The 553,876-nt window shown below is 48.2% G+C and overlaps 31 protein-coding genes, 2 long non-coding RNA genes and 3 other non-coding genes across 101 annotated transcripts; 15 read left to right on the forward strand and 21 right to left on the reverse strand.

Moving 5' to 3' along the window:
- Window positions 1–5,803: 5,803 nt before the first annotated feature.
- Window positions 5,804–11,494, forward strand: LRP10 (LDL receptor related protein 10). Its single transcript, XM_032481668.1, has 7 exons — window positions 5,804–6,417; window positions 6,824–6,868; window positions 7,382–7,517; window positions 8,460–8,650; window positions 8,761–9,778; window positions 10,109–10,238; window positions 10,369–11,494. Exons 1-7 carry the CDS (start codon window positions 6,387–6,389, stop codon window positions 10,954–10,956), a joined length of 2,139 nt encoding a protein of 712 aa, XP_032337559.1. The 5' UTR covers window positions 5,804–6,386; the 3' UTR covers window positions 10,957–11,494.
- A 4,028-nt stretch (window positions 11,495–15,522) lies between these two features.
- REM2 (RRAD and GEM like GTPase 2) lies at window positions 15,523–19,982 on the forward strand. 2 transcript variants are annotated; one of them, XM_032481696.1, is made up of 6 exons: window positions 15,619–15,734; window positions 16,300–16,507; window positions 17,003–17,338; window positions 17,584–17,657; window positions 18,372–18,579; window positions 18,904–19,982. In XM_032481696.1, exons 2-6 carry the CDS (start codon window positions 16,414–16,416, stop codon window positions 19,197–19,199), a joined length of 1,008 nt encoding a protein of 335 aa, XP_032337587.1. In that variant the 5' UTR covers window positions 15,619–15,734; window positions 16,300–16,413; the 3' UTR covers window positions 19,200–19,982. The 2 variants fall into 2 exon arrangements, with proteins under 2 accessions (XP_032337586.1, XP_032337587.1); XM_032481695.1 differs by lacking the exon at window positions 16,300–16,507 and having other exon boundaries at window positions 15,523–15,734.
- An 8,367-nt stretch (window positions 19,983–28,349) lies between these two features.
- Window positions 28,350–38,233, reverse strand: RBM23 (RNA binding motif protein 23). 28 transcript variants are annotated; one of them, XR_004320553.1, is made up of 16 exons: window positions 37,885–38,232; window positions 35,553–35,610; window positions 35,302–35,357; window positions 34,589–34,664; window positions 33,937–34,058; window positions 33,426–33,473; window positions 33,117–33,296; window positions 32,804–32,857; window positions 32,534–32,651; window positions 32,286–32,438; window positions 32,064–32,201; window positions 31,609–31,674; window positions 29,884–30,079; window positions 29,509–29,797; window positions 29,169–29,333; window positions 28,350–29,021 (listed from the first exon to the last, which is right to left on the reverse strand). XR_004320553.1 is itself a non-coding variant. In XM_032481672.1 (16 exons), exons 1-16 carry the CDS (start codon window positions 38,079–38,081, stop codon window positions 29,324–29,326), a joined length of 1,674 nt encoding a protein of 557 aa, XP_032337563.1. In that variant the 5' UTR covers window positions 38,082–38,226; the 3' UTR covers window positions 28,350–29,323. The 28 variants fall into 28 exon arrangements, 25 of the variants coding, with proteins under 25 accessions (XP_032337563.1, XP_032337565.1, XP_032337561.1 ...); XM_032481672.1 differs by having other exon boundaries at window positions 28,350–29,333; window positions 29,509–29,593; window positions 29,681–29,797; window positions 37,885–38,226; XM_032481674.1 differs by having other exon boundaries at window positions 28,350–29,425; window positions 29,509–29,593; window positions 29,681–29,797; window positions 37,885–38,226.
- A 1,134-nt stretch (window positions 38,234–39,367) lies between these two features.
- On the reverse strand, window positions 39,368–46,749 carry PRMT5 (protein arginine methyltransferase 5). Of its 3 annotated transcripts, none has more exons than XM_006175870.3 (17): window positions 46,484–46,749; window positions 45,688–45,806; window positions 45,297–45,382; window positions 44,995–45,129; window positions 44,494–44,603; window positions 44,298–44,347; window positions 43,923–44,086; window positions 43,154–43,315; window positions 42,902–42,979; window positions 42,747–42,805; window positions 42,538–42,660; window positions 42,276–42,451; window positions 41,617–41,726; window positions 41,282–41,375; window positions 40,977–41,093; window positions 40,703–40,767; window positions 39,368–39,918 (listed from the first exon to the last, which is right to left on the reverse strand). In XM_006175870.3, exons 1-17 carry the CDS (start codon window positions 46,591–46,593, stop codon window positions 39,766–39,768), a joined length of 1,911 nt encoding a protein of 636 aa, XP_006175932.1. In that variant the 5' UTR covers window positions 46,594–46,749; the 3' UTR covers window positions 39,368–39,765. The 3 variants fall into 3 exon arrangements, with proteins under 3 accessions (XP_006175932.1, XP_006175933.1, XP_032337560.1); XM_006175871.3 differs by lacking the exon at window positions 46,484–46,749 and adding an exon at window positions 46,380–46,456; XM_032481669.1 differs by lacking the exon at window positions 46,484–46,749 and adding an exon at window positions 46,241–46,420.
- Window positions 46,750–46,949: 200 nt separating this feature from the next.
- TRNAR-ACG lies at window positions 46,950–47,022 on the forward strand. The gene has a single exon. It is a non-coding gene; the product is annotated as a tRNA-Arg (tRNA).
- Window positions 47,023–60,346: 13,324 nt separating this feature from the next.
- On the reverse strand, window positions 60,347–68,530 carry HAUS4 (HAUS augmin like complex subunit 4). Of its 3 annotated transcripts, none has more exons than XM_032481699.1 (10): window positions 68,482–68,530; window positions 66,334–66,422; window positions 64,226–64,368; window positions 64,006–64,137; window positions 63,532–63,666; window positions 62,491–62,587; window positions 61,823–61,968; window positions 61,551–61,681; window positions 61,149–61,217; window positions 60,347–60,817 (listed from the first exon to the last, which is right to left on the reverse strand). In XM_032481699.1, the coding sequence occupies exons 2-10, from the start codon at window positions 66,386–66,388 to the stop codon at window positions 60,634–60,636; spliced, it is 1,092 nt and encodes a 363-aa protein (XP_032337590.1). In that variant the 5' UTR covers window positions 66,389–66,422; window positions 68,482–68,530; the 3' UTR covers window positions 60,347–60,633. The 3 variants fall into 3 exon arrangements, with proteins under 3 accessions (XP_032337590.1, XP_032337589.1, XP_032337591.1); XM_032481698.1 differs by lacking the exon at window positions 68,482–68,530 and adding an exon at window positions 68,133–68,334; XM_032481700.1 differs by lacking the exon at window positions 68,482–68,530 and adding an exon at window positions 66,676–68,089.
- An 8,557-nt stretch (window positions 68,531–77,087) lies between these two features.
- Window positions 77,088–87,420, reverse strand: AJUBA (ajuba LIM protein). 2 transcript variants are annotated; one of them, XM_032481697.1, is made up of 8 exons: window positions 86,024–87,420; window positions 83,205–83,306; window positions 81,480–81,547; window positions 81,302–81,364; window positions 80,448–80,578; window positions 80,313–80,364; window positions 79,546–79,614; window positions 77,088–79,111 (listed from the first exon to the last, which is right to left on the reverse strand). In XM_032481697.1, exons 1-8 carry the CDS (start codon window positions 87,057–87,059, stop codon window positions 78,986–78,988), a joined length of 1,647 nt encoding a protein of 548 aa, XP_032337588.1. In that variant the 5' UTR covers window positions 87,060–87,420; the 3' UTR covers window positions 77,088–78,985. The 2 variants fall into 2 exon arrangements, with proteins under 2 accessions (XP_032337588.1, XP_006175929.2); XM_006175867.3 differs by lacking the exon at window positions 86,024–87,420 and adding an exon at window positions 85,375–85,503.
- Window positions 87,421–90,869: 3,449 nt separating this feature from the next.
- On the reverse strand, window positions 90,870–110,109 carry C6H14orf93 (chromosome 6 C14orf93 homolog). Of its 2 annotated transcripts, XM_006175865.3 has the most exons (7): window positions 110,001–110,109; window positions 99,048–100,065; window positions 96,625–96,945; window positions 93,010–93,071; window positions 92,679–92,782; window positions 91,888–92,000; window positions 90,870–91,608 (listed from the first exon to the last, which is right to left on the reverse strand). In XM_006175865.3, the coding sequence occupies exons 2-7, from the start codon at window positions 99,648–99,650 to the stop codon at window positions 91,189–91,191; spliced, it is 1,623 nt and encodes a 540-aa protein (XP_006175927.2). In that variant the 5' UTR covers window positions 99,651–100,065; window positions 110,001–110,109; the 3' UTR covers window positions 90,870–91,188. The 2 variants fall into 2 exon arrangements, with proteins under 2 accessions (XP_006175927.2, XP_032337592.1); XM_032481701.1 differs by lacking the exon at window positions 110,001–110,109 and having other exon boundaries at window positions 99,048–101,069.
- Window positions 110,110–120,468: 10,359 nt separating this feature from the next.
- Window positions 120,469–124,664, reverse strand: PSMB5 (proteasome 20S subunit beta 5). Its single transcript, XM_006175863.3, has 3 exons — window positions 124,113–124,664; window positions 123,068–123,374; window positions 120,469–120,973 (listed from the first exon to the last, which is right to left on the reverse strand). The coding sequence occupies exons 1-3, from the start codon at window positions 124,308–124,310 to the stop codon at window positions 120,687–120,689; spliced, it is 792 nt and encodes a 263-aa protein (XP_006175925.2). The 5' UTR covers window positions 124,311–124,664; the 3' UTR covers window positions 120,469–120,686.
- A 4,422-nt stretch (window positions 124,665–129,086) lies between these two features.
- PSMB11 (proteasome subunit beta 11) lies at window positions 129,087–130,084 on the forward strand. The gene has a single exon (XM_006175891.2). It carries the CDS (start codon window positions 129,087–129,089, stop codon window positions 129,996–129,998), a length of 912 nt encoding a protein of 303 aa, XP_006175953.1. The 3' UTR covers window positions 129,999–130,084.
- Window positions 130,085–134,106: 4,022 nt separating this feature from the next.
- On the reverse strand, window positions 134,107–144,220 carry CDH24 (cadherin 24). The gene is made up of 13 exons (XM_032481702.1): window positions 144,068–144,220; window positions 142,205–142,509; window positions 141,728–142,022; window positions 141,415–141,534; window positions 141,173–141,340; window positions 140,812–140,999; window positions 140,222–140,475; window positions 139,120–139,256; window positions 136,665–136,786; window positions 136,474–136,585; window positions 136,006–136,254; window positions 134,505–135,508; window positions 134,107–134,419 (listed from the first exon to the last, which is right to left on the reverse strand). Exons 2-12 carry the CDS (start codon window positions 142,403–142,405, stop codon window positions 135,009–135,011), a joined length of 2,346 nt encoding a protein of 781 aa, XP_032337593.1. The 5' UTR covers window positions 142,406–142,509; window positions 144,068–144,220; the 3' UTR covers window positions 134,107–134,419; window positions 134,505–135,008.
- Window positions 144,221–145,137: 917 nt separating this feature from the next.
- ACIN1 (apoptotic chromatin condensation inducer 1) lies at window positions 145,138–175,226 on the reverse strand. Of its 4 annotated transcripts, XM_032481703.1 has the most exons (18): window positions 174,910–175,140; window positions 173,415–173,480; window positions 171,170–171,281; window positions 164,874–164,962; window positions 162,871–164,121; window positions 162,152–162,367; window positions 161,544–161,659; window positions 154,225–154,366; window positions 150,768–150,810; window positions 149,731–149,864; window positions 149,482–149,634; window positions 148,862–149,003; window positions 148,365–148,510; window positions 147,876–147,983; window positions 147,628–147,735; window positions 147,078–147,402; window positions 146,870–146,970; window positions 145,138–146,070 (listed from the first exon to the last, which is right to left on the reverse strand). In XM_032481703.1, the coding sequence occupies exons 1-18, from the start codon at window positions 175,087–175,089 to the stop codon at window positions 145,744–145,746; spliced, it is 3,759 nt and encodes a 1,252-aa protein (XP_032337594.1). In that variant the 5' UTR covers window positions 175,090–175,140; the 3' UTR covers window positions 145,138–145,743. The 4 variants fall into 4 exon arrangements, with proteins under 4 accessions (XP_032337594.1, XP_032337596.1, XP_032337597.1 ...); XM_032481704.1 differs by lacking the exons at window positions 145,138–146,070; window positions 146,870–146,970 and adding an exon at window positions 170,631–170,750 and having other exon boundaries at window positions 147,220–147,505; window positions 174,910–175,226; XM_032481705.1 differs by lacking the exons at window positions 161,544–161,659; window positions 162,152–162,367; window positions 162,871–164,121; ... (2 more) ...; window positions 173,415–173,480; window positions 174,910–175,140 and adding an exon at window positions 156,131–157,299.
- A 151-nt stretch (window positions 175,227–175,377) lies between these two features.
- On the forward strand, window positions 175,378–178,159 carry C6H14orf119 (chromosome 6 C14orf119 homolog). Its single transcript, XM_006175858.3, has 2 exons — window positions 175,378–175,557; window positions 176,984–178,159. Exon 2 carries the CDS (start codon window positions 176,985–176,987, stop codon window positions 177,411–177,413), a length of 429 nt encoding a protein of 142 aa, XP_006175920.1. The 5' UTR covers window positions 175,378–175,557; window position 176,984; the 3' UTR covers window positions 177,414–178,159.
- A 153-nt stretch (window positions 178,160–178,312) lies between these two features.
- LMLN2 (leishmanolysin like peptidase 2) lies at window positions 178,313–182,961 on the reverse strand. Its single transcript, XM_032482887.1, is given in 21 exon segments — window positions 178,313–178,368; window positions 178,371–178,543; window positions 179,011–179,057; window positions 179,059–179,184; window positions 179,301–179,382; window positions 179,384–179,503; window positions 179,505–179,527; window positions 179,897–180,166; window positions 180,262–180,358; window positions 180,431–180,492; window positions 180,530–180,546; window positions 180,668–180,842; window positions 180,916–180,938; window positions 180,941–181,045; window positions 181,177–181,270; window positions 181,471–181,525; window positions 181,527–181,640; window positions 181,876–181,969; window positions 181,972–182,005; window positions 182,326–182,358; window positions 182,713–182,961. Coding segments are annotated over 21 exon segments (2,049 nt in total).
- Window positions 182,962–192,049: 9,088 nt separating this feature from the next.
- Window positions 192,050–193,784, reverse strand: CEBPE (CCAAT enhancer binding protein epsilon). The gene is made up of 2 exons (XM_006175857.3): window positions 193,141–193,784; window positions 192,050–192,551 (listed from the first exon to the last, which is right to left on the reverse strand). Exons 1-2 carry the CDS (start codon window positions 193,648–193,650, stop codon window positions 192,216–192,218), a joined length of 846 nt encoding a protein of 281 aa, XP_006175919.1. The 5' UTR covers window positions 193,651–193,784; the 3' UTR covers window positions 192,050–192,215.
- Window positions 193,785–198,517: 4,733 nt separating this feature from the next.
- SLC7A8 (solute carrier family 7 member 8) lies at window positions 198,518–248,268 on the reverse strand. 5 transcript variants are annotated; one of them, XM_032481707.1, is made up of 13 exons: window positions 247,942–248,268; window positions 247,789–247,845; window positions 247,354–247,546; window positions 231,958–232,162; window positions 230,948–231,099; window positions 211,938–212,063; window positions 210,345–210,498; window positions 209,389–209,512; window positions 208,073–208,176; window positions 204,705–204,801; window positions 202,910–203,059; window positions 201,127–201,304; window positions 198,518–200,643 (listed from the first exon to the last, which is right to left on the reverse strand). In XM_032481707.1, the coding sequence occupies exons 3-13, from the start codon at window positions 247,502–247,504 to the stop codon at window positions 200,486–200,488; spliced, it is 1,599 nt and encodes a 532-aa protein (XP_032337598.1). In that variant the 5' UTR covers window positions 247,505–247,546; window positions 247,789–247,845; window positions 247,942–248,268; the 3' UTR covers window positions 198,518–200,485. The 5 variants fall into 5 exon arrangements, with proteins under 5 accessions (XP_032337598.1, XP_014407128.1, XP_014407129.1 ...); XM_014551642.2 differs by having other exon boundaries at window positions 247,789–248,268; XM_014551643.2 differs by lacking the exons at window positions 230,948–231,099; window positions 231,958–232,162; window positions 247,354–247,546; window positions 247,789–247,845; window positions 247,942–248,268 and adding an exon at window positions 222,122–222,293.
- Window positions 216,783–216,885, forward strand: LOC116664642. The gene has a single exon (XR_004321157.1). It is a non-coding gene; the product is annotated as a U6 spliceosomal RNA (small nuclear RNA).
- A 76-nt stretch (window positions 248,269–248,344) lies between the features above and the next one.
- RNF212B (ring finger protein 212B) lies at window positions 248,345–305,070 on the forward strand. 7 transcript variants are annotated; one of them, XM_032481711.1, is made up of 16 exons: window positions 248,345–248,441; window positions 249,837–249,913; window positions 270,750–270,850; window positions 272,710–272,762; window positions 273,141–273,215; window positions 279,917–280,035; window positions 280,646–280,706; window positions 281,429–281,457; window positions 282,476–282,522; window positions 282,732–282,774; window positions 282,938–282,998; window positions 283,382–283,430; window positions 289,897–289,936; window positions 290,238–290,338; window positions 291,060–291,121; window positions 304,624–305,070. In XM_032481711.1, the coding sequence occupies exons 2-16, from the start codon at window positions 249,906–249,908 to the stop codon at window positions 304,801–304,803; spliced, it is 1,029 nt and encodes a 342-aa protein (XP_032337602.1). In that variant the 5' UTR covers window positions 248,345–248,441; window positions 249,837–249,905; the 3' UTR covers window positions 304,804–305,070. The 7 variants fall into 7 exon arrangements, 6 of the variants coding, with proteins under 6 accessions (XP_032337602.1, XP_032337600.1, XP_032337601.1 ...); XR_004320558.1 differs by lacking the exons at window positions 248,345–248,441; window positions 249,837–249,913 and adding an exon at window positions 298,104–298,168 and having other exon boundaries at window positions 270,540–270,850; window positions 304,624–304,737; XM_032481709.1 differs by lacking the exons at window positions 248,345–248,441; window positions 249,837–249,913 and having other exon boundaries at window positions 270,540–270,850; window positions 304,624–305,069.
- LOC116664608 lies at window positions 277,614–277,755 on the reverse strand. Its single transcript, XR_004321127.1, has one exon. It is a non-coding gene; the product is annotated as a U4 spliceosomal RNA (small nuclear RNA).
- On the reverse strand, window positions 293,768–302,064 carry HOMEZ (homeobox and leucine zipper encoding). Its single transcript, XM_006175855.3, has 2 exons — window positions 301,848–302,064; window positions 293,768–296,498 (listed from the first exon to the last, which is right to left on the reverse strand). Exons 1-2 carry the CDS (start codon window positions 301,885–301,887, stop codon window positions 294,925–294,927), a joined length of 1,614 nt encoding a protein of 537 aa, XP_006175917.2. The 5' UTR covers window positions 301,888–302,064; the 3' UTR covers window positions 293,768–294,924.
- Window positions 305,071–306,529: 1,459 nt separating the features above from the next.
- PPP1R3E (protein phosphatase 1 regulatory subunit 3E) lies at window positions 306,530–312,666 on the reverse strand. 5 transcript variants are annotated; one of them, XM_032481720.1, is made up of 4 exons: window positions 311,581–312,666; window positions 310,825–311,280; window positions 309,017–309,154; window positions 306,530–308,113 (listed from the first exon to the last, which is right to left on the reverse strand). In XM_032481720.1, exons 1-2 carry the CDS (start codon window positions 311,995–311,997, stop codon window positions 310,858–310,860), a joined length of 840 nt encoding a protein of 279 aa, XP_032337611.1. In that variant the 5' UTR covers window positions 311,998–312,666; the 3' UTR covers window positions 306,530–308,113; window positions 309,017–309,154; window positions 310,825–310,857. The 5 variants fall into 5 exon arrangements, with proteins under 5 accessions (XP_032337611.1, XP_032337609.1, XP_032337610.1 ...); XM_032481718.1 differs by having other exon boundaries at window positions 309,017–309,823; XM_032481719.1 differs by having other exon boundaries at window positions 309,017–309,157; window positions 311,581–312,659.
- Window positions 312,667–313,645: 979 nt separating this feature from the next.
- Window positions 313,646–323,274, forward strand: BCL2L2 (BCL2 like 2). 2 transcript variants are annotated; one of them, XM_032481721.1, is made up of 4 exons: window positions 313,646–314,795; window positions 315,074–315,161; window positions 315,633–316,072; window positions 316,693–323,274. In XM_032481721.1, exons 3-4 carry the CDS (start codon window positions 315,641–315,643, stop codon window positions 316,840–316,842), a joined length of 582 nt encoding a protein of 193 aa, XP_032337612.1. In that variant the 5' UTR covers window positions 313,646–314,795; window positions 315,074–315,161; window positions 315,633–315,640; the 3' UTR covers window positions 316,843–323,274. The 2 variants fall into 2 exon arrangements, with proteins under 2 accessions (XP_032337612.1, XP_006175913.1); XM_006175851.2 differs by having other exon boundaries at window positions 313,648–314,774; window positions 316,693–319,645.
- A 2,427-nt stretch (window positions 323,275–325,701) lies between these two features.
- Window positions 325,702–330,509, forward strand: PABPN1 (poly(A) binding protein nuclear 1). Of its 2 annotated transcripts, none has more exons than XM_032481714.1 (7): window positions 325,702–326,233; window positions 326,594–326,708; window positions 327,413–327,480; window positions 327,782–327,888; window positions 328,338–328,425; window positions 328,512–328,663; window positions 329,594–330,509. In XM_032481714.1, the coding sequence occupies exons 1-7, from the start codon at window positions 325,883–325,885 to the stop codon at window positions 329,631–329,633; spliced, it is 921 nt and encodes a 306-aa protein (XP_032337605.1). In that variant the 5' UTR covers window positions 325,702–325,882; the 3' UTR covers window positions 329,634–330,509. The 2 variants fall into 2 exon arrangements, with proteins under 2 accessions (XP_032337605.1, XP_032337606.1); XM_032481715.1 differs by lacking the exon at window positions 325,702–326,233 and adding an exon at window positions 326,348–326,444.
- Window positions 330,510–338,854: 8,345 nt separating this feature from the next.
- On the reverse strand, window positions 338,855–347,888 carry SLC22A17 (solute carrier family 22 member 17). Of its 3 annotated transcripts, none has more exons than XM_032481723.1 (10): window positions 344,845–347,888; window positions 344,176–344,676; window positions 343,981–344,084; window positions 341,799–341,953; window positions 340,984–341,149; window positions 340,664–340,809; window positions 340,395–340,500; window positions 339,961–340,232; window positions 339,619–339,730; window positions 338,855–339,481 (listed from the first exon to the last, which is right to left on the reverse strand). In XM_032481723.1, the coding sequence occupies exons 2-10, from the start codon at window positions 344,575–344,577 to the stop codon at window positions 339,193–339,195; spliced, it is 1,752 nt and encodes a 583-aa protein (XP_032337614.1). In that variant the 5' UTR covers window positions 344,578–344,676; window positions 344,845–347,888; the 3' UTR covers window positions 338,855–339,192. The 3 variants fall into 3 exon arrangements, with proteins under 3 accessions (XP_032337614.1, XP_032337613.1, XP_032337615.1); XM_032481722.1 differs by having other exon boundaries at window positions 344,176–344,679; XM_032481724.1 differs by having other exon boundaries at window positions 340,015–340,232; window positions 344,176–344,679; window positions 344,845–346,346.
- A 150-nt stretch (window positions 347,889–348,038) lies between these two features.
- Window positions 348,039–357,958, reverse strand: EFS (embryonal Fyn-associated substrate). The gene is made up of 6 exons (XM_006175847.3): window positions 356,210–357,958; window positions 352,207–352,485; window positions 351,789–351,929; window positions 350,947–351,669; window positions 350,476–350,565; window positions 348,039–349,258 (listed from the first exon to the last, which is right to left on the reverse strand). Exons 1-6 carry the CDS (start codon window positions 356,225–356,227, stop codon window positions 348,824–348,826), a joined length of 1,686 nt encoding a protein of 561 aa, XP_006175909.2. The 5' UTR covers window positions 356,228–357,958; the 3' UTR covers window positions 348,039–348,823.
- A 5,058-nt stretch (window positions 357,959–363,016) lies between these two features.
- IL25 (interleukin 25) lies at window positions 363,017–367,353 on the forward strand. Of its 2 annotated transcripts, XM_032482918.1 has the most exons (4): window positions 363,017–363,126; window positions 363,899–364,064; window positions 364,235–364,476; window positions 366,562–367,353. In XM_032482918.1, exons 2-4 carry the CDS (start codon window positions 364,056–364,058, stop codon window positions 366,815–366,817), a joined length of 507 nt encoding a protein of 168 aa, XP_032338809.1. In that variant the 5' UTR covers window positions 363,017–363,126; window positions 363,899–364,055; the 3' UTR covers window positions 366,818–367,353. The 2 variants fall into 2 exon arrangements, with proteins under 2 accessions (XP_032338809.1, XP_032338810.1); XM_032482919.1 differs by lacking the exon at window positions 363,017–363,126 and having other exon boundaries at window positions 363,566–364,064; window positions 364,235–364,452.
- A 527-nt stretch (window positions 367,354–367,880) lies between these two features.
- CMTM5 (CKLF like MARVEL transmembrane domain containing 5) lies at window positions 367,881–372,081 on the forward strand. 3 transcript variants are annotated; one of them, XM_032481728.1, is made up of 5 exons: window positions 367,881–368,345; window positions 369,332–369,484; window positions 369,951–370,043; window positions 370,247–370,331; window positions 371,736–372,081. In XM_032481728.1, exons 1-5 carry the CDS (start codon window positions 368,220–368,222, stop codon window positions 371,807–371,809), a joined length of 531 nt encoding a protein of 176 aa, XP_032337619.1. In that variant the 5' UTR covers window positions 367,881–368,219; the 3' UTR covers window positions 371,810–372,081. The 3 variants fall into 3 exon arrangements, with proteins under 3 accessions (XP_032337619.1, XP_032337620.1, XP_006175907.1); XM_006175845.3 differs by lacking the exon at window positions 371,736–372,081 and adding an exon at window positions 370,432–370,721 and having other exon boundaries at window positions 367,918–368,345; XM_032481729.1 differs by lacking the exons at window positions 369,951–370,043; window positions 371,736–372,081 and adding an exon at window positions 370,432–370,721 and having other exon boundaries at window positions 367,885–368,345.
- An 825-nt stretch (window positions 372,082–372,906) lies between these two features.
- MYH6 (myosin heavy chain 6) lies at window positions 372,907–396,632 on the reverse strand. 2 transcript variants are annotated; one of them, XM_032481726.1, is made up of 38 exons: window positions 396,513–396,630; window positions 395,975–396,187; window positions 394,628–394,771; window positions 394,223–394,379; window positions 394,098–394,125; window positions 393,734–393,845; window positions 393,388–393,480; window positions 392,632–392,695; window positions 392,296–392,394; window positions 391,730–391,833; window positions 391,506–391,644; window positions 389,746–390,014; window positions 389,301–389,471; window positions 387,865–388,174; window positions 387,077–387,147; window positions 386,700–386,787; window positions 386,485–386,602; window positions 386,222–386,345; window positions 385,803–385,939; window positions 384,304–384,559; window positions 383,917–384,159; window positions 383,585–383,761; window positions 383,156–383,301; window positions 381,960–382,050; window positions 380,873–381,262; window positions 380,597–380,723; window positions 380,312–380,430; window positions 379,342–379,538; window positions 378,640–378,823; window positions 378,308–378,473; window positions 378,091–378,215; window positions 377,363–377,671; window positions 376,920–377,123; window positions 375,928–376,053; window positions 375,559–375,834; window positions 374,185–374,280; window positions 373,347–373,481; window positions 372,907–372,985 (listed from the first exon to the last, which is right to left on the reverse strand). In XM_032481726.1, exons 2-38 carry the CDS (start codon window positions 396,173–396,175, stop codon window positions 372,962–372,964), a joined length of 5,820 nt encoding a protein of 1,939 aa, XP_032337617.1. In that variant the 5' UTR covers window positions 396,176–396,187; window positions 396,513–396,630; the 3' UTR covers window positions 372,907–372,961. The 2 variants fall into 2 exon arrangements, with proteins under 2 accessions (XP_032337617.1, XP_032337616.1); XM_032481725.1 differs by lacking the exon at window positions 372,907–372,985 and having other exon boundaries at window positions 373,128–373,481; window positions 396,513–396,632.
- On the forward strand, window positions 389,952–392,737 carry LOC116664191. 2 transcript variants are annotated; one of them, XR_004320563.1, is made up of 5 exons: window positions 389,952–390,033; window positions 390,382–390,466; window positions 390,857–390,947; window positions 391,571–391,654; window positions 392,650–392,737. It is a non-coding gene; the product is annotated as an uncharacterized LOC116664191 (long non-coding RNA). The 2 variants fall into 2 exon arrangements; XR_004320564.1 differs by having other exon boundaries at window positions 391,617–391,654; window positions 392,650–392,727.
- On the forward strand, window positions 392,732–401,471 carry LOC116664190. The gene is made up of 5 exons (XR_004320562.1): window positions 392,732–392,914; window positions 396,023–396,130; window positions 396,531–396,593; window positions 400,575–400,728; window positions 401,348–401,471. It is a non-coding gene; the product is annotated as an uncharacterized LOC116664190 (long non-coding RNA).
- LOC102514829 (myosin-7) lies at window positions 401,305–422,719 on the reverse strand. Its single transcript, XM_032481727.1, is given in 41 exon segments — window positions 401,305–401,445; window positions 401,965–402,099; window positions 402,214–402,309; window positions 403,162–403,437; window positions 403,530–403,559; window positions 403,561–403,656; window positions 403,775–403,978; window positions 404,211–404,519; window positions 405,063–405,187; window positions 405,313–405,478; window positions 405,645–405,828; window positions 406,389–406,585; window positions 407,358–407,476; window positions 407,640–407,766; window positions 407,916–408,305; window positions 409,003–409,093; window positions 410,198–410,343; window positions 411,135–411,311; window positions 411,461–411,703; window positions 412,340–412,595; window positions 412,846–412,982; window positions 413,261–413,384; window positions 413,530–413,647; window positions 414,291–414,378; window positions 414,722–414,789; window positions 415,064–415,373; window positions 415,970–416,140; window positions 416,415–416,564; window positions 416,683–416,801; window positions 416,911–417,049; window positions 417,691–417,794; window positions 418,039–418,137; window positions 418,532–418,595; window positions 418,694–418,786; window positions 418,867–418,975; window positions 419,595–419,622; window positions 419,783–419,939; window positions 420,234–420,377; window positions 420,671–420,879; window positions 421,264–421,314; window positions 422,616–422,719. Coding segments are annotated over 39 exon segments (5,811 nt in total). The 5' UTR covers window positions 420,872–420,879; window positions 421,264–421,314; window positions 422,616–422,719; the 3' UTR covers window positions 401,305–401,424.
- A 16,638-nt stretch (window positions 422,720–439,357) lies between these two features.
- Window positions 439,358–446,313, forward strand: NGDN (neuroguidin). Its single transcript, XM_006172792.2, has 11 exons — window positions 439,358–439,447; window positions 439,782–439,841; window positions 440,462–440,533; window positions 443,479–443,616; window positions 443,859–443,943; window positions 444,028–444,080; window positions 444,329–444,452; window positions 444,538–444,706; window positions 445,350–445,506; window positions 445,650–445,707; window positions 446,147–446,313. Exons 1-11 carry the CDS (start codon window positions 439,436–439,438, stop codon window positions 446,164–446,166), a joined length of 948 nt encoding a protein of 315 aa, XP_006172854.1. The 5' UTR covers window positions 439,358–439,435; the 3' UTR covers window positions 446,167–446,313.
- Window positions 446,314–480,286: 33,973 nt separating this feature from the next.
- Window positions 480,287–509,383, reverse strand: ZFHX2 (zinc finger homeobox 2). Of its 4 annotated transcripts, none has more exons than XM_032481733.1 (10): window positions 508,875–509,383; window positions 491,875–493,970; window positions 491,183–491,610; window positions 490,385–490,625; window positions 489,044–489,118; window positions 488,545–488,615; window positions 486,709–486,909; window positions 486,188–486,314; window positions 482,536–486,012; window positions 480,287–482,274 (listed from the first exon to the last, which is right to left on the reverse strand). In XM_032481733.1, exons 2-10 carry the CDS (start codon window positions 493,919–493,921, stop codon window positions 481,298–481,300), a joined length of 7,644 nt encoding a protein of 2,547 aa, XP_032337624.1. In that variant the 5' UTR covers window positions 493,922–493,970; window positions 508,875–509,383; the 3' UTR covers window positions 480,287–481,297. The 4 variants fall into 4 exon arrangements, with proteins under 4 accessions (XP_032337624.1, XP_032337621.1, XP_032337623.1 ...); XM_032481730.1 differs by having other exon boundaries at window positions 491,183–491,700; XM_032481732.1 differs by having other exon boundaries at window positions 488,557–488,615; window positions 491,183–491,700; window positions 508,875–509,382.
- A 2,127-nt stretch (window positions 509,384–511,510) lies between these two features.
- On the forward strand, window positions 511,511–515,844 carry THTPA (thiamine triphosphatase). 3 transcript variants are annotated; one of them, XM_014552096.2, is made up of 4 exons: window positions 511,513–511,864; window positions 512,005–512,155; window positions 512,247–512,798; window positions 513,911–515,844. In XM_014552096.2, the coding sequence occupies exons 3-4, from the start codon at window positions 512,252–512,254 to the stop codon at window positions 514,054–514,056; spliced, it is 693 nt and encodes a 230-aa protein (XP_014407582.1). In that variant the 5' UTR covers window positions 511,513–511,864; window positions 512,005–512,155; window positions 512,247–512,251; the 3' UTR covers window positions 514,057–515,844. The 3 variants fall into 3 exon arrangements, with proteins under 3 accessions (XP_006172855.1, XP_014407582.1, XP_032337626.1); XM_006172793.3 differs by lacking the exon at window positions 512,005–512,155 and having other exon boundaries at window positions 511,511–511,864; XM_032481735.1 differs by lacking the exon at window positions 511,513–511,864 and having other exon boundaries at window positions 511,984–512,155.
- AP1G2 (adaptor related protein complex 1 subunit gamma 2) lies at window positions 514,723–524,890 on the reverse strand. The gene is made up of 22 exons (XM_006172794.3): window positions 524,758–524,890; window positions 524,132–524,336; window positions 523,603–523,727; window positions 523,318–523,459; window positions 523,093–523,189; window positions 522,815–522,891; window positions 522,602–522,697; window positions 522,094–522,174; window positions 521,712–521,810; window positions 521,476–521,531; window positions 521,217–521,330; window positions 520,918–521,058; window positions 520,779–520,833; window positions 520,576–520,698; window positions 517,509–517,598; window positions 517,292–517,419; window positions 516,921–517,025; window positions 516,486–516,609; window positions 516,272–516,407; window positions 515,427–515,590; window positions 515,114–515,212; window positions 514,723–515,026 (listed from the first exon to the last, which is right to left on the reverse strand). Exons 2-22 carry the CDS (start codon window positions 524,333–524,335, stop codon window positions 514,925–514,927), a joined length of 2,358 nt encoding a protein of 785 aa, XP_006172856.1. The 5' UTR covers window position 524,336; window positions 524,758–524,890; the 3' UTR covers window positions 514,723–514,924.
- A 204-nt stretch (window positions 524,891–525,094) lies between these two features.
- On the reverse strand, window positions 525,095–534,270 carry JPH4 (junctophilin 4). Its single transcript, XM_032481734.1, is given in 7 exon segments — window positions 525,095–526,743; window positions 527,678–528,210; window positions 528,559–528,677; window positions 531,494–532,265; window positions 532,990–533,360; window positions 533,362–533,539; window positions 534,060–534,270. Coding segments are annotated over 6 exon segments (1,890 nt in total). The 5' UTR covers window positions 533,373–533,539; window positions 534,060–534,270; the 3' UTR covers window positions 525,095–526,659.
- Between the last annotated feature and the right edge of the window lie 19,606 nt (window positions 534,271–553,876).

Below are 553,876 nucleotides of genomic sequence, written 5' to 3' on the forward strand. Positions count from 1 at the left end.
TCCCTAATTGGGCTGTGTTGGCCCAGCTCTTCTGGAAACACCAATCTTTCAGACTGCACTCCCAGAGCAGCCTGCACCTGGACCCTGGAGCACCCAGCAGGGAGGCCTCTTTCCTTGCATCCTCAAGCTCCGTGCCAGGTGTCCCTGAAGTCTCTCCTCCAGTCTACTCGCCTGTGCTCCAGATGTACCCTGCACCCCAGGCCTGCATGAAACTGCACACAAGCTCTGGGTGGAGGAAAGCTGGCGAAGGGGCCCGGAGGAACACCCACCCCCATTCCCTCTGGCTGGGCGCAGCCCCTCTGCAGCAGAGACCATCTGGACAGGGTTTGCAGGGTGGTAGCGCCCCCTTGTGCTGGGTGTTGGCACTGCAAACCAAGCCCAAAGAACTGAGAGGCCAGGGCAAAGCCAACACCACCCAGGGCTCCAATACCACCCGCCTGTCCCATCCCCCTTTCCACTTTCCATGCTTCCGCCCAGGACACCTGTACTTAAAGGGGTGGGACTACGGTGATACAGGATGACAAGCCTTCATCTTCCAGCAGCAGAGAGAGAAAAGTCAGAGTTTCCATGGGCTGTCCCTCTGCGGGGGGTTGGTGAACAGCCCTTGAACAACTCCAGGAAGAGGGAGTGGAGAGGGTGCAGGACTGAGGGTCTGAGAGAGAAAGCAAGGGAGGCGCTAGGGCCTTGTCCCCAGAGCTCCTTGGAGTTGCCACACTGCCCTCCTGTGGACACCTCAGATGCGGATCCCTCTAGGATGCCTGTCCCCTGAGCTCTTCAAGGTCAGCGTCCAGGTGAGTCTGCACTCCTGGGCCTCAGAATGCTAGGGCAGAACTCCCTCTGACCAAGGCAAGCGGGACTCTGGGACTCCTTTACCTGAGAGTGGGACATTTCTGTGCCACTTCTCTCAGGCCTTTGGAAGTATGCCCAAGCCTCTTGGGGGGGCCTCTAATGTGCACCCACCCTCCTAACTTCATCTGCATCTTGAGGCTTGGAGACTCCTTTAATCCCCATCTCACATTTATAAAGCTCTGACATTTTGTAGTTTAAAAAAAAATGCCTGTAGGTGTTTTGTGAATATCACTATGTTATTACCTTCTTTGTGCTAAAAGTTTTCATTTGTTAAATATAAACATTTAAAATACAGCCAACATTTCCAAAACCGCCTTAGTGTTTAATTTTTCAATATGCCAGAGGCCCCCAAAATGGACACAACTGAAGTCGCTCTCAGTCCTCCAAGGAGTGTCCCCAACCCTGCATCTCATTCTTTCCAAAGCACAGGGCACCTTGCTCCTGTCACCATATGGTAGAGTCTTCAATCCCCATTCCCTTCAAACCTAGAGGTTTCCCCATCTTGAAAAGCTCTCCTGGATACTGCTGCAGTCTTGAATGATTTTTCTCATTTTCCCCTTTTCTCTCAAGCCAAGGTTTTTCAAAAGCTGTCTGCATTCCTTCCCCAGCCATTTCTTTTTAACCCAGCCTCCACATGTGCATCCCAACCAGGCATTTACTGAAACTTCTCCCCAAAAAGCCTTCGTGACTGCTCTCTTCCCACCCCAGGCCTTTTCTCTGCTTTCACTTTCTTTGGCCTCATGTTAGCGTCTAACACAACTCGCTTTGAGAAGCTCCATTGCCCCTGTCTTCTGGGAAGTTCTGCCATCCTAAAATCCACAAGTCCCAGGGTTGTCAAGGAGCCCTGATGGCCTAGGACTGGCATCCCCTGCATCAACACTACCCACGCCCTCGGCTTCTGTACCAAGCAGAGACTGTCTTTATTCATCCCGTTAATTCCAGTTTCTGCCCTTCAGACTGTATAGAATAAACAAATTCTTGTTCCACACTACAGCTCTTCAAATATTTGGATCTAGTTTTCATGTGTACAATCCCTCATGAAAATTAAGCTTCTTTTGCTTCATTCCAGTTCCTTTCTCATTCTGTAAACAGTTTATCATACAACTTGGCTTAGAAACCCCCTCACCATTCCTATCACCCTCCTCTGGATTAAATTATTTTCTCAATCTTTTAAAACAGAGCTTCCCGTACACAGAGAAGCAGTATCACACCGTGGTTAGGACAAGGACTCTGGAGTTACACAACCTGTGTTTGGACCCAGCCTTTACGCCTTACTGGTGGGATGACCTTCGGCAAGTTCTGTATCCTCCCTGAGCTTTATTTTCCTCATCTTTAAAGCGGGGCTATCGGGAGGGTATAGCTCAGAGGTAGAGCACCTGCTTAGCATGTACAAGGTTCTGGGTTCAATCCCCAGTACCTCCATTAAAAATAAATAAAGTGGGACTAATAATTCAAAGAGTAGTTGAGTAGATTAAGAGATATAATCCATGTGATGCCTGTGACTGGCAGTCACTGATTCATTCATTCATTCAACATTTACTGAGTACCTACCTGCTTTTTGCCAGACATTGCTTTTGGCAATGGGGATTCACCAGTAAACCAATATAGATCTAGGAACTTATGTTCTTGCCCCCGTGGAACTTATATTCTTGTGAGTGGAGCAGGGAATAAACACGATAAATGAGTAAAATAGAGTATGTTAGATAGGGATAAGAATTTTCCAGATTTTTAAGCTCTGCATCCTTTTTGATGAACAATTCCACCTTTAAATTATTTTCCTCCTTTACTATAAGCACTCAAGAGAAATCAGGCTGCTTCCTCAACACTTTGCTTAGAAGTTTCTTCAGCCAAATGTCCAATTTCATTCCTCACAAGTTCTACCTTCCACCAAACACTAGGACAAGAACACAATTCAACCAAGCTCTTTGCCCCTTTAGAACAAAGATCGCCTTTCCTCCAGTTTCCAACAATGCATTCTTCATCTCCATCTGAGACCTCATCAGAATAAACTTTGCCATCCATATTTCCACCAACAACCTGTTCACTTAGGTATTCTGTGAGAGACTGAGGCTCTCTCTGTAGCTCTCCTCTTCTGAGCCCTCCCAAGAATCACCCTTAACAGTCCATTCACGGCAATGTGGCCTTTCTCTAGCAAGCACCTCCAAAGTCTTCCAGCCTCTGCCCATTGCCCAGTTTTAAAGCTGCTTCCACATTTTTATGTATTTGTTACCGCAGCACCCCAACTTCTCTGTACCAAGTTTCTGTCTTAGTCCCTTCAGGCTGCTATAACAAAATACAGTCAACTGGGTAGCTTATAAACAACAGAAATTTATTGCTCACAGTTCGGGAGGCTGGGAAGCCTAAGATCAAGATGCCAGTATAGTCGCCTTCCAGTGAGGGCCCTCTTCCTGGACCCTGTTTTATTAGGCATCAGCCTCATTCTCAGGGCTCCACTTTATGACTTACACCATCTCCCAAGGGCCCACCTCCTAATACGATCATCTTTGGAGGTTAGAAAATCAACATATGAATTTGGGGTGGGGGGAGTGGGGAGGGCGACACAAACATGCTCCTGCACAGGGTAGTAGTTTGATCTTGAGCAAGTGATCTAACCTATCTATGACTCAGTTTCTTCAATTATACAATGAGGACAAAAACAACACCTACTTCCTGGATGTGTGATGAGGATTAAATGAGATGTGCAGTGCTTAGAAGAGTGCCTACATATGGTGAGTACTCTATAAAACTTAGATATTGTCTTTTCTTTTTTAAATTTTAATTTTTTAACTTATTTTTTGGGGGGGGGTGATAAGGCTTATTTATTTATTTTAATGGAGGTACTGAGGATTGAACCCAGGACCTCATGCATGCTAAGCACACACTCTACCACTAAGCTATAACCTCCCACACATATTGTCATTTTGAAGATCAAATATCTTCCCATTGTCCACTCCTTCCACTATTTTTCACAAATTCCTCAAAGATTCCCAAGAACATCTCCACAGACCCATTTCTCAATATACTTGATGATCTAGGGTGTGATTTATATAAGCCTGGAATTTAAACTCACTAAACTAGATAAAGCTTAAACTCATTATAAGAACCTAGGTCCTCTTTAATTTTTTCCTATCTTCTTTTGGCTTGAATTCATTCTTAAATATTAATCCCCAGTGTCTTGCATAGTGCCTTGCATTTGGAAGGCACTCTAATAAACATGTAGAGGACAGAAGTTTGCTCTACCCTAGTGCCATTTCTTCCCAATGATGATGATGATTGCTCCCAGCAACCTAGATCTAATTTTTTTCTTTGTTTTTTTGCTTTTGTTTTTTTTTTTGCAAATCTTACGTTTATTCAGCATCCCAGACCGCAGGTTCCCTTCCTCCTCCTCCTGCCCCCTACAACTCTTTCCATCTAACCAACACTTTTCCTGCTTCATTTCTAAATTCATTTCTAAATTCCCCACAAGCTCATTCCCATGGGTACCTCCCATGACTATCTCTTTATTCATGTATCTCTTTCCAACTAGACTATACACTCCTTGAAGTTAAAGTGAAGTCTTAAGAGTTCTGGGCATCCACCAAGTACTCAGCATAGAGAACAGTCAACACTCAACTAAAACCTCCATGATCGCCATTAGGATTAAGTGTTATTAATTTCCCCAACCTCTTTGCCCTGCTTCCCTTTACTCAGCATCTTCCTCCCACATTTACGGTTCTATTTCATCCCTCATTCATCCTAAGGGTGCAGTGGGGTGTGTAGAGAGACCAAGGGACCAAGTTTCCTTGGCATGGGACCAAGGTCCAAGTGGAAGAAGGGCCTTTTTATGGCCAAGTCTATAGCTTCAGGCCTGCTGAGGTCCCAGTTTGGAATACATCAAAACTGATGTCAACAACAAATGTCATGAACAGAAAACTGTAACATTTGTAGACAGGAGAGAGTAGTATGGACCTGAATGTACACTCTGTCCAGAGCCAGATAGCCTAGGTTCAAACCCTTGTTTCAGCATTTACTACGTCCATAATCGTGAGCAAAATACTTAACCCCTGTGCCTGAGTTTCCTTATCTGTAACATGGGAGTAACAATAATATTTACCTCACAAGTCTATGGAGACGATTAAAAGAGCAAATACTTGAAAAATGCTTAGATCTGTGCCTGAAGTGTGGAAAAAAAAAAAAAAGCCCCAGAAGTATTTGCTATTGTTATCGTTTACTATTATTATCTGTTAAGTGCCACAGGAAATTGGTAACCCCAAGCTCACATAAATTAGAAGTATCTCTTGTGACTAATAATAATAATTGTTAGCAGGTATGGAGCATTTCCTATATGCTCAACTTGCATTATCTCCCTAAATGTTGACAACAACCTTACGAGAGAGTTGTACTATTATTAACGCTATTTTACAATTGAGAAGCACAGAGAGGTTAAGCAATTTTCTCAAGGTCACATAGCCAGCAAGTGGCTAAGGCACAATTATTCTATTCGCTTCCTGAATTACTGTGTCTCATCAGGAGAGAAGCCTTGTGGGTACAAAGGTAAACAGTCTAGGCCCCAACCTACAGGAAGTTTCAGTTTCCAGAGAAGGGGCGGGGCGGGGGCGGGAAAGACGAGTAAACAAATTGTTATAACACCGTGTGGTAATTGCTCTAATAGAGGCGCACGACAAAAAGTGCTACCGGATCTCAGACACTGGGACAAGATAAGTACTGAGAGCTTAAGGATACAAAGGAAAAACATGGCAGTTACAGAATAAGAAGTTGCCCTTTGACAAACGTGTCCTGTAACAAATGTGTTACACGGAAAGGACTAAACAAAGCAGAGTTAAAAGTGGCGGCTGAGCGCCTTAAGAGCCCGTGTGACTAGAGCTCGTAGGACCGGAAAGGGGTTAAGGCGGGTAGGTGGGCGGGGCGAGCGCGTTGATTGGCAGGGGTGGGGCAAGACTCGTCACCCGCCCCCTCCCTCCGCCCCGGCTCCTCCAACCCCTGGGCTGGCCTAGGGTACCGCCTGGGCAAGGGCCGAGGAGCTGGGCTGAGTCGCCAGTCCCCCTCCCCGCTCCCCTGCCGCATTCCGCGGGCTGGACGCGCTGGAGAAGTTGAGCTGCGCCCGGGCTGGCCCTGGGGGCTGACAGTCGGCAAAGTTTGGCCCAAAGAGGAAGTGGCCTCAAGCCCCGGCAGGTGGCGGACAGGCCTGGACCGGATCGTTCGCGGCCTGCGGGCGGGCTCTAGGCGAGGACGCACCCCAGCGCGGGGCCTCGAGCCTACTCCCAGGGCTTTGGGGGCCAGCCTCGGGAGAGAGCGCGGCGGCGGCCGGGGAAAACAACTCTGAAGTTGGCGAGAGGCACCGCCCCTGCTCCCGGGACGCCGCCACCTCCCACTCGCCCCCAGCCCTGGCATCCAGAGCTTCGGTCGAGGAGCCCGGGCCATGGAGCCCCCTAGGGGAGGCGGCACTGGGGGGCCTGGACGCCCGGAGCGGCGCCGCCTCCCCACTGGCTAGACGACCGAAGCTCTGGGACTCTTCCCGCACCTCTGGACGGCTCACGATGCCGCCGGCCATCCTCCTCTTACTCCTCGGTAAGAAACCGAAACGAGACTACTCGCCCGGCACCCCGCTCCCGGGGCTGTTACCGGGCTCAGGGGCTCTAGCTCCCTTCTTCCTACGCGGCCCCTCACCCTACCCTGTCTGCCCGTGTCCCCCACCCCCTGCCACTGCCCCCGGCGCTGCCTGCCCCAAGCCCTCGGAAATTTCCACCCGCTTCCCTCACCCCTCATCCTCCCTCTGGCCTCCGCAGATCACTGTACCCACCCCAACAGGCCGTGCTGCCGACTTTCCTTCGAGGTCACACACCGCTGCCTTCCTCTGCTCCCCACCACCCCTTCCGTAAACTACCCGGAAGTCTCAGCTCCCTTTCCTCCTTGAGTTGCTCAGGTGAAGAAAATTCCAAAGCGTGACTCTTGCCCTTTCTCGCTCTTCCTCTAGGAGGCGCTCTGGCCCACCCAGATCGGATCATTCTCCCAAATCCTGGTGAGTAGAGGATGCCCCTGGGGTCCCGCGGGCTTGGTAATGAGGGAGGACCCAAGGGAAAGACTCTCTTGTCCTTGAATTCTTCTGGTACCATAGTTTTAGAGTGGAGATCATCCACCCTTTATTTTACAGATGGGGAGACAGAGCCAGCATGAACTCTCTCCTGGTAGTTTTGTTCAACAACCCCCCCCCCCCCAAATATCCTTGCTTGATCTGTCTAGCCAAAATGTAGTCTCCTTGAGGGAAGCAGTATTTCCTGTCCCTCTTAGCCCAGTGACTGGCACAAAGCAGACCTCATATTGTTTGTGGTGTTGATACTTCAGGTGGAACTATGATGAGTGCGGAGAGGAGGGGGCCCATTGAAGATTGTGGCTCTGGAGTGTGTGTGGCTGGGGCAGGGGAGCTTCTCTGCTCCTTCTGGAAGAGTCCAATCCCTTGGAGGCCTCAAGCCTGAGGAAGGGTGGGATGGTTAAGAGGCTGTCGACCAGTGTCCCTACCTTCCTCTCTCTCCAGCCTGTGAGGACCCCCCGGCGGTGCTCTTGGAAGTGCAGGGCACCTTACAGAGGCCAGTGGGCCGGGACAGCCGCAGCTCCCCTGCCAACTGCACCTGGCTTATCCTGGGCAGCAAGGAGCAGACTGTAACAGTCAGGTGAGAAGCAGGGCAAGACCCTATTCCTTTGCCCCACGCCTCCTCCTCTGCCATGGAAAAGCCTTCAGGGATCACTGCTCCATGGAATTTCCAACCCTGTCAACAGGGGGAAGAGTAGAATTAGATTTGGCCTAGTCTGCCCTAAAAGCCTGGCTTATTCTGGACCAGACACAGTGAATTGGGGCTGGGCTGGAGTGGACATCTAGCTCGGGTCCTGTCATCCCTGAAGGACGATAGTCACTCTAGAAACAGTCCTTGGGCTCAAATGTGGCTGTTCTGAGAGGTCCTTCAGTCCATTACACATCCTTACCTGGGAGTCAGAGCTGTTCCTTCATTAGCTTAGAACCTTCCTTAGCCTCCCCAGATCTTTTAAACAGTCCAGGTCTCACTGGGCCCCTCTGATGTTGGGCTGCGGGGTTGTGGCCCATGTTAAGTACCTGGCTGTTTGCTTCACACAGTTCACTTCCCATGAGTTTACCCAGAAAAGGGTAGGGGAAGGGAGAGGGCAATCTGGGGAGAGGTTGTTGGGGTGGAGGGATCAGACTGCCATGGTGATCTCAGGTTTCACCACTGGGCACTGGGAGGGGATGGTGAGTTCTGGTTAATTAACTGTATGGTACCTGCCGGTCACTTCTCACACCATACTTGGGTGACAGAGCTGCAACACCAAGAAAGCAATAAATCTGTCCTGACTCGGTCCGGAACACAAATCAGTTTTCCCTAAGGGTTCTAGGATGCACTCGTCTCATGGTGCTGTAGGCCTCTGTTAGGGCTATTGCCATTGCTTACAAAGGAATTGGACTGTTTTCATTTGGCTGTCTGGATTATGGATAAGCAGGCGTTTGTGCTTCCTGGGGTAGAAGGGGCCTGACAACACTGGGGGAGGAAGACGCTGGCAGTGGTCAAGAGTATCTTACTTCCTGCTCTCTTCCACCCCTGTAGGTTCCAAAAACTGCACCTGGCCTGTGGCTCAGAGCGCTTAATCCTGCGGTCCCCCATCCAGCCACAGATCTCCCTATGCGAGGCCCCTGCCAGCCCCCTGCAGCTGCCTGGAGGCAACGTCACCATCACCTACAGCTATGCCGGGGCCAGAGCACCCATGGGCCAGGGCTTCTTGCTCTCCTACAGCCAAGGTAAGCTGGACAAGGCTGTCCGTGGGATGTTAGAACAGGCAGTGGAAGGGAGGAGGGGAGGATCCCACCAGGTCCAGTGCTTCACAGCCCCTCTCCATGTGCCTCTGCAGATTGGCTGATGTGCCTGCAGGATGAGTTCCAGTGCCTCAACCACCGCTGTGTGCCCTTCATCCAGCGCTGCGATGGGATTGATGACTGTGGTGATGGCTCTGATGAGGCAGGTTGCAGCTCAGACCCCTTCCCTGACCTGACCTCAGTCCCTGACCCCACCCCACCCTGCAATCACACCTTGGAAGACTTCTATGGGGTCTTCTCCTCCCTTGGGTACTCACACCTGGCCTCAGTCTCCCACCCCCAGTCCTGCCTCTGGCTGTTGGACCCCCATGACGGCCGGCGCCTGGCAGTGCGCTTCACGGCCCTAGACCTGGGCTATGGAGATGCAGTGCACGTGTATGATGGCGCCGGGCCCCCCAAGACCCTCCGGCTGCTGCGCAGCCTCACCCACTTCAGCAACGGTAAGGCCGTCACTGTGGAGACGCTGTCCGGCCAGGCCACCGTCGACTACCACACAGTTGCTTGGAGCAGTGGTCGGGGCTTCAATGCCACCTACCATGTGCGGGGCTACTGCTTGCCTTGGGACCGACCCTGCGGCCTAGGCTCTGGCTTGGGGGCTAGTGAGGGCCTAGGTGAGCGCTGCTACAGCGAGGCTCAGCGCTGCGACGGCTTGTGGGACTGTGCTGATGGCACGGATGAGGAGAACTGCCCCAGCTGCCCGCCTGGACACTACCCCTGTGGGGCCGCCGGCAGCCCCGGTGCCACAGCCTGCTACCTGCCTGCTGACCGCTGCAACTACCAGACCTTCTGTGCTGACGGAGCGGACGAGAGACGCTGTCGGCACTGCCAGCCCGGGAACTTCCGATGCCGGGATGAGAAGTGTGTGTACGAGACTTGGGTGTGTGACGGGCAGCCAGACTGCGCAGACGGCAGCGATGAGTGGGACTGCTCCTATGCCCTGCCCCGCAAGGTCATCACCGCCGCAGTCATCGGCAGCCTGGTGTGTGGCTTGCTGCTGGTCATTGCCCTGGGCTGCACCTGCAAGCTCTATGCCATTCGCACCCAGGAGTACAGGTCAGTGGGAGTGCAGCTGGCTGTGGCGGAGTGGGGACCCAGGGCAAGAAGGCCTGTGCAGCCACAGGAGACCTGAGGGTGCCCACGCTGGGGACAGGTTCCAGTGACCAGCTTATGGGTTGGCTCCTGGTGTTGTCGGGCTTGGGGGCAGGGGTGCTTCTCCGAGGGAGGGACAGGTCTAGATCCTGAAAGCAATCTCAAGGAAGGTGGGGGACCCCAGATGACTTTGGGAAGTCCTGGTCTGGGTATGGAGGGAAGAGGCCTGTCCATGCTGAGACAGGCGGCTCTGGCCGGAAGCACCTGTGACTGAGCAGCCCTCATCCCTTCCAGCATCTTCGCCCCCCTCTCCCGGATGGAGGCTGAGATAGTGCAGCAGCAGGCACCTCCCTCATACGGACAGCTCATTGCCCAGGGTGCCATCCCACCTGTAGAGGACTTCCCTACAGAGAACCCTAATGATGTAAGTCACCCTCCCCCACCTGACCACCTCCCGCTCCCAGCCCCCTGTGGTCCTGCCGTCGCACCCTCCTTTCAGGCTTCTGGCCGTCCCCACCCCCTCTGACCCCACTGTCTTCCTCCTCTCCTTGCAGAACTCAGTGCTGGGCAACCTGCGTTCTCTGCTACAGATCTTACGCCAGGACATGACTCCAGGGGGTGCCCCAGGTGCCCGCCGCCGCCAGCGGGGCCGCTCTATGCGCCGCCTGGTGCGCCGTCTCCGCCGCTGGGGCCTGCTTCCTCGGACCAACCCCCCAGCCCGGACTCCTGAGACCAGATCTCAGGTCACACCTTCTGCTGCTTCCCTCGAGACCGTAGATGGCAGCACGGGTCCAGCCCGTGAGGGTGGAGCGGTGGGTGGGCAGGATGGGGAACAGGCACCCCCGCTGCCTGTCAAGGCTCCACTGCCACCTGCCAGCACATCTCCAGCCTTCCCTACTGTCCCCGAGGCCCCGGCGCCACTGCCCGTGGCACCCCTGGAGCCATCACTGCTGTCTGGAGTGGTGCAGGCCCTGCGAGGCCGCCTCCTGCCCAGCCTGCGGCCCCCAGGACCAACCCGGACCCCACCCGGACCCCACACGACAGTCCTGTCCCCAGAGGATGAGGACGATGTGCTTTTGGTGCCACTGGCTGAGCCAGGGGTCTGGGTGGTTGAAGCGGAGGATGAGCCACTGCTTGCCTGAGGTGACCCGGCTTCCCTGGGGGCTCTATTCACAGTGACAAACCTTTAGAGAGCAGGTCAGCTTCCCTTCCACTACTTCCCTCCTGTCCCTCAGTCTGAGGGCACTTGATGGGCCTCCCACTGATCCCATGTAGCTACTGTAAAGTTAGGTGTCCCTCAGGCAGGAAGAGGGGTCACACAGAGCCCCCTCTGTGCATGCCAGAGACCACAGCCCACCGCCACCCCCACCCCACACCACCACCACTTGGGTGGCTGTTTTTAAAAAGTAAAGTTCTTAAAGGGTCATAGGCCTGGATACTCCATCCTTGCCAAAGCCCCATCCAAAAGTGGCCTTAAGCACCAGAATGCCAACTGGCTGGAGATGTCCAGCTTCCAAGGGGAGGATTTGGGCAGGGTCTGAGGTTTTGCCAAAGGTAATCCCGCCTGCAAGTCCTGGCTCATAAAAAGAGCACAACAAATGCTTTTGTTCCATAGCTAAATCATTGCCCAGGAAGCCAAGGTTGAAAATAAAGGAATCAGAAATTTAAGATTTTTGTAAATGAGCTGTGAGCCTGAGTCCTGCCTCTCTACCCATCTCAGCTTATGCTCCCCTCACCTTGCTCCTCCCAGTGAAGGCCTTGGCTCTGCCCTCCACCTCCTGCCCTCTTCCTGCTTATCGTCCAACCACCCTGCCCTGGTGGGGCACTCAGAGGGTGAAAAAATTCTGGGAACCCTAAGACTAACCCTCTCCACCTCCACTCACTGCCTGGGGCCCAGCTCTACAGTGACTGACCCCGGGGCTGAGCACTAAGCCTTTGCCCTCACTGCCAGGCAGGAATTTGTGAGCCAGCTGGGCACTGCAGCTGGGAAGCTTCCCATTTACAGAGTATTCGCAGAGCACATATCATAGCATCACCTTGGCCAAATCCAAGAGGTCCTCCTGGAAGAGAGCCCAAACTGGACCTTAAAGAATGCTGTCAGAGGTGGAATAGAACTGTGAATTATAGGCAGGGTGAGAGTTCACAGGATAAGTAAACTAAGCAGACAGTGACGGCTAGAGCTGTAGGAGGGACCTGGGCTTTCTGAGAAGGGGCCAGGAGTGTAATCAGTGGCCAGAGCTGAAGAATGGGAGAGGGTGATGGAAGAGGAGGGAATGATCTCTGGGAAATGTTGGGACCCAGCCTCTGGTAAGGACAGTAACCGCTGTCCCAGAGTTTAAAAGGAAAATCAGAAAAACAAACAAAAGTGAAAGGAAAATCAATCAAGACAAAGAATTTAGAAAAAGTCCAGGGGGTGGGTGTGCCCCCAAGAACAGCACTGAGCCACTTCCCTTACAGAACCAGTCCCCAGAGAAACGGGTTCCCCCTTACGCTCGCCCTTACCTTTCCTGCCTAGCCTGGCCTATCCCTGCCCCTCTGGTGGAGGGGCCCTGTGGATTACACCCTGTCAACATCCTCACGCCAGCACTAATTGCGTGTTTCCCCTGCCAGTGAGCAAGAGCCTAGGGAAATGGTAGAGGGGGGATCCGGGGCAGTCCTGGGACACTGGCATCTTGGCTCCGGGAAGGCTCGAGCTCCTTTCATTCCACACCCTCTCCAGAGATTGGGGAAGGGGCTCCAGAGGTCTTCATCTTTGCTGGCTGTTCTCCCTTTGGACCTGCCTTCCTCAGTGTAAACAATCCCTGGGTCCCACCAGTGTCAGGCCCAGTGAGAACAGTGAAGCAGGGAGTGTTGATTTCCTCTCCCGTGTCCTCCACTACCTCCCCTCCCGTGCTCCTCTCTGCTACCTCACATTCTCATCCCTTGTCCTGCTCCAGACCTTTCACCTCCCAGGGGTATTTGGAATTTGAAAGTGGACAAAGATTTGAGGTAAAAGAATGCCCCTCATGGTGGAATGCTTCAGAATGCTGGAGGGAGGACTTGAGGGAAGAGTTCACTAGGAAGGCCTGGGCACATAGGTTCATGGGCCTGAAAGATGCTCACTGGGTGCTGGGTACGTGCTCCAGGAGGTACAAGCAGTAACACTATGTCAGCCTCAGTGAAGCCCCAGGTTGGCGGGGAGAGGAGACTGACCTTGTACAGGCAGAATGGAGAAACTCAGAGGGTCCCACCTAGGCAAGGGTGGAGCATTGGGGAGCTGTCATTATATTCACCATGGAAAATGAAATGAGGTGACTTCAAATCAGGATAGACACCACTATCCAAGGTGCCCAGTATCAGGGGTGTGGAACTCCTGTCAAGGCCCTTGATGGGGAGGAAGGAGGCGATCTCACTTATGAGATGGGAATCAAGCTGCAAATCTGAGATAATCTGAGCAAATAGCAGAAGTCAGTCCTTAAGGAGCAGAATCTGGGCCTGATCCAAGCTCCAAGCCACCCTGGGAGAAGAGGGGGACCCCTAGCCACATGGCCTGAGGCTGTTGGAGCACCCAGTGGTCAGGCAACCTGTTGAGTGCCAGATCCTTTACCTCACAAGACTGTGCCATGGGCATCACGGCCCCAATTCACAGGCTCAGGCGCAGCTTCGGAGGAATTATGAGACTGGCCCAGTCTCTACTGAGAGGCAGAATTAAACCTGGATCACCTCGGTTCCAAATCTCACCCTGTCCCATTATTCCACAGGACCTCCCATTCCTGAGGGAGCCTGGATGTGGGCAAGTTCACAGCCTCTTATAGTGGAAAGAGAACTGGTGGTTCAGGGTGAAACCCAGCCTGCTTCTTTGGCCTAAGACTGGATTGAGGGCAGGCCGAAGTCACGGTCAAGAATCCTCGCTGGGGTCTGCAGCACCTGACACTCTTATCTGGTATCTTAGAAAGGAATCCTACCCCCTCAATAAGTATTCCAGACACACAAAGTTCACCCCTTTACAACTTATGACTTTAAAAACTCATTTTGGAAGGAAGTCAAACCTAACACTCATCTTTAGCACATCTGCAATAAAATATAAATCTTTCTGGATAGCTGAGGGTCATTCATAGAAACCAATGACTTCTTTACAGCAGTGTTTTCAGAAGCTGTAACAGTGTCAAGGAAGCTATATGTCTTAATACCAGATGACCTTAGACCACTTTTTAAATGCTTATGACTGCTTTAAAAGTCTTCTGTGATGTTGCCTCCTTGCTGTCAGGCTATCAGTGGTCACTTGCTGCTGTAAGTGGGCTTCTAATCTTTGAGCGCAGGAACACACATGGACACATTAAAACTGTGAATAAAGTAAGGACAAGTGGGCTGTGACTGAGGACTAGAGAGCCTGTCCAATGTGTGAAGTGCATGAGGATTATAGCTGCTTAAGAGTTCTTTCTGCTCCTTCTAGACCCCACAATGTTGCCCTGCAGCTGACCTCCAGATAAGCAAAGTGTCACTGCACAAGTGATCCCAAGATCACTATTTGCTTCTTTGATTGGAAAAGCCCACCGAAAATCGAAATATGTTCTCAATAATAGGATACAGTTGGAATATTTAAGACAAGGAAGGCAGCATAGCATAGAGATGAAAAACAGTCTTTTTTTCTTAGCATTGGAATGCTCTGGGTGGGAATCCTGGTGTCCCCATTTTCCAGCTGCATGATTGATTTGGGGCACAGGCCACCCACCTACCACTCTGAGCATCAGGGTCATGAGGATGAAAGGAGATAATGCAGGAAGGTGCTTAGTACAGCACCTGGCAAAAATGGGGTGAGAAGGGGCCAGGAAATCAGAAATGTGTGTGTGGATGCTTGGAGGTGTCAGGAAGGAAGACAAATGGGAGCCTGAAGCAAAAGGGACGAGGCAGAAAAGGAGCAGTAAAGAAGCCCGGACATCCTAGCTTCCCACTAAGGCATAGGCATCGTCTTGTGTCTGCCCTGTGCAGCCCAGGAGGCCTGGGGCAGCCCCAGAGAGCACTGAGAGTTGGGCTGGTGCCCCCGGCCCCCCACCTGGGATTGGAACATCTTCTAGAGGGCTAGTTGTCTCTCCCCTTTTTCCTGCTCTGATTAACACAAGGTGGGTGGGCCTGGCAGGGAGGGAGATGGGGAGGAAGTCCCCACAGTGGTTTGTACCCACCAGAACCTATTAAAAGAATGAAGCGGCCCAAACAAAGCAGCCATCACTCCTGTCTCCCTAGGGGCCGGGGAAATGGGGACTTTCGTGGGTCTTAGCCCAGAAGGGGTAGTACTGGGAAGAAGAAGGTAGTAGGGAAGTTTGGTGGTGAGCAGGTTGGCTCTCCTCCTGTCCCTGCATCTCTTTTGGTTTCTGCCTCTAGCCCTTCCATTTACCCACAGAGCACCCAGTCTGGGCTGGACACTGGGCTGGAGGGCTGGGATGCAGAGACAAATGACACAGTCCTAGCTCCTGGAGAAAGACCGCCCAGGCCCTGGGTCCTGGCCTCCTGCCATCCTCAGCTCCCTTATCCACTGACCCCTCACCCCACTTCTTTGAACCCGTCTCTTCTGCCCCTCTGACTTTGTTCTGTTCATGTCTTAAGCAGACTCCACAGTGTGTATGCTCCCAGAGGGAAGCGACACAAAGGAAGGGGGTGCAGAAAGGAGGGAATCCCGCTGACATCACTGCTCATTAGCATGTGTGACCTCATCAGGGGGTGGGACTATTTCCCCAGGTGTCGGGGGGAGGGCTGGAGGGGTGGTATTTAAAGGGAAAAGCTGACTGTGCGGCTGAGAGGGAGCGGGTGCTGCGAGCCACCAGGCTGCACACACGCACACCGATGCACACAGACCTCGACACCGACATGGACACGGACACGGAAACCACAGCACTCTGCCCCTCTGGCAGCCACCAGGCCTCCCCGCCAGGGACGCCCACACCAGGTGAGGGCTAAGCTGGCAGGTTCTCGCTGAATCTATGGGGGTGGGAGCTGAAGCTTTGATGGGGAGGTCAGAACTAGGGGTTGAAGAAGCTTAAACCCAAACAGCAAGAGGAAAGAGCAACTCAGGAAGTAGGGAAGCCTCCTGTCCACACTAGGACTGGGGCTGGGCTGAGGTGGGGGTAGGGGGCAGCTGGGGACTACCTAAATATCCCCTTACCCACCCATCACCCAGGGCTTCACTGGGGAAACTGGTGCTTAGCCCCTAGGTCTGCCTCATTCCCAAGAGGCTGGGATGCGCAGGAGGGAAGGGGGAAAGAAAGGGCAGCCCATGAGCCTGGGAATCACGGGCAGGGGGCTACCCTGGGGACCTGTTGTAAGGGTTTCTCTGGCTCCTGGATGCCCTGGCTGCCAGTCAAGTATTGATCCTGGGCTATTTCCAGCCTCTCTCCATCCCCCTTTGTTGTGTCTGTCGTTCCTCCTCCAGTTACCCTGACCCGTGCATTGTCACTCTCCCTCTCGCTCCTGCTCTCTTGTTCTCTCTCTCCCTCCCTCCTTCTCTCCCTCAGCCTCACCATGAACACAGTATTCTCTCAGCCTCACCATGAACACAATATTCTCTCGGACTCACAGAAGCAGCCAGGGGTGCAGAAGGATTCTCACACACAACTGTGCACTGGGGGATGCTTACCTGCAGGGCCTCGGGAAGAGGCAGCCCCTCTCACACACCCACGGAGACCCAACACACACATTTCAAAGAGCGAAGGCCCTTCCCAGGTACAGGCACTCCACAAAGTTTTTGACTCTATCTATGAACCTGGGCAGCAGCTTCAGCTTCTCATCCCCTGGGGCCCTCCGCAGCGTGGGGATCACCAGTGCAGGAACCAGGAGAGCGAAAGGCCTCTCTGTGTTAGCAAGAGCAGCCCCGGGGCCAGAGGCCTAGTCTGGGGGTGTGCCTGTGTGTCAGTGTGGAGTGTGAGTGGGTGTGTGAGCCTGTGCACAGGTGCCTCCCCTGCATGGGGTATGTTTTGAACAGGCTGTGGCTGGAACCATACTGGAACCAGTCTTCAGCTCGGCATTTTGGACCCCCAGCAGCTCAGGCTTCTGGGGGAGTTCAGTGGAAGAGGTCAGACCAAAGATTCTCAGCTCCTTCTGGGTCATGGTCTTGACTGGTCCTCTGAAGCTGGAGCAGCCAGGACTGAGTCCTCTGCAGATAGCTGGGCCTACCCCACTCATAGCTTCCTTCTCTTTGCCCAAACCCTCCCAAAGCAGATGCCACTCTGCTAAAGAAGCCAGAGAAACTGTTAGCAGGGCTGGACCGTGGCGGGCCACCCCCCGCCCCGGGGGTCCCCAGACGAAGAGGCAGTATGCCTGTCCCCTACAAGCACCAGCTGCGGCGGGCCCAGGCTGTAGATGAACTTGACTGGCCACCTCATGCCTCATCCTCTGGCTCCTCTGACTCCCTGGGCTCAGGGGAAGCAGCCCCTACCGAAAAGGACGGCATCTTCAAAGTCATGCTGGTGGGGGAGAGCGGCGTGGGCAAGAGCACCCTAGCAGGCACTTTCGGTGGTCTCCAGGGAGACAGTGCTCACGAGCTGGAGAATCCAGGTATTTGGGGGAGCCCTGCAAGGGTTGAGGGCACCTCTGGAGCCCTAGTGAGGGACGGACGAGCTCAAGGCATGAGCAGCCCTGGAGACTAGAACCTAAGAGAAGCTGTCCCAATGCTTTCTGCAGTTACCTCCCTGGAGGGGGCTCCCTGGTGCTGGGATCTCAGGCATCCCCGGGTTACCACGTCTTACAGGTGTTGGGGAGCCTCCTAATGTGCTCTATTACATGTCCTTATTTCCCAACAGAGGACACCTATGAGAGACGCATCATGGTGGATAAGGAAGAAGTGACTCTGGTTGTTTATGACATCTGGGAACAGGTGAGAACTAAGATGTGGCTGCAAGTAGGTGATGAAACCTGGGAGAGTTGAGGAGGGGCAAAGTCTGGCTGAAGGCTGGTGGGATGGCAGGCCCTGGGTTTAACATGTAATGGAACCTGATCTTTCATATGTATTGTCTCAAGAGCAAAGGCCCACACAAGTGTGCATACGGTGGCACTGAGAGCCGCTGTCTGATTTCCAGGATCTTCTAACCCATAGGAAAGTTAGAATCTGAATTTGGCAAACCCTGCAGCTGCAAGCCAGGCTGAACACCCTAAAACTGACCCCCTCCATACATTTTTCAGCCTGGAAGAGTCTGATTAGACAAGACAAGAGCTCAGGGCTCTGAAATGTCACGGAAGGGGGCTTGTGAATATTTGGACATAAATGATTACTATGCAGAAATGAGAGACCAGATTACATACACTTGAATAGCATTCATTTTTTAAGAGCTTAAGCATAAGAAAGTAGGATGGGCCACCCTAGTCAAGGATCCTATGTCCCCCATTTGCCCATGAGGAGCTCGCATTACAAACTCCTCTCTTCTCCACACTCACATTCTGGATATGGAGATTCTGCCATTAACTAGTTCTGCTGTCCTAAGCAGGTGGCTTCTCCCTCACATCCTGGTTCCTTATCCTTGAGGTGCAGGTGCTGGACAGGTTCTCCCATGCCTCCAGCCCTGACATTCCACGACTCTCTGCCCATCTACAGGGGGATGCAGGGGGGTGGCTGCGGGACCACTGCCTTCAGACCGGGGATGCCTTTCTCATCGTCTTCTCAGTCACCGACCGACGAAGCTTCTCCAAAGTTCCAGAGACCCTGCTACGGCTCAGGGCTGGGAGGCCCCACCACGACCTGCCTGTCATCCTCGTTGGAAATAAGAGTGACCTGGCCCGCTCCCGGGAGGTCTCTCTGGAGGGTGGGTATCCTGAATCTCATCCATACTTGCATTCTCGGGATCCTCTCCCTGCCAGATCAACTCTTCTCTATAAGGCCCTTCTACGCTCCTGACCCTAGGGCCCTGAGACTCCCTCCTCTTCACACCCCTTGACCTCGCCTCTTCTCAAGGCTTTCTCTTTCCCCTCCGCGCCACCACCGCCCTCCACTTGATCCCTGCCTTGTTCTCTCAGTTGGGAGAGATTCACTCGCCCCAGTCCCTTTCCACTGCACGCCCGGGATCCCCCCAGGCTCCCCCCACCCCACCCCGCAGCGGGCTTGCGCCTGAACAGGTCCCTTCCTGCAGAGGGCCGCCATTTGGCAGGGACACTGAGCTGCAAGCACATTGAGACGTCGGCCGCGCTGCACCACAACACGCGGGAGCTCTTCGAAGGCGCGGTGCGCCAGATCCGGCTGCGGCGCGGCCGGAACCGCGCCGGGGGCCCTCGGCCCGAGTGGGGCAGCCCCGAGGGACCACCGCCGCCCGCGCGCCGCGAGAGCCTCACCAAGAAGGCCAAGCGCTTCCTTGCCAACCTGGTGCCGCGCAACGCCAAGTTCTTCAAGCAGCGCTCCAGGTCGTGTCACGACCTCTCTGTGCTCTGAGCCGCGGTCGCCATGGTCACCGCGGTCGCCATGCTCACCGCACCCTCCGCTCGCCCCCTCGCCCCGCCCCTCCCCGGTCCGACCGGCTTCCCTTGCGAAGACCGTCTAGGAAACCAAAAACTCTCGGGACGCCCTGGAGTGACCGCAGGAGGCGCCCCCCCCCCCCGCCCCCAGGCCCCGGCGGGTGTCGCCCCCACCCGTTCCGCGCGCTCTCCGGTTACCTCCCGGCCCCAGGGCTCCTGGAAGGCGAGGACGCCGACCCGCCGGGGTGCGCCGTGGCCGGTGGGCGGGGCGGGTTCCGGCTGGAGGGGAGAAAGGTAGTTCTGCAAGATGTTCTGTTTTTTATTAATTCGCGCTTGACCATCTCCCCTGTAAAGAGATCCTAAAAAGCAAGAACTGGAAAAGTGCTTTGTAGACTCCTTTACAGTTTTCCACCTTTGTACTCTGCGCGAATATGCCTCAACTTTAAGAGATTCTTAAAGGTAAAGACACGGAGCTGCTGCTTTTGAGACTTTCCTTAAGTGTTCTGGCTCTTATGCTGCACTTGTCCACTTTGCCTTTAAGAAGTTCTTAAAGGCAAGGGCCTGGAAGCGCAGTTCTCCAGAATTAATTCTGTGGTTTACCGGCTCACCACCGCACTTCCCCTTTAAGGTTATTAAAGGTAAGGTGTGCAGACTTTTGCCTTCAGTTGCCAGCGTGAAGAGCTAAGCGGTGGCAGCTCCAATTTGGCCGGCGCCCAGGAGGCACCAGCCAGGGGACCACCTTTTCCTTTTCAATAAAGAATTTTTCTACTGCACTTGCTTACTCTGACTCTCTGTTCTCAAAGCCCCCATGGAAGGGATGAATGTAGATGGAAACTGTTACAGACAAGAAAACTCAGGCTCAGAGGACTAAGGAACCTAGATCTCTAGAGAGGCTCCAGAACTGACTTAGTCCTGGAGTAGTCTAGGACGGTGCAAAAGGCCCTAAAGATACCACGGGTTCAGTTGCCCTCTGCCAGCGAAAAAAACAGGCCTGGAGAGGAACAGGGACCTCCTAGAAGTAATTTAGTAACTCAGTGACACAGTGGATCAAGTCCCCATCTCCTTACCCCACCCTTATTTTGCAAGAAGCAGCCTGGAGGCTACATTTTGTGTCCAGAGCTACACTGAGCTGTGGCCTGGGCTGGTTCAAGGTGGGGCCCACAACCACAAAGGAGGCTCATCAGCTGGGGTGTGATGGGGTTGGCCTGCACCACCCCTGGCAGGGCCCCACCACCCCAGCTGTCACCTGCAAGGCCCGTGTGAGAACTGAAGCTGTCAGTGCCTCCCCTGAGAACACCCACGCTTGCTGCTGCCTGAGTTTGAACAAAAGGAGCAGAGGCAGCAGCTCCCCTCACCCCTAGACACACAATAAAGCTACCTGAGCACCTGAGGACCAGGCCCCCACTCCACCCCACCCAGAACTCAACTCGACTGGAAAAAGAGATGAGATGTCTGCTGAGTCCTTACTGCTGGAGAGGAGCCAACAAGGACTAGTGGGCAGGGGTGGTGAGATGATAATATGAATAATGATACTATCCTTAGGACTTTATTCACTTAAGCTATTAATTCTTTAATGACTATATAAGGTGTTATTGCCTTTTTTTACTGTGGAAAAAGCAGAAGGTTTAAGTAGCTTGCTAGAGGTCAATAAGCAATAGAGGTAGGCGTCCACTCATGTCTGCTTACTTAATGGGGGTTTTATCCAGCTTTGCAGCTGAGGTTCCTCTTCCAGTAAGGATGGGAAGAAGAGGGAGAGGGACTATAGAAGAAATGCAGGGAACACTATGGGCAGAGCCATGGACAGTGGCTGTGGTAAAAGGGCCAGAGAAATGACATGCCTGTAGTGGAGTAAGCCAGCTCTAAACTCTGGGGACCAGGAACACAGGCAGTTCAAGTTAGAAAATGCAGGAAAACACACTGGACCCATTAAGAGACCAGATGGTTCTACAGTTGGGTTGAAACCTCAGGGACATGAGAAGGAGGGGTAAGAGACAACACTGAAAAAAAGGGCTGGAGCCCTACTGCAAAGGACCTTAAATGCCAGGCAAAGGAGTTTGTGCCCAACTCTGTAGGCAGTGAGAATCAGTGACGGTCTCCGAGTGTGTGACATGACGAGGCTGGTCCTTTGGGAAGAGAAGGCTGGGAGAGGTGTGCATGGACTGGAGCAGCAGAGGCAAGGCCTGAGGAGCTGCATTTAGGGTGCAATCACAGTAATACATACGGAGGGTAATGAAGGACCACCCTAGGGAGATGGCAGCAGGAAAGGAGAGGCGGCACAGATTTTAGAGTCAGAATTTATGAGACTTGGCAACTGAGAAGCTGGGTATAAAGAGAGGGAGGAGTTGCAGGTGATAGGAAGATGGTGAGGAACTGGGAATTAGGGGGCAGAGGAGGTAGCCGGTGAGTGGCTCTATTCTGGAGACCCTTGAGTTTGAGATGCTTAGAAAAACTTCCATATGGAGAGTTTCAGCAGCTCCCTGGATAACTGAGTCTGAAATTCCGAACAAGTTAGGACAAGAGACACAAATATGAGAATAGTTGCCAGAAGAATGGTAGTAGAAAACCAGAGAAAAGAATGAGATGCAGGGCAGTCACACAAGTCCCTGTGCTTAGATTAATGCTCTGCTCTCCCTTTAACAAGGAGCCCTGCAATTTCATTTTGCCCAAGGACCCACAAATTACACTAAGGGAGATACTAAGGGGGAGGGTGTAATATATAGGCTGGATCCTTAGCCTCAAACCACACATGGGCTATAGGGGTCTGTGATTTTTGTGAAATGGTACAATCTGATGTGTTTGTGCAGTCACGCATTTGTCTGAGAATAGGTTCACAAATCCCATCAGACTTCCAAAGAGGTCTGTGACCCAAAAGATCACGAATCAGGATGGTACTGATTGCTGCTGAGAAGGGGAACCGGGTGGGTGGAGGACAGGTGTGGGAGGTTTACTTTTCATTGTATGCCCTTCTCCTACCTTTTGAGTTGTTAACTATGGTATACCCTACCTGTTCAAAAACTAAGTAATTTAAAACAAATCAAAGTTTGGTGTTCCAGAGAAAGAAGAGGGACTAAAGAGAGAGTCCCGGGGATAGGCAGGTGAGAAGGCGGAGATGCAGCCGCCAAAGAGGTAATGAAAGAACTAGGATTGAGCTTACTGAGGCTACTGCCCAGGGAGGAGGGCTTTCTAGTGGAAGGGCATCACCAATGGTCAAACATGCCAAGAGGGAAGGATGAGGAACAAGAAGGCAGTGCCTTTCACATGGCAGAAGTCTGAAGATGATGACGGCAGGACCTCCCCCACGAGGGGAGCCACACACGCCACAAGCTTCCCTCCCCCCAACTCCGCCAATTCCATCAGCCCGACCCATCTGTGTGTTCCCTCCAGCCGCCTACAGGAAAGAGCTCAGAACAGACGGAAGCTGAAGCCCTTCTCCCGCCAGACTTGGGAGAGATGGGGTCTTTTCCGAGAGCCTGGCCGTTCTTTTCCCACCCTCTGATCAAGGCAAGGTAGGGCCGGCTACTGATGTGGGCTAGTGTGAGAGATCAGTAAAGGGGCTGGGGCCTGAGCTGCCTGTGCCAGGTAAGGTCCTCTCTGCCCTCATGCTCCTCTTAGCCTCTGCAATTTGGTCTTGGGGTCTATGCTCCCTTATCAGCCCAGCCCCTGCCCAACCCCTACTAACCCACAAGGCCCTCTCATTGGCCAAGAGCATAGACTGGGTGTTCTCTCCCTTGAGATCCCAAAGGTGAGGCCAGTCCAGTCTTAGAAGGTATCCCTCTGCTGTGGGCCTCTGCTCACAATTGGCCCTTTCTGCCCTGCTGCATCTAACCCTTTATAGAAAAGCTGGAGCAGGGGCTGTCCTCTTCTGAAAGGCTGTGAGAATCATGAAAGGACACTCCACAAGTCTTCTGGGTTAAACCGTCACTCCCAGCAAGCCCACTCATACATACCTCTTTTTATTAATCTAACATAGTTCCAATCCACATAAGTCTAAGTAAATTCTTCCTGGATATTTTAACCTTTCATCCACAAGGGCCTGTTCCACTCAAATACTGCCGTATGCCAGTCACTGTGCTGGGCCTATGCAGAAAACAAATACAGGTAAGATACTATCCCTGCCCTCAAGTAGCTTATAACTGAGCTGGAGAGACAGGACAAGGCACTATATGGCCAAAACAGAGGCAAACTATACCACATTCTAACTCTTTGACTGCAAGCTACATCATGCACTCTATGTCTGAATGGAAGAAACAAAATTTGGAAGACATATTTTAGGAACTGGGCCTTGGAGGTTTTAGGTGGGCTGTAGATAGATGGGAGGAAGAAGGGGAAAAACGCCTTGTACTGAAACTACATGAGCAACCGCACAGGAGAAATGGCAGGCAGCCTGCCACATGATGAGGTGAAGACTCCCTGTGTGGCAGGCAGCAGAATTTGGGGGGACTGTTCGGCCAAGTTGTCAAGGGCCCAAAAACCAGAGCAGAGCATCCGGCTTCTTAGTCCTTTACCACGTAGGAGGCTGTCTGATGGATATACTCAAGGGATTTGAGTCTTGCTGTTGTGCCTCCATAGCTTGGTGGCCTGGTAAACTCAAGATGTGAATACAAATTCAGTGGGGTCTTGCAAACGTTTTAGCTAACACTCAGGCCCACTACTTACTGGATGGAAGTCTATGGAGGAAGTCACTCTTAACCTCTCGTCTTTCTGAACCTCAGCCCTTCCAGTTATAAAATGAGGATACTAGTACCTACCTTGTTGTGAGGACTAGATAAAACTGCAAATATTTTGTAATTATACAAATAAGCAGTGGAAGTAATGTTTTTTTTTTGCAACTTGTGTCTGGTCCCTCATTCAGACAACCAGGCAGCTTGCTAACCTCTCAAAACACAGCACCACTCTAAAGGTACAAATTTAAGTTGTGGTCCGCGAGGTCCAACACACCTCCCACAGGACTCACAGGTAACCCATTACGGGATTTGTTGTTTGGGGAGGATTAGGGGGAAGATTGGCAACTGAAGCCTAAGGATGGTATTATACTACAGTTTCCCATTTTTTTTGGTTCAAATTATAACTTTAGGGAGAGGACCTGTGCACATTTAAAATGCTTATTCTGAAAGGAAATTGCCAGATTAGGTAGGATGGGGCTCTGGAGACCAACAAAGGCAGATGCTACAGGAGATCATGTGGGAGGTTGGGAGGGGTGCTTGCAACGGACTAGCGCTGTAATGGAGAATGCTCTGGGATCTTCCCCAGGCAGACCAAGCAAAGAGCACTAGGTATCCTGAAGGTACCTGAGAGGCTCACCTTGATTTTCTAAAGCCATCTGGTCGTAATCTGATTATACAGAGTTTCAAGCATAGAGAGAGATTGGGCCAGTGGGGTTTGTTTTCCTGAGACCTAGGCTGTTTGTGTGTGTGACCCAGGACCTTGTGAGCCTACGACTTTAGCCCAGGAATAATTAAGGTTTATTTTCACCATTGCCTTACCCTCACTTCTGCCCCTGTATATCTTGAACATTCTCTGAAGTTGGGGAGGACAATGAGGTCAGGCAGAAAGTCGTGTGTATGCATCCTGAGGAATGGGAGTGATGATGGCGGTAGTAATGACAAGTAAACAAGTTCTAAGCCCTCTACACGTGCCATTTCATTTAATCTTTACAACATCCCTGAGACAGATACTTTTGCTATTGCTTCCTTTCTACAGGTGAGAGTTAGAGAAGCAAAGCATCACCCAAGCTTACTCAGCTTGTTTGTGGCAGAAGAGATCCGAACTATGTGCTGTCACTCCACAGTAGGCTCTTTCTGCTCTAGGGTGAGGTCTCCAGGCTTGGTTGGGCCCAGGAGTTGGGAGAAGGAGGCTAATTCTCAGCACCACTCATTCTGAACAAGTGGGCTTCAGGACGCTTGAAAGCTGACTGAAGCTCCCATCCTCTCTGGAACATTGGCAAGAGCTTGACGAGTCTCTGACTTCCAAGGTCACTGTTTCCCCCTTTCTGAAATCCAGCCCTGACTGGCTCCTTTCCAATCTTCAGGCACCTCATCCACCCACTGCCCTCAAAGATAACTGCTTAATGGCTCTCCAGTAACTCCAGCCAACTCCTTAAGGGCTCTTGAGAACAGATCATCTGGGAGAGCTAACAGAACTCATCCAACTTTTTAAAAGTGATCTTTGATCAGCTCTTTCCTTGCCTCCATCTTCCCACACAAGATGATTGGTTTGCTTCACCTCACACACAGAACTCTCTCAACAAAGAACACACTTTGAGAGCAATCAGTTCTGTATATAGAGTGCAAAAGTTGGGAGGGGAGGAATGTTTGCAGCCAGAAGATTCAGACACACAGCTTCTCAGACCAGAATTCTTTTCTTGCATCCAGCTCATGACTATTGACTTCACCTGGCTGCCATGGAAACATCAGTCTCTGGTGGATGGCAAGCGCACTTTATAGACAGAAAGCATCACAGGCTACCATGGTAACACCAAAAAGAGTAGAGCTGCCTCCCCTCCTGGAGGGGTGAGGAAGAAATGGATAAGGCTGCCAGGGAAAGCAGGCTAGAAGGGTTGGTTTTTGGAAAGCTGACTTGAACAGAGAGGGAATTAATTCAGCTCATCAGATACAAAATATGTGAAAAGCAAAGCAATAATGAAAAAGACACATCTATGGCTGGCTTCATCAGGCTATAACCATCTAGTAACGAGTTTACAAAGAACTGTAAATAAAGTCAGAATAAGACCTATGATAGGACAAAGAATACTGAAAGGGAAAGTCAACCCCAACCAGGAAGCATCAGAGTCTTAAAGAAAGGTTAAAATTACGATCAAGGGATCTGAATCTAGACTGCCTGGATTGGAATTCCAAACCTGCTTACTGTGCAATCGGGGAACAAGTCTTTTAACCTCTTTGGGTAGCAGTTTCCTCATTTACAAAGTAAAGATAATAAAAGAATATACTTCAGAGGGTTGTTGTGAGGATTAAACGATTCAATACGTATAAAATGATCAGAACAATGCCTAACCCACTCAAATCCCACAAACATGTAAATTCTCATTATTTGTTAACCACCCCCTACAACCTCACCTTTCGAAACCAGGCCAGCCTCTTGTCACTGTCCAAGTAATACTTCCTGATTCTCACCAGACTCTTAAGAGAAAAGAGGGGCTGTGATAGAGTATCTCCCTTCAAGTTTTTAGCTCATTTCCCTTCCTCATATGCGCCAAGACTAAAAGTTCATAGGTCAAACCGCTGTCTCCACCGGTAGCTCCTATCTGGGGGTTGTTGGAACCTAAGAAGGAAGTCGGCAGAATCCCAATGTCAAGAACACAGTTCAAGGAACAGGGAGGAAATGCCACTGCCTTAGAGAAGACAGAAAAGGAGACTGCAAGCCAAAAGTCAGGTGGAAATCCCATTTAGAAGTGAGGACTAGTGGGGAAAGTCTAGCCACACTGGGAAGGGATCTGAGTAAGTCTTACCTCTACCCCCACCTTAGCCCCCAGGCTCTGGTAGGAGGTTGAGGGACATTTCTTTACATTAGGCTGGGCCCAGAGGCTGTTTACTGCCCCCTTCTAGAACTGCACTCTAACCAACCCCTCTAGAGGGGTGAGTAATAAGAAGGCACTGAGTCACACGCAGTGACACTGGCTGCCACCCATTAGACGCTGTCACCTTATATGGGTTAAGACTAGAGCAGAAGTTGCCTTAGGTGTTTCCTTACTTCCATCCTTGTCTCTCTCCCAGCAAAAGGCTATATGAGGAAGTAACTGGGAAGAAGGAAGAATCGAGGTGGAACAACCCAAAGCACAGGAAGGCCAAAGCAGCCGGGGGGCGGGGGGAATGTGAGGAAACCAGCAGTTATGGGGCCCATGTGAGGTGGGCAGGGGGGCAGGGCCTGTAGGCATTTCTAGTTTGGAGTTCAAGAATGCTGTGAGGAGGCCTGGTCCACAGCCTCAAGATGACGAATAAAAATGGTCTGACTGAGCTCAGGATACATTAGCAGCCGAATCAATAACTATAGGGGGACTGGGCCATAGCCAGCTGCTTCCACCTAAAAATAATGCCTCCTTCCCTTCCCTCAGGTCCAGAGAGCAAACCAGGATAGAGAAGGGGCAGGGGTGACAGCGGAGGAAATGACAGCAGCAGCAGCAGGTGACACTGCAGCAGCCTAGAAGGCGCAGGAGTTGCTCATTTTATAAATTTTACAATTTCTGTAATTATAAATTGTGATCAGTATTATGGAGGACACAAGCGGTGGGACCCAATACAAAAGAGAGGGTCAGGGAAGACCTCTGAGGGAGTCCCAGTGGCCTATTATGCCACAAGCAGGTTTTGGGTACTCAGCACTTCAGTGTGAAAAGCCACCTCAGGAACTAACATCACTAAAAAACCATCACTCTGCTTAGAAACTTAGGCTGACAAATTAAAACCTAACAGCAATTATCCATATTTTTAGCATAACAATAGTCTTAACATTCTGTTGCCATAGAGACCAGTAAAGAACAGAGGAGGCCTACAGAGGCCTGTCCCTGCACCTCAGACCTCCTCTTGGTTGGACCCTAGTTGGTGAGCCAGGCTCTGGGATTGCCCCTTGTTCTAGCCTCACAAAGCAGGTGGAGAAAGGTATGCCTCACCGTTGGCAGGGCCATGCCTGGAATACAGTGATCAGTCCTAGGCCTATGTTGTCCCAGGCAGAGTGAGCCTTCTGGAAAGCAAGATATGAAAGGACTGAAAGGAGGAACAATGGCAGACATGAGGCCTGGGAGCCCTGTGTAAAATGCCCGACCCCTTTGGATATTGGATTGGGATTTCTCCTACAAAGAAAGCCAAAGGCAGGGACAGAGATCAACAATGGTGAGCTTAGGAGGCTTCTCTGGTACTTAAGTGCCTCAAGACCATGAAACACCCCTGGAGGAAGGTGTAGAGTGTGCTACTGTCACACTGCCATCTGGTGGAAAGACAAGATCTGTCCCCAGCCACAGAGAGAGAACCCAGACATCTGTCCAATGGGCAGGTAGGTCTGGAGATAGTTGAGACCATGGGAGAATAGCAGATACAGATGGGGTGTGTGTGTTTTATCTGTTTTTCTTTCTAAAGGTGGTTAGATAAAATAAAATTAAAATAAAGGAAAGAAAACTCAGTGGCATTAGAAATGTTTTATATTCCTAGAACCACTCATGGTTTTGGCTCATGAGAAGTTAACATCAGACAGACACACTCAACGGACTGAGATCACGTGGGTAGCAGCCACCACAACAGAGGAGCCTTTTTTCTGTACAAAGTTTTTATGTATACGTATATATACATATATATTTATATATATATATATGTATATATATATAAATAAAATTTATGTACACAGACACTAGGGTATAAAATCCAGTGAGAAGGGCTCACATGTGCCCAGCTAAGGAACAGGAGCAGCTTTAACAGCTGGGGTTGAGCCCAGTCTACAGAGGCACATGGAAGAGGTGGAGAGACACAGCCTCCCCTCCATCCCCCCAACCCTGGGCCAAAGGAAGGACAACTATACAAAGGAAGATGGAAGATACTGGAAAGGTACCGCATCTTCCACTAAACTCCCGAATGCCCCGAAGACATTCAAAACAGCTGGCAGGGCAGATCATTCCCACGCCTCCCAGGAGGATGCTGAGCCCCCAGCAGTTAACTGTGGCCCCGAAGTCTAAGGCAGGCATCCCCATGCACGTGTCCGTGCTAGCTTCCAGGGTCCTTGTAGCAGCAAGCCAGCACCTTCAAGGTTCGCCCCCTCAAACTCCAAAGTCCTCGCGGACCAGAGGTCTTCAGGGTTTCCCCTGGCAGATTGTAGGGTAAAGGTATAGGAGGAGAGCAGTTAGTTCCTTCGGTTAATGCCCTATAGCCTTCCCAACGGGGGAGGAATCGAGTAATCACCGAGAGGTGGTAGGAAAGGGCAATAAAGGTCATCCCGGGAGACGACGTACACAGAGAAACAGATAGCCAACGCCAACACAGATGCTGTTCTCTTCAACCAGCAGCTTTGCTCGGCAGAGTCCCTTCCCAGTGGGGCCGTGGCCAGGAGCTGTTCTTGGTGTCTAAGGGGGGGGCCCCAGTTCCCCCACCATCAATGTTCATGCCCTCAGGATGGCCTGGTTCATAAAACAGAGAAGGGGCCATGAAAGACGTAGAGAAGGGAGTGGCAGGACCGAGAGCACAGGGAGGCTCGCGCCACTGATTTTACCTGTGGTGAGGAGAAGACGTCAACAGGAAACCGAAGGAAAGAAAACAACTACAAACCGAAAAGAGCTGGGCCCTGAGACTCACATGGTTTGGGGAGTAAAGAGGCTGGAAAGCTGGAAGCACTGGGAGGCAATTGCTTGGGAGGCGAGGTTCAGGGCTGGACTCAGAGCTGAAACAAAGAGAGGAGTTAGTGAGCACAGGGCATTCCTGCCATCCAGGCCCCACTCTTCTCCCCCTTTCCCAAGTGCAAGTCGACCAGTCAGAGCTGCTGGGTTCAGGGCCCCCAGAGGAACTGCTCCATTCAGTTGCAAGGCAGCAGCTTGGGCGGCGGCGGCGGCAGCAGCCGCCGTGGTTGGCAGCTGGATTCCAGACTCTAAAGAGAAAGAAAAGGTGGGGATAAATCCTAACCCTTGATGTAAAGTTCAATCCTGTGTTCTTCACTCTGCAGAGAAATTCTACCTTCTGCCAATTTGGCCATGAGCTGCAAACGTCCACCTGCTGATCCCAGATCCAGCTCCTGGTCTCCATCAGGAAAAGTGATGTCTGTGCCACCATCCGGTCGCTCGGTCACATGGCCAACCCTCATAGGTCGACCGGCAAGCTCAAAGCCATTCAACTGTTCCAGGGCCCGCCGGGCACACTCAGAGTCAGAGAACTACAAGAAACCCAGGTCACATCACACACCTCCTGGCCACAGATGTGCTCTCCAAGCCCCACTAACACTCCCTAGTCCTATTACCCCAGGAAAATTGCATGCTCACTGTGGCTCAAACTTTTCTTTTCCAGGGAATGTGACCTAAGATCCCCATCTCCCAAAATGGTTCTCCGAAAAGGACCTTTCCAACTGACTCAATAGCGATCTCTTTTCAATCTTCCAGCTCCACTGGGAACCTAACAATGCAAAAAGTCTATTATCCGTAGGGAGCCTAGCCTGACATCTGTTTCACAAATGGGTGTTATCAAATGGAAGAAAGACAGGCTGAGATCCAAGGCTCCTGAGCGTTTTACTTCAGCCCTCAGGACCAGCAAGTCTCAGCTGTCGGTCAAGAACTAGGAACGTGTAACTCCAGAGCCCAGCCTTAGGACAGCACACACCCTGGTATTGAGAGCACAAGACTCCTCCCCCACCCCCACCCCAGTGCTGCTGACTCTGATGTGCTGACCACAGGGCCTCTACTCTCTAGCTCCCTTCATGAGCAGCACCCAGCAGCAGCTTGGCATAAAGATGCTTCCCAGTCTGCTGTTTAAGTGTCAAGGGTGTTGACCTAAAAGGCAACAACACAAGGGCAAAAAGGCCCTGCAGAAGCCTTTCTGCATCTGAGTCATATGGAGAGCTAGAAAAGGTACTTGCCACCATGAACACCACAGCCGGCTTTATTTACTCTGGCATTTCCTGCCCTAGGGCCTGGCACATGGTGCTGACAGTTACTAGGCAGGTGGCGTAAGTGGCCTGCCTTTACCGGATACTTCTAAGATGAGCAACTCTCACGGTAGAACACAACCTACCTCCCCTCTGCCCTGCAGGCAACTGTGGGGGTCTATGCTGCCTGGATTGAGCCCAGAAAATATCGGCTTCTATCAGACTTTGTGTCTGGCAGCCAGTCCTCAGTCTGGAGTCACATGGGGCTGGAAGAACCAGTTATGGGAATTGGAAACAATTTTGTTGGGAGTGTCAGGAAAAGGTGAGACATGCCCACTATCGGGTGGCCACACTATTCTCCCCATAGTGGTATTTAAATAAAAAGGTATTTCTCAATGGAGAAACTGCTTCAAACTGGGTAGCCTCAGAGGGAAATATGTAATTTTTAATTCCCACCCCACCAAGAAAATACACCAATTCTATAAAGTGTGTATATAAAAGCCCATACCTAACCTCCCTCATGCCCCCAACCTCTTAGCTGCAGTCTGGAATCATTACTATTACCCAAAGAGCAAATTGTAGCTCCAGGGAAGCTGGTTGAACTCCTGGACACCCCATACCGGTGCTACTGACACAGTGTAGGAGCAAAGCCAAGATCTCAAGCAATGCACTCATCTCAAGGGGCAGAAGGCTAGTCCAAGCTTCAGGCACCAGGGTTTATAGGTCATTTAGACAGTTCCTATGGGAGGAGGATGAAGCTAAGCCGCAAAATCAGACAAGTGGCCCAACCCAAACTGAAATTTAAAAAAAGACTAGAAACTCACCGTAATGAAACCATAACCTTTAGAGCGGCCTGTATCTGAGTCCTTCATCAAGACAATATTATCAATCTGCAGAATAAGAAGAAATTATCAGTTATCTTTTAGCTCACACACACCTTTGATCCTTCCTACCCAGACTGTTCTAAGTACCTCTAACTTTCCAGCCAACCCATACATCTCTCCAAATCTTTTTTAAAAAAAGAGACAAAGGCCATCTTTTTCCCAAATACTTTTTCTGACTATTCTTAATCTGGACCCCACTGTTTGATTTCATGGCGCCTAATCTGCCACCTAAGCAGGATAAATACCGAGACGGAGCCCAACTTTCCTAGCATGGACCAATAGGGCCATCATGACGCATGTAGGGGGTTAATCATGGTCAGACAGAATGAAGAGGTACACTCACCCTCCCCACTTTTTCTAATTCCCTTCAGAGGTTTCCTTCACTTTCCACTCACTTTGCCAAAGGGCTCAAAGATTCCCCGGAGCATGTCCTCGGTGATATTGAAGTGCAGGGAGCCCACATAGAGACGCATCGGTCCACCGCTGCCTTTCTGCAGGTTGTTGGCCATGGCTGCCAGTCTGTTTTTCTCAGCCTGAGGAGGGAGGAAATGATGGGTCACGTCCCACACCTACCACCTTCAAATCCAGCGTCTCGTGTCAGCTCACAGCCTGCTCACCTGTGAGGCCTGTACAATGATAGGCACTCCTAGCAGCCGCTGACCCGTCAGCCCAATGGCTAGTGGCACAGACTGGATCTCACAGAATTCCACATAAGCAATTCCCTTAGAACGACGTGAGTTTCGATCTGAGATTATACGTACATCGCGAACCTATCCAGGGCAAAAAGGAAGTCCAGAGTTGGGCATAAAGGGGGATGGATAGAACACAGGCTACTCAGAGAAAACTAAGGAGGGAAGAGGGTTACCTTGCCAACTGCAGAGAAAAAGTCCTCCAGGTCTCGAGGCCGAATGCGGGCAGCTAACTGCATACAGAACACAGTGCGGGCATCACGCTCCTCAGGACTCAGATTATCAACAGGCTCCCTGAAGAGCGAGTAGAATCTGTTGAGACTCCTTCCGAATACTTGGTCGTCATACTTCAGCTACCCTCTAGTACTACACATTCTTGTGGTTTGGCTCAAACTCCTTTTATTCCTGTTTCACAATCCCTAGAAGAGTGCTCATAATCAACTCACCTGACCGGGCTCTTCTCTCTGAAATGAGGACTCTTACTGTGTCCGTACTTGCGCCTACAGAATAGAGAACAAAATGGAAAACCACATTACCCAACTTTACTCACACTGACCTAGTGCTGGGGCTTCTGCCATGAGAAAACCAATTTCAGCACCTTATCTCTCTTGTGAATTCTCACCATCATCCCTCCAGGAACTGGGTCTCCTACCTATCACAACAACAGGTTATAAGCACCCTCAGGCAGGCAGGGACCACAGTGCGTTTGTTTTACCCAGATTATGACACAAATGTGATCTTATTAGCAAAAGGTGATACCCAGCTGCAAGCGGTGGACTCCTGTAGCGCACACGATCCTCTCGACGCCGGTCTCGACTTCGTGACTCACTGCTATGTCGACGATCCCAGCTTCGGCTGCGGTGACGACGCTGCCGATCTCGACTTCGGCTCCGACTGCTTCTCCGCCGATGACGATCCCGGTCTCGGTCTTGACTACGACTATTGACAGAAAGGACTATTAAGTTTCTTAAAGAACCAACCAACCTCTTCTGGCCTTTATTGTACAGCTTTCCCTGGTATCTCTCCATTCATAATTCTCAAAACCCAACAGTCCCTAGAATGACTGACCTGCGCTTTCTATCCCCGCTTTTACTATGGCTCCGACTCCTCTTCTTTCTGTAAGAGAGTATAAACACTTCTTACTGAGGTTTCAGCATCTCTCATAAGGAAAAGGAATGACAGTAAGCCCAGGATGAAACAGAAAGCAGTAAAAGACCACCCCGCCTAGAAGACAACCTGGCAGTAGTTCCCTATCAATGGCACGACACCACTTTACACACAGCACTACATGCTGTCATTCCCACCAAACCAAGCAAAAGCTGGTGTTTCCAAATCAGAGGTCCTCTTGCTATTTTATTCAAATGAAATACATCGATGCTAGGACCGGTCCACAAATCTACACTGGAAAGGGAAGACTGGAAGATCATTAAACCAAGTCACCATTATTCCCATGACCCAGTGGTGCCACTACTAAAAGTCAGAAGTCGAGCAACCACCTCCCCGTTCTGGCTGTTTCTATAACAGACACAGCTGTTTCTTTCCCCAAGATGCCAACCCATTTTCCTCCCCGCACACTCACTTGCTTGCCTCCCCACTGGCACTGCTCCCACTGGTACCACTGCCACTGCTGCCAGTGCTGCTGGTGCTGTTGGTGATGTTGCTAGGGCTGTCCTTTTTAATCTCTTTCCTTTGCTGCTCATCCTGAGGGGTTCGCCAGGAAAATGACCATAAGGTACCAGATGACACAGATTCCATTGCACAAAGAGAGAACAAATGTGGACAAGGAAGAAAGCTTATAAAATCAATGCTCTCAATTTTTTAAACAGTTGTGAGCACCTGGATCTCCTAACAAAGGGAACAGAGAAGGAAGGAAACTACCCAAAAACAAGAGCTCAGAGTCAAAACTTTAGCTACCCAACATGTGTTCCACTGACATCTATTTAGGAGTTAGGTCTGAGATACACTGACTTTCTACTGTGTCACTGAGAACTATGCAAAACACTCACTCCCACCACATTATGTGCTCTCCACCATTTTAGGGACCCCCTCTGCAAGCACCACCCTTGAGCATGGATCTCCAGCAGAGCTTACTAAAAGACTAGGCCTTTTACGAATAGTCACTGTACATAATAAACGAATAGGGAAAGAAAATTCACAAAATGTTGAAACTGATGATCCACAACTGTTTTTTCTTACTAACCCAATTCCAAGAGTGAGGTGGGGAACATTACCTCCTCTTTTTTATAAGGAGCCTCCAGCATGGCCTCAATCACTATATCAAAGTCATCGGATGCCATTGTAGCAGATCTGAGGAGAGGATATCAATACATAAGAACCTCATCTATATTTTTCCTCCCTTCCAGCACCCCACATCCCCTCCCCCCTCCAAGAAACAGACCTCAGGATATACAGTTCTGTTTCTTGAACTCCAAAGGGATCTTACCGGCTGTTGCTTACCCTAGGTTTATTTTTGCATCTTACAGATCTGAACTAGTTCTGCTTTGTGGCTTAGAAAAGGTCAAGGGTCTAGAAGGAAACTGAATATCTAGGTAGAAACAAAATACAATATAGACCCTGTCCTGTGAAGAGAAAATGTTGGTACTCAAAATTATTATTCACTTTACAATGGATACTTGGCCTCCATTCTACTGTTCAAAATTCTGAATAAACAATTGGTTTAAATTTAAACTGGCACATATTTTCAATAAAAAAGTAAAAATGCAAAACTAAAAATTAGGAACAAGACAAAGCAACACCAGAATAATGCAGATTTGCCCTAAGTTCTTCCCCCACCCAAACATCAATAATGAGGGATTCATTATTAAGCATTTTTTGTACAGTATCAACTAGAACTTAAATAACTCAGAAAGACTGTAATTAAGGCAGGCTCAACCAGTTCCACTTTGAAGCTTTTCTATCTAGGCAGGCAGGTAAGACTTCTTACCTACCCCAAGTTTTCACATCTAGCAATCGTCTTTCCCAAGTCTGTCCACCACAGGTCTGTCAAATAAGAAAAACAGAAGACACCAAACAAAATCAACAGGATAAATTATTCAAAAATTACTGGTCTGAAACTATCAATATATGTAACATGGATGAATCTCAAAATAATTACGTCAAGTGAGAAAACATTTAAAAAAAAAGCACATACTGTATGATTTCATTTATATAAAATTCTAGAAAATGCAAACTAACCTGTAGTGACAGAAAGCAGATCAGTGGTTGCCTAGGGATAGGAACAGGTGGAGAGGGGCTAGGAGGAAAGGATTACAAAAGGGCATTTTGGAAATTTGATGGTTTCATGGTGTTTACACATCAAAACTCAGCAAATTGTACACTTCAATGTGCTCAGTTTTATTTTATGTCAGTTATACTTCAATAAAGCTAAAAAAAAAAACCTCAACTAATCTGAAGAATTTCTATGCAAGGAGGCCAGTGGTAATCAGACTTTCATATCCACAAGAGCTTTGTCCTCTTTAAAGCAGCTAATGCATCATCTAATCATGCTGTCCTGGTTGCCCTGAGTCCACAGCCCATGCTGATGACTTAATAAGACTAACCATTATACCTAACATTTATACTACCTACTATTGCTAGGCACTGTGCTGAACATGTTACAGAGGTTAAGATTCTTGGAAAGAGCCAAACAATAAAATTTACTTGGAGCCAAATTAAAGGCTTAAAATGGAAATCAAACCAAAATCAAATAAGTATACCTAAAAACCACTGAAGTCAATCTCTTAACACCTAACATTTATTTAGCAATCAACAGTAACATATGCCATAGGCAGATTTTGGATCTAATGCACAGATCAAAAAAACTGAGATTCCGTGAACTGCCTAAAGTTACAAAGCTCAAATGGAGGAGCTGACCCTTGATCAAAATTAATGTTCTATCAGGTTACCTCTCTTTCATGTGGTTTATAACTTAACTTCAAAGGAAATTTGTAAAAGTACCCAGCATACCAACATGTCTATTTTTAAATATATTCTCATCTAGAAAATTAATGTTCTAATACGTATATAAAAAGATTCAATCTTATTAGTCATACCTTATTGTGGGGCTTCTAGATATTCAGTATGTAACAGTATATGCTTCAAAATATCAGGAACAAGGCTGATTTTAATATATGCTATCTGGCCTATCGTGGGGAAAATGGTTCTAAAAGGAAGTTTTTGATCTACAAACTCAGTTCCTTTCATTTTGGCTGCCAAATCTACACAAATTTTCTAAGTGTCATAAAGCTCTTCACTATTTTTTACAGTCTGCAGTTAACTCCAAATGAAACGCTTCTGGTTTCAAAAATTGCCCTTTGTTGGGTGCTAGTACAGAGCAGGGATAACTTAACCACACAGAACTTTTCATCTAAGTCGACAAATGAACCTCTACATATGGTATAAAGCTTTCAGACTTCAGAAACAAATGAATCTATTTAAGCACAGACATGTATAACACCAGCACACTTTGAAATCTGTGATCTCATTGGGTTTAGTCTGTCTTTCTAGATATCCTAAAAGCAGTAATGTCCCAAACACGATGGACTTTTCAAACTCTTCAAGTCCTAACTTACGGGCCATGGTCCATTCAATCTCATCCATTAAAACACTACTGTGCTTTCTTTCAACCCTACTCCAAAAACTGCATTAAGGGCCCACAATCATGACAGTGCCTGAACCTGGTCACAGCACTATCAAGACCCAAGTCAGCACTTAGGCCCACTGCTGTGGGGGCAAAGGGGAGTGAAGAACCACTGTCACTGTCAGCCTCATTCAGGCAGAAGTCACCAAACTCTGGAGTCCCAGGAGTGATGGTAGCGCCATCTCCTGGGTCCGGTCACTGAGCTGGGAACAAACAGCTCCAAACTGGAGGCAGCTTAATTAAAAACAGGAACAATGAGAAAGATAAAAAAAAATTCCCCACGTTGTGTAACAAGCCAAGGCCACGCTTCAAAAAACGGTCCTACAAGTGACCGACAGCAGCATCTCTGCGTGGGCCAGTGTCCCAAAACTAAAACCTCGTGTGTGGCCTCACTATACGCCACCGCCACAGAATGTGTGGTCAAATTTAGTGGTCAAAAATAGCGAACGTGAGTCTTCCAGAGACTGAAGATTGAGGAAGAAATCTCAACTCCTTCACCTCTCTCTGAAAGGTGGCACTAGGGACTGAAAACCGATCCCACGAGACCTCTGAGACCACGGTGGGCCCATGCTCCCTCCACCGTCTGGGGGGCCCTAAACGTCAGGGCTGCGGGGGCCTGTAGGAGACAGTCACTGGGATCCTTGAAATACCATCTTCATCGGTAAAGGATACAGCCACTAGGGTGCCGATCCCTAAAACCATGCCAGTGGACTACAGTTAGGTAGTGAACACTTCTGGATCAAAGTAAACAAAAAATTTTTTTTAGTTTGAAGTTTGCCCGAGTCTGCTCTTGACGCCATTTTCTGCCTGTGACGTCAGGGGGAGGCGCCGTGCGGCAACGTCACGCATTGGTGACGTCGCGGGGGACCCGGTTTCGGGGTTTCTTACCAGTTCCGGGTCCCCGCAGGGGGGTCCCGGTTCCCTCCGATCTTTTGGGTGTGTTGGGGGGACCCGAAGCACGACTCTCTTCCAGAGACCCAGTAGGAAAAGCAGCACTGTAGCCGGAGCTGCTCACCTTCCCGCAAAATGGCGGCAGCTCCGCTGTCTTCCAGAACTTTCCCCAATCTGCGCAGGCGCCGAAACATTCAGGCGGTGGAACTAATGCCACTGGTTTCACGGCAACAGGCCAAAGTACAGGTTTTCATTGGCTAAAATCCTAAATATGGGTGGAGCCAAGCTAAAAGGTCTCTTAGCAACCATCAAGTTCCCATTGATTGGCTAACCTTTCCGAGGCTCTGGGAAAGTAGGAGCGTCCTTAGGTAACCGCCCGTCGCTCTCTCATTGGCTAGAAGACTTGCGGAAGGCGGGGGAACCGGGCAGGGAACAGGAGAGAAGGACCCTCCTGCCCCATTCCCGGGCGCTCCTATATACTAGGCTGACAGCGTGGGCGGAGCCAACGAGGAGGTACCATTGACGTCCTTGGCCAGTTTTACTCTGATTTGCCGAGTGGGTCACGTCGGACTTCTCCCGCACAGCTTTATGCAGAATAACTGCATTTGCTTCACATCGGGAAGGATGCTGGGTTCCACATCCCCATTCTGTGCAGGCTGCCTCTACACCTCCTGCTCTCAGCGCTTGGACCTGACAGGTCTTGTAACAGCTTTGTCTTCTTCCACATTCTGCCTGGTCTTACAGCTCACATACCTTCAGTTCAAATCGGTGCCCCACACCACTCCCACTGCAAGGGTAAACTTGGGAGTTTCTCAGTTGACTCCTTGTGTGCAGCAGTCCTCGGCCCTCTTATCAGAAAGAGAAGGAACTTATGCCCACCCTCACGTCCCAAGGACTTCCAGAACCCTAAGAGACTTCAGCTACTTAATACAGATGCCAGAAGTAGCTGGTTATAACATGGAGAGAGCCACTGGGTCAGAAAAACCGTGTTGAATCCTGATTTGAATACCAATTTTATATCATCGTACAATTTCAGATTCCTCTTCTGTAAAATGTAGAATTGGACTAGATTATCTCTTAAGGGCTTCAAATGCTAACCCTGTGATTTTATTCAAACAAAATAGAGGGCCTCTTGCTGGACATGCCTGAATGACTTCCAGTTCTCTCCCAAGAGGTAATAAAGGAGCTGGCAGTGCAGCAGCTCAGGAAGGTGAAAGGGAAGCTGGCTTCACTCACTACCCCATCCTTCTCCAAGGTGGCAAACTCTACTCCTTCTCCCCAGAGAAGAGTCTAATCACAGGTCCTAATGGACAAGACCTCTCCGTAGCTGGTCAGAAAGGCCTATACCCAGGAGTCCAAGAGTTACCACTAAGCTTCTTAAATAGGAAATAAATCCAGGCCCCTTCAAGTCTTGGATAAGAACACAAATCTGAACATGTGTAAGTAATGGGTGGAGAAGCAGAGGCAGGAGGCAGCAGGGTTGGAACAGGAAAGGCCATAACTTCACTTTATTTGTATTTCCTCCTTACACAAAGCCATCAAAACAGGAACAAAGATGGGAAGGGGAAAGGGATGAAAATATGTTCAATCCACATGTTCTCAGGGCCATCCCAGGGAGCACCTGAAGCTGAGTGCCTGCTGGAGTAGCCTCGGGTCTAACAAGAATTCCTCATGCCCTGGCGTGAAGTCTTCACAGATTGGTGGCTTGAGCCCTGCAATTCTCATCCTTTCCCATCTTGCCATAAGGTAGGAAAGCAGACTGAAACGCTCTTCTCTTGATGGGCAAGGCCAATCAGCACCCACAGCGTACTGCATCTTCTGTGCTACAGGAACAGAACCTGAAGCAGCTTCTAAAGCTCTGGACACTTGTAGACAAGGCTAGAGGCCGATGGTGTAAGAGCGGCCTGTGGGGTTGTGAATGGCAGAACAGACCGGTGCTGTCACAGCCCACTCATACCACACCTTCTTGGAGTTGCTGCATCGCCAGAAACGCACACAGATGGTTTGGCCTTCACGTACCGTAATGGGCTGCTGTAAGAAGAAAGACAGGGAGGTTCAGGGTGGAGCCAATGAACTTTTTGTGGCCATGTACTGAGCTAGGTGTAGAGATAAAATGATCGAACATGATATTCCAACCCTCATGATGTTTATTAGAAGTCTATCAGAATAAATGGAATTGAACAATCAGACACTGGCCAAATAATCAAAAGTGGGATGAACGCTGTGAACAGGGATAGGGTGCTATGAAAGCACCTGTGGAAGATAATGCTAACCTAGTCTAGAAGGTCAGGGAAAGGCATCTGACAATAGGAATATTTAATGAGACCTATTAGATAAGTTAGCTCGGTCAAGAAATGAGCAAGTAAGTTCACAAAACTGTGAAAGCCCGAGGCAGGAAAGAACATAGGGCATTAGAGGAACCAAGACAAGGTCCAGACAACTGAAGCAGTGTAATGAAGAGGACAGGGCTGAAAAGGCAGGCTAAAGCCAGATCACACAAAGTCTAGTAAGGATTTAAGACCTGTATCCCAAGGGCTATGGGAAGACGTTGAAGGATTTTAAAAGCAGGAGAGAGAGACGATCAGATTTGAGTTTTCACAAGATGACTCTTGCTGGAGGTAGAGAATGGATAGAAGAGTAGCCAGAGTAGATATGGGAAGCCAGGTAGAAGGCCACTACAGACATCCCTACAACAGAATCCAAGAGCAGCAGAACATGGGTCATAGCCAAGTATCATCCTGGGAGAAGGGAAGGGGCAGAACACCAATGGCAAAAGTTACTCTTTAACCCAAGGAGCCTTAAAGGTGACGCCTACCTTAATAGGGAAGAGGATGGGAAACCATGAGAACATCCCAGGAGAGTGAGTCTCTGGACGGATACCTAAGTGGACAAAATAATGAAAAATACTGAGGTCTCTATGACTCTGCTTTTTGCCTAGGTTGAGAATCTCTTCTGTGAACCCAGAAACAAGTAATCAGAGATCCCCATTCACAGATTCCTGGGCTCCCCGTGACTCTCAGTGAAACATGTACATTAGTTGCCCAGCTAGCATGCTCTCACACCCGCCATCCACTGCCCCAGACACTCACTCAGAGTGATGTCCTGATAAAGCACAGTCTCAAAGTAGCCTGCAAAGCCGTGCAGCACTGTGTTCACCTCCACGGGAAACTCCAAGGTGCAGTAGCGGTTGTTGTCAATCATAGGATCTGTCAGGGAAGAGCCGTGTGGGTGATGAGGTGCCAGAAGCCCTAGACAACTTGGTAAAACATGAGCAGGAACCAGGAAAGGAAGCCTAGACAGAGACCAGATAGCGCAGACCCCGGGCAGCAAGGGAAGAAACCAGGAGGGCGAGCTCTCACCCATCCAGCTGGAGGACAGCCATGCAGGAACCCACCTCTGTTGGGATGGCTGAAGGTAAAACAGGGCTGGGGCGCAGAGAGCTGGTGGAAGTTGTGCAGCCGTACCACATAAGGCATCTCAAACTGGGCCTGTCCCGAGAGGCAGAGAACAAGAGCTAGAGAGGACAGGTGAGAGCCACCTCCTTTCTCAGGGAATGTAGCTCAAGCTCCAGGGACACAAAAAAAGGTAAAAACCATAGTTTCACTTCAACCACTTTCCCACATCCCCAACCCCTCCTTCATCTTCTCCAGTGGAAGAAAAGTTATGCTAATATAGAAAAAGAAAAGGACTAAAGAAAGACAAGTCCTCCAGAGGAGAGTGGCTCTTTACCTCAGGGTCACGGTCCTTTTCCCGACAGGCTCGGACCTCATTGTACAGCTTAGAGGAGGAGATGGGAGCTAGAAAGGAGGTGTACTCGCCAGGGATGCTCACACCGTCATCTACAGAGCAGGAGGGTCCCATTAGCTCCCAAGAGATGGAAATGGTGCACCTGTACTAACCAAAGGCTCAGACCTCCCACAGCTGAACAGACCCAGGCAGCTCCATGTTGTTGCATCCCCAGGCCGACCTGCTCCCAGCTCTTGTCCTGAGGGAGTCACTTCTAGGTTCATTTACAGAGTGACATGAGAGTAAAACTGGAAGGAACCCAAGGTATTCTAATCTAGTGGTCCTTAACTTTCTTAACGCCAAGTCCTCTGAGATCCTGAGGAAAGCTAAGCCCGAGGTGCATGTCATGTCACCTCAAAGAGTCTGCAGACCTCAGATTAAGAGTCTCTGCCCTGGTCCACTCCCCTCATTTTATAGATGTGACCACCGAGGTTCAGAGACTACTTCATTTGCTAAGGACACAGACCCAAGTCTGCCCCACCTTCCCCTAAGCCTCGTAACCTCCTGCTGGCTGCTGCCCCACTCACCCCTCCCCCACCCAGCCCAGCCTTCCCAGCTGATAATCCAGTCCCCTTCCTCAGTACACCCCAGCCTGGAGGCACCTTTTAGGAAGTGCTGGGCTCCATCTAGGCACTCAGGTGACAGCTCATTGTCAGCGAAGGACCCCAGAAGCTCACTGACAATGATATCTGCTTTCTCTGGAGCCACCCACTCCCGCATGTCCGATGAGACTACTGTCACCTGGCTTCCCCATTCTTCAAACTGCCAGTTCTCTAGCCTAAAAGAGAGAAGATACAAGTGAGGACACCCGTAAGAAAAACTGGTACAGGGGACAAACGTCCCAGCAGAGAGGTTGCTACTCACGTCACCACAGCGTTTGGGTTCTTCTCCACGGCGTACAGCTTTATCCGCCGGTCGGCCTGCTTGGCTGCCCGCAGGGAAGCGTTCACCAGGGGCCCCCGGCCTGCCCCCAGCACCATCAGCACTCTAAGGAAGAGAGGGCAGAGCCAAGCTGAGTCGGCATGGAGAGAAGCAGGTATGCAGATATCTGGGGTCACCGGGAGAGCACTCACTGGATGTTGGTGTCCTTCTCTTCATCTGGCACTCGGTCTAACAGACATTTATAGATGGCCTGGCAGAAGGAGAGAAGATCTCATGGCTATAATGCCATCCTCACCCAGGTCATCCCAGGCCTTGTGCTTGACCCAATCTAGGACCCACATTGTACCTGCTGGTACTGAGAGTATTTGATGGGGTCCTTTTCAAACACTTCATATGTCTGAGATTCCAGGTTATCCATCAGTGGCTGATGAATGAGAGAAAAGAGGCGATGTAAGTTAGCCAGTTTTTGACAAGGAAAACATGCCAGAACACCAGAACCTTTCCAGTGCCTCCTGAGCTTTGGTAGGACTTTAGGGCACCTGCTCTCTAGAGACATTTCCTCCCCTGACCTCCCTCCCTCCTGGAGTGGGGGACCCACCTGGAGTGGGGACTGCAGATAGTCTTCATAGCCCTTGGCAAAGAGTTCGTAGGCATTGGGTGGAGGTCGGTTCTGGCTCAAGTATTCCAAATACTGGAGGTAGGAGCAGAACTCCTTCTCTGAATGGTGGTTGGTGCCTGTGATGATGAACTGCACCTCCAACTGTGAGAATAAGTCAGACCTTCAGACACAGTCCTCAAACCAAGAGGACAGTATTACAGTTTATGGCCAAAGAGCTCTAGCATAAAGTAAGGCCCAGATCAGTAGTTCTCCATTCCAACAAATACCTCTAGACACCAACAGAAGCAGCATGAGGCTTCAATGAACTTATAAAGCCCACCTATGCCACGTAAGCATCTTCCTGGCTCAAAGGGCCTCATGGATTCTTGCTGTAACTTCTTCTTCTTCTTTTTTTTTTTTAACTAATGACTGTTATTTATTTATTTTAATGGAGGTACTGGGGATTGAACCCAGGACCTTGAGCATGGCTCTGCCACTGAGCTATACTCAGCCCACCTTGCTGTAATTTCTTGAATGAAACTTTCTACAAAGTTCTCATGAGATCTGGAAATGTTTCTGGGGCTCCTGCTATCATTTGCCTTTTTGCCCTCGAGCCTCCCAACTTTGCTGAAACTGTTCTCCAGAAACTAGAGAGGAAAAGAGTCAGCCCCACAGAGGAGGGGAGAAAAAAAAAAAACAACTCATCACACATATGTGAAGAAGGCAAGAGGATTAGATGGAGCATCTTTAAAACCCTTCTGCTACATACCTTGAGGAGTCGGAAGATCAGCCTCTGGTGCATCTTAGAAAGAACAGGAAATCCCTTCTTATTGGTCAGGAAAATGCTGGTGGGGAGAATGGCTGCTTTGATGGGCTCCCCAAGCCAACGATCAATGACATGATTAGATGGGAGGTCAGCACCAATTTCAAGAGCTACACAAGGGAATAGAAAGACCTGTCAATCACTGATAGGCCAGAAGCCTTTCCCTGCTCTTTTGTGCAAGATCTCTTTACTCCTTAAGAGCAAGGCAGACTGAGGCACAGAGAAAGTAGCAAAACTGCCCAGCAGCCAAGTCTGAAACTCCTGATTCTTAGTCACAGGAGGTCAGGAGGCTAACCTAGCCCAGGACCTTTGTGGACTTACCCACCGCAATCCTCTTGCTATAATCACACAAGGTCCGGAAGTTGTGCCACCTGTCCAGAGTCAAATACAGAAAAAATACAGTCAAATACAAATGGCCCACCAATCACCATATCTTAAGGAGACCTTCCTACAGGTTCCACCCTGAACTTCCCCTCATCCTACCCTTTGCCCTGGTACAGCAGCAAAGGAGACATACCACATCCATGTCTTCTCCTCTCCACTGTACTCTGTGTGTGAAGTTGGTACATTCTCAATTATATCATCTCTCAGGTCCTCTGGTGCCACCAATGGTACCCGCATCCAGAACTGCACATAAACAGTAACCCTATTTAGAACTCTATTTTGAACTCCTTGGGTCCAGAAAGCTCCTTCAATTAAAAAGATCTTGATTCAGATTTCAAGTTAATTCCCTTCTATGCTCTTCCCAATTTGTGATTATATTTATGTGTACACGTATCTTGTGTATATCCTTATACAAGTATCTGCCTTGTCTTTTATTTCACTATAAGTTTCTGAAAATAACTGAATATTCTATATATTTTATAACCCTCTGCTTACCACTTTTAGTTGGGGGCAGGCAGTACTGACATTTCAATTCTGCCAAATGTGCACTTTACTGAATGGCTAGGAACAGGAAGGTGCTTAGCACAGCCCGACTACCATAATATGCGGCAAGAAAGGAGCCTCTCAGCCATACCATGGAGGAGTGGTGGCCAGTGTGGATGTGGTTGGTCAAAACTCTTGCCAAGTTTGTGTTATCTTCCTGATTTAGGGGCAACAGGAAAGCTGGAAGACCCAAATACGCCCCAAAATTCAGCTCCTGTAACATAGCCTGGAATGGTGAGCAAGAGGAAAAGGTTAAGAGCTAGTAACCCAAATAACTTTAATTGCATTATATTAGATTTACTAAGTTAGGGAGTGGGGAAAAAACTGTTTTATCCACCCAGCTTGTTTAGAAACCTGATTGTTAGAAAGATTCAGTGAAGGGCTCAGTCTTACCGCCTCCGAGTTCCTGCGGATCTTCTCCACTTTTGAGTCTGGACGAATCCATGGAGAAAGCTTTCCCACAATTAGTGTATTCCAGTCTGCACTCCCCCACCCAAGAAAGACAAAGACTAAATAAGTTTCAGAACTTTACTCATTCAATTTCTAGTTCTTAACAGGGAATAGAGAGTAGAGATGAGAGACAAAAACTTTTTCTAGCAGATACAGGATAGCCTGATGCAGAATAGGAAACTAAGGCTTTTAGCAGGTAACCAAGGCGAGAAGTCTATATCCAAGAGAAGAACCAATACATCGAAGTCAAGAAAGGAGGAGTAGAAAAGCACTGATAAAGCATGAGTTTCGTTACTGTCTCTAATAATTAAGGGGCATGTGGGATGGTCCCTACCCCTTCCTGACAGCAGTAGGTCTGATCGTGTCTGGGGGCCCGGCCGATTCTTAGCAGGTTCCTGAGTGAACTCCCTCTTGAAACGCGGGTGGAAGACAGGCATGCAGAGGAAATCAAACCTACAACCGCGACAGACCCAGAATCGTCATGTAAAGAGAGCAGCAGTGCCCAGAGATCCAAGTAAATGGACTAGGCTATCTCGATTCTGCACAACCCTTTCAGCTGCCACCAGTCACCCACTGGACTGCTGAATTCAGCCCACCCTGGGGCATATCACTTCCGCTGCACTGTGCCTCAATTTCTCCCCAGAACACAGCCATGGAAAAGATAAGCAAGGAGAAAAGAGGAAAATCCACGTGGCGTGGATTTTTCTACTCTGTTGTCACTGGTTTTCCAGGACTGTCACATCCAGATCTTCTCTAGTGCTACCCATGCTTCCCCCCTCAAGGTTTAACTCTTCTCTCCCAAGTGCCCTAACACTTCCTCTTATTCTCGGGCGATAACCTCGCTCTCCAGTGCCCTGGAGGTCTGCATGCCCCCTTTTTGAGTTTACCTGATAACTCCCCCGACTTTGGGGTTCAGTGACCACACGCCCTCCAAAAGTTTTTTTTTTCTTTCTCTCTCTCGCACGCTGCAGGACCCGAGACTTCTCCCCGCAAGGACTAATGGTTTCTCCTGGCCTCGTCTTACACACTCCGACCCCCCTCACCCCTGCCTCTAAGGGTATGACTGGTCTGCCCCTCTCCGTCCCCGAGTTCGGACCCCGCATTCCGCTCGTAGAGGTCCATGCCCTCACCCCTGCTTGGCCACAGCCCCCAGTGTGTCAGCTATTTCGGGGACGCAATTCAGGTCCCTCCCGCTGGACACGCGGCTTCCACCGGCACCGCCGACCGCCATCGCCGCCATCTTTTCCCTCGCGCTGTCCACGCCGAGATTCCCTGATACTAGCAGCCAATCACAAAGCAGAAAAAAAGCCCCCCAGAAGGCGGGACGAGTCTCCCTAACAACCAGAGCGTCTCCCACGGCTCCGGAGCGGCAGGAGGAGGGGTGGGGAGTGGCTCTTCCCGCCAATCCGCAGGCTGCACAGTGACGTACGCAGTGGCTTCGGAAGAGTCACCAATCTCAGCGTCTGGTTCTCGACGAACTCCAATTTCCCACAATGCTTTGTGTGCTCGCAGAATTCCGTTAAGAGACTACACGTCCCATGAGACCCTGCAGTATAAGCTTGAGGTATCATCATTGAAGCCAGCGTGACTGTCTCGGGGCCAGTGGCGCAATGGATAACGCGTCTGACTACGGATCAGAAGATTCCAGGTTCGACTCCTGGCTGGCTCGGTGGGACTGGCATTTACTTATTGCATATCATACATTATAAGCATAAGCAGTGTTTTTAAAAGTCTTCCTTTCCTTCCTTTTAAAATTTCCTCATTATCTCCTCTCGCCCTCGTTCTCAGGTCTTAATTTGATTGTGTTCTGCAGCTATTTTATGTCAGCTTTTTCCATTACCTAATTCAAAGGTGGTTCTTGTCACTATTTAGGTCCGTCTGAATCCTGAGAAAACTAGGTTAATGGCTGGTGCTCTTAAAATGGACTTTGTATGGGCCCTTCTCGTGAACCTATATCTCAAACACAAAAAGTAAATAAACACCTAAACACACACACACACACACACACACACACACACACACACACACACACACACACACACACACTCCCTCTCCCTCTCCCTCTCTGTCTCTGTCTCTCCAGGGAAGACAGAGAAAATGAATTCATGTTGAGGAATTAAGAGTGGAGAGGAGTTATAAACTGCCTGGCAGAGGCCTGAGAGAATCTCTGCATTTTCCTTTGTGGATACTTGCTAAAGGAATGGAAAAGAAGGAAAGAAATGAGGCAAAGACATAGGGAGGAGAAAGGGAATACTGAAGGCAAGGAGCCCAGAGGTGTTGAGGGCCTGGCAAAGGGAATGGAAAGAGAACACAATACAAAAGTCCCTAAGCAGGAGTCGGTGACAGAATTTAGGGACCGACTGACAGGGAGCCTAAGAAAGGGAAGTCTGGGGTTGGTGCCCAGGGTTCTGGCCTTGTGAGACAAGAAATCAGAGAAGCGAGTTTAGAGAGAAACAGGGTTTGAATTTGGAAATGCTAAATTGGACGCCTAGGGGGCGCTGTGTAACCGAGAGTTGGATGAACGGTGATCCGCACCAGACAAGATTTGGAAATGGCCATAAGAGAAGTGGTGACTGAAGCCATGAGACTGAATGAGATCACTGTAGCCCATGGGGGACAGAGTTCTGAGAAGCACGGAACGGGTGTGGATAGGATAAACTATAAGGAGACCTGGGTTCAGTGTAAGTGCCCCCAAAGGATGAAAATCAGAAAGCCAAATAATTGAGAAAATGCTTATGAAGCCTAAAGGAGTTGGAGGTGCTTTGTCCCATCTTATTATTATTATTACTATACTCTATTTCTTAAAACAGTTTTAGATTTACAGAAAAACTGAGCAGACAGTACAGTACAGGGAGTTCTAACATGCCTCAGCTACAGCTTTCTCTATTATTAACATCTTAACATTAGTTTGGTACATTGTTACAATTCATGGACCAGTATGGATACATTATTAGCTAAAGTTCATAGTTTATTCAGATTTCCTGAGTTTTTAATTTAATGTCTTCTTTCTGTTCTACCATCCTATCCAGGATACCTTATTACATATAGTTGTCATGTCTGCTTAGGCTCCTCTTGGCTGTTTCAGTTTCTCAAATGTTCCTTGTTTTTGAAAACCTTGATAGCTTTGAGGAGTACTGGTCAAGGATTCTTCAGGACACCTCTCTAATGGAATTTATCTGGTGGTTTTCTCATGATTAGCCTAGGGTTATGGGTTTGGGAGAGGAAGATCACAGAAGTAAAGTGCTGTTTTCATCACATTATATCAAGAATACATACTATCCACATAATTGATGACTGTCGACATTGACCTTTATCACCTAGTAGAACTAGTGTTTATCAGGTTTCTCCACTGTAAAATTACATGCCTTCCCCCTTCCATTCCGTACTCTTTGGAAGGAAGTCCCTTTGTGCATTCCACACTTAAGGAGTGGGGAGTTATTCTTCCCCTCCTTTAGGGTGGAGTGTCTACAATATTTATTTGAATTCTTCTCTGCAGGTCTTACAAGTAGGTAGTCGACAGGAAGTGGGTGAGCGCTGTGCCGATATTTTAAGAAGAAAAAGAGTTGTTGGGGAGGCCTGCTTGTTCTCTGTCCTCTCTGTGCCCAACCAAACACTACACTCACAGAAGACTTATTAGATGTTGTTTCATCTTCAGAAGCTAATTATCTGGGCTGTGGACCATCTGTGCTCCTGGCATCTTCCTCCTGATGTCAAGCTGGTGGCTGCTCTGTTGGTTGTTAACTAACCCATCCATGGGTGAAAGGGAGAGAGGAAAATCTATGAAACGGTGGTGTCAGTTTTGCCATGAGTTAAAATAATTTTCAAAACGATTTGCATGAAAAGAGCCTAGAATTTCTGACTGACTTTAAAGTAAGTTTAGATGGGCTGAGTTTCATTTGTCTGTAATGTCTGTGTTTTTTCATTCAGAATGGCCTCCGCTACGTGGCAGGCATGATGCTGATCAGTTCCCAGTAATTCTCTACCACATTGCTCCCTGCCTGTCCTACAGCACTTTCCTTTCCCTTACAGAACAGCAGGGACCATGGCTCTGTCTACATGAGCTACAGAGGAGCAGAAGGGAAGGACTGAAAAAGAAATAAAGAAATAGAGAAACTTTTAAAGGACTTGGTCCCAAGCATAAAGTCAGAGTTGGTGAAGTCTGTCTTATCCTCTGCTTCCCTCTGCTCTGCTCTCCATGCTGAACCCTTGTGCTCAGAAGCATGTCAAGCCCTGCTATACCATAGGCTATAGGCCTTTGCTGGGATGAAGACAGGGAGTGGTGGGTGAGAAAGAGTGTTACGTTCTCCAACAGGAGCCAGTGACCAACAAGCCAGAGCACTGGGAACTTTTCTGGAATGGAAGGAGCACCCACTCCCAGATAATCCTCCCTTCGCCCTCAGGCATGCCTCACCTTCAGGCCCAGTTCTTACCTGCTCCTGTTTTTATGTCCTTCTGTAACACTGCCAGCCAGTCCATTATAAACCCTCCTTTCACCTTCTCCTGAGCTCCCGTCCTGCTCAGCACGCCCCTCCCTCCCCAGGCCCACCTTCACTCACCTCTGTGCCTGCCCAGCCAGCCGCACTCTTCATCACCAAAATAATGGCCCGTTTGAACCCTCCTACTGCTCCAAATTGCTTCTTCACAATCAAGGCTGTCCTCCAGCTACAAAAGTGGCAGAGTTACTGAGGCAAAATAATCTCTTCCAATTTGCATTCTCTTCTTTGTCATCTCTATTATACAGTATTTATCTGTCAGAATGAATAGAAAAGTAGAAAGTGTTCTGGAACATGGAAAAAGATGGAAAACTACCCAATTTGTTTATGAAGCCAGAATATACCTAATATCAAAACCTGTCAGAAACAGCACTCCCCCAGAAAAAGCAAATCTATGGACCAATCTCACTTATAAATATAAATGTAAAAATCTTTTAAAACATTTAAGATTAACACATAATACACTATTGACTAGCATAATAATAATACCAGAACCAATTAGGGTTTATCCCAGGAATTAACACAGGGTTAGGTATTGGGAAATTTATTTGTATAATAGGTCAAAAATAAAGCAAACAAGAAAACCATTTGATCATTTTTAATAGTCACCAAAGAGAACACAGTAAGTCAATTCCATTTTCTTAAACATCCTCAATAGTCTTAATATTCTTTACACATAAACACATCTATGTATATATGAAGTCAACAATTTATGTAAAGATAAGATAAAACAGGAATGTCTTGTCTCATTGCTGTGTTATTTAATACTATTCTGAAAAATCCAATACAATAAGACTGGAAATTTTTTAAAAGGAGTTATAACTTTTGGAAAGAGGGAAGTAAATTTATCATTGTTTGCAGATGACATGGTTGTATACAAAGAAAATCCATGAGAATCAGTTCTAAAATATTGAGAATTAATAATAGAACTCAGAGACATCACTTGACACAAGAAAAATATAAAGGGTATCTGTAGCCTTCTTACAAACTAAGAATAACCAGATAGAAGACATAATAAATAACATAGTAGTTAAGATCGTGGGCAGTGGAGCCAGATGTCAAGAGGTTAAATCCCTATTTATCCATTTACTAGCCATGTGAACCTAATGATTCTGGCCTCAGTTTCCTCATCCACAAATTGGGAATGTAAATAATAGTTCTTACCTCATAAAGCTGTTATGAGGATTAAATTAGTTAATATAGTAATGCATTTAGAACCTAACCTACACATAGTAAGCCTTCAATATATATTAGCTATTGTGGCTAGTATTTTCCCATATAGAAGTAACAATAACACCACCATAAAATACTTGGCTGTAACCTTACTGGAAAATGTGAGGAACCTATATTTAGAAAATCACAAAATTTTGCTTAAAGTTATAATGCAAGATTTTTAAAAACTGGAGAGATGAGGCACGTTCTTAGGGAAAAAATGAAGCTCATAAAGACGTCAATTCTTACCAAGTTAATTTCTCACTTTTCCAACATTCAACCACAATTCTAATGGAATCTTCTGTTACTTAATAAAGTGATTCTACCATCCATTTGTAGTAAAAAGCAGACAAGAAAAGCAAAGAAAAATTCCAAAAAAAAAAAAAAAAAAAGAGGAGAAAGGAGAGGGAATTTGCTCTATATTTTTAGCCCGTTACCTCAAACCCTTTGTGAAACAAATAATATATAAATAATTAAAGGCTTCAGTGTGCAGTTGGTACAAACCCAGGTAGAATAAAGAGACTAAACCAACAGCCCAGAAACAGACCAGTTGTATATGTTTACATGTATTATTGAATATATGAATTAAGTTTGTGATAATAATAACAGCTAACATTTCTTGAGCCCTTACTTTGGGTCAGGTTGTATGAAACATACTTTACATTCACAAGAACCCAGTGAGATAGGAAATGTTACTCATCTGTGAGTGAAGCAACTAAGTCTTAGAGAGGTTAAGTGACTTGCCCCATCTAAGAAGGGGTTTAGATGAAATACAAACCTAGGTCAACTGACTCCAGAGTGTTTGCTCTTAACCTTAAGACATATCATCTTGTAATTTTCCTTCTAGAAAGCTAACCTAGACTGTGTTCACAAACTAGGGCAAAGATTCATTAAGAGAAATGCTTAGTGTAGCATTTTTTTTATGATTACAAAAAATGTAAAACAAGTTGGATATCCTATAGGGGCATGGTCAGATAAATCATCCATGCAATAGAATCTTAAGCAGCCGTTAAAATCAGTGTTGTCAGAGAGAATTTAATAACATGGAGAAATGCTCATGATGTGCCATTAAGTGACACAGATTACAAATTGTACATACAGAATGACTTCAATATGTGCAGGGGAAATGTATTTTCCAAATTTTCTACAATAAGCATGTTTATATTATATAGAAAACATTTTTCTAATATGTATAAAACCTGTGACCTCTCTCTAGTCTTTCTGCTTGTTTCCATCCTTTCTTTTATATTTATTTTTCCTTTTTTGGGGTGGGTAATTAGTTTTTTTAAAAATTAATTTATTTTAATGGAGGTACTCCCAGGACCTCACGCATGCTAAGCATCCACTCTACCGCCGTGCTATACCCTCCCCCCACCTTTCTTTCTTCTGAAGACCTAGCCAAGGCCTCCCTCCTCCATAGGCTCCTGTAACTGCCCAATCTTCAGCTGTCACTCCCACTCATAACAATAATGTAGTAGTCCTCCTAGGCAGACTCATATTTTTTATTTTTTTATTTCTGCTTTTTTCCGGTTTCATTGAGAAATAATTGACATACATCATTGTATAAGTTTAAGGCGTATAGCGTGATGGTTTAATTTACATGTATTGTGAAATGATCACCACAATAGGTTCAGCTAACATCCATCTTCTCATATAGGTACAATAAAAAGAAAAGAAAAAAAAAAGTTTCTCCTTGGGATGAGAACTCTTAGGATTACTCTCTTGATAACTTTCTTATATATCACACAGCAGTGTTCACTGTAGTCATCATGTTGTACATTACACCCCTCGTACTTCTTTATCTTGTAACTGGAAGTTTGTACTTCTTGACCAGTGTCCTCCAATTCCCCCTGCCGCCACCCTCCACCTCTGGGAAACACAAGTCTGATCTCTTTTTCTATGAGTTTGTTTTTTAGATTTCACGTATAAGTGAGATCATACTTACAGTATTTGTCTTTCTCTGGGCAGACTAATACGTACTAAGCTCTACCACATGCCAGGTGCTTCAAATATATTTTCTCACCTAATGTTCAGGACATAAATTTGTGGGGTAGGAATTATTAATATACTCATTTTGTAGACGAGGAAACTGAGGTTAAATGCCTTGCACAAAGTTATGCTTCAATTAAATGGAAAAGCCAGAATAAGAATCCAGTTCTTCTGATTCTCAACCTATTACTTTTTCTTTTACAATAGCATTTCCCTAGTGTGGCCCAAGGACCTTGGGGGCCCCTGAGACCCTTTTAGGAGGTACATGAGGATCTCCTACATATCTGTATGAGGCCAGATTTTCTTTATTCAGCCAAAGCCAGATATCACCACAAAAAGCAGAAAAGAGAATCCAGCTCTATTCCACGAAGCCAGATACCAAGGAGACTTGCAAAACTATAAAACAATTTTACTTTTCTCATAAGTTTTTTTTTTTTGGAAAATAGAGTTATTTTTCGTTAAAATGTATTATTTATGTTAACATGCAATGGGCTTATTTTTAAATGAATTAATAAATATTTTAAAAATTTCTCAGTTTTAAAAATTTTTTGATTGGGAAAATATTTAGTGGATTAAATATTGTGAACATCTGGAGTATTAGATACATCCTCTCAAAATGTAAGTATCAAATTAGGTGTCAAAGTTAAATTTAAATTACCTGGATTTCTTCTTTGCTTTTCTCTTAACAGTTAAGATCATTCTATATTGTATTCATTTTTTCAATTTTTTTTTAGTTTTAATTTTATTTAATTTATTTAGCGGGAGATGGGGAGAGGTAATTAGGTTTTTATTTATTTATTTAATTTTTGGAGGAAGTACTGGGAATTGAACCTAGGACCTCATACATGCTAAGCATGAGCTCTACCACTTGAGTTATACCCTCCCCTCTAGTTTTTTTGTCTTTAAAATAGTTTTTTAAATGATGTTCGAGTAAACTTCAAGCAAGTATCTTCAACTTTTTCTGAATAAAAAGTTTCCATTCTTGAGACATAGGCTGGTAATTCATATACTTGACATTACTCAGAGGCATTTCATCTGTAGTAGGAAGAGGGAAATTAAATTTCAAAGAATATCAGAAAATCATTTAACCCTTACCCATTTGGTGCCTCCTTCCTTGTGACTGATCCATAAAGCTCTTTTGGGTCTATGTTTGCCACTAGGGATTAAGTTCCGCTTTTATAAAATTGAGATCTAATCAAGATCATATTTAAAGATGAAAGCAGTTGTGAGTGACAAGCTCGGATACTACCTGACTCCGTCTTGGCAAAGGATTACATTCAAGAAACATTCATGCTTAATAAAACCAAATAAATCTTTTTTCTGATATCCTGCAAGAAAAGACCATTGATAGTCTCTCAGTTTTAATTTTTAACATGAGAAATATTCTATAGGTAAAACTGACATAAACTAAAGCTCTTTGGCATCCTTAAAAATTATAAAGGAGTCCTGAGACCATAAAGATTGAGAATAACTGCTTTACAACCAGTCTCCCTCCAAGAGCCTCTGATGTTGTAGATAGGATTGCCGCCCAACAAGGTGATGAAAATTCAAGGCTGTCATGACAGGCACCTTAAAGAAGTAGTAACAAAGTGCTGTTAAATGGGATTTAAATGACAGGGAGATCTTTTCTAGCTGGAATGATAATGAGGAAGCAGAAGTTGAGGTGGGCTTCCAAGATGATAGGATTTTAGGAGCAGAAGAGTTCTTACCAGGTGGGTAAAACCGTAACAAGCAGAGGAAAGCATGAAAGGGTGAGTAAGCCCGCTAGCGGGTGGCGTAGGGTGAGTAGGTGTGCGTGGTGGGGAAAGGTCAGAAAGTGGAGCTCACCATGAGGGCTTGAGTCCCCAGCTAAGCCCCGGGCGCTGTGTTTGGTATGCAGTGGGGAGACCTGACGTGTTTTGAACTGAGAAATGACAACATGAAGTGAAAATTACAAACTACCTGTGAAAAGCAAATCAGAATCATAAAAATTGGCCTGGTGGTGATGTATAAGATGAGATGAGGGGCAGTTAGGACAATCTGCAGGGACCCAAAATGAGGACCTGAGTAGGGTGCAGCAGTGACAGGGGAATGATGCTCATTGGCCACGCTGACTGGTCTCACAAGGTGGCAGGACATTGGAGAGGTCCTCTGGTTCAAGGACTGGCTCCAGCTTGGTGGGTCAAGAGCTTCCGTTTGTTAGAGAGCTCTTACGTCTCCAGCTCCCTGCAACACTCACTAGAGATCAGTATTTATGCTGCATTGCCAGTGGCCATGGGAGGATACTGCTTTCCAGTAGCAGAAATACTCATCTGATATATGGGGCATCCCCTTCCCAGAGTCAGTGAACATGATGTTGTTTGGCGAGCGTAAGCTCGGACCCAGGGCATCAGAGGGTCTCAGGACAGCAGGTTCTGAAGCCAGACTGCTTGGGTTCACCCCAAGGCTCTTCAACTTACAAGCGTGTAACATTGCACAAGGTACCTGCTCTCTCCACACCTTGCTTAGTTTCTCTATTTGTAACATGGAGATGCTATTAGTACTTACCTCAGAAGTGTGCTATGATAATTAAAGGACTTATTACATGCAAATACTTAGAAATCATGTCTGGTACCTAGTAAAGTTCCAAAGCTCTTATTTTATGGAGGGAGCTTGGAACCAGGCCTTGTTCCTGCCCCCAGTGTCAACTCTCTCTCCAGCAACCTAACTCATAGCCCTGGTTCAATGTCTCTTTCAAATAGATTTAGGATTGGATGAAAACCAGAACCTGTGAGTGGGTTTTATATGTGTCAACTTGGCTAGCCAACAGTAACCCAGTTATTTAATCAAACACTAATCTAGGTGTTCCAGTGAAGATGCTCTGCAGATGTGGTTAACATCAACAATCAGTTGACTCTAAGTAGAGTACCCTTGATAATGTGGGTGGGTCTCATCCAATCAGTTGAAGGCATTGAGAGCAAAAGCTAAGGTTTCCCAGAGAAGAAATTCTACTTCAAAACTGCAGCATCAGGTGGGAGAGGTATAGCTCAGTGGTAGAATGCATGCTCAGCATGCACAAGGTCTTGGGTTCAATCCCCAGTACTTCCATTAAAAACAAAAACAAAAACAAAAACAAAACTGCAGCATCACTTCTGCCTGAGTTTCCAGCCTGCAGCCTGCCCTCCTACTTTCAGACTTGCCAGCCCCACAGTCACGTGAGCCAATTCCTTAAAATAAATCTCATTTTATATATACAAATAATAACTATGAATATAGTAAGTTCTATTTCTCTAGAGAGCCCTAGTCTTGCTTTTTGGATAACCCTTTACTAAACCATTTCTAAACACTGAGCTAATCATTTACTTTGGTTACACATTCTTTCCTCAGCCAGGCTTAGTACGTTTGGGTCTTTCTACATTTCAGTTGTATTTTTCTGAAATCAGGCGTTACTTAAGCCACTTTGGCTGGACCTTGGTCACTCGAATATAGACCATCTTTGAGGATAAATTCTTTCTACACATTGCTAACCTCATTCACTATGAGTTGACTCCTATATTTTCACTGTCTCAAGGTATAAGAAGATCTGTCAGTTCCTTTAACAAAACCTAGTCTCGGTCCTCCAAGTTGAGTAATGTGGAAACACCCTTTCAGGGGTGAGGGGCCCCGCAGGGAGGATAAGGCTGGCTTCTAGGGGGCGCCAGGTTCCCTTTATGCGGTGGCTGAGCAAAAATACAGGCAGAGTCATTCCCTGGAGACCCGGATATTCACCCTTTGTTAAGAAACTCGAGGGGACAGATCTTGCTTGTCTGAGAGCCTCTGAGCTTCCTTTTGGAGAGCGATCCTATTCCAAGTTCTGGAGGTGATTTAATTTGCCTCTCATTATGGAGAAACAATCAAGGGATTGTTAATTCTTAATTCTTGGTCAGATGTGATAAAAGGTAAGTGAAGAGAGAGATGAGTGCAAAAGAAAGAAGGGAGGCAGTAAAGGCAAATCTTTTCTGAAAAATGTGAGAGGGAGAGGGCAGCTGAGGTCCAAGATGCTAACGCTCAGCTGTCACTGCCACTCAGCACCTCTGCTCGTCCTTGGGTCCCCTTCCCACCTATTCCACAACAGAGAAGTTTCCTCGTGCGAACCTTCTGCCTTTAGTCAGTTTGAAGAATCAAAGGACCAAGACAGACCACCGCACTGCTCCCTTTAGGCACGCTGAACACTTTTGTGCCCCTTTCCCCGACCATGGAATTGCTTTGAAAGACTTTTTCTGCCAAACTGCATTCATCAGCTCAGCAATTAATTCTTTTTTCATGAAATAACTAGAATTAATACACTGATTTACTCTAATGCCAAAAAAAAAAAGCAAGGTACTTGAGCAAGATACATATGCAATGGTGTTCAATGAAGCATTTTTGCAATAGGACAAATTGGAAACTATCTATCATGAAGGGAATGGTTCAGTTATGACACAGCCTTACTCTAACAATACCATGAGCTAATGTTTCTGCACACGTTTGCATAATTTTGGAAAAAGGTCTGGCACTATATGCACCAAATCACTGATTACTCTAGATGTGTGGTGTGCGTGTGTGGTTCAGTCTTTTACCTTTTTATTTTTCCAAGTTGCAAAATATTTGGGGGGAGGAGAAGGTAATTAGGTTTATTTATATTAAATGGAGGTACTGGGGATTGAACCCAGGAACCCAAGACCTCATGCACCCTAAGCACCTGCTCCACCACTGAGCTATACCCTCCCCCTTTACTACTGTATTCTTCTGTTCTGTTTGAAATCTTTTCAAAGCACATGTTTGTTTTTAAGACAGTAAAGATTTTTAAAAAATAGTTTATGCAGCACCATTGCAGGCAAATGTTCAATTTTCTGCAGGCTTTTGGAAACACAAGAAATAGCTAACTGACAGACCAGGGGTTGGGGGAGGGTCTCTGGCTTTATTTTTCTGCTGTGCAGAATCCTATTTTATATTTTTTACCACCTGCTTAGTTAATACATTTTATTATGAAAAAAGAAAAAGAAAAAAAAAGGAATAGCTAATTGTCCATCCCTGTGCTGCTTAGGGAGCCAGGGCTGGGAACTATTGCCTCAGAAGCCATTTTGCTTTCTCAGGCAGATGGAATCTAAACACTTCTCAAAAGCCAGCTCTCCAGTCTTGGTTGAAGCCATGGGGTATGTTTCTCAAATTTCAGTCATTTAAGATGAAGGCTTTCCTTGGTACATGATTTACTTGTTCCTAACTCTGCCCCTTCACCTTTCTCTTTGTTGCATTTTCCAAAGTTCTATCTCAAACTCACCTCTACAAAACTGAATCAAATCTGCCTTCCCTACCACAGCTCCAACTTGTGATGCCTGATTCACTTCTCTTGGTCCTCTATCACATTTTTTTGCACTTCCTGTTACTTTATATTCTTAGATTTTTTGTGTGTGTGTTCACTATCATCTATAGGTTATAAACATTGAGAATAGGGTCCATTTCTTTTTTTTTTAAATTATTGTCACTATTTAAAACACAATCTAGTATGGTTTAAGACAAATACCTAATTAAATGAGCAAATGCTGAATGCCATAATAAATATCAGGAAGAACTATTTTGAGATGATTGATGTTCATTTCCGGATGCTACTAACTACAAAAGGATAATGTGCTTTCATATATGAGAGAGAGCTGGCAGTTGCCACCTTAACCAGGCAATCAAACTCAGCATAAGTAATGGTGAGACGTTCTGACCTGATATGGCTCCAGGGTGATGTAATGTGAAGTACGTAATGTCATCTATTAAATATTCTTTGCAAGAATGTGCAACCTGAATCTAATAAAGCCAATAGACCTACTTCCACTTTATAGGAAACGTAGGCTTATACCACTGTCCAACAGAACTTTCTGCAATGATGTACGTGTTGTCTGTCTACAGTAACTACCAATCTAGTGAGAGCTGAATTTTATTTCATTTTAATTAACTTAAATTTGAATTTAAATAACTATATGTGGCTAGCGGCTACTATACTGGACAGCAGAGGAACAAGTTTACCACCACAGGAAACAATTAGACAGTGGGACATTCTACAAGGTAACTGGCCTGGATTTTTCAGAAAGTCAATTTCCTTAAAACAAAAAAAGAATGATCTACTTTAAAAGAAACTGTCCAAATGGAATACATGAATCTTTATTGAACCCTAGATCAGGAAAAAAAAAAAAAATGAGGAAACCTGAATATGACTTGGAGAATAGATTTTATGAAATTATTGATTTTTAAGTGTAATAATTTTATTAGTTACAGGCATTGCCCTTATTTTTAGGAATTGTCAGCTTAAGTATTTAGGGAATGAAATGTCATAATGTCTGCAACTTACTATAAAATGGTCCAGGAAAAGAAGTCTGTATAACTCTTTCTATACAGAGAGAGGAGGCAGAAGGAAAGAGGGAGAGAGAGAAAAGCAAAATGTTAGTAATTGTTGAATCTAGGTTAAGAGTATCCTTGTGTTTATCAGACTATTCTTTCAACTTTTCTGTAGGTTTGAAAACTTTCCCCTAAAAAAGCTAGGTTAAAAAAATTTACAGAACTAAGCAATATTGACTATTTCTGAGTTTTTGCAATAATCTATGTTGGGCTGCATCCTGCGGCCCACAAGCCTTGTAGTTGCCGAGCCTCAATTCAAGACTGAAGAAAAGCCTGGAGACAGTGACAGAGACATCAATGGTAATTGGACAGGGGTCTTACACATCGACAGCAAAAGGTCCTGGAGCGACACCTCACCGCGGTCGGCAGACAGCAGGCAGGACATGGCAGCAATCTTCGCAGCTTGGGGAAGAAGGAGGCTACAATTTATAGGGGGAATTGACATCAGGTTGGCTCATCAGTTACCACGGAAACCAGCAGCTGGGGTATGTCCCTCACAGCCCCTCAGATTAAGGACCATCTCGAGGTTAGACGTTTTCCTTTAAAAAACTAGCAGGTTCTGGCTTAATGATTAGAACGAGCGCTAGCTGGGGCAGGAGGTAAACACGTTCACATGAGTAGGGTGCAGGCAATGAAGGTGGAATAGGGGATGTACAGGGAACAAGAGCACAGCCACATAGGAGAATAGCTCCCTACCCACCTTAGTATCCAGCACTCCTCGGGAGAGTATAGTTCTTCCAGAGCAAGCCCGGTTTCAATCCACTCCTGCTCTCTAAGGACGAAGGCTCTCTGATTCCACATGGGCAGGCGGGCACTCCTATCGCCGCCCTGTGTGTAAGCATATGGGTCCGTCCCTGGACCCACTCAGTTCCCCATCCTTATCCATATAGCTTTTCATGTTCTTTTTCTGTCTTTGCCCAAAGGAAAGTGACTAAAATCCTAAGACACGACATCATGACTTTATTCAGGAGATAATTAAATATGGTACAGGGCTGACACTGGCAAATAGCTGTACATAAAATTATATAAATCTGTTACATTTTCCAGAAGAGACTCAGTCATTGTAAACAAGGAAGAAAAATCAGGTGGGAGAGCTTAAACAACTGCAGTGTTCCTAGCAAGCGTCCCCACGCTCCCGTGGGTGAAGACGGCCTCAGGTGGAGGTGGTCCTTTCAGCAGGAGGAGGAGGAGGCACCCCTGTGCAGAAGCCACGCCTTCACCAACGCTCAGCGGCAGGCCTTGCTGAACTCCTGGAGGGCCCAGCGCTTGTTCTCAGTTGCCTGCTTGAGTTGGGTGTACTCTTTTACCAGCATCTCGAACTCCTCCCCAAGGACCTCGTAGGTGTTTAGGACCTGTCGGGACTTCTCCATGTCCTGCTCTTGTAGGCGAATGGCCCCCTCCAAACGGTCCCTAAGAGCCCAGGCACAGAGGATACAATATAAGGATCTGGCCCCTCAGAAAGTAGACAAGAATGGGAACACGTTAAAATGAATGAGCCTGGTGAGGAGGGTATAACTCAGTGGTAGAGTGCATGCTTAGCACGCACAAGGTCCTGGGCTCAATCCCCAGTACCTCCATTAAAATAAATAAATAACCCTAATTACCTTCCCCCACCTCCAAAAAGAAGTCTTTAAAAAAAAAAAAAAAGAAAGAAACTAAAAAAAAAAAAAAAAAAAAAAAGATCCTGGAGGGTATGGGAACCAGCTCTGAATAGCTGTACCAGGCTCCTGGGAGTACTCACCTAATGAGACGATGAACTTCCACTTTCTCAGCAGTGTAAGTGTCAGACAAAATCTTTAGCTCTTCCATCCTGACCAAAGGAAAAAGGAACTGTCAAGATGAGGCTCCCTAGGACTGGGACACGGGACCTGCCCATGGTCAAGGTATGGGCTGAGCAGTGACCGGATAAACAAGGTCATTCTGAATTCCTGAGCAATTGGGCTCACAGTAAAGCACCTATTTCAGAAGGCTTTGAAATAAAAGACTCAAGACTGTTGAAAGCTTTGGGGTAATCCAAAGGCTAATACTGCTATGTGACACTTACTGAACACCCACAGGGCGGAGAGGAGAGAGATGAGGGCGAGGGTTGGAGGGGCTGGTGTGTGAGACAGAGTCCCTCAGACCCACGGGGGTCCCAGCTCACCGCAGCTTAAGGATCATGGCGCTGCACTTGATCTCTAGGTACTGGGCATTGATGCGGTCCAACTCAGACTGAGTCTTCAGCCGGTGCTCCTGAAGGAGCCTCTGCAGCAAAGCCAGGCAGCGCAGAAGCACCTGAGCCCCCAGGAGGCAGGAGGAAGAGGGTGGCAACAGAAGACAGTAAAAAAGAAGGCAGGTCAGAAATTCTTGGCTTCCCCAGAGGGGCCCCGGGGTCAGGATGAAAGAGCAAGGAGGCCGCCCCCCACCCGGGCAGACCTGGGAGTAGGTGGCACTCTTCTTCTCCAGCAGCACCGTCTGCTCCTTCTGCCGGCTCTTGGCATCCTGGCACTGCTGCTTCTCATCCACCAGGACCTCTGCGAGGTTCCACACCTTTGCTGCCTTCAGGGTTTCACTGTCTGAATCTGGGCAAAGAGACAGAGGGCTGGACAGGAAGACCCTAATTGCTCCTGCCCTTCTAAGGCCACTTTTCAGTGCCCCTATCCTACATCTCACCCTACAAATTCTGTCTTCCTCCAGACTTTCTTCTGATGGCCTGTTAAAAATGGCCCTGTTCTCATAAATGAGTTCTCTCTACTCTTACTTTTGATTCCAGACTTGGCCCTTAATTCTTCAATCATAGAAATAGAGACAAGGCGAACACCTATCAGCCTGAACTTTCCTCCCTATTTTATTCTGATTCTCTTGAGAAGGACGAACTCATCCTTTCCTGCAGCAAGAGGACACTGCTGCTCGGCACCTGGCCGAAGAAAAGGAGTCCTTACAAAATCCCTTGCTTTTGTTCTGCTGGCAAGGAGACAGACAAATAAACATTTCCAATGCTTCCCAGCTTCTGTCCCAAATCTAAAATTCAAACACATTATTCTCAAAAGGCTCTCAAAAGGCTCTCTGAAGGCCAGCTGTGAACACAGAGAGCCGGCACACACCTGAACTGGGATTGTGGTAGCAGAGCAGAGTGAAACATTTCTTCTTGAGCTGCTCCTCCACTTCCTGCGGGAGCCGGGCTCTCATCCACACAAAGTCCTAGAGCCAATCGAATTAGCACAGGATAGAATGACTATCAAGATCCCACACTGATGAAAATGTGAGGACCTAGGGGCGCAGAGAGCAGCTCTCTGGAGAGCAGCGTGGCAGTAGGTGCCAGTGCGTTCTATGTGTGGATCTCCCGACCTGCTCATCTCACTTCAAGCACAAACACTCGGGAAATAACCACACAAGGGCAAAGACACATATGAACTAGCCTGCTCATATCAGTGTGGTTTCTAACAGCAAAAATGTAGAAACAGCCTTAAATTACTATCAATCAATAAAGTTAAGCTAGGGAACTATATTCAATATCTTGTAATAACCTATAATGATAAAGAATATGAAAAATAATATATACGTGTAACTGAGTCATTATGCTGTACACCAGACTCTAACACAACATTGTAAATCAACTATCAATAAAGTATCAACTTCGATAAAATAAATAAATAAATAAGGTTAAACAAATTACACTACATCCATACAATGGAATCCTGTATGTGATTTAAACTAATGATATAATAAGAAGACTGAGCACTAACCATGTCCCTGGACACTGTGCTTAGAATGCTTCAGGAGGTATCTTATTTACAGTTATTTGAGAAATAATATATATACTTGAAAATAATAATATACTTTAAAAAAAGTCCAAAAATATACTACGTGAAAATGGATTATACTCTCCATACCAGCACGGAGGGTATAATACCATTCATGTCAAACTGTAGACAGTAATACTGCATTTATTGCTAAATGTAGTATTTCAGCTTTTACCTTCATCCTTGTAACGTTTTTCTTATTTATCTGAGTTCGACCCCCACGAACATGTATTGTTTTTACAGAAACAATAGAGCTTAACAACAACAACAAAAAATGTTTAAATATACGGGAGAAATTAAGCCATTTCGCTTCTTTAGTCCCAATATCTGCCCACCCCCAACCTCTGAGGGCGGCATGAGCTGCAGCAGGTCCGCCTTCTCCAGCCCGAGCAGTGGAGGTGCCTCCCCATCCTGGGTAGGACCTAAGAGCCGGGCCAGCTCAGTCACAAGGAGCCGCTGTTCAAGGGTCTCATGAAACTGAGAGAGAGAATAAAAGACAAAGAGGTTACTAGAAACCTTCTCCCATCCCACCTCCTCCATCCTCATGAACCAGTTCTTCACACGTTTTCAAAGTCCTCACATACGTCATCCCCTGCAGATAACTTTCCAGCTGCCAGTGCCTTCTCCTGTCAATCTTTCTTTTCCAAACCCTGACAACACACTTACCTCTTTTCCCATAACTATAGTCCCTTTCTTTTTGGACACCCATTATTCAAAGCTCCTATTTCCCCCAGATCATATAATCAGTTGAAGCCACAGCTGGCCTGGTCATTCCTACAGCTGGTACCAACATCCCTTTGATCTCTCCTGCCTCACCTTTTTGTCCTCAGAAGTTACACTTGTGTCTTGTGTCTTCACATAGTAGTCCACAAGCAGCTCTTGAATGACTCTCTGTAAAATCTCAGACCGCAACCATGTTGTCTTATGTAGTCGCACTTCGTTCCATGCCTAGGAAAAAAAAAAAAAATCCCAGCTAGAACTCTCCCTCCGAGAAGTTTTCCTTCCTCCCTATCAGCCCTTCCTGCAGGGCTCTTACCTGAGCCTGCTCCTTTGCCAGGGTGAGGCTTAAGCCACTCTCATCCATGTGCTGTGAGAGACTCAGCAGCAGTTTGCTGAAGTGTGGGTTCTGTAACAGGTCCTCTTCACTCAGGTTACAAGGAGGAAGCTGTTTGCTGCACACTTAACGGCACATCCCCGAGAGGGACAGAAACATAAAGAAGGTATGGACTCTTAATTTATATAATTGGGCATAACTCTTAGCTTAATAGTCATGTGCAAAACCCCCCTAGGTTTCTGGTAGGGGAGTTTTCTAAATCTAATAAAATTTTTTAAGAAATCCACAAATAAACTAGAGGCAATACTCAAAGTAACAAGCATTTATATTATATACAGGACATTAATCAAGAATTAGGGAATGAGTCTCTTAAAAAACTAAGATCTTAGAAAATGGAAATGCAGTTGGAAAATATTAGACAAACCGAATCAAGAATAAGGAATTCTTTGGTAGGAATCACCACAGTACCTAAATGCCTCATTCACACAGAATAACTAGAGTTCTTGAGGAAGGGGAAAAAAACACATGTAAAGTTTCAACTTTGGATGTGATCTCTAGTCACATAAGCAAGACTGAGAGAAGGTATATTCTTAAGAGTAAATAAAAAATTTAGCTAACCAAATTCTCCTTATTGTGAATAGAGTTGAGTAACCCACGTGGATGCAGAACAGCACACACACAAGAAAACGTGCAAAAAACTGGGATCCTATGGTCATTCCATATGCTCAAGGGGCTTTTTTCCCCTCTCTCTTTTCTCACATGCTTGCTGCTAGGTTCTCCTGTTTTAGTCCTAATTACCAAACACTTAAATTTCCTTCTTTGGACCATCACACCAAAGTCCTTTTAGAGAATAAGAAATCTCTTTGGGGGTGTAAAGAAAAGGGAATCCTCCCTACACTGTTGGTGAGACTGTAAATTGGTGCAGCCACTATGGAAAACAGTATGGAGTTTCCTTAAAAAACAAAAAGTAGATTTACCATATGATCCAGCAATCCTACTCCTGGTCATATATTCAGAGAAAACTCTAATCCAAAGATAATACATGCACCCCAAAATTCACAGCAGCACTATTTACAACAGCCAAGACATGGAAGCAACCTAAATACTCATCAGCAGATGACTGGATAAAGAAGATGTGGTATATGTATACAATGGAATACTACTCAGCCATAAAAAGGATGAATGTCATTTGCAGCAACATGGATGGACCTAGAGATTATCATACTAAGCGAAGTAAGTCAGACAGAGAAAGACAAATACCATATGCTATCACTTATATTTGTGAAATGTAAAATATGATACAAATGAACCTATTTACAAAACTGAAAGAAACTCACAGACATAGAAAACAAATTTATGGTTACCACAGGGGAAAGTGGGAAAGGTTGGGGTAATTTAGGAGTTTGGGATTAGCAGATACAAACTATTATATATAAAATAGATAAATAACAATGTCCTACTGTATAGCACAGGGAACTATACTCAGTATCTTGTAATAAACCATAATGGAAAAGAATATAAATATGTAAATAACTGAATCACTCTGCTGTACACCAGAAACTAATACAACATTGTAAATCAACTATATTTCAATTAAAAAAAAAGAAATCACTCTTTTTTCCCTCCAAGGCATTGAAAGATCAATATGGAAATGGTCAAAATATAGAAGATTTAATTCTCAAAGGATTCAAGATATAGAAAGGATTTGATATATGGAAAGAATTCAAGATATGGAAAGATCTGAGATTTTAGAGAACAAGATATGAAAAAATTCAAGACACAGGGAGGAAGGTTGCCTTTAAAAAGTTCACTGGCCACCTGTGTCTTCAGGATATGCTTGCTAACATAGCATGGGAGCATCTTGAAATTTAAGTCTAGCACAAGCAGGGACTGAACAGGAGTCGGTGTAACCTGTCTTCCAGTAAGAGTGTTTAAGAATTTCATGTTTTCTAGTTTCCCTAGAAACTTAGGCTTCTGTGAGAGAAACCATATTGGTGAACATTATAAATCCTTTTTATTATAGAAGGCAAGAGCAGGGATAAAATCTCTCTGGGTAAGTTCTCAAACCTGTTGCAAATGGCTACCCTTACCTTGCTGCAGTATTTCCATCCCTTCTCCAGGTGAGCAGAAATCCCCGGATGCCATCTGATTTTCTTGAGATTCTTATCTGTGGAACCGACTAAAAGAAAACAGAAAGATAAATAAACCAGCTGGCTGCTCTAGGGAGAAAACTACCTTGGATTTGAATTTCTATTGTCTGCAAGCTGGGGAGGATGACCCTCAGGGATGCTTCTTACAGGGAAGGACTGTCTCACACATCCTGGGTCCTGTCTGAAAAGGAGCCTCCTTGGGAAAGAAAACTTGCCAATTCACAAGTCTAAACAAAAGGGTGTCTGCTCCCCCCCTCCATTATGTGTAAGGTTAAAACTAACCTGCTGCTTTCTAATTATGAGTGAACTGGGGGAAAAGGTGGGGTGGGAATCAAAGGTCTGCTTTTTCTCTCCAGTCAAATAACTCAGCTATCAAATTCCACAATAATTTCTTGCACTTCTTTAAATTGTCCTTTCATCTGAGATCTGTTGGTAGTTTTTGATCATGAACTCTAAAAACATCCTTCAGGAGTGACAAATCATTCCACACTTGGACAACACCAACTGGTTTTCACATAACAGCATTAATAAAGAGCACCTGGAGGAAAGAGCATTACAATTAGATTGACAGGGAGGTCAGTGCCAAAAGAAACGCAAAGGTGTATTAATGCGGCTGAGGCCTGGACGCGACGTGAGCTGTCGGTGTTTTGCCAGAACACGGAGTACACTGAAAAGAATGACATCAACACAAAGGGGCAGTAAAGATGGGCACAGTTTGGACTTTGGAAACAAAATTCTTCCCTTGACATTATTTCCCCCTTTTTTTCTTCCACCCCCTCCTCTCTGTAAAGTATCAAACTCCAAAGGGCAGCTGAGACTCCCAGAGCAGAACAGACACAGAAGGTTATTATGATTTAACACTTCATGTTCACAGAACATTTGGTTTACTCCCTCGTTTTATGAGTAACATCAAAGTAACTACTCATTTGTTTTGTAACACGGTCTAGAGGGGGACGCAGCTGACGACGAGTCGGAATGCTAGGACTTAATTTGCAGCTCAGCCGTTGCTTCTCTGTGAATTTAAGGGAAAGGCTTTTGTGTGCCGAACTTTTTTCCACCTGCAAAAGTGAGATAACGATTCCTGCCTTGGAAGAGACATTAAGAATTAATAACACAATCGACTTGTCAACAAAAGCCACTACTTAGTTAAGCTCAGTGTTTTAGCAATTCTGTGTATCACTGATCTAAGCCTACAAATAAATTGTGCAGGCAAATTTCGCCCAAGGAAATGAGGACCAACCCAAATTTCAAAAAAGTCAGCTGTTCTTCCCTCCCTAGGGGAACCACCCACTTGGGGTTTTTTAGGGTGTTTGGTTTTTTTTTTTTTTTTTTTTTTTTACTCTTTTAAAGCGTTACAGGGCGTGAACGGTGGCGGCAATCAGGCTCGATTCTCCACCCTTTGCACTCAGACGTGTTAAAACGCTGCTACAAGGACCCAAGCATTTAAATGTTCTGACTCAGGCGTCTTTTAAATTCTTTGAGCTGTCTTTACACGCTGCACTGAACGTTAAATTGATTTTACAGGTATTTTCACAAGATGTGACCCTTACAGGGCCCTAGATGAATCAAAATGCGGATCGGGCTCTCCGGCGCCTACTTTCCTTCCGTCTGGGCGGCCAAGGATTCCCAAGGGCGAGGGCAGACGGGGGACTCGGGGCCGGAGACCGGGGAACTGCCCGATTGACCCTCCCAGCGCTCCTCCTCCCCGCAGCGCCGCCCGCCGACCCTCCGATGCAAACCTGCACAGCATGGGGCAGCGGAAGCTCCCGAGGCAGGGCCGAGGGGGCTGGGCTGGGCTGGGCAGGCCGACGACGGCAATACCGGGCGCCCGCCCGCGCCCGGGATCCGGAACCTGCCCCTCGGGCCAGGCGCAGGGGCTGCGGGAAGCTAGGCCCGGGAGGACCGCGCGGGAGGCCGCGCGGGAGGGAGGAGAGGGCGGGGCCACGCTCGAAGCGGGAACGGCAGGCCCCGCCCCTCCCCGGGCGCGGGCCCTGAGACCCCAACCGCCTGCGAACCAGGTCTTGGAGGCCAGGCTGGGAAAGGGGGTCGTCGTAGGAAGACTTCTTTGCCTTTCTCCTGGGTACCTACCCCTGTTGAGAGCAGACACTGAGAAGATGGTAATAATGGCCAACTTCTACTGAGGGCCTACGATGAGTCAGACACTCTGCCAAGCGTTTTATTCGTCTTGCCCCGCCCCGTTGAGTTCTGACGGCGTCCTGTGAGGAAGTCTCTCTCATACCCATTTCACAGAGGGAAAAACTAAGGCGCAAAGAGGTTAAATGGCTTGTTCAGGGTCGCGGCTTGCAGCGTGTAAACCTGACCCAAGGGACCTCTGAGCCTTCCCAGACCTGCTGCCCATCCGGAGCCTGCCTGCGCGTCTCCTCACTCAGGCGCCAGCCCTGCCCCTTGGGGGTGGGCTTCCTCTCCAATTTCCTCCCCCAGGCTCCTCCTCTGCCCTCTCCTTTACCTCTCATCCTTCATTAATGCCTCTCTCTGTCTTCTTCTTCTTCTTTTTTTTTTTTTTTTAACTATAAGGACATTTATTGTTTGCTTAACAAGAAGTCTGGAGCTGCGTGTCCCGAGGCTTTTACTAGCTCCCTAGTATCAAGGTTCTTTGCAGTTCTCTTTGCAATCCCCTCATGGTCACAAGGTGGCTCAGAAGTCCAAGAAGTACATCCTATCAACAGCACCCCAAGGAGGAAGGAAGGGGAAGAGCCTTCTTCCTATAACAGTCAGGGAAGAAAGTCTCCCTGAAGCACCAGCTGACTTTCCCATATGTCTCGCTAGCCAGATTGGGTCATCTGCCCATCTCTAGACCAATGAGCCGGAGGATGTCTTTTCATTTGCCCCCCAGATCCACGTACTGCACTTCAACACCCTAGGTAGAAGGTAAGGACTACTAAGGACTTAAGTGTTCCCATATTCCCTGACGGGTTCCAGCCAATGGGGGATCCCAGCAGGAAGTGGCTGGGAGAGAAGATAGTGATGGGAGGAGGAGGACAGTTCTCCTGACTTCCTTTCTGGCCTTGACCTCAGGCTGGCTATGGACTTTGACCAAAGTTCATTGCTCCTCTCAAGGAGGTCTCCGCACCTCTCTTTATCTTAATCCCTGCCATACTCTTTTTTCAGAGCTGACTGGAACCTTGTCATTAGGTGAATTATTTTAAAAGTATTTGATGCTAAGTATATTGCACCAAGGTTATCAAATCTCTTGCATCAGAGAAGAAGCTGACTGCTGGTGTTGGGAAGGAATCTCAGGGCTGGGTGTGCTGGGTGGCAGAGAACTGAACCTTTCCTTCTAGTCCCAACTAGAGAATTCTGCTAGCAATATATAGAGGAATTGTGTGATCCAGTGCAGAAATTTTATATCCCTGGTCATCTTGTCAACTGCCACCTTTCATGCTTAATATTAAAGTGCTGTCATTTTCTCAGGCTTTTAAAAATCATTTATGCTTCCTCGGTTCTGTATTGCAGCATCATTAAATACCAGGCATAATGTCCCTAACAAACGGCACTTGGAACAAAATAGCGAGCACGCTTTGGTGACTCAGAGCTGATCAGAAATCTACTGAAATTTCGTGTCTCATATTTGCCAACTTTTCTAAAATGGTACTACAAAGCTCTGGCTCAGCTGCTGTTAAGGTACTTGGGGAATGAGGAGGTAAAGGAAGCAGAGGCTCCTCTTCAGGTAGGAGGGGAGTGGGGAGAGCCATGGGAAGCCTTGAATTGGATCAAACCGTCATGTGCAATTATCTGTTCCATCTCTGTCTCTAACACTGTGTGACCTTGGGTTTCAGGTTCCTTATCTGTCAAAAGGAGGAACTAACATATTTCTAGCTCCTCCAATCTCATAGTGTTGATGTAATGATCAAATGAGATAATGGCTGAGCAAGTGCTTTGGAAAGACTATCAAAGTGAGGTGTTTTAAAATTGACACTTATTAAGCACTTATTAAGTGTCTTGGGAGAGACACAAAGATAAATAGGACCCAGTCCCTGCCCTGAAGATGTTCATAATCTGGTTGAGAAAGTAAGACATACATATGAAAAGCATGTAATACAAGGCAGCAAAGAGGTGTCAAAAGCGCAGTTTAGATTACAAATACCAAAGAAACTTGAGGAAGGTAAGGAACTCTTTTCTGCAGGAACAGATAGGAAAGACTATGAAATAAGTCTTATCTTACCTGGACCTGAAAGGAGAGAAAATTTGGATCATTTAGAATGGAGGCAACATCCCAGCAAGTGGAGGCAGAGACAGGGCGTCCAAGCTGCATTCTGAGTCTAAGAGGAGACTGGACCAGGTGAAGTGAAAGGCTTCATAGGCCGGTTCTACATAGGACTAGAAAGTTGAACCTATAGATCATCCCGGCAGTTAAAACTGCAGCAAAATATTGAACAAGGACTTTACAATCAGATGCCATCTGGTGTCCCTGAGCAATAAAGAATTGCACAAGAGGCCCTAGAATTCATCCCCTCTCCCTCCCTCTCTATCTTTTTGTTTTGGATTTTTCAAAAAAACAGCTTTATTGAGATATTTCGGCATATAGTATTGAAAGTGTACGTTCATTAGGTTTTGACCTAACTGTACATCTGTGAAACCATCACCACAATCAATATAGTGAACACAGGCATCATTCCCTAAGTGATTACTTGTGCCCCTTTATAATTCCTCTTTCTGGCCCCCCAACCACCGATCTGCTTTGTGTCACTATAGATTAGTTTGCACTTTCTAGAATTTTATATAAATGGAATCAAATAAAGACATACTCTTTTTTGTCTGGCTTCTTTCACTCAGTATAGTTAATTTTGAGTTTCATACATGTTGTTGCTAGTACCAATAGTTCTTTTTTTTTTTTTTTAGTTCATATCTTTTTATGTTGGGAAGTACTATATGGAATCCTCTTTAAAACCTTAACTTGTTTGGGTTTGTATTTAAGGAGGTGCTTCCTTCATGACCCCAAGGTACCTATCTCGGTGCTTGGCGTATATAAGCACTTATCTGTTGAAAGGTTAAATTTTTGACCATCCCCACAGTGCCAATACCTTTTACAGTTTTGTTTATTCCGTGGAATGGCCTTTATAGTCCTGTCTCTTCATCACTGTTGTTCATCTCACCTTCTGCTATACCATATGCAAAATACAATCATTCACTTCTTAAATGTTTTTTAGTGATAAAGCCAAGAACATGCTCAAGTATTTCTGAGCTAGTTTCTGCTTCTGCTGGGGGGTTCCAGGGAGGAGGTGGTATAGAAAGATAAATAAGACATAATTCCTGCCCACAATCTAGCTCTACCTTCTTGAAGACATTGCTCTTGATCAAATATTCAAAAAACATTCATGTATATATATTTTTAAGGGTTTTTTTCCTCAAATCTTTTTTTTTCCCTTTAAGATGAAACCTTTTAAAGTTTTATTTATTTTTTTAATGGAGATACTGGGGATTGAACCCAGGACCTCGTGCATACTAAGCATATGCTCTACCACTGAGCTATACCCAGCCCCACCATGTATGTTTTTAACTTGATGATAAATGTAAATGGGAGTCTGTGAAAAAGTCTACTTACCCTTTCAGCTTTGGACCATTCCTTTGCTGCATTGTTTAGATTTACAGAGAAGAATGCAGATTTGCTGAGAGCATTGTAGGGACTCTGCCTCCCATACTCTAGCCAGGAAACAAAATGGCACTCCAAAGAGAGAGGTTTCCAGTGAGCATTTAGTATTCTACTTATCGAACTAATGGAAACTTTTGACTAGACTGTGTTCCCCCACTGAAAAGTTATGGAACCACACTTAACTGAGCAATTGTTTAGAAAAATGAAAAAAAAAAAAAGAAGCCATACCACTTTGAAAGTATCTGAAGACAAGTAGCTGGAATATATTATGGTATTATGGACTCAGAAGCTAGTTTCAGGAATAAAAAAATTTGCAGCAGTCAAGAGATTTTAGAATTATTTTCAAGGGTGTTCACTGGAAAATGAAGGTATTCAGAGCCACAAATATTGATGATTAAGCTAGAAAATGTCATGCCCATTGAAAGTACATGATTTAAGGAGAAAACAAGTGGATAAAGAAAATACGTAATCAACCTATGACATCAAATGAAAAATTTAGAACAAATGTTCATAATGTGGCATTTTTGCAACTGCTTAACCCTTCCAAGGGGATTTCAAACCCAGCCCTCATGGCTTCAAGGGTTGCCTGTCTGTTCATGGAAACTTTTGTCATACAAACTGGAATAAGCCTGATTTTACTCTGAGATGCTATTGTGAACTAGGATATAAACAAGGCCTGGTAGGAAATTTGGGATCTCAAAGAAAAGCTGAGAAATTTGGCTCAAAAAATGGGACAGATTGAAACATTTTTTACCAAAGGAATATGAGACAGTTAAAGAAAATTGATTTAGAAGAAAACTCATATCGTTTTAAGAAGCTGGACGTGAAGCACAACGTGTTCTGTTCTTGTTATAACTGATCGAGTGAGCTGCTGTAATGTGCAAACACGTGCCAGGCTGATAAAGTATTTCCTTGGAGTTTAAACTGATGATGACACTGTCTTATATTGAGCTGCATATGAAAGAGATTTTCTTCTTTAAAAATTGTGTCAGAACCGGTGGGAGAAATAAACCTACCACGGGGCATTTGGAGTTTCATGCTTGGAAAGAACATACACTGTAAATTTTGAAATGTCTCTTATGATCAAGGTGTTACGGGAAAAAAAAAAAAGCCAATCCTTGAGGAAGTTAACAATTTAGTATACTTTCTATATTCCATTTACTAAAGAGAAATTTTGCTAAACTAATTTACAGTATTCAACCATGGTAGCTAAGTAGATTAGGTATTACATCTGGGTTTCCCATGACTGGGTTGCCTTATAAAAAACCCAGGCACAGATATTTCTGGAATGCATGCTTTGCTTGGGTAGCATTTCGAAACTAATTTATTGGTATTTTCAAATGATTAATAACGTGAGGCTCTCTGGATGGGGAGCCCTTGATCATCCAAGTCAGGGGTTACTGACTCTAAAGTCTACAGGAGCCAGGCAGCTGATTAATGTGCAAAGGACACAGACTAACGGGTGGTAGGGACTATGACAAACTGAGGAGAGAGTATGCCAAATAAAGGAGCAGCCGTCACTCAGTTTCAACCAATTGTTGCCATGTGGGAATGGAAGCCCAGGGGTGACAGATCTGATTATTCAAGAAACCTTAGAAACCCAGCTCTTTGTGTATAATATCCAGATTTTTATGTGAAATCCCCGAATTATAAATATTGCCAACCAGTTATTTTATTTGTAACAGCTAAAATTATTGTCACAGAGGCAGTTCATGCATTGTCTAAAAATAGGAAACGTAGGCCAGCAACAAAACATTCTCACCACTCAGATCACCACTGTTAACACCTCAGTGCATATCCTTTCAGATCTTTTTTTAGTCATAAATATATAGGCATTTAAAAAAGCAAAATATGATTACCCTGTACATATGGTTTGGGAACTCGTATTTATTTAATGATTTTGACCTTTCCATCTCAGTAAATTTTCATCCCACCTAATCCCCTGTCCATATTACAACATTTCCAGTTGGCCCCAAATATCTTTTATAGCAATTTGTTTAAACCAATAGGGAATCTAGGACCTTGCCTTGTATTATTATTATATACCTTAAGTCTCTTTAATCTAGCAGTTTTGACTTAAAAAAAAAATCACACTGACCTGCTGAAGAGAGCTGGACAGTTGCCCTGCAGAGTGCCTCCCCTTCTAGATTTGTCCAGTTGCTTCCTCCCAGGGTACTTTAGTTTGCTCCTCGATCCTCAATATTCCTGTAAACTGCACATTTTATCTGGTACTTTTAGGATGGAGAGGAGCTAGAATATACCCTAGCTTGGGTTATGAATTTTTTGGCATTCTTTTTTATTGAAATATAGTCCATTTACAATATTGTGTCAATTTCTGGTGTACAGCATATTTCATTCATACAGATACATACATATAATCACTTTCATATTTTTTTCATTATAGGTTACTGCAAGATATTGAATATAGTTCCCTGTGCTATACAGGAAGAAACTTGTTTATCTATATTATATATAGTAGTTAGCATCTGCAAATCTCAAACTCCCAATTTATCCCTTCCCACCTCCTTTACCTCCTGGTAACCATAAGTTTGTTCTCTTATGTCTGTGACTCTGTTTTTGTTTTGTAAGTAAGTTATTGTCTTTTTTTTTTTTTAAGGTTCCACATATGAGTGATATTATATGGTATTTTTCTTTCTCTTTCTGGCTTACTTCACTTAGAATGATGATCTTCAGGTCCATCCATGTTGCTGCAAATGGTATTATTTTATTCTTTTTTATGGTTGAGTAGTGTTCCATTGTATGTATACATACCACAGCTTCTTTATCTGGGTTATGTGTTTGTCTCACACCAGAACGGGTCTACTGGTTAGTGGTACCAAGACTGATTTCAGGAAATGAGTGATGACAGTCTGATCCCTCCAACATACAGTGGAATTTTTGGCCCCAGGACCCTAAACTGATAGTTACTTGGCACTGTGTGAATGTGCAGTTGTCCACCAATCATTTCACCTATGGTTTTTAACACCACTTAATCATCTTTGTCAGAGTCAATAATTTTTATTAAAGTTCACAAAGTGCTGTTTCTCTAATTCTGTCATTCTTTCTACATTTATTCGCTGGCATTTTTTCCTCTTCAACTAGAGGTTCAATTTATACTATAAAAAGTAACTCCCGGAGGGCCAAACTGAATGCATTTGGGGGCAGGATTTAGCCTATGGGCTGCCACCTTCTGACCTACACTCTAAGCCAGACCAAGTCTCACCCCGTCATCTGTACCCTGTGCATTAGGTCTTCTGTTTGTAACACTCAGTTTCTTTGCACTTGTTGACATGTTGCTTGTAATCTTCTCACCGCATTTTATGTGTGTATTTATCTCCCTGGCTAGACTGTGACCTCCTCAAGGACAGGGACTCTCCTGCAGTATATTTCCTTTGCTTCTCCTAATGTGCTTTTAAAGGTACTTTGGTGACTGCTAATTCTAATTAACAATAAAGCATTAGTAAGAACCAAAAGTTTTCATTATTGCCTCTTGTGTTCCCTTTCTTTCCCACTAAAGCTTGCCCTAATTGTCTATCATAGTGAAATGCTTGTCTCATTTACAGTTTACTTATGCCCTGGGAGTCCCTGTGAGGGGGAGAGTGGAGGGAAGAGGTGAAATAAGTTCTTTATTAGTCTTTAAAAGTTGGAAAGTCATTTTCCAGCTGTGTGACCTCAGGTAAGTCCCATCATCACTCAGAGTTTCTATTTCTTCATTCAGTAAGATAAGGTGACTGGGTTATCCCTAAACTCATAGCTCACTGCACTCAAACTCTCTTGGATACAAGCCTAACCAGTACCTTTTAGTAGATGTTCCTCCGAACCCCCTCCCTGTTTGGACAGTACTTGGCTCCCTTCCCAAGGTCAAACCTTAGGGCCTCCTTCCCAACCAGGGCCGAGTATGGATTAGTCCAAGGGCCCTGCACAAACAGTTGGCACAATTGGCCCCATCTCAGGTCTTCCTTGCTGCAAGGAGAGGAGAGGATGGAGGGGATTGATTTGTTAGACCCTTGTCCTTATTGTGGACTCTCTCCCTTAGGGCTCTGAATGACCCCAGGCCAGCTTTGGGGTATGGGTCCTTCTAAAAAACACAATTAAATAAAAATGCTTTAGCTGTTTTTTCCCCCCAATCCTTTAATCTCAGTCCTATTAGTCTCCTCCCCCTCTTTTTATTACCTTCCATATGGGTACAGTCTCAAGGACCTCATCCAACTGGCTCAGTGTGCCCAGAAATCGCTCTTTCTCCATGTCCTCCCTGACTGAGGACAGTCTCCAGTCTGGTTATAAACGGAGTCTTACCATTTCCATGGCCGTGAGAGCTCCAGGCAGAAGGGGAACAGTCAAGTCCCTAAGGAGTAAGGCAGAGCGAACCACCACCAGCCTCACTCTTCACAACCACATTCAGGACCGTAGCGAATGGAGCCGGCCCCAGCAAATAGCTCAAGTCAGCTGTGAAAGCCAGACCTCTGTCCATGACTCTCGTCTAAAAGAGATACCAAATGGACTCAAAATTCCTCCATTTCCCCTTCCCCTGTCTCAGGCTTAGTGGCTGTTGGTGAAAATCAGGTGACAAATTGGCCAAATGAAGTCCACCTGTTGCTGTATCCTTGGCAACACCCCACGAATCTTTCAGTCGCAACAGGAAATAGTAAATAGAACTATTAAGGATGAGCAATCTCCTCGTGAACAGGAAGAAGTGACACTCTCGAGCTGCGGGGTACACCTGGGAGCCAGCCAGTGTGGGGTGGGGCGGCTGGGGCCGCTCTTACGCCACGGCCGGCCTTCCCAGGCCCATCTCATCAGATGTTAGCACTTGTTTTTCCTCAGGAAGGAGAGAGTAGCCCCAGTGGCAAAAGCAGGATCTTGGGGAGCCCCCAGGACTAAGACAGATGAGCACAGACCTAGAGGGGAATCAGCCAGTCAGGGACAGATGGAAGCTCAAATCAGAGTAAGAGACAAAGGGTCAGAGTGAAAGAGCGGACAAGACCCCCAAGAGTAAAAGAATTGAAGGGATGGATACAAAGCTATACATGCTTGTCTGGACTTCCCAGTTCTGGAGCAGCCTGGTGAGAAATTTTCCCAGTCACAGAGTCTTTGTATGCACTTATTTAATAATAATAGTTCAGGAGAAGTGATCCCAGCTGTAGAACAAGTCATTTTGTTTCAGAGCATTTATCCTGCTAGAAAAAAATAGTGCATTTCCCCCTCTGGCACTCGGTGGTGTGAGTCTGAACTCTTACTCTCACTCAGAGGCCTCTTCCATGCAATTCCCAGGTTGGCCGGCAAAGTCATCTTCGAATCCTCCCTAAATGTGGAATTTCTGTTCTCAAGAGTCATCATTTCCAACATGGAACGTTAAGTGGCGGAGAATGAAGACTAAGGATCAAAGATGATCAGATTAATTTGCCTAAAACCAATTCACCTAGAGATAGTCTGAAATATTTATCAAATCTGCAGCATTTCAAAAGGATTTAACAGATTCACCCTTTCACTTTTTATTGTTGTCTGTACGACCTTTGCTACTCAACTGAATATGCCACATGCCTGTTTATTTGTTTAGAATATATTGGCCTTTTAACAGCAGGAGAGTAGAAGCTAGACCATGGGATCAAGATCATATTGAGCTCTGTTACATTTTTTTAAGGCATCTGATTTGGAAAAGAATATTGGATCAAGAAACACGAAAAGAAGATACACAAAATGTCTGCACCAATTATATTTATTGCTAGAAACTTTAAACTTTAAAAAAAAAAAAGTGTTTGAGAAGTGGGTAGCACAGAAAAAGAAATCCATAAAGGTAGGAAGCAATCTCATCATTTACAAAGTGCTGCAAATTTGATAAATTTATGCTTCTAATAATAACTCAGGAGTACTCTTGGATGAATAGATATAAATCCTTGAAATACCCAAACCGTGACAAAAAAGAATAGAGCGATTAAATGGCTATAAAAATACCCCAAAGGGAATTGAGCTTTTGGCAAACTTGTCATTAAGTGAACTTTAAGCAAACAAGTTTTCAGTGAATTGGTTTCCAGAGATCTAGCCAAACTGACTAGAACCAAGCGAAAGAGGTTTGCTCCTCTTGCTCCTGGAACCTCAGCTTGGGAGCCGCAGAGGATGTCATCCTGGTTCCCTGTGAGAGGCAGCAGGTCTGGAAGGCTGAGCTACTACTAATGAAACAAGTGAAAGAGTGACCTGAGAAGAGAGAGAGAGAGAGAGTGTGTGTGTGTGTGTGTGTGTGTGTGTGAGCACACTCTGGAGGGGTGTGCAGGGAGAGTGGCTAGAAGCTTCCTAGACATCTCACTCAGCAACTCCACACCCAGAGGCCCACTCATTACCTCCCCCAGCCGAGGAGAAGAGGAACCACGGACAGGCAGCCACCTAGCCTCCCCAGGCCCACACGTGTCCCTGAGAAACAGGCAATACAGGCAGCAGGCCCACCCAGAGTCGGTTCCCATTCCCAGCAGAAGGGTGAGCGGCTCTCCTAGTCCACAGACAGGAGGCCAAGAAATAACTCATTTATAAGGTCTGGAGTTTCCACCTCTTCATCCAGATACAGCGATAAGACACTGTAGTCGGAGACTGTCTGCCCCACATCTGATCCCACGTGTGAGCACAACAGAGTGAGGAGCTCCCATGCTAACCGCGCTTCCTCAAACCCAGAACCTGAACACTGCCTGACTCGTACAGAAATGCATACTGGAGATAGAGATTAGAATCCGCCTGCGTGTGCCCAGGTTACATGCTACAGCATGGCCTGCACGTGTGGAAGGAGGGCCGGTCACCCCCACCATGGCACTGGAGGGCTCCTCCTCCAAGTCCACTTGGAATGTCTTGATCTTTGGGTCTCTGGCCCTTGGGGCCCCCCAGAGGACTCTTCTGCCAGGCCTAAAGAGAGCGTTCCTTGCCTCGACTGGCCCCAGAGGGGCCCACTGGCCAGAGAAATCTGTCAACGGTGGTGATGGCAGCAGCGGTGAACGCATCTCAGATATAGTTGGCAGGGGGCTGTCGGGCACTGAGCCGCTGCATGTGACAGCCGTGGCAGAGCAAGTGCCCGTCCAGAGGGAAGCAGCAGCAGCCTTCCTCATCACTCAGCTGCATCCGGCAGTCCTAGGGAAGAAGGACACCTAGTTCACCTCGGCCTGGGCACCTCAGTACATCTTGGAGTCGGCTCTGCTCAACACTAGACTCCTAATAACTGGAAGAAAGGGGGTGGGGTTGGAGGGGATGGACTCCTAGAAGAGAAAATGCCTCAGCTGGACACCAGGTGTCGCTGCTACAGCAGAAATAAGGAGACGGGCTCCCATTTCCAGCGGTTACCAGGAGCCCCTAGTTTTAGGAGTCTTGCCTCTGGGGAAGCCAGATTTAGAAAGGACTAAACAACCAGGCCCGGATGGACCAGAAAGAGACTGGAGATGGGTCAGAGCACTTTCCTGGTTTCCCGGGCCCTGCACCTCTCCTACAGACTCCGACCAGTCTAGGACATCACCACCCCCACCAGCCCCATTCAATTCTCCTTTGGGAGCCCGGTCCCCAGCACTCACCTCGCAGTGGTAGCACTCAAAGTGATAATCTCGGTCCATGGATATCACCCTCACAATGTCCTCACAGCCCTGAAATAACACACACCCCTTGGGTGTGAGAGCAGCATGACACCCCAACTCTACCCTCTCCCCTAGACACCCCCACTCCCATGGGAAGATCATACGGAGGCCTCCAGAGCCCCTCTGCCATCCTCCGTAGCTTTGAGATGGCCCCAGCAAACCCTGCCGGGACCTCCTCCCTCCCCTTCCTTGGCCACCTCCAGGAGGACGTAGGCCTCTGTTCAGGGACTCAGGCCTTACCTACCCTCGAGCTGTGAGGGAAGCGGAGGGAAGGGAAAGGGGCAGGTGGCACAAATAAAGTAGGCAAAGACCCAGTGGGGTCTGGTTCCTCACGAGCTTCTGGCTTCCCTCCCTCGGCACACACAGCATAAATCATTTCTGACCCCTTCCTACCAGCCCTGAGGGTTCTTCCCACCTTTTGCCAGCCCCTACATCTGGGAGCTGGTGACCCTGACCTCAAAGAAAGTCTCCTTCTCTGGACTGGGCGAAAAGAGATGGAGCCTGAGCCCAGTGCGGCTGTCAGACAAGCCCAGGCCCGGATGTTGGGGTCAGAGTGGTGACCCCGAGAGCAGAGTCACACGGGAATCTTCGCGGAGTACATTCCTCAGCACCACCGCCTCCCATGGGAGGCCAGGCAGCATGTCCCCAGCCCCTCCCCAGATCCAGCAGCACTGGCTGCCCTGCAGGAGAACTCAAGACATACTGACCTCTGAGGGGAGGATGGGTTGGCCACAGGCCGCACACTTCGGAGCATAATTTCTGAAAGAGAGAGGACAGAGATGAGCTGAGGTTGGGGAATCCCTGAGCCCAGTTCCACACCACAGCCCCAGGAGTGGACTCACTTGTGGTAATCGGTGACACAGTACACCTGGTTGGAGAAGTCCACGGTGAACGGGATGCCGTCCAGGCACTTGTTGCAAACGATGCATCGGAAGCAGCCTGGGTGATAGGACTTCCCCATCGCCTGGAGGATCTGGCTCACGGGCCGGAGGAGAATCAGTCTCTGCTCTCTAGCGACTGACGATGACGCTCCCTGCTGCTCCCACTAACCTCATCCGACCACTGCGAACCTCCCAGAACAAGGCTATGTAATCCGGGAGGACCAAGGAGTCTTAAAATGGAGGCGGAAACCCTGAAAAAGGTCTTAGGGAGCATCCAGACCAGTGTTTCTCAGCCTTGGCTGCATATTAGGGTCACTCAGGGAAGTTTTAAAGCCATCAATGCCTGGGTCCCACCACCTGTGTATTCATCACAGTCTCTGGTGATGACCTCGCATAGGTATTTCCTTTACTTCTTCTCAGGTGATTTGCTAGGCTGCCAGGGTTGTGAACCACTGATCCAACCCAATCCCTCTTATAGGAAAGAAAACTGAGTTCTAGCTGATCCCAGGCAGTAGCAGAAAGGGGATTAAGACTCAGGACCCCACACTCCTAGCGCAGGCAGAGGGCCTGGCTGTAGCCTGCATGAGTTAGGGAGGGGCCACATCACAGAAGCCTGGGGGTGGCAGGCTGAGGAGTCCAGACTTGATCCCATAGGCAGAGAGAATCCACTGTAAACAGTGGTTCTGGGAAGGAATGGGATGCAAGTGACTGCCAGCAGGTTTCCTCCCCGCACCTTTTCTCAGTATCCATTTAGCTCCTGATTCTACCCCTCGGCCCTGCAGCCTCACAGTCTCAGCTGAAGACACGTTGCTTACCTTCTCCAAAATCAAGTGACCACAAACACAGCATTTCTCAGCTGCCTCCTGAAACCCTGAAAACTGAGCAGACCAACGGAGGATGTTATGGGCAGAAAATGACCTGATGGGCAGAACCCTGATGGGCCACCAAGAAAGGGGTGGGAGCCAATTCCGGCCCAGGGGTCCCCTCACTCACCAGATAATCTTCCTCACAGTACACAGAGCCGTTGACGCTGTAGAAAGCCTTGCAACGCAAAGTTCGCCCTAGAAACAGCAGAGAAGGGGCTGGAGCCTCTCCCAGGGTCCAGGCCCTGGGCGTCCCTGCCCCGGGGTCACTGCTCCCCAGTGTTGCATGAGGCGTTCAAATCTGGACTTTAGTGCTTGCCCTCCTTACTGCTGTCTGTCCCACCTCCCCACACAAACACTCGCTCTGATGCAATTCCAATTTGCTTTGGTCTCACTCCTGCCAAGTTCTCTGTCCTCTGCTTCTGCTCCTCGGGCTCCTGTCTCCTCTACAGTTTTCTGTGACCCTGCTGTTAACCAGTGCCTTCCTCTGCAGTGCCCACACTCGGGGAGCCCTCTGAGAAAGCAAAGCCAACCACAGGCTGGAGGACAAGGTTAAGAAGTTCTGAACAAGGCGCAGCGCAATGTGCATAGAGACAATCATACTGTCCTGGGCTTCGCCTTCTGGGACCTTTCAACCTAGAAGCCTCTTTGCCTGAGCACAGCTATCCTGTTCTCCTAGGCCTGTCTGTCTCCCAGGGATAGCTCTGCAGAGGTCAGGACATACTGGTACTACTGCTAGGGACAAAGCACTTAGGGAGCAAAGTCAGTCCCCTTTCTTGCTACTAGGCTGCTTCCCCAAGCTTAGAGGGAAGCAGAGTCTCCAGGGTCAGAAGCAGCCCAGGATCTTCTGTAAGTGGACAAGGCGGGATCGTTCTCCATGAAACCAACACCCACGAACTGCTCTAGGGTGTCTAAGTTATCAGGGATGAGGAGGAATGAGACCACGGCAGAGAATGGGCAGCTTTCCCACCCCTGCCCTCTTCTCATCAAAATCTCCGCTTCCATCTCTACCCAGTGGTTTCGAAAAGCTGACTTGGAAACTTATGAGACACAAGGGAGTAGACAGAGGGAAAGAGACATTCCCAGAAGGGACCCTATAAACAGGACAAACAGACAGACAAATCTAAAAGGAGCCAGGCAGAGGCTGGGAGTGGCAGGAAGAGAAAAGCTGAGTGCTGGAGTCAGACAGGCAGAGATAGGAGATTAAAGGTTCAGCAAAGAATCAGAGTGGGTAAGCAGTGTGGGGGCGGGGGGGGGGAGGTAATAAGGGAGGTGAGGGAAGGGCTGGGGAGTTGAGGCCGCTGGGAGCACCTCCCCTCCAGGCGGGCCTCCTGAGCTAACAGCAGCAGCGGCGGGCATTCCTGGAGCGTGATGTCATCAGCTTGGCATGGCCCGGTGGCCTGCACTCCAGCGAGGTGGCTGAACTCTGACCAGCCAAGAGAAAACCCCCCTCTCCGCCCCCCACGGCTCCCCACTCCCCCAGCCCAGCCCGCCCTTCCCACATTCCAGTCTTTCACTGTCGCCCCAGGCAACTCGGCTGCCCAGGACCAAACCCCACCAAGGAGAGGCCAGAGGGTTGGGAGGGAGTCCAGGCTGGGCAAGCAGGAAGGCAGAAGAAAGAGGGAGGAACAGAGTAGAGGAAAGAGGTTGAACAGAGGGAGGGCTGACTGCAACATGGGGGCGGGAGAGTCAGGTAGAGCACAGAGAAGGGAAGCAAGAGAGAAAGTGTGGACCAGACCAGCAAAGGAAGAGATACAAGTCCTGCTTTCCCTAGGCACTAGTGAGTGTGTACGTGCACGCAGGGAGTGCTCAAGGCCTCAGGCCCTGGTCCAGAAGGTCTGGGGGCTGCACTCACCACAGGAGCAGCAGACAAAGCACTGGGTGTGGTAGAGGCTGTCCAGGGCCTGGCAGGCGTTGCTCTGCCCATAGATGCCTTTGTTGCACTTGATACAGGTGCCTAAGAGGAGAGAAGGGGTTGTCAGCATCACACCCCACTCCCGCAGCTCAAAGCCAGGCATCCCCCCCATCTTTCCTGATGGTAGAGGACCACCAGTCCCAGCCTCCTTTTGGTGGGTTCCCTTCTGGGAAGAGAGAATAAATGGGATGAAGCGAGGTCTTCGCTGGGCAGACTTATTCTTGTTTACTGATTACTCAACAGATATTTCCTCAACATCTATTTAGTGCCCAGAAGAAAATACCGTGCCCAATACAGTGGAAAGTTGGAGAAAGGCAAAGATATGGTCCCTGGACCTCAGGTACGACCTCTGTTGCACTGTGTGGGGCAGTTAGAGACTATCCATAAGGGCCCCGCAGCAGGTGTAAAAAACTTCCTAGAGAAAGCAGGCCAGGCTCCGAAAGCCTCTCTGGCGCCTCGGTTTCCCCATCTGTAAAATGAACTGCTATTCGGCTATAAAATGGCTTCTGTGTCCCGTACCTCTAGGTTTCCAAGGATGGAAAGAACGACCTGGTTCAGCAGAGGGCCCTGTGTGGAGGGGACCATGTGAGTGTGACTCCTCTGGGGAGGTGGCTGCTGAGAATGCAGGGTGTGTTCCAGGGACTGAGGGTTGCAGAGGAAGCAGGGGAAGGGTGGCAGAACCTCTAATGTCTCCCTGTCATCTTCTATCCTAGGAGAAACAGAGCTGAACTGCTCTTCCCCGCCATCCCCCCTAAAATACATAACACCTGGCTCTGGCACCCGCCTTTCCTGGGTGTGTTCTTCCCTCCCTCCACTCCTCAATTCCAGGCCCATGAGTGAGGGCTAGGGCCTGTCTTTGGGGAGCAGATCCCAACGGGCCCGCCTCACCCCGCCCCACCTCCCCCCCTCGGCACACTGCCACACTCCTTGCCTGTTGGGGCCCATCCCAGTCTTTGCCCAGGGGCTTGGGAGCCCGTGCAGCAGCTGCAGCGACTGATGGGTCCAGGCCTGCCCTGCTCCCACCCTCTGGCAGCTGGGCAAGGCCGCAGCCAAGGAAGAGGGCCCCTACTAGGGGCAGGAGTAGGAGGGTGCAGTCAAGCTGGGGGTTTTGCAACCTGACCCCAGGAAAGAAGCCCCCACCCCCAGGTCAAAATGTGGCTTCCCCAGGGGAGGCAAGATCTGTCCCAAGATCATCAAGCCAGGGGGCCCTGTCAGAGCCATTTCTTTGGGAAGCTTTGGACATTATGGGAAGATGAGAGCCAACTGCTCAGGCATGACCGCCTCACCTCCTCTAACCCAGCATATTCTTCCTGCCTATTTCGCTGCACTCTCTGGAGCTCCTTTCTTCCTTTCAGTTCTGATGGCTTAGCTGAGGAGACTTCTTTCCACCCATCTGCCACTTCAGGGCCTAAAAGGATCCTGTCACTTAATCTCCCTTGACCAAAGCATCTCTGGACTTTCCTCTCTCAGGTGGGGGCAGGGTGGGAGAGAAATGGGGGGAGGTTGGAGTTGAACTCTGCAGGGCCCTTCCAGCCTGCAGCCCTGCTACCTCTGAACCTCCCCCGGCAGGCTTCCTTCCCAGGCTGGGTTTCGCTCCCTATTTACATTTCTAGCCAGAGTTCTAGAGCTTGGGGTCCAGGGCAGGAACATGGATGGTGAGAAAGGTGAGAAGGTGTCCGGAACACTGAAGAGGCCCACAACCCTGAGGGTGAGCCCTCCACTTTTTTCTGTACTTCCTCTCACAATCAGATGAGTATTTTTTAATATAGCGAAGTGGTGCCCGTGGGTCTTGGCTGAGATTGTTCAAGACCCCAATACCTCCCCCACAGCTGAGATATATAATCAATTAATACTTCTTGAAATAACCGTGGGGGAGAGAGGCAGCGACCAGGTTTCCCTAGCAGCAGGAAGTAAGGGGGTACTTCGTGCCTGATTCTGAGCAGGTTACGGCCAGAACTGAAGGCCAGGTTATTTCTAGCTATTATATAGGGTCATCAACCATCCAGGGGTGATGTTGTCCGGTGGTCAAGGTTTCTGCCCTGACTTCCGGAGGATGGGGAAAATAGAAGCTGACACCACCGGGCCTCGGCTTAAATACCCACGCACGCACCGAGCCAGCAAGGCTGGGGCCAGCCAGCAGTAGGGTCCCTGCTTTCTGTCTCAGGGCGCTTCATCCTTCCCCCGCAGGCTCCATTTCCCCGACCGCGGTCACAGCTCCGCGCGTGTTAGGAAGCAGCTCCCCCACCCCCTGCACCCCACCTCCGCCCCGCGCCGCGCGGTCGGCCCCGCCCGCGGGCACCTGGAGCGCCCGGGCAGGAGCCGGCACGCACGCGGCTCGCCCGCCCCGCCCCCCCACCCGCGCATTCCCCGAATTCCTGCGGGCGGAGCCTGGGCCCGGGTGGGGGCGCGGCGCGCTGAAGCCTGCAGGGGCACCGCCGCCGAGGGGGGAGCAAGATGGGGGATGCTCTCACTAACCAAGTCGGTCCCCTCCCTACGAGGCCTCCTATCGCGAAAAACCCAGGCTCTAAAGCTTGAGGAACTGGAACTCACGAGATCACCGAGGGGGTTGAATTTAGCAGAAATAAGGTGCTCGTGGTCCATTTGAAACCCAGTGGGAAGGGGGAAATTCCTCTTTCCTCTTTCCTAGCTCCGCATCTCTGCCTCCGATCTCCCGGCGTCGGCAGTTTGGGCCGTCGGGGCAGTGGGGAACGAATACGGCGACAAGTCCTTTCCCGTCCCTAACCACTTCTCTCACTCACCAAAATAGTCCTCTCTGGACTCCGGCTCCCGCATCCGGGCACGGGCGGCCTCCGGAACGAAAGCACCGGGCGGCTCCTCGAGACCCGATGGCTCGACCCCCGATGGTTCCCCGCGGGCGCCGGCTTCTCGCCCACCTGAGCCCACCGTCAGGCGCAGCAACGCTGTTAACTCATCCTGGTATCGGGCGCCCGCGGCGCAGTCCCCGTAGCCGGTCACCGAGTGTCGTCCGGGTTGCGCCCCTCGTCTCTCCAAAGGGCCTGCCGCTCCCACTGCGGCCCCAGCTAGAGCTCCCGGGCTGCCCAGGGCCGGGGGGTACGAGTGGCGGCTTTCCTGGCAGCCGAACCCCGCGGGCCGATGAGCGCACAGTCGGTCCAGCGCAGCGTGGAGCTCGGGGTAGGCAGACGGCACCCCTCCAGAGGAATAGCCCGCCGGAACCCCAGCCAGGGGTGGGCCAAATAGGCAGGGCCCGGCGGGCAGGGGACTGCCGTGGCGCTGGTCGTAACCCATGCTGATGCCGCTGGTACGGTTGCTGCAGGGTCGGCTACCTCCCGCTCCACCAGCCCCCGCCCCGTCCAGCAGCAGACTGCCCCGGGGGCTGGACGGCTTGCTCGCGTCGCTGGCTGAGCTACTGGCGAAACTGGAGCGGGGGCTTAGGGCTGGGGCCGTGGTCTCCAGCCGAAAGTCGGGGGGCAATGACTGAGGTAGAGGCAAGGCCCGGGTAGGAGGCGGCCCCCCGGGATAGGAGCATTCGTAGCGCAGCGCTTCAAAGGAGCCGCGCGGGTTCCTCTCAGTGTCCAGGGGGCCTTGCTCCCGGGCTGGCTCCAATGGCTCATCCCCAGGTCCCCCAGTAGCTCCACGGGGCCCTGATTTCCTAGGTCCTCCCAACCCACTCAGGCGCCCCTTGCCCGGCCCGGGGGTCCCATCAGACCCAGACCGGCTAGATTCACCCTTTCTGCGGCCGAACTTGGCGCTGCCGGAGTCCGAGAGTCTTAACTTCTCCAGCAGGCGACTGGCTTTCTCCCCTAACCGCTCCATGCCCTCAGGTCTGGGGCCTCCAGCCCCCTCCCCGCCTGGCACCCTGCAGCGTCTCGGCAGCCGCTTCTCTTTCCCTGCGGACGGACTCCGGTCCCCAAGGGGCACAGGATAGGCACACGGGTTTAGCGGGCTGCCCGGATGCCCGGCGCCAAGAATCCCGCAGCATCCCCCGGCGAGAGGTGTTGCGTCCCCCCGCGCATCAGGGGTTAAGCGGGGCTAGGAGGGCCTACGGCCGCAGCTGTCCCGTCCGCAGGTCTATCTGTTCACGCGACGACTCGCCCAGCAGCCCCACTCTCCCCGGCCCCCGCCCCCCTCTCTCTCACACTCAGCAAGGACCCAACTTCTCTCCCAAACTTTTGTCTGCCTGGCCGGATCTACTTTCCTGGAGGGGCGGAGCGCAGACTGCAAGAGGAACGGGGTTGTCGGCGCAGGAATCTCTGATGCGCCGGGACGGGGGGTGGCGGTTGCTGGTGCTAACTGTCCCGGAGGTGGAGATCCGCCGACTGGAGGCGAAAGGAAGGCGAGGGGCAGTTTGGGCAGTTGCTACCACATCACCCAAGAATTGGGACAGGAAAAAATGGGGGATGGGGAGGGGAACTCTTTGTTTGTAGTTGGAATGCGCGGAGGGGCACGGTGGAATGTCCCGGTCCGGGACTGGGCGATGCGAGGCATGTTCTGCGCAAACACCGTGACTTTGTTCCTAGTGTGGGGACTGTGGGAGTGAGGAAGAGGGACTGATACAGAAGTGGTGAGCCAGGGAGAGAGAAGAAAAGTAGACACATAGAGAGGTTCAGAGACGCGTAAGTAAAGAGCCCAGAAAGGCTAGGAAGCCCATTTAGAGAGGTGGTGGAAGACAGGTATGGAAAGAAAGGAGAGCCATACGGACCATAGGGGATCGTGGGTGGTGCTGAATAGACCAAAAAAAAAAGACAAATTTGTGTTAAGTCCATAGGAAATGAGAGAAACAGGTATGCTGCAATAAAAAGACAACGTTTTGAACCGCAAGCTCTGTAACGGGAGGGAAGGAACTTTAGTATGTACGTAAAAGGAGCGAGGAAAAGGCTTGAGGCTGACTCTACCTTCAGGGTAGGACAGATAGAGGGATAGATAGACACCCCCTGGTGTTGGGAAGTGAGATTTTTTAGCAAATGTTTCAGGTAACTGGGGATAGAGGCCTGATTTTAGGGCTCACCTGCGCCTCCCCCTTGGTTGGCCCACAGGAGACTGGTGATAAAGAGCAAGTAGTAACTTAAAAGGAAAAAAAAAATAGTCACTTAGAGGAGATAGCAAGTGAAACTGATCAAGGTGAAAAAGGAAAAGAGGCTGATCTTGGCCATTACTAGGAGGATCAGGAATAAGGATAAGAGGAAGCTGGGGCTGAAGCTGAACATAGCTAATTAAATATCAGCCAACTGATTTTGCCAGACTAGCACATCGGGGGCACGAGGTGGAGGGCGGTGGGGGCTGGGAGGGGAACAGGGAAGGAAAATGACTCCTTTGTATTTAGATAGTAAATTAGTATGAAAATTATATGCAAACATATCATGCATATAACTTTCATCTCAACATTTTGAACACCTTTTATAATCCTAGTGTAGCCTTAGGGAGTGGGGAAGGAAAGGAGGTTAGTATCTTTGGGGAAATTAATTTGGCACAAACTATTTGGCTTCTCTGTCCTAGCCACATTGCCTCCCTGACCTCATCTCTCCTGAGAATTAGCCTCTCTGTTTCCCTGGTCAGGCCTACAGCTTTTCTCTGATCCAGAGGAGATTTTACCATCAGACTAGAAGCGGGGAGGACTGAAAGCATTAATAACAGAGGGGAGTGATCAGGTTGCATCCACAACCTGCTGTGAGCAATGTCTTCAGAATCAACCATAAGGTTTTCCCTCCTTTCCTGTCTCCAGATGAGGGAAGAGAACCTGGATTCTTCCTTCCAGTTACTGACATCCTCTAATATTTGGGAGCTTTGCTCCTTTCAGGTTAGGATGGGAGAGTAAATCTTATGAAAAGTTGAGACGAGACGCCATTAAAGGAGGCCCACCTAGGAGCTGGTGGTGACATCAGTGGGCAGAGTTGGGATCAACACTGTGTTTTCAGGGAGTGCACAGGAAGCAGACACAGTGAAGGGGAGGGGTGCACATTCAGGTATGCTCCTGTGGTGCTCACAGCCTTAGAGGAACCACTCCATAGTCTGCACTGGAGCCAGGAGCTCCACAGGCCCTATTCTCCATCCCCAGAACTTTAATTAGGCTCTGTATACACAGATGACTCCCTAGTCTGTATCTCTAGCCCACACTTTCTTGGACTTCAAAATCCAGCTGACAACTAGCATCTCCACTTGGTTGTCTCAAAGACACACAACATCCTAAACTGACCTCACCTTCCCTGCTGCCCCAAACTGGCTCCTCCAGCATTTCCTGAGTAAATGGCACTACTAACCACTTAGCTACTTAAGCCAGAAACTTGAACATCAACCTTAATGTCCTCCTCCCTTAACCCCAAATCCAACCAAGTCCTATCACCAAGTTCTGTCAATTCTGCTTCCAAAATATCTTTCAAATCTGTCCTTGCCTTATCACCGCTAAAGCTATCAGGCCCCCATCTTTTCTCCCCTGGACCTCTGCAAAAGTCTCCCTGCTGAGACTTTCTCCCTCCCATCCATGTCACACCCTGAGGTCAAGTGATTCTTCTAAAACACAAAACTGACCATCCTGTCTCCCAGGTTGAAACCTGTCAGTGATTTCTCGCTGCCTTGAACTAAGTAAAGTCTATACCCTTTAAGATATTTAACAGGGTCTCTCTACCCCTCCAGCCTTTTCTCTTAGCTTCCCCCTCTTCCCAAACGGTTCTGCAATAGAATTGCACCTTGTCTGTGCTCTTTTGCCTCTGGACTTTTGTACTTGCTCTGGACTTTTGTCCCTAGGTTTGGAACATTCTCTTTGCCTTCCTTTCCCTCATGGTTAACTCCTTCCCATCTTTCAGGTATCAGTTTAAACACTTTTGAGAAGCTTTTCCAGACCACCAGAGCTGGTTAGCTACCCCCGTGCTATACAGCCACTGCACCCTACACTCCCCCATCATCACCTTTCTCACAATTCATTTCATTGCCTACTTACATGCCTGGCTTCCTGACTAGACACTGAAACCTCTGATCAGCATCTCACCTGATCAACAGTGTGTCCATAGCACCTAGCACGGTACCTGACACCTAGTAAGCAATCAAAATCTGTGGTATGACTGACTGAATGAACAGAGAGCCATGCTTACTTCTCAGTCCATCCTAGTGCACACATTTTGTGTGCAAGCGTGTGTGTGCATTCTAAATGCATGCTTGTGTACGCATGTGTGCAGACACACACACACACACACACACACACACACACACACACACACCCCATCCTCAAAATTCAGCTTGGCTGACAGGACTAAGAAATAGCTACAAAGCCATGTATACTGCTTGGTCACATGGTGGAAAAGCAACTGCTGGTGGGACGGGGAACTCTTTAAGTCTTAATTTCCTCATGTGTAAGATGGGGATAATAAAAGCTTCCGTATAGAATTCAATAAACAACAGCTATTCTATCTAGATCCCAGTTCCCAAATAGGGTTGGAGACTGTGCTCTGCTTAGCTGAATCAAGCCCATGACTGACACTGTCCACCAGGTGGCAGTATTACCCCGGTCTGGTCCTGTGCAGCTTCCACTGCAGAGCAAGACCAGCAGCGTCAGGGGGAAGCAGGTAAAACCAGGGCTGCTTCCCCAGAGCTTTGAGCTAAACCCGGAGAAAAAACAACTCAGAGACCAGGGAGTGTGTCAAGAAGGCCTCCTGTTTCTTTGACCCATCCTCCTCCTCTCATCCTGGGCTCCTCTGAGGCACTGTTTATGCTTAGGAATAAGCATTTTCTGGCTTGCCCTTCATGATGAGGAGAGTTTCCCCCCTTCTAGATCAGTCTGTTTATCCCACCAGAGCTGTCAACTTCCACTTCCAGTGGAGACTGTGTTAAGAAGAGAGGCAGATTTGCTCTCACAGGCTGCAGAAGACATCTTGTTATTCTGGGGAGCCCCGTGGCCACCCATTTCGGGGACATGGAGAGTGGCGGATGGCAGAGTTATTCTTGGTTATACCTGTCACTCATCCTTTTCCACCTTGATTTCAATGAACGAGTTCAAGTCAGGACAGCAGGTTTTGTGGGGTGCATCAAAAGATGGGGAGATGGGTCCATTCTCATCCCCTCCCTCATCCTCCTCTTCTTGGAAATTAGGATTGTACAGTTCTGGTGGAAGGAGCTGGGCCTCAGCGGAAGGTAAGCGATCTGAGGGAGGCCCATACACACGGTTGGCTTTAGTGCCATGCTTAGAGTTGGCATCCAGGTGGTAGCAGAGCTGTGTGAGGCGCTGGGCCCGGAAACGGGGAGGCCGGGCCACCCAGACCCCTGGCTCATTAAGACTGTCCTCTTCATCTGACATCAGCTCCTCCGTCACATCCTTCCACAGACGTTGGTCCTCGGGGCCGAAATGCCTCATGATGCTGGATCGGTTGGCGAAAAGCTTTGGGAGGAGCCCAGGACAGAGATTAGAAAGAGCAACAACCTATGTATTAGGTTTGGGGAGAGGGTTTGGGTGGGAGGAAGGCTGGGTAAAATCTGTGCCTGAGAGAACCAAGTTCTCAAGAAAACCCAAGTCAGTTCTTAGAACTGGCTCCCCCCGCACACACACCTCCATTCCTAGATCTACCCTGTTCTCGATGCCACGTCCTCTGGCCCTTTCGCACTGTGGTTTATCAGGGTTTAGAGTTTAGCGTCTTGAAAGGAAAGCCTAGAGACCTACCCGGTATCTGCGACTTCGAAGTTTCTTCTCCTCTTTTTCCTTCAGGCCTTTAAAGGGGTTCAGGGAGTTGCGGTACTCACGCCTCTTAGTCAGGAAGTAGGCTACACAGGCTCCTGGTGGGGAGGGAGAAGGGAGGCAGCAAAAAGCAGGGTCCTCAGCCCTTATTTTTGCTCTCACACTCCTGGATGGGATGGGTGAGAACCACCACTTAGACGAAGGGCTTTCTGGCCATACCCATCAGCCTTTGTCCATTCCTCTCTGGCTGAGCTCCCTCTGCCCCCTCCATCCCAACACAAACTCTTCCAGCTAGAAAAAGCCCACTCCAGTGCTCCCGTCTCTCCCTTCACTCACCCGCCATCAAACCTACCCCCATTCTACTCGGCTGACAGCAGGTAACAAGTACTTTTTCAGTAGAAATTTTCTTCAGGCTACAGACAAATAACAGAAGAGCCAGGAAAGTAGAAAACCCAGGATATAGTATCTGAGGACCAAAAGGCAGGCCTGGATTCGGACGTCCTTTTCATAACCCCCTAGATTCAGGCCCTGAATAAGCATCGTGCATGATGGCATTCTAGCCCTTTCCTTCTCCCATTTTTTTTTCCCACTGAGGAGGGGGATAAATGGCAATTAGGGACAATCCTGTGAATATTGTAGGAGAGAAGAACAGCCAAAACCAATTTCACCAAGTCCACTATTTTCAAAACCACCTAACTCAGCTCCATTATGCCTCTTCTCCTCTGGCCAGGGGCAGGGGATGGAGAAAGGTTGGGAGTTAACTCAGTTTTTCTCACCTTTCAGCTCCTTATCAGTGTAATTGTGGGGGCTGGTTACCAGCTCCTGCCTGAGCTTTTCCAGAAGGAACTTCACTACTGAAATATTCCAAGAGGACTTGATGCTGTCACAAGAGAAGACAGTGAATAAGGCAGTCGGCTTTTTAAAAGCTAGACGGACAGATTCCCAGCACGAACCAACTTTGTGGCAAATTCCTCCATGGCCTGAGACAGGCTACATGGGGCAGTGGTGAGACCGAAGCCTTAGCCTCGCTGTCATGCTGGAGCAGCGCCCTCTACTCCCCTCTCCTTACAAAGTAGTTACGATTCTTTTCCCTCGAGAGGATCATACCTTTCAGACCCATTGAATCTCTTGTCATTGGTGATGTGGTTATGCACATTGTGGACCAATTTCTAGGGGAAACAAACAAACAAACACAGAATCAAGCCAGGAGCAAATATGATGAAACCCTCCTCTGGTCCCTAGGCACCATCCAGATGGGGTTCTCTGCCCAAGTCCTGCTCATAGTCTAGGTACCATTTCTGTTGATGCCTTTTCTTAACCAAAGAGCCTATCCAAGTTAGTATTTATAACTAATAAATACCCCCCTCTTTTTTTTTTATTTTCATTTAATTTGTGTGGAGCCTTCAGGATTACCCCTGGTCTTACTTCTGCTCCCAGAGAATATGATCACTAGAGCAGAGGGTTTCAAACATTACCACAAACATACTCCTAGTAGCAAGGAGAGAGCAAATATATACTAGGGCTATTGCAAGTGGACACTACTTGAAGCCCTCTACTCTTACAAATTTAAAACATTTCTTCATAGTGTATCTGTATGTCTTCTAAGATCTGCTAGTAAAATCAGTGACCCAGGAAGATGCCCCAGATATAGCCCTTTGCACATTACCACAAATCCCAGGGGCCCCCACATTATGGTCCAAAAAAACGCAAACCTGAAATAAAAGAAATGTGAAATGGAAGGGACTTTGGAGACTCTGTCACCCGACCTCCCTTTCACATCATGAAGCCGGCTGTCTTTCAGCTTTGCTGGTACACCTTTCATGATGGGTTCTCGCTCATTTTTGACTCAGCTCATTCTACTGTTGAACATCTCTAATTGTTAAAAAGTTCTGCCTTAGATTCTTCGAAATCTGATCCCAGTTTTGCCATAGCGATACCTGAAATATCTGAAGACAGCCTTCACGTGCTCCCCAAGTCTTCTCTTATCTGCGCTAAACACCCCTAGCCCTTCAGCCATGCCTCTTGACATAGTTTCTAGACGGACTCCTCATGAGACTGTGAGGCTCTCGGGTTTGCCAAGTGTTCCTCTTACAACATGGCACCAGGAACCAAATCTAACTCATCCGTTGAGGTCTGGCCAAAGGGAGCATTACTTCCCTGAGTGGAACGCTACACTTCTAGGAATGAAACCCAAGAGGCTGTTACCTTTCTTAGCACTCGCATCCCTACTCACAGCACCACAGGGTTCATTCATAGTGAGCTTGTAGTCAGCTCAAGTCCATTTTTCACATGGATTACTATCTCCACCATGCTGCAACTTCTTTTCTTTCTCTTTTTTTCTTTCTCTCTCTCTCTTTTTTAACTTTAATGTGGGATTTTGGATTTTATGTTTCTTCCTATTAAATTTAGTTTTGTTGTTTCTGATTACATCTTGACCCCAAGGTCCTTCAGTCAGTGGAAATGACCCAATCCCAAATTGGTGGACTCATATCCTGATCTCAGGACTTCAGCTTCATATTCAGAAATGCCTATCCCTATGGCTGACTGACCATATCGACTTAGGAAATCACTGTTAATTCTTTATGGCTAGGGTCTCCACTCCATAAAAAAGACTTGTACTAGCTTCATATTTGATATAATTATTTCACCTCTTAGAAGTCCAAACTTAAGGAATCACAAGAGGATGGGTGACTGCTTCAGAAAGAATTTGAAAGAGTTGGGGAAAAAAAGAAAGAAAGAAAGAAAAGAAAAAGCAGGGGAGTTGCATAGCTTCCAATTCAAGTGGCTTGGAAGAGATCAGCTGATGAAAATCAAACCAGGCTTGAAGTGGAAAGGAAAAATAGACAATAATAAGTGTTAAGAGTATAAAGGCTGCTGGCTCACCTACTTCCCGAGTGAGCTAAAAATACATAATTTCCCCAATGGGTGGCTGGGATCTGCAGCAGTCCAAGGAATTAAGATTCTGATTTGGTCCTTTTGGATCCCTAGCTGCAACCCACAGCAGCTTCAGCAGACTGGAGAGATGCCTCTCTGATTCCTTCCCAGAGCAAAAGTTTGGAACAATGAAAACCTGCAACCATCCCTCTCCCGCTAAACCCACAGACTAACACAAGAACCTTTTCTATGTTTCTCTGTGATGGGCAGCAAGATTCCCTGACTGGTCCTCTAGACCCCTGGCCAGTACTGTAACAGAGAGCATGATAATTGAGCATGCTGTCCTCCCAGAAGGTCCCTGGTTCCACCGAGCTCTTCAAAGGGCAGGAAGAAGCCAGGCCCCATCACTAGACCTCTTGCTGGAGGCAGTAGGCAAGAGAGGAATGGAAGTGATCAAACAAAAATGATCTGCCCTGATTTTATGCAGATTATAGTTGTTACACATTTATTCATGATTTAAAAACTATGAGGTTTTGGGAAATCCCTTGAAATGTATTTCCAAGTATAAGCTTCCATTTCTATCACTGGCAATAAGAGTGCCCTCTTGGGCTAGAAATCCATGACAGAGAAACTAAATCTATTCCCTGTTGTTTTTTTTTTTTTTAAATGGAGCTACTGGGGATTGAACCCAGGACCTCGTGCATGCTGAGCGTGTGCTCCACCACTTGAGCTATGCCCTTCCCCATATTCTCCGTTCTTCATAAGTGACATGTCCCTGAACATTACCAAAATTTGAAATGAAAGTTAGAAACCAGTTGATACTGATTATGAATGGTGTCTTACTTCCCAAGGGGGGGGGGGAAGAACCCCTGAATGTAAAAACAAATCAAGCAAAAGGGAGAGTAAAAATAGGACCTCTTAGAAAAAGGAAGATAGAGTAATATAAATAAAGAAAGTATAAATGATAATCAGCCATTTTCAATCTTTACTAAGACTGTAACAAGAAGAAATGAGCTATATTCTATGATGAGACTTTGCTGAATATTGGTGGTGACCTCCACTGTTAATCAGAACTCTCAAGTTACCTCAGCCATTATCCAGAGAATGGAAACCCATTACAGTCAACATGAACATTGTATAGCTAAAGAGCATCCCCATGGTTATGAGAGAGATGTTTTAGGGGACAGAGCTGATCCCAAGGTCTGTGGTCACCCTAGAACAGGGTTTCTCAATCTCGGTACTATTGACATTTTAGGCTGGATAACGGTGGGGGGTGGCATCCTGTACACTGTAGGATGTTTAGTGATGTTCCCAGGGCTCTAAGCCACTCCAAGACTTCAGGTAGAACTAGTTCAGGCCAGTATCTTCCCTGCCAAGAGCTCTTAGAATCTCTAGAATTTCCAAACCTTTATACCTGAGCTGAGTGTCTAGTGGCCTTCTGTATCTTTGGGATGTGGGACCACCTCAGGACACCTTGGCCTTTCTGCCCAAGGGACCCCTTGCCGCTTACCCTAAACACTGATAATTGGCAGGCAGTTTCCAGTGCTACCTGCCGCAGTCAGTCTGCTCAATCCCTTAAAGATCCTCCCATCAGGATTATGAGATCACTGGGAGATGTGATATAATTCCCTTATCTTCAAATGGAAGATATCGATCTATATCCACTGAGAGCCGGGGACTGCCTGTCCCCGGGGCTACAGATCAGCCTGTCTCCTTCTTGCCCCTCTAGCTCCAGCAGGATTCAGGGTACCATTCATCCAATATAGGAGTTATAAAATCAACCCACACGCCACTCTTCACTTCTCTCTCCAGACTGAAGAGAAATGTATAGAAATTGAGCTCACTCACAGAGAGGACCAGATCCCGCTTGCGCCTGGAGTTCTTCTGCCCACTCCCTCTGGTCCTGCATGGGGAAGCAGTAAACCCGAGAGACTGTCTCAGCTCCCCAGCGCCCCCAGGGCCTGGCTCTTCCAAGGCACCTTCCAGTGCAGCAGCAGCACTGAGCACGTCCTCTGGGCGGGGTGGTGGCAATTTGGTTCCATTTTCCAGCCCTGTCTCTGAGGTTGCCCGCTGGATAGCCAGTTGTGTGGCTGGCGAAAGCTGCTTGGCATAAGCAGGGACCAGCACCCGCTGTACTGCACCCTCAGAGGCCACGTAATCATCCACCAGCTAGGAACACAAAAAAGAACAGCCTGTTAGCCAGCCAGCCAGGCTCAGGGGAACCTGGTCAACCATCATTCTTTGGCTAAGTATAGTGAGCAGGGAGTGGGAAGCTGGGGGAAATCCAGCACAGTCTTTAGTGGTCAATGGCTTGTTTCTGTGGGGCTCTGTCTGATGGCAGCATGGGGCAAAGATTTTTTTATGGGTACCCAGCCTCTTATGTCCGGTCATTACCATAGGACTGACTACAAGGACAGGGCATGTTTCTGATGCTCCATTTGTGAGCAGTCATTTACAATTTGCTCTTGAGTATCAGAAATGTAGCTAGGTAAGGGTTTTATCTGAAAGAGATCAGGGGAGGAAGTGATGACAAGAAAGGAAAACCAACCAAGAGAAGGAACAAGAAAATCAAATGATGACAGCAATAAAGAGGAGAAATAGGACAAAAATGGGAGCCAAGGAGGCAGATATAAAGCCAGAAATCTCTAGAGGTTGCCACTGCCTGCGCCTAGCCCTTTTTCCCTTTGCAGGGCCAGTGTGTGCCCTCATCTTGACCCTGCCCTGGCCACATCTGACTGTCACTGCCCTGACATCTGCTTGCCGGCCTATGCCCTCACTCAAGGACATACAGGACAGGGAAAGGAAGGAGGGAGGATGGGAGAGAGGGAGGAAGAAAGGAGGGGAGATTTCTGCAGCCAAGAAAACAAAACAGTGAAAGTGGGGGAAAAAACACAGAAAGAAGCGGGGGAGGAGGCTGAGATTTATAGACCTGCGAGCTGCTTTCTGTGCTGTGAAATCTAATTCCATCCTGTCAGGCTTGGAAGCCTTCCCTGCCTGAAAGAACCACAACTCAGGGCATTGCCTGGCCTGGTACCTCCCTGCCTCCTCCCACCTTCCCAGCTCCTCCTCCTGCAGCCCCAAACCACAGGGAGTCCCAGCAGGGCACAGACTGGGGCGAGCCTCAGGGGCCATCACCCACGGAGGTGGCTAGGCCTTCCAGCAGCAGTGATCAACAGCTGGGTGACCCTGCAGCGGGACATTCCTTCCTCAGATCCAGCAAATGGGTGGGAGTCGCATCCCTCCCGTCCACCCCGTGTGTTCCGCTGCTCTACTCTTTGCTAGGTGTCTGGGACTTGCCGTGGGGTGGGGGGGAGCGGGCAGAGGGAGGACGCGGGGGAGGGGAGCTGACAGGCCTCCCACTGTCTCTCAAGTGGCAGCACATCTGTTCGTCTCCCATCCCTGTGATCTCCAGGGTTGCTCCATCTCCTTTTCATACTTCCATGTGTGACATTCGGCAGCTTTTACTCTGCTCAGCCAGGATTCTCCTGCTCATATGGCCCTGAGCAGTAAAGAAGCTGAAATAGCCAAGTGCACTTCTAGGTCTTTCTTTGCTCACAAAATAGGCCCATTTCCTTCCCTCTTTCTCCCTGCATGTCGTTATCCTCTTACTGTTAACTCTCCACTGTCCATTTCCTTTCCTCGTTTTGTTTCCTCGCCTCCACCTCTCCCACCTTACCTCATAGTCTCACTTGCATCAAATTCTCTTTCCATTTAGGTTCACCTTTCTTCTCTGCTCTTTTCCCCCACTTTCTCTCCTTCCTCAGCCCTTCGTTCCACCTACCTCCTTCCCTCCCTACACCTGTCGGCTATTATCTTTATCCTCTTCCTCTCAATCCCCCACCCCACCCCGCCTCTGCCTCTCTCTCCTCCACATCTCCATCTCTCTCGTAATCCTGAATTCCTCTTGGCAAACAGAGGGCCCGCGATAAAATATGAATGAGCCGTCTGTGCACGGCAGGCATCCTCGCCAGGAGAGGCAGAGCCCGTGGAGCAGCCGAGGCAGCTGTGGAGAAGGTACCACGCAGAGAGACAGAGAGGGAGCGCAGGGCAGCCCCGCCACCACTCACGCCAGCAACGACCTTCTGCGAAAGAGGCGAGGGTGCCGAAGAAAACAGGAGTGCTGACGCTCCCTGAAGGCAGAGGAAACGTGGTACCGCTCTGTTTTATCACGGATTCAACCGAAAGAAAGGTGTGAGGATGGAAAGAAGAGAGAGGAGAGAGGCCAGGAAAAGCACTAGGGGGCAGCCCCACTGTGTCCTGCGCGTACTCACAGGGTTGAGCATCGCGGGCCCCTCGCCGGCGGCCAGGGCGCATCCCGGGAGCCGCACGTCTCTCTGAGCGGCAGGGAAGCCCAAGGGCCCGGGCCCCCCAGCCGAGGCTGCTCCCAGCTGCCGCAGCTCCTCGATCACCACCTGCACGCCGCTGCCCACGCTGTCACACTCCTCCTCCACGGCCGCCACGGCCCTGCAGGCCTCCCCGGGGCTCTCCTTGAGAGTCCCGGGCTCCTCGGGCGAGGAACCGTGGGCCCGGCTCTCCCCATCTTCGTCTGGCGCTGACACTTTCCCTTGCCTCAGTTCACCCACTTCCTCCTGGAGACGTTTTAACAGCTCGTTGTTGGCCCGGGCGAGACCCAGCGCAGCCTCAGCCAGACCCACTGCCTTATCCACCCGCTGGTAGATGATATGCAGGAGCTGCTCTGAGCTCTGGACGGCCAGGCCGTGTCCAGTCACCGTGATCGGGGTGCTGGCAGGAGGAGGGTTCCCGCCCTGAGAGCCTGTGCTGCCCCCACTAGTCTCGCCCTTACAGGCACAGCAGCAGCACCTGGCCTCGCTGCCACTGGGAGGGGAGAAGAGGATGGTGGCGCTGAAGGACATGGTGGCGGAGGCGCGAACCACCGCGCTCAAGCTCCTGGGCTGCTCCCAAAGTGTCCCCAGTCGTCTGGACTGCAGGAAGTGCTGGCCTCTTGAGATTCACCTTCCGTCCTCATGGAGCGTGGTCAGAGGAGCCTGGGCACCTGGTGGTGGGTTCTGTGACGGAGCACGCAGTCCATGGCAGGCCTCCCCTGGGCCTGCAGAGGAGAGGGGCCTTCTCCGCGCAGATCCTGTGCTCCCCTCGCTCAGCACCTGTGGGGTCGCGCTCACCCCTTCCCCAAAGGGTGGGGCCTACAAAGGTCTTCCCGGGGAACACAGTTTCAGAGGGTGGAAGGCATTCTTCCTGCCCTCAAACATGGAATCCCCTACCACTCCAAGCTCAGGAACAGAGAGGGGACACAAAAGGGCCCATGGGCATCTGGAAAGATAAGAAGATTAAGGAAGAAAATGTAGATCTGTGGTCTCCTCTTTGTCCTGGCTGTAATAACACTATTGCATTTTACTGCTTTGACATCATTCCTTAAGGAGTTCAGAACACTTCACTAGGTTAATCTCATTCCACACAACAGCTCTAGGAAACTCATATTAACCCAGGTGCAGAGAAGAGACATGCCGAGAAGTTATATATCTTTTTCAAGGTCAGAGGAAGACAGCAGAATCCAGTTATTGCTACTTTCAATCTAGTGTTTATTTTTTTTGAACTGATACCACGTTTTGTTGCCATAAAGAATCATGATTCTACTCTCTCTATAATTTTCACACAGATGCATTCAGAGGAAAACTCTTAAACAAGGAAAAGGTCAATCAATGCAGCCCCCCACCACATTGCCAACCTCACTCTACGATATCAGTAATGCTTGGGGAGTGGGGGATGTGCAGGGAAATAAAAGGAAAAGCTGGATGGGAGAGTGGAGCTGTGGTGACCAGGGCTGCAGAGCTCCCTACTCTCGTAGTGGTACACCTGGGCCTCCAGCCTTTGCAGAGGAAACTAGCTGTTCTGAATTCTCCAGCTGGTAGCCCAGAGAAATCACCTCTGGGCCCCCTCATCTCCACTTCTCATGCTGCTTAAGGGAGAGGCAGAGCTGAGCAGGAGTATTTAAGTAGCTCCATGCTGCCACTCCTGCCACACCACCAGGCCCCCAAAGGAGACACCAGAATATCCATGATAAACTTAACTGCCTCTCGTTTGAGTCACTGTAGTTAAGTAACTGAACTACTCCAGAAGAAAAAGAAAAAAAAAAAAAAATTGTGGGAGAGTTGGTTTGTACCACTGCAAACACTCCAAGGAACTTCGTATTGTCATTTTCTAAATGACACTTGATGACAGAAAAAAGAATCTTTCTGCCTGAACCTCCCTAAGTGACAGAATCTTAAGTATGTTTACAAATTCCTCAAGAGATACATTTCTATCTTACCTTGTAAATTATATCATAACATCACAATTAAAAAGGAGGAGGAGGTTAGGAAATTTTTATTTTTAGGAAAAATATCAAAAATTTTTTTTTTCCAATCAGCAATCTCATTTCAGAAATAGGCAATATCAATGCCTCTGAGGTACTAAACTGTAAATCTGACAATGCATTTTAATTACATTTGGTTATTAAAGAATAGTCTTTAATTTGCTCTTTCTACCCTTTATATTGAGAAATGCTTTCCTATGCTAGATATTCACTTCTTGTAAGAACTTGACTGAAATCCTTTTACTGCTTCTCTGTCATTAGCATCACTGGAAGGCACAGCTAAACCTAAAAAACTAAAGGTTAAAGCCAAATTAAAACTAAAGGTTAAAGGAAAGCACAAAGCGAGTCCCAGGTCAGTTTACAGATGAATCATTTATATGTCCTTTTCTTTCCTAAAAAAGGGCCTACATGCTCCTGTGGAGTTTTTAATCTTTTTTTTTTTTTTTTTTTTTAACCAACAGCATGCAAAGAGTTTAATCTAAAACATGAATGTTGTGAGAAAAAGAAAGTTATGTAGATGATAATATACAAATGCTTGCCAGTTGAGTTCAGGATTTGTCAAATAAGAAATTAAACCTGTAAGTTATATAATATTGTACATGGACTATACTTTAGTTTAAAAAAGGTATTTAAGTAAATAAATAATGTATGAAATAAGCTACAAGGATATATATTGTACAATACAGGGGATGTACTCAATATTTTATAATAACTATAAATGGAGTATAACCTTTAAAAATTGTGAATCACTATATTGCACTTGTAACATGTAATACTGTACGTCAAATATACCTCAATAAAAAATACGTTTTAAAGAAATTAAGATACATCAGTTTGGGACCCTGGGTGGGTACACCTTCTGGGATCTAACTGCTGACCGCTACACTCTTGCCCCCAATAGTTACTCTTTCTTGAAGGAGGCCTTTACCCCTGCCAGTGTTGTGCCTGCCTCGAGCCCTCCCCTCCCCCTTAAATGGTCTTTCCTAGGTCATCTTTCTAAAACAGCCCTGAACTGGGAGTAAAAAGAAAAAATGGAGTTATCCTGCTTCACCACTTAGGAGCTGTTCAAACTTGGGGAAATAACTCCCTTTGCTGAGCCCCATTGTTCTCATCTCTGCCTGCTTTGAGTGTTTTTGTGAAGATGATACATAATATATGTAAGGCACCTACAGAGGGCCGGCACACGGTCAGTGTCCACATGTAGCAGCTGGATGACACTATGATTATTCCTGAAATCTTTTCTGTTCCCATCCTGGACACCCTCCTGATTTCCTAATCTTGAAAAAAAAAAAAAAAAAAAGCAATGGCTTGAAACAGAATTTGGAGAATTTTCCCCCTAAATGTAGTATCAAGGTTCTAAGAAACAATTCAAGTCTATCAAGATTTATAGGTACAAAACCTTCTATGATGCAAGTTAGAAGGTAATTGAGAAAACAGAGTATTTGTAAGTTACTTACTATCATGACCTGGCTTTAGACTAAGGATAATATTCAATTCTGCTCATTTTTAATGCTAAATATATTTTCACATTTGTGTTCACATAAAGTATCATGATACTACACACTCTCTAATTTTGTTCCTCAATTTCTTTCTGCTTTTTGACTTTGTGTATTATCTAACTATATCTATTTTATTTAATTTATTTTTATTTTGGGGGGATTAGGTTTGTTTGTTTGTTTGTTTGTTTTTATTTTTATTTTTTAATGGAGGCACTGGGGCCTGAACCCAGGACCTCGTGCATGCTAAGCACACACTCTGTCACTGAGCAATGCCCTTCCCCCTAACTATGTCCATTTTAGAATGTCACATTCAGGGCAACAAATTAAGTGTTTTCTTGAACTAATTTGCCTGTAAAAATCCGGTAGAGTGCATTGTAGCACAATGGGCACTCATAACTCTTTTTTTGGTTTCTATGGACATTATTGCTGACTTAGTTCCTCTGGCTCCTGCTATAGTCTCCCACAGAAGCACTAAGACCCTGAAAAAGGGGTAGGGCATAGCTCAAGTGGTAGAGTACAGGCTTGGCATGCACGAGGTCCTGGTTTCAATCTCCAGTACCTCCTCCAATAAATAAATAAGTAAACCTAATTACCTCCCCCCCAAAAAATAAATAAAATAAATAAATAATTTATTTTTTTTTAAAAGACACTGAAATAAAAGGCCAAGGAAACTGGGGTCAGCAGGTATTAAAGGAACATGGCACATGATAATATTTACTAACCAGATACTAATTTAAATGCTAGAGAAGTGATTAAAAACAAAACACTCATTTCATTAGCTACGTATGTCCCCGTTAGAGAAGATGAGCACATTAAAAAAAAAAAGTATTTCTAAAAATTCTCTATATGCAAGGCTATGCTAAAGGATGAGTCACCGAAATGGATTGCCACCTCTAAGTACCTGAGCGAAAGGAAGACAGAGTCCCTGCACGCAAGGAGCTTACAGTGCGTGTGAGAATGGAATGTCTAAAGAACAAAGCAAAACATACACAAGTGCCGAAAAATATGGTACAGACTAAAAAAATCTTGAGGAGTCAGTTCAAAATGATGGAACGATCAAGAGAAGGAAATCACGGGAGAGGGGGTCTCATCAAAGAAAAGCCTCCAGTTGAGCCTTGAGCAAGGTATAGGATGAACTGCTTGGGTGTTAAGAAGTCATGACAAATGAGCGAAGAAGCAAACATTATAGGCATTAACAGGGTTCATGTGAGAGGTCAGAGCAAAAGGGCTGCTATAAAAGGCACGGAAGGCTGACAGAGGACTTTGAAAACCACGTTAAGGAAACTCTTAGAGCAGGGGTCAGCAAACCTTTCTCTGCAAAGGACTGGATGGTAAATAATTTAGGCTTTGCAGGCCATGTGGTTTCCGACATAGCTACTCAACTCTAAAGCAGCCATGGACAATATGTAGACAAATGAGTGTGGCTGTGTTCCAATAAAACTTTATTTATGGACACAGAAATGTCACAAAATATTACATTTAATAGTTACACTAAAAAATATAAAAGCCATTCTTAGCTCATGGGCCATATAAAAACAGGTGCCAGGCCAGACTTAGCCTATGGGCTATAGTTTGCAGACCCCTGTCTTAGATACCTAAAGCGGGAAAAGTTAGAGATTAGGAGACTTTCATCCTGGAGAGAGCTGATGAGAATGAGTGTTGTGGATATGAAGGTTCAACATCCTGGAGGAAGGACTGATAATAATTCTTACTAAATATGGGGGCTAGAGATATTAGTTAAAGACAACCTGAAGAGTACAAACCTGAGGGTAAGAAGATGGTACCACTGACAGAATGATAGAAATGAGGAGGCCAAGAGGAGGCACCAGCGTGTTTGAGAGTTTGAGACGATGTGTATTTATGTAACATGTTAAGCTTCAAACTGATGGCAGCATCTTTAAATGGAATGTTCTGAAAGTAACTGACTAGGACTGAAAAACAAAAACAAGAGGAAGGTCAGCGCTGGAATGCAGATTTGGAAACTTTAGCAGGAGGTTATAGTTGAACCTCTGAGAGTGAGTGAGCTCTCCAAGAAGGAAGTACAAAGTCCTTGACAAAGGCCAAGGACAGCACTTCAAGCCAATTCATAGAAGAGGCTTCATTAAAAGAGAAGAATGGTCAGTGAGGTGGGAGAAAAACAGTGTTACGAAAGCCAAAAAGAAGGTCCAGAAAGTGGATCTAATCAACTGTGACAAGTACAGCAGAATGGTTAAAAAAGATGAAAATTAAGGAAATACGTTTTATTCATCTGTGATGGTCACTGGCAATGACCAGACAGGTTTTGGGGGGGGGGGGGGTTGGTAGTGAAAGAAATACCATGCAGTAAATGAAAGAGGAAATGATGGAGAGAAAATGGAAGCAATACACGAAATCAAGTTTTCTAGAATTTAATTATGAAAGGGAGGAAATAGGAAGTTGGAAAGGGTTCTAGAGCTTTGGTATATTTTAAAAGCAGAAAGGAAAAAGGCCAGTGAAAAAGTAAAGGATGAACATATTAGAGGAGGATTTAAGTTTTCTTCCAGCAAGAATCCTCCCAATGTGAGAAGGAAGGAAAGCGAGCTCTTCCCTAAGACTGCAGAGAAGAAAAAGATGAATGCAGGGGCAAAGATTCATTGACCTGGACAGTGGAAGACAAAGATGTACGCTCTTGAGACACTCTTTTTACTTTAGAGACAGATTTTCTTCAGTACGAATAAGTCAAATTGATAACAGACCTTTATTATAGATGGCGCTGCATTATTTGTTGTTATAATCGGTTAAATTCTTCTTTTCTACCACTCCAGACCTAGCATAATTAATTATTCTTCCTTTTTTCCATCATTCGTTAAGGTTCTAGAGCCTGTTTAAACCTGCCAACATTATTAACATAACTAAACTTTATTCTGGTATCTTTTTTACCCCTCAAAATGTATATAACTGTTTAATTTAATATCCATGAGGCAATCCATGGAATGTTGGCAAGGCAATGGTTAACTGTAGTTAATTATCCAGCCAGTGTCTAGACCATTATTATTAAACATTCATACTGTCAACTTTTGCAATTTCAGATTGCTGATTGATTTTAAAACCAAGAGTTCGCATTTTTTGTTCAAGAAAGAAAAAAGAAGAATAAACTAAGACTGACCACCATAGAATAACATATATGCCTCCTGCAAAATGCTATCAACCTTTAGAATTGAGTGTTAGAAAAAGATCTTCAGTCTTATGATGAGATGCCAACAAAAAAATGACAGCAGCTGTCAAACTTAAGTTTGCGTAAAATCTATGCGTTTGGGGTTCATTCAGTATTGGTCTAATTTTAATATGTGTGAAAGGAGCCTAGAAGATGTACTTTTCAATAATTTTGATATTTTCATCATAAATATTTAGATAAAGAAGACAGAAAACTCATCTTCTTTAGACAGACAGTTCAGGGTAAGACTGTCCATAATCTTAACTATCCCTTTCCTCCCAAGTCACATGTATTTTTGTTAGAACTAAATATATCACACTCTTGGCAGCTCCCTTGCTTGCTTCCAACCCATTCTGAGTTTGAATTTTCTGCATGACTGAGTTCACCTCCAAACTATGAAAAATAAAAGTTTCCTCACTATTTAATAGATGTGTAGGATACAGTATCACTCAGATGATATATGTTTTTATAATAGGCACTTGACTCATTCAGGGTCATGCGAGCAATGGACTTCTTTAAATGTGATTACTGAAAGCAGAGCAATTCATACCATACTCTTCATTTTAAGAAGTAAAAAAGGAAAATGGCCACTTAAAGCTCGTGCTGTGCTGGTCAGCCCTGTGTCTCCACTTGAAGGTGCAAAATGGCTCACCTGCTAGAAGGTCCTCTCAAAAACCTATTTCTATCAGAAATGAGCTCCTTATCACACATGAGCAGCAAGCAAATACTATAAAACAGTATGAACTATTTAACATTTTCAAAGACTGACCCATCTAAGGATCTACAAAGAAAATCTAAGACCTTAGGGATCTCAGGGTTTTTAGGGGTAAAAAAAAGAGATGCAGACCCTGACGGCAGAACAAGGTCCTAAGAAAAGGATTCCATGTAATCCGAAAATTCCAAGTGTATTTGTATAGAAGTACGCGAATTTTCAAATCAGTGCAGCATCTTGTTTTTTATTTAAAGGTTTAAGGTTTTCATTATACATGTACCTGACGTAAAGGACTCTTCCTGCGTTTCTGGAGAAACTGAAAAATGAAAAACTAGCTCCTAAAGCTGTATCATGTGCGCAGCGAGCCTTCGGTAAATGTTAGCTGATTAAACATTAGTCAGAGATGACAAGGTGGGCACCAGGGAGAGAAGAACCATTTCCGAGGAGACAGTGTGTTTCAGCTACAGGCAGGGCGACCGCAGCGACGCCAGGGGGGACAGGACGACCCGCCGCTGAGCCTCCCGGTAGACGGTGCCCTGGGGGGGTCCCGGGGAAGGGGTCTCCGCAGAGTGCGGCGAACAGCCGACCCGCCTAAGGCGCGCCGGGGATCTCGCTGGGTCACCGCGGGAAGACTACGTGGCCAAGAAAACTCTGAGGACTTGGGCTGAGGATAGTGGGGTGAGTCCCCGCGGCGGTCCCGCTTTGGCCGCCATACGGTGTCCCACCGCGTGTGCCCGCGCGCCACTCCAGCTGACTCCCCAGCGCCGAAGCGGGTGCGCAGGCAACTGAGAGAAACGGCGGTGCCCGCCCGTGTACCCCGCCAGCGCGCGCACGCGGGGAGGCCCCGCCCCACCAGTCCCCTCCCTCCCAGTGATTGGCGGTTGGGCGATGGGGCGGAGTAGGGCCAGGGACGTCATTGGCCACAATCCACAATCACTCAACAAGCCAGGGAAGGGAGGGGCCTCTTCAGGGAGGGACACGACTGCCAGGCTTTTTCAAGGCCGCCAGTCGCCATCTTTAGCTAGCTTTTTTTTCTGTTTTGTTTACTCGCTTTAGTTCTTTGTTGCTCACAAAGCTGCATGTACTGGGTTATAGGTATAGTGGCCCCAAATCGATCTCATACATTTGGTGGCTTTTGGTTTCTGCTGGCCTTAGTTACAAATCTTTCAGATACCACTAGCAAGGTAACAGTTGCCCTTAGTTCAAAGAAGTTTTCATCTCTAGGGGTCCCGCGGATTCCCCAGCAAAATCAACCGAGTTTAGCTTTGCTTTGCTTTGGTAGGAGGGCCAAGGCAACGATGTATTTGGGGGAGGAATTCTCTTACAAAGAAAGAAACTCAAAGCAAGGACGTTGGCTATGAACCTAAATTCCTAGTAAAAATCAAACAGCCTAGGAAGACAGGGGCTTGGGCTGTGTACTGCTCTATGAAGAGCTCTTTTCCAAGAAGGTAAAAAGTGCATGTGATGACCTGCAGTGATTCAGAAAAGAATTAGAAAGAGCGGAACTCCATTAAAAATTCCCAGCACTGTCACCATCACAAAGGTCACGAGACTCTAACTAGATTTCAAAGATACACAGGTCTAAACTTGTGGAATGATCCACATATGATACAGTATTTATTAAGCACTGTTCTGATTTGTATTGTTAGGGAATAAAACTGCACTGAGTACGGGTAAGAAATCCAGAGAGCCCACACAGGGCTACCCTTCATTATAGTAAATGTCAAGGCCTGTACAAATAATTTTATCGCTGTTGTTAGGTGTCCTAAATACTACTTGAAACTGAGTAGGACGCTAGCTGGGGAATGGAAGTGTATTATTCGTCATACAGAGGTTTTGTTGTTATGAAAACTTAACTCTACAGTAGATCTTTTTTAAAATCCTGGTTGCTGCTTCACTTGTGACATTCCAGTTTCTCCCTCATCACTCCACATACTTCCTATGTTTTCACTCCAATCTGTGAATACAGATTTGAATATAAATATTTTCTGAATGACTCCTAATAGGAGACAGTGGTTCTGTAACAAAATGAAATGAGAATACAGCTCCTGTAACAGGAGGCACAGCTCTGAGCTCATACACTTCTCTCTGTGATTCTTAGCATGGGGAGGTTTTTCATTCCAAAAATGCAACATGATAACCAAATCGCATTTCTTATCCCTCTTACATCTTTTTTGCCTTTGCCTCCTCTTCTCGCACCCCCATCACCACCACCATGAACAGTTTTTGAGAACTGGACCTTACTGGATTATTTTCCTGGTACTTTGCCAGCTGTGGAACTTTTCAAACAAATCCCAACCTATAAACGACCATTTTGTCAAAAAGCCAAGAGAGAACTTCCCTTCTGAACACACCAACCAAACTACACATAAAGGCCAAAATACACACAGCTGTACATTTAAGAACATAAGACAATAAAAAGCAAAACCACTTAGGCAAAACAGTCACTAAAGAAGGCTTTAAACCACAGACTCAATAAATTGCCTACCCTCATTTGCCAAATGAACTGTATATTCCCTGGCAATTATTTAATTATTCACTAATCTGATACTTTAGAAGAGCAGAAAAATACAGTAAATGTACATAGAATCAAAGTGCCTAAGTATTTTTTTTGCATAGGATTTCTTCTAAGTTTTAATCTGCACATGAAATCCTGTATGGACCACATTTGGGAATGCAACAGAAAAAAAAAACCAAACCACATCTTAGGGGCTATTTTGCACACATAAAAACCAAAGGCAATCGCTTTTGAAAACAAAGTCTGATATGGCACATATACACATACTGTACATATACACAAAGCACAAAACCCCAAGATAAATCTTTAAGAAATTATATGCTTCAAGAAACACACGCGCGCGCGCGCACACGCATACATACATACACACACATAATGTCCTCACCAAAAATGTAAGACACACTGTAATAAGGGCTTTGACCACCCCCACCTCCCCGGGGAAATGAGTGTCACAATGATAATATCAAAACATTTTTAACCTATTGGCCTTGGACAATTGCCACATTCAAGCCACTTGGTTTTGGCTCTGGGGAGGGTGTGTAAAACGCACGCAAACAGCTTTATGAGAGAGTCTCAAATCTCCAGCGTCTTTCGACTTTGCCTGTGGCAGAAATTTACATTATCCCTTCAGCCCGCTTAAAAAAAAAAAAAAAGAAATCTGTACTTCCCAAGAGGCTAAATTTTTTTAAAATCCCTCGACCATAAAAATTTACCAGTTCTTAAAATGTGATAGCAAAAAGAAAAAAATCTCTATAAATTTGGCTGGAAACAGTTGTACACGGCCATCCTGCTTCTCAACTTCTTGGTATATTTAAAACCTTGACCAGGAAAAAGAAAGAGGAAGAGAGACAGAAAAAGAAATGGGGGAAAGCGCACATTCCCCTTAGCAACAGTTTCCTCACCCCAGCACTGCTACAGATCTCTATTTTGTTTTTAAAAAAATTTGAAAACACACACAAGATTAAGGAGGAAAAAAAATGGAAAAAGGATACCCGAAGGTCGTATGGCTCTTTGTATTCGTGTGTGTGCAAAAAGGAGGACGCGCGGAACCCGAGCCGGCAAGCCCCGCCCCTCCCCGGACGCCCACCCGGATTGGCCGCCTGCGGCCGCGGGGCGCCCCGCCCGCGAGCACACGCGCGCTGCCCGAGGCGCGGGCCCCTGGGGGGCCCCTAAGGGCCGCCCGACCCCCGACCCCGGCCCCGGCCAGCTCCGACCTCGGCGGCCCCGCTGGCACCTATGCCCTTCTCCACCTCTCTCCCCTTCCTTTCACTTTCTCACCCGCCTCTCCCCATTTCCCATGTTTTTTTCTCAGTGAAACCAGGCCCTAGTTACCAGCACAAATGACAGTCCAGTGAGGAACGCCTTCTGACAATTTGCTAAACTTGGTTAACTAGTCAGTAAAACTGTAGACTGGGATTAAGCATCAAGGACTTACATCCCACGCACTGTACTCCTGATCTCCAGGTAGAATATTTCCGGGTCACGTCTATTACTTGACACTCCCACCTTTAAATGAGCATCATACAAGTATGTGATATCCTTCAGGTGGAAGATAAAGTAGTGTTACACTTTTGGGGTGGTTTTTTGCCCAACCTTCCTCCCTGATTTTTCCTCTATTTGGCTAACGCTACATTCTCAAGAACAAAAAATGGTCCACCTTTACCTCCTGCATGAAGACCTGGTTGCTTATACCTGGATTTTAAACTACCCGTAATCTGGTCCGTGGCCCCTGTTTCTACTTAGTTCCCACTGCCCTCACCTCTTCACCCCCATATTAATCCTTTGTTCAGGTGGTCTCAGCTACCTGGAGTAACGCTGTCTCCTCTTCTCTGACTAGTCAGTTTTTATCCATTCTTCAGCTGTTTCAGTCAAACATATCACTTCCTACTCTATTCTCCCATTAGAGTGAACTTCATGCTTACTCAGTTCAGCAGCGCTTAACTCTACCTTGATTGGTCCACATATTTTAGTAATTCGCTACTAGTAAATTGTTTGAGATCAGACATCATATCTTAAACTTCTTTTTTCCACTCAGGAACTATTTTTTGGATTCTTACTGCTGCAGCTGGCATTACAGACATTTAGTAAGCACTGAAAAATATCATTTGTAATTAAATGAGTGAATTTTTTTCTAGCAAAGACACGGATTTTGAAACTCAGATCCCACAGGAAGAATTTGCCTTCTATAGTAACTAACAGTTCATGAGCACTTACTGTGCAGGGGCTATTGGGAACACTTTACATGTATTTACGTATTTCATCTCCACGGTAGAGGATAGGTACTGTCATTATCCTCACTTTGCAGATGGGACTAACGCACAGAGAGTTATAGTCATTTGACTAAGCTTGTACAGCTAGTAAGAGGTAGACCTGGAGCTTGAACCCAGAAAATCTATCTCTATAACCCAACTTCGTAACCGCTATGTCCCACTGGCTCAGTGGCACAGCTTTAAAACGTATTGTTATCTGATTTCATCCTCACAGCCTTCTGTAAGACAAATGGCCTGAACACTTCTAAAATACCAATGTAATGAAGCCACACACAAAGGTGAGAAGACAATAAAGAGACTTAATCACTAAATACAAAATATGATCCTTGATTGAATATGGGTCAGGGAAAAAAAACTATAATGGACACTACCAGGATAACTGGGGAAAACTGAATATGGTAAATGAAATGTATGAAATTGGATAATGTGACTGCATCAGTCTTAGGCAAGTTATTGGCATCCCCATTTTATAAGATACAGAGATCAGAGAGAGCTTACTACAAGGTCTCACGGCCAATAAATAGGTGGCTGACCTGGACCCCTAAGCCAGCTGTCTTTTTCAGCCCCCCACATTTCACAGTCACTCAGGCCTCCTCCATTCACCTTTTGGTTCTCAAAGTCCAGGATGCTCTTGGTAGGATCTGGTTCTCAGCAGAAAGGCTTATTGCCTCCAGTTGTTGTTTTTGCCCTAGCAGCACCCTGGCTTAGGTGGTAACCCAGGCAACAGCTTTGCTTGTTACATGTAAATAAGGTGAAAGTGTTGATATTCTTAAGGGTTATAGACTTTCTGTGTTTCCTTTCCCATGTTTTCCATTAATTAAAAACAAAAAAAAACCAAGAAAACAATACAAGCCAGCCAGGAAGTCACTAGGAAAACATTAACTTTTGATAGGAACATACTAGGACATCTCTTACCCTCAAGTGAACAGGTGATCATTTTCAGAAATGTTAGAATGAAGGGAAAACAGAATTGTTGATGATTATTATAATCAACATTTACTGAAGGTTTACTTGATGCCAGTCAGTCTCTTTCATTTAATCAAGTCCATGAGATAAATACTATTATATTGCTTCTTTTACTAATGACAAAACTGAGACTTAGGGAAGGTGGCTTACCTCAAGGTCATGGAGCTCATTAAATGGTAGAGCCAGAACTTGAATCCAGGTCTCCTGACTCCAGAACCTGCACCCTTGACCATTCATGATTCTCTGCCTAAAGTGAAATCTATTCTGCGTTGTGGGTGTAGCTCAGTGGTAGAGCGCACGCTTAGCATGCATGAGGTCCTGGGTTCAATCCCCAGTGCCTCTATTAAAAAAATAAATAAAATACTGCATTAAAAAAAAAATCCACTCTGCCTCCCTATGTTATCCTCTTGTGCTCTCTTGTTCTGAGTCCATGAAAGACAAGCTGTCTTCCCTCTGATCATCAATAGGTTGCTCATAACCCCCATACAACATCTCCTGGGATGTATCTTTAATTGTGAGTCCATTTTTACAAAGGTCAGAGTTAAGATGGAAAAGCCATTTCTTTTTAAGTTTCTTTTTTTCCCCTAATGGTCACAAGGGAATATTTGGTAGAAAATTTGAGTAAACCATTTTTGTGCTATAAGGTAATGAGAATAGCGAAAAAATGTACCTTTTCCATCTAAAATAAAATTACATGTTTAAATTCTAAAGCATTTGAGATTTCAGGTGTTAAATTTCACAGATGACTTGTCGATTGAGGAAAAGCTACTTATTTAGCTTTGAATCAAGCAGATCTCTTTAGTATTTTAAGCTGTTTCTGTTTAGTGAGATCCCAGAGGGGCCTCCCCATACAGTAAAATCTAACTTCCCCTGGCGCGAGGCTGGGAAGCTGTTCCTGACAGTCATTCATTACTACACCCGAGAACATTTGAGAACAGTAGTGGAAGGAAATCTGGAGCCAGTCGGGAACGCGTCCTCAGAGACACTGGAGAGGGAAGTACCTGTGAGAGTTGGGATTTGAAAGAGGTTACAGAAAGGTAGAAGATAATGCAAAGGAAAATAGAAGGAAGAGAGGCACGCAGCATGGAATAGTACTCAAGGAAGAGTGAAGAAAAAGCTTTATGTTGTAGCAGGCGTGAAGGCAGATTAGATTTTAAAATAAAAAAAGTTATGAATTGGACTAATTATTACATGCAAAATAAATTGTATAAACAGCTTTAAAGACCAGTAAAAAAGAATAAATACAACAAATCAAAATGCAATAAAATAAAAAATTATAAATAGATAAATGCAAAGAAAGAGGACAAAGAGGAGAAGAAAGATAGATGCCAGATAATGTGGGCAGAAGAAATGACAGAATTTGACTACTGTGTAGCACAGGGAACTATATTCAATGGCTTGTAGTAACCTGTCATGAAAAAGAATATGAAAAAGAATATATATGTATGTATAACTGAATCCCTATGCTGTACACCAGAAACGAATACAACATTGTAAATCAACTATACTTCAAAAACAGAAAGTTAAAAAAAAACAAAACGGAATGACAGAATTTGAAAAACCAACTTTGCAATCACCAATGCCAAAACTGATTCAGGAAGAATCATCAATGGATGCTAAAACCAATGGGTGCAAGATTGTGGGAGTACAGGATATCCACATGATCTCAAATAATCATTCTACTTATCATTAGAGTTAATTAATTACTCATTAATTACAAAGAGCAAATATACCTTTATACTGGAGAAACCTAGCAAGCAAACTTCAGCATCACCGATAATGAAACAAACTGACCTTATGTGCCTCCAGGGGCAGTGCAATGGGACGTGCACAGCATCGCCCAGGCAATGTTCTTGCTAAAAATGTTTAACCTGAATCTAATCAAGAGAAAAGCATCAGACAAGTCCAGATTGCACAGGACAAATGATGGTCTGTACTCTTTAAAGTATAAATGTCATAAAAGACACATTCACATATGAGGGCCTATTCTAAATTAAAGGTAATTGAAAAGACATGATAATTAAATGTGATGTGTGAGCCTTGATTGAATCCTGGATCAGGGGAAAAAAAGTATAATGGACATTATTGGGCCAGTCGGGGAATCTGAATACAGACAGAGTATTAGATAATATGACCATAGTAATGTTAAATTTCTTGGTGTGATAGTGGTACTGTGGTTTTGTAAGGGAGTATCTTAGTTCTTAAGAAGGAGACACATTTAGAGGTGAAGTGTCATGATCTCTGTAACTTTCAAATGATTCAGTAAAATACTTTCTTTTTCAGTAAAATATTTATTAATAAATAAATGGATAGATAGATATGAAGCAAATGTGGCAAAATAACAATTAGTGAACGTATATGAAGGGTATATGGATATTCATTGTACTATTTCAAATTTTCTGAAGTTTTGAAGCATTTCAAAATTTAAAAATGGATAAAATTTTTTGCTTTAGATACTTAGATTCAGCCCTTTCTCAAGACAAGGAAATGGTCTCATGGACTCTGAGATTCTCTGATTTATTTTAGAACTCTGTTATAATGCTTCAGAGAATTCCAAAGTGCACTGTTAATGAACACCACCTAGGATGTCAAGGCATTTTGTTTAAACAGGTGGAAGAAAAAATCAAGTGGCAACAATTCTAGATTTTGAAGGAAACCAAAGCCCAAAGAAAAGTGGCTTCTCTTCATTTTTGGGTGTGGAGTTGATGATACAAGTTACTCCCTTTTACCATCAACAATCAGTCAATTAGTCCTTCCCTGGTAAAGAGCAACTCACTCATGTACCTGACATCCAGGAACCAGGCTTGGGTCTTCCCTAAGCCTCTGCCCATGGACGGAAAAGAAAACAAAATTTAAACAAAATATGCTGAAGGAGATGACCTACAGAGCTATAGCTGGAGCTCGGTTTTGCAGGAGCTGACCGTATTTTGTGTGAAACGAATCCTGCCATTGGCAGAGGAAGATGACAGGACTGCAGGATCCAGGCAGAGTGCGAATGGGCAGGAATGTGTCTCAAAACTGCCTTTTTTTTTTTTTTTTAAGCAGTCTAGGGTCTTGTTTTTTTTTTTCCCCAATTATTTCATCTATTGGGGGGGGTAGGTAATTCGGTTTATTTATTTATATTGACGGAGGTATTGAGGATTGAGTCCAGGACCTTGTGCATGCTAAGCGTGCACTCTGCTGCTGAGCTATATCCTCCCCCTCAAAACTGCTTTTTATGACACTTCATTGTAGTCATTTATAAGGAGGGGGTGGCATAACATTTTTAAAAAATTCTGAAAGAAAGCAATCTTACTTTGTCTTAATTTAAATATTAATATAATGCTTCATAGTATGTCTAAGAGCAGAAAACAGCATCTTGAAATTTAACAGTAATAGAGAGTCACAGTGCTTAGAAGGGTAAGAATCACTGGCATAAAGACACCATAGTGAAATCCTTCCTTCATTCATTCATTAAAAATACACTTACTACATTATCTCTAATGAGTAGCCTGCACCACGTTAGACCTTGGGGAAATAAACAAAACGAATAGTATAGTGAGTGTTTAACCGAAAAGGAAGACAGATGTCATGAAACAACCAGAGACCCTACATAGATGCTCTTGGATGTAGTGCATACAGTCAAGGACCACACGTGGGCTCTATTGACTCAAGCCTGATTCACCTTTATGTGCATTTTCTCTTTTGGAGGGTACTTAGAGAGGTAGGACTATGTTTAATCTGTTGTTCTGGTTTAAAATGCTCCACTGCTTTCTTTTCTATAGGTTAAGCGGTGAGTGCAGCCTCAAGACTCAAGAGAAACAGAGTGACTATGAGCCCTCCCACAGAACCCTGGTGCTCAGGGGATTCCCTCTAAACAGACAACCCTGCACATCACTACTCCAGATGAGCTGCCATGAGAAAAGGGCCTGTGCATTGTGAAACTCTGTATGTACAGGGAAGCTTGGAATGTCTGTTTTGTGAACCTAAAAATAAAACATTAAAAGGTACTGAATCTGTGATCCTGCCTCACTTACCCTGCTCCTCTTATGAAAGAGGTTTCTACTTTTCTGTCTTCCCGGCTGGGTTGAGAAGGTGGTTCTGAGAGAGCCCAAACCTTCTTTCCAACCTTGCACAAGCAGGGTGGACATGGGGAGAGTCTTGCAGAATGTAACTGACTGTGATAGTACAGGGGCAGCACGCAGAGGGGCACGTGTGCATTATGTATGGCTGGAGAAATGATCTGTCTCCAGGGGGACATGTTTCACTGCGCATTAGCTTCTAGCCGCTTCCTTCCTCCCTATTTCTCTGCCCACTCTCTCTGTCACTGTCCTTTGGAGTCCCCTTCCCACTCCCTGACCCACGCCCCTCACAGTCCAGCTCTGCCCATCAATGTCTCCATCCATCTTCTCTGCCCCGTCCATCTCACCCTCTCCTCTTAGCTCAGTCTCACTCTTGCTATCCAGGAGTTGCTTTTCTGCTTCTGTCTCTCATTTGTCTCTTGTCTTCTCTAGCTCACTTTCTCACAGTCCATCTGTGTTTCCCTCTGTAATACCAGCTTTTTGGGTACCCTGCAGCTAGAGATAACCTTTTCTTGTTACGTTAAAGTCCATAAGCAGCACTTGGTTTATTGATTGATTAGGTTTTATTTAAATTCTGCGGAGGGAAGAAAAGGGAATTTTTATAAAGAGAGAGCAGTGAGAAAACATGAAATCAAGCAAAGGGAGAATGGAAAAAAGGCGCAGCCTGAGAGGAGGTGGCAGGGGAGTTGCGGGGTGGGCATTAGAAGAGGTTGAACCCAAGGTGTCTTTATTTCCTTTCAAATAAACTGGGTTGGATATTCATGGCTGATGACAGCTAAGTCTGGGTCATAAAGGGTTAAGCATCAAGTTAGGCCTGGCACCTAATGCAGAGGCAAAGCTTTAGGGAGAAATGAGTTGGGTTAAATAAACCCAAGAAGCTGATGTGGGTAGAATTTCTTCTGCCTGACCCATTAACAACTGCGAATGGGACATTTTAGAAATAATTGTTACTGAAATGCTTCAGTGGGGCATAGCCCCGGGAAGCAAGAACTTGGCTCTGAGGCCAGGCCTGGGGTGCACTGCAGGGATGCATGCGGACAGTAGGCTGAAGGGGGCAGGGCGGCCTGGGTCAGGCAGCGGGTGGGAGCAGCTGCTGATCAGGGCAGTTCTGATTGCTGGGTTTGCTCTCTCCTCTTGCCCGTTATAATTAAAGCTTTCCCAGTATGATTCTGGCTTCCTAAAGGGGAGCTAGAATTTAAAAAACAAACAGGAAAACAAACAAAAAAAACAGCAGAGATGCTTGGTTGCCATATACGTATGTTTTAAATCATAATGCTCTTAATCCTGTCTTGAGGTTACTGCTGCTGGTCAGTTTCAAAGCACCTAATCTACTGCTGGAGCCCTAGTAGGAGGGGCTCTTAACAGAACAATCAAAACAAACGGAAAATGAAATACTTAACTGTACTCACCAAATCACATGTGCTCATGTAAAATCATCATTGACCCAACCAGCCAACGCTCCCCTAGTTTCCCTCCACCTTTCTTTACTTTACTGCCTTTCCATCCACCTCTTGCTCTCTCCCCTGACAGACCATACAGAACCCGTGGACCAGAATAAATCAGTTGTTTTATTTCCCCTCAAAGGATGTAACTTTCCACTCCCCAAATGGCTTTGACAGTTTTCTCATTTGCTAGCTGAGGAGGATATCAAGAGACATTGACCTTCTGGTTTTGCCTAAAGAGGCAACACTCAGTAACTATCAGGCTTCAGTCCCTGATTTGCTTTAACTAAGTCCTTCCTCCCTCCTCCTCATGTTCTCACCTACCTTTTTGCCTTCCCTCATGGACATTCTACTCACCCCATGGGGCACTGCTGCTCCCTGTAGCCTTCCCTTGCCTGGTGTGGAGATGCCAGAGGCCCACCTGTCTTCAACCCCACAGCATCCCCTACCAGCAAGAGAAAGCTTGGGGCCCCTGGGAGTGTTTGGTCTCTATTTAATCAGATTAGTCCCATCACCTACCTGGAGGAGTCAGATTTTGGTGTTACTAAGCTATCTGTGGAAGGAGGAGAAATTGTCAGACATCACTTAAAAAGCCCTGGCCCTTGGATGCCTGGGAACTGTTGAGAGAAATTAATCTTCCAGCTATTTAAGGCAATTTCTTTTCCATCATCCTTTGTCAAGAGGACTGCACTGGGAAATGAATCTGATGGGAGTCCCTGAACTGGTACATTCCACTCAACAGCATCTCTCCAACGCCATGCAGCATCCATCATCCCCAAACAAGCAGAGACACAGAACATCACTGCAAAGCCAGCTCCCCACCAGTCCCAGCGTCAAGAAGCTGCGACTGCAGGGTGGGTATCATTGGGCCTAGAGACCTGCAGTTTTCCTCCGCCTCTGCTCTACTTTTCCAGAAAACCCACCACAAATTGACCTTTTCCAGTGAGCGAGTCTTTCTCTTATCCAGGATCTATGAAGGCAGAGACACAGGGATATGCCAAAACACGAGACTGTAGGTTGTATGTCTTCTTGCCTGAACATAGGCTCAGCCAGTGCAAAAGAGGTATTTACATTAAACAGCTAGCCCACTGCAAAGCCAGGTGTGAGACAGCAACAGGGCAAGGATAGTATTGTTTCCAGATAATCTCTTCTCTCCAGACTAAATTTTCTGTCATGGGCTAAGAGACCACGGAGTCTCATGCTCTCTGGGGTCCTATAAAAGAATTCCAGTCTTCAGCTCTTTTCACCCTCAAGGTTATTTCCTATGGCAGTTATTTTCAAATTCCTTGGGGTTCTAAGAAGTGCCAGGGAGTATGTGTATGTATGGGGTATGTGTGGGAAATGGCTGGAGGCTGAGGCACTAGACCCTCAACTCGACTTCAGTCTGATTTGATTTCTTCCAGGGGCTGGGATTTCTCTTAAGAGTTCATTTTTAAAAAAAGTGTTCTGAATTTTTTTTTTTTTTTTAGTTCTAGTTTTTTAAAAGGTCTGCAAACCACTGTCCTAAATGAGAGGAAGACGACTGTCTGTGCCCTGTCATAGCCAGGCACCTGCCGAAGGCTGCACAGAAGGGGGCTGCTGCGTGGCTCCTGCCTGCTGATTGTCGAACAGGTCCAGGTCCATGCTGGCAACTCCCCGACTCCAGGGGCAGTGGAGGCACTTTTCAGCAAAATGAATCTCCTCAGGTATGAGAGTCATTTGTTTTCCAAACTCCCTTCTCCGATCTCACTAATTCCCAATTTCCCTGCATTTGACAAATGCAATTAACAAGCCTCGATCAGTTCCTGGCCAACAGCCCTCATCAATCAATACAGACGGTGAGAGGCTGATGGGGGGAGGGAAGGTGCGCGAAGGGAAGGTAGCTGTGGTGTGGGGGACAAGAGGCTTTACCCCTCAGTTTCTGTGGATGACCCTACCCAAACTCTCAGCCTCAAAACAGGACACTGTGTTGTCACCCTCACCACTTTCTCCCTTCTTGCAAATCAATACAAAGCAGTGTTGTTTATGCCTTCCTCTCCCATTTTTTGAAGGTTTCTCTCAACCTCCTCCATCTCCCCTATGTCAAGGTCTTCTCTTTAACAGAAGGCCTTGCCATTTGCTGCCACGGGGTTTGAGAAGCCCCTCAGTGCTGGGTGTGATAAATCAGCCATCTCTCTGCTCTCAGCAGGACCTCTTCCCCACCCACACGTTCCAGTGACAATTTGGTATTGCTTCCTGCCCAGGAGGCTGTAAGTCCACCATCATCTCCATCTCCCACACAAACACACTGGAGGGCCAAAAGGACAAGGATCACCAACCTAGTGGTCACTACTGCTTTCACACATACCTCTTTACCCTCTTCCCAGGGTCAAAGCCCAACTGGTTTACCTTCCTAACTGGTTCACCCTCTTCTGCCCTGCATGTAGCATTGGCCTCCCTTCCCCCACCACAGGAGGAGAGCTTTCTCCTCCGCAGCTCTGCCTGGTACAGCCCTGTGCATCTTTCCACCTCATCAACTTTTCATCTCTTTGCAAACAGAATTGGGAAGTCTCTCCCTCCTCCCTGCCTCTCTCTCCTTCTCCGTTATTAGCATCATGAGTGGGGACGTTAATGTATTCACTAGACAATGTCTTCACACCACTGTTTCCTGTAATTACAGTCACTTCCCTCCCACTGTCCTGGCTTATTTAACTGTAAAGTGCTTAGAGGAGGGACAGTGTGGACAAAAGACACAACACGGGCTGAGGTCAAGTAGTGTAATGTTAACATCCAAGAAAGTAAAACAAATAATTACTTCTGCAGCAGCTCATTAACTGGTAACACATAGAGGTCAATGCACCAGAGCTTTAAAAAAAATGATCGATACAATAAGGGACCCCTTCACTAGAGGATGGCGAGCTATATCCACATTACCAACAACAGTCAGCCCAGGAAATGCAAGCAACCACACCCACCCTCCTTCAGGGGGAAGATCCACTATACTTGTCATGTAGATCAGCTACATTGTCACTGGACACTCGGATCCAGCCATCCTCCCGGACGTGGTAGAGGTTGACTGCACCTCCTGAGTAGGCATCTCTGTAGGTGGCTTGGTAGATGGCTCGACGGGCCAGATCATAGGCCTCTTCCACTTCCAGATCATAGGAGTAACCCCGATCCATGACCCCATAAGCATACACAGAGCCAGAACCTACAGAGAAGGCGGCCCCCGAGATCCGGTTCCCTTCGCTGTCCACATAGTAGAGGCCTGTATAGAGAGATGAGGTTAGCGGGGAAAAGTGACCACCCCGTCTGACATCTAATTCATCCTCCAAGGCAATAGTTTCCCAATTCTCCTGAAACCCAGGGGAGACCAACAGAAATACAAGAAAACAGCACTTTCACAAAGTTACTTAAAACAAAAAGGTGAAGAAATTAAACTAGAGGGGAGGGTAGAGCTCAGTGGTAGAGAATTTACTTAGCATGCGTGAGGTCCCGGGTTCAATCCCCAGTACCTCCATTAAATAAATCAAACAAACAAACAAATAAATAAACCTAATTACACCTCCCTCCAAAAATAAAAAAGAAATCACACTAAACATTAAGACCTCAGGATTCTACATATACCACCCACCTCACCTCACATTACAATAACATTACAGAAGCCTTGTCTGCTTCTGTACAACCAAAAAGCAAGTATAATTCAAATGACTTAGAGCATAGAACTTCAGGCACTGTGGAAGATGTTTAAAACAATCCTAACTCTCAGAGTTTAGACTAACTAGGGGACAAGGCATACATCACAGAGTAGAATAAAGCTTAGCGTTCTAAATCATATTGTAAAGACCTGAACTGTCCAATATGGTAGCCATATGTGACTACTGAGCATTTGAAATGAAGCTAGTACCATATGCTGGAATAATATTTTGGATCTAGTGGGTTAAATATATTATATTATTAAAACTAATTTTCCTTTTTTACTTTTAATTTTAAAAATGTGGCTACCATAACATTTAAAATTATATGTATGGCTCACACTATATTTCTATTGGACAGTGCTGGTATAGACCAAGAGTTCGTCAGGCCAACTGCCTATTTTTGTAAAGGTTTACTGGAACACAGCAGCATCCATTAGTGTATATACTATCTGTGACTGCTTTTGTGCTAAAACAGCACTTACGTAGGTGAGACAAAAAACATATAGCCTGCAAGCCTAAAATATTTACTATTTGGCCCTTTATGAAAAAGTTAAGTCAACCTCTGATATAGACAAAAATTTAGACAAAGATTTTAATAAAATTTTTATCAATTCCAACTGCCTGCTGTAGGAAGTGGATTGGTGGGGCACAGGAGAGATGAATTTGTTAGTTAACAGAGAATCACTGAAAGTATTTGAGAGCTGGAAGTTTAAATATGAATTTGATGACAAAGGCAACCAGTTGGAGAGGTCCAGCATGCATCAAAGGGGAAAATTATCCAGAAAGTGACTAGCTGTATTCCAGCTTGACTAAAGGGAGATTCAAAACTGGCTGAAGAAAAACTAACATCAGATACAAGACTCAATTTTCTGGCAAGGTTTTTATATACTGGAAAGAAAAACAGGCTAAGGAATTTCATTTCAGAGATGACACCAGTACCTAGGTGATTCCATCAAGCAAGGAAAGGAGATGTGTCCCAAAGGCCCCTCCTAGGCCAAGGACTCCCTTATGAAAAAAAGTAAAGAGAAATGACTAACTTTTGAGTAGTTACTTAGTTTCGCTGTCCCATGTAATAGCTACCAGCCACATGCGGCAGCTAAGCACTTGAAATAGGGCTAATGACATATGCCGAAATGATAATATTTTAGTTATTCTGGATTAAATGAACTGTTAAAATTAATTTCACCTATTTCTTTTCACTTTTTAAATATGCCCACTAGAAAATTTAAAATTGCACATGTGGATTATGTTATATTTCTATTAGGCTGCAATGAGTAGAATTTTTATGTCTATTACTCAGTTTAATTCTCAAACAACTTACCGTTGCAGATCTTACCGTTTTATAGGTGACCGGAAGGAAAAACATTAGGTGCCAGCCAGACACTACATGCTTTACATGTATTACCTCATGGAACCTATGTCACAGATGATAAACAGCCTGAGCAAATAAGCACCCTGCCTAAGGTCAGACAGGTGGTCAATGACGCAGCTGATCTACCTCGGTGCCCTTTCCTACACTACAGTCCTTCCTTGAACAAAGAGAAGGAAAGACTGAGAAGTAATCAACACATCCTCAGCACTGACAGCTCTTTCATTCATCTGTTCATCCAAGCCCTCCTTCTGTAGTGACAGCCTAAGAATCACGTGGTTGCAGCTTAACTCACCAGGGCCTCTCTTATCCCAGCCACAGATCATGGTGCCCATGGACAGACCCATGCCTTTATATTGATACACCATGTTGGCAAGCAGCTTGGAGGCAGCTGCTACCGAGATGCGTTCCTTGTTTCGAAGCTCATAGATTCGACATTGCCGAGCCAACAGCCGCTCCCAGAAGCTGCAATCGGCTGCACCCCCTGCCATGGTGCCCAGCAGGTAGGGGTTGATCTCTATCACCTTCTTTACTGTCTGGGAGGCAATGTAGGCACCCGCTGTGGCCCGAGAGTCCGCTGCAACAATGACTCCATGGAGAAACTGTTCAGAGGGAGGAAACACAAAACAGGCCACGTCAGACCACAAAAACATCACCTTGACATTTTTCCATGCATCAATGCAAACCCAGAACATCTCTGTCTCTGCCTTTTTATATATACCTCACAACATACTTTTCCACATATTAGGGTCACCAGAACTTTACATCAGTCCCTTGGCATGGGTACAACCAGTATCACCTTCACTTTACGGCTAAGGAAACAGGTTCAATGAGAGCAAATGACTTGCCCAAGATCATAAAGATAGTTTTTGCAAAGCTGAGCCAGGAATCCCAATAGTCTGGCTCCTAGTAAAGCGCTCCCTCCCATCAACCTTCCCTCTCAAGCCACAGCGTTTCGGTTACCCTGGCCTATCGGGGCCATCCAGTTTCCAAAACCTTTGGTGGTTACAACCACCTTCCCTCTGCCGGTGTTCACTTCTGCGGCCTAACCATTGCTGGACAGGAGCAAACTGGAGTCGCCTAGGAACCAACCCAAGCAGCCTCGGGCTCCTTTTCCCACTTACCCAGCCCGCCCCCCGCCCCCCGCCCCTCTCCGGCCAGAGCGAGAACCGAGGCTTCCCCGGGGCAATGAGACAGCGAAACCGCCAGAGTCCGGGTGAGAGACCCGAGCCTCCGCTTGGGCTTCGCAGCCGCAACCACCGCGGGTTTCGGTCTGGCTGGGAGGCCAGGAAGGGCGCGGGCGCGCGGGACTGAGCCCGGCGCGGCGGCTGGGTCCGTACCTTGAAGGCCAGGGTGGTGGTTCCATGAAGCATTTCGATTCTTGGCTCCTCTGGGACACCCCAGCTGGGCGCGGCCAGGCTCAGCCCATCGCTGGGACTCCCTGGACCTAGGTCCAGTAGATCTGCACGACCCCCGAGTCCGAAAAACCCGCGCCGATTCACGGGTAGCGGCCTCTCCAACACGCTGGCCAGCGCCATGTCTACTAAGGGCAAAGGGAACTGCCTGCCAGAACGCCTAGCAAAAAACGACCGGGCAACGCCTCACCGTCCCGGCTTCACTCCCTATTAAATCCATCCCTGGGAGGAGCCATTTTAACTCCTGGCAGCCACGCCTCCAAAAGGAAGAGGCAGATGCAAGTGACTGTTTTCACCGAGGAGGAAAAAATAAATGACTTCACTACCCGTAAATTATGAAGGGATGTGGCTGCCATCTTAACTCTGGTCACGCAAGCAGCACGGGATTAGATTAACCTCAAATTCATAGGAAGCAACTGAAAATGTCCATGTTGAGGGAGGGAAGCGGGGGCGGCCATCTTTGAGAAGGGCGTGACTGGTTGAAAATCTGTTCTTAACCGGTAGCGATAGATCGGCCCCGCCCCGCCCGGTGTCCAAGTAACTCTAACTTCTACTGCTTCAGCACTCTATTAACGCGCCTGAAGTTTCCATTTTGTTTAAGGGCACTCTAATACTAAGTAAAATAATGCTCTATTCTGAGATCATTTTCCTATGAAGTTAGTTAAACCACAGTAATTTGTGCTAAAAAGCGCAACAAAATAAATGTGCTGTATCACTTGTTGTATGATAGCATCAGTCGCCACACTAGCCACGTTCTCTAACAGTAACCAATTTTTAAGATTGTCTTTACTCCCAACCTCTGGTGGAAGTTCTAACAAGTAATGGATTGACCCAAAGGCAGGCAGAAGAATTAAAAAAGGGAAGGCAAAGGGCCCAGTTAATCTACAGATTGGATTCTCAGTTCAGTTACTGAATAACTGAGTCAATAGTAATTTACCATTTCAGAGCCTGGAGGAGAGCTGAAGCTCCATAAAGATGTACCAAGAGGTTCTCTGACATGAGCTTGCTAAGACGAGCTCTTTTTCAGTTATGTGCTATATTTGATTGTCTCTCCCTCTCTCCACCCACCTTCATTTTTGAACCCTCTTGGGAACCATAACAAGCAAGGAAGTGGGCAAATGTATGAAATGTTGCCTCCTGCCTTATGGTTCTATGAAGTCAGTGTCTGGCCTTCCTTGTTGGATTCCAGCAGCAATATCCGTCAATATCTAAATTCTACTTTCCTCTTGATGCCCAACTCAGCCCCTCCTCTTCCCAGCAGACTCTGCATGTGTTGCATTTTTAATACTGAGATTTGGCAACCCTTTCCAAGCCCAACCATCAGAATGTAATGAAGCAGAAGATCTTTATGTGGGTCTCACACTTGGATGGTGTGGAAAATGCAAAATGCCACTGTTTATTGAGCACATACTATTTTGCAGTCACACTCGCAGTGCAGCTAGTCCTCCTGACTTCTCTCAGTGGTTCTTTCACCGCCACTAATGGCATTTGTACCTCTCTTAAGGCACTTTCACATTTTACCTGGTTATACGTATACATTTATCTTCTGCTGGATTGTGAGCTTTTAAAGACAGGCATTTCTCTACTATTCATCTCTGAGCCCACTGTATGCTTCATACATGTTTGCCAAAAAAATACATGAAAGAATGACAATAATGTTCTCCCAGTCACGGAGACTTGGAGCTCTGGCTGATCTTTGACAACTCCCCTTCCTTTCCTCCATATCCAGTAAGTTGCCAAGTCCAGTTGAATCTTCCTCTACAACACTTCTCACATTCTTTTTTATTGCAACCTAATACCACCTCTGGCTTCTTATCTCCTCACTCCTGAACTACTGAAATAATCTTCTAATTTTTCTGGGCCCAAACTGTACTCTCTAATTTATTCTGCACAGCACCAGATTGATTTTCCTAAAACACCATCTTGATCTTATCACTTGCCTGCTTAAAAATGGTCTGTAAGTTTCAGCTCCTCATGGCATTCAAGGCCTTCCATGACCTGTTCCCAATTTACCTTACATTAGTTCTCTGCTCCAAGACCCCTACTCAGGGAGACCTCAAAAATGAGAGGTACAAATGATAAGTGCTGCTCTTGGTGGGAATATAAATTGGTGTAGCCACTATGGAAAATACTATGGAGGTTCCTCAAAAGGTTAAAAATAGAAGTTCCATATGATCTAGTAATCTCATGTCTGGATACTTACCCAAAGGAATTGAAGTCACTATCTGGTAGAGATATCTGCACCCCAGTGTTCATTGCAGTGTTCTTCACAATAGCCAAGACATGGAAACAAAATCCATCATCAATGGTTGAGTGGATAAATAAAGTGTTACATATGTGGTGGAATATTATTCAGCCACAAAAAGAAGGAAATCTTGTCATTTGTGACTACGTGGACGAAACTTGAGGTCATTATGCTAAGTGAAAGTATTCAGGTGGAGAACGAAAAATACTGAATAATCTTACCGATATGCAGAATCTAACAAAGCCGAACTCTTAGAAACAGGAAGTGTATTGGAGGTTGCCAGAGGCAAAAAGTATACAAACTTTCAGTTATAAGAGGAGTCAGTTCTGGGAATCTAATGTACAGCATGGAAACTATAGTTAACAATCCTCTTGTATACTTGGAAGTTGCTAAGATTATAGATCTTAAACGTTCTTACCACAGCAGCAACAAAAATGGTAATTATGTGAGATGAAAAATTTGTTTTTTTTTCTTTTTCGTGGGGGGACGTAATTAGGTTTATTTATTTATTTATAAATGGAGGTATTTCAGGTTGAACCCCAGGCCTCGAGCATGCTGGCACTCAACCATTGAGCTATATACCCTCCCCACCAGGATTTGTTAACTAACCTTATTGTGGTAAACATTTTGCAGTATACACACATACACATACATCTATCAAATCATCACATTGTACACCTTAAACTTACACAATGTTACATGTCAGTCATATCTCAATATTGGCAGAAGGAAACAATAAGTGCTTTAGTTCAGAGGTGGGAGAGGAGGTCAGTATAAATTGGGGTGAGGTTGGGGGTTCAGGAAGTCTTAGCCAAGGAGGTCTGGATTCGTTTCTTTAAATACCACTTGGATCCCATTGGTCCTCAAACCTACAGCCTCTCCTCTCTCAGCTCGTACCTGGGAAGGATTTTCAGAATAGGTTATCCTTAAGCCAGACTTGGAAAGATAGGATTCAGAAAGATGGAGAGCTGGGAAACGTGTTAGAAATAGTGTGAAAAGAGGTTGTGGTCGATGGATTAGGATTGGAGAGTGGTGGGCCTTAAATGCCAGCCTGGGCTGGAGAAGGTGGATTTGATCTAGTAGCCCGTCAAAGTTTCTTAGTAGAAGAGACGTGGGGTTTGAGGGTTACCTTAGGAAATCATGATGCTGTGGAGGATAAGATTAGAGGGGGACGCTGGAGGGTGGCCAATTACTAGACCACTCATCTGTCCCGATCTGACTTAATAATGGCCTGACCTAGGGATGTGGCCAGCCATCCACATATAAAGAGTCTAAGACTACGACTTAGTCTCTGTTTAGAGACATTCTTATCTCTTCAGGAAGATCCCCATGTGTTCCTACACAAAGGACTGGCTGGACCTTAGTGTGACCTCCTGGTTTCTCCAGTCTTCCCATGACACGTTACACTTGCCCTTAGTCCTGAGACTCCAGGAAACTATGATGCCACAGCCCTAACATCATGGTGTCTGGAGGGTCTGGGCTCTTTCCTTTGCGTGTAGTTCTGTTGCTTTGAATAAACACCTTCCCACCACACCCTTTTGAGCTATAATGTTCAGTAAAATATACTCTATATGGTGCTGGGAGTGTTGTAGCTTGTCACTCTGCCCCAATCTACTTTGTCTTAATGAAAGGCCAGCTGTCAGGGTCCACCCCTAGTTGGTCTAAGACTTAGATGCAGCATTATGGTGTCAAAGTCAGTCGTTTCTCCTGCCTTGGAAATACAAACCAGTTTTTTGCCCTTGTGAACTATTGGGCAGAAGGGGGACTAGGAGAGAGAAAGTCACTAGATCCTTTCATCTACATCTTCAGAACCTTAACACCAGTTAGAGAAGCTACACTGCCGGAGAGCTGTCAGGAATGCCATCTCTGTATGCAGATGGAAGGCCATGTTCACCCCCAAGGCAGAGGAGAAAAAGACCTCCAGGTTCCAGTTCCCCTTCACCTGGCCCCACAGTACCCTGCCTTTCTGAAGGTATCTCAGCACCCCATACAAGGCTCTCTTGCTCTAGTCCGTTTCTCTTTCCCCACCTTGACCTAGAAGTGAAAGTGTGAGCTGAGCGTTGTTCCCTGGGCCCATCTCCTTGAGGAGAGAGCTCAGCATCAGGGACCCGGGCCGTGGTGGGGCCACGGCTCTCTACTCTCACTGCGCCGTTGCGCTGACTTGTCTTCACTTTTTCCCAGGCTGGGAGCCCATTCCGGGAAGCACAGGGCCTTATTTATCTTTGCCTGCCCAGTGCCCCTCACAGGAAAAACAGAAGGAACCCAGCTCTGCTCCTTCCACTGGCGCCTCTTTTCCTTTCCAGTGACCCAGCCCCCATCCAGCTCCAGGTGCTTGGAGGGTGATGGACAGGAGACTCCTTGGGTGACACTCAGGCATGTCATGGGCAGCGTCCCCCCAGCGCTGGAGACTACTGGTCTCCCTCCTGTCTCCCGTCAGCAGCCCTGGGGAGGGGTGGGGGTTGGGGAGGGCGTTCTGCTCCATCAGCCAGTCCCAAAGCCAGATTTGGAGTTAGGTAGAAGTGAAGCCACAGATCACAAGCCTTCGTTGCTGGTTCTGGCTACAGCCCAGCTTCTCCTTAGTGTCTCTCTTTCCACACCTGACCCAGCTCACAAATCTCTGCGTCGCTCCTTTCAACCTTTACTTGGCTCCAGGGATGGCTCTGCAGGATGTGTGCGAATGGCAAGCCCTGGACACCCAGGGAGCCTCACCTCACCTACCTCAGGTGGGGGTCTGGGCTGTGCCCCGGGGCTGTGACCCACAAACCTTCCTGCAGATCCACGGCCCCAGGCTGGCCCACGGCACCACCACGCTGGCCTTCCGCTTCCGTCACGGAGTCATTGCTGCGGCGGACACGCGGTCTTCCTGTGGCAACTACGTGGAGTGTCCAGCCTCACGCAAGGTCATCCCTGTGCACCAGCACCTCCTGGGCACCACCTCTGGCACCTCAGCCGACTGCGTCACGTGGTACCGGGTGCTGCGGCGCGAGCTGCGGCTGCGGGCCCTGAGGGAGGGTCAGCTGCCCAGTGTGGCCGGCGCCGCCAAACTCTTATCGGTCATGATGTCGCGCTATCGGGGTTTGGATCTGTGCGTGGCCACTGCCCTCTGCGGCTGGGACCGCTCCGGCCCTGCCCTCTTCTACGTCTACAGCGACGGCACCCTCCTGCAAGGGAACATCTTCTCGGTGGGCTCTGGATCTCCCTACGCCTACGGCGTGCTAGATCGCGGCTACCGCTACGACATGAGCACCCAGGAAGCCTACACCCTGGCCCGCCGCGCCGTGGCCCACGCCACCCACCGCGATGCCTACTCGGGGGGCTGCGTAGACCTCTTCCACGTGCGGGAGAGTGGATGGGAGTATGTGTCCCGCAACGATGCCTGGGTGCTGTACTCGGAGCTGCAGAAGCTTCCGGGGCCAGAGAAGGAGGGGGAGGAGGAGGCCACCCCAGACAGAGCTGGCGAAGTTGGAGAACCGTCTGCGGGGCCGGGGCCGGCACCGGCACCGGAACCGGAACCGGCACCGGCACCGGGAGACTCCAGGATGCCCGCAGAGATTGAGACGCTGTGAGCAGCCGCAGGACCTGGGGGGCCCAGCCCAGGAAGTGGGTGGGAGGTGGGGCTGCAGGGGGAGCAGACTTACAGCAGTCTGGCTCCTGCTCTTATGAGTTGCCAGCTTCATGTGTTCCAAGACTCCATTCCTTTCTCCTCCCAGAGCTATTGATGGCTTTGTCCGACATGTTCCTGTTGGCGCCCAATAGATTGATTCAGCCTCCTCAGCACCAAGTCCTTCTTTCAGCAAATACTTATTGCACCGGCTGCACGCCAGATGCTGTGCTAGGTGCTAGACCCTCTTTTCTTGCCATCCTCCTTTCCGCTTTTCCCCATCCTATCCCCTGTCTCTCTTCCTCCCGTTTTAGTGCTCAGCTCGGTTTCAGAGTCTTTGTCACTTTCTCACCTTGGTGAGGGGGGATGGGGGAGGGGAATGAGGTGGGGATAGCAGCCCAGAGGGCCCAGGTGGGGAGGGGCAGGGACCATGCAGCATGGTCACCAGGTTGAGGGGGGCGGTGGTGATGGGCCTCCCGCATCAGCTTTCCTCCTCCACCACCGCCCCCCCCAACTCAAACCTAATGACTATGATGATGACTCCTTTACTGAAAGCAGTTTTTATGAAAACTCTTTGAGGTAAAAGTTATCCTCACTTGACAGAAGAGGAAGCAGTTTCGAAGGGTTATGTGACTCGCTCCAGGCCACACCGTCAGTGCAGAGATGAGGCTGGGATCCAGGCCCTCCATTCCAGAGCTGCGCTCCTTCAGCACAGTCTCTCTCCCAGGGCTTCTGGGGAGTGATGTGGGGGAGAGGGCAGCTGGGCCATGTTCCAGCCTGGTGTCCAGGGAAGAAGGAAACCCAAGGAGCCCCCGGGCCTGGAGTGCTGAGCCCAGGAAGCTGGCCCCGCCGAGCCCCCTCTGGCCCTACTTGCCAGGCCGTGTGCTCAGGCTTTCGGGCCTGTCATGGCTGCTTCCAGAATTCTCCCCTCATTCCTTTGCCTTCTCTCTGAGACAGGTAGGAAGAGGGGCAGGAGACAACAGTTAAAAGAATGACACAGCAATTAAGGATAGGACATAAACTGGTTAAAACCCAACTAGGCCCAAGATGGGGGAAGAGTCAATTCCCAGTCGACCTTGAGCCTCATTACGTGCTCATTGTAATATATTAGCGTATGAAATAACACACCCACAGGCGCCATGACCGGTCTGAGGCAGGCCATCAAAGGCCCAAAGTGGGCGTGGCCCAATTCCTGGGAATCTGCGCCCCTTCCCCAAAGTAGTTGGAATAATCCTCCCATTTGTTAGCATATGAAGCTCCTGAGCCCATAAAAACTAATAACCCAGCATCCCCATCCCCAAGCATACTTTCTCTCTCTCTCTGGCCTTCTGAGACAGCCTGCACTCTGTCTATGAAGTGTGTGTGTCTTCCTGAATAATCTACTTTCACTCTACTTTGGCTGGCTCTTGAATTCTTTCCTGCATGAAGCCAAAGACCCTCACTTGGCAGAGCACATCCCGGGGACTCGCCCAAGACCTGGGCCATGGCCATCCTTTCGTGCCCCATTTTCCTGCACCATCTCCAGCCTCTCCTTCCAGAAGCTCCCTCTAGGGCATGAAGAAAAGAGGGAGCTGGCTGTGCCAGTGGGAACTGCTGGCTTAGCACGTTGTCTCCTGCTTCTCCTGTTCCCCTCTGCTCCCCTGTGAGCCCTGACTTGGAGATGCAGGCTGACAGCTCTGGGAGGGACGCCGCCCCACCCTCCCCTCCCCAGGCCAAGTGAGGGAGAAAGCACGGTTGATCTAGGAGATGGGGCCTGAAGGAATGTTCCTGAACTTTCTTTTTCTGTCTCACTCCTAGAGCTTCCAGTCTCAAATGACCAGCACCTTTCCCCTTCCTGGACACCTGTCTTGCCAGCATCCAGCCCAGTCCTGAGCCCCAACCCTGCACCTCAGGCTAAGAATTCCTCTAGGCAGAAGCTGGCCAGACAGAGACCTCCAGGCTCCATCCTTTAGGGGATGATTGGGGTTGGGGGGAGGAAGGGGAGTGTTGCAGAAATGTGCCCAGAACAGCCAAGGTCTGGGAATCTGGCCGGGGGCCTCCACAGCAGCTTTTCATCCTTCACCCACTTCTTAGCCTCAGGGGAGGAGGTGTAGGACTCTGGGAATGATAACCAGAGGTCAGGGACCCCTGGGCCAGCCTAGTACTGGAGGAGCACAGGAGGAAGGGCAGCTTTTGCCCAGGGTTCAAGTGTTTGATTGATTCAGGCTTAAGAGGGTGCATCTCCAAATGCAGAGCTGAGTGTGGGTCTGTGTCTCGTTGCAAGTGAGCGATCCAGGAGAGGTGGCCCATGGGCGGCCCCTGTGTGCAGGAACAGGAAACAGGCTGGAAGAGAAAGAGCACCACCTGGGTAAGGAGATGGCCCCTTATCAAGGAGAAAGGGTTTGTCACTTCTTTTGAGAAAATGGTCCAGAATAGAAAGCAGGCAGGGGCAAGGCTCACCCCGCTGGTTCACTACTTCTGCCTCCTCCCACCCCTGAGGCCCCAGAGTGGGAAAAGGCAGGGAGGGAGGGGCAATCCAGACCCTGGGGTTGTCACCTTAACCCAGCCCAAGGCTCCCTGGGAACCACATGCAGCTCACTCCCCTGGAACGCTCTGTGCCCCTCCCCTTCCCTGTAATCAGGGAAAGAGGGTTGAACCCAGATAGAGAGGGCAGAACAGGAGGCAATCTCCCTCTTTTTTGGCTCCTTCTCTCATCACCTCTCCCCTTCTCTCATCACCTCTCCCCTTCTGTCTCTCTTCTCTTTTCCTTGCCTGTCCTGCCCCTCTTCACTCCTTTTGACAGGTTCTGTCTTTCCAATGGTGAGGTATTTAAGACCAGAGATAAGCCCAAGGGTCTTGATGACAAGCCTGTTTCCCTATGCCCTGTTGTTTTCCTTGGAGTTCAATGAGTTGGGGAAGAGCTCAGGAGGGTGTTAAGGAGGTCTGGGAGAGCAGGCAAAGGCCTACATCCCACTCCAATGCACCCCTCCCTACCCAGGGGCGGCCCATGAGTCAGTCCCTCCTTTTCTCCACTTATTCCTGAAGGTTTGATGCAGACATCAGGGTGAGACCAAAGGGGCAGAGATCTGGCCCATCCTGTCCTGCAAAGGAAGACCTGTCCCTCTGACATCTGCTTGGGGTGCTGCCTCCTAATCGTCTCCCTCATTCCTCTCCCTCAAGGCTCTCGCACAGGCCTTCCGTCATCAGAGCAAGGTCCTTGTTCTCCCACTGCCTGGTTACCCTAATCAAGCAGGTGTGGAAGGCACGAGAAGGCATCTTCCCGTTGGAGCAGACTTCCCCGATGGCCAGCCCCACCCACTTGGAGGGGAAGGTCACAAGGACCTGTCCTGACCCATCTACTTGCGTCCCCAGGAGCCCTGCCTGGAGTCAGGAGGTCTGGGTGCTAATGCTGGTTGCTGGGTGGACCCCTTCTGTGGGCCAGGAATACACAGTGAGAGATGCTAGTGGCCCTCTGGGTTCCCACCCAGGTTGACTTTGATTCAGCCCCTCAAACAGCAAACAGCCCACCACCCTGGCCCTCTGTCTCCTCCTTTGTGCTCCATGAAGAGCTAAGACCATAGACTGGGGAGAATTAAAGGCGGGGGCAGCAGGCCCAAATGCACTGTGACGGTGCCACCTCACCCTGGCCCATCTGCCCCTTGGTTGGCACCACAGGCTCCAGAAGGCACTGAATTGCCCCCTCTGCTGTCCCCCACCCATATTTTTTCCTACTCTGGAACTTGTCCCTCTTTTCTTAGTCTTTTTTATCTCTTCCTTTTTCAGTACCTCTGCCCACACTTCTCCCCTCCACCCTCCCCTCTGGCCAATCCCCACATCTTAATTTCCTTGGACAGTTTAAGACCAATAGAGAATCCAGAGGTGGTGGGAGTTGGGGGTACAAGTCATTATCTCCTTAGTCCCTGAATGGAATCAACCCAAACCCTCCTCAATTAAAGGGACTTGAAGCCGACTGTCCTCCAAAGGAGAAAGGAAAATGAGCCGGAGGGGATGGGCTTAGGCTTCTCCTCCAGCCCTTTGGCACAGGGAAGCTCTGCACGGACACCTCAGTGCAGGAAAGAAAGCAGGGCTCCAGCTTTACAAAATAAAGTGTTTGTTTATTATGAAATTAGAGATGGAGGCCCCTCCCCTTCCTCCCTCTTTCCCCTTCCCCAGCTGCCTCCCTCTTTCCTTCCCCACCCCTCCCCCTGGGGCCTGGGAAGCACACAAGACAATGCCCAGAGCTGGGATGCCCAGGGCTGGCTGACAGCTGGGCAGAGCTCCAGGGAGGCGGCCACGTTGCAGGGCTGGAGCTCTCGCTCTGGGAGGTGGGCTGGCTCCCTCTCTCTGCTGGAGGCCAGTGGAGCCAGGATGAGGCCATGAGTGATGGATGGAACCATGCGGGCAGGTCTGTAAAGACAGGAGAGACCGAGTCAGAAGCAGCAAGTAGGGGAGGGCTTTTCCCCCCACCCCTACGTCGTCTAGTGGCACTGACCTGGGGCAGAACATCCCCTGCAGGAGGGTGGGCAGCAGTGGCTGGAAGTTTCTCTTGCTTTTGGGATGGACAACGGAAAAAACAAAAAGCCAGTCACAGGGACCCACAGAGAATGTGGGCAGATGTGGGCAGGAGAGACAGAGCACGTGTGTGGGCAAGGGAGACAGAGAGAGCCGTGTGTGACAGATTTAGAATGGGGGAGACAAAAACAGACCCAGCAGAAAGTGGAATCACAGTGAGAGAACAGAGATTCAGAGTCGGAGCCACACAACCCAGACCCAGACAGAGAGAGCAGCAGAGACAGAGACAGAGACAGAGATCCCTGGAGAGAGACAAACAGACGACTCAGGAGGAGGGCAGTAAGGAGGAGGTTGCCCTGGGAAGTGGGGAGGGGAGGCACGGGGATGGGAGAGGCCTGGGGGCCCCTGGGCTGCTGCTGCCTGCCTGGACCCCGGGGGCTCACTCAGAGGGCCTGTGCGGCCGCGGGCAGGGCCAGGCCGGCTCTCAGGGGGCCGGGGGCTCCTTGGCCCCGTACAGCTCGGCCAGGGTGCGGAAGAGCGGCCCCCAGTCGTCCAGCGGCTCAGTGGGGCCCGGGGCGCCGCCGATCTCGCTGCCGGAGCCCAGGGAGCTGAGGGAGCCGCAGGAGGAGCCGCGGCCCTCGTAGCCGTACACCTGCACCGAGTCGTAGGGCGGCACGCTGGGGTCGTCGTCCGCCTCGCGCAGCCGCAGCGCCAGCAGCTGCGCCACGTCGGCGGGGCCGGGAGGCCGAGGCTGGCGCGGCGCCCGGGCCCAGGGTAGCACGTCGCGGCGCGTGGCCGGCCCGGGCGCCGGCGGGGCCGCCCCGTCGGGGTTCTGCAGGGCACTGATGTCGAAGGCCTCCGTGTCCTCCTCGCCGCCGCCCTCGTCGTCGTAGGTGATGATGTTCTCTCGCACGTCCTCCTCTTCCAGCACCATCAGCGCTTCCTGCTTCTGGCGCCGCAGGGCCACGAAGAGCACCACCAAAGCTGAGGGAGAGGCGCGCACTGGTCGGTGAGCCGGCAGGGCGCGGAACCGGGGGGCCCGGTTCCAGATAGAAAGGTCTAGGGGTGGGAAGCCCTAGATTTGACATCTGGCAAACCTCCTTTGAATCCTGACTTCAACCCTATACTTGCTGTGTGACTATATAAAGTTGCTTAACTTCTCTGAACCTCTTTAGTCGTTAGATTGCTTGGGTGGAAAATAGGAGAAACATATTTACCCCTTAGAATTGTTGAGAGGATGAAATGAACCAGAGTCAGGGCTCAATAAACAGCTTTTATGGTTCGTTATTATCGTTACAGATCGGAGGGTCAGGGATATGAGGCCAGAGCTTTTCTCTCGGATGCATCAGGCAAGGGAAATCCAAGCATGAGGGTTCCTTCAATACCTAGGGTGGATTTCCCTATGTCCAGGGTCCTGGCTCCTCTCCACACCCTCTGCAGGCCTAGACCCCACATCTAAGTCCCGCTGTGGCCTGACTCACCAAGCAGGGTGCCCACACAGGTGATGATGGCAAGCAGGGCCCCGGTGCTGAGCCCGGTGGGTGAGAGCTGAGCCTCGGGCCGGCAGGATGCCACGGAGCCATCGGGTCGGCAGCGGCACACGCTGACAGTCACTGTGGCAGTGCTGCTCAGTGCCGGCTGCCCCCAGTCCCACAGCTCTATGGGAACCAGGTAGGGGGCCTGGCGGGGTGGAGCGGGGCGAGAGGGCAGCAGGAGGCTGGCAGAGCCATCTGTGGGAGACGAAGGTGTTGGGGCATCTCCTGGGACACCTTCCAGTAGGGTTGGTGCAGCCCAGGGAGACGGCTTGCCATGGGGAAGTTTTGCCAAGAGCAAATCCACATCTATGTTCTGTTGGGTGGAAGGCCCAGGTAGGTGGGCAGGGCTGGGGGTGCTGGAGGAGGAGAGGACAGGGGAGGCAGGCATGAGCATGGTTGCAGAAGGCCACCCACCTCGGTTGTCCCTGATAGTAAAGTTGGCATCAGGGCCCAGAGGACCTTGAAGGGAAACACGACTACTGTTGCCAACTTCATCTCTGTCCAGAGCCCGGATGACCTGAATCAGCTGAAGGGAAGGAGAGGCCTTGTAGGGAGTGGGCAGCTGGAGGTCTTGAGGCCCCAAGCCCTCTGCCTCAGCAGCTCACCTGGCCGGGGGCTGCAGAATCACACACAAAGGTGTCGTAGGGCTCAGCCAGCTGGGGAGCGTTGTCATTCTCATCCAGGGTCTGGATGGCCACCTGCACCCGGGAGGCCTGTGCGGAGCTGTCTGAAGCCAGAACATGAACACATACACCCCGCATGAGCACACACAACGCAGTTACACACCACATATGTGGTGTGTTGGCATGGGTGCCACATGCAGCACACAGCATGCAAGTGCCACACATGAGGTATGCGTGCAATATGCAAGTAGCAAACAGTGGTGTGAAATGAATGGAACAAATGCATACAACAACCATGTGGTACCCAAGATATGTGCAAATCACCATATATATTCAACAAGAGTGTACATCTGTAATAACCCACATGCAGGGCACACGCACCATAAGTGAAAGGTAGACTGAGGATGCATACTGGATGCACGCAGACAATAGCCATGAAAGATACAAACACATCCATACCATATTTGATGTACACTCAGCATTTAAAACAAATGCAACATACATGAAGTAGATGTGTGATATATACAGTGAATGCAGTATCACCACCCCCCAGGACCCAGAGAATGCATTTTCACTCAGTAGGACGGACATACACACACAGACACACACACATGTGTCCCATGAGAGGTCTGGGAGGCTGTGGGGTAGCAATGAGTTATCACTTAGAGTTGACCTTGGGGAGGGAGGAACTGCGTGATACTCAGGTGCAGAGTTGGGCCAGCCTGGGCACCACAGTCAGACACAGGCCCCCTCATCATCGAGTGGCTCTTCACCATTACCCTGCCTTGCTCCTCACTGCCAAGGACATCCAAGAGGGAATGGAAAGTGTGTATCCCTGCCCACCCTGGTGCTTATCTCTCCTAGGCTAAGCCTCTGGGTTCCTTTAGTCTTTCCCCCAAATCAGGGGAGAGATGGCTGACTCTGGGGAAGGGGCTGAGGAGTGGGCTGCCTGGCTAAAGGGTCTGGGATACCCTGAGACAGGACAGGGCTGGAGTCCATTCCCTTGCTGCAGTAAGGGCCCAGGGCCTGCTAGTTGATATCAGGGCTTGCAGGGGAGGGGAGCAGGATTTGGCAGGTGAGAAGACAGTGAGGGGAACACACACACACACACACACACACACACACACACACACACACACAGAGGGAGCCACAAACACTGTATATACACATATACACACACAGGGACCTTCACACGAACAGACTCACATGCACTGCCACGTAACGCACAGCTATATGGACATAAACATAAACCTACCCACATGCAGTTCAACACATATGAGAGGCAGTGTGGTGGAGGAGACAGCAGCTCAGACTCTGCAGCCTGACTGGGACTGATGGCCTCACCACTTAACGTCTGTGTGACCTTGGGAAGTTACTTAACTTGTCTTTGCCTGAGTTCCTTCCTTTTAAAATGGGGAAATACTCGTACCTCCCTCATAAAGTTGTGGTGATGATTAAATGAATTAATCTCTATTTGACACTTAGAACAGTGTCTGGTACACAATAAGTAGTAGATTATTATCATCCATCCACGAACACTCACATACACAAAACTGTCTGTATACAGTTACTTGTACCTATCACTGTACACATCCATTTACACATATACACAAATAATATAATTCTAAGCACTCAACTATATACATATATATATCCAGTTATAGATATATACTCACAGGTACATGTGTATGTATTTTTCACACACATGGAATCACACACATGCATGTACACACCCACATGTACATACATGTATAGCTCTCCACTGACATACAAAAATATGTATGCACACAGTGACAGCTGCCATGGGCGGGACACGGATAGTAAATGTAGGAGACCCTGGGCTGTGAGCAGGGGTGGTAGGGGAGGTTCACAGAAGGGAGGGAGATCTCCCTGCCTCTAAGGGCCACTGCTGCCCAGAAGCAGCTGAACCACACTGCTGGTGACTGGTGACTGCTGGGCAGCAGGCCCGGCTGGTCCCTCTCCCCTCCCTTGAGAGCTCCCAGCAGGGCTTCCCTGGGAGAGGCTGCTGGGGCCCCCCAGTCAGCTCCCAGGAGAGGGGCCCAGCCCTGTCCTGCCACCCCATTCAGCCTAAAGCAGAGAGAAGGCAAGGCAGGGTCTCCCAAGGTGTAGGGTGGGGTTCATTAGGGACTGGGAGCTATTTGAGGTTAGGTTTCTTTCTGGGTTGGGGAAAGTCAGGTCTGGGAGCAAATTTCAGGTGAGGGGAAATGCTCAGGAGGACCCACTGTGCCCAGGCCAGCCCAGGGGATCAGGAGGCCTGCCTGCCTGGGGGTGGTGGTCCAGGCTGGGGACCCACTGGCTGTCCACTGGTGAGGGTGCATGGCACTAATGCCCTTCCCCACCCCCATACTCAGGGATGGTCCCTCTGCCCAGAGGCTGCTGCCTTCTCCCCACCCCCTGAGGGCCCAGGACTCCTCACCGAGCTCTGTGGCCAGCACTGTGAGGTTGTGCCAGACACGAGCCTCACGGTCCAGGGGCGCTGCGGTGCGGATGGTGCCGTCTTCAGGCTCGATGGAGAAGCAGCGCTCTGGGTCCGAGTGAGGGACGATGGAGTATCTGGGGAGATGGACCCTGGCTTGGGGCTGCTCTGGGGCAGGGCCTGCGCTCACGGCTACCCCTCCCTCCCTTCTGTTTGCCTTGCTGGGCCTCATGGCTCATCTGGGCAGAGGACCCGAGCTCACTGGGCAGTGTCTGCCCTACAAATGCAGGGCTATAATTCACATTAGCATCCCCTCAAGAGACAAATATTCCTGAGGAGTCATCAACATTAAACACCTGACACCCAAGAGACTGGGTTTCATGGAGGTGCGGGGAGAAAGACAGAAAGAGGTGGACGCAAGGTAAACACTGCCTGTCTTTTGGACTTCTGGGCTCTGTTCTGGGGATCAGGGACCTGAGTTCTAGCCCTGCCCTGTCCCAGACCAGCTGTGTGACCTTGGGTAAATCTTTTAGCCTGTTTCCTCAACTATGAGATGGGAACAACACCAGCACTTCCCTCAGTGCTGTGACAGGGATGCTGGTGGGGGAGGTGGAAAGAGTGGTCAAGAAGACGCTGACAAGTCGGGATTTGAATCCAAGTGTTCCTACGTACTGACTGTGCAACCTTGGGAGAGTTACTCAATCTCTCAGGGCACAGCCTCTGAATCAAATGGTAATGATAAAGACTACTACACAGGCTGTTGCAAGAATGAAATGTTATCAAGCGGGTAAAATGTGAAGTATTGAGGGCATGATCAATAACTATAGCCATCAATTAATCCACTGCACTCATCAGATGAGATTCCACTCACTGCCACTGGGAGGTGCAACTATCATCCACCCAGAGAGAAGGGTGGAGAATCCCTCAATGGTTAGCCAGGTCCTCCAACCCTCCCCTGGCCCACAGGCCTGCAGGAGGGGAGACCCCTGCTAGGAGGGGAGTGTGATTTGCAGTAAAAGGGGTACATCCTTGGGTGGGAATAGCCTCCTGCTGGGCCCTTTCCTGGAGGCCTGGCCCTGCCCCCGCCCACACCTCAGCTCACCTGATTGGGCTGGCAGGGGAGTCCAGGTCAGCAGCTGACACCTGGCCCACCAGGGTCCCGGGAGCCTTGTTCTCAGATACTGTCAGGTGGTAGGCAGCCTGGGTGAAGGCAGGGGGCTCTGGGGCGTCCTGCACAGTCACGCTCACGGAGGCCACATCCTTGAAGGGCCCTCGCCGTAGGTAGGCTGGGTCGATGAGTGTGTTGGTGGCCTCCACACGGAAGGAGTAGGAGCGACGGGTCTCGAAGTCTAGGGGCTAAAGTGAGGGAGATGGAGTGACTGAGGCATGTAGAAACCAGGGGGGTGGGCACCAGAGGGGCAGTGACTTTGGTGGTTGAGGTGGGGAGCGGGTACATATTACTCGGTCAGAACTCTAGGTCTGCCCCCAGCTCCATCACAGATTTGCTCTATGCAAAGTCCTGAGCCAGTCACTCCCCTGTCCTGGGCCCCAGGCCCTCATCTGAAAGATGAGGAGATGACCATGACCTCTAAGCTCCAACACATGGATCCAGGTCTGTTCTAGACCAGTTAGAAGCATGTCTTGTAGCACATGGTATGAGTGGGTTGCAGCATTAGCAGACAGGAGGCTAACCTTGCGGACAGTGAGGAGCCCATCTCGACCCTGGGAGTCTGTGCTGATGCTGAAGGCCTCGGACCCCTCCCCGTCCAGGATGCTGTAGGCCATGAGGGCGTTGTCCCCCAGGTCTGGGTCCTGGGCCCGCAGCCGGCCCACCAGGGTGCCCGGCCCAGCGGTCTCCACCACGGAGAACTGGTACAGGCCTTGGGGTGGATGGAGAGAGACGTTCTTAGAGAGGTCCTCAGCTCTCCTCCCTCCCCCAGCTCCTCCTTCTCCCAGGCCTGGCTGGGGGAGGGGTGGGGAGGGCAGCCTTCTCCTGAGGCTGTAGGGATGGGGTGGTCAAAGGATGGCTTAGGCAGCAGCACTGGCCCCTTACTCTGAGGGAACTTGGGGGGGTTGTCGTTGACATCGCTGAGGGTGACCGTCACTGTAGTGCTGCCCGACAGCCCCCCCATGTGGCCGCCCATGTCCTTGGCCTGAATCACCACCAAGAACTCCTCCTGTGTCTCACGGTCCATGTTGGGGATGGCGGTCCGCACCACTCCTAGGGAGAGAGGATGGGTCAGGGGGTGCCTGTTCCCACGGCTGCCCCACTCATCTCCTGGGCTCTATTCTCACCAGTCTGGGGGTCCACAGAGAAGAAAGGCAGTCCATCCAGCACGGTGTACACCAGCTTGGCGCTGTTCCCATAGCTGGGGTCATCGGCATCGTGGGCGGTCACCTGGATCACTGATGTCCCTGTGGGGGATTCCCGGCACCCCACTCAGCAAGGGGCAGAGTCGAGTGGGGAAGAACAGCAGATGAGGGGGACCCAGACGTAAATGGGGCTGAATTGAAGGAGGTAGGTTCTGAGGCAGAAAGCAGTGGGGGGAAGAGAGGTGACGGCAAGCTAGGAGATGGGATCTGGAGCATCCAGACTTGGGGTACTCACCAACGTTGGACATCTCGGGCACTGTGGCGTGGTAGGGCCCGAGGGGAAAGATGGGAGGATTGTCATTGATGTCTTGCACCTTGATGATGAACTCTGATGGGGGCTCCAGGGGTCGGTTCGAGGCTCGGTCTACGGCTTGGGCCAGTAGCACATACTGTGCCTTCTCTTCCCGGTCCAGGCTCTTGGTGACATGGATATTGCCTGTGGCCTCGTCAATCACAAACACGGTGCCTGCTCCCTCTCCGGTCAGCAGGTACTTGGTGCGGCCCTCGCCCCTGTCCACATCCGAGTGCAGCTGTAAGGGTCAGGGGAAGATGGCAGCGGGTTCCAAGCACAGGGACAGAAAGGTAAGGAGTCTAAGTCTAGGACTGGGTGGAGTGCTGGGAGTCCTGAGGGACCAAGGTCATTGCAGAAGTGATGAAGCTGGAGCGCAGGGCCTTGAGAGTCAGGGTAGACACGGGAAGGGTTGATCCTTACCTTGCCAATAAGGACAGGCTCTGGTCCAGCATATTCCTCAATGACAAAGAACTGATTCCACACCCAGCTCCTTCGGGTCCGAAGCAGTGCTGGTCCTGGGGCCCCCCGGGACCCTGCCCAAGCCCGGGCTGGGGCTGCCAGGCGCCCCATGCAGCCCCAGCCACCCAACCAGGCCAGCAGGAGCCTCACCAGGCCCCACATGTTTGGGCTCCAGCCCGGGCTCTGTTTACTGACCCCAGAGGCTGAGGCATGAGCTGGCTGGGGCAGAGAGGCAGATGCGTTGTGGTTACCCCATGGATCCACACCTGTAGGACAGGTAGCTGTTCAGGATCAAATCAAGGAAACCCTTAATGGCCACCCTCCCCCAAAGTTAGATGTTGAAGACCAGACCTCCAAGGAACCAGACACCCCACTGCCCAGAACCCAGACTAAGACAGAGAGCAGACAGTCTGAGCTTTCCCTCCACCCAGGCCCTGCCTGTATTCACCTCCAGCCCTCCAAGCTGATAAATCTCTGGCTAGTCAACTCTGAGTAGAGAAGCTTGGAAAGAAAATAAGAGAGGGGATAATGGGAGGGCTTGGAACCCCAAATCTGGCCCCTTCCTCCCAGGGTGGGCATACAGCTGGGGCTGGAGGAGATGGGGGCTACCAGGGAAAGGAACTTAAAATCCAGGGGTTGGGATTCATGGAGGTGTGGTCTCAGGGTGACTAGGGTCAGGATGGGATGACAAGGAGTGCAGCCTAAGACAGGGCTGAGAGCCTGAGAAAGTCCCTCCTCCACGGGGAACCCCGCCTCTCCAGAACCTGCCCCCAGAACACTGCTAGCTGAAGTCCTTGAAGGGGGATTGGGCTCATGAGGCAGAATGGGGGGGGGGGGGAGGCAGAGCTGAAAAAAGAGGGGCAGTAGAAGCCAGGAGACTGGGGAGGGGGAGCAGAGGCAGACCCATAGGCCAGAGACACAATGTGATTGAGGGTGAGACCAAGACTCAGGGACTGTCCGCTGAGACAGAGACAGAATGGCAGCAAGAGAAAGGAGGAAAGAAATCAAAAGAGGCAGCGCAGAAGTCTGAAAGGCAGAGAGGAGTCACAGGTATCAAGCTTGGGAATGGGTGGGAGGCTGGCAGGGGGACTTGCGGTATGTGTGCTGGGCAGAAATGGGCTGCTTCGGCTGCAAGGGTCAGAGCAGGCCGCCCCGGCGCGGAACTTCATTCTGGGAGAGGGAGCAGCCAGGAGGGGCTGCAGGAAGGAAGCTAGAGAGAGGACTCTTCCCACCGCTGTCTCCTCCCTCTCCTCCTAGAGGGGACCCCTCAGGTGGCTGTGGCTGCGCCCCTCCTCCTCCAGAGCAGACACACACCTGACAGTCTTTTCCTTCCCGATGTAAGAGGGAAGCCGGAGGGAAGCCGGGGACCAGAGAGGGAGGCGGGACGAGGAGAAGGAAAGGGATAGAGGAGTGGGAAACAGGAGGTGAGGAGAGGGAAGGAACCGAGGAAGGCAAGGCGAGCGGGCAAAGGAAAAGACAGAAAAGGAGAGAAAGGTAAAGGAAGAAAACGGCAAAGAGGAAGAGGAGATGAGAAAAGACAGGGCAAGAGAGAGGAAAAAGGGTTGGGAGACAAGCAGGAAGGGGCAGAGAAGGCAAACAGGCGGAGAGAAGGCAGGGTGAAGAAAAATCGAGGGAGAGGAAAATGGGGAAAAGAGGAAGAGAGGTGCGAGGGAAGAAGGGAAAGCGATAGAGCGCGGGAGAAGGGAGCCGGCAGTGGGCTCCCAGACGCGGAGCGCACCGCTCGGAAGACACCCGCAGGCTGCGGGCCCCCCTGCTGCCCCTCCGCGGATCCCCGACCGCGGGCTCCAGGGCGGGCGCCCTTACCTGGCAGTGCCGAGGGGCCCAGCCCGGCGGGGAGCGCCCCCGCCCGCCCCCGTCGCCGGGTCCCGGGGGCGCAGCCCCGAGCCGATCGGAGCGGGCGCCGCGGCTCCGCTGCAGGTCTGAGCGGCCTCGGCGAGAACAAGGGAGCGAGACGGAGGGGGCGGGGGAAGGAGGCTCCGCCTGCGGAGGAGCGAGGCGGCTCCGCGCCGCGCGGGAGAGGAGAGCCCAGCCTCCGACCCTCCCCGGCCAGTCCGGGCCGCGCGGCGGGGGCGGAGGCGGTGCCTGGTGCCCGCCCCCTCGGCGCTGCCGGGCCGCCGGGCGCATACAGATGCGGAGCCCCTCCCGGGCCGGGCCCGCAGGGCCCGGAGGGGCACCCGGGCGGGAGGGCGTCCGGGCCACGGCGCCAGGCCGTTTCCGAAGAGCCGGCGGGGAGGGCGCACCCGCACGCCCCCCACAGCGGGGCGAAAGGCGAGCGCGCCGTGAGGTGGGGACTCAGGAGCCCACTGCGGAGGCCCGGCTCCGCGCTCCCGGACCGGCCTTGAGGGCTGCTGTGTACCCCGGCTGTGAGGCGGCCCCGTTCTGGGAGCCCGTGCAGAGCAGGGTGGCGGGCCTGCTGGGGGCGCTTAAACAAGGCAGCTTGATCCAGGGAGTCCACAGGCTGGGCCCAGGGAACAGGTCAGGGACCGAGGCACATCGGCGGGAGGGCGCCGAGGTGAGGAGCGGAGCCTTTTGGGGAAGCTCATTTACAGGAGCCTACTGAGCGAGCGCCTGCCGCCCCCTGGTGGCAGTTGTGGGAGGCACCTTGAAGGTGGCAAGCAGGTGACCAAATGCCTCTAGTACAGGACCGGGAGCCCTGAAACGGAACTTCCTCTTCCCAGGGGGTCTTTCCCTCTATTCTCGTGAGGAGGATCCACAGGTGCGGTGTGGTTAGAGCCCAGGCAGGGATGGAGGGCGGGAAGCCTCTGCTCCAGGAAGCAGCCTGCCTAAGTGTATGGAATGCAAGCAACGCTGCCACCTCCTCAAAATTTGGCTCTCACCCAGGCCCTGCGCAAGGAAAGCCACTCACACACTAGTTAAAACTAAGTCAGATTTTTATTATTTTCCATAGACCACATCATTTAATAATAAAAAAAATAAAAATAAAAATTGAACAAAAGGAAAAGGTGGATATAAAGTTGAACCGGTGGGCAGGAAGCAGGGGCTGCAGGACAGAAGAGACTGGGAACTGCAGGGGCCCTGGGACTCAGGAGGAGATGCTGATTCAGCTCATAGGTGACCCAGTCCTGGCCCCGGCTGTTCCCAAGAAGAGGGTGCGAGTACCAAAGGAGGTGGTGAGCAGGATGGAGGAAAATGAGAGAGGTTTGGGGCTCCAGGTTGCTCCCCACCTCTGGGCCAACCACCTCTCTCCCTAACCTAGCTCTTCCCTCTCACAGACTTAATGGGAAATGAGACGGAGGAGAGGGCTAGGTCTCAAGAGATAGATTACGGCGGTGGGGGCGAGATGGCCACTGCTCCATTTGGTATGTGGGGACAGGTGGCAGCCATACTTCAGCACTGGGCAAATGGTGTTAAAGACCCCTGGTTCCAGGGTGATGGAGATTGTACCTATCCCTCTGTGGCCTTGAACCCCCCTGGGGCAGGGTGGCAGATGCCTGCAGCTCTCCCTAGTGTTTCCCCAGCTAGCGGCGCCCACCCCGGTCCCGCACCGGCGTGCTCCGACTCCGGCTCCTGCTGTGGCGCTTGGTGTCTCTGCGGTCCCTCTCCCTGCCTCGTTCCCGGTCCCTCTCCCTCTCCCGATCTCTATCCCCCCTGTCCCGCTCCCTGTCCCTCTCTCTCTCCCTGTCCCTCTCTCGGCTGTGCTCTCGCCGCTTCTCCCGCTCCAGCTGTCTGGTCCGTTCCCGCTCGGCCTCCTTCTCCCGTTCCTTCTGCTCTTCCTCTTCCTGCTCCTTTCGCCGCTTCTCCCGCTCCTTGGCCCGTTCAGCCCGCTCGGCCTCCTTCTGAACAATCTGCATCAGGCAGGGAAGGCAGAGAACAGGCATCTCAGCCCCACCTGGTCTCCTATACCCTAGCTTGGGGTCACTGTCAGCTTTGCTGTTATGCAGAAAAGGGGGAGGAGGGTCTCAGCAATCACATCCATCCTTGTCTCAGAGCCCCAAGCCCTCCCAGTTTTCTCCTTTTATGCCCACGACAGGTAGTGGCACCATCCCTGCCTGACCTCTGGTATTTCCCGAGCTACTTAAATGTGAACAAAAATCTCTCTTCTCTTTAGTTGAATAGCATAAGCCAAAAATTCCCAAAAGGTCCATAACAAAGAAACCTAAAAGCAGAGGGGAGAAGAGTATATAGCTCAGTGGTAGAGCCCATGCTTAGCATACATGTGATGTCCTGGGTTCAATGCCCAGAACATCCATTAAAAATAAACAGGCCTAACTACTTCCCCCACAAAATTTAAAAAAAAAAAAAAAAAAAAAAAAAGGGCAGAAAAATGAATGAGTTTAGAAAACACAAGATTTCTCAGCTAACTAAAGTCAATTTCTGTGAAGCACGGTTGGCACAGCCAGATTCCTGAGACACACACACACAGTTCTGATTTCTGTGTTTACCTCCACCTTCTTGGGTCTGGCTCCTCTGTGGTGTCCTCAACTAACTGGGCCTTAAAGCTGCCTCTTTTGTGATGCTTAATTTCTTCCTTACTATCCTAAACCAATACCTGGGCCTACTCACACTCTAGTCACATGACTCTCCCCCTGCTCGGCCCCCAAGTCTTGATGCAGCTCTGAGCAGGGCAGGAAGGCAGGCACTCACCTGGCTGTCAGTTAGTGGGAGCCAATAGATGCAGGGAGCTGCCTTGGTCTTACGGAAAAGGTCGTCCAGCAGCTTGGCAGGTGGTTCCTCCTGAGCTTTTTCTGAGGTGGAAGAAAGTGAGTCATAAGACCCTGTGTCCCATCCCATTTGGGTCCCTTTCCCACCTTCTAGTGGGTATGCACCCTCCCCCCGCAAGCTAAATAAGTACCTTTCTTCTCACTCTTCTTTTCTTTAGACTTTGCACGTTCCTTGCGGCGGCGGTCACGGGACCGTGAACGGGAACGGGGCCCTTCTCGAACTTTGTCCCGATCCCATTCACGCTCTGATCGAGTTCGCTCCCGCCGCTCCATTTCCCGCTCCCGCTCTGCCCACTGTTCCCGCACCGCCCGCTCCTGCTCCCGCTGCTCTGCCCTGGGGTGCTGTGGTGGCTGGGCTGGGGGCGGGGGCGGGGGGTGCAGCGGCCGTGGTACTCCCTGCTCCTCTGTCTTTGTTTCAGAGGGACGGTCCACCAAGAGGCCTCGGTGATAATCCAGCTGCAGGCAGAGGAGGGACAAGGACAGTCAGGATGGAGATGACATCACTCCCACTGAAGGAGCCCAGGTACCAGTGAACAGATTTTGGAGTCCCATGGTTCAACTAAAGGAACCAAAGGGGAGGGAGAAGGAATCTCAGTGACGACAGGCTTGGCCAGGATCTCAGCTGGAACCTAGCAGATGATAGCCTCCTCTGCCCTCCACCCCCTTCCCTTGGTTTCTTACCTCATCTTGCTCAGCATAGTCAGCACAAAGGAATTTGGGATTGGACTGGGGCCATTTGACCCCATGTAGAGCTGTGCGGGTGGCAACTGCTTCCTCTACTGTTGAATACTAATGGAGGAAGGGAGGAGGCAGAGGGTCACAACAGGCCTTCAATCCCTCCCACTTGCCACAACACCCTCAAACCTGCCCACATTGGTCACAAAAGGAAATACAGGCCATAACCTAGAGAATCAGCTCCTTCCCCTCACCGTTACAAAGCAGTGAGATTTGATCTTGTCGATCCAGAAAGCCTCTTCCACCAGAGTTCCTGTACGCCCCAACAATTCCTTCAGTTGGCCTAAAGTGAAGGGACGAACCTGCCAATGAAAATGGAATTTCAGGATCTTGAAGAAGGCAAGAACAATACTCTTAGAACCAGTTCGAAGATTCCCACACCACTGCGACAGTATAGCTTCAAAGTTTGGGCAAGGCCAGAGAGGTCAGGAACCCTCTAGCACGAATGTGAGAAGAGCAGTTACACTGACTGTGACATCATGGGCCAGGCCCTCTGCAAGACAACCCTGCAGGGTGATACTTTTTTCTCCCCATTTTTCAGATGAGGAGACGGGTCATGAGGTTAAGTAACTCACTCGGAGTCAATTAGTGAGTAACTGGCAGTTCTAGGAGTTGAACCTAAGAAACCTGAGTCTGAAGCTCAGACTCTGAGCCAAGCTGCACTGTGGGAAACAATGACTTACCAAGTTGGAGATGTGGACGATGTTACTGATCTTGCCCCGGGGTGGGGAGGGCACCTGAGCAGTCCGGACTGGGTCATCAATCGTAATGGAAACTCCAGACTTCTGCTGGCTAATGGAACGTCGAGTTAAGGTATCTCCTAAAGTCACTATCAAATAGAGCACATGAATGGTTTTCAGCAGGGCTCAATGCTGGCTCTCTCACCTCCAGCAGAACTTTTAATCCCCTACCAGTAGTCACTCTTCCATCTAAATGTGCTGAGCACCTACACTGTGCAAGGGACTGTCCAGGCTGATCTCCTCATTATGGAGACGCAAAGATTAAACAGATTCCAACCTAGCCCTCAAGTAGCTTGATAACTAGGAGGAGAAGATAAGACAGATGTGTAAAATACTAGAACAGAAGGCAGAAAACATTAAATGCTTTAAAACAGGTCCAAATGAAGTGCTCTGGGAATTCAGGGAGCCGCCCGATATTTCACTCACAATGCTGCACCCACCTTTCTTTACTTCATGCTCCACAGGTGGGGGCAAGGCCACCTCTACAGAGACCTGGGGAGGTACAGGGGCTTCTGCTTCAGGCTCCTTCTCTTCTTCCTCCTCTTCCCTCTGCCCGTTCTCCTGGCCCTCGGCAGGTACCACCTGTAAGGTATCAGGTTACGGAGGAATTCTTAAACACCAAACTGGCACAGCCTCTGGATTCCTTGCGGGGAGATTTCATCATTAGCGTCACCTCCACCAGATCCTGGGATTGTTAATGCCTCTAAGTCTGCCATGAGGAAAACTAAAGCAGGAGTTGGCAATTTTTTTTCTGAATAAGGCAAGATATTAAACACTGCAGGCTTTGTGATCATAAAGTTGCAACTATTCAACTCTGACTATAGCACTTAAGTGGTCACAGATGAGAGAAAATGAACTGGTGTTGCTGTATTCTAATAAAACCTTTATTACAGGCAAAAGGTTACAACTGGTAGTCAGCTGACTCCTGCAAGGGCCAATTAACCCAACCCTCAGCACAGATGGGAGATTTCCTTTCTAGGACTCTGCCTTAGCTCCTCACTCAGTTGCCTGCTCTGCACCCATGGCCCCCTCTCCTAACACTGGGGTGCAGGAGGCTTACCTGAGTGACAGTCCGGCATATTTTCAGCCCCTTGTCATGGGTCCCATCGTCACCATTACGCTCTGTCTCATCCTCAGAGATTCGGGAGTCGTCAGCATGAAGATCCACAACAGCCTCCTGCCCCGCCAGGGGTTTGATGTCGGGGATGAGGCTCTGGGACACAGATACCCCCCACCCCGTTACACTGGGCCCATGTCTACTCCCACCTCATGTACCTCATCCTCCCTTCCCCAGCCCCTCCCACCTCACCTTGAGTGATTCGGTGGTGATACTGATGGAAGGTTTCTTCTGTGTGGTGGCTGTGCTGGCTCCCCAACGCCGCTTCCGACCAGGCTGGCCCCCCTCTGTGTCACTGTTTCCAGCTGGCACCCCCTTGGTTGCTGCTGTCCCCAAGAAATAGGACCCCACAGTTAGATGATCTCAGGTCCTCTGCTGGTTCACACCACAATACCCATAGATAGCCTTCGAGACTAGAACTTTAGTAAAAGGTTAACCTAAGGAAATCACATTTGGGGACTGGGGAAATCATGCTTCAGAGTAAACAATAAAAGGCCTAGAGCCACTTCCTGATAGATGAAAACTACTGATCTCTGAAGGCAACATGGGGGAGGTAACTAGGCTGGTGAGCAGTTTAAACTCTCAGTGGCAGAAAATCTAAAGTACTGGGAGGACAGACTGAAGACAACATGGGAATGAGAAAAACAAGACTATGGGATATTAAAATCTAAGTAAAGCTGATTTTAGATCATGGTGTGACTAGTCACACTTTAGGTTAATTTTCACACTACAGACTGATATTTTAAGTCATAAAGATTTATTACATCTTTGTCAGCTTAGAGTTTCTCACTGGGAAAATGTTAAAAATGTTACTGTTTGAGGTGTGGGCACTCTCATTTTCTCAGATGCTCTCTTAGAATAAAGCACAAACTGGTGAGCATTTTATAGGAATCCCTCAAAAACCCACTCCTGGTTCTGAGGGTTCAGATATCTGAAAGAAAAGCAGGGAAGACTAGATAAGAAATGGTGAGACATCTCACAGTGCATCTCATTAGAGTTAAGAAAGAAATGTGACTGGGGAAAAATGACAAGATTGTCTATAAAGTTCTGAATTTCAAAATGGAACCCTACACATGCCAAAAAGATGTATATATGCTGGGTGGAAGTGGTGGGATGGCAGGGGGGGTGACTCATGAATGCCATTGAGAGAGAATGGGAATCTATTTCTCTATGAACTCTGATTTTTATGGTATTCTGGACTTTTATCAGGGATATGGGGCTAGACTTACAGACAACGGAGATCTTCCTCTTGAATGATTTGGGCAGCGAGCTCTGTATAGAGAAGAAAAGGGGGGAAAAAAAAGAGAAAGAGACACACCCCACAGAGAGGGGGGAAGGAGGTTAGATGGGGCAGTCTTAGCACAGGCTCCAAAGACACAGAGAGAAAGACACAGAGACAGACAGAGACCAAAACAGAAGCGGCAAACGGCAAAAACGAAGCAGAATCAATGCAAGTTAGAGAAAAAAATAAAACCAAACATCACAGCAGGGAAAAGTCATCTAGTCCATACCACACCTATGTATTAGCTTAACCAGAAATAAGCTGGAAGAGGAATTCAGCAGCGTCCAGCCTTTTAAAGGCCTTGCTCATGCCCTCTTCCAACAAGCTGTCCCCAGAACTGGGTCATCTACCCTGCTGAGGTCTTCCTTGCTAACTCGAGGAAAACACGAGGAAACAAGGAAAACCAACTTTGGGATGGCAACTTAAATAAGGTAACCCCCCTCCTTTTCTCAGTGTCCAGCCTGACATCCACTGACAGTGGCTTGGAGAGCAGACTGTTAAGACTGCCTAGACCCCCACCACACCGTGGAAAAGGACAGCACCAGACTCAGTGGAGATGAGCCTCCTGAGCCAAGCGCCAGCAGAAAGAATTTAAAAGTGTCTTTGGTAAAGACAGGTTTTTATGCAGGGCACACTGTCACCAGGGAGAGTTTCAGATTTCCAACCACTGTACGGAGCACTAGCAGAGCCTCACTGTTTTTTCTCCAAACAGGGCTTATGCCTTAGGGGCTCTGCCAAGGACCAGAAACTGCCAAATTTGCTTTTGAGCAAGTTTCTGCCCCAAACACTCAGTGGGAGGAAGACTGTGGACAGAGCAAAAAGAGGAAGAGAAAGCGAAAGGGGAATAGAGCATTTTCAGATTTAAGTGCTTATTTCTGGAAAAACTAAGACCTACCACCCTTCTAAAGGGTAGGGCAGGACCCTCTTGATGAAATCCCTTTTCCCCATCCAACCCCCAGCCCCGTTTGTGTCGTCTAACCAAGTCTCCTTGGTCTCCGTTAAGGGCCAGCCTGAACCCTAGCCGGGCCGCTCTTGATGGGTAAGTTAGTGAGAAAAAAAAAAGTCTTAATTAAAACAGGAAAAACATGAACCAAATAAATAAATAAATCCAATAAAGAAATCAGAAAAAAAAAAAGAAAGAAAAAAAATAAAAGATTAAAAAAGAGGAAGAAGAAAATAAAGAGGAAAATAAACTAGGAATATGACAAATGTTCCAGGTACCATCTCACACCTGGGATCTTCAGTTCAGCCAATCGCACCTCACTGTGTACTGTATCTAGTCAACCGCCGGTCCAATCAGAATGAGCCCTCCCTGCTAGGCGCTGTGCAATTGGTGGGGGGTTGGGTTGGCAAAAAAGGTGGGCGCACGGCGTGGTGGTCAGCACGGCACTGCCAGAGTCCTCCCAGGGGCGCAGGGGGGGCGGGAGGGAAACGTGTGGGGGGACGCTGCCCAGTTTCCATGATGTCAAGACAGTTCACTGGCGGTGGGCAGGCTCAGCGAGGGGTACAGGGGGAAAAGGGGCAGAGACATCAGTCCCAGCCCTGCAGGGGCATCATCTTGCAGTCCCTGATGAGATGGCCCGTGAGCAGCAGTAGTGGTCCTGGCCTTTTATCGTGGGAGGCAGGCAGGACCCTATGTCCACCAGTGGCAAGCTGCAGCAATACCACCACCCAATACTTGGAATCCAGGTGATGACTCCAGAGTCCCTTTCTCCTCTGCCTGTAACTGGGGAGGGGGTCCTCTCACCGAGTGGGATCATGGAACCTCTGTTGAAGGCAGCCTGGGGGCAGTAGATGGATAGCCCCAGGACCTGGCACACATTCAGCAGCAAGGTCAGAATACTGTTCTTCTGAGAGTGGTGTGTGGCATCTCCTCAGGGACTCCAGCTGAGACAGTGGTTCCAGTCAGGTGGATGGATGAGCCCCTGCCTCCAGGGATGGAGGAGAAGTTGGAGCAACCAACATGCTGCCCTTCACCATGGACAACAGGGACCAAAGGAAAGTCCATCTGATGAGCAAGTGGTGAGACATGGCTGGGCTGTCATCAGCATTAAATCCCTGGGCTCAGACCCTAGACTTCTCTGCAGGGTTCCTAGTCGTCACAGCTTAAGCCGAGAGCCCCACTCGGTATTTTACAGCATGGCACTGTGATCACAAACATTGATTCTTTAGGAGGTCTTGGTGACCTAGATGGGGATCCCAACAGTCTGTAGCAAACAAGGCAACCCACAGTCCTCAAAAGGGTAAGGGCATGTGGGCAGGCGCCCCAGCAGTGACACAAGCTCTTCTTGGGGTGTCCCAAAGAGGGAGATGATGCAAGTCCACCCCTTTCCAAATGCTTTTTGTTTTCTCAATACAAGTCTCTCCAGAACAGTGCTCTTCTCGGCCCCCTGATGTAAGCAAGGCAGGGAGGCAAAAGAGGGCCCATCACAGGATCCCATACACATGCCCCCCTCTGGCCAAGACACCTGGATAGCAGACTCGGCTCTGACTGGGCAGCTCAGTAGCAGCGGGTGGGTCCAGAGGAAGAGGCGGCATCAGCGATTGGCCAGTTGGGCAGGGTTATATTTTACGGGCGGATTACCGTACATGAGGTACTTGGACAAAGTTTTACGGGGAAGAAGGACCTTGTAATAAATAATATTCTGCACATCAAATCACTTTCACCGGCCCCCACCCCCCGCAACACACACCAAAGAAAGGCTACACACACAACGGTCCCTCCCACCCTCTTACCCTACTCCCAAACCCAGCTAATTCTCTAATTACTTTAAGAGCCAAGAAGACTTCGCTGGCTCTGATGGGGGGAACCCCCTGAATTGGGTGCAGGACACAAGATAATATATATGCCAGAAAAGTAGAGAGGTTACAGAAACGGGGAAGGGACCGTTGGGATCACCCCAGGGGCTAGCTTCTAAGCAGCTACATCTCTGCAATGAGACCACTGGGGGGCAGATGAGGGACAAAAATTCCTCAGCATGGTGGTCAGCTGAGAACCACCAAGGCCCACTAGATGGCGCTGAGCTCCAACAGGCTTTTAAAAAGGAGGGAAAGCTAGAGGGGTTACCACAGGGAAAAGCTAAAGAAGGTAGCAGGGAAAGCTGAGCCTGGGTCTTAGATAAAGGGCCATTAACTTGACTTTCCTGGCGGTTACAAAACTTTCAAGAGTCTGGACTGCATTACTTCCCAAACCAGGAAAGGGGAACGAATGAGCCCTGTCCCCATCACAAGGGGTCTCCCTTGCTAAACCAGCGAATTCTCCCATGGCCCTATACTGATCCAAGTCTTCACCTAGCCCCTTCTTTAAGCTATCCCACTGTGTAAGAGGGGTCACCAGAGTGGTCTACTCTTTCCCCTATGTCCACTCCTGCCCACCCACCCCAGCAGGTGGCTTGGATATTTACCTCTTTCTTCTCCTCATCCTCGGCACTGCCCTCTGGGCGGTCATCATTGCTGACTTGGTCTGCAATAGGCATGGGGGGCTCTGGAACCTCATTTTCAGGTCTGTTTTCACTTGTGTCCATGGTCACTTCCTCCTTCTCCTCACTGTCAGTATGGGGAGAGGTTGGGAGGGAAGGGCAGGAAAGAACCAAGGGGAAGAGAGAGCAAGATGTTAGGTTTTGGGTCAAGGAAACCCGCATGCCTCATCACCTGGGTGGGGTTGAGAGGGCTGCTTTTCAGATGAGACTAGAGACCTCCCCCCACAGGAAAAGCAGGAAACCATTTTCCTTGGGAAAAAAGCACAGATCACCACAACCACATCCATCCACTGCCCAGATGAGATAAAGCTGTGATGTGTGGGGTCCAGACTCCAATTATTCTTAGGTAATTCACCAGAGTGCCCTTATATGAAGAGAAAAACCCCTCTATGAAAACAGTCCCTCAGAAGTGATGTGATTTGCCCACAACCCCGTGGCTTCCCTATCCCTTGGGCACAGGCCCCCTTACTTAACCAAATTGCATGAAGGAAACCCGATTCCTTGAAAAGATGAGAAAGAACAGCCAGGGCTGTGGCAAATGATCCCAACCTTGTGTTTATTCAACTGCTTAATAAGTAAAAGCCTACTGACCCACAGGACCTGGAGACACCAGGAATGGAGAAATGATGGGGGTGGGGGCTGCAGGGAGAATAAGGCTGGTGAGGGTTCAAGCTTCAACAAGGACCCTCTCTAATCCAAAAGGAAAAACTCAAACTGCAGACAGAGTATGAAAGCTCAGAGAAGAACCAGGCCACTTTTACCTGCTCAGAGGTGTAGGAACTGTTCTTACATTCGGCTTTCGCCCAGTTTCTCCCACTCCCTTATTCCAACTTCCAAGAGATAAAGAGAGCAGGCCTCCCAGTCAGGACACACCCGCCCCCACACCATGCATCCTCTCCCCAAACACTGAACCCACTCCCCAACCCCTCCAAACCACACGTTAGCTCCCATGTCAGGCAATGAACCCCAGAGGCACTTCAGATAAACTATCTTCCCACCTTTTTTTCCCATCTCCATCCTTAACTTCTACCTCTAATCTCACCCCCTACCACCACCCAAACACTGCGGGGGCGGGTATCAAATCAAGATGATGAGAGGCCCAAGTCTCAGGAAGGGGAAACCAAGCCTCCCCAGGCTGATAAGCACCACCAGAAAATTCGGCATTCCCGACAGGCTGACTGACACTCAGAGGTCAGAACAGCCTCCCCAGAGCAGGCAGGGAGGGATGCACGGGAAGGGGGGAGGGGAAAATCGGAACTGTGCCCCCAGCTAACAGGCTCCCACAGAAACACGAGATTCAACTGCCTAAATCTAAAGAACAAGCTTATCCAGAAACTACCTATTTCCCACACAGAGAGGGCAAGTGGGGCCAATTAGAAATCGGGCAGGAAGGACAAAGGGGGGAAGCAGAATGACTGAAAACAAACCAAAACGAAAGACGGAATGAAAGCCATGGGGAAGAGAAGGGAGGTGAGGTAGGCTAGAGCGGTGGGGAAAAGGGATACATGGAAATGTGAAGCTCTCACCCTTCTTTGCTTTCTGATAACATGATTTTTTTTCTCCCCCTGGAAGTGCTGTTTATCCCTTTCTGGAATGGAAGAAATAACAAAAACCAAACAAAAAAATCCTAAAAAATTAAACAAAACAAAACACCTTCCTTGTCCCAAGATCCCACCACCTCCTCCCCAGCCACCCGATCCAGAGAGAGAAAATCGAGATGCAGCAACTGGGGATCCAAAAAATGGTAAATGGAAGGGGAGGTGGTGGTGGTGGTGGTGAGGGGGAGGCTAAAATAGATCTGGCTTTTAAGAGATAAGCGTTAAGTCCTCACGGCAAACCCCGAATTCGGCTGGATTGGTCTCCCTGGAGAAGGAGGAGGAAGAGGGCCAGGCTGCTGGTAGTGGCTGGCTCTATTGTATTGGCGGAGCGGCGGCGATCAGCCGGAGACATGCAGGGGAGCCATCTTGCCACTTACCCAGCAGCCCGTGTGTGCGGACGGGGGAGGGCCCTGCTGCAGCAGGGGAGGGGAAAGAAAAGAGGGAGGGCGCTGAGTGAGCAAGGTTCTTATCCTCTGGCAGGCCACAGGGAGCTCACTGCTGGCTCAATAGGCCTGGCCTTTTTCCTCCTTTTCTCAGGTTACAACAGCTACCGAGGCCTAACCCCACAGGGAGAGGGTGCTCTCTCCTGGTCTTCCCGGGGGTCGGGGAAGGGGGCTGGGTGGAGAGGACATACAGTTACAGCTGCTTGCCCGGAAGATTCCAGAGAGTAGAAGGAAAGGAAACAGCAGAGCTGGGAGTGAAAAATGATAAGGAGATAACAAAGCCAAAGTTGAAAAGAGACACAGACTGGAGGGTCATGAACAATTTCTTCCGTGCCCACCTCTCTCTATCCAACAAGCCAGGCACGGAACACTGAAACCAGATCAGCTGGTTCAAGGCGTGGAGGTGGGATGAGATCTGGCACTATCCAATCACTCTACAGTAACTGGCTGCTCACCGCAGGCAATGACCACGTGTTACTACTCCAACCAGTCCTTTCTCCGGGAAGATGGAAAGAGTGGATAAGCAGAGAGTTCCTTTTTGAATTACCAGTAGGGGGAAGGGATGTGTCTCTGAAGAGATAACAGACAACTTTGTTTCACAGAGTCTTTAATAAGGTCACCCTGCCCCAGGGTCCCCTGGAGCCAGAAAGAAAGAGGATAAACAGGGCAAGGGGACCTTGGGAAGCTAAAATACTGAGGACACTTCTTGGAGCAAGGGCTCCAAGGTGAGGGCTCTGAAGTAGATAAGAAACTGAAGTGAGAGAACCGTTATGGGGAGGTGGAGGGAGCAGATCTGCTGAGCAGAAAGTGGGAACTAAATGGAAATTATTAATCATAAGTATCTTCACCAGACTAAATGTAAAATGGGAAGCTGCCTCTAATCATTCAAAAAAGCATCCAGTAGGTGCACAAAATGCTCATTTGTTGACTGCAAAGGTGCTCCCTTTGCATCCTACAGGAAATAAAGATTTCACACTAATACAAGCTTCTGGGTATCTGACCAAAAGCTTAGTATTACCTCATTTGTAATATGAGAACTTTTTGCCAGGACTAAAATTTCCTCCCTGCTGCTTAAAATCTTAAACTTACACACCAACTGCAAGATAAAGCAGTCATATTTATACATTACACTCAAAGTTCCTTTTCACTTTTCCCTGTCTGCTCAGTAAGATTGAGAGCTCTGGAGTCAAACTGGCTAGGGATCAGTCTGGGCCCTGGCCTCACCCTATACATGTAGTGTGATACTGGGCGAGTTCCTGACTCTCTCAGTTTCTTAATCTGTAAAGTGGGGGTAATAACAGTACTTATTCACATGGAACAATATGATACTGGTTTGCTCTTAAGAGTCTGGCTTGGAAGACACCCCAAGAAAAGGTAAGGCTATGCATAAAACACATATATGTTTAATAAGCCATTATCTCATTTGACGGCACCTTTGGAGCTTTTTTTGACTGTCCTCAAAGAGTAAACTGCTCTTTCTCTGAGTGCTCAATGGTACTCAGTAATTGGCTTGACAGGTTCTCAGCAATGTCCCCATCATTGTATAATAATCACTGGTTTACTTGACCCTGCAGAGTTCTTCAAGGTCAGGGACTGCATCCCTTGACCCCCTAGCCCAGGGTCTAACACAAATGCTCAGTAAATATTTCCAAATTAGGTTGTCATTGCGGGTACCAAATGGACACTTTAATAAATGTTCACTGAACCAGAAGTTTTCTACTTAAAAAATATTTTTGGATAGAATTCCCATAGAGACTGTTACCCTACAGAGAGCTGTTACTGTCAAACATCCTCAAATGTTGCCTCTACATCATTTGTTCTAAAATACTTTCAGCTGCCAATGTGCTGCTCTGAAAGTGGCTTCCTTGGAGGAAGAATTTTTTTTTTTTAAGAATTTTCTTTTAATGGAAATTCTCACTTTTTTCAAGAGTAAGAATTTTACCACGTTATCGCCGTCCTTTTTAAGACATGAGCTTATTCTATTTCCCCATGATCAAATCTGTGGGATCCAAGAATTCGCAAGATACTATTTTCATAAGAAAAAGAGGAAACCTGGAAATTGTCCCCAAAGGGGACTCAATCTGCTTGCAGAACCAAAGCCTTGTTAGCTAAGTCTCAGAGCCCCACACAGAATTTCTTTGTAGTCCCTTTTAGACAAAAGGCATCTCTCTTCCTACTATTTAAGTTCTTGCACAAATGTTTCCTGTATCTCTGAAACATAGGTGAAATTACATGGGGATTGGGGGTGGGTGACATCTACCCATAATTAAACAGCACACAAAGCATCTGTAGCCCAGAAGAAAAGGATAGAACTACTTGGAGATTAATAACATCACATTATAGTTCATGCCTGAATATTAATGAGATTCAGAAAAACTAATTCAAAAGGACATTTCTATAGACATTTAGTTACTACAGAAAATTAACAAGCAGCTGAGGACCTGATGAAATTTAATAAGAAATGGTGGGATCTGACTAACCTTAGGCGGTGAGATTTAAATACAGAACACCCTCAGGAGCATACTGATTCCAAGATAACCAAGGACAGTATGGTTTTACATGGTATGTTCTCAGATACCAAGATTTCAGTGAGCAAACCCTACTGATAACAATAAATTCTACCGTTTAAAACAAGCATCATTTGGCATACTGGCATTGTAGGTCCCCTAGGGAGTATCAATTACACTGTCACATTGGCTTAAAGGACCGTATCTTTCCTCCTACTCAGGCAAAAGAACAAATAAGCATAGTGCCAAGAGCCCAATGTTGCTATTGCCTGCAAGGTTTGTATACACAGGAAAGTTGTATTTAGAAAAATCTGGGTTTGAATTAACTACTGCTGGATGATACAGTTGCCCAAAGTTTTCTCTTTTTTTCCTTTAAAAGAGAGAATTACTTTCTGCTGTATGAGGAAATTTTTGTTGTATCTATAGCAGGCAGAGGATTGGATTCTGGAATAGGGCTCAACTGAAATAGGACTGAGGGCTCACAATTCCTGCCCCAAGAAATGAAAAAGATACCTTACCTCATAAATCTAGAATTCTTCAGGGCACAATCAGAATCAGAATGGATTTAACCAAGCACAGCAAAAAAAAAAAGTTAGGCAATCTCTTCCAAGTGGTAACAGTTCTTGAGATTTAGTTTTTTTAAAAAACACTTTACTGAATCAATAGGCCCTAGCTTTGTTTTTAACAAGAAATGTGACTTCTTGTTGAGAAAGAGAGGAAAACAAAGGTTAAGCCACAAACGGTCTTTTCCATTTAGCACTCACTGTTGATCCCACTTTTAAAACTGGCCAGGGCTCCAGAGGCCACCGGGCTGAACACTAGCACTCTAGAGGTGTCAGAGACCAGGAGGGCTGTGAATCAGCTGTAGCAGGGCCTCCAGAAAGAGGCAAACTTCTCAAAAGATTCATTTACCAAATCCAATGCCAGAACAGCCTATGGGTTTAGGCTTTGGGGCATGTCGTTTTGTTAGGCTGTTGAATAGACCATCTGGTAGGCAGGCAGGAGGAAAGCAGGTAGGAGGGAGGTGTGGGAGCTACTCCCGAGCTCAGACTGCATTTCTAATCTATAGGCTGCTCCACTGAAGCTTGCCTAGGCAACAATGGGCAATCTCAGTATTTGCCCAAGGTGCCATCTGCCTATCACCTTGCCAGAATCAATGTGACTAGATGACCTCAGTCATAAAATGAAGATCAAAACCACCTTTACCTGAGGAGAAAAACTGTGTATGACTCCAAGGTTTGTTTGCCCTGGACTTGCATGTGAAAATCCAGAGAAGAAGTGCCTTCAAAACAGCATAAAGTGCTGCTCTGTTGCCAGGATCTGAGACCCACAGAATTTTAGGGCAAGCAAGCAACTTTTCAGAAAACTACTTGCTTTTCAAGATACACAGGAGGCGGTTCCTCAGGCCCAATTAGTAGCAGGTTGTCAACACCTACTTTGAAACTGTCATTACAGAGAAGATAAGCTGTACTCTCATGGGATGGGGGAGGGAAGGGGCAGGTATCATCTCTGACTGATGGATAGGGAAGGGAAGGTGTCACCCCATTTCCTCATCGATGGTGTAGCTGGGGAATCCTGAACACCTTCCAGAATCCGCTGGGTTTTCACTTTAAGGTCCTAGAAGAAAAACCCTTTCCCAAGGGATAATGTACCCATCCCAAAAGGGAAAAACAAAAACTTTTCAAAGTGCACTTTTAGCTTTCAAACCAAAAAAGTAATGGCCACAAGATGGCAGCAGAGGCAAGAATATTACAATTGACAGTGGCAAGGCAAAAGCTAAGAGTCCAAAACTATTTAAAACCTTAAGAAAACGAGATAATAAATCATGTCACTGCCCACCACCCTCCAAAATCAGAGGCAAATATAGCTCTAAGAAGAATGCAAATTATTAGATATGCACATAAAGGGAAAAATCATATCAGAAATATTAGTGTTAAAATGTCATTAAAACAATCATGGAACAAAGTTAGGCAAACTGTCTACACAGGACACTGACCAAAGCAGTGTAAGATTCTAGCTAAGAATAATGAATGATATACCTGTTCGACTGTAAATTTAATTTGATATGAGTATTTTTCTAGGACTACATATAAGGAATAAAAAATTCACATTAATTACATGAGTGGTAAAATCAATCCAAGGATCTTAGAAGCCCAGAAGTAAACTTCTGACTTGATATGCACTTCCTATTTTGCTGTATGGTATGCTCTGAGAGGTAACTAGGCTAGACTGTGCTTAGTAAAATGACACTTAATAACCAGAGAAATACAGAAACTAAAAAACAGGACTCGCCTGTACTTTTCTTTATAGACTCTCAATATCCTTTATTAAACTGTGTTCTCAGGCTCAGATGTAGTTGATAAATTTGTCAAAAGATTGAGTTAAAATGTCTAAGTCATTTCCCTTACATTGTCTTGAATTTGCAAACAGAAGCCTCTGCTGCCTCCTCCACAAAGGAACTATTTTGGTCAGATTATAGATTTGGGTTTCTTTATGCTCTCACCACCACTTTCCAGACTACCTTCAGAGTTCCAGTGGCAGCTCTCAACATACTAACTGAACCCTAGACTTAGTCCAGGTAAAGTTCTCCCTCCATGTTTTAAAAGGAAACTAGAAGTTAGCCAAAGAACTCTAGGGAGCAAAGAACTATCCCACAAACCAGGAGTGTTACGCCCCAGGTGAGAGATATCACTTACACAGTGCGATGAATCCTTTCTGATTCTGGTAGGTGAGAGGTCTGAGTCTCCAAGGTTTGGGGCTGTGTGGCAGCTGGTGGCTCTGCCTCTTCAGCTTCACACTTCTTTGGGCTCCCCTGTCAGGACAAACACAGCAAAACAAACATAGCAACGTACTTAAATCTGCTTGGTTCCTCTTCTTTAACATGGAGCTGGTAAAAGGCAGGGCACAACATATATAGCACCAGCTCTGCACACAGCCCTACTGATTTTCGTTATTTTAGGAAGTGGAATGGAACGTTAATTAAAGAATTTCCATGCCAGCAATCACTTTATTAGAATTCTTCTTTGAGAAAACTGAGAAAAGGCTTCCTTTGGGCAGAAAAAAGATGTTCTGAGAAGAACTGACCCTGAGAGCCCTGAAGATGAGAACCCTGCTGTTCAGATGCATGGAGAACTTTCATGAACCAAGGATCTGGAAATGAAAGTAGATTCTAACAGGTAGCCCCAACCTTCTACATTTCTACTGACCCTTGTCCAGACAGCATTTTCAGTTTTATATCTAAGACAAAAGGGAAAACCATGCCTAATCCTCCATCTCCCTCTAGGGAGGGGGCATAATACCCTACCCGCTCAGGCTGTAACCTCTGGGTCACGTGCTTTTCGGCTGGCTCAGGTTGGCTCATATGCCTCACTTGGATAGAGGATGAGGTGGAAGTCCACTCCTTTGGCTCAAGGACCTGCAGTTGTGGCACTGGTGGAGTTGCAACCTCCTGACCAGAAGAGGGATCTTTGGTTTCAGTGTAGCTGGTGCTGCTGTCCCTGGAGACTCCAGGGCTCAGAGACTAAAGAAATGAAACACATTAGGCAAATTATTTTATGTGGTATCTATTCAGTAGATATTGAATTCTTCAACTTCTACTGACTCAATTTAATACTTTGGATCTTTTTACCTTTATGTTTATTCCTGTTTGACTTAGTGATCACCCTTTCTTCCTAGATTATTCAACAAATTGTTTAAGTCCCAACTAGGTGCCAGATACTGGGATACACATGTAAAAAGGCATGTCCCTACCTTCAAGAAGTTTATCATCAAGTGGAGGAAATGGGTAAATGGATTCAACTTTCTCTGCAATCAAAAGGACTCAAACTGAAAAAGGACCATACCTAGGGAATCAATGAATTGAAAATGAAACTCCAAAATGAGAGGGAAGTAATACTGAACTGAGGAAGGAAGGAAGGAAGTTTTTTCCTATTCCCACTGGAAATCATGCTAGGTTCTCTAGGGGTTGAAAATCACTGCAGTAGAGACAGAACATCAATGCACCCAGGATTCTCCCACACTTACTTTTCTGCTGTTGCTGGATGCTGAACGTGAACGAGAACAGGAACGTGACCTGGACTCAGATGTTGATCTGGAGCCCATCTTGGATCTACCACGAGGGTTGGCGTGAGTATGTGCCCGAGATACATCTCTCTGCTTGGACCTTGGAGGTGAGTGAGACTGAGAGCCTGAGCTGTCAGGAGAGCGAGACCTTGATCTAGAACTGGAGGATGAAGATGAGGAGGACCGGCTAGAGGATGAGTCAGCTGACCGTTTCAATCTGTGGCTTGGGAGAAGGGTATGAGAAGCCCTTCTGCCTTCCTTCTGTTCCAAAGATTCTTCAACAATCCCTCTGGCCAGTGCTAATTCCTCGACTTTTAGAGGGAGTGGTTGAGCAGGTTTTTCTGATTTAGTTTCAAGACCCCTCTGGGTTGAGGATTCAGCTAGTGTGCTTTTCTGAACTAGAGGCAGGACACACTCCTCTGGCACTTTCTCTACTGGAGATTCTGCTTTGATGTCTGCAGGACTTGACAAAGGAGACAGGCCTCCCACCAACTGCACAGTATGCTGAGATAGTAACAGCTCCCTGGCCTCAGCATCTGTATTAGGAGGAGATAACTGAATGAGGACAGGAGGGGCTGGGCCTTCCATGGGTTCTATTTCTTCTTCACTCTGGAGTTGTGTATTAGGTGGTGGAGAAGATGCTTCCTTGGTAAGTAAAGGTGGGGGAGTCTCCTCCTCACTGGCAGTTTGCTCTGGTTGTAGCGCAAGAGGGGTCTTCTCCAGATCTTCAGTCAGTCTAGGAGGGGAAGGTGACTTCGATTTTTCCTCCAAGCCTTTTAAAGATTTTATTTCTCTGTCTTCTTCCTCAAGGGGAGAAACTGTTTTCATCTCTTTCTCCTGCTGTCTGGCCAGATGACTTCTTCTAGCCTCTTCCTGGGACCTTGTAACCCTCCCTCCTCTCTCTAACCCCTCTGGTTCCTGGGATCTTATAGTTTGGGATCTCTCATCCACCACCTCCTCTGCTTTTACTCTGGGTATCTCTTCCCCTCCTTCTTCCTTAAATTGTTTCAGGACTGGTGCATCCCTAGATTTTTGTCCCTCGCCATCATCTTCCTCCTCTTCCTCCTCTTCTTCCTCTTCCTCCTCTTCCTCTTCTTCTTCCTCTGTTTTCAAATTTCGATCTGCTCTGACCCTCAGAATTCTGGAAGGTGTTTCTTGATCCTCTTCCTCCTCAGCAGCCTGGCTGCCCTCAGAGAGTTTAGCTGCCCTTGCCTGAAAGAAAAGATATTCAATGGTTCCAAGTATACTTGCTCACTATCAACAGAGCAGGAAAAGCATCTCACAAGACACACCACTAGGAGGAGAAACTCAATGATAGACACTTTCAGCAACACAAAAACAAATGCAACAGTAGACATGCATGACTAACATGGGCTCTTGTAGGAATCAAAATAGAGTTACCAAAAGGAATACAATAATGAAACTGCTAGTAGTTCATTTGTTAGCTTTGAGCTTTAAAAATAAATATAAACTGAAAAAAAAAATAAATATATAAGCTGAACATCTATAAACTATGTGTGATGGGAGGGAGAGAACTGACCTATTACCACTCACTGTGATCATTTTGATACTTTAATTTTTTTCCATTCTTTTCCACAGCTGTAATTACACTACACATACTTTTGTACTGTGCTCACTTAACATCGTATCATATAGCTTTAAGGTTTTAATTGAATAATTAATTGTATATTTTCTAACAATGTACTGCTTTAGGAACAACGACCACCTGCTAACTTTCACAATTAAGTTTTATTTTTTATATATTCATTTAGAGATCTGAAGGCCAAAGCAGCTATAAATTAAAAAACAAAAAAAGAAAAAGATGATTAAGGGGAGAAAGAAGATGATTATATAGAAATCTAGAGAGACACCAACTCTGAAACTGAGGAAAAAGAAAAGGAGGACGAGATAGCCAAATCATTACCCAAAGAGGTGAAGGATGTTTCTGGAGGTATCTGAATTACCTGTCTGACCCTGGATGATCGTCTTTCTCCTTTCCTTGGTTTCTCATCATCAGATTCACCTTTCTCTTCAGAAACAGAGGAACTTTTTCCTATCAAATGCAAGAAAACCAAGTCAGACTCATAACATGAACACTCATTCAAGGCTGCTTTCTAAAATTAAATCAATCACAGCACATGAGCTGGTCGATATATATCTGTATTTATTTGACTTCTATATGGAATAAAAATTATATAAAGCCCTAAGAAACAGGGTTATGTTGGTAAGTTACGCTGCACACATCTGGAATATTATTAGTATCTCAGAGTCAATCCACATATTATAAATATCTCAAGTAAATGTAAAATAACTACCAGAGGCTTCAAATTGTCTAGTACAAAGTGTACTTATTTCTGTAAAATGTTTTGTCACTGAATCAAAGCTCAAGACTTCACTATGTTTGGTGTCCAGTTTTTTGGACTGCCTATTGCCACTACTAGTTTTGACCAAAACATCATGATTAATATACTAGTTTGTAAAACAAAAATCTCATGAAATAAGTACTTAAGAGAAATGACTTTCAGGCCCTAAGGTCCCAAAAAATTACTTCAAGCCAACTGGACAGGGCTTCAAAAATGGGCCCTCCTAATTATATTTTAGATACGGAGCTCTAGGTGAGATTATTTTTAAGGAAAAATAAGTTCTACTACTAAAAAAAAGCTTGCAAACCACCAATCTAGGTCATTCCAAATAACTTTAGGTAAAACTGTAAAAACTTCTACTTATGTTACATGAAGAAAGGTAACTGTGGGTAAATCACTTAAATAATTTGGGTCTCAATGTCTTGACTGAGAAAAAGGGATGGACTGGAGGATTTCTAAGTTTCCTACTAGTATTAAATATTACATGGAATAGCAATGCAAATATTGATCAGAACCAGTTTAGAAAACAGCCTAAAAATAATAATATTCCAGATACACACAATATGGTACAAAAGGTTTAAATGATGCACAAAATCTTGTTCTATATTAACAGTAGACTGCAAGTAAAGCAGATGGTGTGAACTCTAACCCAAGGTCTCGTCTCTTATTTCTATATTCTAGCAAACTAAAATGAACTAGTCTTTGCTTCTATAATTAAAAGAAGAAACTTACAGAAACAACTATAAGACTGCACTTATTTTTCCGGGTGGATAGACAGTGGCATTAGGATTAAAAAAAAAAAGACTGCACATATTTTATAAAACATTACTCCATGATCACTTGATTAACAGGATCTCTGAATATGTACCATTTCATATTTGGGTTAGAGAATAAAAACTTCATTATAGGTGTGTGTACAGGAACTATGGTTAGGATATACAATGCTAGCTCAGACTCTTTAGCAAAGACTTAAAGAATAATCTGTAAAACATTAATAAATAATGTGGTGGCTATAATAATAATTTCATAATTAAATGACCAAGAATAGGTTAATTACAAAATGAGTAAAACCAAAAGAAAACATTTGCCATGAATTTTAGGCAAAGCTCCTTTGCATATATATAAGGGAAAGAAGCTGATTTATAGTAGTTTAACAAAAAAGGGGGAAAAAAAAGTAGAGGGTGGGAGGGAAGGATAACAGGCAGAGTACAGAGGATTTTTAGGGCAGTGAAAATACACTGGTATGATACTCTAATGATGAAGATGTCATTATACATTTGTCCAAACCCAAAAAATGTATATCAAGAGAGAATCCTAAGGTAAACTATGGACTTTTGGTGATTACGTATGTCAGTATAGGTTCGTGTTGTTAAGAAATTTACCACTCTGGTGGGGGATGTTGATAATTAGGGAGGGTATGCATATTTGGGGGCAGAGGACATCTGAGAAATCTCTGTACCTTTCTCTCAATTGTGCTGTGAACCTAAAACTGCTCTAAAAAAAAAGTCTTAAAAAAAATCACTATCCAGATGCTTAATAATTTTAAAAAAAGAAAAGAAAAAATTGACCAGGTTGGAGGGAAGGTAAAGACTGAATATTGCAGATACCGTAAACTTATATATAGACAAAGAAAAGACTGGAAAATTATACACCAAAATATCAATTGTGGTTATTTTTGTTTGTGGAGACTTCTGATTTAAAAATTTGTTTAAAAAATTTTTTTCTAGTTTTTCCAAAATTTTTCTAATGAATACATACTACTTTTTGTAGTAAGATAAACAGCTAACATTTATAGGTCTAACCATCCCAAGTATTTGTTTTTATCATTGCAAGTTCTATATAAGAAACACTCTATTTGTTTTTTCAACTTAAAAGCAAGTGTTATAAGCACATATATACCAAAGATGCTTTGAGATGAATAACAGGCCTTCAGTAAGCACATACATGCTCTGAACAAACGTGACTTCAAGAAAAAAATAAAATAAAAGGCATGTACAAAGTTAGCCAGAGATAAATATGCTAAACAAGTCAAATTAAGAGTTTTAGGGTTGTTATTTTAAAATTAGGTATGTACAAGCAAATACCCCTTTTCTCCATCTATTGTAAATTGTATGCTATTATATTGGCTAATGTTATTTTGATACTGTAAAACTGCAGTGGTAGGATTCTAGATGACTACTCCTCTAGTAGCACTTGCCTAGTAAGTCATTAAAGAGATGTGAGAAAACTGGGCAGGGCTGTTCAGAAAGTTTTGGTCATCACTGTTTTGCAAAAAAGGTGACGACTAGAGGGAATCCTCAAATATGAAACAAGAATCTAGTAAGCAATACAAAACATAAGAAAGAGACGAGAAATTCTTTTTAGCTCCTTGTAAAGAGCTGATGTGACGCAGACAAAGTTCTGGGGAAGATGCCATCTTCTATTATGTGCACATGGCCACACGAGTCTCTTCAGCCAGATGTTAATAATAAGTGCAGAAACTGAGCACCTTTAGCAAAGGGTAGAACCAATATTGGTAACAGATTAAGAAATAAATTTCAGGAATTAAAAAGCAAGTCAGGGTGAATGTAAGGTTTTCAAGATTCCAAAGCCAGAAGCCTTCAGGAGAAAGGCAAAGATGGCTGCTCAGCAGTGTAGAATGTATTAAAGTGACAAATGTTTAAGGGCCATATAGGAAAGTAGTTTCTTTATCCTGGAAAATGAATCCCTAGGCAAGATTTGCAGGACCCAAGTAAGGTGGCTATAGAGATCACAGCAAAGCCTGTGGCCAAAGGGTATTCTTGACTATAAGAAGAAGCAGAAATTAAAAGAATGGAGACCTGGTAATGATGTCAAACCTAATCTGACTGATGCTAGCTATATAAGTAACTTACCTAGCATTTCTTTGAAATCTCAGCATCTAGATTTGTACAATACTCAGGAAAGAGGGCTATATGCTCTTTGTAAGCCAAAGGCTGGCTAAGATCACCTGAAGCTATACCTTTGTTAATCTGTATTCTGACTATCTATTTTTTAATGTTTTTGTATTTCCCCCCTAATTTTCCTAGAGTGAGCTCTTTTCAAAAAAATTAACTAAAGGTAGTAAGGACTTTTGTACACCTAGTTAAGATCTAGAAGGGAATCCAAACAACTTTTGACAATGGAGGGTGAATACTGACTCCCAACACCTTAAAAAAATCTGAGGAAAGTGGTATAGTGATAAGAAGTTAAGAAGGAGACCCAGTAAGAATTTTATAAAACAACCCTTCCATCCTATTTGAGATTTTGTCTACAGCACATTAATGGGAGGTTTCTAGAATATATGCCAAGGATCCTGATTAAATATAATACTGGAAAACTATTCTTTCACTTAGTCATTCATAAGTTGAGTTGATCAACAGAACTACCAGGGGACTTTTAAAAAAAATGTAAGGTTTCAGTACTCACATTCCTTGAGATTCTTGGGGTAGATTCCAGGAATCCATATTCTTAAACAAACACAACAAACAAACAAAAGAAACCTCAGGTGCCACTACTGATTACCAAAATGTTACTAGGAACCTTACTTTAATCAAAATCTTACTAAAAAAAAAGGAAGCCAAAACATCCAGAGCTAATAAATAAGCTGGAATCCTAATATTTTGCTGGCCTATGGCAGACTGACAGTGTACACCTAAAACTCCAAACTACCACTTCACTAGGACCCTGACCAAATTCTGTGCCACAACTATAATGAGATTCATATTCTGAGATCAGAGGGAGGAAAGTTTATGGATAGAGTGCACTGAAGAGAACATAAAGTAACTATTAGCTGTACTCCACAATTTACTACATTCATTTATTGACTTTTCACCTCTTTCCTTTTACCTGTTTTTCCTCCCTCCATCTACTACAACCAAAGGCAGAGTCCTGCTGATGACACAAAGCTCTGAAGAGAGAGATCACCTTCACACTACATCTTTACTTGCTTTTGAAACGTTTTATCTATTTCAGGATCCATACCTCATTTTCGTTTCAAATTATGTTTAGAACACAGAGAGGCTCTCTCTTTTTAAAGAGAGTTCCTTATAAAATCATGTTTCTATAAAGAATCTTCAATGGTTCCCCCATTACCTTTAAAATTGAACATCACATTCATTCTTGTCTGTCTTAAAACATAGCATCTTCTATTATTAGTTTTGTGTGTGATTATCTTCTCCCTAATAGGTTTTACAATGTGCTAACTCTCCGTATACTCTAACATGGAGATACATATACAGCAGAATTCAATACATAATTTTTTGGCTTATTTTTACTAAAGAAGAAACAATGACAACTAATTTATAAAAGAGTTTTCCCCTTCCTCCTGGCTTTACAATCAGTGATGAAAAGAGTGCTAAGAGCAAAATGGATCAATCGATGGTCTGCTACTTTTATATCTGAAGAGAAAAGAGGTCTCTAAAAAAACTTATTTTTCTCCCATCATTAAATATCTCATAAAAATCTATTTTCAGGAAGGACTTCTATATTAATCAGAAGAGCTAGCAACTTCCATGTATTCTAGAAGTATTAAATAGGAATGATCACCTTCCCCATCACAACTAACATTAATAATGATTCAAAATACTTGTTAATTTACACACTGGTTTACTTTCTCAACCTATTATCCATATGTATTATGCACATGTTCTCCCAAAGGTACACTGTCTTAGGCTGCATTTATAGATTTTTGCTTGAGATACTATGCAAAAGTGGGTGCTTAATATTTTTTATAATATGAAAAAATTAATCTTCCCTGAACCAATCCTATACACTGGGTTTAAGCTCCCTATATGCTTACATAAAACCTTGCACTGACTCTCACATCACGTAACTCTAGTTAATGACATAATAATTTGTTTAATGTCCATCTCCTCACTAGACTGTATGTTTCATTATGGCAGAGACTTGTCTTTTTCTCTACTATATTCCTGGTGCCTAGCATGTGCTAGCATACAACAGGCATTCAGTAAAAACTTGTTGAATAAATTAATAAACTGAAGCAGATGCCCATTTGGGGGGATAACTGAATGTGTAACACATAATACATACAATTGGTGAAGAGATGAAAAAGAGTTGTGAACTGTTGCTAAATTCAGAGGCAGAGGAGGTTAAGGAGGTATACAGGTGAGAAGAAAAATCACACTGCCTTATAAAATACTCTGAGAGGTTAACACAATATAGGGGTGAGAGCAGACTTCAAAAAGGACATAATTTCCATGAAAACAGATGTCAAATAACAATGTCACAGAATCTTCTTGGGACTTTAAAGGAGGCTTAGCATGAAAGGAGGCGTAACTACCTCCCCCCACCAACTACGCAGGATTGACAAAACAGCGCAGTGGGGAGGGAGATACGTACTGGGTGAATGTCTGCTGAGCTCCAGCTCTGGTCTCTCCAGGCTGCTCTGAAAGTCAGGAGGCAGCAGGGAAGCCACTCCCTCGGGATGGATCATCTCGTCCTCCGACTCAGCTGAAGCTTCTGCAAAGTACAGATTGGGTCGGGGCAGGGAGGGAGTGAAGGGCTCAGCATGTGGGAATATGTAGAGGAGTGAAGGAGGTCAGGCAAAGCCACGGATACAGAGTATATACTAAAAAGAGCACTGTACACAGAGAAAAACTCCCTAGGATTAAGCTCTAGTTCAACTAAAGGGTAGCTTAATTTACTTATAACTCTTCCTGTTGGCAAGAATCCTCCTCTAACAAGATAGTCAAATTAAGTATCTTCTTCCCTGACAAAAGGCAAATAGTAACTCACTTGGCTCCATAAACTACCAAAGCAAAGAAGTGGCAGTCTCAGCCTGACTTATTCCTGAAACTGCCTACTGAGACAGGCCCATCTACTCAGTGGCAGGAACAAGGATGAAGAACTTCTTGTAAGAAGTGACAGTCTGGGCTTACCTTCAAGTTCTGCAGCTTCTCGAGCTTCACGTTCCAGACGCTGCCTAAGCAGCTCCTGCTGCTTTTCCAGATACTGCTTTATGAAACTGTTCTGGCTCATTTCCTCGCCAATCTGTATGGAGGACATGGAAAAGACAGTCTAGGAAAGCAAACCAGGAAAATGCAAGAAGAAAATTCCATGGAGCAAAGGTCTACCCCTTATATTTGGACTCAAGAAAGATAATGAAAATGTTGGAGGACCCTTTTCTAAACTACTCCTAGGATGAGGACCAAAATATGATTCATGAAAGATGACAAAAAGAGGAAATGCACACATAATTTTTTATTTTAAATATTCAGTTCCCAACCAAAAAGTGATGCACAAATAATTTAAAAAGAAATAAAAGTGCCTATAAAATTATGCTTTTTAACCTAGAGTTTTAGATAATCTTAATTATCTAAAGATCACCTAAATTTTCCTTTTAGTAATATCAAAAACTGAAGGGAAAAAATACTAGTTCATACTAGTTTATCTTTTGTTGACACACCTATCCAGGAAACAGTTTGTCAAACATCTCCAAAATTCAACTACAGGATTTAAAAGCATGAAAGCAAGAGACTGAGAAAAGGGACATCCATTCAGCATTTAGACAGAGTTCTAATTCTATTTTCTTTGGGTGAGAATAACTCTTTGGTAACAATATTTAAAATCTAGGAACTTAATCCCTTTTCCCATTTTTTTCCTGCAACAGACTCCCATGTCACTCTTTTGCCCTTCAGCTTTCTCTTCACAAGTCCTCCCCCTGAGAACCTTCTTGCTTAACAAGTCCTATTAGAATTTCAGAAAAAGAAAAAAATCTGAATAAATACTTTCTACATCATTAGGCATCTTTCCTAAGCACGGTAAATGTTTATTTTCACCTAAAATACAGATGAGTCTCTTGGTACTCAGTGCACACTGATGAAGTGTGGATTGCAAGCATTAAGAATATATGCATTTGTTGCAAAAATCCGACATTAATAAAAGCAAAATTTCAAAGACTAAAATGTAATGTGCAAAAGGTACAGAATTGTAAACTAACTTAAGCAATTTCTCATGCTTGTTAAAGTACTTAACTAAACCTCTGTAAGCTAGTTAGATTATGATACTTTCAGCTTAATGAGCTAGTAACAAGGGAGTAGGAAGGCTCTCTTGTTTTTCCACAGTATCCTGGGACTTCATCTAGTACTGGAGCTGCACACCATTGCACTAACAAAGACCTGGATTTTTTCCTTTAAATGCATGACACTATAATGAGGGGATGTTAAACGCTAAAAAGAATCTTAAGAGACCATGCAGTGTAAGAATTTTAGTTTTTCTTTAAACTGGGAATGATTTCTTCCAAAGAAATCTTATGCAGAAACAATATACGAAGCAGACAGAAGTAGATCTAATCTAGTTTAAGAGTGGAATGTGAACCCCTATTCACTTGGGAGAAGGTATTTTCTCTAGGAAGCCTCCAAAAGCAGCTCCACAAACCCCAGCAGAGCAGTTATAAAACTATGGATCTAGTCCAACCCTTTTTCACCTTACACAGGGAAACTGAGGAGACCAACGCCTCCAAAGGTTGTTTCCTGCCCTAAGTAACAGAGCAATTAATGATGTTTAGGAGCAACTGCATAATTTAGTACTAACTAGTAATGGTGGATGATTTCCAAAGAACTGAATTCTTAGAAAATCTATGTCAACACAAGAATTCTTCTTGATCAGCAAGTACTTTCCTACACTGCCCTGTTGACTGTCTACTTCATATCTACACTCAAAGCCATCAACTACTTTTCCCAAATCAATGGCAAATAGACAACTTCAGACCCTTGCACTCCACTTAATCAGAACCACAACTTTCTGCACACATCATTTCAACTACCAGAAATTAACTAACAGCTCCTCTGATCCGTGAATTCTTCTTTTTAAAATGTATGTACGTATGTACGTATTTATTTTTTGTGGGGGGAGGTAATTAGGTATTTACCTATCTGTAATGGAGGTACTGGGGCTTGAACCCACAACCTCATGCATGCTGAACATGTACTCTACCACTGAGCTATACCTTCCCTGTCTTGAATTCTTTATTAGAATTCAATTGTCCTAGTATGAAAATATTTCCAACCCAGGGAACTTAGGAAAATATTAGTGAGAAATTAAGCATCAAATACACAACACTATTTCATACCAGTCTCTATGCATCCAAAGAGCCCACGCCATCTAATGAACCTGTTTTCTTACCTGAGAGTTTGGCTGGAATGCAGCATGGGGTGTTGAGTGTTTCTGTAAATTTTCTAGCATTAGAGCCTGGTATAGAGAAGGGCAAAAGTCAGAAACCAGGGGGTGGTGGAAAAAAACCCACCCCACCCCTCCCCCAATCTCTTCACCAAATGCAATGATTAACCATACACACTTAAACTGTACTCCTTTTCCAGGGACCTAAAAGCCCTTTACTAATAGCATTCTCATTCATCTTCAGAAGACCCTTAAAGGTAGCCATGGTTACTGCTCCCAAATGTACAGATGTAAAATGCAGACACATCGGGAAAATTAGTGACATGGCTATGCAATAAAATCAGCGACAGTGACAAAACCAGTACTTACAATCCCTATTATCTTCTGCATTTCTGACTAGTGTCCCTTCTAAATCTGGCCCTTCACTTCAAATACTCCATTAGGTTCAAATACATGAAACCAACATGGTTTTGGCATGACTGAACTATTTGGTGAGTTATCAAGGACTAGGTCTACCTGAGTGAATCTGTATCGTTTCCAAAAGAGTGGCACTTAGATGTACCAAATTTATAAAAATTTCAAAGAGGAGGCTACAGAACAAAATGACCACAGGCTCTATAAACTGTTGTCTGATCCAATACACACACACACACACACAAAAGAAACTGTCAGCTTCAGTATAAGAAACGGTCTGCCAAGTTAACCCTTGAGCCAACCTAGCCCGAATCTGTACTACTCGCAACATACCCTAATTAACCCTATTCAAAATCAAGAAATCCTCACCTTCCCTCCGTTTACATCAAACCTATACACACCAATCCATCTACCTACCTCTTGACAATCCCACCCTAATCTACTCAAACCGATTCAAAACCCCCAACATATAGTAGTCTGCCTCGCTTCTCTTATCAATATTCACCAAACTCTTATCCACCCAAATTGCTTTTGGATGCTCTGTAAATTATACACCCCTACCTAACCAAGCCCCTTCAAATCAAGGTTTCTCTTCATCTCACCTTCTGATCTAATCAAGCAGACATTTTTACCCCACCCCAGTTCTATTCTTTCGGATATCGATACCAACCACATCAACCTCTCCGCCCAACTATACCCCGAACTCCTGACCCAGCCCAACTCGCCCCCCTCAGGCCAGCAACGCCGGTGGTTGTAGTGGGATTTAACTCCTTCTGCAGCGCATGCGCCGACACCACAGACACAAACAAGGAGGGGGTGGGGGAAGGAGGAAGGAGCTTAAGACACTCCAGGAGAGTAGCGCGCACCCTCCCATTTTGGGCTCGCGCCGCTGCCGTTAAGGCGGGAACCGGCGCTATCTCTATTCCAGCGCGAGCCTCGCCAACCACCGTGCGCGCGGATCCGGAGGCTCGCGCTGGCGGCCTGAGCGAGCTCGCGCCGAGCCCGGACACTGCGCCTGCGCCGCGGCAGAGACTCGGCTCTACCGGGTCTACTCCCCTCCGACACACCAGCAACGCCGTCTCCTCACCCCTTTGAGCCGCTTGACCAGGGCACTCTTCTGCCCGCTCTTGGCTAGGCCTCGCTGCTCCAGTGCGGCCTTCAGGTCGGTCACCCGGAGCGCCTGAAGAGGCTTCCCGTCCAGAGTCACCTCCTCCAGCTCCGCCATCTTGCGTGAGGTACTCGGGTCCGTCCCGACGGCTTCGGGCATCTTCGGTAATTTCCGCCAACGCCCTTCGAACGTACCGAGCTGATCCCGCCCACTGCCATAGTCAACCCCTCGATTACCACTCAGAACTCCCCGGGTTCCTCCGGAACTGCTCGGGCATTTCCGTCTCCACGTCGGCACCAATCGGTTCTTTCCATCCTCCCAGCCGGTCCCCCTCCCTCATGCTGCTTTCAGAGCTCGGTTATCTTCGTCTTACCGAGTCTTTGAATCGAATCTATTCGGAAGCCCTCGACTCCGGCATAACCGTAATCGGAGTTATTCGGCCATCTCCGGACCTGAGGCTGAGGCGCTGGGGTGCTTGGGTGTTTGGGGCTGGTCCGGGACCGGAAGTGCGTGGGCTGCCCGGCTGGCCCTCCTCAAGGTTTTCAGGAAACGTGGAAGCGGCGGCGGTAGTTGGAGTATAAGTACTCTTGTGACGGTCTCCGGGTGCTCTGTGAGAGGAAAGAGGAGGTAAGCGGGGTAGAAGTCCCTCCTTGGGCCGGGTCAGACTATGTTTTTGCCGGCTACCCTTAGTAGGGAGCCTCCCGCTCCCCTACGGAAACAGCTGCCACCTCCCACCCTCTGAATCTCCGCCACTCCCATCTAAGGCTACGTTGCTCTTTGGGACCTCGGAATGCCTGTGGACCTCTATGGCCTCCGAAGTGGGCAAGTGACAGCACGAGGTCTTTGGACCCAGACTGTGAACTAATTCATGATCGTTGAACTTGAGTTTGCTCTCGAAGCCATGTAGCAACGCTCGGGAAAAGTTCTCCCTTTCCCCGAATAAGAGAATAAAATTCCTTTAGGAAGAATTGCTTCTTGTAGGGCCACTGTGAAAAAGACAATCTCCCTGGACTGTTTTGGTATTGAACTGCTTCTCATTGCTTTGGGGAATCCTTTTTTTTTTTGTCACTACAAATAGTCCAACTTAAAGCAGAAGGAACACAAACAGTAAAACAGTAAAACAGGCCGTATACAAGTAGGTTAATGTTTTCGTTGTTAGAGACTCATACTGTGCTGTTTGAGAACTATTCAAGTTGGTTGACTTTCCAGTTGCATTAGTGATGCGAATCAGTGGCCAAGCGTCAGTAGGTATTCTTTTAAACGTGAAGGAAAATTATTCAGACGTGAGTCGTCACACATCTACCTCAGTATAACACCTGTTAGATCCCTAAGCCACCAAACCAACTAGACTATTTTTTCAGTTTTGAATAAACACTTGGATGTTTCTCCTGTTTTTCTTACTGTGTTATTTGGGGCAAGGTGCCCTCACTGTGCTCTTTAATTTTTCCTGGTGCTTTATAGGGAATATAAGAAAACATTGGAGTTAGGAAGTTCTTGGCATATTTCAGAGACTGCATATTGCAGAGAAGCCTCTTTCATCATAAATGATGTTTTTCTTTCCTTTTTTCCTCCCCATTGTTGATAGCGCTGCAGTGATCAGCATCTAGGCCCTAACCAGCTACTTGGCTGAATTAAAAAATGTGTACCTTTTTTTCATTTTAGGGAAGATGTATTGGACCAGTATTAATCTTACTTTTTGTTGTTTTTTTCCTTTGCTCAACCTGAAACATAGAATTAGGTGGGAAATAATGAACAAGAAATGTTTTGGTTATTTTTAGGTTATAAGAATGATGGAAGAAAGCAGTGGTTGGGGAGGGTAATGGGTTTGAAAAAGAGAGAGGAAAGTTGGTAAATACGAAGTTATTCTTGGGTGCCTTCTCTAAGGTAGTTGACTAATAATCTAAGTAAAGGACCCTGTTGTTTTTCTGTACACTGAATTGGTGAGAAGTAATTTTCTTTGTAGATGCTGACTGTGATAAGATTCCTTGTTATTGGGAAGCTATATTTTGGTTGCTCTATGTAGAAAGTATGTAACAGCGCTTTCATGTTTCAGGATGCCACTGGAATCATCTTCCTCTTCGATGCCGCTATCCTTCCCTTCTCCCTTACCCTCAGTACCAGACAATATTTCTGACTCTTCCCCTCCCCCAATGTCTTACATCACTTCCCAGGAGATGAAGTGTATTCTTCACTGGTTTGCCAGCTGGTCAGGTCCCCAGCGTGAACGTTTTCTACAGGACCTGGTAGCCAAGGCAGTGCCAGGAAAATTACAGCCACTGCTGGAAGGTCTGGAGCAGCTTAGTGTATCTGGAGCAAACCGACCACCGTGTATCTTTGAGTGCCAGCTGCATCTTTGGGATCAGTGGTTTCGAGGTTGGGCTGAACAGGAGCGCAATGAATTTGTCAGGCAGTTGGAGGTCAGCGAGCCAGACTTCGTGGCAAAGTTTTACCAAGCAGTGGCTGCTACAGCTGGTAAAGACTGATAGACATGAAAATCAAAGACAAAAACCATAGCTGATGGAGCCAAGGCCACAACTCTACTGTGAGAACTTCAAATGTATCACTTAAATGTCTGGGGATGGGATCCTGATTAGCTGGCTAAACTCGCTGCGCAGTACGGGCCCGATGATTTCAATGGGAACAGCATATCAACTGGATTCCTAGTGTAAATGTTTTCCATCTGAGCAAATCCAGATCAGCAGTCTGCCTCCTAGCTTACTTCTTTTCAACAGATGTCAAACTTTCAAGAATTTAAAGGCTTCTTTTGCAACTATAACCAAAAGGAACCTACACATTATAACTCAAGCCTACTGCTGGCCCATGGGCATATAAAGTGGAGCCTTCCTACTCTAGAAACAAGAGAGAAGGGCAATAAAAGGCCATGTTTTTATAATTTAGCTGGATTCAGATGGCTGGTTTCATCACCTTTGCCAGATTTTGGCATAATTATGTGACATCCCAACTGCTAGCTTTCCTAGTGATGATTTAGTAAAATTATGGAAAAAATCAGGAGGGAGTTAATTAGTTACTCCTTCCTCCATGCTGATGTTTGTTTGAATTCAAATAGCAATGACTTTTCTAAAGCATATGTGACATCCTTGGAACTGGTAGCAGATGTTCCTATTCTGTAAGTTTGCTTTACAACAATGTGAAAACAAGTGACACTTTTTACAGGTTCAAGGGTCTATTTTTTTCTATCAAAATAAAGAATGAATTTTCAGAACCAAAAGTCTCTCCCTTTTCTTTCATTGTAAAGCTAGTGTATCATTGATATACAGAGAAAGAGGCATTCTGAGAAAAGTAGGACTTAAGTGTAGACAATAGATCGACTTTTCATCTAGTTTCTCCTAAGATGATTTCTGATGTCATGCTCTCGGTAGTATCACACCTCTTTTATTCCTTCAGGTGGGCCCCTTCTTGTGCTTTGGAGCTCTGGTAATGGTAAGAGCCAGATGGTCCCACCTGAAGAGTAGCTTGTTTCTGATAGGCCACAGTTCCTAGGGCACCCATCAGGATAAGCAACATACGGCAGAGCCCCAGCAGCAGACTTAGATGGGCCATGGAGGGATTATGGTTCAAGGTAACCAAAAACCCAGGTCATAGAGTATTTGGCCTGGAATAATGCCAAGGCTCAGGAGGTGAAGGGCCCTACCTTTATTTTAATACATAGAGCTCATGAAGAATCATCCAAACAGTAAGCTAAACAGGAAATCAGGAAGTAGGAATAAAACCACGATCCAAGATTTCTAGCATCTTAAATTGTTGGAAGGAGACCTAACTTGGTAGTGAGGGAAGTGGCTTAGGGGAACAGTTAGGCTATGGTGTTTAGGTAGCTAGGCATGCTGCCTGGGTAGTGCTTAAGAAAAGGGAGCAAGGATCCCTATATCCTAAGATGGGGGAACTCCATTATTGTTGAAGAGGTATCTCACAGTGTTAGGCCCCAGGTGTTAGTCGAGAATCCTTGTTTTCTGAAATATTAACCCTGTACAGGACAGTATGCATATGAATGAGTGCTTAATCAATGTAATTTAGAATATGTGGACCTGGGAGTTTGAAAGAAAACTTGAAATATTATCTTACCTGCTGTATTTGGTGGTAAAGGTGACTCCTCTATAATACAGTTCTAGAACTTTTCTTCTGGAGAGTTGGGGTCAGGGCCCTGTGCAGCATACCAGCTGAGTGCCCTTGGCAGCCAAAGACACACACCCACAGGAACACCAGACTAGTGACAATCAAAGGGCTGTGGAAAGAGCACTTAAGTGGACATTTGGATCTCTTAATGGAGATACAGTCCCTTGGAAGAGTATCCCTGCGAGTGGGATGAATGAAAAGGCCTCAGAGGGTTAAGCATTCCCCTTGGCCCACTGCACAAATCCTTACCTGCCAGGGCTTCCTCTGCTCACCAGCGCCTGTAGTGCTGCTGCAGTCAGTTCTCGCTCTGCCTTCCCCAGAGTGGCCTGGGGGCCCAGCCAATCCTAAAGACAGCTGGAATAACAGGTCTTGGGTTGAAAGACTCACAGGTGAGTAAGTCATAGCATCAGCACCTTTATTAGTCTGACGCAGCCGACCCTGGGAGAAGACCATGGTACCCAGGTATCTGCAAGGAGATGTGTAGCAGGGTACAGTTATAGCTTCAGTTACTTGCTCAAGCTCTCCTTCTGAGGAAAAATGTACATTCTAGAGCCATGGATTCAGTGGGGTACTGAGTAAAAAATGAATAAACATCAATAAATAAGCTACAAGGATATATTGTACAGCATGAGGAATATAGCCAATAGTTTATAAGAACTTTAAATGGAATATATAAAAATACTGTACACGTGAAACATATAATATTGTAAATCAATTATACTTCAATGATAATTAAAAATGAATGAACATCAAAATACCTTGGATAGTACTACCATAACAGCACTTCCAAACCTTTTGCCAGTATGCTACAGATATTCCACTTCTGATAACCCACCTGAATAGCCTTTCCTGGAAGGCATGGGACCCAGGGCGATCCCTCCACCTGCCCCTTGTGTGCTCCCCTCTCTGTGCATTGATGTAAGTAGCAGCTGCCAGTGAGCTCTGCTTCCTTGAGATGTGGGATCCGAGAGGGATGCCTGGTCTTGTCCTCAGGGAGCAGCTGTGAAGTGAGGTTGGCAAGGAAGCACCGACTCTGGAAATGGTAGATTTCCCCATGGGGATTCTCCGCCCCACGTGGGATTCCATTTTCCTTCCAGCATTCACTCTGAAGGGCGGGGCAGAAGGTAGAAGGGTGTTGGTCTTAGATGTTGACTTCTCTTGGCCCACTGGGTTCCATTCCCCAATCTCTAGTCTACCCACCCCACTGGCCAAGGGCTTGTACACACAGCAGCCTTCCGGCATGGGGTCTGAGGAGCAGTGTCCCTTGTCCTGGTGCCAGTAGTGGCAGCCCGGTCCGCTGTGTGGGAGGGACGGTAGAGTGACACTAGGATCACTGACAGCTGTGCAGCCAACCCCTCAGCACACACACCTGCCAGTACAGAGGATGTCTGAGGTGCCAGTCCCACAGGTGGTCAAATTCCAGGCCAGACCCTGCTTGAGAGACAGGAAGAAAAAGACCCTTCAGAACAAATGAAGGCCCCAAACCTCTCAGGGCCAGTTATGCTTACAGCTTCAATTATACTTTATAGCACAGAATCCCTTCATCCTCTCTCACTTCCCCCGAGCTGATGCAGCTATGAGTCTGCAATTCTCCCTTATTTCTCACCCCGGCCCCACAACAGCTCCTCTGCAGCACTGTGGTTGACTAGGTACCAGCCTGAGTCTGTGAGGGCAGCAAGAGTGATTGGGTCAAGCCCTGTGCACTGGGCACCACTGAAGGTAGCAGGCATTATGGAACCCTGGAGAAGCCAGGTCTCCCAGTATGAAGACAAAGGGCCCTGCTGGAAGAGGTGACTGATTGCCACCTGATGGCTCCCTCTTCCTTCCATCATTCCAAGGTGTCCTCATCCTCACCTCTTCTTCCAAGGGAGTGCCGGGTGCACTCCCAAGTGTTTGGCCAGGCTATGGCTAACAGCTGGGGTGGTGAGAAGCAGCTGTCCCCACTCATCTTGCCATGTCACTTGTTGCCTCACAGAACAGTTCTCTCTGAGTACAGAAAGGGGAGAAGGCATAGGAGGAGAGGAAAACTTCAGAAGGGTGAGGGGGAACTGTGAGATGATGAGATTGCGGTGATTCCCCCTGGCTGACACTGTGGGAAGACCATGCCCGCGTTACCCCTTTTACCACTGGTTCCTGAGGGACAATCCCTCCACTCCTTGAAGAGCTGCCCAGAGAAACCCAGGGCTTGGAGCCATTCACGGAGTGTGGCCTGAGGACAACGGACTGCAGAGTGAGGGTACTGCAGCAAGACGGAGTCCCCACTCTCCAGCCCCTCTGCCAATCAGCTTTTAGAGCTTGAAGCACCTTCTGTCCCACCCTGAGTAGTTTCTCCCACTTCACTGAAGCTGAATGGCCTGCCCTCCCTCCCCTAATCTGTTTGCTGCTTTCTATTCGTTATGCCATAGTCACCATGACGATGTCACTATGGCAGAGGCCGGGGCTGGTGAGATGCTGGGCACAGTAGACCAGCAAGAGGCCTGCCTTCCAAGTCCAGCTGGCAGCAGGCAGGGTAGGCAATGACAGAGGGCAGTGGATGGGCCAGGACAGGTGGGGGTGGAAAGGAGAGGGGCGGGGTAACACTGAAGGCATCATCCTGCAATTGGAGGCCCAGGGAACTCAGTAGGGGTGGTACCAAGGGATAGCTTGGGAGTTTTTCAGCCTCCACCCTAAGTTCATTCAGCATTCCCCATGTTACCCCAAATAAGCACAATGTCATAAAAACTGCTTGTATGCTCCCTACCCTTTCTCATGACATTTAAGATTGAGAAACAGAGCAGGGAAAAGGGATTTGATCTGAACTTGATCTGTCAGCACTTGGGAGTGTGGGTAACCTGCATGTACAGAAGAAACTCAGTGTTTTGGATCCTAGGCCCATCCGACTGGATCAGTTGTGGGGGTCCCCACTCTGCCACAAGGCATAACCATGGAAATGGGCATCAGGCACCTGGCAGGGAGTGACTGTAGCATCTAGCTTAGCAGCTGGGCAGGGAGAGAGGACAGGAAACTAGGTACTAGGGTAGGAGTGAGAGGCAGAAAGTCTCAGTCTTCAGCCTGATTAGTATCATTGAGGCAGCTGGTTAGAACAGGGAGTCTTGTCCTCCCCTGCCCCAGCAGTCTCTGAGTTAATAAACTGCCAGGGGGAGAGGGGGCTCAGGGATCTGCATTGTCAGGAATCACATTAAGTAATTCTGATGCTAGTTGTGTTGGAGCGGTCTGGGCGGGTTAGAGAGCTTCAGATCCCCAAATCCGAATAGTTGTTCTCACCTTTGTCCCCAAGCAACTCTCTCCTTGGTTACTCTGAGTTCAAGAGGCTGCACCTGGTAAGAATGAATACTGTAGGTGAGCTGGAGACATTTCTGGGTCCCCCTGAAGAGGTATTGTATACACTCTCAGTGACATGAACTCACCTGTGGTTAGTTTGGAGCGTCTGGGTCATGGCAGTGCTATGCAGGTGTCAACCCAGAAGCAGGGGTCCTTGCATTGTCAGGACTTAACAAGAGGTCACGTTCACCTCAACGTCCTAGAATTCCAGTTCCTTTTCTGTGTGGTCTTCCTCCCCTAGCCGGCTCTGCCCCTCAGCACTCCCCAGCCCTTCTGCTCCCCTCTTCACCAGCTAGGACAACCTGGAGCCACTGAGCAGCCACTCGGTGCGCCCAGCTCAGGATCTCCCCTCACGCCGCCTGCCTCAGGATCCCAAGCTCCCTCTGATACAGGATCTCTGATATGTCAGGTTTGCATTCGGAGGGGTTGAGGATCACGGGAGCCAGGGAGGGTGAGGGAGGACGAGCGGAAGTCTGGGGGATGTAGGGAGAAAGGGGGCCTGAGAAGGCTCACGGACTTCTGTGTCTCAGTACTTAGATGTCTGCTTATGGCAGCCCCCAGGAGCAGCGTCAGCAACATCTCCCAGGCATCTCTCCCTAGCCTGCCCTGGATCCGGTCTTCCGCTCCCTTCTGCCCTGCCTCGCTTACTTCTGACGTTCCTCTCTCTACTATCTTTCTCCAAATCCCCTCCACCACGCTGGCTTATTTTTTCAAGATTTGAGTGTTGTTGACTAAATCTGCAGTTCCTGCCAGGAGGTTGGATGTAAACCACAAAGATCGAAACTGGCATCCCCAGGGTGCCAGAGGTGGAGAGCTCGGGGAGGGGCAGTGCTCACCCCTGTGGCCTCGACTGACCTTTCTTGGAGGAGCCTGCCTCTTCCATGAAGGAACTTTCCTAACCCTCTTCCATCTCTCAGCCGAATTCTGCCTTTCTGAGTGGACAACCTTGAAACCTTCCCAGAACTAAAAAATTGGTGTTAAAGTAATGGCTTGTGTGTGGATGGGGGGGGCATAGCTCAGTGGTAGAGTGCATGCTTAGTGTGTGTGAGGTCCTGGATTCAATTCCATTAAATTTTTAATGGAGTACCTCCATTAAAAAAACAATAATAATGGTGTGTATATGGGGGCAGAGGGGGGATTCTTTGCTTCAGAAGAGATCGGCACATTCAGGGTGGTATGGCCATAGACTACCTTTTTTAAAAAATTTTTTTGTTTGTCTTGTTTTTTAAACTGGGGCGGGGGTAATGAGGTTTATTTATTTATTTTAATGGAGGTGTTGGGGATTGAACCCAGGACTTCACGCATGCTAAGCATGCGCTCTGCCCCTGAGATACATACCCTGCCCCAGATTCTTTGTTTCACAGATGCCTGCCTATCTCACTGGAGATGGACAAACAAGGCTTCTGCACTCCTCTCGCCCCGACATCAGAACTGGGAGGACTCTAAACTGCAAGACTTTTAGGTATCTCTTCTACTCATGTAGGGACTCTCCATTTAAATACATGCGAGTTGACTAACGCTTCCTGTGAGAGGCTGTTGTGTTAGCTCTGTGAGGCTTCACGGAAGCCACTTATAGGCATGCCAAGAGGAGAAGTAAACTTTGAAAGTGGACAACAATAGAAGATGTTTGAAGATGTTCTTACTGAGCTCTTGGAACTGCCTTTGTTTTCTTTTTTTGCTCACATGATTCTTTCACAACCTTTTTCTCCTGCCTGGATACCCCTCCTTCCCTGCCTGCCTGGCTAATTCCTACCTTCCCTGTAATTACTCTGCGAAGCCTTTCTTAACACCTCCTGCCCAAATTCCACACCTGACAGAGGGGGCGGGGCCTCTCCTCCAGCTCCTAACAGAACACTTGTGGAACTCTGCTAGATCTGCAGGCCTGCTGCTCTCCCTCCACCTCCTGCACTCCCTCAAGCCTGCTTCTGGGCCATCCCAGAGGGCCAAGCCACCAGTGTGTGGATGAAGGAACAAGACCTAACCCCATTCTTTAGCTTTTGGAGAAGCAGTTCAGGTGAGACATAGGGAACATAGCTAATTAGTGACAGACAGGGACTAGAGTTTAGAGGACTGCTGACGTCCTGAGGAGGCTGGGTTTTATGCTTTTAGCCACCAGGGCTGAGAGTGGAAGTACCCATTACAAGGGAAGCATCCAAATTCTGGAGCCAAACCAACTCTGCCACTTTCTATCTATCGTAACTTGGGCCCAATATTCCCACTTGTAGAAGGGGTGGTGACGCAGAAGTGGGGTGATTGTACTTACTCGATAGAGTTGTTATGAGGCTGAAGTTTGTAAAGTGCCAGGAACAGTGTCTGGATCATGGTAAATACTAGGTCAAGTAAGGAGGACATATTCCACAGACACTTTCAACTCAGTGAAGAACTATTTTGTTTTTACCAAACCAACATGTGTTAGAGGACTTTTGTTCTCTAAAAGACAAACCTAATCTTTTTCTCCAAGTGTCAGAAGCTTTCTTTTTAGATTTTTATTTATCTATTTTAATGGCGGTTCTAGGGATTGAACCCAAGACTCATGCATGCTAAGCATGCATTCTCCCACTAAGCTATACACTCCCTACCCACTCAAGCATTTACTTTTGTGCTCTGGTTGAACAGGCCAAATTTAAGGAAAACTCTTGGGTCAGGGCTTGACTCTGAGATTCAAGGTCTCTGACATTTTCTGGAGGTTTTCTGCCCACCCCGCCAACTGCCTCCACTCCTAATGCTTTGCTGCCCCCTTGTGGTCTTACTGAGCTAGGGTGTGCCCCTACCAGGGTAGGGATTCATCCTCACTTCATACTTGCTTGCAGAACTTCAGACCTTCTAGCAGAAGCTGCACAGGAAACACCTCATGTTCCTTCGGCTAGAACACCTCTTTCCTACCTTTGCCTAGCAAATCCTTCTTTGTCTTCCAAGATCCAGCTGAGAGGTTATCTGTCTGTTGACACTTTTTGCTCTCCCAGGTTGAGTTAGTTTGCATGTCCTCTGTTCCCTGGGAGCATTTCTTTCACATCTTTGAAGTAGCACTTAGTATATTTTCCTGGAGTTTATTCTTGTGCTTGTTTCCCTGCCAGACTGTGGGCAGGGACTGAGTCTGATTCACCTCTGCCTCTCTGAAGAAATCTGCAGTAGGTACTGAGGGATAATGGGGGGTGAGAAGATGGAGGGAGGAAAGTAGAAGGAGGTGAGGAGAGAGGGTGGGAATAACGGGCAAGTTACCCAGCACTTCCTTGGTGCCCAGACATTGTTCCAAGCACTTCAGACTCAGGTAATCCTTCCAACAACCTTATAAGGTAGGTATTATCATTATTATTACCCCTTTTTTTACAACCAGGACAACATGGGTACATGGTCTATGTGGGATTTGAACCCACATAGTTAGGCTCCTGGGCACAGGCTTAATCCACCCTGCAATAGTGCTTCTAAAGTGCCCAGTGTGGAGGAGAAATAAAGTGCTGAGAGGACCAGGATGAGAAAGATGAGGGTGAGGAGGGAGAACGGGGTTAAGAGAGGATGGGGATGGGGATGGGGTGAGGGTGTGGAGGTAGGAAACTAGACGGGGATAGGGGAAGAGGATGTGGAGGTGGGGTGGAGGTGAAAGAGAGGATGTGGGTTGTGGAGAGAGGATGGGAATGAGCACGGCAGTCATCCTGGGTGGTGTCATCATCAATACGGATGCTCCCTCCATCCAGCACGCTGACCTCGACCTCTCAGTTCCTTCACCCTCTCATCTCTAATGTGTTTCTCCATCCACCTCAGCAAGCCACCGCCAGGGTCAGACCCAGGCCTTATCATCACCAGAAACTGCAGTACCTATGAAATAACTGAATCAAACATCCCACTCTCTGATATGATCTCCTTTCCTTATGGTTTATTTGCTCAAGCCAGCTCACTGCCACTTTTCTACAAGCTCACTGGAAGAATCGCTGGTCTTGCCTGTCTTTTCATCTCTCCTTATTTGCCTTAGGTTCCAGGTTCAGTGCGAAATCCCTTCCCTTCCCTGTCTGGTCCTGGCTCCCTGGGTGAGCCCCATGCCCAGATGAACCTGACATCTGTCTTGTCTACACTGGCTTCTTTGCAGCTAAGGACCATGAAGGAAGTCACTCCAGAGGACAAACTGCTGTCACCTAATATGGTCATCATCAACTTCAACTGGCCACTCCCAATTCAGAAATCTTAGCTCCCCCTTCCACTCTCAGCAATTAGGATTTTATACCTTCAAATGTATTCCTCAGGGCCCCCTGCTCAGTCACTTGCAATCACCTCTTCTTTCACGGTGAAAACAGAAGCCGTTAGACAGGAACAGCCTCAGCCTCCTAGAGACCTGTTTGCATCTGCACCTGCTGCATCTCTTCTCTTTCACCTCAGGAGAGAGGAAATGTCTTCTCCTTTGGAAGGTGGAGATGCTGCTCTGGATCCATTTGGAGCAAGATCTGATCTCAGCCCCCCTCTGACCTCATCTCCCCCAACTCAGTCTAGTCTGTCCCCCAACCGCAGCCTCTGTCAGTGACTGGGAAGGACTTGCTTGGGGTCTTTGCAGAGCTGCTGTCCCTTCTGGGAACCCCCACTTTTTGTCAGACTGACTCCTACTCACCTTTGAGATATCTGCTTACATGTGACTTCCTCAAAGAGCTTCTGGTTCACATTTAAATCAGGTTCTCTTGTTAGTATCTGTCACCATCACCCTTTACTGCATTGCCCCAAATTTAGAATGACCTATTTATTGGTGGTTGTATGTTTGTCCATCCCCCTCAGGGCCAGTAAGCCCTACAAGGGCAGGGCCTGTGCTTATCCTGTGGCTCCAATAACAAGGAAAGTGCCTGGAGTAGGGTTTATTATTTTTTTAGCAAGCGAATTTGGAAGGGGGGTAATTAAGCTTATTTATTTATTTTTCAACAGAGGTACTGGGGATTGAACCCAGGACCTCGTGCATGCTAGGCACACACTCTACCACTAAGCTATATCCTCCCCCTTGGGCAAATGAATGAATGGAATGAATGAATGAGCGTGATGAGAAGGCAGGAGGGAGGCAGGAAGAGGGAGGATGAGAATGAAAGATGGAATTGAGGAGGGAAGATTGGGAGTAAGGGGAGCAGATGGTGATGAAGAGGATGGTGTGGTGTGCAAAGATGAGGCTAGGGGTGAAGGGGAGAAGAGGTGGAAGAAGACCAGGCAGAAGGGAAGGGGTTCTTGTGCTGGGCCTGTGTAAAGCTTCCAGACTTTGAGTGGGCTTCCCTGGAGCTCTGTCCCCTGGCCACGCTGCTTGCAAGGTTTGAAGGCAGAGCCGGTGGGCGGGGCTAGACTTTATCTTGGGGTGCAGCCCTAACCTCAGATGGTGACAGAGCTGGAGCCAGCAGGGGTTTTGCAAACCGTCCCGATTGCAGCAGGCCAGCAGTCTCACTCGGGACGGGCGGGTGGGGCCTGGGCTTATCTCCCAAGTGCAGTCCTAACCTCAGATGGTGACAAAGCGGGAGCTACAGGCGTTTTGCAAACCGTCCCGATTGCAGCAGGGTTGGATGGCCTGGCCAGGGGTGACAGTGCTAGGTGTAGAGAGCAACAGGGTTCTGGACTGTTTGGGGCTTCAGGGTGAAGCTTGGCTTGTGGGGCATGGGGGATCCAGTCTGTGGATGGCTTGCCTCTAGCCACCTCAGACCCCTGTTTCTAAAAGAGAAGGGGAGGCAACAGCTCTGCAGGTGGGTCTCTCCCTCGTAGGAAGCCTTCCTTCTCCCAAATCCAAGGGCCCTTCTGTTGCTCCCTGAAGTCAGAACTCAGGGCCAGGTGCAGCCATTTTCCTCCAAAAAGACCCATCATTTCCCCATGGGGCAGCCTCAGGGAACTTCTAATGGGCCTTCTCAATCAACTTTTCATTGAAGTTTTTCTGGGGCCAAGCCAGGCCTGCTTAGAGGAGCGGGCAACAGAGGCCAGCCTGGAGTCCTGTCCAGGTTGGACCATTCCCGCTGTGGAGCAGCCCCGGCTGAGTCCCGAGAGGAGAGGTCTGCCTGCTGGGGGCTGGCGTGGGTGACGGGAAGTGACTGGCCTGGAGGAGGTGCACAGGCCTTCAGGCAGTCCTGGTTATTGTCGCCTCAGCATCTCCTGTACAGCCCCCTCCATCCCATAGTCCCCTCACTGGCTTGGGGCAGGGTAGGGGGTGGAGGTGAGGAGGCCCCTTTCCACCCCGACAACCCCAACCGGGATCTTGCAACACTGGGATGGGGGCCCTGGGGGCCCGGGCGTGTGGCAATCCGTGGGGGGTGGGGTGGGGAGGTGTGCACGGAGCAGGGGGAGCGGCTTTCACAAGCGGCCGCCACCGCGGACTGACCTTGGCAGGCTCACCTTGGGCAGCTTCCTCCCTCTTGGCGGTATCGCCAAACATCCTTCCTTCTCCACTGCTTCCCTGGGGTCTGAGATCCTGCCTCTCAGCTCAGGACTCTCAACCTGGTCCCCAGTTTTGCTCACGAAGGAAAAGTGGGCCCGAGCTGGGAGGTGTAAAGCAAAGGGAACGCACGTGTGTCCTGTTTGGACTTGATTTGCCGGTTTTCCAAAGTTCCGGTGTCCCGGGCCTCTCACCTTCCCCGGCAGGAGTGGGGCTAACCGCCCAACCTGGCAGTGCCTTCTTTCTGCCGCCTCCAGCCCCCGCGGCATCCCTGCGCGGTGGTGGGAGGAGAGGCGCAGGGCCCCGGGACCCTGCTCTCCCACCTGCCGGAGCTCCTTTGGGAACTCCTACCGGCAGAGGGAATGAAGGCCATCCTGGAGGGAGGGAAGCGGTGTTCTTGCGGGTCGAATCCCTTCTTCCTCCTTTCCATCCCGCCGGCCTCATTGGGCTTTTCTTCCTTTTTCTCCATCGGGACACCCCAGGGCCTTGCCATTTGCTCTCCCCTCTGCTCGCCCCCGACCCCCCCCCACCCCCCAGTTTGGCACATCCGCCTCCTCCTGGACAGTTTTCAAGGTTTCCACTTCCTCTCCTCAGAGAGGCCCTCCTTGACTACCCCAGCTAAAACAGCCTCCCTTCCTGCTTGTTTAGTCGATTTCCCCAAGGGGCGTATTCAAAGGGAGTAATCTTTGAATTTATAGAGGTGGGAATGGGTAGGATTAAGGAAAAGCAGCAGGAGTCATGAGCTCCGGCAGCAGCAAAGCCGTCACCACCTCCAGGCTGTGAGCCCAGCTGCAGAGTACCAGTCCTTCCCGGAGGGGTTGGGGCTTCAGGCTCCTGCTGCCCTCAATCACCTGTGCTGCCAGGACCTCGGACTGGAGGAGGGGTCTGTAGGGGAGAGGATGGCACTCAGCACACTGGCTTGTTGCCTTTCTCTTCTTACTCCTTCAGCTACTGGCTGGGTTTGTCTCAGTCACCAGTGTTGCCAGCACCATGCAAGGCCTTGGCACAGGAAAGATGCTCAACAGATACTTGTTGAATAAGTTACTTTGGCCCAAACCAGTTGCAGTCAAGTTAAAAGCCTCATTCCGAAAGTGTGACTTCGGGCCACCTGTCGTCTCCCTGGGATACGATCTGCCACAGAGGGTTGGGTGTGCCTGCCACCCCGTGTCAGGCAGGGACAGGTGTGCACTTCTCTCACCTGGGGCTGTGGCTCTTCTGCAGACCTGGTGACAGGCATCTGCCCTGAGGATGCCCCGAGGGTGCTGGGGGCTGGGAGGAGACACAATTCAGAGCTGTGGGAAAGAAGCTTGGGGCTGATGCTGAAGCAACCCACGTCCCATCACCCAGAACCTTGAAAATAAGTACCAGGGCAGTGGTCTTGAGCTGAGAGGAGGAAATCCGGAGGTTGAGTCACTTACCATGCTCTGTACAAACCCCCTTTATGCAACCCATCCCCTTGGGCTGAAAGGAAGGTGTGGGATTCTCCCAGGCATCCACAGAGATGGGCGCTGCCCCCTTCCCAACTCAGGCGGTGAGGGAATAAACCATAAGCCATCTAGCGAGGTTCGGATCTGTCTGCCCAAACCAGACCTGGGGCAGGGGGATCTGGGGCACAGATGTAGGAGAGATGGTGCCTGAGAGGAACAGAGGCAAAGGCAAAGGCAGAAAAGGGACTGAGCCCTGGGTGAGGCAGGCATGGGGCACACAGATGTCGGAGATGTGAGAAGGCACTGACACTGGGGATGTGGAGATGGGAGGGGAAGAGAGAGAGAGGTGAACTGGGAGGATTCAGACACCAGACTCTCTCCCTCTCAGAAGGTTATTCCTTGATGTCTAATGCTACTTTCTCAGCATAAGCCTCTTAAGTCATTGGTGGCCTAGGAGAGACTCTAACCAGCCGGTACTGCGTCTCGTGTCTCTGGCTTTGTCGGGCAATCCCTGATTACTGATTGAATGGGATCTGTGCCCTCCACACTGTTTTGTCTGCCTCCGAGGGGAGGGTGTGAGCACGGAGTAGAGAGACGGGTGCCTGTGCAGAGGCAGCAAAGTGCCTGGGTGAACTTGCGGAGAATGTCTCTTATCCCCTCGGCCCTCAGCCGCTTTATCTCTCAAGTGTGGCTCGCACTATCTTGTCGTCTGAGGGAAAAGCCTACCAGATGGTCTCTTGAGGTCTCTTCCAGCCCCTCTTGAGATCTGTGATTTTATGGAGCTAATTTTGGTTCTGCCTCTAACCCATTGCATGACTCTGGGTAAGTCCCTTCCCAGTCTGAGGCCTCAGTCTCCTTACCTGCCAAAGGGAATGATAATAAGTCTTCATGCTTACCGTATGCCAGGCCCTATTTATCTATGAACCTAACAGCACCCCTCCTCCTCCCATTTTGCAAATGATGAAACTGAGACACAGAGAGAAGCCACTAGCATGAAGTCACACAGCTGGAAAGTAGCAGAGGGAAATTCAAACTGAGGCTGCCAAGCGCCGCAGTTGGGTCCCTTCCTTTTCCTTTCCATCCCACCGGCCTCATTGGTCTTTCCTGGCTATCATGTCACTTAGGCTAGAGTTCTATGAAAAAACTGCTTTCAAAGTGGGGTTCACAGCACAGGTGGGTTTTCATCCTCTTGATTATCAGTTTTCTCGTATATGAACAGGTCTCGAGGCCTTTCCCAACCGATGTGTCCCCCAAGAAATCAGACTCTTTAGGGAACCCAAACCAAAGGGAACGAGGGACAAAGGTGGGAGCTGGTGGGTGGGAGCCTGGGGGAGCTGTCAGTCTGGTAGACTGAAGTTTTGGAAATGGGGAGAAGGGATTCAGTCTGGATCAAGAGCTCAGGGGCCATAAATCTATCAGAGTCATCTGGAATTTTCCCTTGGTCCCCTGGGGCAGGAGCTCCCAGACCTATGTATACCTCAAGGTGAGAGAGAGCAGGCCTGGGGTCAGCAGGCCTGGGCAGAAAGGGCTGGAGGTGCTGGGATCTCCCCGCAAGCTGCCGAGCTTTGCTAGGAGAGTATCCGAGCCTTCTGGTGGCAGCGGGGGTGACTTCAGTGTCGGGTACAGAGCGGGCCGGGTCGAGGGAGAGAAGATGGAGTGACAGATGCATGGCCTGGCTGTGTGGTGTGCCGGGGAGGGGGAGCTGTGGGCAGTGCATAGGCCTGGAATCAAGAGGTATGCAAACCTAGACCCATGCACACCACACACGCAAACACACACACACACACACACACACACACACACACACAGGCCCAGGCCCAGTGTACAGCCCCGGCACCAAGTCATAGTGCAGTTTTATTCAGCCACAGAATCATCATGCGGGGGCCTGCCCTCCTCCCTTGCCAGCCGCTGCCGTTTGTCCAGGGTCTTTGTCTCCAGCTCGGCCTGGGAGGGGCTCTAGGGCCCCAGCAGGGTGGGGGTCCCCAGGGTCAGGCCGGGCCCAGGTGCTGTTGCCCACAGTCTGCTGGCCGACCTCAGCTGCAGCCCCCCACGCCCTTGATGAGGTTGGCGGCCTCGGGGATCTGGCGGAAGAGGTTGCGAAGGGTGTCCAGCTCCTGGGTCAGCTGCTCCACCCGGCTGCGCAGACGCTCGTTCTCAGCCATGTACTCCAGAACCTTCTGCTGCGTCTCCAGAATGCGCCTCTTGGCCTTGTCCCGGCTCTTGCGCACCGCGATGTTGTTCCGCTCCCGCCGCAGCCGGTACTCCAGGCTGTCTTTGTTCACCGTCTTCTTGCCCTTGTGTGAGGGGCCGGCCGGGGACGGCGCCTTGAGGAGGGGGCTGCAGGGGGGCGCAGCAGCGGCCAAAGGGGCCTAGAGGGGAAGGCACAGAGGGACAAGAGTGAGGGCTGCTGGGAAGCAGAGCAGAGGCAGGGCAGAATCCCAGCAGCCAGGGCACACTTGGGGCATCAGAGGGATGTGGGATTCAGAGCCAGCTCCTGGCTCCCGGTCAGAACAGCCACTGCCCCACCAGATGCACAGGGTCCTCTGCTCTGACCCAAACTCCCTTTCATGTCCCCACACTCTCTGAGGGCACTTTCCTTCAGTCTATCTTGAGTCTCCCGTTCTACCATCAGCAGGCATTTCCTCTTGTAGAAGCAGGAGGTGGCACAGAGACAAGAGGAGGGGGCTGGTGGGCAGCAGAGAAGCTGGTGGGGGGTGGCCTGAGGTCAAGGCACGTCAGCTGGTCACAGGGACTGCAGGACACGTTGGTTCTAGCCACACAGGGGGGATCAGGGTGGGAGTGAATTCACAGAGAAGACAAGAGGGGTCATGACTGGGTGGCGAGCACAGAGGACTTGGGGTGAGTTGATTTCACAGAGCAACACCATACACAGACCCCATCTGCACGGGCCTCCCTCCAGCCCCTGGGTGGCGGGGAGGACAACTGAGTGGCTCTTACCTTGAGGACGCGCAGGGGCTGGCTGGGTGTTGCCAGGGCCGGGGGCAGGTGCATGGCCGTCTGCCCACAGTGCGCCACTTGGTACTGCAGAGGGTTGTAGCCGCTGCGGCTGGCCCCCCGGCTGCCCTCAGGCCCCCGAGGCTCCTCCTTCACGGCCACGGCCCTGGGGTCGTAGCTCCCCGGGCTGCTGTAGATGCCAGGCCCCAAGGCCTTCCTGTCAGGGCCGAAGGTGTGTGGAGGGTAGGTGAAGGGCCGCGGGTCAGGCGGCAGGTAGTGGGGGAAGGCAGGGGTTCCGGGGCCCTTAAGGCCTCTGGCCTCGGTTGCCGGCTTCACAGCGAAGAGGTCGGAGAGGAGCTGTTCCTCCCCAGACTCGATGTAGGCAGACAGGTCGATGGAGGCCTCATGCTCACACATGTCCCCCAGCTCCCCGGGCCCTGCTCGGGCCCCTGAGAACTCGAGTGGCTGCTGGCCAGCCCGGGGCTCACACTCGTAGTAGGTCCCGTGGGACATGGCCGGCCCGCCCCCTCAGCTCCCCGCCCTTGGCCTGCCCTGCTCTTGGGGCACCCTTTGGGATGCTCGGCTTGCTATCTCCCCCTGCCCTAGATCTGCCCTAGATCTACCCTCTCCGATCTCCTGTCACCCACTCTGCGTGGCCTCTCTCCTCCCTCCTCTGCTGTTTCCTTTTCCTTCCTCTGTAGTCAATGCCTCTTTTCTCTTCCCTTTTTTCCCCTCACTCCCTGGGGTGACTCAGGGAGGGGCAGGGCGCACCCCGGAGGGAGGGATGCAGGCCTTAGAGAAATGGGGCCCCTGGCCGAATTAGCAGTTGGGGGGCACTCTGGTCAGGCTCAAGCCCAGGGTTCTGAGATGCCCAGGAGCTGATGCTTCTGGGAATGCCTCCTCCTCCCTGTTGAGTCCAGGGGATTCCAGAGTCCTTGTCGAGGGCAACACCTCACTCTGAGTGTCCTCCTCCCTCCGACTTCCAAAAAGTCCTGTGCAGAATGAGGTGCCCAGCAGAATGAAAAGAGAAAACCCTCTTCCAGTGCCGACCCCCAGCCTGATCTGAGCTCCTCCCTTGACACGCCTCCCTCTCAGTCCCCCGCAGCTGCTGGGCTCCACCTACCCCCAGGGCCACTCAGTTCCTTTTGTAGCCCCACCTCTCCCAGCCACTCTCCTGGGTGCAGGCCAGGGGGTGTTGTTTGAGGGGTTTAGGAAGTAGTGATAGGTCTGGGACCGTACGCTGGGGCCTGTCTCGTGGTGCAGACATGCTCACTTGCTAGGTTTTTGCACAGGGTCTCTGCAACAGCCCCAGCCCTCACATGTTTCCAGCCGTGGCTAGCTCTAGCAGCTTGGCACTGTCCCTGACTGCCCAGGCTTGGCTGAGGTACCTGGTCAGGGCTTGGGCCCTGTGCCCCAGGCCCCAGCGGGCTGCTGCCCCGGGAACCGACAGCTGTACTCCTCTGGTGGTTCCAATGCCTGGTCTGCACCGCCAGAGGCTCAGGCTGGCGCCCTGCCCTGCTCTGGTCCTGAGGGCTCTGCCCGTTTCCTGTGCCTGGGCTGCAGGGCTCAGGCACTCGGTGCAGCTCAGTTTGCTGTTTTTCCTTCTGCATGGCCGTTCTCTGACCTCTATGCGTGTCTCTTGGGTCCACTTCCTCTTGTGAGGCTTGAGAAGCCTTCTCCTTTGTCATCACCTCTTCCTGGGGCTCTGTTTCAGGGTCTCCAGGAGAAGCCCATGGCTCACTATCTGTGCTTTTGGTCTCAGGCTGCCCCCCTGCCGCCCCCACCGTCCCTTCCCTTTTCTCTTTCCTCTGGGAACTCCCCACTTCCTCCTGTCAGAGACACCTGCTTTTACCTGTTGCGTTTCATCTGCAAAAGGGACTATAGGTGCAGTGAAAAGAAAAGGACACAGAGAAATATATCACTGGCTCTTTTATCACCAGAAAAATCAGTGAGTGCCCTGTGGAGGCCAGCAGGTTTATGTCAGGCACACCAAGGATCAGGCTACAGTGGGGCAAATGCAGAGGGGATGTGTGTGGCACTGGTTGCTAAAATAAAGTGCACAGATGGAGACAGGGCTGCCTGCAAGGCAGGCAAGTTACCCTTCTACTTGGCATCCCCCCACCCCCCACCCCCGCACCCACCTCCTCCAGGAGCTTTCTGTGTAAAGTTTGAGGTACTTTCTCTGAAAGCTCTGACCTGACCTTGAGAGCCCTGGGGAGACCTGCTTGAATTCCAGAGACAGGTGTCAGGAACCAGATGGGGAGATTTCTGCCTTTTGCCCATTTCAAAGGACCCTGTGGCAAACAGGTGCCAGAGCTGAGCTACTTCAGTTCGGCGGCAGTGTCCTCAGTCAACCACCAGGTGGTAATATTGGTCCAAAATCCAGGACTTGAGGGGCTGCTATGGTCAGGAATCAGGTGGACGGCAGAGGGCAGGCTCCCACAGCCCTGTCAAGGGCAAGATGCCCTGAAGGAGGAGGAGGGAAGAGGAAACATGGCTGGGATGGAGGCTTGCAGTGCAGTTACAGGGAGAGAGGGCAGGCAGAGAGGATTGGGGCCAGGCCCTTGTCTCAGTGAGGAGGAATTCTGTCCCCCATCAACTACGAAATAGTGATGATGGTTAAGGCCTTGCATTTTCTGATATTACGTTTTTTCAATCATTGAAACATATGCTTTTCCTTGCAGACCATTTCCCTTTGAATTAAACAAGAAAGTAACCAAGATAGCTGGTATTTTTATCCTTGCCTTATAAAGAAGGAAAACCAAGCTTAGAGTCTGAGCTGCTCAAGGTCATGCAAGGATGCGGCGTTTCTCTGGAGGGAAAGGGCAGTGGTCTAGTTCCTGAAACCCCCAGGAAAGAAGGGAGAGGGTAAGGGGGAGCTGTGGGACCCAGAGAGCCTTCTTTGCCCTCAGTCGGCCACCTTGGGGGAGGGGGAGCCGGCGTCAGTCGCGGGCGAGCCGGCCCTGGAGGAAGCAGGGAGGTGTGCAAACAGGGCGGCAGGAAATGAGAAAGCTCAGGAGCGCGGCCGGCCGAGGGGGAGATAAGTGATCTCCGTCCCGCACCTCCCGGGCTGACGTTGCTGGTGCCCGGACAGCCGTGTTTCTCAGTAACCTGAGTGCTCTCTGAATGTCTGGGCAGGGGAGGAGGGGGTGCTGGATGGGAAGTGGGTGGAGGGGGCCGTGCCAGTCAAGGGCTGGGGGATGCTTGCGGAGTTGCTCAGGAGGTCAGCAGGATCTTTTTCTCCTTGTGGCTGCAGGCCGTACCTGTGTGCATTAACTAAATAAAAGTACCTATATTATCTTAATGACTTTGTAACCGGCCTCAGTTCAAACACCACCAAGTCTTTCCGACAGAGAGGCCACCGAGCGTGGCAGTGACGCATCAGAGAGAATTGGGGAGTTACTTAATCTGACTTGTAAAATGGCAGTGGTAACGCCTACTTTGTCCGTTGTTTAATTAAACTTTGAATAAGATTGTGGATGGAAAGCAACTGGTCTCAGCCGGTCAGTCTCCTTCCGGCCCTCCTGGGACTGCCCCCTGTGGTTTATCTGTGTCTCCTAAGCGACACGCTATCTGCAGCCTTGTCTGACGCCTCAATTGGACAGGCATTTCTGAGCACGTAGGTCCCAGGCACTGTGGAGGCTCTGGGAATCTGGTGGGTCCAGCCCTGCCTGCCGAAGCTGGCAGCCCAGTGGGTGGGCAGTGATGCTGTGAAGTGTGCACGTGTATCCCGTGTGCATTTTTTGTCTTCTTTCTCCCACAGACTGTTTGCTCCTTGAAGATAGAGTCAGATACTTCTTCATCCATGATGACCGTATTGCCTGAACTAAAATTAAGGACGGGCGGGTTGATTTATATGAATATTCTTACAGAGACAGTGGAACAGAATAGTTGAAGACTGTGCTGACTTGGAAAACTCAGTGATAAGTTTGTTATTTCCACAGCACACAGCAAAATCCTAGATGCAATGGCTAGAGAAAGATTTGTTGTGTGACTGCCTTAAGAATGCATAAGCAGCTATGATTTCAGTGACCTCCAAATGCTCCCAAATTGCCTAAGGTCAGAGCAGTACAGTGACTGACAGGGTAAAGGCCCAGGTTAAAAATAAATGCCTGTTGCCCAGGAGGAGACCCACATTTGCCCTTTTGAGCAGGTTGAAAAGATCAGCAAGTGTCACCTTACAGAGAGAGAGAGGGGGGCCCCCAGGGCCAAGTGTCTCCAGGGAGTGAGAGGGGATTGGGGAGGGCTGGATCTGCCCGGATGGGTGAACAGAGGAGCCCTCGGGTGGCCTGGGGAAAGGAAAAGTGTGTGTTGGGGATCCGGGGGTCCCCAAGGGTCAATGTGAGGCTTGGAGAAGGGCCTCTTGCACAAGTCTGGCCTCTGCCCCATTTTGCCCTCACTCTTTTGGGACAGCCTTGGGCTGGGAGATTGAAGAACCCTCTGAGATTGGGGTCAATCTTCTTTTTTCTTCCCTCTAAAGGTGCTAAATAGGTTAAATGACTTGCCCAAGGCCACACACCTGTTTGGTGGCTGAGCTGGGTCTCAGAGCCAAGTGTCTGTACCCTGTGAATGGCGAGCCACCAGCTTGAATCTAAAAGGGCATCAGCCACAAAACAGGAGTGTTGGGGCCAGGCTGGGGCTGGGGGTGGAGGCATCTTGCCTGCCAGTGTCCTCACAGTGTCCCAGATAGTGAAGGTTGATGTCTTAACCTATACCCACCGCCCCCACCATCCCCACACTCACGTCTGTCAGCAGTGCTGGCTCTGGAATGACGCTGTCCCAGGACAGACAGCCGGGAGGGCTGCTCACAAGCGTCAGCCTCCTCCAGCAATTAACCCAGAGCACCAGGAGGTACTTGTCCTTCCCTAGATTGCTTCCGCTCTTTCCTAGCTTCTCAGCCTCCTAGTCTTCCACCTGTACAGCTGAGCGGACCCCCCACCTCACCTCCAAGTCCCTCCCATTAAGCCCTGGGAATCCAACTGGGTGCTCTCCCAAGCCTCCCACGGGGGTCTCTCCACAGGCTCAGCGTGTCCCTTTCTGATGCCAGAAGCCTTTGCAGACTGGGCCTGGGGGGACCACGCCTGCCTCCGCCTCCCTCCACTCAGCTTGGTGCTACTTCCTAGACAGCTTGCAGGCTCTTAGCAGGATACAGGCAAGAACTTAGTAACAATTTAGACTTCCCAGAAACAATGCGAAGGTTTTTGGTTCAAAATGAGAGGAAGCTGTTCAAATGTGCTGGCGCTGGGCCTCTCGGATAGCTCGAAGTTACAGAGAGTGAGGGCCTTCAGGAATGTCATCCTGGAAGGAATGACCAAAGACCTCCCTCTCCTCCTCCCTCCCTCCTCCCTCTGAAGGTCCCTGAATTATTAACACCACCATCTTCATTTCCATTTAAAATTTTATTACATCAAAAGAAAAAGAAACCCTCACAAAACAAAACAAAATTCTAAAACCTAAACCAACTCAAAGATAGAAGATTATTATCCAGGTGTAACTAAACCCCTCCCTGCAAAAAAAAAACACCTTACATTAAAAAATCCAAAAGAAATAGAAATGCCAGCTTCAAAAATATTTATCCAAAAAAGTAAGGCATCCACTTTACAAAAAAAACAATAACTGAAAGAGGGAAGGAGGCTGGAGAAATGAGAAGAGAGAACAAGAGGATGGTCCCCTGACCCTCTAGGGGCCAACCCCAGTCCGCCTGGAGTCTGCTCTGAAGGGACCATGACTCGGACCAAATTCGCATCTCACCAACACGGGCTCAGGCAGGCCAGGTGGGAAGCTGGGAGACCCGAGTGGGTCAGGAGGACTCCCAGGGATTTCAGTTTAAGCAGACAGGATGGGAAGTTTGGGGAAGGGGGTTTCTGCTTGGGATAAAAGGATCCAGTCCTTAGCACAACAGGTGTGACTGGGAGGCTGCAAGGGCCCAGGGCAAACACTAGTACCTTCTTTGGAGCACAGGGAATGGCACCCTCTGCCTGCAGGACAGGATGGCCACAAGTCCACATACCACAGAGGATGGGCGTTTTTGAGGGCCTCCAAAGTGGGTATCTTCTGCCACAGCCTTCTTATCCTGCCCTGGAGGCTGTCCAGACAGGACAGTGGTGGTAGCAGAAAGGAGGGAGGGGTTATCTGAGTTGGGGGAGGTGGGAGGAACTGGCCTTCAGAATACCTTTCTTCCCAGTCTCTGAGGCTGTGGGATGTGCACCTCTGGGGAGGTGGGAAAGAGCCCGCCCTCCTGGGAAGGCTTTTCATACCAGGTCTGTCTGGAGGGTTAGCAATAAGGGGGTATTTTTAGGTCCAGTTCTTGGATGGGAGGTGACTTAAGGCTGATTTGGCTCGGCTTTCAGGCATGAAGGGCTTGGGGAGCCTTTACACCCATCGGTCCCAGAGCCAAGGTCCAGAGAAGAGGAGAAGGGCAAGATGGGGGTGCCGGCAGTGCTGGCTGCCTGGGGCTGTTGGCGCGGTGTTGCGGGGTAACAGGGTGACGGCTTCTTCCCAAGGGGCTGGGCGGGAGGAGGAGCGGAGCTGCTTTGTCATTAGGAGAGAAATGTCCACTGCATTGAAAATAAGAAACTTTCTGGCTTCAGGAAGCTTTGGCACCGAGTTGGGGGCAGGATGCAGGGGCAGGGGCAGGGCTGGGTTTCTGCAATCTGAGCCTTTCCCAGTCTGTCCCACAGGCCTGGCTGGGGTTAGGGGGAGGGGGCAGTTCTGCTTGTTGGTCCTTAGCTCAGTGGGGAGTATTGTCTTATCAGGAACCTCACTCTGCTCAGGGGGCCAAGGCTGGGGAGGGGGAGAAGTGGGGAAGAGGGCAGAGGAAAGCATCACCTCTGATTTCTTGGGTCCCTAGTGAAGGGAGGGGGATCTGGGGCTCTCTAGCTGACCTTTAATTGTGACAGATTTGCTTGAGTCTGTCTCTCCCAACTGACTCACTGCTGCTGCCACGGTCTCTTGGAGCAGTGGCCTCCCTTGGGCTCAGGGGAGGGAAGGCCGTACTGAACTCAGGTTCCTGAGGAAGCTAATGAGGATGTGGGCTGGGAGGGAGGGCCCTACAGGGCACCCCTGTCTGCTCTACTCTCCTCTAACAGCTTGGAGTGTGGGCAGCCCTGGTAGGGGGCTTTGGACGCAAAGCTTTGGGGGCAAGAGGAGCTGGATCTTTGGGTACAAATGTCAGTATCTTTGTTTATGGTTTCTCACCATCCACACCCAGGTCCTGCCCCTGTTAGAAGCAGAGGTGTGTGTGCTTGTGTGTATGTGTGTGTGTGTGTGTTGGGGAGACCCAGGCAGGGAAGGAGGATAGAAAGGGGGATGAAGGAGGAAGGAAGCAGCCGAGAGGGGATGGTGGTCCTCAGGGCTCCACAGCATCCTTGTCCTTAGAGGCAGGGGGTTGGTAGATGGACTGATTCTGTAGCTTTGTGTCCTCACGTATCTCCTCTGTCTCTGAGTCCTCCTCCACCTTGGGGTACACAACCACACACATCTTCTGGCTCACCAGGGTCAGCAACTCTGCAGGAGGAGGCCACACAGAAACCAGGTCAATGTCAAGCTTCCCACCAACCTGGACAACCAGGCTGTGACCCTTCCAGCTCTCTTCATCTGGCCTCATCGTCTGGCCTCAGCGGAGCTGCCAGTGCTGTTAGGAGACTCCCTCTCAGGAGACGGCCACCTCAGCCACCTCCTCTGGGTCTGGGCAGCCCGCTTGCCAGCCACTCCTTCTTACCAAGGCCCCACGCCCATTGATCATCAGCCCGGGCAGCAGCTCCTGCAGGATGGCTACTCTCGCAGGCCTAAGTCCCGTGTGGGGATGTGCAATGTTCTTCTGTCCTCAGAGGTCTGTGGGAAGGCACCCACCCTTTCTTGCCCCGACTGGTCTCCAGCACTCTATGGACCAGCCTAAGCCTCTAGACCCTGGGGCAGGGAGCTCCCCCGCCAGACCATTATATCCCAGGCTGGGGACCCTCTATCCACCCAGAGCCTTCAACAACTCACCGATGAACTTATTGAAACACCTGGGCTTGTGTTGCCAGTAAACACCCAGGAAATAGACAGGCACCCCTGTCAGCATGATGGCCAGGCCGATGCCACACACCACGGGCTCCGACCACAGGCTGAAGACCAGCAGGAAGGCCCAGAACAGCAAGTAGATGATGGGGAACAGCAGGTTGACCTGTGGGTCGGAGGCACCGTTAGCTGTGGGGACCCCGCAGCCCCCGGGATCAGGGGGGCTCCCTCTTCTTCACCCACGGGGAAGCCTTTTGAGGGCAAAGCTAGGCTTCGCTCAACTCTGTGGCTCCCACATCCTGAGCCTTGATAGGGCAGGTGCTGTGTCAACAAATGTTGGTGAAGGTGGGCAGTGGGACGGTTAGAGTCGGGGAACTGGGGACAGGACGACCCTCATTGTCCTCCCAGGGGAAGGATCAAACAAGGCCGTCCGTCTCACCAGGGTCAGTCCTGTTTTGTTTTTAGCAGTTTGAGAGAATAAACCTGTCAAGACCAGAGAAATCAGGAAACCTAGCGTAGCATAAGGCAGTTGGGGGGCCTTGACTTTACTTCAGAAAGAAGCAAACTCTGTGGGCTCCACCCTCTCTTGGTGACCACGGTGCCGTCTTCTTCAAGACTCTAGACTCAAGACGGGAAGGTATAGCTCAGTGGTAGAGTGCTTGCCTAGCATGCACAAGGTCCTGGGTTCACTCCCCAGTACACCCATTAAAGTAAGTAAGTAAATAAATAAACCTAATTACCTCCCCCCTCCCCAAAATTAAAAACAGGACTCTAGACTCAGCTGCCTTTCTCCTCCTTGTCCTCTCCTCTCAGAGGGTAAGCATATGGAGGGAGATGGGGTTATTCTACTTCCTCTTCCCTCTAGCAGGCTTTCTAAGAGCGGGGGAAAGGTGGCAGTGAAAAATTTAGAGAACCCTCGATTTCCTCAGCTGGAAGAATCTTCTAGAAGTATCTAGTCTCTCTGTGTTTCCAGAATAGGACTGTTCAAATAGCTCAGAGATATACCCTATTCTTCTAATTTGCAGGAGAACCCGCAGCACTCCAGTGTCTTTTGTTCTGAGCAACTCCATCTGTTCCTATCACAAAGTTATTTCTTGTAGCAATCAATAGGTTCACCAGGCACCCTACCATGTGTAGGGCCATGGTAATTTTAAAAGGGAAGAATATGGAGGGCTGAAATGGACTGCAAAGACTCAAGGAAGAAAGGGCCTTGAGCGTGGAAAATGGTAAATATTTGGATAGGCAGATGGGAGAAGGAACATTCTGGGATGAAATGGAGAGGTAGCATAAGTGAATCCAGCTACCAGGAGTGACAGGCAGGGGACTGGTCAGACTAGAAGGTCCAGGAAAGATCAGCTGACTTAGCCCAGTAGGAAACAAAGGACTGACATGATGGAAGAATCACTCCATCTAACTTATTCCTCTAGCTTCAGTTTGCTCTGGTCCTGCCCCCAGTGGAGAATGGAAATGGCTGCTCCATTCACACATGGCCCTTGCTTCCCAAAGGGTCTCTCACCATCATGGAGATGATCAGTTGTGGTCAGCAGTGAATACAAGGTGATTTAAAAACTCTGAGTTTAGAGGGGAGGGTATAGCTTAGTGGTAGAATGCCTGCTTAGCATGCACGAGGTCCTGGGTTCCCCAGGAACTCCATTAAAAATAAACAAATAAATAAACCTAATTACCTCCCTCCCTTGAAAAAAAAGAAAATCCGAGCTTAGCTAGGACCAGTGGAAGATGGGGAGGGGGCCCCAAAAAGAGGTTCTCGCACCTTGATGGGGCGGAGGATGTTAGGCTTCTTCCAGCGAAGAACTATCTGTCCAGCAACCGTGACGCCATAGAAGAGGTAGTTGATGAAGCCCACGTAGTTGATGAGTGTGTACATGTCGCTGGTGACCAGCATCAGCAGGGTGGAGATGCACTGCGGGGTGTGGGAGAAGCTCATTAGTGGTCTGAAAAGTACTAGGAGTTGGGAGGACCTGTTGACAGGTCGGGGGCTGTTCCCCTGCCTCTAGGCAAACGATGCCATTTTATAATGGATATCTCAAAATGGAGACTTCACAACTGTCCCCGAGGAGCCAGGGCCATTGCTAATGCCTTCGCTGCCAGGAAGTTCTTTCTTGTTTTGATAATCGATTCATTTAACCACAGGTACGGCATGAGCACTAACCAATTAGAACAGATACTAGCTGTGAACAACAGGACTGGCCAACCCGGTGGCACCAGCTCTGGGCTACCCTGGTCTCATTTATATTTCTTCTTTGGTTGAAATTCAAGCTAATTTTGTTTTTTATCCCTTAGGGAAGATCGTTAACTGCAGATTAAGGCTGTATTCTAGCCATCATCCTATTTTCCTGGCTGAGTCATCTAATTTATTTTTCTTCCTTCCTTTTCTTTTTTTTTTTTCTTTAAAAAAAAAATCATAAACATTTATATAGCACTTCCTTAGTGCCAGGCCCTATTTTTAACATTCTACAAATATTAACTCATTTAACCCTCATAATATCCCTGGGAATTTTTCTTGATGGAGTCCACGTTCCAACTTCAAAATCATCTCAGTGACTTTCTCAGAACCATGTTCTTCCCTTCTGCTAATATGTTAAGGCCAGTGGAAGGTTCAGTTCTGTGAGATATGATGGTGAAAATAATCAAGATGATTTTAGGGGCTAAAAAAACCAGATTCTTACTGTACTGGCCTTACAGTCATAGTCCTGCTCCAGTGGCTCAAACTGAAAAAAAGTCTGTGGCCCGCTGGGAGTATTGAGTGTTCTCCAGCTGCCTTTCACCACTCACTAATCAAGATGACCTTCTTCCTGGATCTGAACATTCCGAAATTCCCCCTCATACTGTACAGTGAATGCCCTTGACTCCTGAGAGCTGTGCTATCCTGGTCTAACTGCTTCTCTGGAGGACCAAAGTCATTTTTGATGTTTTATCAGAATCCAGAAGGAAAAACATAACCCCAAAGAGTCACTGGGGACAAGTCTTTGCTCCTTTTTGCTCTCTCTAAATGATTCTACTCCAGGGCCATTCAAACCCCATTCCACCCCACTCCCCCATCCCAAATTTCCTTTTCTCCATTCTCAGTTTACCAGTCTTCCTTTCTTTATGATTTTTCTTATTTGGTGCACCCTGAACACTGAATTTGTTTCAGGGATGTTTCCCAAGAGGCTGGCAGGAAGGTGGATGGGGAGGGGTGGAGGTGTGCAGCGATCAGCCAGGAGCAGAGGCCCAAAGCTCCAAGCCTGTGGGTAACAGGTGCCAGGGGAACCAAGAAGTTTCTTTGTGAGGTTGTAGGATCTTGAGGCAGCCACTTCAGTCTGACCCAAAAGGATGGGAGAATGGAATGAGCCAGTCTGAGAGCCTTAAGGTATCTCAGGACTCAGGGTCTTTCCTTGGTTGATATTAATCAAGCCCATGTCTACCATTTGCCAAATTATCTAAGACCCAGAGACACCTAGAACACAAGGGTGACAGGAGCATGGGTGGGAAGTGTGAACTCCCAGATCCAAGAGCAGCACAAAGGGGAGGGTGTATGTCAGGCTGGCAGAGGGAGGGGTCCTTACTGTGAAGAGCAAGGCTGGGATTGGGGTGCAGCGCTTCACGTGGATCATGGCCAACACGCTGGGAAGGTGGCCTTCCCTGGCTCCAGCAAAGAACAGCCTGGCAGAGAGAAAAGCAGGTCACACACCACCCAAGGATGCTCCCTCCCCAGCCAGGCTCCCTTATCATCCCCCTTCCAGCTAGGTACCCGCCTTCTCGTGCACACCTTCCAGGACCCACGTTTACAAATGCGGGTGCAGGCAAACCAGAGGCAGTCAGTGGTTAAGTGGATGGGCTCTGGGGCGTGGAGACCCTGGGTGTGGTCTGGGTGGCTTAGGGTTACTGATTTCTGTTCCATCACGCTGTGGGGCTCTCACAATGCCTGGAGCACTGCAGGAGTAGCCTTTCTCCTTTGCCTGATGCCTTAATCCCTTTAAAAATGTGCCGCCTTCCTCCTCAGGCGATATGGATTCTTTGAGACATGGGGATTGAACTGTAGGTGGAAAGCCTTAAAAACAATGGTATCCTAGTAAGAAAGTAGTTGCTTATGTGGGGGTGGGGGATGGGTGGTAGACCAGAAAGGGACATGTGAGAACTTGGGGGATATGTGAAGATGTTCTATATCTTGTTTTGGGTGATAGTTACATGTCTGTCTACAATCATCAAAACTCACCAATCTGAAAACTTACAATCTATGTATTTTATTGCATGTAGATTATACCTAAAAATTTGTATCCTTAAGTTACTTATTCTAGTCCTCAAAAGCCATCCTAAAGAAATGAACAGAGATATATACACAAAGATATTCTGATGATAAAAAAAAGATTCAAAATAGTCAAAATGCCTTAAAGTGGGAGACTGATTACATAAGTTTTGGCATATTCATAAGATGGAAGGTTATGCAGTCAAAATAATGTTTTTAGAAGAAACATTATATGAGAACATGCTCACAATATAACATAAAATGAAAAAAGCAAGATAGAAAACTGTACAATTCCATACAGGGTGATTCCAATTAATAAAGATGTTATTTATAGGCATGTAAAAACAAACATTAAAATACCAACTGATTATCTCTGGGTGGTGGAATTATGAGTAAGTTAAATTTTCCGTCTTAGATTTTATAAATTAAAAAGATTTAAATAGATAGGAAGCTTATAATTAGAATAAAAATTATTTCAGTTAAATTAACATTTTTATTTTGAGACAATCACAGATGTACATGCAGTCGTAAGAAATAATGCAGGGTGACCATATATATCCCTCACCCAGTTCTCCCACTGGTAACATATTGCAAAACTATAGTACAATATCATGACTAGGATAGTGATGTTAACAAGTTATTTTTAAAAGAGAAATTTTAACATAAAAAGCAGCACTTCTTCCTCTTTCCTCTCCCAAGAAAAAAGAGAATACTATAAGCCGTTAGGAGTCATTTAGATATTAGTGTGAATTAGATCCCTTTTTTTTTTCCCTAGGATTTTGTAGGGAAAGGAGTACCTGAGGGGTGAGAGGAAGGGGATAGTGTGATGGGGACAGGAAGGCACAGAATCAGCAGGCTGGGAGGTCCAAGAGAACTGTCACTTTGTAATTTGTGTACCGGGGTGAGTGGAGCCAGCAGCTCATCAGAAGTGTGGGAGTGGATTCGGGCCCCACGGATTTGTATGTACCACCATCAGGTGCCATCATCAACTACCTCGGCCAGTGTCGCTGGTTTCATGCAGCCACATGGCACTGACCCTCTGTAGCACAGCCTCATGCACCCGATGGGGCCCCAGGTGCTCTGTGGGCTTCACCATGCACATAACCAGGGTCCTGCATTCACAACCCTCCTCCACATGCAGCCAGGACCGCGTGGAGTTGTCAAGTTCAACAGTATTTGCAAGTCAGGTTCACAAGAGGCAATCTTTGCCCAGCTAGCCGACAACAACGGAGGAGACACGACGTGAAGCAAGACACACACGCACACACACTCCTGCTCCTCAGGAAGGATCATCCTCTCCATAGCCTGAAACATGAAAGTGTTAAGAGAGAGAAAAAGGGGAAGGAGGAGGAAGGAAGGAAGGAGCCGGAAAGATGAGTAGAGGAGGCCGGCTGGGTGAGCTGTACCTCTGAATCGGAGGCCGAGCGCACCAGGGCGGCCGCCTCCCGCATGCACACACAGCTGGACCACATGCATGCAGACCGCTGCTCGGCCTGCCGGAGGGACAAACCCCACTCTAAAGTGACTGTAGCCAGTCATCCTCCTCCAATAGATCCCAGAGAGCCTCATGAGTCACTGCTCTTCCACTGCTCGCCCTCGGCTGGGGCCTCCAGGTGGACACTGCTCCTGTGTAACACGCACACGAGGTTGCCATGGGTGAGTGTCCGAAGGTCCTGGGGTACTGGGGATGCCCACCCTCCCTCCTTCCTGCCCTGGGGCCTGAAAACATGGCACTCCCTTGTCATTTCACTGGAACTCCTCCCTGATGTGACTGGTGGCTTTGGAAGCAGCTGATCTCAGGGGCTCAATGCTTTTGCCATATCTTTTGAGGAGGGCTGTGCCTTTGGGGGTGGGGGGCTTTCTGAGAACCCTGGGAGGACCCCTTGAACCACAGCACTGGAAATCAGCCAGCAAATGTGGGCCTCAGTTGCCCATTCGGGAGACAGCAAGACGGGACACCAAGGAGGGGGCTAGACTTTCAGGTGAGTGAGGGACAAGCTGGGGGCTCCTGGGCCCACTCAGGCATCTGGCTTCCCTGAGAGTTTGAGGGTGGGGGACTCAGCTTTGGACAAATACTTTTCTTCCATTCTTCCCCGCCCATCTCACTTCATACCTCTAACTGTCTCATGGGTACATGGCTATGTGAAGGCCACCCACAGCCACCTGCTTGTTTTCCAGAGAGGAGCCTGCGTCCTCAGGGCGCTCAGAGATGAGCCCTTTCTACCTGCAGTCTGGGCCCAGAACTTCCATGGGAGGCTGGCCCAGAGGCCCCAGGCATGGGTCCCTCCTGGTCTCTTTCAGAGTGGGGTTCCTTTCCAGCCAGCACTGCCTGCTTCCAGGCAAGTGGAAACGGGGCCCTGAGGCTGCAGCTGAGACACCGTCCTGCTGCCAAGCATGCAGCCTGGGGCCTCCTCAGCCCTTGCTTCTCTGGACAGGAGCTGGGATGGTGCTGCTTGCCACCACACATCAAGCCACACACGTCGTGCGTCACCACACGAGCAGCACGGGCTCCTCCGCGTCCACACAGACACACGCACACACCCTCATGTGAGCAATCACCACCTGCAAAGTCACCGCCCAGATGCCCGCACAGACCCCCGCTGACGGAGACAAGCCCCCCACATATACACAGAGCAATATGCACAGCAGAGTGGCCCCTGGCCTGTGAAGGGCCCAGATGGCACTCACCGGGAGGAGGTGAAGAGGGATCCATTGACTCCTCCAAATGTAGACAGGGCGACGGAAATGGGCATGATCCAGGCCATGACCCCTAGGAGCTTCTCTCCAAAAGTCTGGGAGAGGAAACAAGGGGATGAGCAGAAAAGGAGAGGTTACAGCCTCCCACCCTTGCTAAGTCTCTCTGGCTAAGATATTGGGGGGAAAGTGCTAAGAGCAAGCCATTACGTAGGCTGAGTGAGAAAAGGTGGTGAAGCTATAGACTAGTCTTCATGTGTTGAAAGGATATAAAATATTGGGGGGGGGGTCCAGCTTCTTCTATATTCTCTGAGCCAAGTACAGACTCAATTTATACCACATTTATATTTATATATAATTTATGGCACATTATGGGCGAGGGATTGCTGAGAAGAGCTCTCCTGCTGGGTGGGGCTAGCAATCATGTGAACAGGCTGCCAGGGCACTTTGGAGGGCCTCTTTCTTTCCAATCTTCAGAGGTAAGACACAGGATGACTGTGGCAGGGTGGGGTCATGGCCCAGGTGAAGCCACGTGAGGGAACTGCCTGGCTTCCAGGTCTTTCTTGGATACCAAGGACCCCAGTGCCTTGGACCTGCAACGTCTCCTCCCCTAAAGAGCACAAACTGCACACATGTTTCCCTGATGACAAAAGGAGTCAGGTAGTGCAGGTGAGGATGTGGAGGCAGAGAAAAATGGCACGTCTTATGCAAGATTACGTCTTTCTGAGGAGGAGCCTGTCTCCTTTATACAAGCATCCCATTCAGAGTTTAAAGTGCCCTAGATCAGGAGTTGGCAAATTTTTTTCTGTAAAGGGTCAGATAGTAAATATTTCGGCTTTGCAGGCCACAGGATGTCTATGGCAATGGCTCAGTTCTGCTGTTGTAGCTGGCTGTTACAGCCTGGCTGTCCATTTGCTCCTGGGCACCTGAAGCTGTGGCTTTTGTCCTGAGGACTTGGGATGAATTCCATTTCACCAATCCACGGATCAGGGGACAGTGAGTGGGGCTAAACCGGCAAGTCTTTCAACATTCCTGGTCTGAGGGAGTGCAAATTTGATTTCTTTTTTTTTTTTTTAAATTGAAGTATAGCTGAATTACAATGGTTCAGGTGTACAGCAAAGTGATTCAGTTATACGTGTCTATCCCTCTATTCTTTTTCAGATTTTTTCCATGATAGGCTACTATAAGATTTTGAATATAGTTCCCTGTGCTATACAGTAGGACCTTGTTGTTACCTACTTTATATATAGTAGCATGTATCTGCAAATCCCAGCTTCCTAATTTATCCCTCCCTGAGTTTGATGTCTTACCACAGCAACTGCGTTTGATGCCAGCAGCTCCTGGGGGGACATTGCAGTGACATAAGCAACATTGGCAAAGACATACACAAATGTGACCAGTGGGATGGAGATGAAGATGGCTCTGGGAAGGTTCCTGTAGAGGGAAAGGAGGTGAGAGAGGAAAGGCCTGGTACCTGGGACCACCTGCCTCATCATGGGGTCCAGGGAGCGCCTTCTGTCTTTCTAACACCAGGCTGACACTGCAGCCTTCTGTGATGCTCCCTCTCCCCGGGGGGTGGATTTGTCTCCATATGGGCAGGATGATTGAAAGGAAATGGGGCAGCTTAGGCTGGGAATATGCTCCACACCTGTTGAATTCTCTCTGATCAGAATTTCCACAACGCACACCCCGGCCCCCTCTTCAAGACACAAAGACCTGCCTGTCATGGGACAGGTAAGTAAGATGCTTGGAATCCTCTCAGGGCACATTTCATTCTCTAAGGCAGTGGTGTTACCTCAGCACCATTTTCCTCTTTTAACCTGCTCTGGGATGGTCACTGGGTCATTTTTCTGCTGGCAGGGTGGGTGATAAATGGTTTAAATTCCTGGGAAATGAACTGTCTCTTCAGGATAGACCAGGTCACAGTCAGAAGGGGGCTGAGGGGAGAAGTAGACAGTGGTCACCTGGCTCCCTCTTTCCATGAATTATCGTGGCAGCTGTTACTGAAAATCATTTTACCATATATATAATCGAGGACTTATTTCTGGCTATTTTATTCTGTTGGTCTATACGTCTCTGGTAAGGCAGTACCATGCCTTTTTTTTTTTCTTTCATGGAGGTACTGAGGATCGAACCCAGGACCTCATGCATGCTAAGCATGTGCTCTACTGCTGAGCTATACCCACCCCGCTGGCTCCCTCTTTCCAGAGGCAGGTGCTGTGGATTTTGAAGGGAAAGAGGGGAGAGCTGGGCTACTGCAACTCACTTGTAGGGATCAACAAGTTCCTCAGTCACGTAATTCAGAAAGTTCCAGCCTCCATAGGCAAAGGAGCCCTGAAGGAAAGCCAGTGCGATGAGGCCGATGTCGGGTTCTTGGAAATTCTCAAATGCATTCTTTGGCTCCAGCCAGAAGTATTGTCCTGTGGACAGGGGCAGGAGGCTGCTCAGAGAGACACGTCAGAGGCCCGGCAGCCCCTAGTCCTGGTCTCCAGTGAACCTCACATACTGGAGAACTAGGCCAAAAGGAGCAGAGAAATACAGGTCCAGGACCCCCCTTGAACCCGGTAGCCATGAGTCCAAATGGGGACTCAGGTTCAAAGCACAGCTATGAATGCTCCTTTTTCAAAAGGCAAAGTTCCTTGGGAGGAAAGGCCAGGGAGGTTGCTAGTCAGGGCAGGGTAAATTGGAGATGGCTTGCTAGGAGGATTTGGAGGGTTGGAGTCACTGTCAGTGTCCACATCCTTATGAAGACAGCATCAAGAACAAATGACACTCAAACAAAGCTTCCATGATGCTGTTATTAGCTCAAGCTTGTTCTCTTTGTCAATATCCACTAGTCTCTCCCTAAGGCATGTGTTTGGTCCCCCTTTTCATGGCGTAGGTCTCCTGAAGGCAGGGGTCCTGCAGTGAAGAGCTTTTCAATTGCCTTCCCAGCCCTCAGCACACAGTGTCCTGCACACAGTGGGCCCTCAAGAAAGGCTGCTGAGTGAGGTCATAGTGAGATACTGCGTAGCTGACCACACTTTACATCTTCGTCTCTACTCGAGCATTTGGACAGGAAATAAGGAGATGAGAGTGATCAGGAGAAAGCACTGGGACCAGATTGGGAGGGACTCACTCTCTTTGAAAATACAGCCCAGTGATTTCTTTAAGTCTAAATTGCTGGAAATAATATAACCTGCTAAATAATTTAATCTAACGGATGAAAATAATTAAGCACGTTATATAGCAGAACCTTAATTCTGTTTCCTGGAGTCAAAATCCAGGCACCTCACATTGCCTCCAGGACTTGTGGGGGGGGGTGAGGGGGAGGTCTCTCTGTTAGTCATCTGACTTTCTCCAGGAGGCAGTGACACTGGGCAGAGCCTAGTGCTGCCACGGGTCCCATGGAAACCAAATATAGACTCGGGCTTGGAAAGGACCAAATCCAATGGAGAATGTTGGCAGGGGCCCCAGGAATGTAGAGCTTTCTCTTGTAGAGATTATGAGTAATTTGGAAACGTATAAAAATGTCCTCTGTCTCCCATTTTAAGATGTGGACAAGACACAGTATAAGATACCAGGAGCTGCCCTGGAGCTGGGACAAAAGGGCAACAGGAGTCCAAAGATCTGGAATCTTCTCCTACCTGTGTTGGAGCCATGAGGGCAGCATGGGAGGACTAAACTCTGCACACCAGAGGGGGCCGTCCCAACTCCCAGCCACCCTGGGGGAGATAGTTTCTCATTCCCTTTGTCAAGCAAGGGAAGAAGAGAAGTCATTCAAGGACAGGTTTGGGAAATCTCAGGGTGTGCACACATCCAAAGACAGTGTGAGGGGTGTGTACGTGTCAGGGGCGGGGCAAGTTCTGAAGACACTCACCTTTGCAGATCTGTACAACTCCCATGATGATGATCAGGCCCAGCGCCAGGAGCTTCCCAGCTGTGAACACATCTTGAACCCGGGTGGCCCACCGCACACTGGCACAATTGACCCATGTGAGGAGCACTGAAATGACAGACCCCCAAACATACCCTCAAGCCAGAATGAGGCTCCAAGACACCCTCTGCATAAAAGCAGAAATGTTCTTTGCTCCTGATACAAGATTGTAACAGGTGAGCCAATGCCACAAGCTCAGCCGCAGTGTCCAGAAACCTTGGCTAGGTTAGTAGGTTAGGTTACAAATGGGGATTACGTGCCACGACTCAGAGCTTGGTCAGGACACGCCCTGCCTAGGGCTGGAAGCCAGCAGTGGGCATTGGCTTTGGAGAAAAACCAGCATCTCATCAGGGCATGTGTGGGCTCTGTTTTCAAGATATTGTATGTTCAAGAGGAGCCCTGAGCGACTGGTACGATCCTGGATGTCATCTTCCTGAACCTGATTTTAGGAAGAGGTTTATTTTATTTAATTGTTTAATTGAAGTGTAGTTGGTTTACAATGTTGTGTTAACTTCTGGTGTACAGTACAGTGATTCAGTTACATGTGTGTGTGTGTGTATATATATATATATATATATATTCCTTTTCATATTCTTTTTCATTATAGGCTATTACAAGAGGAAAGAGGTTTAGATGAATCTATTGTTACTTAGGTTTATCAAGGTATATGTTACACATAGTAAAATTCATTTTTGTAAGCGTACAGTTTGATGAGATTTGACAAATATATTCAGGTGTTTAATCACCCCTACACTCTCTCTATAGAACACTTCCAACACTTTAAAGGTTCTCTTGCATGTTGTGCTCCTTTGAGGTCAGTCTCTTTCCCCTACATCCCGAAACCACCAATTTGATTTCTATTCCTATGATTTTACCTTTTTCAGAATGTCACATAAATGAAATCATACAGTATGTAGCCTTTTCTCTCTGACTTATTTCATTTAACATGGTGCTTTTGAGATCCATTCATGTTGCTGTATATACTATAGTTCCTTTTTATTGTCAAATAGTGCTCCTTTATATGAATGTATCAGTTTTCTATTCATCTACTGGTAGACATCTGGATGGCTCCCAGTTGGGGGTTATTATAAATAAAGCTGCCATAAACACTGGCACAGAAGTCTCTGAGTGGATTGTAGAGGTCTTTGACTAGAGTTTTCATTTCTTTTGAGTAAATACCCAGGATGGGATTTTGGGTCATAAGTGAAAGTATGTTTAACTTTGTGAGAAACTGCCAGACTGTTTTCCAAAGTGGTTCTATCATTTTACATTCCCACCAGCAATGTGCTTTCCTGTTGCTCTGCATCCTTCTCAGCATTTGGTATTGTCAGCTTCAAAAGCTTGACTCTTCTAAAGGAGTCTGTGGTGGTATTTCATTGAGGCTTTGATTTACATTTCCCAAGAGACTAAGGATGTTGAGCATGATTTCACGTGCTTATTTGCCACCATCCTGATATCTTTGGTGGCCTTGAGGGCTAGGAGTCATAGGCTCCCAACAGAAATGCCAACATGATGGAACCTCCAAGGGCTGGCTGAAGGCTCAGAGGCTGAGCACTAGGACACTGTTACCACCACACTCCCTAAGCAACCCATGGGAGCCCTGGGGCTGCAGGAAGGGGACCCAACTTCCTAGTAGTTATGAAGCACTTGAGAATAAAGAAAAAAAAATTAAAATCTTCTTGCTTCCCCTTCCCCTGAAACAGTGACCAGTACCCCTCTAGTTCTCCAAGGGTACAAGCCATATGTATAAAAGCACGAGACTCTATACTTTCTTCAAGCTTTTAATCAGGCCTCTGACTTCACTTGAACAGGTGATCAAGTTACATCAATACCTTATCCTTAAACTGTGCTTTTACTTTTCAAGTATTTTCCAACCTTCCTTGATTTGGAGCACACTTCTGCAGGCTAAGAACCTGACATTATTATCCATCTGTAACCTTCCTCCTTGCCCTGTTTCTACCTGGCAAGCTCCTTCTCATCTTTCAAGACCCAGTTCAAATGTACCTGTACTGTGAGTCTTTATTATTTTATTTATTCCTGACAAGGTGCCTGCCAGGTAAGATGTATCAGCCGCATTTTATAGACAAGGAACAAAGTTCATCCCTCCTCTCTATTCCCAGATCACTTTGTTAATATCTAAGGTTGGTACTTTTTTTTTTTTTTTGTATTATAATTATCTGTTTCTTTTACTCTGTCTCCTTGTAGACTAGAAGGGCAGGACTGTGACTTTTCCAAATTTTTAATCCCAAGGCATATCACTGGTACCTGCAAACAGTAGGTGCTCAACAAATATTTCATACTCAAAGAAAATGCCACAATTCATTAATCTTTCAATCTCATCTCAGTCTACACGTTCCATGCACACCAATCGCCCTAGGAATTTCCTCAGTTGGTTTCAGAGTCAAAAGGGCAGCAGGAAGCTTAACTTCGAGGGTAGGAACTCTTGACTCACGGTGGAGGAGCTTTTGCCCAAGACGGTGTCATATAAGGAAAACCACAACATGTTGTCCAAGGTAGGATTTTGAGTACCGGAAGTGGGAGAACATTTTGTAAATGTTCCGAGGGACGGAGATGTTCTGATATGTACACTTTGGTTTATCTTACTCAATTCAATAAAGAGTTCAGGATCACATGCCTGGTAACAGTTCAACCTAAATCACTCTAAACTACTGGGCCTGTAATCGCAACTTCTTCCCAGGGGACCTGAAGCATGCTCGGTACAAGGCTGGGCATCTGGGACCTGGGAGTTCAAACAGATACAAACAATAGTGACTAAAGGATAAAGGAGGCTGCTCTATGAAAGGAAGATTAGGAAACAAAACCCTTGTGGCTCCAGGATAGGGAAGGATTACAGAATAAGGAACTAGATCTCATCAAACAGAAAAGAAAATCATTCTCACTGAGGGGAGGAGAGGGCAGGGCCTGGAGGAGGAATGTGCTGGGATAGAAAATGTAAACAGGACCTATCTAGGCAGCTAGAGAGACTTCTTCACCCTGTTCCCTGGGGGATGGGAGAGGTTTGAAGGAAGGGGCAATTTGTCATATTAACTTGCTGTGGGTGCCTTCTGTCCCTCCTGAGCTAATCCCCACAAGAACCCAGCCTTTGACTAATATTTAACTTTTAGCCTTTTCAGGGAACTTTCAGACATAAAAGAGAAATCCTGACAATGGGATGGGGGAAACAGGCTGCCTCATCTCCTTGGAACAATGGCTGCAGGCCTCTTCTGATCCTTCGCCCTGCAGTTGGCCAACACAGCATGTGACTATGGGGAAAGAGGGCACTTTCAGTCTCCCTGTACCACAGGAGAGCGTCCCTCACAGCAGGCTGAAACTTGAGCCTCCATCCGGAGAGGAAAGGTCAGTGAGGGAAGGCAACACTTGCCAAGACCCTGCCCTGCTCAGGCGTCCTGCCTCTGCCTGTCTGTACCCAGCACCCTTCTGCTGCTGATGGCTACGTGCCCTCTCTCTTCTTAGCAAGACCCTGAATTCTACATGTTTGAGATACTGTGACCTCAGGGAAGCCACATGAAGATGGGGACCAGTGGCCACTGCAGATTGAGATGTGAGGGTCTTCATCCATCTACCCATCCATCCCTCCATCCAACCAACCATTATCTACAAAGAACCTACAAGTTCTAGATACTCTGGTGAGGGGTGTTATAAACAAGACACAAGTCCTTTCCTGTGATCAGGAAGCTGACACTGTAAGAGGGGAGATGGCTGAGCTAAAAGGTGATCACAAAGCAATATGGTGTCAGTAGAGCTCTTCACAGAAGCTGGCAGGCATCTGTGAGGAGCCCCTAGCCCTGCTCAGGGAAGTCGAGATGCTTCCTATAGGTAGGAAAGAGCGCAGTAACAGAGAATTTTATAATTGGGGGCTAGCTGGACAAAACAAACAAGAAGGCATAAGACTCTGGTTCTAGTCCATTGCAGTCTGGCTGGGGGGTGGGGGTGGGTGGCTGCTTCTCTAGACGGCCCTCTGGAACCTCAGCCTTCTCTGTATTTCTTGGGCGTTTTCTCCTCTTTTTCTTTTCTTTCCATTCTGTTTCCTGGCTTTAAAAAAATAGGTGAAAAGGCTATCAAGAAGATGAGACTTCAAGAAGATGCTGAAGTCAGGGCCTGGTTACTTAATCTGCCCAGTTTGAAAAGCTTAATGTCAAAGTGACAAGAGGGATACCAAAAAAAAAAAAAAGAGAGAGAGAGAGACAGGCAGGTCTCAGAACCCAGTAATCTCATGCCCTGCCCAGAGCCCAGGGCCTAGCAACTGCCAAGCAGGAGAGGTGGGCTCAAAGCCTCCTGCCCATGGGGAAGCTGCGGAACTGGCAGGGACGCAGAGTCCTTGTCAGACCCATGACAGTGCAGATTCCATCACTGACCTGGAATGTGTCCACTGTGGAGAGGGTGAGTAAGCGCCTGCTCCCTGCGGAGAGGTACCCCTAAGCCCCAGCCCAGCCCTCATCCTCAGACTCTGATCCCTGGGGAGTCACAGAAGCCTCTCATTCACTTCTTCCCCTTGACAATGACATCAGAACTTATGGGGCCTGTGACAGGCAGAATAATCACCTTCCCAAAAATGTCAACATCCTAATCTTGTGAATGTTACCTTGCAAAAGGAATTTCACAAATGTGATTAAAGATCTTCAAGTGGAGAGGTTATCCTGGATTATCTTAGTAGGCCCAGTGTCATCACAAGAATCCTTATTACAGGGAGGCAGGAGGGTCAGAGTTAGAAAGGGAGATGTAATGATGGAAAACAGAGGTCAGAGACAGAGAGAAAGAGAGGTGTGAGTGCTCGCTTCAGCTGCACATGTACTAAAATTGGAACAATACAGAGAAGAATACATCCCTGCATGTGGATGACACACAAATGTGTGAAGCCTTCCATATTTTTATAGAAAACAAACTTATGATTACCAAAGGGGAAGAAGAGGGAGGTATAAATTAAGAGTTTGGGATTAGCAGATACACATTACAATATACAAAATAGATAAACAACAGGTCCTACTGTATAGCACAGGGAACTATATTTAATATCTTTTAATAGCCTATAATGAAAAGAATATGAAAAGGAATATGTTTATATATATATATATATATAACTGAATCACTATGCTGTACACCAGAAACTAACACATTGTAAATCAACTATACTTCAGCTAAAAAAAAAAACAGAGAGAGTGATTTGAAGATGCTATGCTGCTGACTTTGAAGACAGAGGAAGGGGCCATGATCCAAAGAATACAGATGACTTCTAGAAGCTGGGAAAGGCAAGGAAACAATTCTCCCCAGAGCTTCCAGAAGGGACACAGCCTTGCTGACACCTTGAATTTAGGACTCCAGAATGGTAAGGTAATAAAATCTCTGTAGTTTACTCAGTTTGTGGTAATTTGTTACAGCAGCGATAAGAAACACATACAGGGCCAGACACCACGCAGAAAGAAAGCAGGGGGCATACCCTTCAAGGGGGAAAGCTTTTCAAGAGCTACCAGGCAGCACACACCAGGACCCCAAAGGAGTGCCCGTCACAGGCCTTGCACAACCCCAGGTGGAGGGAAGAGTGGGGGCACTCTGGGTGCGGGCAGTGAAAGCGAGGTCACCAATGTGCTGACCTGGTTGGCGAATTTCCACATCACATGCAGCACACGACAGCATCCTGATGCTTGCACACACCCAGATCCTGTAGCTAGGTGTCACTGCCTCCTCTTCCTCCCCTTGGTAATTCAATATAGTAGTAAACAGGCTTGCCCTAAGGTAACTCTAGCTGTGCTTTTCGTCTCAGGAAAATTCAGGGCAAAAGACTCCCTATATCCCTGCTTCATCTGATCCTGGGTTCTCCAGTCTCCTCCATGGTCCATAAAACTGCGGGTCCACATACGCAACCCAGATGCACAAACACAGGTCCAAGAGTTATAGACCTCCTGTAAGGTAGGTGCAGTGCCAGGATGTTCATAGACACAAGTCATTTGTTCTCTGCCCCCAGAAATGTGCTGCTCTCCTAACTTTACTGACCAGAGGCTACAACCAAAGGCCATAAAAGACGTCACGATGGAAAGTCAAGACATGAATGAGCTCAGGAGTCCAGAGTCTGAGTTCACTCCTCCTGGTGGAGGGTAAGGAACAGCCCCACTGTGTGCTATCTTGTCAAGCATGACACCCCGTGCACTTCAGCAGAGCCCGCTCTGTGGCTTCCCCAGGTGGAGTCGATCAGCCGGAGGGGAGGCACACGAGGTCAAAGGATTACAAATACTGGAAGGAAAGAATAGGAACAATATTCCGGGGGAAATTTTACCTTAAATGGATACATTATAGACTATAGGTAAAAGAGGCAATTTAAAATCCATCTCTTGAGCTCAACATCGCTAATCATCAGGGAAATGCAAATCAAAACCACAGTGAGATATCACCTCACATCTGTCAACATGGTTATCAACAAAAAGAACACAAATAACAAATGTTGGGGAGGATGTGAAGAAAATGGAACCCTTGCACATTGTTGGTGGGAATGTAAACTGGTGCAGTCACTGCAGAAAGCAGTATGGAGGTTTCTCAAAACACTAAAAATAGAACTACCATATGACCCAGCAATTCCACTCCTGGGTCTATGTCCAAAAAAAACCCAAAAACACTAATTCAAAAAGATACATGCACCCCAATGTTCATAGCAACATTATTTATAATTGTCGAGATGTGGAAGCAACCTAAGTGTCCATCAACAGATGAACAGATAAAGAAGATGTGGTGTATGTACACAATGGAACACTACTCAGCCATAAAAAAAGAATGAAATTTTGCCGTTTGCAGCAACATGGGTAAACTTGGAGGGTATTGTGCTAAGGGAAATGTCAGATGGAGAAATACAAAAATTATATGATATCTCTTATATGTGGAGTCTAAAAAATACAACAAACTAGCAAATATAACAAAAAAGAAACAAACTCACAGATAAAGAGAACAAACTAGTGGTTACCAGTGGGGAGAGGGAAGGGGGGAGGAGCAATATAAGGGTAAAGGAGTAAGGGGTACAAACTATTAGGTATAAAATAAGGATATATTGTACAACATGGGGAATATAACCAATATTTCATAGTAACCTTTAAATGGAATATAAATGGAATATAACCTTTAAAAAAGATAAAGGGATAAAACATTCCTATAGCAAAAAAAAAAAAAATCAATCTCTCTAATCCATTTTGAAACAGAACATCTTCTTTAAGAAAATTTTAAGAATGGATAAAGGAATTGTGGCACTGGTTTTAAGTCCTTACAGCCACCACAGAGCCAGGACTGTGACTTTATCACTCTTCCCCTCAGATCTGCCCAGTGACACCTGGTGAGCGAAAAACCATGTGGGTTTCTGGTGTCTTTTTCAAGTGCAGAGCAAGCAAGTAGAGCTCAGAGTAGCCTGTGTGAGGAGTGAAGTAGTAATGATGGAAGTGGGTTGTGTAGCTTGGAAGGACGAAGGCACAGATGGCTCCCTCACAGGGACCTGGCAGCCTGGGCTGACTAACAATCATAGAACTTAGAACCCGGAGAACCCAATGGCTGTGGCGCTCTTCCCTGTACGGTCATGTCCTCTCGGGACAAGTCAGTCAAGCTCTTTAAGCCTCCCTTCCCTCTCTGTAAAATGGAAGTGTGGTCCATTTTAATCCCATAGGATGCCCTGCAACATGTGTACTGCTGTATAACGTGTTAAGTGCTTATTCTGATTGTTCATAAACTAGGAAATGAGAACTCAAAAAGAGGGCATGATTTGCTCAGGATAATGCTGACAACTGGAAGCAAAGCACAGTGGATGGGGAAGGGGATGGTTTGGAGGGTTTTCGAGACGCCACACTTGCATATCAGGCCACATCTTGCATTGTTGCTTTGTTCTCCCTTGTTGCTTCCTCCGGTATCCCTGACCCTTCTCCTCAATTTCTAATCTGTTTCAACCTTTTCCTCAGGAGGATACTCATCCACAAGTTACCTGTTCTGGGGTCCTTCAATCCAAGCTGTCTGGAAGTGTGGGCACAAAGGTGGATTAGGGGCTATGGGGCTGGGAAGCATAAGGATGAAGCATTGAACCAGGAGCCCAGATGTTCAAACATATCCCTGTGCCTTGGTCTCCACAAGAAAGTTGCACCACCTTTAAAAATCATTGCCAGGAAGGAATGCCCTGCAGAAGGCAAGGAATGCTGTTGCTGCCGCTGCTGTGGAGAATGAAACTTCCCTGTTCTTTCGCAGCCCACCCTGCACATGCAGCCTTTAACAACACTCTGCTGGCCAGGACAATCTTAAGATCCTATACCTGCCTGGCACACAGTAGGTGCTAATGATTACTGACTAGAGAGGATGGACAGATGGATAAATCTATTCAGAAAATACCAGGGAGGGTGCACAGGAGCCATTGTGCTTCTCTCTGGAGAAATATCAGGGTTTTAACATCACAGGGCAGCCCACGAAGCAGAGCAGGCAAGTACCTGTGAGGCTAGACAGTGTTGAGGGGCGGGTACATGTCATAGCTGCTTCCCCTTCCCCTGAGAAAGCTCACAAAGCACCGGCTGACCCCAGACACCACTGGATAACTGTCTTAAGATCCTCCCTTGCTTCTGGACACAGGATACTGGCCTGTTGCTGAGCTGGACTGGCAAAGGGTCATTTTGTCTTTATCAGAGGGCCAATGAACACTTTCCGGCACGGATGCCCAAACCAATCCTCACTCCTTTTGCCAAGCCAGCTTCTGCTCCATGAACCACACTGTTGTGGCCTGATGAGTGAAAGTCAGGAGGGGGCCAGCCATCTGGACGGGGGCCGGGTTGACTGCTGTAAGAACTGTGCTCAGAAGAATGACCCACATGGGGCTCACTCATAGACAGCTCTTGGTACTGAAGGGAGATATCTGAGGCCTGCACTCTACTACCCAGAGGCATGTTTCCAGCCTCATGGGCAATCAGAGAGACTCAGAACCTCATTTTAGTTTATATTGATTTTTTTTGGGGGGGATTATTTATTATTTTAATGGAGATACTGGGAATTGAGCCCAGGACCTCAGGCATGCTAGGCATGCACTCTATCACTGAGCTATACCTTCCCTCTCAGAACCTTATTTTATATGTTAAATGAAGTAAGATCCCTGCTAGTTAGTTCCACAGACAGGACTCCCCCCACCCCAGTCCCTCTGCCACTCCATGCCCAGTTGCTTATTCCGCCACTACACCAGCCTTTCTTTTATCACACACACATTACTCTTCTTTCTCTTCTTCCATTCCCATAGTGTCTCTCTCCCTTGCTCCTGTCAGTGGCACCCACAGTCACTGCTGACAGTGCCACCTGGGGCTCCGAGTCTGTCACCTAAAGATGCTGGCCAGGTTGCTTTCTGGGCAGCAGGAAGTCAGATGCCAGCGTGAAAAGGGGGAAGACCAAGATGGCTGCTCCTCAGAAACCAAGAGCGTTGGGTTCATTGTCCCCAGGGTGTTAAAGACAATTATTTCTCACCAGCAAACTTGTCTTTCTGCCTTGTGGCCCTTCGTCTGGCCCCTTATCAATGTCACCATCACATTTCCCTCCAACTCCAGGACTCCATTTGGATTTCTTGGCCTTGTCAGCTCATACTTTTCTCAGGAGCGAGCTGGAGGCAGCTTGGAAAGGCTTGTTTCCCTTTAGCATTTCCAGAACCCGGCCTCTCTTTGTCTTTCCAGATAAGAGAAAATAGGCAGTAAAAATGCCCAGATTGCCAAAGTCCATAAAGACAGATGGTGAAGAAGTGAGGGAAAGAATGAGCATGAGACACAACGGGGAGGGGGAGGAGGGGAGGAAGGAAGAGGGGGAAAATACACATCATCACAAGTGTGTGTGTGTGTGTGTGTGTGTGTGTGTGTGTGTGAGAGAGAGAGAGAGAGAGAGAGAGAGAGAGAGAGAGAGAGAGAGAGAAGGCCAGGACAGAAAAAAGAAAGATGGAATGTACTGAAAACAGACAGCTGCTGAAAGGGAAGCTAGTGATGCCATACGGCAGAAATCAGAACACCCTGTTCCCCTGCAGAACTTCAAAACAAGCACCTTCCCGGGACGGAGTTCCCCAACCCTCTGAAGCAGCGGTAAATTTCACCTGGGTCACGGGCCTGCCAGAAGCGTTGGTTTCTGAGTCTCACCTTTTGCTGGGGCCTGCACTTCGCCTTCTGCCACGCTCTGGCCAGCTCCCCCTGACTCCCTCCCTCTGGACCTGGCGCAAAAGGGGCGAGGTGGTGCCCCCCGGACCAGTCCTCCCGGAGGTGCCCGCGCCCAGCCGCGGGGTGAGCCGGGCGCTGCCTGCCGCCGGGGGTGTGGCGACGCTCGGCTCTGCGATAGGCTGGCCCCGGGCGCCTTAGAAGGAATAGGGCACGTGTTTCTAATTGTGGAAAAGCCGCTTCCCTTGGCCTGCCTAACCTCAAGCGTTTCCAGATCTAGGAGGTAACCGGTGCCGGCTGCCAAAAGGCACCGATAGGCAAAGAAAACACGGGAGCCCTGTTTGAGTTCTAAGGCACGCAACCCAGAGGCTCTGATAAGGTTCCAGTTCTAGCCACGCAGGCCAGTCTAAGCTTTCTTTTCTCCTCCTAGACCTCAGGGAGCCTGGGGGAAATGGGGGGTAGGAGTGAGGAGACACAGCCAGCTCCCTAGAATCTTTCTGGGCTCACCCAGGGTCGAGACATTTTTCATAGGAGTCCCAGAGCTGCATTATAAACTCTCAGGTCTCTGCCTGCTTACAACAAAGGTTGGCATTACTGTAAATAACTCGACTGGCGAAAGACAAAGACATCAAACAGAGCAACAGCAACAATAACAAAATCAAAGCAGTCCTTCCCTATAAACTAAGCTTTGATCCCAGCTTCTGCAAGGTGCACAATAGGGCTTTGAAATAGATCTTGCCTACCACACTACAGCAAGTTTTCCCTTCTCCAGCCCTTTTCCTGTCAAAGCACTGGCAACGTCTGAGTAATCTCGGAAGCCCCTCTAAGGCGAGGAGGTGCTCTGAGCCTTCAGAATGACCTCTCTCCTCCAAGAACAAATAAGCAGAGGAGGAGGGGCACACAGGTGCTCTGGAGGTTCTGGACATCCTGAATCACAGTTTTTCCTGGATACTGCCAGCTAAGCTCCTGCCTGTGCTGCCCTGCCCCATTCCCTTCCGTTCCTTTCCTGGCTCTCTCTTCCCCTTCCTTCTTATCCTGATCTCTCCCCTCCAGTTGTCAGACCTGGAGTTTCTGCTGAATCACCATCCAGAACTTAGTTCAGCCAAGAAGCCTGAACACCCAGCTCAGCAGTTTCCAAGAGCTGAGTAATTCTCTCTTCAGCATTAGCTAAACATGGCTCCTGAGCTGGGGTGGGGGAGAAGAGAAAAATGGAAGACACAGGGAAAGCAGGGGAGACAGAATACAGCATGCTGGGCTACCTGGGGGAGCCCCAGTTTAGTCCTACTCATTACTTTCCAGCCGAGGTCTGAAAAATTTCAGTTATCTCATGGCCCAGTTCTCAGGGCCAAAAACAGTACATAGCACATCGTGGCCTTTGATAAATGTTTGCTGAATGAACGAAGTGTGATTCTCGTTTACATAACCCTTCCTGAAGGTCCCAATCTGCTTCTGTTCCAGAGCAGGCTTTTGAGCAGCATCCTGGTGTAACCACCCTGAGGAAGACTTCCAACCAAAGATCCTCTCAGCATCTCAGGGATTTGGAGAGGACGTGGAAGGCAGAGAGAGAACACATTGTTAACTGCTCATCACAGATGCTGGAGACAAGTAAGGAGACATATATTTCATTTGAAACGTATTTAATTTTGATTTGTAGAGAAACTAGATTTCTCCCTCCTGGTATTCAATCAGTTAACATGGCCAGCTGATTCTACTCCTAACTCTTTCTTGTTTTTGTCACCCTGTAACTTTGTTATAATTACAGGCCACCACCTCTCTGGCCTGGAAAAATGCTTAGCCTGCTGACCTGTCTCCCTGCTTCAAGTGTCATGGTCTTGTCTTCACTCAAATGTGAATCTAATCATGTTACCTCTGCACAGAATCCTTCAGTGGTTCCCTGCTCCTTGGATGAAGCCTGCTCTTCTCCGCATGATACAGGGGACCCTTTAAGATCTGGTTCCTGCTCACCTGTTCAGCCTCACCTCTTGTCTCTCTCCTAGGCTCCACCCACACAAAAGCACTTGTTTTTCTCCAACGAGTCATTTCTTTCTTGACCCCAGGTCTTGCCTGTGCTCTTCCTTCTGTCTGGCTGTTCTATTGTATGCCCGTCTGGAGACTGCTTACTTACCTGTCAAGACCTAGCTTAATCTGGAACCTTCTCTAGCACTCCTTTCACAACTCTGAAGCACTTTTCTCTGTGTGGCACACACTTTTGTCATCACATTGTATTGTAATTATTTGTTTGTACATCAGTCTTTTTGCTAGCCTTTAATCTCTCCCAATGCTCTGTAAATAATGCTTCACCTCTCTTCAACGTAGGAGCTCAATATGGTGATTAACTGATGGATTTACAGTTTCTTTCTTTTTCCTTGGAAATCCACTTAAACAGGTGACCCTGATTTGTTTCTTCTGTCAGAAACCCGGTTTGGTGGGTTTTGTATTATTGTACCCGATTCCTGGCTGAAATTTTGGAATGTGCTATGGGATCTGTGTCTGTTTGTGTGTTTGTATGTGCCTATATTCATGTTTTACAGCTGTGTGGTATCTTCTACAAGTGGTATTGCCAAAATTAATTTGTAAAAGGGCTCTATTTTGTTGGCTTAAAGAAAATTAAGTGCTTATATAAATTCTCAGAAATATAAAAGAAACTAAACCAAATGAATTTCAGCTTCATGTGATTTGGAGAAATATTCAGTACTAAGTCTAGATTAAGTTTGTTGATTTAATTAACACAGACATGTCTTTAGAGTTATCAAGATTAAATATAATACTTCTATTGTACCTAGGTTTACTAAAAGTCAAATAAGATCATGTTTTCTCTGTTACAATATTGGTCAGCAAGAAAAATAACTTGGGACGATGCTTGACTTTGTCTAATGTCTCATGAAGAGTTTTGCTAAGTTAAATTAAATGATGGGAATTTATTGAGTGTCAAGATTGCTTCCAAATATGATAAAACACTGAAACATTAATTGTTAAACAAGTCGAAGTTTACTTACTTCTGTCTTATTACAGAAAAACTAAAGATGTTGGGGTTTATTAAAAACATGTCTCATACCACAATGAAAAAAAATTGTTATGAGGAAATGTATGTTTTTAGAAATTATATGTATTCATAACTTTGCCCATCAAAAAAAAATTGGTATCACAGTTTACAATTTCTCAAAAAGATGAAACAATTATCTTTTTTTCTCCCTACCTGATGCCTCAAACATTTGGAAACTCCGTGAGTATTCCTATTTTCATGGCAATATAGTTATTTGCATAAGTTCAATAAAAATCTTATAACATGATACAATTGGAAACACTGGTTATATTACCAAGGCTTTGACTGAAATGTCATATTTGAGAGAGACATGCATAGAATCAGATACAATCAGATAGTTTTAAAGAATTAAGGTTGACTTTATGGAGCCATAAAACCCCTTGGAAAAACAGCCTGGTACCTTGCCTTCAGGGTTCCCAGCAGCCTTACCAGGTGAGTAAAGAAGATCACTTCCTGGCAGGTGGAAGAACCTCAGGATATTTTGGGGACCTCATGGAGAAAAAAATTCACCCAAATCCATAGGTATTACAGGCAAAGCTAATGGAATGTCCTTGGTGTGGCTTCCTGGCCTCGAGAGACAATTAAAAGTTCAGTCTGATTCCTTATGAAAAGTTCCAGCAAAGCATATTTAAAAAATGGCTATTCTTGCTGGACTTATGTAAAGTATCAGGCCAAGTTTAATAAAACTAAACTTATTTATTTTACAAACAAATTAGTTTTAATTTGGCTATCTCTGGTAAAAAGAAGGTGATTTTAGAGAGAGAGAAAATTACATTTCAATAGAAGGTATAATACATGCTTATATGAATATTAGATTCTAATTCTGTTAATCACCTTTGAGGTTTTGTTTTTCTACTTGTAAACTGAACTGGATCCTAAATACTTCTAGTTTCCTCAAATATTTGGCTACAACTCTCCAAGCTAACATTTTCAGTTTTTCTCTCATTTTTGACTTGAAATCATCAAAAACTAAAGCTGTCCTTTTCCCAAAGCCCTGCAAACTAAAACTGAACGACTTGATATAAACTTAAGACAGATCACCACAATGCCCACATTTAGACAATCTTTGTGCCTGTTGCTTTTGGGGGTTTATGGGGGGGTGGTTAGTTAGGTTTGTTTATTTATTTATTTATTTATTTACTTACTTACTTACTTAACGGAGGTACTGGGGATTGAACTCAGGACTTGTGCACGCTAAGCATGCACTCCACACTGAGCTATACCCTCCTCCCCATGCCTATTGCTTTGTAAGCCACTCAGAAAGCTTGCCTGAACACCAGATGATAATATCAGAGACATTTCAAACTGCAAAAGATGCTTTGAACCTAACATCTAGAAATCTCAACTGGCAACTCTCAGGACTCAGACACTGGATTTATAATTTGCTCCAAGCATTAACCTCTATTTTTCTTTTGTCTCCATAGAAATGCCTCTTACCAAATATATGATTGCTTATTCCCTCTAGGCCTAACTTTGAGTGCCCACCTGCATCTCTGCCTCCTGAAATAAGGTATTGAACTGACCTACTATCAGGACTAAGAGACTGGTTCAATGAGGTATAAAGCAATCTATTAGCTCAACTTCTGGACTATGAAACTTCTGGAAGAAGTTTCAAAGGCAATACTGTAGGGGACCAAAATTTGCCACCCCAAAATGTCTCTGGCATGCAGATAGTTCAAGCTGAAAACAATCAAGGCCCAAAAGACTCAGGAGGAAATTTTGCTCCCCTCCAAAAAAAAACTGCCTAAAAAGAGTTTAGAGGGCCTGTTCCCAGAGTAGTGCTATCACCAGAGATATCCGCAAAGAATAGGAGCTAGGTGGTGGGGGAAACTCTTAGAGATTAAAGTCCCATTGTCTCCGCATCGTTTAGCAAACATTTGTGTTTCGTTTTTGTGTCATTTACCTTCCTCCCCTTTGAGGTCCCAAACCTTTACCCCAACATCCTCTTTTGTCTTTAGCTGAAGATATATTTAAGGTGAGGGTTTTGGCCTTTTTGTTGAGTTCCTCAGTTTTCCTGGATCTCTCCTAAATATGCATGTTATTAAACTTCTGTTTGATTTTCTCTTTTAATCTGTCTCATGTCAATTTAATTCTTAAACCAGCCAGAAGGACCTAGAAAGGTAGAGGAAAACTTCTTCCTTCCCAACAATATATGCAAGACGGATGAGATGCCCACAGCGCTCTCTGGGGACTAGGCAAGGGCAGGAAGGCAGCACTGCCCAGGTATCTGAGGCGGTATGTTTAGTGCACGAGGATGAGAAGCTTGGGGCTTGAGAGTATGAAACCTCAAAGGAAAATGAACTGAGAGTAAGGGATTCGGAAGCTAGGAAGAGCTGCAGAACCCTCTGATGTCAAGGGATTCATTTGCAAGAGATTTGCAAAACAACACTCACAAGTATCCATCACAGCATCCTGCATCATGTATCTGGAAACCTTCTGAAGAGGAACTGCATAGCAATTCAGGGTTAAAAGTAATACCTACAGTGAAGTTCTTAACCTTCCAAATCACTCAAGGAAGAAGGAGAAATATGAAGCCCTGGAAAACTAACCTCTTAGGAATCATAGTGGAGAGATAGAAAACAAGATAAGAAACATTTCTTTTGCTTGTAAAATGCATGCAGGATTCTTCTTTCTCCCTAGGGCAAGAAAAGGAGAAGGAGCTTTGGTACAAGGAATTCGGGAAGAGGGAGACTTGAATAAGAAGAACAAATCCTATTTCTTTTTAAAATAACTTCATTTATTTTTGCGGGGAGAGTTAGTTAGGTTTACTTATTTTATTTCTAGAGGAGGTACTGGGGAGTGAACCCAGGATCTTGTGTATGCTAAGCATGCTCTCTACCATTTGAGCTATACTCTCCCCTACAAAAAGCCTTCTTTCAGATGCTGGATGTGACCCCTGCCCCCAAAAGCGAGGAAGGAGGTCAGGAGCTGCCTGAGTGAAAGGTGGCCAGGTCCCCAAGAGACAGGAGGACAAACAGATCCTAAAGGAAAACCCATAGTTAGGAAGCAGGATGTATAAACGGGGGACCCCAGGACACCCTGGTGCTCCTTTGGGTCACTGGGACCGCTTTATTCATAATTAGAAACTTGGGTAATAGCCACAAGATGGCAAAAGGATAAAAGTGCAGGCTGCAGAAATAATTTGTCAAGATGTACGTCTGTATACCCAGATGTAGGTACTGATAGGTGCATTTTATTTAGAATGCTTTCAGGACACCTACCTACCCACTGTTACCAGGGCTGCTGGGCAGGGGAGGGGGTAAAGATAAGAGGAGGCTTCCACGGTCAACTCTCATCATACATTACTGGACCCTTTTACTTAGAGAATAGAGTCATTTCCTTATGAAATATTAAAAAGAAGGAAAGAAAAGAGAAAAAACCAAGCAAATCAGAAAAGGAAAGGATGAAGACCAAGTTTTAACCCCTCCCATTCCCCTGCTTCCTAACTCCCTCCTCCCACTAATATGCTTGCGCCGGAGAAGGGAGAAAGGCTTTTCATTTAATTAAAATATAAAAGATTTTCTTTTTTTTTTTTTTAACTACCCGGTGGCTAGGGATATTCTGCTGACTCAGCAGTGAATAATCAGCTTTGACCTAAATAATAGAATAACTCCAAGTGGCAGCTGCAGTTGCATAAGCATGAGCCAAATCTGCAGTTCCTTCTCTCTCCCTCTCCTCCCCTCAACGCCCCCTCCAGCTCGGAGCGGGCAAGCCAGTTACAGCAGGTTCTTTCTGCCTTTCCACCCGCATCTGGCCGGTCCCACCATCCTTTCTCATCCGTTGTTTTCCAAAACTCCAGAGGGTCTTTGTGCAAGCCTTGGAGGATTTGGGGAATGCAAAGGAAGCCATAGGGTGCAGCCTCCCAGGGAACTCTACCCTGTGGCCTGGTTTCTCTCCTAAGGGATGGACTCAACAGCCTCAGAGTTTTTGATTTCTAGTTGGAGGGTAAGGGTGGCCTCTGGTCTGAGACACTTTAGCAGCATCAGCAGGAAAAAGGAAGCCGGGTCTGTGCACGAGACTCTGAAATAGCAGTGGCCAGCACTCTGTGGTCCCTCTTCCCACCCCCATTAACCTGTCTGATGGCAGAAACAGCAATCCTTCCCACATTCCCACACCCCCTTCCCCTCCTCTCATCTCCCGCAGCTCAAGATCCAGCGAGCAAAAAGGACCAAGTAACTACCCTCGGTGACCACCCTCAGTGACTATATGACAGGACCACAAGGTGCCCGACACTGTGCTAAGAACATTCTTATCTCATGCAATCCTTGCACAGGCAGGATTTCACCCCTATCTGACAGGAGGTGGGTGGGGGACCTGGCCAAGCACTGGCTGCAGTGAGAAAGTGGTTCAGAGGGAGACGCAGATTCAGGCAGCCCAGCTCTGGAGCCCACATCCCTCTGCCTCCAAATCCACAGGCAGGTCCAAGCAAGCACAAGGGAGACCTGCCCCCAACAAATGTCCTGGCTGCACACCATCACTCACCTAGATAGTGGGGTTTGTCCCGGGGCTGAACACCACTGAACACCGCTGGCCAAGGAGACCACCCTTTAGGTCCCACCCCAGCTCTGGGGTGGGCAAGTGACCCTTCTCTCCCCATCCCACCAGAAGGACAGAAGGAAAGTGTCAAGACCTGGGAAAGAGTGTGACCAGGATTGGTCACTGCCCTCAGCTCAAATCGGTGGATGTGTGTTGGAAGCTGTGGGAAGGCAGGGACTAAGCTGACTCTAGAAGTGGAGCCTGAAAAAAGTCCAAATATTTATTTTAGAAATTCGTTTTTGGTTAAAAGATATAAAATACCCTAGCCCACTGAGATCCCTGATTATCAGACCTTGTGTTGAGACTTCCTAGAAATATGGGTTGCCAAACCTCTCTGTAAAGCCTCTCTAACTTATTCCAGGTCACAGAGACCTTTTCCCCTTCTTGAAATTTTTTTTACCGCAGTTGAATCCTAACTACAGAATCTGGCTAATACGGCTTTTCTGCCCAATTAGACAGAAAGTTTAGCAGGGGCGAGGACCATGGACGTTGCATTTGTTTTCTCCCAACTCACACCTTTACACTCTCCTCCCAAGGAGTTTTAAGATGTGAGCTGGCAGGTCAAGGTACGGGTGGAGACGCCAGAAAAGTCTTCCTACGAGCAGCAGGGAGCCTCCAGCATGGTGTGCAGTGTGCATGTCTTGCTGGAAAGAGAAGGAGTCAGGAGCCCCTGGCTCCACTCAGGGCCCACCTCCTTGGTTAATTCACTTGCCTGGCTCCAGTTCCTCCTCTGCTCTAGGAAATTGTAATCCTGGCCCAGCTTCCCTTATGGATTTGTTGTGAGGCTCAGATCACATAATACAGGTATCAGTGTTTTATATAAAGTCAAGAACTCTGCCAGTGACAATTACTGTGCCTCTGAGAAGCTACTTAAGTTTCTTCATTTTTTTTTTCAATTTTTGTTCGTTTGGGGAGAGGTAATTAGGTTTATTTATTTGTAATTTATTTATGTATTTTTAAATGGAGTCCTGGAGATTGAACCCAGGACCTCGTACATGCTAAGGTCATACTCTACCACTGAGCTATACCCTCCCCACTAAATTTCTTTTTTTTAACACCAGATAATTATATTTAGAATCTATTCATCTATAGCATGAATGTCGGAAATTGAAAAGGAATGGGGGGATAAAAGGAGGAAAGGAAAGAGGGAAAGGAAGGAGACCCAAAGATGTGTAGACCACGGGGGAGGCTAAAAGATGCCGTCCTGAGAGCGAGGCCCAGATGGCACTTACATAAGCAGATGGCAGCCAGGAGGCGCAGGCCAGACTCCGGGGGGAAGCAGGTGGGGAAGAGCGGCTGCAGCACGTAGTTGGAGAAGGTGAGGGCGATGACGGCCTGGTTGGTGGGGTAGATCACCAGCACAGCGATCCACAGCCTCAGGAACCTGGAGGGGGAACAGGACAGGACTTGAGCCAAGACAGCAATGGAGACCCCCGCGCCCACCACCAGGCTTGGCAGGGATTCAGAAGTCATCCAGGGAAGCCCAGGCAAGTCACTGGGCAGCGTTAGGAGAGGCAGGTGGGCTAAAGGGGGGCGTTTCCTTTTTGTTTTCAGGGATGCTGAGGAACCCAGCCACCCGCACACCCAGCCCTCTGCGCGTAAATTGGCTTAAAGATGTAAGAGCTAAGTTTCAGCTAGTACTGACGCACATCTCGGCGTTCTTTCTCTCTCCCCGCTTCTTTCCCCCAGCATCCAGTGGTGGAACATAAAATTTGCAACCCCACAATCTCCTCAGTCAGGGTACACTAAGGGAGTGGCTGCTTAAGTGTCAAGGGGAGGTTTAAGGGGGACATGTTCTCCACACCTGTGGGCCCCTTGGTGAGGGATGAGCTCTTTGGTATCAGGGCTGCGGAAGCTGAGGAAATTCAAGATCAGGGCCCGGCTCTAGAGGGAGGCCAATATCCTTGATAATGTGAAAAGTGCCCCTGTATCTTAGTGGTCACTCTCATTTGTCAGGATAAAGGGCTTTGTTTTTGTGATGTGCATTCCCTGGGAGTCTCCGATTAGAGTTGTCGTTTAGTTCTACTTGTTCTCACAGAAGTTTGCCCACTGAGCTCAACAGAGATTAAAACTACAACCTGGTTCCTCTGCCACTCTCAGGAGCATCAGCGGGACGCAAGGCTACGCGGGCAACCTTGACATGGAGGCCAGAGAGGAACCCCGAGCCCTCGGGCTCCTCAGCACACTGGAAACTCCTGGCCTCGGCTTCCTAGACCGCTCGGTCCTCTGCACATCCTCTTACCCAGCCAGTCCTCCGAAGATGTCCTTGACGTAGGAGTAGTCACCTCCAGATTTGGGGATGGTGACCCCGAGCTCAGCATAGCACAGGGCTCCCACAGCTGTGATGAGCCCCGTCACGATCCAGACGATGAGGGCGAGGCCCACGGAGCCGGCATTCTCCAGCACGCCCTTTGGCGAGACAAAGATTCCAGAGCCGATGATGTTGCCTGCGCGAGACACCAAGGGTGATGGGGGAGACGGTGGCGGTGTCTGCATGATGGCGGGGCCAGCACGTGCAGGGGCGCTTTCACCTTTGATCAGACGCTAAAATGCCTTTGGGATGCATGAACCCCCTTCAGGCAGGTATGTCTAGCAATAATTCTCCTTAGAAGTAGGAGACAGAGGAGCAGACACTAGACACGGAGGGACCAGGGACTTGGTGGGGTACCTCATATGCATCATTTAATCCTCAGGACAAGTCTACGTTTCTCCCATTTCACAGAGGAGAAAACTGATTCTCAGAGGTACCAAGTGTATTGCCCAAGTCCACACAGTAAGAATTAAGTGGTAGAGTAAGCATTGAACCTCAGGATACGCTGACGGGGCTGCATGTAGTCCACCCAAGGTGACAAAGGTCTTACTTAAGACTGGCTGGAAATGGAAATGCTGGAGAAATAGGCTGTTCTGAGACTGACTGCCCGTTAGAAAGCTTTAAAAATGAGCTGAAGGGTGATACCTTTTGGATAAATTGTGGTCACACCCTGTGTCTGTGGGTTTTCCCGACCCATGCACTCCTGGAGGCTGGCCTCTGCCCCAGACACAGCATCCACACCCTTGGTGAGGAGCATGAAATAACCCTATAAAAGCAGTCTTGGTAGTCTGGAAGCGGTTTGTCGGAATGCAATACGTGCAAAGACTCAGCACTGTATTTTTCCAAAGGTCGTTCCCCTCCATTGTTTCATGTGACCCTCACAAAAACCTCATGGAATCAGGAGGCGGAGAAAGCGCAGATGTTTCTATTTTACAAACCAAGAGACTAAGACACGGAGGGGTTAAGTGGCTTTCTCCGAATTCCGCAGTTACTGATGGATAAAATTGGATCTAGAAGTCGGTCTCCTGATTGCATAATCCAACGGCTCTTTCCACTAATCTACTTCTGTTCTGTATGCAAGGGGCTGGTTTTCTCCTGAGAGGTGAGGCTGGCGCCAGGGACTGAATGGTTGGCTACTGGGATGTGTGTGTTGGGCAGGGGAGGAATAGGAGTGTGGGGACAGCTCCTTCCTAAGCTTTCCTTTGTCTACTTCTTATGACTCCAGGGGTCAGGATCTGCTGGGCAGGTGCTTTGAAAGCTCCCTCTTCATGCCCCACCCAGAGGCACCAAGGTGGCCTGAGGGAAGAAGCAGAGACTAAATGGATCCAGGTCAAAATTGCAGACCCAGAGTATTCGGGACCAGTTGGATTTGACAGTGTTCTGAAGACATCTCAAATTCCCAGCATCTCTCTTTAGCGGTTCGGAATCAGTTCTGGGCTGAACGAGATGCAGAATACAGGATTTTATGCTCAAATTGCAAAAATTGACTTTCAGGGGGTAAGGGGTAGATCTCAGGGGTAGATTCAGGGCTAGAGCATGTGCTTGGTGTGCACAAGGTCCTGGGTTCAATCCCCAGTGCCTGCATTAAGGAAAAAAATGAATAAATAAAAAACTGACTTTCAGATCTCAATTATAACTCAACTTCAATCCAGTCCTGAAACTTTCACTTCTAAATCAAAAGACATTTTTAAATCCCAAGCCGTGAATCCAGCTATTTCAGTCAAAGGAAAGAGAAGAAAATACCCACATTCTAAAAGCAGTAATAGTCCATTCTTTTGGCATGTAAACTATGCTGCCCTTTCCAAACTAAAAAATTGCTGCGTGAAATGCGTAAGGAGAAAAGGAGGGGCCAGAAAGGACATCAGAGTAGCAACAAGGGTGAGACTGAAATGCAGAATCAGAGCGCCTGGGGCCCCAGCTAGATTCAGATGGAAAGGAGGCATATTTCTGTCTTAAACAGGTCCTCTTTCTCCTGGTGTTAACAGTCTACCTACCCCAACAGAACAAGGCTTCTTCACAAGAAGTGAAGTTAAAAGGGGAAACAATCCCTTGTGTTCAAATTTGTGAATGAAGCATTAGGCAAAGAGAGATAGGAGAATGAGATTCTGAGTGCCACCGGTTCTTAAAGCCTTTTCCTTTTTTGCACTTTTACTTAAAGTCCTAGGCTAGGAATAAGAGAACACTTTCAGCCCTCCCCCCCTCTCCTTAACCCATCCTCATGTGTGCTTTGCATGCAAGCTGGGTCAGCAGAGATGAAAGGGCCTCCTGGTAGCATCCCAGGACTCAGGACGTGCTTACCTTGTCACCTGACCCTTCACCTGCCACATTAAACGTGAGATGGGGTTGCTGATAGGCCTGAAAAGTAACAGCAAATTCCTTGCCTGGCAGGAATTTATCAGAAGAGTCATCTGTAGGGCATTTTAAAGTCAGCCAAGAAGACAGCAATACAACTAGGTCATAAAACTATCTCGAGGGATTAGACAAGCAATCAATACAGAAGAACGACAAGGTTTGACTTTGGTCTTTAAGGTGCCGACAGGGGTTGGGGTGGGGTGGGGTGGGAGGGATAGCCAGACATTTCTCAGAAACAGGAATGGCTGTTGACACAGGGAAAATGAGGGTGGATGTTACTGAAAATCTCAGATTCGATCTTCTCAGGAATGAAAGCGTCAAAGTTCCACTAAGGGTTCTTGGGAAACACCGCAGTGGAGAGGAGCGAGCACTTCAGTTATTTTCAGCATATGTGCCCCGCCCTCTGTCCCAGGTGGAGGGTGGGAGGTGCAATACCGACCCTTTCCAGGTTCTGACCATTTCCAGTCTCCACGGGTTCTGGGATAACGTGTCCTTCCATGGAGCTGCCGTAGTAGATGGTGAGGGTTGGCATTAGGACAAGAGGTCTCATTTTATAAAAAGATCGTGGTTTCCAGGGGTTTGGGGAGAGGGAGGGAGGGAGGAAAGAATAGATGGAGCACACGGGATTTTTAGGGCAATGAAATTATTCTGTATGATACTATAGTGGTGGCTAAATGTCATTATGCATTTGTCAAAACCCATAGAATGTACAACAGCAAGAGTAAACCCTAATGTAAACTATGGACTTTGGTTTATAATAATGTGCCCATGTTGGTTCATCGATTGTACCAAATATGCCACACTGGTGAGGGATGTTGAGGGTAGGGGAGTATATATGTGTGGGTGGGGAGGGCTTTTGTGGGAACTCTGTATTTTCTGCTCAATTCTGCTGTAAACCTGAATCTGCTCTAAAAAAAATGAAGTCTATCAAAAAAACAAAAAAAGAGTTCTCATTTTATAAAACTTGGGTTCTCCCCATCTTGATTTTGACCAAATTAAAATGATAAAGATAAAAACTTTAAAAATAATAATAAAATTGAATTATGTTAACCAAAACTGAGCACTAGGGAATAGGAAGAAAAGAACCTCTCTCTGATTCTAGGAAGCCACTACCTAGAAAACCAGAATCAGATGTCTCCCCATGTTTAGTGGCCTCTGGAACTTCTGCAGGGGATGGAATATCACTCAGAGCACAGCTATGTACTGGGGCCGAGAGCATATTCACGCTACATTTACTTAAAAGTAATGACTTGGAGAGGGTGTGGAGAAAAGGGAACTTCCTACACTGTTGGTTGTAATGTAATTTGGTGCAGCCACTTTGGAAAAGAGTATGAAGATTCCTTAAAAAATTAAAAATAGAGTTATATGATCCAGCAATCCCACTCCCGGGCATGCATCTGAAGAAAACTCTAATTTGAAAGACCTATGCTCCCCAATGTTCACAGCAGCACTATTTACAATAGCCAAGACACGGAAACAACCTAAAAATGTCCATCAACAGACGATTGAATAAAGAAGATGTGGTATATTTATACAATGGAATACTACTCAGCCATAAAAAAGAATAAAATAGTGCCATTTGTAGCAACAGGGATGGACCTGGAGATAGTCATTCTAAGTGAAGTAAGTCAGACAAAGACAAATGAAATCACTTATATGTGGAATCTAAAAAATGGACACAAATGAACTTATTTACAAAACAGAAAGAGACTCACATACACAGAAAACAAACTTATGGTTACCAAAGGGGAAAGTGGAGAGAGGGATAAACTAGTTTGGGATTAGTAGATACAAACTACTATATATAAAAATACATAAACAAGAGATCCTAATGTATGGCACAGGGAACTACATTCAACATCCTGTAATAAGCTACAATGAAAAAGAATATATATATATATACATATATATATATATACACATATATATATATGTATAACTGAATCACACACCAGAAACTAACACAACATTGTAAGTCAACTAAACGTCAATAAAAAAATAATTTTAAAGAAGTAATGCCTACTATATACAATCTTTAGTGTGACTGAGTAATATTTATCTCCCCCACTAGAACATAAGCACCACAAAAACAGAAACTGGATCACTCACCTATGAAATGTCACATAGTAGACACTCCACATATGTTTACTGAATAAATAATATCTGATATCAATCTAGAATTTATCTCCACAGGGCAATTTAAGATACCTGTCTATCTGGAACCCCCAAATCCTGTGACATAAGTTAAGAGTGTCTTACAGGCAAATGAGTAAAGCAACCCATTTATTTTTCATTGCTGAAGAGAGTAGACTGGCTATTATTACTGCCTCCAACTTATAGGGAAAGAAAGTAGGACAACTATTATTCTCATTTTTCCAAACAGGGAAAATGAGGGAGGTATTATTATCCCTATTTTTGGGGTGAAAAAACTGAGACACAGAGAGGTAGTTGTTTGCCTAAACCACAGGGTAAATTTTTAGTAACTGGATTAGAACCTAAATTTTCTGTCACAGCCTCAAGCTTTTCCCTGAAAATTGTCAAGTTTTACATGTTCCACCCTATAGACAATGAGAATGGTTCACAGAAGACTCATTAAAGAACTGAGGGGGGGAGGGTATAGCTCAGTGGTAGAGTGCGTGCTTAGCAGGCATGAGGTCCTGGGTTCAATCCCCAGTACCTCAAAAATAAAAGAAAGAAAGAAAAGAACTGAAACGCAGACCTGATTCTTTCCTTCTATTGCAATACCACCATCAATGATGATTTACAAAGTGTTCGCATCCATCACCTTACTTGATTCTCATAGCTCCTTTCTTGGCTGCACAGGGCAGGCACTATTATTCCTATTCACCTTTGCAAAGACTGACTTTCAGAGAGGTAAAGAGCCTTGATTAAAGTCACATACGGCATAGGTAGCAAGGCCTGGATGAGAGCCATGGCCTTGGACTCCTGGCCCAGGGGTTCCTCCTACTCCATGCTGCCTCTCCTCTAGAAATTGCACAATGCACAGTTTAACTGCACGGCTTTTAAACTTTACACTGTCCAAATGAGGATTTTCCTGGAGTAGCTTTGAAAAAGGAAAACTGGGAAAGAACTTTTCTACCTCGAGTATGAACTTTTCTTGATGAGAAAGTTGATTATGGTGGGGTATTTTTTTTCCTCCATTGTTTTACTCTTAGACTCACTGTCTCCAAAGTCATTTGAGAATAAGATGCCCGACTGCCTGAAATAGGCAAGGTCCTGGAAGGTCAGGGTTTCAATCCTCTTTCATCCACCCTAATTAGTAAAATAACCATTTTATCACATAGATCTTTTTTAGTGAAAAATGGGCCGCAGGATGCCTGGACAATGAGGCCCATCTTGGCTTGTTTGGTCAAAGAAAAGCCAAATGAACCACTCAATTAAAAAGAGGCCAAGTTGTATCAGTGGACAAGTTGTCACTAGAAAAACTGCTGGAATTGTGAAAATCCACATTTGCCATGAATAACCGCTGACTTCCCTACCTGTGGGCCAAAGCCATGTGATTCCCATTAAGGCCTTACTCACTTCCAGGCCTGTCCACACTAGAATGCAGCAGCCATCAGAGAATTCCCTAGGGCATGGAATTACAGACTTCTAATGCCCAATAGAGCCTCAGATCCAAAAGGCTTTGGCCTTCCTTACTGACTTACGCTGGTCTTGAAATCTAGCCAGAGCTCCTCCTGGGCCTTGGAGCTTCTGTCTATTTCTACAATGTCCAGAGAAAGCCGAGGTGAACCTTCTTTGTGCTTCTCCCACAAATGGCTGGGAAGATCTCAGGATTTTCAGGACAAAGTGAAGAGGGTGGCATGTTGAGGCCAGGGCTTTGATCCTCATGGCAGGTCTGGAAGCTCACCATGACTCTCACCCCGTGTCCACTTCCCCAACAGGACTGTACAAACAGCTACCTCAAGGTGACACCAGGTCAAGACTCTGACACATGCCCAGTAGAGCTGCCAGCTCCTGCAGAACAGATGTGCAAGGAGCTGTAGGATTCCTTGCTGAAGAGTGAGATGGGCTGAGAGCCTAGACTTAAGAGTCGGAGGAGCCACTGAGTCCTTTTTTGCTGCTTACAAGCCATGTGACCTGAATTTTTCTGACAGTCCCTACTTCATCTGCTGAATGAGAATCCTGGCTCCTGCCTTGCCTACCTCACAGGGTTGTTGTGGGGCTCACAAAGGCAATCACGCATGTGTGCAAGCACTTTATAATCGGTTTAATGCCAGTGAGTATAAGGAGTGGCTAGGATTCGCAGAAGCAGGGATAGAGACAATCCCTAGAAGACTCCAATGGTCTTGCTTTGGAAGCTTGGCTCTGAAATAGCACTGCAGAGCCAGCACCATGAAGCATTCATTCTCTGAGCATCTGTCTGCTTGTCTAGGTATAATTTTTAGATGCTGCAGGTGGGCGGCCATTAGGTAACTGCATCTCGAAAAGTATTTATTGAGCACCCACTCTGCCCATGCTTGCTTTGAAAGGTCACTGGGAAGCACTTGTTCACACAAGGACTTTTAACAGAGTAGATGGAGCCAGCCACCACCCACCAGTCTCTGAAAGACAGGCATCCAGGCCTGAGGGGCGAAGAGTGCTGAGCCCTCAAAAATGCCCATTAAGAATTCATAGCTGGCTTCTGGCGTCTCCCTGTCTGGTTGGGAAACCAGGCACCAGCAGTGACAGGCTTTGTCCGCCTCAGTGGTTCTCATTCAGGGGCAATTCTGCACCATCTCCCCACCTTCAGGGGGCAACTGGCAGTGTCTGGAGACATTTTGCTACTGGCATGTAGTGGATAGAGGCCAGGGATGCTGCACAGGACAGCCCCCCAGAACAACAGAGTCTCTGACCCAAAAGCCAATAGTACCAAGGTTGAGAATCTGTGCTCTACCTTTAAGCCTCAACGTCATCATCTGGTTAATTCCTAAAGTCCTTTTCAAATTTGAGCTTAGATCAGATTTGGATGTTTGGTGCCTTTTGTTTTGTCTTTGTTTTTGTTTTTTTAGCCAAGCACAAAAATGTATTTTTAAGCTAAAAAATTTTAACACACAACATTAAGTTTACCACCTTAATGATTTTTAAGTATACAGTTCAGTATTTTTAAACATATTCACATTGTTAGGAGATGGATCTCCAATGAATGATTTGATTTTGGCTGACTGCTATTATTCAACAAATGCTTTCTAAGCACTTACCACATGCCAGGCTGAATACGTGAGGATGTGAAAATGAACAGGACTCAGTTCCTGTCCTCAAGAAATTGTGCGGAAAAGTGAAGACATGCATATGCACACAGAGCTGACAACATCAGGTCGAGTAGAAGTTGTCCACGTACAACTGCAACATGTGACAAGATTTTGGGGATGGAAAAAGTCACTGGCGTGGGCTGTTCAGAAAAAGCTTCCTGGAAGAGGGGAAGCATGAAAAGCTGATGAGGAGACTCAAATCAACAGAGAGAAAAGGAAAAGCACTGGCTGCTCCATAAACAGGTCAGACTTGGACTGAATCGGCCAGTTCCTCCCATCACACAATCAGTCCAATCTGTTTCCGAAACAGAATTAGTGAGTGGCCCGGGGGGGGGGGGGCGCTCTGGGGGGAGGGGGTAGAAGAAGTGAGGGTGGTGGAGGATGAATTTAAGGAGAAAAATTAATATTTACTGAACATATACCATAGGACACCGACCTGACTTTAATATTCCACAAGAAATTTCTATTTTCCAGGTAAGTAAACTGGTAATTAACTGGTTCCAGGTTACCAAGCTTGTAAATAGGGAGGTGGTTTACAAACCCAAGACTTTCTCCAAAGCCCTTCCTTTTCTGGGATATCATCGATGGTTCCTCCCTTTCCACAGCATGTTGATACAAATCATGGAAAAATTCATTATATGCTTTCTACTTCCAGCATCAGAGCCTACTTAACAAATGCCTCCTTATCCCTAAGGCAAGCTGACCTGCCTGTATCAGCTGCCTACTCAACATCCCATAAAGAATTGTACTTTAAAGAGGCAGCTAAAGCATTTATGCATCCACGTACAAACAGGCCCCTTGAAAATCTATGTATGGTGAGAAAAGTACACTATAATTCTGCAGCAACAGTACTCTCCCTGGGTAATCGGCCTTCACAATGTGCTGCTCAGTGTGAGGCTGCCCAGAACATCCTAAGGCTTACTGTGACACTCTCTCCCTGGAAGTGACATCACTGCTAAGGCTGAGGAATTTAAAGCAGGGAGCAAACCACTGGGAAGACATGTGACTGTGACGAAGGATGAGGGATGAGATGTGATCGATAAAGCTCTTCAGCTGAAACTTCATTCATTCTATAAATACAACAGCTTAAAATAGATTTGAGGGCTAATTTTGCTTCTTAGAAATAAAATTCACCAGTGCTTAGCACAGGGCCTAGCACATAATACTGAATGAGTGTGTTGAATGTTAATGTTAATGGGCGGATCCCGAATCCTACGACCAGCAGCCCCCACTCTGTGCCAGCCTGCACGCTGCCATTGCCAGATCTCCAGGGAGAAGACACTGGGGGCCTCCTCTGCAGGCACGTTCTGGGAGGGGAACAAGACATGGGCCTTCTTGCTCTGTGTGCTCAGCCGGGAGTTAAAAATTAGAAGCGATGGGCTCCTCAGCTTCTGTTGGTTTTGGTAGTTCAGAATATATTCTTGGGATTATCTGCTCACTCCTGCTTTCTTGACACCCCCCCCACCGCCCCCAGACAATAACCACAACAAAACAATACGAGCAGCAACAGACATTCCCGAGGCATTTCTTTGTAGGCAGCTGTGCTGCTGGATTAACCCTCAGGGGGAAGCAGAAAACCTTGGTAGCTGGGTAACTTGAAAGCCTCAACCAGTATGCCCCATACCTCCATGCCACTTCCAGGAACCGACTGAGGGGGAGGGGTAGAGCTCAGGGGCAGAGCGCATGCTCAGCATGCACGAGGTCCTTAGTTCAATCCCCAGCACCTCCATCAAAAAATAAATAAATAAACTGATTGAATTCAGAAAAGTGATTTATATGGAGCTGGCCTCTCAGAGAAGGTCATCTGATCTGGGTACAGGATGTTTTTGTTGTTGTTGTTGTTGCTTTTCTAAATAGAATGGGCTGTTGGGTTCAGTTTCTTGGACATATTTCTTTACCTGCTGGGTTTCTATTTTCTTTCCCCAGCCCCAAGTGTCTCCTGCTAGTCACTCGTTCTGCGTAACTGTGCTCTTTGAGAGAACATTTGTTGCCCTGCCAGTAGCAGGTTCAACCAGACTGCTCCTTGAGCTCCCTGATTCCTGGAGGCAGAAGGCAACAGGATCCCTGGTTCCAGCCACCCTGAGCTCCACGCTGTGGAGCATTTTGATGAAGCCCAGGGGCTTCAGAGTTCAGTGACCTGGGTGGGACTCTTGGCTCTGCCACTGCCACTGCCCAGTTATTTATTCATTCAAAACCTTCCCTTCTACAACAGCACTTATTTCATGGGATTAGATGAGAATCAAGCACCGATCAGGTGCTACATATCAGGTGCACAGTAGCGGTCAGTAAATGGTGGCTACTTATTATTATTATTACACCACTAGGTATGGCCTTTCTCTGTTCACAAAGATATGTTTGTTTTGACAAGTGTCCTAGTTGGCTTCTGTCTCAGAGGTTTCTTCTGAGAACAATGAGAGTTTTAAACATGTTTTCATCCTGAATGAACCAAATCCTAATCCCTCTATGTTGGAAAAAAAAAAAAAAGATTGAAGTACAAACTCAAGCAGCCATTTCCACACTCCAGCCCTCTGGTTAACATCTAACAGACATTTTGGGGATTAGAAAGCTAATATGTTAAATGAAAGACTAAAATGTAAAATATTCTAAAGAGGTGTAAAACACAGGAATCTGAAAACCTCTTGGACTTGAAATATTTCCAAATCAGTCCAATGCCATTTCAGTAGGGTTATACCTATAGTCACAATTCTTGGTTGACAAATAGCCTTTAAAAAAAGTTTTCCCCCAAGTTTTTCAGCATCAGACATCCACGGTCTTTCCAGACTCCAGTGTCAGGGTTATGGTCCTCCATGACCCATTTTCCCATCACACCATACACATCAGCCTCCCTCCCTCCTCTCTTGGTTATCAATCAGAAATGGGGAATGGGGGAGGAGGGTATAGCTCAGTGGCAGAGTGCATGCTTAGCATGCATGAGGTCCTGGGTTCAATTCCTAGTACCTTCATTAGATAGATTCAAACAAAACAAAACAAAACAAAACAAAAAACCACCACCTAATTACCTCCCTCACCAAAAAAAAGGGGGTGGTGGTGGTGGGAATGGCTAAGAGCTTTGGCTGTGGACTCAGACCATCTCAGTAGTCAGTTGTGTGACTCTGCAAATTATCTCCCAGCTCTGTGACTCAATTTCCCCATGTTTAAAATAGAGATAATTACAATATCTACTTCCATAGAATTGTTGTCAAGACTAAATAAGGTAATATGTGTAAAGAGTTTATAGCACAGGAACTGACAAGAGTACTTGTAAGGAACTAGTAAGAGCTCAATAAATACTATACTTTTTTTTTTTAAAACATCTTGTTAATTGGAAGAGAGTAGTCTAATAGCTAGACCTGCATCCAGTATTGCTCTGCAGCAAATAGACCAAGGACCCCCATAAACATACACTGTGCTCAAAACAAAACGGTCTGACATACCATGAATTTTTTTCTGGAGGTTCTGCAGCTAGCCTGGTGCCTTTAGACCTAGATTCTGGGTACATACCTAAACACATAACTGATACGAAGTGACCTAAACAGCCACAAACTGTGTGGATGCCTCTCACCATGACTGCAAAGAATTCTGGTCCACAGAGAAAGGTGTGCATCTGGGAAAGTTAATGGGAGTGTAGTCTCTGCTGACCACATCCTGCAGTAGCTGAGACAACGCACCTCAAGCTTCCCCCACAGGTCTTCCTGCAGCTGCACCGGAACGGTCCCTGCTTCTTGTCCCAGCTAATTGCTCAGCTCCCCTTTACACTGCGACACTTCCTCACTGGGAACACAACACTAACAGCTTCTTCTATAAAAACAAATAAGGACCTCTGCCCAGGATCTAGAGGAAAACCCCTCTTTTAGGACATGAAAACAGAAATAGTAGAGAATAATGCTTAAGGGCTCGATTCAGGATTCAGATAAGTTCTAGGTTTGAAACTTCAAATGCTTTTCAGCTGTGTGACCTTCAACAAGTTGCTTATCCCTCTGAAGCTCAATTTCTTTATCTGGAGGAAGAGCTAATAAATGCCTACCAAATGGGATTATTGTGAGGGCTAAATAAGATAATGTATGTTCAGTAATTGGATAAGGGTCTGGCATATAGTAAGTGTTTAATAATGACAGCTATTAACACTAGCTTTGATAGCATTAATAAATGAATTTTACTGCTCCTTCACACTCTCTTTAGATTTGGGGGAACGCCACATTCATGGAAAAATCTAAGTTCATCTGTTGCTGACAGGTTTCCTTAGCCTAATACATGGAGAGCAACAGCCCAGTTACATTAGGGCAAAGATGATGTTAAAAAATTAAAACAGGTCTGGGGAGGGTATAGCTGAGTGGTAGAGGTACATGCTTAGCATGCCTGAGATCCTGGGTTCAATCCCCAGTACCTCTGTTAAAATAAATAAATAAACCTAATTACCTCCCCCCAAAACAAAAAATAAAAATTAAATTAAAAAAAAATCAAAACAAGTCAACCTCTTTTCCAGGTTGATGAAATTATTCCTAGCTTAAAGATTTTCAAGCTAGGTTCCTAACAGTCTTTCAGATAAACACTTAATACTACTGTCTTCTGATTTTTGTCTGAGTCAATTAAATTCAATAATTATTTGAATAATTGTTCCATGTCAGGCACTCTGCTAAGCACTAAAAATTCAGACATATACGACATGTTTTTTTGCCCAAAGAAATAACAGTTTAGTCATTACCCTCTACTTACAAAATCTCCCAGAATTATCTTATCTATGCCATCTTTCTCTGTGTCCTTCAAGGGGATTCTTTTGAGGGGAAGGGAGTAATTAAATTTATTTATTTAATGGAGGTACTGGGGATTGAACCCGGGACCTCGGTGCATGCTAGGCATACACTTCTACCCCAAGGCTATTCTTAATCTAGTTCTAGATGAGGACTTCTCTCTGTGCTTCTCACCATTTACCTAACTTTGTCCTCCTTACACAATTCTACCTATCATAAATTTTCAGTGTTCTCTGTCTAGTGCATATAAATCTCATCTCCCCAGTCAAATTATAAATAACTCTAGAGCATGAGTCTTCTATTAGTACATTTTATATTCCTGTAACACTTGCCATTTTGTTATTCCTACTTTAAAATCATCAGTGATGATTGTCAATGAAATTTTATCAGGCTTTATGAAACATAGTTTAACTTATCCTAATAAGTCAAGTCTATGAGAAAGAAAGATTTGGGGCAGTTGCTACTTTCCCTTACCTCATGACCTGATTCACTTAGGAAATTTCCTTTCCCTCTCTGCCTTCTAATTCTTCTATAGTGTTGACATTGAACATCAGATCACTGAATTCCATGTGGAAAATGCCATTTCTATTTTTGCATTTGGTCTTGAAAAAACTTGAATCACTGTCATCCACTTAAAAAACCCTCTAAAAGAGGACAGGGCAGCTACTCAGCACATTTGAAATTCAACAGCCATGCAGGAGGGGAAATGAAAAGGATTTTGTCCCCATATCACCCTAAAGAGGAAATGCGTGTCTCAGCTTAAATGGAGATGCAGTCGTGCCTATCAACTCTACAAGGAATCTTGCACTTTGGGAATATATCTTAATTTCTCTGAAATCATACATTTGGAGTCTGTTTTCTCCATAGAACACCAGAGTTATTATCCTGGTTGCTGTAATACCAATGGGAGCATTGGGACTATCCTTATATTGAACTGCTATCCATGAGGTTGTGGACAAATCAGTAGTAGCATTCACCCAACTAAAACTATACTTCTTATACTTGAGCACTCCCATTTCTTCATAGTCTTAGAAAAATGTTCAAGAAAGAGACAAAAACAAGCTCAGTATATAGGAAAACATCCTCTCTCCTTGAATACTTGCACATATGTAGGGGTAGGTGAGCAAGGCTGAGGCAGGAAGGAGGTCTGATTGTGCTTGTGTGCCGTGCAGGTGGGTGTGCACATCTGTATATGAATCAGAACCTTCCCAAAGGGAGGAAAATACTTAATCCTCTCAGTCAAACTGGGGAAAGAGGTAACAGGTCCTGGGCTATTTACAGACCTTAGATTGGCATGTGCTGTACATATTGAGTACTTTGCTGATCTCACTTTTTAGAGCAATTAAAATAAAGAAGAGGCAAAGAAAAGGTAATTAGAGATTCAGATCATGACTCTATAATTTTTTAAAAATAATGTTACCTTTTTTAACTGTAGATGCCTGGAAAACCTCCCGGAGTCAGATAATTCAATAAGGTGGGACTCCATTTTGAAAGCAGAGTGGAGATAACATGATCACTGAAGGCAGGGCATAGAGGGGAAGAGGATTATCTGAATACTGTACTGATTTTATTTGATTTCAAGGGCATTCTCCAGTGTCACTATTGCTCAGGTGCCAGGATGCCTCTGCGCTACCATATGGACCGTGGGGTTATCCAGAGAAACTGGTTTGTGGGCACCACGACACAACAAGCCTTCAATAGGAAGTCTGCAAAGACGACACAGAAACATATCTGGCCTGACTGTCCTGTACCACTTTCTCTGGGAAGAAGCCCTCTGCCAAAGACAGCAGAAGAAGTGCTCTCTTTCTGGAGTGAGGGCAGTAATGAGCCCATCTATCTCTAAGACCTCTCTGGAAAGAAAAAAAATGCGTTGTTTAGGGGTGGAGCCATATTTGGGACCCCTCTGCCCAGGAGAGTGCAGTTAAGGGGTTGGAGTGGCCTGCACTGGCACTCTTAGGGACATTCAGGCTCCCCAGTCTCAAATGGGGCTCCAAATTCTAGTTACTCCCATTTCCTTCGAGACCCTCACAGGGTCTTACATGAATGTTAAGACACGTGGAAGTTGTGGGTAGGATATATAGCTCAGTGGTAGAGTGCCTGGTTAGCATGCATTGTAGTCCTGGGTTCAATCCCCAGGACTGCCATTAAAATAAATAAATAAATATATAAACCTAATTACCTTCCCCTCCAAAAAAAGTTAAAAAACAAAAACAAAAACAGAGAGACGAGGATGTTAGGCGGGTTACTCTAAGCAACTAGAGAAAATGAGAACTCTAATACATTTTCACAGAAAACCATGACCTATCTCTTTTTTTCTTCCACAATTTATTTCCTCATATGTGAAATGGGAATTACAGCCCTGTCACATCTCCTTCACCAAGAGAGAGTGCTGTGTAAGGTGGAAAAGCTGTAGAAAGGCAAGGCATTCTTATTGCTGTTATAGCTATTTTTATTATTACACAGCCCCTAGGCCCGCAGTTGCACATGACGTGAAACAACAAAATATCTACTAAATCTGTCTCAAAAGCCAGCCCGCAGTCTGCTGAGGAGATAGCTGTATAAAAGCTTGTTAAAAATCTGGGTTCCCCAGCCCTACCTTTAAGCCAACTGAATCAGAAGCTTCAATCGCGGAGCTCAGAGACCTGTATTTTCAACAAGCTCCCAGGCAACGCTGACCATCGGCCCAGGTGTGTGTCCCCTGTTTGCTCCATTCCAAGAACACTGGCCAGAACTCCTCAGCCCAGTTTTGGAGGAAAAGATGTATGAGCTACAACACTTCTGATAATATCTCTCAAACTTGACCAGTGTGGGGTAGGTTACAGCACAGGTGAATGACAACCCTTTTCTAAGGGAGTAAGAAACAGAAATAGTGCTTTACAAGGGAGGGGTGGGGCTGGGGGTAGGGGGTTTAACGTTTCACAATAGGACCACCAGAGAGGGGAGGAGTGGTCGGTGGGAAAAGGAATTGGACTCACCTACAATGATACCACAAGCACTGACCAATCCAATCTCTTTCTTCAGGGCTACTCCGCCCTCTCCAGAACCAGTCTCGGGGCTGGCCTCCGACTCGGTCCCACCTGGTTGGTTCTTTTCAGTGTTGTTTCGGTGCCTGGCTCCTTTTTCCATGTTTCTCAGTAGGATTTCAACCTCCGAAAGGTATCTCTCTTTCTAAATACACATGGGTGTAAATATATTTAGAGAGAGAGCCTTTCAAATGGAAACATCGTTTTCCGAGATAAGGACCACTCTTACCCCCTTTTAAAAAGACCCAGGCAGCTAAAAGAGAAGAATGAAAATACTCCTACTTCGTCTTGACACTTTCTTGTCACTTGTGCTTACGAACAAGGAAAGTGTTGTTAAAGGGAGGGGAAAAGAGACATAGATATTTAAATATAAAAATAGAACTGTACCAGCTTCTCCGGCTGGAATTCTGAAAGGGATGTAGATCTTCAGAAATCAGGACCGTTCTGCAATGTACCAGGCAGTGGCTTATTTTCACGCTTCAGAGAAACAGTCTGAATTTCCCTCAGCTCTCTCGCTAAGAAAACAGAGATTGTCTTTATCTCCCCTTAGCCTTTTCTTTTATGATGAGGATAAAAGTAGTTTTCATTAACTGAAGGGAAAAAAGGCAATCCTCCGGTACTTTCTTCCAGAAAAACAACTGTGGACCCAACCGGTTTGCTCTTGGTCCTGTTTCCACCTGGTGTGGGTTCCTTTCCCCTCCCCGTCTTCTGCCTTCCGCTTTCTCCAGATGTCCTCTTCTGTCACGCTTGTTTTCTTGTCCTTGCTTTCCTTCTTCCGATCTCCGTCCTCACGGCACAGGCTGCCCCATCTCTCGTGGCTACAGGAGAGTGGCTCTGGCACAAACGAACGCGCTTCCCTTTTAGCCAGGGGTTTTATGTGCTGAGCTAGCTCCGCCCCCACCTCTTCGGTTCCTATCCATCCTGTCTCCTCCCTCCTGTTCAATTTAAATATCAGCGCACAGCCCCAAAGATCACCGAGAAGATGGATTAAAAGATTTCTCTTTGTAATCGGTCGTCTCTCTTTCTCCATCTTTCTCTTTGTAAGTAGTGCAAGTAAAATCCTCTCGCGGAATCCTCATGTTCCAGGAGAGTTCATGAGCTAGTATAGTGTTACAGGGTCAGCAGATGTGGGCTTTATAAATAAGGGACTGGTTGTGCAGACACTTTAGTGCCATCAGAAATACACTGGCGAATGTTTATGGTAAAATATTTATGTCTGGATGATTTGAGGATACAGGAGAGAAGGCTATAGGGACATCATCTTCAAGTATCTGAAAGTAGGAGGAAATTCAGGGTGGGAGAGAGGAATGGGAAAAATTAAGAATAATGGGAAAGAGGTGCATTTAGTATAACTGTGAGCTGTGACAAGTATACTGAAAACAAAATCACCAGGAAGAGGTGGTAGCCTCGCTGTTCAAAGCTCTTGTTTGGGGTTAACTGAAACAGGAGATAAAAATGACTCCCACCCTGCTCCCAGGAAAGAATGACACAAAATCTGGTGAAATGGGGACTTCCGCAGCTTCTAATATTTTTGCATCTACAAATTATTTGAAAGGCAGATCGGGGAGGGTGTGGGGAGTTATCAGCCCCTCTCTGATAGTGAGGTAGGTTGTTGATGTTAAGAGGTGAATAACTTATTTCTGTATCAATATTGTCTTGGCTTCTGTGAAGAGTTTTACCCAGAAACTGCTGCCTTAGGTGAGAGCAATAGTCAATTTATAATTGTAAATTGCTTTGAAAATGCAGCAAGAAGCAACATAGCAGACAACACTGGAAATCTAAAATCAAGTTATTTTGATTCTGAATTACCTATAATATGCAAAAGCACTTGATTTTAAAGTGGGTCAAAAAATACAGTACCCCAACCTGACCACTAAGTACAGAAATTTGGCCTCACTTTTTGGAGAATGTTCCGAAAGACTTTGGATTCTAAGGAAAACAAATACTTAATTCCTTAAAATGAGGATGGTTGAGCTATTGTAGGAAGGGCTTTTCCAAATGGGGTAAAGTCCATCAACAATCTTTTCCACTTTGCCCCTTGACCACTCAGCAAGTATTAAGAGGTTTCAAAGGTTAGGAGTTCAACCTCTTCTTCTACTTCTTCAGTTCAAGATACAGCAAAGTGAAAGCCTCAGCAAAAAAAAAAAAAAAAAAAAAAAAAAAAAAAGGGAGCTGGTGACGTAAAAAGGATTTTTAACAAAAAGAACAGACAAGGCAGGGAATATATAGCACAAAACTCCATGGGAGGGGATGAGTCATGGGAAATGAAAAAATTTTGAACGGCTTTTGGCCTTTCCTGACAACATCAGAAAACGTCAACAATCTGATTGGAAGACTTCTCAAATTTCAACATCAAAGTATAAGACAAATAATCTTTCTACTCTCAAACAGGAGTTCCTTCAGTAATGTTTGTATTTCTAATTTAAATGATGTAGGTTTGAAACGAGATAAAGCATGAAGGTGATGCATTTGAGGCCTCTTCCCAAAACCAGTGCAAACTGACCATGACACGGTAAGCTTTAGTCATCTCAATTTATGAACTAAGACGCTAAGGGGGGTTATGAGATCAAAGACAACTCTGAGATGCAATGGTATTAACACACCCAGTTGGAAACAAAGGGTTATTGAAGATTGATATTTCTATTTCTTTAGCACATGGAGTTTATAAGTGGCTTATAATTGTCTATTAATGGTACAATGTAAACACTGGAAAAGGAATCTCCGCCCCTCCTTCAGCAGGACCATTTATTCAAATCATACAGCTCCCTTCAGGTTGGGATCTTTTTGTGAAATAAATCCTAAGTATGTCAAAATTCCATGTGGCTAATGTTGAACACAGGAGAGAAAGAAAAATCTTTGTGTGATATGATGAGAAAAATCTATAGAAATAATTAACTGAAATTTATTAAACTTTGAGCACTGGATTCTTTTTTATTCATGAATTTATTCTACATTTTCCTTTATAATTTTTATTCTATTGTCTACATGTAAATAGTACACTATAGTCTACAAACTTTTTTATGCACAATATTTCAATTTCTTCCCCTCATTAAGCACTTTTGGTAGACTAGGCTGTCATTCTTTCCAATTTTAAAGACTAGGAGTAGAAGCTCAGTGGAAGAGCACATGCTTGGTATGCACGAGGTCCTGGGTTCAATCCCCAGTGCCTCTGTTAAGGGAAAATAATAATAATTAAATTAATTTACTTTAAAATTTAAAAAAAAGATTAGGAAGCTGAGGCTCAGAGAAATATCTTACCTGAGGGCCAGATAAGATACTTAATCTACTCCTGGAGCAACAGGATATCAGTGGTTTATATTGAGAGCTTCTCCCAGGATACTACTTGCTGATGCCTCAATTTCTTTCTCCTGAGGGAAACAGAAGACCTTTGATCGGGGCCATGTCCACATCTTCTTGAGTAGGTGTCGTAACGTGCTTTTAGGGACCCACATTGATGCCACACCAAACATCTGTCCAGTGAGACCCACAGGACGTAATCTGCCCCTCTCCACAACATTTGTCACCCCTTTCCACAGTCCTTGGTTTGGCCAGTTTCCAAGCAATTTAGTGCAACTCTGTTTCCAATATCCGGGTGATGGTTTACTGTTGTTTTTTGTGCTTAAGATGAAAAAAATTGGTCTTTTTAACCAGGAAAAGAGTGAGTACAAGGATTTTTTTTCTTAGCCATCTGCACTTAGGAAGAGAAAGGCTGTGCGAGGCTGACATCTACTGCACAAAGTGGGACGTGGCATGGGGACATGCTACATGTATAATAGTGGAACAAAAACGCCGTCATGTTTCGATTATAGTCCCTTTTGGAAACAACAGGTAAGAAGTATCTGTTAATGAAAAGAAGTAGAGCATGAAACACGTTCACTCCATTCTTGATTTTTTTTCTGGACCCAATAGACAGGCACTTTATTCTTGTTCTTCGTAACAGAGCTGTGAGGTCTGAGTCACTAACAGAGGACTCAAATCCTCCCTCTTCTCTGGAGGGAGCTCACAGTCCATGCTCCCACCCCACTCGTCTTCTCCCAACTACCTGCCAGAGTCAGAAGGAAATACCAATTTCATTTAAAGCTAACTTTCTTCCTAGAGTCTCAGTGACTACTGCCTGTAGTCAAACAGTGGCTTCCTGAGCTAGTGGTACTAAGAGCCTTTATTTCATTAAAAATGGAAGGCAGATGAAAACGAGTGAGCGAAGAAGAAGGAAATAAGAAAGAAAAGGCCAAAACAAGAAAGAAAGAAAAGAAGATGAAACGAGGAGGTGCCCTCAGATAACAAGCCCCTTTTAGGGTATGCTCTGTTTGCCTTTTGAACATATTTGTAAATTATGGAGGTTGTATCTTCTAGGATTTATGTAGTCCTGAGAAACTGAGAAACTGGATGGAGCAGACCAGGTTTTGTTATGATGGTCAATTAATTCATGCTCTTCTGAGATAATGATGAATCCTTGCTCTGACACTAAAGACAGAAATTCCAGCAGATTATTCTTCTGTCTGCTGCACTTGGCTGGATTCCACGAAGCCTGCCCAACACTAGTGGGAAAGAAATAAAGATGCATTCCCTGAGGCAGGCTGCATGTCCTTCACTCCTTTACTCGGCCATCTGTCCTGAGCCTTGGTATTCTTGATTTAAACTTAGATGACTCCAGTTCTGAGTACTTAAATATGGAAACTTCCACCTCCTAATTGTTTTTCACTGAGGATTTGTGTTTACCAAAGATGAGGGCTCCTGTCTTTTAAGATATGGAAGATAAGTTCCCTGAAGTCAGAGGTTTATTTTGTTCACTGCTCTAACCCCAGTACCTAGTGGTGCCTGACACTCGATAAATACGATTGAATGAATGAAAGGTTATTATATTAGTGCATAAAAACAGGTAAATTACATGATAGCTGATGGACTGATGTGCCAACTTATTGTAGCAAGACTTAGTTCTCAGTGCCTGGAGGGGGACTGGATGGTAGAAAGAGAAGATACTATCACAGGTTTCACTTGTTCATTCCACATAGAGGCCCTCAACACTGCCTGGCAATCCTGCCGCAGTCCTGTCGTCTTTGACTCTTCACTCATCTTCTGCTCTCTGCAAATCAACACCATCCCTTCAACCCTCACTTCAGTTGCCATCCTTGCCTACTGTTTCATGGAGAAAACAGAAATAGGCAGAAGAGAATGTCCACATCATCCAGCAATTTAACGTGTCCATCTGCCTATAGCTTTCCACACGTACTTGACCTTCCCTCCCATAGAAGCGGATGTGCTGTGCGAGCTCCCGTGCATTTCCCTGACTTCTGCGTTAACTTCCCTGTCTTTTCTTACCTACTCAGGAACTTTGTTCCTGCCATTATTCCTTTCTCTGCTGCATCATCAGTTTTTCACTCTCTACTGGATTATTCCTATCAGCATGCAAAGTGCTGTAATAACTCGTTAAAAACAAAAACAAAAACAAAAACATAAAACAAAACTTAACAGAACCTCCCTTGACGTTACTCCTCTTTTCAGCTGCCACCCAGCTTCTCTGCTGCCCTGTTTCACCTCTTCATCTCCATTCATGCTTGAATCCACTACACTTATGCTTTTGTCCCTATCCCCGAGATGAATCCATTCTTGTCAAGGTCACCAGTAGCCACCACATGGTCCAATTTAGCAGGCATTTCTCAGTCTTCATCTTATTGATCTCACAGCAGCCTTGGCTCCTAGGATCCCCTCTTCTGGCTTTCCCCTACCTCACTGGCCTCTTCTCAGGCTCCTTAGCTGGATCCTTTTATCTTCCCAGCCTCCCCGCTAGCCTCCCTCACTACATGGGTGATCTCATCCTGTCCTATGACTTTCAGTAGCACCTACACACTGATATTTCCCAAATTTATAGACCCAGATCTCATCTCTCCCAGAAACTGTAGAGTTAGCTATCTGTCTATTTGATGCCTCTGTTTGGATGTTTAATAGGCATCTCACATTAACATGTCCAGTGCCTGCGTGCCCCTCCAAACCTGCTCTTCCTCCAGTATTTTCCACATTAGTAAATGGTACTCTTTTGTCAGGTCAGATATCTTGGAGTTAACCTTGGCTTATCTTTTTCTCTGCTTTCGGTTTATCAGCCAGTCCTGTTACCCGTTGATTTAAACTTATCTAGAAATGACTCACTTCTTATCGTCTTCACTGCTATCACCCTAGGTCATTACCACCTCCTCATCAGCTGTTCCCTGGAATCTATTTTGATAGTCCTTTTCTTTCTTTCCTTCTTCCTTCCTTCCTTCCTTCCTTCCTTCCTTCCTTCCTTCCTTTCTTCCTTTTCTAGTTTAGTGTTAGGGTTTTTCCTTTTTTTTAAACTGAAGTATAGTCAGTTTACAACGTGGCATCCCAGTAGCCTTCTAACCAGGCTCCCTGCTTCGATGCTTGTCCTCCTAAATTGTTCTCCTACACACCATTCTCAACACAGCAACCAGAATGATCCTTTAAAATCATGAATCAGGTCATCTCATTCCCTTGCTCAAAATCCTCCAGTGGCTGCCCATCACATCTCATTAGAATTAAATCTGAAGTCGTCTTTCTCACGGCCTCTGGTGACCACTCCAAAATTATATCCTTCACTCTTTTGGCCACTTAGTCCTCCCAGACTCCTAGGCCCCGGTCCTGTTCCTTGAACACTGAGCTCTGCCTCAGGCCTTTGCACAAGCTGGAGCCTCTGTGAGGAAGAATCTTCCTTTGCTTCCTCATGTTTTGCACCTCTCAGCAAATGTCACCTTGCGGGGGATTTCTCTGACCACCCAGTAGAAAACGAGTCTTTATCCTATCACCTGGACCTTATTTTTTTGCCACTATTACCTGACATTATTTGTTTGTTTACTTGTTTGCTCCTTGTTTGTTTCCCCTGTTAAAATATAAGCTCTAGATTATTGGATTTTGGGGTTCTTTAGGTGGGGAATGATATTATGGTTATAATTAAAGAATATTTACCTTTTAGAGGCATATGCCCTTGTATTTATGGATGAAATAACTTGATGTCTTGGATTTGCCTCAAAATAATATAAAGGGCAGAATGGAGAGGTAGTGTATTATTGAAAGAAAGCTATGAGTTGATCTTGTTTAAGTTGGGCGAGGGGCAGATAGGAGTCATACTGTCTTCTCTAGTTTTGTATATGTTTAAATTTTTCCATAATGTGAAATATAATTCATATTTTATGGCAAGACAAGAAAGATTTAAACATAAAAAAATTCTCCTGTGCCTTTGGCCACCTCTCTCCCTGCACTGTGCATGGTTTATCTGCCTTATGCATCAACCAAACGGTCTTCATTGGCAGGAATACCTGCTCAACCATAAAGACCAAGAGCATCTGAGATGCTCTTCCTGGGCTATAATTCTCAAATTTGGCCAAATAAAATTTTCCATTTCTTTCTTAGATCAACTGATTAATTTTTCATCGACAGTAGTGACAAATATACAACCTTTGCTTGTTTCTCCACCATTGTCTCCTTTATGCCCAGAACAATACTTGGCATATAGAAGGAATTCAATAAATTTATATTTGGAAGAGGTACTGGGGATTGAACTCAGGATCCCATGCATGCTAAGCGTGAGCTCTACCACTTGAGCTATTATCCTCCTCACTGTGATGATTAATTTTCTGTGTCAACTTGACTGGCCACAGGGTGTCCAGATTAAACATTATTTCTGGGTGTGTCTGTGAGGGTATTTCTGGATGAGATTAGCATGTGAGTCGGTGGGCTCAACAAAGTAAATTGTCCTCCTCCACATGAGCTAGCATCATCCAACCTGTTGAGGGCCTGAATAGGCCAAAGGCAAAGAAAGGAGGAGATTCACCCCTTTCTGCTTCCTATCTACCTGCTTGAGTTGGGACATCTGATGTCCTTCCTATCTACCTGCTTGAGTTGGGACATCTAATCTCCTCTTGTCTACCCCTCAGATTGGGATTTTAATTACTGGATCCCCCTGTTCTCTGGCCTTTGGACACAGACTGCTTACACCACCAGCTTTCCTGAACCTGGACTCCCCAACAAAGTATCACTGGATATTGGAGGAAAACTCAGCATGAAAGCCATAGACAATAACAAACAGATGATGCAAGGAGCAGAAGAAAACGTCCGCCAAATTACAATTCCTATACTCAGAGAAATAGGACCTAACTCTGAGGCCAGGTATTGGCCCCATTAGGTCATATCATTCACTGGACTCAAAACCAAATTCCTCCCATTTCCCCAGACAAAACCAAACTCCTGTTCCCCATTTCCAGCCATGGCCATAGTAGCCTCCTGTCATAGCTCCATGCTCTCAATGACCCAGGCCTGAGACCGTCATCTTTTCCCTCCTTCTCCATTTTCAGCCCCATATCCAATTCCTGTTATCTGCCATCACCAAGTCCTGCTGTTACCTGAAAGCTGGATTTGCCTTTGGTGGGTGTCGAGCCAAAAAACACAACCAAGCCAGAGATAAAAGAGAAGAATCTGTAACTTGCAGCAAGTAAGGAGAACACTAGGGATCTTTCCCAAAGCAGTGTCTCCCCAACAGCAACGTCGGAGAAGTGTTAAGCTAAGGGAGGGTACATTCATATTCAGGAAGGGGCTTGAGCAAAGGAGAAGTCAGGTTAAGAATTGGGGCAAATGTCGACAGAGTCCAAGCTTTAGCTGACTGAAGTCCCAAAGGTCAACATCATCATTCCCTTCTCTGCCTGGACGGGGGCCATAGTTCCTGCAGAACTCAAAGACGTGTGTCAGATTGTTAGGTGTATCCCTTGAGGAGAAAATAGGACTGTGTTTTATGGCTGAACTACCATTTCTTGACTGATTTTCCTTTCCTCCTGCATCCCCTTACTTCCCTTTAGAACATTAATTACTGAGACCTGTTCAAGGGCAAGCATTGTGGCCAGGCTTAGATCAAAAATGGCTAAAGCGGCTTCTTTTATGTCAAGAAAGCTATGCCTGGTTCTCTTTCTCTGGGGACCCCCAACCATATCTGTTTAAACTGTTGGTTTTACATCTGAAAGTTGTCTCACAGCTGTCTTCTTTCTATCCCATAGTGCTGCCTTATGCCAGAACTATTCACCTCTCTCCTGAGTCACTGCAGTAGCCTACCAATTAATGATCCTGTCTGTGACCTTCCATCCCTTCATTTCTGTCCCCAAAGTTGTGTTTTATAAAACAAGGGGCTGATCATGTTTCCATCCTGCTCATGAGCCTCTGATGGTTCTCCACTGTATAAAGCAGTGGTCCCTAAGGCTGGCTGAGTGAGCACCACAATCACCAGAAGAATTTAAAAAAATATATACTGGCCACAGGGAAGTGCTCAGGTAGACCTTCTCCTATGGTACCCTCTGGTGGCAACTTCATGCAATGGCCAATCTTCATTTTGCCCACAAAATTCCCTCTGAGATTCCAGTTCAGATAGTTATGCCTGTTGGTTGGGGGAAACACTAGCTTAGCAAATAGTCTGAAACTCTTATATAAAGGCATCAATCCATCTCTCTGGCTTTTTCCCCATAATATCTTCTTTTCCTCACCATCCCTCTTGGTGCCCCTTTAGCCACACTGGACCAGCCTGTATTTTTGCATGTTAATGTGTTTATTGATGCTTTTCCTCTGCCTGGAATACCTCCCCAACTCCACTTCTGCAGGATAAAACTTTCACATCATTTAAGGCTCATTCAAATACCCATTCCTCTAGGAGACCTGCCCAAATTGAACTGATCTGTCTTTCTCTGGGTCCTCACAGCATTCCTTACTTCCTCAGGGAAGCCTTCTCAAACTATGTGCTATCATAGTTACTGGTGTTTTGTCTTATGTGACAGTACTTAATGATTATATATTTATTTGTAAGAATTTTTTAAAACTTTTTTTATTGAGTTATAGTCATTTTACAATGTTGTGTTGTAAGAACTTTTTAGAAGTCTTTATCTCCTACTATAGTGGAAGTGCCTTGAAGGAAAGGGCCATATCTGTTACCATGTGCAGTTGATACATAAGATAGATGTTCAGTAACATTTGTTGACTGTGTGAATGGATGTCTTTGAAATGGCCATATATTCAGCTTTGTAGAGTGTGTTATTGTATATACATTTGGATTGCTATTAGGTCACAGGCTTTTTGAAGGGACAGATAATATTTCTTATGTCTTTGTAGTCCACCCTCATCCCCACCTAGATCTGTGCCTGGGATAGAGTAGGAGCTTAGATAAAATTGTCCCACCAGTACCACAGGAGAATGCAGATTCCAAGAGAGCCAAGACCTCTCCCTTGCTATATCCTCAGGGGCCAGAATAGTGCTTGGTTCCTGGCATTTGCTTAGGAAATATTTGTTGATATTGATGTTGTTGTTAATTACCAGATGGATCCTTCTCCTATAGTACCTAGTGGTACGAACCACCAATCTTTTTCATTTTATTCCTAAATTTCTCTTTTCCCAATGAGATGTGTTTCCTGTATGAGTGTGCTAAAGGGTGTCTTGAAGCAAGGTAAGATTCTCCTTGATAATTTCCTAGGCATCTGGAGAAAGTGATTTCTGAGCTGAGTCTGGAAGGACGAGTAGAAGTTAATCCAGAGAATACACCAAGTAAAGGAAACAGCTTGCCTGAAAGGCACACCAGTGAGAGTGTGATTTAAATTCAATGTGATGGAAGTGTGCCATGCTCTTGACCAAACACTGAGAGATGCAAAAAGAAATGTAGAATCACAAAGAGCTTTAGTGCCATACTCAGTAAATTGTCTTGAAAGTGTTGGGCAGTTTTAAGCAGAACAGTGATTGGATCTGGCAGCATTAGTAGGACGGAATGGATTGAGCAAATCTGGAGGCAGAGAGCAGTTAGGGGGTGATTAGAGTAGTCAAAACAAGGATTAAATAGGAACTAAAAGAAAGCAAGAGGGGTAAAAATGGAAAGATGATGGATTCAAGGTATATTTATAAAATATATATGCTCCATGAACACTTGTATGTCTAGAAAATTACTTGTAGAAATAATTGCATAGTGCTTAAAGACAAATGAATAAAGATATTTATTACAGCATGTTTCTGCAATAGTTAAAAATTGGACACACTCTATATACCATCAATACGGGGTTGACTACTTAAGGTGTAACTAATCAAAGCACGCAACCTTTAAAATAATGCTGGATAAAAATAAAAATGAAATATTAACTAAAACTGAATTATAGATATTATGCATAATATCATATTTTTCTTTAAATGTGTATAACATATGTGTGTTGTGTGTTGGTATATATGCCGAAAGAAATTCTGGAATGATTTACAGAAAGGCTCTCTACCATGTTTATCTTTGGAGAATAGGGTCGGGGTGACGGGCTTTTACTTTCCAATTTATAAACTTGTGTTTTCATTTTTTTTTTTAATGGACAACTAAATGCAACATATGAGCCTGGATTAAAAAAAAACATTATTTTCTCTTTCTATAAAGGACATTTGTGGGACAACTGGTGAAATTTGAATAAGGTTTCTAGATTAGACAATAGTACCATATCAATGTTAATTCCTTGATTTTGATAATGGTACCATGTTTATGGAAGAGAATGTCTTTGTTTATGAGAATTGCACATTGAAATATTTAGGGGTAATAGGGCATTATGTCTGCGACTTATTCTCAAGTGGAACAGAAGAAATATTAATAGAATATCAAAGCCAACGTGGTAAAATGTTAACATTTGGGGAATCTGGATTAAAATAAACAGGAATTCTCTATTTGCACTTTTTTGTAGGTCTGAATTTATAAAATTAAATGATTTTTAGAAGGGTATAGGACAGAATATAAAGTATACTACCATTTGTGTGTGGGGAAATGGAATGTATATATATGCATATATTTGTAGCTACATAAATGATATGTAGACAGATAAACAAGAACTAGCACTTTTAATGACCTTTAGAAATGAGAATTTGGCTGGGAATGGAAAAAAGAAAGACTAATTTTTCATTGCGTGTCTTTTGATAACTTTTGAATTTTCACTAAGTAAATAATTTTCCCATCAAAAATAAACATAATTGAAAACTAATAAAACATTTTGCATAGTCTACTCAAAAGTAGAGAGAGGAGTACTATAAATTCTCATATCGCAGAATCACTATCCACATTCTACAATGATCAGAATCAAAATCTTTGCTTTATCTGTCCTTTTCTCCATTTCTTTTGTCTTCTTCGCTGAATTTTAAAGAAAATCCCAGTCATCATTCCATCCTACATATCTCAGTAAGCATCTCTTTAAAATATGGACATTTTCTCACTACAAGGTCAATATCAAAACTAACAATGATAATTCTTTGATATCGGAGTTCTTAAAGACCTTCTTTACATGTATACTGGGGTTGATCAAATAAGTAAATGTATAATGGGTGTTGGAAGCCAGAGTTCTCCACTGTCAGAAAGAGAAGAGGGGGAGAAAGCAAGAAGGGAAGGCTGGAATGAACGATGTGGTACTGGATTAGAGTCGTAGACATCAATATGAACTCATGTTTAGCTTAATATACGTACAGATAAAGAGACAGAAACACTGATAGATAAGTGTATCCATGAGTTAGTATACATAACATGTTACCTAGTTCTGTCCACTGAGAGGGCCTGGAAGCAATGACATTCCCATAGCAATGAGGGTACCTATGCCCAAATTGTGGTTTCAAAATACCATTCTCCAATAAAGGCAACCAAGGATCCTCAGAGAAATGTCTAATTTTAGAGCTGGGGCAAAGAGAATACAAAATAAGTCTGGAGCATCTGGTACCAAAAATGGAAGGAAGTGTTTAAAATTTTGAAGAGATGTAGGAGTCAACCTGAAAGAGCTCCCCAATGGCCAAATGGAATAATTTGAGTAACAAATAATGTAACATTAGATTATAATCCAAAGTATAAAATAAATGTACTTGAGTCCATACTGATATAAATAAATGACTGAACACATAACTAAATGGTGGAGTAGAAATAAGAATTACAAGTAAAGTATGGAGATACTCTTCTTTACAAGAGGTGGTGCTTAACCACTTCTTGCTCTCTTTGAGGGTAGGCTAGACTTGTCTTGCTTCCAAAGAATACAGAAAGGGGAAAACATGAACTTTAAAGTGGAGAAACCTGGAAAACACTGCCTTAACCAAGTGGTAGTCATTTCTACATGGTGGCATCACAGTGTTGTGCAACCATCACCTTTAGTTCCATAATTTTTCATCACCTCTAACAGAAATTCTGTACCCATTAATCAACAACTCCTATACTCTCTCCTAGTCTCTGTTAACCTCTCATCTATTTTCTGTCTCTGTGAATTTGACTATTCTATATATTTCATGTAAATGGAATCACATAATATTTGTTCTTTTGTGTCTGGCTTACTTCATTTATAATAATGTTTCCAAGGTTCATTCGTGGTGTCCCGTGTATCAGAACTTCACTCCTTTTTATGGCTGAATAATATTCCATTGTATGTGTATGCCACATTGTTTATCCATTCATCTGTTGATGAACACTTGGATTGTTTCCATCTTTTGCTTATTATGAATAATGCTCCATCAATATTGTGAACATTAATGTATGAGTATTTAAATCCTTGTTTTCAATTCTTTTGGGTATATAGGAGTGGAATTGCTAGGTCATATGGTAGGGTACTTCTATGTTTAACTTTCTGAAGAACCACAAAATTTTCCACAACAAAGGCATAATTGTACATTCCCACTAACAATGTACAAGGGTTCCAATTTCTCTGCATCTTCCCCAACATTATTGTCTTCTTAAAAAAATTATATCCATCTTTATAAGTGTGAAGTGGTAACTCATTGTGGTTTTGATTTTCATTTCCTTATTGAGAAATGATATTGAGCATATTTCTGTGTGTCTGTTGGCCATCTGTCTTCTTTGTACAAATGTCTATTCAAGTTCTTTGCCTATTTTTTAACTGAGTTGTTTGTCTCTCTGTTGTTGAGTTGTAGGAGTTCCTTGTATATATCAGATATATGATTTGCAATTATATTCTCCCATTCTGTGGGTTGCCTTTTTACTCTTTTGGTAGTGTCCTTGGATGCACAAAAAGTTTTAATATCAATGAAGCCCTTTTATCCATTTTTTCTTTTATTGTCTGTACTTTCTTCATATTTAGAAACCACTGCCAAATTCAAAGTTATTAAGATTGGTCCCTATATTTTCTTCCAGGAATTTTATAGTTTTTGCTTTTACATTTAGTTCCTTTTTTAGTTAATTTTTGTACATAGTGTAAGGTAAATTTCCAACTTTATTCTTTTTCATGTGGATATTCAGTTTTTCTTGCACTATTTGTTGAACAGACTGTTCTTTCCCCCATTGAACAGCCTTGGCATCCTGGTTGAAAATCAACTGACCATAGACGTGAGAGTTTATTTCTGGATTCTCAGTTCTACTCCAATGCTCTGTATGTCTATACTTATGCCAGCACCACACTGTCTGGCATAAGTAGTAGTTTTGTGTGGCAATGGTAGTTTTGTGTGGTTAGTTTCAAAATGGAGAAATGTGAGTCCTCCAACTTTATTCTTCTTTTCAAAGTTGTTTTGGCTATTCTGGCTCCCTTGAAATTCCATATGAATTTTAGGATGGGTTTTTCAATTTCTGTAAAAAACACCACTGGGGTTTTGATAGGGATTAGAATCTGTATATCACTTTGGGTAAATTTGTCAACACTGTTAAGTAGTTTTCCATGTACAAGTCTTGCATCTCCATGGTTAGATTTATTTCTAAGTATTTTATTCTTTTTAATGCTATTGCAAATGGAATTGTTTTCTTAAAGACAGCTGATTTTTGACAAAGGCTATTTAGTTGAGAAAAGCCAATCTTTTCAACAAATGGTGCTGGAACTATTGGATGTCTTTATGTAGAAAACAAAAACAAAACCAAAACAAGACATACGCACACAAGGACTTTAATGCATATCTCAAACCATATAGAAAAATTAACTCAAAATGGATCATTCTTAAAAGTAAATACAAGACTGTAAGTGTAAATTTCAAGAATTTTAGAAGAAAATATGAAAGGAAATCCTTTTGTCCTTAAGTTAGGCAAAGACGTCTTAGATATGGCACCAAAACATGCTCTATTAAAGGACAAATTGATAAATTAAACTTCATAAAAAGTAAAAACTTAAGGGGGGATGGGAAATGTAGGGATAGAGGATTAAGAGGTACAAACTATTATGTATAACATAAACTACAATGATATGTACAATACAGGGAAGATAGCCAATATTTTATAATAACTAAATGAAGTTACCTTTAAAATTTTGAATCATTATGTTGTACATCTGTAACATATAATACTGTACATCAACTATAGTTCAGTAAAAAAAAAAATATATATATATATATATATAAATAAAGTAAAAACTTTCTGCTCTCCAAAACCCACTATTAAAGGACTGAAAAAGACAAGCCACAGACTGGGCATATACTTGATAGAGAAGTTTCTTCACAATATATGTAAAACTCTCAAAGTTGAATAATACAAAAAAAGCCCCAGCTAAAAAAGGGCAAAAAAATTTTACCGATACTACACAAAAATGAAAGTACACTCAACATTATTAGTCATTAGGAAAACAAAATTAAACCACAATGAGATACTACTACACATCTTTAGAATTAATAAAAATAAAAAGACTGAACATTCTAAGTTCTCGCAATAATGTGGAGAACCTGGAACTCTCATACATTGCTTGTGGGAATGGAAAATGATAAAATCACTTTGGAAGAGTTTGGCAGTTTCTTCAAAAGTTAAACATATACCTGTCATACCTACTATATGATCTAGCCAGTCAGCTTCTAGGTATTTACCCAACAGAAAAGAAGGTATATGTCCAAACAAAGACTTATACATGAACATTTATAGCAACTTTATTTTTTATATCTCCAAACTGAAAACAACTTAAATGTCTATCAACAGACGACTGGCTAAACGAATTGTGTCTTATCCATATGATAAAATACTACTCAGCAACAAAAATGAAAGAATTAGTGAATTAAGCAACAATATGGATGGATCTTGAAATCATTATGCTGAAGGAAAGAAGTCAGACAAAAAAGAGTGCATACAATTCTTCTATATAAGCCTCTAGAAAATGCAGATTAATCCGTAGTGCTAGAAGTACCTGTGTTACCCAGGTAGAGAAGTGTGGGGAGGGTTGGGAGGGACGGTTTACAAAGGAGCATGAAGAAACTTTTGGGGATGATGAATATATTCACTATCTTTATTGTAGTGATTGTTTCAACGGTGTATACAAATGTCAAAACTTATCAGATTGTACATTTTAAATATATACAGTTGACTGTATGTCAATTCTATCTCAGTAAACTTGTTTAAAAAGTTACCAGTCTGATTACAGTTAAATTCATTGGTTTCAGTCCTCACTTTTTAGGAATCTTTTTTATTTTATTTTATTTTTTATTGGAGGCACTGGAGATTGAACCCAAGACCTCGTGCACACTAAGCATGCATGCTACCACTGAGCTATATCCTTTCCCCCAAGGAATGGCTTTTTAATTCTATTTCTTGATATGTAAAACAATTATATTTCCAAAGACAAAATTATATAGCAAGTTAAATTCAGGAAAATCTTCCTTTCATACTGTCACTTCTACAATGTTCTCTTCCCATCTCTATAGGTAATCTTTTTTCCAGTAATTTGTGTTTTATTTTCTAGTGTTTCTTTTTGATATACATTTATATCTCCCCTCTCTAAAACAAAATTACATATTATGTAAACTTCTACATCTTTTATTTTCACTTAACAGTAAATTCTGGAAATTGCTTCATATCAGTGTATAAAGATCTTTCTCATTTCTCTTTATATCTGCATAATATTCAACTGTGATTTGTCACTAAAAAGCATTTAGGTTGTTATCAATCTTTTGCTGTTATAAACACTACTTGCAAAAAATAACCTTGTTCATAAGTGATTTCATATTTTTGCCAATGCATCTTTGGGACAGATTCCTGGAAGTAGGACTGCTGAATTAAAAATAAATACAACTGTAATTTTCCTAGATAGTGCCACGTTCACTAGAGTGTTTGCACTGTTGAGCATTCTCACCAGCAATATATGGGTGTATGTTTCCCTCTAACCTTGACAAAAGAGTATGTTATAAAATACTTGGATTTCTGCCAGTCTGATAGATGGAAAGTGGTATTTTGATGGAGTTTCTATTTGCTTATCCCACTACAAGTGAGGTTGAATATCCTTTAATATGTTCAAGGCCATTAAAATTTTTTTCTGTGAATTGTTTATATCTTCTGCTGAAATTTCTATTGTCATTGGCTTTCTCTTTTTAGAAGTTCTTTGTATATTAAAGCTTTTGTGATCTTTGTGATACAAGTTGATGATGTTATTTCTCAGTTTGTCACTTAGTTTCTTACTGCATCTATAGTGGGTTTTCTGTGTGTGTGAGAGACAGAGAGACAGAGAGCGAGAGAGAAATTTTCCCATCCAAGAGGAAATCTTATATTTTTATGTAGTCAAATTTATTAATCTTTTCTTTTATTGCTTTTAGATTTTTGGATACTAGGAAGATTTCCTCTACTCTTAAGTTATATAGTATTCACCCATGTTTTCTTCCAGTACTTGAATATTTCATTTTTATACTTAGATTTCTAATCCATTTGAAATTTATCTTGGTGAACAGTATAAGATACAGACCCAATTTTATATTTTTCCGAATGGCTATCTAGTTGTCTCAACTCTTTATTAAAAACTCAATCTGCAAATACTAACTACTATGTGTAAAATAGATAGGTCTCCTGCCCTATAAATTGGGAGTTTGGGATTCGCAGATACTAACTGCTATATATGAAATAAATAAACAACAAGGTCCTACTGTACACAGGGAACTATATTCAATACCTTGTAATAGCCTATAATAAAAAGGAATATGAAAAGAAATATATATATAACTGAATATGCTGTACACTAGAAATTAACACATTGTAAACCGACTATACTTCAATTAGAAAAACACAAAAACCCTCAATCCCACCCCGCCCCCACTGAGTTCCTTACCTTTATCACAAATTAAAAATTCCAAATCTATATGGTTCTATTTCTGGACTTTCTAGTCTATTTTACTAGTCTGTATGTTTATCCATGCACCAATAGCACATTTTTAACTTATAGAGAATTTACAATATGTTTTAATGTTGAGTGTGGCTAGCTTCCCACCCACATGACCCTGGATGATGTTCAGGGTTTTCCTGAATATTCTTGTTGGTTTAGTTATTTTCCATATGAACTTTATAATCAATTTGTTTAACTCTAGAAAGCAAGCTATTTTTTTATCATGTTAAATTTATAAATTAACTTAGGGCAAACTGACATCATTATGATGTTGACTCTTTCTATCCAGCATCATGATGTTGACTTGCTTTTTTATTTATGTTGACTTTTGTCTCTTTCAATAATGCTTTAAAGTTTTCTTCATATATATTTCGATAAGTTATGGCCTAAATATTTTATCCTCTTTGATTCTATTTTAAATAGTCTTCTCCCCTATTGCATTTTCTAGCTGGTTACTATTTGAATATGGAAAGTTTACTGTATTTCTTTTTGTTAATTTTAAAACTTGTTACTTTACTAAATTTTAAAATTATTTACAATAGAATAGTTTTTCTCTTGATTCTCTTGGATTTTTCAGATATACAATGATATAATCTGCTAAAAGAGTCATTTATATCTTATCCTTTTATTTTTTATTTCCTTTTTTAAATTAAAAAAATTTTTTTTAAATCAAGGTACTGGGGATTGAACCCAGGACCTCATGCATGCTAACCATGCATTCTACCACTGAGCCATATCTCCCCCCCACTTTTTCTTATCCTTTTAAATTAATGTTCTAATATCATGTTACATGGTAGTGGTATTCTTGTCTCATTCCTGACTAGCAAGGATGTCTCTAATGTTTCTTCATTTAAAAAACATGCTGTCTCTTTTGCATACACACACACGTACATGCCTTTTAATCACATTAAGTATCCACTGATTCCTACCTCATTGAGATTTTAAATCAGAGTAATGTAAATTAGGACAAATGCTTTATTGGCAACTGTTGAGATGAACATATGATATTTCCTCTTAGAAATATTACTATAATATATTACATTGATAGACTTCCTAATATTAACCCCTTTGTAATGAACATCACTTGGTCATAATGTATACTTTTTAAAGTATGTTTTTGGATTTTATTTGCTAGCATCTTATTTAAGATTTTTGCATCAATATTCAGAAGTGAGATTGTTCTGTAGTTTTCTTGTATGTGTGCAATCGTTATCATTTTTTTCTAAGTTCATTTCATAAAAATTTTTTGAAAATTTCCTCCTTTTTCTATGACCCAGAATATTTAAGTAGAATTAAGATTATATTTAGGAAAACCATTTATGCAATGGTTTCAGTTGTGGACTGAACTAATCACTTTTTTATGGAACACCATTTTTACTTGAAAGAACAACTAACAAACTTTTGTTATTCACTTTTGGGTATTTGGCAGAAACTTTCTCAAAAATAAACAAAATGAGCTTGTCACTTCAGGGGAAAGAAGTAACAGTATTGTTGCCAATGATAAAAAATTCAAGCTTTCAGATGAAAATTAGAATTTGGGGAAGCTTGTATCTGCAACTGTGAGCCTGAGAAGTTCCCAATACTCAAAGACTCTTCTGATGAGATAGTGATATTAACAAAAGTGATTTTTAAATATTCTATAATGAAGTACATCAATATTTAATAATGTATAATGAAATGTGTCAATGTGTTTCACTCAGTGAACCAATATTTTTCAAATGACCAGTTTGATCTAACTGTAAAATATTATACACTTATCGAAATTATGTCAGATCTCACACTGCAGCTGGCTTTTAACAAACTCCCATTTCTTGAATTTTAGTGTAGTACCAGAGAAAAATGTTCACAAGTGTCTAAATAAGCTAATAAAATACTACTCCCTTTTCCAACTACATATTTGGGTGAATCCAGATCTTCACACACACTGCAAGCGAAACGGTATACTGTAACAGTGTAATTGCAGAAGCAGATGTGTGAACCCCAGCTGCTTTCTGTTAGCTCAGATAGTAAGAGATTATAAAACTGTAAAACATAAACAGTGCCACTCTTCTCACTAAATTGTATTCGTTTAGGAAAATATTTTTATTTTTCATAGGTTATGTTAATATTTAATGGGTTTATTATTATTTTCAAATGAAATAATAAATAAATATTTTAAAATTTCTCAGTTTTAATTGCACGTGGCAAATATTGATAGGTACAATCCACATAAATCAAAGCTCTGTAGGGAGGGGGTCTTCAATATTTTTTAAAAGGTAAAGGAGTTCTGATATCAAGGAATTTGAGAACTGTTACTTAGTGGTTTCCTCAGGAAAAGTTCACAGTCACTTTTTTTGTCAACAGCCTTTGCACCTGAACACAGGATAAAGGGATATAAAATTCTTGAATCATATTTTCTTTTTGAAAATCTTAAAATGCAGTTTCATTGTTTCCAGCATAAAAACTGCTGTAGAGAAATCTGATGCCAGTCTAATTTTCTTCTCCTTGTAAGTGACTGACTAGTACTTTTTGTCTGGATACTCAAGGGGGTTTTTCCTTATCTTTAAAGACTAATCGTTTTACTTGAATATGTTTTTGGTTTTGACTGTTTGGGTCAGTTTTGTCCTATACACTGTATGCCTTTTCAATATGTAGACTAAGTCTTATTTCAGGAAAATTTTCTCAAAATTTTTTTTCAAGTATTTTTTCTGATACATTGCTCTGGTTTTCCTTACGAGAATAAATGTGTGTGTGTGTGTAAAATCTCTTTTGCTTGTTTTCTATATCTATCACTTTCTCTTGAAAACTACTTTATTTTTCTTTCTTTTTGGAAAAACGATTCTCATTTCAGCCCTTAAATGTGCTTTTTTCCCCCTCATTTTTTCAATTTCTGAAAAAAGTTAAAAATTGTTTTCCTGCGACTGGTTAGTTCTCATTTAATATGTGACTGTTCTCTATCCATATCACTTTTTAGCTTTTCTATTTTTCATTTATGCTGTTCTTTCAAAGCATCTATTATTTTCTTTATTTCCTTAGAAATATTATGTTCAAGTTTTCATCCGCTCTGTGACCACATTTTTTCTACTGTGTTATTGTCTACAAGAACACTTTAGGTTTTCACCTTGTTTCCACAGTAACATGTATGGGCTTAGAGCATATTTCTTACCTGTTTCCAGTCTTAAATGAGGTAGATTTTACTGGACTATTAGGAAAAGGTAACCTTCCCTCGCCCGCCCCGCCTCGCCCCGCTCGGCCCCGCCCCGCCCCCGCCCCCCCGCCTCGCCCCCGCCCCCCGCCTCGCCCCGCCCCCCGCCTCGCCCCCGCCCCCCGCCTCGCCCCCGCCCCCCGCCTCGCCCCCGCCCCCCGCCTCGCCCCCGCCCCCCGCCTCGCCCCCGCCGCACTTCCAACCCTGCCCACTCCCAGGCCCCGCCCACTCCTCTCGCGAGCCGTCAGGGACCACGCCCAGCCTCTTGCCGCTCCCTGGTGGCAGGCTCGCTGTGTATTTTCCCGCCATTTCCACCTCTTGAAGAGAACTGGTTGATTTCGGTGAGATCCGAGGCTTTCTGGGATCAAGACGGCCAAACGGGTAGGATGGATTTAAATAAGAGCTAGTGGTAAATTTGGGACTGCTAAATCCCCATCACCCTTAGAAACCGGGCGATCTTGCCCTCACAGACTCTGTTAACCGCTCCTAAGAGGTTCATTCGTGGTCAACCCATTTGATTAAAATTGTTCTTGCTCCTAAACAAACCAGGGCATATATACTGGGACATTTTCAGTAGTTCTTTAGACTTTCTGGTAGAAGTTAGTGTAACTGAGCGACAAACAGAAATCTGAAGCTCATGCCACTGACGGTGTAATGTCTTCTCATTGAAACGTTTATTTAAGTTTTTATCGCGAACCTTGGCCTTATGTGATGACAGTGTTAAAGTATGGCACAAGCTAGGCAACATTCTTTGAGCAAATGTCTTCATAAACCACTTAAAAACTTTTTTAAAGAAAAGATTTCAGGGGTGAAAAGAAATTACTTTGTTTTGATTTTCCCCCAATTTTAAACAAAGTTAAACTAGTGAATATTGCCTTCTTATAGCATATTCTTGAAATTAAACATGAATTAATTAAACGTATGAACTAGTTACAGTTCAGTATGTATCAGCTCTGTTTTGTTTGTTTGTTTGTTTTTATGGAGGTAGTGGAGATTGAACCCAGGCTAAGCATGTGCTCTACCACTGAGCTATTACCCACCTCCTGCTATGTATTTTTGATATGTCAATTTCTTCATTTAAGAATCTTACCAAGTCACATTTACATAGTTATGTTTTTAACATATTATATGGAACCAGTACTGGTATAAAATATAGGATGTACGGTTGCCATGTCTAACACAAAGACGTAATGTAGTAGCAAGAACCAGACACAGGGAATGAGGACACTTGGGTTCTAATCCTTAAGCTGCCACTACCTAAAGACGGAACTTTGAATTTTTCGTTGAATTTCAGTGAGCATCAGGTATATCTTTTGAAAAATGATGGGATTGGGCAAAGCGTTAGATGATTCTTAAGGTCCCTTCTAGATGTATTTTTCCGAGTTTCTGTAGAATAGAAGGAAAAGTGAACAGGTTGAGACATTATCATTCAAAAACCATGTTTCCCTTAGATAAAATGTGTCCCAAATGGCTAATATGTCATCTTCTATATTTGGTCCACTGCCTCCTTGCTCCATCTTACCAAACCACAGGAAACTATTAGGAAAGAAAGAAATGTTTTTCTTTTTTTTTATTTTTTTTCTAGTTACAAATTAGTGCATGAATTAATCCAGAAAACTTGGAAAACAAAGTGTAAAGGCAATACACACACACACAAATACACACAATCTCACCATTTGAAAAAAATAATAGTTGTCCTGTTACTTTTAAAAATATGTATATTTTTTCTTTTTCAAAAACAGTATCGGGGGAGGGCTGCCTGAGAAACATGGTCTGTTGGAATGACAGAGAGGAAGGTTTTCATGTGGCTTTTTGTTTTTGTAAAAAGGAAAACTCAGAAAGACTGAAAGAATACATTTTATATCTGGATTTTTACAAATAAAGATGGCTATTATAATGAAAAAAAATGGTATAGCATAGTCTGCAATTTGCTTTTTTAACTTCAGAGGTTTATGTATTTCCTTACATCCAATTGGAATACCCACAATCATATGCTCACATCCCAATAAGTTAGCAGAAGCTAAGCAAATGTTGTTAAGTAGATTTTGGAACAGCTATAATTATGTTATGTCCCTGGTTATTGTCTTTCTCTGCTACAGAATGGATTGGTTTCACTGCAACAAGTGTTTCCGAAAAGATGGGGCCCATTTCTTTGTCACCAGCTGTGGCCATATTTTCTGTAAAAAGTGTGTGACTCTGGGTGAGTGACTTAACTATTTTCAGATTCAGGCAAAAATGTTTTTAACCTAGAAATAATGGTTAGTCATTTCTCTGTGTAACTTGGAATAAAAATCACTTAGTAGGCCAAAGGTGACGTGGATATATTAGGAAACTGTTGATTCTGAAAATTGTCGGAATCCATTAACAAAGAATCATTTAGCAAGTGGAAATCTATATTGTGAGCATCAGGAGGCACTTGTCAGTGTTTTGAAGCCTGTGGCAGGGAAAGTTATCAGACTGATTAGAGAAAAGAGAAAAAAATAAAAATAATGAATAGAAATTGGGAAAGTGGTTGATAATAAGAGCCATTTCTAATGAGAAGTGGTGTAGTCTGTGATATCAATTTAATTAGAAATGTTGATGATGATGATTGTGGTGGTGATACTTTTGCAGCTTAAAAAGTATTTTCACATATACCAATTTTATGTATCCTCACTGCAATCCCAGGAGGTAATTATTAGTAGACCTACTTTACAAATGAAGAACTAGTTCAAATAGGATAAGTAACTTGACCAAGTTCTTGAAGCTATTAAGTCTTAGAAGTGAGATTTTTATTTAAGGTGTGTTTTTTTAAAAAATGCTAAAATACTTACAAGGTATGTATTGTATTCTGTATGTATGTATTCTGGGGGTCCAGAGAGGGACTTAGGGTACTTTGATCACGGAGGACTTCATAGAAGAGGTGTTGCCTCAGTAGAGTTTTAAATAATAAACTGGAATCCGCCAAGTGAATGAGGCAGGGATGATCACTCTCGTTTAAAAGACCAGCACATATAAAGGCATACTACATCATAAAACTTAGTACAGAGGAGTATACATGTTTGGGATTGGTAGAGCATAAAAGAATAAGGTAAGAAATGGGGAGAGATGAGGCTAGAGAGGTAGGCAGTAGCCAGGTGATGGAAAGCTCTATATACCAAGCCAAAGAACCTGAACTTTATCCTGCAGGTGGTGGAGAGCTGTGGAAGTTTCTTTGTTTTGAGTTTTTCTTAACTAGAAGAATGATTTGCACTTGCTGGCTCACTCTGGCAATAATATATGAAAGGAAGACTGGGAAAAACTTTATCCCCAAGGAAAGAAGAGTCCGGTTAGGTAGCCTCTGGAGGAGCTTTTTCTCTATGTCAATCTCATGACCCTTTTAAGTTACCTGCTAATGCAACAAAGTTATTTACCATGGTAACAGCAGCTCACTTTGGAGCAGTTTGTCTCAAGGTGAAGCATATGTCATGTGTTTTCTCCTGACATGGCATTTATCTTAATCAATAACCAGCACCACTATTAAAATTTCAACTTAAAGGGAAGATTGGGAGTTTTACTTCTCACACCTTTCAAATTGGGTTAATTAGAGAATGAAAATAGGAGAACTTCAAAACAATATCCAGGAATATTAGCAAAGTGAGAACAGGGCAGGAATAATTGGAGAGTTTCTTATGGTGCCTAATGTGTGCTTACTGTAGGTAGAGGGAATAAAAATAGTAACTTATAGTTGAGATCGCTGGTACTCTTGTACTCTTCCCAGACTCTTGTAAGTGTACTCCAGCACTGCTGCTGGGAGATTACTGTCCCTCACCTGCAGAAGATAATTGGGAATTTATAAAAAGGGAGATGGTAGAGATACAGGGTGAAAGCGTTACTTCTCATTGACATACAAGTTTGGAACTGCTGATTTAGAGAATGGAGCTTAAGTTGATGTCCTTTGATAGCACAATGACATTCTGAATTTGGTAAGAATCCTCTTTTCTTATTTAGCTATCCTATTTGACTGTTACCACGTACTTCAGGAAAGTCTTACCTCATGCCCATGAGAACCAAACTTTTTTTTTCCCTTTCCCCCTCTAGAAAAATGTGCTGTTTGTGAAACTGCCTGCAAATATCTGGCTCTTTCTGATAATGTAAGTTTTTCCTCCCCTGCCATAAACCATCTTATCCCATTCCTGGCCTGAAGGAAATATACAAAGAATACAGTGAGTAAGAACTGAAATTTTTTTTAAAAATGAAGAAAAAAGAAACAAACAAAACTTGTAGATAGCAATAGTTTAAAAAAAAAAGTAAATAACAGAGAGAATTATATGTGGCTACTGTCACAGAAGTGTGAGGTAAGTAATTAGGATATGTAGTCCCCATCTTCTAGGGACAGTGGGGTGGTGGTTGCTCTCTTACTCAGCACAGTGAAATAATACCAGGGGTTTTAGAAAGGGTGATGCATCATTAACTGTATTTGCCAGTATTTTATTTCATTCCATTGAGGATGTGTCTTACTCTCTTCATAGCTAAAACCTCAGGAGAAGATGTACTTCAAAAGCCCTGTGGAGACAGCTTTGCAGTATTTCAGTCACATCTCTCAGGTATGAGAAATAAAAGTGAAGAAAATCTGATTTTCCAGGCAGATTCTAATTACATCTTATTTCTTCCCCAAAGGTTCTCTTTAAACTGCATTTGTACATTTGTACACAATGGGGGGAAATTGGCTGCCGTGTTTGCTTTTTTCCCTGATGATATAAATCTCAACAGTTCGCTTTTTACTGACCCAGAATCTGTGAGAGGCTGTAAAAGCCACTATGTACCTGACATCTTGCCTTGGGCTTCTTAGTTCTATTAAGTAATTTTTGAGAATAAGAAGGTTCTAGGGACCTTTATCATCTTTCTGTGCAGATTAATGAATCTTCTAAAAGTTGCTTTGATTATATAGGCCTGACCCTGCAAACAATGGATTTGGTGTCAGCTTTCAAAGTTTTGCTTATAAACCTAAGTTCAAGAAGGGATTTCTCATTCCCCATTCTCATTTTTCAATAACCTTTCTTATAATGTATGTATATTTAATTCTTCATTTAGTGTTTATAGTTGATTGCCTGAATTTTAGAAGATATTTTTCTTTTCCTGATGCATGATATGTTGTCATACCATTGACTTGGTCAGGAGCAATAGGAATGTGGAAGGAAGTGGAGAGGAGGCAGCACAACCTTTTGAGGGAGTTCCCAAATTGTAACAACTTCAGTTTTTCCCTTCCACTCTCCATTTCTCCCCCAAGATCATTTCATAGCCTCGTGGGATTCCCATCTTGGCATATTTCTTGAGATTTTAATACTATTTTCTTCTCTGCTCTTACTTCTCGTTCTTATGAGAGTATTCCTTCACTAAACATGAAGGTGATCATTTGTCATGTTTGGCTGAAGGTAGTAGATTTAATTTTTATTTGGTGTATCACCCCTCAATCCTAACTCTGGAGATAAAGGAAGGGAAATTAAGGCTTTCACTGCATCGTGCTTTTAGCTGCTTGGGTGAGCCATCATATTTGAGATACTATTTAACATTATGGGGAGATAAAATCCAGCTGAGACTCAAGGAGAAATGTAAACAAGGTCACATGAACAAGAGAAAGAGCAGACCTTTGGTTAATAACTAAACCCAGGGTTAGTTAATGATCAGTAGAGAAATTATACATAGTCTGAATCCTAACCTGCCTAAGCATGGGACCAATTACACATGGTCAAATAATCAAGATAAAATAAATGGAAAGGGTCAGTTAATCATCACTTTAGTGAAGGGCCAGTTTCACAAAGTCAGCAATGTCTGAAAATGTGTTTTCCTAATCTGTGAAGAATAACTGATCCAAGTAATACCTAGATTGTCTCATTCAGGCTTCTGCTCACGTTTTCCTTCTTCATTCAGAACTTTACTGACTCATATTTCAAATAGCAGCCCCAACTCTACTTTACTCTGCTTTACTTTTCATTATAGATCTTATCTCTGACATTACATAATGTGTTTGTTAATTGTCTGAATCCCGCACTGCTTTCACTTAGCACAATGTTTTCAAGGTTCATCTATGTTGTAGCCTGTGTTAGAACTTCATCAGTACTTCATTCCTTTTTATGACCAAATAATATTCCATTATATAGATGGATATATGTTTCGTGTATCCATTCATCAGTTGAGGGACATTTAGGCTGTTTCCACCTTTTGGCTATTATGAATAAGTTTTGGTGGGGACATATATTTTCATTTCTCTTGGATATATACATAGAAATTGAATTACTGGGTCAAATGGTAACTCTGTGTTTAACTTTTGGAACTGCCAGACTGTTTTCCCAAGTGCTTGCATATTTCACATTTTTACCTGCAGTGTATGAGGGTTTTGATGTCTCTGTATCCTCACCAGCACTTGTTTTATCTGTCTTTTGTTATGATAATCATCCTAGTGGTGTGAAATGGTATCTCGGGGTGGTTTTGCTTTGCATTTCTCTGATGATTAATGATGCTGAGCATCTTTTCATGTGCTTATTGGCTATTAGTTTGTCATCTTTAATGTCCTTTCAGATCCTTTGCTCATTTTTAAGTCAGATTGTCTTTTTATTATTAGTTGTGAGAGTTCTTGATATATTCTACGTACAAGTCCCTCAACAGATACATGATTTGCAAACATTTTCTCCCATTTTGTTGGGCCCATCCCCTTTAAAATTAAGAAGTAACATAAATGTCCATTAAGTAGATACATATAGGGAGAACAGACAAGATAAGGCATCAAATAGAGTAGGAAGTAGAAGAGATTAAGAGAAAAAGAGGGAAAGATACAGATTCACAAAGAAAGACATATTCAGAGCAAAAGACACAAATGACAATACAGAGACTTTCATAAATTTAGTATTGGGATTGACACACTTTTTCTTGAAGGGTCAGTAAATATTTTAGGCTTTGCATGCCATACAGTCTCTGTTGCAGCTACTCAGTTCTACTGTTGTAGCTCAGAAGCAGCCATGGGCACTATGTAAAAAATGGGCATGACTGTATTCCAATAAAACTGTATTTACAAATATAGTAAGTGGCTCTCATCAGTAGTGGGCTGACTTTGAAGTCATATGTTTTGCTAACATGTACATAAATAACTACTACCATATAAATTGTTTGAATAAAATCAGGTCAAAACTTGATCTCATCAATAGACCAGACCAGTTCTCCATCCGTCACTTGAATTTAAAAATTGAACAACTGACATAGTCAATGGTGTCTTTGAAGAAAGATTTTATTTAATGGAAGATTGTTCTACCTGGAAAGAAAAGGCTTATCTCTCAGTATTTGAGAGTTCTGAAACAGTAAAGTTGAGCTCTTTATCACTACTGTGCAGGTTGAGGAAACTTAAGCCCCAGTCTGAGAGGTAGTAATTGTATTGACCACAAACTGTGCAACCCAAAATTTAAATCCCCACCTGGTGGGCTGCTGTGACTTTCTCATTCAGAGTGGGTACCTCTGACATCTTATTAACAGTCCTCCAATTGCTTTTGATAATGAAGCATTTTTAGAGTTCTTTTTTGCTCAAATCTCTTTAAGCACCATGATTACTATTTCAGTTATAAATCTGAACATGTAACTGCCTTTTCAAAACCCTTTGCTGGCTTCCCATCACCTGTTTCAGACTCTTTGAGTGACACATAGTTCCCTTAAGATCTGTTTCCTCCTAACCTCTCCAGTCTCATCCACAACTACCACTTTAAATCTTATGTACTAATATAAGTTCTTATATAGGTTGTTTATTAGCTAATATATAGGGTAGGTTTAGTTCTTTGCAGTTCTTTTATATGCCGTATAGTTTCATACCTCCATGCCTGGAATACCTGACTTCCACACTCTGAAGACTGAATAGTTACCTCTTAATTATTATTTTCGTACTTTATACATACTTCTTCTGTTCTGCACATCATCTTGTGTTTTACTTATTGGTTCACATGTTTGAATGTCTCTTCTACTATACGATGATGAGCTACTAAAGGACAAGAACCCATACTATTCCTGTTAGTTTCCAGCTCCATGTATCCATCACCCTGCTTGACCAGTTCTCAACTCGTGGCCAGTCTTCGTCTGTACCTCCTGCCACCCCATCCAGATGATTTTGAAGCCAAAGCCAGATATTATATCATTTCAACTTGTAAATGTTTCAGAGTGTATCTCTACAGACAGGTACTCTTTTCTTAAATATAACCATGTCATACTCAATAATAATTCCCTAATATTACTCAATAATCAGTCAGCATTCACATTTCCTCATTTGTCTCATAATTATTTTAAAATTTTGTTTGAATTGAGTTTCAGTAAGGTCTATATAGTTGACCTGTATGTCTCAAGTTAAACTTTTTTTTAAACTGAAAGTTTCCTCTCCTTTTTTTTTCACTATTGTTGAAGAACACGGTCTTTTGTCCTGTAGGGTTGTTCATACCATGGATTTTGTCCATCGTATCCCCATAGAGTCATTTAATATGCTTGTCTGTTGTTTATATTTTCTCAACGTTAATAGTTATTTAGGCTTAATCAGAATCATTTGATTTGCGGGGCTCAGGGCAGGCAGTGAGGCAAGACTCCTTTATAGCAGTGTTGTGTGCTACCAAGAGGTATGCAGTGGTTTTCTGTCTCTCATTTTGTGTAGCCATTGGTACACAATGGTACACATTTATGGTAGCCATTGGTGAACTTTACATAGATCCATTGATTAATTAGGAGTTACAAGATGCTGATACTTTAATTCTGTAATTTCTCTCTCATTTGTTTAGCTAGAGTACTTTGAAAAGAGAAATTTCCATTTCTTAACTGTATGATTACTGTGAGGTATAATTCAAAATACTAAGACAGATATTATGGAATAAGGGAGTCAGTTTCACAAAAGATAGACAAGGCAAACTAAGAGATTTTGAGTGTCAAAGGAGGATAGTGAGTTTACAAATACTACTTAAAGTAAAATTCTAAGACTTAGCAACTCCTTTACAAGTGTTCAAAACATTAAATAAAAAAAATTTTAAACTTAAAATTTTTTTAATTAAACAAAATTTTTTTTTCAATTAGGAATAATTGCACCTCAGTTAAACCTCATTGGCTGCTATACCGCCACTGTGCAAAGCTACCCCTGACATTTGAAAGTAAAAATTAGGAAAGCCATTCTTTAGTACAAAAAAACCCTAGGTGGTCAAGCTAATATTCATTTCCGAAGTACATATTTTAAAAGTAAACAAAACTCCCCTTTTTAAATACTGCAATAAAATGCACACCCCACATTGGACCAAAATATCTTATGTTTTATCGTAATAAACCATTGAGCTCTCTCTCCCTTTGCTTCTGTTACGGCTGCCTCTCTCAATATCTTTCAGTGGTTTCTTCCTCACTTTCTCCAGCCTCTTGCCATTAACTGGGCCTAATTCAGAATTGAAGTTTTAAAATACTCTCTTCAGTAAATAAAAATTATATTCCATGTTATCAGTTCTAAAAGAGTGGGAATCCAGAGCATGAAGACCATGATACCCTTAACTGGTCCTAGTGTGAAGTCACAGGAAAGGAATCTGAATATCAAAGTAGGTGGTTTCATACATCGTTCCAATAAAATAAGCAATATTTAACACATGGTGTTGTTCAGTGTTCAGTGTTATCAACAGAACTATTTTTATTATTATCTGATCTATGTTATTGTATTAATAAAATAATCCCAAGTTTAAAAAAGAACAAGTAAGCAAAACTTGTCCTCCTTTAGAAAAAAAAAGAAGTCGGCCTTTTTATGAGGCTGAAGGATTTGAATGAGACAGAATAATGAGTTTGCTCACAACTGAGATGTATAAAATACTGAGATTCATAACTGAGTTAGGGTTTAGAGTCTTCTTTGATAGATGTATTTGAAATAGGCTAAACATTTATACTCTGGCATCAGGCAAAATCACTTGTTTGTCTCCTCTAACAGTTCTTGGTGGTAGTTCTTTTCTGGATTGATCTTTCTTCCTCTTGGAATGGTCAGATCTGAGATTTGGGTTTGAGGTTTTTTGGGTCAGTAGGTGAAGTAGGCCTGTGTAGGCCTAGGCAGAAGACCCCCTAACAGTTCATTCTGACTCCCTAGAGTTCCACAGGGTGTCTGTTCCCTGTGCACGGGTGACCCTTGGTGATCTGTAAGGAAGAAGTAATTCGTCTAGGGCAAGACTTGGGTTTTCTTGGCCCAAGCCTGATACTAACTTAATTTTGCCACAAACTGATCCCAAGAGTAGGTTAGGATGTTTGGGGTACTATCTCTTGGCTATATATTATATCTGTCTGCAATACTTAGTGCTCCCCAACCCTTTGCCATTTTAGGTAACTCCCAAGATTGAGTGTCTTTTCTGCTTCTGCACTGTTCAAACTTTCTAAAATGAATATTTTTTTACTTTGATTGAAAACAACAACTTAAAAAAATAGACTATAATAAATTCTTATCTGTATAGAATTAGTTTGCTTTTTAGTAGAAAGAGGCTAGGTACTATATGTAAACTCTGAAATACAACTCTTTAGTAAGGTGGCAAAAGCACCTTGCAAATTAGGTGAGAACAAAAAGTTTATGACAAAAACACTGAGATCTAGGAAGGACCTTAGACAAAAGGTTTATAGTCTGAGTAGGGAGGAAACAGGTGAGACATAAATACTGCTGTGTATTCAAAAGTAGAGCCTGACAAAGCTAAAACACTTTCTAAATATTAACTTTTGATCTGATTCAGTAATCCCATGGTAGGCTCATCAGTATATCAAATAGTAAGTTAAAGCAAAAGATAAAATTATTTGCCCATGCCCAGAAATAAAATTCAGGAATCGCTAATCTCCTTCTCTGCCTCTTTACCCTTTACCATAGCAGCATTAACAGCCTGCGGGTGTCTCTGTGTGAGTAGCTTAGGGAAACTAAACTGGTTATCAGTGCTCTGTAATGGCTAGGAATGTTGAAGCTGAGTCCAAACTAATAGTAACCAAGTAAGGTCAAAACCAATTCTAAGCTTGAAAACTTTTTTTTGGCCTAAGATGAGTGATTATATTTTTAAAGGACCATTTCATGTCAGAATATTCTCATTAAGATATTAGGAAGGCATTATCTTGGAAATGAAAAGCTTTGGCTTTCTCTAGTGCCAAACCCTCTAGTTTTGGGGAATCATGAATTAAGTCAGAGGCTCCAGGAAAAAATGGTCAGTAATAAAGTATGAATTGATGGATTTCCATTTGTTGCTAGAAGTAAGGGGAAAGGAGCTATGGGGATGTATGTCAAAAGCCTGTTTTTCCCTAGCAGGTGTGGAGTTTCCAGAAGAAACAAACAGACCTCCTTATCGCATTTTATAAGCATAGAATCACAAAATTAGAAGCAGCCATGCAGGAGGCACAGCAAACATTGACCAACCAGGACAAGTAAGTGACAAATCAAATCACCAGAGAGCTTTTTTCTTTTCAAAGAAGCTGTAGCCCTTATTTCCTTATGGTTGCAAAGCCTGAAAATTGCTCCATGCATGTTTATGTTTGTCTTGGGTAAATCAGGTTCAGAATTTTGGGTCCCTCGATCTCCATTTTATTTTTCTCCTTCTTCCCTCAAGGTGCCCTCCCCACTTTATAGCTTTCCTCAAAAACTGCTTCTTCAGAAAAATCAGACATCATCTTTTCATGGTAATAATGATGGGAGACAGCATTTACAATGTTACCTCTAAGAGGGTGTATTTTGGAGATCTTAAGCTAAAAGCCGGAATCCGTGATGGAAATTTTCAGACATCAGCAGGCCAGGGGTGCGTGTAGAGGAAACGCAATTCTGTGTAAACTCCTCTGAAATCACAGCAAGTGGCTGCTTGTTTTGTCCACCTGCTTCTCACCACCAAAACCCTGCATCACTAGATCTCTGACAGAAACACCTTGGATAATAGCAAGCATCTCTCTGGAAGAATTTAGATGTTGATTATAATGAAGATCGGGTTTTTTTTTTTTCACCCCACGGACTTGATGGAGCTGATTGTTTCCATCTTTTGCCTAGAGAGCTGTCAGTCTTAAGGAAAGAGAATGGAGAACTGAAGAAATTTCTAGCCATCCTAAAGGTGAATGAAACAGATTTTCCTCACTATTATCTTTTCTCCTACTGTGCCCATCTATCTAGCTGACTGTATAGTGTTTCCTAACCTTTTTCATATCATGGCACATGTAACTATAATATTTGTACAGCAAGCACACTGTAGTAAATGGACAAGACCACAGAAGACCTTGGAGGGATGAAAGAACAAAGTTTAGGACACTGGTAATCCATTCCCAAACACCAGTGAGTCATGACATACCACTTGGGAAGCTCTCTTATAGAAGAGATATCTGTTATAACTTAAAATTTCTCTTCAAGAATCCCAACGCACCTCAGGACCCTTTCTCTCCCTCAAACTCTATTTCCTAGACACTTCTCTTTTTCCAAGATTGTTCTTTGTGCTTATATAATGTTCCTGTTGATCTTATTCTTGTAACTGTTCTAGCACATTATAATCCTGTCATTTTCCTTTCTCTCCCCGTAGACTGTCTGTATTTCCCCACATATATCAGTCTACAGGATTCCCAATGTGTTTTTGTGACAAGGAGCTGAAGTTTTCTTCCCCCAAGGCTAATACTTTCCTAAGGAAACGCTGCTGCTGTTTTTTTCCCCTAAGATTGAGAATCTTGGTAACTGCAACTAGAGGACATTGCAGCTTAGTTATCTGACAAGTAAGATCCATTGATTGGGACCCTTGAGCTATAGCTTCCTTAATGCCTGTTTTTTTTTAATTTTTTTTACCTACAGGAATCTCCAAGTTGGTACCAAGGAAACAGGTCAGTTTTATCAGGCTCTGTACTAGACTTCTAGGAAAATTACTGTCCTTTCTTGACTCTCAGCTGTAACTCCTGTGTGGTCTCTGAGGTGGAGGAAATGATTTATGAATTTATCTTTCACTTGGTGAAGTCAAGAGAGTTACTCACTGAAAAGTGCTGAAGTAAAATCTTCAATGTAATGCTCACCCTTGATCATCACCTTATGAAATCCTACTCATCCTTCAAAATTCAACTCCCATGTCATTTCCTCTGTCAAGACTTTATTAGGCAGAGTTAGATGTTCTGTTATTCATTTACTCAATAAATATCCATTATATACCTTCTGTTTATGAAGCACTATGTTAGGTTCTGGGTGTATATCACCGATTCTAATTGTGCATGTCTGCACCCTACCAATTGTTAAATATTTTTAATACCAGCTCTGTATTGGTGGATTAAAAAGACATGGCCCCTGACACACAGAAGTTATAGTCTAGTGTTCTTTCATACTTCCGTACTTCTGATATACTCATTATAGCACTTATGTTGCTTTTCTTTTCTTTTCATCTCTGCTGCTAGCCTGGGAACCTTTCAAAAATAGGAACTATATTCTAGTTATCTTTGTAACCTCAAGACCAAAGACATATAAGCACTCAATAAATATTTGTGGACAGATGGATGAGGGGATGGAGGGAGTGAGGGAATGGTAGATGTATGAATGGATGGACAGATGCATAGATATATGTAAAGTTGAGAGTACCTGGTCAGGCACTAGGAAGAAAGGATTTCAGAATTCCTTTTGTGGGCAATAGAGAAATGGAGGTTTCTCTTAGGGAGCTGGAGAGCCAAGAAGTCTCATGGAAACTTTGCCTCCATATTTTGGGCTAATACCTGTAATATATGGTAGTAAGCAATCTGCGCTCAGAGAGGAAGCTATTATTTCTGTAAACAATAGTCTGGTTGATCCTCTAAGGTAGAACTAACTTCTGCTCAAAGAGATTAGAGCTGCCTTTTTTTTTTTTTTTTTTTTTCCTTGCAGGTTGACCACACCTCGACCAGTGGGCATTACTTCTCCATCACAGTCAGGTAGAGACCAATATCTGTGTGAGATGAGTAAATATCCTTTTCCCATATGGAAGATGGTTTCCTCTCAGAGAGTGTATTGTGATTTTCGTAACCTTTTGTATGATATGAAGAGGCCATTCTCCCAGATAACTCACTTGTGACAGATAGGCTAGGCAAAGCAGGGTGCACATTCATGGCAACTTTTCATTCTGCATTTTATTCCCTTTCAGTTACTCCACGACCCAGTTCTCAGCATAGCAGCCAAGTGGTCAGGTGAGTAGAAAACTACATGTCAACATTAAAACTGTTGGCAAAAGTTGGAAGATGAAAGAAATGCCTAGATGTGGCTGAGATAGGTGCTAGGGAGACTTCATGTCTATGTAAAAGTGTAATACTAGGTTTGCTTGTTTTTTCCTTTTTGTTTCACCTTATACAGTCGCTCCTCCTCAGTGGAGTCCATCCCTTATAGAGTGGCTGGCTTTAGCAACTTGGGACAAGTAAGTAGTCTTTACCTTGTCTTTCCAGATTGCGATTTCTAATGCTAAATGATGTAAGCCAAGATTAAAGCAAGGATATTAACCTTATATTGGTTTTGGCTTGAATTATCTGATGCCACTCCTGGACTCTTTTCTTTTAGCTATGCAGACCTGATGTTAGAAGCTGACATGGAATGAAAAGGGGTGAAAATAGTGCAAGGGTTCAAGGTCTGCACTAACAGTGTCTGTCATGTTCATTTTGGAAGGAGTAAAGCGTGGCTCCTTCTTGGACTGACATACCCACCCTGGAAGAACAACATATGCTTTAATGTATAATCATAGCAAGAAATAAGGAAGCCAGAGAATCAGGATATATTTATTAATGTTTATTATCTGTCCATCAGGGAGCCAGAGGCCTGCAGGGAAGGAGCACTCCCAGAGACTCTTATACTGGTGAGAGGGGGAAAAAAAGATGTTGGAAACCAACATTCTGTATAGACACCAGCAGATTTCTGGTTTTCTGTGCATAATATAATGCCATTTTACTTTATTTTCTCCAGACAGTGATTTCAGGTAACCAGACACATAGTACTACTTTTCAAATAATGATATTTCTGTTCTCAAACTGATAAGGGGAAATTGAAGCTTGAGTGATAGAAAGTCATTGAAGACCTCTGGTCAGGAGATGGAGGGTAACTTTTGAGTAAAACAACTGACTTGGGGGGCAGGGTATAACTCAAGCGGTAGAGTGTGTGCTTAGCACGCACAAGTTGCTGGGTTCAATCCCCAGTACTGCTTCCAAAAATTAATAAATAAACCTAATTACCTCCTCCCCACAAAAAAAGCTAAAAAAAATTAAGTCAATAAAGTCACTGAGAAAATATAAAGAAAAACAAATTTTAAAAAATAAAATTTAAAAAATATGTAATCGACCTGTATTTTTTTAATTGCCACAAGATGGCAGTAGAAGTTAAGTCTAAAGAAAGATTAACTCGACTCTGTTAGCCTGAAGGGCATCTGGCTTCTTCACTGTGTATTAAACCTAAAAATATTCCAGTGAGGAAATATTTTGGTTCCACCCACTTAATTTCTCATCTCTTTCTCCTTAGAACTATTACCATTATCACAATGTTTTCAAGGCATTAGTCGGTCCATAGAGAACACTCATCAGAGAGGATTTCCCTTTCTTTCCCAAGAGGCAGTTTTGAAATTCACAAACCTCTTTCTGGATAACCATTTTTGAAATTCATCAAATAGTCTCCCTCCTACTCTTTCACATTCACCCCTTTGAAAAATGTAGGTTAGGTCTAGCTAATTTATTTCTTCAGGTGAGTAATATTCTCTTTCATTCCTGATTTTACTTATTTGAGACTTTCTTCTTTTTACTTGGACAGCCTGGCTAAAGATCAATTTTGTTGATCATGTCAAAGAACCAACTTTTGGTTTTGTTAATTTTTCTCTGTTATTTTTCTGTTCTCTTTCATTTATTTCTGCTCTAATCTTTCTTTCCTTCTGCTTTTGGGTTTATTAAAGTGGAAGTTTAGCTTATTGATTTGAGATCTGCTTTTTCAATATAGACGTTTATACAGTTATAAAATTCATTCTAAGCACTGTTCACTGCATCTTTTAAGGTTTAGTACGTTGTGTTTTTGTTTTCATTCATCTCAAAGTATTTTCTAAGTTCTGTGATTTTTTTCTTTGACCCATTAGTTATTTAGCAGTGTTGATTTTCCACATAATTGTTAATTCCCCAAATTTCCTTCTGTTATTGATTTTAATTGCATTTTATTGTTGTTGAACAACATACTTTGTATGATTTAGATCCTTTTAAATTTATGGTCTAAAAGATGGTCTTTCCCAGTGAATGTTCCATGCACACTTGAGAAAAATGTGTATTCTGCTGTTGTTGAGTGGATTGTTCTATAGATGTCTGTTAGATTTAGTTGGTATATAGTGTTGTTCAAGTTGTCTATTTTCTTGCTGATCTTCTGTCTAATTGTTTTATCCATTATCAAAAGTGGGGTATTGAAGTCTCCAACTATTATTGTTGAATTTTTCTCTTCAATTCTGTCAGTCATTGCTTCATGTATTTTAGGACTCTGTTGTTAAGTGCATATGTATTATATATTTTTAATGGGCTGACCCTTTTATCATTTTGACCTTTGTTTCTAGTAACAATGTTGTCTCAAAGTGCATTTGTTTGATATTAGCCACTCCAGCTCTCTTCTGTTATTGTTTGCATGGTATATCTTTTTCTGTCTTTTTACTCTAAACTTCCATGTGTCTTTTTTTTTTTTTTTAATGGAGGTACTGGGGATCGAACCCAGGACCTCATGCATGCTAAGCATGCACTCTACCACTGAGCTGTACCCACCCCCTAAACCTCTATGTGTCTTTGAATTCAAAGGGAATCTTGTAGACAGTGTATAGTTGGATCTTTTTTCACCATTTGGCCAGTATCTGCCTTTTAACTGGAGAGTTTAATACACTTACATTTAATATAATTAATGATCAAGAAAGATGTTTGCCATTTTGCTGTTTGTTTTCTATGTCTTATATGTGTTTTGTGCCTCACTTCCTCCATTATAGCCTTTTTTTGTATTAAATAGCAATTTTCTCTATTTTTTTAATTGAAGTATAATCAGTTTACAATGTTGTGTCAATTTCTGATGTACAGCACAATGCTTCAGTCATACATGAACATACATATATTCGTTTTCATATTCTTTTCACCGTAAGTTACTAGACGATATCAAATATAGTTCCCTGCACTATACAGCATGAACTTGTTGTTTATCTAGTCTATGTATATCAGTTAGTATCTGCAAATCTCTGACTCCCAATTTTTCCCCTCCCACCACCCTCCTCCCTGGTAACCACAAGTTTGTTCTCTATGTTTGAGAGTCTGTTTCTGTTTTGCAAATATGTTCATTTGTCTCTTTTTTTTTTTCTTTGATTCCACGTATAAGAGATATCATATGACATTTTTCTCTCTCTTTCTGGCTTATTTCACTTAGAATTACAATCCCCAGGTCCATCCATGTTACTGCAAATGGCATTATTTTATTATTATTTGTGGCTGACTAGTATTCTATCATATAAATATACCACAGCTACTTTAGCCAGTCATCTGTTGATGGACATTTAGGTTGTTTCCATATCTTGTCTTAAATTTTCTAGTGTACCAACTTACTTCCCTTATTGTTTCTTTTACTATATTTTTTGAGTTATTAGGGATTATAATTAACATCATAATTTATAACAACCTAGTTCAGATTAATACCAAACTTAATTTCAACAGTACAAAAGCTTTCCTCCTGTATAGTTCTATTCTCTCCTCATCCTTTGTGCTACTATCATATAAGTTACATCTTTATAGATTGTGTTCTCATCAACACAAATTTATAATTATGTTTTATGCAATTGTCTTTTAAATCAGATAGGAGGAAGTTACAGAAATACACTTATACATCTATGTTTGCCAATGTAATTACCTTTACTAGTGATATTTATTATTTCTTCATGTAGATTTGAGTTACTGTCTAGTGTCCTGTCACTTAAGCCTGAAGGACACTCTTTAGTATTTCTCGTAAAGCAGGTTTGATAGTGATGAATTCTCTCAGTTTAGCTCATCCAGGAGTGTCTTAATTTCTTCTTCATTTTTGAAGGACAGTTGGCTTGTTTTGAAATTTTTGGTTGACAATCTTTCTTTAGCATTTTGAATATGTTATCCTCCTATGTTCTGGCCTTCATAGTTTTTGAGGAGAAATCAGTGCCAGTTTTATTGAGAATCCCTTGCATGAGATGAATGGCTTCTCTCTTGCTGTTTTTGAGGCTCTTTTTTTAGTCTTTAGCTTTGAACAGTTTATGATGAGTCTGGGTGTAGACCTCTTTGATTTATCTTCTTCGGGATTTATTGAGCTACTTGAATGTACTGATGAATGTTTTCATCCAATTTGGGAAACTGTCAGGCATTATTTCTTCAGATATTCTTTCTGTCCCTGTTCCTCTCTTTTCTCCTTCTGGTGCTCCCATTTTGTGCATGATAGTAGGCTTGATGGCATTCCACCAAGGTCTCTGAGGCTGTGTTCATTTTTCTTCATTCCTTTTTCTTTCTCTTCCTCACACCGAATAATCTTGATTGAGTTATCTTCAAATTTGCTGATTCTTTCTTCTGCCTGCTCATCTCTAATGAAGTTTGAATTTTAGTTATGGTGCTTTTCAATTCCAGAATTTATATTTGCTTCTTTTTAATGTAATTTTTCTTTATTAGTATTCTCCATTTGATGAGATCATTCTCATACTTCCACTTAGTGTTTTAGACTTAGTTTCCTTTATTTGAACATAGTTAAAATAGCTGGTTTAAAGTTTTTGTCATGAAAGTCCAATGTATCTGGGTTTCCTCAAAGACAATTTCTATTGATTATGCTTTTTTCCTTTATATGGGTCATACTCTGTTCCTTTGCATGCCTCATAATTTTTTGTCAAAAACTGGACATTTAAATAATATAACATGGCAACTCTAGGAATCAGATACTACCCCCAACCCCAAGGTTTGTTGTTGTTGCTGTTTTTTGCTGTTTATTTAGTAAGTTTCTAAAACGAATTCTGCAAGGGGGAGGGTATAGCTCAAGTGGTAGAGCACATGCTTAACGTGCACAAGGTCCTGGGTTCAATTCCTAGCACCTCCTCTAAAAATAAATAAATAGATCTAATTACCTTCCCCCACAAAACCCCCCAAAAAACTAAAATGAATTCTGTAAAATCTGTATTCTTTGTCACATGTGGCCACAGAAGTCTCTGTTCTGTTAGCTTAGTGGTCGGCTAATGATTGGACAGGGATTTCCTTAAACACCTGGGACCAATAAATTGCTCTGTCTTTGTTGAGAGACTCTTGTGTATTAGGGGGTGCGCCTTCTACACTCAGCCAGGCAATTGACAACTGTGCCTTTCTGCTTGTATGTCCTCAAAGTGGGCCCAAGGTGAGAGCTTAGGGCCTCTCCAGGTCTTTCCTGAGCACGCACATACTTCTGTGCATGCACATGGCCTAGATTCTGAAGAATGTGTTATTCCTTTTCAAAGTCCCAGTGGACCACTCCACAGCTTTTCCTTTGATGCTTTTTGGTTAGCCTGTTGTTTGTCCCAATTGATAGTCACCTCCTCAGGCAGCCTAAACAGATGCCTCTAATTGTTTGCAACAAACACTTCTGGGGAAGAGGCTTTTACACTTGGTGAACTTTAAGTTCCAAGTCCTGGTGAGTTTGGCTCCAAGTCAGGTCAAATAATGACAGCTTTGCAAGTGAAGTCTTCCAGTGAACCAGTAGACAGGTCAAGTAATGACAGTTCTCTGGGAATGAGACTTTGAAAGAGCTCCAGCCCCATTCCATCTCCTATGGTGACTGCCATACTGTTGATTTTCAAGGCTACCATAGAGCTGGAGAAGGAGAAATGGAAATAGGGCAAGTTGACATGACACAAAGCTCATTGTTCTCACTCACATTCAGCTGTTTGTCTGGAATAACATTTCTCCAGATTGCTGAAAGCCCTTTGTTAATTCCAGAATTCTGAAAACATTGATTCTGACCATTTTTGCCAGTTTTCTCATTCCATTTATGGAGAAAATCTGTGGCAATCATTACTTCATCATTTTTGCTGATGTCACTCTCAGCCTTTTTTTTTTTAAGTTCAATTTTTTTAAACTTTTTTTGTTGATTGAAGTATAGTTGATTTATAATGTATTAATTTCAGGTGTACAGCAAAGTGATTCAGCTATACATATACATATATGTATTATTTTTAAGATTCTTTTCCATCCTAGGTTATTATGAGATATTGAATATAGTCTCCTGTGCTATACTGTAGGTCCTTGTTGATTTTCTATTTTATATGTAGTTGTGTATATATGTTGATTGCAAATTCCTAATTATTATTCCCCCCCGCCCTTTCCCCTTAGGTAACCGTAAGTTTGTTTTCTATGTCTGTGAGTCTCTTTCTGTTTTGTAAATAAGCTCATTTGTATCATTTTTTTAGATTCCACATATAAATGATATCATATGATATTTGTCTTAGTCTGACTTACTTCAGTTAGTATGATAATCTCTAGGTCCCTCCATGTTGCTGCAAATGGCATTATTTCATTCTTTTTTATGGCTGAGTAATATCCCATTGTATATATATAAATACCACATCTTCTTTATCCAGTCACTTTTAGGTTGCTTCCATGTCTTGGCTATTGTAAATAAATACTGCTGCTGTGAACACTGGGGTGCATGTATCTTTTCAAGTTAGAGGTTTCTCCATATATATGTCCAGGAGTGGGATAGCAGGATCATATAGTAACTCTATTTTTAGTTTTTTAAGGAACCTCCATACTAGCTGTACCAATTTACATTCCAACCAACAGTGTAGGAGGGTTCCCTTTTGTTCACACCCTCTCCAGCATTTATTATTTGTAGACTTTTTCATGATGGCCGTTCTGACCAGCGTGAGGTGATAACTCATTGTAGTTTTCATTTGCATTCCTCTAATAATTAGTGATGTTGAGCATCTTTTCATGGGCCTGTTGTCCATCTGTATGTCTTCTTTGGAGAAATCTACTCCCAGCCACTTTAATGATCCTTTGCCTTTAGCCATTCTTTCTGGTGATCTTCATCTTAGAGGGGAAACCATGGCACAGATACATTAGAGCACATCAAGGCAGTGATGGATCCTGGCCCACAGACTCATGAAAGGGAGAGGAAAGCACCTTTATGATTCACTGCTAGGTGATCTGTGGGCTTTTTCACTTGCCATTAGCCCCTAAGCCTAACCTGTATACCAAAAATCTCTGATCCCCAATTCCTTTGCCCTGGCCCCCAGAATACCTGAATCTCTTCTCAGTTCATGGATTATCTCACTGGCTCATTTTTATGCTTTCCAGAAACCCCTTCACCAGCTTCCACTCACAGCCTATCTTATAGGTAAGTAACACTGTTCTTCCTTTCACTTGGGATCTGTTCACACTGACACTCTGCCAGTAGCCTGGGGTTACTTCTCCACTGACCTGTATGTACCACTGATGTTTATAATCTACCTTGTAAACAAAAGAAAAGATTAAATGGCACTGTGTCTAATATACATCTGAATTACTTAATTGTATTGTGAGTTGTAAGCAGGGGATTTATTTCCTCTCCGACTTAAATGTATAGGCTCCTCCTTTACATATGCCTCTTACTTTGACCTTTCCTTTTCTCTGCTGATGCTTTTATTTCCCCTCTTCAGACCTTCACCTGCCTCCTCCGGACAAGGGATTTTTCCTTTCAGGCCATCCCTAAATGGGGGAGATTCAGGCCACATAAGAGTCCTCACTCCCAATAATTCAGGTAAGTTAACATTCCCCTAGGAGTGGCACGTCAACCATTGACAAATACACTAAAATGAAGACTTTCAAGGTGAAAAGAAGTTGGGATTTGCACACCCCACATCCCGCAAAAAGTACTATCTCAAGTTTGACTCCTTAATAGTCTTTGAGTTATCCCATTTACTTCACAGTGAAGGAAATTTTTGGATTTTACCTAAATATCACTCATTCTGTCACCAGGAGTCAAGTTCTGCTATTTGTCCAGAAGGTCAGCCTATGGAGTTAAATTGGCTTTTTGTTTGTTTGTTTGTTTGTTTGTTTGTTTCTTTCTTTCTTTCTTTCTGAGATCCCTATGTTGGAACATTGCTGGGAGCTCGGTGCTGAATTAGAATGATAAAACTAGCATCCTTTTTTTCCCTCATGTTTTCCGAAAAGGTACCTCTGTTAACCAGTCCTCATGATAAGGGTCTGTCACCTTCTAGAGCTCACCAAGATCTCTATATTGTCTCTATATCTTTCTAGTCACCGTTAAACTCAGTCTCAGCCCTCCATGTCAGCACCCCATCTTCACAGGAAAAGAATGGGCTTTATAACCAACTTCTTAAATTGCTTAGCTCATAGTCTTTTCCCTTCTAAGTAGCATACTGTAGATTAAGAACCACTTATTTATCCTGATCCATAAATAGCAATACTGAGGAACTGCCTGAGAAAGTTATCTTCCACCATTCTATTCTATCCTTCAGCTCAGAGGGAGAGCAGAACCACACCAGAGAGTCTTCCTGGTTTCCAGCTACCAGTCCTGCAGGTGAGTCCTGGCTAGTCTAACGTGTCTGTGCATGAAAGATTCAGTTAGGCTTGCAAACTAAATGCCTCATGCTGGTCTCCTGTTGAGGTGGTAGAATGTAACCAGTGGAGAATGACATGGATGTCAAGTGTGGTAACCATATGTACACAATTTTCCAGAGTGGTCTTAGTTTCAAAGATTCTATCCCACTGTCAGATTAGCTTCCTGGTTTGGGGTTTAAAAATTAGGTCACCTAGTGGTGAAAGGCTTTAAACTAAGAGATCTTGGCCAAGGTGAACTAGGTAGGTAGACACAAATGACATTCCTGCAAGTTTCAAAGAAAAGTATTTTCAATGGAGTATATCTTTTGGATAGAAGTACTGCTTGAACTAGGAAAAACCATTTCATATCTCCAGAGGTGGCTAGAATAATGTTTTGTAAATTTCTGAAACTGTGATTCGGGAAACAAGAGGAAAAGGGCACGGGAACGAGAAGAGAGGTTTAAAAGAATTAAGTGAAAAGTCCAGCCTTGCCTTTTAAGTTAAATTTTAAGGCTTGGGTTTTGAGGATATTTAGGCCAAGCTCCTGGTGACCTACTGAGGTAGTAAATATTTTTCTCTCATATTCCAAAATGCCCTTTATTTTCATCAGCAAGAAATTAGGGTCTAAGCCCTAAGAGGCAACACTGGGGAAATAACATCCTAAGATCTTCACAAATGGAGGGATTAACCTACAGATGAAAAAAGATGTAAAAGACATAAATCATCTGCAGATAAATGGCTCCCAGTTGGATCTTGATTGGAATAAACTGTAAAAAAAAAAAAAAAAGAAAGAAAAAAAGCCCATTTATGAGACAGTTGAGAAAAACTGAATACCTAGTGGACATTTGATATGAAGGAATTGTTAATAGTTTTTTGGGCAGGCATGATGCTATTGTGGTTATGTTTTTAAAAATAGTTTTTATCTTTTGGAGATGCATACTAAAATATTTATGGATTGAAAGGTAAATGATTGTCTGGGTTTTGCTTTAGTGTAATCCAGTAGAGAGGAGCAGTGAAAGAGTAGAAATGAAAGAAAATTGGCTATGAGTTAATTATTGAAGTTGGGTAAGGAGTACATGTGAATTCATTATACTACTCTATTTTTGTATTTTTGCAAAATTTCCATAAAATTAAAAAAAAGAGTTACTGAAGAAAGTCCCACCTCCCCAGAGGCATAAGGATTCTGTGTCCCTGGTAATCATCTCTGGTATGGTAGTCATATGTTCCAGGTTTCCCAAAACTGTTCGATTTTCAAATATTCTACCTTATCACCACCATAAACTGCTGAAATATTCCAGTTTACTTATCATAAGTAGCAACAAAGCCTTTGTCACACTAGATGCATCAAATCTTAATTAGGAAAAATTAGTTTTCATGAAATGAAGAAAACTATGGGGAAGCAACAGTGGTGGTTTACTGTCACGATAAACTTCATATCATGACTTGAGAGGGCCTTACTTGCCCTTTTTGTTATGAACACCCTTAACTGCCTTCCTGTCCTGTGCTGCAGAATCTCTACCAACAGAGGCAGATGGGATTAGCCAGGGGGAGAGAAGCATGGAACACTCCCAGATAGACCATCTGCAAGTTCTGTGATGGACGGATGGTAGCATCCAATACACATTTAAGCATGCCGGCCTTGGAAAATGTACCCCTGCCTTGTTTCCTGGTTTCACTTTGTACCTTCTCTTTCTCAGTCTTCACCCTATACACCCTGTATTACTTCCTATGAAAGCAGTCAGGTCTTATGTAAGACTAGTGCTTCCGGAAGATGTGTATATCTCTCTCACAAGATATATGTAGCTCCCTTATTTCCTACAACTTGAAACAAAGGTTATAAAAACAATTCTTGGCATCATTAGAGGTCGGGGAGGGGGTTATACGCTCATTAACCATGTTTTATTTCTGGATTTCGCTTTTTAGCTATTCTCCCACTGGCAGTGTTAACAAGCAACAACTGTGTTCCTTGCCCTAATTTATTATACTTTTTCTATTTGCCTATTGTTTCCTCTATGCCTAGTTACTATTAAATGTGTTGTTTTTCCTTTTTGTTTGGTAACAGTTGGAGACACAGGCTTTCAGCTTACCGAAGTACACAGATAATAAAATAAAGAGGATGCCCTTTTACATGCAACTCTGTTGTTATTACAAACTCTAGAATGACGGAATGGGCAAAGAACACTACCACTGAGATCAAATTTATTCTTTGAATACCAAGGGGTAGAAATGAGGAATTAAATGGCTGGGCCACTGGCAGGTGTACCTTAAGCAAAAATATTGGGAAAATGTAAAGATAGCATCTGTCTGAAATGAATTAGGTCTTGGGAATGACCTTGTAGCTTGGTGGGATCCCGCTACCCTTTCTGAAATGGAATTTATTTTTAAAGGCATTTCTAGACACCCCCTCTTCTGAGCAAGAGCCTCTGCTGTAGCAGGTGCAGAAAACAATCTGCCTAAGGATAGATACTGATCTACTGCCTTTTAAAGTTTTGTTCTTTTACTTTACTTCAACATATCCTGCTGCTTAAAAAAATAAATAAAAAGTATACTAAATCAGAAAGTTAATGGATTTGGCTCCATTAGTCTTTCAACCATAGAAGTAGCAAAGTGTAGGAGAAAGAAACAGTTTTATTTTTGGCCTTTTTATTATTATTCTAGCAATTTGGGGCTTCCACTCTTATTTCTAGATGGGTGAACCGATTGATATCTTTATATCTGACCCCAGCTGGTGAAAACCATTCTACAACATCAATAATTAATTCAGTTAAAGACCATGGTCCCTCTGTCCCCAAGACAGATCCTATAAAGAGAGGGAAAAGTCCTTTTCCGGACACAAATTAAACAGCAAAAAGATAAAAAATCAACCTCTGTCATGCTCGGCAGGAGGGAGTGTCAGGTTTGTAAAACCAAACCTAGAACCTACCTGCACCTTCCTTCTGAACAGTAGAAACCATTCCCTCACCTTTATCCCTCTGTCATCTAATTCTACTTTTTTTTTTTTTTTTGAAGAAAAAGGACATCTCCCTTAATTCCCACCTTCAATAAATATCCAGCCTAAATTATTCTCCACCCAATTATTAGACTTTTTCACAAGCTCTGGGGGGAAGATTTTACCCTGAGACAAATAGTGAACAAAATGAGGATTTTGGAAAGAGATAAAAAGGTACAAGGCATAGTGGTCCCAGTATCAGAAATGAAAACATTCTGCTACCTGTGTGACTCCATAAAGCAGAAAAATATAGAAAGTCAGGTTGGTATGAGGAAGAGGCAATATCTGTGATTGACTGGGACATATTGAGATTCTTAGCTGCATTATGCATGGACTTGTGCTCAGAAAACAAGGGGTGCAAGGCAGCCTTATATTCCAGGGGAAATGGTGGCATGGGGGCATGTGCTGGAATTATCAGTGAATCAAAATTCTTTACTCGTTTTCTGCCCTCTTACAGATGTAGGCCCAGGTCTGGCCTCTCTGTAGTACACTAAGGGAAAGGAACAGCAGATATGAGGAGAGCAACAACCTTTTCCCAGCCCCATAGTTTGGACCAGACCCGGAGCACTCTTCACTGAGGCTAGAGGTTTCTGCCCATCCAATCCCCACCTCACTTCGTACTCCACAGTCATTGGCCCTGGTTCACCCTCACTATATCCCCCATCCCCTACCCTCAAGAACACAAAGCTTTTCAGGTCTTTGCCACAAAGTAATTTAAAAAATGTGGTTTCTTTGTTTAAACACTTAATTGGTTCATGTTTTAGTAACAGATCTCCCCTCCACCAGCCTCCCACTCAGTCCTGTATGATCACATCATCATCATCATAGTCATCTTCTTCCTCCTCCTCTTCTTCATCCTCATCATCTTCTGGCAGTTCTTCCTCCTCCTCTTCCTCCTCTTCATCTAGACAGACCACCACTTCAGCTGGCTCAGGTAATCGAGAGTCAAACCAATCCAGTACCTGCTGGGTGCTAAGCCTTGATGCTCGACTCAGTTGAGGGATGTCACTTTCCCGTAGCCGTTGGTGGGTTGCCCAGTACCTCTCCAAGGGTCGTATATCCGGTGGGGGTGGGGGGATCGGCAGAGGCGGTGTCTCAGCCCATTCATTCAAGGAGCGGGTTGAAGGTGGTGGTGTGGGAATTGCTGGATCCTGGAAACTAGGGGCACCAGGTACTGCGTTGTCCCGAAACCATTTTAGTTGCCCATGCTTCAGGGCATAGCGTGTGTCACCAAACCACTGGATGATCTCAGGCCGTGGTAAACCAGTGATCTGCTCTAATTTATGGTAATCCTCACGCCGTGCCCATTGGCACTGTAAAAAAAACGATTTGAGGATAGCCAGCTGCTCTTTGGTTTTGCGCTTGGTCTTTCGCTGGCGTTGCATATCTGGGGAAAGGTACTCTGCAGGACCAACCCTACTTGGTGCTGAGTTATGCCTTAGCCCCTGGGGCCAGGCTGGCTCCAGATGTGGGGGTAGCGCCTGTTCATTGGGTGACAGTGGCTGTGGGGGTTTAGAGGTGGCAGTAGCTCCATTAGCCAGTACCTGGAAAGAGGAAGAAGAGGTAGAGGAAGGAGGAGTCACATTAGATGCTGACTCCTTCTTACAACTACTGGCAAGTGATGAGATTGGTGGGGGCTTATCCCGAGCACGGGGCTGGTGGACAGCTGTGGAGTGGTTCCAGGAAGCAGTACCTAGGCCATGTGACTGGTTGGGACCCCTGCCTGCCTGCTCCTTAGAGAGGCCACTGCTTTGAAGATCCTGCCAAAGTCGTGACTGGTGGGGGAATGCACCACTGCCAGGTGCTGTCAGGGGCTCCTTCGCTTTCTGGTGACTCAGTGGCTCTGAGGACTCCTCAGGCTCTACCTTCAGTCCTTTCATCTGGGTGGGCTCGCTAAGATTCAGGGGCACTATTCCCAGACCAACTTGTTCTGGAGGTGGCATTGGAGGAGTCACCTCCTCTGGGGGCCGTCCTGCATGGTGAGTAAAAGAGAGAAGAGATTTGAAATGGAGCTGGTCCCGATGGTAGATCACTCGGGCTCGAGTCTCTTCTATTTCTTCAGATGACCAGCTTATGCCACAGCGGAGGCGCTGGGCCATGAACCAAGTCTTGACTTTCTCCATCTGCAGCCCATAGCGTAGGCAGAGAAGGGCAATGTCCGCTAAACTGGGATAGGGGAAGTAGCTGAAGGTTTGCAGCAAGTGTTCATTGCCATCCAGCTCACTGGTCTGGGCTGCTTGGGTCCACACAAGCTGTAGCTCCTCGGAGATTGGAGGGAGGCAGATGAGCCCCGCAGGGGAGCTATTAAGACTGCTGGCCTCTTTATTAGGAGGCATGGTGCCTTCTGATTTGTGCGCTTCAGAGATAGCTGTAATAAGAAGAGAAACAGCTCAATCACTGGGGCTCCTTCAGCCCATTGGTCAATTTCTACCAAACAAAATGTTGGACTCCAAAGCAATCAGCTTTCTATCTGTCCTGTGCTAAACTGCTTCCTAAAGGGCTTAACAAGTCATTTAATTTTCATAACTTTATGAATCATCAGAGCCTGCTATAATTCCCATTATACATATGAAAAAACCAAAGTTCACATAAGTTAAATTGTCCCAAGTTATAGATAGTGTTGTCACCAAGAAGAAAATCTGTCTTTAGAGGTTAAGAAGGAAAACATCCTTATAGCCTTTATCTTTCCAATTCAAATTCACTTCACCCTTTAAGTTCATGGAATACCTGTCACAAAATGAATACTCACCATGAAAACAGGACGAGGTCTAATATCAGAATGCTTTAGCTCCTGACAGTTTATCTCTAGAGTTATCTCTAAAATGTGGAGAGGCTGGGAATACAACGTGTGAAAATCTAGAAGGGAGGGCAGCACTGTTGCTCTGCCCAGCCCCCAGCCCCATTTTCTTTCCCTTCTGGGTAGTGGGAGTGTTGTGGGGAGGAGACTGATGGTACCTTTAAGCCCTAGCAGGAACCTGATAGCTTCACTTTTTTCTCTCAGGATGAGATAGGTCAGCTATCTGGGATAAATGGGGCTTACTCCCCCGGGGTTCAGGTCCGGTGAGGGTAGAGAGAGGGGAATGTATCCTCCCCCAAGTCATCCTCGGAACAAAGGTTATTCCCCTCCCCCCAGCCTTTGTCTCTCCAACTGCTCTGCCTCTTCCTTCCAGGGAGCCTAGAGGGCTCCCTCAGACCTTAACAGCCCCCTCCACATAGGGCGGAAGGCTTGCAGCTCTTATCTCTTCAGTCCAGCTTTCTTCTCAGGACCAGGTGGGAGGTTTATAATAAATTAAAACCAGGTCCCACATGCTGCCCAGCGGCGCCACAGCTCCCAGGGTTGTGATGGGTACGGGGACTGCAGGGAAAGCCTCTGACTGCTTCAATCCTGGAACACCTGCTCAAGTTATTTCCCAGAATAATGCTATTGACCAAATTTTAACTCAGCAACCTGTGTAGGCATTAGTGACTTTAACACATCTGTCACCCTTTACTCTTAGAGGAATCCCATCTGAGTTTATAAATACTACTTCTGATATGTTTAGGATGGGACAGGATTCCTATGTAAATGCTTGTTCTTTTGCTTTTGTTAATGAAGGTACTAGGGATTGAACCCAACACCTCTTTCCCCATGAAAATGCTACGTGATGAATTGTGAAAAATCTCAAGTCCAAAAAGTTACAGATAGAACAGTGTAATATCAGGGATTTTATATGATGATCAGAAAAATTCAAACAACAAGTTTATACTGTACAGCACAGGGAACTATATTCAATATCTTGTAGTAACTTATGGTTAAAAATATGAAAACGAATATACGTATGTTCCTATATGACTGAAGTATTGTGCTGTACACCAGAAACTGACACAACATTGTAAACTGACTATAGTTCAATAAATAGATTTTTTTTCAATAAAATACATTTAAAAAAATTCAGAAGCATTCTAATATGTGTTGCCATTCCCTTTTAACAAGCAAATCTTAAACTGAAGGCCATGTGGATCCTGAAGGCAGCACAGCTTGAAGTGAACCTTAAGCAGGTAAACGGAGGCAGCATGGTATGTGAGTAATAATATGATTAAGGCCAACCTGCAGTTTGAATCCCAGTTCTGCTACAAGCCATGTGATCTTGGGCTAAAGTTCCTGAACTTATAGGAGCCTCAGTTTCTTCATGTGTAAAAAATGGAGACAATGCCGAATGTTATGTAAAGTTACATATTTTTACAGAGCACCTACTGTGTGCTAGGGTCATGTGCAGCAGGGCCGGAAGCTGTTAAGAGGTGGAGGTCTGGGGGGAGGCAGATTTGAGATGAATCACAGCTCCACCACTCCCTAGAGTACTCTCTAAGCCTTAGTTTCCTATCAGAATAAAAGGAGATCATAACGGCATCTACCTGGCAAGTTTATGACTAAATGAATAAATGCACCTGACAGTACGCCTAGACCAAAGTAAAGGCTCAGTAAATAACAGCTTTTATCATTGCTTAAGCCTCATGGGGTGATTCTGATAAAAGGTAATACTCCTAAATAACAGGAAGTGAAGCAAAGACTAAATCCTTTAAAATCACTGTTTCAATCTGTTACCGCAAAGTCCTAATTCTAATGAGCAGTGAAGGAAACCAGGGTTATCTCTGATTTTGTACATTTTATATTTGGGGAGTTGGATGTAACTCCAGAAAGGATTTGGCAGCTTTAAAAAGGTATCAAAACCACTGCTTTAGAATTGAATCCATAGTTTGGATATAAATCCTTTTTGACTGCTAGGTGAATCACCAGTGTGGTAGCTCTACCTTTACCCTCCAGGGTCATCCCAGACACAGCTGAGTGGCTGTGAGGAATTGCTTGCATGGCCAGGTACTAAAACACCATTTAGAAATTGTGGCCCACTGGGAACACCACTGAATCTAAGCTGGAGAATATTTTATGATCCATCACTTGACGTCCACTTAACCTTATTTGTGTCCTGTTCTTTAAGGCCACAGTAATGCTTTAGATACAAGGAAAAGGTAGCATAAAGAATAAAGCAGTCCAGTGTGGGGATGAAGGCTGCCAGATGGGAAATAAGGCAGGCACAGCTCTAAGCCTACAAGGAAGCATTTTGCTTTTATTTATGGTTTGCTATCCTTCAGATTTTCACGACAGCAGCTTGGTAGTTCAGCTATAACATGTGGTAATGCAAATAATCATATTTGGTATACTACATACATCCACAGCTTTCCAATTACACAAAACATACGTTGTGGTAGACTTCCTGGTACAGAATGGTGGCTTAAATCAGGGAACAGCTGTAGAGCTGGTACCTCCCTGGAAGAATCTGGCTTTGCAATAAGAAGAAACTATAACCAGGGAGTGGCCCATGAGAATTTTAAGAAGGAGAGGAGAACCTACAGTAATCAAAAACAAGACTACAGTGTCTTGAGTTCTTGTACTTTCATTTGGAGAAAGTAGAAAGAGAAGAGATTCAATGCTGGAGACATAAAGACTCCTCCAGGCAGAGGTGGTTGGTGGTATTATAAATTCTGAATTATTACTAAATTTATATCCTTATTAAATATGCCAGATATGTCCCCACTGCTACTTAAAGTCATTAATAAAAAATACAGTGTCAGGATAACACCCTTATTTCTCTTTGGCTTTCCATACCCCTGGACAGATGGCAGAAAAGAATGGGCTGCCTTAAACTTCCAGTGTAGGTGTTCACACAATCCTAGGGAAAAGAAGTCTAAGGTACTTGAGTCTAGGCTTATGGTTAAAGCAGGAGACACATGAAGGGAGAGAGCAGATATGATCCTGCTAAATTCCCTAAGTGTTTTGTTTAGAGACCTGTATGTTTCTGAATGAAATGTGTTTTGGTGATAGTTTTCAGGGCCTTACAGGACTTTTAGTGATATTCAACTCACGTGCTTCTTAACTTTTTGGATCTTGAACATCTTTGAAAATCAGAAGTTATAAACTCTTAGGAAGTTACGACTATCCCCCTCTTCAAAAAACACTCACACTTACATATATACTCCAGGGGTTCACTGCTTGCCCAGAAGCCCAGGTTAAGAAACTCTGCCCTGTGTCATCTTAATAAAGGCAATGGTGGCAACTGCTTAAGGAGGAACAAACAGCTTATTATGAATGAATGGAAAGAGTGGATGGAAGATTCAAGAGAATTTGAATTAGTCTAGAAGGGACTAGGTATTGGTGATACTAGCTGGAGAGAGTAGAACGGAGGGGTATTTAACTGGACCAGGAGTCTGGCTTAAATGACTCCTACTTGATTACAGGATCAATACCCATAGTGCACTGGATACTAGAGACTGGTAAGCTACTCTCTACTGTGCCAAAATCATCCGCTTCTTCAGCTGCTCTGTGTGCTTAGGCTAGTGGTGTGTGATTCCAAAGCTGCTTGTGCCCATTGTTTTTCTGTATTTATATAATAATTAAACATCAACATAAACCTATGAAAAATTAGTGCATTAAGAATGGTTCTCATGAAGACAAAGTCAAATGCTTTGGAAAGACATAATACAAAGGAGTGTACCTTAAAAAAAATGTTGTCAAGTTGGGAGTGGGCCAGACAACTGTAAAAGACTGCAGGGGCAGGGGACTTAAAAATCTCAACCTGCATTCAGGTTCCTTCAAAAGTGTTTAAATTCTCACTACACTTTAAAGAAACCAAACCTGGAAATCATAGATGATGAGAGGTAGTGGCTCCTGTCTCAGACTGCACATAAGAATTACCTGGGAAACTTAAACCTGGGCACCCACCTCCTCATTCTGACTTAATAAGCCTGGACTGGGGCCCGGGAATAAGTAGTTTCAAAAGGTTCTCAGGTGCAGCCAGATTTGGAATTCGCTTATGTAGTTTATACTAGAAAAACAATTGGGAACACCAATCAGCAGACTTACACAAAGAAAACGCCTGGACACTAACCCAAGAGACTGGTGAAATTAATACACTTTTAATGACAATGATTAAGATATGTATGCATCATTTAAAAAATCCCCAACTTTAACTGGCTTTTTTGTTTTCAGTTACTGCCACCTACCTATCCTAATCATAAAACGCGCTTCAAATGTATGGTGAGAAGGGGGTTCATATGGTAAAAGATCTCATCTGGACCCACATTACCAAACAGGTCTCAGCTTGAGTCTTCTTTCAGTTTAGAAGTCTCAGATTAGGACGCAACACCAGGAACCTCTGAGGACTCCGGTTCTCACTTTCCTGGTTGGTTTTCTGAGTATGGCTGGGTAGGGGTGAGCAGGGGCAGTTTCCCTTAAACCCTTTATTCCCAAAAGCCACTGCTCCCTAGGAATAAGGCCAGGTTTCTGTACGTGTGTTGAGGTCGCAGAGGTAGTCACGGAGGGGAGGAGGGGAGGCCTGGGAAGGAAACGTTTCTCCTATCCTCCATTTCACAGGCAGTCTAGAAGGCTCCAAACTGGGTCAGAGAACAAAAAGTTGCTACACTTGGGGGGATGAACCCCAGCGAGTGGGCGAATCTCAATTCTCTCGCCAAGGGCGTCCCAACCCAGCCTTCCCCTCCTCCCTACACACCCACTCACCCTCCCCCAGTTACAACAGGGAACCAAAAAGTCCGCAGGAGAAAGGAGAGAGAACCGGGCGACTTCGAACCTAGAATTCTCCTCCCCCTAGAGCGGGGATGGGGCTCCGGAGGTCGGAGATCGTACAGGGTCTGGGAGGGGAAGTCGAAGGGGCTGGGGATCACTCACCGCGGTCCGGCCCGGGCGGCGGCTCCCAGCCTCGCACCATGGGCCAGGGGGAAAGGGGGAGAAAGGGCAGGGGGCCTCCGGGGTGGGAGTGGGGTTGCTGCCCGGTGCGGCCTGCTCCGAGCCCACCCGCGCGGAGGGCCGGGACCGGGACTGTCCCCCACCCCCCGCCCCCGAGAGGGCGCGCGTCTAGCCCAGCCCTCCTCCAGCGAGTTGGAGGCGGGGCGGATGGGTGGGGCGGGCTCCGGGGGCGGTGCCAAGTTGGCCCGAGTTCTGATTGGTAGACGTGGGCAGGCGGGCCTCAGTGGAACGGACTGGGCCGGCCATTGGCTGGGTGGGACTCGGTTGACGTCAGCTATTGGCTGCGTGGGCCTCAGCCAGGGTGGCTATTGGATGCATGGGGCGGGGAAGATGTCCCCCAGGGCCAGGGTGCCGTGAATAGTACCTCCCCTCACCCTCGCCTAGTGGTCGCCGGATCTTCGGAGTCCACTGGGTCCTGTTCCTCCTGGAATTCCCCAAGGAATTCACAGCAGTTTGCTGAACTATCCAGACCACCTACAACTACTCCCCATTTGTTTCCTCCGGAAGGAAGACTTTTTCAGTATCCCTTTGCCCTCCTCACACAGGAGACGTGCGTTTCCTTACGAGGGCCCAACGGCCATCCGCAGCGTCACTGTAAATGAAGCACCTAGAGCGACTAGGAACTTGTTCTTGGGATGAATTACAAGTTTTGCCACCTGAAAAGAGGAGGCTCCTAGCGGCCCGACACCTTAGGCCGCTTCCTGGGGCCAGTTGTCACCAGACAGGTGTTCCCAAAGACGAAGTGCTGGACGGGTCACCTTGTTAGGACTTACCAGACCCCCAGGCTGCCCTCTCTGCCCTAGTTAAAGAGGACCTGGACCTGTGCCTCATATTTGGGGACCTTGGTTTTTGCTGTCAAGAAACGAATTACAATAAAATGGGCTTTCCACCAAAACAGCATTTCACACACTGAAATGCTAGGCCAACAGTTTGTATAGTTAGGATTCTGTCTTCTGACTAAAACTTGGGAACAATACTTTGTGAAGTGACTCTTTTGTTCTCATGCTGGTCTCCTCTTGTTTACTTAGGTCACAGTAGCTTATATAGCTACAATAACTTATAAAAACAATTTCAAAATACAGGTTTTGCCCTGTATTCCGCAGACCTCACCCCTCCCGAGGTACTCCCCAAAAGTCAACGACCATAACTGCTACTTCTGATTCTTCATCACTGCACTCTTAAGGTCTAGAGCTCTTTAAGGGTTGCCAAGCATCAGAAATGTATCTCTACTTCAGTTTGGAGCCCTATTTTCTGTTGCTGGCCCTGCTTTTGCCCTTTCCTCCCCTTTCTCCCTCAGTTCATTTAGTAGCAACGATCCCAACTCCTAAGAGCCAGCCCCATGTCCTTCAAACTAGTATCTTGTAAAAACATCACAGGAGTAAGCACCAAAAAGACAATATTCTCAGCTTTAGAGTTAAAAACTTTTGATCCCTCAGGGTTTAAGCTAGGGCTGGTGGCATATTCAGACCTTCTCCTAAAGCATGACTTATTACAATAACCCAATTGTTTCTGTGTAACAAAGGAAGGGAAAAATGAAACATTTTAGGCAGCAGCAGTCCTCAATTGTCAGTGGAGTTTTTTGTTGTTACTGTTGTTGTTTTTAAGTAAATGTGATGTCCCAGCGAGCACTCAGTGGAGGTTTACAATCCAAACAATGAGACTTGATTGACCAGGAAGAACTCATGCTTATTTGGCTGGAAAGCCAGGCAGGCCTATAAGAATTTAGTGACTGCCCCTGGAGGGTTCAGTCAGTCACTCTGGGCATCATTGATCATGGGCTTATAATTATGAAACGTAGACAACTCAGCCACCTTTCTTGTCTCAGAAGGATACTCACTCCCAAATCAGGAGTAGGGTACAGAATTGAAGACAGATTTAGGAGAGGAAGAATTCAGGGAAAGAGAAGAAACTCCTCTGCCCAGTTTTGGAGAGCAGGCTGAAGCTTCCCTCTTTTATGGGGGCTTCACCCTTACACTTTAGAGGTTGGAATGGACTGGGGTGGGGGAGTGGAAGAGAAGAGGTCCCAGATGACATCAGATAGGGAAAGTTCTCACCTTTAACAAGACAGTAATCCTCCCAGCTCTTCCAGGCATTAGTGCTAAAGAATAGGGACTTAACCATATCATCCTCAATCTTTGATGAAATCTCCCTCTCCTTTTCCCTTACTCAGTGATATTAGCAGAGCTGACCAGAGACACATTTACCCTATAGCTAAGGAAGATAGGGGAAGTTAAGGGCCTTCCCTTGCACAGACCTCTTCCAAAGCACTGGATGAATTCCAGCAATGTGTTAATAATGGTCTTAGGTGTTTGTAGAATTTGAAAAAAAAAAATTAAACTGCAATTGGTTAAGACTGATGTCCCTTTCCTTCTGACTTCCCCTCCATCACACTTTTCCTTTTGTCAGGTGGCAGTGGAGGGGCCATGGGCATTTGGGGATTGACTAAGGAAGCTGAGTTGGGATACATTTAGTTTGGGTTTAGAAGGTATACATCTGTGGTTTGCAGTTACTTCTGTGAATAGTTAAATAGTAAATATAGTGTTATGGGCTGAACCGTCTACCCCTAAAATTCATGTTAGAGTCTTAAACTCCCAGTATCTCAGAATGTAACCATGTTTGGAGATAAGATCTATACAGAGGTAATTAAAGTGAAGTCTTTAGGATGAGTCCTAATCCAATATGACTGCTGTCCTTATAGGAGGAAATCTGGATGCAGACATGCACGTACGAAAGACTCAGGAAGAAAATGGCTATCTACAAGCCGAGAGAGAGGAACCTCAGAATGCAGTCAGCCCTGCAGACACCAACACCTGGATCTCAGGCTTTTAGCCTCAAAACTGTGAGAGAATTTCTACTGTGTAAGCCACCCAGTCTATAGTATTTTGTTATGGCAGCTTTAACAAACTAATACATACAGTTTCCAGGAATACTCCTAATGTCAACGATTCAGAGCTTATGACATTCATTATTGTAAATTTGAAAATGGCTCCAAGATCTTACACCATATATACTAAAGAAACTTGGTAGTGTTTTTCCAAGTTTGACAAAAATCCAAAAAAAAAAAAAAAAGTGACATTATTACTTATAAGGTGTGAAGATAACATTTTTCTAAATTATCAGTAATTTTTTAAAAAAGTAATCATGTAGAAGACTGATTTACCTCTCTATATTCTTTATGGAAAAATTATATATAGTCATCATATGAAAAGACTATCAAAATCAAAGCACATGCAACCAAAAAACAAAATAGTAGGAAAAAATATATAGGTTTGCCAGGTAGGTAATTTTAAAAACTTGTTATTTTTCTTGATTTTGTGATACCGTGGTTATTTGTCAGCTTTTTTAAAACTGTACATTATCTTTTCTCATCCTAAAATATATTCCCTTTGGTGCCTTGTGTATTTACATCTCTTGAAAAGGGCTCCTAAAGTTGTATGCTTCAGGCAACCAAAACCTTAGATCTATTCCTAGGACTAACCAAATGGATATGGTGAGTTTCCACCCCATTTAGGGAAACCCTGCTCCAGTGTTCTGTGCTTCATCATAAGAAACATCAGAGGTGAGTGCTGACCAATCAGAACTGCAAGTATTGAGGGTTTGGGATAGCAAAAGCTGTGATGGAGTATGCGGAATATTCAGACCAACCCACCACCAAAGATGTAGAGAAGTCCAGAAAGACTAGGGCCGCCGAGCAACCCCAGGCAATCAGCCATGGAGGGAACCCCTGGAGAACCCTCACTTACCTCTCCTTGGATATCTGCTCCTCATGCTGACTCTACCCTTCAGCATGTCTGGTTTCAATTAGAATGCATACTAAAGACTGGGTGCTCTGCAGTGACATCACAACTTGGCCATTATGATGTAATGATGAGGCATCTGATTATTCTTGGGCTAGGGCTTACCTATAAGGAACGTTGTTGCATTACTTTGCAGGTAATTGGACTCTCATCTTTCAGGTGGTGTGGGAGTCAATACTGATAGAATTGGATCTTTTTCAAGGATGCTTCCCTTTAGTATCTATTTCTGTTGCTCCATTCTGGATTTAGACAGAGGTCCTTGCTTTTTCTGTCCATTGTTATTTCTCATCCTTTGTTTTAGGGTTGCCATTGACAGGGAAAAGGGCTTGGCTCTTCCCTCTAGTGCCTAAGGAACAGAATGTAATTTAGCTGGCCCACTTAAGAAGAGCACCCCATGGAAGGGGGAACAGGGGGCTTTTACCTGAGCTGTTCCCTTTAACTGCACCAGCAGCTGATGCTCAGTGCTGGGGATGTAAGCGCTGGGCTCTGGTAACTTTCCTTACCACTACCCAAAATGGGGGTGCAATACTCTAGGGGTGTCTTATTTCAGTGCTGCCCAACTCCTCCATATCTCCTTCCCATCCAACTTTTGCATACCCAGAGGACTCTCACAGACAGGGAACAGGATTTTTAAGAAATTAGATGACCAAAAGAAAAAAAAAAAGAGAGAAAAAAAAAGATTGAAAAAAAAAAAAGGGAAATTAGATGACCAAGAAATGGGAGGGGGTGAGGGGGAGGAAGGAATCTTGCCTCTGGGTCTCTTCCACCCTCAGCCCCAAACCAACAATACTTCTCAATATCTTATGATATGCTTTCTTTTCATATTTCAATTTTATTTAAAATATGAGGTCTTTTATCCAGAAGGGAGGGCAGCTGTGTGAAGAAGCTGAAGTGAGGCACCATGCCAGTGGGTTTGGGGCCCGGTGAACAGGGCTGCACTGTGAGGGGGGTGGGGAGGCTCTGGGAGGGCCTGATGAGAAGTGGTTCTGGGGGATTCACATAGCAAACTTTCATTTCCTTGCTAGGTTAGCTATTCCATGGGTAGATTATTCAGTCTTTTTAGCAACTTCACTGTTCTTCGGCAATCTCATCGAAAGAAGTGCCAAGGCTGGGGACATAGCAGTCCCTTCTGTTTCTCTTTCCACCTGGGCGGGGAAGGGAATGGAAACTAGAAGCAGAAAATGAAACATGCCTGATGTAACCCCCTGCCATGAAAAATCGTGGGTCTGACTACGTGGAGAGAGGCCTGTGTAATAATCTCCTGCTCCATGTGTGTGGCCTGGACTGGGATGTGATCAGGGGGCCTGGGTTTAAGCCCCATCTCGAGATGCACTAACAAATTATCTGAACTTGCTGGAGTCATTTCTCATCTCTGGACCTGTGTCCTCATCTGTGGAGGAGTCTGGACAGGATGATCTCTAAAGACAAGCCTTTTCAGGTCTCTTGATTCTATGACCTGCTAATTGCAAGGATCCAGAGGAGCTCCACAGAAACACAGGAGTTAGAAGCAAGGGAGTGTGGGAGTTAGACTGGAAAGATGAGTTAGAGCTTATTATGAAGAGAAATGATGAGCTACATTCATAAAGGAAAACAAAGGAACACGAGGAATGTATTGGAAGACATTTGAGGGCTGGTTCTCTCTGCAGTGTTTCTGGAACCCAAGCCCCAGACCATGGTGATGGTTTCTCTGATGGTACTTCTCAGTCTTCTGCTGACACGTTATACCCTAAATTGCTCCTGTTCAGGCAGTCAATACTCTTTACAGGAAAGTCCCTACCACAGTGCCTGACACATGACACATCTCTAAACATTCTGCCAAACTCCTAGTGTTTCCCATGTCAGATGAGGCTATCAGCTCACCTCCAGGCCCTGGGGCAGCTCTGTATAGATAGAACCAGGAGACTCAGGTATTGGCTTTATAAAGCTGAGAATGGGGGCATGGGTGAGCCGTGGTACTTCTTAGAGAAGCAGCTCAGGAACAATGAATTCTCCTTGGTTGCCTGCCTCCAACCTGTTTGCATTTACCTGCTTAGTGACACTAGGGCTCCCAGAGAGGGCCCAAGCACAGACCATCCAGCAATTGTCCTAGTTGGGGACCCTCTTAGTGAAAACTTTAGGGAATTGGCCTGTTCAATGTTCGTGGGGGTAGTGGGAAGAGGCATAGCAGACCAACAGGTGTGGAGGACTGGCTAGCGCCAGGAGAGAATCCCAGTGTACAGAAAGGCTGGAGTCCAGATGGGTTCCCCAGTTCTCCAGCAGGCAGGTGCAGCTGTTCCTCACTGATCGTGCAGAGCTGGGACACTAGCACAGGACACAGCAGCAAGCTCCTGGAAGGAGCAGATGAAGCCTGGGACCCTCAGTGCTTTGCCTTCTCCAAGCCAGTTTGGGAGACTGGGAAGATGGAAAGACAGAGCACAATTAGAAACTGTAGGGGAGGGTATAAATCAGTGGTAGAGTGTCTGCTTAGCATGCATGAGGTCCTGGGTTCATTCTCCAGTACGCCATTAAAAAAAAAAAGAAAGAAAGAAAAGAAACTGTAGTCTTTTCCTAATTAGAGATATGTGGCAAGGGTTGTTGTTTAATGGCAAAGTTTTGATTTTGTTTTTAAAGGAAAATATAACATCATGGTTATGCACAGAGGCTCCAGCTTCTGCGTTCACAGTCCTAGCTCTGCCATTTACTAGCTGTGTGATCTTGAACAAATTACTGAGCTTTTCTGAACTGTTTTCTCTCTAAGACAGGAATAATATTACTCAACTCTGGGTGGTTTTGAGGATTATAATGCATGCAAGACACCAGATTTTGGTGGATATGTAAACGTGAGCGCTTAGGACTGCTAACACAGCATAACAGTAACGCATACACATCAAGCAAGAGATTATTACACAGAGCCTTAACCCAGTCTCCCGCTCCATTATTCTCCGTTGGGCTCCTCAATGATAACTAAAAAGTGCATTGGTTGGTGGCTTCCAGTACATTTTCTCTCTTCACTCTGCTAGAACTTTGACCTGAAGGTGATCCACAAGACGCATGAGATTGTTTTCTTCACCAGATAAGAATGATGTTTAAGTGGGCACTTGTTTGAGGAGTGACTCCAGGTTTCTCTCTTTTACCCATCCTTCTTCAAAGAATTAAGGCTTCGGAGAGGAGGGGCATGGTCACAAGCTCCACACTCTACTCTGAACGCACGTGTGGGCACATGTGCATGCACTGTCTCTCACTTAGTGATAAAAGGGGAATCCAGAAATTTTTGAGAAGTCAGTAACAGAGAAAAAGCTGTGGGGAGCTGCTTACCTGGGAGCTCCTTGTTCATCTGCAGCATCCGGAACTGCTTTTCCCTCTTCTCCCTTCTAGAAGACTGTCAAAAAGGAGTCTGAGGGAGGAAGGTGGATCAACCATGGTCTTGGAGAAAAGGAAGTAGGGTCTCCACCCCTTCTGGAGGGAGAAGGAATAGCAGAGATCAACAAGGATGAAGGGGGAGGTGGATGGAAATAGAGAAAATGAAGGTAAATGGCCTGTAAGCTAAAAGAAAAATGAAAGCAATGAGAGGGGGACAAGGAGAGAGGAAAGCAAAGTTTAGGCAGAGGGTGAGAGAAAAGGAAAAGCAACCAGCAGAGGAGAAACACAAGGCATGAGTGAATGGGTAGAAAAGTCCAGCTTTCCCATTTCACTTGCTCAGAGTATGGAACTGACTGCCATCTTCTGGTACCATTCAGTTTTCAAGTTGCTCTGATTCTTGATTTGAAATGTTTTCCATTTCTTATACCCATGATCCTTTATCCTCAAGAAAGCCCCCAGTATCGTTTCCTTTCATCTCTGGGCTCCCAAGCATCACTTCCCCCAACAGAGAGGCACCTCCCCAAAGCTGTTTCATAGCATCCAGGCTGGAAGTTGGGGGGTGGGGGGCGGCAAAAGGAAAAAGCAAGGGGCAGAAAGTGCTGTGGTTTGAAAGAGGGCCTGGAATACCCTGAGGCTGCTGGCTGGTTATGGGATGCTTCCTGGGCTCTGGAATGGGTGTCGAAACCTGGAGGACCCATCCTCAGTCCCAACCAGACGCTTGGGGTCGCTGTGTGTTCTAGACTGCAGCACTCCAACTGTAGGCTGGAGAATGTGGCTTCTTATCCACACTGCCCCTTACAGATGGTAAAACGTCAAAGCAGGAAGGGGCCTAAGAGATCACCTAACCCAAATCCAGTTTCCCAAGGAGGAAATTGGGGCCCAGAGAGGTGAAGTGACTTGCCCAAAGTTATGCAGCTAGTCAGTGACTTTCTTTTCTTCTGTGGCAGAAAAAATCCTGTGGCTCACCTGTCTCTTGACAAATACAGTCCATAAAGTGTTTAGAGGTCATTAGAAGGCACCCAGAAAGGTAAGGCTGGCATTTTTCTGGAAGCCCCTGAGTGTACCAACCCCTTGGGCACCACATTATTTGGCTACAAGGACAGGCCTGGAGTTGGTTTTGCTTTCACTTTAATGCCCGGAGCTGCCTGGAGGCTGGAGGAAGGAGCTCTGACTGTTACCTGCCGTCACTCCCCAGCCAGTGGAGACTTAAGTCAGGGGCTGGCAAGGGTGACAAGGGATTCCTGTCATAATGCCAGGGACTGAGGAGCGATGGCCAAGTTCTGAAACTTAAGCAAGGCAATTATGGCTGAGTTAAAGCTAGGAAAGGCAGGGCTGGGGGACCTGCAGTGGCAAAGGCTGGTAAGAGAGGATGAGCCAGCAATCTAAATGACTTCAGTTGCGGTGGGCTCCTTGTACACACAAAATACCTCCTCAGTCCCAAACCTTTGACTGCCCCTAGGCCTGGCGAACCCACTCACTTTCTCCCAGTGCCCGTTCACGGAAGAGAACGTCACCATCGTCCCAATTCTTTTGATTTTTTACTACTCTTCCAGCACCCTTTGTCTCTCATACCTTGAGTTCCTTCCACTCACATCCACTCCAATTTCCCCCATTTTCATTGATTCCATCCACTCCCCATACCCCCTTTGGTTTCTCCCATCCTCCTCGCCCTCCCCCACTTGACTCTCGGGCAGCTCCCCGCCAATCTCGGTTTCTCCCATTCCTCCCCGCCAAATCTTCGGGCTCCCCCAGCCCCCGGGTGCCTTTGGTTTTTTCCGCTGTCAGCCGCAGGTATCTCAGATAAAGTGGATCCAGCCCTGGGGTTCCGGAGCTCCGCCACTGCCCGGGTGCTCGGGCCCATGTAGAGCATAGTCACGGCCGCCGTTGTTGTCCCAGAACTCGTGGCCCGTCACGCGGTAGCGCAAGGCGAAAAGCAGGGCGCCGCCAATGGGTGGCGCTGGCAGGCGGAAGGCGAAGCGGTCGGCGCGCGGCGGAGGCGGGGCTGGGCCCGCGTAGGCTGCGGGCGCTTCGCGTTGGCTCCGCCAGCCGTCGGCGCTCCAGCGCACGCTCACGCGCTTCTCGTAGGCCAGGTCCAGCACGCGCGCGCTCCCGGCCACGCCCAGCGGGCCCGCCTCGGCGCGTTCCAGGCAGATGCGCTGCGCCTGCAAGCGGGCGGCGAAGCTGGGCTCGCTGGCCGGTTCCAGGACTGCGCGCGCCTCCTGCGGGGAAAAGGGGAGAGGAAAAGAGGAAGCCCGGGCGAGAGGAGGGGAGAAACAGGGGGCGGGGTCAGGGCGAGGCACCGGACCAATCCAAGACTGTCTAGTGTCCCGGCGGTCAGAGGGGGCCTAGCTGGGAGAGTGGCCTAAAGCCACTCGCCAATGGGGACCCCAAAAGGGGATGAGTAAGAGCAAGCCCAGGTCGGGGGTGGAGTTGGGTGCTCTGTGGTAAATCCACTCCGACACGCCCGCCGCGGCCAGGTGGGGGAAGTCCCGGGGAAGGGGCGTGCCTCTGCCGCCTACCTGGAGGCCACGGGCGCGGGGCTGGCACGGCGCAAAGTGGCGGAGGGCGTCCCTCTGCAGCTGGACCTGCACGTGGCGGGGCACCCGGGGCAGCTCTCCCGGGCGGAAGCGGCGGACGGCGGCCAGCTCCAGCCCTAGCGCGTCGGCGAAACGCACTCTTTTGCGGGTGTCGGGGCTGTGGTTGCGGGGTGGCCGGGTCCCGCCGCCTCCGGCGGGCGCAGAGCGAGCCCGGCGCCCCCGACTCGGAGCGTGAGCGCGGGATCGGGCCCCGAGGCGCGTCCCGCCCTCGCCTGGCTCCTCCTCCGGCTCCTCCTCGAGGCTGGGCCTCTGGCTGCGGTAGTAGGCGCGTTCTGTCAGCGCGGCGATGAAGCTCAGGTTGCGGGGGATGTCGGTGCGAGGGGGCCGCTCGCGAGACATGGCACCCCCCCCACCCCCGTCCCGGGGCCCTACCGCAGCGCCACCGCGCTGCCTTCCCTTCGTGTCTCCAACCTGCCTGGCGTCCCTGAAGAAGCTTCAGACGTCCCTCGCAGTTGCGTACTCTCCTTGCTGTCACCTCCAGAATCCTCCACCTCCCCCAGCTCTGCCTCGCCTCTGGGACTACCTGTCCCTCCCACTGTCCGTCAGCTCCCAGGGTCTTAGACCATCACCTCCTGCGAGCTGTCTGCTCTGAGCGTGCGCTCACCCTTCGGTCCCGCGGCCCTCGCGGGCCCTGGCCTCCGCCCACAGCCCTCTGACAGGTGGCTCCCCATCTATCTTTGCTGCTGCTGCACCAGGAGGCGGGGACTCTACCCCTTCCGTCCTGAGACCACTCTGCCTTCCCCCCCCTCCCCTAAAAAAAACGGTCTCAGCCTTTCTGGCACGGGAAGAGTTAACACAGAGTAGAAAGTAACCTTTCCTTTTCTTTTAGAAGGTTCAAAACGCCCAGCCTGTAACTTTATCTTCAGGGCTCACCGTTTTCTTTCCTAAACCCTAGACTCCAGGTTTGGGAGGAGGGTGGCTGTGGTTACAAATAAGGCAAGGTCAAAAAAGCTAGGTAGAGTCTCAAATAGAAATTGAGATATGGAGCTCAAAAAGGTGGGTGGAAAGAGTTCTGAGCTGAGAGTTGTAGAGACACATAGCTTCTTGTCTCACCTCTGGTGCTCTTTAGCTGCTTGACCTTGAGCAAAGCCCAACTTCTCTGGACCTCAGTTTTCTCATCTGTAAAAAAAAAAAGTGTATTAGAGTTCTGATCTCTAACCTGACTGTAAGCCCTTTGAGGGCAGAGGCTGTGTCTGATTCATGGTCTGTTTCAGGACATAGTCAGCCCTCAAATTGTTGAATGAGTCATCACACATCTCTCTTGGAGCTGGAGCTGTGGGGTTCTAGTTCCAGTAGGAGCTCCAAGAAGCACACAGAGCTGTCTTTTTACTACTATAGTGAAAAAATGTAAAGTTTTATTTGCGCTTACAATGTAGTAGGTACAAATACTAACTCATATAATACAGCCACCATAGGAATAGAGAGTATTATACCGATTTTATAGATGAGAAAATTGAGGGAGAGAGGGGATAGGACTCTTGCCCAGGGCACATAAGTTAATATTTGGGGAGCTGAAATTGGAAACTCAGCAGGCCCACTCTAAAGTGTGCTCTTTTCCCACTTAGTTATATAAGATTAAACCATTTCATGGTAATAGTTAACATCTTCAGAGCATTGAAATACGGAATCGTAGAGTAGAAGTGGAATTTCTAAATTTAAAGCAGCAAGAGAGTTTAACTGTAAAATCACAAGTGACTAAGCTGAAAATAAACAGTGAGACATATACTATCTTATACAATTCATTCCTGCTTGCATTTTAACTCTAGTATGAATGATAGCAATGCTGCCTAGCCAGGATTCATTTTTAAAGTGATACTGAGTTTTATTTTCTTATGTTATACATTCATATATAATCCATGGACATTCTTTTCGTATCTTAGGTTGTAAAATAATGTTACACTAATTTGTGTTACAGTCGGTTTAAAACTGTCTTTCTTGCTCTGGCAAAATATGTCATTGATGGAATAGGTAAGGTTCAGGGTTAGCCTGTGTGGCCTGAGGTTTTCTGGGAGAAGCTCTGTTGCCTTGTCTACAGTTTGAACTGCCTTTCCTAGGCTCTGTGGTGTTGGTCTGAGCAGATCATAGAGATACACAGCTTTGGACCTGGTGTAATTTGTGTTGGTCCAGAAGTCTTTGTTTCTTAAACAGCCACCATAGTGATCTTCAAACATCTGACTGAGGCTGCTCAGTAACTGGCCAGGGCCATTGAGTGATTTGTTCAATCAACATTTACTGAAGGTCTATTACGCCATGAAGACATAAAAATGAATAAAAGTCAGTGCCTGCTCTCACTAAGCTTATAAATAAATGAGTGCACAGACAGTAATATATTTAGATCCTGAGACTTAAAAGTGTTTTTATTTCAAGTAAATGTCTCAGAAGAAATCAGGATGCAAATGAAGGACTGGACTAGCTTATTCACTAAAAAACAAGGCAACCTTCATGTGTGGGGGTAAAAAGAATTAAAAAGAAAACCAATCCGATTACAAAAAAAGAAGAAAGAAGAAGAAAAGGTACCTGCAGAAACTGCTTGCTATCCAGTCCTGAATCCCTGATGCCTGGCTAAGGCCCCAACTCACGAAGGGCCCAATGGGTCAAAGGTCCCGGAGAAAAGAGGAAGTGAAGTGTTTGGTGTCTGTCTCACATCTGCCAGTCCCACAGGGTGAGGCAACTGGCAGGCAGTTCCCACCGGAATGGGAACTGCTCTTCTTTTCTGGTCACCTACCCCAGGGCTGGAAAAGATCAACAAGTGCATGGAACATCAGAGACCTTTTGGAACTGCTGAATTTGCACCAAGGTTTCCTGAGGCCCAGCCAGCTTCTCTGGGCCACCTCCAGGTTCAGGAGCCCCGCCCGGCCCTTGGTGCCCTCCTAGCCCTGCTCTTCTTGGCCTCCAGCCGCCCTCTCTCTTCCTGAGTTGTGGCCCTTCCCAAGCCTGCGTCCCAGCCCCGCCCCTCTCTCTGGACGCATCTCTGGGCCCCATCATCACCCGGCGCCGGGCCCTCCCTCCCGCCCCCCCCTTCTCCTCCCTCCTTCCTTCCCTCCCTTCCTCCCTCTCTCCCTCCCTCCCAGCTCCTGCACCAGGAAACGGCCCGGATCCCGGCAGCGGCCTGACCCGTGAGATCCCTAACCTGGCAGGCAGGCGGGGTTGGAGACTGGCTGAGGGTGGGGGTGAGGGAGGAGCTGGGCCTTTGGGCTGCACTGGGGGGAGCTGGGAGTGTAGATGGTGTCGGCAGGAAGCCCTTGGCCCTGGGTTTCCCGGGAGGACAGTCATTAAACATGGATTCGGCCATACAGCTGGTAGAGCGCAGAGGGCAGGGGCCTGGTCCCGGGAGCTGCAACCCCAGCCCTTCTCAGCCTAGACCCTGATCCCTGGTCTTCCCCACCTAGCTCTGATCTCCCCCTCCCCTTCCCAGGGCTCCACGTTGGGCAGGAGGATGAAAGGCCCCAGCTGGGGGCTCCTTGCCACCAGCGCTGGGTCCTAAGAGCTGCCATCCAGGCTGGGTGAGTGTCCCCTTCCTTCTCTGTCCCGGCAACCCTTTGCTTCTCCCCTTTTCCCTTTAGCCTCTTTCTCCTCCCCCATCTTGTGCCTCTGCCAGCATCTTCACATCTTGCCTCTGGGGAGGTCCTAAGCCCCTTCCTCTAGCCAAAAAGGTGTGCAGTGTGGAGAGTGGTATTGTAGGGGTGTCACTAGAGCTGTTGTCGTCTTATTATGGAAAGAATGTAAAGTATTTAAATAAGGAGACTTACTTGTTTTCATTTAATTTGGCATATTACGAATTTAAGGGCCAGCCCCTCATGCCCTGGCCACTCACCATGGCCTAATTTCCTTGTTCTTACCCTTCCCTGCCCAGTGGTCTCTGAGCATTCCCCCCACTTCCCTCCCTGTCTCATTGGGCTGAACAAACCTGAAATGCCCCCTTCTGCATCTCTGACCATGTACTCATGCCAGTCTTTCGTGTTTGACTCCTACAGCCGCCCGGATGGCGACCCCAGCCTCAGCCCCAGACACACGGGCTCTAGTGGCAGACTTTGTAGGCTATAAGCTGAGGCAGAAGGGTTATGTCTGTGGAGCTGGCCCCGGGGAGGGCCCAGCTGCTGACCCGCTGCACCAAGCCATGCGGGCAGCTGGGGATGAGTTCGAGACCCGCTTCCGGCGCACCTTCTCTGATCTGGCGGCTCAGCTGCATGTGACCCCCGGCTCGGCCCAGCAACGCTTCACCCAGGTCTCTGATGAACTCTTCCAAGGGGGCCCCAACTGGGGCCGCCTTGTGGCCTTCTTTGTCTTTGGAGCTGCGCTGTGTGCTGAGAGCGTCAACAAGGAGATGGAGCCACTTGTGGGACAAGTGCAGGAGTGGATGGTGGCCTACCTGGAGACGCGGCTGGCTGACTGGATCCACAGCAGTGGAGGCTGGGTAAGAAGCTTCTCAATTGCTGCTCTGCACATCCCTCTGTAAAGCTGGTCTCCATGGGGAAGACAGGGGCTATGGCTGGAGCTGGGTGCAGCTACGCTGGGAATGAGGCATGGGGGCTGTCTCCCTATTTGGGTGGAATCAGATGCCCTCACTGTGGGCATCACTGGACTCTGCACTCCAGGGCTGCCATGCAGTCATCACTGGGTGGGCTCGGTGGTCCAAAGCAGAGAACAGAATACACAATAGCCAGGTAGACCCTGCAGGGAAATGGCATCCAGTTGTCAGGAGCTTTTTACACCTAGGTACATGGCCTGGGGGGCAGGGATCAGGGATGGGTGGTGGTCAGGCAAATCTTGGCATAGGATGCCAGTTCTGAGTAGAATTTTTGTCCAGGGAAAGGATGGGATGCACTCGAGGTAGAGAAGAAGCAAATGAGCCAGGCGCTCACGAGGGATCCGAGGGGCTGGCGGCCAGAAGAGCTTTGGCCAGAGAGGAGTTGGGGGTGGGACAGTGCTTGCAGTGGATGGAACTGGAACTCTTCCTCTCCTCTTTTCTCCACTCCTTCCTCTCCTGATATCCCTTTCTCCTTCTTTCTCTCCTACTTCCCTTCTCTCCCACAGGCGGAGTTCACAGCTCTATACGGGGACGGGGCCCTGGAGGAGGCGCGGCGTCTGCGGGAGGGGAACTGGGCCTCAGTGAGGACAGTGCTGACGGGGGCCGTGGCACTGGGGGCCCTGGTAACTGTAGGGGCCTTTTTCGCTAGCAAGTGAGAAAGTCCAGGGCCAGGTGGGGCTAGGTGTGGCTGGGGGATGGGAGAGCGGGAACAGAACAGACGAATGCCCTTGGAAGAAGTGGGTGAATGGATGGGCATGGAACGGGGATGGGAAGGGGCAGGGTAGTATGTGACGGAGTGGATGGTGCCAGGTAGGCGTTGCGAGAATGAGCTGGAGACACTGAGGAATGTATTTGGAAAGTCAGCGGGGCCAGGAGATGGACTCATTCCAGGGTTGGGGGAGGTGGGGGAGGGATCATGCCTATAGGTGTAGGCACACAAAACTCTACCTGGAACATGATCTGCAGCCCTGAGGAAGGTGGACTTACAAAAGGGGTTGGCGTCTCCATTGAATGAGCAGGATTTGGGGGAAATAGAAGACACATCCCTTTGGAATGGGAGCACGGGGTTCTCAGGGGATAGGGAGAGGTGGCTGTGACCATGGGCTGCTGGGCCACGCGTGTGCATGTGCACGCGTGCTTGTGTGCATGCTGGGCTGCTTGTCTAATCTGGTGGCACTGGATTGCTCTGGGAGAAAACATTCCCTCTTGCAGTGTTGAGAACAAGGACCAGCTCTCTGTTCCTCCTCCCAACCCCCTTCACCCCTCCTCCCCTTGTCCTGCTGCCTCAAGGCTGAGGGAGAAACACTGTATCCAGACTGAGGGCTTTGGGCACTTTTCTGCAGAAAGTTGTCAGCAGGGCTTTGGAGAGAAGAACAGTTCTGCAGCTGGCCTTGTTCCTTCATCTCCTTCATCATTCCCCTCCCTTGTACATCACGCACTCGCTGCTGCCTCCTGGGCTCTGACAGAAAGGCAGGGCTGCGGAGCCTACGGTGGGTGGGGGCTCTGGGGGCTGGGGCTGCCTGCTGCCCTCCCTCTCACTGAGGCACACTGGTGCCTAAAGTGTTCCCTATCTCTGGGACCTTCTGTACCCAAACTTAAACTCTAAATTGGGACTCTTACTAATTTTCCTTTTGAGCGTGTGGACGTCAATGCAGATCTAGAATACAGTCTGGGTCCTGCACTGTGTCTCAGTGAGACTGTTGATGCCTTGAAAGGAACATTCCGGCTCTGAGCCCCATGGGTGTGAGGGTGACATGTACTCCGAGAAGGGCCTATTCCGTGTGGTGGGCTGTGGTGCTGCTTTATCAAGGGCCAGGCGTCTGGGTTCTAGAGTACCTCCCGTGACCTAGGAGCATTTATATTTTCTTGGAAGCCACACTGTTTTCATGGGTGTTACTTACCTGTACCTCAGAGTCTGAGGATGTTCACTTTAGAGCTCACAGTCCTCTCGAACAGATTCGGATGACAGCTTTTTCTTTTGAGAAAGATATGATTTCACTCCAGATGCATGCCCTGAGCCAGACCTCACTGCTGCACTTTCCAAGGTGCTAAAATTGCTGCTCTCCAATGCTGACTTCTTCAGACACAGTGCTCTAGAACCCTGCCCTTGATCCTGAGCACTGACCAGCTTAGCTAGACCATGGTTGACTCTTCTTGGAGATTTTCACTTGGTCCCAGAATGTGGCAACATAGTTGTATTCACTAGAATGTGGGACCAAAATTGGCCTCAGGTGTTTAGCTCAGACTTTTGCTTTTGAGAGAGGGCTGCACTTTTTAATGGTATTTTTGGGGAGGAGGTGGACTGCATGAGCCACTTGGTCTGTCGTGAGTATGCTGGTACCGGGCACTCAGAGCCGGTCTGTGGCAGGCAGTTGGGGTGGGGGGTCTCTGACTTGCTCAGGACAAACTAGGCCAGTGGTTTTCCAACTGCTTGGCAGAGCCCCGAAGTTTCCTAGGGATTGCCTCAGGAGTCCTTGGGGGAAATGAAGTGGGGGAGGGGAGCGCTGAGCAGGCAGGGTGACTTGCCTTCAAACAGAACAGCTCCCCTTTAGCTGTCTTACATATCGGGGTTCAGGGTAAGATTTTATTTGCATTAAGGGGTTTGCTGCTGAAAACAAGTTGGAAAACCACTGACTAGACCATCAGCTCCAAATTGGAGCCTGTGCTCCCCCAGGTTTGGGGCAGACTCTTCCTCCTACCCTCTACCACAGGACGCCTAGCCCTGGTAGCTCTCCTGGGAGCCTTTAGCAAACGGGTGGCAGGGACTGTGGTCAGGTCACCGAAAAGCCCTGCTCTGAGGCCTTCACACCTGGGTAGAAAGAGAGGCTGTTTTCTGAAAGGGTGAAGGGCTTGGTCTGGATTCCCAGAAGCATAGCTCGGATGGGACCACAGTGGGCAGTTTCGACCTGTCCTGCCCTTCTTAGCTTGAGGGGCAATGGAAACCCCAGAGACTCTTCTGTCAGGGAAAACTAGCGACTCTCTTCTAGAGCCATATAATTCCTTGGGATTAGTTCTTGGCCAAGAAGGCTGAGTATGGCTCCCAATTTTTAAATCCATTTCATTTTTTAAAAAATAAGGGAAATAAATCTTATTGCCATTTTTCAGAGATTAAATAGGTGGAGAGGGTGTTTCTTGCTCTCCAGAGCCCAAAGGGACAAATAGGGACTTTGCTTAGGCCAAGGAAGGAGCAGAAGTAGGGCAACTAGGTCCTGCACTTATTAATCCCACTCCCCATTGATTCTAGGGCATACACTATTTTACTTTTTTAAATCATAAAGCGGCGGGAGAACAGATTTGGTTAGTATAGAAGAAAAGAAAAAGCTCTATAAATATAAATATATATTCCTGTATTTTTATTTAATAATTTATAAATACCAAGTTCATTTGACTTTTATTTTTGTGTAATATGTAATGGTCGTATTAAAAAAAAATAAATAAAGCCCAGAAGTTTAATGAGAAGGACTGAGCAGGGTTTGTGACTTCTATCCTGTATAGCCTGGGGTCAGGACATTTCTTGATCTCATCATCTCATCATGGCCTTGTTAAGGCCAAGAATTAGATTAAAAGGGATTTGGGAAAGTGCTGAGAAAGAAAAGAAAATCAGAGTTGTTTCCCCATGCCCTCACCCCAGCCAAATGCCCAAAGCCAAGAACTACATCTGTGCCAACCCAAGCCTTGAGAGGGTGTGTGTATATGGTACTTTGGGATGGCCACAACAGAAACCAAACCAAAACAAAGAAAACCTACCAAAAATTTGTGCTGGTAATCAAGTCCCCAGTTGTGGTTCAGCCTCTAATCGGAAGCGATAGTGAGCATTTCTCCTCAAAATCCTGCTGCCTACACTTCAGACTTAAAATAAGTCTGGCAAAAATGGAGCCACTGCTTACTTTCCTGGTCCCCTGAGACAAAGGGTTTCAGCCACTTAAATGCAAACTGCTAAACTAGATGGAATCTATAGGAATTATTCAGACCATCCCTCAAAATCAGGTATGACAGGAATTGTGATCTTAATTTTAAATTATTAAGTTGAAGTTTCTAGTCTTTCTATAATCCAATGCAATAAAATGGTATTTGGGTTTATGTGTTAAATTGTAGTGAGAAATACACTGCTTAGAGGAATCTAGTGTTGCATTTCTATCCTCTCTATATAGAAAAATCTTCAGGACATATTAAAATCATGTAGTGGCTTGGTGAACATGGCTTTAGGGAAAAGGGAATTAGATGTTCTTAATAGTTAATATCATCAGGCTATGATAGCTACTGCATTTCTTTCTACTACAGTGTGATTAGTTTATATTTTGCCTAGTTCCAAAAGGCATCTGCAGCATCTTACTGTAATACACAAAAAACAAAACAATAGGAGAATATAGATTTTTAAAGTAAGGGTAAAGGGAAAATGGAAATATTACAATAAAATGACAGCAAAAGGAAAATTAAAACAGAAAAGCATTCTATAAGCAGTATTCCCAAATATTAAAGGTAGGTTATGAATTCAACTCTGAGCATCCTGGCAACTAAAGCAAACTGGAAAATACAATGAGATTCATATCCCTCTTAGGACTTATAAAAGCCCACCAGTTCCTCAAGATGGGCAAAAAGTTTTGTGGTTCTTCTGAGAAGACACTGAGTAATATAGTGGACACCATCCTCTATAACACCTGACAGCAAATATGATGTTGAGTTTTACACTACTGTTTCTTGTAGAAACACCAAATGGGGATTCAGTAGGTCCTAAGCTTGTTCTGTCAGGTTCATTACAGTTTAGCCCAAATATGCTCTCCGATGCTATAGTTTAATATAGGGCTAAGTTTCAGAGTGTCTAAATGGAGAGATGTTTATCCTTCAGACAGTTCTCTGTGAATGTTATTTCTCCAAATGGCACTTTTGATAAAAATTGGGCAACATTTAGTTACACTTTCTAGCAAATTGATGGACTGTAGTCTGTTTTTAGTTGAGAGCGGGTCCTTTGAAAACTTTAAAAGCTGCCTTAAATGTGGATACAGGTGAGATATAAATAAATTAACAGTATTTTTAAAATCAGTCAGGAAACGTAATATAATGGAATGTTATATAGCTCTTTATTCATTCATTCAGCAAACATTCAAGCATCTTCTGTGTGCTAAGCATAGTTCCAGGCACTGGGGCAGAGAAATGAACAAATAGGTATGAATTTCTGCCCTTATGTTACATATACTCTAGAAATGGAAACAAACAAAGACTAACTACATAAATAAATAAATTTCACAACATTCATTAACATAACATTTCACATTAGGTGACAAGTGCTATGGAGAAAAATAATTCATTAAGGCAGGATTGGGAAGGTGAATGTATAGGTGTCAATGTTAAATAGAGTGATCAGGGAAGGCCTCGTTTCTAAGGTAACTTCTAAGTAAAGTCATGAAAAATGAAATTAGAAAAATATTGTTCTTGATATGGAAAAATGTTTCTCTTATTGGGTGAAGAAAACAGATTAGAAAATAATATATACAGTATGATCCCATTTTGCTTAAAAAATATGTACACACACACACACACACACACACACACACACACATACCTCTATATGTATTTGTGTATTGAAAATTTCAGGAAGGGTATATGCCAGAATATCATTAGTGATTATCTCTGGGTGGTGGATTTTGTGGGTGATTTTATTTTTTCACTTTGCTGTCAATATTTTCTGACTTTTGATAAGGAACATATATTTCTGGTACAGATTATCAAAACAAGTCCTTCAGGTACAAAGCTTTCTAAAAGTTAAACAAACAGAATGGAAATTAAGCAGCCAAAGAGAGGCTCTTTCTCATTTAAACAGCCATCCTACTTCCATGCAAAGGTGGACTTAGAAAGTTAAGGTAGGCCAGGCCAGACTTTGCATCAGAAAATAATTGGCATCAGTTCCAAAACAGAGGTAAGTAATGATCAAGGTTCCAAGGTTCTGTATCAACACTGTCCAACAGAAATATAATGCAAGCCACATGTGTAGTTCTACATTTTCTAGTAGCTTCATTAAAAAAGCAAACAGAGGTAAAACTAATTTTAATAGTATTTTTTAACTCAGTCTTGAAAAACTATTATAATTTCAACCTGTAATTAGTACTGAACAAATATAAGTTATTTTACAGTTTCTTTTTCATACTAAGTCTTTGAAGTTTAGTGTACATCAACATTTCCAGCACATCTCAGTGGAGACCACTCAAATTTCAAGAGCTCAGTAGCCATGTGTCACTAGTGGCTACCATATTAAAAAATGTACTTCTAGATGTGAGAAAATTATTGCAGCCAATAAAAGTAAAAATTTCAAAGCAGGAGTTAAAAATAGGAATGAAACCACCAGGAAGCCAAATATTTATGTTGTTACAGTGAGAAAACTTTTCCTTTCCGTACAGTACTGGACATGCCCTCATCCATTTTTACTGATTTGATTCTCCTTTTCTCAACTCCACTGACCATTCACTTTTTGACACATTTTTCCTCCTTCTAGGGCACAACAGCACTTAGTTCTAGTTTTTCTAAAACTCCACGGCCCTCTATTGACAGGTTATTGCTGAAGGAGGCGTATACTCATAATGGGTGAATCTTACAACATTACATACCACGTTTTGAAAAATTCATTCTCAGAGGAAAGCTTATCTCTTTGATGTTCTCTATGCATCAACAACAGGCAAGATATTCTGTAAGACTATTATAGAAGATCATTTATTCAGTTAGGATTTATTGAGCACACAGTGATAGGCAATGGCAGTACAAATATAATTAAGAAGGCGTCCTTGCCTTTTACAGTTTACAGTCTGATAGGGAAGTATCTTACAGCTCACCAGGCAAATATCTTTTAAAATGTGTTTGTAAATTTTAAATAAAAATAATACATGATATGGTGGGGAAAAAATCAAAACATACAAAATTATACAGATCAATAATCCACTACCTAGAGAGAACCACTATTAACACTGGTATATTTGTTTCCCATCTTTTGTCTGCACTTATATTTTATGATCATACTGTATATACAATTTTGAATACTGCAATTCTGCTTACTATTATACTGCAAGCATTTTTCCTTGTCATTAAAAATGTTTTGAAGACATCATGACTATATAAAATTACATCTATGTTTGTACAATAATTTTCCTGAAAAGTGCCCACTTGGACAATCAAGTTGTTTACATTTTTTCACTATTATGAACACCTTTATTCTCAAATGTTTGTCTAGTTTTTAGATTATTTCTTTAGAACAGGTTGTAAGAAATACAATTACAGGGTTAAGAATCTCAACATTTTAAAAGCTTTTGTTGCATATTGCCAAAGAAAAGATTGCACTGGTTTATTCCTTTTTTCCCCCAATGCCCAAGTTGTTTTTTAAAAAATCAGAAATTACATAGTTTTAATCAAATTTATATACAATTTTACAGTCTACTTCTTTGGCCTAAAAAAATTATTTTTTCCAAGTTACCAGATGCTATGTGTGAATCTTTTTTTTAAATAGGTGCATAATAATCATCTTTGGTTGTAGTTATAGTTTGCCTAAACATTTGTCTATTGTTGGAATTTAGTCTTTTTCCGATTTTAGCATCATACTTTCCTCATCCCTAAAAAAAGTTACGGTATTGAGGCTGTTTACTTCATAATGTTGTGAGAATTCAATGAGATTATATAATAAGAAGTCAAGGATGGTGCCTGTTACAAAATCAAGTGCTCAACAAGATTGGGATTCAAAGCCATAATTTTAAAAAAAATCATATTTCCCTTGATTGGCTTTCTTAGTTTAAATTAGGTACCAATAAGCATCAAAGTTTTGATTAGGTTACAATCAGTAGAAAAGATTCTTCTTCCAGCAAACTCACAGTCTTTTAGAGCTTGTCTTCAGTGCTCGACTTAATTCTCCCAGATCACTGAAGCTGAGATGGATGAAGTAATTTTCAGTGAAATTTTAAGCAACTGTGACTCTGCTCCAAGACCCCCTGTTTCTGAGGTAAGGATTTGTGAGAAAAAATGAGGGTGAGGGGAAAAGTTGGGTACATGGAGAAGATTTTGACTTTTTGATTTGCTAATAGGCGTCTCATCTTGTCCAAATCGCCATACCCTAGCCATGCAAATCCTGTCTGGGTTGTTACGATTAACTATTTGTTTGGGCTCATGCGAATCTGGTTCTCAAACTGTAGCTTCGTCTGACTACAAATATCCCTGTTGCAAACTTAGCACCGCCGTTCCTTCCTTTTTAATAAATGTGTAGGATCACCATTAAACAAACTATGGCAACCCTGCCTTCCAGGGTTAGGTCTCACTGGTATCTCAGAGAGCAGCAGTGTGGTGGAATTCCTCTGGGGTCTGAAGGAAAGCACTGAAGATGAAGAGTGGCACTCAGATCCCCAATCAATGTATCCTTTGATTGACTAACATTTATTTGGACACTTGCTATGTGCTGGGCATGTAGCCCTACGGTAGAGATGCAAATATTAATAGGATACAACCTCTCATCTCCTAGCTCTTATTAAGAAAGGCAGCACAAAATAATTAAGTACCCAGTGGAGGTAGGCCCGCTTTGTCATGGGAGAGGAGGGGAAGCTAATGGAAGGCTTCTCAAGAGAGGTAATGATGGGGTTAGCAGCAGTCGGTTTAAGAGAGACTATCGCGTGTACTGAGGCACAGACCTGGGTGCAGGTATACCCACTGGAATAAGAAGTGTGGAAATAACTCACAAAATAGCCTTGTCTTGAGTTCTCTAAGGCCAAGGTAAGGAGTTTTGAGACTTTACCAGGCCAGCAAAGGGGCGCCAGCTCGGTCTGGTAGTGGTGTGGACTGGAGTGGTGACACTGGAAGCTGACCCTTTAGGGGCTGTAGCAAGCAGTTTAATAGAAGAAAAAGGCTGAAACTGGGGCATGAGCAGAATGGTCGGAAATTACGCCTATGCAAGAAAACAGCACGTACAGGGCTGGTACTGGAGAGGATTCCTCCCACCTTACTGGTTTGGGGAGATCTGGTGGATAGTGGTGCCAATAACCTGGGTAGGAAAAGTAAGCTCCTTACTGGAGAACGCCATTCAGAACCCTCCATTTTCAGCAACATCCCATCTGCTGGTACATTCCTGGTAGAAGACCAGTTTCCAGAAACTGCCGCAGTGTTTCCGGTCTCTGCCTTCCAAGAGTTCACTAGATGGTAACCAGCAGTATCAAGATGGCGGTCTCCTAAAGCCTAGTCATGTGACTTCGGGTTTCCCTCCCTGGAAGCCCGGCAGTCCGTTCGGGGGTAAGGTTCATCTTTCACGAAACGCGGTCAGCCTTCGAATCTCGCGAACCAATCGGCATTTGAGACTGGGCCACTTCAGCGAGGCAACCAGAAGATTGGTCCTTTCCACTCGCCTAGCCGGCAGCCAATCACTGAGCATCATGTACTTCTCGACCCGCCAGTAGGCGGGGGAGAAGCAGGAATGTCGTCACAGCGTGGCGGTATTGTTACCTAAGAACTTGAGAGGAGGTGGGATGTGTGTTGATTGACAGACCGATTTCCCCTACCGGGATTTGAGAATTTGGCGCAATCCCCCGCCTTAGGGGTGGGGTCTTATTTGATTGCCAAGTAATATTCCCCAATGGAGTCCTAGCTTATGGTGACGGGCAGGCTGCTTGACTAATGAGTCCTCGGCGTGGCCGGCGCAGCTCTCCAATCGCTGGGCGGCGGGCCCCAGTCTGAGCGGCGATGGCGGCGGCGGCGGCGGCGGCAGCAGCAGCGGGGGCTGCGGGCGGTCGGGGCTCCGGGCCGGGGCGGCGGCGCCATCTTGTGCCCGGGGCCGGTGGGGAGGCCGGGGAGGGGGCCCCGGGGGGCGCAGGGGACTACGGGAACGGCTTGGAGTCTGAGGAACTGGAGCCTGAGGAGCTGCTTCTGGAACCCGAGCCGGAGCCCGAGCCCGAAGAGGAGCCGCCCCGGCCCCGCGCCCCCCCGGGAGCTCCGGGCCCTGGGCCTGGCTCGGGAGCCCCCGGCAGCCAGGAGGAGGAGGAGGAGCCGGGACTGGTCGAGGGTGACCCGGGGGACGGCGCCATTGAGGACCCGGTGAGGGAAGAAGGGCGAGCGAGAAGGCCCGCGACCGGCAGGCCGGGTCACGGGAGGCCCAGAGCTCGGGCGAGCGGGAGGCAGGCGGGGGGTGGGGGTGGGCGGGGAATAACGTGGCTGGGGCCGGGCCGGGGACGCAGCCTCGACCGCGAGAAGGAGCCCAGCCGGGTTGATTCGGGCGTCATGGGTGACTAGTGTTGTTCTAGAGAAGGTAGCTTGCTTTTCTTTTCATCATGACTCTCGCGTGGGGCGAGGGAAATGGCCGAGTATGGCTGGCGCTGCGCGCGGACCGAGAGCAGGGCAGAGCCCCTGCGTTGGTTCCTCTTAAGCTCTTCTCCATACCCTCCCCACTCATTGTAGGAGCTGGAAGCGATCAAAGCTCGAGTCAGGGAGATGGAGGAAGAAGCTGAGAAGCTTAAGGAGCTGCAGAACGAGGTAGAGAAGCAGATGAATATGAGTCCACCTCCAGGCAATGGTGAGTAACTGGCGGTTGCACGCGGAGCCCAGGTCCTCGGATTGGAAGGGTTATTGGAGCACAGTTTATACGGAATTAGATGCTCGGGACCTTGGAGCGGCTTGTCTGAACATTTACGGGGCAGGTGCCGTGGTCATAGTCCATTGTGTGTTTCTCTGACCTTTGTGAGACAGAACTTACGTTTCGGTGATGGTAGTCTTGTGCCTCCCTTTGTCTCTGTTACAAATGTGTTGCTCTTTGTTCTTGGTCTACCTCTATCGTTTGTGGAGGTTGCCAGCTGGCATTTGACCTTCAAGTCTAATAGTTCTTTTCATCATTTGGACCCTTTAGTTAGGAGTCCTAAGAAATTGCTCAGCTGCGGGGGAGCTTCCCCTCCAATCTAGAAATGTCGAGTCTCAGCCCACTTTTAATTTTGTTCACTTTTCAAATTATTTCAACCAAAGCTGTTCGGTAGGTACTTAATTGGGGTCGGGAGGGAATTCCTGTGCTGTTTTCTTTGATTTTCAAGAATGTATTAATCTGTTTCTTAATTTGTCAAATATTTAATGAGCATCTACTGTGTGTTAAACTGTCCTAAATAATGAGTACAACAGGGAACAGAACAGACCAAAATCTTTGCCTTCTGCTAGTGGTGGTGGTCGTGGTGCATATATTGGCCAAGTAGAAAACAAGTGTTTTTTTTCCTGATTCTTCTTTCTTCAAAGCTGGCCCAGTGATCATGTCCATTGAGGAGAAGATGGAGGCTGATGCCCGTTCCATCTATGTTGGCAATGTATGTACTAGGGCGTTAATTGAGGTTGGGGGAAACCCTTATTTGGGGAGGTTATTTAATAAGAGTCTGAAAGGAACCATCTCCAGGATAGGTTGTGGACTTAAGGAGTGGAGGGAAGGTTGGAATGAGGTGAAAGGTAGTCGTGATTAGCAGAAGCTCTGGGGTTGGAAAGAAGAGAGATTAGTTCCTTAGACAACTAGATTTGATGTGCTTTGAAGTAAATGTGTGGCCCAACCCAAAGGCTAGTCAGGATGCCTGTTGAAATGGAAGTTTGCCCATTATCTGAAATGTACCCCCACAGGTGGACTATGGTGCAACAGCAGAAGAGCTGGAAGCACACTTTCATGGCTGTGGTTCAGTCAACCGCGTTACTATACTTTGTGACAAATTTAGTGGCCATCCCAAAGGGTAAGTGGGGAAGTAAGTTGAGGTCATTTTAATCACAGTTTATAAATAAATCAACTATGTTTTATATTGAGCAGTAAGTTAACTGGATGTTAAAATAAGTGGTCTTTGTCTTTTGAGATATATTAAGCATTATTGTTGGTATGTATCAGGGGTTGCACATAATTGCCCCTGGAGGCCTGACATAACAAAGATGAAGGGTGGGTGTGGGTGGGATCATGAACTAAAAGGGAGGGCAGCTTCTGCTTGGCCCCACCTTGTTCCACCACCGTATCTTATTTTAAAACTTTTCAAGAGTGCAAATTTTGATTAAAATCTTCCATTAAAAATTTCTTGGACAAATAATTCAAAATGTGAACACATTGTACTCAAAGCCTGCCTACAAGTTGGATTTGACTTACGAGCTGCTGTTTGCAACCCCAGATAGATAAAGTGACAATTACTCTTTTCAGGTTTGCATATATAGAGTTCTCAGACAAAGAGTCAGTGAGGACTTCTTTGGCCTTAGATGAGTCCCTATTTAGAGGAAGACAGATCAAGGTAAGCTTTGCCCATTGCTGTTTGAGTTCTGTGTCAGTTCTCCAGGTTGACTCTCAGCCTTTCTGTTGCACATCTCTCACTCTCAGGTGATCCCAAAACGAACCAACAGACCAGGCATCAGCACAACAGACCGGGGTTTCCCACGAGCCCGATACCGTGCCCGGACCACCAACTACAACAGTTCCCGTTCTCGATTCTACAGTGGTTTTAACAGCAGGCCCCGGGGTCGCGTCTACAGGTCAGGATAGATGGGCTGCTCCTCTCCCCCGCCTCCCATGAACCCTGTATGCTTCCTTCTCTCCTCATCTGAGGAACCTCCCTCTGTTATCCTCCCCTTGGTTCCAGGGACTTGGTCTCCTGCCTGTGCAGGGTGAGGAAGGTAGTTGCAGGCCAGGCCAGGAGGCCAGTCTCATCTTTTTCTGGAGCAGGAATTGGTGATAAGGGCTGGATCTGTCCACCCTGTTCTGAGAGAGGCTTCTTCCCCCAGCCTTTATTTCCTTGAGAGTTGATGGCAGTGAAGGTGTTTACACAAAAGGCCGGGAAGAACAGGGCCTCAGTGCAGTGAAAGTGCTACTTGGACATTTGCTACTTTTCCCAGAGTTAGGGAGGGGTTGAAGTTTGAACCTCCCTTGGAAGAAAACCAGAGGCTAGCTGATCCTCAACAGCCATGTGGGAGGATAGTGAGATACTTTTTAACTAGCCGGTCTTTTGCAAGGTTGATTTCTCACTGGGCCTAGTGTGGCGCCCATGGTGCTGCTTTGCTTTACTTCCATCTCTTTACATTAAATAGACAGGTAGGCATGTAAACCTTGGCTTTTCATAAGGTTTACCTATCTGCTCCCAGGAGTTAGGGAGAGTCTGTTGGTGAGGGCCAAGGGTTTAAGAGCTGTGGAGAACTGAAAACTGGATAAACATTGAGTCCTTTTTCTTACCCCTGTGTCTCCGATGCACTTCTTTACTGCCACTGTTTGGCGGAGTATTCTATTAATTCCCCCCTCCCATTTGCCAGGTGTGTTACTGTTTCTGGGATTGTGGGGTCAGTTTTAGGATTTGGAAGCTTCTTTTCCCCTTTCCCTTCACAGTAACTGGGGCAAGGGCCCACGGGGAGGGGCTTGTACTGAACTATTTAGTGATCATGTTAACACCTAACTCTCCTTCTTTCTTCCAGGGGCCGGGCTAGAGCGACATCATGGTATTCCCCTTACTAAAAAAAGTGTGTATTAGGAGGAGAGAGAGGAAAAAAAGAGGAAAGAAGGAAAAAAAAAAAAAGAATTAAAAAAAAAAAAAAGAAAAACAGAAGATGACCTTGATGGAAAAAAAAAATATTTTTAAAAAAAAAAAGATATACTGTGGAAGGGGGGAGAATCCCATAACTAACTGCTGAGGAGGGACCTGCTTTGGGGAGTAGGGGAAGGCCCAGGGAGTGGGGCTGGGGGCTGCTCATTCACTCTGGGAATTCGCCATGGACACGTCTCAACTGCGCAAGCTGCTCCCCGTTTCCCTGTCCCCCTTCACCCCCTTGGGGGCTGCTCAAGGGTAGGTGGGCATGGGTGGTAGGAGGGGTTTTTTTTTACCCAGGGCTCTGGAAGGACACCAAACTGTTCTGCTTGTTACCTTCCCTCCATCTTCTCCCTAACTTTCACAGTCCCCTCCTGCCTGCTCCTGTCCTGCCAGGTCTACTACCCACCCCACCCCTCTTTTCTGGCTCCCTGCCCCTCCAGATTGCCTGGTGATCTATTTTGTTTCCTTTTGTGTTTCTTTTTCTGTTTTGAGTGTCTTTCTTTGCAGGTTTCTGTAGCCGGAAGATCTCCGTTCCGCTCCCAGCGGCTCCAGTGTAAATTCCCCTTCCCCCTGGGGAAATGCACTGCCTTGTTTTGGGGGGTTTTGGGGTGTTTTTTGTTTTTCAGTTTTTTGTTTTGTTTTGTTTTTCTTTGCCTTTTTTTCCCTTTTATTTGGAGGGAATGGGAGGAAGTGGGAACAGGGAGGCGGGAGGTGGATTTTGTTTATTTTTTTAGCTCATTTCCAGGGGGTGGGAGTTTTTTTTTAATATGTGTCATGAATAAAGTTGTTTTTGAAAATAAAAATTGTTTGGCCTTTTGGGTGTATGGTTTATTTATATGTCTTCCTATTCTCTCTTAGATCCCAGATGGCTGTTAATTCTTTCTGGAAGTGCTGGTGTTGTGGAGGGGAAGTTCCCACTTATGAATTAAGGAGTAGGAGTTAGAATTACAACTAGCAGGAACATGTGTTTAGTTGTGGATGATGGGTTTTCTAGAAAGCATGTAGCCCTGATTGGCATTGGAGAGGTAAATTAAATGAGCCTGGGGACGTAAAAGAATGGCCAGATTGGTGTGCTGTAATAGCACTTGTGTGTGCTTCTGATAAAATTTATGTGCAAATGTATTATCTGCAGCAGCAGCACTAGATTCTTAGGTTGGGGTCTGGGTAGCCGTTCTTGTTTTCTTTATCCAAGGATAGATTCAAAAATGAAAACAAACCAACATTTAGTTAAAAAAGTAATAGCAGAGCTTGTTGTCTTCTCTAGCTGTGCAGTGACCAGTTACTATGTTCAGCTAACTTACTTTGGATCATTCCATTAATTAGGACTTAACTGGCTTTTCATTGAGTATCCTTGAATTTAGAAGTTTAGTTACTTGGGCATATTAGTAACCTAATTTCTCCATTTGAGATTATAATGTTAGATTGGTCTTAAAATACTTGGGTACTGCATCACCTACCACCCACCAAGACTTTGTAACCTTTCCATTACTTACAGGGTTTCTAAATATTTAAACCTCTTGCACTATTCACTTACATTCTTAGGATGTTTTGTTCATGATTACCTCTGATCTAGGTGCTCTCTTGTTCAATAATCTTAGGTTAAAGAAATGGCTCTCCATATCCATGGAGCCTTAGCCCACCTGTCAGATGGCTTTGTATTCTGAATTCTCAGGTCAGTATCAACCGCATAATTTAGTATTTGATCATTTATTGTACTGCCTCTTAACTGTGTTATTCGTTAGGTGTTTGGGAGTCTTTTCTTTAACTGGATTGAACTAGAATAGTGCCTTGTAAGCTGAGTATGGAAACTTAAAAGAGGTTGATGAGCAAGAGCTGGAAAAAGTGTTCAATATTAACTATTAGGAAAGTGTCATATCCTAAGTGGTTTGATGTTCCTAGTGCTGGGAAGGTCTGTCCACCAGGGGGCACTAAGTGGCTGTCAAAATCTTGGAGGGTGAATCGTTTTGGTTTGGTTTTTTTGGTTTTTTTGGACGCTTGTTTTTAATTTTCTATATTCAGTCAGTTCTACTCAACATCCTGTTCATTCTCCTCTCCATTCTACTTTAATTGCTTGAGCAACTCCCCATCCTCATTGTAGTGAACTGGCAAATAATTTCTGGTTCCAGACTTTCCAGAAAGGCCCTCATGCTGCCAGGTGTGGAACTAAGGCCTTTCCCTTTTTGATCCTGATAGAATTTTCCTTCCACAGCCCTCCCTACATATTTTGCACTGTGCATTCCAGTTGAGTTTCACTTGGTTTTCATGTATTGCTTATGCTGTTCCTTCAACCTGCTATGCCCATCACATCTATTCTGTCAGAATCAAAATAGAAGCCAAGGTGTATAAGCCAGGTGTATAAGCCAAGTACCACAGCTGGGAAACTTCTTGATTCCCTAAGCAGAATGAATCACTTCTATACTGAGGGCAAATTGTTCCTATCTCTGGTACTTCACGGTTTCATAACTCAAATAATTTCAACCCTGTTGCCCCACTTGCTCTTTGAGGGCATGGATTGTGCCTTTGTATGGCCTCACAGTGCTTGCTACTTCATAGGTGCTCAGAAGGTGATAATTCACCTTATCGGGTGGATCCCTTTATTCTGGGCCTGCTGATTCCTGTCGTTACAGGAATGAGATTTCCTACTTTACCTAGTAGTGATTTTAGAAGAAGTAGCATGGAAAGCAAGTTGCTTTCCTTGAGAAAGATTGGTTACTTTTCTATCATTTGTGATAAACTCCCTCTTAACCAAGGGATAGGAATGAGCTCAGTCTCATTCGGATTCTGTGGGAGGGAAGTGTCCTTAAGGAAGAGACTGGGGGAGCCTGCCTATGAGATTTCTCTGGAGTGAGAGTCTGAGTCAGAGATCCCTAGGACTATAGGTGGATACAAAATGAGGACAACCCAGTGCTTTCTCAGGATTTGCCCAACCTGACACCAGCACTAGAGAAAAGCAGTTCTTGGGCTTTTAAAATAATGTAACAGTTTCATTTTAAAAAATCAAAAAACAAACAGTTTGCTTTTATGTGGTTAAATGCATAGATAGCCTTTGTCAAATCATCTAATGTCAACCGTGCTAATTTCTCATGCCTCTTTCCCCTTCTTTGTGCCTATGGTAATCATTCAACAGACATTTACTGAATACTTACCAAGTACTGGGCACTGTTCTAGGTGCTAGAATTTGTTAAAGAAAAAGGAGTCACTAAGGACTTTAATTTTCTTTGCTGAAGAAAAGTCAGTTTGCCATACTTCTGACTCGCGTCCCACCAAAAAGCTCTATGGATTTTTTTCTTGAGATATAATTCACATACCATACAGTTTGTCTTTTAAGTGTGTAATTATAAAATTTGCCTTTTCGTGTACAATTCATTGGTATTTAGTAGATACATTTATAGTGAGTATTATTTATACATACATATTGTGTACATACATATATAGTAATCATCAGCATTACCTAACTTTAGAGCATTTTCATTTTCAACAAACAGAATCCCTGTTCCCATTAGCAACTGTTCCCAGTTTTCCCGTCCTCCCAGTCCCTAGCAACCACTAATTTACTTTATGTATGTATGAATATGTCCTTTCTGGGTATTTCATATAAATGGGATCATACAATATGTGGCTTTTTGTGTCTGACTTCTTTCACTTAGCATAATGTTTTCAAGATTCATTCATGTTGTAGCATCTATTGATATTCCATTCCTTTTTATAGCTGAATAATAAAATACTTCATTATACAGTTGACCCTTGAACCACACAGGTTTGAACTACGTGGGCCTACTTAAACATGGTTTTTTTTTCAGTAAATACGTACTACGTGGTCCATGGTAGGCTGAACCCACAGATGCAGAATCACAACACAGGGTGGACTGTAAAGTTCTTGTGGATTTTGAACTATGTGAAGGGTTAGCACTCCTAACCCTTGAGTTCAAGGGTCATCTGTATACATACACCACATTTTGTTTATCCATTCAGCAGTTGGTGGGTATTTGGGATGTTCCCATTTTTTGACTATTAGAAATAGTGCTACTGTGAACATCAGTGTACAAGTTTTTGAGTGACTACTTTTTCATTTCTCTTGGGCATATATTCATGTGCTTACTGGCCCTTTGTATATTTCCTCTGAAGCAATGTCATTCAGATCCTTTGCCTATTTTAAAATTGGGTCATGTGTGTTTTTTGTTGAGTTGTAAGGGTTCTTGATATATTCTGGATACTAGACCTTTGTCAGGTATATATGATATACAAATATATTTGTATTTGTATTATTGTATGTATTTCGTGGGTTGTTTTGTGTTTTGTGAAAATGGGTTGTTTTTTCACTTTCTTGATAGTATTCTTTGAAGAACAAAAGTCACAAAGATTTATGCCTGTGTTTCTCCTAAGAGGTTTATAGTTTTTGCTCTTATTTTAAGTCTTTGATCCATTTTGAATTAATTTTTGTGTATGATGTGAGATAGAGGTCCAATTTCATTCTTCTGCATGCAAATAATGCATTTGTCCCAGCACCATTTGTTAAAAAGGCTATTCTTTCCCCCATTGAATGATCTTGGCACCCTTGTTGAAAATCAATTGACTGTAAATGTGTGGGTTTATTCCAGGACTCTCAATTCTATTCCATTGATCTGTATGTCCTTATGCCGGTAACACACTGTCTTCATTACTGTAGTTTTATAAGTTTTGAAAGTGGGAAGTATAAGTCCTTCAGTTTTGCTCTTTTTCAAGATTGTTTTGCTATTCTGAGTCTTTGACATTTTTATATTAATTTTAAGGCAGGGGTGGGTATAGTTCAGAGGTAGAGTGGGTTCAATCCCCAGTACCTCCATTAAAAAAAATAAATCCAAACAATATATAATTTTTTAGAAATGCTTGAATTCTCTGTCAGAATCAGCTTGTCAGTTTCTGCAAAAAAAGATAGCTAAGATTTTAACAGGGATTACCTTGAATCTGTGGATCAATTTGGAGAGGACTGCATCTTAATATTAAGTCTTTCAGTCCCTGAACACAGTATGTCTTTCCATTTATTTAGGTTTTCTTGAATTTCTTTAAACATGTTTTGTAGTGTTCAGTGTACAAGACTTGCACTTCTTTTATTAAAGTTATTCCTAAGTATTTAGCGTTTTGCTATTTTAAATGGAATTCTTGCCTTAATTTCCCTTTCAGATTGTTCATTGCAGTTGTATAGAAATAGTTGATTTTGTATGTTGACCTTGTATCCTCGAAGTTCAGTTGTAAGTTTACTAACTTTGCTGAACTTGTTTGTTTAGTTCTAGTAGTTTTTTTTGTGGATTCCTTAGGATTCTTTCTATATAAGATCACATCACCTGCAAATACAGAGTTTTACATTGCCCTTTCTATTCTTGGTGCTTTTTATAGGCATATCTTGTTTTATTGGGCTTTGCTTTATTGCACTTTGCAGATACTGTATTTTTAACAAATTGAACGCTTGTGGCAACCCTGCATTGAATAAGACCATTGGTATCATGTCTCTGTGTCACATTTTGGTAATTCTCACAATATTTCAAACCCTCCACCAGCAAAAAGATTACAATTCACACTGAAGCTCAGATGATGATTAGCATTTTGTAGCAATAACTTTTTAAATTAAGGTATGTACATTGTTTTTTAGATAGAACGGTATGGCACGCTTAATAGACTACAGTACCATGTGAACATAAATTTTATATGCTCTGGGAAACCAAAAAATTTGTGTAACTTGCTTTAATGCAGTGATCTGGAACCGAGCTTGCAGTGCCTCCATGGTATGCCTGTGTTTCATTTTCTTGCCTCATTTCCCTGGCTAGAACCTCCAGTACAATGCTGAATAAAAGTGGCGAGTGCAGACATCTTTGTCTTGTTCCTGATCTTAGGAGAAATGTCTTTCATGATAAATATGATGTTAGCTGTGGGTTTCATAGGTGCCCTTTATTCCATGGATGTTTAGGACAAGCACTTGCTGTTCCCCGTGCACACCATGTTCTGTCGTGTCTCTAAGCTTTGCACTGTTTATTCTTCCTTTCTGTACCTGGCAAACTCAAGACTTTTCCTGTAAGATCCAATCCAAATATCTGAGCAGCTTTCCTTGACTGCCTCCAATAGAGTATACCCTGCCCTCCTCAGAGCTGCCTCAGCACTTTGTACATTTCTCTGCATTTGCCATATAGGATTGTAATTATTTACCTCTCAGTGTTCTGAGCTTCTGCAGGCCAGGAACATGCCCCCAGACCTGAGGCAGCACCAGACAGTAGTGGATGATCAGTAAAAATTGGCTGCATGGTAGCCAGGCTAGGTTGACAGTGAGGAACGGGAGTGGCTTTCACGTCACTTCATGTAACTTTTTAAGGTTAGATGTGTACCCCATATATCCTTTTAATTTTCCCCTCAATAATCCATTATGGTTCTTAGTTGTGAATCCAACTAAAACATTTCTAAAAACAATTCATGTTTCATCAGTACAACCTCTCCAAGGAAAGAAGACTTTTCCTCGTTTGCCTGAAAATGATCTCCAAGTTCCTGGGGTACTTTCTAAACTTAATATTACAGGATAAGTAATACTTTCCTTCATGATGTTTGGAATCTATCTGGTATGCAGTAAGAAGATTGCAGGCTCTCAGTTCTCAAGATCTGACTATTCTAATTACCAGTCAACTCATAAGTTACGTCCCCAAACTTCAGTCTCCCCATCTGTAAAAGCCTAAAAAATAATAACCATTTTTCAAGGGGTTATTGATGAGGATCCAATGAGGTCATGTGGTTGGTGAATTTTGGAGCAGTGGCCAAGATGCTAGTTGTAGCTACACACACTGACCTTTTCCACCTGGACCGTGAGTTGCTTGGGGATGAAGACTGTATTCTCCCTGTGCTTTGTTGATACTTCTCAAATGCTCCCATTCTTTTAGCCTTTAATGTGTTCGGTTGAAGTCAGAGAAGCTTGGTCTCTTTCCCCTACCCTCCTACAGGAGATGCTCTAGCTTTCTGAGTGTTTTTATTTTCCTTCCCTGGACCTTTATCCAGTGATGTGCGAAGAATGGGTTCATTGAAATGTCTCTTGACACCGTTCCCCACGGAGTGCTTTGGACAGTGCCATTTGCATGTAAGTAATTCCTTGGTTTTACATAGGTTCTTCCAAAAAGCCCAAGGGCTTTTTTGTTTACCATCCTGTTGGTTCTTACAGAATCTCTTGTTTTAATCACTGGCAATCTAAAGCTAAAAAGTCGACATTGGAGTCAGTTCAAACCCTTACAGACACTGATCTACAGAATGTGTGATGCAGAATGTCTAACTGTGAAGGAACTGTGGTGGAGTAGAAAGAGCAGCCAGAAGGCCCGGGTTTGAGTCCTGGCTGTGCCTCTTAATGGCAGTTCCTTCAGTTCCCTCATTTCCATTTCCTCAGTAGTTGAATATGATAAAACTAATAATGCCTATTTCAAGAGGCTGAGGAGATTAAATGAAAAAGATTCTTATGAGTCCTCCAGTAACATGATTATTTATTGAGAGCCTAGGAGCATGGCTTAGTTCATAGAGCTTTGGGCCTTGGACATGGACTGGCAGAGGGGAAGGAGATGGGAACACTGGTACTGCAAGAATCTGTGGGTAATGGGCCTCCTTTCTCTGAAAGAAGCTGGCCTCGGGACTTGGTTTCCCTAAGAACCCCTCTCTCTAGGACCACCTCCCCCTTTCCTATCTCCAGGCCTTTGCTCTCCCTATATCCTTTGTTCTTTTTACTTTTTTCTTTTTTGGTTGCTGGGGAGGTAATTAGGTTTATTTATTTTTTCATGGAGGTATGGGGATTGAACCCAGGACCTCATGCATGCTAAGCATGCACTCTACCACTGAGCTATACCCACCCCCCTCCCTATATCCTTTGAGTTGAGAGCACTGTACCTGTCTCCTGAGCCCTGCCTGAGGTCCTTCTGCCTCCCTGAGTCTCACCTCCTTCAGGAGGCAGCTTTTTGATGCTCCAGACCACTGACATCTCCCTCCCCATTAATATTCCCAGTGTTAGATGGATTTTAAACTCCTTGAAGGATGGCCCATGCCCTAAATATCCAGGATGGTACTGGTCTATAAATCAGGCACGGGAAACATTTGCCAAAAGGATTAACAAATAGTGATGACTTTTTGAACATCTATCGTGTCAGGCTTTGGTATTTCAAAATTGAGTTAGACAAAGTTCCTGTCCTTAAGGAGATTACCATCTAGTGGGGTAATTTAAGAGATACTTAAACAATATATTATCTTGTTTAACCTCATGGCAACCCTTGAAAGCTGGAAGTTAAGAGATTTGGCCAAAACAGTAAAGCCAGGCCAGAGCTAGCCTGAAAGGCAGGCCCTGGCACTGAGGTGGAGGGCCTAGTCTCCTACTGTCACCTCCTAGGTGACCTGAAGACTTGCTCCTTGCTTCCAAGGGTAGTGGGCAAAGACTGGAAGAGTTGAGAAGGTGGCCACAGTATGCATCCACAGAGCATTTCACCTCCAGATGTAATCATACCCCAGCTCTGTCACTCATTAACTTTGTAATCTCGGGCAGGTGACTGAGTCTCTCTGAGCATCAGTTTAGTCATTTGTAAAAGAATGCTGTAATGGGCATCCATAGTTTTCACCTTTACGACATCCAGTCCTACTTCCGCCAGCAGCGCTCCGGTGTCGCTCTCCCCTCCCCAGTTGTCTGTAATGGGGGTGGGGGTGGCATGATACCCAAGCTAGCCAGTGGATTGCTCTCTTGCCCTCTCTGGTTCCTGACCTTTTGTGACTAGTTATGCTTTTCCTTCTATTCTGTGAGCTCCCCACCACAACCTGCCCATCAAATCCCTCTAATAAGTTCCCTTTTTGTTTAAGTTCATTACAGTCAGTTATTATTGCTTGCAGAAAGAAAAAACTTTAATTGATCCAAACACCTACCTTGCAGTGTGGTAAGGATTAAATGATTCAATGAAGTTTGTAAAGTGCCTAGCCCGGTCCTAGCAGCATAGCAAGCAGTCAGTAAGGGGTGGTAGTTGTCTGTAAGTTAATGCTGGGGTGGAGATGAGAAGTGGGGAGGGAGGCAGGGCACAGGGAGGGGGAGGGAGATTGTTACTGGTTTGATTCCACTGAGAGAAACCTTCCCTCAGGAGACAGCCAGAAGGACAACAGAAGGGAGGGAAGTCCAGGCTATGGTATGCTCATGTATTCAAAATGTCTTTATTGAAACAGAATGATAGAGCAAGAAAGAATGAGGTCTGGGAGGATGTCTTTGGGCACAGGATGAAGCCCAGACCTAGTGGTAACAGCGTGGAGCTCTCTCCCTGTCCCTGACTCTTGCCAAGGAAGTGAACACAAAGCAGCAGGGAGGAGATGGGGGTGGGGCAGCCCTCTTTGATGCTGGCATGAGGTGCCTCTGAGCCTTCTGGGCAGCCCTGCCTTCCTCCCTCGGTCCTCCCAATCTCCTTGCCAGGGCCTTGTGCCACCTTTCTATATGGGCTAGCCTCCTGCCAGGTGCTCAGAGGCCACTCAGAGGGCAGGGTTGGGGGTGGCGAGCAGCGGGACGTGGTCACAGCGGTTGGGGGGTGGCTGCCGCAGCAGGGAAGGCCGGCGGCACAGCTCCCCATCCCGGAGCACCTCGGGCAGGAGCTTGCGCTTGGTCTCCGGCAGAAGCATGATGCTGAGGATGCAGAGGAGGGCACAGGCCGCCAGCACCACGTGCTGTAGGAAGGCTCCATGGCCCATGTGAAGGCGCTGGGCTGGGCCACTCAGCCCTCCAAGCGCCCCCAGTGCCATGATCAGGCCCAGACCTCGGCCCCTGGGAGAGATGGATGAGGCACTGAGCCTATAGCTGTGAGCCTCACCCCAACCCTTCACTGGCAGCCTCCTGCCTCCCTCGGGTTCTGTCGCCAGCTGGAGGCCTGGAGACTCCCCTGGCAGCACCCCTGCTCTCACCGGACAGTGGTAGGGATGACTTCGGCAGCAAGGAGGGTGCTGAGGATGCCAGCAGCTTGGGAGGAGAAGAGGCCAAGGACAGAAAAGGTGGTGATGGCGGCCTCGTTCAAATCTGGAGGACCAAGAGGGAATATGTGAATGGAGGTGGGGAGATCATGCTTGGCCTAGTCGCTGCCATCATCCCCTCTGATCCCTAGCCAGGTGGGTTCTGTGCATTCACTAATCAGTTGGGGGAACAGACAGGATTGTGCGGCCAAGGGGGAGGATTGTGGATCTGGGCAGGGTGTGATATTGACTTGGGAGGCCTGTGACAGAAACAGCGTCTGAGCCTGTCTGAGGCACCTCTGCTGGCTTTCCTTTGCTGAGCCCGCACTGTGGGGAAGGGAGGATGCTCACAATCCCACAGGCCCAGCAGGACCAGGGACGCAATGCCAGTGAGGGTCATCGAGAGAAGCAGGATGCCCCGGCGGCCAAATCGGTCCACGGTGACCCCCAGGAAGACGCAGGCTAGGGCCGCTGTGCCGCTGGCCAGCAGGGAGCACAGGTAGAAATCCGATGGGCTCCCTCCTCCTCCTACGGGCTGGTAGCAGTGGCGAATAGCGTGGGCAATAAAGCTGTCATACAGGGCGGGGAAACAAAGAAGAGTGTCTGAATCCCCATCTGCAGCTTTCTACAGCCCTGGCTGCCCACTGCAGGGGTCCTCAGGTTCTACCCCCCACCAACCAGCCCCTATCCCAGCTACTGGCCTGGCCCTTGGCTCAGACACCCAGGCTCACTTGGTGAAGCCCAGGATAAGCAGATTTTTCCAGATGTTGCGGTAGTTGAGGAGGGAAGCGAAGGAAAAGGAGGATGTTGCAGGGAGAGGGCAGGTGTTCTCCAGGTCTTGGGAGAGAGAGAGGAGCTGTCTGTTAGAAGGAACAGCTGAAGACCCAGGGTCTTCCCACATGGGTGGTGAAGACCCTGGGAGAAGGTGGCATAGCTACAACAGAGGGCACCCTCATGTGTGCACGTGAGGTATCTCACCTGTCGGGACCCTATTTCTTACCCTGCAGGGCCTCCTGGGCCTCTTCTCCCAGCATCTGCCCATGGGGCCGGTTCCGCTCAGCCAGGATCCTCAGCACAGACTGGGCCTCCTCAATCTGTCGCTTCACTATCAGCCACCGTGCGGACTCCAGAAACAGACCAGGCCAGCTAGGGGTGGGAAGTGGGGTGCACTGTGAGGCCTCCATCTCCTGACCCAGGACTGGGGTACTCCCACCTCTGAGGGGCTGGGGCTGGGGTAGGCTTGGATAGGGGGCTGTGGCTGGAGCCAGACTAGAGGTAGAGATGGGAATGGCCAGACAACAGGTGGAGGGTGATACTGACCCATAAAACAGGAAGAGGATGCAGGGAGCCGTGATCATTCGCTGCAGAAATCGCCAGTCCTTAGAGACTAGGGCCAGGCCCAGGAACAGGAAGTGTCCCCCCACCCCCACCAGTTCCCCTGCCAGGGCCACCCGAAGCCTCTGGGTTGGGTCGCACAGCTCCAGGCCTGGAGATACAGCAGGGACAGGGAGGAGAGGCCAGGGAAGAAGAAGGCGTGGGAGAGGAGAGAGGGAGGGAAGAGGACAGAGAGCGAGGTCAGACTCTCTGAGTGGAGGCTGCAGCCATCGCCTCCCACAGACTAACCTCTAAGGCAAAGAGTGGAGAGATTGTTCATTCCTCTCTCCTCTCCTACAAACCCGGGAGGGCTCGAGGGTCAGAGTCCCTGGTAGGTGGTCAGCATTCCCAGTTTACAGGCTCTTTCACATCAGACCTCTTACTTGGCCTTCATACCAACCCTTGTTCAAGGTCATACAGTTACTCAGGATTTCATTTTCTTGAGGAGGTGGTAGCTAGGCTTATTTATGTTTTTTTTTTTGTTTTTTTTGTCATTTTAAAAATAAGACTCATTCCTTAACAGCAGTAAGTCTAGGGCAAGAGGGGCCTTAAAGATCGTGGTGGGAGAGGGGTGTGGAGAGAAGCAAGACCCCTGGATCCTTCAAAGGCCTGGGCAGAAAGACAGCTGAGATTTTGAACAGCTGAAATCTGGGGCTGAAAAAGGGACTGCGGGGATCCTAGGGAGCAGTGTTAATGGCCTGATGATACAGACAGGTGGGCATGAGCCCCAAGGGAAGGAGTTCTGGGAGGGTACCACTTACGCATCAGGTAGACACCAAGGTCAACGCCAGCAAGCAGAAAGCCCAGGAGGAATCGGAGGGCCATGACACCTGTGGAGGAGCCTGCAGCAGCCCCTCCTACTCCACAGGGGCCCACCAGCCCCAAGGTCAGCAGCACGATCCCACGACGACCAAACCTGGAAAGCAGGGAGGGCCTCTGGTCACCCAGACTCCCTGGGGGAGGAGATGCTGAGGCTAGAGAAAATAGGAAAGGATGGGGACCATGGGTTGGCTACTGGGCACAGGGGCATGGCTATGGTTCTGTTGGGGTGGGACCATAGACTCTTAGGTGGGGCTGTTGGTCAGAGATGAGGGCATTTCTCCATGGAAGTGAGACCAATCAGAGGGGATGGGATATTGTTTAGGGCACTTGGGACCATTGGTCCTTGGGGATAGACCTATTGGTCAGTGGGAACAGAGCTTGTCTTGCTCAGAGTGATCAGAGGAGATGAGGGCAGTATAAGGGGTTTGAGCTATTGATCTATGGAGGTATGCCATTGGCCACTTGTCCATGGAGATAGTATTGGTCAGTAAAGATGGAGCTCTTGATCTTAGGGGACTGAGTAGATTTTGGGGGTTAAAGCCATTGTTCCATGGGATTGAGGCATGGGTCTATGAATCCATAGGGATGGTCAATGGGGATGGGGCTGCTGACCAGAAAATGGAGCCACTCATCCATGGGAATGGAGCTATTAATCCATGGGGCAGTACTATTCATCAGTGGGGATGAGCACTGATCTTTGAAGATTGGACAGCTGATCTTTGAGGATGGAGCCATTGATTCATGGGGTAGGGATCTCAGTCCATATGGATGGGATTATTGGCCAATAGGGATGAATCTATTAATCCATAGAGATAATCGGTAAGAGTGGGGTCACAGACCAGAGGAGATGAGATTATTGGCCAATGATGTTGGTCACTGGCTATGAGTCAGTGAGGACAGGGTAACTGATCCTTGGAGGTCAGGCTATTGATTTAGGGGGGAATAAGACCACTGATCTATGGGGAGTAGACTGGGGTCACTGGGCATTGGGAAAGGGGCACTGATCCATGAGAGTGAAGCTACTGACCCAATAGGCTGGGGCCATGTTTTCATGGGGCACAGCTTATTGGTTAATGAAGCTAAGGCTACTAAATTTAGGAGAATTATGGGTCTTTGGGGATGAGGCTGTTATTCTACAGGAATGATGCTACTGGTGTGTGGGAATGAGGCCACTAATACATGACAGATAGGCTATTGACCTGTGGGTTTAGGATCATTTGCCCTCAGGGTTGTGTGACTGTTGGGAAGTGAGAAGAGGTATTGACTTTAGGGAACTGGATTATTGAATGTTGTGTTGCCTTCAATCCCTGGAAGTTGAACTGTAAAACCATTTGGATGGGATGGTAGATCAGTGGAGGTGGAGCACCTGGTTAGTGGTGATGATGTCTAGAATCAGAGGAGATGGAAGTTTTGATCCCCGGGAAGAGCTATTGGCTAGTGGGGATGGGCTGTTTGTCTTTGAGATGAGGCCACTGATTCTTGGAAATAGGGCTTTTGATCTGAGAGCACTGAAGATCCATGAGGATGGGGCTGTTAATCTTGGGGGTAGTGTGCTATTGTAGTCACTAATCCATGGGAGTTGAAATATTGACCCCCATGAGGGTAGTCACTTGTTTGTAGAGTTGAACTATTGGTCAGTGGGAATGGGGCTATTGATATTTAGAAATTAACAATGATCTTTAGGAATGAGGCTACTGAGATGGAGCTAATAGTCCATGTGGATAGGGCCCTTAGCAGGGATGAATCTTAATATATGAAGATGGTGAGGGAGGTGGTTAGTGGTGATAGGGACAATAGAGGAGGAGCTAGGACTTTTGATATGTGGATATAGGGTTTTTGGTCAGCAGGGATGGGGCTACTGTCTTTGGAGATGAGGCCACTGATCCATGGATACAGGGATTGGGAGTGGTGGAAAAGATACTCTGTTGTGTTAAAGAGGTCTGGAAAGAGTATTTCTTGATGAGGGGTGAAGTTGAGACAGGGATGGGGCTGCGTATCACTGAACAGAAGAAATCCAGAGAACGCTGCAGAGTCCACCGAATCCTCTTCAGCCTCTTGCGAAGGCTAGCTGCCTCCGCTAGCTTCCCTAGCACCCCCTCCTCTCTACTCGCCAGCCCTCACCTGTCGGCTGGGTAGCCCAGGAACAGGTAGCCAGAAGCAAAGCCCAAGATGAAGAGGATCTGCTCCAGGATCACCTGCCAGCCCAGGTCACACACCAGATCCCACTGGGGACGTGAGAGGGATGGAAAGAGTGTGAGGCCCCTCGTTGGTCGCTCTCGGCCCGCCCCCAGACCCGTGGCCCACTGTTCTGCTCACCTGGCCGATGGCGTTGGTGGTGAGCACGGGCAGGCCATTATAGTCCCAGTCCTTGAGGCAGTGGTTGAAGTCTGGCGGGGCGAAGCCGCTGCACGAGGGGTCCGTACTGGTGGCGACGACGCGGCTGGCGGCGCTGGCTGCTAAGGCCGCGCTGACGCCGCTGGCGTTGGGGGTCTGCTCCCAGCCAGAAGTGTTGGGGGGGAAGGCCCCGTAGTGGCAATGCAGCGGGGGCGCCAGCGTGAAGATGGGGTCCGAGGCCAAGCCCAGGGCCACGAAGAGCACGGGCAGGCAGCAGAGGCCGAGCTGCAGCTGCTGGCCGCCGCCCAGCGCCCCCACTTGGGCGAGCAGCGCCTCGAAGCTGAGGGGGCCGGGGGGCACGGCCAGCGACAGGCTGCTGCCCATCCCGTCGCCGCCCGCGTCGCCCTCCCCCTCCCGCTCGCGTTCGCGCTCCCGCTCACCCTGCAGCTGTTCCGTGGGCACCGCATCTCCAAGGGTCCCGACCTGCTGTGGAGGGTGGGGGCAGAAGAAGGGTTAAGCGGAGAAAACCGCAGAGTAAGGGAAGAGCGCGATCGGGAGGAAGGCGGCGGGGAATGCGCGGGAGGAAAATGCCAGGCGCTTGGCGGAGGTGCGGGGAGATGATGGCGTAGCCCCCAGGGCCCGGACACTTACTCCATTGGGGCTGGGGGTGATCTCTACAGTGCTGTCGATTTTGCTGCCGCCCCCGCCATTGGGCTCGGGGGTCCCGGTGGCCACCCGGGGAGCCAGCTTGCCGACCGCAGGGGCCCTGCGGGCCCACACCGAAAGGATGCGCTGTCCTCTGGCCCAGTGGCGCGCCCGGTGCCCGGACACAGAAGCCAGAGAGACCCCGCTCTGCAGCTCTGCAGCCGCGGGCGCCTCCTTCGTCTCTGCGATCTATGCGCTGCTTTCCCCTCCCCTTCCTCCAGACTCTCCTCCCCTTCCCACGTCAGCAGAACCTTCGGTCCAGACTCTTCGTCAGAGAGAGAAAGGGGGGCCAGGGCCCAGGGGAGGGAGAGGATGGGGCTCAGTCTCTGTTCCCTGGGTCTGCAGGCCATTGCAGTAGAGAGGAAAAAAATGCTTAAGGATAGTAGATCCCAGGCAGAGGCCAGCAATTCTTCCTTTGCTTCCAATTCTTCCTCCTCACCATTCACCCATCCAATCATCCATCCATCCATCCATCCATCCATCCATCCATCCACTCATTCATCAATAAAATGTGTCTGCTGTGTGACTGGCCTTGTGCTAGGCTTTGGGGATAACAGTATGGACAAGACCCACCTTGGAGTACTTACTGGGGAGATGGGTGGATATACTGGAAATTACGCTATAGGGCATCCATATGGTGGACTGGGTTGGGCGTTGCATTCAGCCTTAGCTTTAGTCCTCTAGAAGACCACTTTTCTTGTTTCATCACTCCTACCCTGGCTGAGTCTCCATCATTTCTCAACAGCATTTGGCACTGTTGACCACCCCTTCCTCGAAACACTTTCTTCCTTGGCTGCTAAGTCCCACACTCTCCCTGGTTTTTTCTCTTGCTCCCTTTTTCTCCATCACAGGCTCATCCTCTTCCTTTTCGCCATCGTTCAGTGTCTGCGATCTTCAGAGGCTTGATCCTAGGCCCTCTTCTGATCTCTGTTCTACCTCAGGATCTCACCTGTGCCCATGGCTGCAATCATGCTCAGTATGAACAGTATGAACCAATACAAACCTGATTCCCAGGTTTACATCTCCAGCTCCCACCTCTCTTCTGAGTCCCAGATCTATGAAGCCATCTCTTATTTGACCTCTTACCTTGGATGACTCACAGGGACCTCAAACTCAATATGTACAAAACCAAACTCATGGTCTTCCCTTGTAACCTGCTTGTCTTCTAATGCTTCTTTCCTCAGTGAATGGCACCCTTGTCATCCAATTGTGGCCAGATGCTCAGGCTACAGCCCTTAGAGCACCCTCTTCTTTACCTCCATGTCAAATCCTTTATAATGTCCTGTCCATTTTACTTCCTATATAGTTCTCAGATATTCTGCTTCTCTCCATCTCTACCACCACTAGTCAAGCTACCTGTTGTACGGACTGCTTTAGCCTAACTCTTAACCAGTGATCTGCATCTGCTTTGTATCCATCTCTTTCCCTCATCTGTTATTCATAGTGCAGAAGCAGTGATCTTTTCAAAATGCAGATCTGTGTATGTCCCTTTTGTACTTAGCAGCCTTCAATGTCTTCCCACCATCATGGTAAATGCTAATATCCTAGACACCTCATATGTGGTCCCATGCTCTCTGCAGCTCCACCTCACTTCTCTCCCTAAACTCTCTGCACTCCAGCCACACTCATATTCTTTCAGTTTTTTCCAGGGCCACAGGGCCCTTGCTTTATGCCTAGAAGGCTTCTCTTCCTCCTTAGTCAAGTCCTCCTCATCCTTCAGCTGTCAGCTCAAGCATATTTGTCTCAGAGAAACCTTCCCTAACTCCTTGAATTGCTACTCAAAATGTGATTTACAAACCAGCAGCACCCACATCACCTGGGCGCTTATTAGAAATGCAGAGAGTCTGCATTTTAGCTCAATCCTCAGGCGTATGTACATTTAAGTTAGAGATGCACTTCTCTAAGAGATTCGATACCTAATAGGTACTTTATTCTTTAATCTCAGATAAAGGCCGGAAAGGAGTGTCCTGGCAGTCTCAGCTAGGTAATGCATTCTCTCTTCTTGCCACTGAACCACACTTCTACTTTGTCTCCTCTATTCAGAAATTTTCCAAATGTGGGAAACTCTTCTGATGCAATAAGTAGCCTCCCCCTACTTTTCCTCCCCCAACTCATTTCACCATCTCTTCAGGATTTACTTTGGTGCTGTCACAGCCAACATTCCTTGGGGATTTGTTTGTGTCCTTGTATCTGTCCTGGAATTATCATCCCTTTGAATGGTGCTGGGCTGTTCACATGCATTATCTTGTTTTAGGGCCTCACAACAACCCTGGGAGATCATTATGCTCATCCTTATCCTCATATTAAAGATGAAACTAGGACTCAGAGGGACTGACAGGGTTTACCTGCAGACGCAGATACATGGAGACTTGCACTGAGACCTCTGCCTCTAATTCCAGGCTGATCTTTTAAAATTCTTCCTAGAAAATGATGGAGGATGGTCCCTATTACCAGTCTTCAGTGAATTTTGGTGGCCCCAGAATCAGGAAATGAGTTCCCTTTGGAGAGTGAAGTGGCCTCCAGGCAAATGCATGGGGGCAGGCCAAGGGACTAAGACTGTGATTGAATTTGGAGGTGCCTCCACTGTGCCAGTCGCTGTGCCAGGGAAGTATCTTGGGAAAGCGGAACTGAAGCAATGGATCTGTGGCTTAGACGTCTTCCCTTGTGGAAATGGCTAGAGGAACCACACTGCTCATCAAGTTCACCAAGCCCTGAGGACTCTGGACTTCCAACACCCTCAGCTCCTCTAAATGATGGTATGTCCAGATAAATGGTCAGCAGGAAAGGGGAGTTTAAGGGGCTAGACTTTCTTAGGTTAACCTAAGGGAGAGGGTGCCCAGACCACCAGTTCTCTCCAGTTGATCGGAGCTGTCGTATGGCACCAAGCTGAAGACAGTTGGGGTGACCTCTTCAGCATGGCACCATCAAGGCTCCCGTGGCCAACCTCTCCACATGTGCATTTCTCTAATCACAGCACCTGACAATGAGGTCTTGGAGGAGAGGGCTTGGTCTGTAGTCAGGGTCTGCCTCCCTGGAATGTGACTTCTCAGACTCTTCTTGGTTCGCACATCCTCAGGGTCTCGGCACATCCATCATCCTGTTTTTTTCCATTACCAGCAACTTTCAAACTGTCAACTCTGTGCCAGGTTTCTTTTTTTTATTTACTTACTTTAGCTGACTTATTTATATCCAGCCCCCTTTCCCACCCAACAGTGTACCTTCAGATTTTTGCTGGGCATATCATGGGAGCTGAGAACCCACGAGATGAACGGTTGTTGAAGAAACAGCAAAATTTCCCCTCAAACTCTAAAGGCAGCCTGCTCACAGTGTTTGTCCCATCAGTTTGGACAAGGGTACCAGGCCTGCCCCACAGGGTCCCAAGAAGCAAAGTCAGGGAACCAGACAGCTGGTTTATTGAGTGCCTGAAGCCCAGTCTCTCCAGAGGGAGGAAAGACTCTCTCCCCCTGTGGGGAGGCACCAATGTCCCGCCCTTGCTCTCAGCTAACAGTGAGGCACTGATGTCTGAGAGCCAAGACACAGGATGAGAAAGGGGCTCCGGGTGGCCCCAGGTTTCAGCCATCTGGTTCTCTGTGGGGCCAAGCTTTTGAAAGCAGGTGGCCATGTGGCGCCCAAGAACCTCCACCCCAGGCTGAGGGAGGAGGAGAGTCCAGTTCCTCCCTGCCCCAGAGGAGGCACCTGTTCCTGACAAAGCAGGGAATAATATTAAATATAAATAACTTATACAAAATGGCTCGTACAAAAAGCTGCGGGATAGGGGGAGGAGCCTCTGTGAGAGGCTGAGATGACTGGAATGGGTGGGAACGGGGAAAGATGCCTCCGCCTCTCCTAGTTCCTAAAACTAGGGTGGCCCCAGGCCTGGAGGGGGCTCTGGTAGGCAGGGGAGGGCAGAGCAGGACCAAGGGGCTCAAGGGGCCAGGCTGGTGAGCAGGGTGGTGAATTGCAGGGCCCGCCCTGCCAGCTCTGCCACACACTGTGACATCTCTTGAGCCGCAGAGCCCGATGGGTAGCCCAGTGCAGCCCCCTTGATGGCCAGCACGGTGGCCCGCAATGCCTGGCCCAGCACGGTGCCCGCAGCCCCGACCTGTGCTCGCAGAGGGGTGGAGGCTGCCAGCCGGCCCAGGGTGTCCCCAATGAACACGAGGCGGTGAGCGGCCACCACCACCTGCTTGCCGTGGGGCACAAAGAGGCGTGGAGGCTGGTTGGCCCGGGTGCTGGACATCAGGGCTGCCACGGCTGCCTGCAGCGCTGAGTAGTGGCTCTGGCATTGCCCGGCATAGAAGTGCAGGAGCTGGAGATCTCCGGCAGGCAGAACCAGTGGTTCCCCTGGGGACAGGGCCTCCTGAGGGCAAGAGCAGTGAGTGGTCAGTGGGACCGCTCTCATTAATGCCATTTTTGCTCTCGTTTCCTTTCTCCTTCCCTCCCTTTGTGCCTCATTCCTACTTTTCTCTCTGAGTGCAATCCTTTGAGATCTTACCTCTGCCCATCAGACAATTTGGATTCTCACAGCAAGTGACAGGGAAGTGTCCAGAGTTGATGTCAGATAAATCTGGATTCAAACAAACTCAAACAAGTCTCTGAACTTCGTTGTTTTCTTATCTCTAAAATGGATACTCTAGTACAGGGCTGTCCAATGTGAACAGAATGCGAGCCACACATGTAATCTCAAACTTTCTAGTACTCATGTTACAAAAAGTACAAAGAAATTGGTCTAGATTTTCTGACTCCATATATCAAAAATGTTGCAATTTCAACATTGTAATCAATATGAAAATGATTGAGATTGTTTTTCATACAAAGTCTGCAAAATCTGGTGTGCATTTTATATTTATAGCACATTTCAGTTTGGACCAGTCACATTTGGAGGGATTAGTAGCCGCATGTGGCTTGGGGCTACCACACTGGCTAGTGCAGTTCTTGTCACCTAAGGCTGCAGTGAGGATAAGTTGGCACCATGTATGGAAAGGGCTGAGAACAGAGCATTGCCGGCTGTAAGCCCCGTATGAGAGCTGACCATGGCTATGATCAGTGCTGACGTGTGTGACGTTTGAGCACAGGGTCTGGCACTTGGAAAATACCTGACAAATGGTGGCTGTTGTGACTAGGACCATTCTAGACTGAGCCGAGGAGACCATCTCACTTTCTTGAGGCCCAGAGAGATTAACAGGCGACTTCAGAGCTCCTGGCTTCTTAGTGGTGGAGCCAAGATTAGGAGCTGGGTCTCTTAGGAGCCCAGGAATTCACAGTTGAAAGGAGTCTCAGAAGTCGCCTGGCCCAGCCCAGACCTGCAGCCCAGAAACTCTGCTCCTGACTGCTTGGTTTTCTGACTTCTCTCCAACACATTCTTTCCCCTCTTTCTGAATTCCTGATATCCTTTTCTAAGTTCCAGCTCCTTCCTGATTTCTAACCCCTCCCAACTCCAGCTGCTGGGTTTCATTGCACTCTTACCCCGATCCTAATCGATTTCCCCTGATGGTTCAGTTAAGAATACCCCTCCTTCCAAGTTCCTGCTCCTCCTGCCCCAGGCCCCCTCCCCCAGCACCCCCTACACAGGGTTACCTGTGGCTCCGGCGGCCCCCTCTCCAGCAGGTCAGGATCCCCTGGGGAGGCCTTATCCGGGGGCCTGGGTCCCTGAGCTTTGTCCACGCCCTGCAGGAGGGGATGAACGTCTCAGTTTGGAGGAAGGGAGGGCGAGGTGGCCTTCGTGGCCTTCCTGTTCTTTCCCATTCCTGCTTCCTTCCCAAAGCCTCTCCTGCCATCAGTGTAACAGCCCCTTGACTCCAGGTCTGGGAGAGCTCTGGTGGCAGGTCAGAGAGCTCAGCGACCCCAGGCTGGGTTTAGGGGGAGGAATGTAGCAATGATACAAGTGGTGTGACCAAGTACTGGGTCCTAGTCCAGGAGATGTGGGGCCAGCTGAGGGGAAGAAGGGAAGGGAGGAAGGGACGGTCTGAGCCTGGGCTTCAGGCCTCCTGGCTTCTCCCCCCTGGTTCTCCTGGAGGCATTTCTGGTGGCGGCTGGAGGCGAGCTCACCTTCAGGTGGACATAGTCGTACTCCTCAGCCATTGGGATGCCTTCGTACTCATTGTGGTGACCTGCTGGATGGTCCTCCACCTCCCTGCCGTCTGGATCCCCCTCAACCTTGGGGATCCCATAGCTCGGCAGGCGGGGTGGGGGTGGGGGCAGAGGCCTGTCCTGGATGCTGCCCCTCCGGCCTGGAGCAGGAGAGGGAGCCAGAGAAGGGCTAGGGGCCTCTGGGACAGGCAGGGCAGGCAGAGGGCGGCGGGACAGGCTTTCAGCTGAGGGCAACCGGGGCCTGTGTGGGGGTGGGGGGCTTCTGGTCAGAAGCAGGGCCAGGGTGTCCAGGTCATTGGAGGCCGAGGCTCCCAGGGGCTCTGGAGAAGGGGGTGTCTCTGGCCCCAGCAGGGGAACGTCGTAGATGCCCTCGTCCGTGCCCCCGCCTTCCCCATCTGCCAGCAGTTCCTCGGGTGCTTCGTACAGGTTGAGCAGGGCTGATGCTCGTTTCAGGTTGGAGGGAGCAGCATAGAGGGGGGGGCCTGGCTCCCGGCCCCCCTCCCACTCCAGATCCGGGTCCAACTCAGATGGTGGTTTCAGGGCCAGAGGCACGTCGTAGGGAGCTTCATCCTCTCCAGGGGGCTGTGGGGCTACCTGGGCCAGAGGGCGGGCAAAGGATGCGGGGGAGTCATAGGGGCCATCAGAAGGAACTCGGAGGGCAGTGGGGGGCACATCATAGACCTGGAGAGGAAGCAGTTGGTTACTCACAGGCTCAGCAACTGGCTGCCCATCTCTGCCACCCCTACACAGGAAAGCCATCTGTTCCCTGCCCAACATACACATGAACCTCTAGCCCTCACCTCCAAGGCATCTCCAGGGGCAGCCAGTTGAGTCCCACTGCCTCTGGGGACCTTGTAGATGTTATCAGGGGAGGGCGGACAGGGTCCTGCTGGGGGTCCCGAGGTAGGACAGGGCCGAGCTGGGGGTGGCACCACATACACCTGAGGGATCAAGACAGGCAGGTGGGTTTGAGGGGTGGGGTGGGGGAGTAGGGACCAAGGTATCAGATAATGTGTAACTGGGAGGAGTTTAGACATCTTCCAAACCCCTCCCTGTGCTGATGGGGAGACAGCCCAGAAAGGCTTGGCAGACAGGCTTCATACAGCACAGAGCCAGTGCAGAGCTGTGGTCCCAGGGCTCTTCCTGCCCCACCTGCAGGCACTGGTGGAGGGGAATGGGGCTGTCCTGACGTGGGGTTGGGGGAGCTCCAACTCTCACCTCCTGGTCCTCGTTGCCTTGCTCTGGGGCTGGAAGTGGTAAGCCAGGCTGGGCTGAGGGCACCTGGGAGAGGCCGGGTTTAGGTGCTGGGCCAGCAGGAAGGAGCTTCACTCTGTTGGCGGGCACAATGCCCTGCTGGCCATGCAGGGAGCAGAGGCACCAGCCGTCCAGCCCGTCAGCACCTTCCCTCTGCAGTACCCGTAGAACATCCCCTCGGCGAAAGGACAGCTCCTGGGGGGACTCAGCAGTGTTGTCGTAGAGTGCCCGGGCCAGCTGGGCCTGGTGGGTGAGGTGGAAGTGAGGAGAGGGGTCTTCACACACAGATCAGGTCATGTCACCTGCCTGCTCAAAACACTTTAGAGCTCCCCGGTTCCCTCAAGCTAAAAATCTGACCTCCTGACTCAGCTCTTCCTGACTAGGCCCTGCCTCATCTCCAGCTTCAACCCCTGCACTCTCCCTCTTCTTTTCTATTCCTTGATCTAGACAAACTCATTCCTACCTCAGGGCCTTTGCACTTCCTTTACCCAGAACCCTCTTCCCCTGACTCTTCATCTGAACTGGTCCTTTTTCATCCTTCAGTTCTCTCAAAACATCTCCTTCTTAAAGAGGTCTTTTCTTCACTCTTCTCCCCGCCCCACTCTGTCTGTCTCTGCCCATTGTTTCCTTCACAAAACTTTGTATGATTTGCCTACTTACTTTTTTATCACTGATTTCTCCCCTTGTACTATCAGCCTGTGAGAAAAAGGACTGCTATATTCCAAGCCCCTGCAATAGGCCTGATCTGGAATCATTCCTCCATAAACATGTTGAAAGAATTATTCAAGAAGTGCTGCAAAGATTTCCTATAGAATCTCTTGCCTTCCCTGCCCCAGTCAGCATCCCCCATAAGCAGGTTAGCTTGAGCAACTGCAGAGACCCCTCACTGAGAGACTGGGAGAAACCCAGCCCAGACTGAGTCTCAGCATAAATTAAGGAAGAAAACAGAAACCAAAGCAATTGTTTTGTTCTCAGTCTGAGCAAAATAGGTTCTACCAGAAGAGGCTGAGGTTACCATGGAGAAAAGTGTACATGCTCGGGGCTGGTGGACCAACCAAGAGCAAACATTTATCAGCCTGTTTCCAGTGCTGTCTGGTGGGGACATTGAAGCTTCTTCCTACATGCTCAGGTAAATTACAAACACCAAGTGCAAACTGTATATCCAGACACTATGCTCGTGTTTGCACTAATTGTCTCATCTCATTTAAACCTCACAATATCCTTGTGAGGAAGGAACCATCATTCTCCCCATTTGGAAGGAAAGTTGGAACAGAGAGGTTAGTACTTTGCCCAATGACACACAGCTGGGTACAGCTGACGGAGTGTGATTTGAACCCCAGGCTATGTGATTCCAGGGCCTATACTCTCACTCACTCCTCTGCTGCCTCTCCACAACCACAAACATTAGGATCTACTTTGTTCTTCTTATATAAGTAACAGTAGTTAAGTCAAGAGAAGCCATGACTCAAAAATGACTCAAGCTCATGGGAAGTCTTCACGATGCCCAATTTCCCTTTGCTAGTCACTTTTCACTGGGCTCCTGTTCCACAATGTCCTTTGGTAGAATCAAGATTAACCCACTCATAATAGCAAAATGTATTCCGTTTGAGCTCTGTTTGTTAAGTGACTCGAACCTGCTGGCAGGATCCTGGGCAGTGGTGGCTTACCCACTGGTGGTGGGAAGCAGGTAGTTAGGCATTACTGAGCAGGTAATCCACATGGGCTGCCTAATTCAGTGAAACCTCTCAAGCTAAAGATCTCTGGCAGGCTGCATTTGGCCACAAAGTCCTGGGGGAAGGGTGGCCTGCTCAGCCAGCATGAGTGCATGCTCCTCTTGGCTGGGTGATTTTAACAATAAACTGACTTCTCCTGCCTGAGTCCAAACTCATCAAACCCTTTTCTGAAATTTTGGCTTCTAAAGGATGTCATCCCTCAGAAAGCAAACACACTAGCCAGATGACACAAATTCCTGGTTAGCTTGGCACTTTTCTTTCTTTTCTTTTTTTTCTTTGTATTCATATATTGTTGAAGTACAGTCAGTCTACAATGTTGTGTCAGTTTCTGGTGTGCAGCATAATGTTTCAGTCATACATGAACATACATGTATTTGTTTTCATATTCTTTCTCACCATAAGTTACTATTAGATATTGAATATAGTTCCCTGTGCTATACAATATGAATTTGTTGTTTATCTATTTTATATGTATTAGTTAGTATCTGCAAATCTCAAACTCCCAATTCATCCCTTCCCACCACCTTTCCCCCCAGTAACAGTAAGTTTGTTTTCTATGTCTGTGAGTCTGTTTTGTAAATAAGTTCGTTTGTCTTTTTTTTTTTTTTAAGATTCCACAACACTTTTCTTTCTAATTAGAAATTAGAAATTGGTGTTTTGGATCTAGTCAGGGGGTTAAGAGCATGGTTCTGAAGCAGACAGACCTGGGTTTGAGTCCTGGCTCTGCCCCTTTCAAGCTGAGTGACTGGGCAGTTTGTTTAGCCTCTCTGATACTCAGTTCCCTCCTTTGTAGAATTCCATATCCATATGCAAGTATCCACTTTCAGATAATAACAGTATTGGCCTCACAGGGTTATTATGAGGACTGGGTGAGATAATGCGTCAAACAACCAGGACAAAGCTTAGGGCCAGCACGGAGCCAGTAAATGCTCAAAAAAAATTAGCTGTTGTTAGGATCCTATAAGTATCATAAGCATAAATCTCTGCCCCTCTCCAGGCAAAAAGAAAGATCTACCTCCTGGGACTACATAGCTGACCAGCATCCTGAGCCAGCGTCATGTCAGATACCTCACTATGTTCAGGACCTCCCCTCTTCCACCTCTAAAGGAAGTTGACTTCACAGGGCCTTCTCATCATCATACAGATTGAGGAACTAATAGGAGTTTAGTTTAAGAAAGAGTGAAAATCTAACTCATCCTCGAGGGATGTGGGAGATGTCAGGAGTCAGGCTTTTCCTCCCAGCCTCACAATCCTCCTTTTCAGAGTGCCCATGCAGAGACAGCCAGGAAGCAGGTGACAGTATCGCTTTCCCTGGCAATCCTAGGGCCTAGGGAAGGGTGGAAAGGGGACAGAGTTGCTTAAATTCAGACTGTAAGGAGTGCAGGACAGAAAGCAGGGGTGGAGCTGTGGAGAGCTCCTCCCTGTGTCAGGTTTGAATTCTGTCCAATGGGACCAAAACCTCTGGGCCTTGCAATTTCTAGAACCCAGGCCAGAGTTGCTGATAGACTGATTGATGGTGGGTGTGGCCACCCCAGCTCTACCCCCTCTTCAGGGGCCCAGCTGACTTGTGAGGGAGTGGCTGCCTTAAAGGAGGGTGGCAGTGGGCCACATGCTCTCTGGGAGGCCTCCTCCCACTGTCCCCTCATGCCAGCTGTCTCCTCCCTTTGTCCCCAATCCCAGGAAAGTGGCCAGAGGCTGGCTGACATCATCTCCCCTCCTCCCTCTATTTTCTCTTGCTCTCTGACTGATCTCCCTCTTTTGCGCTATTTCCCCCCTTTCTTCCATCCTTCCTCTAGACAAGGGCCTCTCCTAGGGCCCCTTGGCCTCTCCCATTTTCCTGGAGCCACCTCCGTTCTTTCAGCCCCCTCCCAACCTTTTACTAGCCTCCCAATCACAAGTCCCTGCCAACTACCAGTGGCCATCTGTTCCCGCCCATGAAAGAGCAGATAGGACTCAGGCTACACTTGCCCCCTCCCCTCCTTCCAGGGGCAGCCTCTAGAAAGAAAGAGAGGAGAATGGGGAGGGGGAGGGGAGAAGGGGGAAGCCAGACCCAGAGGGGACCAGGGGTGAGGAGAGGGAGAAAGAGAAACAAAAGTGAGAGGAGGGGGACACGGCCTCTTGGAGAAGCAAGGGACCACGGAGCGAGACAAAGAGTAGGCAGAAATAAGTGACAGGAGTGCAGGATGGGCTGCGGAGGTCTCTGCCCCGCAGCCTCCTCTCTCTGGTGGACTCACCGAAGTGGCTATGGCCATGGCCTTGGCCTCCCGCGCGGCCAGCTCCAGGCCAGGCTCTGTTTCGCTGACTTCAGCGCCTGCCCCGCACCATGGAGGCGGCCCCCGGCTGCGGCGCCTGAGTCGTGGCCTCCGCGGAGGTTGGAGGAGGAGAAAGAAAACCCACAAGACTCCCCAAATGGGAGGCAGCTTGGCCGGGCAGGAGGAGGAGCGAGGCGGGCCGGGGCGTCGCTGCGGGACCTCATCCAAGGGCGCGCGCTCTGCACTGTCCCCGTGGCCTCCCGGGGGCCGCCGGGTGGGCCAGGCCCCCGGAGCTGCCTGCCCTAGGCCGAAGTGGCACCCCGGGTCCACATGGGCCCAAAGCTCCCTTACAGGGCAGAGGCGGGTGAGGAGGCGGGAACTGGGGCTCTGTTCGACGCCTCTCCGGGCCGCTCAGGACGGCCCCGAGGGCAGGGAGAAGCCACCTGGGCGGTTGGGCTGGACGAGCGAGTTTAGGGGCCAACCCTCCCCACCCGAGGGCCGCGCCAGAGAGCGGTGCTCCCGGGGGCCGAGGTGGGGGCGCCCAGGACTCTGTGGCGGCCCCGTTGCGAGAGGGGGCGGGGTGGGGTGGGTACAGAGAACTGGGACGTTCGTCCTCTTTAAACTCGCCGGAGTTGGCGAACGGAGGCCAGGGTGGCGCCAAAGGCCTTGGAGAGCGCGGCCGCTGGGCTGGGTGGCCCGAGTGGCCGCTTTCTGCTCAGACGCTCGCGGCCCCGGCGGGGAGGCAGGTTCCCACGCACTCACACTCGCTCGCGCCCGGCAGTCTAGGGGCGCCGCGACGCCAACCGCACGCGGGCTCGGCTCGAAGGGGCGGGACGGCCTTTCCCACGCGCCCGGATCCAGCCCTCAGGGCCGGCGCTCCAGCACCCACCCTCGGTCCCCTGGCCCCCGGCCCCGCCGCCCCGCTCACACGCACCCCTGGCGGGGCGCCTCCGCGCACCCCAGGGCTCAGGACAACCCGGGTGTCTCTGGGAACCGAGAGAAAGAGCACAAAGCAAAAGAAGGAGCAAAGAGAAGGCGAAGGAGAGCAGGCGCCAGGGTCCTGAGGACTCGCCTGGAGGTGGCGTTGGGGGGACACTGAGAGGGCTGAGAAGGCTCCGGGGGTGGCGCGTGGCCTTCAGGCTCACCTCCCGCTCCCGGCTCCCCTTCCCTCCCCTTCCCGGGCTCCCGGCGCCCTCTCAGAGCAGCTCCTTTCTCCTCCCCTCGGGCCCTCTCCGCTCCGGCGCGGGGCTCCGTCCCGGAGATTAAGAGAAAGGAGGGAGGGGAAAAGGGAGGGGGCGGAGGAGAAAGGAGGACGATCCCTCCAAAGGCGGGTGTTGAGTTTCAGCTCTGGACCCTCGGGCCAAACTGCACGCCCCCTCCCGGCCCTTCTCCCCAGCGCCTGCTCCTGCCCGACGTCGCGGCGGGCCTCCAGGTGGCCTGTTCCGCTCCTTCCTGGGAGCCTTCCTCTCCCCGTCACGCCCGCGCTCTCGCCCGCCAGCCCCGCGCCTCTCTGCCTCCCTTTCATTAGCCCCACATCTGGCTCTCCAGCAGGCGGGAGCGTGCTCCTTCCGCCTTGCTGGGGTCCTCAGCGGAATCTCTCCATTCCCTTGGCGTGGCTTCTGCAGGGGTGGCAGGGCTAGCCGCGCCGTTCCAGCGCGGAGCAGGCCGGGGGTCTGGCCCGGACACGGATTCTGGCTCTGACGAGAGAACCTGAAGCCTAAGCTCCTGGTCCCGGAGCTGCGGGCGGGCTGGCCGGCTGTTCCGCCTCCTGGGCTTCTCTGCCAGTCTGGGCCTGTCCCCCGCCCTCACTCTCGCTCACTCCTGCTGCCATGAGGAACAGAAGTGGGGACTGCAGGCACAAAAGGACAGAACTCTTTTAGAGGAGCTGGGATCTGGTCTCTCCAGGAGCTTAATCTGAAAGGAAGGGGCTCTTGGGTCCCCACACCTTTCCTCCTCTGCGGTGGCTGCCTCCCTCCAGCTACCCCTCACTCCCAGTTCTTCCTTGTGGGGCACACGTCAAGGCCTCTGAGAGGCTCCAGAAGACCCTTCTTTCTTTCCTTTTTAAGGTTCCTGGAATTTGAAAAGTGAGATGTCAAACAGGATTGAAAAATTGTAGTATGTTTTCAATGTTTACATTTAACACATTAACACTTCAAACACATAAGATAGACAGTGCCTCTAAGTATAATCTCATTTGGAGATAACATCAGAAGTCTAATTTAAGGCCTTTTGTGAACCTGAGGCCTTGGATAGAGGCTCTGTACCTCCCCTCCCAAACACCCCCACCCCTACATTCCACTGGCCTACTCTTCCTGGTATCTGCCATGAGGGAAGGGGGGATATACCTGGCCCAGCTCCTTCCCCTCCCTGTTGCTTGAGCGCCTATGAACACACTCAGACTCCCTTAGGATGGGAGAGGAACTTTTAAGTTTCCAGATGCATCTGAAGGGAGAGCTCCCCCAATCCAGCTCCAGCCTGGGCCAACCTCTTCCAGACCTCAGCCCTGGGGGCCCTGGCTGCCTGGAACACAGACATGTAGCTGCTGGGGAGTGACTTGGTATGGTCTTTGTCCAGGGGACTGCCAAAGAAAATTGGGGCTCATCATGGAGGTGGGCAGGAAACCCAGTTCCCAAGGGTGAACTCTCTGACTGGCACAAGTAGAAATAGATGGAAGCCAGAAAACACTAAGCAGGAAGGAAGTGCTAGGTCCTAGCCAAATGGTGTTTTGGGAGGTGGGCAAGGAGGTGCGGTGCTGGGAGCTGGTTGCCTGGGGAAACAGAGGCAAGGGGAGCAGAGTGCAAACCTGCCAGGAAACAAGCCTGTGCTTCCAGAGTGCCCCCCAGGGAATGCTGCCACTAGGGAGTGAATCCTGGTTTGTCAGCTGTGTGACCTTGATCAAGTTCTGGAATGTCTCTGAAGCTCAGTTCCTCATCTGGAGCAGTGACTTTGGTGAAGAGTAAATATATGTAAAGTGCGTAGCACAGTGGTTTCTCCTCTTCACTTTGGCTCTCCTCTTCCTCCTCCCTGCCCCCTCATCCCCCAGCTTGTACCTTCCCAAAAGCTCAAAGTGTTTCTTTGTTGAGGGCAGGAGACTTCTCTCTGTCCTTTATGCTTCATCTCTGCCCTCTCCTTTGCAAATAGAGGTTTAAAGTGATTCTAACTTACTCAGAGAGGGCTCCGGGCCCCAGGTAAGGCTGGAGAAAACCCAGGCTGGGTGGGTAACTAAGACCCTACATGGATGGCAACCTCAGGCAGGGGGCCCCTCAGCTTCAGGGCTTGCCTTTGCCACTATTCACGGGGTCCCCTCCATCTGGTTTTTGGGTCCCAGTCTTCTTTCCCTCTCTTGTTCCTTCCCAGCAGGGCCAACTAGCTGGTCTCATCCTCACCTACCCTGTGACTTGCTTGACCTGTTCTTGTTCTTCCTGCTGCTCAAAATTTCTCAGGTGCTCATAGACTCTTCTAGTTCTCTTCTCTTTGGACCCCACAGCATCAGGATTGCCTGAGTTCTAATCCTGGTTTCAATACGAGCTAGTGATCTCGGCAAGCTATGTGACCTTTTCGGGCCTCTGCTTCCTTGTCTGTCAAATGGGATGATAATGGACCTGAGGATTAAGAGAATTCTGAGAACAGTGCCTGGCCCATGATGTGTAAGCATTGGCTCAAGGCAACTGTTATTATTGTTATTTGATGCCAACTCTTTGGGGCAGGAGAATGTCAAGGACATGATGCCTGCCCTGGAGAAACTCACATCACATAGATCATGATTGAATACAGTTGATACCATCCCACTGGCCTTGGAATAAAATCCAAATGCTCCACCACAGCCTGTAAGACCTTATGTGATCTGGTCCTTGCCCACTTCTTCACCTCATCTCATTCCACGCTCTCCCTTATCCTTAATTTTTCATCCACACTGTCTTCCCTGTTTCTCAGACATGCCAAGCTCTTCCACCTCTAGGATTCTCTGTGGCCTGTTCCCTCTGCCTGGACCACACTTTCCCTGGGCCCTTTCCATCACTGTCAAATTCTGCATCTTTCAGAAAGGCCTTTCTCAGCTTTTCAAGTTAAAGTTGCCCCCTTCACCCCCCAGTAATTCCCTATCTCATAACACTGTTCCAGTTTCTTCATAACACTTATTATTATCAGAAATGATCTTGTTTCCTTGTTGGCTGTCTGTCTTCTCCTAAAACATGAGCTTCATGAGGCAAGGATCGTACCTGGCTTGTTCTCCTCTGCATTCCTAGCATTTAGGATGATGCCTGGCCCATAGTAGGTGCTCAATAAATATATGGCAAGTGGACAAATGAACAGGGCAGCCATGACTGTAGGACAAACTGAGTAGGCTGAAGGCCCTCTGTGGGGAGGCAGCAGCCCCGGGCTAGGGGAGGTAGTTGCTGGGCTTTTTGTCCTGTTCACTCTGATTCTCTGTGTGTCTCCCAGGCCAGAATGGGTTCTCTTTGAAAGCAGGCTCCAGAGCCTAAGTACCTTTGTAACTAAAAGTGATACTACAAGTAATTAGCAACTAGTACCATCATCACCCACCCATCAGCACACGGGAGCCTGTCCTCCAGGCCTCCGTCTGAGCCAGCCGTTCACCTTTAATTGTGGGATCCGGGGAGGTTGTGGTGGGGAAGTGCTTCAGCGCTGAGAACAGCATCAATTTACTAGCAGCACAGAAGTACTTCGGCATTTTTCGACACCAGCGCCCCGGCCTCACATCAGGTGAGCGCCAATGAGCTTCAACAGGCCCTGCCAAATCCTGTGGTTTTAGCACAATTTCTGGAGCTGCTAAGCTGGTTGGCACTTTTGTGGCCATCCAGGTGACACCCACGTCCCCCAACCCCCCTGCCAAACACAAACATTTCTACCAATGAGAAAAGAGGCCTGAGGTGAAGAGTTGATCAGAGGCAGGAACAGGACTTCAAGGCAGTGGGTGAGAATTTGAATGATTTTCTGAGGAAGGGCAGGACAGCCATTGGAGCATCTTGCAAGCTTTTCTGGCCAAGGTTGTGTCTTCTGTCACATCTGCCCTGCTCTTTCCTGCTAGGGGCTTATCTCTTTCCAGAAGCTCAGGGATGGGACTCCCAGCTGGTCCCCTGTGGCTGCCAGGTCAGGCCCAGACAGGTGAGGACAAGTGGAGACGCCCTTGATGTGAGGTGCTGGGTGAACCTTCCTTTGTTTCTGCCTCCAGCATTCTCCCCGTTGCCACCCCCATCTCTCCACACCCCCAAGGGTTCCTGGGAAGCTGAAGTGACTCAGGGATTCCAAAACTAGTCACCCAGGAGGAAAACCCTCTGGAAAATGTTTCTCATGGCAGGGAGTCACCCTGAGGAGACCCACAGCTGCTACTGAGATAAAGGCTGATGGGAGGGGGGTGGGGTGGGGGTGTGTGGCTCAGAGTGCAGGTTCTGGGTCAAGCCTGGTCATCACACCAAGCCTCGGGTGACTGTGTACTTGCAGGGGCCCTCCCCCTGCCCTTCAGGGGTTTCCTCAGAGGAGGTCCTGGTACCGTGGCAGGTGGACACCCCAAAGGTCTGCCCTGCAGGGAATGTCCTGGGTAACCAATGGAGGGCCTTTGAAGGATCAGCAAATGAAAAGAATTGCTGGGATCACTTCCAGCTCTTGAGAGCACCCTTTCCTGGAAGAGGGCCAAGATCAAGAGGTCTGGGCCCATGTCAGGCTCTGAGGCCCTGATTGGTTTTGGCGAGGCCCCTAGGGATCCAGCTCTTCTGAAAGAACACTGTGCCCTTAGAGCCTCTTTCTGGGGTTGGGGCTTGCTCGGGAACACCAAGAGCTACCCTGGGTACCATGTGCCAGGGCCAAAGGCTGGGAAATAGGGAGCTGGAGCCGCGGATCCCAGCCTGCTGGGCTGAATGCCTGAGCAGGCGGGAATGCCCCGTGGCCTCCGGCAGGTTCAGGTGAAATCTGTCCCAGCCCACGCCCACACGAGTAGGAAAACCCTTCCATTTGCAGCCTGCCAAGGGTCACCACTTCCACGCCAAGAGCTTTGATCTGGAGCTGGTCAGGGCTGGGGTGGGAAACCAGTTATGCTTCCTCCTGTGTGATCTTGATTAGATTACTCAATTCTCTGGGTCTCATTCTCTTCATCTTAATATGGGGACGATACTTTCCATCTCACAGTTTTATCAGAAGGAGAAGATGAGGTGATGCATGTGTGGGGCTGGGCACCATCCTGGCACATCGTGCCCAGCGCCGTGTGGCAGTGAGAAGGCTCCTGGGAGCCCGGGGTGGAGTGTGGCAGTGGGAGGGGGCTGATATGTTCCTGGCCTCAGTGGCCTTCCTAGGTGCCCCTGCTCTCCCAACCACTACCAGTTTCCCCTAAGCCCTCACCCAGCCCCACCTCCAGGCCCCACCCCCCAAACTCACCAATGCAGCCTCTCCCACTTCTCTAGAATGGCCCCTGACCTCATCGCTCCTCTGCTTTGGGGCTGCTTTGCTCCAAAGCATTTGAAGGATTCCTTCTCACTCTGCAGTTTAAGTTATTCCTGGTTCCCTGTGTTTATTTCCCGAGTCCTTGGTTACCACAGGAGTATTTTCTAAGGGAAAGCACATGCAAATCAGGAAGCATCATTCTAGAGACAACGTCTGTGTATGAGTGTTGGTTGCGGGCTCGTGGGTGTGGGGGCGAGGGGGGATGGTGGGCAAGGATGAAGTGTAAAAGACTGGAGGAAAATAGGCCTGCTCTCGGAGAAGAGCCTCCCAGATGGGGTGGCCCCTGGCTGACCTGTGGCTTTGGGGTCAGGCCCAGCTAGAGCTTTGCCAGTGCACACGTACTCTCCTCCTGGCCGATTGTAGCCCGTGGAGCTGGGGTCCTGAGACTGGATAAGCTCACCCCATGGCCTGAGAGTGACTGCGCTGGCCCTCGTCCCCCAGGCCCTGTGAGTAGGGGTGAGGTAGGCTAATCGGAGACCTGGGTGCTCCTGTTGTGTATTAGCTGAGGCTGTCACCGTGCTCCTCCTTTTCCTGGCTCTCCCTTCTCATTCATGTGATGGGAACAGTCACCCACAGCTTTTCCATCAGACTCTGCACATTCAGCCAAAAAACCAATGGGATGCAGGCCTTCCTGGCAGCCTGTGGGGTTAGAAGTTCAGCGAAAGCCCAAGGATGTGGGGGTGGGGTTCCCTGGAGGGGAAGTTTGGGAGAGGGTAATGGACAGTGGGGAGAAGTCGTAGATAACTGGGGTCATAGAAGTTGGGGGTCATCGAAGATGAGTCAGGGGTCAGAGAACAGAAGGGTTGAGGGTCCAAGGAGATAGAGGGGAAATGTTCATTAAGGTGGGTGATCAGGAGGACATCTGAGAAGAAAGGGAAGAGAAGACACAGGACCCTGGGTGGGAGCAGCAGGGATCATAGGAACAAGGCTTCCTGAAGAGAGGCCAGGCGATGTTCCCTAATTTTGGGTACCAAGCCAACTAGAGAAATTCCCATGATGCCAGTTCTCAAAGGCACAGAAGAGCATAATACTATTGCTTTGACCCCACACCCAGAAAAGCACAAAGAACAAAGTTTGCCCAATAAGTTCCCAGGCTTACAATGACGTTAATCACAACTTCCATGAAGTCTACATTTAAAGCAGCTTTTGGAAACACTTCCAAGTGGTTTTTTTTTTTCTTTTTTTTTTTTTTGATTTGGTTTGGTGTTCTAATCTCAGGTCACACCCGTCAAAAGGTAGTGGAAATAAATTTGAATAAACAAAACAGGCTTGCTGAAAATAAAACCAGGACTCCTAAACTGCTCCAGTCAACCTGCTTCCACAAGGCCCTGCTGTCAGCCAGTGTGGCTCCGAGGCTGGGCGAGCAGCATCCGGCATGTACCAGGTGAGTGCACTGAGCGGGGCAGGAGCAAAGATGCGGCTGGGGGTGGAGATAGCTGCCAGGGTTGGGGCTGGGGACCAGGTGGAGCCTGAATCCAGAATCTCAGGGAGCAGTTCGGGGAAGGGGCACCCAGAGGAGGTGGGAGCAGTTTTCTCACTGGCCTTTTCTTACAGGTGGTTGCATTCTTGGCAATGGTTATGGGAACCCACACCTTTCATCTGTGGCTCCAGTGCTGCACCCACTGGCCCAGCTGCTGCCCCAGCAAAGGACAGAACTCCACTGAGGAGTGGCTGAAGTGGAACACTGTGCTCACGCCTCCCCCAGAGCCTGCCAGCCTTGCCCACCACCCAGAGTCTTGCAGAGCTAGCGAAGATGGACCCCTCAACAGCAGGTCCATTGCCCCCTGGAGATATGAGTGAGTGTGCTGGCCCCTGTCCCCTCCCGAATGCCTGAAGCTTGCTGGTTAGGGTGTGTGTGAGAGGCCGGGGGAGTTCCACCCAATTCTGGCCCACCTGCCTCTTTTCACCTCAGGGAGGCCTTAAAGTTTGGGTGTTAGACAAAACCTAGCTCTGACTCTAATTGGGTGACCTTAGGCCAATTACTCAAGGGTTCAAAGCTCAGTATTTTTCATCTGTGAAATGAAAGAATATTCCATAGGCTAATGGTGCAAATCCTATGAAATAAGGTACGAAAAATCTATACTTAATACAGAAAATGTTGGTTTTCTTCCCTTCTTCTTCCTCTACTTCTCTCCCTCCCATCTTCCTCCTCCCCCTCGTCCTCCCCCAAACCCCGCTCCACCTCCTTCTTCCCCTACAATGGCCATGTTTTTCTAACTAAAATATCAGGGAATAATTTATGATATAGGCACAAACAGCCCAATACCAAGAGAATGGGATCCTCTGTCCACTCTGGGGGGCATCTGGGTGGCTGGAGCCCCAGGCTGGCTATCTTTGACTGTGAGCAGTCTGATTCTTTCACTGGGTGCCACACCCATATTAGAATTCTTTATTTGTGTCATGATGTAAAAAAAATATTAGGAAGCACTGAAATCGGGACAATGAATTAAAATATTAAAAATTAGTGCCTTAGGGATCCCAAACATATTTCTCCTCCTGTCTTATGTCCTCACGGGGTGTTTGTGTTCCATTCCCCATAAGTCTAGTTCTGGTTTAGTCTTGGCTTTGGGGATGGATGGAGAAGGTCAGTGGGTCCGGCTGGGTCAGGGGTGGGTGGTCAGCTTTGATTGAGACTAGATCCAGGGCCAAGATTCTGGCTCACTATGTTTTGAAGTGGTCTCAGAGGGCTGGCTGGGTTCTGGGCTAAATCCCCTTTGAGGAGGCTGGGTACAAGATGGCTGACTGGGCTGGGGTCTAGACTGCCGGTTAGGAAGCCAGGAAACCCTGATAACTGCTGGGCTGGTCCTCTCCAAAGCGTATTCTTTGCAACACTTGTCCCACAAGCTCCTCCCCCTAAAAAAAGTGATGATGTGGAATAAGTCTGGGGAAAGCGGCTGGAGCCCCACCCCTCGGAGGTTCCCAGTGTGCTCAGCACATTCCAAGACTCATCACAGAACCCCTACTGCTGCAGCGCAGGTATTAGGGAACCCCCTCTGGAAAATGCTGTGCTAGCCGAGGCCTGTCTGTTTGAAGGATGGTTTTATAACCCAGGGACTCTTTCCCACTGGGCTTCTGGAGTTCCAGACCTTTGGAGCACCTACTTTCTGTGTCTTTTTTTGGCCATGAAATCCTTTCAGAATAAGTAAATAAGTCTTATCATACACACACACACACATATGGAATTTATTTATTTTTCACTTTTTTGGTGGAGGGAGGTAATTCAGTTTACCTATTTATTTCTTTTTTTTAGAGGAGATACTGGGGATTGAACCCAGGACCTTGTGTATGCTAAGCATGTGCTCTACCATGGGAGCTATACCCTGCCCCCACCATACACTCTTATGTGTGCTTATAACCCATAACCCAGCACAGCCAGTGTCCGGCAGAAGGGCAGGATTGGTGGACAGTGGCTCCCTCTGGGGAGGGGGACTGATGGGGAGACAGAATGTCAGCCTTCACTTTATGCTTCCTTATACTTGGATGTAAGAGCAGTTTTTACCTTAGATTTAAAAGAAACCCTAAAAATATAATGACAATTACAAAAAGAAACCAGAGAATATATCAGAAGCAGAGCTGATCTGGTGGAGGCTCAGGCAGGAGCTGCTCACCTTCCCCTGCCTCCCTCAGGGCTCCAGGACCCGTTGGAAAGCCACTCTTCCATCCCCAACCCTCCCTTACAGTTGGGGAAATAAATCCCAGAGAAGAGGGGGTGAATTGTTCAAAGCCACCCAGCAAGTGGGTACCAGAACTGGGAGAAGCCAGGACCCTCACAGCCCCAATTCCTGCCTCTGGCACTTCCACACCGGCCCTCCCAGCTCCTAGCTGGTCCCCCGTCTCCCCGCCAGCCTCCCTCCAGGGCCTGACGCTTGCCACCCCCACAGGTTGGACAGGGACTTGAACCGGCTCCCCCAGGACTTATACCATGCACGTTGCCTGTGTCCACACTGCGTCAGCCTTCAGACAGGCTCCCACATGGACCCCCTGGGCAACTCGGAGCTGCTCTACCACAACCAGACCGTCTTCTACCGGCGGCCATGCCCTGGAGAGCAGGGTGCCCACAATGGCTACTGCCTGGAACGCCGGCTCTACCGTGTCTCCTTGGCTTGCGTGTGCGTGAGGCCCCGTGTGATGGCCTAGCTGTGCAGCCCCGGGCTGGTCCTTGCTCAAACACTGGAGCTGGGTGTACAACCACCTGCCATGGTGAGCCAGGATGCCCGAATGCTCAGCCCCTCCAAAGCACCACCTGGAGCAGCAGGATCTTGGGACAGGATGGAGGACTTTAGGGGGAACGCACATTGCACTTTTTGGAGTGGATGGGAAATGCAGGGTGATGGAAAAGGAGCAGCTGCTGCTTCTGGTCCCTGGAAGCTGGCGTTTTGGCATTTCCTCCTGGGAAATGTCTTCAAATCTCAGCCTCTTTGCCTCTTTCTTTCCTCCCATCCCCAGCTGCCCTGGTGCAGCACAGACACTTTCTGGTATTTTCCCCTTGGCCAAAGGAGAGCCCCTCATTTCATTCATTCATTCGTTCATTCGTTCATTCATTCCTCAAATACTCAGTGGGCATCTACTTTGGATGCTCTACTTTATGCACCCTGGTGTAGTTTCTAATCTCGTGATGTGGGTGCCTCTGAGGAAGAGGCTGTTGTTGAGCCTGGAGAGAATCATCCAAATAAATAATCTGTATTTTAAAGTGGTCTCATTTGTCTTTGGGATGAACATCCTGTGGTCCCCAGCCTGGTCCCTTCTCCGCCCCACCGTCAGCCCTCACCTACTGCCCTCTCCCGCTGACCTCCAGAGTTTCCGCTGTTTACCCCCATACCCCCCTTCCCGGGCTCCCTGGCCCAGCCCTCAACACTGGGGTGGGGGTCAGGCTGCCCTCCTGGCATGCTGGAGAGACAGAGGCCCATTGAGGCGCTGCAGCAGGCACACAGCGCCCCCTTGTCCCCCCAACAATCTGCCTTTGTCCTCAGTTTTGGCTGCTACGGCTGGGTCCTGGAGGGCGCTCTCTGGCTGGGGCTCCAGCTCCCACCCTCCCTAAAAGGAAAAGGGAGAAAGACAGTGAGGAGGAGGGTTAAGGTTAGGGAAGGGGGACACAAACTTCCTCAGGCCTGGGTCCTTGGGGGCTTCTAGTGCAGCCGGTTTCCAGACTCACACCTTCTGGCTCCTCCCCATTTCTCCGTGGATCTCCTCCTCCTCCCTCCTCCCCTCTGCCCTTCTCCCGGTGGGTTGGGCTTCAAATCAGGGGAGGGCTGACCACTCCCCCCTTTCCTGCCCCTCCCCTCCCATGTGCCTGCTCGGGGGCAGTCCAGGCACCACCGGCAGGGCACTCTGGGCAGCTGGGTGAAGGCCCATCTGGGCAAGCCTCCCCCTGCGGCCGTCTTCTCTGGGGCCCCGCAGCAGGCCTGCCCGCTTCACTTTCGGGTTTCTCCCAGTGTCTTCCTGCTCCTGTCTGCTTCCCCATCCTGCCAGGTTTCCATCTTCCTGTTTCCCTTCCTGGGCTGGTGGCAGTGGGGGGCTGTGCCCGGTGGGACCCTCGGAGATGCTCAGTGCTCTGGATTGCCGGGACCGGCCCCCTGAAGAGGGGACAGCTGCAAGGCTCCAGGGCTTCGCCGTGGACAAGACCTTCCTCTCCTCCCTCAAAGGCATCCTGCTGGAAACTGAGCTGGTAATAGCCTCCTCCCCAACCTAGAGCCTCCATGTTCCCCTCCCTGGCCCTCTAGGGCTCACCCCTCAGCAGCCTCCCTCCCCAGGCTCTCAGGACACCCCTCCTGGCCCACATCTCCTCCCCTGCCTTCTTGCTGCCTCTCCATCTGAAGGTGGTCCCAGCAGGTTTCAGCTGCAGCAGGAAGGATTGAAGTCAGATGGAGGACTGCTCTCTGGGACATTGAGGGAGTGTGAGGCACAGGGATGGGACAGGGTAACGCCATCTGGTCTTTCCCTGGGCTCTAAGATGGCCACTTCTTGGCATGTCCAAGAAGTTCTACTATCAGAAAGGCAGACTTCCTGCAGCCTCACTTTATCTGTTGCCTGTTCCCCACAAACATCTGTCCTCCAGAAAGGATCTTCCCCTAGTCACTTAGCAAGACCTTAGTGTAAACTTAAGTCTTCTGCATATATGTCATCCCACATTGCCAGAACAGAAGACATCTCAGAGTCCACCCTGGAGCATCTGCCTTCTAAATCTTGCCTCTTGGCTTGGAACCAGAGGCTCTGGTCCTTATTAGAGGAGTTTTAGGCATCTGGGAGTGGGGAAAGTATTATGGGGCACAGGGTGCCTCCTGGGGGTGCAGGCTGCTGTGGGCACCGCTCCAGGGTCTGGCGTTCTCATTGTACTCTGTGCTAAAGGGGGACCCGTCTCTTCTGGATTTCATACAGTGGTGCCCCTGGAACCATGCAGCTTGGCCACACTGCTGGGGCTGCTGGGGCTGCTGGGATCCCGGGGCATGGGCAGCCTAGGCTGGCAGAGGTGGGAAGCTAGAGACTGCCCTCAATGGGCAAAGGCTCTGGATGTGGCTCCTGCCACCAGGGATGGCAAGACCTCCAAGGACAGGTGGGATGGGCCAGCTGGGGGAGCTCCCAAGGAGGGGAAGGCAAAGGCCTGGCCATGCCTGTGTCCTCTTCTTGGCAAGCTTCCCACACTCTATCCTGTAGGCCCTGACATTCATCATCTTCATCTGCTTCACGGCCTCCATCTCCGCCTACATGGCGGCTGCGCTGCTGGAGTTCTTCATCACGCTCGCCTTCCTCTTCCTCTATGCCACCCAGTACTACCAGCGCTTCGATCAGCTGAACTGGCCCTGTCTGGTGAGAGACGCTGCCTCCCCCACCCCATTCTGGTCCCTTTTCTTCTCTGTTGAATTTTCCTTTCTTCTCCCAGCCTCTCTCCTTTTCCTGGGTTAGTACAGAGTCTGGCCCCCACACCGTGCATGCAAACACTGCTTTGACTCACATCCCTTAGATCTGTTCCCTCATCCAGGTCCAGCCCCAGCCCTGCCCTGGCCTCAGCCACTGAGCCTGGGTCAGCCCCAGCCCCAGCCCAGGTCCCTGGCTTCTCATCCTGGTCTCTCTGCTGTCATCTGCATCCCTCTCCTGGAGAGCTGGGTGAGCTCTCTTTCCCTCTGTCTCTCAAGTGCTTTATATTGTGTCCAAGGGTATCTCCATGTAGAGATTCACTGTGCCTGAGGGTCAAGCCGCTGACTAGCCTGGAAAACCTCAGGGTGATGCCCCCTACTCTCTGACTTCCCTTTGACCCTGCACTCCCGACCCCCAGGACTTCCTCCGCTGTGTCAGCGCCATCATCATCTTCCTGGTGGTCTCCTTTGCGGCCGTGACCTCCCGGGATGGAGCTGCCATTGCTGCTTTTGTGAGTCCGGCCCCACAGAGCTCTCCAGCTCCCCAGGGACCTCTGGCTGGTGGTTGCACACTTTCTGCACCTCTCTCCATCCCAGGCTCAAGCCAGTGCCTGCGGTTTGGTTCGCACCTTGCCCCATACCACTCACCTCCCTCTCCCTGGTATCTGATGGCTCGATGGCCTTTGTTGTGCCACCCCCACTCTTACTCCCACAGGTTTTTGGCATCATCCTGGTTTCTGTCTTTGCCTACGATGCCTTCAAGATCTACCGGACTGAGATGGCACCCAGGGCTTCCCAGGGTGAGTGCCTGTACTCTGGGGAGAGGAGATGCCCCCTCCCCTCCTTGCCGCAGCTACCCTACTCTGATGTGCCCTACCCTGCCCGGCTCCATCTCCACAGGGGACCAGCAGTGACCCTGGGGCTACTTGGCTTCCAAGCCCAGCCAGGAAAGGGGGATGGCAGAGCCCAGACACAACTCCTTTGGATTTACTAGGTCCCCAGCCTCCAGTCCCCTACCCCAGGCCTACTGAGATGGACCAGGCCTGAGAAGTCACCGGGGACTTGTCTGTGGGGCCTCATGCTCTGAAATCTGGCTCCTAATGAATCTTGGCCAGGGAGGGGATATCATGGATAAAGGGAAAGGTGCAGGAGGAAGCTGGTCATTCCCAAATTAAAAGATTCGAATCCTGCTGGTGAGTCTTTTCTTCCCCAGAAATTAGGCAGATTGGGAATGCCATGGAGTATTCATGGGAATGTTGCCTAGAGCAGGTCATGGTCCCTTCTTTGGGACCAGGTCTGAACAATGAGGAAGTGGGGTTTAGACTGAAGATGCTGAAGACATCCTTCAGCACAAAGCTTCCATGCCACAACTCTGTGTGCAAGGCCACTGTGCGATGTGCCTGGTGGCTGGACACCCAGAGTTCTGTGTCTGAGAAGGCACAAGCTTTCCCTACATGAGTGAGTGCCCACGTGTCCAGCCTGCTTCACACAGGGTTTAGTGGGTTTGAGAGGAGGTGCTTCCCTGGGGTGTGTGTAGAGCTCCCCCTGGTGGTGTGGGGAGAACTTGGCCCGCAGGCCACAGGGGTGGGGTGGGGCGGAGGCGAGGGGGGCGGGGGTCAGCATCCAATGAGGGCAGAGATTCCCACAATTCTGGAACTGGACGACCCCTCAGATATCAACTGGTTCAATCCCCTCGTTTCACATAAGAGAGAATATGCCTGATTAGGGGAAGTGACCTCTATTTGTGAAAGAGTTAGAGCTGGAGCCCATCTCTCCTAACATCTAAACAGGTGTTCTGGATATTGTTCTGAGTCCCTTGTAGCTCAGAAAAAAGGGCCCAGATTCATCTCCATCTGCATCCACCAGCAGGTCCGCCTTCCCAGCTTACCAACACCTCAGCAGACGTTTCCTGAGCCTCTCCCACATACCGACCCCATGCTGGGCTCCAGGGATTCAGAGGCAACAGGGGGCTTATCCTTGAGTGACAGATGGGAAGGAGACCAGCTAGGGAAGGGCAGTCATGGCTCAGGGGGAGTTTGGAGTCAGCGCTGCCTGGCCCATGACAGTCCAGTGCACCCAGGATATCCCTGCCCAACCCCGCAGAGCCCAGTGTGGCCGAGCTCTTGCTGACTTGCTATCCTCTTTCCAATGCTCGTGTGTCCCTGCCCTGAAATACCTTCCTTCTTCTGGGGTGCTCCTTCCAGATGCGGGCCCTGGCCCCCGAACCCTGCCTGAACCCGGAACTCTGGTAGAGGTACTCTGCTCCCCTTGGGGATAACCTCTCTTGGCCTGGCTTTTCCTCTCTCCGGGCTCCTGTTCTCCTGTTCTCACATCCTGGCTCCCTCCTGAGCTGGTGGCCTCTCCAGGGCTAGAACCAACCAGCTTTTGTGTTTCTCTGGTCTCCTCTCACAGTCCTTAGGACTTTAATGACAGATCATTCTCAAGATGGGTGACTGACCTTGGGCAGGGGGCGGTCAATGCCTCAGGGAGGGATAGAAAGGGCTTAGCCAGGGGAGTCCAGAAGACAGGGGTCCAGTGAAGGGATGAGAAGGTGGTCAGGAGAGCCTGGTCGTAAAGTCCAGCAGGGGGCAGGGAGCAGAGTGGGGTCCCCTGTCCCCTGAGCAGCTGCGTCACCCCAGCCAGCCTGTCCCTGGTGGGAGCTCAGCGAAAACAGAAGTGTGCTTTCTGGTGCAAACCTGCATGTGCCCTGCTCACCTGTGTCTGTGTGAGAGGTCAAAATGAGACAAGTGGGGCCAATTGGTCCACACTGCACATCAGCTCAGCTTGGCATCAGCTGGCCCCAGAATCTCAGGATGCCCTTACAGTGAGCCATAACCCACAGACCAGGGCCCCAGCCAACTGCACCCAGGGCAGATTGGGGAGGGCTCCCTGTGGGTTACTTCTAAGGGGATGACCAAAAAGGGACCTGTCCCACCCTCTTTATCCACATCTCCATCCCCAGCCAGCTCTGAGCCTCTCCTGGCATCAATGGGGAATTCATTTTGGGGGGAATGAATGTCCCAGGACACCTTTAACCCCTGTGGCCTCAGAGGTGGGGTAGGTGGAGGGTAGCTTCAGCTTCGGCACTAAAATTCTATCTCCTATATCTAGAACTGGCTCACCCTCTGGTGCCTTTGTTTTCTCCCCTTTTGAAATTTCTCCCTTTGGTGCCCTGTGTGGTTGGCTGAGCAGACCTGAGACTCATGGCACTGCTGCCTCAGGGAGAACACCTCACCTCTCTGGGCCTCTGTTTCCTCCTTGATAGATGTGCAGGGTCTTGGCTCCCCCAGCTCTGACATGGGGGTGGGGCCCCCCTCCCCCCAGTGGCTCCAGGACAGCTCCTGGCTGGCGGCCGGAAGGACAGGGGCTCAGGCAGAGTCTGGCACTCATTTTTATTGTGCGTTAGCAAGAGCGAGCTTCCATGGCAGTGTCACTCCTCGTCGTGCATTTTTTGCTGAGAAAGAATAAAAGGTGTGAGGGGGCAGCTGGCCTGAGGGAGGAAGGGTGTGGGGAGGAGTCTCCAGGGCTTTTGGGGGCCTACCCGAGGTGCCCTTAGGGGAAGGGGTTCAGCCCTCAGGGATCTTGAGGCCCCATTTAGGGGTCCTTGTGGTTTAGGGGAATGTGACTGAGCTTTCTAAGGAGGTTCCAGTCTGTAAGGGGCTTCTCTGAGCAGGAGTGGGGATTCTCGGGTATGGGGACTGTGGGACCCTTGGGGCTAACCAAATACAGGGTGAGGAGTGCCCACTCTGAGGGGCACCGACGTTGGGGTGTGCGCTGCTCTGGGAGTGAGTAGTGGGGTCTGGGGAGGGACCCACCTTGGCGCCGATGTCGCGGCTCTTGGCCCGCAGCTTGTTGACCTGAGACTCGGCGATGTCCGCCCGCTCCTCCGCCTCATCCAGCTCGTGCTGCACCTTGCGGAACTTGGACAGGTTGGTGTTGGCCTGTTCCTCCTGCAGGGGTTTGGAGGGGTGGGTGGGAGGATGAAGTGAGAGGGAGCCGGGTGGGGCATCCCAGCCTCCTAGTCTAGGGGACTCCCTGTCTCAGAGCAGGGGCTCAGCACTCTAAACCCTCACCCAAATTCTTGCAAAAGCCTTGTTGAGGGTATCCTGCTCCTGGATTAGAGCCCTCCTCAAAATTGTCTAGCACTCAGAATCCTGACCACCCACTGCCCAAGATGAATCCTGTGCTACCTGGTCCTCCCTCATCAGAATCCAGCTTCACTGCACCTGTCCAACTGTGACTCTGGGAGATGCTCCCTGACCCACAGGGTTTCTTGCACAGGTGTGCTCATCAGCATCGCACATCCACACTTTTCTGCTCACCCAGATGTCTTCCCCACTATGCTATGCCTGCTCAGGTCTCTTCCAGGCCTGGTTCCCCTACCACCTTCCAGCCTCCAGTACTGGATGGCCCCCTGACCTGCATTAGCAGCTGCAATGCTTTCTCTTGCGATCACTGGTATATGGATTACAAGCAGCTTGTGGGCAGGTCCTGGGTCAAATAAGCATTACTTTGGTTAATTTGGAGTACCTGACCCAGCTCTGAGTTTGAGAGTTAAAGTGGAGAGCAGACGCTCCATCCAGGCCCCAGGCTGAGGTGGCCACTTGTTGGTTCTCACATATAGGAGATGTGTGGAGAAAACCGTGAACTCACTGCCTCCTCGGCCTGGCGCTTGTAGGCCTTGACCTTCAGCTGCAGCTTGTCCACCAGGTCCTGCAGCCGCAGCAGGTTCTTCCTGTCCTCCTCCGTCTGGGGCAGATGAGTGGGAGAAGACAGAGCAATCACCCTTCCCTCCCTCACCACTCCACTCTTCCCCAGGCCTTAGCTTCCCCTCCCTCCACCGGGCCAGGTCACAGAGGTGGTGGGGAGATTTCATCTCTGACGCCACTGATAGGTCAAAGGGCCAAGGCAAGGTCCTCAGGCCAGGATCTAAAAAGCAAGGAGGGCTGTGGCTCTAAAGTAAGACATGGGAGGAGGGGCTTAGAACCAAATGGGACTTGTTCATCTGATAATGTGGAGACATCAGGACTGTTCCAGCTCCAACTTGGAGCACCACAGATGCTCTTGGCCAGTGGTTCTAGAGTGACCAGAGAGGATTAATGTGGGATGCAGACAGAAGGGATTATCATAACCAGATCATTCTAATCTATCATAACCCAATATTCTAACACATTGTACTGGACCAGATTTCCAGCACCAGGATCAATGGCTCCAACGTTGCTCAATTGTTCCCAATCATTGCATGTGCTAGGATGCTGTTTCCACTTATGCCCATAATACACCTGCAGCTTTACATCGTATCTCCTTTTTTTTGGGGGGGGGGAATTAGGTCTATTTATTTACTTATTTAGTGGAGGTACTGGAGATTGAACCCAGGACCTCTGCATACTAAGCATGAACTCTACTACTGAGCTATACCCTCCCCTACATCTGTATCTCTTTTCTGTGCCTCTCAGATCCACCCTCTTTTTCCATCTTTCCTGCCCAGGCACCCTGTGAAAACAACAGGTCAAGGGCAAAAGCTGTAAGCTATGCAGATAGAGGGCTTAGAACACTCTGGGATCTTCTTTCTCTAAGGCTTTCTATCTGTGGTCCCAGAAAATCCATGGAAGATGAGTCTTTTCCCATTCCTGACTTTTATCCCTAAAATGCCCCCAAATATCCCTGCCTCTCAGGCTGGTAGAAGGCAGAAAGATTCCCGGACTGTTCTGAAGTCTTCACAGTAGCACTTCAGGTTATTTGAAAAAAAAAAAAACCTGGGGAAATGCTGGTTCAAATTGCTTTCAGGAAGTAGAAGTAGATTCTCTATTCGCTAGAGAGATTCAGGGACTCAAGCCAAACTGTCTCCAGAGAATGTGAAAGAAAATTAATCTAAAGACACCTTCTCAAGGGACAGGTGGCAGGAAGGCTGGGTGGCATTCCTGGAAGGTGGCTCTGCATGGGGCCTGCGCGGGGCAGGAGGGTGAGGGAGGTGCTTTCACGTCCATTTCTGAAGACTCGGCCCCAGCGCAGCCGCCGCGCCCGCACCTGGTAGGTGAGCTCCTTGATGCGCCGCTCGCTCTTCCTCATGCCCTTGACCGACTCCACGTTGCGCTTCTGCTCGGCCTCCAGCTCGTTCTCCAGCTCCCGCACTCGCGCCTCCAGCTTCTGCAGCTGCTTCTTGCCTCCCTTGAGGGCGATCTGCTCGGCCTCATCCAGCCGGTGCTGCAGGTCCTTGATGGTCTGCTCCATGTTCTTCTTCATGCGCTCCAGGTGGGCGCTGGTGTCCTGCTCCTTCTTCAGCTCCTCCGCCATCATGGCGGCCTGTGCACAGGGGGCGAGGTGAGACCTGGTCTAAGTCTTCAAGCCCGAGGAGACCCTGGCTGGGAGCAGGCAGGCCAGGGCTGGGGGACTCACGTCGGTGATGGCCTTCTTGGCCTTCTCCTCGGCGTTCCTGCACTCCTGCACCGCCTCCTCCACTTCTGACTGGAGCTGGGTCAGATCCGACTCCATCTTCTTCTTCTGGTTGATGAGGCTGGTGTTCTAGATGTGAGTAGAGAAAACTATGGCTATATATACCTCATCACCTGATTCTACACCTTTATCCAGACAAAAGCACAACTGGTCATTTTTAAAAAACATGTCTTGGTTTTAGTATATTCCTTGTTTTGCATCTGCTTTCTCTTTTCCTCTGAAAATAGATATATTCTAGATGTTATGCCTAAAATGACTCAGGTCTGAAGAAAGACTTCAAGCGGCAAAGAGTCTCTAGTTCTACTCCTGAGCTCTTTAGTGACATGTCTATGCAGGGGTATGAAAATGCTCCAAGCAAACTGGGAACAACTTTTTTGCAGGCACCAAATCCTGGAAGTCATTACAGTTACAGGAAGAGTGCAGTGGAGTAAGAAGAGGGGACCACTGTCAATGGGTGATGTCAGTCCCACATATACAGATTACAGAACAAAACTCCACACGGCAATACAGTAAGATGGACACAAAAACTCATTGCCGAGTATAGCTGGAAACAGAGTGTATGGGATTGCAGGAAAATGGTGCTCTGTTAAGAACTGGGTTTGCAAGTGGATGCAGTTGTGCTTCTTTAGACTCCTAAAGTCCCATTTTTACAGAGCATGATGAGGCTGGCTGTCTCCTAAATCAAGGAGATCATATAATAGCATGCATTCCACGACTCTCAGATTTGTGCCTTTGGCAGGCATCACCAATCAACCACAACACTCTTAGCTGTTAAGTGTAGAATTCCTTCTCAAGGTACTGGTTCTGCAACCATGACTAGCACATGAAATAATTTATGATCCTGGTTGGACCCATACTTACTCAGGGCATCTGGCTCAGGTCACCTCTAGATGTCCTGGCTCTGCCACTTGGCAGCTTTCCCCTGACCTCCTCACCTGGGAGTGCAGCAGCTGTACCCGCTCGCTGGTCTCGATCAGCTCCTGCTCAGCCAGCTTCCGGGACCGCTCTGTCTGCTCCACCACCGCCCGCAGCTCCTCCAGCTCAGCCTGCAGCAGGTTGTTGCGCCTCTCCACGATGGCAATGTTCTCCTTCAGGTCGTCATTGGCACGGATTGAGTCATCCAGCTGAATCTGGGTGTCCTGAGTGTCAGGAGAGCAGGTATGAGAGACAGAGATGGTCTGTGGCCCATCAGAAGGCTGTTAGCTGAACTAGATGCCTTGGTGAGCCTGTGTGGTGGCTCAGGAGGGGCCCGTGATGGGTGTCTGCAATGGCCCAGGGGCAGGAGGGATCTGGTACTGTGATGGGACACCCCCACCCAACATGGCCACTACCCTTCTCTGGGTGAGGTGACTTCCTGCTTCCAACAGTCTCCATGTACCTTCAGCAAGCTCTGGAGGCTCTTGACTTGTTTCTGGGCCTCGGTGGCCATGCGGTTGGCGTGGCTGAGCTGGATCTCCATCTCGTTGAGGTCACCCTCCATCTTCTTTTTCACCCGCAGGGCCTCATTGCGGCTGCGCGTCTCTGCATCCAGGGAGGTCTGCAGCGAGTCCACCACCCGCAGGTGGTTGCGCTTGGCCTGCTCCATCTCCTCGTCCTTCTCCGCCAGCTTCCGCTCGATCTCTGCCTTGATCTGGTTGAACTCCAGCTGGGCCCGGAGGATCTTGCCCTCCTCATGCTCCAGGGAGGCCTGGAGGAGGGTGGGGAGAGAGTCTGAAGTAGACAGTCAGGGCACAGGGCAGGTTGGGGAGGGAGGCGGAGAGGGTGCAAGGTGTCAGCCAGAAGAGGAAGAGCTGGGAAGAGACAGGGAGGTAGGACCAGCATCCGAGGCCACAGGGTGCTCTGGGGAAGGAGGTGCTGGACACTCGGGGCTTCCTCTATTGAGGAAATGGTTTTGACCTCACAGTTGCCAAGACCCTCCAGCAACAGCACTGCATGCTCCTGACCCATCTAAAATGTCATAGAGAACGGAGAGATTTACATAACTACAAATTCAAACCTTTACCTTTGTTTGCCAGATCCCTCACCCTGTAGTGAAAAAAGTTAGAAGCCTTTCCCCCAAAAGTGAGAGGGTCTAAGGCAGGGGTGCAGGCAGAGCCAGGCCCTCACCTCGGCCTCCTCCAGGGCCGACTGCAGCTCCAGCTTCTCGACTTCCAGCTGCTTGCGGACCTTCTCCAGCTCGTGAATACTCTTCCCGCTTTCTCCCAGCTGCTCAGTCAGGTCGGAGATCTCCTCTGGGGGTGGAGGGTCGGTCAGCTCAAAGCCCCTGTTCCCCCAGCCCCCTGCCCTCCCTGTCACACCGCCCCTCCCAGCCTCCGGGCCGCACCCTGCAGGTTCTTGTTCTCCCGCTTGAAGGTCTCCAGGTGCTCCAGGGACTCCTCGTAGGCGTTCTTGAGCTTGAAGAGCTCGGTGCTGAGGGAGCGCGCCTCCTTCTGCGAGGACTCCAGCTCCGACTGCGACTCCTCATACTTCTGTTTCCACTCGGCCAGGATCTGAGTGGCACAGGACACGGCTCACGGCACAGCCCCAGCCGCACCTCCAGGGACGACCCAGGCCCCTCTCCTGGGCTCAGCCTCCTCCCAGCCCCTGAGGAAGAGGTTCCTGACCCCAGACCCCCTGCTATGCCCCCTGGCCGCGGCCGCCAAAGCCTGGGCTCACCTTGTCGAAGTTCCTCTGTTTCTTGTCCAGGGCTGCGGCGGCTGCATTGGAGCGCTCCACATCCACCATCAGGTCCTCGATCTCGTTCTGCAGCCGGTGCTTGGTCTTCTCCAGGGAGGAGCACTTGGCATTGACGGCTTCCACGGCCTCCTCAGCGTCCTGGAGCCGCTGGGCCAGCTTCTTCCTGCCCGGGGCAGTTAAGTGTGTGTGTGTGACTCTACCTGGGAAACTCCCGGCCTTGGGACCACCCAGTCGCTGAGCTACTACATGAGGACGACCCAACCCCTCCCCACGGCTCCTTGGGACACTGAGCAGCCCTTTAGGCCCTGGAATCCCAGCCTCCAGTGAGCTGAAGTTGTGGGCACCTAGAACAGAGTCTCCTCCCTACGGGCAGCCCCCACCCCTCCCCACCCAGGCTGATCGTCGGTAGCTCCTCTGACCAACAAGCTTTTTGCTCGTCTTATACGTGAGCAGCAGGTATAACCCGGGCCAAAAGCTCGCCCGTCACAGGAAGTGAGTCAGGGCCAGCCAGGGTTCACTCACAGCGCAGCATCCAGGCTCCCTCTTAAGCACCTCTATTACACGACATGTTTCTCCACCTTCCTCAAATCTCCCTCCCATGCCCACTCTGCCTGTCTCCCCACCAGGTCCTCTTGCTCATTCCTCTCTTAGAATCAGGGTAGGGGGCCTCCTGGGACTCACTTGGCCTCCTCCAGCTCCTCGGTCCTCTGGATGGCGTCTGTCTCGTACTTGGTCCTCCACTGGGCCACCTCCGAGTTGGCCTTGGAAAGGACACGCTGCAGCTCGGCCTTGGCCTCTGTCTCCTCCTCGTACTGCTCCCGCAGCAGGTCACAGTCGTGCCTGGCCGACTGCAGCGCGTGGGCCAGGGCATTCTTTGCCTGGGAGAGGCGGCACCAGGAGGCAGGCTCAGCTTTCCCCGTAGCACGACTCCAGGCCTTGCCTGTCTCCGCACCCTAATTTCAGCATCCTCCCACAGCCTCACCTATCTCTAATAGCCCAGTGGATCCGGAATGGTAACTGAGTACTGTTAACAAAGAAAGTCCATACAGCCCTGCACTGTTCACAAAACGCTCCATGCCCATCCCCGCCACCCCCGTGCTCCTCCCTGCAGCGGGCGTTAGCATCCTCACCCCATTTTACAGGCAGGAGACAGAGGCTCAGAGAGCTTAGGTGATTTCCCCAAGATCACCAAGGCTGTAAGAGGCAGGCTAGGGTTTGAGCCCTGGTCTTTTTTGTGAGTCATATTCTTTTCCCTTTGTCATGAGCCCAGCCAAGTGCTAGGAATAGGATCCAGTTGAGTTTCTTTCTCCAGATTTCAGGTTGTTCTGCTAATCCCAGGACCACTTGTGCAGCTTCCTACATCCCGTACCGATGCCCAGCCAAGGCTATCGTACCTCCCTAGTTTATTGCCTCACCTCACTACCCCCTGACCCAGGTACCCTTAGTCCGTGCCCTTCAGAGACGGCACCAGAAAGGCAGAGGGCCTCAGTGTGGGGAATACATTTAGGAAGCATATGGTAGGGTCTGGGCGATTATTTCTTCTGGAAAATGGAAAAATGCTATGTAGCAAGCCTCATTCTTGGGAAAGGAAGTGATGTGGATGCAAGGCCAGCCCGTGTGCTGGGCCAAGGGGCCTGAGTCTAGGCCTCACCTTAACCTCCTCCTCCAGCTGCCTCTTGAGGTCCTCCAGCTGCTGGGTGTAGGTGAGCTTGCCTCGGGTCAGCTGGGAGATCAGCGCCTCCTTCTCATCCAGCTGCCGGGACAGCTCACCTGGAGAGGCACCGAGGCACACTCAGCTCTCGAAGGTCAGTCACTCCTCTCTACCCCCAACTCCTCCCCTAACCCTCAGGCCCTGTCTCTGAAGAGGGGTATGTGTGTGTGTGTGTACCCGAGCCTGGGTGGCTCAGGAGGTCAGGGAGACGGGGGTGGGGCTCACCGTTCTCTGTCTGCAGCTTGGCCCGCTGGCTGGTGAGGTCGTTGACAGAACGCTGGGTCTCCTCGGCCTTGCTCCGGTGCTCATTCATCTGGTCCTCCAGGGTCCGGCACATCTTCTCCAGGTTAGCCTGAGAGAGGAAGGCGAGTCATACGATGGATGTAGGAGCTAAAAGGGTGTGGGTGGTGCAATTCAAGGAGAAGGGAAGAGAGGAGACAGGGACAGAAAGTGGAGGTGGCTGGAGGGGACTGGAGGAGGGGGGAGGAGAACACAGCCCACCTTGGCCTTGATGATCTGCTCCATGTTGGAGGTGACGTCATCCAGCTCCAGCTTGAACTCGCTCTTCTCCTTCTCCAGCTTCTGCTTCACACGCTGCAGGTTGTCGATCTGCTCGCCCAGCTCGGCCACGCTGTCTGCGTGCTTCTTGCGCAGGGCGGCCGCCGTGGCCTCGTGCTGCAGCGTGGCCTCCTCCAGGTCCCGCCTCATCTTCTGGAACTCGGCCTCGCGTTTCTTGTTCATCTCGATCTGCACAGACGTGGCCCCGCCGGCCTCCTCCAGACGCTCGCTGATCTCCTCCAGCTCCCGGGTCAGGTCTGAGCGCAGCTTCTCCACCTTGGCCCGGGCAGTGCGCTCGGCCTCCAGCTCCTCCTCCAGCTCCTCAATGCGTGCCTGGGCCGGACACAGGGGGCTCAGACCCACCGCCCCATCCCCTCCGTTGGAGCCCTCTCCCCAGAGCTCTAGAAGACTCCTGGCCTGTCTAGAATAGCAGTCAGCTTAGTTCCAGCAGTGGACAGGTAGAAACCAAAGGATTTGGGGAAGATTGTCTGGACAGCCAAGTGAGCCTGCCTTCGGGTCAGAAGATTGTACATTCTGTTTATTGGAAGGAAAGTGGTTGATGCTTGCTCTTGCAGAAGGACAGATAGACCTGTGTTCTAGAGACACTTTAGGCAGTTTTGTGGCAAAAATCATGGAAGTTAGAATCAGGTTCGTCTGACCAGACAACGAAAGGCAAATGTGCTCTAGAGGTAAAACCTGAAGTCACAAACCATCAGGGCTGAAGGGGCCTCAAGAGCCACAGGGAACAGGGGAGGACATGGAGACCCAGAGATCGGCAGTGGACTCCCCACGGTCACCAGCTAAACCAGAGCTGACACACGAAGCCAGATTTCTGCCCCCAGACCCATGAGCTTCTCCTGATCTTTCCCTGTGTCATCCTAGCATCCCCAGCCCTGCTGGTGGTGCTCCGTGGGGGATCTGTGATAGCGCAGCATGTCCCCTCACAGATGCAGGGCCAGCGCCTGCAATGCTGGGAGAGGACAGCCTGGGGGAGGGCCAAAGAGGCTGAGGACCAGCCCAGAGAGCTTACCTGAAGCTCTTTGAGCTTCTTCTGCAGCTGGCTGGCCAGGGCCTGCTCATCCTCAATCCTCGCATTGAGGGCATTCAGCTCAAAGTCCTTCCTGCAGAGAAGGAGGGAGGGTCAAGCAAGGGAGGTCAGTTGGGCCCCTGGAGGGCCCACCAGTGGTTGGAGATGGTAATGACACAAATGAGGAGCAGATTTCATGAGAAAAACAGCTTCCAGGGCTTTTGTTGTGTCCCTGAAAGTGTAAAGATGTTACACTTTCAGGGATTGAAGCTCAACAGGAAATGTACTGGGACAAGCACTGTAGGTAGAGTGACGGGACCTGGGCTCCGAGATGGTCTCCTCTTTGGTGTATAAAATGCGTGCGTGGGACTAGATGGTCTCAGAGGCCCCTGTTAGCTCTGATGGTCTTTAATCCTGTCACTGGTACTTTGGGCAATTTGGTAACCTTTCTGAGCCTTTGTTTCCTCCTTAGTAAGTGGGGTTGAAGTACCATTCTTAAAAGGTAGTTTGAGGGTCAATGGGATCATATATTTGTTCATTCATCCAACGAGTGTTGTGCCTGGGAAAGTGCAAAGACTTCCTGGTGAGGATGCAGATCGTGACGAGTCTCGGGGCTTTAGGGTTAGAGTCCTTGCTTATCTGAACACTGAACCCACAGACTCACTGTTTACCAAGTGTGGGGAGTGGATCTATACATTTTGGAAGGTCTTGCAATAAGAGTTGGAACCACAGGATCATTGAACAATCAAATGGCCCAGACCCTGCTGCTGCTCAAACATGGTGGCTGAGTTGTTTCTGTGTGGTCCTCGGGACTCTCTGTGAAGGACCTGAAAGGACTTTCCTGAGAGGCTTTTGTGTAGAGCCTTCCTCTGTGTGAAGCAAGTGGTCTCCAAAGAGACTTGTGTATAAGGGGGTAAGCTGTTATTTTCCATCCCTTTTGAGTGCCCAGCAGGAAGAAAAGGCTCGAGAGATCCGGGTTAGACTTTTGCCAGGGAGGCCTGCGGGGCCCTGATGTGCGTGTCTGGGGGAGGAAAGCCCTCTTCCTGGAGGCTTTGCCCGCAGTTTTGCACCCACTCATTGAGGCTGCATGAGGTTGTTTCCTCTGAGGACGGATGTCTTGGGTCAGCTATTACCGCCATGGGCGCAACAGGCTGCTGGGCGGAGGAGGAGGAAGGGCAGTGAGGCGGGGAACACGCTACTTTTTCAGCCTCTCGTCCAGCTGCTGCTTGTCATTCTCCAGGTCCATGATGCTCTCCTGGGTCAGCTTCAGGTCTCCCTCCAGCTTCCTCTTGGCTCGCTCCAGGTCCATGCGTACCTTCTTCTCCTGCTCCAGGGATCCCTCCAGCTGGTGGAGAGAAGACAACAAACAGGTGTGCAAAGCTTGAGATCCACAGTGCATGCTCTTCAGCTCCCTTCTAAACCCAAAGTCCAGTGGGATTGGAAGTCAAACCGGCAGGGAAATCCCTGCAGGCACAAAGGATTCAGACATGCAGCTCAGTGAGGAACTATAGAGAGAATCAGGCCCCAGAGGTCATGGAAGTTAGTTCTAGGTGTGAGGAACCCTTTGGCCACTGGTGTTGCTTGCAAAATCCTGACCTGAGAGATGGAGCATGGTTGTTACTACTCACGTCGTCCACTTGCTGTTCCAGCTTGACCTTGGCCTTGGTCAGGGTGTTGACCTTGTCCTCCTCGGCCTGAAGGTCATCCAGGGCCTGCTGGTGGGCCTCTTGCAGAGCTTTCTTCTCCTTGGTCAGCTTGGCGATGATCTCGTCCAGCCCAGCCATCTCCTCTGTCAGGTTCTTCACCTGTCAACCCAGAACCCCATCCCCTTTACGTTCCAAGGTCACCAGCCTGGAGACAGCTATGGAGACCTCCAATGCCAAGGACCAGGACCAGGACCACATACAGGTCTGGGAACCCTGAGGAGACTTGGGCTGGAGCCAGAGGGAGCTGCCCTCACCTTGTTCTCTGTTGCGTGCTTCTCCTTCTCCACCTTGGCCAGTGTGAGCTCCAGGTCATCAATGTCCTTCTTGAGCTCAGAGCACTCATCTTCCAGCTTGCGCTTCTTGGCAGTGAGCTCGGCGTTCATCTCCTCCTCATCCTCTAGCCTCTCATTCATCTCTTTCACCTTGGCCTCCAGCTGGATCTTGTTTTTGATCAGCTGGTCACAACGCTCCTCTGCATCATTGAGGTTGTCTTGTTCCTGGGAGAAGAGGACAGAGTGGAGAGTTGGTGATGCAAGAGAGGAGAGATTCATCCTTAAAGAGAGCTGGAGCTCTGTGATGTGTAGCTCCTGGTGATGAGATAGGCTATAATCTAGGGGAGAGGAGAGGAGAGGTGGTCTCACCGCCTGGACTTGGAGCTGCAGGTCATTCTTCTCCTGCAGCAGGGACACCATCTTCTCCTCCAGCTCCTTGCGGCGAGCCTCAGACTTCTCCAGTGACTCTTTGATGCGCCCAAACTCCTCCTTCATGGTGGCCATCTCCTTTTCGGTCTCTGCACTCTTCAGCAGTGGCTTGATCTTGAAGTAGAGCTTCATCCATGGCCAATTCTTGACCCCCATGAAGGCCCGAATGTTCCACTGGATTACCAGCAGAGCATCCCTGGCAAAGAAACATGGAGGCAGAGAGGGGCATTATGAAAGAGGACTTGCCAATCATAGGCCAACTGCACTCAGCTCCCAGCCCCTCTAAGCAAGTCTGTAGGCACCTGAGGGCAGGAGCCCTGTTTGTAGCCTTGAAATGCAGCCCCACCCCAACATTACCACATTGAACGTGGAGTTGCTCAATAAACATTTATTAATTGATCAATTCAATGAAAGGGTAGTTTATATCTTCCTTACTGGGGCATTAGTAGCTATGGAAGTTACTACTTGTCGAGTGTCTACTATGTTCAGTGTTTCTAATCTTAAAAGAACCTCAAATATTTTAAAAATATGATATTTTCCACGTAAGATTATCTATAACATACATGTAAGCTATGAAGCATGAAGCAAAATTACTATCCTTGAACTCATCACTCAAACAAGAACTAGAGCATTGTCAGTGTTGATTCTACCTGTGGAATTCACTCCTCCCCCTTCCTGGTCCCCCCCAAGCAGCCAGTGCCTTGAATCTGATGTTTTTCATATCCTAATTTTTTCAAAAAGTATTTTAACCATACATGTATCTTTATACAGGATGCTATTTTAAAAATTGTTTCTGAACTTTATGAAAATGGCATTACACTATATATATCCTTCAGGGACTTGCTCTTGTTTACTCAGAAATACGCTTTTAAGGTTCAAACATATTGTACCATGTAGCTGTAGTTGCCTCCTTTTCATTGCTTTATATTATTTCCCCGAATGACTATACTAATATTTATCCGTTCCCCTGCAGATGGAAATTTGAGTTGTTTCCAGATCTTTGCTATTTTGACCAATGCTGCTATGAAGATTCCTTTTTGTCTCATGTTGGTACACATGCAGGAATTTTTCACACGTGCAGGAATGCACTCAGGAGTGGGGCTGAAATGAATGTAATTGTTCGACTTTTTAGAAGAAAATGACTAATTGTTTTCCAGAGAGACTGCACGAATTTACTCAGCCATAAGCAGTGGGTCAAATGTCTTGATTTTTGTCAGCCTAGAGTTTTAAAATGGTATCTCATTGGAGTCCCCTATGAAGAATTTTCTTTTTTTAAAGAATTCAAAATGAGACTCAGAGTGGTAAAATCACTTGCCCAGGCAAGCTAGTAAGTGATAGGACCAGAATTTGAACTCTGGTCTTCTGATCCACACCACTTGGCTCTGCATGTCTGCCTCTTACATCTCTGGGAATGCCTCCCTCTTTCCCTCCAGCCTCACCTGCGCTCCAGGATCTTCTTGAATTCAATGCGCATGAGCAGACCCCGGGCTTGTGCCTGGATGCGGGTGAGGATGCGGCTCAGCCTCTCGTCTCGCATCTCCTCCAGCAGCCCCAGCAGCCCTGCCTTGAAGAACACCTGGGGGAAGAGGTAGAGCCAAGGGGGCCGCAGCATCAGAAAAGGGGACCCAGGGCAGAGGGAGAGGGTGGGGTACCCTGGCTGAGCTTTGGGGCCCCATCACCTGCACATCCTAGACCTGGGAGTGAAATGTGAAAAATAAGACAGGAAGGAAGCCTGGGTTCCAGCCCTCGGGTTGATACAGAAGCCAGGAATCAGGGGGTCTGCCTTCCAAACTCCCACCTACTCCACTCAACATGGCTCCATGTCCTGCAACTCCATCCTATGGAGCGCTACACTCACCTTGGTGTGGCCAAACTTGTACTGGTTGTGGTCAATGTCCAGGGAGCCCAGCAGTTTCTCTGTCCCTTTCCTGCTGTCAATGAACTGACCCTCAGGGATGGCCGCTGGGTTCAGGATGCGATACCTGGAGAGGAAGGTGCCCGGAGTCACACACGTTCTGCACTGATCTGCTCTGCCCACCGAGGTCACCTGAAGACTCCCCTCCTACCATGGCCGCCCAGGTTCCCACTGTTCCCTGAGACCTGGGACTCCCCGGTACCTACCGCTGCCGGAAATCCCCGTAGAGGATGCGGTTGGGGAAGCCCTTCCTGCAGATGCGGATGCCCTCCAGCACGCCGTTGCAGCGCAGCTGGTGCATGACCAGGGGGTTATCCATCACCCCTGTGGTAGGAGGGAAGGGGGAAGGGGGAAGGGGTCAACTTTAGGGCAAGTGGATGCTAAGTGTCCTTTCCAGACTAGACCCTTCTGCATTGCTTACCGGGAGCCTTCCGCTCATTGGGGATGATGCAGCGCACAAAGTGAGGGTGGGTGGTCCTCAGGTTGGTCATCAGCTTGTTCAGATTCTCCTAGGGGTGGATGAGAGTTGGAGGTCAGGAACCACAGGGGCCACCCCTTTGGTCCCCGAGACCTGGGCTCCCAACAGCCTGTTACCAGAACCCTCACAGGGACAGGGAGCAGACACATAATTTATGTGAGTTCAGGCTTGTGTAGTATTTACATGCCCCCAAACCACCACATAACTCTAGCTTCTTTCCTCCCCAAACTCTGAGCATCAGGTTAGGGCGGTACAGACAAAAACGTACTGGGCTGGGCCTGCCCACCACAGGTCTCTTGGCATCTCTGGGCATTTCTTACCCGGTGGAGGGCCGACACAGTCTGAAATGATGAGCCCTTTTTCTTGCCTCCTTTGCTTTTACTGCTATCTCCTAATAACAAGAGAAGGAGTGATGAACAAGAGGAAACAGAGGAGCCCTTGGGCAGGGGCAGAACTCTGCTGCTCACTACCCGTGTGACTTTGGGCAAGTTATTCTCCAAGTCTCACTTTTCCCATGAGGAGGAGAGTAACTAGCTTTAAATGATGTGAAGAAGATTAGAAAAGATCAAGCATGTAGGGCGCCTCCTGGTGCTTCCCACACAGCAGGCGTTGAAATAATATCATATAATAATAATAGTGCTCTTCTCCATCTTCTTTTGGCCCCGCCCTTATGCTTATATCTTTCCATTTTCTACTTTTCTTCTGTACTTTACCCTCGTCATTTCAATCCACACCCTCACCCTTCCTTCTCTGAATGGGAGGCTTATTAGTTCTACCATGTATTCAGTGATGATCTCAACATTTCCTGTGACCTCCACGGCTCTACGCCAGGCCTGCTGCAGAGATGCGTGTGTCACCCCACCCCGATCTTCAGTTGCTCTCAGTCTAGAGGAGACACACAACACGTACACCAACACCCATAACACAGAGGGGAAAACAGCCCTCCCACAGAAGGGTACGGATGAGCTGCTGTGGGATCGCCTGCCCCTCCATCCTGTGACTCACGGGCTCCCTTCTGCCTTTAGAGTTGTGTGCTTTGAAGCAGCGGGACCCAGGCCCCTAGCATCTCCAGAACCACCCTGGCCCAGTGCCGGTGCTGCCCTCTTACCGGAATCAGCGGAGGCGTAGGTGGAAAAGAGTGTGGCCATAAGCTTGAGGGAGGACTTCTTGTACAAGTCCACCACCGTCTCGTTGAGCGGGTCCTTGTTCTTTTCCAGCCAGCCCAGGATGTTGTAGTCCACGGTGCCGGCATAGTGGATCAGGGAGAAGTGGGCTTCCGGCTTGCCCTTGATGTTACGCGGCTTCTGGAAGTTGGCGGACTTGCCCAGGTGGTTGTCGAACAGCTTGGCCTTGAAGGTCATGTCGGTGGCCTTGGGGAACATGCACTCCTCCTCCAGGATGGACATGATGCCCATGGGCTGAGGGTGGAGGGGAGAGCAGCACTGAGTGTACTCCCAGGTGTGCAGAGTCCCACACCCCGACAGGAGAGACCGCAGCCCAGTGTAGCTGGCAGGCCACAGAGCCCGCACTGGTTCCTGACACAGGAAGCCAATATTCCTGGAATTAACCTAAATCCAAATACATTCAGATCTGGCCCCAGTGGACCCAGAGAAGAGCCTTGTACTCCCAGTCCCCTCTAGGGTTCCTCAGGGTTCCCAGAACAGCCCCTTTTTCCTGTATGGCTCCCTGCCCCAGAGCAGAGTGAGGGAAGGGACAGATGTGTGGCAGAGGCACCAGGCTGCAGGGCAGGCCAGACCCGTGTCTATAAGGGTAATAATCCTTCAAGGGGTGGTTAGAAGGGTGTAGGTTCTGCACAATGTCCTGAAAGTGTGGCGGTTCATGACTTTTCTTGGGGCAGGAATCCTATGAGAATTTGATGAATCCAAAGACTTTGTCCTCAGAAAAGTGCATGTAGACATACACACATGCACACATGTTTTTCCACACAATTTCAGGGGAAACCTGAGGCCTCTGGAAGAGCAGAATCCTGGATAACCACTCAAAGCTTGTGGGGAAGCTCCTGTTTTCTGAATGGCTGGGGCTGGGCTGGGGGAGGGTCAGTTACCGCAGGCTCTGGCCTCCATCAGCAAAGTGCAAAGACACATTGAGAGCAAGTCAGCACTAGGGGCCTCCCGCCAGCTCTGTCCTGTCTCCTCTGAGGAACCTCCATAGACAAGAGGGGCTGAAGACGGATTTATCCTCAGCCACCAGGGAGAGGACAGCAAGCCAAAGTGTCTAGTTTCAGCCTAGGGTCTTTCCACTAATGACACTTCTCCTGGGGTGTTAGAGGGCCCAGGAGTCCTCTCCTTTACTCCATCCCTTCTTAAGACCCCGGGAGGTGACTACCACCCGGACAAAGTCCTAGGTGCTAGGGAGAGAAGGGAAGGAAGGGCTGGATCTGTCTGCCCATCACAGTGGGTAGAAGCGGGGCCTGGAGGGAGGCTTGGGATTCTGGGACTAGTCTCCTGGGTGTGGAGGGACAGGGCTGCCACTTTGTCTGGGATGGCAGGGAAGGGGAACCAGGCAGAGGGGCCGAGGCAGCACCTTCTCGATGAGGTCGATGCAGGCCTGCAAGTCCATGCCGAAGTCGATGAACTCCCACTCGATGCCCTCCTTCTTGTACTCCTCCTGCTCTAGCACGAACATGTGGTGGTTGAAGAACTGCTGCAGCTTCTCATTGGTGAAGTTGATGCAGAGCTGCTCAAAGCTGTTGAACTGCGGGGCAGGGAGGGCGGGAGCGGGTCAGGTGGGCAGGTGTCTGTGTGGCCCACGGGGTCAGCCCAGGGCTGTGTCCAGCCCGGCAAGGAGTGTGGCTGGTCCCTCCCTTGTCAGGGCGGGGAGGGAGAGCCCCCTGAAGACACATGACTGTCTCTATCACTGCTCAGCCCATCGCCTTTCCCGCCTGGTCTGTAGCCAGCTCAGCCAGGGATGGCTGCTTGTGCCACCAAGTGATTTACTGTTCTCCCGCCCCTGGGGCTCCCCTGCTCACGTCAAAGATCTCGAAGCCAGCGATGTCCAGGACCCCTATGAAGTACTGGCGCGGCTGCTTGGTCTCCAGGGTGGCGTTGATCCGCGTCACCATCCAGTTGAACATCTTCTCATACACTGCCTTGGCCAGCGCCCCGATAGAGTAATACACCTGCTGGACGTTCTGCCCCTTGGTGACGTACTCATTGCCCACTTTCACTCGAGGATGGCACAGCCCCTTAAGCAGATCTGCTGAATTCAGCCCCATGAGGTAGGCAGACTTGTCGGCATCTGGTGGAGAAGGAAAGAGGTAAGCAAACACTTTCAACAGACCCTCCTTCCCTGACCAGGCCATCAGGTCCTACCACTCTTATTAAAGAGCTGCAAGGGCCTGAAGGCTACAAGGCTTGTCATGGTCACCCAGCCAGTGTGTGTATGAGTCAGGCTGGAGCCCAGGCCCCTTTATTACCCCAGGGCCTCCCATCACACAGCCCCCTCGCCTCTGTCTTTATATCTCCTGCATGTCTCTGGCCAGTGCACTGCTATAACCATGTCCTCACTGCTCCCCTACTCCCCAGGAATCCTCTTATCTCTTGAGGGCATGGAACATGACTGATGGGACAAGATCTCCTCTGATCCTTGCCTCCTTTGTCCCTAGTCCCAGGATGTGCCCCAAGACTGGGAATGCTCTACTCTGAAGCCATGTGTTGACCAACCTGACTGGGAAATCAAGGTTCCTAACGGTATGTTGGACAGCACCATCTCCAACCCCAAGCTCTGCAAATGTGGCATCCAACATATGTCCTCTATTTGGAGGGAATTTATTTGGTTTAATTTCAAGAGTTTTGTGATAATTAGTGACATGTTACTGTGAAACTGAGGCTTGGTATTTGATCTGGACAGACAGACAGAAAAGGTCCATGAAGGTTGGCCAAGAGGAACGTTCTTGGGGTTTTGTTCAGCCCTGTTGACACCTTCACAACTCCTCAAAAGATTCTCGAAACAGCCCCAGAGGGGGCTGGGAGGGGCTGTTGCTCCATTCCACTGAGGAGGAGACTGAGGCCCTGTGGTATGGGTGATATGTCAATGCCCCGAGCTGTGTTCTGACCCCTGAACTGCTGCTTCCCAAACAGAACATGGCGCGGAGTCTGCAAGAGGCTCACCTAAGAGCTTGGAATCCCTCACATACACATGGCATTAGTGATGGGGATATGCAGAACTCAGGTCTGTGCTTTCCTGGGTTTGGGGGAGTCTTGGGCACAGGAGGAAAATTTCCTAATTCACTTCTGCTCCATGCAGCTGGGGTTGAGAAGCTGGCAGGAAGATGGGGCACCTCCCTGTCTGCCTAGTTCTCCCATGTCCCTGCCCCTCCTCAGCCCTCACTGACTCATCTACCCCATAAGCCTCAGGTCCTTTGGGAGCCAGCCTGTCTGGGACGGAGGGTGGTCTCAGGCAAGGGTCTAAGGGAGGATTAGGCCTGGAGTCAGAGCCAGATGGTGTCGGGGCGGTGGGGCTGGGGAACCACCCCCCGGGGGGGAGGCCAGCGCCCCCCGGGAGAAGGCACCGCCTTGCGACCACCTGCTTCTCCACTTCCGGTTTCCTCCCACTTTGTCTGTCGTGTTCCTAACATGGGTGCCGTGAACATAGCTCCTTAAGAATCGTTGCGAGGCACCCTTTTTGGACGCAGCGTGGGAGACCCTGCCCCCCGAGGACTGTTTCTGCGTGAAGGGCAGACACCCAGCACCTCGGGCCTTGCCGGCGCGCGCCCTCCTGCTCTCCCACCTTCGGTGCCGTCAGGCTCCGCCTGCTCCTCCCGCTGCTTCTGCTTGAACTTCATGTTTCCGTAGTGCATGATGGCGCCCGTCAGCTTGTACATGCCGGCTTTCTCCTCAGAAGTGAAGCCCAGCACGTCGAAGGCGTTCTGGGGCAGGGTGAGAGAGGCCGAGTTGGCGGCCCGGGCGGGTGTCCCAGGAGCCCCGGGGCCCTCCCACTGCCTCCTCACTCACATCTGTGGCCATGAGCTCCTCGGAGTCGTCGATGGAGGCCACGGACACCTCCCCCTGGGACACATAGGCGTAGTCGTAGGGATTGTTGGTGACCAGTAGCATGTCTGTCCAGGCGAGGGGAGGGGCAGGGCAGGGGACGGGGTGGGGGAGGGGTACGGTGGGGGGAGGGGTGGGGAGAAGGAAGGAAAGGAGCCGGAGCAGGTAGAGAGGAGAACAGTCAGCAAGGACCAAGGGGAGGATCCAGAAGAAAAGGAAAAGTGGGTAGCAGGACCCAGGGCAGGCGGGATGGTGGGAGAGTGATAGGTGGGAGGAGGTGGGGCAAATGCAGAAGAGAAGGAGAAAATCAACAAGGAGGAAGAGAAATAGGACAAGGAAGGGTGGAAAGGGAGGCAAGAGGAGACGCAGGCAGGTCCAAGGTGGGGGAGGAAGAGAAAGGCATTGAGCAGATGGAGGGAGGAGGGAGGTGAGCAGGGCAGCCGGGTGAGTGAGGAGGAAGAGGGCGCTGCCCTGCACAGGCAGGCTTGTGGAGGGCGCTGGGGGCAGCAGGGGCATCGAGCCGGGCTCACCCAGCAGCTCTGGCTTCTTGTTGGACAGGATCTGGTAGAAGATGTGGTAATTCCTCTCAGCCTTCAGCTGGAAGATCACCCGGGACTTCTCCAGGAGGTCTGAAGTGAGGAAGAGGGAAGGCAGATAAGGAAGGAGAGAGAGGCGAGCCAGCAAAAGGGTGGAGATCAGGAGAGAAAGGCTCCTTTGGCAAGTGGTTTAAAGGAAGAATTCTAAAACCGACGGAAATGTAGACAGACAGAAGATGGAGGGGAGATGATGAGATAGGGGTGCCCAGCGGGGAAAGAAGGCAGAGGTGGAGGATCTGGAGGGGTGGGCAGGGTGCCCTGGGTACTCACAGGTCTCTATGTCTGCAGAAGCCAACTTTCCTGTGGCTCCAAAGTGGATCCTGATGAATTTCCCCTGGGGGCAAATGAGACAAAGAGTGAGGGAGCTGGCCAGAAGAGACAGATGGAGATCCTGGACCTTAGTGCAACCCAGAATGCCCTGGATGGTTCTGGAAATGTAAACGACCTCTTTGAGGTCCCAGTTTAGTATAAGTAAAACAGCAGAGAGGATTCCCATCCCCCAAAACCACACTGGGATCTCCGAGCAGAAACAACGGCACAGGAATGAACACAGGTAGAGTGCGTCCTGTTTGTACCTCTGATATGATCTCATATAATCCTCCCAATAATCCACAAGGTAGATATTACTACCTCTGTCTCATAGATGAAGGAACTGGGGCTCAGAGAGGCGTGGGGACTTGCTGGGCAGGTGAAAAGCTGGGGAATTGGCTCCAACACCCATGCTCACTTCCTACTTCCAGTGTGGAAGAGCTTTGGAAACAGTCCTAAGAAAAATCTAGAATGTGACCAAAATCAGCTCTGTTAATTGGCTATGGAGCAGCTGTGGTGGTTCTGAATCTCTTTTCTTGAGTTCCCAGAACTTGGGGACCAGGCTGAATGGGGGGGATTTAAAGTGTGCATGCTAATTGATAACCCAATACTAAACGCAGGGCAATCAACCAGGTGTGGTGACTATTGGCAAAACTGCACCCTCCTTTTTGGGTCAAGGCCACGTGAGGCCAGTTGGCAGTGGTCAAGCGCACTCACGAAACGGGAGGAGTTGTCATTCCGGACGGTCTTGGCGTTGCCGAAGGCCTCCAGGGCAGGGTTGGCCTGGATGATCTGGTCCTCCAGGGTGCCCTGTGAAGGGAATGGGGCTCCATCTCCAGTTCACCTCCAGGCGGTGGTGGGAGGGGAAGGGGAAGGGGGCTGGGTGGACTGCTGGTGGGTCTGTGGCTCCAAAAGGACCTCAGAGTATGTGTCTCCTGCCAGGAAGGTCTTGAGCACTGGGCTCAGGGGTGCTGTCTGCACTGTTCCCCAGGGCAGGGCTAGGGGTCACTGGGTCAGCCTGCCTCCCAGAACCCCTCTGCTGAGGCTGTGGCCCACCCTGTACCTTGTTTGTGTTGACATTGTCCTTCTTGCCACGGTCACCTATGGCTGCAATGCTGGCAAAGTACTGGATGACACGTTTCGTGTTCACAGTCTTCCCTGCCCCGGATTCTCCACTGGAGGTGACAGGGACTCATCAGAACCCAGGTTCCCACTGTTCTCCATTCAAAGTATATACTGCACCCTCTTCCCTCAGAGTCCCAATCATCTAATTTCCTCTACCAGGGTCCAGCTCCCTGCAGAATCTGCCCATCGCCATAAGTCACTCCAGCACTCTTGAGAGGGCCCAGTTCCTTGCAGTCACAGCCTTAAACCTCCCCCCATCCCAGCACATCAGGCTCCTCTGTGGGTGGATGGTGCTCACTCACGTGATGAGGATGGACTGGTTCTCCCGATCTGGAAGAGAAAAGAGGAGAGGTGATGGGTTCAGGGCTGAGGGCCCAGGTCCATGGGTGTGGGGCTCAGGGGCCGTAGGACAGGGCTGCCAGCCCACCTGTCAGCATGTACTGGTAGGCGTTGTCAGAGATGGAGAAGATGTGGGGCGGCGCCTCACTCCTCTTCTTGCCCCGGTAGGCAGCCACCACCTCGGCGTTGTACACTGGCAGCCACTTGTAGGGGTTGACAGTGACGCAGAAGAGGCCGGAGTAGGTCTGAAGCAGGGCAGTCATGAGAAGTTGGAGCAGGGAGCCCAGGAGGGGACGGGCAGTGGTGACAGGCAGAGGAGGCCCTGGTCTCCCCTGCTGGCTCCTCTCTTCCTGCAGCTGACCAGGGTGGGGAGGGGACGGGGGGTCCTGGGCCCTTTGGGAGAGTTCTGACCCCCTTCCCTCGAGAGAGTCACCCTGGCCTACTTTGGACTCCATGCAGGATGGGCTGCCTGCCGCATGCAGGGTGCACTCACATAGATCATCCAGGCCGCGTAGCGCTCCTTGAGGTTGAAAAGCACTGCGGGCTCATGCAGGAAGGTCAGCATGGCCATGTCCTCGATCTTGTCGAACTTGGGCGGGTTCTGCTGCAACACCTGGTCCTCCTTCACGGTCACCGTCTGGGGAGGAGGCATGGGTGACCCTACTCCCACCAGGACCCTCGCCAGCCTTGCCCACTTACCTCTGCCCAAAACACAGGCCATCATCTAGCCTTGGTCCCCCAGCTCTTTTCTCACCAGTGCCTGGGCCCTACCCTATAGCTCTCTATGATGCCAGATAGCTTACTTGCCCACAGTCTCTCGCATCCTACTAACAGTCCTAGAGTCCCCATGTCTTGCCAGTTCCCCAACCCTGTGCCCATAAGCATCCCCTTTCAGTCCCTGCTTCAGGTGTTTAGGAACAAAAATACAAAGGGGCTGGCTGCTCTCTGATCTGTGCACACACACCTTACCCTGACTCCTGGGGACAGTGTTTCAGGGCATCAGTTGCTCAGGGAAAACCTCAGAAAAACATCTCTCCCATCTACCCTGCACTCCCCACCAGTCACTGTCTGCCTTGATTGCCACCAGTCAGTTTACCAGGCCCTCAGGTCATGAGATCCTGCAGGTAGCTATTCCAGCATGTTTAATAGTGGAGGAACTGCAGATTGAATAACTGAATGATTTGCCAATATGGTGGCTGCTAGTGGCAGAGCTGGGTTTTCGGGGTCCAAGCTGCGAGCAGGTTGTGGTCTCTTGTTGCATGCCTCAATGGGGCACAACAGTCAGTCAGCATGTCTGCAAGGCACGTACTTCTGAGTCGCTGCTGGTGACCAGGGGCAGTTCTCACCGCTGGCATGAGGGACCAGGGACTGTGGACTTCTGAGTGCCAGTCACCAGCCCCGACTGAGCATTCAGCTCAAGGGCTCTTGCTCTTTGTGTTCACTGGGACTAAGAGTTTGCTCTTGGCATGGTTGGGGAGGTCTGGAGAGAGTTGGTCCATGGAAGAAACAGGCACAGAGAGGAGGGATACAAGTTCAAGAAGGGAGCTCATTTGATGCTGTGTCTGTGTCTTCTTTATCTATAAGACTGCTCTGAGGAGGTAACCAGCTAAAGCTTCCTGCTTCCAGCATCCTCTCTGGCAAGGGGTGTGCATCCCTGGGGGGTGGCACCTGTCACACCTGCTCAGATCTAACAAGGTCAGGGTTCTCACTCAGATGCTGGGCTTCTCCAGCTGGGCTCGTCCTTCACCCCCACTGGCTTTGGCTCTTCTTCAAGGCCCTTCAGCTCCTGCTGCTAGTGGCTCCACCCCTGCACCACCCCCCTCTGCTGTGCCCCACACACCTTGCCTGTCTCCGTCTCGGCAGTGACCTTGCCTCCCTCCTTGGACAGGATCTTGGCCTTGACGAACTCCTCCTTGTCATCAGGCACGAAGCACTCGGTGCGGATGTCAAAGGGCCGGGTCTGGGCCTCTAGACGCTCCTTCTCCGACTTGCGGAGGTACGGGGCTGCCGCCCCAAAATCGGCCATCTGGGTGTCCGTCATCTTGTCGCTCCTCTACAGTCAATTGAAACAGAAGGGCCCAGGCCTCGGTGGGTGGCACTGCCCTCTGTACCCCGACTCCCTGCCCCACCTCACCACCTGGGCCCTATCACTCTCAACTCCCCCACTGAGAAGCACCTGGCCTGGGTCCAGCCCTCCCTTACTCAGGTTCTGCTTCCCTTGCCCTCTGATGTGATGCTGAAGAAGAGTTTGTGAGGTGTCTGTGTGGGATAGAATTGGCTGGAGTTTGCCAAGGCGGGGTGCTGAGCTGCTCAGAGGAGAGACGGCTGGCCCTGGTCCAGGAACCTGGCTCTCAGGAGAAAACTGGGGTGGTTCTCACCTGGTTATCTCTTCACAGAGAATCCTGGAGCCGATAGACCGTGGATGGAGCCACAGAGGTAGAGCCAGGCAGAGAGAACAGGTGAGGAAAATGAACAATGAAGGCAGTCTGATGGGGAGAAGTAAGACCAAAATGGGGAGTCAGGGTGAGATGAGAGGCAGAGAGGCAGAGAGGCAGGAAAGAAAGGATGCACAGTTAGTAAAAGTGCAAGGAGCGGGTTGTGGAATCCGAGTTGGAAACAGAGAGAAGCGAGGGAATTAGAACACACAGCCAAGAAGGACGGGCAGGAGGAGAGACGCACAAAGAAGAATGATAGTGACAAGTACTGACAAAGACCGAGAGGCAAAATAAAACTGGACAAAGAGAGGGAAGCCATCCAAGGAGGGAGAAGGAGCGTGGAGGACACAGAAAGCAGGAGAAGACAGATGCAGGGGAGGAAATGCAGATAGGAGAAGGAAAGACGTTACTGGCTTTCCCCTTAGAACCCCCCCACTGTCAGTGGGGACTCCCCAGTGCTGGGGAAAGCGCTAGCAGAGCCCTTGGACCTCTGACTGACCTGCACCCCATTCTCCTCAAGATGGTGGCTCTGAGGGCGGCCACAGCCCCCACCCCAAAGCCTGTCTTACCTGGCTCAGAGGAATCTCAGTGTGTCTGGGGAGCTGGCTCCTTTATATCCCACTGCCCCCACCCTCTGCCTAAATTTGGAGCCCTTCCGGAGGGACCCTCCCTCCCACCTCTTCCCCCTCTCAGCTCCTCCTCCTTTGATCCCTTGGCTCCAGAGGTGACAAGAGGACAACAGAGCCTCCTGATTTGCCCATGAAAGGTCTGTCGTACTAGCCCCTCTGGCTCCAGGGCCTTTTTTTAGTCCTTGGGCACATTCCTCCCCTCCAAAGGACTGATGGGCAGATAGTGGGAAGACAGGACCTCTCATACCACCTCCCCCGCCCCAGCAGGCCCTTACCTTGGTTATTTTTAACCTGAAGGGTGAATTGAGCACACTGGGTGAGGGTCACCTTCTCCTGCAGGCCAGATGCTTGTCCCCTGCCCCCCAACCATGGGCTCCCCTCCCCTCTTCCCTACCCCCTCCTTTCCTCCCTGGCCTGTCCTCACCACGGCCTGGAGTCTGAAGGTGCTGGTGACTGGGAGCTGGAGCCAGGATGCCCAGGGAGGGGCTCTGCTGCCTGGGTCCTTGGCTCAGTTTCCCTTTGTCAGGAAAAGAATTTCCATGCTGCCCCCTCTCCATGTGGTCCTGATTTCCCTCTGCTCCCCAAGTCTCCAAGCAGGGGTCCTCCTGGGAACTTGAGGCTGCACTACTTTGGGGACACATTTGGAGTCCCCAGCCCCTCCCCTGATGCTCCCGATACAGTGGCCACTGTCCAGCCTCTCAAACAGGGGAAGGGATTCCCCCAGGCCACCACAGCAGGTTTGCACTCAGACCTGCAGTCCAGCACCCTCACATAAGGACTTCACCACCACGGGTCCATGCCCATTCTTAACTATACACAGGCAGACTTTTCACTTACACACTTAAGCTTGCAGATTTTCCTACTTGCTGTTATGCAGACTGAAACACACATTTGCACGCAGAAGCTTTTACCCTGCCACTGCCACCCTCTGCTCCCAGTGTGGTCAGGGTAGGGATGGGGAGAGGCAGGAGGCGTTAATCCCAGGGCCCGAGGCAGGAGGGGGGGTGCTGCTCCCTTCCGCCTCTCTGGGCTGCCAGAGGGTGCAGGTGCTCCTGAGGCTGGCTGGGGCCCGGGCAGGCCCAGGGATTTACACCAGCTGGGCCCCAGGCTCCGCATTCCACAGGGCTGGGGGTGGGGCTGGGGCTCTGCAGTCCCCCCGCCCCAGGCGGGACTCCGCTGCCCCCTCCCAATCCTCAAGGGGCTCATACTCACATGTCCTTCTTCATGGGTGTCCCCAAGTGCCCTGGCCCTCCAGGCCCCCTTCCCCATCCTCTGTGATGCCACCTCTCAGAGGCAGTAGGTGTCAGGTCTTCAGCAGGCCGTGCCTGTTATGACTAAGTGGACATTGTGTTCAGGAAACAATGCCAGGCTTCCCTGCCCTGGCTTTCCCCCATACCCTCACACCCAGCTCCCCACCTCCCATCCCAACTCCTGTCACCTCTCAATATAGCTCTAGAGTGTGGAGGTGGGTAAGATGGACAGGGGTCAGCTTCTCTGGGTAGGAGAGTTTTCCACCAAATACGTGGCCCTTCCCCCAAGGTCCCCAACTACCTAGGACCCTCCACTGCCCCATTACTGGCGTCAGGAATACACATGTGTCTTCAGGGAACTTGCACCTCATATCCAGTGTCCTTGAGGGGACCTGAGTCAACCCCACATTCCCATCTCCAGCAGGTTCATATGCCAAATCATTACCCCTAGAGGATGCAAGCTACCTGTCCCCAGCTCCAGGGCACTCAAGGACTCAGTGTGCAAGCTGGGGGGTTAGCCCTTGGCCCAGTGCGTCACCACCTGCTTTTCATTGCCCTGGGGACGTGATAAGGGGCCCGAGAACACCAGGTCAGGTTGGGTCAGGCTTTGTCCTCTGGGAACCCTGTGTCCTGAGTGGGCTGACTAGACTTGGTGTAGGTGGAGTGAGGGGTGAGTGGTAGGCAGGCAGGCATTTCCCGCTGTCTCCTATGGAAGGAGGAGGAGGGAAGGGGTTAACTTGGTTCCAGGGCTCTGCCCCCCTGTCTGGTCTGGTTTGCCCTCCTCTCCCTTTCCTAGGCCCCCTCCTCTCCCCAGCTCTCACTGTCCTCCCTCAGCTGCCTCCCAGAGCAGCTCCTCATTCTGCTAGAAGTCCTGGAGGGTGAGGGTGCAGACGGAGACTGCTACCACGGGTGAGGGGACGAGGAGGCAGGGCAAGCCTCCTTGGCACCAGGTTGTCCCTCTTTTGCTTGGCTTCTTGTGTGTCTGTTTGTCACTGTGTCTGTCTCCCTTTCCTCGGCCTGGTTCCCTGTCTCAAAGTCGGACCTGGCCTCTGAGTCTCCCTGGCACTGTGTTTCTGCCCATCCTGGGGTCTGACATGCCTCCACTTCTCTAAGCCTGACCTCTCTTCACCCTCTGCCTGTCCCGTCTCTGCCTCCAGGGTCTTCATCTACCTCACTTTCCTGGTTTTGCTTGCATCTGAAGATGATCCAGGATTCTTCCCTTCACCCAGTATCACCCACCTCCGCTCTTCCAGCTTCTCCATCCAGGGCTCACCCTCCCTGTTCCTCTCCCATCTCCTCTCAGCACCCTCTTTCTGGGACTCAGCTGCCAGGCCTCTCGCACCCCTGTCTGCTGCACAGTAGCTACCCATTCTCTCCGCATCTCTTCTGCTCTGGGAGCTTGGATTCTCTGGGCATCCCCCCGTGTCTCCCTTTTCAAGGATGTCTGTCTGTTTCCTCCACTATCTCCTGATTGCTCTCCAAGTCCATCCCAGGAAGAAGAGTGGTACTAGGCAGGGAGAAGGGAGGAGGGTATGAGAAGAAGGGTGGGATGGCCTGTGGGTCTATCCAAGGCCCCCTCACATCTCTATCTTTCCTCGCTCTTGATTTCCCTGGTCACCATCCTCTAGGTTCTTGAGCCCTCTCCCTCTCTCTCCACTGCTCCCTTCTCCGGACTTTCCTTTTTCCTTCCCTATTTCCTTTCTCCTCTCTCCCTCTCCTCTTGTTGTCTAATAGTGATATCCCTTCCTTCCCCTCCTGGATAGGCCCTTGCTGGGGCTGCTGCATTGGGAGCTCAGAGCCCAGAGTGGCGGGAGTGGCTGTGTGGTGGGTTGGGGGAGATTCAGGTCAGGGCTGAACCCAGGATTCTGGGAGTCCCTGCAGGAGGCTGGCAGTCCCCCTGCCTCCTAAGCCTCTTCCCTCTGTGGCCCACATTCCTAGGACTTCCCTAAGCAGTCCAGGTGTGGCGTGACTCCAGCGGGGCTGGGCTTGTTTGGTTGGAGGGGTGCTTGCTCCTTCCTCTACTTTCCAGCCCTCCAGTGACCCTTGCCCTCCCTGCTACCTTCCCTCCCCACATCCTGATCACACGTGACTCTTCCTAGTCCATCCTCTACTTGTCTCCCCTCCAGATGGCTTGCCTTAAATTGGCCAAAGAACCCCTATCTTCCAGCAAGTCTGGATGAGGAGGGTCTTGGGAACGGAAGCTACCGTGGGAAGAAATGAGGGAGAAGGAGTGCCCTGGACCAAGGGTCAGGCCTCAGGAGGAGATGAGGAGGAGAGAAGGTAGATGAGGGTACAGTTATCCTGGTGGTGCCGGGGAGGAGGTGCTGGCCTCTGGGGGTGGTTGGAGACAGTGGTGACCATGTCTGGAAGGGAAGTGCGCTACAGCTGTAAGTCCTTGTGCCCTCTCAGAGACCTGTCTCAGACCGGGACTGGGGGGGTCATTACCCCGCCTGCTCAATGGGTCACGCCTCAGAGGGCATCCCTACACCCTAAACCCCCTCATGGCCCAGCCCCAGTATTGTCAGTAGTGGGAGATAGTGTTGTCAGATCTGGGGTGTAGGTCCATAGCAGATGGGCTTATGTGTTCTAGGAGAGCCTTAAGGGTTTCCCTAAATCCCCTTTAATCCCTAGTGTCTCTGCGCCAGGGAGAGGGCTGGCAGGAGGTGGTACCTGCTAAGGGGGAGTTAAAGGAGAACATGTGTCATTGCTGCACTGGGCATGCTCAGAGTCTCACTGCCTCCCCAGGGTCTGGCATCCTCCTCTGGGGCCCCGCCTCCCTCTCTTCTCCCCCCCCCCCATGTCTGTGTTCCCATGTTCCTGTGGCTGGCAGGCCATGAAAAAGAGTCTAGAGGCAGGTTCTCACTTCAAGGAAAATTGCTTTATTCTGCTTCCGCCATAGGGGCTGCTCTCCAGGCTCCAGGACTGGGAGCTTTGTTGCACCCTTAGGATGGGACAGATCAAGACGACGTGGCAAATCTACTCCTCATTCAAGCCCTTCTGAAAGGAAACAAAGTCCAAACTAGCCCAGAGAGGTGTGTGTTGGGTAGGGGTTGGCACAGACAACAAAGGGGAGACAGGCACCAATGTGGGGAGGAACACTGTGTGGGCCAAGGGAGGCCCCATGGTGATGGGAGATGGGTCCTAGGGGTCAGTGTGGAGGGCACGTTCTGAAGGGTAGGGCTGTGGACTCAGCTGGAGGGAGGCTGCCTGGGTGAGGACAAGGGGTGCTCTGGGAAGTGCATCTTAGGTTCAGGGTACAAGGTTGTAGGCCTAAACTAGGTGGAAGATAAGTGGAAATAGCAGTTGGGGAAAATTGGGATGTAGTGGGTGTATATAAATTGGCATCTTCCAGGGTGGGATTCACAAAATAATTGGAAGTTAGAGCTGGAAGAACCTTAGAAATCACGGAGGACTGAGTTACCAGTTGTGGGGAATGAATGAAGGGGAGGAATCCTGGTGTGAGGGGCTCTATCTGAGGGGCACTGATTTTGGGGGGACATACTGGGGGCAACTCACCTTGGTGCCGATGTCGCGGCTTTTGGCCCGCAGCTTGTTGACCTGGGACTCGGCGATGTCCGCCCGCTCCTCCGCCTCATCCAGCTCGTGCTGCACCTTGCGGAACTTGGACAGGTTGGTGTTGGCTTGTTCCTCCTGCGGGGGTTCATGGGACAGGAGGATGAGGTGAGAGGGGCTTCTTAGCCTCCCAGCGTGGGGACCAGCTCCCTGACCCCTCCTCCAGGCCCAGGCCCCAACAGGGTCACTCACCGCCTCCTCGGCCTGGCGCTTGTAGGCCTTGACCTTCAGCTGCAGCTTGTCTACCAGGTCCTGCAGCCGCAGCAGGTTCTTCCTGTCCTCCTCCGTCTGGCGGTCACAGGGGGAGGGGGCAAGAGTGAGTACGGCACCAGTCATAGGAGGCAGTGTGGCCCCTCCCCCACTCTTCATCTTTACCCCAAATATAACATCCTGATCTGATTCAACTTTCTCTTTCTCAACGAACACTTAAGCTCTCCTTACAATTTCTTACTAAGGAATGTATGAATATTTTTAATGGTTTGGACCAAGAGTCTAGGGAGCTGATGAGCCTCCTGAAATTGCACACAAAACTGCGTGTAAGCACTGTTCCAGGGAGCAGGCCCTGAAGGGTTCTGGCAGGAACTCTGGGACTGCAGGCCTGATAGGATTTCCTGGGCTGCTGCGAAATGATATAGACTTGATCAAAGTTAAGGAGAAGTATATATAGAGGGTCTGTGACTTTCTGGATTGGAACAGAAATAAAATCTAATTGATAATCTGATTCTAGAAGACACCATGACAGTTAAACTTTCTCTGAGTAACCAAAAAGTTCTAGATTTGTTTTAATGGCTTTGGTGTATTTTTGGTACATTTTGGTGGTGATGGCACCAGGCTTGGCAACATATTTCTGGTAACCTAGCTGGGTGAGCTCTGCTGGAGCTCTGGGTGTGTCCCCAGGTAACAGGCTGAGGGTGAAGGCTGAGGTGGAACTTGAAGGCCAGGAGGCTCAGAGTCTGGCCTCTGACCCAGGAGACACTCAGGGTAGACTAGGGCCAGGCAGAGTAGAAACAGGGCTGAACTCTAGCCCCTTACGCTAGAAGAGGCTAAGAGAGAACACTCCGTTCCTCTGGAGTGGTTGTCACCCTGGCTTCAGGCCATGACACAGAGGACCTGGCCCCAGCGCAGCCGCCGCGCACGCACCTGGTAGGTGAGCTCCTTGATGCGCCGCTCACTCTTCCTCATGCCCTTGACCGACTCAGCATTGCGCTTCTGCTCGGCCTCCAGCTCGTTCTCCAGCTCCCGCACTCGTGCCTCCAGCTTCTGCAGCTGCTTCTTGCCTCCCTTGAGGGCGATCTGCTCGGCCTCGTCCAGCCGGTGCTGCAGGTCCTTGATGGTCTGCTCCATGTTCTTCTTCATGCGCTCCAGGTGGGCGCTGGTGTCCTGCTCCTTCTTCAGCTCCTCTGCCATCATGGCGGCCTGTGCACAGGGGGCGAGGTGAGACCTGGTCTAAGTCTTCAAGCCCAAGGAGACCCTGGCTGGGAGCAGGCAGGCCAGGGCTGAGGACTCACGTCGGTGATGGCCTTCTTGGCCTTCTCTTCAGGCGTTCCTGCACTCCTGCACCGCCTCCTCCACTTCAGTCTGAAGCTGGGACAGGTCTGCATCCATCTTCTTCTTCTGGTTGATGAGGCTGGTATTCTGAGGGTCAAGGTGGGCAGAGCAGGAAAAGCACTGAGCATCCACAAACATCTCCTGAACCTTACCTGTGAAGTCCTGCCCATGCTTCCCTCCCAGACCACCCAGAGGAGCTGCTCACCTGGGAATGCAGCAGCTGTACCCGCTCGCTGGTCTCGATCAGCTCCTGCTCAGCCAGCTTCCGGGACCGCTCTGTCTGCTCCACCACCGCCCGCAGCTCCTCCAGCTCAGCCTGCAGCAGGTTGTTGCGCCTCTCCACGATGGCAATGTTCTCCTTCAGGTCGTCATTGGCACGGATTGAGTCATCCAGCTGAATCTGGGTGTCCTGAGGGTCAGGAGAGTGAGAGACGGAGATGGCCTCTGGCCCATCAGAAGGCTATTAGCTGAACTGGATGCCGTGGCGAGCCCATATGGTGGCTCAGGAGGGGCCCATGGTGGGTGTCTGTAATGGCCCAGGGGCAGGAGGATCTGGTGCTGTGATGGGACACCCCCACCTAACACGGCCACTACCTTTCTCTGGGTGAGGTGACTTCCTGCTTCTAACAGTCTCCATGTACCTTCAGCAAGCTCTGGAGGCTCTTGACTTGTTTCTGGGCCTCGGTGGCCATGCGGTTGGCGTGGCTGAGCTGGATCTCCATCTCGTTGAGGTCACCCTCCATCTTCTTCTTCACCCGCAGGGCCTCATTGCGGCTGCGCGTCTCCGCGTCCAGGGAGGTCTGCAGCGAGTCCACCACCCGCAGGTGGTTGCGCTTGGCCTGCTCCATCTCCTCGTCCTTCTCCGCCAGCTTCCGCTCGATCTCTGCCTTGATCTGGTTGAACTCCAGCTGGGCCCGGAGGATCTTGCCCTCCTCATGCTCCAGGGAGGCCTGGAGGAGGGTAGGGAGAGAGGGTCTGAGGTAGTCAGGGCACAGGACGGGGGCAGGGGTCTGTTCATGAATTGTGAACATAAAGTGAGTTCAAGCAGTATAAGTGGTTCAGCAAAGAAGCAGAAGGAGGAAGAAAAAAAGAGAATTTAAAAGGAAAAAAAAAGGCCTAGGAGAAGGTGATTCAGGCTCTCCCAGAGGAGAGCGAGCTATGAAGACAAAGAGGAAAATGAAGAAAAAAGTGTTGCCAAGGAAACAGAAGCAATTGGGCACAGAATGTGAAAATCAAAGGAGGCAGAGGTGGGAAGAGGGGCAGCGAAACAGGAAATCTTGTCTAGGATGTGATAGTTAGAATGTTTGTGTGAAGGGAAGTGAGTGACCTGGTTATTCGTTCATTCTGTAATATTTGTTGAGTGCCTACTATGGGCCAGGCACTATCTAGGCTCTGAGAATGGACCAGTGAACACGACAGACAAAGAGAGAAGAGAACAGGGACCACAGCCCAGAGCTAAGCTATCTCCCCCACCTCTGCCCCCGTGTACGCACCTCAGCCTCCTCCAGGGCCGACTGCAGCTCCAGCTTCTCAGCCTCCAGCTGCTTGCGGACCTTCTCCAGCTCATGGATGGTCTTTCCACTGGAGCCCAGCTGCTCCGTCAGGTCAGAGATCTCCTCTGTGGGAGGGGCGGGTTGCTCAGTTGGGGGCTGCCATGGTCCAAAGTAGGGGCCCACCTCTAGGAACCCCTGGGAGGTATCACATGCAAACCCTGCCCCGCCCCTCCTGGCCTCCGGGCCGCACCCTGCAGGTTCTTGTTCTCCCGCTTGAAGGTCTCCAGGTGCTCCAGGGACTCCTCGTAGGCATTCTTGAGCTTGAAGAGCTCGGTGCTGAGGGAGCGCGCCTCCTTCTGCGAGGACTCCAGCTCCGACTGCGACTCCTCATACTTCTGTTTCCACTCGGCCAGGATCTGAGTGGCACAGGACACGGCTCACGGCACAGCCCCAGCCGCACCTCCAGGGACGACCCAGGCCCCTCTCCTGGGCTCAGCCTCCTCCCAGCCCCTGAGGAAGAGGTTCCTGACCCCAGACCCCCTGCTATGCCCCCTGGCCGCGGCCGCCAAAGCCTGGGCTCACCTTGTCGAAGTTCCTCTGTTTCTTGTCCAGGGCTGCGGCGGCTGCATTGGAGCGCTCCACATCCACCATCAGGTCCTCGATCTCGTTCTGCAGCCGGTGCTTGGTCTTCTCCAGGGAGGAGCACTTGGCATTGACGGCTTCCACGGCCTCCTCAGCGTCCTGGAGCCGCTGGGCCAGCTTCTTCCTGCCCGGGGTGGTAGTTGGGGACGGTGATAGGAGAGGGTGGGGAGGATGGAGGGTGTAGATTTGGACAAGGGGAGACAACGTGAGTCTTGTAGAAAACAATCCTTGAAAACTCAGAAACATTGTCAGAGAAACTGAGGACAGGCCCCAGGGAGCTGAGAACTAGGCGGGCTGAGGGTCTTGGTAGCAGAGTGTGAAGACCCACAGCTCCCCAGGCACAGGCCTTCCAGGTGGCATCCCTCGGACCTTGGGCCAGCCTCTCGGCTGCAGACCTGGAGGACACATGGCCTCTGAGCCCTCCGCTACCACAGCACCCTGCCCCAGGTGGGCTCACTCTGCCCTCAGACAAACCTTTTGTTCGTCTTATATTCAGATGAGAAACATAACGCGAGCAAAAAGCTTCCCTGAGAGGAGAAGGAGGTGGGGCCAGGGCAGGGTCCTACTGTGTTGTCAACACTCAGCTAAGCACCCATCCCCTGTGCCGAATCTACTGAAGAGTGGCCTGAGCTGTGTCCTGCCCGCCCAGGGGCCCCAGCCACAGGCAGACCTCCCGGGACTCACTTGGCCTCCTCCAGCTCCTCGGTCCTCTGGATGGCGTCTGTCTCGTACTTGGTCCTCCACTGGGCCACCTCCGAGTTGGCCTTGGAAAGGACGCGCTGCAGCTCGGCCTTGGCCTCTGTCTCCTCCTCGTACTGCTCCCGCAGCAGGTCACAGTCGTGCCTGGCCGACTGCAGCGCGTGGGCCAGGGCGTTCTTTGCCTGGGAGAGGCGGCACCAGGAGGCAGGCTCAGCTTTCCCCGTAGCACGACTCCAGGCCTTGCCTGTCTCCGCACCCTAATTTCAGCATCCTCCCACAGCCTCACCTATCTCTAATAGCCCAGTGGATCCGGAATGGTAACTGAGTACTGTTAACAAAGAAAGTCCATACAGCCCTGCACTGTTCACAAAACGCTCCATGCCCATCCCCCCCGCCCCCGTGCTCCTCCCTGCAGCGGGCGTTAGCATCCTCACCCCATTTTACAGGCAGGAGACAGAGGCTCAGAGAGCTTAGGTGATTTCCCCAAGATCACCAAGGCTCTAAGAGGCAGGCTAGGGTTTGAGCCCTGGTCTTTTTTGTGAGTCATATTCTTTTCCCTTTGTCATGAGCCCAGCCAAGTGCTAGGAATAGGATCCAGTTGAGTTTCTTTCTCCAGATTTCAGATTGCTCTGCTAATCCCAGGACCACTTGTGCAGTTCCTACATCCCATACCGATGCCCAGCCAAGGCCATCGTACCTCCCTAGTTTATTGCCTCACCTCACTACCCCCTGACCCAGGTACCCTTAGTCCGTGCCCTTCAGAGACGGCACCAGAAAGGCAGAGGGCCTCAGTGTGGGGAATACATTTAGGAAGCATATGGTAGGGTCTGGGCGATTATTTCTTCTGGAAAATGGAAAAATGCTATGTAGCAAGCCTCATTCTTGGGAAAGGAAGTGATGTGGATGCAAGGCCAGCCCGTGTGCTGGGCCAAGGGGCCTGAGTCTAGGCCTCACCTTAACCTCCTCCTCCAGCTGCCTCTTGAGGTCCTCCAGCTGCTGCGTGTAGGTGAGCTTGCCTCGGGTCAGCTGGGAGATCAGCGCCTCCTTCTCATCCAGCTGCCGGGACAGCTCACCTGGAGAGGCACCGAGGCACACTCAGCTCTCGGTCAGTCACTCCTCTCTACCCCCAACTCCTCCCCTAACCCTCAGGCCCTGTCTCTGAAGAGGGGTATGTGTGTGTGTGTGTACCCAAGCCTGGGTGGCTCAGGAGGTCAGGGAGACGGGGGTGGGGCTCACCGTTCTCTGTCTGCAGCTTGGCCCGCTGGCTGGTGAGGTCGTTGACAGAACGCTGGGTCTCCTCGGCCTTGCTCCGGTGCTCATTCATCTGGTCCTCCAGGGTCCGGCACATCTTCTCCAGGTTAGCCTGAGAGAGGAAGGCGAGTCATACGATGGATGTAGGAGCTAAAAGGGTGTGGGTGGTGCAATTCAAGGAGAAGGGAAGAGAGGAGACAGGGACAGAAAGTGGAGGTGGCTGGAGGGGACTGGAGGAGGGGGGAGGAGAGCACAGCCCACCTTGGCCTTGATGATCTGCTCCATGTTGGAGGTGACGTCATCCAGCTCCAGCTTGAACTCGCTCTTCTCCTTCTCCAGCTTCTGCTTCACACGCTGCAGGTTGTCGATCTGCTCGCCCAGCTCGGCCACGCTGTCTGCGTGCTTCTTGCGCAGGGCGGCCGCCGTGGCCTCGTGCTGCAGCGTGGCCTCCTCCAGGTCCCGCTTCATCTTCTGGAACTCGGCCTCGCGTTTCTTGTTCATCTCGATCTGCACAGACGTGGCCCCGCCGGCCTCCTCCAGACGCTCGCTGATCTCCTCCAGCTCCCGGGTCAGGTCTGAGCGCAGCTTCTCCACCTTGGCCCGGGCAGTGCGCTCGGCCTCCAGCTCCTCCTCCAGCTCCTCAATGCGTGCCTGGGCCGGACACAGGGGGCTCAGACCCACCGCCCCATCCCCTCCGTTGGAGCCCTCTCCCCAGAGCTCTAGAAGACTCCTGGCCTGTCTAGAATAGCAGTCAGCTTAGTTCCAGCAGTGGACAGGTAGAAACCAAAGGATTTGGGGAAGATGGTCTGGACAGCCAAGTGAGCCTGCCTTCGGGTCAGAAGATTGTACATTCTGTTTATTGGAAGGAAAGTGGTTGATGCTTGCTCTTGCAGAAGGACAGATAGACCTGTGTTCTAGAGACACTTTAGGCAGTTTTGTGGCAAAAATCATGGAAGTTAGAATCAGGTTCGTCTGACCAGACAACGAAAGGCAAATGTGCTCTAGAGGTAAAACCTGAAGTCACAAACCATCAGGGCTGAAGGGGCCTCAAGAGCCACAGGGAACAGGGGAGGACATGGAGACCCAGAGATCGGCAGTGGACTCCCCACGGTCACCAGCTAAACCAGAGCTGACACACGAAGCCAGATTTCTGCCCCCAGACCCATGAGCTTCTCCTGATCTTTCCCTGTGTCATCCTTGCATCCCCAGCCCTGCTGGTGGTGCTCCGTGGGGGATCTGTGGTAGCGCAGCATGTCCCCTCACAGATGCAGGGCCAGCGCCTGCAATGCTGGGAGAGGACAGCCTGGGGGAGGGCCAAAGAGGCTGAGGACCAGCCCAGAGAGCTTACCTGAAGCTCTTTGAGCTTCTTCTGCAGCTGGCTGGCCAGGGCCTGCTCATCCTCAATCCTCGCATTGAGGGCATTCAGCTCAAAGTCCTTCCTGCAGAGAAGGAGGGAGGGTCAAGCAAGGGAGGTCAGTTGGGCCCCTGGAGGGCCCATCAGTGGTTGGAGATGGTAATGACACAAATGAGGAGCAGATTTCATGAGAAAAACAGCTTCCAGGGCTTTTGTTGTGTCCCTGAAAGTGTAACATCTTTACACTTTCAGGGATTGAAGCTCAACAGGAAATGTACTGGGACAAGCACTGTAGGTAGCGTGACGGGACCTGGGCTCCGAGATGGTCTCTTCTTTGGTGTATAAAATGCGTGCGTGGGACTAGATGGTCTTAGAGGCCCCTGTTAGCTCTGATGGTCTTTAATCCTGTCACTGGTACTTTGGGCAATTTGGTAACCTTTCTGAGCCTTTGTTTCCTCCTTAGTAAGTGGGGTTGAAGTACCATTCTTAAAAGGTAGTTTGAGGGTCAATGGGATCATATATTTGTTCATTCATCCAACGAGTGTTGTGCCTGGGAAAGTGCAAAGACTTCCTGGTGAGGATGCAGATCGTGACGAGTCTCGGGGCTTTAGGGTTAGAGTCCTTGCTTATCTGAACACTGAACCCACAGACTCACTGTTTACCAAGTGTGGGGAGTGGATCTATACATTTTGGAAGGTCTTGCAATAAGAGTTGGAACCACAGGATCATTGAACAATCAAATGGCCCAGACCCTGCGCTGCTCAAACATGGTGGCTGAGTCGTTTCTCTGTGGTCCTCGGGACTCTCTGTGAAGGACCTGAAAGGACTTTCCTGAGAGGCTTTTGTGTAGAGCCTTCCTCTGTGTGAAGCAAGTGGTCTCCAAAGAGACTTGTGTATAAGGGGGTAAGCTGTTATTTTCCATCCCTTTTGAGTGCCCAGCAGGAAGAAAAGGCTCGAGAGATCCGGGTTAGACTTTTGCCAGGGAGGCCTGCGGGGCCCTGATGTGCGTGTCTGGGGGAGGAAAGCCCTCTTCCTGGAGGCTTTGCCCGCAGTTTTGCACCCACTCATTGAGGCTGCATGAGGCTGTTTCCTCTGAGGACGGATGTCTTGGGTCAGCTATTACCGCCATGGGCGCAACAGGCTGCTGGGCGGAGGAGGAGGAAGGGCAGTGGGGCGGGGAACACGCTACTTTTTCAGCCTCTCGTCCAGCTGCTGCTTGTCATTCTCCAGGTCCATGATGCTCTCCTGGGTCAGCTTCAGGTCTCCCTCCAGCTTCCTCTTGGCTCGCTCCAGGTCCATGCGTACCTTCTTCTCCTGCTCCAGGGATCCCTCCAGCTGGTGGAGAGAATGACCAGCAATGTCCCATTAGGCCGAGCATCCTGATTTGGTGATTTGGGATCTCAATCCCTCTGGAGTTGGGATATCCTAAGAGGTCTTGGGGAATCATCCCCAGAGTTGACCAAATGTTAAGAGCACCTAGCATGTAAGGATGCTCAGTAAGTATCTGATAAATGAGTGAATGAATGTCTGTGGGACAAAACCCCAAAGCTACATTCATTCATTCTGCATCCTACAAGTACCTACTCGGGTCCAGGCCCCATGCTAGGTACTACAGACACAAAATTGAATAAATCCAAATTCCCACCTAAAGACAGCTGAGAGTGTCATAGCTGAGACAGATTCTTCGATAATGATAACACAGTGTGATAAAGAGTGATTCAGTAGAGATGTGCTCAAAGGACTATCTGTGGGAAACAATGGTCACTGAGGACCAGATCCTGGCTAAAGCATTAGAAGTTCAAAGATTCTCCTTGAGGAGCCTCACAGAATTCCCAAGGAAATGTAACATCTTCTTATAAGATAACCCTAAATCCTATAGTTGATGGTTGAGAAATATAGGCTTCAACCTAAAGTAAGGAAGCCCATCTCTACCGTTGAATATATAAACAAGATGAGATACATAACTCATACTTGATCAGCCTTCACCTTTTCTATTCCCCAGCTCCTTTCTAGAAAGGGTCAGAAGAGGGAGCACTCTCCAACTCCACCCTTCCCGACACACACACACACACACACACACACACCAATGGATACAGTCTATTCAGGCCCTGTGACAATCTACTCACATCATCCACATGCTGCTCCAGCTTGACCTTGGCCTTGGTCAGGGTGTTGACCTTGTCCTCCTCGGCCTGAAGGTCATCCAGGGCCTGCTGGTGGGCCTCTTGCAGAGCTTTCTTCTCCTTGGTCAGCTTGGCGATGATCTCGTCCAGCCCAGCCATCTCCTCAGTCAGGTTCTTCACCTGTCAACCCAGAACCCCATCCCTTTTAGGTTCCAAAGTCACCAGCCTGGAGACAGCTATGGAGACCTCCAATGCCAAGGACCAGGACCACATACAGGTCTGGGAACCCTGAGGAGACTTGGGCTGGAGCCAGAGGGAGCTGCCCTCACCTTGTTCTCTGTTGCGTGCTTCTCCTTCTCCACCTTGGCCAGTGTCAGCTCCAGGTCATCAATGTCCCTTTTGAGCTCAGAGCACTCATCTTCCAGCTTGCGCTTCTTGGCAGTGAGCTCGGCGTTCATCTCTTCCTCATCCTCCAGCCTCTCCGTCATCTCCTTCACCTTGGCCTCCAGCTGGATCTTGTTTTTGATCAGCTGGTCACAGCGCTCCTCTGCGTCAGCCAGGTTGTCTTGTTCCTGAGGGCAAGGTACAGAGGGGAGGCTGTTCGGTGGGTGGGCTGCTCACCCTGGCAGGTGGAAGGAGGGGTGAGCTCTGCCCTTACGATAGGAAGGGAGCTCCAGGATCTCCCCATCTGAGAAGAACCTCAGAAGGATGTGGAGAGGAAGAGTTTTAGGGCAATGTGATGGGAGCAATGGGGGATGAGAGCAGAGAGGGAAGGAACAAGAAGTCCCTTTATCTAGCCCCCTTCCTCTGGTCTCCTCCATCGAAGGGGGGGAACTGCATTTGTCGATGCCAGCACTTTGCATCTTTACATATTTACAACATAGTGAGATGGGCAGCTTTATTCCCTATCTAGAGATGAGGATGTTGAGTCTCAAAGATAATGCATTGTTTACCCCAAGGTCACAAAATTATTAAGCTGTGGATCCAGGTTGAACCCCTGTGGAAAGCCCATGTTTTTAAGTGAGTGCTTTCCCCTTTTCATTTCCTTCTCTTGAGAGACCTCTTTTGAGGTATTTGGAAGTGTTGATTCTAGAATCCTCTACCTATAAGGGCACAAGATGGTGAGCCCCTGGGTGGGGAGGTGCAGGGTGTGTGGGAGATGTAAGCAGAGGAGGGCAGAAGAACCAGCAGCAGCCCAAGAGCCTCACCGCCTGCACTTGGAGCTGCAGGTCATTCTTCTCCTGCAGCAGGGACACCATCTTCTCCTCCAGCTCCTTGCGGCGAGCCTCAGACTTCTCCAGCGCCTCTTTGAGGCGTGCAAACTCCTCCTTCATGGTGGCCATCTCCTTCTCAGTCTCTGCACTCTTCAGCAGTGGCTTGATCTTAAAGAATAGCTTCATCCATGGCCAGTTCTTGACACTCATGAAGGCTCGAATGTTCCACTGGATTATCAGCAGGGAGTCTCTGTGGAGGCCCAGTGAGAAGAGCGGTGAGAGAGTCCCCTCCCTCCGTCCCGTCCTGAGGCCCAGGCTCCTAGGTAGTGGCACTTTCCTTCACCCATCCCACACTGCGACAGCGAAGCTCACCCTGCGTCTGTATGTATGTTATGCTGCCCTTTGTCGTTTGGAGATGTGGTGAGTTTTTTCTACTTATGCTGCCTCCCGAATCAACCCGGGCCTCAGATATCTGGGAACCTCCTTTTGAGATGTCTCACCTGCGCTCCAGCAGCTTCTTGAACTCCATTCTGGAGAGCACACCCCGGGACTGAGCCTGAATGCGGGTGATGATGCGGCTCAGCCTCTCATCTCGCATCTCTTCCAGCAGCCCCAGCAGCCCCGCCTTGAAGAACACCTGCAGAGAAGGTGTGGGTGGACATGACTGGGGTGAGCAGGAGGGGGACGAGGAGGGGGTTATCTTAGGGAGGGTAACAAGGCAGGAAAAAAACTAGAGGAAGGAAGTCAGTGACAGCTGGAGCTGGGTTGGGGGAGCTGTGCTGTATGGTCCACGGAGAGGGCTAGCATGTGGTTTCGTACTGTTCCCGAGATGACTGGTAAAAGGAAAGGAGCCGTGAGGTGACGAATCAAAAGACAAGAAAGCTTGTAATCAGCTTGTCTCCCATCTTTCCTCACCTTGGTGTGGCCGAACTTGTACTGGTTGTGGTCAATGTCCAGGGAGCTTAGCAGCTTCTCCGCCCCTTTCCTGCTGTCAATGAACTGGCCCTCGGGGATGGCTGCTGGGTTCAGGATGCGATATCTGGGGAGGGAGGTGCCCGGAGTCACCCATGTTTTGTGCTGATATGCTCTGCCCACAGAATCCAAGGCCACCCACAGACTCCCCTCCCACCAAGACTGCCCAGGTTCCCCCTATTGCCTGAGCCCTGAGGCTCCCCGGTACCCACCGCTGCCGGAAGTCCCCGTAGAGGATGCGGTTGGGGAAGCCCTTCCTGCAGATGCGGATGCCCTCCAGCACGCCGTTGCAGCGCAGCTGGTGCATGACCAGGGGGTTGTCTATCACTCCTGTGACAGGAGGGGAGGCGAGAAGAGTTTGTAGGGAGAGCACAGAACTAATAGCCAAGGGTTCTGGGTTCTGATCCTGGCTCTGCCATGTACTGACCCGTAACTATAGCAAGTTAGTTAATAATGATCCTTTATGTTTTTCATGTTATATTTTTAAGAGTAACCAAAAGGATTTCACAGTCCTTATTTTATATGGTCTATGTCTATTATTATAGGTGGTACCCAGGGGAGATATAGCCCGTTTTCTAGAGAATAAACTAAGCTCAGAGGGGTTAAGGGATTTGACCAAGTTCACTGAGCTGATCAGAACAGAGCCAGGCCTTGAACCCGGCACCTGAACTTCTCCATCTCCTTATCATTCAGAAAGAAATATACAACCCTTACATGTCTCATGGTGGGTTGTAAGGCACTTGTGAGGTTATGTCCATCAAAGTGCCTTATACATTACCCTGAGCTACACATTCCAAATGTAAGGTAGCACTGGGGCCAGGGTTGGGGGTAGTCTGTGAGACCCTATGCAGGACAGGAGGAAAAGAAAGTGATTTGGAAACCTCCGCGGTGGGAGATCAGGAGGTGACCTTGAAGACCCTGTTGCCGGAGCAATGGGTCCCAGCAGTGGGGGGGCCCAACTTCTTGAGCTCACCTGGAGACTTTGTCTCATTGGGGATGATGCAACGCACGAAGTGGGGGTGGGTAGAGCGCAAGTTGGTCATCAGCTTGTTCAGATTCTCCTATGGCCCAAAACACAAGGGGAAAAAGAAAAGAAAGTGAAAGAAGGAGGGGCAAGAAAGGGAGAGGAGAGGAAGGAAGGAAAAGAGACGGAGAAAATGCAAGAAGCTAAAGAGAATAAAGGAGTGCTGGGGGAAGACACAGAGGAGGAGAGAATGGAAGGCAGGGGACAGAGAAGAGTGGTGAGATGGGAAAAGAGAGAGAGAAGAGGCCAGCAGATAAAGGGGTGAGAACGAAGACAGAGTAGAGAGGATCACAAATGAATGAGGAGACGGAGTGGGAGGAGTCCAGGATGAACAAGGCAGGAAGGTGCAGGGCTGGGTAGGCGCTGGGTCACACACTCACCCTGTGCAGAGCTGACACGGTTTGAAAGGATGAGCCTTTCTTGGCCTTGCCTTTTGTCTTATCAATAGCTGTGGGAAGAGTCAAGAAAAGGAGACAAGTGGATATGTGGGGAGCAGGGCAGGGGGAGAGGAATCACAGAGTCTCTTCACATTCGGCCTCCAGGCCAGGGTCTTCACTGCAGGTGCCTCAGCTTCTACAGCTATTTCTACATTTCTACCTCACTGAGCTTGTAAACCTAGGGGCCCAATATGAGTCAGAAGTGGTGGGGGGTAGCAATGACCTGCCTCAGAACCACAGCAGAAACCCTGTTCCTTAGTCCCCGGGGAACCGGTCTCTACTTACGTGCGTCAAACCCGGCGTAGTTGGCAAACAGGCTGCCGAGCAGCTTGAGGGAGGACTTCTTGTACAAGTCCACCACCGTCTCGTTGAGCGGGTCCTTGTTCTTCTGCAGCCAGCCCAGGATGTTGTAGTCCACGGTGCCAGCATAGTGGATCAGGGAGAAGTGGGCTTCCGGCTTGCCCTTGATGTTACGCGGCTTCTGGAAGTTGGCAGACTTGCCCAGGTGGTTGTCAAACAGCTTGGCCTTGAAGGTCATGTCGGTGGCCTTGGGGAACATGCACTCCTCCTCCAGGATGGACATGATGCCCATGGGCTGAGGGTGGAGGGGAGAGCATCACTGAGCCTGTTTCATGTGGATGGAGATAGACACTGCTCTAGGCTCAGTATTTGCTAACGGAGATAGCTAAGGTATCAGGGTCAGTTCCGAGTCCAGTTATCTATTGAGTGGCACCTGTTCAAGCCTCCCCAAAGCTTGATTTGATTTCAGAGGAACCTTTGTGAAAGTCTGGGAATGTGGGTGCTATAGGTGCTTTATACACCATTCCATCACCCAGATCCCTGAGATGCTGGGGTTCAAAATATGTGCACTCGTATGATTCCCCATCCAACCCTCAGACTTCCTGCTCCTTGGATGTGTGAACCAGGACTGCTAAACACACTGGTGTGGGAGGCCAGCCTTCAGGTGCCCATCCCCCATGTGTCTACTCTCAAGTCTCTGGGAACTCAGCTCTTCCAGGTACCACCCTGTCCTGGGTGGCCAGGATAACACAGGGCTGGAAACTAGGTCTTGGGATTCTTCTGTCATCCAGATCACAGTCTCTAGAAGGAAGAGGGGCTACCATTTTGTCTGGGACGTGCATGCATGTGGGGTGTGAGTGGAGAGTTCAGGCAGAGGGGCCGAGGCAGCACCTTCTCGATGAGGTCGATGCAGGCCTGCAAGTCCATGCCGAAGTCGATGAACTCCCACTCGATGCCCTCCTTCTTGTACTCCTCCTGCTCTAGCACGAACATGTGGTGGTTGAAGAACTGCTGCAGCTTCTCATTGGTGAAGTTGATGCAGAGCTGCTCAAAGCTGTTGAACTGCGGGGCAGGGAGGGCGGGAGCGGGTCAGGTGGGCAGGTGTCTGTGTGGCCCACGGGGTCAGCCCGGGGCTGTGTCCAGCCCGGCAAGGAGTGTGGCTGGTCCCTCCCTTGTCAGGGCGGGGAGGGAGAGCCCCCTGAAGACACATGACTGTCTCCATCACTGTTCAGCCCACCGCCTTTCCCGCCTGGTCTGTAGCCAGCTCAGCCAGGGATGGCTGCTTGTGCCACCAAGTGATTTACTGTTCTCCCGCCCCTGGGGCTCCCCTGCTCACGTCAAAGATCTCGAAGCCAGCGATGTCCAGGACCCCTATGAAGTACTGGCGCGGCTGCTTGGTCTCCAGGGTGGTGTTGATCCGTGCCACCATCCAGTTGAACATCCTCTCGTACACTGCCTTGGCCAGCGCCCCTTTGGCATACGCCACCTGGAAGGTGGAGCAGAGACCCAGATGAGAGAGTTGTGGGGAAGAGTGAATACCGGCGCCCCCACTCCACCTCACCAGCCCCACACCCGCCCCCGTTGAACGTCTGAAGGGGACTCGCCTGCTGGACGTTCTGCCCCTTGGTGACGTACTCGTTGCCCACTTTCACCCGAGGGTGGCACAGCCCCTTGAGCAGGTCGGCTGAGTTCAGCCCCATGAGGTAGGCGGATTTGTCAGCCTCTGGAAGGAAATGGCAGGGAGCAAAGTTGGTAAGAGGATGCCTCCTCTGCAGATGGAGGCCTCAGTGACTCCACAGCTGGCCCCAGCCCGCAGTATCCTTGACTCCCACCTTCGGTGCCGTCAGGCTCCGCCTGCTCCTCTCGCTGCTTCAGCTTGAACTTCATGTTTCCAAAGTGCATGATGGCGCCCGTCAGCTTGTACATGGAGTTCTTCTCCTCTGACGTGAAGCCCAGCACATCAAAGGCGTTCTATAGGAGGGCCCCGTATCGGTGGACCCCAGAAAAGGGAGTATGGCGGGTAAATGAGATCCCTCTTCAGCTGGTGAGAGATCTTGTCTCCTGAATCCCTGTGGGTTCTGAGATTCCCATCCCCAGTGGGGAACTCCAAAGCAAAGATGGGAGGTCCACGAGCAGGGTGGTGTATAGACGGCCTCAGCCCTGGCATCAGTGGTCACAGCGGTTCTCTGAAGCTGCTCGGGGTTACCCATTCATGTTTCCTACTGTTGCCCCTCTTCTAGGCCCTACACTTGCTTCCCCACCTGGACCTTCCATATCTATATCTGTTCTTTACCTAACAGCCTGCTTCAGCCCCATGACATCTGTGTGATCCCACCCCTGCCTTTCCCTTGGTGATGCTTTATTTCTTGGTTTGTGTGCTTCTCTGTCCCATGGCTTTTGGCTCTCTCTGGTTTGACTGAACACCAAATATTGGCCTGCTTTGTCTAATCAAACCTGTATCCCAGCACACGCTGGTCACAGGGCACGTTTTGGCCCTTGGCAAGGGCCATACCACTTAGAACAGCAGATAGCCAGTGTCTTAGCTCTACTCTTGGGACAGTGAACCCATACCAATTGCCCCTCACCTCTCAACTGGGTCCTCATACACTTACATCAGTGGCCATGAGCTCCTCAGCATCATCAATTGAGGGCACAGTAGTCTCTCCTTGGGAGATGAATGCATAGTCATAGGGGTTGTTAGTGATCAGCAGCATGTCTGGAGGGAGAAAGACATGGTTAGAATGTTGGTTAGACATGGTTAGCCCCTGGCCCTCCCTGGGGCTGCCTACTGCAGTACATGGCCTGCAGGAGAGCACATGATAGGGCTGAGTGGGGTCCCACATCCTGCAGAACTAAATCCAGCAGTGCCAGAAACCCAGGACCTGTCAACAAGCAGCCACAAGCAGAGGGGACCAGGTTGCCATGGAGATAGTTGGTCTCGGTCGGTAGCTCTGACTCACCCAGCAGCTCAGGCTTTTTGTTAGACAGGATTTGGTAGAAAATGTGATAATCTCGCTCTGCTTTCAGCTGGAAAATAACTCTGGATTTTTCCAGAAGGTCTGTGAATAGTAGGGGAGAAGAAAGAGAGGAAGAAAAGGTTGGGATTTAGGCATAAGGAGACAGAGAAAAATGAATGATAAATGTAGTAAGCAAAAGATGGAAGAGGGAGAATCAAGAGAGGGAGAGAGACACATACACAGACACACAGATATGGAGCTGGAGACAGAGTCTCGGAAGGAGAGAAATAATCTCTGAGAAAAGTCACAGAGAAAGACAGACATTCAGAGACAGAAATGGAGAAAGACCAGAGGGAGTCTAAGAGAGAGACAAATATACAGACCTAGTGACACAGGGGCAGAGACATAGAGAGACAGAGACAGAGGAGAGGTTGAGATGAAGACAGTGAGAAGAGGGTGAGCTCAGCCTGAGCCCTTGCAGATCCGTGGCACTCACAGGTCTCTATGTCTGCAGATGCCAACTTTCCAGTCGCCCCAAAATGGATTCGAATGAATTTCCCCTGGAGAGATGGAAAAGAGTAGTGATGAGTTGAGGGAAGGCTCATATGTGACAACATCCCCAGTCCAAATCCCAAGTCCAAGGTCAGGGACCACTCACAAAGCGAGAGGAGTTGTCATTCCGGATGGTCTTGGCGTTGCCGAAGGCCTCCAGAGCTGGGTTGGCCTGGATAATCTGGTCCTCCAGGGTGCCCTGCAGAGGTCAAGGAGGATGGCAGGTGAGAGGCCTCCCTCTCCTCTGTGGTGCAGGCCCTCGGAGGACAGCAGGCCTACCTTGCTTGGGGTCTGCTCCTTCTTGCTGCGGTCCCCAATGGCGGCAATGACAGCAAAGTACTGGATGACCCTCTTGGTGTTGACCGTCTTCCCTGCCCCAGATTCTCCGCTGTTGGGACAGTTAGGCTCATTAGGCAGGGAACAAACATTGCTTGAGACTAGCAAGCCTCAAGTCAGGAGAGATTGCCTAATTTGATTTGGCTGTGTGAGCCCTGAAGCATGAAACTGCCAGGTAACAGGTATTCCAAACACAAGGCTATACTCTGACCTACGGAGGGTCTGGGTAGCAAACAGGAAGGACGCCTCAAGAAGGTTTGGATTTGGGCGGGTGGAACCTAGTTTTAGCAGGGCAAGGGCAATCAGAGGAGAAGGGCCTCGGCTGTTTTGGAAGAGAATGGGTGGGGCTGGAAGAATGGGGAAGGTTTCCAAAGGGAAAGATGGAAGAAAATGAAGAGGTGAAGAAGACATGGTGATCCTGGGCTTGCAGATAAATGAGTGATGAGCTGGAGGAGCATGAGTGAAGGAGATGGGGAAGGGAAAATAAGAGAGGGATGGGAAGCAGAAAGGAAAGGAGAGAGCAAGGAGAAGGTCAGGGTGAAGGCCAGAGAAGAAATCAGAGCTGGCATGAAGGTGGAGAGAAAGAGAACTGTGGGTCTGTGCTCAGAGGCTGGGGGTGGGGCTGGGCTCGGGGAGACTCTGAAAGGGAACAGAGTAGAAGCCACACTCACGTGATCAGGATGGACTGGTTTTCTCTGTCTGTGGGGAGAAAATGGGGAGAAAAAGTCAGGAGGTGTACAGGATGCTTTGTCTGGCTTCCCCACACCCCCTCCTTGCCTCTCTCTGGCAACTCCCAGCTGCCTGAACCCCTCAGGAGGAGGAAGGGCCCCCAGGAAACCCTTCTCTTGAGGCCTGTCACCTGTCAGCATGTACTGGTAGGCGTTGTCAGAGATGGAGAAGATGTGGGGCGGCGCCTCACTCCTCTTCTTGCCCCGGTAGGCAGCCACCACCTCGGCGTTGTACACCGGCAGCCACTTGTAGGGGTTGATGGTGACGCAGAAGAGGCCCGAGTAGGTCTGGGGTGGGGAAAAGGAGAAGTGAGTTGTCAGTGATAAAGGGGGAGAAAAAGGCCTTAGGAGAAGAGGAAGAGAAAGGAAAACATATCAATGCACTAAATCTGACTAACCCCAACTCTCGAGTACTAGAGCTGAATCAAGGATGCTTACGTAGACTAGGGTTAGGTCATTGGACTAGGACTGAGTGCTGCACTGCCTGGGCACAAAGAACGGAAAGTCTGGGCTCCAGGCAATGAAAACACACAGAGCAGGAAGCCACTAGAGTCAGAGGGATGCCCCAGGTGCCGCACTCACATAGATCATCCAGGAGGCGTAGCGATCCTTGAGGTTGTAGAGCACCGCAGGTTCGTGCAGGAAGGTCAGCATGGCCATGTCCTCGATCTTGTCGAACTTGGGCGGGTTCTGCTGCAACACCTGGTCCTCCTTCACGGTCACCGTCTGCAACAGCCCACGTGCAGGCCATGCTGTCAGCCCCCCTCAGCAGAGATAGGGGTTTGGGCAAGTTATAGGACAGCAGTGTTTGAGAGAGAAGATGCCAGGGTCCCGGAGAAGATAGACCGGATGTTGAGAATGAGAAGCACTATTGGGAGGGAGTAGATCCCCACCCAAAAGAAGGGACAACTGGACCATCCTCAGGGCTGTGTGGAGTGCATCCTGGTGGCACCCCTCTCTGTCCACCCCAGGTATTGGGGGCCTCCAGGGTGGCCTCTCACACTAGCCCAGCCACCCACCTTGCCATGCTCGGTCTCGGCGGTGACTTTACCACCCTCTCGAGACAAAATCTTGGCCTTGACGAACTCCTCTTTGTCATCAGGCACAAAGACGTCCTTCTTGAGGTCGAAAGGCCGGGTCTGGGCCTCCAGCCGCTCCTTCTCTGTCTTGCGCAGGTAGGGGGCGGCCTCCCCAAACGCCGCCAACTCCGCGTCTGGCATGGCTGCGCCTGCAGCAGACGGGAAGAGCGGCCGGCTGCCCTCCATGCTGCTCCCATCCCAGGGCTCTCCCCTTCAGCAGGAGCACCGCGCTCAGGAGTCAGGAGGGGCCACCGAGAGTCCCTCATTCCTTGAGCTTATTGCCCAGCCTGAGAACAGCCTAGCAAACCTGCCAGGGCAGAGGGGGAGGCTAACTTCTGTTCAGGCTGGGGCTCTCCTGTCCCAGCCTTCTCGAAGGAGCAGGAAGGTACCAATATCCACCTCTGACCCTCATCCCTCCCTGGCCCCCTCACTAGTCACAGGTAAGAACTCCTGGTCACTAAGCCATTCTCCCCGGGGCAAAGACTTCCGTGTCTTCCCAGATCCTCCCAACACCCATCTTCAGCTCTCCTTACCTTGGTTTCTTGAATGTGCCTGCGAGAGGAAAAACTCAAGCTGGCAGGGGCCTGGAGAGAAGGAAGTCTGCATCAGGCCTATGTCCCTGCCTTGCCCTGGCTCCCTGCTTCACTGCCCCTCCACCCTGAAGCCTGAACGCAGGTAGGGGTGGTGGTTGCCCTCTCTGGTCTCATCCTCTGGCTTTTCAAACACTCTTCTCTCCCCCACCCACCGACCTCTGCACTCCCCAGCACAAGTTCTAATAGTTTCCTGATGTCAACTCAATGAGACTCTTATTCCTCACTCTGGGGGGAGGGGTGGCCCCACTCTTGCTCATATCCACCTAGTGAAGCCTGCCTTCTTTGAGCCACCTGAGGTATAGCTAATGGTCACAGTGCTGGGGCTTTCCAGCCTACAGAGCACTTGTATGCACATTGTACTCAATCCTCACCCCATTCTACAGATGAGGAAATCAAGGTTAACAAGCTTGCTTGTCCAAGAACACATAACAATGAGTGGTGGAGCCAGGACTTGAAGCCAAGACTCATGACTCCAGAGCCAGTTCTCTTCCATCCTGTCCCCATTTTATAGTCAGTTGTGGTGAACATTGTCAGAGAGGAGACCCTGTGGGCATCTTCTCATAGACACACCCATTACATAGCTGAACCCTCTTCATGACAGACGTGCACATTCCACATGTGTACAGCGTAAGTACACTGTCGAGTATATGAAGACAGGAAGAGCCGTACCGCATGACTGTGCCTGTGAAAAACTTCTGCAGGGTGCACACACACTGTGGCGGTCTCGACTCCCGGAAGCACACACAAGCCCTCTCCACACGCGTGGACATGGGTGATTACACACTGCAAACCTCACAGAACTAGCTTTAAAGCACACACTTCCTAAGTAATCGTTCTCTGCCATCCTTTTCCCCCTCCCTCCCAATGGACCTCCTTGTCCTCAGGTATGATCATAACCATGCCTCCCACTTGACATTTCTTGTCTTAGGCAGTGAGGTACATACCCTCCCTCCCCATGCATTCAGACCGTGCATGCTGTGTACAACACACACACAGACACACAGACCCAGACACACACACACACACACACACACACACACACACACACACACACACACCCTTTAACGCATTCTGGTCCCACATGCTCAGATACAGACATCTGCCCCTGTAACACATGAGCCCCCCACGCCCATGGCACATACAAATGTGTTTAGACCTGCCCATGTGTGCTCAGTGACCAGACCTGGTACTCTGCGTGAAGCCCTGCATGCAGCTTGCTGTTCCTAGAGGAGCCCATTCCTAAACCTGAGGCCCCTTGTCCCAGAGTAAGGCCTCCAGCTGGGTGCTCCTACCTGAGAGCAGCAAGAAAGAAGAGAGAGTGCAGGAGAGAGCTGTGGAGCCGACCTGGTTAGGGGCCGTATATATGGGGCAGCAGGGCGCCCCCACCCCCACCTGCACCCAGTCCCCAGCCGGATTTAGAAAGGACTGTTGTCACTAAAAGCATTTCCCCCAGGCTCCCCCCCTTCCCAAACCTTGCTCCCCTCCCCGCTCCCTCCAGCTAGGAAACAATTGGAAGTGGTCGTCATTGTTATGGCATGGAGTGAGCAGGGTCTGATTCCAGGGGGCGGGGATGACTCCAAGTGCAGCCAAAATATCTCCCAGGCCAGGCCTCACATTCCACAGCTGGCAGGAGAGAGAACTGACCACGACCACCGTGACCTCAGGGAGGCAGGGCCCTGGCTGTCCCCTCCCCATGTTCTGCTGGTCCCTGTCACTGCTGCCCTCGAGCCCCTACCCCCAGGACCAGCCTGGCCCCTGTTGCCTAGTGTCCTCCCTGCTCCCTGACCTGGGTCCTGCATCCAACTGTGAGATGGGAAGGGGCTGAGTGTCAGCAGCAGAGGGGTAGGGGCAGAGTTGGAGGCATACACCCTGGGTAGGGGCTAGATGGGGGCAGGTGGAAGGAGGTTTCCCCGCCAAGTGGCAAGAACAATGATCAGGGAGCTTAGAGATGGGGACTCTGGCTCGGGCACTGATTTCCTTGGACTGGCTGAGCAATGCATTGAGGTCACCCAGCCTCAGAGCCAGACAGGCCTTAGTGATGGGTCCAAGTCCTCCACTTTATAGGAAAATGAAATGCCTTCTTTAAGGTCATGCAGCCAGCCTCGGCAGCAAGACTCAAGGAGGGTGGGGGCGGAGAGCTCAACAGATGGGGATGGAGCCCAGCTTGTGGAAGGAGGCCAGGGAAGAGGGGCTGGGAGTCCAAGGAGGCAAGGACCCACTGTGTGTGAAGGGCAGGACCCAGATGCCTGATGGTTCTAGTTTGGAGCCTTTAGTCTGTTTTCCTAGCTCTGCCCACAGGTACTAAATACCCTAGCTCAGGGCCATGGATAACACAGCTGCTCTGATCTAGAAGGAGATCCCTAATGGAGACAGCTGTGGCTGCCCACGGCCCGCTTCTGTACTGTGAGGTGGTCTCTGTCCAGCTCTGGTGCGATAGATAGGTGTTCTGGCAAACTGGACAGAGGGACAGGAAAGATCTTCCACTTTCCAGTGGGCCCCAGGAGTAGCTACAGAGGAGGTGAGGGAAGGGAGCTAGGGCTAAGCTTGTGAGCACAGAACACAGCCAATACCATGCTCCTCCTGCAACTGGCTATGCAAGCTTCACTGGCTCCGTGTCCAGGCAACCACTGCGTGGTTTGGTTTGAAATTCCCCCTCCTTCCCAAGCACAGCTCTCCAGCGCATGCGGGTTAATCCATCTGATTAGCTGTCCGCTTGGAAGGATAGCTGCAGGCCTGGTGTGGAGAGAGGGGTGGTGGTGTTGGGAGCAGATACATTTTGAAGATGGGTGGGGCACATCAGGGAAGTACAAATCCAGGTGGGGGGTTCAGGGGTGCTGCATGGTAACCAAGACACAGTCTGAGGGCACTGAACAGCTTTAAGGGGAGGGCACAGGCAAGTGGGGGGCAAACCATGAACCACAGGGGCCCCAGCTCCGCAGTGCTATGGACCCTGCTCACGGGCCTGGCTCAGCAGAACAAATTCTAGGGGTGCCATCCAGGCCCTGCCAGGTGCTAAGGAATTAGGCCCATTTTTAAGGACCTCAGAGACCAGGGATGAAGGGCAAAAGCTCTTTTCATCCACCTGCTCCAGTTTCCAAGCTCAAAGCTCCCGCCCTTCCCTGATTTCCCGGGGCTCAGACACAGATGTCAGCGACTGGATACTTAGGAGATGGCTGAGCCATTTCAAAGCCAGTGTCTTCATCAAGGGGCAGCCTCCGTGGAGTGGAACTAGGAAGCCTTTTCTACATTTAGTAATAGTAAATCAATTGTACTTTGATTTCCCTCCCGTCAAGTTTAGGGGGAGCTGGCCTATTGGTGCTACAGTGTCCCTGTTCTCTACACCCTCTGTGGCATAGAACTCGCCTCTCCGCCTCTAGGCTCTCTGCCTCAGCACCTTAGTCTGGAGACAGATTGCAGGATCTGATGTCCTTAAAGATGCCCACCCTTTCTCCAGCCCTCCGGCACTTGCTCTTGGCTCCATCATGATTCTCTTCCTTCTGCTCGCTACCGTTAAAAGACTGGACAGCTTTGCTAATTCCTTCATTCAACAAGTATTTAGCGAACACCTATGTTCCAGGCATGGTTCTAGTCAGTAAGGATCTAATGGTGACCAAAATCAAGATCCTTCCTCCGGGCAGCTCTATCCACCTGTCAGTAGAAGTGAAATCCAGGCCTGAGCTTATAGCCAGTGCCTCCGCTCACATGCACATTTCTGGTGGGAGGAGTGAGGGGCCAGGGGCCCCCCGTGTCGGGGTGGGTGGGCACAGCGCAGCTTGTACCACAGAGTGGTAGCAGACAAGACAAAGGAGAGCAGTTCAAAGTGCTATAAATAAAGAGGAGCAGGAGGGAGGCAGCCTCACCAAGGTAGACCAAATAAGGCCTGGAGTGGAAGGAAGGTAATCTGTCTCCCTTGCCCTCCCCTCCCCAGCATTGTGACTGCTTTGTCTGGGCTCTGTCACCACCCTGATCAAGTGTCAGGCCCAAACAGAGGCCATTTGCTGGAAACAAGCCAACAGGAGTTCAGAGGAAAAGTTGCTAAAATTACTACCAGGAATGGGAGGAGGAGGGGCACGCCAGGGCAGGTTAGAGGAGATCTCAACATGAGAAGAGGGAAATCAGAAAGAAGCCCCCAAACCCAAAGGGATGGGGAGCAGACGAGGGGCAGAAAGAGGCAGGGGTCTTGGCCCAGGAAGAGGAAGCAGGCACTGGTTGTTTGTGCACATGGGAGAGGGGGCCAACCCTGGCGTGGGGCCGAGCACTCCTATCTGGCTGCCCTCAGAATCCCTGACCTTGGGGGGACCCCAACCCTGGCTCCACACGAGCCTGGGATTAGGACCTGAGCTTTGTGCCTGTCTCAGGTTTCCTTTCACAAACAGCTGCTCCTTCTTGTCATTCTTTTGTCTTCCTGCTGGCTTCAAAATCTTTGTACCTCTCTGCACCCTGCCCCCACTCACTAGCCTGGAATCTCTGCTCTCCAATAGACAGTGGACAGCTGAAAGGAGGAGGGGGGCAGGGGCCAAGACTGACCCAGTTTAGTTTGGGGTGCTTGGAAAGCTAGATCTTGCCTTCAGGGAGTGTTTAGAGGGGCACAACTCACTAATAGGGGGGCTTAGTGGGGCATGGCCAGTCTGGCTCCAGGCTGGAGGCCTCAGAGGCCATGCGAGGGGCAGCCTGGCAAGCTTTGGAGGCAGTCCCAAAGATCCACTTTGAAAACCCAGCCCTCCCATTTTCCAGCTGTGTGGTCCATGTCAGTTACCAAACCTCTCTGAGTCAGTTTCATCATGTATAACATGGGGAATAGTCATATTCACCTTTCAGAGCTGTTAAGACCCCTAGAGTTTGCACAGAAAAAGGGTCCAACACGGCCCCAGACATAGAGCAGACCCTCATTAAATGGCAACTTTGGTCATTAGGAACACAGCCCTGACTGCAGGCAGGTAAGGCGATTTCCCTGCTGTAGGTTCTGTGCCCCACATCTCCCTCAGCCCCACTAAATCAGCTTGGTTCAAGGGATGGTCTGGGCCAGGGTGGGTCAGAGATCCAGCAGTCCTGTGGTCCCTTTCACCCAGATCGTGGCTGCCTTTGGGAACAGCATAACTGGAAGGCAGTCCTCAGGCTGTCCTAGGCTCCATACAGGCCCACAGCCCAGCCCTAAGGCCAAGAGAGGCACCGCTGCCTAACTGCAGCCCCATGGACTTGCCCGCATGATAGACGAATGTGCTGAGCTGAGTCCCCCAAGGAGTCACCCAGACTAAGTGGTGATATTGGCCAAAGACCCCTGATGGGAGCAGAGGCCCTGAGGTGGAGGCTGCTTGACCATTAGAGCCAACCATCAGTTACATTTTGTGTGTGTGTGTCCTGGCCTGAAGCTCTTAGTGATCCTGGGTGGAGCTGCCTGATGGAGCTGGGCTGGCCCTCGGGGATGGAAGTGGGGTGTGGAGGGGAGGCAGATAAAACTGAGGCCCTCAAAGATGGAACTGACCAAACTTCCATCAGTAGTACTAACCATCCCTGGGCTTGAGCCAGACTCAGGGTGTAGAAGGGTTAGGAACCTCTGGAAGGAGAATGGCCAGGGTGTTGTGATATGAAATAATAGGGCAAACTGAAAACCAACACCCAGAGTCTCCTACTGGGCACTTTGGTGTTAGCCCTGCACACTGCTGTTTTTGTGTGGGGCTCCAGCTGGGCACAGGCCCCTGCTCCTCCACCCAAGGACATCTACTCTGTTCACAGGCATCCCTGAAGCAATGTCCTGTGGCTGCCAGGCCTGGATCAGCCCAGGATGTAGAGAAACCATGGGATTTAATAGGCGTGGATGGTAATTGCTCAATGAGAAGCCAAGAGATTGAGTAGTCAGCTGCCCCTTTCCCAAGGGGAGAAGGGGTTCTGTACTTTATGTTTTATGATCAGAGACCCCCTTTTCTTAAGCAGGCCTCGCTGGGACCATCGCTTGTCTCCCCGCCTCTACCAGCTGCCATAAATGCAGGTGAGTGCACACAAGCACACATACCACACTTTACACATATGTGGGTGTGGATACAGCTCTGCACAGACACACACAGTACAGAGGCAGGGCCGTATCTGTAGCCGGTCTTAAGACAGATCATTAGTATTTGATGAACTTGCCAGGAGTACCTCTGTCCCAGCTACCAGCCTATCTCATTCTTCCTTCCATCCCTTAGCTGGGTCCCAGTCAGTCACTTAATCAGATGCCTTGCTGACCCCCTGCATGCCCAGCTCCATGGGGGATATGGGAGGATCACATGACCTCTGACTCACAGGCATTGCCATCAGCTCAAGAAGCCACAGGTAGCACCCTGGAAGCTGAGGGAGGATGGTTCCAGGGCACGCAGTGTGGTCCACAAACAGAACAACCCCAAAGCAGAGAAACTCTTGTTCGGTGTGGGCTGGGACAGTCAAAGGTTTCTAGGTGGGGCTTGAAGGGAGGGTAGAACTTTGAGAATCACTGAGCACAGGGATGTGGTCTAGGTGGTGAGACTCCCAGCATGACCAAAGGCTTGGCAGGGGAACAGGATGGGGAGGTGGTAAGGACTCAGAGGACATACTCCTGGCTGGTCTGTGTGGGGTCTGGAAATTTCAGCAGGGAGCACACTGAAGAAGAGGGGAAAGGGCTGTTCATGTGTGGAGTGTCTACCGGTGCCAAGCACCCCGCACGGCATGTGATGCACATCATCTCTCTTAATGCTCACATTTACCAAGCAATTAAATCACATTTTTATGGTTGAACAGTGAAGTTCAGATGAAGATGTTTGTTCAAGATCAAGCAGCAAGTGTCAGGCTGGGATTCAAACCCAGTTCTGTCTTGCTCCAAGGTGCTTTCCACCAACTTTCCCAGACCCACAAAATGGACAATATCCTGGAGGCAGTGAAGAATGGCTCAAGCTCCATAGACCAGGGGGCAGTCATTGGGATGTCATGACAGCAGAGTTTGAGGGCCTAGCACAGGTATTAGTGGGTGCTTTGAAGGAGAAGAGGCTGGAGGCAGAGATTCCCAAGAGGAGGACAGAGTAGCGATCAAGGTCAGGAGAAGTGTGGGGCCAGCAGACGTGAAGAGGAAAGGGCGAGGCTGGAAGGATTTCTAAGGAAGATATAATGCTGACAGACTGGACTCAGTAAATGAGGAAGGAAGACTCATGACTGTGTGATGTTGGCAAGGATGGAGGTAGCAGCAAAAGGGAACAACTCTTCGGCTAGTAGGAAGAGGACAAGTGTTTGGTTCAGGGGAGTTAGAGGTAACAATGGGGCATCTGACAAAGAGGGTTTGCGTCCCTGTAGGAAGCTGGAATTGTGAGACTGGCAGGCAGCGCTGGCAGATGAGACCGACTGCCTCGGGGGACCTCCATTATGTTGGAGAGAAGAGGAAAAGCTCCAGGAGGCACCTCCAGTTCAAAGATGGGAGAAGGAAGCGAAGCCCACAGATCATGGAGAAGGCAACCCAAAGAGTGCCAAGGAACCCAAGGAAAGGGCAGTTTCCTAGAAGCCAGAAGAACTGCTTCAAGAGGAGCAGGTGGCCATAGTGTCAGATGCCAAAGACAGACTAAATGTCAGGGAGGTGGAGAAGAGGAAGCCGGGTGATCTTGGAGCAAGCACCTTCTGTAGAGGCACTGGGCTGAGCCAGGCTGCAGTGAGGTATTAAGAAAAGGATGAGTGGACAGGAAGTGAAGGCAGTGAGTGTGAACCCTGCGTCCAAGGAGTTTGGAAGTGAGCTGAGTGATTAGACAGCAGTTAGGGGGAGAAGAGAGCCAAGTAACACGGTTTGCTTGGTTTTGAAAATCGGGCAATCCTGAACTGTGAAAAAGGGGTGTAAAAGATGCCCTTACTTTGTTCTCCAGCCCTTTATATTTTCTGGTTCTGTTTCCTTACTCCCTCCCTCTTTCTGGAAGCCTGAGGTGTGGTCTGGGAATACTTGGAGAGCTGAGGTGCCCACTTCCATAAAGCGGGCTTGCAAATGGGAGGAGGCTCAGCCGGCTCCTGCCTTTCTCCAGAGACGCATGTCTGGAGCTCAGAGCGGAGCCCGGGGGCAGCCACGCTCTCATCCTTTGGCCCTCCAACCGACTGGCCTGAGAAACGTCCTGGCCTCCTGTGTCCCACAGTACAAGGACTAGCCTAGGGCGGCAAGGCAGGTTGTAGCCCCAGAGAGTCATCTGGAAACACGGGTGACTCTGGTAACTCAGCATCTTCTGCTTGCTCATGCTTCAGTGTTTTTATTTCACCTGGAAAGATGATGTTCCTGGTTTGATGGCACAGGTGCCTCTATCTGCTCCAACCCATCGCCCGGCCGTGGGATAACTGACAGAGTCTTGGAGCAGAGCTCTTGCAGATGTGCCCTCTTGCCAGCCCTTCTCTGCTGTACCTGCACCGCAGCGCCGGGCAGCACTCCTGCTGCGGGGTTTGCAAGCCGCAGTTTAGTGCAGGACTTTGATTCCAGTCCTCTGCTACACATGCCCCAAAGTTCTACACAAATATTAGAAACTGATTAAGAACACAAAGAGAGACACACATCATGCAGGTCCTTCCTGCCGTGGGGGAGGGTGGTAAGCAACGTCCCTGGCTCTGATTTGGAACAAAGGAGCCCAGGGAGCTAGCTGCTGTTTTTTCCCCAGGGAGCTCTTCAGGGGCAGCAGGCAGCCTGACTGCCAGGTCGCCTCGGATCTATGGACCAGACTAGGGACTGAGAGCTGGTCAGGCTCCTCAATGTCCCAAGGGGCCAGAGCTGGGGTCTTAGCTTCCCCCCCTGCAGCAAGGAAAGAAGAACCTTTATCAAAGAACTTTGGACTGACTAGATTGAAAAGAACCTGACCCGTTCTGAGCAGGAAGAGTGGGGCGGAAGTAAGAAGGGGAGAGAGTTGGTTTGTTGGGAGTGGGGGAGAGCCAGGAAAGGGTGCATGGGGACCAGAGAGAGGGCAAGGCCAGGAGGTGCAGTGGAGGAGTAGGGGTGGGGGCAGCAGAGCTGGGGCTCAGCTGTGACTAGACCAGGACTGCAGAAAGAGTGATGGAGCTCGAAGCTGTGTGTCTGTGCACTGCGGTGGGAGGTGACCTTGCTCCAAGGGCAGAGTCTCATGGCTCTGAGAAGTCAGGGCAGGGGGCACGGTTTCCAGCCCGGCCTCCCATGCCTGGGCCCCTCGTCTCTGAGATTACAGACTCGGCTGCCAAGAGCAGCTCCATGGGGGTGGTGTGAAAAGCAAAAGGCCCTTTTGTGGTACTAGGTTCCTAAGAATAGCTGGGGGTGGCTCCTATGGCCTGCACATCCTGGGTCTTGTTCTCAGAAGTGTCCCTTTGTCTGGTGTCCGGTGGTGGTGATTTTGAGTTGTCAGGGGGCTGGAGGCTGTCGGCCCACCTCAACCTCTATTACTTGGGCTTGTCCAGCTCAGCTTTGAGAGAAGGGGCATGGCAATGGGGCAGAAGGAGGAGAGGACAAGGGACTGGTCCAAAAGTGTCAGGGAAGGGAAGACAAAAGCCACCAGCCTGGAAAACAAATCTGGCCCCTGAAGCTGAAGAGAGTGAGGAGCCTGGGTAGGGGGGTGGGGGATGGAGGGGAAGGCCCAGGAGGCAGAGTGATGGGGGAGAAAAGATAAGTGGGAAGGACTTGTGGGAAGTGGTGCAAGGAAGCAGACCCAGGCAGAGAAGTTGGGAAAACAGGTGCAGGAGACAGGAATAGAGGAAGAAAAAGGAGGAGGAATTAGGACTGGAGAAGAAGGTGGGATAGGAGGCGGGGGGATGGACCGGTGTTCACAGAGAAGAGCAGATGGATGGAAAGGAGAAAGACGTGGTGAGAGACCAGTGGCCCACACTCTTGCAGAGACACAGGGCAGAGGAGGGGGTGGTGCGGCTCTTGGAAGAGCCTGGAAACAAGGCTCCCAAACGCCATTCCTGTGAGATAACAATGCAGTTCAAATCCCTCCCTAATCTCCAGTCCTATTCTTAGCCCCGCGTCCTCTCTGAGAAGAGGCCACAGGTCCCTGGGCTCTGTCCTTTCCCCCATGCCCTTGGCTAGAATTAGACAGACGTGCCTGCGTGGTCATCTGCTAACCAGGGTCCTCCTGGCTTCTGGCACTGTCACTGGAGAAGAGCGTGGAGAGGTGGAGGGAAGGGGACGGGAAGGTCACTGCACACCCTCTGTGGATCAGGCAGCACCTAGTTGCCGTGGGGTTAAAGAGGCAGGTCAGAGGCCCTTTGTCCTCAGAGAGTTCTCAGATCAGTGAACACACAGCCAATATGATCACAGGTTCGGAGTGACAACAATGAACGCATGCAAAAGAACTGAAAAACTGAAGTAATGCAAGAATGCAGAGACAGAGCAGTGAGGGCAGAGGGCAGTTAGGGAAGGTCATAAGCAACCCCATCCATGGCCACTGCCCAAGGCTGAGTGCACGCCCAGGGGAAAGAAGGGAGACAGGCTTCTATGTCCACCTTTTGGGCCCAGACTCTAGGGAACAAGATTGCCATAGCTGAACAGAGAGCAGCAGCCTCCAGGATTTTTAGGCAAACTAGTCTTTGTTGCTATTTGAAATTGCAGTTTCTTTCTTGCCCAATGTGTTCTTTTTCTGTTTTCCCCTTGCTCTCCCCCTCTTGCCTCTAGTGTCTCTCAATATTGTTCATTGTTTTGATATTTCAAATGGCCAGAAGTTATGATGTATATTTTTATCTTGAGCTCTTTCAACTCTGACGAATCTAAATAAATATAAAGACATGATGAATAATGTACCAAAGAGGGTGAGCAGCTGCTGTTCTCTGTTCCTACGAGGGCTCCAACTGCTCCTGCAGGAAAGGGACATAGATGAGATTCCCTGGATCTTATTCAGGGAGAGGGTGGAGGTAGCTCCTCTTTCTTTCTGTTCCTTTTGCTTTCTCTCTTTCTCTCCTTCCTTCCTCCTTTCCTTCTTCTTTCTTTCCTTCCTCTCTAATTACAAAAATAATGCTTGTTACTTTAAAGATTCAAACAATAAATCTACAAGACAAAGGAGGTGAAGCTCTTTCTACTGTGCCTAGTCCCATTCTGCAAAGGCAACCATGGTTAATAGTTGGAGGTATCCATCCAGATACGCTTTTATGTATATGTATAAAATACATGCTGAGGTTTTTTGTTTTTGTTTTTGTCTTTTTGCTAAAATATATAAAAATGAAATGTTTCAGTTTTTGGAGGTTTTTTTTTTTTTTAATGGAGATATTATAGCCAGGACCATGCACATGCTAAGCATGCACTCTACCGCTGAGCACCACCACCTGAAGGTTTCTTAAATGCTGAATGATTCCAGGGGTCCCTCCTCAAGTAATTTGCATTTGGCCGATTACCAGAGGCTCCAGAACTTAGTGATCAGCTCTCAAAAATGAACCAAAATGATTTAAAAAATGAATCTAAGAGGCTGAGGAGGATCTGTAAGAGGGTGCCAATAAACTTTCTGCCTCAACTCTTCTTTGTCCCTGGACATTCTCCTCTAGGAAGAAGGGGTCACCTGGACAGAGAGACTCTGGCTGGGGGCAGAAGTGCAGGAGGTACACGGTGGGCTTTCAGGTCATGGGAAATTATTCTAATATAGCAGAGGCTATGTCTGACTCTGCTGTGAAAAAGTTTTTTTTTTTTTTCCCACAACAGTAACATTGACATAATAATGTCTGATCATTTTCTTTTGCAAAACCAATTCTGAATTGCTACATTTTTCATGCTCAGAAACTTATCTGGTCATTTTTCTGTTTGGGGGCTCTGTAACTTATCCTTAGGTCACATTTGTACCCGTCCTTTGTTGTGGAAGTTCTGAAGTGGCCTTTAGCCAGAAGTCAATCAAAAGCTCTGACCAAGATCCTAATATAGTTGGTGACTCTGATGCTGTCCTCCAGCTGGCAGCCGGGGTAGCGTGGATGGCTGGATTCCTGATATGAAGGTAGAAGCCCAGAAGCGTCCGAAATACCCTGCACCCTGCTCTCACCCTGCTCTGTGCTACTCCTGCGGGCCCCCCACTCCCCAATGAAGACCCCAGACTGAGTCAATACTAGTGCCCCTGGTTTCTGCCAAGTCCCAGAGACCTATACCCTGGCCATTCAAAGAGAACAAGGCAAGATGGGAAAAAAAGAAAGAAAAAATTAAGGTAATTGTTATGAATCCTGACAGAGCAAGGTCAATAGGATAAGGGCCTGAAACATGGAATCATCCTGACGTTCGACCGGGGAGTTTGTATGTAGAGGAATGAGGTGGGAGGAAGGCTTGAAATCAAGAGAAGGGAAGGTGGAAAGGGGGAGTGCAGGAATGGGAACGACAGCCCTGAAGGATACTGGTGAACCCTAGGAAGGCCTAGACTCTCTGGGTGGTGCCAAGGATCCTGGGAAGAAAGGTGTGAAGGGTGGTGTGGCTCCCACCCCTGTGTTTTGTCACACTGGCAGGGTCAGTAGTGCCCCAGGCTCTGGCCCCATTTCAGGCTGCGGGCGGGAGGACAGAACAAGCTATTGGCCACCTTTGGAGTCTCAGCATCAAGTCCTCGTTGCTGCTGTGCTGTTATTCTGAAAACTCAGCTTCTATCTGGTTCCTAAGACTTGGGCCCCACCCTGTGCCCCAGTCTGGTAACTAAGCCCTGGTTTTGTTCCCTCTGCCAGAGGCCCTGCCTTGGTAACCCTCTGAATTTTTCTCAGGGATTAGAATTTTTCCCTTAAGCCCCAGACTGGAAGCTGGGGGCCCTGTTTCCTGCTAATAGAGGGAGGCATCATACCTTAATGACTAAGATTGTAGGTTTTAACATCAAATAGGCCTGTGATTTTAAAAACAAAAACAACCCCCCCCCCCCCCGGCTTATGGACCAGCTATGTGACCTGGGTGAGTTACTTTACCTCTCTGAGAAAAAAATGAAATATCGTGCAGAGTCTTGTGACTCCAAGTGTGATCCATGGACTGATACATCCACACCAGTGGGGGCTTGTTAGGATTGCAGAACCACAGGCCCCGACCCAGGCCTACTGGGAAGGAATCTGCATTTTAACAAGACCCTCCAGGTGATTTAATGCTCATTAAAGTTTGAGAAGCACTAATGTAGAGAAAAGAGGACAGGCCCAAGATGAACTATCTTTGAATCCCAGCATTAAACCTCAGTCTTAACTGTAAAATGTGAATGGTAATATCTGCTCCATATACTTGGCTTAAGGATTATGTATGTGAAGTTATAAAGATAATTGGTACAACCATTATGAAAAACAGTATAGAGGTTCCTCAAAAAATTAAAAATGGAAGAACCATATTATATAGCAATTCCACTTCTGAGTATATAGCCAAAGGAAATGAAATCACTGTCTTGAAGAGATATCTACATCTCATGTTTATTGCAGCATTTTTCACAATAGTCAAGACATGGAAACAATCATCCATCCATCGATGGATAGGTGCCTAAAGAAGATGTGGCATACATACAATGGAATATTATCCAGTCATAAAAGAAGGAAATCGTCTTCTGTGATAATATGGGTGAAACTGGGGGACATTATGCTAAGTGAAATAAGCCAGATATAGAAAGACAAATACTGCATGATTTCACTTATACGTGGAATCTAAAAAAGATAAATTCTTAGAAGCAGAGAGTAGAAGGTGGTTCCCAGTGGCTGGGGAGGTGGGGGAAATGTTGCTGAAACGGTACTGCTCAGTTTCAGATATGAAGGATGTACCTTCTGGAGATTTGATGAAGATATAGCATGGTGACTATAGTTAAAAGTACTGTCTTGTGTGCTTGAAATTTGCTAAGAGAATAGATCTTAATTATTCTCACCAAGAAAAAAAAAGTAACTATGTAAGGTGATAGGTTAATTAGCTAGTTAGCTTGATTGTGGTAAACATTTCACAATGTATACATATATCAAAACACTATGTTGTATGTTTTAAATACATTCAATTTTCATTTGTCAACAATACCTCAATAAAGATGGGGGAAGAAAAGAAGTTATCAGCACAGCTCCCAACCAAATGTGAATGCTCAATAAGTGGTATCTGTTACTTCCACTTGCCTGCTTGACTTTCCAAACCTTTTCCAGCCCCTTCTTGTTAGACTCTCTTCCTGATTCTGACTGATTTAGGTGGGCTAAGTCCTTTTATTTGCTGCCAGGCTGGTCCTGACTTCCTTCCAGGATCTGCAATGACAATGTTCCCCAGGATCTGCCCCATCTCCGTGGACCCTATCTAATAATTCCAAACCCCAGCTCCTTCCAGTTTGACTGTTCAGCTAGTGTTAATCAGGACGGCAATTTTAATGGGAGCATGCCTCACCACAGCCCAGGAATGAACACTCATCCCACCAGTACTGATCAAGCGTCGACTTTGTGGCAGGCACAGTCCTGGCTTCTGGAGTTCATGGATTATTGTGGAGGGGCAGACAAGCGGACAAACAGTGACAGTTTTCTGGGGGTACTAGGATGTATGAAGTCCTTGAGCACAAAGTGAGGCCATTAATCTGGACTGGAGATCAGGAAAGGCTCCCTGGAGGAAATGACTTTGAAAGTGAGACTTGAAGGATGAGCTGGAGTAGGTCAAGAAAAGAAGGAGCTGGGCAGAGAAATCAGCTTGTCCAAAGGCCTAAGATGAATTGAAATGAACTCACTGTGGCTAAAAATGGTAGTAACCAGGGGAAATATGACAATAGGAGAGCCTGGAAGGCCAGTGACGGCTGGCCACGAAGGACCTTACAAACTAAGTTAAGGGAGTTTGGATTTTAACCTGCAGGCACCAAATAGCCATTAATGTGTTTTAAGGTGGTAGTGGGGCGGGGGGCAGAGTGATGTTATCCTATCAATTCTGTTTCCCTGGAGAACCCTGACTAACAGGTATAGCCACGCTTTGAATATATCAGTTTGCAAAACTCCCTTTTTCCTCCTGCTGTTGCTTTTTATTGTGAGCACGCTGCTTAAACTGTTTCAGTTCTCTTAAGTTTATGTCTCTAGACCGTGAGATCCTTGAGGTCAGGGACTGTAACATTTTAACCTTTGTGTTCTCCGAGGCTGCACTGTCCAGTACAGTAGCCACTAGCTAAATGTGGCTGTTGGGTGCTTGAAATGTGTCTAGTGCAACTGAGAAACTGAATTTTTTGGGGGGTGGGGGAGGTAATTAGGTTAAAAATTTTTGTTTGTTTGTTTGTTTGCTTGATTTTTGGGGGGTGGGGTGGGGGAGATAATTAGGTTTATTTATTTAATAGAGTTACTGGGGATTGAACCCAGGACCTCGTGCATGCTAGTCAAGCAATCTACCACTAGGACTAAACACCCCCAAATTTTAATTTAACTTAAAACTAAACTAAACTAAATCAATTGTTCTGTAATTAAAATTCCAATGTAATTTAATGAGGGAAAAAGTCTTTTCAACAAATGATGCTGGCTATTCACATGTAAAAAGATAAATTTACTTTTATCTCATTCCATATACAAAAATAATTTAAAATGGGTTATAAACCCTCATTCATTGCTGGTGGGAATATAGAATGGTGCATCCTCTTTGAAAAAGTCTAGCAGTTCGTCAAATGGATAAAATCAAGTTATCATATGACCTAGCAACTCCACTCCTAGGTATAAACCCAAGGGAAAAAAAAGCATATGTTTCCACATAAAGTTGTATACAAATGTTCATAGCGGCACTAGTCACAACAGACAAAAAGTGAAAACACCCAAATGCCCATCAACTGATGAATGGATGAATAAAATGTGGTATACCTATACAATGAAATACTATTCAGCAACAAAAAGGAATTAAGTACCAATACATGTCACAACATGTAGGAATCTTGAAAACATTATGCTAAGTGAAAGCAGCCAGTCACATAAGACCACATATTGTGTGATTCTGTTTTTATGAAAAGTCCAGAATAGGCAAATCTCTAGGAATACAAAGACTGACGGTTGCCTAGGGCTGGGGGTGGGCGTGGGGTTTGGAGGGAAAGGGGAGGATAACTACTAATGGATACTTTTTTAGGGGGTGATAAAGCTGTTCTAAAATTATGATATTTGCACATCTCAAAGAATATACTAAAAATCATTGAATTATATCCTTTAAATGGATGAATTGGCATGGTATGTGTATTAAATCTCAATAAAGCTGTTAAAAAATTGGTCAGTGTAGATTCTTGGGGCCTCTGGCATCTTTCCACATATCCATGAGGTCAAAACCATTTTCATAATAATAATAATGAGATGTTAATTGTGTTTTGTTCACTCTCTTTCTGTCACAAGTATACAGTGAAATTTTTCTGTAGGCTACATGATATGTCATATCATGGTAGACTGAATGTAGAAACAGATATGGAAATCTAGCCCTCTTTTATAAAGCCAGATATTAAAGAGATTTATAGAAATGTAAAATACTGTCCTCTTCATTAATTTTGGAGGAAATTTTTAAATAAACATGCATTTTAATATGTAATGGATTTGTTATTTTTTAAATGAATTAATATTTTAAATTTCTCAAAAAAAAGTTGCTCAGTTTATATGTGCAAATGTTATGATATGATTGCCAGTTATAGAACTGTTGAAATAGAAAACAATAAATTTTGATCTGGTTTTCTTTGCCAATACTTATTGATTGAGTCCTGGAAGAGTTCTACAAAGATTTAGTGTACTATTAACGCCAAGATTTTCTTGTAACAAAAGGAATCGGTAAGTATTCAATAATCAAAAACAAGGCAGTGTAATTTGTTTTGTCACTGATTTCATAATGCTTATGACAGATTAAATTTCAAATTCCAAGTAAAGGAGAGGCTTATAGTTAGGTCACAGACCTAACTAGACAAGCATGAGAATTTGTTGAAATGGAAATTTTTCATAATACAAATTCTGATAAACGGTACAAAAACTATTGGTTAATTGAGTAGGCTGTCAAGGCACCCTGAATTTCTACGCTGGGCCTGAAGCAGCAAATAAATGCCAGATGTAGAGGCAAGGAAACTGGGTACCTAGCCCCTGCTTTCTTCCTGAGTCCAGCAAAAGATTGAGAAACTAGGATTTTCCCACCCTGATTGCCGAAATACCGAATTTACTCCTTGTTTAATTCCAGAAGACGGCTCCAAATCAGGAAATCTGACTTCTAGTCCTCGGTCAGCCCGGTAGTTGGAGGTAAAATTTAAGGCCATCATTTGCAATGCTAATTTCCCTTGCAATGCTAATTTCCCAAGTCAGACAACAGGAACAATTAATTCCTGTACAACTGACTTTAGCAGCCTGTGAGCAGAAGTAAGCTGGTGTATTTGAAAGTAGAAAAGATGAGGCAGAGCATAATGAAATAATATGCGCAGGCTGGGTTTGAACAAAGTTCTGCAGGGGCCCGTGTAACCAGGGGCAAGTCACGTAAATCTGAACTGGCTTCTTCATTTGTTAAACGTCCTTCCCTTCACGTCCCCAAATTCCTAGTGGTAGGAGTGTTCGGGAGGCAAGCGGAGAGGGGGGAAGCAGTGTCATTCCGCAGCGCCCGCAGGTGCGCACGATGCGGTGAGGGTCCTTACTGCCTATGTATAAACTCTGGCTCTGGGTTTCTCTGGCCCAACTTTTATTTATAGATGAAAAAAGCTCAGAGATCGAATGACTTCTTTACAATCACACAAGGGCCCTGAGGTCTGTGAGGAATCTAGCGCGGCCTGCGTTGGAACAACAGGCAGCAATGGCGGTTCCATAACGAGACCACCTTCCCGAAACGAAGCTGAGGCCCGTCACCTAGCGATGAGTTCCGGCAACGCAAGGGAAGCGTCGTGAAAAAGGCCCCGGGTACTGCGGTATCCAGGCGCCAATACGCTCTCAGTTCACTCAGCTAACTCCTTTTTCCCATTGGGCCTTTCTAACTGTCAATCAATCAATTGCCCAGTTTTTATTGGCTTAGCTCCAATCATTTCTTCTCAATCTACTAATCACATGCTTCTTTCCAAGCGCATCTTTACGTCTTTAAAGCTCCTCCTAAGTCTGACGAATTTAGACTGTTCTTCTATTCCATTGGCTGGACCCGGCCCCTCCTCTCGTACATCCTGTTCGGGGCGGAAATGAGAGAGCCCTTATTCCTATTGGCTTAGGTTTGCAAGCGGCCGCGGTCTCTCAAGTCTATCAAGACTAGCTTTCAGGAAGTACGTCTCCGGAAGGGGCGGGCTTTGTGAAGATGGCGGCGCCGGTAAGTGCAGTGTGTTTGCTTCCTCGGCTTGCTATTGTGGATGTTTCTTTTCTCCTCAGTGGCTCCAGGCAGATTATTGGCGTGAGGAAAGGGTGGCTATGAAAGTAGCTCCAGGGAGGCGTCCTCCCTGCCACAGCGGGGCAAAAGCAGTAGTAGGGAGACGGGACTGGAATTAAGCCGCTTCTTTCCAGTAAACCAGAGGGGCTGGCCGGCTGTGAGGCGAGGCTGCAGGTGCACCGGAGTGGGAAGGCCGGAAGTGTGGGTTGTCTGAAGGAGACGGTCCGGTTTATAATCCTGAGGAAAGAATGTCTTTTCTGTACTCTCCCTTCCATAGGAGGTGTTGGAGTCAGACCTGCCAAATGCCGTGGCCCTTTTGAAAAACCTGCAGGAGCAGGTAAGTAATGGCACCCCTTTGGAATAGATTAGTCACGGCTCAGCTTTGACTTTGTGTACCTCATCTCTAAACTTTGGTGATTTGGGGGTATATATTTGAATGACCAAATACCGTAAGAGCAAAATGACTTAATGAAAACCTTTTCAGGCTACAATACAAAGTAATTGATTTCTGCATCCAAAGGATACGGAAAACTCCAGAAAGAAAGCATCTGAGTCAATTTCCTTTATTCTTATAGCTAAGGAAACGGGTGGTGGGAAAGGTGGTATGACTTGCCCTTTGGATGCTAATATATGTTTATATAGTAGTGTGCATTGCAAGTTCGACCATTACAAAGCTACAGTGCTCTCATCATCTTTGTCCCAGTTCCTATCCCTTCCCCGTGGTTTGGTAAGATGGTTTCTTTAGCTTAAAGACGAAGTGGAAAATTTTTTCTACCTTTTGAAGAAGTTTCAGAAACATCTCTTCTATACTTTCCCAGAACTGGAAAGAAGATAATGATGTACTTTAGGCAGTGTTTCAGATAATTTTTAGGTAAAATTGTTTAGCTTTTGCCCTTTGGAGCTCACAAAGATGACTTGATGTATCCTAGTCAGTGGTTTTATTTGGGTTAATTTCAGGTGATGGCTGTCACCACACAAGTGCAAGCTCTGATCAAAAAAGTTCAAGCTAAAGCCTATCCTACAGAGAAGGTAAGACATACTTGAAGGGTAGGCATCCCCTGACTTGATGTTCTCAAAAGTTTTTCATGTATTTATTAAGCGTCTTGTATGTCCTGAGTGCTCCAGTTTCTGTGCTGAAGTCCAGTAGAGAAAACAAGTGAAAGCAATAAGTTTAAGCGGTAGCAGTCATGATGGGTCATGAGCAGCTGTGCAAGCTGAGGAGCGAGATTAAATAATCAGAGAAGTAAGGGGAAGTCAGGGAAGGCTTCTTAGAGGAGGTAACAGGATTGTGAGGTATAAATAAGAGTCAGAGAGACAGAAAGAACATGTGCAAAGGCACAGAGACCTGAAAGCATGGTGGTATTCTGGGAAAGGAGGTAAGTTGTTTAGTGTGATTGGGTGCACATTTGAGGGGGAGGCGGCTGGTAGGAAATCTAAAATGCTGTTAATTTTACATACTAAGAAAAAAAATGCTACTTGTTAATCTGTGACATAAACGCTAAGATACCATTGATTTAGAGATGTATCCTGACTTTAGAGATGTTAAAATAGGAAAATGATGTGTATCTTAAAATTAAATATGGTAGTTTTCAAATTAAGGTCTTGTAGAACCTTCTCAGGGATCACTGGGTGTGGGGCAGTATAGAAGGTGTCTGAATCCTTCATACTTGCCTGAACTGGAAAACTTGGGTGTTACCTGTTTTTTATATTAACCTTGTGTCTTAAGGTATTATTTAAGCAAAACATTCCATAAGTCAACAGAAGTATGAAATTTATTATAGCAGATTAATAAAAATCATTGAAGGATTTTTAAGCATGAGGTTTACAGCAAAATTGTGCTTTAGAAAGATAGCTAAAGAATTTTTAATATATCCTCTTTTTTTTCTTTCTCATCATTTTTCTATCTTTTCCTTTTTCATCCTCCTTTGTCTTTCTCTCATACACTTGTAATCCATTTTAAGCTTGACAATGCCCGAGCATGTCAAAAGAGCCTATTTCTCAAATTCTTGGCGTCTTTATTCTGGATATCATGCTTTTATCCATTTTAATGCCTTTTTAAGATGGGCTGCCCACATGTATCTTAGATCACTGTATATTTATTCATTGAACAGATATTTATTAACTTGCAGGATCAAAAACTTTCAGTAGGTGCTCTACAGGTTGCAGAGTGTTTTCACATTATCTTATTTGAGCCTCATAATGAAAAGTTTGGAGACAGGAAGGAAATACTGTACATATTATAGATGAGGAGACTGAGGTCATAATTTACCCCATATTCGACTACTAAGTGCCTAATTCAAAAGTTAAACTCAGTTTGTCTGTCTTTAAATCCTTTGCTCATCCACCTGTACCAAACGAGTGTTGACCTCAAGAGCTTAGCATGTGGGTTTAAAGATACCCAGGGCTTGGGTGTTGGAGTCAGACTAAAAGTTTGAATCCCAGCTCTACTCCTATTACTGTGTAATCTTAGGCAGAATATTTAACCTGTCTGAAATAGGTCTTCTGAGGGCTGTGGACTTTATTAGTTTTGTTTTATGCAGTCATGGTGACTTTTTTTTAACAACTGTAACTTAAGTCTGCTTACGCTCATTACTTTCTTTTATTTAAAAGCATAAACTTATATAACATTTGCTTGATTTTATGACTGTAAGTATAATTCACTTTTAATTTGAGGAAGTTTGGAAGATACATAAAATCACAAAGAAGAGAATTAAAAACCAATATAATCACCATTCTGAGATAAGTACTGGGGTGTATTTTTTTTTAATTTCTTTTATTATAAGTACATATTTTCAACATAGATGGAAATTATCATCATAGATTATTGTACTAAGAGATTATCATACTAAGTAAGTCAAACAAATATATGATACTACTTATATGTGGAACCAAAAAAAAAAGATGCAAAGGGACTTATTTACAAAACAGAAATAGACTTACAGATATAGAATACAAACTTATGGTTACCAAAGGGGAAAGTAAGGGCAGGGAAGGATAAATTAGGAGTCTGGGATTAACAGATACACACTACTTTATATATAAAGTAGATAAACAGTAAGGACCTACTCTGTAGCACAGAGAACTATATTCAGTATCTTGTAATGACCTAAATGGAAAAGAATCTGAAAAAGACTATACATACACACATATATGTATATATAAACTGAATCATTTTGCTGTACACCAGAAACTACCACAAACATTATAAATCAACCGTACGTCAATTAAAAAAAAGTAATTGTGCTTGATGGAAAACCACTTTTTCAGTATAAGCACTGTGTTTCTTCCATTTCCTCATCTCAGTCCCAAGGGGTAGCAGTTGTTGATTGCATTATCTTCCAGGCATTTTCATACATATATATATAAATGTGTGTATCATACTCCTTCTCTTAATTAGAACCACGTTATTCACACTCTTTACATAGTGTAAAAAGTGTGTTGACAGAGAATTAAGTCCATGTCAATTTGTATAGATCATTGTTTTTACCTGTATCATATAACTATTGTAAGGGAATAAAATCAGTAATTGTTTTGGTTAAATTGAGATTCAGTGCTGTATGGAGATATTTTTGATTGTCACAACTTGGGGGATGGCATCAGTAGGTAGAGGCCAGGGACGTTGCTGCACGTCCTCCAGTGCCCAGATAGCACTCCACAATAAAGAATTCTCTGTCCCCGGATGTCAGTATCTCTGAGTTTGAGAAACCCTGCTGTAGTCATTTTGGGGGATACTTTACTCATTTTCCTGCTCTTACTGTCTTCCGGTAATTCTCTGAGCTTTGTTTCTTTCATGTTAGTATAATTTTCTCTGTGGCCATTTTAGGTACAGTCACTTCCTTGAGACTACTACAAATACCTTATGTGAACTGACTGGGAAAAACTTGACTTGGAAAAAATTATTTTGTTTGCTCTAGGCTTTCCTTATTCTCTGGTCAAAACTGAATTTGCATCTCTTACTGTTTGGTTCACCTCAGGGTCTCAGCCTTTTGGAAGTGAAAGATCAGTTGTTGCTCATGTACCTGATGGATCTGAGTCATCTCATCCTGGACAAATCCTCAGGAAGGTCTCTTCAAGGACATGCTGCAGTTTTGAGACTGGTGGAGATTCGCACGGTATGAAGCATTTGGCATCTTAGAGTTCCAGGTTTCTAAATCCTGAACTCCAGGGTTGTCACACATTAACTCTCATTTAAGTGTGTGTTCTCATGTTTAAGGAAACCAAATGGAAAAAAAAAATTGTCTTTATGTGCTCTACTTTGTGTATATTTTAGGTGCTTTATCTGGAAGCTTAATAGAGGGACTTTGGTGTGTGCTTAATTTTGGGGAGGAAATGTAATCCTGTTAACCACTTACAGGTTTTGGAAAAGCTTCGTCCTTTGGACCAAAAACTGAAGTATCAAATTGACAAACTGGTCAAGACTGCAGTGACAGGCAGCCTCAGTAAGTGGGAGAAGCTGTAAGGTGATGTGGGGACCATTCATGAAGTTCCAAATCTTGTAAAATCCCTTGGGTCTTTTATTTTAGGTGAGAATGATCCACTCCATTTTAAGCCTCATCCCAGCAACATGATGAGCAAGGTAAGAGGTTGTATTATCCCGATTTTCCTGAGGAGTCGAAGCCTGAATGAGCCTTGTGCTGATCCTGGATCGCCTGGGGTTCTCTTGTTTCTGTTGATTCCCAGCTTGTGCCTTAGCATCTCGAGTATGAGATTTTCCTTCCTCCCTTTTCATATTCCCACCTCTCCAGGATGTTCCAGCTTTGGTTTTTCTTATGACTTATTTGACTAACACTTCCTGAGTTTGTGGACATTACATTCCTTTTGTAGTTGAGCTCTGAGGATGAGGAAGAAGATGAAGCAGAGGAAGGCCAGTCTGGGGCCTCCGGGAAGAAATCTGGAAAAGGGACAGCTAAGAAATACGTTCCTCCACGCTTGGTTCCAGTGCATTATGGTATGAACCTGGGCTGCTGCCCCTCAGTGTGAATTGTGTTTCTCTTCTCTGTTCTGGGATAACCCTTGGAGATTTTTATCCACAGATGAAACAGAAGCTGAGCGGGAGAAGAAGCGCCTAGAACGAGCCAAGAGACGGGCATTGAGCAGCTCTGTCATCCGGGAACTAAAGGAGCAGTACTCAGATGCTCCAGAGGAAATCCGTGATGCTCGGCACCCTCATGTTACTCGCCAGAGCCAGGAGGATCAACACAGGTTTGAGTCCTTGCAGTTAGAAATTGTTACCCATGCTATAGAGACCTGGCCTTTTGCTTTGAGTCAATATGATTAAGTCTGCCAAGAGAATCCACATTATCTAGAAAGTGGAGTGCAAAACTTGAGGTGACAGTTTCTAAGAATTAGGGGTTTGAAGTACAGAGTAGGAACTGGGGGGACAATGTTTTTTTTTTCCCCCAACTATTCAGGCTAAGCAAATGCTACATGGAGAGGAATATATGCAGTTTCACCTAGTAGGGCTTTACAACTGTGTATTTCGCTATCACAACTCTTAATTTTGTGCAGAAGGCAAGAATGTCAGGGGTTTTGGTGGTTGTTTTTTTTTAAGGGGGTTGGTAATTAGGTTTATTTATTTATTTTAATGGAGATACTGGAGATTGAACCCAGGACCTCTAGCATGCTAAGCAGGCACTCTACCACTGAACTACACCCACCCCGTCAAGAACATCAGGTTTTTTTGTTTGTTTGTTTTTGTTTTTTATTTGATGATGATGATACCATGACATTCTTGAGAACTGTCTGAACCAGGGCTGAGTAAACCCCTGGACCCAGGTTCTTGGCTGCAGCTTTCTGCCTCTATGTACTGAGCATGCTAGAAACAGTGTCTGTATTTCTTTGGTAGGATTAACTATGAGGAGAGCATGATGGTGCGCTTAAGTGTCAGTAAACGAGAGAAAGGACGGCGAAAACGAGCAAATATCATGAGCTCCCAGCTTCATTCCCTCACGCACTTCAGTGACATTAGTGCTTTGACAGGAGGAACCCCTCATCTTGACGAGGTGAGGTTGTGATCCAGTGGTGGGAGGTGACCTTCATGCTTTCAGCTAAATGTTTATGGGGCTTATTACCATGAGGAACTTGGGCAGGTACACTGCCACTTGGAAGGCTGCTGCCATTCCTTCATTTCTCCATGTGTCTTCAGGATCAGAATCCTACTAAGAAGCGGAAGAAGATACCTAAGAAAGGTCGGAAGAAGAAAGGTCAGTCAGTGGCTTGGGTGATCAAGTGCAGGATGGGGTTTAAGAACTGGGATGCCAGCTTTGGATTTGCCATCCTGGGTCTTACCATCCCCTATGGTATCTCTTCCATACTGAGCATTAATCTCTTTAGAGGTGGGCCTTTATTTTTTTCTTTGCCAAGCTGAGAATCAGCATCATTCACAAAAGAGATTCCTGGATTCTATCTCTTAAGGTCTCACAACTCCTGTTCAGTCTTCCTTAAACTATCAAAATGTCACTAGAAGGAAACATCGCATTCCAGTTTCGTTCCTCCTGTTTGTCTTTTGTCCTGGGAGGATATAGAGTATTGGCAAGGGTTCCCACTCCTATTGAGCCCTTCTCTCTAGATGTCCTTTTTTTCCTCTCCCTTCAGGCTTTTCTGACTGTCCTTTGCCTCATTTTTGGTTTCCTTTCCTTTCAGGTTTTCGGAGGCGGCGGTGATTATGGGTGTACATATTTATTTTTTTGTTACCCTGGAATACTTCTAATTCTACTGTATGTAGGTTTTTCCTTGGAATTCATTAATTGTTTGCTCTGAACATGTGGGAAGATCTTTATTAATAAAATTGATTTTACGTACAAAGTGAAGCCACTTTTGCACATGTATTATATGGCTGGAATTCCTGGGTATGGGGTATTGTTGGTGAGAGGAAAGATGAGATTTTAGGGGGAGTAAGAAAGTTTGGCTTTACATGGTTTTCTTTGAGAATGTATTTTCCCCAGAAACTAGAAAATGGTTATTTAACCAAAAAATATTGAGAGATTAGAATAATATAATCCACTCTTTCAACCCCATGTTGCCCCAAGTTTCTGCGTGATTTGTTATAATGACACTACAGATACTCTGATTAAACATGGATTTTAAGATTTATTAATGTATCTTTCTGGCCACTAGGTGTCATTAGTGGTTTAGGAAACCACCATTGGTGCTTGATAATGATCAAAACCCAGATAGAACGTTTTCCTCATCACCAAGAGTTATTCTAGTCTCCCCTTCTCTGAATGTTTTTCTTTTCTTTCTAGAATAGCATGGACAGAGGGCTGATCTTAGGTCAGTTCTTGAGAGTTAGAGTTTATCCAGAGAGAATAGCGGAGTGAATAAGAGTGTGAAGAATCAGTAGTCTTGTGTTTTTCAGCCTCTTTGACCCTCCTTTAACAAAGGCTTCAGTTTACCAGTTAGTAAAGGCCAGCCCTTTTACAAAGAGCTTGCAAAAGAATGCCAGCAAGCAGGCAGACAGAAAATTCCTAACATAAAGGCCAAAAGAATGAAAATCCCATAGACACATCAGCCCAAGTCAGGAGACTGGTGGGGGTCACAGATCTGAGATCTTGTATTCTGTTCAGAGAGTAACTTCTGTTAGTGAGAGATCTCTCTGGCCTTGGATAATACATAAGTGAAAAGAGAAGTCTGTTTGTTTAATTCATTGGAGTTAGTGATATGTCATGGGGAAGGATATAATTTGGATCATAACATCACCAAAGCCTTGTTGATTCTCAGTACTATGAACTTGGACTCATACTGGTCTGCGCAGTTGGGGCGGGGGTCTGTTTCCAGTCAGCTATTGCTTGGTGGAAAGTAGTTAAGAGACCATCCAGTACTGTCTTCTGTTAACTGTGATCTTGGGCAAATCACTTGACTTCTCTGGCCTTTAATTTTCCTCCGCTGAAAAATGGATGTCTTTGACTGAATCTCTGAGGTTTCCTCCAAATGAAAGAGCCTGTAGCTGTTTCTTGTGGATGACACCAAGATGTGTGTATTTCTCAGACCTCTGACTTAGTCCCTGGCAGATCTGTGCAAGCTGGATGTGCCCAGAGCCCTCATACTTCTGTTTCCTTGAGTGAATCTAAGCAAAGAGCCTCAATAACAGATTTAGAGATTCTTTTTCCTTTCTGGCTGAACTAACTGGACAAGAGGTTCAGTTACAAAATGCTTTAGTTAGGGTTACAACATTCTCTTTTTAGGACTTAACTGTTGCATTTGCTTCTAATTAAGATTTTTGGATTGTGGAAACTGCCAAGGGAAAGGAGATCTTTTTTTTTTTTTCGAAGAAGATCTTACTTTGTGTTACATACTGAGCAAAGTGCTTTATACTAAATCCTTACAAAATATATGTCATCTCTATTTTACTAATGAGGAAACTGAGAGACTTAGGTTTTTCTGCCCAAGGTTACATGGCTAATAACTTAGAGAAGTGCTTGGGGAACACAAAGGATGGCGGACTGCAGATGTCCTGGGGTTCATGAACATCTTCAGGGTTTGTTTTTTCCCTTCAAAAAAAAAAAACATAGGTAGGGTATCACCTCTAGCTGCCCTCTGCCTACTGCACCATTTCTATTCAAGGTTTTGCCTTCAAAGAAACCACAAGTTCCAGACACTATTCTGGCCTCTTTGTGTTATAGGAGTGAACTGAACAGACAAAAATCCCTGCCTCTGTAGATCTTAAGATTAATTCAGTCATTCTTTAATTTCAGAAAATCTTGTTAACCCTGGCCTTCTAGATGGACAGGCATTATTTGAAAGAGGTTTTCAACAAAAAGTTGAGTAGTATCTGAGAATATTTGCATCAGAGTTATCAAACAATGTTTAGAGTACATCACTGACAGAGTTTTGCATGGATTCTCAATGAGTAAAGCAGGCATAAGTGAGGTTACTTTGGTTGAAGTGGGAATGAGTGGTCCTGGAGCTTCATGTTCTCATGGGCCACATTCCCCAGGATTTCTGAGGAGCTCTGAAGAACCTTTAGAACTCCATGGAATGTAGTTTGAAGAATCACTTTTACAGTAGTAGGGTAAGGGAACTAAGAATTAGGATTTCGGGTTTCTTTTGGCTGTTGTTTTCTTTCCCCTATTCCTCCTCATAGATTTAGTTCTCTGTTCAGACCTCATGAATGTCAAGATTTCATCAGTGCAGTGCTAACCACAGATCGCTTTCTACATTCACTAAGTAATATATATCACTAGTGTGCACCTGTTCAATTTTATCATGTGATGTTAAGGAGAATCTTAGTATTTATTATTGTTAGTTTTTATGTATTTATTCTATTATTATTAAAAATGTGAAGGAGCCTTCCTCCCTGGAAGCACAATAAATACCACTGACTACATTACTCTCTTCCCTCCCTCTGCAGAGCTTTCGTATTGTCTCATTCTTTCCACCCTACCTCTGTCCCCCCCAAGGTCTGTTTGACTGGTGGGGGATCCTACCCTTTCCTTCTCAGAGCTTGGTGGCTCCCTGGGGGTTTCTAATGATGGTTGGGAGTTTCAAGGCAGTGCTGGGAGGAAGCAGCTGAGGGACATCCGTTGCCCCAGGGAGGGAGCTATACTCCAGCATCCAGTGGGGAAATGAAATCACTTGAAGATACAGAGAAAATCCTTTCTCCAGTACTTTAGCATCTCTGCCTTCGTATTGTTATCTGGGAGGGTGGGGAAGAGGTTTTGACCAAGGCTTGTTTTTGCTGCTAAAGCTGTGTTTTATTATGATTTTATGAAGGCTTGGGAAAATGCCTGTCAGGAGTTCACAGCAGTCTTCATGGATACCTTATTAGAAAAATGTTTTGTTTATGAGGAAAGGGTGACTTGAGTATGTCTGTTTTCAGCACCATGGAGAGTTCAAGATTTCTCATCTTGTTCCTTGCCTTGGTTTGGCGGAAGGTACATAGCTAAACCAATCCATAGAGCTCCCTGGTGTAGACCTTTCCTTTGGCATGGCCCAGTTTATCTGTCTAATCTCCAATTCTGATTGGTATGGATTGAGTGAGAGTCAGAAGCAGTCCTGAGTGTCCCCTTCCTCCCTGGGTGTGTAAACCTCAGATTCACGTTGAAACTTATTCAAGGATTTGGTCAACCTGACAGGCATGTGAGTGAAATCCTGCCGTCTCTGCTCTATTAGTAACATCATTCATATTGTGATGCACTAGCTTTTTAACAGCCCTTGAGAAAAACTCTATCTGTCCCCTAGTCTTTTGCATCCAGACCCATGAAGGGACTTAAAGTTGCTTTTTCATTCCTTGGGCTTGGCCTTTTTCTATGTCTGCATGGAGAAAAGCATCATTGCTCTGGCTCTCTGCCCAGTCTTGCTTTTGTATTTCTTTGATCTCATTGTTCAGAGGGTCTCAGAGAAACCCCAAGAGCCATGCCTTTGCATGTTTAAGCTATTGATGCTTTTGAAATAACAGAGCGTCGCCGTGTAAGAAGTGTATTAAAGGTCTATCTCGAACAAATTTGGGTCAATAGGTGGCAGTAGTCACCTAGTCCTGAGGCCCTGACACCCCCTGAGCACAAGCACATTTGATGGCCATTTAAGGTTGTGAGAAAGGAGGTCACATTGAAATAAAAATGAGGGGGAAAAAAGCAATCCTTTTGGTGGGGTCCAGGAAATGCTGAAATGTACTGGATTATTTCTGTGGGTTGTTGTATGTCAGCTGTGGAGGGCACTGGTAGGAAAAGGGGACCTCGGGTTAGGGGAGTACTGTGTGGCTACTAGGGCTTCTGAGAGCCCAAGTAAGACTGTGGTAAATGAGGACCAGTGCTGAAAGGATAGAGTCTAGGGTTGGAGTAGAGAGAGGGAGAGAGGTGGAGGAGGGAGGGGCAGAGCTGTGTGAGGGGACCAGGGAAAGGGTGGGCTCTGATGGGGAGGACTGCGGTTAGAGGGGGAGGGGAGGCTGCTGCAATACTGAGCCTTTCTAATGGGGGAGGGGAGGGGGAGATATTAGTCTGTGCTGCAGCTGCATTGGCTCCCCTCCCCCACACTTCCCAAGGAGCCAGAGCAATGCTGGCAAATCTGTCTTCATGTATTTATTATTATTAAAAATGTGAAAGATCCTTCCTCCTTGCAAGCACAACAAATACCACTGATCACATTTCTCTCTCCCCTCCCTCTGCAGAGCTTTTGCGTTCTCTCTTTCTCATTCTTTCTACCCTACCCCCGTCCCCCCAGGTCTGTTTGACTGGTGGGGGGACCCTTCCCTTTCCTTCTCAGAGCTTGGTGGCTCCCTGGGGGTTTCTAATGATGGTTGGGAGTTTCAAGGCAGTGCTGGGAGGAAGCAGCTGAGTGAGGGGCATCCATTGCCCCAGGGAGGGAGCTGTACTCCAGCATCCAGTGGGGAAAGGAAATCACTTGGAAATAAAGAGAAAATCCTTTCTCCAGCTAATGAACGAAGAAGCAGGCGCACGCATTCCTTTTGGCACCTGACATTCTCTCCTTCCATACCCTTCTCTTTTCTGCTGCCTGAATTCTGAGAGGGAAACCCCCTTGGAATGAAAAAAGCCAGGAGTCCTCTGTCTTTCCTCCCTTCCCTTCTTAAATCCCTCTCTTCCCAGGAGAGCTGTAGAGATTTATTCTTCTAGCTTGTATGTTGTGTTACTGAGAGGTTGGAAGGGCAGAAGCTGGAACTTCTCCCTCCCCACCTGCACCCCAGACTCCCAAGCCCAGGCGGGGGGACTCTTTTGTTGCTGCCTGTAACCCTTCGCCATGCCCATAGGTGGTGCTGCTGTTGCTCTGCGCGTAGGGTCCTCCCCACCCCGACGCTCTCCCCCTTTCCCCAGCCCTCTGCTGCCTGATTGTTATTCCATAAGCGTCTCCTTTACTGTTCCCTTCCTCAAATTAATTTTGTGGCGCTCTTTTTTCCGCAATGCCATCTTCTTCCCCTCCCCCTCAGCTCCAGGTTGCTTCCTTTCTCTGTCTCTGTTTCTCTCATTCTCTCTGTCTGCAGGATTTCCATCTCACGCCCCTATCTAAAATCTACACTATTCCTTACTCCCTTTATTTCTCTTCTCTCTTCTGCCATTGGCATCTTAAGATGAGTCTCCTAATGAAAAGGGGCCATGGGTGACAGTCAGGTAGAAGAGACCAGGGTCAGGGGAACTAAGGGGTCAGTGTTGAGGGCTTGGTCAGGAGAAGGCTGAGGCGCTATGTGAAGAATGAATGGGGAAGGGAAAGTAAAGGTATCCTTTGCTGTCGAAGTCTATTCAGTGCCTGGATTTAGATAGAGTTTAGCTGGCAAAGGACGCTGTTACCTGAACCTACAGAATTTAGTTCCATGTGCTGGGAAAATGGGAGATGGGAAATCACAAGAATTCAAATAAGGATTTTATCCAAAAACTTTGGTTCAGATTGCTAAGGATAGCTGTGCTTTCATGATCGTGTATTTTGTAGACTGGAGGAAAACCACGTTCTGCGGTCCCTCAGGAAATGCTCTGGTTTTTATCTTTTGACTCCTTGCCATGGCAGCTGGGACACCTACTTGATGGGCATCCTGGCTGGCTGGTCACTGCTGAGCACAATTCTGATGCAAGACCTCAGTTTTCTCTGGTGCCTGCTTCCTTCTGTCATTGCATGTCCTTCCTTTATCACAGCCAAGTTTATGGGGTTGCCCCACTCAGCCACAGCTCCCTTTATTTGTTTAGTCTTCCCAGAATATAGCCCAGACTCACCAGACATTACCCTCGCTCTTGCCCTGCCTGGCTTCTTAACTTTATCTGAAAACTGCTCATTCATTGTGTGACCAGTGTGACCCCCCTCTCAGCTAACTCAGCGCTGTTGCTTGTAAAGTCACCCAATTTCTAGATGGCTTATTTTCCTTTTATTGAATATTTTTATGGATTGATAGCATTCAAGTAACTCCCTGGAGAATAGAACTGAGTCTTTGCCTTGTGGATAGCCTAGAAACTATCCATAAGATGAACAGTGTGGCCTCTTTCCTTTATCCGCTGATGGAAGGAGATCTTCCTTAGCTTACATGGCAGCCTCAGAGTGACTGGCTCCCATTTCCCTAGCCTGTGTGAATCAAGGCTGACTCCTGGACTGTGGAGAGAGGCAGAGTTTGCCTGTGGGGCAGAGCCCTGGAAAGAGCCACAGTGCAAAACACCACCTCCTTCTTTTTATTATCTGAGCCTTGGAGGTGCCTATGGAAACCTCTCTTTTTCCTACCTCTCCTGCCCCCTTAAGGTGTGTATACTGGTGGAGGCAGATAGGCCAGTGGCCTTTTTGTTTCCTCAGCTGATTTCTTTGCTGCCCTTCTCAGAGACCTCTCTTACCCTATTCTGGGGACTCTAGTTAGGGTTGTGGACTTGTAACACAGACGATGAGCAGTCTCTCTCTTAAAAGCAAGACTCAGTAAATATTTGTTGTAGTGAATGACAGGAACTTTCCAACTTTAGTATCCTTCTACAAGAGTTATTTTTAAGTTTGAACTATGTCTTCTCTAGGTGCTTATGGTACTGTAGCTAAAATTGGATTGGTTATAATTTTTGTTTTCTTCCACTCAGGTGCTCCAGGGGGAAATGGTTTGTCCCAAACTGTACAAATAAGTCATCAGCAGGCCTGGCCTTAGAACCTACATCCTGTGGGACATCTAGGTCTGACTTCTTCTTGACTACCCCTTGGAAACCAGTGTTCCTATTTCGCCCCCGGAGTCACTGACAGCCTCGAAGCCAGCAGCACAGTCAGGTTCTGTATCTAAGCCAGCCTTGGTCGGCCTGCTGAGGTTGAGGGCCAGCAGTGGGAGTGCAGGGGCGTGCAGGCAGATGAGGTGCCTGGCTCCCCAGGAAGGGCTGGCACTCCCCTTGGGCCTTCCGTGGTCCAGCCCATTGGAGTGGCCTCGCCAGTGCTAAGGTAGGGACTTTGCAGAGTCCTGACTGCTAGTCCCCATTCCAGGTTTAATTTGACCTTACTGCTAACTAATATATCCCTTCCCTAAGCCTTCTCCCCCTTATAAGTTTCTCTGGGCTGGATAGCCCAGGGTGGTGGATGCTGGACACTCTGGAGTCTCTGTTTTCTCGCCTTGCTGCTCTTTGGTAACTAACCCTTCATTCCCGGGGCGACCAAAATAACAAAAGACTCTGTGGACCGCCTGCTTCCTGCTCCTAGTGCCAAGAATCCTCAGTCTTAGGGAATGTCTCTCTGCTATGAGGGCGTCATTGTGACTAGATTAATAAATGTTATTACAGTTTTTATCATGAAGTAAAGCCGAGGCTAGAAAACAAGCTCAGAAAGCATTCCTGTATTTCCACTTTGAGCCTGTAGGAACTTCCTCTGAGAACTGCTTTGTCTCATCTGCCAGCCTTCGGCTTAGCCCCACGGGTGAGCTCTGGAGAATAAAAAGCCCTTGAGTGTCTACTCCCGCTCTCCCAGTTTCAGTTTGCTCACTGCTGGCTCTTGCAGGAAGCCCTAGGTGGTAAAGAGATCAAATCAGAATTCCTAGCCGGGAAAACCCTGTCTCTTAGCTACAGTGACCCTTGTCTGCCATCGCACTCAGTTCTATGGCAGTTAACACCAGAGAAGCTTCATCTGGCTTCACACTCCCCTCATTTCTTTCAGTCCAGTCTTAGGTAATCTATCACTGGTGGCAGACTTCCTTCTTACCCTTTTATGCCCTCCCAAGGCTTTAAGCTCCAAAGCTTCCTAGATGCCTCCCACCAAAAGGGTGCTTTCTGAAACCCAGCCTTTCCTCTCTTTCTCATCCCTCAAATTGATCCCCTAATGGATGTATTTCCCTTGGAGTGTCAGGTGACACCCTTAAAGAACCAGCTGGGTGCTGCTAAAAATCCCATTCCTCACCCATCTCCCTGCTGGAGCTCCTGGAATCGCATTCTGCAGCCTCCTGTCATCCTAGCCTCCTTTTCTGTTCACTTGGAAGCTTTTCTCCATTGCTTTTGATAAATTCCTGGTTGGGCAGAAGTATCCAGAATTTGGGAAGATCCTGCAGGATGAGCTCCTGTCTTCGGCACCTTAGTTGCCTCTCTGAGGGATCTGCTCCTGCCTCCCCTGCAGTGCAGCTGTCCCCCCTCTGCCTGGCCTAGGCTGGCCGGGATCAGACGTGGACGTCCTCTGCATGGACACTCCATCCCTCTTTATCCTTCTTGGCAAACAAAGCATGACTCGGCCCCTGACTTTCTCTTCTTCCTGCTCCAGCACATATTTCTTCTCCTTTGCCTTCTCCCACTTCTCCCTTCCCTTTATGAACACCCTTCATTCCTCTTCCTTTTAATCTCCTTTCATCCACCTGCTCACCGTCGCCCATCTGTGCCCACTCCCTCCACACCCCCAGCTTTCATTTTCAGTAGCTATCTTCCTCATCACCTGCTCATGCTGAAGAAACAGCGAGCTATGGGAGGAATGGCTGCAGAGGGGTGTCCCTGGTTGCCAGAGTAGGTGATCCCTTTTTCTCCACAGAGTGTCAGTGGCTGTCTTTTTCCTTCTTGTCCTCAGTGGTCCTTAAGAGCCAGGGAACCCCGAGACGCTGGCACTCTGTTGGGATGAACAAGCTCTCCTCTTTGCTTCTCCCAGTCATTCGGCTCCAGTGCCTCCTTCTTCTGCTCTTCCTGAGTGTGGTCTGTCCTTGTTCCTCCCACCCTTTCTCTCGTTTTTGCCCTCTTTCTGTCTCTCCCCAGCACAAAGCGGCGGCAGGACTGAATGAGTCCGTTTAGAGGCTCTGCCAGGCTATGCCCCTCACTTTTGCCCCTCCCCCCTCGCTGTACGTGCTGTTGGGGGGGGGAGCTGTGGAGGGCGGTGGCATGGTGCCAGCCAACCCAGAACCATCTGCGGTGCCTTCTGCAATGAGGCGGGCTCTGTCTCTCCCGCCCTCCTCCTCTCTCACTCGTCCTCCCCCATTTTTAATTAGCTGCTGAATTAATTATATCCCACATGCTAATTAACATTCCTACAGAGGAGAATGCTAGGTCAGAAAAGTAGGAGGTGGTAAAGCAAGGCTTCCGTCCATTTAGGATAGGAGATTTAGGGATGGGAAGGTAAGGGGAAGGGGACTGATGAGGAAAAAACAGTCTAAGAGTGGAAAGAAACCTGAGAGAGATATGAAGGGACAGAGAAGGGAAATCATGGAGAGTGGAACCTACTGAAAAGGAAAATAATTTAATAATGTTGGGGAAATGAAAGTATCTTGGAGCCTGTAAAGGTTAGAGGTAGAGCTGTGGGTCTCAAACATTAGCATGCATGAATGACCTGAGCAATAATGATACAGAGGATGCTGATTGCTGCCTTCAATGTCTTCTAAAGAAATCAATCTCTATTTTAATAGGAGTGCTTTAGGTTAGAAATGAAGGAGAACTTCCTCCTCACAAGTCAGTGGCCTGCTCTACTGAATGAACTCTTTGTGCGATAAATTCTTATCTGGCTAGTATGGTGAAAGTTTGCCCCAAGCCAGATGAACTTTGAAAGTTCTCTCTAGGAAAACAAATATTTATCCTTAAATGTGTACCGTGTCCTGGAGAATGAAGAAAATCCAAAATCCGAAGATTCAAGATTCATTCTCAGTTCCCTTTCCTCACTGCATTCAGGGTAAACTTTGAGTTTGATCTCTGTGGTCCTGTCAACATTTTAGGCATGAGCCTTCCCTTCAGATAATTGTTTCCCTGGGAGGCTTAGAGCACTGATTCCTATAGGTAGGACTTTGGAAAGATGACTGTCTAATGGCTAGCATGGCCTCTGTCCGTGACTGAGGGGTGGGGAGACAGGAGAACGGCTGGAGATACAGATGGAGCAGAAGAAGGGAGGTTTGGGTGTGGATTGACAAGGGTATGATTGGCACTGAGGACTCCATTAATGTCACCGTTGTGGTCCAACCTGAAAAAAAGAGGGACAACTTGCTTGTCATTGCTTTTCTCCTCTGAAAAGTAAATGAAACTGTATTTAGTACAGATCTTGACTCCCTCCCCAGCCCCCATCTAGCCCGTCACCAGTGAACTGAAGTCTGGGAGGAGTCCACTGGGTTAGCAGAGCCTCTCTTCCTTTTTTTTTTTTCTTTTTAAGCAGAGCCTCTTGATGCAGCTACCCCAGTGTTTCCCAAGCTTCTTCAGTCTGAAATACACCAGGAACAAGTTGTTTGTCTACTCCCCTAACCACCATTCACTGAGATGGCACTCCCCACTGTTATTCATATTGCAATGATTAATTCACTCAAAAATTTGCATATTAACTGGGCAGAGCACAGAGTATCATTAATTTAAGAAACATTTATTAAGCACCTACTATCTGCCAGATATACTAGGCATTAAGTTTAGATACAAAAATAAGGAATGAGATAGAACTGCTACATCTGAGGGGTTTATATTTTGGTTCAAGGGGGATTAAAAGAATACACAGTAAAGGGCAGTAACTCACTGTGTGTGTCTGTGCCAGTGTGTGTGAACACCTGGAGCACCTATTCTCGGTGCTGCTTCCATATCTTCTTATATTGTTTCTGATTCTTTCTTATATATGTGTCTTAGCTGCCCACAGAGATGGCAGCTCCTGGAGGGCAGAAATCCAGGTGTTTAGAGTGAGGTACACATAGCACTGGCCTGAAGCCTTACATGGTCCCTGCTATTTGGCAAATGTGTTGATTAGCATGGAGCCATCATCAAGGTTTAGTAGTTGCTTTAGAGTCTGTGACATTCCTGGTTGTGCCAAATCTTTGTCTTCTGGAGGGAGGACACAAAATGTTACAGAAAGTATGATGGTGAGTAAGATAATTATGTAATGAGTACAGGAGGTCACCACACAGTATAATAGTGCTTCGGCTCCTCAGTGGGATTTGAAGCCAGTTCCTAGAGGGGGACTGGAGCTGAGGAGAGGCCGTGGAGTGCAGGGCAAAGGGCACAGGCTTGTTTTACCTGTACTGTGTTTCCTTTTACTTTTCATAGACATTCCTCACCATCTTCCCCCTCCAGCTGTTTTGCTCACTTAATGTTGTGTCAGATTTTCTTACGCTATTAAAAAATCATATATAAAAATACATAATGACCGTGTAATATCTCATCATACATATACCATAATTCATAAAACAATTTCTTTTTTTAGACATTTAGGATGTTTGCAGGTTTGTTGTATTTTCCCGCTGTGATGGATACTCACATCTTTATACATAAGTCTTTGCGATTTTATGAAGTGGAATTTCTGGGACAAGAGATAAAGACCACCATTCCGGTCTATGGATTAATGGCATTAGATTCACCTGGAGGAGTTTATTATTTTATTTCTTAAAAGAATTTAATTTTTGAATAGGTAGAAGTTTTAAACACTACAAAAGGGGGTACAATGAAATTTCCTTCTGCCTTTGTTCCTCACTTCTGTCCCCAGAAGTGTCCTATGCATGTGTAAGCACATATGTAGATAAAAATTTGTTAATATGAAGATCATTTGATCCCACCTCCCAGAAATTCTAATCTGGTCTGAAGTGGAGCCTTGGAATATCTCTTTTCCTCCCCTAAAGCTTTCTAGCTAATTTTACTGTGCAGCCAGATTTGGGAACCACCCAATTAGATGAATTCTTGGGATTCTTTCCAGCTTTAAAATTTAATGATTAAAATGCACAGAATTAGTAATTTAAAAAATAATAATGATTAATGTTAAGACTGAATCATAATCAGATATCGTAAGGATTCTCTTTGAAATGAGCTCAGAGATCCAGTTTTTGATACTGAGATTATTATTAATAATACAGATATAATGGCTACCATTTATTGAGTGTTTCTCTGTGCCAGGTTCTGTGGAAAGTACTTTATATATATTCTCACCTAAACCCCAGAGCACCCCATAAACTAGGTAATTCTTAAACCAAGTCTTTCAAAGATTAAGCAGCTTACCCATGATCAAGGGACAATTAAGTGGCAGAGTGAGGATTTGAACTCATTTCTCTTACTTGAGGCAGATGTTCATTTGCTTCCACCTCCTCCCTCATCACTAGATTATACTATGCCTGGTGTTTGGTAACTTGCTTTTTTTCATTAAAAACATGTCTTGAACATCTTTCGTTTGATATGTAAAAGTGGCCTTTATATTTTAGTTCATTTTTAAGGATTTTTTTTTTTTGGTCATGATTTACTACACATGAATACATTTCTAAAACAAATGTCTAAAACAAATTCAGATAAGGGAAACCCCTTTGATCCTCACTCCCCCAGTGCTTCTAACCACTATTACCAGACTCTTGTATATTCTCTGGGGTATTTTCCAAGCATGTATGTATGTCCAGAAATACAGGGTTTTGTGCGTGTTACTGTAGTTATTATTTTTACACAAGTGGGGAGCACACTATACATAGGGTTTTGTAACTTGCTCTTTTATCTTAATATGTCTTGAAAATCTTTCCATATCTCTACCTAAGGATCTTAATTATTTAACTGCTGCATAATATTATAGTTTATGTAGCTATTTTCCTAATGATGGGAATTATTATAAACACTGCTATTGTAAAGAGTGTTGAATTAATTTTCTCATAAATGCCTAGAAGTAGAATTGCTGGATACAAGTTTTAAATGTTAATGGAGACTGAAGTTGCCCTCCAAAAAGGCTAATAAGCCAGCTTATACTTCCTCCAGCTGCACGTGACAGTGCCATCTCCCTGGCCAGCACGGGACACACTGCGGCTCTTCCCCTGAATTTGCTTTATGTTAATTGCTTCTTCTGGATGGTCTTTTGCAGAGCAAGCCAAATATTGACAGATCTCTTTTGATTAAACTCTAGGATAACTTTTCCCCTATTATTTTTGACCTCTGTCCTGGGCCTGTTCTTTGAGATACAGAGACTTTTTTTTTTTTTTTAAGAGTCTAATTGTCTAAATCTTGTATCTCTTCTGGAACATCCTCACGCCTGCCTGCATCTGCATCTCCCTCTTGCAGTGCATGATATGCCTGGAATGGTTTAGGCATAACCCTGCTTACAGACCAGGATGTCTTCTCTCAATTACCTGTTGGCACAAGGAGAGGCAAGTTGAAGAATTCCCTAACACTTTGTTTTTTGGGGTTTTTTTTTTTTTTTTTTTTTTCATTTTTAAAATTTGTATTTTTTTTTTTTTAATTGAAGTATAGTCAGTTTACAAAGGCATAACACTTCGTTTTAACAAATCGTTTTTTTTCTGCTTTAACATTTTCTTTGTTTAGTAGCTGTTATTATCCCCTATTTGTGATCTGTTTAGAATGTGTGAGTCAGGCTGCCCTGAGTGGAAGCCACCAAAGGATGGGATCATCATCAGCTCGTCCAGAGGCCTGTTGATTTTAGGGCAGCATTGGCTGGCACCCAGAGTGACAGTGGGCCTCCCCTGCTGACTGTTGGATCATAACACTCAGGAATAAGTAAACAACAAAGAGAAACAAACAAATAGTTCTAAAATTAAAAGAGAAGAAATAAACATTATTTGGTACATTAACAAATTCAGTTGCCTTATTAGTTACTAGGGAAAAGAGAAAGAAGACAGGTGACTTCAGGGAGGCTTCTGTTCCTTAAGGCCTTCCTTGATTTTTCTCCTGTGTGAGTAATGGAAGAATAAATACGTGGAGGGGGTAAAGGCCTCTTGCAGCCCTGGGCATCTCAGGTCCTTGAATAATTTGGAATGTTTGCTTCTGTGGCCATAGAAAGTGCAATTATTTAGCTTCCAGATCTTGATGCCATGAACTGATGAATGAAGAAAAAAGTGACAGTGAGGAATTGTTCAAGAAATTCCAGAGCATTAAAGCTGAAAGGAAGTTTGGAGGTCATTTAGCCACTGCCTCTGGCTTAATGGGTTTTGAGGTCTAAAAAAACTGACCTTGAAACGCAACCACTTCCTAGCTGCACAGCTTTTGGCAGGTACCCTATCCTCTCTGAGCCTCAGTTGCTTCATTTGCAAAATGAAGGTACTAACTACTTCATAGGAATTTTTATGAGGAGTAGAAATAAGTATAAAACATTTCTCGTAGTGCTTAACATTCGGAAGGTACTTAGTACATGTTATCACAAGGGCCGACACCCTCTTTGGCGGGAGGAGACCGGCTCAGGGAAGAGAGTGAACAGCACGAGTTCCTGAGCTTGTGGGGAGCAGAGCCAGGCCCTGGATTCAGATTTCTTAACTTTCAGCCCAGTTTCCTTTCTATCATCCCACAATGCAGTCTTTGTCATTCTTTTTTTTTTTTTTTTTTTTTTTTTGGTATATATATTTTTTTCATGACAGAACATGTTTATTAATTTAATTTTACTTTATTTTATTGAGGTATAGTCAGTTTACAGTGTTGTGTCAGTTTCTGGTGTACAGCCCAATTCTTCAGTCATACATGAATGTACATACATTCATTTTCATATTCTTTTTCACCATAAGCTACTACAAGATACTGAATATATTTCCTTGTGCTATACAGTATAAACTTGTTTATCTATTTTATATATACCAGTCACTATCTGCAAATCTCGAACTTCCAGTCTATCCCTTCCCACCCCCCCTCCCCTATATATTTTTATTGACGTATAGTTAGTTTACCATCTTGTGCCAATTTCTGGTGTACAGCTTAATGCTTCAGTCATACATGAACATACATATATTTGTTTTCATATTCTTTTTCACCATGTTACTACAAGCTGTTGAATATAGTTCCCTGTGCTCTACAGTATGAACTTGTTGTTTACCTATTTTATATTATTTGAAAAAGAAAAAACATGCCTCCACCCACCCCACCCCCATACACATCCTTCTTCATTCTTCGTGTATAGACAGGAACTGTACAGAGGTACAGGATAGAAGGAAGTATCCACTTAGAGAGGCTTAACTGACCTGCTTATCAAAATGTCTTGCCAGGCTGGCAGCAAACCAGTGATCTTGGATCCAGCTCTGGCTGTGAGCTGTAAGGAATGTACTCTGAGCTCCTCCACTCCCTCCCTTATTTCTGCAGGCTCTGGTTGGCCAGGACTTCCAAATGGATGAGGCTGATTTGAGCATGCGTCCTATTGGCCAACTCTGTTTTTTCCTAGCCAGGAGCCACTGTGAGGAACATGGCTGGTTGGCCTCTGGGATTTTTCTGCAATCTGCAGAGGGAAGAAGGGAAGAGGGAGTGAAACAGGAAGGTCCAAGGCTGAGTCTCTGGCCTCAGCAAAAAGATGCAAGTGCCCGGGAATCCTTGACTCCCTTATGGCTTAATTCTGTGCAGATTGCCCTGGAGGGAGGAAGTTGGCAATACTTACCCACCGTCCTTCCTGAACTCTGTCAGGGCCCGTTGTATCCTGTGCTGACCGGCTTGGCTGCCAGATCCCTCTTCAGTGTGGCACCCTGCGCTCTGGACCTTTACCTGCCTTTCTGGATCGTATTTTATTGTTTCCTCCTCCTCCCCCTGCCTCCCCCTTCCTTCCTTATTTTTGTTAGGAGACAATGAATAAATGAAATTAGCTAGTAGTCACTGCTTATGAGTGATTTCCCACAGTGTCCTTTCCAGGTGACACATGCCTTAACCTAGGTGAGAGAAGCACATCTGGCCGCAGAAGGCTGAAGGGATGACTCCAGGCCTTGGTAATTGGGCAGCGTGGGGTCTGCCATGGGTAGCATCTGGTAGGCAGGCACTAACTCTTTTGTATCAGGTACTGCTTTTTCTATTAGGCACTGTGCTAGGTGCCAGGAGAAGACATGAACCCTCTTTTGGAGGTATTCACAGTTTAGAAGGAGTCGGGTGTGTTCAAATTGTCGCTGTGATACAGTGTGTGCTCGGGGGCAGACCATTTGTGTAAGGTTCCATGTGAGATCAACTGAGCAGATCCATTAGACGTGTCAAGGGGATCTCAGGGCCGCAGTCCAGGCCTGGGGGGCTGCAGTGTGGGGCCTCACTTTAGCTGTCTGTAGACTTAGGATCATATGGGAACCTTATACTTTGGGGGAGGCAGAACTCTTGAAGGGAGTTTATAGTGGAACAGCTAGAGCCTTGTGTAAGAGGAATCTTCTTGGTGGAGCAAAAGCCTTGATCGTGTTGTTCAGTCACACTTAGGGGTGGGGACAGTCTTCATATGCTTTCATCCAGTTCTCTTACCTAGAGAATAAATTTACTGAGCACCAACCATGTGCAAAGTGGATGTGGGATCGGACATAGAGACTCCTTCCCTGACCCCAAAAGTCCATGGTCAAGGTTCAGGGCAAAGCTTGTAGGGCCTAAAAAGACAGGATAAGTGTTTAATAATTACTATTAAAACAACTTCATAGCAGGAAATGAGTTACAGATAATCATGTCTTTTTTTTTTTAGTTTCTTTTTTTAACTGAAGTAGAGTTGATTTACAATGTTGTTAATTTCTAGTGTATATAGCATAGTGATTCAGTCATACATATATGTCTACACATTCTTTTTTATTATAGGTTATTATAGGGTATTGAATATAGTTTTTGTGCTGTATCATAGGACCTTGTTTTAATTATATTAAAAAAAAAAGTATTCTGTAGCTATATAGCAAAGCCCTTGATAAATTGTTAATTGACTAAGACATATCAATGAAAGAAAAGCCATTTCTGCGAGGGCCTTGGTAAAGTGATGTTGTATCACTTGAAGAAATAAAAGAAAACTCCCTCAGTTTTAGGATCCTTGGAGAGAGATGGTGAACTAAATGCCATCATAGTCTGGCCCATGCCACTGGGAAAGCCTTGTCCTGTAATGAGATGATTTCTGTATCTGTTAGATACTACTCCCTCTTTATGGATAAGGCAACTGAAAGACAGGCTGCTTCCCCCAAATTCACCCAGCTGGTAAGTGATAGAGTGGGAGGGGAACCCAGGTCTTCTGACTCATGATCCAGGGGACTTTTCTGTACCCCATGTGGCCTGGACTGAAGCCACAGGCAGCTCACATCTCGTCACGGGACAAAGTGAAGTAATGGAGGCCTAGAAAGGCTCAGTGACTTACAGATTATGTTTTGAGTTGATCTTATCTTTATTTCTGAGAAAGCTCTTTATTCACATACCACCTTCTCTGTGATCACCCCACTTAAAATTACCCCTTGCCCCTCTCCCCCTTCCCTACTTAATTTTTCTCCATAGCATTATCACTCTTTAACATTTATTTTACTTTGAGATGGCCTACCCACTGAACATTGCCTTATGGTACATTTTAGGCTGGCATTTCAGAAACAGAGGAATGAAGGACAGTGATTAGAGTGAGCCGGGACGTTGTAGGTCTTGGGCCTTGTCTTCTGGCTGAGAAACGATTCTGCTGAGTGAAAGGATCTTGGAAGTCCGCTTCGCTGAGTTCCGCCTCTAGGTCCAGGATACAGCTAGTAGTGGATGATGTTTGGAAGAAGACATCTGGGAAATAGGACTCTTGGGTTCCTTCACTCTCGTGCTTGGTCCTGGGCTGTGTTGTGCTGAGGGAGGCCAAGAGGGTCCTGAGGGCTCAGGTTCCCTAGAAATTCAATAGATTTGTCCAGTTGTGAATAAGGCTGCTTGCTGTATTGAAACTAGATTTATGCAAGGTACAGTGATTCATGAGAGAGGGATTATTCACTTATGAAAGGATTCTGGGCGTTTATATGCTATAGGTGGTAGAACCCTGGACCAAGACAGCAGCCCCAGGTTCCAGTTTTGGCTTTGCAGCTGATTTTCTGGGTGGCTTCTGGTTAGGCACTTAAGTTCTCTAAAGCTCCCTTTCCCTGTTTCTCTCTAGGTTGTAGGAATCATGTGTGATCATAGGTTTAAAAGTCTTTAAAGCCTATAAAGGAAGGAGAAAATGAATATTAGCAATTATTAGGTGACTAAGCCCGAGCCACAGTATAAGATGTTTTCATCAGAAAGATTAGCTCATATATTCTTCACAACCATTTGGACCACTTTGCAGCCATTTTATAAGCGAGGGAACTGAGGCTCAGGTGGTTTGTCCTTAAAGAGTCAGAAACTTTTTCAAAGTTCTGGGTCTACTGAATGAGCTCCTTCCTCAGCAGACTTGTGATCCTGCCCAGGTGTCCCTTGGAGCATTGCTGCTTGTCCTGGCACGATTCTCTACTGAGCTTCAAGAGGAATCAAATTGTTTTTCTTACTCAGTGGCATTAAAATGGGGACCCTGAAACATAACAGTCCCAAGCGGTGTCCTGTGTCAACAGCTGGGGGGTGGGGACAGGTTAGACGGGTGGGTCACAAACCCAGTGGACCCCAGCATTTGACCAGCCGATCTCTTCTTCTTCTTGAAACTCCTCCCTTGGCTTCTGCGACCCACACTCTCCCATTTGTCTTTGTGTCTTTCTGTTTCTTCTTGGTCTCTTTTGGCTCAGGCATCCTCTCCCAACCCTTTAATGTTAAGATATCCTAAGAGTCTGTCCTATTCTTCATTTCTCACTTGGCATTTTCTTCCTGGATGACATCATTCATTCCTGAGGTTTCAACTCCAATCAATTTCCTAATAATTCCTAAATCTCTATCTTTAGCTCAGCTTTTTTCTTAAGCTCCCAACTCCTATTTTCATCTGCTTGATGGGAGCTTCCACCTGGATAATCTAACAAATTTTAGCATGACATTTCTTTTTTCTTTTTTTTTTGGCCGGGGCGGGGGGAGGGAGGTAATTAGGTTTATTTATTTTTAGAGGAGGCACTGAGCGTTGAACCCAGGACCTCGTGCAGGCTAAGCACGCACTCTACCACTTGAACTATACCCTCCCCCAGCATGACATTTCTAAAGCCAACTCCATCATTTTCCCATCACATCTTCTTTTGTTCACTTTCCCAGTAGATGGTTCCATTATCTTCCTGATCGCCCAGGCACAGAACCTGAGCATCATTCTGGATTCTTCTCTCCACTCACCCCTGTATACCATCAGTTAAGGAAAGCCAGTACCAGCTCCCTTTTCAGTTACCACTGTTATCGTTCAGTTCCTAATCATCTCTACCCTGAGCCAGCCGCAGCCTCCTGTTATACCTGCCTCTGGTTACATACCCATTCAAATCTAGCCTCCAATTAAACACCAAAGTCATGTCTCTGAAGCACAAATCTTACCGTCATCCCCTTCCTTAAAATCCTTCAGTTGCTCCTGGTAGCCTTCAGAGTAACGCTGGCACTTCCTGGTGTGGAACACACAGATGGCCTTTCTGACCTGTCTTCTGCATGTCTGCCTAACACTTTATGCTGCACAGCAACAACCCGCTCTTGGTTCCTTGTGCTCACCATTGCTCCTTTGCCGACGTAGCCCAGTTCCTGGCATAGAGTAGGTGCTCATTAGTCAAGTGGTAGTGAAATACAAAATGTGACACCCACTGGACTAGAAGTATCCCAGGTTTAGAGCTTCTAGAATAGGGTACTAGGGAACCAACCTAGACAGAGGGCCTAAGTGCTCCCCCAACTGAGATGTGTGTGAACCCTACTGACTTTATAAAATTCTTTTCTGCTTTTGGTTTTGTGGTCAGGGACTCAAATCTCAGCACTGTCCTAGGATTCAGGACCCTCAGTCCTAGTCTTGAATTTTTCACTTGGGGCAATTCCCATCCCACCTCCAGGCCTGGAATCAGTGACTGAGCAAGGCAGTGAAGAGACTAAGCTCTGGAGCCCAGGGTGCCTGGGTGGAGCTCTCCTCTCAATAATTAATTGCTTCTTGCCTCAGTTTCTACATCTGTAAAATGGGTGTAATAATAGTTCCCATCTCACACAGTTGTTAAATTGAAAGAGTTAATATAGTTCCTAATGGAGAGGAAATGCTGAGTACATGTTGTTCACTATTATTATTATTGTTGAAGGAAATTATATTTGGCCTCGGGAGACCTCCGGATGACAGATAATTACAAGCTTAACCTAGTGGAGGTAGAGGGGACCCAGGGCTCCTTTTCAATCTCTAGTCCTGGGATCTGACCTAGCAAATTGTATCTGAATGATTCATTCTTTCCTATCTGTGGAATGGGCATAAATAATACTTGCCTCTAGCAAGTTCCTAAAGGGTGGAAGAGCTAAAGAAGAAAGAGAACAGGGTGAAGACCTATTCTGCATCCCCATCTCTGTTTGCATCCTCTTCCTAGAAGCCTTTACCCTGAGGCTCCCCGAGCCTTCAAGCTGCTCCTTGGACTTTGGGGCGGTCAGGATATCCTTCTCGCTCGTGACTTGTTTCTCTTCTCCCAGGCCTGTACCGAGAGCATCCAGGAGTCTCTATGCTGATGTCTGATTGATGGGCATTGTGTCTTCACTTTGGGAACATCTGCTTAGCAGTTACCCTTCCTGGACAGGCAGAGCTGCCCCAAGGAGTAGTGGCCTCAGTGGTTGGAATGTTGAGTCCCTTTCAGTTCTGCCCACTAGAGCCTGTCTGGGCGAGAGCCTGGGTTCGGCCTGGCACTTGGAGGCACTCCAGCTGAGCTCAGGCCTGGGCCCCTCCCTTGATAATAAGCTGGATTTCCCCATGTCAAATGGGCAGAGAGAAATGCTTCCGTCATTCTAGATGTGCTCATTTTTATCTGCTTGCTTTCCGAGGTGAGCTGGGTTTTTTTGTTTTTGCAGGGGAGGTAAATAGGTTTGTTTGTTTATTTATTTAATGGAGGAACTAGGGATTAAACCCAGGACCTCGTGCATGCTAAGCAGGTACTCTGCCACTGAGCTATACCCTCCCCTTGATGAGCTGTTTGACCTTCACCCCTAACTGCTAAAGAGGCTGTCAGAAACATAAGGTACAGAGTCCAGACACCAGGATGTGGCCTCACCAGTGGGCATGCTCCACCTTAGCTCCCCACTGCTGCCCTCCTCCTCTTCCTGTTTCTTTCTGTGTTTCTCCAAGTGCTGCTTTAATTTTTCGCACTTCTGGTAGAAAAGAAACTGGCAAGCCCACCTCACGTGTCCATTTCTTCTGGTCCTAATCCTAGGCAGAGCCGCACACTGGAGTTAGGTAGATTCAGAGAAGAAACAGCAACACGGCTCACTTAATAAGTCACCTAGCCATCTGTCTACACCAAAATTCCTCAAGATGTGGCCCAAATAATACCTGTGATAATAATCGCCTCATGGAGTGGGGAGTGTGGTTAAAATGCCTATTTTGGGGTCCTTCCCCTGTCCTGTTGAATCAGAGTTTCTGGAAGGGAGCCTGGGAATCAGCATTGTAAACAAGCTTATCCAGTGATCATGTGCTTGCTCAAGTTGGAGAATCAGGGCTGTAGGGGTTGGTGTTTTAGTCTGGGGTGGCTTGGACTAGGGACTGAAGTCTGTGGAGGCGGGCTGAGCAAATTCATTGAGCACCAGTCAGGAAGGTGCTTGGGGCTGAGCAGAAAACATCCCACTTAAACATTTGGGTGTTCCTGAGTAGCATGTTCTGGAGGCCATGATGGAGGCAGAGGAGGATGTGGGGCTTTCCCCAGCCATCTTGTTGGAAGGTAGTGAGCACTGAAATGATAGCCCGTTTGTCCCTGTCCCCAGCCCCAGATGATGAAATGAGCTAGATGGTCCGAGCAAAACATGTCCCATTCTAATCTTAGCTTCATTCATCCAGCAAAGACTTACTGAGCACCTCCTGTGTCAGGCACTATTGTTGGTGGGCTATGTTCATGAACAAAGCAAGGATTTCCTACCTGTGGAGTTTACCTGTGAGAAGTGAGAAGTAGAAAATTAGCGATTAACGAGTAAATCAGTTCTACAGTATGTTAGAAGGTAATACACGTAGTAGAAAAAAGAAAAAGTAGAGCAGGGTAGCGGGGCTGGGTGGAGTCAAGAGTGAGTATTAAATGGGAGGTCTGATAGACCTGAGCAAAGATCAGGAGGAGAAGCTGACAAGCAGGCATCTGGGGAAATGTACTTTGGCACAGAGAATAGATAGTGCAAAGGCCCTGTGGTTGAGAGCAGATCTGGTGTGCCCTCAGTCTGGGGCTGAAAGTCTTAAACTGTTTTTCTAGAAGACTTACTACCATGATCCTAATTCTTTAGTGCTCAGGACTGAAAAGAAATCTGACAGTAGCCTTAGAAGACATGTGCTAAGCTGCAGAATTGGAGAGGGTCAGTGCCAGAGGGAGCCTCAGGCACATTCCCTTCTTAATGGAATACAGGGAAGTCGAGTGCCACATTGAAGGAGTGGCAGAGACAGGACCAGGATATAGGCCCTTCCTGCTCATTAGTGCTAGATTTTTCTGGGCAGTTTTGTTTGAGATTAACCTCCTGAAGGGTAGGCCGCCGGTTCCTGTTGGGCTGCAGAAGTGGTGGGCACTGAGGACTTTTCATCTTCCCCGAGGGTCCTGCGCCCACCCCCGCAGGGCCATCACTAACCAGTCTCTCCCCCTTCTTTGCTGCTCATGGTGGGAGCCTTAGTGAGTGGCTGTCAGGCAGAGTGATGGTTCTAGAAGACAACATATGGTTTATCAGTATTGAATCTTGTAGCTCGCCTCTGCCGCCACCGTTGTTGGGAGCCGGCTGGGCTTGGCGATGTTATTTGATAATAGAATAATCATCATTTATATCGCAGCTCCGGCGTGCCTCTCCTACTGACAACGGCTGGGTGCTGGGGTGTTGGAGAGATAAAACATGCTCTAGAAGGGGAAGTGAACTGGCTTGGCCCCCAAGACCCTGGAAAGCTCTCTCACTGACCACTGAGAGGGGATAGCCAAGACACCACCCAAGGATAAAAGCAGCCTTGAAATGCTTTCCTTAAAATATGTGTCCTGTGAAAACACCTAGCTTTTACCTCTGGCTCTCCCTGGTTGGCTGGCTGTCTCCACTCTGTGCCCCCTTTATCAGATGGTTCTTCAGCTGGGGGGGCTAGTCAGCAGGTGGACAGTGGGGCCCACTCTGAAGCGGCTCTGTCAGCCCAGTGACAGACAAAAGGCCATCCTGTCAGGAACATGGGAGAGAAGGGGGCGATGGGGTCGGCCAGTGCGCTTACCGACTGCTGGAGCTCCATAGGACCTCATGACTCCCGGAAATTGGGGTTAGATCTCTTCCGCAAATCAAAATTGTATTTCAAAGCTATTCCGTCCTTCAAATGTGAGTTTTCTTGTGAAGAGTGTTATCGCTCTTGTGAAGTTGTGAGGGGGTTGTATACTGGGAGGGGGGCTGTGAAGTGGGGCAGACTCACACTCTAGGACCTAGAAAGCAAAAACAACGGAATAGTGTTCTTCAGCCTTTGAAATGAGCTAGAGTCCATCTATCTGTGGTTCTTCAGCTCCCCAAAGGGCTATGCTTGAAAAGATGGGCTCACGCAGAGGCAGGAGGGTGGATGTTCCGAAGCTCAGGGGCTGTGGGCACTGGCAGGTCTCTGAGGCTGGCTCCGCAGTCTCCTCACTCTGTGAGTCATGTGTGCCTGCAGCTTGAAGACAGCCTATCGTCTTATGGACTCTGATAGAGAGGCTCAGCCACCTCAGGGACTCCGAATGGCAAAGTGAGAAGTTTGTAACAAGGAGAAGTTGCTAAGAATATAGTAGGAGGTGTCCCAGGAGACACCTGGGGTTTCCTGACCAGAATGGGATTGAGGTTTTGATGGAAGTAGAGGCTTTGGGTCGATACCAGTGATGTATAGTGGGGTCCGGGGTGTCCTAGGTGGGGGGTAGTAGATGGCTAGAACTGATGTTCTGAATCCAGGATATCAGGAACACTTGGGGAGATATTGTAAAACACAAACTCCCACCCCCATCCCCACTTCCATGGGGAGAGACTCTCCAGAGGCAGGTAGATGCTGCAGGGTTCCAAAGGGAGGGCAGGTGAGGGCCAAGGGCAGGGTGGAAAAGCCCAGGCCTTACTCAGCAGAGGGAAAGGCTGTCTGCATGAAGCTTTTAAGTAGTATATGTGCAGCCATTATGGAAAACAGTGTGGAGTTTCCTGAAAAAACTAAAACTAGACTTAACATATAATCCAGAAATCCCATTCCTGGGCATATATCCAGAGAAAACTAATCCTAAAAGATAATACATGCACCCCGTATATCTGGAGGGAACTCTAATTTGAAAAGACACCTGCACCCCAATGTTCACAGCAGCACTATTTATAACAGCCAAGACAAGGAAACAGCCTACGTGTCCAGGGACAGATGACTGGATAAATAGAATATGTTCGTGATAAACCCCGTGCTGGCCTTGTCCTGAAGTTTTAACAACAGAAAATAAGAAGAACAAAGCTAGGCTAGACGGCAAGAAATCTTGGTCCTAATGTCAGTGGTGTCCTTTAATGGCTCTGTGACCTTAGACAAAACACTTTACCTCTCAGTCTCAGTCGCTTCTCCTGTAAATTTAAGGGATGAAGCTTAATGGTTGCTAAGGTGTCTTTCCAACTCTGAAAACAAAAGTCTGTGATTCTAAAAGTGATACGGTTTCTCTGCCACGAGCTGATTTGGTGCCTTGCTGCGTTACATTTGGAAGACCCGAGCCTGGGAGCTGGCCTTTGTTTACGGAATGCTACACCTGAGGCCAGCTAATCCACCTGCCAGCTTCTTAGGCCAGAACCAGCCCCTGAACACTTGATAGAACCTTCCTTAAAGTGGAACACTGCTTCTGTGGGAAGAAAATTCATTAAATTAGAAAATTTTTAAATGAGGGTTCGATAGCCCAAAGAGTTTGAGAATCAGAAGGTTAAACACACTAAATGGTTTCTCCTTCTTTTTTTTTTTTTTTACAGGACTCCTCAGAGTCTTTAACAGACCAATATCCATTTAGACTCTCTTAAGAGGGGGAATATGCAGTATTTCCCAAAGAATTTGATCATAGGATCCATTTTTCTGAGGAGCATCTCACCAGATCTGTGTTTCATAGAGCACTCCCAGAGAGAAGTTTCACTCTACTGGCATCTCCCCTTCTTTAAAAACAGCAACAGCTCAAAAAGTTAGCTGCCCTTGCTCACTTTTTGCCAGATTCTTGACCGTCAAAGTGGGTAGGAGTGTTCACTTTTCCTACTCTGGAATTCTAAAGACAGGCCATCTTTTATCAGGGTCTTCCTTGGGCATCCTTGCAGACAGTGCTGGCAATTCTCTGCGAACTACTGCTGAATTCCTGTTTGACACCCTCCTGGTTCCTCATACGCTGCCCTATGTCTCCCAGCCACAGATGCTCACAGAGTGCCCCCGACCTTGATGAGACGTAGTGAAGGTCAAGTCAAAGAGGCTCCTCTGAGCCCAGAGCCTGGTCTTGGGAGACCTGGCCTGAGGGTCTTGGTGGCTGGAGAGACAAGTAGTAGCTGTTGACTCTGGTTTGGGGTTGGTTGTCTGTAAGAGGCAGGAAAAACGCTGCCAGAGTCCCTCACCCTAGGAATACGTACTTCTCCAGGCTGGGCAGGCACAAGGAATTGGCTGTGTCTCATTTGGGCAGGAAAGGCTGGGTTGCTCTCACTTGGACTCAGACAGTTTTTACACCCCATTTTTCATGCCCCCATTTCATCACTCTGCCCTCTTTCTCCTTCATCCTTCTTTTGGGTTCTTTCTATCTCCCCCCTATTCTCGGCAGACATGCTCTCCTTCCTCCCCCCATCCCAATCTCCCCTTCACACCCCCACTGCCCCCCCAGCCTGGCAGCCTGCCCTTTAGGAATGTTAATTAGCATTCACGATTTAATTAATTCAGTAGCTAATTAATGACTGGGGACTGGGGTGGGGAGCTGGGGTGCAGGGGAGTCGGGGGCTGGAGGTGGCAGGGAGAAACAGCGGAGGCTGCAGAAGGCATCACAGATGGCTGTGCGGAGGCTGGCACAGTGCCCACCGCCATGGATGCAAACACTCACGCGCACGCACACGTACACACGCGCACACACAAAAAGAAAGAGTGATCGAGGAATAAAATCAAAAGCCGGGAGAGAAGGGCACAGGGGCCCTGGGAACTGGGGGTGGGGAAGGCTCTAGAGCTATTTGAATCTGCTCCGGAAGTGGAAGAGGAGAGAAAAAAAAAGAAACCACCACAGGCGCAGAGAGAAGAGAGCTCTCCCGATACCCCACCCCACCCCCACCCCACCCCAGCCACCCCTCCTCCCTGGCATGGGATTCATGGGCACCAGCTGAGGACAGGGTCCCCTCCCTCTGCCCGCCATCAACATTGGCACCGAGGACCCAGACTCACAAGGACAGGACATTCCCAAAGAAAAGAGTTTTCCTTTTAAGTTGCTTTGTAAAACATATATGTATCTATTTTTTAAAAACATTGCACCCGTTTTGGTGAGAGGGCGAAGGCGAAGGCAAGAAGGTGACCGAGCCAGGAGGAGAGAGCACAGATGGCTTGGTGGTGGTGTGGTGTGGTGAGTTGTGGGAGGAGGAGAGGGGTCCGGCCGAGGTTGGGGGTGGGCGGAATGAGGACCCTGTTTTCCTCTTTTCATTTTGCTGTGGATGAAGGAGAGAGAGAGGAAGAGGGAGAAAGGGGGTGGGGAGAGAAGCGAGACAGATGGCATAGTGGAGAGGCGGCAGCCAGTGCCGGCACTGCCCAGCCTGGGCGGACCCAGCTCCCCCCGCCTGCCAGCTTCCAAATGCCACCCTTCCCCCATCCTCCCTCTCCCCATCCCCCCAGCTTGGCACTGATCTCTGAGAGAGAGGGAGGGAGGCTGGGCAAAGAGCATCTGTTCCCTCCATTCTCCCAGCTCCATCGGCTGCCAACCTAGGGCCATCGTCTGCCTCCATCACCCCTCCGCCCGCCTGCCCGCCCGCCTACCCACCCAATCCCAAATGGGTGCTGGATCAGGTGCCGAATCTGGCTGCCTCCTCGGGTATACCAGTCACTATGCATTGCTGTGTGTCTGCCACCGCTGCCTGGCACTCCTGGGGCCGTGTGTGTGTATGTGTGTGTGTGCGCATGTCCATGTACGCGTCAGCGCGTGCTGTATGGGAGCCTCCTGGGCATGGGTGGGGGTTGGCACCGCGGTTGCCAAACTAGTGTCCAACCAGAAGGACAGAGGGATGGAGTGAGAGAAGGAGGGGAGAGGTTTGGGGCCTGGGAGGACAGGAGAGGGTGCCTGAGTTGCTTCATGCTGCCTGCTTACAGGCGTTGGCACTGCAGCTGCCACCCTCGTGCCCGCGGAGATGGAAGAACGGGGAGGGGGCAGCGGCAGGAGTCCCAGTGCTCTAGGGGGAAGGCTCGGTACCCAGGAGCCATTGGCATCACATCCATTAGGCTGGTGCCCTGAGCTGGGGCTGTGGGAATGGGCCCCAGGAGGCAGAGAGGAGGGGTAGGGCTGTGTTGCTGAGATCGCTGTCCCTCTAGAGCTCAGCTCTGAGAAATGGTTGGACTCTGAGGTAGTTAGTCCTCTTCCAGTTTGGGAAAGTAAAGTGGTGGAGAGGGTAGCCAGGGACGGGCCAAGAGAGCATCGAAGAGCCCAGAGGTGAGGTTGTGCCACTGCTAGCTCCGCAGGGAGAGCTCCTTGGGCTGGTCGACCAGCCCTTTGTCAGAGCACCGAAGAGGCACGGGGACCTGGTGTGAGGCGGGTGGGTGCTGGCACTGCCCTGGGAGCCTGGCACAGGCTCTGGTGTTGACTGGGTGGGGGAGGGTGGCCGTGCCTCTCGCCAATCTGGTTGAGAGGCTTGTGCCAGGAGTGAGAAGGGAGGAGGAGAGATGTTGGGGGTGTGTGTGTGTGTGAGTGAGTTGTTTGGGAGAACAGACTTTTTTCTGCCAGGACCTCCTTCCCATTCCTTCTTAGGCATGGGGAGTGGAGCGACAGACGGAGAGAGGCGTGAGGACACAAAGGAGAAAGCACGCCATTGCCAAGACCCCAAGGAAGGAGGATGGAGAAGCTGGCAGTCCTGCCTGGCCCCCAGCCAGTTTCCTGCTAAAGATGGCCAGATCCTCTTGCCTGGTCTGTATATGTAACTGTGCGGGCGTGGCGGGGGAGGGACGGGCTTGTTTGCTGAGCTAGAATCTAGACCTGGAAGGGCACCTTTCTGCGGATCCTATTTGGACTCTCCACTCTAACAAGTGAGGTGTCTGCTTTTCTCCCTGGTACCCTCCTCCCCCCACCCCCACCCCTCTTTCATCTCTATCACCACCTGGGTCCGACTGCTTGGCACCCAACCAACTAGATGTCACCACGCTTGGCAGTGCTGCACTGGCACGTGAATGGTGTCTCGGATCCTGGCACTGCGGCAGACCTAAAGCCGCCAGACATGCACACGACCACCACTTGGTGGCAATGAGAGAGGGGCGGTGCACATAGGCCTGCCAGGCCCCAGATGAGCTCTCTTGGGGAGAAGGGCATAAGGACGCCCTCCACAGCCAGGCAGAATCCGGGCCAACCCCATTGCCACTTTTCTCCCAACCAGATACCACCTCCCTCCTACCCCTACTGCCTCCAAGAAAGGGATTTGGATGGTGCCACGCTCAGTGTTTGAGCCCAATTCCAAGGGAAGCTGGGGCACAGAGGGACAAGGGCACATCCCAAAGCCACACCCAGAGTCACTCCAGGCCGGTGTACTACACCTCTCTGGGCAGCAAGGACAGAAAAAAAATCCTAGTCGGGGGCAAAGTGAGACCCCAGAAAGAGGCCAGCCAGCTCGGTTGTCACAAAGATGGTGCCAGAAGAAACTGGAATGGCAGGGGTGGGAAGGAGGAGAGCCCCTCAGGCCTTCCTGTTGGGCAGTGGGGTGGTGGGTGCCCGTGTGTCTTTCGTTCTGCCCTGCATCTTGTGATTGGCTGAGCCGTGGTGGAGGTGAACTGATTCTTTCTCCCTTGTTAAAAGGACCATATTCAATAACAGTCCTAGAAAGATGGAGAGGTGCTGTAGGCCTCAACAGGCAAGCAGGTGTTAAGGAGACAAAGGCACCTTGGACTTGTCCTTCTAGAAAGACCATTCAAGGAGATTTTGTGTTTAGGAATTTCTCCATGGCTCCCGTTAGAGTTGGACAAATTTCCCTATCTTTGAAATCCACCCCTGGAAGAGAGACCATGGATCAGCAATGAGCCCTCCCTGGTAGAGAGGAAAGAACCCTGGCATCTGTGGTGACACAGACCAGCCCTACACCCCTAGACACAGTGCCACCAGCAGTCCCACTAAACCGGACCTTGGGCCTCCATGTGAAAGAACTTCTAGCAGCTGAGCTTTCCTTGCTTCCTGGGTAGCCAGAGGCTGTGGGTCAGTGACTAGAAAGATCTTTGGGTAGAAGAATTGTTGGCTCTGGGTAATGTCGGGGGAGGCTGGGTGGACTGATGGACCTGTAGGACCTGTCCAGAGGGGAGTAAAACCCAGGTTGGGGGAATTCTGATTTCAGTATCTCTGGAAGTGGATGTAGCTTCAGAAAAAGCAAGGTGGTTTTTCCACAACGGAGGAGAAAACAGGGAGGCACTCAGCCAAGGAGATGAGTGGACGATACTGGTAAATTTTCTCCTGTTCAAGAACAGCCACCATAAGCAGAAGACGTGGTCAGACTTCCAAATGTCAGGGTAATGAAGAAGACAGTCTGATGGGACGCTTGCCCCTGGGTGGCAGCTCTGGGTACTGGAGGGTTGGGGGTCAGTCACATGAATTCGGGACTGAGCGGTCTCAGTCAGTGGTTCTCAGACTCCAGAGAGAGCAAAATTGCTTCGGGAGTTTCGACTCAGCTGATCTGAGGTGTGATCCAGGTATGTGCATTTTAAACAAGCACTCAGGTGACCATGATGCAGGTGGACAAAATTTGAAAAGCACTGTTTTAATGGATGGCAGTCACCTCGTAGGACAGTTAGTCTTGTCTGGATTTCCCATGCCTTTTGCATCTTTCTTCCTCCTCCCCAACCATACACATGTCTTTCTGCGATCATGCGTGGTACATGTGTGTTGTGGGGTGTGTGGATGTGTGTTTTAGGTGCAGCAGGAGGAAAAAAGAGAGATTGTGAAGTCAAATCAGGCAGATTTAACTGTTAGAACTATGCTTCTCATTGACAGAAGACTCCCTTAGGTGACACCTTCTACCCCTAGGTTCTGAACATTGGCTGCCTTGTTTCTGAAACCTCACCACTGAGAACCGCTCAGTGATGAGCATTGTCGGGAGATTGCTTTCTGCGGTTGGGTCAGATGGGTGTGGATTCTGCGGCTCAGTACAGGATACGTCCTAGTTAAACTCCTCTCTGGAGGCCAGTCAGGGTCCCAGGGAGTGGAAGCAGGGGTCGGCAGAGTCCAGGGCCTAGCCTGCTGCTGACCTTCGAGAGTTGCAGACGGTGCTGCTGTTTGAGTACTTGGTGGGGCTCCCCAGGAGCGGGCGCAGCGTACGCCAGCCCGGCTGAGAAGACATGGTGCAGGCTGGGGTATCAGGGAGGGACTGTAGACATGGGGCGGTGCTGAGCTCCTGCTGATTACTGGTTCCAATCTTGTAGCCACTGTTAGCATAAGAGTGTGTGTGTAAGAGGTAGGACTGTGAGTCACCCGCACTATCTTTCTGATCCACCGATAATCAACCTACTTCCCCACTAGCTTCTAGCCAGACACCTCTCCACAGCTAGGAGCTGCAAGAAACACGAGGCTCAGACTACTGACGGGGAACAATGCCATTGACCCTTTGTCTTTCCTTTGTCTGCAAGGCTATTGGGATTTTCAGCATGAAGGAGAATGATGGGGTGGGTCCTCACTCAATTTTACGTTCTTCTGGGAGTTTATGTCTTTCTCTGGGAGGCTTTCCATGGTGATCACTTACCATCTTTCCCCAAACTTAACGAGCCATGGTTTAGGTCTTCTACAAATGTCCTCTCTTTGCTTTTGTTTCATCTGATCTTTTCACAACAAATCTACACTGTAATACTGTAAACCCTGAGGCTGGGCCTGCAGCCTTTCCTGATGCAGCCAGAGCTTCCTCGGAAGTGGGGCATTTCTTCCTTACTCAATCCTCTGGAAATGACATCCTGAAGGGCTTACGTGTTTCTCATTAGTTGCTCCCAAATACCTGGCCCTTCCTGCAACACAGGGTCCCAGCCCGGTTTATCCCTGTGTTTCATGTAAGTTTCCCAGAGCTTTTTCCTGGTTTCTCTTCTACCTCCCTCCCCTCCTTAGCATCACACTCCAGAGGAATTTAAGGTCCTTTCCCATGGATTAATGTTCAACATTTCGTCACCCTTCCTGACACTTGTTACCTTTCTGTTTATATGGTTTTCCTACCTCCTGTTGTGTGAAGAAAATTACTGTGTAGGGAGTGTTTCTACTTAATGGGAGTGTAGTCGATGGGTCTGGGGCATGGCCCTGGTGCCTGTATGCCCATGGGACCGACCTTGCTGGCCCCTGTGTGTATCCCTGCTGCTGTGTCTGACGGTGTGCTTGCTTGTTTCACTGGTGCAGTTATATACACAGAGCACTGTATTTCAGGTGTGAATATCTTATCTGTACAGGGATGAATGATTAGATGAGCAAATGTGTCTCAAATCAGGGTGGTGAAGATTTGGGGAATCAGTGATCTGGTCTGTAAACCCTGAAAGTGGTTAAGGGACAAATAGGAATTAGGCAGGTGGGTGCCACTGTCCTGGGAGTAATTGGCTTTCTTGGTTCCTGTGTGTGCGTCTGTATGTCCACTTCAGGGGCTAGAGGGTCAGAGGAAGAACAGGTTTCTTTTTGTGGTCCTACTGAAGACTCTGCCCTATTTGGCCACTAAGGCTTCAGATTTTCTCACATTCTTCCACAGACTTTTTGTTCTTATTTGAGAATTGGGTACCTTAAGCCATTCCCACACAGGTTCTGGTTTAGAGCAAAGACAGCCAGGATCATTTCCACCTCCTCCTCCTGGTACTGACACTAACACAAAATAGGGTAGGCCAGAATTTGGATGCTTTAGGACCCACGTGTCAGAAACCCTAGACCTTTGCCCCAAGCCATGGCAGACCAACCGTATGAGCCCTTGACTCAGGCTCGCTTTTGAGCTGGGGGGAGGGGAGAGGACTCCAAGATAGGTGTGGACATGCCACATGCTCGAGGTGGGTTTACTGCCCCACAGAAGCAATGTGTAATAACCTGGGTGACCTGGTGCTCACCTCTAGTGTTCTGGGTAGGGCTGCGCCGACTTGGCCTCTGTCCCCTAAAACCGCCTGCTCACTGTGAGTCTCTGGAGAGGGAGTGCTGCTGCTGAGGAATTGTGGTCTGAGAAAGGGCTTGGGGAGGAACGCTTCCAGCCACTGGGAGCACGGAATGGTGTGTCCTCCAGAAGCATGTTGACTGACCTAAGTCATCGGTCGGCCAGGATCTTTTGTCCCCCAGATTACAGGGTTCCTGGGAAGGACAGCTGCTTAGGCAGCTCCTGTCCACAACAGTAACTGCACATGGTGTCCAGGCCAGGGTATCTGGGTGTAAGATACCACACTGAAGGTCAAGAGGAGGGATTTCTGGCTCTATTAACTCTTGGTGAAAATATGCATAGTTTGAACTAAAGCCAACCTACCCTGGCTGTAAATCCCTCAAATGCATAGCACCACGCCTCTAATCATCCCACGCTGGGTGTTTGCCAAGGTTTTCTTTAAAACGTTTCCTCTTTTCTCCTATTTAGTTTTTGTTTGTTTTGGTTTCAACTTTTATACACAAATCACATTCCCAGAAAGCAGAGTGAAAAAGCTTCTTTCCTCATACACATGCTGCTAAGAAAATAGTTTTATACACAGAATTTCAACAGGAGAGAGAAAAGGATAGGGACGGAGGGGTGCAAGAGAGATGCTGAAGGGGTGCAGGAAGGTGGCAGCAAGGACAAGACCACGGTCGGGCAGTTTCACTCCTTGCCTGCATTCGTAACTGGCATTTTTGGCATCATCAGAGTAACTAATCCACCCCACCCCCGATTTGCTAGAGTTGGAGCTTTTTCATTTTAGAAATGAACGGGACCAGAAGTGAGATTCACAGGACAAATAGGGCTGGGGACTGAATTTTCCCTCCCTCCTCTCCCCTCCCATCTTTTCTGCACATGAGCCACTGCTTCAGTCTTATCATGTTCACAGAGCAGAGACAGACCAGGAAACCTAAATCCCAGGGCGGCTGAATCTCTGTGAGTGATCTGAAGGGAGAGAGTTTAGAAGAAGACTACGCAGGAAGGGGAGAGGTTGCGGCAAGGGTGTTAGGAGAAACTGCCTGGAGGACTGAGGGATTTTTGCAGGCTCTTCTTTGCTGAAAAACCTGCTTCTCCACCCCGTGCCACTTTAGTTGGGCTTAGGGGTTGCCAGAGTTACCACTTGATGCCTCCAGAAACAATTTGGTTAGAGGTGGGGATCTCTCTTGTAGGATCCCTGATTCCTCATCTGTTGGTTCCCTTGGTGATATCACTGTGTCAAAGCTTCACCTTGTGCTTTGGTCATCTCCTTGTCCTCCCCATCCCCTCAGCTGTCATCAGTTCTAGACCCCCACAGAGGGGCCCTGACTCATTTTGGGAGTCCTTCCCGGAGGTGGGCCAGGCTGGAGGAAGCAGGGGCAGGGGATGGGGTGGCGCAGGAAGAACACAGAAGGGGAATAAGGGTGCCCACAAAGGCCAAAAGGTTCAAGAAGTGCCAGAAATCTGAAGGGGGCACCAGGAAGGGAATAGGAGGTTTGTGAAAGTGACTGAGACTGTGGCAGCTGCGTGAAAGGGGAGCAAACTCAAGATGCAGAAACCAAACTGCCCCGTCCAGTCCACCCCTTTCCTCCTGAGACCAATTTACAGTGACTTTTCTAACCCACAGCTGAGAAAGAGGGGATGTTACCTGCCCTGATTAAGACTCAAATCAGGGGGCAAGGACATGTCTCTCCCCAGCCTCCGGGCTCTTTTCCCCATTACCAGCTCCTGCCTCTGAGGCCAGGCCTGGCTGCACTGCTGTCAGTCTCGAGGACCACTGTACCCAGGCAAGGACTTACAGCTATTTGATCTTCCAGAGACAAGGTGGTTCAGAGAGACCCTTAAAATGGGGTGGGGTGGGGAGTGACACAAACAGGAAAAAAACCACTTGTTTGATGGGAGAGTTTTCAGGCTTTTTTTTTTTCTTTTCTGTATTTTCCAAGTTTGTTTTTCATTAGTTCATTCCTCTGGTCTCTCCATCTCTCTCTCCTGCGTGCTCGCTCTCGGTTGTTTGTTTTTGTTTTTGTTTTTTTGGTTGTGTGTGTTTCAGTTTTTTTTTTTTTTTTTAAAGAACTTTGGATTTGCCGTTGGTGGGCAGCGCCGGTCCCGGAGGCTGGACCCCCACGTGGCAGGGCTGGGACAAGGGGCAGGCCCACGGCTGCTGAGAGGATCTCTGTGTTTAAAGCCTTTGAGAATAAGTTACTGCAGTTCCCAGGGTGCAGGGTGGGGGTTGGCAGAGGGGTTCCTGGCGGCGGCTTCCCCTAGAGTCCAGGCCACAGGGGTTCCCCTGTCAGGGGAGGAGAGGGTGAGGAGGGAAGGGTGTGAGGAGAGTGAGCTGGGAGCACTTCTCCCCGCCAACCTCCAGTTTGGTTAGAGTTTTGTGGGCTCCCTGCCCATCTCAGGCTCCAACCTTGGGAGCCAACTGGGTATTTGGAGTCTGTGAGCTGTATGGTGCTCTAGACAGAGCGGGAGCAGGTAGGAAGAAGGGGGAGTGGCAGAAGTTTATTTTCCTTCCCCCTTCTTAGTCTTGGGTTTTCTTTTTCCTTTCTTCTTCTCTCTCTCTTTTATTTATTTATTTATTTTTTTTGGTGTTTTCTCAGTCAGTGGAACTGCATGGGATAACATGTATTTGCAGGTTTATAGGAGTTGGAGGGATGACTGGGAATTCAGTAGGAAAGAGGTTGTAGGAAGATGAAACCCAGGGCAGTTTTTATGTCTGGTGGGCAGGGCAGCCTGAATGAGCAATCAGGATGGCAAGATGGGTGTGTGTGCCCGTGAGGAAGGGTGAGGATTTGCGTAGGATCAGTGTGTCTGTGGGGGTGGGGGAGGAGGCAGGCCTCTGCTGGAGGTGGGGTGTGTGAAGCCCACTGAGGGTGGGAATGGAAAGATTCCCATGAGGTGGGCGGAGCCAGGGGCGGGGTGAGGGATTTGAGCTCCCACCCAACACCCCTTGGGGTAAGAGGAGCCAGAGGCCTTCCCTTCCCCTGAATCTTGGTTTATCTGTTTATAAAGCTAGAAGTGTAGAGGTAGTAGTAGTTTTTGGGTTGGAGTCCGTGTGAGGTAATCTTGCTTCCTCTTTGGCAAAAGCCACAGCAGCCGTGGCGGCAGTGGTGGCATTGGTGGCGGTGACAGGTGGGCCCCCTGGGGGCGGGGCCGCCTTGCGCCTGTGGGCCGAGGAGCGCAGGTGCGAGGCCAGGGCTTCGCGCCCACTCAGCAGCACCTCACATGCCAGGCAGTGGTAGGTGCAGATGGGCACCCGCAGTGGGGGGGGCACGGAGCCCCCAGAGCCCCGCCCAAAGAAGCAGAAGGATCTCTGGTGAGCAGTGGCCGAGGCCTCCCCGTCGAATGCCATCTTGCACTGGCGGCACAGGTAGCGGTGGGTCACATCCACGGTGGAGATGCCGGTGCTGCCCGTCAGCAGCTCGTCGGCCTCCCCGGCCTCGCCCTCCCCTGGAGCTGGCAGTTCAGGCGGCTTTGGAGGTGCTGTGGCCATGGGCTCTGGGGGCTGGGGCGGTGGCTGGAGGAGGGCGTTGGGGAGCAGTCCAATGAGGGTCTGAGGTATCACGGGGTTCATGGGAAACAGCCCCTTCTTCATGCCATAGAGCTGCTGGAAGTAGGCCCCCTGTAACTGGGGGCTAAAGACAGCTGGCGGTGTGGCCCCCCCTGCAGGGGGCAACGGGAAGGGCAAGAATTGGCCCCCTAACAGGGCTGGGACAGTGGCCTTCAATGCTTTGAGGTTCTTGAGGGCATCAGTGGAGGAGCTGGTGTGGGCTGCAACTGGCTTTCGCTCACCAGAGACCTTGTCCCCAGAGGGTTCAGTAGGCAGGCCTGGGGCAGGGTCACTGGCACCTGCGGTGGTGTTGGTTTGGTCAGGCATAGGTCTCTGAGGTAAGGGGCAGCCAGGGCCAGCAGTCTGGACCACTGTGGTAGCAGGCAGGACTGAAGTGGCGAGGCCAAGGAGGCCTGAGGAGGCTGCAGGGCCTAGGAAGATGAGGAGTGTTGAATGATTAGCCACTTTGTGATACCATCACTTTTCCTGCTGTAGGCCACCTCCAGCCAGACATTCTGCATTCCCACCACCTAGGTTCCATGCTGCCACCCCTCCCCCCCTCCCCCATGAACCAAAACAAAGGGAGGCCAGGGAGAGGACTGGAGATAGGCGGAGTCAAGAAGAAAAGTGAAAGGCGAGTCGTTAGAGGGAGATGCCCTCTGAAGTCCGACTCCTCCCAACCTCCCACTCACCTGAACTGAAAGGAGCTAAGCTGCCCAGCGGGGGCTGGGCCAGAGCTGGACCAGACAGGAGGACCGGGGCCAGGCGAGGCAGAGCTGGGGCAGTCCCAAGGGGCACAGAGGCAGGTGTGGTGGCAGGTGGAGCCTTGGGAGCTGGAGGTGCCTCGGGTGCTGGGGCCAGGTCATAGCTCTTGCTCTCACTCTTCAGCTGGGCTCGGACGGCCTCCTTGAGCTTGGCCAAGTGCTGGCGGGAGAAAAGATGGCCTCGGCAGGAGACATAGAAATCATACTTGACGTCACAGTAGGGGCAGTCGGTGCGCTGGACTCCTACGGGGCCCTCACTGCTGCCCCCAGCCCCCCCAGCTGCTGCCCCCTGCAGTTTGGCCTTCTTTTCCTTGGCACGAGCATTCTGGAACCAGACCTGGATGACTCTCTTGGGCAGCCCGATCTCCTCCCCCAGCACCTCACACTCCTGCATGGTGGGGGTGCGGTAGGCTTCGTAGCAGGCTTTCATTATCTTCAACTGCAGGCTGCTCATCTGGGTCCTGTAGCGCCGCTGCCCCATTCCATCTGGAATCCCGGCCCCTCCTCCTGGACCCCCACTGGTCCCTCCAGCCCCAGGGGACTCTGGTTCAGCCAGGCTAGACGCTGACGAATCACTTAGATCCCCTGCAGATGGACTGCAAGCCTCACTCTCTGGAGAAGCTTTAGATGGTTCCTCTGGACCCTCATCCTCACTGGGTGGTGGGGGAGGTGGGAGAGGTAAAGGTGGTTCTGGTGTCAGGGTGGTGGCCTCTTTCCCAGGTGGTAGGAAAGGCAGGGGCCCGGCAGCAGGGGTGACTGTGGGGTAGGGGAAAGCAGGTGCTTCCCTCTTTGGGGCCTCCCTTCCAGCCCCATCATCCACCTTGCCCAGCAGGAGGTTGAACTTGGGGAAGGGTGCAGGGCTGGGTGTGATGGGGGGCTTGGCTGCAGGATTGGGCACTCCCCCAGGGGTGCTTCGAAACTGGCCTTTCCTCTCCCGGGCCCTGGTGTTTTGGAACCAGACCTGCACCACTCGCTTCTTGAGTCCCACCTCCTCGGAGATGCAGTCCAGCATCTTGCGCGTGGGGTTGGAGTCCTGCATGTACCAGCGGTACAGGATCTCCAGCTGTTCGGGCAGGATGGTGGTGCGCAGGCGCTTGTCCCTGGGGGGCTCGCCCTCCCCCCCACCCCCGGCTTCACTGCCCGTGGGGGACAGGCTGCCGTCCTCGTGCTTCCGTTTGAGGGGTGGCCCCGGCACTGGTGGAGTGCCTGCCGCCAGGGGGTTTCGCTCCCCAAACACCAGCAGGGGAAGGTCTAGGAGGTGGGGGGCAGCGCTGGGCTGCACGGATGGCAGGAAATGGAGTCGGCGGTGACTGGTCAGGAGGTCCTGGGTGGGGAAGGACACAGCGCACTGGTCACAGTTATGGACTGGGGAAGGCGAGGGAGGGGCCCTCCCTTCAGGCTCTTTGCCTCCTGGCTTTGTGGCCTCTGCTTGGCTCAGCTCTTCCCTGTCTGTAGGTTCTGGCAGTGGGCCCTCCGGCTTTGCTGGGGGTTCCAGGCCCTGTTCCTCCTCTGTGTCTTCCTCCTCCACCTCTTCCTCCTCTTCCCCTCTCTCTGCCTCCTCTTCCTCCTCTTCAGGAGGCTGGTCATCATAGCACTTCTTGAGGTGCCGCACCAAGTCAAAAACGCAGGAGAAGGTGGCATGGCAGCGCCTGCAGCCAGAGGCTCCCCCAGGGCCACCTCCGCTTGGCATGGGCCCACCCTCACTGGCGTTTTTGCGAGCTTTCTGGCGGGCATTCTGGAACCACACTACCACCACGCGGCTAGCCAGGCCCAGGAGACTTGCAAGCCGCTCCACCTCTCCATCCTTGGGGTAGGCACTGGTCTCAAAGAAAGACTGCAGGGCTTGGGTCTGGAACTCAGTGAACTTGGTTCTGGAGAAGCGGCGGCCTGCAGGCACTAGGGGAGGAAGATTCCCTCTGGAGCTTTCTTCCTCCTCTGGGGGCCAGCGTCCTCCTGCCCGGCTTCGCTCCTCAGAGGGACGGGTCCCCCCAGCCTCAGGATCTGGGACCAGGAAGTGTGGGCCCAGCTGGGGAGCAGGTGAGTCCAGAGACCCATCAGGAGGTTTGGGGGACTCATCAGGGGGTGGGTAGAGGCTATCATAGCTCTTTCGAAACTGAGCAGCGTAACGGCTCAGGGCCTCGAAGGGCAGAAAGCGGCGGTGCACGTGCTCCTCATGCGTCTTGAGGATGAGCATATTGGAGAAGAGTTTCCCACAGGCCCCGCAGGCCAGCTTGTCCCCACCCCCCAGGGCCTCTGGTGGGGGTGGGGTTGGGGGAGGGGGCACAGCCTGCTTCCCTTCATTGTACTGGATTACCAGCTCAAACCCGAAATTTTCCAGAAGGGCTTTGGCTGCGGTGCGGGCTGCCTCATTGGGCATGGGGTGAGGGGGTGAGGTGGGTGCTGCCTCACTCCCTTCTTCGGTCATGGGGGGCCGCTCCCACTCTCGTTCAGCCAGCTCGGCCTTAGGGGGCGGGGGTGGGGGTGGAGGGGTGGCAGCCGGCAGGGACAGCAGGGGCGCAGGCCCAGCCAGTGCCAGCTTGGGCCCTACCTTGAGGTCATGGAGGTAGAAGGGCAGGAGCAGCTGCTGCTGCTGGAGCTTCAGCAGTGACTCGGGCACCAGAGGGAAGGGGGGCAGGACCGGTGGAGTGAAGAGGGGGGCTGGGAATCGGTGCAGGTCCAAGGGAGGTGGAGGAGGGGATAGGAAGGGTAATCCAGACATGAAGCCCCCAGGGTCAGGGCCCTTCTTCTCAGTGCCCACCTCCCCCTCAGTCTCGCCTTCCTTGGGCTCTTCCGGGCCACGCTCTGGCCCCTCAGCCTTGGTGTCAGTCTTGGCTCCCCTCGAGCGAGTCTGGTGCAGGACGGAGCGCATGTGGATCTCCAGGGTGGAGCTCTGGTTGTAGGAGACCCGGCAGACTGTGCACTTAAAGGGCTTGTCTGTGGCCCCGGCGGTGGTGGGTGCGGTGCCGGCTTCTCCCCGGGCAGGGCTGGAGGGGTCAATGGCAGCCTTCTTCATTTTGTGCAGGTGGGAGACCGAGTTATAATGGACCAGGAGGATGTTCTTCTGCGTGAAGGACTCCTTACACACAGTGCACTTATAGGGCCGGGCAGGGTCAAGAAACTTGTCCAGGGCAAAGTTGGTGGTCTTCCGATAGGTCAGAGGGTGGCGAGAGTCAGCCGGAGCTGGCTCTGCTGGGCGGGGCTCCCCGCCAGCCCCCTCTTCCTCCTCAGCCATGGTGGGTAGAGGAGCCACTTCGTCAGCTTGGGCCTCAGTCCGAGGGGCTGGAGATGGGGCTGGAGAAGGGGGCTGGTCAGGGCTTCCTGTGGGCTTGTCGGGGCCCTCGGCTGAGGGCGGGGGAGGCTCAGGAAGAGGATCGGGACTGGCTTCCGGGGTCAGGTGAGGGCCTTCTAGGGGAGAGAGAAGGGGGAGCAATGAGAGGAGAACCTTTTCTAAGTCCGACCCCACCCACTCGATACCTAGGGCAATTCATCCTTGCCTCCGTTGTCTTCAGACCTTCTTGGTCTGAGGAGCCCAGGTGCCCTTTTCCTGCCACCTTGGGAGGTCGGCCATCCCCTTCCTTACCTACTGCTTGGTTTCTGCTGGGCATGGGCTCTGGCCCAGGAGCAGGAGGCTCAAGGCCATCACCCTGAGGGCTGAGAGTGGGCCCGGGCAGCACTTTGGTTGTCAAGGTCATCTCTACAGTTGTGGCCTGCAATGGAAGAAATCCTAGTGCCTTCCCCTCTGCCTGAGGCCACTCCGACCCCCTGCTCTGCACCTGTGTCTGTGCCAAGCCCCCTTCCGGGGCTCCCGTCCCCTCTTTGGACAAACCTCCCACCTAATTCCTGCTTTCGCCACAGAGGAGAGGGCCTTGGCTGCCACCTCTGTATGGCAGCCACGCCTGCAGTGGAACAGCTCTTCTCCGGGCCCAGTAGCGCTTCCTCAGAGGCTGCAGCTCTGAGGTTCCCTCCAGCCCGAAACTCCTCCTTCAAATCAGTGCAGAGCCACTGCCCTCCCCACCCCCTCCCCACAACACACAGCTGCCTAGATAGACACCATCATCTCTGCCTCCCCTCGGCCCAGGTCAGCCCCCAGCCTGTACTCACCACAAGCAGCAGCTTCTCAACACACTCGGGCACCACGTTGTGCAGGTGGCTGAGGTGGAAGTGGAGGGCGGGCCGGCCCACCAGCTGCTCCTGGCACAGCGGGCAGCGGTACTTGGGCTGCACTGCATGCTGGGAGAGGGCGTGAGCCCTCACCTGGTCGGACTCTGGGCTCAGGAAACTGCAGTACGGACAGCAGAACACCTGGGGGCACATGGGCAGTGCAGGAGGTGTCAGGGAAGGGTGGGACCCCTCCATCACTCAGCGCTTGGGTTCCGGGACACACCACTCCCCACGTAGGAGGGGCGAGCCCCTGTCCTGAAAGCAGGCTCCTCCCTCGCTTCCCTCAGACTGGGACAAAGGCCGCTGCTGGGCTGCCACCTTGCTTTCCTTCTTTGCCCTGCCCTCTTCCTCCAGCCTGGCCACTCTCTTCCCTGCCTCTGCTGCCCTGCTCGGTTCTCCAGCCCACAGGATGGCCCTCCCCCAATTTAGTTTTCTTACCTGCCCCCACCCTGCCCATATCTTCTCCATGAAACAGCTCCCCTTCCCTCCGGCACTTCCTGGACCCAGAGGCTCCCAAGTCCCTGCCCACTCTGCCTCTCCAGAGTCCCTGAACGGAGCGCCTCATGAAGTGGGCCCTCCCTACCTGTCCTCCCAGAAGCCGGCTCATTCTCCTTCAGAGGCTCAGCAGCTCCCACTTACTTTTCCTTTTTTTTTTTCCTTCCCGTTTTAATGTAAACAAACACCACAGCTCCCCCAGTGGCCCAGGAAAATCCTGGCCTGGCTCTGTTGGCGCATTCCCGCCCATACCTCCAGAGGGTGGAGCTGGGAAGCTTGGGGAGTGGGGGAGGCCTGTGCTTCCGCCTCAGTCACCTGACTGCCTGACCTCCAGCCTGCACTTCTGTCTCCCAGGCTCACGTCCTCTCCCGTCGCCTGTGCCACTGGTCCGGGCCCGAGTGTCAGGGAGGGGATGGCCATAAAGGAAAGGGATCCAGACACTCAATGCACCGAGCCCTAAGAGCGGATGCCTGGCAAAGGTCTGTTGGACGGAAGAGGAGTTAGGAAGAAGGGCAGCTGAGGACAGAAGGCATTGCCGCAGCAGTTGGCAGTAATGCAGCAACCCTGCTTATTGCAAGAACAACACACACTGCAGACCAGTTAGGAGAGCAGTGAGGTGCAGGGTGGCATCTCAAGGCCAGGGGCAGGGAATCCCCTCAGAATCAGCACTTTCAGGCCACAGAGCTACACGCCTCTTAGGCCATCCCTGGGTCTGGCACAGGCCCGAGTCCTGAAGATGCTGAGACCTTTTGGCAGAGCTAGCTGTCAGGGTGGACCATCTGGGTCAGTTCCTTTCCCCTCAGAAAGAAGGTGCCAGGACAGTTCCACCCTGGGTCGGGGCTCTCTGTAGGAGATGAAATTCCACATCTCATCTTTCTGCTCCCAACAGGAAGGAATAAAGAGCCGGGCAGCAGCTAGTGTTTTGTTTTTGCCTTTCTCTTTTCATTTCTTTTCTTTCCTCCCTCCCTCCCCCTACTTCTAATCTTTCTTCCCCTCCATATAGTTTCTCTCTCCACCTCTCTGTCAAACTTTCACCTTCCTGTCACCTCCCTCTGTGCTCCCCTCAACAGGGCCAGCTCTGCTGGTGCTCACATCTATAACTAGGCCTAGGTGCCATTTCTGAAATGTGTTTGGAGTGACAGAAGTCACAGGTGTGACAAATCTAGGTCTACCTTTGGTCTGAAATCTCTTTAAAGTTCTACTAATTACAAACGCAGCCTTTAGAAGGTGAGCAGATCTCAGTAAAGTCAGATCCCCTCCCCAGCAGGTCGTCCCAGTTACCCCAGTTCTGACCGTGGTCTGGTTGGCACTGTCTCCAGGAGGGCCGGTCTTGTTCTCCGCTTCTTCAGAAGCTGGAGATAAAGGGAGAGATTTAAAAACTCTTTAACAGCCCTCCCTCTTCCTTTCACAGACCCCTGGCCCTTAAGATGACCTGATTTGTAGTAGAGTGCCTCCAAGGTAGAGGGTGGGCTCAGGAGAAAGGGCAGGAAAGTAGGGGATTGTTCTCAGTACAGGGAGAGGAGGCTCCGCAGGGCTGACCCCAGGTGAGCAGGACGGACAGGTCTGGGTCTTCAGAGAGGCCAGAAGCACCCAGCTTTCTGTGGCTCTGCCCCCCTTCCCTGATGAACCCCTTCTTTTGATCACTTTAGCTCCTGCACAGAAGACCTTGCTGGATATCTGGATCCCCACAAGGTCCTGTGAGCATCTCAAAATGTATGAGGATTGCGGGGGTGGGGAGGGGTAAGGGATGGAAGAAAAACAGACCAGAAAAGCAACTCACCCAACTGTTCAGTCTTATTCTGGGCATCTTTCTCAGGGGTGGGTGGCTCAGCTGAGGGGGTGATGGGAACCTTCCCTGTGGAGGATGAGAAGAAAGTCAGGTTTAAAGGATGAAGTACCAGGGAAAGGAGGACAACAGGGTAGAGGAAGTAGCCAGGCAGGAAGGAAAAAGATGCAGAGATGAATCCACAGGCAGGAGAGGACAAAATCCGCCAAAAAGAAATCACAGTGTGAGAACCGAGAGGGCCTAAGAAATCATCTCTGTGAGTCTAGCCCCCGTCATTGAAAGATGACAGGTCCAGCAGTAGGCGACAGAAACTGGACAAGACCAAACTCAGCTTCCTGTCTTGACTAATCCTGGAAGCAGGGAGCCCAGAAATGTCGAGTGAGGGGCACCGAAGAGGGAACGTGGAATTGAGTGGGGGCAGCTGAGGCGAGCAGGAGGTGGTGGGTCTCGCTAGGAGAGGAGATTACCACTCAAGCAAGAATTGACAGATGTGTAGGAATTTATTTTCGGTGGCGGCCTAATTAAAGTGTTAAAGTTCCTTAACTCCATTCAGCCCTGCGCCAGGATCGTTAGCTATTGATCTGGGCCCCTCCGGCACTTAACTCCAGCCAGCGTATTGGCAATTCAATTAGCACCAGTCAATGCTGCCTGTTCCGGGTTCCTGCTGCCCGGGCCCTCACCCTCACCCACTGCTGGCCTCTGTCAAGCCCAGATGCCTGTGCCCACCTGACAGCCCCTTTCTAGGCTCTTTTGCACCCTCTCGATCAGTGGTGCCTGGCAGGCTGTTCCAGGTCTCTGCTGGTACAACCTCAACTGCCTAAGGGGTCCCTAAGCCCAGCCTTCGGGCTGAAGACCTCCTAGGAGACAGGAAGAGGCTGGGGAGCTCATCAAGGGCTTCCCATCCTGCTGCCTCCGGGTCATGCCCACAGCTCTCATCTCCTGGTAGGTTTTGGCCCAGCACGAAGCGGTTTCTATTTTTCTGGGTTCTCTCCCTTCTCTCTCCTTCCTGACTGGCTCCTGCCACCCCCCGACCCCCAGCACTGCCAGCACAGCGGTCACTACGCATCACTACTCAGAATCACCTCCCTTCCTGTTCGCGATTTCTCCACCTGGCAAAATCCCTGCTCTTCTCTGTCCCCTCCATCCAACAGCCTCTTGTTCCCCACTTCACTCGGCTGCCCCAATGGCCCTGAAATCGGTTTGAGCATCCCTTCACTGTGCCTTTCCACTTGCTCTGGATGGCGCACAGACCCATTTCTCCATCAGGGGCCGCTTTCTCCTCCGCCCCCAGCTCCCACCCTGGCTCCCCTCCCTCTCCAGTCCCCTCTTCCTCACCGGGAGTCTGGAGCTGCCCATGGCTGAAGCTCAGGATGCCCTGAAGAGCCGAGAGCCCCTCGTCGGCCGTGAGGCCGCTCTGCAGCAGCTGCAGACGCCGCTGGGCCTGGGCATCGCGGTGGGCCGGTGCGTGCAGGTGCTGCAGCACTGCCAGGCGGGAAGGTGTCTCCCAGGCACACAGCAGGCAGCGGAACAGCCCCAGCTCCGCCCCCGCCGCTGCCCCTTCCATCTCCAGCAGAAACTGGAAGCAAGGAAAGAGGCTGCTCAGGTCCAGAAGGGATAGCCACCCTCAGATCTCAGGGGACTCCTTTGCCTCCCCCAGGGGAGCCTGACAGCCAGCATCCCTTCCTCCCTCTTGAGCCCTCCTTTTCCTTCCTCTGGCCACCTGAGGGTTACTGCCTCTTCTCCCCATCTCCTCTTCCTCCTAACAGTCCTGGACTCCCTCCTGGTACGTGAATGGAATCTGGGTCCATCCTCTTGAACTTCTGGTGACAAGATGGACCGAGCAGACACAGAACCCTCCCCCTAGCCCCAAACACCAGAAAAGCTGAATAAAGTACTAGAGCCACTTGTTCGCAGTCACCATCCTTTGGTCTCTTTCCCCACATCTTTCTCCAAATAGTTTTCACCCCAGTGGGCTTGCCTTTTTCCTCCAACTCCACCCGCCTGAGTTTTCACATCACTTTCCCACTCTGCATCTCCGGGCTCCACCCCCCCCCGTCTCCTTTTCCTTTCCTCTCCCCCAGAGGCTCTGTGCCGGGCCCTTCAAATCTCAGATCCTTCTGACTCCACTCTCACCTTATAGATGTGGCTGTTTTCTTCATGGGCTGCCCCCCGAGCATGCAGCTGCATCTTCTCCTTGCTGTTGGACTCAAAGTCACAGATGTTGCAGCGCAGGTGCAGGTGGGGGACAGACCCATAGTGAGCCCCATCTCCCAGGGGCACTGGGGAGGGGGTGCCAATGGCCCCACCCCCCTCCCTCAAGTGGGCCGCCAGCTGGTACTTCTGAGCATGTTTGTCGGTCTTCAGGTGGAGCTGGAAGTTGGCCTTGAGCTGGGTGCCATAGCAGCAGAGCTTGCAGCGGTGGGTGTCGCCGGCCACCTCCTTCCACTCAGCCTCCGGGAGGCTCCGGCCCAGGCTGCAGTGGTAGAGCAGCAGCTCCAGGCTGTCTGTGCTGAAGGCCTGGCACACGAGGCAGCGGAACACCTTCAGGGATGGGCTATCATCTGGGGGTGGCGAGGTGGGCAGCCCGTCAGACAAGGAGCCTAGGAGCTGACTTGGAGGCAGGTGGGCATCCGGGGAGGAGCTGCCAGGGGCTATGGGACAGAGACAGATTAGTGGCCCCAGGTTGGCTTGCTCTGTGGGAACATGCGGGGTGGGTGTTGACGGAGCTGGAGTGACCTAAGGTGAGGCGGGTCTGGCCCTTGGGAGGAAGCAGGGAAGCGAGTCTGGCTCTGGGGAAGGGAAGAGCGCCCAGGGAACTAACTTACCAGGTGTGGGGAACTTGCGGGCAGGCGCTCCGAGGTGGTGGAAGCCATTGAGAAGCAGCTGTGCTTCCAGGGGCTTGTCTGGCCTCAGTCCGGGGCCAGGCAAGGAAGCCTGAGGCTGCCCTATGGCCTGCGGTCCGAAATACTGAAAGAGTTCCGGGGGGGTGGTGGGCGCAGCCCCAGCTTGGGGAGGGGGGCCTGGCCCCACTAGCCCCGGCGGCAGCCCCAGCGGCAGCCCCTGGTGCAGCATGAGGACATTCTGCATGTGCTTCTCTGAGGTCATGTGGATGCGCAGGTTGCGGGAGATGTTGGTCTCGTAGCTGCACACCTTGCACTGCCAGGACGATTTGGTCTTGGGCTCCTTGTCCCCCGCGGAGGGCGGGAGCGCTGCCTCTGGGGGGCTCCCCTGCCCGCCGGGCCCCGCCTGGAAGCCCTGCAGGTTGGCCAGGTGCTTGTCGGACTGCATGTGGATGCTGAGGTTGCCCTTGGTGGTGGTGGAGTAGTTGCAGACGTCGCAGCGGTAGGGCTTGTAGCCGCAGTTGTAGCTCTCTCCCCGGGCGAGGCGGGGGTGGGCCCCCCCGGCGCTGCAGTAGCTGCAGTGGCTGTTGCTTTCGGGGTGCTTCTCCCGCATGTGCACGTCCAGGGTCTGCTGGTACTTGTAGTGCCAGTTGCACTTGGGACACTTGAGCGTCTTGCAGGAGTTGCGTGAGTGTAGCAGAGACATGTGGCTGGACAGACTGAGGCCCTGGAAGGTTGCCGGGGCAGGGGTATAGTCGTCAGCTAGGCGATAGGGCTGGGGTGGGTCACTGGGGTCTTCGGGGGAGCCCACAGGGGCAGGGAGAGTGCCCCCCTCCTTGGAGGTGGGTGAGCTTTGGTTGAGAGGGGGGCAGAGCCCCCCATCCTCTTCTTGTCCCTCAGGGAACCAATCTGGCCCTGCCTCGCCTGCCGCCGTTGGCGATTCTTTGGCTTGGGTTGGGCTGGGGTCCCAGGTGGCCGGGGTTGTTGGAGGGGAGGGTGGGCTGAGGGCCATGACTTCTTCCACGGGCAGGACAGGGGCCTGGGCTTCTGCCTCAGGGGGACCATCCTCGGTCTGGGCTGCATTTGCCTCTATGTTCCCGGTGCCGCTGTTGTTAAGGGGTATTTCTAAAGGGGGGTGAGCAGGCGCTTTTGGTTCCAGAAAGCTTAGGAGGGCCACGTAGCCCTCACCCCCCTCCTGGAGCACGGCTGGGTTGCCCAGCAGGCCCTGGTGTTGAGCGGGGGTTAGCGTCACCGCATGAGACTGCATGTGACCCACAAAGGCCTGGGGCCTGCTGAAACCCAGGCGGCACAGGAGGCAGAGCCAGAAGAGTGCCCTGGGGTCTCCTCCCCTGCTCCCCATGGGGCCATCTTTGGGATCTCCGGGTGGGTGTGGAGCCAGCTGGTAGCTCCAGAAGGCTCCATCCCTTCCCTCACAAGTGGCCAGAGATGGCGCTGAGGTATCGTGGGACAGAATTTGGTCAGAAGAGCTAAAGCCTTGGATTGGGTCAAAGCCATGTTGGATGTGAAGGGCAGTGAGGTGTGCACGGGGCGGGTGGGCAAGGAGGGGTGGGCTGGGCTCTTCCTTGACGCCTGCCTCACCCCAGGGGAAGCCCTTTGGTAATAGGAGTTCACTGCCACCTGGCAGGGACAGCTTGGCCACTAGGCAGGCCTCACCGCCAGCTGTGAAGAATAAGTGGTCGCTGAGGTCCACAGGAGGGAGCCCTCCTCCTTCCTCCTCCTGCTCCTTGTCCTCTTCCACCCCCAGGTCCTTCGATGGGAAGCCCCCACAGCCAGGCTCTTCTTGGGGCTCCCCTATCTCCTTTGGTGGGATGAGGCCACAGCCTGACTCCAGGGGCTGCCCCCCTGGCTCTGAGGACCTCATGCTCTCAGAGGTGGAGGGAGCAGCAGGGGGATCTTTGGTGACAGGATCAGAGGGAGTGCTGGGGGAGGAGGTGTCCGGAGGCGGGGACGGGGCATTGTGCCCAGGGGACGGGGCGGTGCTGGCGGTCAAGGATGCGTTAAGGGTGGCCATGGCAGACGGAGGAGAGCTGGGGGTTCATTTCAGCGTGACAGCCAGGACCCTACAGGGAAACACGGAGAGACCGGCGCTGTGAGGTGGCAGGGGAGATACCCGGTCAGGAAGTTGATTCTCTGGATACTCCAGTCCCTCTTCTCCTGAGCACCTGATTCAAGTACCCATTTGCCAACTTGAAGCTTCCTTAGTGTCTAACAGACTTCAAACTTAACATGTCCAAAATCAGAACTCTATTTCTCCTCTGAACTTGCTCCTCCCCATCTTCTGTCTCAAAATTTGGTACCACCATTGATCTGGTTGCTGAGTCTAAAAACCCAGGTTTCCTTTTGCCCCCACCCATAGGCAATTCGACAGCAACTTCTCAAGCGAGCATCTCACCCCTCTGTTTATTCTCATCTCCACCGGCACAGCCGCGGCCCAAACCATTACCATCTCTCTCCTGAACTAGTGCAACGGACTCCACGTTGGCCTCTGTTTCTACTACTGCCCCTCTGTCCACCCAGAATGATCTTGCATTTAATTCTCAATTATGAAAAATGCCAAACATACATAAAAGTAGACCCAACAATATAAGGAACCCCTTTGTTACTTATCACACAGCTTCAACAGTCCCCAAACTCATGGTCAATCTTGTTTCATCTGTATCCTCACCACTTCCCCTTTTCCTGTATTGTTTAAAAGCGAATTTCGGGCATCATAAAGAATCACCTTTCAAAATGTAAATCATACTATATTCTGCTTAGAACCCGTTAATGATTTCTCAGTGCAATGTGAATAAAACCCAAACTCCGCTCCCTGATCTACAAAGAGGCCCTTCTGGTCTGGCACCTGCCTGGTTCCCACACATCTTTAATACTCTCCACCCCACATGGTAGGCTAGCTCCAGCCCCCTGGCCTTTTTTGTTCCTCAAACACACCAAGGTCATTCCCACCCTAGCGGCTTGCCTGAGCTGTTGACTCTGCCTGGAATGCCCTTCCTCCAGACTTCTGCCTGGCAGCTCCTGGTCATTCAGGTGTCTGCTTAAACAGTACCTCTTTCAAGAGGCCTTCCCTCTCTTTTGAGGCTTACAAAGCTCAGGGGGTATTTTCTTCAGAGATTTATCACTGCCTGGTATTTCCCGTTTCATTTCTCCCTTCTAGGAGGTAAGTTCCAATGAGAGCAGAAAGTCTGCTTTATTAGTTGTTTTCTCATTAGTACCGAGAAAGATGCCTGCCACACATGTCTGTTGGATGAATGAACTCTGGGAAAGACCCTCACTGTGAAGGGATAATTTCCCTAAATCAAGGTCCTCTTGCCAGAGGCCACAGTGAATTTCCTTTGGCCTGCAGGCATCATGCTACTCTCGGGTGCCTTCCAGATCCATCTCTGGTCACAGGTGGGAACTTCCTGGCCAACTGAGACAGCGGCTTATACGAGATTAGCTGCCTCCTCCCCACCAGAGATTAAAAAAAAAACCAATAATATTACTAATAGCTATTAAGGTACATATACCATGGTCCCGGTGCTGTGAAATGCTTTAATCAATTATCTCATTTAATCTTACAATAACCTTATTTTATAGGTGAGGCAGCCAAGAAGCAGAGATGCTGAATGAACTGCTGATTGTCACACAGCTCCCAGGTGGTGAAACTAGAAAAGGCCTGGAGGGGCACAGAGCTAGACCCCAAAGCTGTGGCCTGGGTTCCTCCATCCACCTGGACTGTCCCTCAGACACAGGACAGGCAAAATGAGCCTCCAAAGGTCTAGAAATCAGGATTCCTGAGCTCCCTCCAGCTGGCTGGAATTACCAACCCTCTGACGCTGCTCCCAACCTTTTCATCTTGGTTCCCCACTCAAACTCACCAATTCCCCACGCCTCACCATCCCATACTTCTCAGTGTCCCAAGTGGCCTACCTCCTCTTCAGTTCTTAATATCAGCAGATATCTAATGGTTGAACCCTTAGCGCTCAGGTTGGCGTGCTTCTGGGAAGTGGTGTGGCCTGGCCCTCACCTTCAGATCCCTTGTTTTATAATGGGTCCTCGGTCTGGCCCCATTCAGCCTGCAGGCTCCCATTCCCACTTCCCTCCTCCTCCTGGGGGGCCAGCCAGGCGTGAAGTCGAAGTGGGAGCCATTAAGGAGCTCCGCATGGGGCTGGATCCGCATGCTAATGAAAATGCAAATCAGCACCTGGGCAAAGGGTGGCGGGGCTGGGGTGGGGGGTGCAGGACTCAAAGGGAAGTAAAGGAATTAGATGTTGGGGAGTTATCTTAGCTAACCAGAAATCAGAAGCCCTGAAGTAGCGGGATAAAAGTATTCCTCCCACGGAATCCTTGGTGGGTGGAGGGAAGAGGGGCTAAGTGTGCCGAATTGTGAGGGTCCGACATTCCACGGTCATCCCCATAATGGGGGCTCACCTGGTAGGATGAACCGAGACCCAGCCAGGGCAGCCCCGCCCGGGCCCTGATGCTGAGGGCTGATCCCGATGGGTGCTCGCCTCCCCACTGGCCCACCTCACATCCATCAGCAACTTCTCCCTGGCTCCCGACTCACAACTCTAAAAATCACACTTCAGAGGAGGGCTAGGAAGACCTAAGCCCCAAATCCTCTCTCCAAAGCTTCTACTTCCCAGGACTGGAAAAAGTCAAAACTGATTCCAAGCTAGAAACCCAAGGAGCTTATTAGCTTTGGGCTAGCTGGTGGGTGAGACTCGGATTGGTGGAGGGAGGGAAGGTCTTGCAGCTGTTTAAAATTGCAAATCTCTTCCGCACCTCCTCACCTCCCCCTCCTCCTCTACAGGAAAGAATTTCAATTGCAAATTTATCTCTGCCTCAGTGCGTATCTCCCCCCCGCCAACTCCCCTCCCCCACCTTTCTTCCCCGTGCTTCTCCCATCACCCACTATTTATTACAAACCTTTAACTGCAGCAATTTTTTTTTTCACTTTTCTCCCCTCCTTCCATTCTCCTCAGCCTCAATCTTTTCTTCTATCCCTCTCTGACTCTCTGGGTCCGTTTCTTTGCCCTTCCTACCTTGAACTCAGTTCTCACCTCTTCCTGTAGACTATACAGAACCAGCAGACAGGCCTAAAAGCCACCCCCAACACCACCCCCAGGCCAAGAGTCTTGTTTTCCCTCAGCCCCCTGCCATTCCTCCTTTCCGTTCCAGGCTTTCCTTCAGGGCATCTCTTCTCCCTCTGGGCACATCTTAGATGTGGGGAAAGGGAGAAGGCGAGCCCTCAAAGGTCCTGACATTCCCGTGCATGGAGGAGGGGAGGAGGAAGAGGGCTGATCAGGTTGGGGGGACAGTTGAAAGGAACGACCTGGGTGGAGGCGAGGGCTGGGGCCCATGAGGAGAGGGTTTAGGGGAGACAGCAGGCAGTGGCGGCGGTGTGATTAGAACGGAGATTGATGGGAAGGGGCGCCACAGACGGCAGAGAGAGTCAATAAAACGAGAGGATCACATTAGAGGCGACAGAGAGAGCTTTAAATTACAAGGCTGCTGCCACCGAGGGGGATGGGAGGAGGCAGGCCTGGAGCCAAGGGAGGGTGGAGAGTTCTGAGGGTGTAGTCATCCCCTGAGATGAATCTTCCAGCTCCAAAATGGCCCTCAGTCTCCAGGGCTCCCTGCTGCCCCTTCATCTCACCTCCCTCCCTAATGCTTCCTTCCCTCCCAGGCTGAGAGAGGGGAAGATGGTGAGAAAGCTGTGGGGAAATAGATCTTTTTGGTATTGTTCTCTTCCTCTGTCCAGACCCAGGTCCCAGGTCCCTGGTTATCCCTCAAGGTGACAAGGAAAGGACGGCAGTGCTACTGAAACAAATTTCAGCTTTGTTACCCCGTCAACAAAATCTCTGAACTGCAATATTCTTCCACGGGATGTGGACAGAAAGGCACCCTGTAAATATCTGGACGAGAATTCCTGCTTCTGAATATTGCACTTCCTGGTCTGGGGACAGATACACAATACTGAGAACAGGAAGAAGCCAGGGAACCAGGAGGCTTCAGGACAGACAGTCGGACCCAGAAAGCTACTGAGAAAGACGTTATGAGTTGGACAGAAAGGCATGGATGTGAAGTGGAAAGCTGCCAAGGCAGGCTCTGAGACCACACAAGTCAAAACACAGTGAGAGTTAAGAACCCAGAGAATTACAGGAGCCAAAAGGACCAGGGCAAAGGAAGGACCAAAGAAGTGAGGCCTGAGGAAGGAGAGAACATGTGCCTCATGGAGGGGACGCTAGGCTGTCCAGTAGGACAGGTTGGCCAGCAGGATGGAGGCAGAGCTGGCCAGGGGCCCTCTCTCTGGAGCTGGAGCCCCACCAAGACCAGGACTCCCCTAGGCTAGAGCCCCCTCCCACCTCTGGCAGAGCTGGAGCGGGAAAGTGACGCGACTGCCCCCTAGTGGTTGCAGAGGGAACAACCAAGGTGAGGACAGGTTTGCAAGGAGACAGACTGGTTTTCTCCTCCTGGCTCCCCCTCCTTAAAACAAAAACAAAACCCGCTGCTCTCCCTTCTTTTCTCCAAACCCAAGGACATGGCACAGGCTTTCCCAGCAAAGTCAGCCAGAGGGCACTGTCACGTTTGCTTACAATTTGCATACAGTAATTTCCACGTCAGAGCCCTCCAGACAGTTTTACCTTTCACTTTTCCAATAGTTCCATCTATTATCTTTCCTTGGAGCCCATTTTGGGGACCTTTTCTTTTCACTTTCTCCTCTCTGAAACCCCCGCCTCCAGCCTGCCCTCTTCCACACTCACTTTGCCCTGCCTTTCTCTCCTTGTTTGTTGCAACCTGTTGCTTTCAAGAGGCAGCTGCAGAGAGGAGGGGAAGAGAAGCAGGAAAGATGGAGTGTGTGTGCCCACATTAGGGGATCAGTTGGTTCCATAGCAAATACTCTAACCAGACGAGATTTCTTTTCTCAGGCAGTGGAAGAACATGGGCTATGGATTCTCGCAGACCCGGGTTCAGACCCACCCCAGGTCCCCCACTCACCAGCTGTGCAACCTTGGTAAGTTACTCATTGAGTCTTGTTTCCTTACCTGGGAACTCCCTGTCCCTCACTCCCTATGCTCATATAGAAGGGTTCAGAGCTGGCTTCGTGTGGTCATCTAAGCCTGGGTCTCTCCAGTGCACCTTCAAGATCACACAGCTCCACGTTGCTGTCCTAACCCGGCTGTCGTGAAGACTAGTACGGGTAACATGCGAGAAAGGCCCACACTGGTATCCATCAGGTCAGTGCCTTTCCTTATCTTGGCTCTCTCCTGCAGAGCAGGGCAAGACAAGATGTGTGCAAGTAGGCTGCCTCTTTCCTTCTGCTTCGCCCCTTCTCGACTGGACTCATCCTCTCATCTCTGCCCTTTTCAACTGAGGGCAGATTCTTTGGGGGCAGTGTTTAAATCTAGTCTGCCCAGCAGCAGAGTTTATTTCTCACCAGGCCCTCTTGATGGCTGAGCCTAGAGACACCCCAGTATCCCGGCGCAGAGGCTGAAGTTTTGCCCAGGCTCACACTTGGATCAAAACTATTATGGCCTCTCCCTGCATTAAAATGATTACTTTCTCTGTCTCTAAATCTCCCCTATATTTCAAAAGAAAACAACAAACAAAAGTACTACTATTCCTCCATTTGAATTCTACCTAGTTTTCCTAGAACTCTTCCCCCAAACCCAGTATCGAAGGAGTGCTTACTTTGTATAAGAGAAATTTTGTCCAAAAGAGAGAAAATGAGAATGGCAGGGAATGAGACAGGCAGGAAAAAGAGTGTCAGAGAGGGTAAGACTGAAGAAGGGAGAGGGAGAGGGAGAGGAAGGGAGTGGGCAGGGAGCTGGGGCTTGATCTGCATATGCAAATACTGAATCTCCTTGATGCCTCCCAGCTTTGGCAGCAGATTGGGCAGGTGGCCTGTCCCCAGTGAGAGGGATGGAGCAAAGAGACTATGTCTTCCACTTTACGAGATGCTTAAGGTGGGCAGGAGGGAACTGGGTGGGGTGTGAGGAGGAAGGAGAGGCTGAGAGGAAGAAGACAGGTGGGGAGGGAGTTGACAGGGCTAAAAGGGAAGCTGTGGATTAAAACTACACCCAGTGATAAGCATCCATCCATATTTGCCTGGCTTTGTTGAGATGTGCTGCAGCTAGAGAAGAGGATGTCCAGGAGAGGGATGGAGCCTCTTGCCAGTGCATCTCCCTCGATGATGCCACAAGTGCTAGGACGACGGTGTAGAGCTATGTGATCTTGTAGATTACTGGAGAGACCCAGGCTTAGATGACCACATGAATAGGCTCTAAATCCTTCTTCTGTATGAGCATTGGGGTATGAGGAACAGGGAGTTGTGCCCTTGAATTTAGATTCAGGATCCCATCTGGCATGGGGGATCTTTGTAGAAGACCTTTGACCTCACTGCACTGAGCTTGGAAAGAATTACATGCAATTCTTCTAGAATTAATTTGGAAGGATACCATGCTAAGTGGTTGTTTATATAAATAAATCCTTCTGGCTCTTTGATTCTGCATGAATCCTTGTGATAGTAATGACTCCATTTAAATACTATTAAAACAATAAGAAATAATAATAAGAAGAATATCTTTAAATGTTTACCATGTGCCAGGCACTGTGCTGAGCCCTCTGGAAGCATTAAATCACCGAATTCTCCACTACAACCCGATGAAATCGATTCAGCTACTCATTCCCATTTTACAAACATGGAAACAGACTTAGATGAGTTAAGTAATTTTTAAGGTCTCACATTTGGAAAGCAGAGTCGAGATTGGCCTCAGGGAGCCTGACCTCAGCACTCCGCTGGAGCTAATTTGTAAGCTTCTCAACTCTGGCTGGTAAGCATTTTGAATGAGATCCTTTAAGTCTGAGTGTGTTACTCTGCCCTTATGTGTGTTACCTTGAGCATCTGTGCTGTCATGCTCTCCTTTAAGCTTGAAGGTGTTAGATGGCCTTCTCCCAGTTGGTTTGTTTCTTAGGATAAGATGGGCCGGCACAGGCCACTGCTTTGCACAACTCCAGGGGGCGCTATTCATACTGCAGTCTGTGCAGGTGTTCTGGCCAGTCTGGGTGTGTGGTGTGTGTGTGTGTATGTTTGGTGGGTGGGAGTAGGGTGGAGATAGATATCACAGATTGAGTTATTTGACTGATGATATGAGTATTCATTTGTGATAACCTCTCTGAAAGTTGAAAGTCTACACATGTGTATTCATAATAGCATGTGAGGGAGAGGGTATAGTTCAGTCGTAGAGTGCAGGCTGAACATTCATAAGGTCCTGGGTTCAATCCCCAGTGTCTCCATTTAAATAAATAAACCCCAAGCAAACAAACAAACAAACAGAAAAGGCATAATAGCATATGAACTTCAGGGGGAAAAGGTACGGTTTTTTTTTTTAAATAAAAAGATAGCCTTTAAGGTCAGACAGACCTGGAATCGAATTCTATTTCTATTGCCTATTATGTAAATGTCCTCGGGTGGGTTGCTTAAAGCTTGTTTCTTCAATAAATAGAAAGGGAATAGTTCCTCATGGAGTTGTGCCCAATGAGACGATCCTCATTGAGACTGGCACTTTGTGATCAATAAAGGGAAATGATAATTGCTGCACGTGTCTTTTTCCCCAAGTTGGAGTGTACCTGTGCGTTTATTGCTTTATGATTGTGTGTGTGGCTGAGGGCCTGGTTGTAGCCCAGTCCCAGCACCTCTTCGGAGCTGGTGAAGGGGCTCGCTCTCGGCCCCCCGACCAAGTCTCCCCGAGGCTCTGGGTTATGCCGGCGGGGGCCCCGGGCTTCCCGTTTAACGGCGGGGTGTCCTGTGCGGGTGTGCTGCCGCGTGCCTGTTTGTGCACGGTGGCCTGGCTGGCGCGGGCGTGTTTGGGGTGGTGGTAATTACTGGGATGGCCCAGCCCTAATGAGTGTGATCTCGTTACACTCTCACCGCCTCTAATGGAGCTAACCTCATTTCACAGCCATTAGAGATGGAGATGAGGCCCCGCCCCCGGCCCCGCCAGCTGCACCTCCCGCAGCCCCCGCCACGTCCTTCCCCTCCGGCTCGCCATTTCCCCGTGCCACCACTCCTCTCCCTCCCGGTCCTCTGCTCCTCCTTCCAGGCTTCCCTCTCCCGTTCCCCATTGTTCTTTTCCCTTCCCGTCTTTCCGCGCCCCACTCCCCTGCCCTCCTCTTCCGTCGTCAGCCTTCCCTCCACTCCTCCATTCCTGCCTTCCTCTTCCCTTTACTCATCACCCTCCCTCTTCCTTCCCCGGGTCCGCCAGTCCCCACGTCTCCATCTCCCCGTCCTCCTCTCCGCCCCCTCCCCCGCCCTTCCCTGCTGCTGGCCCTCCCCTCCCCCACGGTGCCCCGTCTGGCCAGAGGACAAATCTCAAGGGGAAACCAGCAAAGACAAACAAGGAGCAGTGACTTCATTATCGTCGTTAATTTGCCACTTCAGTTCCTCCCACAAGGGTCAAAGCCGGCACGGCTTGAACTCAGGACTGACGCGGAGGCTGAGCCGGCGGCCAGCCTTTTCCACCTTAAGCCTCTCGAACCACTCTGACTCCCCCCTCCTGTGGCCTTCATTTCTCTGCAGGGGGTCAGGCTCCCGGTTTTTCTCTTCTCTTCCGTTGCTTAGTCCTCGCAACCTCAGCCTACCGCCCTCTTTCCTTTTTCATTTAAATTGTGGCCTCCTCTCCTGCTGGAAGTCACATGGTGTGTACCTTTGACTCCCGCCTCGTCCTATACAGCCTGTTTCCGCTTCTCCCGCTCCTCCCTGCCCTATCCATCCTGAACCCGTGTCTTGGCCTTCTCTAGCCTTCCCTCTTCCTAAACCTCAAGCACACGCCTTTCCCTAAAGCACCCGGACTTATCTCAAGGTTTTGAAAACCACGTAGCCTGATGAAGCTGGGGATGGGAGAAGGAGTTCGTGGCTCAAGCCGGAAAAGTGATTCAGAACACGGAAATGGCAGGATGGAAAGGAAGACAGCTGTGATGGGGGCGACCGGCCCACGAATCGAAGGAAGCAGCAGAATTTAGATTCTGACACTCGAGACCCAAGACACACTGGGCCCCAGAGAAACAGCCTTCCCAAGACCAGAGAAAAAAAGAGGATGAGCCAGAGGGCTTTGGGCTTGAGACTAAGAGAGTAGGGGGTCACAGACAACAAGGAATGAAAAATGTGAGGAGGTGGGGGTGGGGGGATAAAATGGGAGTTTGGGATTTGCAGATGCTAACTACTACATATAAGATAGATAAACAAGGTCCTACTGTAGAGCACAGGGAACTATATTCAATACCTTGTAATAGCCTATAATGAAAAAGAATCTAAAAAGGAATACATTTATAGAATCTGAAAAGGAACATATTTATATTCATAACTGAATCACTATGTTGTATACCAGAAACTAACAACACTGTAAACTGACTATATTTCAATTAAAAAAAATCTGAGGATGGAAATGGCATTTACCCCATCAGTTCCTCAGGGAAACACAATCTAACACTGCCGTCCCACCCCCTGCCCTCCTTCACTGAGAAGCCAAATGACTGGCAATTGACTCCTGACCTTTAGCCCAATCCCGGCCCCAGGGGGAGAGGCTGGGGGTAGTTGGCTGTGGCTGGAGGAGGCACCAGGGAAATGTCCACACATGAAGCCCACATTTCTTCACCCACCCTGCCCCACCGGCTCTGCACATCAACATGCCGCACAGGACCAGACTGCACAGGTCCGCTCTCTTCTCTCCACAGAGAGCTCCTGCTACTTATGGCCTCTAACCGCACCGGCCCCTGGGCCAGCACTGTTCCAGGGGGGTGGCCCTGCTGTGATTCCAAGGCTGGAAGCTTAGCTTCAGTGTAGTCCCACATTCCTGCCCAAATACAGAGGCAGGGCCTGTTTTCTCATTTGACTTTGAAAGAGAGATTTTTTTATGGGGTGCTGAGCTGTCTTGGGAGGAATTAGAAAAAGATGTCTTCCTCCAGGTGTCTGCAGCCCACCATAGTCGTCCAGCTTGGTGACAGGAGAGCAGATGGATCTCAGCCCTGCCATCCCTTAACTGGGCACCGTAAACAACTGGACACAGAGGCTCTGGGTTCTGCACAAGTGTCTACAAGAAGGGGGACACTAACAGCCAATGAGATGACCTCAGGGTGCTGAAAGGCCCCTCTAAATCCTTCACCCTGTCTCACCAGCCTGGGGTGGAGGAGGGGTGGGCAGGCGGTCCCCTGGGGCTTTCTGCAGAGAGGCAAGGGGCTCTGGAAAAGTGAGTGGTGGGATGACTGAGAAGCCAGAGAAGAAAGATGGAAAAATCAATGAAATGAGTTTCTAACGGTGAGGTAAAGACCGCCGTGTCGACAGCCTGTCGCCGGCTGCAAAATATGAGCTGCCCAAGTCCATGGCTGCGGCTGACAGTGCATCCAGCTGCCACTGTCCTCCCCGCAGGCCCCCGCCCACCAGCCCCTTCTCCAGCTGCCCTGGCCTCTCTTATTAGCGTGACTCTCCCCCAGCGCTCCCAACTCACCCCCTCTCTTCCAGGGCTTCTTTCCTAGATTCAAAAATCCATTCAGTCTTTCTGACTCTTCACCATAGGAATAGGTTAAGTTACGATTGCCGATTGGGTGCATCTTTCTCCTCTATGGCTTCTGTATTTAGACCTCTCTCTGGTGTGTGCAGAAGTGTGTGTCTGCAGATCTCATTCAGAGTTCTGATGAGCTTTGCATCCCCTGCCTCTTCCTCTTTTCCCCTAGACTCTAGCAGTCAGAATGCAAGGCCATCCCTCACAGCATTTCTCACACCCAAATCTGTGCCTCCTCTTGCCTTTTGGCTCACTTGGCCAATGCTTATAATTGCCTGGGTTTGGACAAGGTGCTTAGGATGGGCCTGTGTTTATGATGGGCCTGGTATTGATTTATGAACTCCTTGTGACCATTGTGTGTGTGTGTGTGTGTGTGTGTGTGTGTGTGTACACATATATGGCAGATTCAATTGTGGTTTCATGGTCGGGAATGGGGTGGGGTAGGGGTGCTACTTGCAATTCAAATCTGCCAACTCCATCTTTGGAAACACCTCTCAACCTTTTCTGGAAACCACCTCCTGTTTTCTACCCTCCTCTGTATCTTCCTCTTGGGTTCCTCAGACTGTTCATTCATGTTTTCTCCCATTATCTCTGCCAAGACTTCCCAGATCTGTCCCGAGAGTCAGCCCTAGCTGCCTCCAAGTGTGCCCCTAACCCAGCCTCTCCTCTCTCCGCCTCAGATCTCACAGTTGCTCAGTTAACTCCCCTCCGGCCCCTTCCTCCAGGGTCTGCCTTCCCAACTCACCCGCTTAGGCAGACTTAGGCCTGAGGGGTGGGGTGACAGGAAGGTGGGCAACTCTTTTCCTTAGCCTCTCCCTATTAATTCGACATCTGGTCAATAGATATGAAGCATCCTCTGTGTGACAGACACTGTGCAAGGTGCTAGAAAACACTCGGAAACTAGACAGATGCAGCCGCTGCTCATGTGGCCATCAGGTCTAACCCTGGGTCTCTCACCCGGCAGCTTCTCTCAGAGTCCTTTTTTTTTCCCCCTTCTTCCACAGCCAGATTCCACAGTTCCTTCCCTTTTCTCTATCCCTGCTTCCTTTTATACTCTCACACAGCTCCGATCCCCTCTATTCTGCATTTCCAGCTTCCGTCTCCATTCTTAAGCCCAAAGCGAGGTTCATCTTGCATTTTCAGTAACTCTCCTCCCTGCTCACAAAGCCCTTCTTTCGCATTCTGTCACTGCCATTTCCAGCTCTCTTCCTTCTCTGACTGCTTTTCCGTCCTACCATCCCATCCTCAAAGCTGTCTGTTTCCTGAGGTCCCTTCCTCTTGCTCCTGCAGACTCTAGGGAACCTCAAGCACTCACAAACCAGACTTCACTCTGAGCTAAGAACAGCTTCAGGGAGGCCAGGTCAAGCTACGAGACCCAGGAATCCTACAGCTTTGACTCTGGCCCCAGCCCCATCCGCTTATCCAGCAAAGCAGCGAGTTGTTCCTCTGTGGGTCTTAAGGTAACACCGGCTGCTCTGACATCATGGAGGGAGGAACCCTGTCAGGTTGCCAAGGCAACAGCAGCAATTTATGACATCAGAGGCTGGAGGTCTTTGGTTCTCAGGGGGCTGGAAAGATTCAAGTTCCTATCAGCTAAAGTATATGGGAATTCTACTTTGTTGTCTCTTTGCTCATGTCCCCCTGGCTTGGGAAGGAAATGCAAAGGCCTTCAGTGGGGTAGTGAGGGATTTGGCCAATGAAATGAGCCAGATCTCTCTTTCTCTTCACCAGATATCCCTGCGTGTTCTCTCCCTCTCCTTTGGCATCCCTCTCTTTTGGGGCTTCGCCCAGTGGTGTTTCTGCTCTGCCCTTTTTCCAAATTGCCCCTCCTGCGGCGTTCCCTTTGCATCTGTCACACTGTGTCCTTCTCACACCAGAAGCATTTGTTTCCTTTGATACCTCCAGCTCTCCTCTTTCCCCCCACCAGGCTCTGTGCGGCTCTGATCTGCCTCAGCACTCCTTCCCTTCCCTTCCATTTCCCTTCTTTGTACTACACTCTTTTCTCACCTCATCTTCTTCAGTTCCTCCCTTCCCCCATTTTACCACTGGACTCATTTCACATTGCTCGTTCCGCTGACCTTCCTCTTTAGAAAGATTCTATCCTTTCTCTCCCTCTTTCCTTCTGTAGCACTATTAACTCGTGTTTTATTTCACTCTCCCAATTTTTCATTAATCACCCCTCGGTTCCTCCCCTGCCCAGCATTCCGCATGGATTTTCTTTCCTGCCTTCGCACATTCCTCACGTCATGCCTTTACTGCACCCAGCCTCCCCTATCTTTTTGTCACTCTTCACCTCTAAAATCTTCCCTGCCCATATCTACCTCCTCCTTTCACCCTTCAAGCTCCCAAAGCCTAGAAAAACCATGATGGGCTTAAAACAAGGTAAACTCTCCAGACTCTTTATCCATCTTTCCCATTCTTTAGGCTCAATGAACCTGGTCCTTTGCATAAACTAGCCTCTGTCACACTAATGAAAACTGCCTGGTAAAAAATCGTGCTGAATCCAAGTATGATAAGAGTAGGGACCCAGGAGGAAGATGAATTAGAAAGTAAAGAAAAAGCCACTGATGTCTAGATGAACTGAAAGATAAGGGGCAACTGAGCAGGGTGGAGCTCAGAGTCCCAGAGAACATCCCCTTACAAAATCCAAGCTGGCAGTGAATGAACATAATGGCCCTGACTGATGAAGGGGTGATATGCCCTGGAAACCTACTACATGGATTTCTTGGCCTGTTAATAATGTGCCTTCACAAAGCATACTCCCCACCTCTCCCAGCCCTTCTGGTATCTTCTGCTGCTGGGGTTAAAATGCTGGGTGAGAAGATAAGGAATACAAGAAACTTAGGGTGACCAAGGAGAAAAGGTAGGAAGAGGACAGATGATGGAAAGAAAGGTGAAGAATAGGCCAAGGAGATCATGGGAGACAGGGATGGGGGAACTAAAGGGTGTGAAACAAAGTAGGGAAATAAAAAAATACATAATAGTAAAGTGAGGGAAGGGAGGAAAATCAAGTCGGCAAGGAAGAGGTTTGTGGTGGGAAGCTCCTGGAGAGGCAGATGATTACTCAGGAGACCAGAGGTGAGGGCCTGATGGGGGACACAGGCACATGGCAAAGGGGATGGTCAACAATGCTAGAAAGTTCCAAAGCTTCCTGGGTGAAGATGGAAGAGGAGGCCGTCCTGGTCATGCTGAAAGGGTACTCGAGACCCTGGGGGAGACACATCTGCTCCATCCCTCCACTCTTCCAGGCCCCTGACCAGTGACTACCAGAACCATTAGTCATGACTGATAAGCAAACTCCAAAGCAGCCTGAAAAGGTCAGAGATATCTATTCAGACCCTGAGGGAAAGGGCATGGAGTCCTCGGTGGCTAGAACAGTCAGGCAGCAAGGTGTGACACATAGTGACAGGGACACACAGTGAGAGGATCACTCGGAGAGGAAGTCACATCCGGAGACAGTGACACACAGACAGACCCGGACATGAATGGGTGGGGAGAATGAATGAGGTGAAGAACGGCAAAATCAAGAGATAGGGACACATGGCAGAGATCAGCGGGGCAACAGGCGCAGCAAGACGCGTGGTCGAGTGTTCAGCGATAGGGCCATTCAGAGAGAGCGGCAGACTAGAGCGGATGGGGAGTTGGGGAGCCAGGAGAGGCACACTGCACCTTGAGTAGGAGCACTGGCCTCCCCTTCACCTACTGGCACCTTTCAAAAAACAAAACAAAAAAACCCAAAACAGAAAACAAGCAAAAAAACCCCCCCAAAAAAACAAAACAAAAAACAAAAAACAAAACCAACCCAACAAACAACTCAACTTCAGGCAAAACCTACGGTCGAAGATTAAGGATATCCACGTCCCCTCCCACCCCTACCCCCAACCCCCCCAGCGCGCTTGCCCATCCATCAGCCCGCCGGCTAGCCGCGGTTCCTCCCTCATCCTGCGGCCGGCGGGGGGCCGCCGAGACCCAGGCCCCTCCTGGCTGACAGCTCAGAGCCCCGGCACTCACCCGGCCTCCCCTTCCCTCCGGGACCCCCGCTTCCCGCACAGCTCGGCGCGGTCCGTCTAGGCTCTCGTAACCCTCCGTCTGTCCGGCTAGCTCCTGGTCCAGCCTCGATGCCTTTCCTTTCCCCGTTTCTACCTCTACCCCAGCATCACTCTTTTCCCCATTCCCGCTCGCAGGCCCTCTCCCTCCCACCCACACCTCTGTCCCTCCTTCTCCTCAGGCTCTCGATCTGTCCGTCTATCCGTCCAGGTCCCCTCCCCCAGCCCCTTCCCGTCCCTCTCCGTGCCCTCCAGCGGCAGTCTCCGAGCGCCTCCTCTCCCCTCCGTCTCAAGCTTCCAAAGAGCAAGGAAAGGAAGAAGAGAGAGAGGGAGAGGAGAAAAAAACCAACCCAGCAGCATCGGAAATCGATGCACTTACACCTCAGCTGGAAGCAGGGACGGGAGTCGAACCGCGGCCGCCGAGCAGCGCGAGGCGGGGAGGGGAGGGGGTGGCTCTTGGAAGGGACTTCTCCGATGTGTTGATTCCTTTTTTCCCCTCCTCCTCCCTCCCTCCAGCGCTCACTCCGGGGCGTCAGGGACGGAGATGGAAAAAATAAATAAATAAATTCACGGCGGTGAGGGAAGTGAAGGAAAATAATCAATGCTATTTGGCTGCGGCTGAAGTGTTTTCCCGGCTTCGTGAGGGGGTTTCCATTGATTCACCCTGGGCACTCTCGCTCGCTCCCTGCCGCCTCCTCCTCCTCCTCCTCCTCGCCCTCCTCCTCCTCCTCCTCGCCCTCACTCCTCCGCCTCATTCACTGGCTGGAGCCGAGGCGTCCCACACAATGGAATAATCAATACCCAGGCGCCCGGGGCGGCCCCACTGAGCAGGTGCAGCGGCCCGCCCGCCGCGGAGTATGCTGGGAGTTGTAGTCCGTCCGCCCCCGCCCCCGCCCGCCGGCCCTAGAGCTTGGTGTCCGCCTGCCTGTTGGACCTTGGGTGGGACCCAAGGCCGGAGTGAAGGCGGTCCCCTGTCCGGCCACCTGCTCGACTTTGGCACCAGGTCCAAGCCGGTGCCTGCAAAGAGGAAAGGCTCTTTTAAACACTTTGCCGTCTTCGCTTCCTCTTTCTTCTGCCTACAGAAATCATACATATGTTTTGTTATTTTGTTTTAAATCAGCTCTAGAACAAGCCTTGGCTTCTACCAGCTTCCCGGAGTCATCAAGGCCTCTCTTTTTTTCACATGCTTCTTGCCTTATGTTACCCTCCCTTCCAATACTAGAACCTTCTCTTCCACAGCAATTACTCTGATCTCTAGGAGCTTCTGTTTCTTCCACGTGGTCACATAGTCCCCAAAGTTGGGTGGGGGGAGAAGGTTCTAGTTCCCCATCCTTATCTTCAGTTTATCAGCTCACAAGCCCTCCTGTAATCTAGTAACAGTAATTGCTAAAATTTATAGAGTATATAGGGACAGTTCCAAGCACGTTTACATATATTAACTTATTTAATCCTCACAACTATTTTACAGTCCCATTTTACAGTTGAGGAAACCAGGGCACAAACAAGTTAATTAACTGGCCTAAAGTCACACGGCCAATAAATGACCCTGCCAGGATTCAAACCTTGATGGTCTGACTCCAGAGCCCACATTAGACCGCTTCTCTTAAAAGAAAAAAAAAAAAGAAAAAAAAATCCTGTACTTCACAGGAAAAAAGAAAAAACCCCAAACATTTTAAAATTTATGATGTGACAGTTTGTCATGGAATCCTCACTCTTAACTGAAGCAGTCCACGTTTTACCAAAGAGAAAACAGAGATTCACGGAGGTGGAGTAGCTTGCCCAATGCCAAACACCAATCAAGTGAAAATGAGAGTCAACTCCAGGTCAGTCTAGCTTTGGAGTCTGGGCTTTCCTTGTACTTAAACTGCTGCCTCTGCCCCACCAAACTGGACCTTTTAACTCAGGGAAGAGATTGTCTTCTTCCCTTAGGCAACAAAACTGGAAAGCAAAGGGCAGATGAAAAGCACGCCAGTGAAAGGAGTTAGGGGCTGGTGTCCCTCTCCTCCCTGCCTATTGGTGCTTGTCATGAGATGGGGGTGGGGGGAAGCATGCAGCCAAGAGATCCAAGTTCAAGATGCCATGTCTGTAAACCAGTGTCCTCTCCACAGTACTTCCTACAGGTCACCTGTTTCCAGACATACCCGGGAGAGAACAGGCGTTGAGAACTGAGCAATTTTCATCCATAAAAGGAGGGAGCCCAGCAGTTGACAAGAGCCACTGCTCTTCAGCAAGCTACCTTACCAAAAGAGGCAGACTTACAGTTGACGCCATCTAGGTAATCATAGTCCTTGGAGAGAGTAAAGAGAAGTTTTCTTTATTTTGTTTCCAAAGCAAAGGGTCATTCTCATGTCTTCCTGTATTTTAAATGAACATAAATATTTCTATTCCTGACAAAGCCTGCTCAGAGGCCACTGGAAACTCAGTGACAAACGCCTCAGTCTGGCACTCAAGGCCTTTTCCAACTTGCTCCTCAACTGTATTTCAAGCTTCATCTCTTTCCTCTTACACACTCTCAGGTGCTCTCCAGCTTCTGGTCCTTTGCTCATGCTGTTCCTGTCTCCATCTGGGTCTCCAACTGTTGAAATCCCATCGTGTCTTTAGTTTCCATCCAAAATACCACTTTCTTCTCACAGAAAGTCTCCCATCCATCCTTACCCTTAACATTTGTGGGGATGTATTAAATCCCCTCTAAAACTTCAGAGTAGCTAAACTGGTCTCAGTTATCCTTCTCTTTCTTTTTTTTCCTCCAGCCCATTGCCATCAGCCTGCACTTACTGAGCCACCGTAATAGTCAAAAAAATATCTGCTGGACAGTGTCTGAGTGAGTGGCTTGTATTCCAGGCCCATCTTCCTACGCATTAAGGGGGTTGGAGACAGGACTGGGGCCTCAGTTCCTTTTCCATCCGCCCCAGCTCAACTTTAGAAGTCCCGCCGGCGTTAATCACAGCTTTCCTGTCACCATAGCGACGGGTGGGGCGAGAAAGCAAAGCTTCCCTTTGGAACTACATCTCCCATCATGCACCTTGACCCCCCAGGGTGCCGGGCTTAGCCTGCGGCCTGAGACCAGGGCCGCCCACCAGGAGCCGGGAGGGTTGGGGATGAGGAGCAAATCACAGCGGGGCGGCCTCGTTCCAGGTCCACCGCGGAGGTCGCGGCCCCCGATAACCTAGCAGGCCTCTCAGGCGCCGGCCTGTCCTCGACACTGCCACATCGGGCCTAACATGGCCGCTCGTGCTGGGTCCTCCTGGATGCACAGAGAGCCGGGCCGAGGTCCGGGCCAGGGACATCTCCCAGCATTCCTCGCGGGCGTGGCGTGGGTTCCTTCCCCGTTCTCCAGGTCCCGCGAGAGGGAGACCCTTGGGCTTTGAGGTGAGACCCGAAGTTCCGCGGGCCAGGGCTATGGGGGGCTGGGCGGGGTTATCCCTGACAGTGATCCACCGGCCTCCCAGGGTAGCAAGGTATTGAGGGGGCGCGTTGAAGGGACACCTGCTACACGGCCTGCTTTCTAGGAAGTCCTTTGGATTCAGGACATCAGCAGCACTGGAAGGAGTCTAACTGGAGACCCGTCACTGTTGTTGAGCTTCGAAACATCAGAGACACACGGGCCATCCATCACAGAGGCAGGAAGAAAGGGCTCCCAACAGAGTGCACTGTGACTGTGTACGCCTCTTAAGTTCTTCTGGTGTGGGCGCGGGGGCGGGAAGGGTGTCTTTGGGAGCTCAGCCAATGTTTGTTGATTGACTGATTGCAGGGAGCATGGCCCAGGGCCTGATTGAAGTGGAGCGAAAGTTCATTCCCGGGCCTGGCACAGAGGAGAGGCTGCAGGAGTTGGGGGCCGTCCTGGAGCACCGGGTCACTTTCCGAGACAGCTACTATGACACCCCTGAGCTGAGCCTCATGCGGGCTGACCACTGGCTGCGGCAGCGAGAGGGTAGTGGATGGGAGTTCAAATGTCCCGGAGCAACAAGTGTCTCCGGCCCCCACACTGAGTACATGGAACTCACAGCTGAGCCTGCAATTGTGGCCCAGCTCTGTGAGGTACTGGGAGCTGAGGTCCTGGGGGCTGGAGGTGTGGCTGCCTCGCTGGGCCCGCTGGGGCTTCAAGAAGTAGCTAGTTTTGTGACTAAGCGGAGTGCCTGGAAACTGGTGCTATCTGGAGCTGATGAAGAGGAGCCACCGCTCAGGGTGGACCTGGATACAGCCGACTTTGGCTACGCTGTGGGTGAGGTAGAGGCCCTGGTGCACAAAGAGGCTGAAGTCCCAACCGCTCTAAAGAAGATCCACAGCCTCAGCAGCATGCTCGGTGAGGGACACAGGCCCTTCTGTGCTTCCCTTGTTCCTCTTCTGGACGTACCCACTGGACCAGTTGGTGGGGAGGGTCTTGAGTCTATTTCTGTAAGGGGAATTATTTTTAGCAATTTTCTAGAGGACTCAGTTTGCTTAGGGCTCAATCAAATCTGGTTTCCTCTTTTGCAATAGCTGTCTAACCTGGATTGAACCCTTCCATGTGTCCCTAATCTACCCCAGTCATTTAGTTTTTACACCTCTAACCACTCCAGATGTCCTTCAGTTCCATTTGTCAGCTCTCTCTTCAATCTTTCCCTCCATCCTTCCTTCCCCTCAACTCCTGTCCTCTCATTTTCACAACCAAATCCTCATTTAATTTGTCCTGCTGGCCTGAGTAAAGGGCAAGAATGTTTTGTTTATATGGTAGACGGTGGGACAGGTGTTGGCAGATTTGATTTTCTGTTTCCAGGCTTAGCTCCCTTGTAGACAGTTCATCCACACGAGTGTAGGGCTGTGCATCCTTACAGCCCTGGAATGCTGTTCTTGCCTCCTCAGCAGACATACAGCCAGCTCCCTGCTATCTGCCCAGCATGCTGCCAGGCACTAGCAATCAGACACTGGCTTATCGTGACTCCACGCCACAGAGGCTAGAATTCTCTGGGAATCCCACCCCATGACTGTAGCTGCTTTCTCTTCTTTCTACACTCCCTTGGTGTCTCTCTCTTTGTGCATCTCTGCATGCGCTTCATTACCAAGCTAATGAGCTTTGGCCTGCCTTGATGGGCTGTAATCTCGATTGGGGAGCAGGAGCAGTCACTCACTGAAATGAGTCGCTGTTGAGGCACCTTCTGTCTTCATGGTGCCCCAGTGCCTCTCCACCACTTCTCCGTGCTGGAGGAGAAGCGCAGGCTTGGCTTCCGCGGTCCACTCCTGCTTGAAGTGGCCCTTTTAGTCCCCACTTGCCCAGGCCAGTCGGGGAGTGGGCTGGTGGGTAAGAGAAGCTGGTTGGATGGCATTCAGAATCCTAGTGCTGCCTTGGAAACAACTCTGGGGTCCAGCTGCATGGGCAGGGAGAGTCAAAGCATTTGTGGCTGTCTGGTTCTCGCCTCATTCTCCTTTTGCCTTTAGGTGTACCAGCACAGGAGACTGCACCTGCCAAGCTGATTGTGTACCTACAGCGCTTCCGGCCTCAGGACTATCAGTGCCTGCTCGAAGTGTATGGCTCCAGAGAGAAGCCAGAGGGGACTAAAGATCCGGACATGAGACTGGGCTAGGGTGTCACTTCCTCAGTGGGGACGAGAGCTCTGGGTCTAATGAAGGTCCTTCCTGGGCTCACTGTGCTTCTTCTCTGGCTTCCCTTCCCACAGTGACGCCCTTCTCCAGCTCCGCCTGTTCCTTCACCCTACCCTCAGCTGTCCTTCCTGGAGCCCTCCCTGGCTGCCTCCTCTCCCTCATCCGTCAGATGCAATCTGTGGGCCGCCCCTCTCCCCTGGCCGCTAAGCAGCCTCCATTGATTTCCGCTCGTGTTTATAGGATTTCCACTTAGCCGTGATCAGTAGTTAAGCACAGGAAAATCCCTTGCCACCCCCCTCCCTTGGTCGATGCCATTGATTCTGCCAGCGGCTCCTAAACCGCCTTACAGCTGAGTTAGAGATGAGGCGAGGCAGCAGGGATTTCCCTGCCCCAGGGTTGGGGGAATAGCAGCAGGTTGGGGAAATGGGTGGGAATCTCTGTTAGAAATCTAGGAGTTCTGGTTTGATGTTGCCACTGTGCCCTGCTCTGGCCCAGAGGGTACAGTGTCTCCTGTGGAAATCTGGGGGCAGACTGGCTCCCCAACCCGGAGAGTGGTAAAAAAGAAAACCCTCATGGCAAGGTACATACTTCCTGTGTAAGCAGGCTTTCCCCTGGCTGTTAGTCACGTACGTTTTCTACCTCAAATATGGCTTTCCCCCCTATAGCTTTATTGGGACTTTGTTGGGATTTCATTATTTGTGGGGTTAGGGGGCAGCCCCCAGTTTTTGCAGTGGCAAGCACAGGACCAGAGCGCCACCTGCTGGTCACCCTCCAGCATTGGCTCCAAGTAGTTGGGGCCCCCAGGGTTTGGGGACACAGGAGGATTTCAGGTTGTGAGTGGAAGATGAGTTACTGCCACGTCTCCACAGGCAAGTTGTTCACCTCAAAGATTTCCTGCACCGACTGGCCAAAGTGGTTGTAAGTGAGGCGCAGCTTCAGCCGCAAGGGGGCCTAGGAATAGGAGAGCGGAGACCAGGGTCAGCACCAATGACTCCACCCTTCCCTGGGTCTTAGCCTCAAGGGGCTCCTGCAGCTCACCTTATTAGGATTGAGGATTCTGAGGAGCTGGGTCATCGGAAGGCCACCCTGAGCTGGAACTGTGTCTCCACTGGGGGCCTGTAGCTGCAGCTGGAAACTCTGAACAGAGGTTGGACAGAGCATAGTAAGGCAGGCTGGGCTCAGGCAACCCCTCCACACCCAAAAGTTTTAGAGCCACTTCCCATAACTCCCCAAGCGCCCACCTCTGCACATCACTCCCTTCTCATCTCCTCTCCCCCACCCACCTCCTCCATGTAGTGGCTTTTTCTCCTGGAGTACCCAGGGCATCTCTTAATCCTGGTCTTCTACAAACCTTGGGCACAGCAGCCTGGCAGATGAAGTGGGTGACATCACCCCCTGAGTCGTTGGTCGCAGTGACAGTGATCAACAGCAAAGCAGGAGTCTCAGGGGGTCGAACGAAAGACAGATTCAGCTGCAGTCCTTTGCGCTCAAACACTCTGAGATTTGGGATGGGAGCTAGAGTTGGGGAAGAGAATTAGCTCAGTGTGTAGGCTGAAGAGAATGAGTTTATTCATGCATTCAGTAAAAATTAAATGAGTACCCGCTGGGTGCAGGGCACTGCTTGAGATGTTAGTGACAGAGTGGACAAGAAGTTGAGGTCCCTGCTGGGGCTTATAGTCTAGTGGGGGGAGAGAAGCAATACACCAGAAAACAAGATAACCAGGGACTGTAATTGGTGCTTGGAAGGAAATAAACTATTGTCAGAATAACTGGGAGCAACTAACTTAAACAGGAGTGGTGGGGGAAGGCAGCCAACATTTCCGCTGAGACCTGAAGAGAGAATGAGCCAGTTGTCTGATGTGCTGGGGAAAGAACTTTCCACGTGAAAAGAATATGAACACCAAGGGCCTGAGGAGTTGGGAGGGGCCAGTGGAACAGGTAGTGAGAGAGCACATGAGGTGGGCAGGGAGGAAGCAGGGCCAGAAGCCAGGAAAGAAGTATGGAACAAAGCAAGATACTGAAGGGTGTCCAGGAGGAGACTGGCATGATCTAATGAACCCTTGTACTAAGACAGGGATGTGATGGGGACACATAGCAGGAAAGATCGTACCCAAACCTCAGTCCTTGGCTTAGAAAGGGAAGCAGCCCATTTCCACCACCCCTTCTTTAAGATGTCTCCCCTTTGCTGAGGCTTACCCGCGGGTGGGGGAGCACAGGGAAGGTCAAGGAGGTGTATTAAAGCGCCTCCTGGGGTGGGGTCCAGAGGGGGAGGGTGCTGAGCATCCCCAGAAGGGCCATCCAGGAGATCTAACAGATCCAAGAGCTTTGAGGCCTGGGGGAAAGGGCAGAAGGGTCAGGGTTGGGTATGGAAGCTGGACCATGCTCGTCCCTGGGGCTCCTGCCTCCTCACCTGGGGCTCTGTGGGGACAGCAGCTGTTTCCAAAAGCCGGGCTGCTGCTTTGCTTTCCTTTGCTTCCTCATCACCCTGAGGGCCACCTCGCTCCACAAGAGGCATCTTTTCTAGGATGGCAGCCCTGAGAGGACAGAATGCAGGTGTCACCCTCTGGGGAGACCCTGGGCTTTTCAGAAGAGGTGTGAGGGAAGAGGGGCAAGAACATGGAGGGTCAGAAGTGCCCCTCCGATTTCCTAGGATGGCACACTGTTGCTGGATTTCAGACAAACAAGGAGGGTGGGAAGCCCACTTAGCTTCAATGAACTGTGGGTGGGAGGCTCTGACTGTGGATGAGGAAGGACACAGGTGAGGATGAGGCTCTCGGACCCAGAAAGGGACACTGGGGAACGGGCAAGGGTTTGGGTCCCCACCATGGCAGAGTGGCGCTCGCACCTCATGTGGTCGTACTTCCGGAAGAGAGTGTTGTACTCCACCGCCCGCTGCTGCAGCTCCACGTCCTGGCAGCTCCCGTAGATGGACACCACCTGGCGGATGCGGCTGGGCCACAGGGAGCCATGTGAGTGGGGACGGCAGTCTGCCCGGCCCTTCACCTCCAGGATGCGGCAGAGAAGGAAGGGTCCCCACAGGGCAGGAAGATACCCACAATACTTGTCTCAAAAAGAAGAACCTAAGGACTTGGGAAGTGGGCTGGGGTGGGCGGGCAATCGAACTGTGGGCCCAGAGAGGTCAGAAACTGGAAGGGGCATCTCTCACCGGAGGCACCAAGAAGAGGCTCTGTGGGAGGGGCTGGGACCCATTCTCACTTGTTGTCCCCATGCAGCCGGGTGCTGAGCTTCATGAGGGCTGTGAGGGCGTATCCTCGGGTGGCCGGCAGGGACATATGGGACTGCAGCACCCTTTCCAGCAGTGCCAACACCTCCTCTTCCTCCACCTTCCAGGGGCACACAAGGAGTGACCCTGGGGCCAGCCCTGCCTCCCCTGACCTGACCCTCCTCAGTGGACTCCCAAAGCAGGACCCACCTGAAGGGGCTCCGTTTCCTCACAGCTCCCCTCCAGCAGGAGGTCCCCGTATTCCCCGATGCACCAGGCTGCCACCTGCACCAGCGGTTGCTGCAAGGGATGAGAAACATGCTGGGCCAGAGTCTGGGTACCCTCCTCTCTTCCAGATCCTGTGACATCCCTTTAGGCAGTGCAGAGATGATGGGGTTTGGAAGGGTGGGGAGAGGGAAGGGCCTTGCCACAGGGAGCAATTACAAGAGCAGTTTTGTTAATTTGCTCGTGGCTCTGTCCTGGCTCCTGGGCTTCCTCTGCCCTCTGGTGGCCAGGCATCAGAACTACATGGCCTAGGATGGACCTAGACATTCTCTTAGTGAGGTCACTCAGAGAAAGACAAATATTATATGGTATCACTTACACGTGGAATCTAAAAAATGATACTAATGAGTCTATATACAAAACAGAAATAGAAGAGACTTAGAAAACAACCTTATGGTTACAAAAGGGGGAAGAGTGAGAGGGATAAATTAGGAGTATCAGATTAACAGATAAACTTTACTATACATAAAAAAGATAAGCAACAAGAATTTACTGTAGAGCACAGGGAACTATATTCAATATTTTGTAATAACCTATAATGGAAACTAATCTGAAAAAAAAAATAACTGAATCACTTTGCTATATACCTGAAACTAACACAATATTATAAATCAACTATATTTCAACTTAAAAAAAACACTAGAATAAAATTCAGAAAGTAATGCAAAGAAGTTCAAAATTATACAAATAGCTCATATACCTTAATACCAAAAAACAGGCAACCCAATCAAAAAATGGGCAGAAGACTAAATACACATCTCTCTGAAGAAGACATACAGATGGCCAACAAACACATGAAAAGATGCTCAACATCACTAATTCTTAGGGAAATGCAAATCAAAACTACAATGAGATATCATCTCACCCAAGCCAGAATGGCTATCATTAAAAAGACTACAAATGATAAGCGCTAGAGAGGGTGTGGAGAAAAGGAACCCTTCTACACTGTTGGTGGGAATGTAAATTGGTGCAGCCACTATGGAGGACAGTATGGCAGCTCCTTAAAAAAGTAAAAATAGACTTACTTTATGATCCAGCAATCCCACTCCTGGGCATATACCCAAAAAAAGTTAATAATTTAAAAAGACACATGCACCCCAATGTTCATAGTAGCACTATTTACAATAGCCAAAACATGGAAACAACCCAAATATTCATCAACAGTTGACTGGATAAAGAAGTGATATATATATATGTGTGTATATATATATATATATACACACACATACATACACACACACACATACATACACAATGGAATATAAGTGAAGTAAGCAAGAAAGAGAAAGAAAAATACCAAATATCATTCATACGTGGAATCTAAAAAAAACAACAACAGACAAATGAACATATTTACAAAACAGAAACAGAAACAGACTCACAGACATAGAAAAGAAACTTACGGTTATCAGTGGGGAAGAGGGTGGGAAGGGATAAATTGGGAGTTTGAGATTTGCAGATACTGACTGGTATATATAAAATAGATAAACAAGGTTATACTGTATAGCACAGGGAACTATATTTGATATCTTGTAGTAGCTTACAGTGAAAAAGAATATGAAAATGAATATATGTATATTCATGTATGACCAAAGCATTGTGCTGTACACCAGAAATTGACACAACATTGTAAACTGACTATACTTTAATGAAAAAACAAAAAGAAAAGAATAAAATAATGCCATTTGCAGCAACATGGATGGACCTGGAGATCGTCATTCTAAGTGAAGAAAGCCAGAAAGAGAAAGAAAAATGCTATATGATATCACTTATATGTGGAATCTAAAAAAAAAGACACAAATGAACTACTTATTTATAACTTGGATGATTGATTTTCTGAATATGTATAAGCATATCTGACTGTCCTTTATGATTGGATTACTTCATTCTGTTGATTCTTTGTCGGTTGGCTTTATTCCCTTGATAACTATGTAAGTTTAAAAAGCTAAAGCTCTAACAACATTGTAAAATGACTATTACTCAATAAAAAAATGTTAAAAAAAAAATAAAAAAGCTATGAATTACCAAAAAAAAAAAAAAGCCAAAGCTCTAACCTGTTCTTAGAAACAATCAACAGTACATATATGAAAATTTTAAAATGAAAAAGAAAGAAAGAAAAAAAGAATAAATATACACACAAAAAATGTCTGGAAGGCTGTACCCTACAGTGTTCACAGGGTTATCTTTGGGTGGTGGTGGTGGAATTGTAAGTAGTTTTATTTTACTTTTTTGGTGTATTTGCTTTCCAGTATTTTTGCATTTTTCTGTAATAAATATATAATATTTTACTGTAATAAAAAACAAAAGCAAGCTAAAAAATGCCAAAAAAGAGTATGAAAAAGAATATATACATATGTATAACTGAATCACTATGCTATACGCCAGAAATTAAGACAACATTGTAAACCAACTATACTCCAATAAACAAATACATGAAAAAAAAATTTTTTAAGCTGAAAAAAAAAAGTAAGGCAACCCCCCCCCCCAAAACCCAAAACAAAACCACATGGCCTAACCACAAGAGGTGCAGTGAGGATGGAGAAGTGAGGTGGTCCCTCCGTTGAGGAAGGGTGGGTGGTTCCTGCTCACCCTACTTAAGTAATATGGAAAGGGGGCTATAGATACTGGCTGGCATCTGTGAATTCACTCAGCATTCAAGGTAATAATAAAACCTAATACAAGCAGAAAGAGCTTTTGTCTATCTTATGTGATCAAGACAGCTCCAGGAGGTAGGCAGAGCAGAATGCTGAGTACACCTAGTGTGAAGAAAGTTAAGTGAGTCATCTGTGGTTGCACAGACAGCAGGTATCAGTGCCAGACAGAAGTCCAGAAGTTCTAACTACAAACAGGACTCTGTCCTTGAGTCTCTCCTCCACTAAGTAAAGAGCCGTGACCCTGAGAGAAAAATAGTTGGGAATCAGGTGTAGGGAATAGGTGGCCCAGGAAGGGCTGGGAGGGTCGGGCAGCCCCAGGCTGGTGGTGGGAGCAGTACCTGGGAGATGTCCTCGGCCAGGGCGCTGTAGAGGCGGCGCACAGAGTAGGCGTGGAGCTCCTGGGCGCCCCCGATCAGCTGAGTCAGGTTGGCTACCGCGTCATCCCGTACATAGGTGCCCGCCTGGAGGGGTGAACATGGCCGTGTCAGGGTGGTGAACCCTGCCTGCTCCCACCCAGCTCTCGGCCCAGGCCCTGCCTCACCGTCGTCAGCACACGCAAGATGGTGTCTATGTGCCACCGCTTGGTTGGGGCAAACCTAGGGGACATATGGCTCTTCAGTCCTGGTGCTGACCCTCCTCAGACTCCACCCTCTCTGCCTCCTGGGCACCTGTCCCCTTACCTGTCTGCCGCCAGCAGAATGCCCGAGGCACAGTCAGCTCGTAGATCAGGGGGGCAGGACTCCAGAAAGCCCTGTAACTCTTGTGTCATGGCTCGTACGTTGGCACTGTTCACCAGAGCCAGGCTCAATTCCAGGGCCCGCCTGGCAGGAGAGACGGGTGCTGATACGAGGCAGCCTGGGTTCCCGCCATGACATGCCTCAGGCCCCCTCTTCCCAAAGCACCTGTCTCCTTAGGCTCCTTTCTCCAGCTGCTCTGAGCTGGTCTGGGTCTTGGCCCCCAGGCCCTTGGCTCTGCTCACCGGCTGAGGGAGGCGTCAGGTTCCCGCAGACATTCCACCACGGTGGGCCGGTGCCGCTGTACAGCACTGTGGTCCGACTGCACCAGCCGCAGCAAGGATGTCAGCGCTACGTACCTGGCCCAAGTAGGAGAGGCCCTGTCACGCTGTGGCCGTCAGCCCCCTCCCCGCCCCATCCTGCCCTGGGTATAGGAATCAGAGGCAGGTGAATTGGGGGACTCTGGAAGGAGGGCATAGCCCCCCAGACATCTGGGTCTATTACCTAATGTTCCTGTCACTGTTGAGCAGGAAGCGGCCAAGAATGTTGACAGCTAGAACCTACAAGAGGCAGAGCAGAGGCTGGGGACAGTCAGGGGAGGAGCAACCCGCTCATTCAGGACTGGGGACTGCATGGCACAGGGTGACAGGGGTGGGGAGAAGAAACCAATGAAAAGGACCTGTCCGTCTGTCTGGGGCGGGTGGGAGGAGCCCCAGGGGGAGGGGCATATGGGATGGTACCCGCAGGCCGGCTGCAGAGCGGATGTCCATGATGGTGAACACTGTCTCAAACAGGACCGCATTGCCTGCATTTCGGCTGGTATCTGTGTTTGTGGCTACCTGTGTGGGTAGGAGAGAAGATGCAGGGGGTCTGTCCTCTGCTCAGGTCTCTGGAAAGTGTCTACCATGTCATCCCTCAACCATCTAAGTTCCCTGAGGCCCAACTATGTACTAGCAGCTATTGCACTGAGACAGAATGTGTCCCTGTCTTCAGGGAGATCATGGTCTAGGGGGAAATGAAGATGAGATCTTATGGCCACCGCATGGTGAGCGGGCATGTGAGGGATGCCCAGGGCTGGTGGGATCACAGAGCAACACACCTAACAAGCGCCCCCGCCCCTACCTGGGCCAGCAAGTCATTCATGATCTCACTGCTCTCCTCGTGGTTCCGGCCCAAAATCCGAAGCAAACGAAGTATCTGGACCTGAAATTGGGTTAAAGGCTGAAAGGTGGTGGTGGTGGTGGGATGGTTCTTAGGGTAAGGAGTCACAGAGCAGAGGAGAAAAATCCAGCATTGAGAACGTTGTGAGGGGTTCAGCTGATTCTCTAGAGACTCCCTGCCCCTCCCCCACCTCCACTGGTCCTTTGGGCCCTGCAAGAGGGGATCAGAGGTGTGTGAGGCCAGGAGATTTGGGGACAGGCTTTTAAAGTAAACTGGTACCAAAGTGGATTTTTTGACCTTAGGGCATCCTCCTCCCCATACTGGTTCTGGGATGGCCTGGGAAGTCCATACCTGCCACCCTCCTGCCCAAGACACTGACTAAGCCAAAGCATTCCCTGGGAGGTGACCACAGGCCATGGGCTTACTTAGCTTTTTGTTCCAGGGATACGGCAGGGAAGGGTCAGCCCACCTGCAGAAAGGGGTCGCTGACTCCAGAAATGCTGTGTTCTGTGGAGTATGTCGTCGTCACCAGAGTCCGTAGGATCTGCACCAGCTGGGGCACCACCTGGAGGGAGGGCACAGCCGGATCTGGGCCTTCTTCCTAATCCTTTCAACCTTCAGCCCCATCCCAACCCCACTGTCCCCCTCTGTCTGTTCCGGGGCCGTCCCTTTACCAGCCCACCTTTCGAAAGTGCTTGAGGGCCGCAGGGCTTCGTTCACAGAGTTCCGTGATCAGCGTGATGGTGCCCAGCAGGATGCCTGAGGTAAGGTGGGGTGGAGGGGGGAGGGGTGAATGGTGCGCCGGGCACAGGAGTCTACTGCGCGCATGCGTATGTGCACGGCTGCGTGTGCTAGTGCGCACATGCTACCCTTCTCCTAGGAGCTGGCGTTTCCGTCCCGTTTTTCTCTTCTGTCCATAGCCAGAGCTCAGACAGGGGATGAGGAGCCCTGTGACCATACCGTGGTGGCGTTCGTGCAGCAGTTGGGCACAGGGTGGGAGGAAGATGTTGGAGAGCTCAGGGACCTTCCGGATCATGTGTACTGCAGTCAGAACAGCCTGCAAAGGTCAGGGGACTCAGAGGGTGCTGGGGTCAGTCTGCTAGGATGGACCTTCCCAACCTCCACCATGTGGCAGAGAGGGGACAGCTTCTGGAGAGGCAAGTGCCTCAAGTCTTGCTATCTCACCTTCTTGCGCACATAGGGGCTGGGCTGCAGGAGCAGTTTCTCCACTTCATTGGCCAGGTCCCGACACATCTCAGCAGAGCCCATGGTGCTTAGAGTGCACAGGGCCAGACCTTGTACGGCCTGAATCCCCTGGCTCAGGTCACTGCAGAGTTTTGGGTAGTTGGTCAGTCAAGCTTCTGAGAGACCCAGTCCTTCCCAGTACCTACAGCAGGCAACCCCCTGGGATTTCCCAGTTCCCCACTCTCCCATCTCCCTGATTCCAAGTGCTTCCCAGAACCCTCTCACTTCTTGATGCTGTTCGTAATGAGCAGGTGGGCATCCTGCCTCTCATCCAGTAGAAGCATGGCCCCCAGGTAGCCCACCCTCTTGTCTGTGAACCTGGGGGAGGCGATCAGTTTCAGGCACTCCATCTATAGGGAAGGGGGCAGACCAGGAAGGGGCAGGGGTGAAACTGGAGGCACTAACATCCCTTTTCTTTCTTTCTCCTTAACACCAGATTAACCCGTTGGGGCAGCATATCCCATCACCCTCCCTTCAACAAGAGAGGTTTAGGAGATTCAATCAGTGGGTAGTTTCAAGGAAACAGGAGGATGGAAGGAGGGGGAGGTGCCCTGAATGGCGCTGGCCAGAGAGTGAAGGGTCAGTCCAACCGATGACCAGGTGGTGTAATGGGGAAGGTCTGTGGTGCACTCTGTGAGGACTCAGGAACTTTGTAGAATAAAGAAATTGGGGCACAAACAGGTGAGGGGGTCTGAAACCGTGCGCCACCAGCTTCTCTCATCAAACTCAGAAGGGAGGTGTCCCTGCCCAGTACCTGTCCAAAGTGGGCGGGGTAGCCTAACATGTGGACGTAGAGAAGTTTGGCCAGCTGGCAGTGCCTGTGCAGAGGGTCCCCATCGCGGAAGGAGGCCCGGATGTGGGCGCACTCTTTTTGGATCACCTCCCGCTCCTGGGCCTGGGTCTTGGCCTCACGAATCTCCTGGATTAGTTCTCGAAGTTTCAACGAGGTTGCCACCATCCTGAGGGGCAGAGCCCAGGAACGGAGAGAGCTTTAACCCTCTGGCCGGCAGCCCAGGGTTGCCCTGTACCAAGATCCTGAGGGCTTGGGTCCCACAGCTACCCTAACATTTAGCCTACATTTACATTTCCCCACGTGGGTCTCCAAACTGTGCCACTGCACAACGCCAGAGGAGATCCCTACTACGCATGCGTCTCTGCCCCACCCGGCGGCCCATTGCTACAGAGCAAGCGCCAGAACCCCGCCTATTTATTCACCACCCGGTCGCCTCCACCTGGTTTCCCATCCCTAGTTCAGCCATTCCCTTCCTCTTAGGGCTTTGCGCGATTTCTTCTGCGGAATTCCAACCCCCCTGCCCCCGTTCACAACTCGGCGGCCTCATCTTCCCCACAGCAGGACGCCAGCCATAACGTCTGCCTTACCTGGCTCCAGTCTCAACTCCGCTCCTCTCCCCCCGGCGCTTCCTGGTACAAGCCCCGTCGGGGGTTGGTCCTTGGTCTGGTTCTTCCCTTTCCCCGCCCCCATCACGAGACCCCGCCCCTCCTGGGCCGTCCTGCTGAGCAGTCTTGAATCCTCTGAGCTCAGGCCTCTGGGCTTTGGAGTTTAGGAGAAGCTCTTAACTACTTAGGGGCGGCGAGATTGTATATAACAGGCCTGGGGGTCCTCAAGAGGGCTCCTCCACCCGGAGAGCCTCAGAGAGCTTGGGTTTGAAGCCATCGCACCCCAAAGGAGAGGACAATTCCCCCCCCTTTTTTGAACTTTTTTATTAATATATTTTTTTTTTGTTTAATTTCTTTGTATTTTTTTCCTGCAAGACTTGGTGTTGGCGGCACTGTTGTAGTTTATCTTCAATCCCAAATTCCATGAAATAGAAATCAGAAGTAAAGGTTGAGAGGGGAGGAAGGAGGGAGGCAGGCCAAGGAGCAAACAGTTTGACTAGAAAAAAGAAGAGGTTGTATGTGGTGGGCATTCCCAGGCAAGGCCATTCCTTGAGGGAGGGGGTTGGCAGGCAGCTTGCCTTTGCCTCATGCAGGGGAGGGAGGAAAGATCCTCTGGGGACCAGACAGTCCCCTCCTTCCTAGGGCTTCCTGCCCCCAGGGGAAAAGCTAGTACCGGGGATCAGTCACCACCTCAAACAGGGCTCTCCACCCACCTCACACCCCTGGTTGACTCACACCTCTGCCCTGCCTGGAAAGTGTATGAGAGATTGGCTTCCTTTGATCCCCTCCTTCTGTTGTTTTCCCATTTCACAAGATTCCGATATGATCGGGCAAGGGATGTAATCCAATTAGAGACTACTAAACAACTTCTTCAGCCCTGTAAGTTCCTATTACTTTGTTCAGTCTCCAGAATTGCCTCCCCCCACCCCCACTGCCAGAGTTGGGGAGTGAGGTCCTTGCTCAGCTGCTTCTAACCCTCTGCAGTAGAAATGTCTTCTTCAGGCCCCTTAGAAATTTAATCAAAGGCCACAAGTGAGTCCAGACCAACCAAATAAACTTTTAGGGGGAGAGAGAGAAGGGTTGGAGAGGTCGGGGGTGGGCTTGGCCACATGGGACATTTTCTTTCCTTTACACATTGCTCTTGACATGCCGTGCCACCCTAGGGGGTGGGACGAGGGGCTGGCTATTGAGGAAAGAAAGAGGGAGAAGATTCTGGGGGCACTTGGATTTTTCATTCCCCTTATTTCCTTCAGGGAAGGATGGAGTTAGGCAAGACCCTAGCTCAGTGCTTGGAGGTGAGATAGGATCCTCCAGAGTCGGAGATGGAGGCTGCACCCTCTCCAGCTTTTCCACGAGGCCTCAAGAGGGATACCAGGCCCCTTGGGTCAGGGAGTCACAGCAGCTCGGCCAGTGCCTTGCCCAGTATAGTCTTCTCCAGTATATAGTATACCCCTCTCAATTTTCTTCTTCCTTTTCACTCAGCTTCCAGGAGACTCCTCAGGACACCAAACCCCCACCCTCATCAAAGTTCAGGTCTAAAGAAAAGGTGGGGAGGGGGCAATGGTCTGACTTAGAATTGTGTGTCTCAGAGAAGAGACTCTGAGCGAGAAAAGCCCTTCGTATGTAAACAATCTAGAGAGAGAAGGGGTGGATGGGGACGGGAATGAGGACGACAGAGAAGAAGCCAGAGGAAATGAGAGAATCTGAAAGGAGGAAGGGAAAGAGAAAGCAAGAGATAGAAACCGAGGGGGGCAGAAAACAAAGCAAAGGGAGAAGAGAAAGAAAGATAGGAGAAAAAACAACCAGGAGTAGGAAAAGAGAAAAAGGCAGGTCAGAGGAGTGAAGAGGCAGCGACCGAAGCCAGAACTAGGCCAGGAAGGAGCCTCAGGTGAGGAGCTGGGAGAACAGGAACGCCAGGCTGAGGTCCAGGAGGGCCACGGCTCCCACCACCAGCGGGTTGGCAGCTCCCTAGAGAGATGCAGAAAATGCAATCTCAGTGCCTGAGGACCAGTTCCAGCAACGTGTCCCAACTTCCTGCCCTGACTGAGGTGGCAAAGTGGAAGCGTCCCAGGCACCTCTCCTTAGAGGCCAGAGCAGGGAAATCTCCAGTCTTTGCTTTGGATTGCAAAACACCACTCTGCTCCCAGGCAGAGCCCTGCCTTCTCTCTGGTGCGCTCAAGTCACCCCTTTCTCCCTCCTCCCTCCCCTCCCATCCCCTTCCTCCAGCACGTGGCCCAGGCAGAAGGTGCCTGGCCTTAGTAGCAGACGTTGGCAGCAGCCGCCTTTACTGCAGTGAAGCAGAGAGGGATGAAGGGGTGAGGATGTGGTTGCTAGGAAACAGGAGAAGGCCTGGAGTCCAATCAGAGTCGAGGGTTTGGGGGAAACTCCGCCCCTCCCTGTTTTCTGCCTTCTTCTCTTATTTCCCTTCTTCCCAGGAGAGGGAGGGAGAGTCAGGGTAGGGAGGGAACAAGCTTTTCCCTTTTTATTTCTGGGCACCAAAGAGAGAAAGTGTGGAGGTGGGTTGGGGGTGGAGTAGGAAACTGGGAGCTGGAAATGATATGAAAGGGGAACAGGGAAAGATGTTCTAGCTCTATTGTTAATTATTAGTTTGTAACCTTGGTGAGTTACTTTTTAAGTGCTCTGGGCCTCAGTTCCCACATGTGTCAAATGAGGGAGTTGGACATGAAGGTCTTTAAGGTTTTTTCCAGCTTGCAAGTTCTCTATTTTTTTGAGAGGGGATATGGTCTAAGACTGGGCAGGCAGAGAAGAAGCTGAGTGTTAATCAAAGCCCCTCAGGGGATTAGAGAGAGGTCTGGACAGGATGAGAGGCCAGGCTTTGAGAAGAGGGGCTAGGAAAGAGCAGAGTCCCAAAGGACACCAGGGGAGGGAGGGTCTCTCTCACCGGCTGGGCGGGCCTTTCAGTTGCGGCAGGCTCCTCAACCTCTTCCACCAGGCACCCAGCTTCCGGACTCCTCGAAGACAGGCCCCTCAGGACTGGGGAGGTCATGGGCTCTGGTTCTGAGCCTCCTGGGGTCCTCAGCGGAGGCAAGGGTTCTTCATCCTCCCCCTCCTCCTCTCGAAGACTCCCGGAACTGTCACTGCAGCCTCCGAGGAGCGGGGAGCCATCTCTGGGCTCTGGCCCCTGCAGCCCAGCCTCATCCTCGGCCTCATAGCCAGCTAGTTCCTCTGCCTGTTCACCGGGCCCCCCCCACTCCTCAGGCCAAGCTTTGGGGCTGGAGAAGGGACCCCGGTCCCCTCTAGAAGGCAGTGGGCTCCGGCAGGCAGGGAGTCGCCAGGGTTGGCGGGAGGACACAGGACTGCTGGGCAGTTCTGGGGAGCCTTCTGAGGGGGTCAGTCCATTCTCGTACACCCCAGGGCTGTCCTCATCCAAGGGCTCTGTGTCGGAACCTTCTGAGTCCTGCCTGGGTCTGCGGCCTGGGGCAGGGACAGCTGAGAATCAGAGAGGCCTAACTGGCTGCAAAAGCTACAGCTTTATCCTCATCTCTCAGGACCTCCCAGGACTCTGGTATCCCCAGGTTTATAGCTCTCATTGTCAGATCCCAATCCCCTAGTCCTTAGTACCTTATTTCATAAATTCCCACTTCCACTTCCCAAATAACTGGGCCTGGCCCCCACCCTTGTCCCCTTAGACCCTCATACCCTGGCTTTTCCCATCCCCAGTCCCCTTCAGGGATTCTCTTCCCCTTTCCCCATGCCTGAGCCCCTCCAGCTCCCCAGGAGCCACCCCCAGCCCTTCACTGCCCCAGGCTGCCCGTGCCTCACCTGGGGCCTCCAACATGGGTTGCAGGTCTTGGGCTATCAGTTTGGCCATTCGAGCTGCCTCCACAGCCTTCTCGGCGACGCTGCTGGCTGCCACTGCCTTTAGAAGGGCGTCTGCTGCCCTGTCGGGTTCCAGGGACAGGATCTTAACAGACCTGCTCCAGCCCTTGGGCCCATGTCCCCACCACATCACATCCTCCAGATCTGAGCTCATCTCTGGAGTCCTCACCCTTGCTCACACTCTGCCAGCTGCTCCCCTCCCCTTCCCCAGCCTGGCAGGGCAGCTGGCCTTCTGTTTCCTCTCCTAGACCTGGGCTGTGCCTGCTCTCATCACACCCTCCTGCTCCTCTTGCACCCTTTCCACCATTCTGTCCTGTAGTAACACTTCCCTTCCTCCAGCTGCAGGGGCCAGGCCCTCCCCGCTGCCCTCAACTGTGTTATTCTGGTCCTGTCCTGCTCCCTCCCAGTGACAAATCAGGCTTCACTCTCTTAGCACATCTCTCTGCAGCTACACCTACTTGGTGCTCACAAGCTATGCCTCTTTGCTGTGTTGGTACCTCCTATTACGAGAATTTCCCATCTTGCTTTTCTTCAGCCATTTCTGTTATCAAATTGTTCTCCCTGCCCCTGGTCACTGCTACTGCCCCCTGACCCCTCCTCCTTTTTGAGCGCTAGACCTGGAATAAGGTGGATCTCCCCTTTCTGCTACTATCAGTTTCCTCCCCCTGCTAATGTGCATGCTTTTTCACCATTGTGATTATACCTTCTGGGTGAGTTCTAAGTCCCCCTTCCATCCCGCCCTGCTCCTTAGTTACAGGTAACCTTGAAGCATTATGAATCCTTTCCCCTCTGTTGTTTCCCAGTTCTCCCTCTGATGTCAGGTGCATTCTCAATTTTCCCTTCCCTTTTACCCTTTGCTGTTAATCATAGATGCCTTGTAATTATTACATTAGTTCTGTAATTCTGACTGAAGGTGGGGCATCAAGGATCAGAGGTAGAGGTAATCAGATTGCCATGGGCTTGAATGGATCAAGCAAGACTCCTGGCTCCCTCTGGCCCTGGGCCTATTTTATCTAGCCTAGGAAGGCAGTCTGGATGTGGGGGTAGGGAGAAGGGTGATGGTGTCCCCTGTAGCTTTAGGTCCACTTCCTCCTTATATACCTTGGGAAATAGGGTCAGCCTCTTCCCCTCAAACCTAGTGGGTCAAGGACCTTTAGAGCCAGTTTGAGTGCTCTCTGATAACCTGGCTCTTCTGTCTTAGTGCATTCAGGGTTTAGGGCAGTGGATGAAGATCATAGTTTTGTGAGTTCTATTGGCTGCCAAGAAATTGCAACATTGAAAGGGCTGGCTTGCATTTTTGAGTTTGAAGGGTATGGATGATCAAGGCCCAGTCAGTAGACCCAGTCTGTGCTCAGGCATCAGGCCAGGCTCAGGCTACCTGGCAGAGGCACCTGCTGCTGAGGCTCTGCTGTTTCCATGGCAGCCAGCAGCCAATCAGGTTTGCCAGGCCTGTTGCTGGGGAGACCAACCAGCCTCCTCCCACTGCCTGATCCTCCTGACTACTGAGATCGGTTTTTCCTGCACATGCCCACTCCTCATCTAGCCTAAAGTGCTCCCTGGTGTTCTGCCCTCCCCCTTCCCTGGCTTAGGGCCCTGGACTCTAACCACTCAGACACTCAGATATATCTACAAATAGATATTTTCTGGTTCAAGCATCTCCTCTGAATATGATCTGTTCATGCATACACACACACAAATACACACACACAAACACACACACACAAACCCCTTGTCACCCATTATACAAACTCTCTGAAGCATATTTGGATATATCTTGACCTTTGATCCTCTGAAACACTCTCAAATTCAAACAAGATTCTTCAACTGTGCCCTCCTCTTTGAAGAAAATCCAATGTAGAAAAATTCCCATGCATAAATTGTGTAAATCAGGGGCCTGTGAATCTCATTACAAATGGATTTTTGGCTTTCTTTAGTTACAAGCCATATGCGGCTATTAAGCCCTTAAAATGTGGCTAGTCAAAATTGAATGATGTACTGTATGTATAAAATACAGGCTAGATTTCAAAGACTTGGCTTAAAAAGTAGGGGGAATGTAAAATATCTCCTTAATTATATTTTAGGTTGAAAAGATAATATTTTGGATATATTGGTTTAAATGAAAATATATTACTTAAATTCATCTCATCTGTTTCTTCATTTTTTTTTTCAATATGGCTACTAGAAGAATCAAAATTCTGTTTTTGGCTTGCATTATATTCATACTGGACAGTGCTGCTTTAGATAACAAGGTTCCTGATGCATGGAAATGTAATCTGATTTACAGAGAAAATTGCATTTACAGGCAAGCTTCCTCCCCTCAAACCTTTATCAGTTGGGCAAAGGGAGGCAGAGGAGACAAAGCTGATAGGAACTGTCTTTCCAGGTGGTAGATCACTGTACAAACTGGACCTCCCCAGGGCCTCAGGCTGAAATGACATGAAACTGTGGGCAGGCTGGGATGTGGTTAGGAATGCACACTCCCTGTCCTGGAGACTGGATCAGCGGCAAGAAGAGGAAGACTAGGGACATGTCTGAGTTTGAACAGGTTTCCTGGGCCGGCACAAAGCAGCGCTTTTATTGCTACTCCCACACACAACAATGACACACATCTCCACAAAAGACACTGAGACACACTTACAGTCTAACAGGGCTTCCCTCAAATACCCAGCCACCCACAGTTTACACCCACGTCCACCTGTAGCTTCAGATATAAACATCCCAAATACCCAGGGCTACAACTGCCTTGCGCTAAGCCTGCCCTTCCCCACCAGGCCCTAGGCCTGGGGTCTTGGTCCTCCTCTGGGCACCGCCCCCCTTCCCTGTCCCCAGGGTACCTTCTCCCCTTAACCCCAATTTGGCCTCTTCACCGGGTGCACACCTGGCAGCGGCGATCTCCTGACGCTGACGGGCGGCACTCACAGCTCGACGGGCGCCCTCGACAGCCCTGTCCACTTTCTCCTTGACTTTGCCCCGCCGAAGGGCCAGAGGGAGGAGGCTGCGCACGCGCCCCCCGTGCACCAACCGGTTGCGCTTGTACTTGCCCTCCTCGCGGGAGCCGTCGGGGCGGGTGGTGCGCCCGTAGCCGTGCCGCCGGTTGCCCAGCCACTCGCCCTCGTAGCGCAGCCCGTTGGAGCGCTGGCTCACGCCGTAGCCGCTGCGCCGGTCGGCGCGCCATTCGCCCGCGTACACCTCAGTGGCCGAGCCCTCAATGAGGGCGGGAGGCGCTGGGGCCGGGGGCCCGCTGGCCTCGGAGCCCGGGGGTCCTGTGCTGCCTACTTCGCTGCTCACCTCGCTGCGCAGGGAGCCCCGCTTGCTGCTCAAGGAGCTGCGGCGCCCGCCCGCCCGGAGCCCGCTGAGCAGCAGCGAGCGGCGGAAGAACCCGCCCGCCGCCGGGGTGCGCTTTCGGGTGGACGCGCCGTCCGCGTCCCCGGGCCCGGCCAGCACGAAGCCGCCCCGGGAGCCGGAGGCCGGGCTGCCTCCCTCGTCGCCGGGCAGGGGCAGGGGCGGGGGCGGCGTCGGGGGGTCGCTGTGGCCGGAGTCCAGGGAGGTGCGGCGGGGCGAGCGCAGCAGCGCCGCCTGATGGTAGGGCACACTCTGGCGCACGCCGTAGCCGTGGCGCTTCCCCGCCTGCCACTGGCCCTGGTAGGTGCCTGCGGGAGGGGCAGGAGCCGGGAGAAAGAGTCAGGACTCGCCGCTCCTTGCACTCCAGGCCCCAGGCACCCCCGCAAGCCTAAGTGTCGGGCGGGAGAGGAGGGGGCAATTGGCGTGGAGGTCAGGGAAAGGCACTAGGAGTGGGGACAGGCCAGGTTGGGTCAGAGATGGGTTAGAACAGAGGGAAGACAGGCAGGCAGCAGATCAGCGGATCTGAGCCGTGCAGGTAGACAGGGGAAAGGGGGAGGGCCGGGCAGGTTGGGGTGTGTGAAGGACAGACAGTCCAGAGGGTGTGAGGGACAGTTTGATGGGGGTGTATAGATGGCATGTGACAAGCAAAAAGAACTATGAGGGGCCAGCTGACTGGGGAAGTGTGAGGGGACAAGCAGAGCAGAGGTGTTAGGGACCGGCAGGTGGAGAGGGGACGTGTGTGGGACAGGCAGACGGAGTGTGTGAGGATCAGGTAGATGGCAGGGCGTGAGGGCAGGCAGACTGGGGAGAGGGAAAAGCAGGCAGGGGACAGACAAATGAGGAAGGCGCGCGTGATGATGAGAGGAGAAGGCGAAAAGATGGGAATGGGGCGCAAGCATATCGATGGGGAAGACGTGTAGGATAACTGCGGGGCGCGGGAGGCGTATGGCTGGGGAAGGCACACGCGGGGCAGGCCAGCGGGGAGGCGCACGCGGACGAGCAGACAGACAGTAGTGGGCAGGGACCCCGCACCTCCGTCGGAGTAGGTCTCGGTGCCGTAGCCGTCCTGGAAGCCGTCCTTCCAGAGCCCCGCGTAGCGCAGGCCGGACACGCTCTCCCACACGCCGCTGCGCCCCTTCAGCCCGCCCAGCCACTCGCCGCGGTACGTCCAGCGGCTCTTGCGCTCCACGCCCAGCCCTTCGCGCTTGCCCTGCTGCCAGTGGCCCTGGTAGCTGTGTCCGCCGGGCCCCGTGAAGACGCCCAGTGACTCGAAGCCGTGCGCCCAGCAGCCGCTGTACTCACCCTGGGCGCCGGGCCCCGTGCACACGCCGTAGCCATGTGCCCGCCCCGCCTCCCAGCCCCCCACGTAGCAGCCCCCGTCGTCAAAGTCGAACTTGCCCCCGGGGGACATGCATGTAGTTGGCGCGGCCTTAGCCCCCCGGTGGCTCAGCGCATCCTGGGGCTGGAGAGCCGGCTGGGGGCCTGGGAGCCGGGCGAGGCCTGGGGGCGGGGGCAGTTAGACCGGGGCCGGGAGGGGGGTGCCCAGCGCGGGCTTGCAGGGCCGGACCCTCATCCTGAGTGGCTGCGGAGAAAGAGGGGGGGAAGTGGCGAGCGAGGCCCCTCCTCTTTGCCCGCCGCTCCCTGGCCCAGTGGCTCCAGGGCATCAACACCGCCCCCCAACCCCCTCCCACCCCCGCCACCCTTCAGCAGCATCTTCTAGCAGCTCCTAAGCTTCGGAGGCACGGGGCTCCCCCACCCTCCATTCTTGTAAAGAGCCCCTCCTAGGGCTTGGGGTTCTAACCCCAAGCGGGAGTCCCACTTCTCCAACCTGGAACCCCAAAGTGTCGAGTGTGGATGGCAGTTTGGGGGGTCCTTAGAAGAGTAGGCCACCCGCTTCCCTGGCTGCTGTCAGGACCCCTCTGCCCTGGTCCTTTGGTTTCCCTGGCAAGGGTTGGGGGGGGGTTGAAAACGTAGAGGGGAGATGGGAGCAAGGTGGGCAAAGGGTTCGGTGGGGGAAAGGATGGGGATGGGGGAGGCTCTGCAGGGGAAAGGCGAGGGTGGGGATGGGCAGACAGGCGGAAGGGAGAGGGCAGGTTACTCACCATGTGGGCTGGGGCTCAGGCTGCCTCCCAGGCACTGCATCCATGGCTGGATACCTCCACTCCCACCTCGCCCAGACAAGCCGAGCCCCCTCCCCTTCCGGAGAGACTGCTCCAACCCAGAGAGCCAAGGTGGGGGGAGCCGCAGGAGAGAGTCCCCTCTCTCCCCTGCTGGAGGAGCAGGCGGTGGAGTGTGTGTGTGGGGGTGGGGGTGGGGGGCGCAAGGTAGTGGCAGGGGTAGGGGGAGATGAGAATAGTGCAGTGGAAAAAAATCTTCCTTGGACGGAGGCAGGGAAGAGGAGCTGGGAGCTGGATAGGAAGAGAGAGGGGGCTATCAAGAGGGGGTGTTTTTATTATTTTTTTCTTCTTATGGTTGGGAGAGGAAAAAAAATCAAAATTCTGATTCCATCCCAGCACAAATCAATGTTTGCTCCATCCCAGCATCACGGGGGAGGCTGGGCCAGGCAGATTTAAAGGGGCAGGGAGAAGAGAAGAGAGGAGAGGAGAGGGTGGGGAGCGGAGGAGACGAGGAAGAAGAGACAGTGGCGATGGTAGCGTTGGGGGGTGGGGATGTCTGGGCAGAAAAGGATGGATGCCTGCTAAACCTGGGATGAGGGAGGAGGAGAGTAGAGAGGAGAATGAGAGGCACGGAGACCCCCAGGGTGGAAAGAAACCCTGGGATGCGGGCAGGGAGTGGGGTGAGGCTGAGGGGATGGGAGAGGAGCCAGGGGGAGGAGACTGAGCTGAAGATGGGGAGGCTGGGGGACGCCGAAGCCAGCTGGGGGAGGAGAGATGCTGGTGAGGCCGAGAGAGGGCGAGAGGAATACAAAGAAAGAGGTGCAGGGGTGAGAGCTAAGGCAGGGGTGGGGGTGTGTGTGGGGGGGAGATATTGTCGGAGAGGGAGAAAGGGAGGGAGACCCATTCTGGGGCTTGTGAGGGATGGCAAGGAGGAGAGAAGCAGGGGCAGAGGACAAGGAGAAGAAATAGATATGGAGACAGAGTGAAATAAGGGTTGTGAAGGGAGGGAGAAAGCTCTCCATACGGAGGACGGACTTGGGCAGAGACATCTAGGCAAGAAGAGCCCAAGCAGGGGCTGGGGGGCCGGAAGTGGTATTTGTGGGGCGCTGGGGAGATGGATGGACTTGCCAGCTGCTTGGACTGAAGCCAGGAAGCCGTGGGGCATGGATGCCTGTATCCACCAAGTCCACTGTCCTCCCTAGGAAACTGCTGCAGGGGACCAGGAGGCTCCCCACTTGTGCTTTCCGAGCAAGCTCGAAATGATCCCTGCCTGGAAGCCTGGCCCCACTGTGCTTTCCCAGGCTTTGCCATCCTCTGCCCCCACCGACTGTTTCTCTCTGGGACGTCCCTTGAAGGGGGGAGGGCTGGCAAGAAGGGGTGTATTGTTTTTGAATGGGGCACAGGGGGTGATGCTTGTTGGTGCCATAAAGATCCTGGGGCTTTGGGTTTTCTCTTTTGCAAACCTAGAGGCAAAGACACACTGAGGTGGGGGTGCCCTTACTGTGGCAATAATAATTCCCTTCAGCCTTCCACCCATCCCTGACCGTTCACTGGAGGGGAGGGGCAGCTCATCCCGGCCCTTTCAGTTTACAGACAAAAGTAGGCACAGACTGTCTTTCCCGCCCCTCAGTTTACTTAGATGCTGCATCTACCCAGCTCCTAAGCACTTAGGAAAGAGGACACTGTCCAATTACACACAACAGGGTAAATAGCCAAATGCACTCTATTGCTTTTTTCATACAAGGTCTGGTCCACCTTATTTCACAGAGATGAGAATGGAGGCCCAGGGTGGGGGAGGGGGAGGGGGCGGTTACTCACCTGAGGTCACCCACCTTAGGTCACCCGGCAGTGGTGGTAGAGCCAGGATTAGAACAGACTTCAGACCTTTTGAACCCTGTAATTCCTCCCAGGATTCCTTGTACTTGGGAACCTCCCTTAAACTCAGGAGCTCCATTTTGAATACGGTGGTAAAATAAAGAGCATGAGGTTTGGAATAAACAAATCTCCCTTGTACTTTGCTTTTCTAAAGGGGGATATGAGATTGGAGAGACCTGTAAATTTTAAGCCTTTAGGGTTGGGGCCACTTTTTTTCTTTTTTAATTGGAGGTACTGGGGATCTCATGCATGCTAAGCACAATATCACTGAGCTCTACCCCTGCCCTCAAAGGGACCACATCTTCTAAGTGCTTAGCATGGAACAGGGCAACTGTGGGCCTGCTTGGGGCAAGACAAGTGGTGGAAATCTCCTCCCTCCCTCCCTTCCTTCCCTTCTCCATTCAGCGGACATTTACGAGGTTTACTGGGTCCCCGGCACACTGCCAGGGGCTACAGCTACAGCAGTAAACACTGTGGTGCCTTCTCTCACCGAGCTTCACATCTAAGAGAAAAAGACAAACAACTAAGAAGCAATTCTAGAGTAGTTAGTGTTACGACAGGTTTGAGGGGTAGAAACAGGACGTAGGGACGGAACCGAACTTCGGTGGGCTCCCCTAGGGAAAGAGGCATTTAAGATGAAGCCAGAAGGGCGTTCTGGGGCAGGTCCAGCTGCGTCACATCACTCACTCCTGGAAGTTCAGGCCTTATTTCTCCACATGGTGCCTTGTGTGGAGACTTGTGCCCTGTTCTTTAGGGAGGAAGGGTAGCAGGGTAAGTGGAAGGTGGGGAGTGATGCTCTTTGGCGAGGTGACTCACTGCTGAATTCTAAGCTGCAAATAAAGATGTAGGTCTGATGTAACCCATAAGTCACTGGCAGAATTACCATGGAACTTCTGGGGTGCTCACAGTCCTAGCCTCTCATATTGCCCCGAAAGAGGCAGTCTTCAACCCCTCTCTGGCCCACCCCTACAGGTCCTATCATCCTTTCTTTTAGGGTGAAGACGCTTTTTTTTTTTTTCCCAGAGGATGCACTGATTTGTTCTGCCATAATTTACCAGTGTTTGGGGGTCAAAGAAAAGGGAACCAACATGAAGTGAAGCAGCTCTGGGCTTGGAGTTGCCCTGTGGGTGGTCCTCTACCTGCATGACTTCATCCAATCCACACAACAAAACCATTAGCTGGGAGCAGCCCAGGCTGGAGGCCAAGAACTGGGCTTGCAAAGAGGGACAGACCTCTGTCTGAGTCCTGGCTCTACTGCTTGCTAGCTGGGTAAACCTAGCACATTCCTTAACTTTTCTGAGCTGCAGTTTGTGTACCTCTAAGATGGGAAACCCTAACCTCCCCCCTAGTTTATTGTGAGGATTGAAATGATCTTGTATGAGTATCATGTATGATTATATAGAAAGACAAAACCACCTGGCCCAGTGCCTAGTACACAGTAAATGCCCAGTAAATGGGGCTTGAAAAATAGGTGGCATCATGCCAGTTCTATAGGTAAGGAAGCTAGGACCCAGAGGTTAATTTGCTCAATGGTGCACAGCTAATTTATGGCAGCCCTTGGAGTTGAATCTATATGAGACTCCCCAATTATTGTAACAAATGCAATTTTTTGGGGGGGCTTTTTATAAAAGTAAAACATACTCATTATAGAAATAGGAAAATAAAGCACAGTATCAAGAATGTAATCTCACTGCATAACAAACACGAGTGTATTTTCATACTGTCTTCTCTTCTATGCATTTTTATTTAATGTAATTAGTTAAATGCTGTATATATAATTTTGTATCCTATTTATTTGCTTTGCATTACACTGTAAACATTTTTCATGTCATCAAAACATCCTTGAATTTTTAATGGCTGCATAATACTCCACTGTTTGGATACATAATTTAACCATTCTAGCATAGCACTTTTATGCTATTTGCACAGTTTTGGGAATTAAAAATTAACATATTCTATACAAATCTTTGCGTTGCTGATGCTTTCTTTTAGAACTGTTTTATCACAGAAAATTTCAAACATATATCCAAGTAGACAAAAAATAGAATGAAGAACTCCCGTGTACCCATCCCCCAACTTCAGCAATGATCACTTTTGGCTAATCTTGTTTTCTCTTCTGCTACTCATTTCACCCAGGTATCATGTTATTTCAGTCTATTGATTTCTTGAAGTTGGATTCTTAACAGTATTAACAGACTCAGAATTATGAGGTCAGAAGCTAAAAACACTTTGTAAGATTTTTGGATTTATTTTGCTAGAATCACTTCCAGAAAAGTTGTACAAAATTTATACTCTCAACAACTGTGCATGAGAGCGCTGGTGCATGAGAGCTATTGCACCCTGACCTTACTGACCTTCAGTTGTCACACTCACACACACCCACATACACATCCCCACCCCTTCTGTCAACCTGACAGGTGAAAAGTGCTTTTTACATACACACTTGTTTGATTGATTGCCAGGCTTATAGTGACAAGGCACCTGGTAGCTGCAGAAGAGTGAACCCTCCGAACCCTAGAAACATGCTGGTACATCCTGGGGACCCTAGTTGGGGCTTCTGGGATTGGGGGTTCATCTTCCAGTTGTGCCCCCCAACCTCCCTGCTCGCCCCCAGGGCAGGAAGGAGCTTGGAAAACTCTCCTGCCTCATCCCACGGGCAGCCACCAGGGGTCAGGATGGGGCCAGAGATCCCCATGGTGGGAGCCAGGGTACGAATGGCCAGGGGCCAGATACTGCATTTCCTGTTTGTCCACTGCTGGCGAGACACACAGCTTCCCTCTGCTCATTGGATCATGATTCCAGAATGTTCTGGATGGGTGTCCTTCCTTGTCTGACCACCCCTGCCTCTCACTGCTCCCCGTTTGGGCTTGCTGAGAAGGGAAAGGGTGTTTGAGAACTCGGTTCCGCTCCTTTCTCTAGACTCTCTGTGGGACTCGGACTCTCTCTGGACAAGGGTTTTTAACGCAAGGTCTGTGGACTGAGGGACCCAAGGACGGGCCTTAGGGACTGTGAACGCTCTGAAAATGGGCAAATGGCACATGGATATCCATTTTTTCCCTCTGGGGAGAGGAGAATAGCTCTCATGAGATTCTGAAAGGGGCACCCACACCCCTCAGAGTCCAGCATCTTCCGGTCCCCCCTCCTCCCTCCTAAGCCCATTTGCTTCCTAGGCTGTGGAGGGGGCAGCCTGGTGTTGGAAAGAAGGGTGGTCTTGGGGGTTATGCTCAGGCATTGGGCCTTCTACATCACCCAGTGGAGCTGAGAGAAAGAGCCTGAATTTCCCCTGGGGTGGGGTGGGGAGAGGACGAGGAGATGAGGCTGAATTAGATTTGGGTGCACACTGAGACACCCTGCCTCACACTGAAGAGCACATGTTTGTGTGCTTTTTAGTGATCATTGCGGGGAGCAGAGGGTCAGGGGAAGGAAGGTCTGGGATCACCCAGACCACTAGTCTTGGAGCCATGGGTGGCAGCAGGGGTAAGATGCTCAAGAGGTAGAGAAACCAGCCAGGTTACTTTCCACGAGGGCCCTGCTCTGTGTCTTATTTCATCACAACTTGCTCTAAGTCCTAGACCCTGTGCACGTGTGGATGGGAGTTGGGGTTAGGACCCCCAAGGTTCTCAGAGAAGTCCAGGCTGGCCCTACCGCAGAAAGAGGAGCTGGGGGCTTGGAGAGGCTGAGTCAGTGCCAGAGTCATCCAGCACATCAGAAATGAAGGAAAAAAATGCAGAGCATTCCTAAATCCCACACTAGTACCCCATTTTACCCCATAATAATGGCTCATGTTTGTACATAAAGATAACCTGAAGATACAGCAAATCATGATCATTACCCACGTCCCCTTTCGGCCACTGCACGAGGAGCAGGGGATAGCTGGACAAACCACAATTACTGTACACGTGTGAATGCAGGGCATTCCTCTTTAGGCGACTTTGTTTCTGACGTTCACTCTGGACTCAGTGGCTCCCCCATATTATTTTCTAGGGTGGAATTTCACCTCCTGCAGCTGCAACTGCTACTTCTCGCAGAATTTCCTTATTAAGAGGGAAATTAGCATGTATTAAAGACAGATGAACATCTAGTTGACTCTCTCTGATGAAAATAGAAAAACTGAAAAAAATCTTTTAAAAGTGACATCTTCCAAGAAAGATGGGAACAGCTGTTCAAAACTCCATGTGCCAGAAGTGAATGCAGGGAGATATTTGTCTCTGTGAAATTCACTTCCAGGTAAAGAGGCTTCCCTTCTCCCCTTGGAGCCATGGGAAAGGTGTCCCACCCTTTCCTCCCTTGCCCTTGTGCAGGGTCTCGGTCCAGACCTGCAACCAACCACGGGCTCAGCTCCTGCTATTTATGCTCTGGAACTCCTGGGCAAGGCTGCTCTTGGTAACCATAGAGACCAGAATTTGCCCTTGCACAAGAGTTATGTGGGAGAGCAAGGGCATTCACACTGTGAGGTTAGCCCCCCTACCCACACTTCCCCTAACAACGTCTCTGCCCAAGCATGTTTCCCTGTCCAGTCTGTGATTGGATCCGTAACTTTGCAACAACCCTGGAATAGGTGGTGGTGGCGCAGGCTGATCATGATGTGAGACACGGAGAGGCTGAGGTCAATTTCACCCCTCAGTGAGGACTGAGCAGCCAGCGTGGCCCCCATTCCATGGTGTGGGAGATACAGAGGGGAGCTTCACAGCTGACAGCTGCACACAGCTGGTGGCTCCGGAGCTGAGGCCGGGACCAGGGCACTTCCCAGCACCCCTCCCTCCCTTGATACATGGCGACCCCCCTCACCAAGGGAGGTGCACTAGGTATCTTCCTGTTAGCACTGGTGCGCTTGACAAATGACACTGACTAGGTAGCTCAGAAAGAGGGCAACACTAGGCCCTGGAGTCTTTGTGTTTTGCAGACTAGGTGGGAGATGACAGTACTCATAATTGACGTTCGCTGAAGGCTTATTGTGTAGCAAGTTCTGTGCTAAGTTCTGTATTTGCAGTGTTTTATTGAATCCTCACAATAGCCCTGTGAGGGAGGCACCATTATCCCTACTTTATAGATGAGAATACTGAGCATTAGAGAGGTTGGTGACCCTGTCCTAGATTAGAGGCTCCCAAACTTTGGCATGCAGCAGAATCACCCAGGGGCTTGGCCCTCGCCAACAGAGTGGGGTCTAGAAAGCTGGAGTGGGGCCCAAGAATTTGCAAATAAGGCTGATGGATCAAGGAGTACACTTTGAGGACCACTGCCCTAGGTAGGCCATCCGGCTACTAAGTGTAGAGGCATGGCTTTAGAACAGTTCCTCTGGTCTCTAAAGCCTTTGGGGTGGGGGAGCTTTTTGGTTTTGTTTTTTTGTAGAGGGGAGGTAATTAGGTTTATTTATCTATTTGGTTTTTCAGTGGAGGTACTGGGGATTGAACCCAGGACCTCATGCATGCTAAGCATGAGCTCTACCACTTGAGCTATACCCTCCCCTCTGTGGTTTTTTTTTTTTTTTTTTAAATGAAGTGTAGTTGGTTTACAATGTGTTAGTTTCTGGTGTACAGCATAGTGATTCAGGTATACATGTATGTATATTCTTTTTCATTATAGGTTACTACAAGATACTGAATGTGGTTTCCTGTGCTATATACTAGGCCCTTGTTGTTTATCTGTTTTATATATAGTAGCTTGTATTTGCATTTCCTGAACTCCCAATTTATACCTCCACCCACTCCCCCTCCTGGTAACCATAAGTTTGCTTTCTATATGAATGTGTTTCTATTTTGTAAATAAATTCAGTTGTATCATTTTTCAGATTCCACATATAAGTGATATAATATTTCTCTTTCTCTGATTTACTTCACTTAGTATGATAATCTCTAGGTCCATCCTTGTTGCTGCAAATGGCAATATTTCATTCTTTTTTATGGCTGAATGATATCCCACTATATATATATACCACATCTTCGTTATCCATTCATTTGTCCATGGGCATTTAGGTCGCTTCCACATCTTGGCTATTGTAAATAGTGCTGCTGTGAACATTGGGGTGCATGTAACTTTTCGAATTTGACTTCCCTCTGGATATATGCCCAGGAGTGGGATTGCTGGATCATATGGTAAGTCTATTTTTAGTTTTTTTAAGGAAACTCTATACTGTTTTCCACAGTGTAAAGCCTGTTTTTTAGCCACTGCACACACTGCCTCATTATAAGCTTTTCCAGGAAGATTCCCCTGAACTACGCCCTTGGTGGGGGATGAACTGGGTTAGGAAGGCAGTCAGCCTCTTTCTAATCACCTTAATCACATCCATAGTTTTCTCTGCATCTGCAAAGACCTGTCCCAGCCTCTCAGCTGTTTTTCCTTGTGGCTCTGACACCTGTGGGGAATATCTGCCTAACAGCACCATTCCACCCTCTCCTCTGCCCTCAGTTCTGGGAGCTGTCCTCGTCCTGCTCAGCAGATGGGGGCAGTGATGGTGGTCATTTTCTAGCTTGTCTTCCAGGCTCTATGGTGGCTGGCATCGCTGTGATCGTGTTGCTCCGGGACTCCTTGGCATGTCCCTCCCAGTCTGTCCTTGTGGCTTCATGCTCCAGACCACATAGTGACTGAGGACCCTTCCCCAGGGTCCCTGATAGCTCGACCTCTCTGGTGCTGACCTGCTCATGGGGATCTTGGCAGGCCCCCTGCTACCTGAGTGAGCACTCTGATTATGCTGGGGCAGGAGCTGCCCTGAATAGTTCATCACCCGGAGGATGTGTCTAAGTTCGTGATCCCATCCATGGAGCTGGGCTTCTTTCAACTCATCCACCACTGTGTCCCTGTGCTGATAAGCTACAGGAAATGGAGAATAAGTTGACTTTCACCGCACTAGTATTTAGTGGTGATCCCAGTGTCCCTCCCCTGCCAGAGCAAAGTCTTGGGGCAGGAGTGAGAGACAAGCTTGACCCTGTTGCATAGCAGAAAGCATCATGCGGGAACAACGTGCCTAGTAAGGCTCCCACTGCAAAAGGCCACTGTTTCATCTTCTATAAATCAAGCATTAGATTAAGCACATTAGAAGGCCAGGTGACTCATTTCTATTTCTGGCCTTCAGATACTAGTGACAGTGGTGACCTCAGGCTATGGACAGGAAGGAGGTTTAAGTGTTGGCGGCAGTGGACTAGGCCCCAAACCCTACCCAGGAGAGCCCTGAACAACTCTGACAGTTTCCGTTTGGTCTGTGACACCCCAGGCCCTCTGTCTTTAAACTGGGTTAAGATTTGATTTCCGGGCTTTTGTCTCCACGAGCTTTACCTTTGAACAGCTCTGTCCGTAACAGTCTCACCAGGTTCTGGCTGGCTCTCCAAGCAGAACGTGGGACCGGGCTCCTAGGGCAGCTCTGGAGTTTCTTTTGTGGTATTGTTTGTGGCTGTGCCCAAGCCCTAGGCCCCAGAGCGCAGGGGCCGCATTCCGGTGCTAAGCAGAGCTGGACTAGGAGCAGTCAGAGCCAGAAGGCTGGGAGGGAAATAGCTCAGCAAGAGCACACGCCTCATATGCAAAGAGGTCCTGCGTTCAATCCCTCACCTCCATAAAATTTAAAAAAAAAACAACAAAAAAAGGCCTAAGGCTGTCACATGGCCCCAAGGGCTGCTCGCCCCTTCCCAGGTCCCACTGGGCTACCAGAGCTTGGTCATCTGGATTTGTTCTGAAATTCAGAGCTCAGGTGAATCCAGTCAAATCACCACCCTGGAGAGGAGGAGGCAGGCAGAGAGAAGGAAGGCGGGGGTGTGGGGGCTCTGTGGAACTATGGTGGGAGGGGACTGTTCCTTCTGCTAGGCTCCAGCGTGGGAATCTGTTGCAAAAAGGAGAGGAAATGTTGGCAGGAGGGGGACACAGAAGGCTCATGAAGCACAAGAGGCTAGGAAAAGCCTCTAGCTATTGTGGGAGAAAGGCCTTTGGGAGCCCCAGCTGCATCAGGTGCACCCTTCCTTTGGAATGCACTTAATGATAAGTAATACCATTATCAGATGAGTTTGGGATCTGAGAGGCTTAGGGTGGGAAGGGCAGAAGGCCTGTGGCCCCTGAAGAGAGGGGTCAAGGCACTTGACATTCCACTTTCCAGTGACCCATCTTTTCTTTACCACAGACAGGACTTCTTTGGCGTTAAACCTGAGCTTGTCCACAGGCTCTGCATGGCCCCTGACTAAGCTGCAGGGCTCTTCCCCAGTAGCGTGGCTGTTTGGGCAGACTTGGGGGTCTGAGTCTTTGGGAAGGTTGTATCATCTCTCTGAGACTCAGTTTTCTCATCTGTTGAATGGGGGCAGCGTCATGCCTTCCAGGTTAAGAGAATTAAATCACACAGTCTAGGAGAGAACCTGTGTGCCACCAGGACTAGTCCAGTGATTCTCAGACCTGGCCTCCCCTCGTCCATTTCCTCTTGCTCTAAGTAGTTGGAGGTCATGGAGCCACATGCAGTGCTCTGGGCCAGGAGCCTCATCCCCAGCCAAGTGCTGTTCTCAGAGCCTTTGACTGCTTGCGTCCAGTCCCCAGAGCCCTACCTGGGGCTCTGAAGCAGGAGGCTGGACACAGAGCCACAGACACCTCGGGAAGTCCCAAGGCTGGCATCTCGAAGCTCAGGAGAAGGAACCTCTCTGCAGAGCAGGAACGGACTCAAGTCCACTGCCTGATTCAGCCACCCAGTCTCCTGCTTCAAAGTTTCATTCCTTCCAGATACAAGGCTATATAGGGACTCTCTCCTCCATCACCTTCCTGACAAGGGGACAGGGATTGGCTGTGGGCGCCTCAAGCTTGGGCCTTGCTCTGACCATGTAGGCCCTTAGCTTGCCAGGAAAAAAGGCCCCTGCCTGTGGTACTGACCAGGGTTATTTGCCTCCTAAATCAGTAGAAATTGATGAAAGGCCAGATGAGAAATTCAGACAAGGCTTTATTAGGACTCGTGCTGCAGCACGAAGGAGTGAAAGCAAGTGACAGGTGCCCTTGCTCGCTCCCTGAGGTGGGGGCGGGCTGGTCCCTTAAAAGGGGTGAGGGTAGGAGGCAGGTCCAGGCGGCAGGCGGGAGGGGTGGCTGAGGTGGCCTGCCCACCCCCTAGGTGGTGCTGTGTGCAGCGATCATGCGCAGTACTCTGCTTTTGCTCCTGGCACCTCAGAAGTGGCCGTTGGGTTTTAGATCTTTTTGTATCTTGTTCATAATTTGCCCCAACTGTGCATGCAGTTATTTTTAGTCCCTTAGAAGTTCTTTGTATTCTGATGTCCAGGAGACATTTGTCCAGGTGCAAGCACTGCAGCAAAGGGTCTCAGGTCCCACTTGTCTCACTTGGAGGTGAGGGGCGATGTGTTGAAGCCCCTTGACCACCCCCACACATCTGCCCAGTCCTGGCCCGACTGTCCTCACTTGGGTACAGGTAGAGACTAGGTTAGCGGTCCTGACCTGAAGTGAATATTGGCTGGAGAGAAGAACCTTGCCCCACAGAGCTTTGTAAGTAGGAAATCCACCAAGCATGCAGCTGTGAGAGGTGGAGAGAAGTCCTCAGGAAAAGGATAAACCAGAAAGGGCTCACAGGAGAGATTTGGGCCAACAGCAGACAGCCTCCAAGTGCAAGTAACAAAAGACTCAAGCTTCAAGTTCTTATCAGAGATTCTCCCATGGCACTTTTCGTTAAGTTTTACACATGCTAGTTGCTGAATGAATGACAGTATAAAAGACACAGAAGAGAAGGGAAAACACTTGTGGAGGGAGCAGGCCTATGTGCATGCAGCCAGGGCTGCAGGGCAGGGGGAAATCACTGCAAACATAAGGCAACTGTGAGGCAGGGGGCCTTGTATGTGCCAAATATGGCACAGAGTCAGTGTCCGCATCTTTGTGTGTCAGATACCTATCAACATAGTCCAGGGTTATCTGGCTTCTGGGTTTGTCCCATGGCATGACACTACAAATTCATGTTCAGGGTGTAGCCAACTCTGACCTACAGCTTTTCTTCTATTATTATTATACCTAACCAGTTGAACACCAGGCTGTATATGTGGGGTTTGACTTTCTATTCCAATTGATAGCAACATTTTTCTAAGAACGGAGGCATCATCTTGGCCCTCCTGTAGTCTCTTCTCCACCCAGTTGTCACACTAAGCCTTTCAGAGTGAAAATCGGATGTGTCACTTCTCTGCTCAAGCCTCAGAGCAACAGCTAAAGTCCCCATTATGGCCTGGAAGCCTGACTTCATTCCTATCCTTTCCCTCAGTCTGTCCACTCTAGCTACACTGGTCTCCTTGCCGGTCCCTGAACTACATCAAACACCCTGCCACCTCCTGCCTCCACCTTGGTGTTTCTGACTGTCTGGAACATTCTTCACTCTCCCACTCCTTTTAGCCCTCTGCACATGTTTCGCATTCCCTGAGGCCTTCCCTGGCCCGGCCGTGTGTGAAACAAGCGCCCCCTCCCGTACCCCCGGCCTCCTTACCTTGCTTTTTTTTCAGAGTGCTTGCCAGCATCTGCCCTGGTATGTTTCCTTGTTGATTAACTGCCTCCTCCCACATAAATATAAGCTTCTTGAGGGTGGGTAGGGGGTATAGCTCAGTGACAGAGCACATGCTTAATATGTACGAGGTCCTGGGTTTAATTTTCAGTACCTCCACTTAAGAAAAAAAAAAAGAATGTAAGCTTGAAGGCATAGACTGTTCTTACTCACTGCTGTTATTTATCCCCAGTACCTAGAGCAGCATCCGGCACCCAAGAGGTACTGAATAAACATTTACTGAATTCATTAATAAGTCATGAAGACTCTGAGTACATCCGCAGCCCCCTGCACCCACAGTGACAACTCCTGCAGGGTGTCCCTGGCTGTCATGCTCTGGTCAGCCCTCTGCAGGGACCGAGGAGGTGGCCAGTGGTAGGTAATCAGCCCTGCACTTCCCTACCCATGAGGGCAGACTCCATCATGAGGCCATCTGCAGAAAAGGGATCCTTAGCCAGGCGTTGCCAGAAGCAGGACGGGGAGGGCGCAGTCTGGGTGGGTTACTGGAGGAGGGAAGGTGACTACTCCATGAGTCCCGGGTGTTTGCCCAGGTGGAGGAGCTCAACAGTCCTGACATGCACAACTGTCTCTGTTCTTCTCCCCTGCGTGGGTCAGGGGCCCAAGTGCCACAGCAGACCCTGCCCTCACGGCGCCTGCCGCCCTTCAAACACTCACCCAAGGAGGCTCGCTCCACACCCCACCAGCCCCAGAGGCTGCTTCTGGAAGGTCTCAGGCTGCTTCTGATCTTCTGATCATCAGCCTCTTCTTAGGCTTCCTCCGCTGACCACGCCCTTCTTCCTGAATCTCTTCCCTCAGTTTCAAGATGCTCCTGGTTTGCCTCCTACTTCTCTGACTCTTCTTTTTTCAGCTGCTTTTTCCTGTTTCCACCCCTAGCATGGAAGGATATCTGTGTCAGTCTCGGTCCAGCCGGGGAAACAATTCTATGCAAGGCATTCCAAGCAGAGGGTGGGTGTACCTGGAACAGGGTACTCCAGCTTTGGAGGGTTGGAAGAGCAAACAGAGGCGTTGTGGTGACCAGATCTGGTAACTACAGGGAGCGTGGTACCCCAGGCCTGGAGGAATAGAGAGCAGACATGGTGTCGCCGGAACCTCTGGGCTCAGAGGAGCAGCCTCCCAGGGCTCAGAACTTGGAAGGGGATGCGGACTGGCTGTGGTGTCCGCATCCTTTGGCTTTCCTTTCTTCTTCCTCTCCTTCTTCTCCTCATTCTCCTCCTTTTTTTTTTTTTTAAAGCCAGTATGTGCCACTGCCCCCACCATGAGCCTCCTTTGTTTTCGAGATCCTGGTCGATTTAGATAACTGGCCATTTGGGCCACTTGTTTGTTTCCTTCCTTTCTTTTTCTCTCTTCCTGAGCTTTAATTCTTCCTCTTATGTTTTAAATTCATCAATAAAGAGACCCTAGACCCTCACCTCCCCACCCCAATGAAAGCAGAACCCTGGGCGCGTGTTCTCTCTCTCCCCATGACTTTGCTGTGTGGCCCCAGGTGTGCTGTGTAATTATCAGGTCTTGTCAGCAATAAAGCTCTATTTCTTTCAAAGGTTTTTGATGGTTGTTGTTGAAGGGCATCTTGCAATCATAAGAACCACAGGCACTGGTCCAACCACAACACACAAAACTCTGGAGTGTGGGCCTGTGGGAGTGGGCACTGCACGGCCAGTGCTGGTGTCTCCGAGGTGGTGTGGCGTAGCTCCTGCTCGGAAGGTCTAAAGAATCGGGAGGCCAGCAGAGCAGGGCCAGCTACAGCCCATGGGCCACATCGGCTGCCACCTGTTTCTCTGTGGCCTGTGAGCTAAGAATTTTTTTTTTGACAGTTTTAAATGGTTGAAAAAAAGAAAAAACAAAAATATCTCATGACACATGAAAATGATAAAAAAAATTTAAACTTCCGCATCCACAAAGTCAATCGATGCGGCAAACTTCATTGTTGTCTTATTTTAAGAAACTGCCAGACCACCTCAGCCTTCAGCAACCACTACCCTGATCAGTCAGCATCCATCAACAATGAGACAAGATTCACAAGCAAAACGATTGACTCGCTGAGGGCTCTGGTGATGGTTAGTGATTTTTAACAACAAAGTATTTTTAAGTTAAGGTATATACTTTTTAAAAAAGTTTTTATTTTTATTTTATTTTCCACTTTTATTGAGATGCACTGGCATGCCGCACTGTATAAGTTTCAAGTGTACAGCATAATGATTTGACTTATAAAAATCATGCAATAACTACCACACTAAGTTTAGTGAACATTATCATCTTGTATAGATACAAAATTAAAGAAATAGAAAAAGAATTTCCTTGTGATGAGAACTCCTAGGATTTACTCTCTAACAACTTTCATATATAACATACACAATGTTCATTATATGTGGCATGTTGTACATTACATCCCTAGTACTTATTTACCTTAAAACTGGAAGTTTGGATCGTTTGACTGCCTTCATCCAATTCCTGCTCCCCTGTACATTGTACTTTTAGACATAATGCTCTTGCACACTTAATAGACTATAGTATAGTGTAAATGTGACTTTTATATGCACCAAAAGAATTCATGTAACTTGCTTTATTGTGATGTTCACTTAATTGTGATGATCTGGAACCAAACCTGCAGTATCTCTGAGGTATGCCTCTCCTGGCTGTGTGACCTTGTGGAAGTTCCTATATTTCTCTGTGCCTCAGTTTTCTCATCTGTAAAATAGGAATAATCATAGAGTCTACCTCAAATGGTTGTATGAGAATTAAAAGAATTAATATTTACATAATGCTTAGAATAGCTTCTGACACATAGCACTAGCTATACTAGTGTTATAGAACCATAGAAGCAGATAGGACATAGTTGAGCGCTGTATTAGGGGAGTGGCTCACTTCCACAAGATAATCATTAACCACTGGGAAAGAAAAGGAAGGAAGGAAGACAGAAGCTCTGTTCTCTTTGGAGTATACTAAATAGATTTGACCAATTCTACGTAATCTCTTCCAGAAAACAGGAGAAAAAAAAACTTCCCAATTCATTTTGTGAAGATAGTATTAACTTGATACTAAAATCAGGCAAAGACAATAAGAAAAAAAAGAAAAGAAAAGAGAAAACCACAGCCCAATAACCCTCACAAATATAGACACAAAAGCTTTAACAAAATATTAGCGAATATAATTCAGCAATATATAAAAACCCTTATACATCACAATCAACCAAGAATGACCAAGGTCATTCAATAGTCAAACATCGATCCGTGTAATTTACCATGCTAACAGGCTAAGGAAGATGGCCCTTTGTTTTCTTCTAAAAGTTTCGTAGTTTTATGTTTACCATTAAATCTATGTGCCATTTTGAGTTAATTTTTGTGAACTGCGTGAGTTTTAGGGGCAGGCTGACTTAATGGACACACCTGGCGCTGGGAACCCAGGAGGGAGCAGCAGAGTGGGAAAGTGGGAGGGAGCGCAAGGGGTGAGGTGAGCTGAATCCTGGGGACATTCTTTGTATTACATTGTGAAATGAACACTTTCCTGATTCTTGGAAAAACAAATAATTTATAAATAAATAAATAATTTATTGTTAAATAATAATTTCGAAAAAATATTTAAGACTGACAGGGAGACTGTATCTTCAAGAAAGAGGAGGATGGGGGTAAAAGGCTCTGGAACAACCTTGTAAACAGCCTTGGAGGACACGCTGTCAATCTTCTCGTTAATGACCTGTAATTTCCAGGAGCCTGACCTGTACCCAGCTGGGCAGGCTTTCAGGGGTAGACAGGGACTGGTAGACCTTCAGTAAGGGTAGTCTCCTAGAGGAGGGGATTGGAGCCTTTTGTCTGTGGGGGTGTGGCTGGAAGTGGTGGCAGTGGGTTGCCTGCTCTCTGAGTAATTTTCCTTAGGGCAGGAACAGAGTGGTGGGAAACTGAGGGGAGCTCTGTCAAGGGCCTGGCTCTCTGCCCTGGCTGCCCCTGGGACCATAGCAAGGTTATTGCTCTACCTGGCAGGGTGCGGAGTGGCTTCTCAGATCTGAGAGGCTGAGGGCAGGAAGGCTGATGGGGAGTGGCTTCAGGAAGTCTGCAGCAGGTACAGGCTGGGACATAGGTTAACACTGTAGTGAAAATGGAAGCTACCCCACCTCCCACGGGTCCTATGGAAATTGGGGACGATGGCACCAGATTTCTTTCTCTGATCCTTTGTAAGGCAAGACTGCATCTTCCTGATTCACCACAGCCCACAGGGTGAGTTTGGGATGGGACATTCTCCCAGCTCCAACATTGGGTGGCCGGAAGTATTGTGGTTGGCCATGGAACATAAGGAAAAGAAGGTGGAAAGGGAATTAACATCTGATCAAAGCTAGGTATGCGCTAAGCACACTGCCTGGTCTTCACAGATATTACCTGACTCAACCCTGCAATAGGGCTGGCGCTATCAACACCTCCATTTGACAGATGAGCAAACTGATGTGCTGAGAGTCTTAATGTTCTCATTCTGCCAACCGTGTGTTCTGTTGCTTGTTTGAACATCACCGTGTCTGATTCTGTGGCCCTTGTCACAGTGGGTCCAGCATAACCTTTCTGACCATGTTTTTTATTGACAACGACAAACCCAGGACTTCCTGATTTATCTGCATCCAGTGTCAGGCACTGTTACTCTGCCCTTTTCCCCTTGTCCATGAATCTGAGCCATCTTTGATAATCAATAATTACCCCCGATTTAGAATGTTTTCCTTGAATAAAAAGATTTTCTTATATTGTGCACAAATGATATGTACAAAAATGCTTATTACAGCATTGCTTACGGGAAAAAAGGGGCCAATCTAAATGCCCATCAATAGGGCAAATAGTTAAATAAACCAGAGCAGGCAGTGTTCTCCAACTTTTCTGTCTCAGGGCCCCTCGAGGAGGAATCCAAAGAGTCCTCAGTAATTGTGAGTTATATCTGTCAATATTTACTGTAATAGGAATTACAACTGAGAAAATAAACTTTTCTTACTTATTCATTAAAAATAATAAATCTGTTATATGTTCACATAAATAACATTTTCAGCTTTATTGAGTTATAAATGATGAACAGAAACGTAAGATATTTAAAGTGTACAGTGTGATGATTTGATATACACGTACGTTGTGGAAGGATTCCCCCCACCATGGAGTTAATTAACACATCCATCACCTCACATAATTACCTTTTTTTTTATTTTGGTGAGAACATTTAAATTCTACTCTCTTAGCAAATTTTAATTATACAATGTGGTGTTATCAGCTGTAGTCACCATGTTATACATATATTAGATCCTCAGAAATTTTCATCTGATAATTGAAAATGTGCCCTTTTACTCATCTCTCCCTATTCCCCCACCCCAAGCCTCTGGAAAAGAATTTTTTACCCTCTATTTCTATGAGTTTGATTTAAAAAAAAAAGATTCCACATGTAGATAAACAACAAGGTCCTACTGTATAACACAGGGAACTATATTCAATATCTTGCAGCAACCTATAATGAAACATCATATGAAAAAGAAAATATATGTGTAACTGAGTCACTATGCTGTGCGCCAGAGACTAATACAACATTGTAAATCGACTCTACTTCAATAAAAAAGTTAAGTACTATTTTAAAAATGATTCCACATGTAAGTGATACCATGCGGTATTTATCTTTCTGTGTTTGGCTAATTTCACTTAGCATAATGCCCTCCAGGTTCATCCATGCCGTAGCAAATGGCAGTATTTCTTTTTCAAGGCTGAAATATTGTGTGTAGATATATGTACATATGTGTCACATTTTCTTGATCCATTTATCCATTGACAGACAGGTTGTTTCCACACCTTGGCTATTGTAAGTAATACTGCAATGAACATGAGAGTACACATATCTCTTCAAGATAATGGTTTTGTTTCCTTTGGATATTTATCCAGAAGTGGAATGGGTGGATCATATGGTAGCTCTATTTTTAACTTCTTGAGGAACTTCCACACTGTTTTCCATAGTGGCTGCACTAGACATTTCTTCATGGATAGCATTTTAAATGAAAAATAGCTGTATTTTCTAAATAAAAAAATTAGTGAGACAAGTAGCATCGTTGTATATTTTTACAAATCTTAACATCTGGCTTAATAGAAGACAGTCGGAATCTCATATCTGCTTCTGCATTTAATCTGCTACAAGATGCTGTTTTGATGGGAGGAGATGAAGCATGTCTGAACTCACAGGGATGCAGTTGGAAAGAGAGGAGAATCAGCTTTCTCAGGTAATTGTGACTATTTTTCTTTGATACTACACCAACACTTGACAACTGGTAGTTTCTTAAAGGTTAGTTACAATGTGGAATCTGAAACCATATCAATGAATTTTTTTCTACTCTGTTATATTAAAATTACTTTGGTCTCTCTTGTACTTTGAGTGGGTCGGTCATCCATGTGTGATTTTTATAACATCATGCGCTGGTCATCTGGAAAATTTTGGTTCAGTGAGAAATATATACCCTCTCAATGTTGACATATGTTATTGCCCAATATAAAAAAAATCACATTTATTAATATCAACATTGATCTCACTAGAAAAATCTTACAGTGTCAGGCAGTTGTCAAAGTCAGGAATGGCAGATACAAATTTTCCACATTTCTAATTTTTGCTGGAAGATTTAAATTTTATGAATGGCAGCAAATAATGTCAATTTTTTCCTTGCAGTGACAGTCTCCTTTGTTCACGTTTGAGAAAATACCTGCCAAATACCCAAATATGAATAATCATAGTTTGCCTATCAGTCATTCTTTCCAGTAAAAACAGTGTTACACGAAGAAAGCAGACAGTTCAGCTCACATCTCAAATGACTGCGCAAGTGCTTTTTCTTGAGATCACCATCGTTCTTCAGTAAGCCACAGCAATGTGTCATGTATACTTTCCATTTCTCCATAAAAAATGTTAAAAAGATGTGTTCTCCAGGATCAAGATTTAATAAAATAATCTTAAGTGAAACTGGCTTTTTTCCCCCCTAAACTGCAAATGTGTGCAGTGAAGAATCTAATAGGGTCCTTGGACAGTTTGGTGCCGCTGCTCCATTTGTGCTAAGTGCCGGCAGATTTACCCACTATTGCTTTTGAACCATTAGTGGAAATATCAAAACCGTTGCTTCAGAAGAAACCAGGAAATTCAAAAAAGTTAGTCAACACTAAGAATTTCTCTACCACTTTTGTTTGTTGCCAAGGAGTCACATAAAAGAAAATCTTTAATGATTTCTTGATGCTGACATGAGATGAATACAAGAAAACAGCACGTTTCTCCCATGTATGTTGATTCATTCATTCATGAGGCAAAAGTACAATTCTTCAGACAAGAGATTAAGTCAGTCTTCATGTCTGCTGCTAAATCTTTAATTTGATGAGTGACTGTATTGTTGTTAAGTGGCAGTGCTCAGATTTCCTTCATGACTTTTCATCCAGCAGGCGTTCAG

This window comes from Camelus ferus, chromosome 6, assembly GCF_009834535.1.
Source record: "Camelus ferus isolate YT-003-E chromosome 6, BCGSAC_Cfer_1.0, whole genome shotgun sequence".
Lineage (NCBI taxonomy): Eukaryota > Metazoa > Chordata > Mammalia > Artiodactyla > Camelidae > Camelus > Camelus ferus.

What these genes read in the sequence shown, in the direction of transcription:
- RNF212B (XM_032481709.1), top strand. Translation starts at nt 270,679, where the DNA reads ATGTTGTTAAGTAGATTTTGGAACAGCTATAATTATGTTATGTCCCTG. An exon ending in GCTTTAGCAACTTGGGACAA is followed by an intron (nt 282,999 to 283,381) that starts GTAAGTAGTCTT and finishes TCTGTCCATCAG; the next exon opens with GGAGCCAGAGGCCTGCAGGG. An exon ending in CCTCACTCCCAATAATTCAG is followed by an intron (nt 290,339 to 291,059) that starts GTAAGTTAACAT and finishes TCTATCCTTCAG; the next exon opens with CTCAGAGGGAGAGCAGAACC.
- HOMEZ (XM_006175855.3), bottom strand. Translation starts at nt 301,887, where the DNA reads ATGGTGCGAGGCTGGGAGCCGCCGCCCGGGCCGGACCGCG. An exon ending in GCCGCCCGGGCCGGACCGCG is followed by an intron (nt 296,499 to 301,847) that starts GTGAGTGATCCC and finishes TTCTTATTACAG; the next exon opens with CTATCTCTGAAGCGCACAAA.
- HAUS4 (XM_032481699.1), bottom strand. Translation starts at nt 66,388, where the DNA reads ATGGCATCCGGGGATTTCTGCTCACCTGGAGAAGGGATGGAAATACTG. An exon ending in GATGGAAATACTGCAGCAAG is followed by an intron (nt 64,369 to 66,333) that starts GTAAGGGTAGCC and finishes TGTGCCGTTAAG; the next exon opens with TGTGCAGCAAACAGCTTCCT. An exon ending in TAACTTCTGAGGACAAAAAG is followed by an intron (nt 63,667 to 64,005) that starts GTGAGGCAGGAG and finishes TCTCTCTCTCAG; the next exon opens with TTTCATGAGACCCTTGAACA.
- THTPA (XM_006172793.3), top strand. Translation starts at nt 512,252, where the DNA reads ATGGCCCAGGGCCTGATTGAAGTGGAGCGAAAGTTCATTCCCGGGCCT. An exon ending in CAGCCTCAGCAGCATGCTCG is followed by an intron (nt 512,799 to 513,910) that starts GTGAGGGACACA and finishes TTTTGCCTTTAG; the next exon opens with GTGTACCAGCACAGGAGACT.
- ZFHX2 (XM_032481730.1), bottom strand. Translation starts at nt 493,921, where the DNA reads ATGGCCACCCTTAACGCATCCTTGACCGCCAGCACCGCCCCGTCCCCT. An exon ending in CCGCAAGTTCCCCACACCTG is followed by an intron (nt 491,701 to 491,874) that starts GTAAGTTAGTTC and finishes TCTGTCCCATAG; the next exon opens with CCCCTGGCAGCTCCTCCCCG. An exon ending in GAATAAGACTGAACAGTTGG is followed by an intron (nt 488,616 to 489,043) that starts GTGAGTTGCTTT and finishes CTTTATCTCCAG; the next exon opens with CTTCTGAAGAAGCGGAGAAC.
- BCL2L2 (XM_032481721.1), top strand. Translation starts at nt 315,641, where the DNA reads ATGGCGACCCCAGCCTCAGCCCCAGACACACGGGCTCTAGTGGCAGAC. An exon ending in TCCACAGCAGTGGAGGCTGG is followed by an intron (nt 316,073 to 316,692) that starts GTAAGAAGCTTC and finishes TCTCTCCCACAG; the next exon opens with GCGGAGTTCACAGCTCTATA.
- AP1G2 (XM_006172794.3), bottom strand. Translation starts at nt 524,335, where the DNA reads ATGGTGGCAACCTCGTTGAAACTTCGAGAACTAATCCAGGAGATTCGT. An exon ending in GCTGCACGAACGCCACCACG is followed by an intron (nt 522,892 to 523,092) that starts GTATGGTCACAG and finishes ACCTTACCTCAG; the next exon opens with GCATCCTGCTGGGCACCATC. An exon ending in TGAATGACTTGCTGGCCCAG is followed by an intron (nt 521,811 to 522,093) that starts GTAGGGGCGGGG and finishes CTACCCACACAG; the next exon opens with GTAGCCACAAACACAGATAC.
- C6H14orf119 (XM_006175858.3), top strand. Translation starts at nt 176,985, where the DNA reads ATGCCACTGGAATCATCTTCCTCTTCGATGCCGCTATCCTTCCCTTCT.
- SLC7A8 (XM_032481707.1), bottom strand. Translation starts at nt 247,504, where the DNA reads ATGGAAAAAGGAGCCAGGCACCGAAACAACACTGAAAAGAACCAACCA. An exon ending in AGTTGTACAGATCTGCAAAG is followed by an intron (nt 210,499 to 211,937) that starts GTGAGTGTCTTC and finishes CCCTGTCCACAG; the next exon opens with GACAATACTTCTGGCTGGAG. An exon ending in ACATCCTCCGCCCCATCAAG is followed by an intron (nt 201,305 to 202,909) that starts GTGCGAGAACCT and finishes TCCGACCCACAG; the next exon opens with GTCAACCTGCTGTTCCCCAT.
- PSMB5 (XM_006175863.3), bottom strand. Translation starts at nt 124,310, where the DNA reads ATGGCGCTGGCCAGCGTGTTGGAGAGGCCGCTACCCGTGAATCGGCGC. An exon ending in CCACCACCCTGGCCTTCAAG is followed by an intron (nt 123,375 to 124,112) that starts GTACGGACCCAG and finishes CCCTCTGAACAG; the next exon opens with TTTCTCCATGGAGTCATTGT. An exon ending in CTGGGATAAGAGAGGCCCTG is followed by an intron (nt 120,974 to 123,067) that starts GTGAGTTAAGCT and finishes CTCTCTATACAG; the next exon opens with GCCTCTACTATGTGGACAGC.
- EFS (XM_006175847.3), bottom strand. An exon ending in ACGACTATGTCCACCTGAAG is followed by an intron (nt 350,566 to 350,946) that starts GTGAGCTCGCCT and finishes CCCCTCCTGCAG; the next exon opens with GGCGTGGACAAAGCTCAGGG. An exon ending in GGGGGCCGCCGGAGCCACAG is followed by an intron (nt 349,259 to 350,475) that starts GTAACCCTGTGT and finishes TCTTGCCCTCAG; the next exon opens with GAGGCCCTGTCCCCAGGGGA.
- AJUBA (XM_032481697.1), bottom strand. Translation starts at nt 87,059, where the DNA reads ATGGAGCGGTTAGGGGAGAAAGCCAGTCGCCTGCTGGAGAAGTTAAGA. An exon ending in GTCCAGAGAGGACTATTTTG is followed by an intron (nt 83,307 to 86,023) that starts GTGAGTGAGAGA and finishes CTCTCCTCTTAG; the next exon opens with GCACCTGTATCAAGTGCAAC. An exon ending in TGTGTCACCGATTACCACAA is followed by an intron (nt 80,365 to 80,447) that starts GTGAGTCCACTC and finishes TCTCTCTTTCAG; the next exon opens with AAATTATGCTCCGAAGTGTG.
- IL25 (XM_032482918.1), top strand. An exon ending in ATTGCCCCCTGGAGATATGA is followed by an intron (nt 364,477 to 366,561) that starts GTGAGTGTGCTG and finishes CCACCCCCACAG; the next exon opens with GTTGGACAGGGACTTGAACC.
- LRP10 (XM_032481668.1), top strand. Translation starts at nt 6,387, where the DNA reads ATGCCGCCGGCCATCCTCCTCTTACTCCTCG. An exon ending in CATCCTCCTCTTACTCCTCG is followed by an intron (nt 6,418 to 6,823) that starts GTAAGAAACCGA and finishes CTCTTCCTCTAG; the next exon opens with GAGGCGCTCTGGCCCACCCA. An exon ending in CTTGCTCTCCTACAGCCAAG is followed by an intron (nt 8,651 to 8,760) that starts GTAAGCTGGACA and finishes GTGCCTCTGCAG; the next exon opens with ATTGGCTGATGTGCCTGCAG.
- MYH6 (XM_032481725.1), bottom strand. Translation starts at nt 396,175, where the DNA reads ATGACGGACACCCAGATGGCCGATTTTGGGGCGGCAGCCCCGTACCTC. An exon ending in TGCAGCTCCAAGTCCAGGCG is followed by an intron (nt 384,160 to 384,303) that starts GTGAGACCACCT and finishes CTCTTCTCCCAG; the next exon opens with GAACAAGACAACCTCAATGA. An exon ending in AGCAGATCATCAAGGCCAAG is followed by an intron (nt 380,724 to 380,872) that starts GTGGGCTGTGTT and finishes TTCCTCTCTCAG; the next exon opens with GCTAACCTGGAGAAGATGTG.
- CEBPE (XM_006175857.3), bottom strand. Translation starts at nt 193,650, where the DNA reads ATGTCCCACGGGACCTACTACGAGTGTGAGCCCCGGGCTGGCCAGCAG. An exon ending in AGCCCCTGCGCGTCCTCAAG is followed by an intron (nt 192,552 to 193,140) that starts GTAAGAGCCACT and finishes CTTCCCCTCTAG; the next exon opens with GCCCCTTTGGCCGCTGCTGC.
- PSMB11 (XM_006175891.2), top strand. Translation starts at nt 129,087, where the DNA reads ATGGCTCTGCAGGATGTGTGCGAATGGCAAGCCCTGGACACCCAGGGA.
- SLC22A17 (XM_032481723.1), bottom strand. Translation starts at nt 344,577, where the DNA reads ATGGGCAGCAGCCTGTCGCTGGCCGTGCCCCCCGGCCCCCTCAGCTTC. An exon ending in CCTTGGTGTCTACCTGATGC is followed by an intron (nt 341,150 to 341,798) that starts GTAAGTGGTACC and finishes CTGTATCTCCAG; the next exon opens with GCCTGGAGCTGTGCGACCCA. An exon ending in GGCCCAGGAGGCCCTGCAGG is followed by an intron (nt 340,501 to 340,663) that starts GTAAGAAATAGG and finishes CTCTCTCCCAAG; the next exon opens with ACCTGGAGAACACCTGCCCT.
- C6H14orf93 (XM_006175865.3), bottom strand. Translation starts at nt 99,650, where the DNA reads ATGTCCTTCAGCGCCACCATCCTCTTCTCCCCTCCCAGTGGCAGCGAG. An exon ending in AGATTCAATGGGTCTGAAAG is followed by an intron (nt 92,783 to 93,009) that starts GTATGATCCTCT and finishes CTCTTGTGACAG; the next exon opens with CATCAAGTCCTCTTGGAATA. An exon ending in CACTGATAAGGAGCTGAAAG is followed by an intron (nt 92,001 to 92,678) that starts GTGAGAAAAACT and finishes CCTCCCCACCAG; the next exon opens with GAGCCTGTGTAGCCTACTTC.
- CMTM5 (XM_032481728.1), top strand. Translation starts at nt 368,220, where the DNA reads ATGCTCAGTGCTCTGGATTGCCGGGACCGGCCCCCTGAAGAGGGGACA. An exon ending in AGCTGAACTGGCCCTGTCTG is followed by an intron (nt 369,485 to 369,950) that starts GTGAGAGACGCT and finishes CCCGACCCCCAG; the next exon opens with GACTTCCTCCGCTGTGTCAG. An exon ending in GGCACCCAGGGCTTCCCAGG is followed by an intron (nt 370,332 to 371,735) that starts GTGAGTGCCTGT and finishes TGCTCCTTCCAG; the next exon opens with ATGCGGGCCCTGGCCCCCGA.
- CDH24 (XM_032481702.1), bottom strand. Translation starts at nt 142,405, where the DNA reads ATGTGGGGCCTGGTGAGGCTCCTGCTGGCCTGGTTGGGTGGCTGGGGC. An exon ending in GCCCGAGATGTCCAACGTTG is followed by an intron (nt 141,535 to 141,727) that starts GTGAGTACCCCA and finishes AATCCCCCACAG; the next exon opens with GGACATCAGTGATCCAGGTG. An exon ending in GGCTCCTCACTGTCCGCAAG is followed by an intron (nt 140,476 to 140,811) that starts GTTAGCCTCCTG and finishes CCCTCACTTTAG; the next exon opens with CCCCTAGACTTCGAGACCCG.
- PPP1R3E (XM_032481720.1), bottom strand. Translation starts at nt 311,997, where the DNA reads ATGTCTCGCGAGCGGCCCCCTCGCACCGACATCCCCCGCAACCTGAGC. An exon ending in CCCGCGCCCGTGGCCTCCAG is followed by an intron (nt 311,281 to 311,580) that starts GTAGGCGGCAGA and finishes TTTTCCCCGCAG; the next exon opens with GAGGCGCGCGCAGTCCTGGA.
- REM2 (XM_032481695.1), top strand. Translation starts at nt 15,632, where the DNA reads ATGCACACAGACCTCGACACCGACATGGACACGGACACGGAAACCACA. An exon ending in GCCAGGGACGCCCACACCAG is followed by an intron (nt 15,735 to 17,002) that starts GTGAGGGCTAAG and finishes CTCCCAAAGCAG; the next exon opens with ATGCCACTCTGCTAAAGAAG. An exon ending in TTTATGACATCTGGGAACAG is followed by an intron (nt 17,658 to 18,371) that starts GTGAGAACTAAG and finishes GCCCATCTACAG; the next exon opens with GGGGATGCAGGGGGGTGGCT.
- PABPN1 (XM_032481714.1), top strand. Translation starts at nt 325,883, where the DNA reads ATGGCGGCGGCGGCGGCGGCGGCAGCAGCAGCGGGGGCTGCGGGCGGT. An exon ending in GAGTCCACCTCCAGGCAATG is followed by an intron (nt 326,709 to 327,412) that starts GTGAGTAACTGG and finishes CTTTCTTCAAAG; the next exon opens with CTGGCCCAGTGATCATGTCC. An exon ending in CCCCGGGGTCGCGTCTACAG is followed by an intron (nt 328,664 to 329,593) that starts GTCAGGATAGAT and finishes TCTTTCTTCCAG; the next exon opens with GGGCCGGGCTAGAGCGACAT.
- NGDN (XM_006172792.2), top strand. An exon ending in TGCAGTGACAGGCAGCCTCA is followed by an intron (nt 443,944 to 444,027) that starts GTAAGTGGGAGA and finishes CTTTTATTTTAG; the next exon opens with GTGAGAATGATCCACTCCAT. An exon ending in GAACCCCTCATCTTGACGAG is followed by an intron (nt 445,507 to 445,649) that starts GTGAGGTTGTGA and finishes ATGTGTCTTCAG; the next exon opens with GATCAGAATCCTACTAAGAA.
- PRMT5 (XM_006175870.3), bottom strand. Translation starts at nt 46,593, where the DNA reads ATGGCGGCGATGGCGGTCGGCGGTGCCGGTGGAAGCCGCGTGTCCAGC. An exon ending in AATACTCTCAGTACCAGCAG is followed by an intron (nt 42,806 to 42,901) that starts GTACAATGTGGG and finishes TCCTTCTGCCAG; the next exon opens with GCCATCTATAAATGTCTGTT. An exon ending in AGCCCAGCACTTCCTAAAAG is followed by an intron (nt 41,727 to 42,275) that starts GTGCCTCCAGGC and finishes CCTGCTCTGTAG; the next exon opens with ATGACGGTGTGAGCATCCCT.
- ACIN1 (XM_032481703.1), bottom strand. Translation starts at nt 175,089, where the DNA reads ATGCCCGAAGCCGTCGGGACGGACCCGAGTACCTCACGCAAGATGGCG. An exon ending in CATCCAGCAACAGCAGAAAA is followed by an intron (nt 162,368 to 162,870) that starts GTAAGTGTGGGA and finishes TCATTTCTTTAG; the next exon opens with TCTCTGAGCCCTGGAGTCTC. An exon ending in TATGCCGGACTGTCACTCAG is followed by an intron (nt 149,004 to 149,481) that starts GTAAGCCTCCTG and finishes GATACCTTACAG; the next exon opens with GTGGTACCTGCCGAGGGCCA.
- RBM23 (XM_032481670.1), bottom strand. Translation starts at nt 38,081, where the DNA reads ATGTTTCGGCGCCTGCGCAGATTGGGGAAAGTTCTGGAAGACAGCGGA. An exon ending in TCTTTGAGCCCTTTGGCAAA is followed by an intron (nt 31,675 to 32,063) that starts GTGAGTGGAAAG and finishes CTTATTCTGCAG; the next exon opens with ATTGATAATATTGTCTTGAT. An exon ending in CATGGCCAAATTGGCAGAAG is followed by an intron (nt 29,798 to 29,883) that starts GTAGAATTTCTC and finishes CTTTCTCTTTAG; the next exon opens with AGTCTGGAATCCAGCTGCCA.